Genomic DNA, 550,026 nt, shown 5'->3' with positions numbered 1-550,026 from the left:
GATGAGATACGTAAAGGTATATTTCAGTAATGCGGTAGTAGCACGGTTCCCTTGAAGCTGGCAGAATTCTAAATGGAACGAGTCAACCATTTAACAGTTAGAACTTACATCATCGTAAATTCCTGCCAGACCTTCGCAGGTGCCTTGTAGACATTAACGTTTTACGTGCGTGAAACTTTTGGCAAACCTAAATAGGACCGTTTCTCTCATTTTTCTCCCTTGTTTATCCCCTCTTATTGGAGCTTTTAACAGATCCTTCGCATTAATCATCTCAATGATTGATTTACATCTCTATACCTTTTTCTCAGGAAAATATGCCAATTATTCTCCCATCTGCGGACCTTGTAAACTTTTTTCAGCAAAATCGTTACAACCATTTTTTATACAAACGAAAGCATTTTTAGCGATTTATACCCTTCGCTACTTGTGCACTGTACTAACAATTTATATTACAGAGATTTTCCAGAAATTCAAAGCTGTTGCAAATTTAATAATTCATTTGATTTTTTTTTCAGGTTGTGACGGGAGGAACTTGCTGGTATCGAGTAAATCGATGGATAGTTGTTTTCTTTGGCGATACTAACATTTTTCTTTCGATGGCAGAAAAATATGGAATACTAAATTTTTTCTTGTTTTGTTGTTCACGATCTATAAACGGAATAGCTAATATAAGCATAGCATCGAATCTGGCGTCGCAAATCTCCTGACCGATCTGAAATTCCGCGCGTAGAAAGAATTCCAAATTGGAATACGCTGCTTTTTTCTGAATTATTGGTCGATTTTCACCCACCTGACAATCATTGTATCTATATACCTCTCGAAGTAATTCATTAAAATTCAGTATTCTGACTCAGTTATATATACATATTTCTTAGTCTCTCTTTCGTCAATTATCATAAAATGATGGTTTGATATTTACGGACTCAAGATTGCAGAATACACGAAGAATGGTATTGAAAAAAGCATTCTCTTGGGATTGGACCGAGCAAAACTTGGAGAAAGATCGATTATGCTAAATGAAAGGTTTCCTCAAAACACTCGAGTAAAGAGATTGCGTTGGCTCGAATATTACTATAGTATAAAAATTTATTTCGTGCAATGAATTAATGTCAACCGTATATATAGGAGAATAAAGTTTTTACGGAAATATATGCTTTATTTCATCAGATAGGAAAATGAATTTAACTAAGAGACTCTTATATCAAGAAGAAGAAGAAGAAGAAGAAACGATTATTTAGTAAATTCAAAAGTCTTGCTTCCTTTCTAGCAAACTCGAAAGTAATTTCTTAAGTGCTAAGTTAGCTACGTCATCGCATGCTACAATGAATCATGGTCTTGACTTTTAAAAGCGTATCTTGTTTTTCGCAAATTAATCAAAAACAAAATATAATGTTTTATCGAAAATTATGCAAATCGATTATCGAATGTAGTACATTTTAAGGCGATGCTTTATATTCTTACTGCTTCTCTTATAGAAGTATAAATAATAATTATGAAAAGAACGAAAAGGATGAGAAATAACCAAGTAAATGAAAAAAAACCTTTAACCAAAGTATATAGCTTTTAGCTTGACTCTCCTATACATTCTTGGTATAAAAGTTTGTTCATTTTTTTTTATTTTGTAATTTTAACATGAGATAATTGAAATAAAGAACAAATTTAAGATAGAAGTGTGTTTAATTGTCATTTATTAATAATTACAAGAAAGAAAATGTTGGAATGGTGCCCGAGGGAATGTCTATACTTGTTGGGAGATGGTTATCGACCATCCCCCATCACAAGGTACCATCACATATTATCTCATCGGCTTGGCAGTGGCATATGTGCGTGTGGCCGGATCCTTTTACCAACACAGATTCCACTTCTCATCCTTATCAATTGGGGGTTCCTACTTAATCATTCCATCTACTATTTGCACTGTCCATAATTATGCACACTTACCTGGGAAGTGCCTACATATAGGTACTCACCTAGCAATTTTGGCCTCTTAACTTTGCTATAGCATCTCAGGTTCCATTGATAGTGATCGTAAGGTAAGCTCATAAGCTACATAAGCCAGTTATCTGATTAACAGGGGAATTGAATCAGATTACACGAGACCAAAGTGAAAACAAGATTAATTTCGCAGGATAATTCAATTTTAACGCGAATCTAGGCCACGAAATTTATTTACCAAACTTTGGTCATATTTATTGATGTTTCCACAAGAAGCCTGAAAACTTTTGATAAGCTTTTCCTTTGGAACTATACCGTAAAGTTTCGTGCATGCCCTTGATCCCGAAATAGCGGAAGCATGCCAAAGAAAATATATACATATATATATATATATATATACACACAATAAATAGTTTGGTCGTTGTTAATCAATGGACTGTTGTATAATAATAATAAGCAAAACAATTGTTTTCCAGAAATTGTATTGTACTTTGATAGCATTGAGAATAGCTTTATGCTGAGTAGAAGACCGTAAATCCATTTGTGGCGCCCTATTGAGATCTCAGAAGCTCTTAACTATCAGGGTGGGAAATTTTGCTGTTTGCAATTTAAGGTTCTTTAACCACTCTTTGTCTTCTCTCTCTCTCTCTCTCTCTCTCTCTCACATACACACACACACCTTACACACCCACATAAAGTTTGTCTATTTATAACCATCCTAATCAATCTCTCTTAATTTCCTCGAAATCTCCACATAAATTACCGAAATTAACCGACATCAGTTAAATTCAGAAAGTGATGAATTACAAAACTTTTGCTCCTTCATTATTCGCCTTCTCTCTACAACAGCCCAGGGATTCTTCCAATGTGTAAAAATTTGATTCTTAATGGGATACAATTACCATTAATGAAAACGGATGCCCTTGGAAATTAATGTTTGTTACAAGATGAAGTTTGCCTGTAAACAGCAGGTTTACTGAAAATATTATTTCAACGCTTAACATTCCACAGGAAAGTGAGACCAGCGAGGGAATCCGCAAAAATAAGGTCCACAGGATGAGAACTATGAGGGTGTATAGCATATATTTATATAGTATGTACTATACATATATACGTACGAGTAATCCGCATCAAAGGGAATGAAATATACTATATATACATTTCATACGATTCTAATGGAAGACAAAGGGCAGAAATTCAAACTAGAGAAGCCCTCTCATGGGAGGTCAAGTGGAACGCAATATGTAACGAGATAGAGAGATGATTGGGAATGGAGAAAGGGGGAGGAGGGAGGGGGTAGGAAGAAGCTTCTTACGCTTCTACTTTAAAGCTTGTTGCCCTTGTAATTTGTAAACATACATACGTGTACATAAGTATATACATATATGTGTAGCATACACAGACACACATATTCTATACACTGACCCATCCTTCATGGTAATGTCATGCTATAATATAATTTTGCAACTGTCGCCAAAGTGCCTCCACTCAACTCTACACACAAACAACGCTGCACCCTATCTGCCTTTATCTCGCCTTATATCTTCCCCGATGCTCATTACAAGCATCTGTATACAGAAAATACCCACTGATAGAAAAAGTTTTTGCAATCTGTCTTATAATAAAATTGCTTTCTACCAGCAGACAATTTCACAGTTAATTCCTTGTAAATTAACATTGCTGCTACAATCTTTCTGCGAGCCACGATTAAATGTCCTACGGAAGCTTCGAATAATCGAAAAATACAGCTGTCGATCTTCAGGGTGAATTGTGGGATTTGAACGAATCGGGTGGAAACTTGGCGAAACTGCTGCAGGCTGATTTATATGATTGACAAATAAGCTCTTTTAAACTTACTAGCAAACAAATTTCTACAGTTAAACATTTGTCTTTCCTTCGTAGGCATTATTTGAAAAGATAAATCATTTTCAAAAAGCCTGTAGAGAAGCTTCCAATCCTCCGAATGAAAATAACTCGCTTGCTCCTGTGAATAACGCTCGGACCTTTCTCCACGTTATTGCCAAGCCTAAATTATTCCACCTGCACCTCCCGTGAAAATTATTTCTTCTTTCTCCAATTGTATTTAAGGTTAAATGTCTCAGAGTCCACGAAACTTATTAAAAAATTCCGCTTCCTCCGTTTCAATCTTTTCTTCCGTAAAGTTCCTTGAACATCTTGCATTAAATGAAACATCGAATTGCCTGCAAATAAGCTGAAGTGTTTATGCTCTTCGCTAGCTGATAATATTGGATAAAAGCCTCTCTTTCTTCAATATTCGTACAAAAATTATAGCACACACAAAGTTGTATCGTAATATTCAGTTATATACAGTTTTAATCATAATTTTCCTATATTCCTTTCATCGACTATATTTATATTCTATCTAAGAAAAAAATAATTCACCAAAAATTGATTACAAGTTTTATTTTTTCTTCGATGAGAAAACCAATTTATCTCGCATTATATATCTTGATAGAATTTAATAAATTGAAGGATAATCCATATTGTTACAGTGCATTTCCTGCTTCCTTACAACGCGTACAATGGATCGTATCAAAGTGAAACTCATGATAAATTACCGATGCTTCGTCTGTCCCTGCACAACTATAATACGCTTCGAGCTACAGACGTGAGGTGTGATTAAAACGAATTTGACACGCCTCGTTATTGGACGCAAAACGTGTTTGTACGAATGAAATTTTATCACACGCATCGTGCTTTTAGTCGAACGACCAATTTTTTCCAGCTATATCCACCCGTCAACTTCCGCCTCCCTTAAAGTTTTTCGATCGATTAAATTAGGTAGGGATTAAATTGGAAAGAGCACGAGACAATGAAGATAAGGCGAGGTGAAAGAATTGGGTGGGGGAGGTATTAAAAAGGGCGGAAAGGATTAGCGAGAGGTTAAAAAAAACAGTGGAAAGGGAAGGATGAAGAAACAGGTAAAAAATAGGTAAGTGAGCACGGAGGGTCAACAAGGGGAGTAAGAATGAGCTGCAGTCACGTAGCTGGCGCGACGGGCCGTCTCTTGCTTGCTTGCCTGGGGAGGGAAAGAAAAAGAAGGGGAGGGGGGAGAGAAGTGACGGAAGCCTCGAGAGCTTTATTTTACTAGCCAAGCTGTTCGGGTCGAAAACGCGTGGGAAGGGGGAGGAATAGTGCGTGAATTTTTCTTCTTAAAATTTTCTCCCCCTTTATGCTCGCCCTCATCCCTACAAAAATCAACGATCCAGTAACGCAGTTTAATAAAAACCATCGCGTGTTTCCATCGTGAATTTCGACAAACCAGTACCCTCGTCTAAAAAAAAATTAAGAGAATAACCTGATTTACCGTTTATTTCAATTTTAAGCGTTACACGTTCGATTATTGTTACTGACAAAATTGCCAATTAACATGGTGCGACGCAGAGCTGACACGAAGGGATATGACAGGACGCTCCTTTATTCGCGATAAGCTTCTTATTAGACTTTCAACCTCCACCCAACCCTCCTCATCCCTTTGCTTTCCTTTTTCATCCCAACGCCGATATGTATACGAGTACTTGAGCGTATTTTGCTTTTTCCAGCACTTTTTCGACCTACATCCGCTCTTCGTTAAGCTCAAATATAAATGGAGAGTTTACATGTGAGCAAATTTTGGAAAGCTGCCCAAATGCATAACAATTACGTACGTCGGAATAATATAGACTAATTAAAATGTTTTGTATAATATGCTATATATAGATATTGCATATATAGGGATTTGGATCTTCGCATAATCATTTTCACGCGCCAATAGCTATACGTATTAATTAAGACTGCATATATTTCATTGCAACGATTTAAATGGATTGGTTCGTGATGGATCATTAGATCATTTTGGGAAACAGTTATACTGCATATAGATAGTATACAACTATATATATAAACTACGTAGATAGAGATTTCCCTAGTAGAGGAAGGTCACCGATACGAGGAGACTCGCGGTTTCTGGCATGGTCTGTGTGTTTGCCGATAGCATCGATTGGATAACTTGCCAGTCCTGTACATCATCATCCTACACCCTTCTCCGATTTCTCAGAATTAGAGATAGCGTTCGCCACGTACACATAGAGAAACTTTACCACTGCCAGTCAACTCGCTGCTTCCCTCTATCTACGCTATACTAATATCCAGTTCTAGCATGTCATAAAGGACCCTCGTCTTTTATTTGTCCTCCCCCCTCACCCACCCTTTTTTTCCTCCTTCCTTCACCCTGCTTCTTCTGCCCCAATCGAAATCTCTCTTGATTTCACCCCCTTCCCACCGCCTTTCACCAGAAACCGTGCGACGTTTCGTTTTCCCATTCAGCCCAATTTCTTTGCCTCGGTCGGCTTCCCTCAGCATCCCCCCTCCCTCACCCAAAATTCACCCTCGTTTAACTCGCTCTGCCCGCAAATTATCTTTCAAAGATCTTCGTCGGAGTCTCGCTCGAGTCAATTTGCCAGAAAACGCAGGATTTCTTCGGTCTGCTTATTTTCACTGTTATTCCACTGTAAATCTCATAAATTAAGCAGAATCCAGTGACTAATACACAGAGAGGCATACGGTATAGACGTCTATCGATTATATTTGGTCTTTGTCGGGTATATATATCTAGGAGTTGGAAAAGGCTGGCTCTCGCGTCTCTGTCACCCGGAGGGTAGCTTGTCTCGCTCTGATTCGGGGGGAAATTGTGCAGGTTGTCCGCTCTTTGTCCTTCTTACAGGGTTGATTCCTCCGTCTATCCGTCTATTCGTCATGCCTAAGGAGGAGGGAGGGGGGGGGGGGGTGGGGAGTTCCTCCGGGAGTCCATCCGCGCGCCCCTCGGCCCTCTCCCAACCGAATCTCCCGCCAACCCTCTCTCACACCCACACGGCCAACGGCACACCACCCCCTCCCCCCACCCCTGTCTCTGGTTACACGGCGCTGCCTGGGCGGCTGGTTGTTTCCAGTGAATTCCGTCCCTCGCGAGGATTCAGCCTCCCAGTGGACGCCGAGCTTGCTCGACGTGCTTTTCGCGCGCGCACACTAATACATACGCAGAGGCGCATAGTAGGGAGCGCGCGCGCGCGCGTGCGTACACTGAACCCTCCATGTACGTATTTAGGGGAAAAGTACATAGTACGGTCTCTCCCTCCCTCTCTCTCTCTCTGTCATCGGTTACTTGACTCGACTCCCTCCCCATCCCCACCAGGCCTTGTTGCGGAGTGCTATACGCAGTCCTCCCCCTCCCCCAAGAGCCAAGACAGTGGCACCGCGAGGGGAGAAAGGCCGGAGAGCGCCGTCACCGCTACCGCCACCGCCACCGCGCCACGTGCGACGACGGCGGAGTGCGGACGACTCACGGCTACGGCCCGAGCGAGAGACCTCGCAATTCCTTCCCTCGCAAAGAAGCACAAGCTGGGCGTTGTCTTGAGCAACCGGCACGAGCGTCGACCGAGCAGGTGAGTCTCCACAAATATCCCCAGCCAGCTTTATTAACCTGCCTCTCCTTATCCGAAAACCCACTCTGCACGCTCCACTCCACCACCTCCGCCTCCTCATCCGCTTCTTATTTCAATCCCCCTCCCCCCTCCCCCTCCCTCAGCTCACACAACCTAACCCACTCCTCCTCCAGGCATCCCTACTTATTTCCTTATACTCTTCCACTTTTCTTTCTCTCTCTCTCTCTCTTATTTTTAACTCACCACTCAATCTCTCTCATACCTGACGTATGAAACTTTTAGCACTCCCTGTCGAGACACTCCCGTCTCGAGACGCGAGGCTCTTCGCGAACCTCCTCCAGTTTAATTATACTAGCTGCTCCTCGCCAATCAGTGTTTTATACACGAACATTTTCGACTCTTCTGATTTTTTCACCACGCGCTTACGTCATTTGCTCCAACACTCGCGTCTCTTAACGAATCTGCTTCGGGCTTGGCTTTATTCCTTTATTCTTCTTGGCCTCGACAAATCATTCATAATACTTTATATACCGATGCTCGTTCTTGCGTTAAAACTTTATCGAGCTTTAACGCGTTTAAAACGATTCTCGGAGGAAAGTTTTGTTCGTTGTCGCGGAGATTACGTTGGTCTCTTGAATTTCTTTCCGTCCGGAGGATGAGCTTTGTGTTTTCATTGGAATTATTCTAGGTAAAAGTGACGTTCGAATTCTGCGAATGATTTTTTTTTATGGAAATTCTCTCAGTGGTGTAGGATAAATTCAAGCAGTATAGTTTTTATCTTTGATGGTTTTTGTCGATTTTCGTCGCTATTGCAACTTTGGGCTTGGAAATTGTGGAGATTATTCAGTATATTTCAATGTGTTAATTTTACTCGAATAGAAATTTTTCTCGAGCTAATGTCCCTTTAAACAAGGTAGATCCTTGCCGTTGTCGAATTTGCGTAAAAATATTTTCTTCAAGATTTATAGTGATTCCTTTCAAGACTCAAAAAAATAATTCAGTATCTGCCTCTCTTATAGCCTCTATTTTTCTCTCCTGGAGTACGACTAAATTCGCGTGTTCGTGTCTTACGAATTAGACTCGAGTAAAATTTATTCTATTCTATTCTAATTTATTAGGCTGATAAACCTCCGTCGTCCAATAACGCGTACTTAAATACTTCACCATCGTATTAATCTCTTTATGTTATAGATATTATATCGTAGTTGTTGGAAGAAAGTTATTGAACGATTAACACGGTAAACTTAATTACATTTGGAGTGAGTAATCGTGTCGCTTAAAATTATTAATAGAGTTTGACCGTTAAAATTTTCGCAAGATTTCACTGCGCATAAATTAATAGACAGAATTTCTAAAGGTATTTTAATAAAACATGTCTCTTTATAGCACAATGAAGTTACTATTTACGGTGTACTGGAATTTACACGGATTATAATACCCAAATGTAATTAGAAATTACAGTATATACACCACGACACGTAAGTTGCTTAAGTCATAAAGATATTAATCCTGAGACCTTGCTGGGCAAATAGGGACAACGTAGTGTTTCCTTGAGGTCGAAAAGCATATTTGTCAAGGGGGTTAGGAGTTTGGGTGCATTTACTTAATGGAGTCTGTGCAAGAGGGGAGCAAAACTCGATCAATTATCGAGTAATGATTTACAAAAACAAATGGAATGAATGTGGGTTATTTTGTTGCAAAGGAAAATTATATTGCAATTGAGGAGAGGATTGTAAAGAGAGGGAGTAAAATTATCGTGGTGCGTGATGGCGAGCATCTATATAACCTGCATTGGCTAGGTCTGTATATGGCACGAACAATAGTTACATGCAGAAATTATACATAGTTAATTTGTACTATTGTAGAAGCGGAAAATGTTTCTGGGGATTGTCACGTGCACACGTGTCATTACGCGTGCCCGGCGAATCAAAACCTCCTCTATTGACACCGCAGACAATATTCTATTTCTGCTGTACTCGTGTAAATCTCTCTATGAACCGTCATGTAATATGCTGCACCACGGCATACATATATATACATATTATACATATACCATACACAGAGCAAACTATCATCCTGTCGTACGTTTAACGTCACAGATTTCCCAGCAGATAATTTCTCCTGTCGTATTAATTAATCCCCATTTATAAATATTTATTCGAGTATTATCGCTCTATTTGCCAGAATACTATGGAAATCCGAAACTTTATTTGGACCAGTGGAATAAAAGAGTTCCCTCGGGAACATTTAACACTGCGTATATATATATATATGTATGTTTACTTAATGATATTTTAACATTCCCATCCACGTAGCACAAAATGTTCCAGAAAATGTCCTAAAACAGTGTGGAACTGTGTTCGGTATACTGCCATATTTTAGGAACGTTATTGACACTATGGGTGTTACTTGTGACATTTACAGGCTTTCTTGTCAAATACTACGGGACTATAATCATGATTTCTTTGTAAATGCAAGTTACATAGAGATTAAACGCATTAAAAAAAACTTGCATTTCAATTCGTAAAATTGTTCATAGAGGTTGCGACGACCTTCGATCGTATATAGTTGGCCGGCCTGATTTTTAATGTATGCAAAATGCATGCATACATGCATATACGCATATGCAGATGACGAAATTCAAGCTGGCTCGTTGCATTTCGGAGGCACAGAGAGCGACGAGAGCTCGGATATTCGTAAAAAAGCTTACAAGACTGTCGCTATTCCCCCCTCCCCCTCTTTCTCCCTCTCTTCGTGCACATCGACAAAGGAGATTCACAAACGCCCCTAAATATTTTTCAAACGAACGCCGAACGTCCCGTGAATATTCCATGCACGAATATCACTTATCGTCCTATACTTTCACATTCGAAATTGTTTTCTTTTTTCTATTCAATACCGTAAACTTTCACGGATCCCGCCACGATAATTATTGATCGTTACTACTTGGCTCGGTTGGTGTGCCTCGATCGTTTTCCTCAACGCTGATAAGTAATTTTCGATGACCGAAAGTGATAGGGATAAGTAGATGGATAGATATAGATAAATAGTTGGATAGATAGTTAGGCGGACAGAGAGAGAGAGAGAGAGAGATGGAGAGATATTTGGGGGGGATAGGTTAAGATAAGAAACTAATGGGACGAGAGAAATTCGTGTAAAAAACGAGAGGGCAAATCGGATCCGGAACGACGCGATCGTTTGGTATTGATGCAATGTAAATGTGCAGACATATGGATGCAGATGTAAATGCAAATGTAAATGCAGCAGTGCTGCGAGTGAATGTAGCGGTCGTTGGGGCGACACTGGCGAAGCCAAATTAGGGCTGATATTAAACATGAATTATTGCCCTTTCGCGTATATGTGTATTGTGCATTCTGTACCGCGCTCTGCGAGCTTAGTCCGTCCAGCTCGTCCCATTAACCTTGCCAAATAGCGAATATAAGCTGAAAAAGAAATAAACCCCCCCGGCACAAATCTATTTATCTTTCAAGAAGCAGATTAAAGCTATCGGTATTCCTTGGGGACACGAAGGCTACGATGAGTCGCGTGGGTCGGATCCGTTTCCGCTCTGCCAATTCGGTACACGCACCTCTCACCATAATTGATTCCTTATTTTTCATTCCCTTATCCATCGCAGAGCCACCTAACCGCCAATTTTACAAGACTCTTATATCGTTACTTCCTATATACTATAATCTGTAATTCGAATCTAAAACGTTATTCGTTGATGATATATATATATATATATATATATATATATATATAGCTATAGTGAAACAATAACGTTTATGCTTTCACGTAGTAAACAATATTTTACGTCATTAGAAAGTACGTAATTAATATTGCAGTGTCAGGGATAATTCTCTTTTTTGTTCGTATTGTTATACATCCAACGAGATTATGTGATAAACTTTGGCAATTTACGTTGAGCGAATGAATATTTTCCAGGTGAAAAAGTGGGACTGCACCAATGGAAGAAGCGTGCGTTACGCTGGAGCAAAATGAAAATGAAAATTAGTGGAAATCAACATGATGGCCATGGCCATGGCAGGTCGTCGAAGAAGCAGCTTCGCACGATTACATTTTCATCACAGGACATCCACTCTGTCATCCCATGTAGATCCCAGCCTTGTGAGTAATCTTTCGGTAGCTCTGCATAAAGCCCTCGCGCAACGATCAGCGCAAAAAATATAATATTGAAAAGCGCGACAATTTATAACTCTAGACAGTTTTTACACTATCGGCCAATACGTACATATAACTTGAAAATTCGTAGGGTTTTATTGTAGCTCTTATATCAGTAGCGAGTGGAAGATGGATCCTTCGGAAATTTACGCGACATAAAATTTTTCGACGAGGCAATATGCCAAAGATCGTCGGGATTTTACGCGACTGTGAAATTTTACTGTGAAAAGAAATAAAGCCGTTAAAGAGGCTGGCAGAGTTGCAAAATAAAAGCGTGTGAAACGATCGATATGCTTGCAACAGAGACGGTAGCCCTCGCTTTCAAGGGATAAAATCCCCGAGGCAAACGCTACCCTATTCCTCTCTCTCTCTCTCTCTCTCTCTCTCTCTCTCTCTCTCTCTCTTATTTTCTTCGTTCTTCTCCAACTCTGCATCCGTTTAGAGATCAATCGATACAAAAATCCATGCCACAATCATTTTTATGTAAAAACTCAAATCTTTCAATTAGCCCCTGATTACTAGAAGAAAATATTCTTTTATGATTTTATTAAAAGTATTATACAATATAACAGTTAATGAAAAAGTTGTTCTTACGTAGGATTAAAAATTGTTTGCCTGGAATAATCCAGTGGGCAATACTGAAAGGTCCATATGAATTGTCTGCGAACTTTTTCTCACGCTGTGCCAATAGTAGGGAATAATATAGGAAATTATTATTTGAGAGTGAATAATCATACTGGTCAAGGGTGGATTAAAATGAGCAAAGTTCAATCTCCAAAGAATCGATATGCGTCGAACAGTTTGGTGGATGACCACACGTTCGAGGGATCCTATAAACGTGGCTCCACGTACCGGATTGGATCCCTGCAGGACGTGTCCTATACGTATACTGATAACTATTCCTCGACTAACAAAGAATCCATACAGAGTAAGAAGATATTTTCTTCGCGTATCCTATAGACATTATTTTTATAATACGTATTACGTATTTAACACACAAAAAAAACATCGGTCCCTTTTCGAAGATACGTCAGATATACGAAGTCTGTAAACATCTTTGTTCCTTGAAAAGAAGGGCTCGTCGATTTTGAGCTTTATCTACATTGAAGGAGAAAAATGGAGGATAATGATGCCGAGGTGTCGACTTAATCGTAAATCATGAATTATGAGGGATTCGCGTTGGAAGAATATTCAAGTTAATATTGGATCAGGTTTGACGGTGGATGAGCGCATTTTGGTGGTAAACCCTAAACGCAATTCCACAGTTCAGATTTGGGGCTTACAGAAGAGAGTGTATCTTTCGGACGATCGTTTATCCTGCTGGATTAAATTGCTTTGGAAATCGAGCACGCGCTTGCCGAAAGATCGAACAGGCATTTTCTTCCACGACTGCCAATCCGGAAATTGATTCCGGCTTCGAGGGATCGCTAGAGGGCTCGTTTGCGACTATTTGCTTCACGTCTCTCTCTCTCTCTCTCTCTCTCTCTCTCTCTCTCTCTCTTTTTCGTCTTTTCTTCTATCCCCTACTTTTCCCACCAATGAAAGGTCGTACCGACTGTAAACTCACAGTTTGTAGACCGGACACGACTAGTCAGATCAAAACTGACAATACTCTACATGGCCAATGCGTCTTTACGTCGATGTATCAATTGACCTCCTTCAGCTTTTGATATCTGCATGTTTTTAAGTCGTTTTGATAAATTATTATTGATAATTAGCTGTCGATTGTTTTATTTATCTATAAATCCAGAGGCGCGAGCAAATGTTTTTCTTAAAGAACAAAATATAACGATTGTTCGAGTGATTTGAGTTGTTGATTGAACAGTTAATTATATTCTCAAACTTCAAATAGTAAATTCAAAAGGAGAGATTGTTTTTTTGTTTTGGAGGATTTGGTGGTAAATATGAGAAGATAATTTAATTTACACTGATAATTTAATTGGCTGTCTACCAGTGTAGTTTCAGTAGTATTAGATATTTGTAGTTTTAAATACTTTAAATATGTGTAATACATCAATATAGTAGCCTACCACTTAATTATTTCATCACAGCGTTGTCTAGTTAATACGAAAAAAAAAAAAAAAAAGAATTTACGCTTTTTCAAATCACGGGTATAATTTTGAATAAAGCGTAACGGAGCTCTAGCATTTTGAAGCAAGTAAAAAATGTTTATCATTGTAACTTCAGAAAGAAAATTTATTGAAATAGAAATAGTCATAATAAATATATTAATCAAAGTTTAAAATGCGTTTATCTTATTATTTAAAAGTTTTTAAGTGAGTTTCTTAAGTTGGACCAGCTGGTAGTTCCCTAAATTGGACCATGTCATATCACGTCCAGCAGCAAGAAGTTCAAAGTCTGGATCGCCTGGTTGTCGAAACACATAAATGGCTTAGAAAGTTGCAATCATTACGCGTTCTCTAGACAATAACAAAAAAAACGTTTGAACAAATAAGGAGAAGAAAAATAATAGAATGTTATCGAGTTTACTTGGCTTTATTTAATATAGGAATAAACAAAACAAAAAGAGACGATGATCCAGCACTCAAATATGGCACATGGTCTCGCAAAAAAACTTAACCTCTAAAAGAAATAAATATTATTATATCAATTTTACTTCTTATAATTGATGGTTCATTTTAGGATGTTATCGATCCAAGTTAAGAGTCTGGTCCCTTTAAACGAACCAAAGTCTACATTTTTTTTAACAAAAGGTTTTTACCTTCCATTTGTTACTATCGATTAATGAATTGATTTATTTTTTAGCTTTAAATAAATTGTTATATAACTCCTACCTCATTATTATTTATAAGCTATTCCTATTTCTTATAAATTCCATAAATTGCTCAGGTGCCCTAACTTTGGCTTACCTTCTCCTAAAAGTGAGATAAGTATCGTTGACTGAAAGAATGGAAAAGGGGATAAAATAAATTTAAGCCGATATCTGTAAAGTTGATCCGCCGATGAACTTGAAGAAAAAGCTTCAACGACGCGTTTATGTTTGCGGAAGGGGCGTATAAAAACTCAAGGTTTCCCTTGGAAAACTTGGCAATGATTGATATTAAGACCCGTCACGTATATATTCCAGAATCGCGTCATAAATTCTTTCTCGTTATCAAAGTGGCCCAACGACGAGCTAAGAGATGCCTCCCAAGCTCGGTACACCAATTTTCTCGAGAAAAACCTTTCTCGATATTTCTCTTTGACTGGGAACCACGTGGTTTATTTTCTACTTTCGATTTTACCCCTCCCAATCGTACATACTTTACAATTTTCAAGACGTAGAAAGATTTTTTTTCACAGACACCTGTATAACCGAATTTAGGTCATCGAGGGGATGACAGATTTATTAATTCAGAGAAAATCTCTGAGATACTCGTGGGTCCCTTTCAATGCGAGAGATATCATCTCTTTTGAAAGTCAGCTCTTCATCAGATATGGCAATCTTCTCGATTAAATCTCGATGAAATGACACACGAGCGCGATGCGCATTATTATACATATATACTTTACTCTTGATACGAGCAACCCAGCTTACCGTCTGAGGTACATCTCAATTTTTTAAGTATTGCACGCTCCAATCTCTGCGTCACACAGCATCTCATCTTAAAAATTTCTCAAATTGAATTTTCACACTGATGCAATTTTTGTCTCGCAATTAGATTTCAGTTTCGTCGTATATATATAGTGTGTATACAGGGTAGGTATTTATAGGAGCAACGTAGAGTAAATTAATATAAGGTTTGATAATGAAAGATAAAGGGGGACATTTTGAAGACGTGTACGATATACATATATGGGAGGATGAGACATTTGTCCTGCTTAGCTGCCATAGCTGCGAGATTTCACTCGATATTCCACAGTGTCCTTTTGTACCTGAAAGCTGACATTAGCGTCAAATGATCTTTATGCGGTTGCTTATCTGTGCTCGTTAAGCATCGCTATCACTATCAGCCGCCAGAAAAGATCCCAGCTTAACATCGAGCGACTGCCTTGACTAATAGTCCATCAACACCCTACATGTCTCTGCCTCTTCACAAACACACGCCCACACATACCCACCCATTATAGTTTATATGCTTTTATTTCGTACGAAGCGCGAAAGCGAAACCAAGCCCGATGATGGATTAAAGCTTTCATGACGATATTACTTTTTGCAATAATAAGTATAAGCATTGACACTGACAAAACCAATCGCGTTTGTTCCATCAACTCACCATGCGTTGTATTCGTTTAACGATATAACATTTGCGATAATTGCGAAATTTCAATGAATTTTGCTCTTTGAAGAGATCACCTACGTGTCCTTGAGAAAGTTTAAATTTTCTAAAATTTTTGGTAGACTCGAAGAAAGCCTTTCGTTAATCAGGCGAGAATTTTTTTAAACTTTCATGACGTTATTAATTTGTGCAGTAATATGCAAAATTCATTTTGTCAGGTGTGTGTCATATTATATGAGTTTAACGTTATATCTGCGAAAAAAAACTAACAAATTTATACCTTGAAGAAATTACCTACGTGTGCTTGACAAGGATTAAATTTTGTTAAAATTTCGGTAGTCTCGAATAAAGTGTTTCCTCATCCGGACGAGAAATTTATTAAAATCTTGAATTCTTTGAAAGGTTAAGAAAGGGGGATTTCAAGAGGATTAAAGAGGGGGCTGGAATTTTGTACAAAGCGCGAAAGTCAAACAAAGTGCGATGATGGATTAAAGTTTTTATATAACGTTATTACTTTAAGTGAGCATTGACACTGATGAAACCAATCACCTATACGTTCTATCAGCTCACTCTCGCGTTGTATTCGTTTAACGATATAATATTCGCGAAACAAAATTTCAACCACTTCATTCCTCGAAGAACTTATCCACGTGTTCTTGACGAAAATCGAATTTCACCAAAATTTCGGTAAAGTCGAATACACCTTTTCGTCATCCACTGGAGAAATTTCTGAAAGCTTTCACGACATTATTACTTTCTTTAATAATAAATAAGCATTGATACATCTTGTATATTCCATCAGTTGACTCTTACGTTCTATCTACTTTACGATATAATATTCCGCGAAACAAAATTCCAACCAGTTGACTCCTTGAAGAAATTAACTAGGCGTCCTTGAGAAAGAACGAATTTTGTCAAAATTTCCATAGACTCGAATAAAACCTTTCGTTAGCCAGACGAGAAATTTGTTAAAACCATGAATTCTGCGGAAGGCAAAGAAAGGGGAAATTCGAGGGGATTAAAGAGGGTTGGTGGAAAAAAGTGTAGTGGCACGACTCTTGTCATTTCGTCCTTAATGCTGTTCTTATCCTCCAGGGTGAACCTACCCGGTTTACACTTGGTTTATCCACTTCACGCTAAATTTCTCCCTCGGTCTGGGATATCGCGACAAAAGCAATGGTCGAGCTTCATTCATGCTTCATGGGTCAACGTTCCGAACAATCAGTACACCTATCCCCTACATAAATAAGTATTTACCTATACCCTAGCTGTTACTTGCTAATCGAACTGTAGCAATTAATTCCTCTAAATTGTGAAATTTCCAGCAGAGTGGAATCGACCAGAAATTCAAGTATAATTCTCTATATTAGATTCGATGGTTGGTCGAGAGGTGAAATCTCTCATTTAAACTCGAGCGTGTCCAATAGTTTTCGGAATTTCCTCAAGTACACACTACTCTCCAGCGATTTTTCTCTGTCGAAGAGGCGGAATTCTCCAGAGTCCTTTTGCGGGACAAGTAAATTTGCACACGGGACCCTGTAAAAGAGCTCATCCGTTCCACTTTGTCCTACTCCTATTTCACTCTGAGAAATCCGTTCCATTGGCGGACAACCTGCACTCTAACCCCTCTAGTACTTACATACTATATATACTACAATATGTAACAAAAACTCTACATAAAACTAATTTTAATTTTCCAATAGAACAAATTTTTCAAAAATACACTCGTGTAGTTGCAACGATAACATTATTCAAAATATTCAAGCGTATTTCGCGTTTATCCTAATTTTCCAGAATTAATATTTCGCCTTAAAAATTTGACAAATGTATTGGAAATGGATCGAAGCGTGAAACCCTTTCGAAATTCAATGGTGCACATCTCGAACACATTTTCGTTCCTCGAGGTGAATTTGCTAACAGGTTGACTGTAGATCATATTTTTTTAATTTTTCCAGATGTCGAATTTTGTTTACTCTTCGTATATTTTGTAGTTTTCCAATTTTTATATCAAAAGTGCACTACATAAATAGTACTTTATAAAATTTTCTAAAAATATCTGCCAACGAACTGACAAATCAAGCGTGTTAAATATTTTGATGTATCATTATCGATTAAACTCTTACATCACGACGTGTGATACTAGAATATAGTATGTTACATTAAAGGATCGAGATGTGCCTCAATATCTCTCACATACAAGTAAATTTTATAACACACTAACATACTACACAGCTCTAGCTAAGAGAATATCTTAATACCACTAATAAACTACACTACACAAATATATTAAATCTTTTCAAGTATACCTGTGAAAGAATTGGCAAATCAAACGTAATCAATATTTCGATATATCATTATCGATTAAACTCTTACATCACGAGGTGTGTATAGTGGGATAATATTTAACATTAAAGGAGAGATCGGGGGATCTCTCAATATCTCTCACATACAGACACATTAAATACACTAACGTACCACTCAGATATAGCTTTAGGTATATATATCTTATAATATCACTAATACATCTAGCGCAATTCACTGAATCACCGAGAGTACTACCCTATATATCTATAACTCCTTTTCGCTTTCTCTTTATCAGCTTCTGCCTTCGGTATAACCAATGCTCTTCTCCACCACGAGCATAGTATCTCTTGGGTCCACCTCTCGTTATCCTTTAGAACGGATGACCCCGCGCCTAAAGTAGAGAATTGCATTTCGCGGATGCGGATTAACGAAGACTACGCTGGGTCGTTACGACTCGCATTCAAATATTCATAGACAAAGATACACTTTATTACGCTCTTCCAGATTCGCCGAGCACTAAAAATCTCCGCATCGTATAAAACTTTAAGCGAGTCACATTCGCCTCTTATTCGCACCGTGCCAACTATATATACGCGTAACTGCGGCAGCTAAAACTTGCCAAACCGACATTTGCAATGTTTACACTATTTTGCGACTGTATATATAATACAGTGTATATATAACAGTATATATATATATCGATTTGTGTCGTAAGGGTGAAAGGGTTGTAAAGTATAAAAGTTGGTAAAAGGGTGGAAAAAAGGTACGAAATGATTGCGCAATTGACGCATATGGCAAAAGAGAGTAAGGGGGTGTAAGAAAAGGGATGAGGTTAGGTGTGGGGTAGAGTCTGGGGAAGGAGGGGTGAGAGGGGATGAGAGATATTTCCCACGGCGGAAAATCGGCGGCAGAGCTAGGCATGCGCGGTTAATGGTGGTGGTGAGAGTTGGAAAGTTAAGAGGGGTGGTTGTATAGGTGGTAGGTGGTCCGTGGTAGTAGCGTAGCGCGCGGTGGGCCAGCCGGTGGACCAAAGAGTCGCGAGTCCAATCAAACAAATCCGGTCAGGATAGAATTATCGGGAGAAGCAAGGGATTTTTTTTTAATTGGTCGCGTGGACCTTCGCCATGTCAAATGTCTTTCGACACGTGCGCGCGCATCCTATTACTCCCGCGGAGAACATGTAGTATTGTATATATACATATATATCGCTTGGAGAAACAAAGTAACGAAAGAGAGTAGGAAAAGAAGCTGGCAGTATGACGAAATTCGGATCAGCGATGATCGTTGAGCGCAGACGCGTCGATATTTCGTCCCCGCGAACACAACTTCCGGTTCCACCTCTCATCCCTCTTCTTCGGCGACGACAACTTCACCAAATATCCGCCTGCTCCACCGATTCCGCCGATACTCCAGCGACTCCTACGACCCATCGATGTCGCCATCGACCCTTGTTTCACTGATACTCTTCATCCGCCTCATAATAATGTAATCCGCCATTTATCAACATTCTTTTCCATCATTGCTATCCATCGGACGCCGATAAATAAACCTAATTAGCTAAACGATATATACATTCCAGTAATAACGATCGAGCTTCCATTTTTACCTTTTTCTGCCAATAGTGTGTGATCCGTCCTCATCCCCCCCCCCTCCCCTCCTCTCCAACATATACACGCGTTTTTCACCCACGTAACATACCGTGAAAATCTCTCCCCTTCTCCATTTCTTAGCTATTCCTCGATCGGCTACAACCTGCACCCTCGCGACAAATCACTCGTGGCGAAAGCCACGTTTCACTCTTCATTACGCACGATTCTTCAATTTTTTACTTACACGCTAATCTCATGCAAGAGTCTCAGTAATTGTAAATATCTTTCGTTTTCTCTTTCATATTTTATGTAGTATAATCTGTATAGTATGTGTGTGTATGTATGATAATTGTCCAATGTGTCACTTGCAATTGTACATTTTGCCCGAGCGATGCAAAGCGATTCAGTCATTTTCATTTTCACTTTACGAAATTCCATGATTGATTCGGTCGTTGATTAATTTGTCTAATTGAGACCTGGCACGCTGATAAGTCTAGAGTCTCTCCCTTTGATATCTGCACAGTATTATAGCAGGGTTAACTTTGGTAATTAGTATATAGTATAGGTGCATAGTATTTTTCAGCAAAACACTATTTCAAGGAGCTAGAGTTTCTCACAGGAGTGTGCTATTAATTAGTGATCGATGTGTGTGTACGTGCGTGTATGTGTGTGTGCAATGTGCGTTTGCCGTGCTTCACCAAACTTTCACGCGGGAGTTTCGGTGAAACAATAATATTGCGTGACGTTCGCTTAACATGACTCTCCTATTTAACAAAGCATTAATATACATTATCTATCTCACTCGATTGAAACTAGACTATAATATACCAGTGCTCGTATATTATTCATTTTCGGTACAACTGACAAATTATTCATAGCCCATTGTTCAAAATCGTAATTACCGTGTTTCTACTATGTTTGTTTACTCGTTGCCTTCTAATTGTAACATTTGATACAAACATCTTATTAAAATTTCTATTCTAACGTTAATGTTATTAATTTTTCGATGTAGCTGTCATAAATTGTATTTATATAATCCATCGTTCATTGTCGTATCTGGCATGTTTGCACTTTGTTTGTTTATTCGATACATTAAAATTACAACACTTAATATAAACGTCTTATTACATAAACTCTCTATTTTAACCAATATATTATTCAGTTTTTGTTTTATCGCTGTCAAATTTTTTCTATATAGTACATCGTTCATAGTCGTACATGGCGTGTTTTTGTACCGTTCGTTTTGCTGGATGTATTCAAATTATAACATTTAGTTAATACAAACGTCTTATTAAACTTTCTATTCTAACATAAATATTATTCATTTTTTGCTAATGTTTTCAAATTTTATTTATATAGTCCATCATTCGTAGTCGTATTTCGTATGTTTTCCTTTCGTTCCTTTATTCAATGTATTCTGCTACATTAAGAATAGAAGTTGTATATATAAGTTAAAAATATGATACTTTGGATAATCAAACGTTTACAAAGATTTTCGTGCTATAAAATTAACACATATTTAATTATATGCAACATAAACATAAGCAATAAAGAATCTTTTTACGTGAAAATCTAACAAGTAATAATAATGCTAAAATATTTTGTACAATTTAAAAATAAATTATTACACAAGAAAGACATTCAAAACTTTTATTTGTAAAATGACAGTATTAAAATTACAACATTTAATTAATACAAACATCTTATTAAAATTTCTATTCTACAATGTAAATATTCGCGTTTCGCTGTAGCTGTCTAATTTTATTTCTATTATAGTCCATCTTTCATAGTCGTATTTAACGTATTTTCGCTTCGTTCGTTTACTCGGTGCATTAAAATTACAACATTTAATACAAATGCCTTGTTAAACATAATAATATTTACGTTCGCGTTAAAGAGCTATTTTTATTCTTCAATCAAAATCTTAGCTATATGTATAAGGTTTGTTTTCAATTGCTGCACTGTTCTCACCAGCGTAATAAATTGAAACGCAAGAAACGATTCACTCTTGCCTTTTATTTCTACCTACTGAAGTACTCCAACAACAGTTCAGCGATAAAAAGCAAATCCTAAATTGAATTTTCGTCAATAACTAAAATTTTATGAACCGAGGACTCTCGTGTATATGCTTGCGTTGGTTGTTGAGAGAGAAAAGAGCACGTAATTATTGAATGAAAATCATTGAACCGTGTGTAAGGAAAAGAGCGTTAGAACTATGTATAGAAGCAGAAATATTTTCAAATGAACATGTTTTGCCGGATACAATTGCGTGACATTGAAATATTATAGGAAAAAGTTTACTTCGTGCGGTTTCGCAGCTTTCAAAATGTATATTTTATGTAGTGGCTATATATACATATACCGGGTTCTCGGAACGAAATGAAACAAAGAAAAAGCCTTTAGCAGACCGTCGCAAAACAATCGTTACGTGAAACCGTAAACTACTTGGAAAGCGTAAAGTACTTCGTATGTTTCAGTAAACGGACGGGCAGTTCAAAGAAAATCTTTATATAACAAAACCAGGGGAAAAAGTTTTGCAACTTTTATGCACATCCTGCCATTTACTAATAAAATTAGTGACCTTGAAAAATGGTTATTTTACATAATCGATTTAATCGTGCGTTATAAACATAATATGCTATATGGTGAAGGAAAGGATTAATTTAGGCTGCAGTTAGATAATTATCGGTGTTCGTAATATTCAAGAATATCGGACATGTTGACGATAAGAGTTTTAATGCTACAAGACGATTGGCAGAACAATTGTTCGAACAAAAGTTAGATAATGACGGATTCGCCGACACCATCGACCAGCAAATGCCACGACGAGAAAATTGAGAAAACTGAGAAAGCAGTTCTACTGGTAAAATTTTTTTAATTTCTCTTACATATAGTAATCTATAGTCAGTACATAGAAAAATAGCTAAACTGACAATAAATTAAATGTTAAAGTAATCGATTGTTCTTCATTTGTTTATAATTCTAAAAGATTAAAGAAAAGATTTTAATTTACGTTTGGAACTTAACTATACATACTGTCTACGTCCCAGTTATTGAATATGTCCTAGTTTCTAAACAGTATGCACACTATTTAGAAATTTTTTCTTTGATAAAAATTGTAAATGTATAATAAAATTGAGTTGATTATATTATTATTATCATTATACAAGGATTAAAAATTTAAATGTTACCGGAAAAACGAATTAAAAATGGTGGTTGTCAATTTTGGCGCTCGAGCGTATTTAGGGACCTCTCTGTATGTTGATTGACTAGTCGACTGGTGACCTTTCTCGTAAGATTTATACAGCAGAGCTGCAAAATGTAAATAAATAATTCCGTAAATGCTATTCTAATTTGATCAAGTAACGTACGGTAGTGTAGCGTTGCAAGTGTAAAAAAAAAGAGCCGCGCGTGCATTACTTATACTCTTACACAAAGATTTTACCAAACTATTCCTAATTTTAATTTCGACGTAAATATCTTGAGATCCATTCATTTAATTAAAATTCTCACGTAACTTTTATGATATAATGTCCATATAATGGAAGCATAATAAACACTACATTTCAATTATTCACTCAGTCGTAAGAGGAATTGCATTTTCTTATTAAATCCTATTACAATATCCATAAATATAGGGACACAATCTGTTCAGTTTTCGGATCATGGGACCTTTTATAATTCAGAAACTGGGACCTCGGAAAATTAGTAAACGTATATAATGTTATATCGAATAAATTATTAACATTTTCAAAATGGTATAAAGCAAAATTGTAAAGAATCTTTAATATATAATTAAAGCAGCAAGAATAATGAAAAAAATGTTGTTTTTTGCTTGTTACTTCATACATCACTCTCTTTCGTTTATTAACTGGGACGTTCATGGTTCTCGTTTGGGTTGTCTGCAAATATATACAATGACTGAAAATCTAAAGGACTCTATTCATATAACCGTAATAATGATAATAATGTGAATATGACACAAAAAAGAATTTGCATTAATTTTAATTCACAATTCTGATATTCTGAAATTGATCACTCCTACTCTCAGACAGAAGATTATCATTTTAAAAGAGCAACATTAATAATGAAGTAACGAACGTAAGGGGGGATCTTCGTCTGAAAGAAATGTCACTGTAAATTTTCGGCCCAGTCCAATATAGGTCACGTGGACAAGCAGCAGGAACCTTCTCAACTTTTCCTCGTTCATTCTTAAAACTCTTATCTGACAATATCGTGGAGCAATGGGAGTTTCCCAAATCTATCCTAAGCCAGAAAAAAAACTCTTATCATCTGACACACTTCATGCCAAACTCATCCCCTTTTAAGTAGACGTTAAAACGTTACTTTCACCTATCGCAAATGCAGCAGTAAGTTAAACGCTGCTTGTCGAATGTCCTTTGATAAAAATTCTGACAAGAATTATCATTTTATCTGGCGAGTTGTCCCTTTTTCTCTTTTATGTTTTAATTATTCCCTTTCAAATTTGAGAACCTTGTTAATCTTTCAAGTAGAGCATCCTTTCTTAGGCATATTTGAAATGCCAAATGATTTCTTACCTAACAGTTTTGCTAAGTTGAAGTGAGAGAAAAGTTGATCCGACGGTAGTTAAGATTCGTGTAACGAAGAGTAAAAATAAAAGATTTTGGTGATTTCTCTGTTGCAGCAAATTCAGGACATTAATTGTCAGGTGGCTCAGTTTCGAGATTTGCTGATAAATATTGGACAGCCCCGAGATTGTCCTGAGCTTCGGGAACGGATTCGGAAGCTGAGACGCAATTGCGTGGATGCCTGTAAACACGCGTCCCAATCGGTTCTGCCACATGTTCAGAGGTACAATCTCATTTATCCTTGTTCAGAATATATCTCTATCTAATATATCATCTTATGCAAACCAAACTATTTTAAGACAATTTTTAAGATCTATTTCATTTTCAATAATGAAAAATAAGGAGAAACATGTTATATCCTCTTGCCACAAAAAATGTTGTAAAGTTTGATAATGATTAGTGTTGAAACTTGTATAGTTTAATTAATTGGTGGCTATTAAAAGGAAAATAAAAATGATTAATTGCACAAGGCACGTAGGAAGCAACAGCTTGAGAGAAAACGTAACGTTTCAGTGGGTAATGCTACTAATTACAAGTTGAAAGATTGGGTAATTCTAGGATAAGTGAGATGAAAGGTACACGATGGCTGTGTGGAATACAGGTACTGCCAGTAAATTTAACGTTTACAACAAAGATAAGGCCAGTTGAGTATAAAATTGAGTATATAGCATGATTATCTGGTTTACGTCGATCATTGAGATCGAACGTTAAGTAAAATCGTTGCCAGGAGCTATTTCGCTTTGCTTCCGGTTAATAAGATTGCAATTAACGTGGTAAATAGATTGCCAGGATGGAAGACAACTAACTTGAACCTGTAAAACACGCTTGTACCTGCTTCTCGTTTACGTTTCTACTTCATTTAAATAACCAAAAATTCTCTCTTATATAAAATTATAACGAAAAACCTCCTCGGATTTATTACTGTGAATTATTTTTTATATTTTTTTATTCCATATGACTTCACATATCTGAGAACAGATATAAAGGTTTCCTTTTGAATTTGCGGTGTTACTTAACAATCGGGAAAGAGAAATGGAAAAGGGGAGGGGGAGGGGGGCTTTGGGGTTCAAAGCAGTATAAGGAAAATATCGATTGGACGAATCGTGTTTCAAAAGGGAATGCGACCACTTCGCTCAACGCTAGAATGATGAATCTCTCAGGTTAAAAAGACCGGATTCACTCGCATTGAAAAACTCCTCAAGACTCGACTTTGAAACATTAACTTCCGTCGCTTTGCTCGTCCTAATGAAAGTCTACATGTTTCATAGCTTCTCTCTTCAGTAAGCACGTGGCACCCTTTTTCCTTTCTTTCTGCTCAGTAAAAATCTCTATCTCTTCAAATTTCACTTTTCCTGCGTAGGCTGTTTCACCCAACTTTCTTCTGGATCATATATTCTAATTAACAAATCGTATCAATAATACACAGTAGAATCTGTATCGAGATAAAATCAGTAATTAAAACACATATCTTTGCAAAAAGTTATTACTATAGAAAGTTTTTATTTCAGGGAAAAAGGATTATTAATGGATTGAGATTATCTGCTCTGCATCGATCGTACTATAGCTACAACTAATATTTCATGCTATTTGTTCTGTAATTTTGCTGCTATAATAAAAGTACGTTCTAATTTTATAAAAAACAAGGGGGGAAGAAGAGATACACACCAAATTAGAGTCTTGATTGTCTGTTGTGTTGTTATTCCTACGGACAGGGAATAGGTAAATGACTAATTAATGTTTCACTGGAAAATCTGACAACAACATTGGAACAGGGTCGAAGCTTAAAATTCTTTTGGTATTCAGTACAGCTGACCATCTGGAGTAAAATGCTTGGTTAAACCGTTTACATGATTTGACGAGCTGACTAGGTCGTACAATTTTATTTAGATTAAATCGGATTGACTGTGTAGTTTATTGCAGAATATTGCCCGTATGCTATTGATCACTCCAACTATTTAAGCACAAAATTCATATTACACTAGCTATTATTTACAATATTTAGCTGACTCGTAATATATAGTGTTGCGATAACTATCCGATTCGAGTTGCGTCAAATCAATTCTGTCTATTGGTATAAATCACGATGCGTAATACAAAGCTTCATGGTCCACTGACTGTTGAATAATCCACTATTTTTTAACCGGCTGTCAAATGCCTGATACGATGCTAATGCTTTTACGTATTCGGATAAAAAAGAAAAAGTTTGATCTCGCTTGAGTGAGCTTAAGCTCCTTTGATCGTCTGCAGCTCTCACGGGGCTGCACTAATTAATAATGAAATCAAGTAGTCAAATATTTTCTGGAAGCACTCGTTAATGAGCGAAAATACTGATAACCTAATTTCCTTTGTCCCACTCGGTGTAATAATATGAAACTAGATTTCTGCTGACTTTCAGCAGGTTTCGTTGTACATTCAGCGGTGATTTGTTTAATTGCACGAAACAATTAGATTATCACGTAATTGCTTGGAAAATCGATACTCGGGGCATGGGATTGTTCCTGTTACGACACACTGCCTAGTTACATATGCACGTTTACTTAAATATATCATCCATTCAGACGTCTACTCATCTAGTCGCATTATTACGATAATTTTGTCCCTGCTTTCAAAACAGTCGACAATAAAATTGCAGGGTTTAATATCAGCATAAAACATCGTTAGAATTATTCCATTATTAGAATATGTATTATTTGTAAAATCCATATTTTATACAAGTATATATTGTTGAAACCATATCACGTAAATGCAGTTCTCTATTAATATTAAGCGTATGAACATAGCTTAGCGTAACAGTATAATTTGTTTGATTCGCGATTACATTCCATATATAAATAGTATTTTCAGAAAGCTATTATCATTTTCCATCCGTATACAATTTTACATAATTGACGCGATACTAGCATGCTCCATTGACATGAAAAGCCCCCCTACGAAACGACGACAGAAATAATTCTGGCTCTGATAACCCTAGCTGATCGTTGGAAGGACGAAAATCCACAGATTTTTATCTAATCTATGAAATGCGAATGCTACAATCCGCAGTTCTATATTTCAAGTTAAACCTTGATCAATTTCAGTGCCATTGTTTTCACAATTCAACACGCTTCGCGAATAAATATACGCCTGCTCCCCAGGTTTCGATAAAACGATTTACAGAATTCAGCAATTTAACGATGTAGAATTGAAAAAAAAAACGAGGAGCACTTTCTTCTCTGTGGAAAAAACCTCTATAAATCCAATAAAAAAATAGTTTTGTAAAATCACATTTTACTCAGTAACCTTGATACGTTTAGATTGCAATTTTTTGATAAGCGTCGAGTATCTCATTCCGGTGAGAGTCTAATATGGCAAAAAATTGCATGATATATTATATGGATGATAAACAAATTGCTCGGTAGAAAGGCTATTATAATGGCGCAGCTATAATATTTTGACCAACGATTGCTCTCCTCACCGAGATTTTAACGTTTGCTCGTTGGCTTTGGAAAATAATGAGCAAATACCATCAACTATCCCAACTAATTAATTAAATGAAAAAAGCAATGAAAGCGTTTCTTCCGCTGTTATATATACACGCGACGTAAAAAATTTAAAGTTTTCATACTAAAAATACGTATACGAGTTAGAAGAAAAATATTGCACTGTGAAACTTTATGCTTTTTCGCAGTATAATAAGGTACGTGTAGGAAGATCATTACTGATTCCGGAGTGCTGGTAACAGTAACACACTTGACCTACGGTAAAGTAAACCCTCCTCCACGAGGGTGCGTGCCGTACCGAGCAAACGACTATAAATTTTTCTTAGCACACATACACAGAAGGTCGTGCCTCTTTAATTTGTATCTGCTACTCAACTAACGTTAATCCTCTCCATACTTTACGAAGGGAAAACAAAAATATTAAAATTCTACCACGCAATAATTAAATAAATCTCCTCGGAGTTTACACGTCGATTGCTCGCGATATCGGTCGTTTAAATATTGAAGTAGGTCGAAAGGGGTGAGAAAGGATGAGATGGGAGTTGTTGGAAAAAAGGATGAATTGGAGAAATGGAATCAATAAAAGTTTAGGGAAAGTGCGAAAAGCCAGGCACGTGACATATTTCCCGTGAGTGTGATCTCCGGAGAGCTCACATTGGGTTTTGTAGTTTGCCAGAGGGATGGTATTCAAGGCAAAGCGTGATGGTCAGGTGAGCGGGGATAAGTAGGATGGGTAAAACGTGGGGGTAGTGACAAGGATGAGGGGGGGGGGGGGGAGAGAGAGAGAGTGAAAAAAAAATATCCTCGCTCCCGGCGGATTGAAGAGCTTATAGCCATGAGATCTTGGGACCTTGCCCTATATATACATATATATAGGAGACAGGGAGCGAAGAGCGGGGACAGGAACGGGCCTAACGTTCCTCGTTAATTCACAGCTCAGAGTTTGCATTCAGCTTCCCTTCCCACGAGGAGAAGTGGCATTCTTGGCCGCGAGCCGTCGAGCACGAGTGCCTTCTCCGGCTCTGTATAGAATATGAAAAGTCACGGTCTGTCGGCGTTTACCAAACTCACCGGTGAAACAAAGATGAGGTAAAAACCAAAGGACCAAGCAAAAAAGAAGAAGAGGCCTCAGACTGCTCCCTTTTATATTTGCATCTCTTTCATTCCACGTGCTACCTACTTCTAATTACTCATTAAACCCATTACAAACTTTTTTTATTTTCTCTCCGATGCTCCCTTTTTATCATAGCCTTCGATCGACTCTGCGTATTTCAGCAAATTCATCATTCCTCCTAATCACCAATTATCACTGTACCCTCGCCTCACGTTGTATATACTTACACTCTTGCGAATAAGCTTTGCGAAAAAGTTGAAAATCGTCGCTTATTTTTTTCAAAGTGACTTTCGAGACAAAGAAACGCCACTTTGCGCAGCGAAGTATAACGATATTTTCTTAACTTAAAAGCTGCTCCTCGATAAGTCGTGTTTACCATTGAAAAAAGGACGGAAGAGTAAACTTTAGTCTTTTACAGTTAGAACGCTTGTTTCGGACGAAGCGAATATTTATTTAACCCGTTTCGACCCAAAACTGCTGCACAAATTTTATCTTCTTTTTGCATTATTGAAAGTGATAGAAAATATAGATGGATCTTTTTGTCACATATGTTCTTGTGGTTTTAGAGTATATCCTCTTTCAGAATTGAGGTCGTTATTTTTTATCTATATTAAAGTGTTTTTTCGATATGACTGTTTAAATCTTAAAAAAGGTGATAGTTTCTATATTATTTTTTAAGCGGCTGTAATTTTAGTTTGGAAAATTTGCACTGTACTTAAACGTAGGAATGGGTGACAAAAAATGTTTACTTTAATGTCCACAAGGTCAATCAGAAAAATTCAATATGGCGTACCGAATATGGCGACAATCTTGTAAGAAAATAGTAATTTTTTATATTTTCTATTATGTCAAGATAGATATTTACAAATATTTTTCCAAAATCAATATTCCTGTATTATTCGAAAGTTTTACTTTCAGTTTTAAAAGGCGTGGAGCTAAATAAAACTTATTTTTGTTTATAATTTTAACTGTATGTTTACCGTATTTGTATATTTGAAATCACGTTCCACCATGTTGGATCCATCACTTTCAATTTTGAAATTTTTACTTCAAATTAGTAATCAGCATATCCAAGAACATGTAAAATTTAAATAGGAATCATTTTCTTTGATAAATATATGTATACAAGAACCGCAAAAGAACAGTTAAAATTTAAAAAAATAAATTCGATTTAGTTCCAAGCGTTCAAATTGAAAGCAAAACTTTCCAATAACAAGAATACCGATTTCTCAATAATATTTGCAAATATATACCTCAAAATAATTGAAAATATCGGAGAAAAGCGTTAAAATAGATAAAAAATAACAACAGATTCTGAAAGAGCACACTCAAAACCGTAAGAATACATAGATTAAAAGATCTGTCTATATGATATCATATCCAGTAATGCAAAAATAAAATAAAAGTTATGCCGTTTTAGGCCGAAACGGGTTAATTTGATCATTTATCTATCTTTAAAATAAAATTAATGAAACTTATAGACTGTGAGTCCTTGAGATTTTTTTCTTTGATCGCTGCAAGCGGAGGAACACAACAAAAGCACAATACGCATTTAACACTGGAAAACATTCACTAATATTTAAATTATTGCACTCATTATTAAGAAGATAAAAGCTTTTATGTTCACCACAGACTGCACTTCAATTATTGCAACGTATTTCAGAAGATTATTTTTGGTATGGATGCGTAGATTGAGGAAACCGCGAATTCCGGTGAAACGATGAAGAAGTAGCGACGAGATTGTCCTCGCGCGCGAAAAGAGTGGAGATCCGGGCCACTTTTCACTCGCGGGAGCGGATTTCAAAAAACCGTCGCAACGTCCGCAGTTCGAAAAACATAAATAAAAATGGCGGAGGCAAGTGCAGGGAGGGGAGAGAACGTGCTCGTGCAAATGCGAAAACGGAACACGATGTAATAATTGAGAAACTCGTAAACATTGTCAGTTTGCAGTTCATATGTTGTGTTTTGGTTGTGTTCCTGTGCTACAGCGGCCAAAGGAAAAAATCTCAAGGACTTTCGTACCCTGCAAAGTTCATTGATTCTATTTTAAATGTAAATAAACCATATATATCAATGAAAAGAAGTTTCTTCTTTATCGCATTCGTTAAAATTGAAGTTTCGCGAAATGTTGCAAAATTATTGTGCAACAATGGGAGTGAAAATAAAGTAATTGATTGTTCCAGTGCGATGGATGTTGGTATACCGGTGGATAGTCCCAATTTGGTGCTACTGTTTTTCGTGACGCAGCTCTTTCTACGGGAGCTTTACAAGAGCAAGAATCTTGTGAGGATAATACCAATGGACATGTCCGGATATTACGGTAAGAGTTAAATATAATATGAAATGTTGTCTCTCCTCGTTTTTTATTCCCTGTATTGTTGCGATTTTTGGAAGTGTGTCCCTATAATAATACTGGTCCACCGAGTACTGAGACGTCAAATACGAAGCGTTATAACGCTAGCTGTAACGATATCTGGGGAGTTTATCGAATGGCGAGGTGGTAAAACACAGTGTATTTTGTAGAGATACGAGGTTACTTTGATCCACCGCCACATCAAAGTGTCCCGGCCTCACAATGCTCGATTCGTACTACTGTCTAACACATTCGGTAGCTTCGGATTAAACATTACGTTCCTAAATAAATTGTGGACAATGACAGTAGTCCTTGAATCATGTGCCCCTGTCTATATTTATACCCACCTATCTCTAGCACCCTCGTAAATTGCGTAATTTGCCATAAAAGCTACTCCGCCGATTATGGTAATCGTAAACGTGGTAAACTCGCAGGGACAAAGAGACATCGTTTATTTTATACCTCAGCGAGGCCCAGCGTCTGAAAATTGAACAATAAAAGTTTATTAGCAACTAAATAATAACGACTGTAAAATTTACGGCAAAGTTCGACCAAACTTCCTAATGAAGTCTTTGGTATTATTTTCTCTTATTTGTATCGGTATATACAAGTAAATATATATATACTACATACATAATATTATGCATAGAGTGTACAATATTGAATAAAGTTCTACGAATATAAATCAGTTGGACCGAGTCACAGAGTATTAGTGTGTATATATATATATATATATATTGATACGTATTATTCTGTAGTATTATGTGTAGAATATTCGGAGCAGTCGCGTCTCGTTGAATGCAACGTATTCCATGCACGGGACAAAAGTTTCAAATGAAAAAGAAAATTAGAAGACGTCACGCGGTATTATAATACGAACGAATGGCGTTGTTCGGTGTGACGAGAGTTTATTTTACGATCCCATTTCAGAGAGCAAGGCGGGTCCATCAAATATCGGCACAGTGATCTCACAGATCCTCCTGTGCAAACAGATCACCCCAGACTTCAACGAGGAGGAGTTGTGCAGCATCAGGAAGGACTCCGAGGAGATCAGCGCATTGATCGCCGAGTTGCAGGAATTTATGCCTCAATCCGAAGCTGAGACAGGTTCGTCAAACACCACTGACACATAGTACACTACTGTTTTATGACTCACAAAATTCCCTGATTCTCGCACACTTGATCGTTTAGTATACCCTCGATAGAGTAACCGTATTTGTACATATACACACATAAAACTACTACTGTACGTATATCGGGGCTAACATTTAATTCACCGCGATTCGAAAACAGTAAACGTAAATTAAGTATAAAATTCTATAAGGAGCTAGTACACAGAATTGTGACGTTGTTCTTAATTAAAAGTGTATCCTATAGCGATTTCTATCATCATTATTAAAGAAACGTCCATAAATTGAAGAATTTTTAATTGGTAGTAATTTTTAATTAACATCTCGATGTAACATTATTCTATAAAGCGAAAAGAATTACTGTACTCTAGCAAAAATTAATAGCACACTCGCTATCCATGTGAAGTTTCGTTGAGAGAGAAAAACGTTCTTTGGATCCATGGAGTGAATCAAGGAATAATCCTGAAAGTTCGTTCTATTACGATCCTTCCGAATTTCTGGATCTGGACGGAGAAAAGGGATCAGGTGGACCAAGTGGAATAACGGGAGACTTGGTCGAACTAAGGCAGGGGGGATAAGAAAATGTCATACGTAGTCCATGAAATTTCAAGGATCGCTTCTCGCGTGTCTTTTAATCCGTGGAGAGTTTTCACGATGCACAAGGTTCGTATTTGCATGCTCCGGTTATCAGTGACAATATAGGGAGATGTGAGATCAGTGGCGTATAGCGTTGGAGGGGGTAAGGAATTGAGATGATAAAACGGGACCATAGAGAGGGAGGGGGGGGGGGGGGAAGGAGTAAGGAGCTAATATCGTCCTTCCCCGCAGGAGTCTCGGGAAGTGGTAAAGTGCGGAGCAGAGTGGATCTCGGGGCCGTTACGCGTCGACTGTATAATGCGATGTACGATACCCACGCACTTTTCTGTATACACGCATGTGTTAACGCATATATGTGTGTGTCGTTAGGTGGTTTCGCGTAAACCTATATCTGTGCACGTAGGGGAAAGGTCGTGAGGGTGGGTCGCGAATGGGGTGGCCGGCAACCCGTTTGACATTGAGCACCCCTTGGGTCAGGGTCGACCCATTGTCAGAATCGTTTTTGCGCTTTGCACGCGAAAACGAGAAATTCCAAGTGAGCTCCAGCGAGAAGAGCAGCAAAACGATGGCTGGGATTGGAATGAGAAGCAATGGGCGCGCATTGGGAACGTCCAACAGAAATTTATTCCCTCCTGACGCAATTTCAGCTTTGATTTCTAACGAACAAGCCAAATCCTCACCTATGGGATTATTTTGCTAAATATCGCATGAAGGTGTAAATGTCGTGAGATGTTTCCTATTTATAATAGCTCCTCGGAGAGCGTAAATTTTTATTTATTCGATTTTTAATCAACCTTAAACGTTAATATTGCAAAATATTAAAGAAAATTGCACGTTTATCCAACTCAGTTCAATTTTTTCTGATAATTATTTCACACTCGATGTTACTAATAATCGTGGCATACAAGATGAAGAAGAAGAACGATGTTGGTACTGCAGTACAACTTTATTTACAACTGTAGAGTGAGAGTTATATTTAGACACTGGACTCTATTCATTTTGCTGATGAAAGGGATAATAAAGTTTATTTGTACGGTGTATTAATTATTATCATTGTTTTTGGTACAGAGCTTTTACGATTTGTATAGGAGAATAATGGAAACAATTGTATACCGGTTGGTCCACTTGACACATTGATTGTCTGCTTACAATTTTATCAGGCTGAAAAAGAATCGTTCAATTTTTAAATTTCCTTTTATGTCGCGATATTGCTTGCTGATTCGCAAAGCAATTTTTTCTTTGTTGCTGAGAGCGAGGGGGACCTCATTGTAACTGTAAAATAGTATTAAAAAATATAGAATATAAAAAATATTACATGCACTTGAGTATAAAAAATGGAGGATGAAGCGAGCGCAGGAGGAGTGGAATATCATCAACAGGACCATGCACACCATAAAAAAATGATTTTTCTTTTTAACGAGATTGTAAAACAAAAACTGGCGTTCTCAGTTTGTTCTAAAAATTTTAACACTTTACGTGCCAATTTGATGATTAATACTGTTTTTTCCCTAAAAGAGTATTTAATAATATTATTTAATTGTTCAATTTGCAGAGAAATGTGTAGCTCTGCAAGAAGCTGGCAGCAGGCTGAACAAAAGCAACGGTGGACGCAAAATATATCGATGGAATACCAACAGATCAAGGCCCTTTTCCTATTTCCGCGGAGGATTTAAGTTTTTTTGTTGCACAGCACGAGCTAATTATGTTTAGGATAAAAAATCCTTTTATTTACTTGTTAAAAATCTCGATGAATATAACGTTCATTAATGCAAATATGTACTTAATTAATATCTGTAAATATGAGCATACACGATGCATAGTACTGTAGGGCTCTATTGTATACATGCCATTGTAAGTAGTGCGGTTAGAGTATAAGTTAAACGATACAAGAGGTAGGCCTTAATACGATAAATTAGCCTTTAGAGCGTAGCTTGCTAAAAAGTGCGAAATTTCTTTCTCGTCTTTCAAACTTTTGTTCATATTCACTGATTTATCAAACGTACGACTGCATAGAAAAAATTTCAAGGGATGACAAGATATAATCAGATTGACATAATGTATCTACTTTATCAAGAATAGATGTTTGATTTTTGAGACTATAGACAAACAGATGATGGCGGGAGGAGGGAGTATGTGATGAGAGGGGGAGAGAAATATGCTTACAAGCGAGTGGACCAACCTTAATCAAATTTTGCGATATGAACAAACATAATTTCATATCGTCGGTTCATATCTCATATATTATAGTATATAGATATACACATATAAAATATATTTGACAATTCATATTGCAATTCGCAGGCGATAAAATGCGACTTATAGATATAAAACTTCACTAATTTCATTCTTTATTCGTTTACTATAGTATTTATTATAATCTTATGTATATTATAGTAGAAAGATACTAATAATATTTCTTACATCTGTCTGAAGACTACGCATGAAGTGAACGATCGTTTCATTGTGACTTTGATAGTGATACTAGTTAATAATATATATATATATATATATATATATATGTACTACTCAACGCATATAATATAGTATAAAGAATATTTATTTATTTATAAGGAAATAAATAGAAATATATAGTTTCCGTCAAGCGTAGCTATTCGATGAAAATAAACCATGGAACATCTATTATACATGAAAGTTATTATTCAACTTTAATAATGAAGAAAATCCTTTAAAATGCGTAAAAACGATTGGGATAAAACCAAATAAATGAACAAAAGTCTTTCGAGTCTTTTGTATATACAATGCACACGTTACTAATCAAGTTTTCGAAAGAAAATCAGATTGGATCTGAATGTGATTCTATATACCAAACACAATTTTCTTACCTGTACGTATATATCTTGCATTTCGCCACAAAGAGACTAATGAAACCTATACACATTATACAAACATTATAATGAAAAAAATAGATATATATATATATAAAAGTATGCAATAAGTCGTACTGCTGATGATTAGGATTGAATGCGGCAATAAGTTGCTTCTAATATATATCTATATGACACGGTAGAATTCCGTTTCTTAGATCATAAATCTTTTTGATAAAGTCGACCAACAAGTATTAATTATTAATTGTTATTTTTGTTATCTGATACATATATATGTATATTATACGGGCATATGTACCTGTTTGAAAATCGTTAAGATTGCGACGATCGTTTTGTTATTTCGAATAAAACTACAAAACATTTATGTAAATCTTACCAACAATATTATATATTTATATTATACAATATCCGCGACTCTATTTTTAGATCTGTGACAGTTAAACGGATAAGGTAAAACAATTTTTTGAGTTCTATACAAAAAGGTACGTGACATTGTATAAGCAGCACCACATTCAAATCTGCATATCCTTATTAGACACTCGAAATGAACGTAAAGTGATAAATTAGCGATGACCGACAATTATATAGATCTTATATATATATATATATTTTTAAAATCAAAATACATATACATATATATTACGGGTCAACCAATTTATAATAAGTCTATAAATTTCTAAATGTTCATTGGTATAGGAAAGATTGAACATTGAATGAAAATGAAGAATTTATCCAAATGCGCTATGTCGACTGTACCATTAACACATATACTTATATAGATTGATTATTATAAGCCGGGAATCAGTTAATTAAATCTATATTTCCTTTGAGAAATGGAGTGTAAAACAAATTAAATTAATTTAGAATAACATATACATAAGGTATTTGCCAGTTGGATTTAAATAATTAGATAAATAACTTTTAAAAAAATGTGCACCAAACTGTATTATAATACAAATAAAGAAATATAGTAACTTATCGTTATAAATAATTCTTTAATCTCGTTAAATCCTTCCTTTATTAACAAGTAATATAAATTATAGTTTGAATTTAGCGCTTGTCCTGCAGATGTATGTCATTTCCGTTCATACAGAAATCAATGGAGACGACAGGTCTGCTTTGCAGGGTTTGCAGGACTCTGCTCCATCCGGTTCTAACGGTTCCGTGCGTTCCTTGCATTCTGTTCCGTTCATTTCATTTGATTTAAATGGGTTAAAACCTAACCTGAAAATTTTGAATTTATTATGGCGCGTGAAAGCATTATCAATGAATTAAAAGAGATGCAAAGCCCAATAGAAAATAAAAACATAGATTTAGATAACTGTAGGAAGTTGGTAAAGTCTTACATTGATTTGGTGAGTCTAAAAACAATAAAATTAAACAATATTTTTTGTTCTAATAAATAAATGTACTTTTTTGTAGCATTTATACAGTGCAGCCTTGTTTTGGGCAGATAAAGTACTATCATTGAGTAATGAAGAACCAAAAGATGTTTGTTCTTTAGCACATTGTATGTTTTTAATGAAACAGTATCACAGAGCTGCGCATCTTATTAGAAGTCGTGGATTGGAGAAAGTACAACAAACATTGCATTATAAGTTTTACCTGTTTACAAAGGAGAATCATGACTTATTAAGAATGATTATTCTTACAGACAGATGTCATGTGCCATTACTTAACTGTAAGGAGTCTTCTGGAAGCAAAGGAATATAATGAAGCTCTTCAAGTAATCAATGATTCTGAAATATGTACAAGTATGAATCAATCTGGAATTAGTTTTAGTAATCGAATGGAAATGCTAGACAATACTTCAAGAAATGTAAGCCTTTTTAACAGATCTATTCAGTATAATTTTTTAATAAATACAATAAGACAACTGATCAATTTTTTGCTTAGATACAAAGTTCTGTATATTATGTGAAAGGAAGAGTATACGAGGCTATGGATAATAGGGCAGTTGCCACTGATTGTTATAAACAAGCTTTGCATTGTGATGTTTATTCATACCAAGCTTTCGAAGCTCTTATTCAGAACCAAATGCTCTCAGCTGCAGAAGGTATAAATTTATATAAAATAACTGTAACTAATTAGAAAATGATAATTAAATTTATTTAGAAAAAGAGCTTCTGGAATCACTTCCATTCAGTGAACAGTGTACAGATGCTGAAGCAGATTTGCTACGAATGTTATATGAAAGCAAATTAAAGAAATATCAAGATCCGAATAAAAAGCATGTCTGTGTTTCTGCTGCAGTTTATTGTACAAATGTTAATGAGAGATTATCAGAAAATTTAGATATTAAAGTTTCTGAAGCTGAATGGCTATATTATAACTGTGATTATCAAAAATGTTTTTCCCTTACTGAAAGGTATTTCCAATTTATCAGTTATAAATTAATAAGAATGACAGTTTGTAAATTATGATTAAAAATTTCTTGAAATAGAATTTTGAAAAAGGATCCATATCACAGTTCATGTCTTCCAGTTCATATCGCATGCTTAGTAGAGTTGAAAAAGACTAATGGTATGTATAAGGTTAGTGTGTAAATACATATGCTGTGCTAAACATTTATTAATAGGCCTTTAATATTTTAGCATTATTTTATTTGGCACATAAATTAGTTGATCTCTATCCAGATCTAGCTTTGGCATGGTTTGCTGTTGGTTGCTACTACTACAGTATAGGTCAGTATTAATGTTGTTTCTTCTTAATAATATTTATAAGTTTTAAATGTGAAATATTTTTCTGTTAAAGGTAAAAGTGATCCTGCAAGAAGATATTTGGCAAAAGCTACTGCACTGGACAGACTATTTGGTCCAGCTTGGCTGGCTTATGGACATTCATTTGCTGCTGAAAATGAACATGATCAAGCTATGGCTGCATATTTTAAAGCATCACAATTAATGAAAGGATGTCATCTTCCTCTCTTATATATTGGACTTGAGTGTGGCTTAACAAACAATTTGAAGTTAGCTGATAAATTCTTTCAACAAGCACAGGAAATAGCACCAAACGATCCATTTGTGATACACGAAATGGGAGTTATATCGTTTTTAAATTTAGAGTAAGCTTGTCTTTTTGTCGCTATTAATGAATAGAAAGAATTGTTTATGCAGCTACCAACTTATTTCATTTAGTTATAAAAGCGCTGAACGACAGTTCAAGGAAGCTACGAAGAAAATTCAGGGAGGCTTAAAAGACGTAATTTTACCTAGTAAATGGGAATCATTGCTGAATAATTTGGGACATACTTGCAGAAAAATGAAAAAATATGAAGAGGCTTTGGAATACCATCAACAAGTAACGCTTAAACACAATTAAAACGATATCGGCAAAGACGAATAACTCATTTGAACAATCATTTCAGGCCTTGGTGTTAAATCCACTAAATCCCTCTACTTATACCGCCATGGGTTTTATTCATGCGTTAATGGGACATACACAGGAGGCAGTTGATGCCTTTCACAGGTCGCTTGGTCTTAGAAGGGATGATACTTTCACCACAACAATGCTAGGCTATGTTATGGAAAGGCTTATTGATGAATCTCCGCCCTATCCTGGTATAAAATAATTAGTAGGGCAACTAATATTAAAGTAATTAAATAATGGTATAACAAAGCGATTCTTTTAGATGCCCCTGCAGAAATACCAAAGTGTAAACTTGTTGGTAATAGGATATTCGGCGATAATTCCCAACCATCAGTTAATCCTAGCGACTCATCAAATGCACAAACTGCGCATCCAAATATGGATAAATTAAGAGTCAATTTATTCTCTAGCTGGGGTGAAGATTCCGGTAAAGCAGAGGTTAATGCACCTGGCAAAATGGAGAGTCCGCGTGATGCTGTTAATTACTCAACTAATGATGAAGTAGAAATGTTGGATTCATCTACTGCGTACATAGAATATAAATAAAAGTATTATTACGAAAACATATTTTGTATATTAAATAAATTGATTTTAATGTAAAAATTTGTGCATGTGTTTGCGCTAATTAATTTAATTCAATACTATTCTTTTACAAATTGGCTCTTAGAAAATGAAAATCTTGTTGAAAGTAATATTATAAAATATGATTTAAAAATTATGATATTGTATGAATAAATTCTGAGAATTTAAATTATATTTGTCCAAAAATCTCTGTGAAAGATAAATTTCATAGGTAGAAGTATGATTGTGCGGTGATTATATTGCAGTTCTAGGGTTACATGCGAGTAGGTGGGTGGGTAGCTGGTGGGAATGGGATAACTCCGACTCTACGCGACGGCTGTATGTACGTACAAAATTGTACGAATGTATATGTGAATTCCATGGGGTTCCATTTACAATCCGTGTCGTATCATTCGTCTAGTATATCTGTTGGTAATCGCGACGGAATGGGGGCGGTAAACCGAGGACCGGCAACATTTATAACGTGTTTACTTACTACCGATGGACACGGAATCGGAATAAGCAATAAGGATGTATAATATATATATATATATATATATATATATATATATTGTGTGAAGCGTGGCGTGGATTGGCGTAGATCGTCGTTGCTGTGCGTAGTGTGTATGGGTAGTTGGCGGCAGCGAGCAACCAATACAATTACAAGCTACGGTACGGTACGGTACTCGGTAGTAGACGGTAGGATTGGGACGAGAGACGGAGATCTTCAACTCAACTCAACTTCAATTCAGTTCGCGGCTAGTTCGCGCCGTTAGCAAGTGGTTGAATCAGTAGAGAACAACGTGTATTAAGTATTCATAATCGTGTGTCGTTGTTATAATTGTAAAGTTTCCGGTAAACCCGAATTGTTTTGAAATTACTGGACAACCGAATTTTGCAAATAATTATTATAAATTCAATGTAAATTTCAAATTGTGTTAGTCGAAATCGTTGTAATAATTATAACATTTATTTAATTCATCGATATTGTTTTCTAAATTGATTATTTCGTTACGTACGTTAATTTATTACACCACGCACTGTTTTTTTTTTAATTCTATCGTACATCAGTCAAAAGCTGCGATAAACGAGAAAGGGTCGAAAACACATTACGAAGCAGTTGGCAAAAAAAGAAGATAAAAATGGCTACTCTAATGCAACAGGTAAAGTGTTCTTTTTTTCTTGTTATTCTTTTGGTTACATGAGAGATTAATTAATCGCGTACAAATTAATAAATTACCTACATATAAAACAGTGGGATATGTAATGATAAATAATCACAAACAGTTCCTTCGTCATTCATATTTTCAACAATATTTCAGTATTTCTATGTTTTTCTAAGTGCGTAATAAAGCACAAAGAGAATCTGAAGCACCCAACATAAACAAAACAAAAATTTCGGTTTGGCTCTTTCACGTCCACGTGTAAAAATCATACATCGTAGACTATAATCTATATAATTGTTAGATTGGCTTTATTAGTGAAGTAAAATTAAGATAAAATAAAAGCAGAATTCTCGTGAAATGCAGAAAATGTGAAAAATACCTGGATCAAATTTAGAAATGAACAAGATAGGAAAGTTTGGATAATATTTTTTGTTAAAAGACGTTACGTGGCGTTTCATCGATTCACAATGGCTCGATTGAGGGGCAAAATTTTGGCTTGAAACTAATAAATACATTATAAGAAAGGTTTTAGCGGTAGTTCTAAGCGGGTAATAACAATTCTATACACGAGTCTGCTCATACAAGTTCACAATATAGTAGAATATTTCTTCCGTTTCGTCGTTTGAACTAATTGTAATTGAAAATAGGAAAATTCTGAGAATCCCGAAATTGCTGTAAATTCATTGGTAAGTCTCGTTATGCCTCGCTGGCGTGGAATTTTTTTTTTTGCTTCTCCGAACGCAAGTTTGGAACAATGTCCTTCAGGCCCTGTTTTCGTTATACCACGAGTCACTCAAGCTCGTTGTATATAGTCCACTTGTATCTTTCATAGGGATGAGATCGCAAGATTCTTGGGTACGTGTTAAAGTATTGTTTTATTCGATAATATTTTAATAACTCCTGCTAAATAACAGGGATAACACTTTCATCCTAATCGTACGAGCATATTAAACGATTCAAACGCGGATTTTGACTAGCGTATTCCAAATGGAAGTCGCGTTATAACAAAAACCTCCAGTTTCTTCGTGAATGAGACAAATACATACACATACCCGTGACTTGTGCATGTTTTCCAGCAATAATATACGATTGTTTATTTTTAATTGTATTAAAGTCCTAGTGAAAATATTAGCATGTTGACTTTTCTTTTTAATTTTAACGTTTTCTATCTGTATCTCTGTCTCTGCTTAAGCTTCTACAGACACACACACACACATATGTATATAGAATCGTAGGTAATATCAATATGTTAATAATAAATACTTGAAATATATATTTGGTGTTACAGTTACATTTGTACAATGATGCCGAAGGAGCGAATGGAACGGATGGATTAGCACGAAGCGATTCAAATAGTCAAGATTTGCAAGCACACACGCAACAAGAACTGGATCTGTTACAGGCACAGGGCCGCGCGAACCAACAGGTGCAATTGTGTCAACGTGAAAGAGAAAAATTGCAGACCAGGGAACGCGATCAACGTGATCAAGAATGTTTGCAGCAGCTGCAACAAATTAACAACCTTCTATTGCTAGGTTTACAACCACCATCTAATTTCCATCAAAACCGTTCCTCCCATGACGAATCTTGCAGCAGCCAATCTGCGACAGAAAACATTACCGATGAAGGTAATAAATCCAAGAAAACCAATATTTCATTTTATAAAACGCCAATCTATATATAATAATTTTACTTTTACATTTCTCGCTATTCCAATAATAATATTTTTCATTATCTATATAATTCATACCGATTCTAACAGTATTTTTAAAATCTTTTCATCTCGAATGAACGTTAATTAATCCTTACTGTTTATAATATTAAATTTAGAACTCTTTAATTAGTATTCGTATTGCATTTCTTTTTCATACTGATTTTTCTCATAAAAAAAAGACTGTCTGAGTTTCTTGAAAACTGGCCGAAAGTGGTAAAGCGTAATAGTTTTATTGATTTTGGTGTATAACGCAATCTTCTATTTTGTTTGATCCGTGATTATTCGAGATTGTTTATCGTTCGTCAGTTGAAGCTTAAAACGAATCGGTGAAGCTTTGTACCGTTAGGAAATGTGAATTTTTTCTCATGGCAGCCGACATGTCTATATCAGATCTATTTGGGTTGAGCATGCCTCGAGGATCCCTACTGAGCAGCAACCAATCGACAGAAAATTCACCTGGTTATCGCCATTATCAATGCCACGGACAAAGTCGTAATAATAGCCAGGGCTCTACCCATCAACATCATCAGGTTAGACGCGAGACTATTATTTTCCTTAATATTTATTATTCTTCCGTATGTTGATCTTCCTCTCTCTCTCTCTCTCTCTTTCTCTTCTTCCTCCCTCTTTCTCTTCTTCCTCCCTCTTTTGATTCCTCCTGATTACTCTATTTTATACAACGATTCATAATAATACAAACTACTCGATGCGAACGATGAAAGTAATACAACCGGCTCTTAGGTGATAAAAAAATTCCTACCGTTGATCATAAAGAAAGTTTGTATAAACCGTAATTGTATGTATTATTACTTTTTTTTGGCTCTATTTTGATAATAATTTAGCCTATCAATTGGCTTACAATAATTATAGACTGAATATACCAGCGAAAGAAATGATATCATTCGATAATACTACATTTTTAACGTTATGCTTCTTCAGAGGAGCTTATTTCTCCTCGTAAATCATAGCGCTAGCACTTTTCATGATGTAATACGAGCCAGAATAAGCAATAACGCGTAAAAATGTGTATAGCTTTAGTAGCAATTTTGGCAGTGTGTAAATAATATTACGCATAGTAACGATAAAAATGTCAAATGTGAAATAGGCAGCATTTTATTCTTGAGACATATGACTGCTGTTGCCAATGTAATAACCGGAAGAATGATCAGTCCTATGGGATCGGTTCCAAGTACGCATTATAGTTAATTTTTTCGTTAAATAATAGTAATGCGGAAGCTCACTGTAATAATGTGCAGGAATCAACGATAAACTAATTTCTTCGTTAATTATTCGTTTTAGAGTCACTGGAAATCTCGAGGATACTACTGAAAATATTCGTATGTTATCATTTCAAATATATATTTATATAAGTTACTTACATTTATAATAATTCAGTTTTTTTTTGTTTTTGTTTATTTCTTTGTGCCAATTCATTATACTTGTCTGCGACTCTTAGATTTTTGTATCTAATCGATTCATAAAAGAAACTTTCTATATGGTTAGTATTAAAAACTAATTGTTGTACACAATCTCTATCTAAATAAGGGATTGCTTTTTTTCGAACATTATCTGTATCAAATAACGTAAGAAAGAACTTAAACTATATATAGTAATAATCACTCTTATCTTACTTAGAAAGCGTTGGTACATCGATAGTTTTACGAGTCCATTTTATCGTCCGCTGATAGTACGTATGGTTATTGTCTTCTCAATATAATTTAACAAATGGAAGTCATTTTACAGTTGCGAGAAAGCATGGAGAAGGCGATAAATAAATTCTATACACAATGAGACGACCTCGATTCTAACAGAGCCAAGATTTCACAGGCTTGAGCCAAACGGCTTTATTGTAGAAATACGTCGTTTATCCTTCAAGAGGCTCCGTACAACAATTCATAGTATTTGGTTTTGAAAGGAGAAAGAGAGGTCCACTATATACGCTGGCCGATCCCATTCCTTACGTAGTATTAGCGATACAGATTGGGGATATTCCAGTCGTCGTAGCGAGAATTTAACTAAATGCTGTCAGGAATTTAACTTGTCTTTGTTATTGATTCATCCAAGATTAGCTTTAAAGTGATGGTATACGGAGCATTGATTCACACATACCTAGACTTTATGGTGATTTAATTTTAAGCTACTCTGTAGAAAGGGTGAAGAACATTGCAATTTTTAGAAATGAAAAATTTAGATGTAAATGAATATTTGAAAATTGAATATTTTAGGTGCAATATTTTGCCTTGGCATTAATCAGTCGTATTTTACAGAAATCTTGTGACGATAGCCACGGATATTACTCATCAACAAGTACAATGGATACACCAAGTTCTCCTACTTCGGGAATTACGCCGCCATGCCCGAGTACACCTGGTAGTCTGTATTCGAATCCCTATTCATACTCATCTACGGCTAGTGGTAGCCCAAGATTACACAGCACACCGTCTCAGTCAAATCGGTCAGGTCTACAAGATATAGGCTCCTCTCCTTCGCCGGCTCATCCCCCTTACCATGGAAGACCTATACGGGGTTCTCCATCATCGTACAGGTAATAGAAAATGTCTGGTGCTCTTATGTTTCAGATTTGCTATTATGCTTATATTCACAATCAAATAATTCAATTATCTTCAATGAAATAATCTTCGAACGTTATTTAAAGTTATATTATTTGAACATAATGATGTTGATTATAATTGGATCATCAGTGAATGCAGTAACTCTACTTGGAATTCTTGGGATTATCTTCACACACCTGGATGCACTGGATCGCGCTCCAACTCACCAGCAGATTCAGGAGTGGGTGTTAGTAGTATGGATGGTTCTTTATCTGATATAATGGTGAGTAATATATAGGCTCATTTGAAGCAAATTAAATGGTTTTCTCATTGTTTCAGAGCTGCTTATCATTAAGTCCATCTATGCATTGCCATCCACAATCATTGGGTTCTTTGATGTCACCTGATATTGAACTGTGTTCAAGCAACAAAGCGCTCCAACGAATGGCAGCCAAAAAATATTTATCACAGCCTCATCAGAATACAATTATGCATCACCATCATTCGCACAATTACAATAGGGGCCATCATTACAACCATACGCAGCCTGGCTTTATCAACATGAATTTTCTTAATAATAATAAAACGTGTTGCTCTGGAGCCAGTTCACACGTGATTCCGCCTGTCAGCTCGCCTACGATAAATTATAATAATGAGCCAAAAACTTCATTAGATAGGGCAGCGAGATTTCATCGTAAAACAGCAGGTTCGTAACACTGTTAAATTTGGTTGAAGTTATATTGTTCATTGACTTAAACGTTCTTTTAAACAGCTTTGTGTGATGCTACCTGTACATGGGAAGGTACTTTACCTCCACGAACACAGAAGCCAGATTCATATTCTTCAAAAGTTTTTCTTGGTGGCGTGCCATGGGACATCACAGAACAAAACCTTGTATCGTGCTTTAAGCACATAGGACCTATTCGTGTTGAATGGCCACGACAAGATCAATCCGAACAAAAACGAAAAGGATATGTGTATATAATTTTTGATTCTGAAAAACAGGTATTTCTCATTATTGAAATAAATATATGTATACAGTAACATGTTATATATTTTCTTACAATTAATTTGTCAATTAGGTTCGAGCACTCTTAGCTTGCTGTACTCGTAATTTCAATAATGGAGGAACTTGGCATTATAAAATTTCATCCCAACGTATAAAAGGAAAAACTGTTAGTTTCGTTACCGTTAAAACAAGTGATTATTTTGGTATGTCTTTAAACTAGAATTACGTTATTTTTCTTTTAGGCGGAAGTAATTCCTTGGGGTCTAAGTGACAGCAATTATATTAAATCTTCGTCACAAAAACTGAATCCCGATAAAACAGTATTTGTCGGCGGATTACATGGAATGTTGACTGCTGCTGGCTTAGCTACCATTATGGACGATCTTTACGATAACGTAATTTATGCAGGTAAATAGCAGATGATCAATATCCCTTTGTCTAATGTATTAAAATCGGTAAATACAAAATTTAATCATGTTATAGGTATTGATACCGACAAGTTCAAGTATCCGATAGGATCTGGACGCGTAACATTCAGCTCAACGCGTTCGTACAAACGAGCCATAGCGGCTGCCGTTATTGAAGTAAAGGCCCCTAAATTCACAAAGAAGGTAAGCTTGTTCTAAGATTATAAATAATTACTATAACTTAATTTTTGCCTCCTTATAATATTGAATTGTTTTTTTTTTTCATTACAGTTCCAAATAGATCCTTATATGGAAGACGCTATGTGTTCTTCATGTTCAGTACAGAGGGGTCCATACTTTTGCCGCGAAGAGGTATACTAATAATCACTGTTCTTCAATGGTTTATGAATATTTTCCTAGTATATTATGATAGTTTTAATGTAGAGAATTAAAACGATCTAATCTTTAAATGAATGATACAAAACACATTTTTATTTTCAATAACATGCTATAGCTTGGAAAAGAGTATGCCTCAAAGTTTCAATTACTGTTTTACTATTTTAATTTAATTAATTATTATTTTTTTGAAAATTAAAAATCATTCATTTGATTATTTAATAGTGATTAATACATAAGTATATATATATATAAAAGAATGTTATTTTCTTTATAGGTTTGCTTACGATACTTTTGTCGTAGCTGTTGGCATTGGCAGCATTCTATGGGAGCATTACGTTTTCACGAACCGATGTCAAGGGATTCAAATTCAGGTTCTGTAGTAGGGTTTTTGCCCTATAATAACTATAACGTTAATTATCGTGGGTTAAATGATATTCCGATTTAAAATGCAATTTAAAATGCCTTTGAGCAGTTTTGTTCAGTTTGTATTTTGACTGCTTTTAATATTGATCTTGTGCAATGATATAGCAGACTTAGTTTTTATTGCAAAGTTTCTATGAGCTGGTAGAACTAAAACTAAACTAAAACGAGCATCGTACTTATCATCTAATTAATAAGTGTTGCTCTTTCTTTGTTATATATAAAACCATATTTGCACAAGTATCCTCAATTTAAAGGCGTACCGAGTAATAACAATCGTGTTTATAAAAAGTTCCTACATAGAATGCAGTAATAGTTGCGTTCAAATAACCATTACTTTTATTTAGTATGTTTATTTGCAGATTAGTTCTCTCATTGTTTTATTATGAGAAAAAGAATTATGTCGATGTATCAAATTTCACAACGTTTATGCTCTAGAGGCATATACTTTTTCGTTGATTTGATGTTGGTTGAATTGTGGCTTTGATAGCGACATTCAATTTTTACACGGTCAGAGGGATTGTATCACCTGTTATCTTAATATTTAATGGTTAATTATCAATTAATTAATGGATAAGGTCAAAAGATATCTAGCGTAACGGGCGCTCAAATTTGAAGCGTTTTAATAAGCTTAAACAACACGTTAACAATTCTCCATTGTTATTTATTCGTGTATAATTTAAATAACTGCGTCTAACGGGTGATTTTGATCTCCAAAGTGTAGCGTTAAAAAAGGCCGTTCTCCCAACTTCTCAATTAATGTCGACAACATTTCCAACGACATATTTTTACAATGGAATATACAGTAAACGAGCTATTAGTAAATGCTCACTGTATTAGTAATTTATATTAATGGCCATGATATTAGACTTTGATAAGTCTTTGCTTTTGGCGCTGTTTAATTGTTGACGAAATGGAGAACTATACGGTCTACGATTCTGGGGCGAATTGTGATAAATTGATTCTATTTTTATTATATTTTTTTTTTGTTAATAGATGATGTTACGTCTTTTCTTTTTTCAAAACATTTCGCACCATTTCTCGCTCAGGTTTCTCATTTTTTTATATTATTTTGTTACATTGATTAAAATTCATATTTTTGCACTTATTTGCCTACTTTCTTGATCTTACTGTTTTTCCAATTATAAATGTTATTTTCCTCCTTATTCCAGTATTTAATGTTTTAGTCTATACGCATGCATATAAGATACAATTAAAACCCAGAACTTCATAAATGTAATTTGGAGTTTATTGAAAGGTTTTTAAAATGATTGTATGGTATGAAAAGTTATTTTAATCCCTTAATGAAAATTTTATTGCAGATTATTCAGTTTATTCTTAAGTTCTTTTTAATCGAATTATATTTTTATCTTACTTTTTTGTTTTAAATCATAATTAACATTAATCTATCTCTTTAATATTTATGTTTAACATTACTCATTGTTTTAAGCGACTTTTAAAGTAAAATTATATATAGTTTAATTTGATCAATGAATTTAGAATTGAGCATACCAACTATATGTCGTAATAAAAGGTTGTATGCGGCTTATACTAAATTTAACAAAATAATTAAGAATCCGGACAATAATAGTTCATGATTGATTGATTCAATGAATTGACTATTAATGAGTATATAATTTATAAATTGACAGATAATCGAAATTTGCAATAAGTTATTCTGAATATTTTTTTGTTTAAGCTTTCTATAAAATTTGGTAAAAGCCGCTTTATCTGTTGACGACACCGTTTACATGTTATAAACTAAAACTAATTTTTTTTATGTTATATGAGTGACAAGAAAAAATTATAGATAATTATATACTTTTTTAAACACTTTAAAATTACCGATAAAATGAAGAAAAAAGATATTGTCAGTATAATTGCTTCTATAGCATTGAAATATTCAACAAATTTTAAAACCCTATTTTATCTTCAATCTCTTATTTAAAAATGTTTTAATTGTTCTTGTCATTTTATGATAAGTCCTAAGTTTTACTCAAATAAAATGTTAACCAGTATTTTTAAATTATAATTAGATAAGAACAACCTAATTTTTTAGTTACTAAAAAGACTGCTAGAGCACTTAAACTTAGGGATGATTACTTTCCATTCATTCTCTTAAAGTGGCTCTTAAATTTGCTAAATTTTAGGATCTAAAGTTAAACCATAGCCAATATACCTCCTGCTTTATACCTCCTATGTACTTTATATATATTACCACTTGCAATGTAGACAATTGTTTTAAATAAAAATACATTTGGTTCTTGAGCTAATAAAAAAGCTAAAAATGTTATTATTTATTGTAAAAAATATATCCATTTGTACATACATAAGGTATACTTCCCATTTACAAAAAATTATTAATCTTGTATTAATTTTATACAATATTTCATAAAAGCTATTATTTGTTAGTTTGAGCTCTTCCCTTTTTTATACTTACTTAAAGACTGATAAAGACATATTAAAGAAGACATTGTTCCAAGTGCACCAACATGCCATAATTTTAAACAACCACTCCATAATGTACCAGGGGGTAAGTAGTGAATCGCATAAGTTATATCCATCAACAAACGTAAACAAGTCAATAATTCATTATTCTGCTCATCAGCTATTGTTCTTATTGCTTTTCTGTACAAAATTAAAAACTAAAATTAGCTAAATGCCAATATTTTCTTTTTAGGATAAATACCTTTTGTCGCAATCTGTCTTATTGATTTCTTTTTTAAATTGTTGTAGTTTTTGATATTTTCTGATTGATCTGAAGAAAAATTTACATACATTAATTGAAGCTTCACCTAATATTAATTAAAGGAAAAATGATTTTGGACGTTACTTTATCAAAGCAAAATGTAAGGATAGTATCCACAGCGAAGTTGACGTGGTATCCCAAACATCTGAATTTAAAGCTATAATTTTATGTTCCATGGCCCAAGCAATATGCTCAATAGGATTAAAGAGTATATCGACACCATTTTGCAGCACATCAATTATTCTAATTAACTGGTCAGGTTCCTATCAGATTATACATATGAAATTTAGATGACTCTAAAATGACATGGTTATTCTTATAAATATACTTCTTCAGTAGTTCTTTAAACTGATAAGAAAAAGTGATGATAAAATTTGGAATAAATGATTAATATCAGGAAATTAAATTATGTACCTGTTTACCCCATCCATATGACATAACACCACATAATGTGGGAATGTCATCTAGTAATCTTAATATTACTCTACTTCCACTTAGCTGACTACCCAAAGTTTTCAATTTATTTTCAGTATCCTTTGTTGTTGCTGCAATAGTAGCTAATTTAGCTGCGTATGAAAATAATCTTAAAAACTTGTCTCTCCCTGAATACGTCTCCAAATATTCAGAAACCAATACTAAACTCATTTTGTTCAATGATAATATTAATGTATATAATAATGCATAATGCTTTTATAAGCTTCCAATCTCAGGCATAAACTCTGACCTTTCAACAATCATTTACATATTTACATAGGCTTATATGAATTAAAGATATTTTCCTGTAAACCATATCAAGTATATTTATAAATATTTTAAAACACAATAATAAAGTGGCTAAATTGCATTTGACAATACACTTACTTCAAAATTTCTGTTTTCACAATAAATAAACCAAATAAAATCGTGTAATCGTGTGTAATCGTATTTAAAAAGTTTGACATATGTCAGCTTCAATTCTTAAAATGCAAAACGAAATTCATAGGTGATAAAATTACATAATATTTACTTTCTCTATAAACTACAAGGTAAAACATAAAATTTCTGTAAAATTTATCTTATTTATATTGCATTATGTCAATCTTTAGCGACATTTCGCTATAACAAATAACGCTGAATTACTCTCGACGCTGGCATTTGGCAATAATAATTTTAACTTATACAAACATGTGAAGCATCGCCCCATTAATTAAGGCTTTTCAAATATTGTATTATTGTAATTGTCCAATTTCGTCTAATGATTCAACCAATCAGCGTCGTGTTCACTTTATCATGTTTGTCTGTTTACCCTATGGAAGGAAAGGGAGGAAGTTATTAAGTTAGCGACATCTGGCGGCTGTTTGCAGTTTGGTGGTCTGTCGACTGACTCGACTGTCAGGTCTACGGGAACGGCCGAACGGGACTACTTGGTTCGTTCGTGCCTCGTGGACTATTTCGGAATTTGGACTGATCGGAGTAGAATTGTGTGCGTTATTTAAATCTTGATTCTTAAGGCTTTTTAAAATGTATACTTTATTGCAGTTGTGTCTGATTGTATAACATTTGAATTTCTTCTTGTCAAGCCAAGAAGAATGTAGTTGCAATAATTAAATTATGGTGTAAAGTGTAAATATAAATAAATCAGCCGTTTTGATTTCTCAAAAATAATAGCCGGATAAATAAGTAATAATACTATTTTATTGTTATAGGTTATACCTGGGTGCGGAAACTTATTGTTTTAATGCAACATAATTTAATTTGTATAGAAATTAGTACATACGGATTGCTATAAATGCGTTATTTTAAAGCAATTAAGCTATGTACCGACATAACTCAAACACAAACACTTTATGAACCGCATATGACAAATTTATAATATTGTTTTCTTTTGAAAATTAGTGAACTAGTGTTATAATCATTAATTAATATATTATTCATAATTTTCTTATTATAAAAAATATACATGTTTAGTGCCTTTAATTCAAACGCGCGCAAAATGACCAGGTTTACTCTTCAGTCAATGTTTTCAAACTGTATAGTACAACATAGAAAAGGAAAGGTACATATAATATGATGGTATAGGTTAGGAAACCTCTTGGTATGCACCGTATGCACTAACCTTTTCATACCAATATTTTCCTTTTACGGCTTTACAATAACCATGCCATTACTAAAATTTAAGGGTTTTAAATAACAAACCAAATCATGTACCGTAGTATTGGTCTCATAACTTGATGCAATTATAATAGTATAAAACAATTTATTTGTTGTGTAGAACGCAGGAATAAAGAAGTAAGAAGAGGGGAGAATACTATGCATACAATTCTGTTACGAGCTGACTGCTCCTGTTACTAGCATTCCAGTGTACACGGTCGTTTTGACGACGGATGAACCGATGAAGTGAGGCTAGCGAGATTGAACGTAGTAAAGTGAATATAGATTGGATCTAAAATCTGGATAAGGCTTGAGTGTAGTGGGGTGAGGTAAAGTGCGGCATGACAAAGTGGCAATGTTTTTGGACATTTAGATGCTCGGTTTTCTTCGGTCTTCTGTTCTCTACAGCTATAGCAGTTTAGTGAAGCAGTTCGGTTGATTGGTAGGCACGAGATCGACAAGTAGACAGGCAGGGCAGGCAGACAGGCAACCATCCACGGGAAACGCAGTTTATACTATATCGTAAGTTGGAGCCTGTTGGATAGAGTTGGAGCTGCTCCTCGTATTGGTTCGTTGTTTGCCGTCTGTTCTGTGTATACTGTCCGTACTGTCCAACTCAGTCCAACTTAGACTGAGAACTTGGAAGGAGGAGAAGAAGAGTACCTAGTAGACTTAGTACTGTATACTCACTGCAAGCGATAGGTATACCAGACGTGTACTATATCCAGAGCTATAACCCACAGGTATACGCCCGTAGCTGTAGTTTCGTTTTCGAACGACGACGTGATCAGTGGTTTGCCGACGTGATGACGTCAGACTCAGCCGAGCCGAAGCACAAGAGTCGTGTGAGCGCGTTTAAAGCCGAGTAGGGCGTGAAAGTGTGTGTTGTGTCGCTCGTTTCCCTTAAAGTTCTTTTAGCCCATCTTAGTTGAAAATATGTGCAAATAGCAGCGGCTTTCTCCGTGAACACGCGGGACAATTATGTTCGGTGTTGCTTTAACGTGATTCATAGTGAAAAGCCTACCATGTTTCGCTGCATTCCAATTTTTAAAGGGTGTAACAGGCAGGTGGAATACGTTGACAAGCGTCATTCCTCTCTGTCCAGCGTCCCCGATGATATTCTTAGATATTCCAGAAGTCTGGAGGAGCTTTTGCTCGATGCTAATCACATACGAGATTTGCCCAAGGTAACTCGCATATACCGTCACATGCAAGCTTTCCCACTTTCTTCTCTTAATCCTACATTCTTTATACTTTATCCCATTCTTTATTCTTCGTCTTTTTTCTTTAACTTCTGCCCTTTTATTGTCTCCATGACCTTTCTCGTGTCTCTGCATTCAATGAAAAAACTCTAAAATCTATGTCAATAGAAATTCTTACCCCTAACTGATCGATCTTAATTCTTTTGTAGAATTTCTTTCGTCTTCAAAGGCTGCGAAAGCTTGGATTGAGCGATAATGAAATTCACCGCTTGCCGCCGGATATCCAGAACTTTGAAAACCTCGTGGAACTGGATGTTTCGAGGAACGGTAAGGCTACAATTTTGAACATGTGTTTGTAGATCATCTTATCCCGTCCGACGTCAATGTACGTGGAAAGAATGCAAAAACAACTTGATATAGTGGCTCGTGGATGAAACAGCCACGGTTCGGATAAACTTCTCTTACTCTACTTACCTCCCAGCTAAGCCCTTCCCTTTATTTATTTTTTTTTATTCACTCATATTTCTGCATTATTTATTGGTTTCTATTAGTTCTAAGCTGAAAGTTTTACTAGTACATGTAAATAATTATTTCACTGAGCCATCAAGCTGTATATAAGTATTGGCCATGTTGTGGTTTGTAAATATGTCGCAAAAAGCGTGGTTTTTTTATCCGAGATATATATCACACCATTCAAAGTAATCAACGTCATTTTCTTGATGGCGTTACAAGTAAATATAATAAGCCACGTGGTTCATCTGTGTGGTTAAGAGATGTCAATGCAAACCCCAATTACATTAATTAACACGATTGTCAAATAATTGTGTGTATGAGGTGAAACGTCACTGTTACAACAAATATTTATTGCAATAAAGCGAGTGTTGTTCTCATAATAAGTTTATTATAAGAATGAGAATAAGAATGTTATTTATAATTACTCAAACTGCTTGTTTAGGTTCGTGCTAGGCAAGTTACCGCTAACTGTATATTTTCTTTCTCTTGGTTACGTAGCTCCTACACAACCGGTACTATACACTTATAACGGCTACCATTTTTATGTTCAATGCCCGTACATCTTTAATCAATTCAGAACTACAGTTTTTTTCATAATTAGCGATAACTTTCGATTTTATTTTTTATCGTGTTCTCATTGATTGTACGATATTATTTTATATTTTCATAAATATTTTTTAAATGGTTTATATCAGCCAGTGTCGTTGGATTAAAAGTGAGAAGAAAACAATTTTGTATACGTTAGTGTTTATATACTTCCAATAAATGATGCAAGCTCTTAGCATCTTGAAGACAAGTAAGAGCCTTTTCCTTGCTGCCGTCGCAAACTTAAAGCGGTTCTTTCCCAAGAGGGAAGCCTTTCCTTTACTGCTCTTCATGAGATTTACTTACCATACCTCTTTTCAATGTTTTTCTGTTTACGCCCGTTCAGTGCATGGGACGCACAGGGACGCACCTTCCCATCACGTAAACGTTACAATACAATAAACAGATTTCGATTGTACAAGTACAAAAATGGAACGTTTCGTTTAATTTCCCATACTTCATTTATTTTACCAGTTGTCATTAACATTTTAAATAAGTTTTTTAAAGACATTTTCTACCGTCTTAAAATATTAAATTATCGTTAGAAACTTTATGAATTCTTTTTTTAAAGGAATTAAATTTCTTAATAAATTTTTTAATCAATTGTTTATTAACAAGTTTTTGCGTAATACTTTTAACGTAAGAAGATGCTATATATTTATGTTATCTAATAATATTTTTATTATTTGAACATCAACCAATATTATTCACTTTAGAAGAAGAATCAGAGAGTTTAATTTGGTAAAATCAGGTTTGCTAATACTGTCCTGTTATTAGCACAATAATAATAAAACTAAAGGATTTATATATTTTGGCGCAAATGGTCAATTGTACTTTTTCTTGAAATTTAAGAGTTTGTACAAAACGCTCTATGTAAATTTTTGCTCATCTCTCTCGTATAATTTAAAATTTGGTGAAGCCACCTCAAATGGCGCCTTGAAAGAAGCCTTACATATGTTAAATAATGCTTTTTGAAGGCGCGTTTAGGAATACCCGTGCGACGTTTAGTTTTAACCGCAGGTGTAGTTCAACAGCGCGCTTGCATATAGCATTAAACACCTGTTTACTAGACTATGCCTTTGGTGCTGGTATTATACGGTAATCTTTTCATCTCAAGGTATTATCCAGTTTAAGCAATTTAATATTTCATAATAAAAACCTCTGAACTTTTGATGATTTAACAAATTAAAAATATTATTTTTATTTTTAGATTAATCCTTGAAAGCGAAAAGCACTGCTCTTAAACTAATGAGTGTTGTTATAGGATATCTTCCACTCGTTTACATACGTATTTAACATAAATATATGTAGGTTTAATAGCATAATTTTTTCAATATGAAAAAAAACTAGGGATTTATTTTTATCCTTTGTTAAAATCGAATAAAAATTCTAGCGGTTCTTTTGCAAATAACAGTATACATTTTTGGATCTTTAATAAGAATTCAATATTGACTATTTTTAATCGAGTAATTTTCTTTTACATTCTTGGAAAATGTTTAATTTCTTCAGGGTTTGATCCAAGTAGCATAAAATGTTGATAATATAATTTAGATTGTTTTAAATCAGTTTAGTCGTCATTCTAAAGTAGTGGCACAAGGATAATTACTAATGTATTATATTGGAGAGATTTAAACGGGTGGACAGATTGAAATTATTTCTCTAGCTACTGAATACGGAGGGAACTACGTATATCAGGAGTAATTCGTTGTAATTAGTGCTTCCTGATGGGCCTCCTCGTTATCAACAACGCGCAGTGCATTCTTTAGCATTTGTGACACATGTCTACCATATAATTAAGCCTCACAATTGCTGCATAGTTAAGTATAACAAAGATGCAATACTCGTATTAAGTTTATTTTGTGTATACATCGTTATTATCTTTCACTTAATTTGATAATTATAAACTTTAATTCGATCAAATGCTTTTGCATAATGCGTACGATAGAGAAGGGATAACACCGTTAAATTTTGTATGTTTAAAACATTCTACGTATAATCATTGAATTTATACATCACCTCAATTCGGTACAAAAAAATAAAAAAGTGCGATATTTTACCTAAAATATACAAACGAATTATCATAAAAGCTACGAGTTACCTATTGTCATATGAAAAGTTTATCATGTATTTGCCATATCTATATACACTATTCTGTCGCTTGATTTCTCTCGGTGAAAAACATGTGAAATTAAAGAAACATTGAGCAAACCGAATAAGAAATATTTGAAAATAGAGAAATTCCGTGAGAAAATTTGCAAATTTGTTTTTTTATATGTGAAATATTATATTTCCCCCAATAAACAATGTTTTACTTCCTTTATTACATTGATCTCGCTGTTCAACTGTAGGAGTGTCTTCTGCACGTGCACACCACACTGAAATTCAATTGGTTATTCCTCGTAGTTGCCATGCCTCTGCGGATATATACTATAACAGAAGTTTTACCTATTGTTTTACCTATTTTAAATGATCCTGTAATGAGGTTTCAATGCGTGAAACGAATTAACGAGCAAGGCGCGTCGACCTAGTTTACCCTATCTCATAAAGTTGCTCATGTTGCACAACTCGATGCTAAACTGATCAGAAAAAAGCCTTCACCGAGTATCACTCCTATTCACAGAATTTCCCTGTTTTTATGATTTTTACGCTTTATTTGCACAAGCACGCTGTTTATATCTCGTAGAACAAACTTGATCAAAACTTCATATGTATAGTTTCCCATCTAACTTATTTTTGTAAAGCTTTTGCTTGCTGAAACTATACTCGTTGGTGTTGCTGAAGTATGCGTTTGATATCTGACTATTTCTCGTTACGGAAATTCTCTAACAGAAAGACGTCAGCGTGTTCACGCACGAGCGTCAAGTTTAAACAATAATAAGCAATATATATTCGCTGTAGCGTCACTGTGTTCAATTAGGGTGGAAACAAGAACTTGGTCAGTAGAATTCAGCTCATGTTATTCTTCATTAATTTATTCCCAAAAGCGTTGGATCCAAAACTCTCTTGGTATATATGTATACATTTAATTATATAAATCGATTCATGATAAACTGTACAAATTAAATTGAATTCCGTTTATATTACTCGAAATGTAAACTCGACGAGCAGTGCATTAAATATTCAATAAAAATATTAGGTTCTAAATAAATAAATAGCAATTTCTATCACGTGTTATAATGGGAAAATTTGAGGTATTAAATCTATACGATTAAATACTTGCAAATTGGAATGATTTTACGTTGATAAATTGACGAGTGGTGGATGGAATATTTGCACTACTATTCTAGAAATCGAAAGGCGAGCCTTATTGGCGCGTTCCATGTAAAAGGTTTCGCTTAAGTCGAGGCTGCGTCTTATCGGCTGCAGTTGCGTTAAAACGATATAAACTATACCAACCCTGTTGACTACAACTTCAGAATGCGCTTAGATAAAGCTGCATTGCTCCTAAGACTCTCAGCCGTGCGATTCGTTAGTTTGCCCGACTGTACAAATTTCCCAGTCTCTCCAACTGGGAAATGAATCAACTGGGAAATTAATCAACTGGAAAGGGACAATCGTCGTGCAATAAAAGTTGGATTAACGGGAAAACAGAATCCCTGGGGGAAGGACGAAAAAAGAAATGGCGAGGTGAATAAAAATCATCCGGGAAGCGATTACAGAGATTATCTATAATAAGAAGCGTTAAAAAGCTTTGCGGGGATCTGGACAAAGTGGTTTTCGTCGACGAGTGAAAATTCAGTAAAAATGTTAATGCAAGAGATTTCTCGCGGCATAGTATATTAGCAGATAAGGAGAGTATGTTTTAATATTTATCGATGACATAACTGCATAGACGCCAACGAGCCACGCGCTGTACCGATTTTTCGTTCGGTGCTTCGCGCGAGTCGAACTACTCCGGGCTGGAGATAAAGCGAGCTACGCACGGTTTTTATTCGCTTATCAATGAGGAATTTTCGTGTATTGCTCATGCTTGCGCTACGCGACTACGTACAACATAGATAAAGTCGTCGAAGCGTCATCTTTTCATTTAGAGATAAACCCTTCATTATCGCGCATTCATACCGTAATACGAGAGCTTCCTATTCTTGGATCTTGATTATTATCAAACGTCATACGACCTTTCATAGCTTTATTGTACGAGTGGATGGGCCACTTTGTGCAGGATCATACTCACCGAGAGAGGGAGAGGGAGAGAGAGTACACTATGGTTTTATCCGGCGCAAATATCACTGTCCTGCCTTGTCCTATCTGCCAGCCAACTGTATATATATATATATATACCGTATTACATGAACGGTCTCTGGCTGCTCCTCCATTGCTATACGTGTATGAGTACACCTATTATACAATATATACATATATATACCGTACGATAAACTTGCAACCAACACCAATTTACACCTATGCGCTAATAAGGCTCGTTTCACTGTGCGCGAGCTTCCTGGCGCCTGTAATTTGGTAGGGCCATGTGTGTACGTTCCCTGCATGTTGCACGTGTGACCTATCGAGAACAGTAGCCTCTATATCACGGAAAGTTCGATAAATTTTCGGTGTATCGTAGATAAACTACCACACACGCGATCAAAGCTTGTCTTGTTGCTGCAAGATTTCATCAACTTCATTTGTTACTTTTTTTTTTATTTGTTTGTTTACTTTTTTTGTGTATTTATGTAAATATTTGTTAGTAGGCATGAGAAGCGAGTGTGATTGGTGTTTACGCGCCAATACTTTTGCAGTATCAGCCGATCAGTGACGCGCGTGCCGTATGATAAGCAGAGTTGGACGGAGGAGCTAAAATATTGTATGTAAATTGGCGTATGTACGTGCGAACGTTGAGACCTGAAAAGCCTAGGATCTTTCTCCCCCGATTGTATTTGTAGCGCAGCTTAGAGCGATCCCTGATTGGACGGGACAGGAGGATCAGGAGGTACAGTAGCGTCGTTGTGAAATCGTTTGAAACGTGCAAAACAAAATGAACGGAGAAGCTACCGGAAGTGCGAATGGCGAACGACGTAGAGCGCGCGCGCCTTCTGGCTTCTAATAAAATCAAACAATGGGAACCGATGTGATCATATTTCTAAAATAGCGCCATCCGGATCACAATAATTTACAGAAACTAAATTAGATCACGACAAACTTTACACGACTCGCTTTTCTTCTCATTAACGGCTATTGCAAAAATATACTCGCGACCTTCGTCGAATCCCCGATATATTTCTGGCTAATCAATTTATTTATCTTTACGAGGGATATTCGAGGAAGTAAATTCAGCTCGGATTATTGTGTTCCATGTCCGTATAGTAGGAATACGCGCGCAAGATTAATGCTTGAACTTTCACCCTAATTAAATTGGCAATTCTGGAGATATATTGGATCTACGTAAAATAAATCAGTCTTGCGTAATATTTTCTACCATGTTTCTTACTTTTGCCTTCCCCCTCCCATTTCCGCACGTTTTGCATGTAAACATTCGAGAGTATCTTGTTATCCTGGCATCAGCGGCGGTTTCCCCGCTTCAGCGTTATAGTTTCATGTTCGATTGCCAAGCTGCTGATCGTAATGACGCTTTGTATAAGAAAAACCAATGAACGGGGAAGCCGTTTTGGTCTTTTTCTTTCTTTATCCCCCCCTCCCCCTCCCCCTCTCCGCCACATCACACACGCTCTCCTCTATCCATCTATCTTTGGGCACCAACTTCAGCTATTTCGTGACGATCGATAAAGTTTTTTTTTAGCTCTCCACTCGTTGTTCTCCACAGCGTCGGATATTTCTTTGATCGAAAACACAACCATGCTAAATTATTTGCACAATCGTGAAACATTGCCGCTGAAAATCGTATCTGTTGCTTCCGCGTATTTTATTTAGAGCTCTTCCCGTTTGCGGGAAGGCGAGGAGCAGGTAATGCGAGATTGAAATAATTACTGTTATCGCGGTTAAAATAGCGTATGTTATCCGATATATCGTTAACTCCTTGCATATCACATTGCAATCCTTGCACGGGATAGGATTAGATTATCTTTGATTAGGACATAGTTTGCTTTGATTTACTTAATTATGTCTAGGGATTCTCGGCGCGATGGCTTCGAGTCAAAGCATCCGTGTATTACGCACGTTCGCCGACTATGAGTGCCTCTTGTATTTATATCAGAGAGATTACTTGGTCTGGAGAGAACGTTGAATGATTAAGATTTATAGTGCGTAAATGTTTATTAATGAATTAATGGAATTACTGTTAAGATCCATTTTATTTTACAAAGGTATACGCTGTACTTACGTAACGTACACCACTTCACCATTGAAATAATGCTCATTGGCACGTTCACTTGATCTTGACTCATTATTTAATCGTGAAAATCGCGTAGGAAGCCAATTGCCTGCGTTCTGTCTAACGTGCGAAAAATAGATATAGTGTATCGGAGAAACATTGAATTTTTCACCAAAGACTATTCTTTCAATTTTTTTTTCTCTCTTTAAACTTGTATTGTTAATTTATTATTGAGAAAAATATTTATTTATGTAAAAAATTGTACAAATTTGAAATCTACTTGATCTCGACGCGTGTTTAGTATTTGTGCCAGGGCAAAGTAAGTTCGTCAGGAGTGATTAATGAGTAATTAATGTGTATGAAGTAATTAAGCAGGAGAAACGAGTGCATTTTTTATTTTCAATTTATAAGAAGCTTCTCCTTTAAAGTTATCATAGAAGGAAATAAACGTCCGCCGCGTTCCAGTCTTGTGAGTTTCACACATTCCGATGTTTTTAACAAGTTCACCAATGGTTCATGGGTACAAGAGGTGACACATCGCGAGAGAGGATGAATAATAAAGGTATATAATGTTTAGCGAAATTTATCCTTTAAGAATGAATCATTTTCGTCGATGTGCGCCTCGTATCGAGGTTCGATATAGTTGTATTAGAGCGTGTTTGATGTATAGGGGATTCGGAGACTTAAAAAATAATTCTTTGCAAATTTTAATTTATCTCGAGTTTATAATTTCTAAATATATTGTTGTATATGTAGCGTTATACAAATTCACTAATTAAAGTGTCTCCAAAAATAGATATTAGTAGTAATTAATACGAAATTAATAGCAATTAGTGTGATGTCGTCAGAGATAACCTTTATACAGGGTGTACAATTTTAATGTATCCAGATAAATTATATTACAAAGATAATGAATACATAAAAAAATCAGAGAATAAATTCTTAGCTTAAAGGGAAATATAATTTCGTACTTGTATCTATTATGATTAGTCCTGTTATTTATCTCGCCTTTTGGTTTAAATGTAACAAATAATTAAAAGCTATATTAATGGTTTTTATTGCAATAATTTCCAACTCCTTTTTATATAATGGACCAAAAATTCTTCTTATTGCAAATTTAGTTTGGCTTTAATTGTGAAGCATTCTTCCATAATAATGCTAAATATAGCCAGAGATAAAGTAGTTTGTAAAGTCAATCGTTTACAAACAATGTAACTGAAATGTCAGCTTTTTTATTTTCACGATAACCCAAATCCTTGTTTGAACCGTGCTTACGTTTGCTATCCTAACTAGGACACCAATTTGATATACATCGTATACGTCGAGCAATTTGACTCTTCGTTGATATTTCGAGTAAATTTGATTAATGTAATTAAATCTACGCAAGGAGCTACATTTCGCTGTGACGTCAAATTGTATAATTATTTTGTAGAATCAGCTGGTTGCCCAGCGTATTTTTCGACTTTTTCCCTCAAAATATTACACCAATAAATCCTCCACCCATCAAATTACTGTCCATTGAGAAAAAATTGACGAAAATTCGAGCAGCGTGATGTGTATATATATGTATATATACCGTTATCACGCTGCTCTTCTAAATTGACATCCATAATCATAACAACTCCTCAGTCATCTCGATTATTTTTCCAATAAAAACTGGAGGTCTTTTGTTAAAGCTAATTAGCGTGTGACCTTTATCAGCTGTTCGCATCTAATAATGTTAAACGTTAATCAAGCAGCGACCTTCGGTAACAATATATCTTGCACCTCAAACTGTAAACATAATTACATAGTACTGATTCCGTCGTTAAAAATTAAGCACAAAGAACACAATATAACCACAAGTCGTTGATCTCAATATTAGGTACAATCGCTCATATCTAACACATTAGAGGCAGTAAAAAAAATTGTTCAGCCAATTCCTGTCCACCGCAAGAAATTTGCGTCACGCAAAGCTGAAATGGGTAAGTGGAATAATTTGCGAATTATGTGGCAGCAAAATATCAATTATTTATACCAGTGAAATAATAATTTAGACACATTTTATTTGGACTAAATTATTTCTTCACGATTCTCCGTAAACAATTAGATCTCGTTGTTAGGATTTAGCGAGGAAATTAGAGAACTGATCGTTGCCCTTGGAATGGAATTGACGTGCGGATGAGGCTGGTGTCAATGGGCCGAAGAATTTGAATAATTCAGCAGAATGTTACGTCGGAAGTGAAAGTAAGCAGATAATAAAGTATGTACGTCACGCGTATACGCGCGCGAGTAAAAATTCCAGCATGAGAAAGAGCGTGGAGTGTGCCTTAATGCGAAATTGCGCGCGATAAATGAAAAATTGTTTTGTAGAGTCTTGTTAGGGGGCATCCTTTTATTTTGCCAAATAGCTCATTTTTCGCAACTTCCTCGCGAGGCAAATAGCTATTACGAGCCATAAGATATGGGTTCCGTTTTGTTGCCTTGATATAGTAAGATTCACTCTGTGTGTATATATATACTTCTTCTGCCACGCCTGGCTGATTTGCTTCGTCCGAGACCATTTTTCCTTGCGTGATAGTAAGTTACTACAAAACCGCCAGCCTTTCGAGCAACCAGCAAGCCAGCCATCCAGAGCTATATCCAACGAACCCGGCTATACTCTAGTAGCCTCGCCAGTCTACTACTAGTCTTATTCAACTTCAACGCGACGAAGGCTTCTCGAGTTAAAAGGCTTTGCAGATTTGCTTTAATTGCTAGACATATATATGTTTCTTACCTATATACCTATACATATCTTTGTTACCTTTTCCTATTTATCGTATTACAAAGATATTCGTTCGCGTTACCCTCGCCTTTTTTATTTACGATGACACTTATTACCTGCTGGTGAATATTATTTTCGTAAAACGATCGTATATACAAGCTGTTCGCTCTAAATTTCCTAATACCAGCATACTTTTATATGGATACTCATACGCGCAAGGGATCCAGTCCAGTGTTTACACAATTCGATTTCTTAGAACTCTAAACAAAGAGAAAGGTGAGGTCGGATCGAGCTACTTTCAAAGCTTCGAATTCCATTAAAAATTGTTGCACGAGGGTGATAGTGTTAATCAAATAATCACCTTTTAATTACAAGGATTTTTTCATTCGAATGAACATCAATACTTGTTTCTGAAAATTAGAGGTGTTCCATTGAAAGAATTGGAATCTCGCTTATTGCAGATTCCACGCGTAATCATTCACAGGATATCCGAGTTAGGCATCGTGATCGTTTTGTAATATAACGACCTCAGAAATAATGTATATATCTCCGTCACACGTTTGATAACAACAACTATTATGTAGGTGTATACGTGTTGGATGACCTGTTTTTTTGAATTAACGCCTGTCTATGCGTAAGGATTTGTCGATTTTTAATCATTACCAATGCAAATGATAGTTTACGTAAAATCGCAAATTCATCTCTTCTCTCTATAAAAATACATACATACTCTCTTACACAAAACAAATATTTGTTGCGGCGCTGCACTTTTTATAATTAAAAATGTAAGGTTTTCTGATAATAAATGTTTGAAGTGCATTTTTGTTATTGGAAAAATGAAAAATCAATATTAAATTTAAATAATGTAAATAATTGGGGATTTAATTGGATTGAGCTTTTAAGTTACAAATACATTTGTTAGAATAACAAAAAGATTTAACTTATTATACGCTTGACCATATAATACGATTTGCATGGGTCCTTGTACGATAAGCACGGTGCAATAATTCTTTAGTAATGGGCGTTGAACAATCTGTAAAACTATCAATCCGTGGTTTATACGGAGACACCACTTACCTTCTCTATCTTACTATGTCACGGTCTTTTCCACGTGTAGCAGTGTATTCGATTGTCATGGTCACCAACTGGAAGTAGGTATGACGTTGCTACAAACATTTTTTTCTCATATTCTCTCTGCTGTTAAATCTATAATAAAGTTATTCTGAGACTTTTCTCTTGATTAAGAGGACTTTTTTAATTACCCTTAACACAAATACAGATAGAACTGCATTTCTCTAATAATTCAACAGATCGAAGAATAAATAATCTGATAAAAACTTTATTGTTAAATAGCTAATAAAAATAATTATCAACTTTTTAAATTTTAATTTAGAGTATATAATTATATCATTAGAGCTTATATTAATAATATAAAGCAAGCTAATGTTCATACATTTTTATTATATAGCAATCGCTTTAAAGCCTCTAAAAAAAACGCATAGTTTTATTTAGACACATACATAATGTGCCAGCACAAAAAATTCACCAAAATACGCTAACATTTGCCAACCAAAGAGACAGCAATTAGTTAAATAAACATTTTCAAGATTGTAAGTTTTGGTTCGACATTCAAAGAGATTTCAATGTCTGTGGAATATACAAGTAAAATATACAAAACCAACCGTATACCTTTACATAAATTTCAGTATAGTTGAAGCAAGGAATTACAGCGTTTGGGTAAAATTTTAAATCGATAGAAAATTGAGGAAAGAGAGCACAAATGATAAGTTAAAATGTGTTGTTTGCTCTATCAAAATTTATATATTAAATGTCTTTTTCGCAACGAATAAATTATTGCTGTTGCTTCACGCGATCAAGCAGCGTTCTGACGTCATCGATGAAATTTGAAGTTGACAGGTGCTCGCAGGTGGATTTTGGTGGGTTTATTTATATGGGAGGATGGTTCGTGGCTGCACAAACGGTGGAGTGTTTATGCGTTTGCTGCGAGGTATTCTCCACGTGTGACGATTGTCAGTAGTCAGTGAGGGATGTCGTCCCGAATAATGCCTTGTTCATAACGTCTATCGGCATCGCTCGGACTCGGACGCATACTCGACGTTCTTAATCGACATTCCATCGCAACAGAAACGCCACTTGCCACTACTGTCACCACCACCACCGCATAACCATCACCCTCAGCCCCAACTCCCTTACGTTACCTAGATTTACCTATTTATGCATGCGCTTATCTAATTTGGATTATTTATTTATATATTATATAACAACCTTCCTATTTTCTGTACCAATAGAATTACCTCCCCTCTACTAAAATATTCCTCCAGCTGTTTGTATTATATGTATATTCTACCTATACTTATATGTATGTATGTACATACTTATACCTGCGCATATCCTTCTGTCAATCTAAACTTTCCTCTTATTCATATTACTTATATACTGTATATCCACGCACACTGGCACCCACGCGAAATAACTCGCAACTATCAATTGGTTTATTAACAGAAACCATTATCAATACATCAATAAAATCTTGTCTATATATACGTAATATGTACATAACCGTTAGGAACGTTGGTTGATTGCTCGCAATTATCAAATGAAGCAGATCACTCCCTCGATAATAACAGAGAATATTATGGTGTGTATATATACATATATACTATAGTAATTTAATCCTTTGCACGATTTATTTTGTTATTATTGAGCTTACGTAATGAGAGGAAACAACTGATACAGTAAATTACAATATTTCCCTCTTTGGGTTTTTCATTTATTTAGAATAAGCGATAAATAATATTACTACACGCATAGCTGATTAGATTAATACAATTTAATGCTTAGTAAAGATGTTTTAATAATAAACGTTTTTTTATATTTTCTTATTTTTTAATTCGTATTTATTGAAACCAGAGGAAAAAGTATAGCGAAGGCACGCAGTATCAACAGGTTTATTCGAAGGTTTGCGGAAGAAATTTACATTTGCCTGCTAAAAAATAGCTAAGGCTATACATGAGTAAACAGTTAATTCTTATTATAACGTGGTTTTATTTTCATTTTACTCCTCGGATAACGGATTTATCTGCTCTATCTTTAACGCGATGGTTGTGCGCCGCGATCAATGAATTTTCTCAATTCGGGTGCAATTGCATATTCGGGATAATTAAAGCTGCTTTATCCGCGATGGAGCAGATTTAACCGACGAAGCACTTTCTTCGAATGTGCTCAAAATACACTTTCGGTTGCTGGAGCAAAGCTTCCAATCAAGACTTCGGACATTAATTGCGAGATGCACGCTACAACACAGTCACTTTCCCTGCAATTTCAACCTTTATAATGCCACTTAATAGAATTGCATTATTCGCCAGTTTAATTATCATTGGACTTGGGCCTTGGATTTTAACGGTGATTGCCTGCAAGCAACTATTTTCGTGTTTACCTAAACCAACTCGTTCACCTCATCACGTAGCTAAAGTGTGCTTGCTGTACCATCATCAATTATATGTTTCGCGTTGTCTTCCTATAGGCTATTAAGATCATTACACTCGTTACCCTAATTACTATTGGAATATTAACATTTATCGATTAAAATTCGATATAACGAGTCAGTGCTCGTTCGATATTTCTGACGATACACACTGGGATATATAAAAGCAAATACATTAAACTAATAATTAACAATCTCCAGAATCATAATGAACTTTTGATTTCGAAGCAGTTACGAGTGCACTTGATTTCATTGGAACGAATGAGCAAGGCAATCAAATCGAGTCTCACATATTAAAGCAAGTCGTTGCACGTTCTTCTAACTGAAAACGTCCGGGAAGCCAGTGCGTGTACGCGCTTCGCGTAACCCAATTGTGCGCGGAGCCTTATTGAATTTCCAGCGGGTAGTGGTTGGTATGCGAATATCTGCGCGAATATTACGTACGCTGCTGCCCGCTGGAAATCGTTTGAACTGCATGCAAACCGAAGCTTTCAAGCCTCGCCAATATTCAATTTCTAGCCATCGTTTCTTTCTTCTCCTGAAAATTTCATTAAGCCCTCAATAATAATTATGATAAAACGATGCGAGCTTTTCCAGATGAAATTAACGTTGCATTGATTTCTCCCTATAGAATGCAGTGATATTTTTCTATGTGTATTGGCAGTCACTGGCATGGAAAACGAAATTGTGGGGAAAGGAGGCAGAGGAGTGAAATGGAGATACGTTCTTCTGCTTTGTATTCCGTCAAAACGCCGGCAAAGCGTCGCCCTAGTTTCCAGAAGGGCCTGGAGAAGGGCTCGTTACTTTGATCGTTCTCCTCCTTTGTATTTTCTAAGGATGTCTCTGTGTGTAGACTTGAGGGATTACCCGACGGAAAGTAGACTGAATTAGCAAGCTTCCACCGTATCGAGTGTTTATGTGAAAGCTTTATGAGACAACAATAATTATTTTTCATTGAATAACTTGTATGTTAATTATTTTTTTTTTTTTTAGATTTTTTCTAAATATTCTCATATTTTCCTTTTTCGTCAAGTTCATTCACGTATCTGTTTATGTACTGGGTAAATTACTAGTATTTTTTCTTTGAACATACTATTTTTTGTTATCAGACAGAATAGGGAAAGAGAATTGTTATGCATGGTAATTGAACGATTTGGAATTTTTATTTTCCAGACAAAACAATTTCAAAGTAAATACTTAGTTACTGTGATTGTTTGCAGAAATGTAGTTTTTGAAGAAAATGAAAAACTCGTAAAAAGAGAGAAGTTTATTGATAATTTTGGGCAACTTTTTGCAAACAACTTTTCTTGTTAGAAATATATCGTATGTGCTTTAAGAAAATTGTATGCTGTGAATCAAGTTGCACTCGAGTATAGTCTCACTGTTTCCTGTGGTCGACCTCGCTAATGACTTCTATTGCTTACAAGGCCAAGTTAGAGAAACAATCAAACGGTAACTGCATGTACACACTATACTTGCATAAAAACAGATTTACCAGCGAATTATTTCAATTTCCTACTAGGTATCCAGTCCTACTCAAAAACGTTAAACTAAATTTCTTCCATTTACTGCACATATGCAACTTTAATTTATTGCTTATTAAATTCAAAAAGATTGTATCACATAGAATCTAGTATATAATAATCCAGCAAGTCTTCAAGCGCTGTCATACATACTATAACTCTTTTTAATAATCGATTCTATATATAATGCTGATATATGTAAATACGATCGAAATGATTTTATTTATTATATTATGTTAAACTATTTAATTAATTAGTAAATGTACACAAGTTTCAGTTATTTCAGCTCTTATTACACGAAATCATATAAAAAGCTCAACTCAAATAATAAACTTATAAATATAGAAAAGCAGTTTATGCAGATAGAATAACAGATTTTTAATTTTCTACTCGATTTCCTATAAAAGAGAATAAAGCTACGCGTTAGAGTACCTTTGTTATTCTCCACTCTATCCACTCTGTTTCATAAAGAACTATACCTATATATATATATATACACGTGCATGCAGGCGATCGAAACGATTTTATTTACCATGCGTTAAATTATTTATTTGTATTAGTACATTTACACAAGTTTCAGTTATATCAGCTCTTATCACACGAAATCGTAAAAAGTGCGATTCAAATAATAAACTCGTATAGATAGAAAGGCAGTTTATGCAGATAGAACAATAAATTTATTTTATTTTCTAGAAAATAATAAACTTACACGTTGTATAGAAATAGTTCTGTATAGGGATTCTTCGTCTTCACCTGCCCGGTGAGAAATTTTATTGAAAAGTGTAGGGTGTGTGGCCTGCAAAAATCGAAATGTGTCGTTGGACAGGCTGCGGACAAGTACACACTCACGTAAAACTCGTTGCAAACCACGAGATAACCGCGGCAACAGGTTTTGCTTCGGGAAACCTGCCTTTTGATTAACGCGTCCACTGGGAGAATGTGCGATGATAACCTTGTATATACTATTGTCTCTTTAAAAGTTGATGCATTTTCGTGTATGTATAAACCTGGCGTTGGCATCTGTATTCCCGCATGGACCTGAATCCTGCGCGAAGCTGCAATAAATTTGCACCTTGAATTTCGTGATATTTTATATATTCTATTGCTCACAAAATCGCAAATAATATTTCGTGTTTATTAAAATACTCTCGTAGCTTCCTGTATTTATTTAAATCGCTTAGAAAGCATTAATTGCATGGACAAAGTTGAATCGAAGGAGAATTATACAAGACTGTCGAATATGAAATTAGTGAAATTTTTACTTTAGCAAAATTTAGTTTGATTATTTTCGAGAGACTGATATAATATACTGGAGGTCTAAACATAGAGAAATCTCACTGACGGTTCAAATAAGCCATTGGACTGGAGATAACTGTATATATAAACTGCGACAGCTACAGGTTTGAGTTTGACAAACTTTGATTAACTCGTCCAGCGGAATAGCCATTTGTACACATCCAAAAGCGAAACTAAAGATTGACAGAATTCAAAATGACGAATAGAAGAGGTAAATGATTTTTGTTTTGTTATTTTACGTCGTAGTAAAAAAGAGAATTGTGAATTTAAAGGGTATTTTTTATCCTTTGTATTTTACTCTTTATTGGAGATTTAGTACAGGGGACAACGAATGTAATGAAAGGAATCTGTGATAAATTGAAAGAAAAAAAGTAAATTTGCTGGCTGGAATGATAAATGCATCTAAGAAGTTGAATCGAGAGAAGCGCGCTTTTCTCCGGGATAACTTATACTAAGTTAATTGAATCGCGCAAAAGAAATTTAAACTAGCTGTCAAGATTCACTAAACTAATCTTCCACCGCCCTAATAATTTATAATTCAGGAACGTCGAGGCTTTGGATCTCGTAGCTGCTGCTCGAGACTTCTCTTCCATTTTCTTATTCGTAAATCCAGCTTTGCTGTGAGGTCTTGCAAAGCATAATCCCGTAGGCGACTGGGACATCCTTGCTAGCCTTATTTCAGTTATTTCTTCTAGATAAAGAAATACTATTCCAGAAATATGCATGCCTCCTTTCTTTCACCACTCTGTGTTTCTTCTCTTTTAACAACTAATTTCTCTTTATTAACTACAAATTAGATAATTAATATTGTACCTTTCTATTTAATGAGAATTGAGTACATATTTCAATGTATAGCAATAGTAATTACGAGTAAACAAACTAGAAACAGTACAATGTCGATTCATTAATTTATGCAAATAGTGGAATAAATATATCGTAAATTCTAAAAAAAAATTCTCAAGTTAATTTATTTATTATTTAAGGGAAACGAAATTTAAAGTGTATATATAGAAAAAGGTCTAAAACTTAAGCGCATAAAGAGTAAAAATAAGCAGGATCACAACTGGTAGGATAATGAAGAGCATTCCACTAGTATTACATAACTCAGCGACGAAAATATTTTTAACGCGAGGAAAACGAGAAGGAGAAAAGGAAAAGGGAGAAAGTATAAATGAGTGAGAGAAAGAGACGCGAAGAGGACGAAAGAGAGGGAATGTTGAAGGCGAGGTAGTGGACACGAGAGTGAGCAAATAAAGGAGGGGGCGGAGTTGTAGTAGGATTATGATAGGGACAAGGGCGATCAGGATAAAATCAGTCATCAGTGCTTGCTATATTTAGAGAAGGTTCACCAAGGTTCACTCTTTACTGGTTGAACTCATCTGTGTGGTCTTCCTGGCGGAATCACGCTCACTTGTAATTGCCCCGCATTCATGCACTGATATGTACATAGCTATAGCTGTTGTTTTTCTATGTATTTCTCACGTATACATGTGTGGATTCACCATCCGTCACGCGACACCTGTATAATTTAAATGACAGACATTGTAACAACAAAATTGTAAATATGAAATAATATAAGTTAATATAAAAAGTATTATGCAAAATTATTATACTTCCCATTTTATTTGAATGTTTGATAAAACTAGGTGTGCGACCATATCTGAGAGAGTTGTGATTTATGTTTGTGTCATTAGGCAATTTGTTGTGCTCTTTTCGCTTTAGTTGCTGTATCGATTCTTTTGGCATGGTCGGATATAGTAACGAAACAATGCAACACTGTCTGTTACTCTTCTTTAAAATATAAGCCAAGAGTAAACCAATCGAGAAACACGTACCATTTTCATTTTCCGAACACTTATATACCTACAAATTTCACATATCGATACTGCCGTGTTAAGAATAGATGTCGCGAGTGACATTTATGATATTTCGAAATAATTAAATGTTTACAAATTTAAATTCATGTCCATGCATGATTTAAGAAAAGTTTAAGCTGATATAAATTACTGAAAAAGGTCGAATATAATATAAAAATGTCAAATAGTACGTATAGTTAGAGTGAAGATGTATAAAATATAGGTGCCAAAAACTGAAAATATAAAAACTACAACCACAATTTCTATTCTTAACAAAACAGAATAGCTCTCTTAAATACGGTTTGAGAACCTTTATATATTTGACACAATTATAAAATAATTACTTTTATTAGTTAAAATTATTTATTTCTAGATTTTTCCCTCGGTCTTATTAAGATGATATAAAATAGGTCTCTCTGAAAGTAATTTGGACGATCAAACGTTTACATTTTATTTTTAAAAAATCCTTCTTCTGGTTAAATCTTTTCAATTTTTTAAAGAAATTTGTATTACAGCTGATATTTTTACTTATTGTCTTCGACAAAGTATATAACTACGAGCTTTGAAAAGAATTTCTCTATTTACTCCATCTACTTCTTGCTCTTGATTTTAAAGTTTTAGTGTATGCAACAATGGGAACACTTAACTTTTCGTTCTATTTTAATCTCAGACTATAGCATACTTGGCTCTATTTGTTTAACCACCTTGTACACGCATTTTAGCAATGTATGCAGTGGAGAAGCAAATCGACGTAAATATTTTTGTGTCACATTTAATATATCTAAAATAAAAATACCTTTTTTAAATCATCCTAGCCATTTTCTTATTCGCTTAAAGTTTCACGTGTTTATATTTTTCTAGTAAACGTAAGATTCGAGTAAATATAAACAAAAAGATAAATTCTAAAAATAAGTTTCGTTGGTAGGGTGTAAAAATAAAGGTGCCTAAAATTTTTCCATGAGTTTCCACGCACTGACATTATTCAACAAATTTATTTATTCCTTCCCAACTCTTTGGTCTTTTCGCTGATTTTTACTTTTCTTGAAGGATGTACGTGATTGAGGAAATTTGTTTACATAAAATTTTTCCAGATAATGCTCATTTTATATTGCGTAGTCTACGTATATTTTCCTTGCTGTTCTTCAAGCTCGATATACGTTTTAAAGCAACCTCTTGTAAATTGATTTTTCTCTTACCAATGCGTGATTTATTTGTTATTAGAGAAATTATTAAACGCTGTTAGAATTACGACGCTAATAGTATTCTGCGTTGGCATAAACGTAGCACAACAACATTTTTCTTTCAAGTGGAATTCTGCATTGTTCAAATGAATAGTTATGCAACTTTACTTAATTGCCCGAGCGGTATGTCTGTATTCGATTATCCGTTGGAGAAAATAATAATATACGAAACAAGATATCGATAGCAATTTAATACTCCCAGGATGGAATTTAACTCAGAATTATTCGGGACGATTATAGCCTGGTTACCAAGAAAAATCAAGGCGAAACAAAGTTTGATGTGAAATGAGGGATGACAGCGAGTAGATGATGAGTGAAAATTGAGTGTACGCGTTACGTAAGATGAAAGAAATAGAATTGCTCGACGATCAGGAAAACTAAAGCATGTTTATTACCAAAGTCTCGATGAAAATTGAAAGACTAGTATCTTCTTATAGGATTTACTGGAAATAATTTAATCTCATTGTCTGAAAATTGGTCTAAAATTATTTAAAGATTTTTCGTTATTGTTCTTTTGAATTTCTTGAGAATATTTTATTTTATTAAACAGCTGAAAGATATTCCTGTTAAGGACCTTAATCTTCATGGCTTAATAATGTTAAGAGAAACAGACTGAAATATAATTCTATTTTAATTAATGGCCTTTTTTGTATTTCCTTGTTTCAGATATACCAGACATTCCTGAGAATATTAAGAACTTGAATGCGCTACAGGTGGCGGATTTTAGTAGTAACCCCATCCAAAGGTAAATACAATTATTTACTGGAATGCTACTGAGAGCTATGTAATTATAAACTAAATATTATCACTTTTCATTTCATTTTAGACTTCCGGCAGGATTTGTACAGTTAAGAAATTTGACAGTGCTCGGTCTGAACGATATGTCACTTACGAGTTTACCAGCTGATTTTGGAAAGTAAATAAGTTTATTTTTTCTATCATATAAATACTAGATAGGCTAATTTTAAAAGCATCGAACATTCAAATCGTATGTTTTAATTGCAGTTTGGAAGCTTTGCAATCTTTGGAACTTAGAGAAAATTTGCTCAAATCTTTGCCAGAATCACTTTCTCAGCTATCCAAGCTAGAACGCTTAGATCTCGGTGATAATGAAATCGAAGATCTGGTAAGTATCTTGCTTGAAATTTTTATTAAACATTGAAATAAAATGGTATATTACATGCCTTGTCTCTTTTCAGCCACCACACATAGGAAAATTGCCAGCGCTACAAGAGTTATGGCTTGATCATAATCAATTGCAGCATTTGCCACCTGAAATTGGAGAATTGACAACTTTAGTATGCTTAGATGTTTCGGAAAATCGTTTAGAAGATTTGCCAGAAAAGATTAGTGGTTTGGAATCATTAACAGACTTGCATTTATCACAAAATGTTATCGAAAAATTACCTGACGGATTAGGACAATTAAAAAAATTAACTATTTTAAAAGTTGACCAAAATAGACTATCTTCTCTTAATTCGAATATAGGCAGGTAAGAAGAATTCGTATCAGAGAATCGTTTAATCAATGTAATTGCAGTATAAAAATAATAATGATGGTAATACGAATGTGTGCTTTCTTTTCAGTTGCGAGAATTTGCAAGAATTGATTCTCACTGAAAACTTTCTTTTGGAGCTGCCAGTATCCATAGGAAAATTACATAATTTAAACAATTTGAATGTAGATAGGAATAGTTTGCAATCATTACCTACAGAAATCGGTAATTTTTTAAAACTTATTTCATACTGTAATTATTAAACTTGAGTAATAATCGCGTACGTCTCTCTTTGCAGGTAATTTAAAAAAATTAGGCGTGCTTTCCCTGAGAGATAACAAATTGCAATATTTGCCATCGGAAGTCGGTCAATGTACTGCGCTTCATGTTTTGGACGTATCGGGGAATAGACTACAATACTTGCCATATTCCTTAATCAATCTTAATTTGAAGGCTGTTTGGCTTAGTGAAAATCAAGCTCAACCTATGTTAACGTTCCAAAAAGATATCGATGAAGAAACTGGACAGGAAGTTCTTATTTGTTTTCTTTTACCACAATTAGAATATCATGATCAAGGTTCGCACCCTTGTTTCTTTCTACTTTAGATCCTGCGATCTTGCTTACTTCATTATGATATTAATCTTTTTTTAGATGCAAGTCGGTTAGGTATGCTGGCGGGTATAACCAATGCTATTCAAGCAAATGAAATGCGAGAAATTGGAAGCAGCGATGACGAAGGTTGGCAGGAAAGAGAGGCGTCTCGTACACATTCAGTTAAGTTTACTGATGAAGCGCCTGAAACGGACAAGGAAGTAAGTAAAATTACACTAATTTCTTCTGATTGTAACAAATAATAGACAGACTTTGCAAAGGACTAGAAATAAAGGCTAATGTGAAAATACTTTTTAAGACACCATTCGTGAGGCAAAATACACCGCATCCGAAAGAATTAAAGGCGAAGGCTCATAAGCTATTTAGCAAAAGCAAGAATGACAGCCGTTCTGGTTCCACGGAAGATCATGTAAGAAAGAACATATTGTACATTTTTGTCCATTTATTTAGTTTTATTAGTGCTAATAAAACATATTTACAGGATGTTTCTCAAACATTTGGTTTGGATAAAACTGACGACGATCTTACCAAATCTACAGAGCTGGAGCAGCCTGCTTCTGAGTTAAATGAGCAAATTGAACAGACGGATAAAGAAAAGACTGACTTACTTGAATCCACTACAGACGGTGGACACGAAAAATTAAATAGCATTAGTGATTCTCCAGCACCATGTATCGCGGAGTCTAATACAGTAAGTATATTTTACAAAAATTCTTTTTTTTTTGCTATATTATGGTATGATAGCTTATCAATTAGTTTCCATTACGTACAATTGAGCTTTAACGTCTATCTTCTAGGAAGTTGAAGGTGACAGCTCAGTAATAGAATCAAAAAATAGAGATAATGAAGAATCCGAGAACGAAGACATGCAGAGGCACGTCGAGTTTTCTATTAACGAAGATGGTGTAGAAGGCGATGGGGAAACGGGTAGACCAAATAGGCTTCATCGTAGGGATACACCACATCACTTAAAAAATAAACGCATTCATTCAGCGGTCGACAAAGATAAAGTGGCTTCTATAATAGCTCAGGTAGCTTATCATTTATTAATGAAAATAAATCGATTAGCTGTTACGCCGTTAGTTTATTAAATTATTTCATTAATTTTTCAATAATTAGGCATTAATGAAAAAGCCAGATGAACCTCCTACGCCAACTGAAGTAGAATCTGCCGAAGATTATGATTCGCACAGTCAAGGTAAATGCTCTATATTGTGTTTAATTAATGAACAACGGAAAAAATTCTATAATAAGAGTAAATGTACTTGTAAAGGTGTGATCATAGAATGTGGAAACGTGATAAGATAGCCTTATTCGAGAAACTATCTTATCTCAGATTCAACATTATAAGTCTAAATGGCGAGCCATTTTGATACAACATAAAGCGACAGAACGGCTTGCTCTTAGTGTGGTCAAATGATTTTTAGCGAGTTTAATATAGTTCTAATTTTATAAAATGCCGAAAAAATATAGGTGTTTCGTTCGGAAAAAGTTAATAAGGGGTAAAATTATAGTGTATATATTGAATTGTGTGAAAAGAGAAAAATATTTGTTCACACTAATTGACTTCTGTCATTTGGCATGTAGGTGCAACGTCTGATGTTGAGCCTGCATTGGAAGTTAGAGAAGAGCAATACGAAATCCATATTGAACGAACAACTGGTGGACTAGGGCTATCAATAGCTGGTGGCATTGGTTCAACCCCATTTAAAGGAGACGACGAGGGAATTTTTATCTCAAGGGTAACGGAAGGTAATATTATTGATTTTGTTTCTCTCTATTTTTTAAAACGATATATGGTTTTAAACCTGTAATATCGTATTATAGGTGGCCCAGCAGACTTGGCTGGTTTGCGTGTAGGAGATAAAGTACTTTCTGTAAATGGAGTTTCCGTTGTAAATGTTGATCATTACGATGCCGTTGAAGTACTAAAAGCATGTGGACGTGTTCTTATACTGGTTATTTTGAGGGAAGTTACGAGGATAGTACCGCCGTATGAACAGGTATTGTATTATTTGAACAAAGTAATATTTTTACTATTGACATGTGTGAATACATAGTTTTGACTGTTTTATGATTAAAAGAATAATGAGTATACTTTGATTTTTTTATTATAATTGTATGTATTAAATGAATTTTACAGGTAGGAATTCGAAAAGACTCAGTGTGTTCGAGTTTAAGTACTAGCAGAGCTCCTAGTGCAACGTCTTACGTATCCTCGACGGCTTTATCGCATAATTTAGAAAATGGAGACACATCTGAATTAGTTAAGGTATCTATCCTAAAAATAAACACGAGTAAACGTAAATGCGTCAAGTATTTTTCATTGATTATATTTTTTTAGACAAAGAGAGTACCAGAACCTATATCGAAAACAGCAGATGAACGTTTAGTTTCGGTACTTGTTCATACAACGTTAATAAGGGACCAAAATGGGCTTGGATTTAGTATTGCCGGAGGAAAAGGATCTCCTTCTTTCAAAGACAGTAGTGATGTAATATGAAATTTTATTTATTTGGATTTTTTTTGCAATCAATTTTTTTCTTCCACTCTTAACGTTTGTTCCAATATCGTAGGCTATATATATTTCAAGAATAACAGACGGTGGAGTAGCACAAAAAGATGGCAAATTATTAGTCGGTGATAAAGTTATATCTGTAAGTTATATTTCTGCACCATAAAAGTTAACATATAATTTAAGATTTTATCCGAAAAAATTCTTATTCTCTGTCTAGATAAATGGAGTTGAAATGTCTGGCGCAAAGCACGAGCAAGCGGTAGCGCTATTGACAAGCTTGGAAAGGTTCGTTCGATTAGTAGTCGAGCGTGAAATACCTATTTCACAAGCAAATCCAGCTACCGTTGTGACTCCGTCGGACAAGTCACCACGGGTGATAGGTGCACCTAAACCTTACACAGGATTATACAATGCAAATAGTTATATGGCTAATCGACCAGGGTATACTGGTTACCGTCGCTCGATGGAAGCTGACAAAACACTTTCGCCAAGCCCAACGTCCAAGCTTCCTCCATCTTATAAGTCAGACATTATTAACGAAGTACCAAAAATGAATGGTGTCACCGAGTCCGGAAAGAACGTTTTTGCGACCACACCAAGTCCAACGGACGCTCCTCCTCATCCACAGCCCGCTCCGAGGCAAAGCATCTCCCAGACATTCACTTCGCCTACAACAAATACTACTCCTTCACCTGCGTCTTCTGCAGAGCCCAGACCAACGTCCCCGCAGGAAGACATACAGGTACCGAAGCCTATCACCAACGAGGAATTTCAGGCCATGATTCCCGCTCATTTCCTTCGACCTCCGACCTCCTCGCCCTCACCAGACTCCCATCAGGGTCCTGTTGTGACGGTGACTATCAAGCAACCCGATAATCTGCCAGGAGACGTTAACTTTCCTCCAGCTCCTACTACACTCGGTAAAGTCACTGAGACCATCACAAAGAGCACACTCACCGAAACCGTGGTTACTCGAGTGACGGACAACCAACTCGTGCAACCGCTCATTATTGAGGTATGTGTCTGCTAGCTGCATGAGACATCAAATTTTCAACAAAGCACAGTCTATTAGCAGAATGCTATTTCAGATCTAATGAATACAACTTTCGTTTTTTCTCAAATTAATTTCATTTCATATTCTTTGCAAGAAACACTCTTCCTGTTTAATAAGTCGCTTTTTAGTTTTTGCACAAATTCAGTTATCATCGGTAAATTTTACAAATAGAACATCAAGCTCTTTTTAGATTTAAATTTGAAACACTACTCCGCGTACGACTCTCCTCAGACTCTTTCATGCTTCCTTCTCTCTATATATTCCTTTACCCATACTTGCTTACCTTGAAAATTTCTCTTTTACTTTAAACTGAATTATTGTAATTCTTCTAGCATTATCTGTAGTACGTCACAGCCTATGTTCATTAATATGTTACAATCTATTTCCATGCATCGATGATAATCACTTGATCATATAACGAAAAGGTTTACATTCAAATCATTATTATGGTTATAAGCATGTCATGTTATTATATCTCGTCCAAGAAATTAGTTTCTATGTTTAACATTAATTATATTAAAGCTGTTTGAGTTTGATGGTAATATGGAAAGTTATAATATTGCTTTTGCATCGTATAAATCTTATATGAAAATAGACTTAAAATGTGGAGAATTTTCGTTACATTATGTATATATAATATGCATGGAATTAATTTAATTTTCATAATGTCGAGAGATTGCATGTATAACTTTTCCCAATGTATGTTGAGTACAGTTTTAAATTAGAAACTTGTTGTCGACTATTTGGTTAATGGGTTATTAAAACCTCGGTAAAAAAGTGCTTATCTTCTGGCATGGAAATAGGTAAGTACAATTTAATTAGTTTATACACCATAATACGTTTCAAAGTTTAAAAAGGAGTGCGTAGACTTAAATTTGGGTATTTAAGTATTTTAGTAAATTACAAAATATATTTTCTGTTTAATATATTTCTTATACAGTTGTACATAAAAAAGTTTTAAGCACATATTTGGCAAGCACAGAATTTGTATATTAACAGGGATACTATAGCTCTCTTAAAATAATCACCTTCTCCAAATTGGCCTTGTAGCATTTAAAAGCTTAGTTTCACGTGTTAATCGAAATTCAGGCTAATTCAGCTCTTTCGTATTGGTTTTCTTGTTTCTTTTCTGAAGAAGTATATGGCCATGAATGTCGATTACATCGAGAAATGTTTTATTACAATTGTCAAGTAAAATTGAAATTTTATTTAAATATTTTAGGATGTCGTACTTGTAAAAGAAGGCTCTCTGGGATTTAGTATTATTGGTGGAACCGATCATTCCTGTACTCCGTTTGGTGCAAGAGAACCTGGAATATTTATATCCCACGTAAGTTTCTACATGAAGACATATAGCTCCGGAAGAGATAATTTTTTGTTCAAAGCTAATAATGCTAATAATTTTGTGTTAGGTTGTACCGGGTGGTATAGCAGCAAAATCAGGTAAATTAAGAATGGGCGATAGAATATTAAAGGTGAATGGCGTTGACGTAACAAAAGCAACGCATCAGGAAGCAGTGATGGAACTTTTGAAACCTGGAGATTCAATTGTGCTTACTGTTCAGCATGATCCACTGCCAGAAAGCTACCAGGTAAATATTTTGTAGATACAAGTCTTCTATTATATCGCTTACAAGATTGCATACAGCATAATATGCTTTTCTTCTACTAGTCGCTTTAATCTATCACGCACAAAGTCTTCAATTCTTTTAATTGCACTTATATAAATAAATAAATTTATTTGGAGAAAAATACTAATATCTGTAGTGTGCTCTTTGATTGATTTGATATAAAGTATAATCTTTTAGAAACTACATTATTTTACATTTAAATAAAAGATTTTGGGGCTTAATGCAAAAAGGGATAAGTAGATGCAGCTATTGACTATCATGACCTAATGAAAATCACAACTAATGTATGATTTTGGATGTAATATCCTGCATAAATATTAAACATCTAGATACTACGTAGATAATAAAATATTTGTGAGACTTCTTTCTATCTATAAATATTTTAGCTTTTCAACAGTACTGAAGTAGACAGAGATTCATTAGAAAGATTTAAATACAAAGGGCTATTTCTGCTAAATTGCACCTAGCGATTTACCTGGAACAGTTTCCTTGCCTAATGCAATATTTTATAATTTATCCCTCAAGCTGGTCGAAATAGAGTACATTCCTGTGACAGTAAGTACTCCAAGCATTTGACCCGTCAATTTCATTTTCGAATTTATGCTTTACTCCAAAATTAACTTTGCATGTAACTCAGCATTAAACTACATGCAATTGCTTTAGCCTAAGCTAATACTATATAAACTGTTAGTTTTCACTGGTGCGCTTTTCATGCTTCCTTTTACATAATGTTGGATTATCACCAAATAGCTATACATATGTATAAAATTCTTTAACCATTATTATACATTTGATTGATTAAAATTGATGCTCTATTTTATAAAGATTGATTAAAAACCTATGGTAATTTATTTTATTGATTGATACCTATAATTAGTCTCTCTATTTTAGGAATTAATGATAGTGAAGGAACCTGGAGAAAAGCTCGGTATGCATATTAAGGGTGGACTTAGAGGACAAAAGGGCAATCCTCTTGATCATACGGACGAGGGCGTGTTTATATCAAAAATTAATTCTGGTGGAGCTGCAAAGAGAGATGGCAGATTAAAAGTAAAATAAATCTCTAGTTATATATATTTTTCTTTATTTTTAATGATTCCTTGTTCCAAAGGAACATTGTGTAAGCATGATAAGTACGGAAAAAACGTTTAAAATAAAATGTATTTTTGTTATTTATAAAGGTTGGAATGAGATTGTTAGAAGTAAATGGTACGTCTTTACTGGGTGCCACGCATCAGGAAGCTGTAAATATACTACGGTGCTCAGGCAATACAATTACATTGGTAGTCTGTAAAGGCTATGATAGATCTGATGTTGAGCCAACGTTACTAGCATCGGAAAGTGGGAGAGATTCTAAAGAGTCGAGAGCATCTCAGGAGTACAAGGAAGTACAAGCAGAGGGTATAAAATCCTTATCCCAAAGTGTTTCTAGCTTAGACCGTGATGACGAAGAGGCAGCGACACTTAGACAGGAGCAAGAAATGACGGCTGAGCTCGTCGCATGGGAACAAGAAGAAAGGGAAAAAGCCTTGGTAGAACAAAGAGAAAAATCCACTCCTGAAAAGGTAACAATATATTTATAGACTTTACTAATAGTAAAATGATTCAACAATTTTCGTTCAATATGAAAATAAACATTATATCATTTGTTAAATGTAGGTTTTAGATGTTGTAAGGGCAGCTGAATCATTGGTAAATAAAGCAGGTAGTCCTGTTGATGTTCCAATGCCACCAAAGTCTCCAGGAGGAACAAAAGATCTCAAAACCACAACTATAGTGATGAGCAAACACACTTTAGCACCCCAAAATCCTGCGGTAAGTGTTTTATTAAATACTAAATCAATTATTAAAAACAAATAATATTACTAATATCAGATGATGCATTTAAAATGCATGAAAGGCATGCTGAAGTCTAATGGAGTTAGTTATTAGTTTTGAAACTAATATCTTTTTGTTTTAAACCAAAACCTATTATTTATTCTAATCTTTTTTCTTATTTCCTTAATGGCACAAACATCCAACATAAATAGTGTGATAATCATTCAATTACCTTTACATTTGTTTTCCTTGTTTGACAACTTCATCAATAAATTGAAACGCATGAAAAAACCAAACATTTATCATTGGGGTACATATGCTAAATTCAGCACGACAAAAGTACATTACTATCCTGGATAAATTTTTTGCAAAATCACATTCATTTGCTACTTCCCTTCTGCTCTACATTCTGAATCATGTATTATACGCCATACACGTCGTAAATTGTAGGTACATTTACAAATCATTTCCAATGTATAAAATACTGTTGTGATTAAGACATTTCAATTTCAATTTTCTTACATTTTCTATTGTATATTATTACAAAAAAGAAGTATTTTCGTATAGTCGCGTCATCTTAAAGAAAAACTACCTTCATAGCGCATGAATTATAAATTTTGTCGATGTTCGTAGTGGCGCATGCTGTCACAAGCGACAAAAAAGAGACATATTTAACGTGTTTACAGACAGTGGAAGGTGATAATACTACTTTGGCTGCCCTCTAACAGGAATGAGTCGTTCAACCCTCTACCCATATTTCCTTGTGTCTACGTCCATACCTCTGAATTTGTGGGATTGAGTGCCATAGTAAAATAAATTAATTAAGAATTTCATGACATTAATTTATGCATAACAAACTGACTTTTTGCGTTTTCATGGTTGTAATTGTTATGCAGCTTAACAATGGTTATCGCATTTGTTAACGAATACTGCCAGTACGATATTAAGTATGCTAAAATTAGGAACATTTTTGGGCAAATTCACATTAATTTTTTACATTCTGCTTATAAGAGTATAAGATCAAATTTTAAAATCACGTATGAAGCGAGATATTGATCTGCAATTAAGGATTCTCGTGTATATAACATAATCGTATCTCATTCATTCGTAATTATCGTTTGAAAAGACAAAATATTTCTGTGATAGGTAGACAGAAGATAAAATTTGAGAAATTTTCATGTATTTATTGAATATTTTCTAGAAAACATTTATATATTAACTCCCGGATTAGTTTGCAACTAGTTCAAACCTTATTAGATTGTAAATGTATTAAGGGGATGGTTGCTGTACCAAAAATACTTGAGCTTATTGAGTGTGATTGTTTCTGGGTACTCTGAATTATTCTCCATTTGTAAGCTTTATCAACTTGGTGATACACGAATTGGGAGCATTAAGCAATCTATTAGCAATGATAGTAATTAATCAAGAACGTTTCTATTGAATAATAAAAATAACGACAAATATCTGTTTTTAAATAATATATTGAATCTATAAACTCAGATAGTTATTTTGTGCTTCATTATGAATATAATACCATGTACAATAAAAAAGTAATCTGCGTAAAATCATTACGATGATATTTACAAATGGTTAAGATATGTAATATCTTAATCAAAAGCTTCAGATTATTATTCACAAAAACTAGGATGTATACAAAAAAAATACATCCACAGAGCTTTTATCACCATTTGTCAAGTATTTTTAAGCAATACGTGTATCACGAATAGAGACTATGTGCCCAGCAATATCAGCTATTTATCAAATATTCACTAAATTTTGATTACTAAGAAAACTAACATAAAATCAAGTATTCTTTCTAAATGAAGAATACTAGAACTTTATCACGTTTACTGTTACAGTAATTCATATCAATAACATATAATTCAGTGTACTGTAAACTATAAATTTTCTATAAATGTTATATGTTGACATAAATCTAATGGACCAGATGTTTATATATTATTACAAAATAATAAAAGTATAATATTTATTTAATTAAAAGATAAAAAAGTGTTGACATTAAAGTTCCAGTTAAAAATACAAGAGATTTGAAAAATATTTATAGTTTAATGTAACGTATTAATGCTCGGGATATTTTGATATCGGTATAACGTTATTTTAATAGCGAGGAATTGCTGTCTTTCATTCATAGTAAATTAATGAGTTAGATTTTTAATTGCAAAGTGTCCCACGATGCATTAATATGCTTCATATAAAAATGGTTAAAAGATATATAAATGAAGATACACAAACAAAATAATATAAAAGATTTACAAGGATAAGTGGAAGTTGTATCAATCACTGCAATAATAGTACAACACTATATGAATCATTTAAAAGAGCAGAAAATGGAAGTAATCCGATGAATACTTAAAAACAACTGATTCCTTTTTAATTCTGATATAGATTTTGTATGACATGTAGTATGGTAAATAAACCTGTTTTGGAATTAAACTTATAAATCTTTGACATACCAATGATTTATTGATAAAGATTTCTTTTCTTTTATATAAATTATGTTAGATGTAATAATTTCAAGTTTATTTTAAGAAATGGTTTTCTTATGAAATTTTTATTTTCGTTGAAATGTTATACAGAGATTGAACCCTTTAAACTAATAAAAATGTTAATTTTTCATACAGTCGATAAACAAAATCAGAACCGGAGGATCAGCGGATTATTCTTCGCAACCATCTCTGGTGTGTGATCGACGAAAACCTACGAACCTCGATCGTTCGGCTTCTGCCCAAACTCTACCCTCTTCCAAGAAAAAGCACTCTGATGTGCCTAAACGTAGCATTACTTTTGCCGACCTTCCACCGGCTTCCGAAGAGAAGCCTGTGATAGCCACACTGCCATCTAATGCTAAATTAAAATCTTTAACAAAAAATTCACCTCCGTCCATGCATGACAAGCAAACTTCGGGGCCTTCTATAGTAAACTGTAGAACTTACCAAACACCCACCTATCCTTCTCAAACGCGTTTCCAACTTCCACCTACACCTTTGACTTCTCCTGATTACAAGGGAATTCCTGGTACTTCAGCTTCCTCTAACAAACGACAGATAGCACGTTCTGTCGATGGAAAAATTGAGGTGGGTTTCATTGGCATGTTTTTCTACTTCTACTATTAATACCACTACTACTATTACTACTGTTAATTTTTTATTTTTATTATTATTATTCTATTCTGGCTAGCATTTATAAATTTGTACAACAAATTTATAAAAACAATTGGAACATTTATTGTAATAATTATAGTGGTAATATAATACGACAGATATTTTTATTTAATTATTTATGCACATATTAAATCTTTAGCTTTCACCAACTCAGTCACCAACACCACCACCAACAGCGAAGATGTCAGTCAGTGATAAGAAAAAACTTTTTGAAAGCGCTATGGAGGAACATCTCAAGCCATCCCCTAAGCCAGGTAAAAGAAAACTATACAAAAGTAAATGTGAATCATTTCAAATCATATGTGTACCTAATAAATTATTCTCTTTTGTAGAAAAAGTATTTAGTTTTTTAAGTCAAGATGAAGTTGAGAAGATGAAACAAGAAGAAGGTATACATAGGTTCTTTAAAAGCAAACCTTTATTTCATTGTTAAAATTATAATAAGCAATAATCAATTAATAATCTGCTTTTCAGAGAAAAAAATTGCAACTTTAACTAGAGACGAACTTAAGTCGTGGGCTCAGCTCGATGAAAATGAAGGATACGAAGATTTGGATGAATCACTGGAAGATCAGGATAATCGACGTCCTAAGTAAGCTAAGCTCTGTAAACAATTCTCATTAACGCCCATATGAATGACTTTTTTACACAAATATATATAGCGTACTTGTTTTCTATAACATACTATTACCATAAACTTACCTATTTTAAAGCGCCTAGCAATTGTCGAAACATTAAAAACCGCTTTTGATTGCAATAATTATAAAAAGTAACGAATATTGTTGGCTGGATTTTTCCTGCCATCTTCATTCTTCATGTAAAATTCAATTGTTTTATACAGTAATAATTTTTTATACAAAGTAATGATATTTGAGATAGAAGTTAAAAGTATTTTTTTCTGTGTAAATTTATGTGAAAGAATAACGTGTAATTTTGAAGTGCTGTTGTGGCAGAGTAGCAAAACCGTAATATTATATAAGTATAGAGCGTATTAGTTTCATTTGATGTTGCAAGTATTAAGTTCGGCAGCTACGCTCATTATTTAATTTTATTAATTCTGTTGATTCATAAATTTTATACAACTTAGTTGAGTACATTGTAAAATTAATAGTTTATTTATTTATATATTTTTTATCTTGACAAAAATTTTTTATAATTATTATTTTAAAGTAACAGTATAATTTGACTTTATATAGAAATCGATCATTCTTATGAGAGCTATCTATTTATATAAAATTTAATTCTACAGCGGTTAATTATTTCTTAATTGCACAATGCATGCTTATAGCAGCGAGAATTTGTTAATTTTCTACTAGATGGTACACACGCTTGCAGGCTACAGCATTGCACCAGTTATGCTTTGCAAATAGGTATTTGGCGATGCTTTATTGAATACAGTATGCCTCGACGGCGCGTATATACATGTCATTATCTACTTTTATACGCGTACTTGCCGTCGAGACACTACCGTGTCTCTTGATATGATAGAATGCACATTTATCTTACCTGATAAAATATTTCAGGTCTCAAGTATAGTTCTCTACAGTCTTTAATTTTCCAAATGACAAAAAATGAGCATTCAATTATTCTGCATTAGCTTCGAAAAATTAAAACAAATTTATTCTCGATTATTCGTTGGAAATTCCTTTTAATTCTATTATCATCAATGATCTATCTAAAATATGTTTTTTCTGTTCTCCACGAAAGCTCCTTCTACGGAGAAATTTTGTAATCGTCCGTTGCTTTTGTAATTATCTTTTATATAAATAAACGTGGAAATTATAATGCAGAAATGTGATTGGTTATTATGCATGCTCGTTACCTTGCAGTAGCCGACTGAGTTCGCGAAGTGCGATTCCCATTCTTCAAAATGTCCCCAGCTCTGTAAGGACAGCAAAAGCCGAGCGTCGTTTGAAGGAAAGAATGATACAAGAGGTACCGTATACCGAATTACGTTTTTTTTTCTTCAGAGCACTCGCATAAAATTATGAACGAAATATTCAATTTCTAGGGCTTGATATCCGACGAGGATGAGGAAAGTCACTTGACCCCGGCGGAGCAGCGTGCGCTAAGAGCAGAAAAACGAGCCGCTTGGCGGCAAGCGCGACTCAAGTCTCTCGAGCAGGTCAGTATCTCTTTCTTCACGATAACAAAAATAATACCATTAAAAAGTTTCTCTAAAAATGCATAATATTCTATTTTTTTTTAATCAAAGGACGCCCTTCAAGCTCAAATAGTTATTAAAAAGATGAGCGAAATGATGGACACCACGAGCAAGTCTGAGTTACCTGTGGACGCTCCGGATGCGGAAATCAATTCGGAGAAACTATCCGATAAGGATAAGGAAAAAGAGAAGGACAAGGAAAAGGTAATCGAGGTAAGCGACAAATGAAAAGGCATTGCTACTTCAGTGACTAAAGGTTCTAACGTTAATTATTGTTAATAATTGATTAACCTGGAATTGAAATGTTAAAGAAGAATCTTTGTTAACCCGATTGATTACTAATTTATTTCTTTTTGGTTAACGTCGTTAGAGCGAAAAGGAGGAAAGGTGTATTGGTATGTGCGTGTGTGTGTCATGTCATTATAATCTCGGTTCCCATTTGTCTGTCTGACTATCATAGTTCACCGCGTTACGGCCGTCTAGCGCAGATTTTCCCAAACTTGCTGTGCGCAGCAAGGTGGGTCCCCCTAAAGCCATACGCGAATCCGAGAAAGTAGTGGATGAGAAGGTCACGCGCCGTACCGAGGAATATCTGGATGAGGTGACGGGTGAACGTCGTGTACGTACGGTCGAATACGTCGAGAAGCTCATTGAACGCCAGGTATCTGTTCAACCTAAGCAACAAGAAACTTAATTTTAACGAACGATACACTCAATGATGAAAGCACCACTCGTTTCAAGCACACATTTATCATATACGAATATCAATATAAGCTGCACAAGTCACAAAATTTTTCCGATCAATCAAGTTTTCACCATTATCTCTCCTACAACACTCAAATTCTCTGAATACTTTTCCTATCTTCTCACGTGTATATATCAGCAATATTCGTGTCTAACGATATACACGATTTCTTTATCTACTGATGACAATTGTGAAAACTGAGATGGAGTTTATGACACGTTTACATTCAATTAAACATGCGCGTGTTTCGTCTGCATGATTTGTTAAAGCTTCGATTTGCCTATACACTCGATATGATATCGAATATTTGCTACTTAATCGAAATAAATAAACATTGTGTTTGTTTAAAGCCTGCTGTTCTCATTCTGGGAATGCAACCTGCACCACCTTGAGCAAATCGTTTCATTTACTTCCGGTTACTAACATATTCTTCGTAAGCTTCTTCATCGGTGGTAATACTTTTCTTCTTTTGGTGCTTTTGTGACTTAACTGCACGTTGCTCTTTTTTTTTTAACCAATGTTAACTTTGCTTTTAACACTGCCTGCATATATTAAAACTATCAATAATTTTGTAATAATATCTAATAGTGTTAATACGCTTATGTTTCTGTGCTTTTTTTTATGCTTTATCTGTTTGTAGTTTGGTTTTGGATTTCGGATCATGCATAGATAAGTTTAAGTTATAAGATAATAGAAGCATTTATTGTTTATTTTATTAATAATGAAATATAGAACTAATGTTGTGAGTACCGTTGTTGTAGATATTTTACACAATATAATGATTATGTTATTAATATTCAATATTTGTAGCTAAATTCAACAACTACTCGTTTCTCTAGGTTGAGACTTTGCGAGAAAAGATCATTTCCTTAGAGCTGAGTAATGCCGAAGATGAAATTGAGAGCATTACTGAAACTGGAGTGAGCGATGGCGAAAGTGGTAGCGATGTTACAGGACAAAGTTCTACATTGAGCACTCCACAGCAGGAAAAACCTGATCCACTGACACCAACGAGTGCAAACGAAGGTGCTGATCTTAAGATAAGTGCAAGTACTATCGTTACTTCTACAAAGAAGAAGAAACGAAAACGTTCAAAGAAAGGTCGTCATTGACAAACAGAGTGTGCAACGAAATATCGGTGCACGATATTTATATACAGAAATTAAAAGGGACGAGGCGTTAATTATTCATTATCAACTTATCACTTTTGCAGCATTGTATTATAATAATAGAAATTTAGATATATTTTTCCAGCAGATCTTATGTATGTAAATCATAAGGCGAAGATATGCTTATTTTACTTTATAAATATTATATCGGTGCGGAGTAGATTGAAAAGATATTGTGAAATGACAATTAAACAAGGTATAATTAAATTATTAATTGACAAATATTTGGTGCGTTTATAATCTTATATAATACTCGCATCAAAAGCTTTATCTATGATACCGCGGTTAGGAAATTTTGTTTAAAGTTAATATATCTATGATTTAAAAATTTATCTAATTTTCTCATTATCGAAGGAAATAGGAATTTCGCTATTTCAAATTTTTACTCATCAATAGATTTTTTGAAAAATATTTTATTTGTTTTTATATGATAGTAATCGTATTATTCTAACATATATTGCGTTTTTAAAATATTAAACTGTTTCATGAGCGTGCTTAAGTAAAGCAAATTTAACAAACACCAGTACATCATATATTTTTCGTTTTGCCATTTAAGAAGTCTTATTTTCTTCCATCGTGATTATGATGCTCATAATCATATTTATTGTACAAAATGTGCAGGGTTACATAATAATTTGCAATATTAGGAAGCTCGTGTAACTTTATGTTGCTCTATCAATCTTATAAATATTTTACTTACGGTTTTTCGTAATAATTTTTATCTAAACTAAATGATCTTGCAATTTCGAATAATGGGACATTCCTTTTATACAAGATTAACAACATCACAGAGTAAAATAATTCTTATATTTTGTAAATAGATATATATTTAGTTCAGTACCCCATCCACTTTTTCTAAATATAGTATAGAAACTTTGAAATCGATCAAATTTCAATAATTGAAATTTTTACCGAAAGAATTGAATTGACAAAAATGATTATTATTATTTTATTTATTACAATATTCATTTATCAATTTATGAATGTCAAATATAAAATTTACTGATAAATTTATGATATTTATTAATAAAAGCTTAATAAATAAGTAAAATAGAAAAATTACAATTTATAAAAATAATATTCCTCACTATTGGCTTAAGCAGCATAAGAAATGTGATTGCAGAAATAAGATTTCGATAGAAATGAAGCTGCGATCTGCAAAATATATTATTTATTCGATCTTAATTATAATAAATAGATTAATATATTTTATTTTGTAATAACATTTTGACTGTCGAAAAATGTTAAACAGTGTTCTAGACGTATTAGAGACGTTTGAAAAAGCTAATGACGATGATGACACTCCGTCTGAATTATTCAAAAATACAAAAATAGGCTAGATATGTTTAATGTAGTGCTTAATTCAACGCAAAAGTTTTGTTTTAAAAGAAAAGTGTAAATCAATGAGAAAGAAGAATTTGTACGATTTTTTTTGGATTTTGTTCAATTATCATATGCCCTGCGTATGATATTAAATACTGATCGTTAGGCGGAAAATAATTATTCGTGAAATTTTTTTACATTGTTAAAAACATGTAAAATTTTTAATGCGAAATTTTATTATTACATCTGATTAAACACATTTATGCTTGCACATTATTTTATATTTATATTTTATTATTCAAACTAATGTAGTCTTAAAGTTTATATCCCTACATAAGTATTTTAATAATGAAATTGCCTTAAACATAAGATTTATTTTATATTAATGATATACAATATTTTCATATGTATAACAGCCTATAAAGATATGTCCTGCGCAGAGTGTATTATTGATGAATTATAATAATGATTTAATATTCTTATAATAGTAATACGTCTATAAACAAAAAAATGCATTAAAAAGGGACCAATATGTTATATTATCACATTGAGAACCGGTGTAATATTAAATTTGACCGTTTGAGCATATCTTACTTATAGTCATTATTTATTTATTTTTTATCAACCTTATTCCAGCATTCATTTTCAATCTTTAAATTTCTAAACTACTCTCTCTCTCTCTCTCTCACCCTCACATAACAAATTAGAATATTGAACTATACCTGTTTTCGAGCTACGCATATGCACGCATACAGCAATTAATTTTTTGTTAAAACAAAATGCAACAAGTTAAGCTCTATACGCTCTAAGCGTAGCTCGGAAGGTATCCCATAGCAAGTTGTTATATATTTTTTTTTACTAACATCTGTAATGTGTATACATTGGATTTCATTGATTTTTTAATAGAAATACATGCTAAATACGTATTTATAGTCATATTAATATAAAAAATTAATTCAATCCTCATACCTATCCAAAAAAGTAACTAATATACTACATAAATAATAATACACACGTTATTAGATAATAAAGCTTAAGAAGAAAATTGTACTTTTTGTTTCTTTTAGTTTAAATAATTGAAATAGTAAAACGTTTTTCTATAGATCTTACAACTATATATTTGTTTTATTTTTATTGCGCGTAAGAACAGCGTTATCATTCGCCATGCTTTGAGAATTTCTTATTTCGTGGCGTGTTTGAAGTTTTTTAAAAATGTTAGATTGTTTCTTAATTTGTTGCTACACTAGAGATTAGCTTCATTCGCAAGTTTCTTCTGAAGCTGCTTAACTATGTAACCGACGCAATTTTAATAATCTCGTGCTTCATAAAAGAGAATCTTTTCCTGAAAAAAGAAAGAAAATTATGAATAAATACTTAAATTGCATAAATTATAATCATAATAATAAGCTCAGTTATCTTTTGAGGATGCTAGTTTTTCCGTTAAAAAATTAGTTTTATTTGACATCCTTCACATCCTTTGCACCTTCGAACTTCTTATCTCTATATGTTTCTCTCTTAAATAACACCACAATCTAATATATTTTAAAGTCGAAACATTAGCTAAGTATGCAAAAGGAGGAATTTTGCTGCCCTTACATAACAAAATCGGACTAATTTTATTATAGCTTCGCTATGAATAATGCAATTAATCTGTTTCACGGCTTAATATTAAATTGTCAAAAATTCCTAACTGAAAATAAATGTATGGCGTTTTTTTAAACGTTTTTTCATTTCTGGAAAAGCAATGTATCAGTTGACACGAAAAAAAAGAATCAAAATCTTCATTATCATTTACAATGTGTTACCTTAACTTTTTTAACCAAAGTTGTTTTTGTTTAATTTAAAGAATACTGTTTTTCCAAATTTCGATATTTTTTTTACGATCTATCATTGAAGGTGAAGCTTCGTATTCAGAAAAGTTATAAGTTTTTCCTAAAACATGCTATACATTTTGTTTTCAGTTCGAACAATTTGCATGCATTTCGAACTATTGATTGTACCAGAATGAAAAATTCCTCAGCGATAGGATTACTCCCGAAGCAATAGAAGTTCCAATGCAGGTACGTCCTGGAATGAGTCACACGCGAGCATGAATTTCTCCTTTTACACATTCTTGGCCGTACGGCTACCACTCTAGGATATTAGAGATCGACGCATCAATCAGGAAATAATTTCAGAGCAAAGCAATAAAATATATGCGATTAAAATTTAAATAAAAGCTTTCGCGACCACATTTATAATTATCATAAAACTCAGCAAGCGTGAAGAAATGTATGACCCCGTTTTATTATTGTAAATTAACGTTTGGATTATTGATTTCTGCAAATCATTTTTTTCTACTGTGACAATCAACAAATGCAGACGAAAAAGTAAATGATCATATATCTTACAAACCTGTATCCTTTAATTCACATATCCCTCATTTAACACGATTGTTTACTTCTTTGGTGCGAGTATTCCTTCCAGCTGAGCTTTGAGTTGTATATTCGTCTTTTTAAGGAACTGTATTTCTTCCGTATGTTTCTTTTCTTCCGCTTCTCTTAATTCAGCAGCGCGTCTTTCAGATAAATCGAATTTCTGTCTTAATTCGCTGACGGTCTTTTCTAATTCTGCTTTTTCAGACTTTAAATCATCAACAGCAGCTATTAGATCTTCTTTACCTTGTTCTGCCTAAAAATAAAGATATTGTACAAATGTAATTACCAATAAATAATATAAACAGTTTTTAATTTGTTTATATAATTTTGAAATATCTTCTATCAATTAGTATAATAAAATTAGCAGTACATACTTGCAACGCCTTTCGTATTCCAAATGCAATACTACTCTGATAAAGAGTCTGATAAGCTGCCAAGGTCATTCTGAGTTCATCCCTGACTCGCAGTAGAAGTAACCCTCTTTCAGCACAATTCACTGTTACCTGTCTTATTATCTCATCTGTGAAGGTCGATACAACTAAATATATTTTTATCTAGAAGTAAAGTAGTATGCTATGCAGTAGTATGCGAAATTACAGTGCAAAGGGAAATTGTTTATACGAAAATAATTCTGTGTATCAATACGAGTATAATGCTAATAGCAATGTTCAAAATATTCTGTGTGCATTAAAATTTTACTTATCCAATAGCTTTGCGCATTATGGATCAGAAAATATCACTTTACACGATAATGGCTTAATATATATTTTTGTATTAATTTATACAAATCATCAAAAATGTCTTTGTAACGTAAGATAAAAATATAATTTTCTTACCAAAGCATTGCGTGTAAAGTTGACGACGAACAGGGCAAATTCCAGTTTCTCTAGCTTGACGTTGCTGTAACTTCATATTTAATTGTTCTTGTAAATTGATAACGTCCAATCTTGTTGCTGGAATACTCGAAACCTATTTAATCGTAATAATTATTTTAAAACATTGTTAATTTAAAAATTTCTATCTATCGTATCCTAGATTGCGTGAAAGTTTTAACTTGTTGTTTCCAGATTTGACCATCCTCCGAGGTCCATTCTTTAGGGGGTAAAATATTGTTTAAAATTTCCAGTGTCTCTTTTCTAGTATCAGCAGGTGATGTCCCACTATAAATTTTGCATCCAGCTGCAGCTGCCTTAACTGCTATCGTGTCTTTCGGTCCCTGGAGAAAATAATGTAATGTAATTATGATTTGGTTGAAGTATTACCTTACAGATAAAAGAAGCATAGTTGGTGTCAACCTTTTCGGGATGAGTGGTAATTAAAACTGGAATGTCATATTTGACTAGTGTATCTAAAGTAGGGATGATTCTTTCTGGTGCTGACATTTCCATTTTGATTATCAAATATTCTCCTTCGGTTTTTTTGTATTTTTTCTGTAGCTGGATTCAAGATGCACAACTGTTTGCCCACTACCTAATAAACTAACTGTATGTAGTAATTTTAATAGAAACTTGTTCAATTTGTAAATTTGCGTCGCTCTGTACTTTCAATATCTATGTAGTATTGGATCTTATGATTTTGAAATTGAATTCGCGTGCGTAATTCCAAAGAGTTGATTATAGCTAAGGTAGTTACCCGTACGTTATAATAAGGTATTTAATGTTATTTGAAACATTAAATATACTTTATACTTTGTGAATATAAAGTAAGTATATATGATTTATGTGGATTGTATACTGGATAATAAAGTTAATCTCGTTGTTCTAAGATTTATATTTACGCGATGCTAGAAATACTTTTTGTAACTAACTTTACAATTTTTTATTTATGGAAGTTTTTAAAATTTTTATTATCAGTTTTGTCGTTTAGTTGAGTGCTTTGTTACTGTCTAAATATAAATGTTGGAGGGACAGAAAACTTTCGATTTTTGTTTCTACACAAGGGTTTTGCGAATGTCGCTTGTTTATAAATAAATTTAATATAATTATCAGTAAAAAGATAAGAGCGAAAGAAATGATTTTCTTCACTCCAGTTTAGTATGATTGCTTATTTTATTATTTGAAAAACCAACGTTCCATATTACAAAAGATTTTGGCTTCCTACCTTTATCCTAAGTAGCTAGGATAGAAAAGGAGAGGATAAGATACTGCAGGAACTTTGGTTTGTATTTTCTTGATCCAAAAATTTTTTGATATCTTTATAACGACCCCGTGTTCTATTTATCTCTACTTTGAGATTCAAATATCATACAGCTAATAATTTACACATTTGATCGTTCAAATTAGAAAACCTATCAAAGCGATTTTTTCCACAGAGTCCATTCTCCCTCAGCCCAGAATGTTTTGTTACTATGGAAACAATTTTATAGTTCATCGACTTCCCGCTAATCTGTATTTTTGTCTAAAAACTAGTTTTCTTAAACTAATGGGCGCACTTTACTTTTCTATCATTATGAAAGGAAAAAATACAAATTTCCGAGTAATAATAAAAGTTTCTTAGCTACACACATAAGCGTAAGTGATTAATTTTTGACGAATCGAATATAAAGTACAAGCTCTATGCATTATACGCTTAGCTCGGAATACACCCTGTAACTAGTTAAAACATATTTTATTCTTATTAACATCATTCATATATATACTTTAGACTTCATTGATTTTACATTAGGAATATATAAGAAATATGCAGTATCAACTAAAATCATTGAACTGCAACTTACATGAAAAAATACATATATGTATATAATCATATAAATGTAAAAAATTCATTAACTTATTGTTAAACTTTTCCAAAAAATATACTGTATAAATAATAGACATGCTATTAAATCACAAAGCTTAAATATTGTTCATTCTTTTGTTACGTTTAGTTCATAAGAAATGTTAGACGACTTAAACACTATCAGATCTTAAAACTGCATAGTTTTTGTTCATTTTTATTGAGTAAGATCGATTTTAAAGCTCTTCATGTTTTTTAGAAATTCTTGCTTCAAGATCTCTGTGTAGTTTTTGAACAGTTCGAGTATGTTTCTTGATTTTCTGTAACATTGGGGAGTTATCTTCGTCCACGGGTGTCTTTTTACGAGCTTCCTCTAAAGCTGCTTCTGTATGTAAGTGACGTAATTTTAATAATCTTGTTTCATAATGGAGGAGCTCTTCCTACAAAAATATTAGAAATAGAAATATTAATGAATATTTAGATTGCATAAAATAATAATAATAATGACATTAAACTAACTTTTAAGGATGCAAGCTCTTCCTTTGAAAAATTAGCTTCATGTGCTATTCTCCATAGGCCTTGTACTTTTGGTTCAATAAATTCTTTATGATTTGGTCCTTTTGCTGTTAATCGATCAAGATAATCATAACCACTTCTTATCTCTAAATGTTTTTCTCTGAAATAATATTGCAATTCACTATAATTTAAAGTCTATGAAATCAATTACTAAATATGTTCTACCTTAGTAAATTTGCTTTTTCTAAATAATCTACTTTTTTCTCTTTCTGTTTAGAACCCTTCGTCCTTTCTGGTATTTCATTTGTCTCTTCAGCTTGGTCTATTTCATTCCAGCTTGTTGGTTTATCAGATACACTATCTACAAATAATACATAGTTTAAAATGTTTATAATTTAATACATAGAATGTTTAAATAGTATATTCTAGAATGCCATTAACTTTCATGGGTTTCTGTATCTCCAGCATCAACATCTTTTAATAAACTCATATATTCATCAACTTTATCCTGGTGATGTTGAAACTCCTCTTTCAGTGCTTCCAGCTCTTCATCTAAAAATTATGGTATTTAAATAACAATGGTAGATTTAATATAAATTATAAAAATTCATGTTTACGAGTAAATCCTGCCATTTCAGCTTTAGTCCATAATTTGTTAAGCTTGGTATCTTTAAACATGTCTTTAATAATATAATTACTGCCATCATTCAATGCTTTATGCTTTTTAAGCAACTCTGGATCTTCCGTTTCTTCAAAATGTTCAAGTAGGCCATAAGTACTCATGATTCCTACAAATATTAAATGCAAATGTTTATTTACAAATTCTATGTAAAAACTAAATTCATTATATAAAAACATTACCAATAAGCTTTTTCCTTAATTTTGCCTCTTCTGTTCCATCCTTATCTTTTCCATCTGATCTAAAATGTTTGTAAGCAATTTCTTCTTTATCATGAATCTTTAAATCACTCAAAAGTGATTGTAGCTTAGGCTCAGTCAGACGCTGTAAACAATTGTCGCTTTAATAAAATTATATTATTGAATATATATATATATTTTCAATATAAAATATATGTATACTTACATTTTTTGCTTTAACCCATAAAAGGTTCAGCTTAGCCATACGAAATGGTTTATCTAATTCTCGTACAGATGTAGGAAAATCAGGAAATGCATCTTTCTTTTTGTTAGCTTCAGCAGAATACTTATTTAATGCAACTGCATCATTAATAAATAAAGTACATAAAAGACTTATAAAAGCAATGTATGAATAAGTCATCATCTTTTAAATTTTATTGAAAAATCACTTATGCAAGAAATAGTGTTGAATACGAACATTCACTTTTTCATTTATAGTCTAACTTAATTACTAACTGTTCATGTTAAATTTAATGAATTATAGAAACTCCAATTGACACGTGACACTTTTGACATAAGCAACAAAAGGACAAGAAGTGATGCCATTGGTCATTGGTAAAGGGAAGAGGTTATGTCAGAGGATATGTACAGGATATGCGCGTGCAGAAGACAGACATGGACACACACGTGTGCACCCTGAAAATCAACAAGAACGCACAAGGTGACATGAGAATTGTGTCTGTGTAACTGCATGTGCACGTGAGTTAACTAATTCAGCAATACTCTCATACCTCTCATATGTATGCATGTACATATGCAAAAGTGTCAATGGTGTTGAATTCAGAAATGACAAAAGAAAACACATTGATAAAATTTTATAATAAAACTAGTATTTATTGTTTCTTATATACTACAAATTTAATTCTGTTAATTATAACACATTTATAAAATTAATTTTATTTTTCCAGCACATATTGCTGTCTTCTTTTAATAAATATATTTTCTTTTCTAGACGGCCATTTTTGAAACCGCTTAAAAAGCCACGTGACCAGGAGCAATAATAAACTTGTGCACCACACCAATTACAATAAATGAAATATTTATTGTTTATTAATACATATATATCTACATTGAATACAGTCATCCATCAATTCATTACTTATACCACTCTTACATAGTTTAAATAAAACGAATAAAACCAAGAGCAAGTAATATTGATTGGTTCATTGAAAATTAGTATATTTAGAGAGCAACCAATAACAAACACGTTCTGAGTGTCTAGAATCTAGGGATAAACTTGCATGACGCAGAATGAGATAGTGAAATTTGTAGTTTTTTTCCGTTATACTGACCAATGGGATGAATACAGAACTGTGATTGGGCAGTACCCGTTGTTTACGTTAAACTTTTACTCATTCAAAAAGTTAATGCGAATATTGCGTGCGGCTGCCGGCCAATCGTCGATAACAGTACCGCATTCTGTAGTTTTTATAGACGTTACGCGTGGGTGATTTTTTATTATATTGTCTAACAATGGTACGATATGTTGCTCTTAAAGGATTGTACGATCTTGAGAAAACAATTGGATGTGGAGGGTTCGCAAAAGTTAAATTGGCTACTCATATTGCAACCGGTGAAAAAGTAGCTATTAAAATTATGGATAAAGCTGCTCTTGGTGTATGTAAATAAAGTAGATTTAAGACAGTCGCTGTGATTGATTTTATATTCTAAATTAATGATTTATTTATCTATTTGTAGGATGATTTACCCAGAGTTAAACTAGAAGTTGAAGCTTTAAAAACAATATTACATCAGCATATATGCAGGCTTTATCAAGTTATAGAGACGGATAGCCATTATTTTATGGTAATAGAATACTGTTCAGGGGGAGAATTATTTGATCATATAGGTATAATATATTTGATTGAATGTGGAAATACATTTTATATGCTAATAACATTAATATTGAAATTATTTACTTTTTAGTTGAAAAACAAAGGCTGACAGAAGTAGAATCACGTAAATTTTTTAGACAAATTGTTTCAGCAGTAGCATATTTACATAATTTAGGCTATGCACATAGAGATTTGAAACCTGTAAGTTAGAAATATTTTCTTTTCTATTTATAAATGTTAGGACTGAAAGACAGTTATTTACATATGTGAATTTTAATTTAAACAGGAAAATGTTTTACTAGATAGAGATGAAAATTTAAAATTAATTGATTTTGGTTTGTGTGCAAAACCAAAAGGTGGTATGCGAGCTCATTTATATACATCTTGCGGCTCTCCTACGTATGCTGCACCAGAATTGATATTAGGACAAAAATATTTAGGATCTGAGATAGATATTTGGAGCATGGGTGTACTTCTTTATGCTTTACTTTGTGGTTTTTTACCCTTTGATGACAATAGTATAGAGAATTTGTATAAAAAAATTCTTGTAAGCATATATTGTTATAATTCACCTTATTTTCTTTTATAAAACAGTAATATTATGTCTATTTGTTTTTAGAATGGTAAATATGCAGAGCCTAGCTGGCTATCAAGTAGCAGCAAAAGATTAATACGCTCTATGTTACAAATCGATCCAAAAAAAAGGATAACTATTCAAGAATTGTGTAATCATCCATGGATTACTGTTGGATTTTTGAATCCTGTTTCATTTGTGCATAAAACCAATGTAAGAAGCTTTCATTCCCTTGAAAGTACATAAAGCTAGTAAATTTTAAATCTTTACATTTTAATGTTTCAAAAAGACTTGAATACTTTAAAATCATGTCACTTCCTATTATTTTCATTTCTATGGAGTAAACTTTGAAATTTTGGAAAATCCACAATTTGGTTATACAAGGTGGTATAGCCTTATACACCTTTCATTAGACATACTTATGCAAAAAGGAACCAATCAAAAATTTTATAAGTATGAGGTAATTGTATCAAAAAATTTTCATTGTAGATTGGTTGATTTTTGCATAATTATGCCCAATTGACATATTAGATAGAGAGTAGTTGTTCTATTTAAGAAAATTTGTTATTTTTTTTTAAGTATTTAGCACTTGTACATTGCATATTTTCTCATTATTGAATTAATTTGAGTCATCGCTACGATATAGACGCGTATTTGCTCATTTATTCACTCACTGTGTGAATGGTGCATATTCACTAATCAAAATTTCGATTTATTGCTTTACTTATAATTTGAATAATTTTTATTATTTTAGTTTGAAAAAGATAATGATGTGTTAGGCACAATGTCTGCAATTTGTGGAGAGCGTGTAGAGGACATTTGGAAGAGATTATCAAAAAGCGATAGGACTGATTATAGAACAGCGACTTATTTGTTATTACTTGACAGAAAATTACATGGTCTTTCATTGAAAATTCCGAACTCGGTAAAATCTCAATTTAAACAGGCTAGGGTAGGTATAGTTATTTTGTAATATCAATAGAGCTTTTTTTTGTAATAATGGGATAATAGTGTATAGTATATTGTTCTGATTACATTTCTGTAGGCTGAGCCTCAAAATGTACAACAAGGAGAGGGCCAAATTAATAATTTCATAACTAAGCTTGATCATTCACCAAGGGTTAGAGCTGCAAGAACTCCAGATAATTCTGACCTTACATATAATGTATTACCAAAAACTCCAGATACTGGTAAACAAAAAATATCATATATGTATGTACTTAAATATACTCACAGAGACGAGTTGTTACTTATTTTAATTATTGTTTAGAGGAGAAAATCGTGGATAAGTTTACGCAGCCACATATTCCAGCACGTAAAAGATTAAGAAGCAAAGATCCAGATGATGTATCTTCTCCAGGTAATATTGGTTTTTAATCACATTTACGAGATATTTTGTTTTCTCATAATGTAATAACAAGTAGATTCAAAATACAATTTCAAAAGTTTGTTTCTAATTTAGTTTTGCTGAATAATTAATTAGAAACTTGAATGAAACTTTACAAGTTCGGTATGTTAGTAGCTTTGTATGATGCTGGAAATTGTTCTAAAAAAATTTGGCTTCCAGTCAAATATAATCAAAATTCGTTTATATAATGTGACATTTTTACTCATAGTTCCATAATCCTTTTAATTAAATACTTGTTTGCAGTGCCCGCGAAAAAAGATAAAAATGCGGTGAAACCCAGTACGCCAATATCAGATTCTAAGTAAGTATTTATTTTATTCTCTAAAAGTGAAGCATTAGGGATTTAAAAAAATAAATAGAAATTGAAATTACTTTCTAGGAATACGCAAACATCTACTCCTGGTAGCGCGCGTAAAGTTATAATGGGTTTAGAGCGTGGATTGAATCGCGTAAGATGTGTTCTTACGCCAAAGAGGAGGATGAAGAATGAAAATACAGATCCTACACAACCGAATATACTTTCCGGAAAGGGTCTTTGTAACGTATCGTCGACGTCCAGTGACGATCCTAAATATGTTCTATCACAATTACGACGAGCATTACGGCGTAAAGGAATTATGTGCCATCAAAAAGGGTATAATTTATTAAAATTGATTTATATAATTAAAAGATTCAATTTCAACTATGTAAGGCTGTAAATATAGCAAAAATATATTTTACAGGTTTATTCTTCAAGGTGAAACCGATGACACCGAAACAGAACACTGTGAGTCTTCTAGACCATTTGCAGCTGGAAATAGCTGTTCGTTTGAGCTAGAAGTTTGTTTATTGGAGGGTGTCTCAGATTCAAAGCCATTAGTGGGCATTCGAAGAAAAAGATTAAAAGGTGACGCTTGGGCTTATAAGCGAGTTTGTGAAGAGGTGTTAGCGTTAGCTGCGGAGGACATAACATCAAATCAAGAATGTCCTTTGGAATCAGAATATCCTATATGATATCTCAGCGCGAATCTCTAAAAACTGTTGACTTTTTCTTTGTACATATTTTGATCTCATTTTCCAAGCTCAATGTTTAAAAGACGTCGTGTATAAAAGCAAATTTAATTGCATTGTACGCGCATTGTGTGTTATTTAATATCATTCTATTTTAACTCATCACTTTATTCTCTTTAATTACTTTTCAAATTAGGGTATAGGGGATTGATACAGTTAGGGTCTTTATTAAAATGTCCTGTAGTCTAAGCTTTTAATTTAAGTGGAATAGTAAGTGTAGATCACGAACGTGCTTACATAGATCTTGTTTGTATAATATAAGTTTAACATGGCGTATAGTCAATAGATTTTTGTGTATATCCTCCGAAATGAGGTGAATATCGTAAAGATTTGTGTAATAGCAATTTAATATTTAATCTTTTTATAATTAACAATTTTACTAAATTGATATACATATTTATTATATACATATATAGAATTTCCGCCATTTAAAACGGCCCAGAGCATATACAGATGCGAGAGACACGTATCTCTTCATAATTACAATACATTATATAAGTTTTTAAATTGCAACTTTTGGAAACTTTCTTCTATTTGCATTTAGAGAGGTCTTGTGCAAAATTTTAATATATTTAATTAATAGTTACGAAGATAGACATTAATGTTTTCTTACATTCATGTTTTGAGGCTTTTTGAATGGCCTACACTTTATACATTTTATCGTTTAATTTGTATCAATGTTTGTACAGAAAAATATTAACTATTTGAAATAAAACATTTGATTATACAAATACGATCTTCATCTAATATCTCAATGATTTTTTTATGCTAATACCAAAGTACCTTTATTAAACTCTTAGTATTATGTTAGGTTTCCACTCCGTAACTTGTTATCAATGAATTGGTCAAAAAGCTTATGCTACATATAGAGGGGTGAAAAGGGAATATAAAAAATATGAACGAATCCTAAGAACCGATGCGTAATATGGAAGGGCGTAGTTAGCACAGGGCACAAAGGCTTTCCCGAACCTGGAAACAATACTGGAAGCCATCGAAGATTCTACGCGGAATATGTAAAGTCCGATTCCGATTTTACGCCACAGATATAAAGCATCGCGGCTTGTTTGAACCGCGTCGTATATCGACGAAGGGGCAACCTATAGACTGGCAAAGTTATAAAATCACCAGCACCACAAATCGATCAGCATAAAATTGAAGCCGTATTCGCTGTAGTTTATGGCAAGAAAATCGACCTTTCATCTTGGCCCGCGCAAAAAGAGCGCACCGCCCTTCTTCGCATACCAGCTAGCTGCGCATGCGAATCGTCAAATTAGAATACTATTTCGCTTTGCCCACCTTCAACATTTTTCACAAAAAAAAAAAAAAAAAACAGAACAATCGAGTTTCACTATTCAAGCGAATTATAAAAAAAAATAGTCTTCTTCTAACTAGCTTTTATGTTATCCCTGCAGTTTTCCATGGACGAAGATAAGACAGTGTGTAATAATCAATTAAAATAAATGATTCGATAAAAATGCAAGATAAGTATAGTAGCGCGATATAAACGCGAAACAAAATAAATGTACATAATAAATCCATAAACTGAATAAAAAATCATTGTTGGATAACTGCGTTTATCCACGAAAGGTATATAAATACATATATAAGAATATACGTTTATAACGAGATCTAGGTGAATGAGTAGTGGCTTACGGAATGGAGGTGCCGATTATAACCATTAATTGGTATTCGATTGATCCAACAGATTATGCTTCGAGATGAATTAAAGATCAGGAAAGAAAAGATTGAGTAGTGCAGAGAGTAGCTTGTACTACTATTACGTATACGTATACCAAGGGAAAAAAATGCGTCTAGGTGTGCAGGATGAAGGGGGTAAACCGAGATCCAATATAAATTACAATTAACCGAAGTACGCTTAACTGCTGCGTGCAAACGCACGTGCGTGTTTTGCGAAGACGAGCTTGAATTTATCGGAGTCTTTGTCGAAGGTAGGGGGGAGCATCGGATAGAGGTTTCGCATAAGATAAAAGCAAATCATTGCTACACCAGCTATATTATTGCTCATAATTTTCGAGTCCTTTTTTGCAGGGAAAATTCTTCATTAAGGGAACAAGAAGAATTGCTAATTTTCAAGAATTTTTTCCATAAAAATGTTATCACAGTACAGAAAACAAGGAACTCGTGCCAATTAATTATCATCCGTTCGTTATAGCTAACGAAGGATTGGGCCAGACCGAAGATTAAACTGCGATTATAATCATCAACGATTATAATAATTGTATGTTCCTTTCAAGTGTAATCTGATAGAAAACGGTACCAAGAAATTCAATGAATTTCGAGACTCGCGTCCGCGTAAGAGTTTAATAGAGAAAAAGAAGTGTATTTCCGTGCAATTGGTGAACCAACGAAAATGTGTTAATTTCAAGCGAAAGGTGAAAGTGCAAATTAAGTGTCTGTTCAAGGACGGTATGATCGAGGTTCCGACGATTCGGATGAATCCACGATAAATCGAGTGTTTTTTGCTTTTGAGAAATGTGGTGCAAAACGTTGAGAGTGTATATATGGATTGAGCAAGGTGAGGAGAGATCGGGAGAAGTGAAAGAGAGCGGTAGTGGGAGGGATGGGAGGAGAGGTAACCAGACACACACACACGCAAGGAGTGGAGAGGCAAAGCAAGGTAAGGTAAGGTAAGGTAAGGTATGGTATGGTAAGGGTGGCACGCGCGGTTCGCTTCTATCGCTTCCGGGCATCAGCGTGCTCGCGAGCCGCGGCTAATTGCTCTTTAATGCAAGCGAGCGCGTTACTTTTCTAGACAGTCGCCTACCAAACACACTATCCTCTCTTTCTTCTCTCTTCTTTTCCCTTCTCTTTTCCCATTGCCGCCGTTCCTTTCGCGCTCCTCCCAAGACTATCCGGATAACGATGAAAACGTACTGCGTGTTGGATGCGAGAATAATTCCTATAGGATGAGTTAGGTATTGCCTCCCGGCACACATCCTTCACCGTGTATCTTCCCTTCTATTCTTCTTTCCCTCTCGCGCAACCATCAAATCTTTATATATTACACAGTACAGCTGGATTTCATATTATTTTCAAATTGTCACAATTTCCTTATACGAAATCTCGAGTTTTTCCACTTTACTATCAAACTTGCATTATTAAATGAAAAACGACATATAAAATTCTTGTTTTCTGTGTAAATTTATATACAGTAAAATTTATAAAAACATGTACAAGTATGTGTAATATTATTGGTAATATATGAGTAACGATTGTTTGGATAAAATAATGTTTATAGCTTGGTTGGAAAATGAGGCAGTGACTTTGATGGCATTAGTGGTTTATTTTTGTCAAAATTGCCGGGCTATGCGAGGGATAAGAAAAATGAGGACAGGGGGGAGGGCAGAAAGCTCTGAAAAGTTGCCGAGCCATGACCAGTAGCATATCCACTGTCCAGTTTCCACTGTTCAGAGTGGAGACCGAGAGCAGAACAGAAAGAAGCTCATACATATGTAGACTGCATGGGCAAAGAGACCTCCTCGCCCGTTCACTCGACTTCTGTCCTGCCCAGGCAAATCCGTACCGGCAACGACGCTGCGCTTCCACAACGCGGATGACCCTCCGGAAAAATGAATATGCAGTCGCCCGTTCTACTCTCCTCTATTATTTTATCAAATTTACAACCACCGCTATTGCCACTCACTACCCAAATACAACTTAATTTACGTTAAATATTTCCGTTGAAATTCAAAGCTATCCTCTTCTGTATATATATATATATATATACATATACTATAAATGATATTTATCTGTGACGAAAGAACAATTTTCGGCCCATTCGTCAGTTCTCCCTCGTCAACGCTTCCGGGAAGAACGAATATTCAAAGTATACGTGTGTTTGTGTGTAAAACTATCTAATTATTAGTGCGTGTATGAGATGTAACGACAGAGTGCGTAAGGTACATAGGTATTCTCCCTTATTTCAGGATTTTTTATTGCCTCCGATGTCTGCGTGCTTATGGAGTGCTCAAGTTCGATGGTACGCGTATATAAAATTGTGGCCCCTTATCGTTGGAGAGGAAACGAAACATTAAATCGGCTCTGACGGGGGCGGGCTGTTTCGGTGGGTGCGTCTGAGATTTCCTGTGTGGACTCAGCAAGCTAGGAAGGATGGTTTCCTACCTAGCGTGTAGGGTGCGTCCACTCTTTGCTTATATCATTCCACCACATTTATCAGCAAATCCTTTCGCCCTCCAAGTATCTCAATTTTATCGACGCATCCAAGTATTTGCACAGATGAGAAAATTTCCAAGCACCGTAAAATCATTTTCGAATTCTATATCGATATACCTGCCAAGTTTTGCTTTTTGGCGGAATATCGCTGAATAACTCGATAGAGATTCCAGGCTTTGTCATAGAAGCGAGTAGGAATAGCATCGCATTACTGCGAATTTGTATATAATGGTGCTATGTATACATGTGTAATGCAACCGAATGGATGTAATGGCGATATCATAAGATACGAACCAATAGCTGCAATTGTATGGAAATATGTATCTATGAATGAAGACACTTTCATTTATGAAACCAGATACTTATGCACCGGACACGGGCGTTGTAACATCCTGCTATTATGCGTCCTTATTCCTTTTCTTTAGTTTTTATTATAGTACACGAATCCTGCCCCTCCCCCACCACCCTTCTACTCGCAGAGGCTACCTCGTCTATCCATCTCTATTAACAATATTCATTCACCCTTTTAATATAATAACGTCGAATGCTCTCCACGACAAATTATTTCACGAAATCAATTTTATGCTTGATCGATTTCTATCTTTCGATGACTCTGTTAAATGATCTACTTGGAGGTTAGTTTTGGCGGGAAAATTAAATAATGCTGAGAATGAATAAGAAACGAGGAAGATTGTTGGTTCTTCGACGATTAGGCAGGATGAAACGAAGCCAGCCGGTACTTCAAGCGTGCTTATGCGTGTTTCGAGTAGCCGTGCGCCAAGATTTATCACGGTCGAGTAAAATTCTGTAAATAGGGATTTTTTTCAGGGGGTGTATTAGGAGGTCGGAGGGACGGTCGATTCCTATTTGCTGTTGGCAAGGAAAGGAAGAGGAGTAGAGCAACCCTTTCCAAGGTGAGGAGGAGGAAGAAGGAGGCGATCGGAAAGATGGTAAGGAGGGGAACGGAAGAGGGGGAGGAACTAGGCTGAATTCGCTGACTGTGACGCTTTCCGGTCAGGTGCCGCCCTGGCGAACGATTCTCCTTCCAGCTTTGACTCGTTCTCTTCTTCTCCCACCCCCCCCCCCCTCCCTCCCCCCTAATAAGCCACACTCGTACCAGTCGAGAAAAACTACGAAGAAAAAGCGGAAACGCGTCCGAAAGGAGATCGCCGCGAAGATTCCGGATCGTGCGTGTTTCGAATTAACGAAAGCCGAGTGGATCAAACGCGCAGATTGGCTTGCCAGGTAATTTATATAACAAACCATAATGGAATGTAATACTTTTACGTTATATAAATGGTTAATGCTACTTTCGACAAGTCCATTCGCATAATGATGATTTTTCCTCTCAGATTTTTCTACAACTTCGAGAAACGATCGCTTAACATTTTATATCAATTATATACTATTATCAAAAGGTGTAGCAGGAAGGGGGGAGGGAATGAAGAGACGTCGAGTGGTTATGGTTATCCAGCGAGAAAACAAACGCAAGTGAATCGATGGATCGATTGGAATCGAATTTTATACGCAGGGTGAAAGGAATGTGGATCTTCGGGGTGTTACAGGGTTTCCGATAGACGTTGTATGTAGTAGCTGTACGAGCTCTCTCTTTCTCTCCACTGATCAGTAAGCGGATCTAACAATGAGACAATAGACGAAGTAGGTGCTTCTTTCTGTTTACTATCATTATTACCAACGCAATTATGACACAACCACAACGGTACATCCGGGCACAATGGGTGTCCGTAGTTTCCCTAACGATTATCGTGCCAAAAATCTCTTCGTGGCCACCAAGCTCTTCGTCCACTTCCTGCGGACGGATGGACAATGACTATTTGCTGCAATCGAGTTGGGGTTGCGGGAGAAATTCAAACGAGGAATAAAAATTCTCGCTCAGAAAGAAGGTTGTATGCAAGGTAGGAAGCGTAGGAATAGGGGGACGAAGAATATAAAATGATATTCTCGGTAACTTAATTTTAATTGAGAAACATGAAGAGAAAAAATATCACGGCTGTGTACGGGTATTTGATTAATCGAGAGACCGTTATGTCCAGCGGAGGATCGTTAGTAATAATCCAGCGGTTTCTGCGAGATTATCCTATCGAAAAATCTCGTCCCCCCTCCCTCAGCCGCGGTAGTCGGAAGAGGCAGAGTCGCGGACTTCCTGCGGACTGTGTGGACAATGAGCAACAACGTCTTCTATCCTCTCGAGATATCTGTCCGAGCAATCTGGTTCGCGGAAGCCGCACGCGTGCACGAGCACGCTAACCACACGCAGTCGACCACTCGACGCGCTCGCTCGTGCCGTCGCACTCTCACCCCCACCCCCTCCCTCCGGAGGATCTCACATAGCGCGTTCTTTTTTCTCTATTTTTTTTTCTTTTTTCTTCAAATCATGATTGAAGTTTCGGTACGAAACGGGAGGGGTCCAAGAGGATGGGAGCGTGTAATGACGGAGAAACGCGAGGGGGCAGGTGGGTGGAAGGAAGATAGGAGGGCTTTCTGGAAGGAGGATATGATGGCTCGTGGCGTTCTGCTCGGCGAGCTGTTATGCTCCTCGAGCACCAGCGGACCATAAGCGAGGCTACTTTGCCAGCTTTGCCTCCGTACGCCCAGCGTAACAGCCGCCACGTTTCTTGTTATATTAACGCATCGGCGCCGACTAAATAAAGCAGCGCGTGCTCGTTTCGACCTTTTTTCCTTCTCTCTCTCCCCCCCACACACACACTTTCCACTCAAGCATCTTCGGTAATCGCTTCTATACTCCTATATACCACCACCGTCCTCCTCCACCCTTTCTCGTTCTCCAAGAAAAAATCCACTCGAAAGACTATATTCGCTCGCGAGGAAGGAATCCTATAAGGAAGGATGAGAAAAAGTCCAGTAAGAAAACAGTGAAATCGAGTGTGTTGGTTTTGATATCCGGAGGAGTGAGACGCCAATGGATCTAGGCACGAGCCACGAGTTTGCGTCGAATATGCCTCGGAGTCTCTGACCCGCAGTTCCTCCCGGGGTACAGTCTGATGAAGGCGGAGGCGGTGGTAACGGCGTTCACCATACCTAAGAACCGCGGCCTGTGTATGTGTGTGTGTGTAGTAAGCTCTTCCTCCGTCGTGCTTCGGACCGGTCAGCAACAAGCGAATTATAAAAAACTTACGAGGTTGGCAGGTGGGGGTGGTTCAGCGTCTTTGCTGGTTCCACCGCAGCCGCACAACCGCGCCACTTGAGAAAATTGCTACGTTTCATTCTTTTTACGCGTAAAATCACATATTCTTGGATTTATTTATTTCTTTCTATATTTGTAAATGTTAAATCTGTCGGAGCGCAGACTTTCACTCGAGTTTTGATTGCAACTTTGGTATAGTTTGTTGATCGAACGATGAATTATACTGATTTGCTGGAATAAAAGAAACGTGTTATTTTTTCTGCTTGTTTTGCAGAACTCACCTAGCCCTATTCCCTCCCCTCTACCTATTCGAATGTTTTCTTCTCGTTCACGGACGATCTTCCTCCCCCACGGCGAACGTGTAACACAACACGACTCGTCACACTCTGCTTGCCGGCGCACACGATAATTGCCCTCATTATAGTTATTTAAAAAGCGCGCCGTGGCTACCTCGTCGATCGAGGCGATATAAAACAGCGCGCGAGCGCGAATTAACGAAGGCGAAGGAAAAAAATAATGATAGCTAGCGAGTCTTTTTCCTCCTCTCCCCATTCACCATTCTCCACCCCCTACTTATTACATCTTTTAGCGTCTTTATACTATCGTGCATTCGATATATAATGCACTTCCTGAGAAAATTAAAAACAGTCTTATTTTACCATTGCTCGCTCCTATTAAATTAATCAAAAGCCTTTCAATCTTTTATTCCGAGTTAGGATTATAAATATTTATCGCCGTCTTACTCTGTCGTTCGATTTAAAGAAATCGCCAAGTGGCAGCTTATGGGATCGATTCAAATTACCAATGGATAATAAATAATAATTAATGCAGTAGGCCAGCTGAGATCGTACCGGTGTCTCTGTATAACTCCATAAATTTACTTATCTCTCGCACATGTGTACGTGTGTATCTATGTTATACTACGTAACTCGTGAAAGTAGTAAGATTAATCACAATCGTATACTCTCTCAACAACTTATGCTGTACTATTATTTTGTAAATTACCACTGGGTTTCACGTTTTTTTTTTACGACATTCCAAAAGTCATTCGTTAAAGATACTAGGCTTCTCATTTTTATCAGAAGAATTTAATAATCTCTTACCTTATCGGCACGGTGAGCGAGGATATTTTGGCAACGAACAGGCCTAATTGAAATTAATTAAACAAGAAATATGAAAACTAATTCCTTAGATTTCTGTTATGTATTATAAATATATTTTACAGCTTCTATAAAAAGATAATTAGTAGCCAAGAGATAAAAAAATACTTTTTATAGGAGAAGTACAGTACAGCCTCGTAAAGTGGTAGAGTCTGAATACTGCAGTTATTAAAATTTTATTCTCATTTATTTCCTAATTAATACCATGCTTTATTGCTTTTATAAAAGTTGTGCATTTCCTGCCTATATGTAAATTACTTTTGAAAGTTGAATGGGTCAAACAGCCAGAGTAAATACTTGCTAATAAAATCTATCAAATTAAGCTTCATTCACCAGAGACTATTCTCTGATGGAGAGAATTGCAATCTAGGGTTCGACGCATGAGTTTGGTGGCTATTGGAATTCTGGCGTTGGAATGAAAGAAGAGAAAAGCTGTGTGTGGACACATAAATAAATAAATAGTAGAGGGTGTGGTTGGGTGGTCGTACATATGGCTTCGTGACTTGTCTTCGTGCACTCCTGCAGGTTGGAGAATTTAACTTACGTCCGATGCACCTGCACCACCCTCGACTGAACTATTAAGACTAAATACGACTCGTCGATCTTCCCTTGGATCTCGAGCAACCCTTCTAACCTATCTGTTTCATATTCCTCAATAACTCTTAAATAATACTATATACTACGTCTTACAAATGGTAAAAATTTGAGGAAAGAAAAAAATTCACAACAGTCGAGAGCTACTCTTCTCCATCAATGCTAGAGTGGATAAACACAGATTAGATATAGAGTTACAGGAAAAAAAATTTATTTAGGATAACGTTCAGGTGCAGAAATAGAGGGGGGGGGGGTGAGAGAGGGAATTGTGGATATTGCAGAGATGAATCGGGAAGAGAGCGAGGTGTGGCATTGCGAAGTGCACGAGTAAAGAGACGCGTGCAGCACGTGCAACGTGTAGCGCTATCCACGACTTAACGCGGGGCGAACGCTTTGGTCTGACCGGTCTGTTCTTTGGCGGCTGAGCTTGTCCGAACAATGCCGTATTGTTTCGTCGTTGTACCTATCTAGTCGGTACGGTAGCAGACCTCGAGCCAACTTTATTATCCTCTTGCGCAACAAAACAAAATGCACCCGTGTGTTATATTATCCCCCTTGGATCGTGGCCCATTCGATCTCCCATACAAAATCCAGGAAGCCATGCTCTTGCCCGATTGTATTTTCAATTAACCATAAAAATCCATGATTCCTAACCCTCTGCCAATAATCAGCCACCTAAAACAAGCAAACGTGTTGATATTTAGCAAAAGCCCCGCGCTTTATCTACGAAATCAATTTCCCATGGAATTTGAAATTTCTTGATAAATCTTGCATTCGTACAGTACATGTATATATATATATATATATATATATACTATAGCTACAGTAGCCAGATGGCCTGGCTGCTATATTTCCATGAAAATTGAATTTGGCGATTTGGACGACAATGCCATTCCGGTATTTTAAATGCAAATCCACAAAAGGAAAAACCGTAAGGGCATTATAATTTATATTACTACATGTGGCAGCGGCACTTCCGGCGAGAGAGCATAGGCGCAGTTCCGGTCAGCTCGGGTTGGAGATCCTACATCGCCAGATTATGAGCCCATGCCGCTTTTACAATGGATCGTCTGCCTGACTCGTGCGTCAGCTAGAATAATTCTCTTGCCACATTCGTCTTTCGAAAAAAAAAAGCGGCGAGATGGACAAAGAGGAGGGGATGGGACAGGGAAAAGAACAGTTAGCAAAGACCAAGCGGTATCTCGATAAAATGTTCCATTTTCAAGTAATCGCGCCTTCGTTATTCTTAATGATTTTCACGCTTGAAATCTGCCCTCTCTCTTTTGTCCCCGAACTCCTAAAATAAACTCATCCCGTACTTTTCGTCAAATTTCGATGCGTTCGAGCGTGTCGCGAAATTTCAAACGAAAGCATATCTTTGAACGATTGTGATCGGACCGCGGGGAGATGTATTTGTCCACTTGTGTTCCTTCCTATATAGCCCATTCGTCCGAGTAATTAATTGAGCCTGGAGGATCTCAATGGTGACTCTATGTTTTTATATACATGTCGTTGCTTGAACGATCACGAATCGTCGATTTTATATATCCACGGTGGGTTGGGACATTGTGAAAAAAGAATAAGAAGAAGCTTTGCCTCGCCTTGCCCCGCCTTACCTTGCCATCCGTCGTCCATTGGCCATTTATAAGTGATCCTAATGAGTGTCATCAGAGAAAGATACGGGAGAAAGTGGGGCAGAATGACGTAGCCAGTAAGAAAGTACATTGTTCTTTTTAAAGTTAGTCTGCTCTTTCAAACTGTCCTACCGAAGATATATTGTTTCAATCTTATCGTTTGCTGTATCTCATTCCATTACTGACCATTTTTTCTTAATCCTATACATATATATATATATATATAGTATAATACATGCAGAGGGTAGAAAGAAGAGCATGAAACTCAGTTTGCAATTTTTTAATAATCTTTTCAGCACGAGATGGATGAAAAAGTCAGTCTCGTCAGAGTTTTTTAAGAAATTAAGAAATGAAAATCAGTATTACTGCAAATATATATCGATTTTCCTCTCTATGGGGGACTTTATATCATATGTATATATATGTTAGATGCACGTAAGGGCACGAAGGATTTTCATGAAGGGTAAAGAAAATATTTTCAAGGTTTAAGCGTTGCAACGACAGGTGGAGGAAGGTGGTTTTCTTGATTTTCTCGTAACGTGGTGTTTCATTAGTTTCGCCATTGAAAGTGGGGCCCGCGAGTGTTTGTCGGTGGCTCAACAGGTCGCGTCCGTTTCCCCTTCGAAAAATGTGCAGTGGAGAAAATAGCGATGCTGGTCGACGGTAAAAGTGCGTGAATGCAGGGAGGGAGAGCAACCAGGCATGCTTCCTCTCTTCAGCGATTTTTAGCCCCATCCTGCCCTTCTTCTGCTCACCAGTGCTACCCTCTGCGATATGCAGTGAATCGCGCCATTACCTCGATGCGCCATCGATTAAATCCTTCATGCTTTTCGCAGTGCGTCCTCGTGATACGTCGACAGCTCGTTTTCCTCCTCCCCTGTGCGGAAAGGATAATAATTTTAGGGGTCGCGATGCTTCGATGAGTCCCATTTTAAGCTAAATTACCAACGTTTCAAGCTTTGCTATAATTATAACGAAGCTCGAATGAAAAACTGTGAATCACGTTAAAGTCTTTGATCGCTTAGGTTATTTCTTTAAGCCGATGTTGATCAGGAGGTTGTAGCGATTTTTAGGGATTTAAAGCGATAAACACGTGACTTGGCAAGAGAAGCTTGTATACGATAATGTAGGATGAATGGAAATACGGGTACTTGAGTATGTTTTGAAATTATATTTCATTGATGCAAGAAAGCCAGGTAGACATGCGCGGGAGTCGGCCTTCCGGCTCGCGCTGCATTCGCGTAATAACGGGGGGCTAATGTGTATTATCCTGGACATCCTGTGTCCAGCCGTATCGTCTCCAGTGTACGACTTAGGACATTTCACTCTCTTGCGCCTAGATTCAACCCTTGCGAGAGGTTGCGCCACGAAGTAATTTCATTTAATCGGTCTGCATCCTAATTCAGAAGAGTACTCGTTGTACCCTCCCCTTCCCCTTGTCTATTTCAAATCACGTTAATCATGACATTTATGTCAAATACTGTACATGCTCAAACTGAAGATTTCTTAAAAAATCTGTAATCGTTTGCATTAGAAGGTTTTTTTTCTGATAAATTGCAGTTTTCCTTGCTTCAAATTACAATTTTTATGACAAAGCTACTTAGATTGTGAAATCGTGAGTATTTAGCCTTCTCATCATGTACCTTTTCTATATCGATCACTACCACAACGATCTTATCTTCGTTCATGCAGCGAAAAGAAGCCTGAAATACTGGAAAGAGCCTACATAGACGAGGACAAGATTTTCTGCTAATAAGCTTGAAGTAGTATGTGTTGAAGAATTCAAATACCCACGAGCTTCCATCACTGACACTAATAATTATTGCTGCTGTTTTGGATCTCGTACAAGAAAGACGATATAGGTAGGAGTCTCTTCAAAGGGATTTGGAGTTGGACCTTGAAGAGTGACAGGTTTAAAAGGGCTTAAAATTCAGCGTGGACACAATCAGAGTTGTCGATCTAGTCGATATGCTTTTGCATTCAGATCATCCGAGGTTATTGTGCCCCTTTGTCGCGTATTCATGCCTGCGCAGAAGAATAACGAAAGACTCTTCGATATATGCACGCTACGATCTTGATTCCTCGAGCACTCTTCCTCTGGTTGCTTCACTCTTCTTCCTCCTGCTCATTCTTCATCTATAACGATTCTATTCCACGATTCGCTCGTAATTCCACTCATCATCAATCGAGTTGAATTTTATCGAAAAAATAACATTATACCTTCGTGCACTTTTACGTAGTGCAGTTTATCTAAATCATCGATCAATAAAACATTTTATTGCTTGATATATACATATATATATACATATACATATTGGCGAGTATTATCTTATTTACTTAAGTTATATATAGAGACATCGTATAAGCATATCGAGTAACGTTTTATTGAGAGCGATATGAAGTGTTTACGAGAGAGGATGAGAGGGGAAGTTTAATTAGTTCCAGAGGGAAAGCATTAGTCACTGTTGGAGGAAAGAAAATGTCCTAAGAAGATGGCGGTGCCAGTCGGAAGATCTTGATATCCTGAAGAATCGTCGACCTAGCAGGACAAGAAATCGACAGATTCGATACGGACTTCGGGGGTTACGCATCGATTGATTCCGCGCATCTAATATCGGTGCTCTTTCGTCATTATGCATGAAACGAAAAACTCTAAATGAGAGGAGTAATAGAATCATATTCGTTTTATTTAAATATTTCTAATTTAGAGAACAGAATTCTAATGAATATTAATTGGAAATTCAAGCATGTTTGTTAAAGAGGCAATATTTTGTACACAGTTACACAAATGCAAGTTTATTTTATTTATCGGGTCACTCCACTGCAGCACGCTGCTTGGTTTTCTCATCCATCTATCGATTTGTTGCCTGATTTCTCTTCGTAGCATTGAGTCACGGTGGTTTTTGTGAAGCTCGCGAGGAGTCGAAAGCAGGTGCCAGTTTCCCAGACACAGAAATCTTTTATACTCCGTTACGCGGTACAATGACACTTGTAGAAAACTATAAAATAATAAAATAACGATTATACGATCTATATTTCGGCGCCCCCATTGTACCCTACATCAATTACAAACTCCAAAGAACTTACCTTTCTTGAAATTAAATATTTCCATTTATCTGTTAAACGCATTGACTTATAATTCCAATCTTGCATCGGAAGGTTATGTTTTTAACGAATCTAAAAAACCGATTACACAGTCACTTTTAACCTTCGGAACTTTGTAGTTTCTGCAATTGCAACGATATAGAATGCATCAATGATATACGATTTTTATCATTAAAAATTAAGAAAAAACAATGCTTATCCTTCCGAGATTTTCGATCGTTTAGTCGAAGGATATTACATTTAAAGGTGACAGTTGTCTCAGATAAACTAGAAAAATCAATTGATTTAATGACTCGAAGTTTTCAGCTTATATCTACTTTGTAGGTTTCACTGCCCTTTCAACAACTTCATTCCTCACGAAGACTAACGCGTCACACGCTCTTCATCATTTTCTGCAGGATATAACATGCGTTGGATTGCAGTCGTTGGTAAGAATATTTCCTAGATGGTTTTCTTGGATCCTCGTTATGGATAAAAATTGTAAAGCACGTGAAGTGAGAGGAAGGGTTTCATGTGACGTTGCTGAGCACGCGGGCGAGTATATTATCGCGTAAACGGGGAAGAGAGGTAGGCCGGTGTGGGAACGCATGTCCATTCTGAAAACGGACACACTTATTGCAACCGGGGACGCTTCTGCATTGTAGATGCTTCGTAGACAAAGAAGGATTATTTTTCGCCAAGGTAAAGGAAGCTGGCATTGTTCAGCTAGGTACAACAATACTTGCTCTCCTCCTCTACCTTCTTCTTCTTCTTCTTCTTCAGCCTCTTACTTGTGTTAGACTGGTTTCGTTAGTCTTCTAGAAGAGTTGTACCATTCTCCAAGTCATACATATATACTGAGGAACGTTTACTTGGTCACTTACCAAATAAATAGTAAGCTAAAACATCAGCGGTAAATTGATTCTTCCATTCAGTGCCAATTGGAATGGATGTGTATATAATTACAGAGAAGGAAGAAAATATAGATACGTTAATGATACAGCAAAATCAAAGGTTTGTGCAACGTTTAATTGCAGGTATCGTCATTAATACATAATGTTGAGGGGACGAGAAAAGAAATAGTTGGAACGGTTGATGGATGAAAATTGTTGTGGCAGCAGGTACATACTACGACTTGTACATCCGAGTACAGGCAGTACTCGTAATAACACCAAGTTTCTACTGTAGATAAAACCAGGAGACGCATTTGAAAAGCTCTTATTTTATCTTTTCGATCCATTTGCAAGGTAATTCAGCAACCGATTATTCTGACTGAACGTGCGGTGGTTAAAGCGGGTTAGTTATCGTACTGGTAAACACTGCGTGTGTTATTCCGAATGGAAATGCCTTTCTGGAGGTATAATTTCTCCTGGAATATTTGCATTTTTATCCAATATATTCGATAACGATAATCGAATGAGCAAATCAAAAAGGAAAGTTTTCAAAGAAGCTCGTAAATTCGGGTTTCACGACATTGGTACTTGAGTCGCGCGAAACAAAATGCTATTCCATTATTGCCTTTTAGAATATATGTATACATATATATAGCACTACATTTAAACGTGTGTGCATTGACCGACCTGATTCTACGATTTGTCACGCCTCTTATTCCACGCGTAGCTTTCACTGCTTCATACATCAGGGGGCGGACACTGCAGTTGTTACGAGTGTAAGTCGGCGTAACTTAAAGAGCAGACAAAAATTAAATAAAAATAAAAATAGTTGATTGAACAGTCGACCGCGGCGAGGAAAGAAAAATTTAAACTACTGATTAAACTATTTTAAACTAAGGTAGTTTATAATTACGTTTTGATTATCTAATTAATCTAGCCAAACTAATGTGCGTACACTTATTTCATTGATTCTTTAATAATACCTTTGTATATACATATATATGTATACTGTGTGCGATGGCTTGCTTTAAAGCTAATCGTTAGGATTGAAAAATTGTATTGATATTATTACACGTGTATCACTGGTAAGAGAAGATTGGAATTGATTTGAGTAACCGGTGTATATATATCTGGAAAAATAAATCGATCGTAGATTTTATCAGTTTGGAGAGTGATCATATAAAGAATCTTTTTTCTAACGGCTGTAACTTATTATTATTATATATATATATATATAAATAGTTGCATACACGCAACCTGTTGAAGCACGACATGAAAATCGGTATCTCGAGGATTGAATTTATAATCCTACCGAGTTTGAGCTACATCGCGGGTGAAAGGTGGTGCCGCGCTCGTGGGGGCCTTAAATTAATCGCAACTCGAGGCATATCTGTTTTGCACGTCGCGATAATGACACTAACATTGACTGCATGCATAATAGCAAAGACCCGAACCATTAAACATTCTTTTCTTTTACCACGACTGTAATTATAATCCGGATTGTACCAAAATCAATCCAACCACATATTTATGTTTTTGCAAAAATTTAATACAATCTGACATTTATTGTTAATACTCTCAAAAAAACGTGTAAGTTTTTTTGGAAAAAAAATTTTAAAAGGTTCCAATCGGTGTTATTTCAATTGTTGCAAAACAGAGTATAGTAGATGGATCAATGGGCTATAAATAAATTATATACCGATGTTTATACGTCAGCTGTTAAACTATCATAAGGGTAATAATTTGTGTTAGTGAAGCTACAAAAATTGTTTGTTGGATACTTTGTGCAAGTAGCGAGCATTCCTTTAACGTTTTCAGCTATGAAGAATGGAAAAATTTGAGTCTAAGAAGTGGGAAAGAATTGGCATCTGAAAAAGACGGTAGTGGATAGTTAATGGTGTCCCGAAGTATGTTAGCAAAGGCCAAACGAGGTAGTAAAGAAACATTACACTGGCAAGTGGGAACGTATAGCTGGCATTAAATTGTCGTGGGTGATAATTCAGCTTATCGGAGCTGTGTGCAGCTTGCTAGCACTGTTTGTATTCGTTCATTCATTACTTTCTTAGTAATTTGACACTCGAAGCATTTCAAGAATTCCTCAACGAATCGAGCGATATTCTGCATAGCTCTGGATGAAAAATGAATATAAAAATATTTAGAAGAAAACAATTCACGAACGAGCTAGGTCAATTTTCAACAAAGGTCTATTTATTCTTGAAAATACGCGTGCTCTCCTATTTCTCTTACGCATGTAAAGCCATTGCACGAATACCATATATTGCAAAAAAGAAATACAGCGTTAGCGTCCACAGGTATACTTGTTAAAAGTGACTTTGGCCATTGAAATTCCAAGGATACTTAAGAATCTGGCTGGCTCGATAATTTAGCACAGATCGTAAAGCTGACTGTGAGTAGAAGGAGTTGTTATCTGTGTCAACCAAAGCTCCTCGAGCATTGATAGTTAGCAGCAGATAGTTCAGCTCTGATTCAGCGTTGCTGTATATACTCTCGGTAAATCCTGCAGAATGCTCTAGTGGGGAGCCAGCCGTACTTTCTCTTAATTTATAATATAATACCGACTGATAAGTCTCTCTCTCTCTCTCTCTCTCTTACTCACTCGCTCTTTCGACAATACCTTGCAATGCTGCGACAAACTGGTCCAGTCTGAAAGCAAGAGTCAATAATACCCTACACCATTCTCACACCTGACCATGACATTGCAAAACGATCAGTGCCTGACTTGACACAGGATTTTCGCCATTTCTGTGCACACTCGCACGTGCACAAAACGGCAGACCATTCTCACGTTCGGTATTGTTCGAAACGTAAACACGATAGACTTATTGGATGAAAATACGAGAGGTGTAAAATCGCCAAGGGACGAAGTGTATCGAGCAGCAATCAGTGGAGAAAAAAAGCAGGAGGAGAGTCGAGTTGAGGTGAAATAAGAGAAGGAGAAGGGCACGTGGGTAGAGGGATTTTTACAGCAGATTTCCGGTCACGAATTTGCACGTGACTCCCATCCTCCGGACTCCTCTTGGCAGCTACCTGTCCCAATTTAATCTAACCCCTTTGCTCTCCATTATTGGCAAGAAACCGCAGAGGAGCGGGCCTCCCTCGCGTGTAAATAATACGAGCGGCCCACATAATCCCTTGCACCTTACAACAACCCCTCTCCCCTACTGCTGGCCCAATCGAATCACGATGGGTACTCTCGTAACGATTTCGCAGCTGAAATCATCGATCTTTGATCGTGACTCGATCAGTAGCAGATTTTGCCACATCTTTTTATTTCTCTCACTCGTCTCGTCTCTCTTTCCTCGCGCAATCCCTCCCACTTTGCTGCTGTCTATATCGTTATAGTCGAGCAATTTTTAATATTTTCCTTGCTATTCCCACGAGGTGATTATATACCAACATATGTAGATACGCAGAATGCTATATAGAACTCCAGTGGAAAAGTCATCATCATTGCCGATACGGCTGATGAGAGTCGTTAATCACGCTGTCCCGCGCATAATTGAATATTTGTCCTCTTCTTGTCGCAACTCTCTTAATTAAGCGCGTGCCAGCTCGCATCCTGCGAAACGCGCGTTTCTTGCAGCTATTCATGCGTTTAGCAGCGATCGGCGGTATCGCAAGAAAAGAAGCCGACTTGCTCAATTAATTATCAAGCGCCGGGACACGCGTTGTACAATTAGTTTTATCGGCCATGTTAAGCGTGGATAACGATCCTGCTCTATTCGGATATTCTTCACTATATATATATATATCGTTTTTTCAACTCGGCGTGAAAAAATTAATTCGGAAAAAATTGCAAGCGAGAGTGTAACTCGTTCATTGATCGATGGGATCCAGTTTTATGAATGAAGTATTGCGTGTGCTATAAATATGTATTATATAGTGCGTATATAGAGGACGTAGTGTGGAGTGGTCGCGGATCGTTCTCTTGGCTGTTATGCCTCTTATTAGCATAGTAATAACCCGCGGCGACATCGGTGAGTCCTCCATCCGCGTCATACTCCACCGTTATATTCATCCTACCTTGCCAACGGCAAAATCTTTTCGCATCTTCCGTGTAAATTGCCACGATAGATATTGCGCAATCATCTTTAACGGATCGCTGTCGTTACCATTGGAATACTCGTGCAATTATATACCCTACACGAATTTAAATATTTATCTAATGCATTATAATAGATTCCTCGAGCCTTTTGACAAAATAACTAACATGTATACGTGATTTGTGAGTGTGTGGGTAATTATGACATTGATATAATTATTTAAATGAACGATATATATGTGGAAGTTAAAAATATTTTACAAACACTGAGATATACATTAATAAATAAATTGATTACGTCGAATATACGAATCTGATTATTCATGAAGAAAAAGGTTCGGTGGCCTTTTAAGGAAGCTCGAGTTTGGGCTAAACATCTACCAAACTTGATGAAATTTCTGCTGGAAATAATGGTCGCGCGCGTTGGACCGAAAACCGTTCACGTTGATGATTCTGAAAATCACATAATCATTGGTATTAGTATAAACGCAAGGAAAACACTGTACTTATTTACTTAAAAATCTATTTTGTCGAAAATTGTTAAGAGCGCGTAGTTTTGCTTGGAAAAGTTCTGAATATTATTGAGTGGTTTTCTTGGAGGAGCGAGGATCGGATGTAAAAATGGGCGAGTTATGCGCGAGGGTAGTAAGAGCGAGGCATCGATCGTTTCGCGAGGTTCGAGAGTGGATGATGCTTTCTTGGATACCTATATACATATATATATATATAAGAGGAGTGAAATTGGCCAGTTGTGTTCCGTGTCGTAGTATAGGGAGGAGAAGCGATCGTTAGCAAAATCGTTTGGAGGGTGAGAGGTGATCGAGGGCAATCAATGGCTCATAGTGGAGTTGGAGATGATCATCCTGGGATTCTGCAGAACAGGGTGGAATGATCTGAAAGCGCCGACACGAGGCGAAGGAAGAGGAGGATTTACCTGGAAATCGAGAGCGACTAGTGTTTCTCCACGGTCCAGCGATCGCAACCCCCTTCGGGGGTCCTTCGCGATCACAGCCGGAGCGGCAAACCAGCAAATCGACGAAGAGAGTTCAAAATGCCAGGCTAGACTCGATCCAGGTGCTTCCACCTGCTACCGCTGCTGCTTCTTGTCTTTTGCCACTTGCCGCTGATTTTCAGCTGCCTCCTTTGACCCCCCCTCGATGAGAATCCCTTCCACCGATCTACCAACCGATCCACGAAGATCTCATTTCATATTGCCACCTGCCCTAAATCCTCAAATCCCTTCGGATAAATATTATTTACTGTAAAGTATACGTCGAGTCGATAAACATCATTATATAGTAGTTTCTTTTGCAAGGAGTAATAATACAACTGTCTTGTTTTCTTGGATTATCAAATGTAAAGAAAAAATAAAATAAACGTTATTTTGTTGGTTGAATATCAAAATTATTTTTAAGTTTTAGTTCAATATGGCTACTGATATTTTTTTCATCCTTTTTGGACCTTAAGTGTAAAGTTTTTTTGTAAATAAAAGTCTTCCATTAAGTTCTTTTTCAGAAAAAAATACACAATTTGAAATAAACAATTATTCGTAAACAAGGATTCAAAAAGGAGTTTAGTGAATGGGCTTATAAATAATACATAGAGAGGTTACTATTTATGATAAGCTTGATTCAAAGTTGATTAAGATTTAAAGACTCTTGTAGGGCTGAAGGTTTTCTTTAAATGATGTTTAAGACGATTGCACAATCCTCTATGCTGTAGATAAAGCGATAGCTTAAACAATTATAATAATCGACCAAGTTCTCTTCGTACTTTTATCGCGATGGATCAATAAACTTTTTGTACACTTTTTATTACAGTTGGGGCGAATTATTCGACATTAAGATGTCTACCGAAGCGAATATTATAGCTAGCTAAACTGGTAATGGCACTTTTAACACCGATGTTTTTCTGTATATCGTACGATCATCCTCGCAGCGATATATCGTGGGAGAGTCGTTTGATTCGGATCACCACGAAAGAAATTGCTCAAGGGCAAATCATCCCGCAAGACTCGGCTTTAAATACTTTGCGTAAACCTGCTGAATTTCACGCTCGCTCAATCACCAACATTCGATAAACCTATAAAAACATAGAAAAAATACTATAAGCCATGCCATGGCGCCGGTCCCTCGTCAATCTTTACTGTATTAAGTCTGAAAAGCGGAAATAGCTTGACTTTAATAAATACTGGAAGAGATTTAGGGATGAAAATTATAAGTTTTTAATGCAGTACTATATTTAAAGACGTTAAAAGTAACAAGCAAAAATGTCTGAAATAAATTTGTAACTTCTAAAATGTGAACAAGAATTAGCATAATTTTTTCGAGAAATAGTCTTCCGTAAGATATAAGTAAATAAATTTTAACTCATACTATAAAATGTTCTCTACTGTTTCTAAAAATTTTACAGATATATTGTTGATTCATTTATCGACTGTGTATATATACGTACGTTAGTAAATAAATTATTAGGTTATATCCTTTCGTTAACAATCATTTAGTTTTACTTATAAATTTATTGTGATTGAAATAAAGAAGTGTACCAATATCTAAAGAATGGTAGTAGAATAGATATAGAGGTGTGCGTCTATTTTTTTATAACAACGGAGCAATGGGTTTGTTCGTGATCACGATAGACAAAGTCATGCTGCTACCGGTGGAAGCGTGCTCGAACACATCCGGTGCTTTACCGGCGTCAGGAAACGATGACTCACGCTTTTTTTTTCGAGAAGAAAGTTCAAGAACCCAGCCTGACATGATAGGTGAATCGACTTTTCTAAATTATCGATTACGAACTCATTAAGTGTTATTTCCTTCAAAGATATTCTTTGAAAAAAAAAATTCAACTCGAATCAATAATTAAGCGAAGATTCTTCACACCATCGAATTATAAAATCTTCGATGGTTCATCAAATCACGTGTCTTATCATGAATAAATGTAGTTTTATAATACAAAAATTTATACTATAGAGAATATTATTTGTAATATAAAATTAAATATAAAGAACTGTATTGCCATTCCATATACGTTGCAACTAAAAATTGACAAATTTATCAATTAATTACTAAAAATTACCTCGCATTTTGTGAATAAACTTTTCTAACCTATTTCAGGGGGAAAAATCTTATATATAGTAATAGTTACAGAATGAGCTGTTACGAGGGCAGATTTAAGGGGAAAAAGATATTGGCGATCGGTCTGATTTATTTATAAGCATGTTCGAGGGCGATACATAGTCCACATTGTTCTTCCTTGTAGAACGAAAGTAGGATGATGCTCTGCAATGTTTCTCCATTTATATGTAACGAAGACTATATAGTATACCTGGCTAGGCGATTTTCACTTTACGTTCACGAGTGTGAAATTCTTTTTACAGGTCGCGCTGGCAAGTACGACGTTTCTATCGCGTGCGGATTATAACTATTTCTCCTACGATAGGATCTTCTCGTTATAAATGCACTTATACTCCTATTAAATATTTCTGCGTGGTGTGCAGACACTGCCATAGCCACACTAAAATTAATATCATCTCTCAGAGTTTTACTACTTATATTTCCAAAATGCAATACGAATAGTTTCATCCTGAAATCTGATGTTCAAAAATTTACGTGATGCTCCATTCGAATGTCAGGTTTCGAAAGAACGATGAAGACTTGCATGAGAATCGAGAGTGTCTATAATTAATTCTGATAAGTTTAGTTACAGTCTATAGTATAATAAAGTGGAACGGACTAATTGCAAAAGCTATTTCGAAATTAACGAGTCATTGACTTTTTGCGCAATAATTCAAGATTTCCGTGAAATCGTGCGTTTGCGTGGATTTCGGGGGGTCCAGGCTTGCTGGTGGGGGCGTCAGCCATTCTATTCGAACGGAGGAACCAGCGCAGAGCAGAGGCCACGGCAGCAGCAAGCGACACAGGGACGCCAACGCGACGGAAGCTATACGAGACGAAACGAAAGGAGACGAGGCGAGAGAGGCAACGAGAGAAACCAAAGAGGAAAAAGAGGAATAGGGGGGGCGGCTTTGTGAAAAAGAGGCGGGCGAAACGTTACACGCGTGCGACTGCGACATTCCAATCGATCTTTCGATCGATAATCGCGCTCCTGCTCCGAAAATTCCGGACGGAGTTTTGGAAAATTGTCGAAGGACGATATATCCTGGTGTGTCGATCCGACGATAATTATTGAATGCGAGGGGGGACTGTCAGGAGGGGGGGGAGACAGGGGATGGAAAAAGAAGAGCAGAGAAGAGGACCGTGGGTGAGTTGAAAGGTATATGAAAGGACGAAAGAGAGGTACGTTAGGAGTGCTGGAGGCCAACCAATCGGAGCCAGGTGGGCGCTCTTGGTAGGAGGAGACAGTTCCGCGCCGACAGTCGACGTAATCACCCGCGTAAGCCACCACACCACCACCTTTTTCCTCTCCTCTCCTCTCCTCTCCTCTCCTCACTTGTCAAGAGTCCCTCTCCTTCGCCTCATACAAATACACTATTATACACATCGATCTATAGATAGCTTCCCTTATTAACTTCATTACGATTCAATCGTGACCATTTGCCCTGGTCCTTCTCTTGCTTGCATTCCTCAATCGACCGATCGGAGCCTGAAAAATTTCAGGCGCAACTGAATTTCAGGAAAAATCTGTTTATTATATATATACTACTTTGTTTCGTTTGATAATGAGGAGATAGAAAGTTTTATTATTTTTTGTGTGATATATCCATTTAATTCGACTATTCAATAAAGCTTGAAAAATGTATAATTGAACTCTGCTATGGAATGCAAATACTCTTATTGATATCGTAATATTTATTTGGTGTAAGGAATGGATGCTTTAGGTTCCATGTGTTTCTGATATGGGAAAAGCATGGAAGAAAAATTACTCCAATTAATATTCCTTGTAAATAAATTTTTATCCAAATTTGCAAGATTATAAAATAGATTTTTTTTGCAGAATTAAGAGAGCATTGATTTAAACTAACTCACGTTTCATTACAGTTCACCAATTTTGATTAAAACGAAGAAAATCTACGTCTTTTATATAAATAATGAATTAACATAATCTATAACGAAGTTATAATAATAAGAAATCCTTTTGTTTGTAAAATAATAAAAATTGAAGATAATATAATAAAGTAGCAATTGCAATTTTGAGTAACTTATTGAAATACAATATATCAGGAGAAGCACTAAATTCGTTCGCAGAACACAGACTTGTAATATCTTTATTTTCGTAACTATCTAAAAGATATCAATTTTCTGGATACATTTTTTTTTATGTAAATGAAATGAAATTTCCAAGAGATTTTATGCTATAAATAGATACCTCTTATGGTCATGGACGTAAACGTCATTTTTATGTCCATGGCCTAGGGCGAATTAATAAGTGCCTCGCCCTGTATGGTATACAGAGACCTTATTCTGCATCGCGTCATCTTTCGATGTTCTATAGTATTACGCAGCATCTTTTTACCCCACCCATCGTTAATGAGAAAATAACACGAAATTACACAGGCTACCTGGCCTGACGGTTGGGCCTCCGGAATCCCAGAGTTCGATCCGGTAGTAAAGGCAGGCGTGACGAGTGAATCGAACCGAATGCCACCGAGCACGCTCAATTCAGAAGGATTCAGCCAGGCGAGCAAAACTTGCACATTGTCGCGTGCCAAACTTTGCCTCCCGAACTCTCCTTCCATATATTTTTTCTCAGACGTACAACTTTTCTGCTTTTTTTCATTTAATAATTTTCCACTCAATATGCAAAGCCTTTCGATCACAATAAAAATTGCAAAATTTATCCATGCAGATTAATAAAACTTTGAAGCTGCCGTAAAATAATTTCTCCTTGTCTTCACCAACTTTTCTCTATTTCAGTCTTCGTAACTTTATCTTGCCCCGTCAATCATTTTCCAATTCAAACGCAAGGGCTTTTAAACACGAAGAAAAAATAGGACATTTTCAGTTGATGGAGAAGTAGCATTGACCGTTGGTTAAAAGAGAGAGAGAGAGAGAGAGAGAAAAAGACGTTGCATGGTGAGAGAAAAGACATTACCTACCCTACGTCCGGTATCAGTTTTGAGCAGAGAGGTGTTGCACCTGCTGCTGCTGCTGCTGCTGCTGTTTGCTCGCCAAAGCCCCGCTACCGTCGCTGACCTACGATTACATCGCCGTTCAAGCATACACCAATACCCTTCCCTCCTCTACTATATCAAAAATGCACCCCATTTTCGATAAGACTCTATCAAGCACCACTCGCAATTTTGATCAGAAGCTCCATAATTACGATTAATTATAGTTGAAACCTAATTTGCTTAACGGTAAAAACACACGATAGTTGATCAAAATTTCAATAGCGATTGTTCCATGCTTGTTTTGAGCCAGAAAACTAGGAAAATTACTTTGGACAGCTAAATATGCATGTAATAAGGTTGCTTTCACTGCTCTCTTCTCGGTTCTCTTATCTCGCATCCGTTTGGGACTCGTGGTGGTTCGAGGGCCAAATTGGAGGTACTCGAGTAGGTTGATTGACGAAATGGTTAAAAAACATTGGAAAGGGCATATAGCCAAGACAATTGAGATAAAGAGGTTGAAAGTTGGAGAAGAGGGGAGTGGCAAGGAAGGGCTGGTCTCGTTAAATGCGTCAGGTGCCAAGAACGGTTGACGCGTTCTCCGGCCGTTATAGGAATCGCCGGAACCCCACCGATAATAATGTATGCCATTAATAAGGAAGTTTTGCCGGGTCGGCAAGGTCTGCGTGCGTGTTGTCTCGAAGGAGGAATACTGCACCCTTCTTTTGGGCCATGTGCGCAAGAATGTGCTGCAGTGGCAAACGCGCGACTACTAACCGGCTGAAGGGCGTTTAACGGTCGCCCACTGCATTTCGATCCGACGAATACCAGCTGATCTCTTTCCCCAATATACCTCTACCATGTGTTTCCCGCGCTTTTTTACCCAGATACTAGGCTCCTATATATACACTTACACTTAACTTTTCTTACCTCTCTACTCACGAACCGACCCTTTCAATTTCCCTTCTTCCTCCCCTTATCGCGATGCTCATCTTTTAGACCTTTAAAGTTCGCTCGTGCTATATATTAATTTATATATATATATATATATATACTGTGAGAAATTGAATCATCATCTACATTCTATAATATAAGATATGAATTTAGCCTAGAAAATACAGAGCGAATTTAGTTGATATGTTAAGGAATCAATATCTTACAGTGTATATTGTTGTTTTAATTTATTAAATTTTGTTTATTAACATTAGTTAAAGATTGAAACAAGACTAGTGTTATCAGTGGAGTCGAGGAAGAATATTAATCAAGAAGAAGGAATGATTAGAACGTATATATATAGGAGCAATGTTCGACGAGAGACGTAATATTGCAGGGTAGTCGATGAACGAGTGACGAGGGGCTCGTTGCACCTTACGCCATCAATGGGGGAGAACAGGTGCCACAGCTGTTTCAGCAAGTGCAACGAATGGCGAACATTAGAAAAAGGGTGCATAGCTATTTGACTGAAGTAGGCTGAAAGAACGCGTTGCACACCTTTTTTTCCCCTGCGACCGTTGAACCAAGCAGACGTTGCATATCAAGCACCTATGGGTGTATGTAAATTATCATCGAAAGAGAGTAAACGTTTAATCCCTCTCGACACAACAACTCCACTCTATTTACACTGCTTGAAATTGGTCGGCTTAACGCTCTTACGCGGACGGATTGTTGGGGTGGATTTGAACTATATTCGGTGGTAATTTACGAAAAGTTCAATTTAGCGTTAAGGGAAGTTGTTTTGTTTCTAGCCTGTTCAAGCAGCGTGCTTCCGTTTGGTTCCTTCCGTCCATAACGGGTGTCGGTGCGAACCGGTCAGATCTCTGTCGGAATTCTTTCGATATTGTTCGTGATTATACGCTTCCATTCTGTTCGGTTCTTGTTTGACAACGTTGACAAGGTATACAACGAAATTTATGGGAGAGAGGAGACAAATTTATATATATATATATACATATATAACAGTGGGCAATCAGTTTTGGTCGGACTCTCGGTAGGAAGGAGGTTAGCAAGGAGGTGATAGCGCTTGGGAGGCACCCCCCTATCCCCTCACGCGCGAGTAGACAGGTAGGCACGAGTGCATAGGGACGGAGATATATACGTATAGATGCAAAGAGAGAAGGAGATAGGAATAAGAAGTGAGATACATAGGTAATGAGAGAGAGAGAGAGGGACATAGTAATGAGACTGAAGAGGGGGATAGCTCTGCTCTCCTTCTTGCTTATTCGCGGGGAGATCGGTGTTGGGGGAGGAGGAGGAGGAGGAGGAGGTGGTGGTGGTGGTGGTAGCGATGGAAGGAGTAGGAAGGAATAGAGAGAAGGGCGAGGGAGAGAGAGAGAGGGAGAGGTGGAGAGAGAGGAGGAGAGAGGTAAGCTGGTAGGAAGGTGAACGCCAGTGGAGGGAGGTGGCTGTAGCGGAGGTGAAGCGCGACCGGCCCTCTCTAAGTCAGGGGCCCAAGCTAGTCCAGTCCGGGACAGCACGCCTCCTGCTGCACGCTCCACGAGGTTCCACCAGCTCCAGAGAGTACGCTTCCGCGAACAGCCGGGACGCCCATGCTCGATCGAACTCGTGGCCCATCACCGTGTCTTTCTCCCGAAAGACCCCACGTTTCTACCATCCACCCCAGCCCTCAACCCCGTAACCCCATAGTCCAACCTTAACCACTCAAGGACAGCCAAATTCAAGGATTTCATCTGGATTTTATCCTCGCAATCTCGACCGATGAATCTGTAGTGCGCGCCAAACTCGACGACCATTCTCGTTCCGCGAGAAACGTGCAAGAATCTCAAGTTAAACCGCCATTTTGGTACCAGTTGGAGTGACAGCGATGAGAATATCAAGCAAACGACGGAAAGCTTGTCAAAGTTGACTTTAAAGACTATCCGATTGGTCGAAGGTAGGATTGTTTGCTTGTCCTGGACTATATTCTTTCAGTGGGTCAATCGTGCTTCTTGTGCGGGTAATGATAAGGGTAACTTTGTGCGCGGTGAGCTAACGGTGAAGTGTGATCCGTCGTGGGTGTTGTGTGCGTCGGGAGACTTGAACGCGCGATAGGGGAGCAACGCAGGGATATAAGTGGACGACGGGATCACCGAAACTCAGGTTGGTACAGGAAATACTGCACAGTTTGTTGTACCCACCGTATTTACGGATACAGTCTGTCGTTCGTTTACGGTTTACGCGTATGCGCTAGTTATACACGTTTACTTAATATATATATATATATATATGACGTAAAAGTAGAGTTATGTCAAAAGTTGCAGAATTGGCATGGCATGCGCCAGGCTGTATTACTCGGGGATAGTTTGAATGGGGCAACGATAGTTGCGTGCTTGCACGCATTTGTACACGCACGCATACACCGAGAGATAGACACGCGGCTACCTCGGCACTCTGTGTTTACATTCGCCAATTACAGATATAGCCACTCGTACGCAATAATGATAGATCCGCCGGCGTAGCTAATGACCGACAGGTCGATCCGCGCAAAAAAACACCAACAATCATATTTCAACGACGCGACCTCATCGATCCAAAGCTTCCCTTGCTCAATCCTAACGCAAGACGCGCACCCTCCGCTATACCGCCAAACTTCTTCTTTTTCAAACTCGATCCTTATGCGACGGCTCTCGTCGTTGCTCGAATATCGTTGCTCCGGAGAGACCTTTGCGAATTTCAACAGATTTCTTTCCCTCGAAAAAACACGTTATCGAACTCGGAGAATTCTGAAATTTTTTCAAACACCCAGTCACGTGCTTTTTACTGCGTATATATATATATATAAGGGCATTTTAAACTAGTGTCTGTTCACTCCTGAATAAAATTCATAATTTAATTTATCTGTGCAAGGGAATCTCTTATCTAAGCTCGTTATCTATAATTGTAGCTCGGGAGATTTTCCTACGAAAAATTGAACCGTTTCCCCAGGAGCTATTATTCCAAGGAGGAAGAAGCGAAATTCGTTTCTAATCGCGGAGCATCTGCCCGTTATTTCCACCCCATTTGAACCCTTGTCTTACAGCATTGGCACACGCGTTCCCCCGAAGACAACTGGCAATATATGTGTAGTCTCTTAAGAGGGGCAGTTGTCGCGTCAGGTGGTAGTCGTTAAAAAGTAAGCAAACGTCTCGTTTGCTAATAAGTATACTCACCTATATACATATACGAGTTTTGAGGATCACTTGACAGTTGGCTCGCTATTAAAAATGTCCAGAAAGCAAAGGGAATTAATTCCATGGATGAATTGGTCAATCCCGAGCATTTGTCATTGGTGCAATTTGGATTTTTTGCGTATCGGTAAATAGCGCGCGTCAGCATGCCAATGCAAAACTACCGGGGAGCTCCCTCGTCCAATGAGGAACGAGCCGGCGCGCAGGCAGCTCTCCGATGCATTATCTCAGCTGGACATCAACGTCATTTTCCACTGTCGTTTCGCGTCCAATTCACGATTCTTTTCATTACGAGTCGACGAACTTGACTTCCTTCTCAACTGAATTATTATCGATCAATCGGCACTGCCATCTGTTTTCTACTTTTATTGCAAGCTATAAAAGCACAGAGGCAGCACGGTAGACGATAATTGAAGCGTTTAACGAAATCTTGCTGGATTTATTAGCGTCAGGGGCTATCTGGGGTGTCTAGCGCCTGCGTGTGTGTATTGGTGTGTCATCATCAGGCGTGGAAGATTTTATCGCGCCTTCACGCATGAGCGAAATGTCCACGTCGAAACATCCGTTTCTATTGGATTTCCACCTCCCCCCTCCTACTATAACCCGAGACGTTCTTCGACTTCTTTTCGACAAAGTCTATAACTCAGCATCCTCTGCCACTTTGCAATTCCGATGCTTTAATTTCATCATCGCACGCTCGATTTACAATATGACATACAATTAATAAAAAGCGCCAATCAAGCAGGTAGCAATTTTCACACGACTGATTATCGGTTGCATTGGAGAATTATCTCATGCGGATTAATTTCTGACGTATTCACGCGTGGCTTTTTTCTTCCAACGGCGATCCACGGCGCACACTGAGAAGACACGAGATCCAACAGCTGATACGCAACTCTGGTAAATACGGGTCAACGTTTATCGATCCGTTCATTGATCGTTCGAGTCGTGTAATGTTCGTAACGTTCACGCGCGATGGGATTTTGTCGATTGTTTCTGCGTGCTGTAACTGCATGTGCGGTTATTTTCTTCCCTCCTATTCGAATAAATGATTCGATTAAGGATAATGATGAGTAAAGATAAGAGTAGCGATTGGGGAGGAGGGGGGACGAGATAAAATCAATAATGAGTCGGTAGATCAAAGATTGAGAAGGTTGTCGCGTTGGTTGGGTATACTGGCATGTGGAGAACGGGGGGAGGTGGAAGAAGAAGAAGAAGAAGAAGAAGAGGAGGAGGAGGAAGGAAGAACAGAAGGAGAAGGAGGAAAGAATGTAGTCTAGGAGGTGGTCGATCTCATCCTGGCCAGGCGCACCATGTCAAGGATTCGAGATTCTTCTTATTCGGTTTATTAGCCGGCGAGCAAGTTGTCCAATGGTTAATTGCGTGAGCGCACGGCTACAACCGCGCACACCTTTAACCGTCCCTCTCCCCCTTGGTGCTTGTACAGTTAACCAGAACGTTGTTACTCTTCTCTCTTCGTCTTCTTCTTCTTCTTCTCTTTTACACGCCTGCCTGCAATGCTCGTCCGGGACGGCTGTACAACTATTCTGCGCCTCCCGTACTCGATATTCACTATTTGCAGTCATTCTCCAACATTGAACCCTTTTTTCTCCCCTTTCTTCATCTACGCAACGCACGACCAAACATTGCCAAAGAGACCAAGAAAATTAGTAGAACCACGCGAATGATTAATATGTTCCATTTGGAATAATTTGGATAAATTAAAATGTACTTAATATCACAGCTTTTGCAACGCAATTACACTGAACATCTGTATGATGTACGTGTGTTTTGCACGTGTGCTTTTGCTCTCTACTACTATATAGTACGAGAATCACTGATTTATTTATAGCTGCTGCTTCCTGCGATTCAACCAATATGAACGTAACGTCCACCTTGAGAACAGTTTGTTCAAAGTTAGATAAGACTACCGATGTATCGAGTAGCAGAGGTAATTTATATTTGATGAATTGCTCGAATTATCGATTCGGTGAAAATCGATCCAATTTTTTCAATTCTCATTCTTAATTGTTAAGGAAATTGCTAATTACTTCAAGCAGTATATATCTATGCATACACTTATTGAGTAACACGATAAAATTCTGTTTCACTTTTTCATAAGGTATAACCGAGTGAAATTCGCGAATGCAGAAAGATAAGAACACTGATTTTCTCGAGGAGTTTGCTGATAAGTAATTAATATCGTTAATCCTGTAAAAAGGCGCAGAGGGAATATTCAGCTCACGAGTTAATGCTACAATTAGCTCTGGGATTATTATTGCTCGGCCTATGGGTTACTTTACTTTCGCAGTGTATAATCTTAAAGAGTCTACGTATTGGTGTATAAACGTACCTAGCTTTCTCATGAATGCACTTGCATATAGCCACACCTGGCATGGCCCAACAGCGTCCTCGTAATCCTCACACATGCTTCGCTCTCGAATCTTTCCTTTTCCTCTCGCATATATATATATATAATAATTCAGCCATTATGACTCGATAATCGATTGAAAATCGATGAATGTTCGAGCGACTGGAATTTCGCGTGGAGAATGATCCCGGCTCAAAGTGGCAAGATTGATATGGGTATTTTTTTGAAACATGATCGAATCGTCTCTCGCATATCCCAGAGATCTCCTTCGATACCAACGCGCAACAATGAGCATTTGACTTTCGTGAGTTGGCCAGTCACTTGTGTACACGTGTGTGTGTGTGTGTGTATGTGTGTTTCCACACCTCGCTCTGACCGCGTCCCACCTATTACATTCTTGCAGCACTCGCGTATCTACAAGGTATACACGCGTGCGATTGGAGCATTCGCGCAAAGTTTTCCTTCAGAACGCAGGACGCTTCCGTATATACCACTAGGACGTACGGCGTGTACGATTTACCGCAACTCCGATCGATTTTATGGGGACAGTTTGATGCATCGTCTCACGCTTTACGGATCGAGAGTTACGATGACCCACGGCTCACGAGATAACCACTGCTATTATCCTTCCGTTTCCTTCCTTCTACTTCAACTCCGATCCCTTTTCGACGCAATCCTTGGAAAATCTGTGATAATATTCACAATCTACCTTGTCACACAATTGCAAATTTTCAAGATTCTAAAAACTCTGTTAACAGGATTAAAAAATATAACATGGTTCTCATCCAAATTTTACCAGAATCAAATCAAAAGCATATAAATTTAAACCGGAGAGTGGTTTTCGACGAGAAAATTTAGTTAAAAATCAGACTTTTTTACTCGGTTGCACATCCAGTAAAGAATCTCGCAATATTCCATAAATTTCTGGTTCTTGTTGAATGGTTTGACTGGCAAACAACGTCCCTTCGTTTCGTTGGTACATAATCACGTCATCAATATCAAAGTACGTTTTTGTGGCGATTAAATGTGAATCGGTTCATTAGAGTGTCGATGGACTCCGTCATCGTTATATATCAATAACTTAATCGAAACGTAGCTCATTTATGAGAGTACCAGTTTTCTTCTCGCATTTCCACCAAGCGAGCCATCGTTTCTAAATGGTTAATCAATGTCTCGGCGGTACACTATAAGCGAAACGGCATTGAAAGTTTCCGCGGATGATTTTCAGACTGGAGAATCTGCAATGAGTTTTTTTCTCGGTGCTTCTACTGCCTCCTACCGCGCGAGTAACGTGATTGATGCAGTACGTAGTCATGATCAATTTTATTGGGACATCTTGATACATTGATCGCGAGCCATCTCGATAAATCTACTGCTACGTAAACTCTCGAGCAAATGCTATCTATTAAATATCATTTTTCAGTCATTTCACTCTTTTACGATTTTTCTTTTTGGTTCGTTGAAAAAAATTCATATACATATACATATATAGCAGTAGACTTTTCACACACTGTCGTTGGTAATAGGTCACGCATGAGGCAGATAATGAATCTTTATAGCCTGGACTCCGATCCAGAGAGAAGTTGTTCGGCACTTTTTCTCTCGCTCCCCTTTTTAACGCAGAACTCGTTTTACCCTGAAAACAGTGGCCACCTGCGCACTATGCAAATGCGACCAGCAGCTAATTTCTAATTCGCTACCGAACGCCATTCTCCCACTCTTTACGAGGCTAATTTTTAAACGGTCAACGATCGTTTTAAAATCACACAAGTCCCCTATATATATATATATATATATATATAGTATAACGAACGGTTCGAGCCTTTGAAAAATACAGGCGTATCGTGCTACCTACTAATCAATTATATTGTACACCTGTTGAGTTAAGACAGTTCAAGTGGGATGACGGTACTAATTAACTTAAAAGATGTCATGACTTCATTATTGTTGCGTGGGAGTTTTGTAGTATTTCTCTTTCGTATGTATGTGGTATTCCTATACGTTTATACATTTAAATGCACGTGTATTACTGTATATATATATATATATATATAGGTACACACGTATAGTAACGAGTTAATGAGAGCCTGGAGAAAACAAATGAGGCGCTCATCCATCGAGAGTGTCGATCGAAGAACGTGTACGCATCGATGGAATAATGCGAGCGTTGGCTTTTCTCTGTTTTCGTAGGCAAAATGCAAAGCTGCTGCTAGTTGGAACCTGTTTTCGCACACACACACACACACACACACGTGCATCGTGTGGTAAGGGGTCATCTGTATCAATTTAAAGAGCTGGTATGAACGAACGTTTTCTTACCGATCTAGAGGAAGAAGACGAAGAGGGAGAGAGAGAGAGAGAGTGAGTAGTTAAATCCAATCAGAGACGATTGCGTCCGACAAGTGCGATAATCATTGCAGCACGACTTATTGAATTATCGCAGGGACAAAACTTGCAATCGCAAATAGGATTTTAATCTAACGAACTTTGTCGTTTAGTATTATTTTCTCCCTCTCTCCCTTTTCTCCTCTTTTTATTCAAGCGTGTTTCTCTCTCGCTTATTCATAATAAAATTTAGAAAAGGTAGGGGGGGGGGGGGGGGTAAAAACTTGCCCAGTCTCTTCGATGCGCTTGCAATTATTCTTGCAAACTCGAGCGTGGAACTAATATTTCCTTGCTATTGTTTCAACATTCGTTTCATTCGTCTCGATCCGGTCGTCGTTAATTAATCCTTTTTGCTGGAATTAATCGACACGCTCGCGCCTAAGCAAAGTTTACTCAAAGAGAAGGATTCCATCAGCTTTCGCGAAAGCAACAAATCGTTATTAATCGAGCTTTAAGGTGAATACAAATTAGCCGCTTGCGAAGAAACGATACGAAGCCCCGTTGTTACATTGCTACAGAAGCGATTGGGTCAAGTTTAACAGCAGCCGGGAGGCTGTTTCGCGAAAGCAGCGATAAGTCGGAGGAGATCGCTCCTCTGCTCGTTACTTTCCAGAACTGTATCATTTCTGTGGCAAAAAGCACTCGGTTGAATCTCGTGGCTCAAAACGTTTCCGAGAAAGAACGTTGTTAGATTCTTCATACACTATCAAATGTTTACTATATATATATATATATATATAGTATATAAAGCACATGTTTCTCAAGAGCTTTCCACCGATAAGAGTCCATCCATAAGTGTATTGGTTACCTCGATTAGAAAATACGCAGACTCGTGCTATATATATCGATTGCGAGAGCCGCAGAGCTGTCAGTTTGGACAGTGGGAACACTGGACGTGGAAGGAAAAAGGAAAATAAAAAAAGAAGTTGGATACGCGTTGTCAAGAAAGTGTTACGACGCACGTCGCGACGACCTTGGGCGTCGGAACGTTTCGCAAATTGCCGGAAATTTCCGTGGGAAACTATTCTCTCGGTCGTTCATGGCGAGTATTGTGAGTTTTGCTCGCGCGAACCACCAATGAGCGCAGCGTGTAGTCTCTGCACAGTGGTGGTTAAACTATAATAAGAACTCGATCCGAGCATGTGTGTGGGTAAATACATGGGCTGCCACTTAGCAGCATTGTCAGTCTGGAGTCTCACGCGTTCGAATGGCTGCTGATATAACGCGATAGATCGATAAACTTGAGAGATTAGTGCATGGCTGTTGAGCGTAAGCTTGTGTGTCGTGGGTGGGGAGGGCGTCGGGACGTTGGGGCGTCGTTCTTCTGGTCGCTCGGTGGACGGACGGGAACGGTCAGCACCCCCGTAAAAGACCGGAAACATTCCGTGTCGGTACGTGCGTCAGCGTCACCGGTCCCGTAGGAGGAAGGAAACGGGCACACACACTATACGAATTAGTGTCGAGTAATGGCGGGACACGATCGAAGCAACAAGTGCACGAGTGCCGCACCACAGCCCTGGTATCAGGTGCAGCGCACGCACACGAAGCTCATATATACCCGCAGCCTGTATATATAGCGCAACCCGTAGTACCTGTTGCTTTACCTATACCCAGCCGTTACCGATCCCCAGCCACGTGACCGTGCGAAACGTCTTCCTCTATCGATACGTCATGCTCCTTCCTCCATAGCTCAAAAGCAATCTTTCCTTCGGCATTGGCAACCGTAACATTTCCAACGGAGCTTGCCAGTGTGACTCTCGCCGATACAAAAGACACGAGAGAGGAGAAAAACTTGCAAGGATATCTCCAGATTGCCGAGCAACCGCGGACTATGATCGCAGGTGCATACCGCAAGCTAGAACTACATACGAGCAGAGTGTACGAGCCCGAACTTGGACAAACGAACGTCGATCGGGTATCGCGTGGCATGCAAGGAGGCGGGTCAAGATTTATCTAGCAAATAACCTCCTGTGTGTTGCTGCTCGCCCAAGTACCAAGACTGTATATATATATATATATATATAGGCAACTAAGTATTTTTCCCTCGCTTAATTTTATCTTTTACCTCGCTCATCGACCAACGCTCTACGAAAATACTCCTGGGGATTATATGTTTCGAGTATAAACCAATATCAAACGGATCTCTGTTGTTTCTATTTACCCAATTGACTCTCGACTCTCAACCTCAGTTTGGACAACACAGTAGGCTCGAGATCCGAGAATTCGATCGAGCGAGCAGATTACTCCTGTCTTGACCCATTTCAGGAAAACACTTTCTCAGAAGTTGTACTGTAAACACTGCTGCTCCATTGTTGCTCCAGTATATTACTCAACCTTCGTAAATCTCCGGAGCTTTTGTCCCACGTTGCAAGATACTCTTAGGAAGATTCACAGCTGATTACGCGTACGTTAATATCTTTCTCGTTTCTGCGAGGCCTCTTCAGCGTTCGGTAATAGATTTCAGGAGGGTTTGATAAGAAGTAAACAATTGTCAGTTACCGATGAATCGTCGGAGTTTGGATGGATGTGGAAAGAAAGGAAGGAAGCTTCGAAAAAATTCTCACGGTGCGTTATGGTAAGCTAATTGGAAGTGCACGCTGCAATATTATGGTGGGTTAAGGGGACACGCCCTTCGCAGAAGGCGCAAAATCACCAAGGGACCCGAACGGGAGGATGACTCGCCAATTGCACCATCTCCAGTGACTCCTCGGGATTCGATCTGATCCTCGCGTCCACGTGTAATGGCTACTCTGCGAGAGAAAGAAAAGTCGACGCGCGACGGGACATCAAAAGCTTGTCGTCCTCTTACTCTCTTTTTTTTATCTCTTTTTTATACTCATACACGCTTATCATCAGCTTTATTCGATCCTGCTTAGTAAATATAGATTATTTCAAATTATTCATCAGTGCGATGTCTTAAAGTAGTAGCAGATTCGACAGCAAAAAAATGTCATCTTCTTCCTTGCGTTATTTTTACTCATTCTGCACAGAAGCTTATACTCATTATCCTTGGTAATTAGCTGCATACATATAATATATTTAAAACTGTTAATTAGCATGTATATGTGTATAATATATAATAATTGCGAATCTAGATATCCTTCTTACTGTTTACAGTCTTTATTAAGTGCACAAGGACGTTATCCTCAAACTTATTCGATCCTTCCTGGTAAATAAATATATGCTATTCGAAAGTAATATTCATTACCATGCACATCTTCTGAAATATAAAACAACAAAATATCCTATTTATAATTGTGTGTTTACTCTTTTCTATCCGTTTTCATATACACTCACGCAAGAACGCTTATCCTGAACTTTATTCAACCCTCTCGGGTAAATATATTCTCAAGTAAATTATTCGTCAGCGTTCATTGTCTAATTCCAGATAATTGCTTTGAGAAAGAGGGTAAGAAAGGATTCTCTGGCGATTTAACGAGGTGCCGCAGGACGCAGTTAGAAACGCAATTCTTGTTGAACAATCGTTATTTGCGAGTCTCCGGATATCGGACGCTCGGATCGAGATCGCGATCAAGATCTGCAGGATCGTACGCGTTTCGCGTTATTTTCCTTTCTATCCGAACCTACAAGGACCGATGCGAATCATATACACCTCGACAGACTTCTCTTACTGCTCGAGTATTTTCACTGAAAAAAACTTCTCCCTTCGATCGCAAATCGATCGTTCAGTCGAATTTAAATGATTTCTGCTTTTCGCGGAGGATACAAAGCTCCTCGTTCGGTACATAAAACAACCGACGGGTTGTAATTACGAGAGCGAAGTATCTATATAGGTATGGTTGAGCTAGGATAATAAATTAGAGGAAGATTGGCAGGTAGGCAGTGGTGTAAGGAGGCGATAATCGTTGTCGAACGCGTTAAACGACTTACGCGTTCGTGGAGGCTTTGCGCTCTTTTGACAGGAAAGTGGCTGACTCCTTCGGGATCGGGACTCCTCGCGGTGCGGTGGTTCGGTTTGGAAGAGCGCGGCGGGAGGCGAACGTCAATTAGAGTGGACGGAAGATTGGGGGGGGGGGGGGTGGATGATTCAGGGATATTACTGGTAAGGGGAGAGGGGGGGGGGGGGAGGCCTTTGTGCACCATCGCAGGGATTCGCAGCCTCGCGCAGGCAGGGCAAGAGCTGAAATAGCCCTACGTCCGTCTCTCTATATATCAGCTCGTTCGGCCTCGGCGTTATAAACGTCACGGGTCGCTTTATGCTCTCCTCCAACCTCCTATAGTTTCGTCCACCGTAAAACTTCTTCACCCCCTCCTATTTCCACACTCCAAGCTTCCGTTCTTTCACCCTTTTCGCCCTTTTTACACTACTCGTGCAAAATATAAAAATTGTTTCAATTTTTTCGCAACGTATTGGTTTATTCTTGCGGTGTTTCTCGTTGTTAACATGTATATACGGTACGTACACGGGATTTTCAGCGTGCGTACAGAGCGTGAGACACGAAAACGCCGAAGCGGCCCAATTTTCTTTCAATTATGACTCGACAGGGCGGATACGAGGCGAGTGGAAAAAAAAGAAAGGAGGAAAAAGGGATTTGACGTCCGTTGGATAGTACATCCGGTGGAGGGAGACCGTGGTGCAATCTGCCGGGTTGCTTGACTCTGCAGGGAGGAGCTAACGCGTGACTTCTTCGCAAAGAGGTGTCAACGCGGAGCTTCTCTGACCCTTTTTTCCAATCCTGTAAATTATTTGCACCGTCCCCGTATCATTATCGCAATTTCGTCTCCTTTGGATTATATCGATAGAGATGTAACAACATTGTGGATCGAGAATAGAAGAAATGTAATGTTCAACCGGTGGTACAATGCATGACTCAATGCCAACGATTAATAAAATAAGTGGCTATTGTTAATTGTTCGAATGATTTAAAGACACGTGTATAATGAGAATTTACGCCGAGTCTCGACTGTTTTTAGCTTATAGTCAAAAGGAGTAAGGTATATGGGATTGAAAGTTGCCTTTTCGAGTCTCGTTAGCGTCGGGAGCGCTCGTGTCGAGCCGATAAAAACCTTGTCGACTTCCTGTGGCACCCGCCTTCGCTCAAGGTCGCCTCATTACGCGTCGGGTAGCGTCGACTTCGCGTAACTTATGCCAGGATATCTTTCGACTAATCAACCTGCCAAGGCCGCTGTTCTCAGAGGGGAGATTTTCTTCGTTGAGTAATCGAACCATCAAAAATTGTCGACAAGACTCTATTTATCTATATTATTGCAATTGTAGCTGAGCTAAAGAAGAGTCGCAGCGACGATGAATTTGTCAGGAAACTCTGTTAGGCTAAAGGTGTGTGTAACTATACTGTGTTCACTCAAACGGACAAAACGATCTTCCTTTCCGAGTGTTTTGTGCACGTGCACCTTATTCCAAATGGATTCGTGCATATACAAAGAACGACTAAAATTTTCGACGAGTGTTAATTTATTTACGTTTAATCACTAAGATCGTGACTGAGTGAGAGAAAAAAAAAACTCGTTACAACAATGAATTATCCTGCATTTATTTACGTAGTTACAACGCTGCATGGACTTCACCTTCGAGTATTTTACGCACGTGCGTCATCCTAAACAAATCCTCACGCGTATCCAAAGAACCACTAAAAAATATCGACAAGGATCAATTTATTTATACATTCGTATCATTATTGAGATTATAGCCGAGGCAGAGAGAAAAAGACTCGCTGCAACAATGAATTGGTGGAGAAACTCCGTTTAACCAATAGCGTGTGCGTTACACATATGTACATGTGCATATACCGCGTTCACTCACACGGATGAAAGGCTCGATCTTCCTCTCCGAGTGTTTTACGCACGTGCATCGTCTAAACGGATCCATGCGCATCCAAACCGCTACAATTTCTCCGCTACACTCGCATATATTCACGTGCCGATCTTTTTCTTCCCCCTCCCCTGCATCTCTACCTCCTCAACAAACAATGCACTGGCTAAAAAATAAAAATAGAGGACGCTGGTGCGTCCCGAAGGGCAGGAAAAAAATGAGGCTCGAAGAAGAGCGGCTATTTTACTTATATCAACTTAGGATGAGCTGTCAGGATCTGTAATGGTGGTTGCTGCTGGGATCACGATAAAAGCAACAACACGCGACGAATGATTCGAACGCTGCACTTTGCTGCAGGCCTCGAGCCGAGAGAGGCCCGAGCGAGGAACGAACGAACCGACGACGATCGCTCTTCAATTCCTTCGTTATTATCTTTACGACTAAAAATTGTCTTTCTCTTTCCACGATCGGGCCCCGATTCGAGAAAAAGGACTATAGCTCTTTTAAGCTGGTAAACTTCTCGCGTATCGATTTTGGTTTTTACACCGCGCTGGAATGGCAAAAGGAAAATCAGCAATTTTCTGCGGAACAAAATTGAAGTTTTATCGACCTAAATTTATTTACTCTGTGCGAGATGTAATATAAAGGAGTGCAGGTGCAGAGCAGAGAGGAAGTACGTGTCTGAAGGTAGAAAAAGGAAGAGAGTAAAAAGAAGGGGAGCGCGCGGTGGAGATGGGAGTGTTGGATAGGGGCAGAGGGAGGGGGAGGGGGGTAGATATTGGCAGATCAGCTATGCCCGACGGAAACGAATCGATTGTCGGTCGCTGCGCCGCGAAGTAACTGGATTCACCGATGATGACCGACTTCTCGTTCGACAATAACTCCGAGCTGTGTTTCCTCTCTAGCTCGAGGAAGCGCACCAATTTCTATTATTTCCCAATTTGTCGCGATACCGTTCAATCCGACGATGGATGCCCGCAATGCGGCCGCGTGATTTTCCACGGATCTACATTTTTTTCAATCGCTTTAATCTACTTTCCAGCTAAACCGACACGATCCGATGAAACTTCGTCATCATTCACACCTTTTTTTTCTCCTCGTTTCGAGTTAACCGGGCCGAAGAAACAATCGCGGTTCATCGCGGCACGGAGATGCGTTTAGACGTTTGACAATTTTTCAAAACTCGCCCGAAGACTCGTGTATATATATATATATATATATATACAGAGACTGTAAATAGTTGATGGATGATATCGGTGAGAGTCGCGCGATCGTCAGGTGAGAAGCAAAAGGCCGCATTGGAACTGTTGCACGCGGAATAAAAGCGAGCGACTTGTCGAATCGGTCCGTTACGTCCTGGGAAACGTTCCGGCCAATTATATGCTCCAGGCAAATTCGCCGCGCCATGGCAAAAGTGTCATTGCGGAGCTGCGATAATTGTTTAGCGACGGACGGTGCAATCGCGACTACGTTCTATTATTGCCGAAGTGAATCACCGGCCAAACCACGTCCCGCGCTCCTGATCAAAAGAGATGGCGACCGCATGTTTTATAAACGCAGTCCTCCTCGAAATGTGGCAAAACACATTTTATCGATATTAGCATACGAGAGCGACACTAATAACGTTATTGAGACGTTACAGGATTTTGCTGCGAGAGATTTGTGCTGAAAACAGGGAGTACGGTGGGGGGAAAAAAGCTGAGAAGACTTTGATGGACTTTCCCATGAAGCGTATTGACTGTTGGGGATTGCGGGGTAGGACGCACCAGTGCACCGTGCAGGACTAATCAATTGTTTACGCCGGTCTCCTTCTATCGACGGCTATTCTTTTTTCTGACGTTTCCACTCTCGATTTCCCACTGATGAGACACAGACGCCTCTTATAGCAACGTTGACTCTCGTACATGAGTTGCAAAAATCTCTATATGGTCGAGGTGGTCCAACTTTTATGAAAATACACTGGAGCATCTTCTCCATATATATAGACTTTCCTGTACTAAAACTGGGTTGTAATAATAAACTGAGGAAAGTGATTCTTATACAATTTTTAATTATGGAAATTTTTATGAAAATTAAAAGTGTGTCTATAAAGCTTAATAATGAAAACTAGAAATTTAGAGATGTATATCATGTATATATGAAAATTGTGTTGAAAGCGTGGATATGAAAAAAAAAACGTCAAAGGCTATAATACATATTTCGATTAATTTCAATTTTTCGTTTTTCTCAATTAAAAAATTATATAAAGTATCTAAAATTGAGTATAGAACACGAATGCTATTTTGGTGGTTTATACGATAAAACTGTGTTGAAAGTACGCATCGTAGTGTGCGGGGAAAATTGTTGTAGGCTATACAAGCGCTCTCGCGGATCGTGAAAGTGCAAGGTGAGGGGAACTAAGCCGATGCAGATCCTCCCGCAGGCAGACAGCAGAGCGGGTGAGGCAGGCTTATCGCGCTGGTTGATCGATAAAAATGCAAGGTGGCACGCGGCCTGGACCTGGACCTTCACTGGCCGTACAAGCGGCCCCGTGACAGCACACGGTGGGCGGACTAGCAACTAGAAACCAACTCGACTGGACTCCATTCGACTCTGGAGATACCATAGACTCTAATCTACTCTCCGAACTCTCCGCTCGGCTCTACAATAGCCCAGGCTATACACATGTATCTATATATATATATATATATATATATGCCATACTCGCGCGAGAACGCCCACCACATACCACTTTATAAGCGCCACGTGTAATTCCTCAACGATACAATTTCTAATATGCATTCACGTGCATTTCGATAACCTTCGGCTCCAAAAGCTGCAACCCGATCAACAACGATGCAGGCCACTTTTGCACGAAAAAGAAAATTGAAAAATTGCGTTCTTCCTAAACACGTAAAGCTACTTATATCGAAAATAGGGATTGTGGAATGGATCCGGTATCTTTATCGCTAGCATTTCCCGATGTCCTTCCGTGTGCCTGTTTATCTCGCGTTTAATTACTTTCGATTCCGTCGAGTGTATATTTTGCAACGGTTATTTCGACTGCAGCGTTCCATTTAACGAAAGGTGTTTTGCTTTAATCGCGCAGCGAACAAACGTGTAAAATAATAGATGCTGTTGTTGGGTCGATAGGGGGCAAAGATAGGCTCGCGTAAAGTGTTTCGTCCGTTTTGTCCGTACATCGAGTATATATATATATATATATATTGTATTGGTGAACGTGGCGTCGCATCTGCGTTGGTGTGGTAGCAGCGTTGCTTTTATTCTCATACGTATATATATATAGAGGCACGGAAATATTCGAATCGCAAGGCGATCGCCTTTGTAATTATCGAATGACGGTCGATTAAGTGGCCGCTTGATCGATTATCGTCCATCGGCCCACGGTTCGGCCTGAACACCTTTTTCCAACCAGTCATTAGCATTTCTAATGGGCTGAAATTACGCGACCGGATCATAGCGCTCTATTCGTCGTTTGCCTTCTCGTTAGTTTCTACGCGCTCGCCGTTAACGAACGCAACGCTCTCTCGACACATTTATCACTCCTCTATGATAATCAAGTGAGTCGAGTGCCGGAGCACTCCTATAGCTTTAAAATTTATTATAATAATCTTGATACGCGCCACGTTGCATTATTCGGTGTTAAATTTGAGTGACGAATCGGTGAAAGGTATATATAGATATATGTAGGTTGGATTAAACGGTAATGTAGTAGCAGATGGCCAAAAAAGATGATATAGGCAAGATTGTTGGTGCTCGTTATACCTGATGGCCAGAGGGTCCTCGCGAGAGAGATCTCAGGGAGTGAGAGAGAGAGATACGAAGGATGAAGAGAAAGAAGAAGAGGAATAGGAAGAGGAAGAAGGAGGCAGTGGTCCGGGGCAGTAGACGGCAGGCACGTGCCGTGCCGTGGCTACAGGTGGCTCTTTAAGACTCACTTATTCGCTTCCTACTCTTCCCTCTGCCATCTCTCTCGCTCCTCACCTTTGTCGGCTATATCGTCGACAAAAACCGGAATTTAAAGCTCGCGAGACACCGGTCGGTGCGAGCGATACTCTCCTCGTCCTCTAATTGTTCGCCAGTGCAGGTAATCCCGCCTACCTAAATTCTATTACTCGCGTGCGTATCGACTGTCAGAGCTTTATTTACAATGTAATGATTAATTATCGAATTCCTCCGATACGATGCGCGTTTAGCAAGACTCGTATAATTTTATAAATATATAACTGCCGTTTGCGATTAGATTTTTCAAGGAAGAAATCCAATTAAGTCCAGCGTAGCATCGTCGAGGTTTGATCGGTTGGCAATTAAAAGTGATTTTTATTTAAAGCTTGGGGCAAAAAGCGTGGGGCAGCAAGGTGACGGTAGGAGGAACCGTGTGTCAAGCAGCGCGCTACGATAGCTGATTACAAGTGATTCCTGAATCTGGCTTATCTTGCCATACGCGATATTCTCTTTCTCCTTTTGCTATCGTTTGCAGCGGTTGCGCATCCTGACAGGGAGAACCGGAATAAAAAGCATTCCTCCTTCGACCACCTCATCAACCGGTCCAACAGTTCTCATCGCTCTTGAATATTTCTGCAAATGAGAGGACCTAACGTCCACTCCCATTGCTCTGGTAATTTTACCTTTATTTTACGATGACAAGACGTGGCACCGTTGCGCACGATACTCTGCTTACGTTTATCGCTTTATCTTCTATATATATATATGTATGTTGTCGTAAAGATTTAATTGTAAACCATCTGGCGATTCTCGAGCATTATTACTTCATAGATCGAGGCGACTTGTAATTTAGCCCATTAATCCAGAGAATTCATTCAATTTTACAATTTCCATCATGACTGTATTTTGAAGAAATCGTATATACCTCCCCCCTCCTCGATTCACCCGAAAGAAGGTTAAATCAACGTTCCGGATTAACAGAGTTGTCCTTTTCCTATACATATATCCTACTTTTGTATAAAAACGATAAAACGAAGCACGTTGGACTTTCTTCCGTTGACAATATACGATATTGACAATATTCCGAAAGGACAATGAAATTGCTCGCAAGAATGGCACGTGCTGCACACAGGTGGTTCTTTGAAAGTTCACCGTTATAACAAGTAGTACGTGTGGCAGTGCACAATCTTTCCCTTTTACTCACTTGGATTATGGCCGGTGTGCGCCAGGTAAGTTTATATAATCTCGCGCAAACTCAACTGGATTGGAATGAGTTGACCCGGGCGTGTGCAGGATAAACCACCATCGATTCTGTCAAACCTCGCGCAAACGCTGTACAATATATAGCAATGTCTCTTACGTGCATGGTCTCATACGTGGGTTGTGCACGGTGCATTCGCGCTATGCTCCACTAGGCGCGCCGATTTTTCATCATTAACAAGACAAACGTGCTGTCTACCCACCTTAGAGACCATTTTCCTTCTTTCGATTTGGCGAATTATTCTCATCATCGGTCGATCTCGTCCACGTGTTTCTCTTCATCAATCTTGTACTTATTTGACGCGTAATTATCAATATTTAATGCTTTTAAGAGAGCAAATAGTAGAGAGTGGGGGGGGGGGGGGAGAGGGGTAGAACGAGGCTGGGTGGACTGCAGCTATCAGGCGAGTTGTACATACCGCTGATTAATGTAGATCTATGCGTTTATGATTTGCTCGTATGCTGCTGGCGACGGTGTGTACTCACGCCAAACCAAGTACGGGTAATGGGGTTAATGAGAGCTCGAGATAAGTTTTTGTTGCTCGAAAGCTCGATGGAAGTGGCCGATGGTAATCGACTCGTCGTTAGATACGCGTACACTCTGCGCCTCCGTGAATATTCATGCTGAAACTGCAAAGGTTCATCGTGGTGGTGGTAGCGCGGCATGGCAGCGCGATCACGCTGATGCTGTTTATGCCACTTGCGGTTCGTAAAGCTGCACCGGAATAAACCGCACGCTAAACTTCGACTTAATCCTGATTGCCAAGAATTTCCCTGATCGATATAGAAAAACCCGGCCGTTCCTCCAACTTTTCCACATTCGCACGGCCAACGACTGTATTAATATTATGAATATTTCAAGAGGGGCGATATTCCTTCAAGGCATCTCTCTATATATATAGTTAAGCACGGTGGTACAGTATATATATATATATATATATTAGAAACAAATGCCTCATTGGAGATTCTTCGATAAACGTGAGAAAGAATGCGAGAATCGCGAAAATTTACCGATTCCATTTTCCATCTGGATCTTCAGTCTTGCGTATAACGATTGGCCATCGGATTAATAAACATGATCGAGCTGGCGCCCGCGGGAATCCTGCGAGAGAATTCTTTGGGATTCCTGTAGGGATTCCTGGCAGGAGTGTTCGTTTATGGACCGAGGAGTTGCATAATGTATCAGTGATTTCGCGTGAGACTCTGCACCTACACTTCGGCTCACTTTTATCCCATCACCGATGCTACATAACGCTCACGAATACATATATAGACAGAGCGGGCTTGCAATTTTCCGCGTGTCGAGAGATTCGTGTGTTCCTAAAATGTGGTCTCAGTCCTGTAACCACGCACCGAATGATAAAATGGAAAACATAAAATTCTTGACGGGGAATTGAAGCTCTTGGGAATATGAGAAAAGCAAAGAGCGGTGTAAGTTGGAAAACTTTGAGGGATTTGTGTTTTCAAAGTTCATCAAAGCGTATACACTATAGATATAGAGGCAGAATCGTTGCTCGCTTCAGCAACTTCTCGATGCATATTGTCACGCGTTGTTAAGCTGCAAAAGCACCGCACCATATTGCGACTAGTCCAAGTATCGAGTCGAGAAGGATAAGACTGGGAAGGAGAGAGTCTTCTCGTTTTTACAACTCTGCGTCTTATTAGTTGAGACGCTTGTAAATCTTCCCATCTTCCAGAATTCAAACTAAATTTCTAAGACCAGAACGAACCACTTCTCCGCGTGCAGTACCCTCGTATTTACTCTAGGTTATATGGACGGTTCTCGTAATAGTCTCTGCTCTAATACCAGAGAGATATATATACACGCATGTGCGTTGGACCACACGCATAGTTACCAGTTATGCAAATCGAGCGAGTTTTGTCCGTCGAAAAACGATGATCGGTTTATTATAAGCAGAAAAACTGCATGCGCGACGAATTGAGTTAAAATTTGAAGAAAGTATGTAGAAGAGGTATATAGAAGCAATGGTCTCGAGTGAGTTTCAAGGAAGATGTATATAGGGTTACGTGCGAGGATGGATAGGGCAGAAGGGAGCAGGAGTATTTTCTCGCGACTGGCCGGTTAACGAAGTTGGCGTTGAGGGTTCATAAAGAATGGTTTAGCAATGCGTTGGCCCTGAATGGGTATAAAGGGGTATGTACGCATGGACGGACTGGCTCAAGTCCCACGGTAAGACGGCCGTCTATGACGAGTCTTTACGCGTACTTTGCTCGACACTGCGGCCACTTTGCTTGACTCGAGAAGTGCTCCTTCTAAACCACCCCCTCTTTTTTCTTTCTCTCCTGGTCAGCCCTTCTCTCCCGCGACCATCGCTCCCCTCGCGTACCACTTGTGCGAAGATTCCACGAGCTACCAGCATTCCAGCATCCATTAGGATCGACTCCGTCGGCCCGTGTCGGCCCAAACAATAGTCCTCCTTTGCTTCCCCTTAACTTATATACTTTACTCTATATATACACCACTCTCCCTCCTCTTTTAGCAAAATAGCGCCAAATTGGACCTCGCCTCGTCTTCCAACTCCCTCGACGTAACTCGTATATATCCCACGATCCAACCATACCCATAACTCCTCGTCCTATACAAGGCTACTATTTGTTTTTAACTATTACCTCGACTCTTCATTTTTATCACCTTAAACGCTCTTGTTTCCTTCTGCAAACCTTCTCTCGCGTTTCTACGATGCACTATCCACAATATCTCTCACGTTTATAAGATTAGCAAGGATATAGTTTTCCAAGAGATTTTTTACATCGCTTCAAGCTCCAACAGAGGGCAAACGTGTTGTGTTTTCTCACTCTCATACAAATGCTTCGGATGGATGTTAAGTGGACAAAGAGTACCGACCTTCGTGCAAGGATATCTTCTCTCTATGGACGTGTATGTGTGTGTGTGTGTGTATATGTACATCCAATGTACGTTTACCTCGAGTAGCATTGCAGAATCGTGTATATCCCACTATTTATACAACGAGTTTTTATCGTTGCAAAAGAAATTAGTATGAAATTTTCAATTTTTCTGCCTTTCAAGAGGGATCGCTCTGATTTATAGACAATGGATGGAACATTTCTGTCAGTTTGCGCGCGATTTGCTTCCTTGTTTGCTCCTCTTTTACTTGCTCGTAAAGCGGCCCTACGCGTATCCGGTAAAACTAGGGGAGTGAAAGTAAGTGTTACTTGGTGGTCACTTTGAGGCGCTTTTGGAGCAGTAAAGGCGCGTAGCAGCACTTTAACCGGTAAAATCCACTAGCTGGCGAAATAGCAACTGGAGGAATCCTCGCAAATAGTCCTGCGAATTCTACTCGTTCAGATCCGTTGGAAATATGTGGATTTTTATCTTAATAGCGGACTCCTTATTTTAGCAGTCGCTCACCGTATCGCAAGGGCTCGCTTTAAACAAGTTTATATATATATATATAGGTAGGTAGGTAGGTAGGTAAGTTGGTTGGTATAGTTGAGTGACTCTGTTACTCCCACTCCCACGCATTCGCGATGTAAATTGACGGAACTCGGAAGCCCTCTCAAATTTCACGGATGATCGAACGACGCCCAATGATCATTCACGATCATTCCACCTCGCTCTCACGTACTTATTCTCCCACAGAATACGATTTCTACCTCGTTCGCTGTACTTCCGCTGTATATCCTCGATATTTTTCACTCTCTGCACCCCTTTTACCGATTATCACATTGAAGCATTCCTGAACAAAAAATTCTCCCCTAAACCAAAGCTGATTTCTTCGAATATATTCCCAATATCTTCTGGAGTATAAACCTTGATCTAAATTCACGAGTACGTGTGCTCTGTCGATGATAAGAGAAAAGTTTAAAGTTTCATAGTAGTAGCACAAAAAAAAAAGGCGTATTTTTGAGCAAGGAGTTTAATTAGAGAATAATAATCGAGGAAGAGGAGAGAGTTAAGAAAAAAAAGTGCTCGTGTCGCAAAGAGAACGGATGGGAAGCTACGTAGAAATGTTTCTCATCGAATTGTAGTGTGAATAGTACGGCGTGGTCGGATAAAATAAAATTACGGTTCATTCATTGGTTCATTCATCCGGTGGATGGTGAGTGTGTCCTCGCTGTTAAGTGGGTGGGTAGAAATGTTGGTGGCGGCGGTGGTAGTGGCGACCTTCCTTCGCGTAATAAGCAAAAAAGATCGGCCACCGGGCCATTACGTGGAAAGGAACGAAGAAATTATCCAGGCCGAGCGTAAAAAGCGTGGCAAAGGCAATTCTAGCTCGGTGGACCACCGAGACTCATTTTTGTACGTCCGCCTTGCCAAGTTTCCAGCCTGTGAGGGCACCGGTGACGTCATCGGTGAGGCGGTGATCACCGAAACTGTAATAGTATTAGTATAACTTGCTTTTCAGAGAGAGAGAGAGAGAGAGAGAGAGAGAGAGAGAGAGAGAGAGAGAGAGAGAGGTTGCTACATAGTTTCGGTTACGAATCAGAGTATAAAGATTTTTTAACCCATTGCACATATAAGAATGTTGAATGATCGAAATGTTTGCATTGCAGAAAGCGAGGACGAGGGTTCGCAGGGGAGCCTCGTCGAGATCGGCGAGGTGTTGTACGAGGCGGAGAAGGGTGGTGGGAGGAGAGGCCTGGAAAGAGGGTGGCGTGCTATGATCAGCATGGAGCTTCCGGCCCACACGGCGCAGCATGGTGCTCTTCATCTGGGCGTTGGGGTCGGAGTAAATCCAGGTGATCCAACCGGATCCGCCTTGGCCGCCATTCATTCCCATCCTCAGGACCCTCTGGCCCTCCACCATCATAATCACGGATCATCGACACCCGGAGGTATGCTCGAGGACTCCAAGAAAAAACGTATGTTTTCTCTTACGAATCCAGACATTTCGATAAAACAGTCAAACACTTAATTTATCAATGATTCCACGCCTCTATAAAATTAATGTCTTTTTCATTTTGCTCGAGGAAACCAATTTTCAATCGTAATATGATCGAATAAAATATTGCTCCTCTTGGAATCACTGATAAATGACTTAGGTTTTAAATAATATTCTTAATTGAGTTTCTGGTCCCCTATATATATATATATATATATATATGCAAGTAATCGATGCATGGATATTAGCCAGACACACGATAAATTTGTTACGAGTATACACTAAATATTTTCCCGTAGAGCTTCTTGCGGGAAATTTGTCGAATTCTCGAAGTTGACTTTCGGCGTCCGTCCAATCACTGTTCTGTCTCGATGCAATCGATCTTCTTCTTGCTCGAACCGCGCGAGTACCGGCAAACGGGCAAGAAGAAAAGCACCAAGCCAACACTCGTATACTGGTTCTTCGTGGATTCTCGACACTCCTGAAGTTGTCCGGATTCCACCTTTTTTACTCGGCCGATCGGCAGCATCTCATCGGCTATTATACTATATTTTATCTCGAGTCTTCACCTTCTCCCTGGCTATCTATTCCTGGGCGAACGAAACACGTTCACTCCCGGCAGGACGTAATTTTTAGCGTCTCTTCCAAATTTTCGCAAGAATATCCATTAATTTACAAATAACTTTGCTCATTCATCCTTCCCCCTGATCATTTCGCTCGATTAAAGGCTGTATTTCCATACGTCAATGGCTCTTTAAACCACTGGAATTTATTTATATCTTCTTCTCGATATCTACAGTTATCGTGTAAAACGTCGTATTCTGCGTCGAGCAAAAACGATCGCAGTACTTACCAGCTAGTTTCCCAACATCGGTCTATTAAGCTTTCGAGTCATCCAGGATGTATAATTTTCTCTCGATCCACCCTGTTAATGCTTCGAGTCATAAGATACTTTCGATTAGACATTCTCGCCGATTCTCCCTTAAAAATTACTCAATTTTCTCGCGCAGCTAACGTTCGGTTTCACTCGGCTTATATCGATTCATAAACGGAAAATTTATGCCATTCTCGCAGAGATATATAGCGCAGAATGATCTTCCCCGTAAGAATTAGAATTCTTCATTTTAATAGTATAGAAATGTAAATTGCCATTTAATCAATTAGTCTAGAGGTAAGCGTGTGCAAAATTGTAGTCAAGTATTTAGATAAATCAAAATTTTTACCTGCATTATTACGGATAACATCGCGATTTATAGTTCGGCTTCCTTTATTGGGAGCTTCGTTAGCAACTTCTTCGAGGCTATACATATTTCTAAGCTGTTATCTTCAGCATGGGGCACGCACGCAATTTCTAGTATTACAAACTGATAATATTGCCTTGCGCATTACCGTTATTGATTCCATTCAAATGAAACTACTCTTCCAGCTGAAAAGCAACAATGAAACATTATATAATAACACGACTGGTTCATTGAATTTTTCTTTATCGATAATTCCAAAATGTTCCCTTCGCACGAAGCTGCAGCGTGATAATTAATCGGGACTAGAAATTCGTGAAATTTATCAGAGGTATAGGCAAGATTTTGGAGTAGCAAATTATTGCAACTCCTGCGGGGCAAAGCAAGTTATTAAATTATTCAAACGCGAACATACCAAATACCACTAATGACTGCCGGAACGAGACTTGCCGCTCGCATGAAAGCCAGCCTTGTTTCAAACGGAACAATTGAGTTAAGTCAAGTTACTTTCCACTACTATAGTCGCACTGTAACGTATACATGTATATATATATATGCAATATACTAGAATATACGTGCGTGTACAGGATAAATGTATATTCGCACGTCAAGTATAAGAAACGCGAGTATAAATTTTTACAAGTGGAATTTTAAAAGTTCGATTTATTTTATCGATGCGTGTGCAATAAGATGAATTCGCAAATACAATGACCAATACTAATCTAATTTTTGGATGCAACAAATAATATTGGGAAAGTTGATAGTTGGAAGAGTTGGACCACCGTGAGAGATGGCTGTTTGGAGAAAGATTAAAGGGGTGCCGCCCCGAGTGACACGGCAGGAGTCGGTTAAGCAGGATGGGAAAGAGAAGGGATCGAGAGATAAGAGCTGTTCGTTAAATCTAATGATATCATGTATTTGACAAGCAAAATGGGCCCAGTGCAGGCCAATCCTTCGACCACACGCGCCTATACCCACCTCTTGCCGATTTCTCTCCCTGCCAGGCTTCTGTCCCGCAAAAGAAACCTCCTCCGTTTATTAATGACCGATCCCTACAATATAGCTCTAGGAAGGCTCCTCTCGTAACAATGCCAGACTTGTTTCAACAGAGCCAACAGAGTTTATTATCTTTCTGTACCATCTGTGCGCGAAATAATAAGCTAATTGAATATATATATATATATATATATATATATATGTAGTAAATAAAAGAAAAGTTTTTCTGTCAAAAAGTTTCAATTGTTTATCCAGTTGAAGCACGCATTTATTTTATAATGATAATAATTACTGACCAAATCTATAGATCCTTTATTTGCAATTTTCTGGAATTCTCTTTGCTATATATATATACCTTCACTTTTAAATCGTTATTGAAAACACATAGCGAAGCTGGAATAAACGTAGCATTTCTTTTTATTCATTTAGATTTTAGTCGGGAAATGCTTAATTACTTTCTCAAACATCACTATCGCTTATGAATTTAACAGCCGTCGTGTGGGCATTAAGCTCTGATTATCCTTAATGGCGCATGTCCACCAGCTCCACGCTGGTCGTTTAAGTGCTCGTGCATTACGTAATGTATGTATATAGAGTTGAATTATACGACTTGTGCCTACTTGCAATTAAAGAATCGTGTCAATCGCAGCAGTGGAATCCTTTCCGATAAACAAGTTGCGAAAATTAGGAAAATCAGCATACGTTAGCTGGTTCATTTATGGATTTATTTTTGAAGAAAACGTCGAGTCCGACTGAAACGAATGTTTATCGATTTACATCCATATATATGATCAAAGTGAAATAAGAGAGCAAAGTCAATGGGAGGTATTTATATTTCATTTGAATAAGAATAGGTATATAGAAATAATTTTATTTTACATTTATTTAATGATATGGCGCGTAACCTGCGGGCGCGTAGGAACCACTTATACCACGTTAGCCAAGGAGGCTGAAAATTCTTCTCATTCGATTCATCTCGAGCGAGCAGGAGATGGTAGAATTGCTCGTGGGTATCCCACAGCCTGGTAGTGGTACCATCTGACTCTGATTGGCAGCATGCTATATTTCGCTTGGCATGTATGCATCTATCTTACATACATATATACTTATACAACTATTCGCACACACACACACACGCTCGCGCACACAGCCTGCACATATAGCTCATTTTTGGGCTTGAAAGATTTTACTTCAGCCCATATCCACGTCGAGCATCCGGCATCGTTCTCACATCCAGATAGCCTGATATTTTTTGCATCACTCGTATCTATTTACACATACCTCCATGTCACTTATTCGTTATTTGCAAGTATGGCAGATTAGTTTACGAAAGCTGCAGTATTATAAACGCGATGCGCGTTCCCTCATCACCTTCTTGTCTCTCGTCTAATCTAATTTTTATCTTTTCTGTTTTTGCACAGATGACGGTGGCCACGGGATGAACCAAGATGGTAAGTTTATAAGATTTCTTTTCTCATCGGTGCCTCTCCCGCTGATCAAGTTTCAATAAATGCGGATATATTTATTAGCTTGTCATTTTGAATAAGCTCTCGTTGTCGAGCGTTCACCGTTATACTGGCTTCCGTTTGTGCAACGATAATTAAATGCAAACCAAGCGCCGCTCTTATCTGATATATCTCCGGTTAATAACTAATTCCTGAGAGATCGTTAATTATCTTTGTACGCGTTATTATCGATTCTCCTTCCGTCTTAGAAAATGACACTTTAAGGAGCCACACATCTTTACTCTTCTTTTATCACTACCAATAATCATTATATTAAACGTATTCAAGATACGTTATAAGTATACTATTATAAATAATGAAGAGAAACGCGCGAGGGATATAAGAATTGTACAAGGAGCGAATAAATTTAAGTGGATCGCTTTTTAATTGGACAGTTGACCGGCTGGTTTATCGTTGTTGCGACGGTATATATATCTAGGAGCCGAGCGTGTGTGCGCGTGTGTTTTTTTGCCAAGTGTTCGGAGAGAGAAGGGGGCGGGGGGGGGGGGGGGGGACCGAGGTATGACAGATAGGAGCAGGTAAAAGGGACTGAAGGGAAGGTGGCGCAGGTAATTTCCTGAGTTTAAAGGGTAAACGACTGTTATAGGTGTGAGCCGTAGCACCGTTGCGAGGGCGCCCGTGTCTCGTTCTTTCGAGCTCGCTCAATATTCAACATGTATTTACATTCGCAAATTGTTTACGTCAACCACGATGAAATCTGTCAGGGTTTCGTTCTCTGAAAACCGGCTGGACGGATGCCTCGTGTCTTGTACAGCTCTGCCCATTATCCCTTATAGTTTGCTAATTGCACAGCAATATCATATATTTGCAAACGTCAATCAATCTCTCAAGAACGATTAAATAAGCTCCGAGTGCTCGAAATTAATTTTTTATAACGACGCGTCTATAATCGCGCATGTTTTCTCCAGTTTGCTGCTTAATCAGAGCCGAGGATTATCGACGATGCGCGAATCGCGTGGTTCTCGCTGGTGGATTGCTTTGATCCGGTCGCCTCCTCTTCCTGGAGACAGAAATCTTTGGATTTTCATCACGAATCTCACGCTCGTGACTGGCGATCACCCGCGGTTTCGCCTCGCTCGAGATGTTATTATCAATCGAGCACGCTCTGCTCGAATTAATTATTTTTCCTTTATCCTCGTATCTCTTCATTATTATACTTTCTCGTGTTTTTTACCGTTGTGTAAACACAAATCACATTTGGCTATTCGTAAAGTATCGAGTTTAACGTTTATTAAGCTGTCGCAGTCGTATGTACGATCGACTCGAACTCGTATGCTGATTTAGTGCTATTTATGTGAGAATTAACTGCTCTCATTAAAATTTCTGTGTCTTACCAATCCGTGCCAGATTTCGCGAAAGTCGGCACAGCCTGGTGGAAAAGTTTGTTAAAGGTAAAAATACGACTTAACTCGATGGTGTCATTATTTAACGATTTTTATTTACTAATTAATTGCTTGATACAATAATATATATGTATATATATCACTCTATGAATTGCATAACTGAATATTGTAAAAAAAAATCGTCTTAAAAGAATTATAGAAATTAGGATGTACGTTTAATTCTTCGTTGAAGTGGATTTAAAAATCAGATGTTTTGGGAAAAGTGTACTCGGTGTTTCGTCACGTGTAACCCAACTTTTATTACTCGGCGCGACACTTTACCGAGTTTAAAGAAATTAGAATACAACTAAGGGTAAAACAATATTTAGTACTTTTTATGAGTTAATTATGCACAGTGCAAAAACACGAATTTCATTTCTGAAAGTTGTCAGTGCACCTGTTGATTCCTTATTGCGAAAAATTCTTACATTTTTTTTCATTGCTAAAATCAAAGAATCTTTAAATAGCAATAGTATACGATAATCAACCAACATCTCAGTAAATTGCAACAAATCGATTAATATAACTAAATGATTTTTACAAGAAGCGACGATTTGGTATCTAAAAAGAAATCTTTATTCCTCTCACTCTCAGGAATATCAGTCCAATATATATATATATATATATATATATATAGTGTACAACTAAACCCTGCACAACATCTTTGAGCATGACGCAATTGACGAAGCGAGTTAATTCGCTTTGTTATTGGCCGCGAATGGTTTGGTAATATCCGGATAGCTGAGATAAATGTTATTCCAGTTGTTAGGATGGATGAGTCGTAGAATAGAGGGCAGGGTCGAATAAGCCGACACGGTCCTTGTTATCTCCGTGGCTCGGTAGTCGACCGATCGAGGATCGCGATGTGATGCTCGGCGTGTTTAACCCTCCCCGTGACCGACGGATGCCTCGCTCGCAACTCGCCTGCAACTCGTCCGAAACCCATCTCTTTCCGCGCGCAATTAACCTTCCGTGTTTCACTCACGTTACGATCTAACTTTACGCAAAAACTCGGAATCCCCTCGCAAATAATGCAATCTTAATCCTGGCTTATTGTTTCAAGTATCGTAATAAACGCCACGATTGTACGCTTCAGCTAAAGACTGAACTATCCATGAGGCTACCGCGCATTATTTCTCTAGAAAAATTCGTATCGCGCGTAGGAAGTCGAGTGTGTGGATTGGTACTATAAGCGCGTTGCTAATAACGGAGACGCCTCGCTCGCGAGATACTTTTTCACCGGTGTGTATACATATATTTAATAGGGCGTACTCTCGTACCTTGCTTTACGACAATATATATATATATATATATATATATAGTACGAACGAAAAGTCATTGATCTCCATTTCTTTCTCCCCCCAAACGAATTCCACGCGATTCTCCAGTTTTATGAGGGTTTTGAGATAAAGAAAAAAAGCTGCTAGGTGGTTCGAGACTAAGATTCGTGCAACTATTTGGTTTCCGAGAGCTAGCAGGCATCGATCGGCTAATCGAGGCAGGTAGAGTGCATGCCGATTGCTCGATTCCGATGTTCGCATGCATCGAGATTACGGAAGAGCTGCCGATTTTACTACAAATTCCGCGCGCCGCTGCCTTTTCTCTCCGCAAACACCAAGATGGAATCGGTAAAACCTGTGAAACACACATGTGTATACGTGTGTGTGTGTGTGTTACACATAAGTAGCATCTACGTGCACCATGCCATACAACACACGCATATGTATATGTATATAAACGTACACTAGTACTTAGTATATCTATATATGTATAATACATAGAAGGGCGTGGCTGGATCGCTTTTCAAACGGTATCGTGACTCTCGCCTATTTTATTAACTTTTCGCACAGAGTCCATGCACGAAAAGAAATGTGATCGTGATACGTGAATCCGAGGTTAATTCTGAATATCGCGACGATAAAATTACCGTAATTTTAATGGTAGATGAAGAGGAGTTTAACGCTCGGTTACAGGCAGCTTATTTACACGGGCTTTTGCAAACAGCATTGGCAAAATTGCAGTTGGCTGCTGGAGTTTGCCCGTCGAGGTAGGCTCGCTTTCCGAGATCAAGGCCCATTTGATTGGGGCCCAGCCTCCGCAGCCTCCGCAGCTCTACTCCATAGCCATAGCTCTGCGATCGCGCGTGAATAAACACGACTCATCTTAACTCACCAGTCCGCAAATGCAACAGGATACTTTCTCCATCCCGTGCAAATTCATGCTTCACGTGTGAATAACTGTCGCTCGTGCTGGCTCTCCTTGGTATCGGCCTTTTCACGGTATTTCAGATGAAAATAATAGCTGGGAATGTGCGAAAGAGATCGACGATTAATTAAATTATTGCGTTATGTGGCATGAAGCGTATCGCGTTTCTGATGTTGAGAGGTTTTACCGATAGCGTGTTACACAAGTTGAGGATTTTTATTTTTCGACATGAGACACTTTGGTAATATTTATGACGAAGAGTTATCGAGACTTAAGTGTAACTGGTTTCAAGATAAGTAGAAAGATAAGTTTAGGGTAGATTGGGGCCTAGTTGGGACATACTGTTCTTTTGGTGAATGTGCATATATATGACTTTTTGTGTCCTTGAAAATTACTTAGTCCTAATGCACGTCATCTCGATGAGAAGTAACAAGCATTTCTAATATTTTCACAAATTGTAAGATAAAAGAGTAGCTTGGGAGTTGCGTTTCATTTAATAAATGAGTTTTTTTAAGACTAAACATTTTTGTCTTTCTTATAGTTACCCTAGAATGCCTTTTTTCGTGGTGAATATTGACCCATAATAGTCCCACTCTTATTTGCTATTATTTATTTATTTAATGAATGAATATTTTAACGTTTAATAAATACACTAATGCAGCTAAAATACTAACCTTCTTTTTTGTCATTGAATATGCATGTACCAATGATAAGTAAATGAATATAAATCTTTTTGAAAAAAGAATATAACAACGAACCCAGCTGATTTCCCCTAAGCACTATACTATTGATTGATGACAGCGAGTTAACGCCTCGCAGGCGAAGAAATAAATTTGCCAATGAACATATGAAAATAATTATAAGAATGGTTAGAAATACTGTGATTATTAAAAACTTTGTATAGTTTCTTCTAATAATATCATGGATCATTGTTGCATGCTCTTCTTTATTTATGCATCTCATGCGAAGGAAAAGTCACTCTCGTATATAGCATCATATTTTTAGCTGGCTACGGGAGAAACTCTATTATAATTATACTAACACTGTTGCATTCGTTGAGCTCTACTTATGGATCTGAGCAAGCAGGATAAGAAAGCCAAGGTTTTATATGCATCGATAGCTGATTGGAGTTTAATAGTATAGAGACTTTTTTACACACATGCATACGCACAAGTGTTTGTTGATAATCTTCGAGTTTAAGAATAATCAAGTTTAATATCACAGTTTCGCTACTGCGCTATTGTCAATGATGCGTTTATTATCGATGCATTATCATCGTCATCCAAAGCGAACAAGATTTTCATCGTTTTTAGGGAGAAAAAATTTTCTTCGCATTCCTTCCCACAGATTTGACGCAGATGCTTGTGCTAGCTTGTCGTAGAAGCCCAACCTCATCGAAGCTTTTTGCTTCTCACATCTCGTACGGTGTTTAGAAATTCAGTTTATACTCTTGCATACCGTTACTAAAGAATTTTTGCAATGTTAAAAAAAATTTTGTCCAGCGTGATATTTTTCTAGTTTTAAACATTCTTTGCCAATTTGATAAATTTACGAATAGCATAACTATGCACAGTAATCAATCGACTTACCTTTCGTTTTTTCAATTAAAGTCCAAAGTAATAATTTCCATCAAGTGGAATGCGAACGTTCTTATGAATTGGAAAATGAATGATATCTAAAAGCACATGGGATGAATATATCGTATTGACATTTATAGTCTTATCGTACAGCCTTATTTACTCGGAGAGAGCTTAATCTTCTCCACCGTAATGAAAGTCTAATTAACATGAATGGCGTCCACGAATCTTAATGGAAACTTTAAAGAATGTTCGTTAATATTTCATTAGAGGCTTGACATAAATTCATAGATAGTCATCAAATGCGATTCATGAAGAAATATCAGATGATAATGATTGATCAGAGAACTTAAGGAATAATGAATAAGGGAGAGAGAGAGAGTTGTAAATCTACTATATGCGATCATAAACAAATCATTTAACGTAGGTCGGTTGGTATTCCGGCTGGAGTATCTCAAGGTGAAAGGGTGATGCTTAAAGAGATGTATGGTCGATTATTGGATAATAATACAGATCTCGGGCGACTCGGGAGAAAGTTAACAACAAGTCTATAAGGTGGTCGCGGATATCGAGCAGCCACAACACCGTCGTATTATCCTTTAAGGATCTCACGATCTCGCACCGCACAATTTTATTCCAATTTGCTGAGAATTCGAGTAATTCTAGCCTAGACCAGACCACTTTTTCAATGGGCTCGTTCCGTCGGACGAAGCAGAAGAAGACACATCTTTTTATTTGTCGTAAACAAGCATATAGTTATGGAAGGGGATTGCTGCAAGGACGATTCAGTAGTCCGGGGATCGAAGCAGCTCTGACGTTTTAGGATGTGGGATTAGATTGCGAGTATATATAGTGTGTAGGTATATCGAGAGAGGGATGGATAGTCCGGGGAGAGGGGGGGGGGGGAGTCGTAGAGTATTCCGTAGGGCGGCAGAGCATGACGCCATTAACGTAACGAGGCCACACGTTGCACCCTCGCGAGCACTGGACTATGTCAGCCCCGAGTGCCTAGACTAGACGCCAGAGCAGGATTCCTAGGCCTAGACCTTAACGTCACACTGATATTGCGCAATTACTCCTCGAGCTGCATGATGGTTCTCCTTTGAAACATCGCACTCCACTGAACAATAATGCGACACGAGTTTACATTAACTATCGTTGCTCCTTTTTTTCTAATCGAATAAAAATTATCCTTCCACGAAGCTACTATATGTTCTTTTGCAAAATAATTCGTATATTTTTTGTGGAACCTGTACTGATAAGCGCGACCCTGGACTGATATACTGTTACAGATACAGAGTTGTACAAATTTTCAAGGTACTGTTTACCTAACGTTACGTTGAATTCTCATTTATATACAAGTAGTATTCAATAAACGCTCGAACCAAGCCCTCCACGTGCTCAGCAGCCTCCGGCCCAGTTTTACGCTCCAACTGATTACGAACTGGTTCTTGACCATCCAACCGTTCGATTAATAGTTGCAGAGGTATTCAGCCACGTTTCTTCCTCCATTCAGGCTGTTTCGTCCGTTCTCAGATTGTCTCGCTCGATCGCCAACGACGGACGCGTAGCACAGAAGTCGCCAGAAAACTTCCAGAGTTACTCTTATTATCTCTTTCTCGCTTTGTTTCCTTCTATTTTCCTATACCAATCACCCCCCCCCCCCCCCTCCCTTCTTTAATTCTTTCACTCCTTCCCTCCCGCTCCTCGATTTACCAAGCTTCGGATATACTTTTCAGAAAGTGAGAAACCTTCGGAGACAGCCTTCGACTCTGTAAAAAAATAAAACCACTGGAGTCGCAGTAACTTTCTTGCGGTAATAGTGAAAGTGACAAAAAAATTGCTGCAGCAGTTTTCTTCGTTGGAAATGTGACGAATCCAAGGATCGCTGTGACTCGATCGGAGAAACGGCGCAGGAATCCCTAAGGTTTCCGTCAGTGAGATTGAATAGTTGTATATCGTTAAACGGATATGGTAAATGCAACTGGTTTTTCTAATATGAAATATTTGTCAGGATTTGTTTAATGCAAGATCGACTTTGCACGAGTAAATCGCAGAACGTGCTACATAGAGACTTAGATGCTTTCAGCATTGTAAAGAAAAATGTATGGCATTCCTCGCTCGACACCGGTACACGCTAAAGTTATTTACGATGTGGAAATTACGCGTTAAAGTGGAATGCAAAGTTCTGAATTTTCTCCGAGTGGTTGAAAGCGAATTTCGCTCGGTTTGGATTAGCATCGATAATATCGGGACAGTCGTGTGCTGAATTATCAAATATGCTTCGTTTCGTTAGATACAGCGCGTGGTATAAGGTACAGCAGGCTGCGTTATTTATAGCATCCAGCAGAGACTAGCTCATAAAGACTCCCTGTTATTCGTGCGTTATTCCGTTTTCTCTTGTGCGATCGTACAATCGATCGATCTCCTATGGAGATTATAAGCATCGCGCGCGGCATCGAAAGGAATGTGCGTGAGTGTTGCGAAAATGTGTCAAGAAATTGTGCATCACAGGCGGCAACGGCTCTGCGCAATGGCGGCCTTCCATGCCACCGGAAATGGAAACTATTCGCTGCTTTTAACATCGATTCATAAAACGCACGCAGGACAGCCTGATTTTCATTCTATATACCCAATCCGGTTCCTGGTCTATCAACCACAACGTAGGAGTAGCTCGATTCGACGTGGATGATTGGAAAACTCTTGTTTTTCCAAAAAACCAGCCACGATGAGCCATTGAAGATTACAATTGTAAACAGAAGTCGTTAAGCGTTGCAGTAAGAAGCACGACAGGAAATATCTGTAATTGTCGTTTTTAGAATTCAAATTTTTTGTCATTAGGTTTATGGATTATAATTAACGTATAAGAATATTTATATTCCAACTGTTGCGGTATTTGAATGAATCAACGCAGTGCTATGCCACACGTATCGAGTAATAAAAAGTGGAAAGTGTATCGGAGGGGGGGGGGGGGGGGAGGAGAAGAGGAGGAATCGAGGGTGAAAGAAGAATAATCGAATGGATGGAGAAAGAGACGGACGAATGGACGAACAGGCAGGAGCAAACATAAATTAAGATGGGGGACTGATTATGAAGCGAGGGCAGGCTATCATTAGTCGAGGCATCGTGACCGGTCGAGACTGGTACAGTATATATATACACAACCGTATATACGTGGTTGTTGCTGCTGAGCGTTCAACTGTTCAAATCACGATGCTCTAATGCTACTCGACTCGCGATCCGCTTACCTCGTGCCCTCCTAATACCTGCTGACCGAAGACCTACCCAAATTAATAACCCTCCACTTGCCAACTCACCCGTTATCTTCGTAAAATCGCTTATCGTCTTCACCAGTTGCACAAGCCTCTGACTATTCGACTGTTCGACTCTGCTGAATAATTGCACGAACGAACAAAGAATCAGGCCCGAGACGAGGACTCTTAATCATATAGATATGAGTTTAATCGGGGAAATTCTAATATTTTAGCCGGAAGCGTGTTCTATCTGGCGTAATAAATTCCAATTTCAATAGGTTTCTTCGCCGAGCCGACAATGAATTTGAACCCGCGGCGCAAAATATTGAACCGACACACGCGGGATTAGCAGGGATTCGAACGTACATTATTCAAACTAACTAGACTGTCACTTGAGGCTTCGGGGCTTGAATTACGACGCGTCTGCCGCATTTTCCTCACTGACAACATTTTCAATTGTATTTCGTGCGAGAGCCAGAGATGAATGGTCGCGAATTCGTTCATTTCTCAAGCAATCCCAAACACTTGGATAACTAACGCGAGCCTTGAGCGTTTCTCAATAAATTCTCAATGAACGTTTCAACGAATCGATGCCAATTTGAGCGATAAACAAAATGCTCATTGTTCCTTCATTTTTATAGAGAGACATAATATACACAAGTGCTCGTATATATGCACAAGAGAGTTATTTGGTCGAATTTTTTTTAAGCGATAATACCGTCAAGGCATGCTAGTTTCTGATCTGTTAAGAAGGACTTTCACATTGCGTTCGATATATTCAATCGAAGCATGAGATGAAAATGTAAACTATTTTCTTTTCAAATTAGGGATCCACGCGTGCAAGCTTCACATAATAATTTAAATAATTACGAAATTATATACTATAATTTAATTTATAATTTACCAAAATTGCTGTTAATTACAAGGGGCAAGCTTCTAATCGTCTATAAACTATTTTCTATGCGAAATATATGATATTTTAAAAAGTTTTCTCGAAAGATGCAAAAATCAAAGTGACTGATCACAAAGGTTTGCTTCCACTCGACGATCAGAAGAAATAGTAACATCGTACTGCTTCATAGAAAATGTTCATTTTTACTGAAATTTTTTAATTAACGATTAAAAAAATGTTCAATTGAAAATTACAAATTGTACTTTTTATATTCTTTTATATTCACAAATTTTAATATACAATATTTTATGTTAGTTTTGTGGTCACGGTAAATATAAAATGAAGATTTATCGTAAAACGGATGAAGAATTTGGGACTGATCGAAAACTAGTTTCCTGTCGATATACAAGTATTTGGCGAATTGTAAAACGTATATATAAAGTCGATAGGTTAATTCAGTTTGATTATTGATCAAATAAATCGTCGTAATGATGTAGGGAGAGGTAATGAAATAAGAAACTAGTAAAATATCGAGTCTGCGTTGCATAGAGAAACGCGATGACCTTTAATCAAACCAGCAGGAATTGGCACTTGACTATGCGTAGCAAAAACATAGCTGTGAGTAAGCTAAAGTCGATGTATCGATATATTAAGCCAGCACGGACAGTCCAGATCACAAAACGAAAGTAAGCTGGTTGGACATTTGTGTGCGCATTGCAACTGGTACAGCGGTAGCCGTTATTGACCTTTCACCTTAAGCTGGAACCAATAGGCAAAACTAAGCTACAGCGCTTTCCTTTATTTTTCCCTCCCTCACAGACAATTAGCGATCTTATCTCAATTTTCTCTCGCTCTCTGCTGCACGCTATACATATATACACTTATCCTTATCCATTGCGCTATATTCCCTGAAAACACTGTTCAATTCCATTCACGTATAATTCAGAGAGATATATACAGAGAGATCGCAATATTTTTCTACAATAATTCACAAAGAGGCATAATCCTCCAACACTTATATTACATCTGCTTTAATTCTGTTTCTAATCAAGAAAGGATGCTCGTGTGTGTGTGTGTATTTGATGAAGCAATATAAACCACGTGTCTATCTTGAAATAAAGGAAAAAAGGGAAAGAAGGAAGAAAACAGGAAGAAGAGATAAAAAAAAGTCACTGTATAATATATATATATATATATATATATATATACACATATCTAGAGAGTCGTGGAGCAAGCTCGTGTAACTGTAATTGAGGATGGAACATGTATAGGATATTGATAAAGCTTCGCTACTTGGTGGTGCTGGACACGCGTACTCGGAGCGATTCCCCATAAATCTTGACTTGACGCGGACCAATCTGCCATAGCGATTAGTGGCATGCTGGCTGTACGTCATTTCTGACGAGTCCCGATGCTAGAAGCTCGAGAGAGTGCCAGGAAGGCTTCTCTCGTTAGCGGCCCACCTGCGCATTGGCCGTACACCACAATCTGGATTTATTAAATATCTGATAGGTTTCACTTGACTAATCGCTCGTAATACCGCACTTACACCACCACAGATTTTAACTTACTCGGAAAACTCCGGATATCTCATTTTCTCGTCTCACTGTCTTCCATTGCATATAAATTGGAAAATTTATTTTGCCAATGAAGGGGGTAAAGCGGTATCGATAAATCATGTCTATTAAAGCAATAAGAATCGCACGAACAATTTTCTTAACAGTAAAAACTGTACGACTGGCTGGAACTGTTAGAAACACGTTAGGTATATCATCGAGAATCGTAACTTGATATTTTTGTGTCCCCGGCATTTGGCACGTGGGCTACAATATATTGCATCTCTCTTATGGGAGTAGAATATAATATTTAATCTAACATATAAACTGATAAATCTGTTTATTTTCTTCGAGCTAATAGACATCGCTGATTACCATTTTTTGCATTCCTGAAATACACGTATACCTTTGGTAATAACGATAATTATCAATTAGACACTGTTACTGACACGTCGTGAGAAAAACAGTGTGATATAAAATAGAGAAAGGTGAATAAAATTCTCTGACGAAATTCGTTTGATCAGCATCAGCTTTGATCGGGAATGGTGCAGGATAATCGGTTCTGATTCCAAGTCGCTTGCTCCAGCAAACAACGGTCGATAGATATATCGGTCGAGGCTGTGCAGAGAGTACAAAAATTTGCGCGAAGCGTCATGAATTATCATAATCCAAAAGAGGTTCGCTTCGCGGTTCTCTCTCGCTAATGCGGATGATTTGCCCAGACTCGACTAACGTACACACATATACGTATAGCATGTATATACCCGCGAGGGCCAACTCTCTTTGGTCCCAGTTTCTCGCTGCTGTAACCGCAACCACCACCAACGCAGCCGCAAGCTTCTTACGGTAAAACCCACTCGATGGATTATCTACGCCCTCTGCGCCGGATTCTCCCCCCCCCCCCTTCCACCTCTCTCTAATCTAATACATGCTTTTAGCACGTAACCAGGGACTATACCTTCCAACTAGCCCCTTATCCATCTTAAATCAAACGCTCGTTCCGTTTCGTGCCAATAATACCCCCCCCCCCCCCTCCTCCTTAACCCACCTAACAATATTTATAAAAGAATATTCTCGACAGGCCCTCGTGTTATTCGAATCACTGTCGTTCCACACGAATCTCGTCGCAAGAAAGGGAGCGAAAGATTTGGCTATAGAAAAATATATCGCGCAATTACCGGTACTTATTAGCAATAAATGGTTAATTACGTGGTGGTTTGGTAGAAACAATGGGCAAAGGTATGGATGGATCGAATTTGCATAACCACCTCGAATCGCTAAAGTCCGTACACGTGATAAGTTGCGACGATAAAGACGAGCGCGTTTAATCCTTGGCTTCCGCACTCGCGGGACACCATATATAATATATACACACGCTTATATAGTATATAATATATATCACCGTTTCTAGGAGCTCGCGGCTGTTTCTGATTGCGAGCACTATTATGTTGGCCGCGCGCGCACTCCCTACCTCTCTTATGATATATGCTTCTCGAGGATATATTTCCAGCTAGTTAGGGACACGCCTTATAATGCGATCTAATTAAAAATTTCCAGTGCCGTAACGCGGCCCGTTATGAATCTATAATTAACGTACTTTACATAGTACCACGAAGAATACGTTTTTCACGAAATTCCTCTCCGCTCGACACGCTATCCTTTTATCGAGACTGTCAGTGCCGTTGATAAGACAGCATAATTTGCAACTGTTGATAAGTACATTGAAAATCTCGAGCTTGTGGATTTTCCTTTTGGCAGTAAACGCCTGCAATTTCGACAAGTTTGAGTATGCGGTACGATTTTATCTATGTGGAAGGTGCACGCACGCACCTGACGCAAGTGAGGAATGAAAGTACGCGGGGGCCGATGCAACGCGCTGCAGTGTGGCACGAGGGCGAGCACGCGTGTGCAGCGCGCAGGTGACAATCTCGTTCGTGTCAGCGTGACAAACAGCACAGCCGGACGTTATGGACGTTTCTCGTACCTCGCATCAGCAACTTGTTCTCACCCAAGGACTATCGGATATACTCGACACACACACGTATTACACACTTGTGTATGCATTCCTTTGGTTCGAGGGAAACCTCGCAACTTTTCACACGTCCCGAGATATTTTTATAATCAGTAATATACCGTGTAGATAAAATTATGAAGAAAAGTTTCTATATATATATATATATATATAGGAAGAATAAATTGGGCGTGGTGCGGAAGAATAACTGCTCGATAGTTGCAATAATCGAGGCTGGAGGGAAGGTTTGGTACATACCGTGTGTATATAGCGAGTATTATATATATATACACAGTAGTTGGGTCGAGGAGGATCGCGTAGACGCACGCATACCTGCACGATCGAAGCTGATTCGTTGCAGGCTTCGCAAACCGCTAGCGTCGTCCCTTTTCATATTCGCGTTAACCTCAGCGGCGCCGTTCGGTTTAATTGATCCGGAATACCGCTGTGGAAGGCTCCGCACGATTCTCTTCCCATTCCCATCCGGATGCGGCGCCCGCGTCGGTCGTCCTTTGACTCGAACGCGGAATTTCAAGCCGGCCAGCTCATTCTCACAGTTACTGTCATCCAGACACCGCTGCCGTTGTCGATTTATCGCCGAGCCGATCGAACTCGCCGCTCGGAAAACTCCTCGCTCTCCCATATCGGATTATGTTCAGTTGGATCCTTCGGCAAAGCAAACAGCCTATAGCGCGCGCGTATCAACTACGGACCACTCAACGCTCTCCAGGAAATAATTATCCCACTTTTTACATTTCGCCATTGGGACTTTAAAAGTACTCAACGCGAAGGGTCTTTTATATCTGTGGGAAAATTACTAATTGTGATTTTTTCCCTCCATCCCTAAACGTAGAAAATGCAACGAGCAGCGTTCGAACGTCTACCGTGTGTAGATCTTGAGTTACGTTTTAATAATACGTATCGTTAAACTAATATATAGTTAATTGCGTTGCGATAAATTATCAATTTAGCTGTTGCTTGTTATTATGCCGGTGTATTAGTATTTGTATGTACGTATATGTATATAGGAAGATGTATTTTACTTTAGTATTATTATATCGATCTCGTCGAGATGGGAGCTCCTCTTCTCCGTTGAAAACGAGCGGAAGCCGTTAAAAGACCCGCCGATTGGTGATCGATCGAATCAGCAAGGCCGTTAGTCAATCTTGAAATTTACTGCCAATCCTTTACCGATATGATTAACGAGCATTGGCTTAACCCACAACTCTCCTCACTCGTAACTCTCAAAACTTTTAATCAATTCCAAATTTAATTCATCAGTCGTCGTTTATCGACTTATCGTTTAAAGTATTATGGTATATATTACACTAATTAATTTTATGTACAATATATTTGATTTTGCATAATAATGTAGCGATAATGTTTAATGTATCTCGAGCGTTTATGAGATAGGGATTTTGCTTGGAAAATGTGAAAAGGAGGGGGAAGAGTGGAAAAATTGCACAACATGCAATATGAAATAGGAACGTTGAGATTGATAAGGCATGGCGGGCTGAAAAGCTGATAAAGTTGAATTTACTTACGTTAGCGCGGTATAAGCATGCGTAGGAACCGAGTCGCTCTCGTAGAATGTTATACGACCGGTCTATAATAAATCCAGTAAATCTTAAAACGATAGCTCTTTTATCGACCAGCAAACAGGTTACTAATGCGCCAGTCGCGCTCCAATCACGAGTTTGCGTGACTCTCGAGCTAATGCAGCCTTCAGCCTAATTCTTCCAATTCCTCTGAGCCTTTTGTCTGTACATTCTGCGAAAAGGTGGAAATTTTCGTCCCAGTGCACTGGGCCATGTATCGTTCTAAATGTAAATATCGAGGCACGATGAAATATTTTTTACAGTATATAGTATCGCAGTATTTTATGGTATAAAGAGAAAAACATTTGTTTGATGAATGAGATTGGTGTATTTTGAGGATGATTATGTTAGTGGATCGGCAAAATACGTTGTGACCGGCACAGTACACAGTTCGTACCTATGCTATAAGCTAATTTATTCCAGGAAGGGAAGGACAGGCGTTGTCTCGGCTGGGCTCGGCTGGGATCGACTCGGCTCGGCTTGCTCAGACTTGTCCGGCCTCCGTAGTTCGGCCCGGCGCCGTAGGTGCACTTCCTGTTTATCATAAACCCACCTCGCCATTAATTGTCACGATAAATCGTGCCGATCGCGCGGTATAGCCGCGGTCAACGAATTAATAATTAGATGCTGATTATGCAGTCGCGAGTATCTGTAACGGATTATCGTATATATATATATATGCTTATAGATACCGATGAACCATACTTGGTAAATAAAACTTTTCCCAATCGCGTCTTCATTCAGCAACGACGTGACCTTGTCATCCTGAAATATTCCAGACTGGAATGCTATAAGATAAGAATCAAAAAATTTCTTTAATTTCTGTGATCTCTGGAACAGAGTGCGTGCATGACGTCACATTATAATACCATAAGTAAGTCCGGGTAGAAAGCATAGCAAAGTGACGAAAAGCCGATATTTCTCAACGAATACCTTGGTTCCGGGTAGCGCCTTTAATCTTCTTCGCCTGGCATTGTCATGGAAAAGAATATAACGTCGACTGGATCATAACTGGAAATTTGTCATAAATTATAATTAATTACTCGTGGTACAGAGGAGAGAGAGAGAGAGAGAGAGAGCGAGAGAGTGGGAATCTTTGGCGAATGTAAGCATAAAGTAAAGTAAATTGAAGGTATGCGCTGGCGCCCATTACGAAACACGAACGCACATCCTGTGTGCGCAGTGTATATTCGTGCCAACTGGACACGAGCTAACCGTTCAGGGTTTAGAAACACTTGACCGGACGTGGATAATGGTTGGTGCGGCCACAGCTGAGTCCACCGAACCCATCCGTACTAGTATACGCGGGTGTACAATAAGCAGGATTGCGGTTTCAGGATGATAGCCTGTCACACGCCGCCTTGATAATCATTTTCGATGCAAAAACTCTCCTTTTCACCCCCCCCCCCCCCCCCCCATACATTCAACGACCATCCTACGCGGGGAAACGGACGACGACGACGACGACGATGTCTAAATCAATCCGATCGTTTTCCGACACAAGCGTAAAAGTTGCACCGATCTTCGTTCTTACCGTGCGCTCATCAGGAATATGTGGGACGCGGGAGATCTCCCGTATATAAGGCGCGCGCGAGACCGTTGACGACTCTGGCGTTGGAGTTTACGACATCTCGGCTGTATAACGATAAAGGTTCGACATACGACTATATATATATATATACGGTACACGCGTGCAGTTATAGTTGGACAATTTAGAAAACTCACTGTGAATGAACGAGCGTTACGTAGCTCGTCACGGTTGCGTTGGGCACGTGTCCCGAAACAATCGCGCGCCAGTTAACCGGCTTGAATCGGTCAATTATCATTCTGCTTGAAATAATGATATCGCCGAGTGGCGGGGAGCCCGGATCGAGGCAGGATTTTACGCGCGAAAGCGGGAATCTTTGCGGGAGAGCAACTTTTTGCACTTTTGGACCATCGAACGTAAGATCGACGTGGTGGAATGGAGCGGGCCGAACGGCAACGATCATGGGTAACTTTATTGGTTAACGATGGCGAGATCAGGGCGCATGCGCATTTCGCCATGCTTCGTTGAGCCCACGCGAACACTTTACATTCACGACTCCTTAACAGCCACCGACAACCTTCCACTGATTCATACAAACGTTATTTGTAAATACGCCACGTTATTGGTTATTAGCGATCGTTTTACGACCACTACCTGTATGCGCGTCGTCCACTTTATACCTTTAAAAACGTGTAATTTGGAATTAACGGTCGAGAGTCCTCGGCGCTACTTTGCCTCGCGTCTCTTCGTTCCTCTCGCGAGCAGCAGGAATCAATAATACCGTTTAAGAATCGTTAGGCTTCGTGTTGGATAATATAGTGATAAATGTCGGTTTTCAAGCATGCAGCCATTGATGAAGCGATCGCTGTCAAATCATGCATGTCGTTTGCAATCGATGATAGAGCATCGAAGGTTTTCGCTTGGGAGATTTCGCCGCGAAGAAATTTACACGGAGTTCCTGTCCTTGCACAATAACGAAAGTGAGCGGCTTTTGCGTGTATCGTGAGACACACTTAGACAGGATTCCGACAGGAAGAATGCTACGCGATTTGATATCGAAGGATCAGCCGGTTAAAAGTGAGAATTCCGCCGTATCGTTCGTCCTCCGTACCGTTAACGCTCTACTCTCTTCGTCTCCATTCTGCTCGTTCCTCTATCCTGACCGAACTCGTCTGGTCTGTGCCGGATTCTTCAGGTTTCGCTCAATAGAGATCGCGTTCGCGTGCTCTTAACGAGCAATACCCCCCCCCCCCCTCTCCTCTTGCCATCCCCCTTCGCTAGGCTGTCCAGCCAACCTTACTTCAAACACTGCTATCTCTTTACATCACTGCACCTCCTTTATATTCACCTGCTTAAAATTCCTTTCCATCGATCTGTATTACTATATATATATATATATATATATATATATATAAGCTGCACACGTCTATTCGACTCGTCAATCGATACACTTAACGAACCTCTTCGTTAATTCGATTCGCTTATCCCGTCCCCCAGCTCTATTAATTAGAGTCTTTGATAATTTGTCTCCCGTGCTTCGAAGCGAGGCAATAAATTGAAGATGCGAGAGGAATCGAGTGATCCGATCGAGGAATCCTTCAATTTGTTACTGCTCTCCCGTTCGGGGGAATTTTGCGATTACTTCCCAGTGTACAATTATATCCAGAATTTTCCAGGGCGCTGTGGGGCAGCAGGAGTCATATCCGGAGTTGGGTCGAACCGAGTTGAGGGAGGATCCTTAATAGCTTCACATACCTTAACAGAGAAAAGACTGCGGTCGTAAAAGGTAACAGGAATACTGACGTCCATACCGGACGTAAAAAAAGCAGAGGAAATAAAAACCCGACGTAATTATGTTTACGAGCCGCGGCTGCGACAATAACTGTGGGTGAGGAGGTGGGGGTGGGGCAGGGGGGAGAAGGGTCGAGAAGAGAGAGGTCGGTAAAGACGAAGGATGCCACTGGAGAGTCAGGCCGGGAGGGGCAACTATAAAAATTAGAACGGCGAGCCTCACCGTGCCTCGAAAATCCATTGTAATAATGTGAGTTGTGACCACGTTGCGCAGAACGGCTATCTTTATTTGCCATGATGCGACCTTCCAACGAATCTCTCCACATTCGTGGAAATGGTGAGGGGAAGAGTCCTCGTTATACTGCGTTTTTAAGCAAATCTCTCGTACGCGTATATGCATCGAACAATTATATTGTCATCGCGATGATACTCGAAGAGTTATAATTTCAAGAATAGTGTCAAAAGAAAATACTTTGATCGATCGTTATTTCGTTATCCACTGAAAATCTTACTGCATTATTTGTCTCGACCCTGGTGCGCCAGCCTTCGAATCTAGGGCAGTCTGTGAGATCTAATAGATCCAGCCAATAGACTTCCGGTTTGCCTTCGGTACGACTTTGCACCAAAGGAGTGGACAGAAATAATTGTCGCGAAAGGGTCATAATTCTCCGTAGCTAATATACTATTTCCGTTCTTCAAAACTCATTAACCGGAAATTGAGCGAGCGGAGTAAAATAGTTGATTGAAAGCGCGCCAAAGAAGATTCGGAAATAATATTCCAATTCCTGCTTTTTTAAGAAAGTTTAAGACTTTCATCGATCGCGATATGCTTAAAACTGCCATGCCGCTCGATGATGTTTACGCGTGACTGTATCACACTTTTCTCCATTTGAAAAAAGTGGTATTTTGATCAGTGACGAGTGACTTGCAGAAAATCCTGTCGCTCGGTGTAAGAAGAGACCGATCATCGTGGCTGTTCGGACAGTTCAGGCTTTTTCTTAATTTCCAGTGAAACCTTCGCTAAACTTTCAGCGACAATTTTACTTACTTGCCAATCAGTCAGCTGAAACGTAAGCAGATTATTATTTATTTTGCGGGTAACCAAGAAAAGAACTGAAAAAAGAATATGATATATTGTAATACGTTTTTCGTACAAGACTAGTACGTCCTTATTATATTGACATCAATCTAATTTTTAAGGATCGTGGTGCAAAAATGAAATCTGTTCATGATTACCTGCCTTCTTCGAAGCTAACCAATCATTACTCACCCGCTGCGAAAAAAAGGTTTATATTCCCATAAAACATTAGACTGGCAAATGAGTCAGAAAATGAATTGCTACCGGCGTCAGATTTCTTGTAAAAAAGAAAAAGACAATGAAGGAGGTGGAGGAGTGGGGTACTGCAATAATTCTTGTTTTTTTCTACTTTCCAGCTAGGGGAAAAAAGTTTCGTTTTATGAAAAGTTAAAGTTCGATAAAGTATCGAAAATAATTGGTGTTTTGCGAAGGGTAAAATCGATAAGATAAGAGCAGGTCTGCTTCGTAGAGCGTCGGCTGATTATATTATCCAATCGAAGACCAGTTCTCGTAACAGGAGCAATATTCTCGATAGCGGGCGGACATCATTTTCGAACGGGAGATCTATACGTCGATTGATCCGCTCGCCGTAACGGGGGCCGATCTTTCAGGTTGCCCGTAGAACGCACAGGTGATCATTGCCGAGCTAACAAACACACTGTAAACACGCAAATACACACGTGCGCGTGCACTCACAGCGATACAGCTTCGATCGTGCCTCTCCTCCTATACTTTGGATCTTCGAAAGCCAAAAAGAGCAAAACATCTTCGACTACCTATATAAGCGCGCAGCTTCGTCCTCTTCTCTTCGATAGAACGATAGATCCAACTTTATTATCGATTTATCGCAAAACTCACATCGAACACTTGGAGTTTCACGACGTCGAGGCTCAAAGTCCTCCATCTCTTGGAATGGAAACAATTGATCCGGCGTTTCGTCATCGGGACTTTTCCGAAGCTGATACATACCGAGAAAGTGTATATAGTTTCATTGTTGCTTCGATAAGACTATCGCTCGGCTGAAAGTAAAGCAATCCTTGGCTTTTAATAGTATAACATTTATTTATCTCATTCCTCCTCGCTGAGAATCTTTGGAAGCCTAGCCTGGCTAGCAAGTGGCCATTTGGCAACCACTTGTAGCTATGTAATCAGCAGCGCGGAGTATAATGCACGCTGTACGTAATAATAACGGTGATAAACCACTGTTCTAACGGCCGCTGTGAATAAGCCCCGGTCCCGTGCGGGGAATATCAATGATATTTTATTGACCGACGCGGTTTACCCTCGGCAGAATATGACCAGCTAAATGCGTGCTTTACCATTGGCTGCCGAGCCTTGGCGTTTTAACGGGGTAACAGGTGGTAAGAGGGTAAGAGGAGAGAGGGGGAGAGAGAGAGAGAGAGAGAGAGAGAGTATAGAGGAAAAGCTCAGACACAGAGGCCTCTCGGTGTATACCTAGTCCTACTTCATGGGCTTCAAATTGGCCTTTGACGTGCACTACCTTACCTCCCCACGGATGATAAACGACGCAGCACCATTCTTTTAACTTCCAACCATATCCTCTACTCCGCAACCTGCATAGTTCCCTATTCTGGAATTTCACTCTTTACCCCCCCCCCCCCCTCGCCTCTTCTCTCCCTCGCTCTCCGTCTCTCTTTTTTAACTTTTGCTAATATTGATGAGCGTAATAAGAATTATTATACTCATCTCTTACCTCCCGAGTATACAGAATGACGCTATGTTTACCTCTTTACTACCAACGTTTATTTTACGCAAATCACCAACCTTTTTTTATACCCGTTAATTTTCCAGAAGCATTTTACAGCTCTGCGAAATAATATCGTGTCGTTTCGATTAGCGATATTTATCATTCGTATCGAAAATATAGCTATGTGTATATCCCTCCTGCGTTTATTTTCTTGTTACAAGAAAAATTATATATTTATCCCTCGACGCAACTCTCGAGGAGGTATATAAGCGAACGTTACTGGATTTCCAGAAAGTATTCGCAACAGTCTGTCTGTGTGCACCTATTCCTAGTTCATGGTCTTGAAATTGGCCTTCAGGCTTCACAGTACCTAACCCTGACTGCGGGTACTTAGGAAGATCGTAGCTGGATGAATCATGCCCCATGATGCTTTTACTGTCTGCTCAAACCACGATACTTTCCTTACTCGTTCTCCTCTACGCGTTCACCTCGTTCAATAATACTAAAAGGGTTGAATCGTTTCTCATTACCTCCTTAAAGGCTTCAACAGTCCTCCGTGCCAATGTACACCGCTCGAAAATACATTTTACACCCTGTCTCCTTACGTACGACGATACCACCAAAATTTTCCCACCTAATTCGACCCAAATCTCATCAACTTTCGCTGATTTTCCATGAACCTCGATTCTACATAGCTGTAAGCAAAACAGGACAGGCGTTTTTTCAACCAAGGTCATTGTTCTCTTCTCTCAGACTAACGATCTTGCAAATGGTTCAGCATTGTGGCAACAAAACGACCACCTGCAGTATCCCGCCATGTCTCGAGGAGCTTTGGCATAAACAATTAAGATCTCAGGCTGGACTTTACGAGGATCGATCCTGCGGGGAAAGACCTGGGGAGAGTGCGGATTACGAGGGAAAAAGGTGAAAGTAGCGGAAGAAACGAACGATGGGAAAGAGGGAAACGCGAAAGAACGGGTGAGGAATGGTGGCCCGCGGGATTGGCAAACGGACTGGTCGCAACAATAAGGTTCTCTGCGGTCACAGCCGCCGGTTATTGGTTATTGCATCGCTGGATATCCTTCGAGAACGCCTCATGGGAACTTTGCTCTCCGGTCCAACGAAATCGCTTCCTTCTTTATTAGACCCCCTCCCCCAATTTCCTCGCGGTCTTGCCAATTTATTTTTCGATGCGAGCCGAGCACAGTAGCGCGAGCGTAACCTTCCCGATGATTTTCCATTCATCCGAGCACGGTGAGAAACGAGCGAAGAGGGCCGCTGCCGGTTTCGGATCGGCCAACCAACCGAGCAACAAATTAGCAGGTCGACCGTCTCATCTTCCATTTTCACTTCTTCCATTGTTCTCCCTCGCCTGGGAAAACTCGCCTCGCCCAGAGAGGTCCTCCGATAGATTGATTTATTCTCCCAATGGTGGTTACAGTTACTCGCGCTATAATTACACATTCCGCTCTTGCTAATAGATTAACTTCATACTTCGCTTGACTGCAGCGAAGTGTAACGAAGCGACACAACTCGGGAAATTTACGTGTTTGCGATTTACCTGCTGGCGACGCGGCGCAACACGCCACGCACTCGATCCACGGTACCAATGATGTTGGATGCTATCTTCGAACTTGCCTGAAACTCTTTTAACGAGCCTTTCACGCCACTCCCCCCCCCCCCCCCCCCGCCTTTTTCCGCTCTTAATTACATCAACGGTATACGTTACAAGATTACAAAAGCATTACAATATGATAATTTAAGACGTAAATAAAGTTAAGTAAATTGGATCGGTTTGAGGAAAATTTTTCGATAAACCATTGTTGCGTAATGATCGCGGAGGATGATCTGTTTTGGTTCGTGGGATAGAATTATGTTACGGAGGGGGGCACTGATGGTTGGGAAAAGGATCGATCAAGAAGGAGGGACGAAGGAAGGATCTCGTTTAGATCGGTATCGGACACTCGCAGCTCGGAGACGTCTAAATCGCAAGGCGGAAGGGACCAACGACCGGGCGACTCGGGCCGAGGCTGACTAGCTGTTCCGACTGTTCCGTATCCTTAAAGGACGCGGGGGGTCGAGGGGAGGAAGGGCTTGGCTTTTACCAACACACTCGAGCAGTTCCCGAAGGGAAGGGGCAGTCCCGGTCGCTCGCGTGACTACGTCCGAACACATAGGAACACGTCGGGCCCTGTCCGTGTTTATCAGCCATCACCCTTGGCAACCGCCACGGAATCCTCGATGAACTATACGCGCCAGCCTCTCTCTCTCTCTCTCTCTCTCTTCTATCCTACCACGTGGACTCTTCCATTTTCTTCAATGTCTCTCCATTCGCATTATAAACGTCCGTCGAAGATTAATCTCGAGCACCGTTGGATATTTATACTTACGCACATTCGCATTTGCGATACTATTAATTAACACGTCCATCTTTGTAAAGGATACAGCTAAATATATATATATATATATATATATAATATGCGATATAGGCGAAACACAGTAAAATATCCATGAATATATATTAATAAAATAAACGATCGGTGAACTTATCGTCGATGGAAGTATATACATTAAATTTACGAATAATGCTGCTGGCAGTGATCCAAATTAAACCGGATCATCCAGCAGAGAATTATTGGACTGTTATGGCGCATTAATATTGCAACCGGTGTTCTGGATTCAGCATTCGATTCTGTTTTACAAGGGGCTTGATTACCACCGGTCGAGGAAGCATCTCAGTGTTCGAGTCGCGTTATACGAGCGGGGTATATAGGATAGAATATTGCGTGGCTAGGATGAAACGCGGAAGTGCGGGTAAAACAAAGTTTAAGATCCTACGCAAGGCGAGGCAAGGACTGTCAAGGTGTGGATCGTGGCTGGCGATCCACGGTGCACACAGCTAGTCCTCCCGGTCCCGAGTCGAGCAGGACAACGCCGCAACCAGCAGCCGTGGTAGTGTGCGCTCAGTCAGTGTTGTGGCTGAGGCCCGAGCCAGGCAGCCAGCCCTGGCAGCCTCGCCCCGGACCTCTTCCCCCGCTCCACCTCTCCACCTCTCCTCCTCACTTAGACTTTAACTGGTTTTAATGCGCACGCGCGAAACATCCAGTGCGATCTCGTGTTTAACAACGCGCTCACTGTGATACGATTATGCTTTGAAATTCCTTGAGAATAGATCTGCATTCGTAGTATCTGTATTCGCGGAATCTCCCCATTGGATCGCCTGCATTTAACGAAAACCTCACGATTTATCCCTTTCTAACCTCCTGCTCATGCATACAATCTTTCCAACCATCCCGTTCGATATTAGATGCATTAAATGCACTGGCACAGGTCTAGCGTTGGATCCAAATCTTTCAACGGAATGACTTGGATAGATGGTTCGTGTCATTGGAGGTATTGCTTGAGAGAACAGTGTATATTGGTTTATTGCTGTTGGGAATATCCAGAAATACACGTACATTATTATTAACATCGTGTAATTTGTTGGGATTATTTTAACGTGCATAAGTAAATTCCGTATCGAAATTATGTAAAGTAAATTATGTAATCGATCCAGAATCGTGTATTACCAGTAAAACCAGTAAAGGTAGTGCAGTTGCTGCTTTTACGGGCTTTTAGAAGATCTTTTTTATTAGCTTCTTATATACCAATTTAAAATAAAAGGGAAAAAATGTAATTATCGTTTTGTAGCTTTTTTCGAGTTTTTAATTTCTTCCAACGTTGATCTTGTGGACGAGACGAAGATTTAGCGAATAATCGAGGAAATTGGTCAATATGTAAATTGTTAAAAACGAAGATTTGTGTGGAAGAATAGATTATAAATAAGCGTGACACAGAAATGTCGATATTCTTTCCACGAAGAGTATTAGCAAATAGGAAATTAGAGAAGGATTAATGAAAATGAATTTTTCTCGCGAGTTTCCCGAAGAAGAATATCCGAACGAACGATCTCTGCATATGTATTTCAAGGATTTCTTCGAAACTTATTACTTCCTGCCTATTCCACAAATGGATTACTCAAAAAAGTACAGCGAGTTATTTTCCAAAGATAAAACAGAGTCGGAATGAGCGGAAATCAGTGCGATCGAATTATAAATAAACAAGATATACACGATAAAAGAAGATTTACCAGATTTTAATTCGCGTATAGTTTGAATTAAGTGTGAATGATAAATAATCGAAGAAGCAAGAAAGTGGTAGATGAACGGGAATGACATGTCGATAAGAAGAGGAAAAAGCGATGGTATATATACAAAGTGCAAAGAAAAGGAAAAAGAGGAAGCGTAGCAAATTAGCACGTTTTGTTGCACACTCGCGTCTCCGAATGCCTGAGTGAGTGACGATGTGTCGAGGTAGAGTCTGATGCGAGGTAAAGAGAAGTATCGAATACTCTAAATGCGAAAATACATAAGCTTGAGAGACGAGGAGCGAGAAATCGGAGACGCAGGGATAGAGGGAGAACGAGAGAGTCATAGATATATATATATATGCTGCAATATATACTATGTGCATCAGCCGTTGTCCCCTCAGTATCTGGATTAATTGGCCTGTACAGTTGGGGGATCCTCCAATCGCTCAGGGCCACTCCCGCTTGATTTATTACACCCGCTATGTTGGATCGTGTCACGAATGTCTCCTCTGCAATTGCTACATCACCAGCAATGAAGACTTTTACGCCGAACTCGCGATTAATTATCTGGCGAATCTTGTTTCAAATCAGTTTTTTATATATACCGGAATAAACGTTGTTTAAATCGTTCTATGTGATTGAAGATTATTCGCAATGAGATTAGGGCTCGCACAGGACAGGATGACAAATTGATATGCGATTTTTCGATGTTCAACACCCACCAGCTTTATTGTAACGCTTCTTTACAACACATATACAAATATATATATATATATATATGCCTATAGCGACCACGAGTTGCGTTCATTTATAACATGGTGCGGTACACGTGGAAACCTCGTTGTTGGGTAACCCAGCACACACACACGCGTGTCCCTACATATAGGTGTACGTCTACACGACAGGGGCAGAGTGTTTTTGCACCTATTCGAGACTCTTTAGGTGTTACCGAAGCCGTCGTCATTCTCTTTTGCAGCTCGTTGGAACGTCCGAACGTCTCAATCTCGAAAGACGAAACGATTGGTTCGCGCCATTCCATTAGCATATAAGCATAATCTCTTATTAGCAAACTAGCTCTGAATATAAGACTAGCTGCTCGCATCGATGAGTACAGCAACCTCTGTCATTGATAAACGAGTCATTAAGGCCTCTGCCATCGATCGATATAAAAAAGTGCTTTAATCTTGGACGAAGAATCGATATAATGAGAATTCCTTGATTATTTTTTTAGAATTATTAACAAGCGTAGCCTGATTGATATTGTAGCTGTGCTATAAAGAACTGACGTACGGATAAGGAGAATGGTGGGAGGGAGGGGGGGGGGGGGGGTGAGTAGCGGCAGCCTTGAGCCTATTAAAATCATCGCATTTCACCGTTTGGAAATGAGAGCTGGTGCACGGTGCATGGTGGCATAAGCCACGTCGTCTGTGGCGAACATTTCTATCGTCCAGTTCGCGCTGCCGGCCACTGGAAGACGGTCACGACATGGAAAACCGATTTATCCGCGTGATATTAGCATAAACTGTTTATCCAAGGAGTCCCACGAACCGATGGATTCGCGCTCCACTGATCTTACCGCTCAATCGACACTTCAGTTTCGCGCACGCCTTCCACGCTCTGTCTTTGCTCTTGTCCTCCCGTGTCTCAACCCCCCCCCTCCCCTCACCCCTCACCCTACACAGTTGAGTCAGCGCTCTCTTATGTCACAACATTGTATAATCACTCGGTTACACGTCAATTACATTTTTCCAAAACGAGACTAATCGCGCAATTCCTGAGAGATTGTACGATTTATCAACAACGTTACGTGCGACAGAGAACCAAGCTGTTAACTCGTGTCTTACAATACATTTATGACACTTTGCTAATACGGCTTCATTTGAATGCGATAATGTACATGGTATAAGTGGGTACATATATTTTACATTGTTTTAATCTTAACTGTTGTATGTATAATAATTAAAGAATACTTCTGGATGACATTTTCAAGAAACGAGAGAGAGAAAGTGTCAGTATTTGCAGACTTTGTTAATGTCTCCCATGTTTTATCCGTACGAATGGGAGAATTTCAGCAGAAGATTCATCTATGACACCAGTTTAATTGCTGCTTAAATTCAAGATAGTAGCAAATGTAACGTGATACATATAGTGATCGAGGGGAATTAAAAATAAGAGAGAGGAATATGGAGAAATATTTGTAAAACGGTGCATATTAATGAGCGTTACTTCGGAAGGACAAAGTGTTCTAAGCGGATCGAAGAAGGAAGTCCGAGATACTAGGAAGCGAGCCTGCGGGTTCTCAGCGTCCCTGTCCCCTGGGGCAAGGACGCCCACAGTATCCTATAGCATTCTGCAACATCTGTTCCCGGTCGCTGCTCCTACTTCTGTATGCTTTATTTGCCCCTTTTCTTCTTCTTTCTTTCTCCCTCTGTCCACATAGTGCATATCGGCTCTCCTGCTTCTCGCTCTCCGAAGGAAAGTAAAGATTCATGCATTCCTCTATTCATGGGGCATTACCAGTGTAATAGGAGCACCGCGTAGAAGCTCAGGCCCCTGCACATCCCTTTCGCAAAAATTTAATTCGTTCAAGAATTTCCAGTATGCTCGAATCACTCAACCCTTGTATATATTTTTATCGCGCGATAAGGACGAGCTTTGCTTTACGCGCAATGAAGATTAGCTTTATGGTGTGGAATTTGAATAAAAATCTCTAGCTTATCGGAAAAATAGTGCTGCAGTTCGAAATGAGAGACGAGCCTGTTTTACTAAACGGCAGTGGCTGCCGATGTCTCCCTCATCTGATAACATAATTTATACATCTTGTTATAATGCAGCTAACACGGCTCAGTCTAAAGTGGAATAAAAAGTAACTCGCGATAACAGTCATTTGTAGCGGCTAACGGAAACCTACTGGCATTCGACCGCTCGAGATTCACGGTATTCCGCTATGAGTTAATGTTCCCTCCTCCCCCCCCCCCCCCCTAGCTCCCCCGTGTATATATATATATATATATCTGCTCCACGGACGCTTTTAGCGATTTGCTTCTAAAAGTTTTGTTTTATCGATCCAGTGGATAAAGTATTGTGGCATGTTACACGCGATTTCAAGCAATTAACGTCATGCTGACCCCCGCTCGACCCGTTGAAATCGGAGCTGCGCGCTGGACATACCAAGAAATTACGAGCGACGCTCTCCACTACATAAAGCAAACCGCGCCGGCTGCTCTTTAATCGCCACCGAGGAATAAAGAATCCGCTTTTCTCGCCGAGTGTGATCGCTTAAAAATGTCTAATAGGGTCAACGCCCCGGAGAGAGCTTTCGATACGAGCTTGCGATGCTTTTTTTTTATTTTGATCTCAGCTGTTTGCTCAACGCTCTGCGACAGCTTCAATTACGGATATTATGAACAGAAGGAAGGGGGAACGAATGAAACTCGACGAATAAATTCAGCGTGCACGAGCGATCGTGGAACCTATAGGGTATATATATATATAGGGATGGCTGTGTGCTGCTCCGACCTTCCTCTCCTTTTTTACGTCTTGCCGCAGGTGCGCATCTCTGACAGAACTGCCCGAGCTGACCATGGGTTAACCTAGGTCAGTGCTGCCCCACGAGCTGCAATTTGACATTTTTCTTGACTCAGGACCAGTTTCTCCGTTCCAGAAATTCGATTCCTCGTTTCTTTATAATTTCACCTTCGATTCCGATTTGTCTCTTGCAAAAGTTGATGAATAATTTATTGTTCAGACTGATTGAAAAATCAACGTGCTATAGTTTTATAAAATTTGAAAGATATATAGTTGTATGTTTTTGTATCGAAGCGATCCAATTACATAACGGATTCGTGAAACGCGCATACCTTGTAAAAAGCGAGGAAAAACTTGCATATGACCTTAGGGATGTGTGAGATCGTTGTGGAACGATCGGAAGGAACAATGTCGATATCCGCTTGTATCGCAAACTCGCACGTACGTTCGTGCGCGCAAACGTATCTATACATATACATAGATAATAATGCAGTGGGTGCGATTACCGGAAGGAGCGAGACCAATGAGAGACTTGGGAGGTTTGATAGCTAGACAGATATCGCTAGAAAATTCAGCCTTCGGCTACAACGGCAGAAATATTAACGACCACGAAGCGTCCATCTTTCTGCCGATACACGCGCATATTACTCTGTACTTCTAACAATCTATTATAGTCTATGCGTAGATATGTATAGTATATACTTTGCTGTGTGTGTTATACATCGTGTATCATATTCATATATAGTCATCTTTGATCAAATAAAAATGCCGAGACGAATTTTCAGGAGTTAAACATTTTATTCTAGAGAAGAAAAATTATTATACAGGCGACGAGATTTCAAAATCTCCAAATTTTATATATCAGAAGCGATTTGTATCTTTGTAACTATAAGAGATATTCAATTTTTGCAAAGGTTCTTTTCGAATTCTTTGGATATTTTCTTTCGAAGATGTTTAATGTAAAATTTTGATATGTTTTATAGTCAAGGAGATACACAGCTGGATCTTGTATAGTATACTGTGTAAATTCTATGTGTCAGTGGTGGAGAGATGGTAAGGAACATAATAAGAGTCAAAAAAAATTTATAAAATTATTCAAGTATTATTTATGTGTTTGTAAGAATTGTAAAACAATATAATAAATAAGCTCGAACTGAAAACTGAAAATAATCCTTTTTTTTTTACTGAAAGACTTGTCCTAGTACTGCTGTACCTATATAAGTAGATCGGTTACTGCAGCTCGGATCAAGTGTGCTCCCGTTTCTTGACCAACAATCGCTGTTCAATACCAATAGTGACATCTCATCACTGATGACCTTCATCCTTCAAACTTTAGTAATGTTCCGTCGTCTGTCCAAAATTTCCCCTTCCACTTGTTCAATATCAGCGAACAGCACTGAACCAAAACTTCCTTATAACGGTTGAAAATTGATGCACGATGCTGGAGTAAATTTCTAACTTTAAAATATAGTGGTTTAATTGCATCAGTATACACGTTGGATGTAGGAAGAAGATAAACGCGGCTATGAACGGTGCGTAGACGCGACTGGTGTGATTGGGGATACCTGGGGTAAGTTTGAATGTTAATGTAGGAGAACGCCATTAGTGTGTGGCTTGGAATATAAGGCAGGCTGAATTCGCGTTGGGAAATACGCGTGCACAGATTCCCCTAACGAGCTATTCGTGGTACGTATAAACGGTGCTCTCGCTTCGACAGGGTACCTACCTATCGCTCGACCCATATTCCATTTCCCATTTATGGATCAATCGCTACACGACTGCCCATTACAGAATACACCGCATGCCAATTAATCCCATTACGCATCAATTGTTTCCCATCTCGTAATAACGTCATATCCTCCTTTTTCCACCGAATTTCACCTGAAAAACATCTCCATCAGTCATCTTAGATATATATGTATACAAATCGTCCGAATTCTACCGATTCCAACAAAGTATTTATAGAATCCTCCTCCAACGCGTGCTTGGCGTAAAAACCGTTAGACCGTTCGGCTTATCGCAGACCGATAATAAATCTTCGTTTCTTACGAACACGAGACAAACGACCGAGCGAAAGAAAGTCATTTCGTTTGACTCGCCTCTATTTTCTCGATTTGAAAAGCACTGGTCGAGCAATAATTCGTATACCGAGCGTTCGTTCCTGTCCTTTTTGGCAAGGCGACTACTCGTCGAGGAAGATATCGTAGTGCAGGCAGGCAGGGCGATCGCTTTTCAGGAAATAATTATCCTCGCGTGATTTTTACACGTCCGCCTACGCTCGGTCTTCCTCCACTTATCACTGGAGAAACTCCCTGGTTTAATAAGCAGGCGACGCGCTTGCAAAAATGACAGTCTCGAGCGTTTGGCCAACTAACTGTGGCAAGTTGGAGTTACCGCATGGATTTCTGTAAAAGTGGCGTTGCGCAAAGTAGACCGTGTTGATCTGAAAAATGCATCTTACCATTTCGTCCCGTTACTCTCCTGCCCCCTTCTGATACAAATCACAATCGTCTCACTTGTTTTACTTTTAGAAACGTCCAGAGTTTTTCAGCAGGGATTTTATACCTTTAATTTGAGATCGCTTGGAGAGCAGTTGCTCGTAATATAGTTGCATAATGTAGTTTTCATTTGTCGAATAGCGCTTGTTGGTATAGATATTAGATAATAAGAAGGGTTCGAGATAAGTCGAGCAAGGATCTCGTTGAAGGGACGAGGAAGAGCGAGTAACCGGGTGATCTTTTAAGGAAGCCACGCTCCAGGAAGCCAGCTAGCCACGATCGTGCCGAGATAAGAAGACCAGCGGAGGAACAGGGAGAGGAAGAAGAGAAGGAAGAAGAAGAAGAAGAACAAGAAGCTGAGGCGGTCGGCTCTCTCGAAGGTCTCAAGACCTTAAGGACAACTGTTCTGAGAAGTGCGCGAGAAATCGTAATCGCTCGGCCGCCGGCCGTTCTTTCAAAGTGTTTCTCAACTTGCAAAAATTAACCTTCCTTTAGCGATAATCGCCAACGAAAAGCCCCGGTGTAATTGATAAAACGTACCGTATAAGCATGATGAAAAAAAGACTTTCGTCAAATAATCTACCACATCTTATCCTGTCTCTTTCCTCCTCTCTTATACCTGATAATACTCTTGCACGACTTGTATATTTTTCAATATAATTTTTTTGTAAAATAAAAATAGAAAAATAAGAGAAGAAAATGGAAAGATCGGAGAGGGGGTAGGAAGCGTAGGAAGGAACGGCAGAGGTTGAGAATCACTGGGAAAGACGAATCACTGTCGGCAGAAAAGTAGCAGCCCGCGGGCTTGGCAATTTCCGTAAATACACAGTGAAAACCTCAGCAGCGCGCTTCCTTCTCGCTGGTCGTCTTTTCTGCCAGAAGAAGCTCTAATGGTCCCTGCACCTCTGGCCATGCGACCCTGCCGCGTCCGGTCTTGGCGAACCGAAATCCTTCATTGGGCGAGGTTCTTCTGTCCTCCACCGCGCGTCAGCCCTCGCTATCCAATCAAATTCGCACTGCATCTTGCTGCAATGACTATATATATATATATATATATAATTATAAAAAAATAGTGCATCAATGTACACGAAGAAGGAATTAAGGAGCGAAGACTGGAGGATGTCAAATAGCCAGCTGGTTTCCGATAACTGGCCGATCGACGCCCTCGTTAATGGCCAACGTGGTCTCGCCAACTAGCATAAGCGAATAACGTTGCGCAATGCTATTATTCCACAGGGCGGCGCGAACGCAAACGCGAACGCGCTGCAGCGATCCTTGGAATGCCATGCTCTCGCTAAACTCGTTTTCCCTCTATCGATATGTATAACTACCTCCACACGTATATACGTATATACATGTATATATGGTACACGCCACGCAAAATACTGCTAGACACATACTACGCTCAGCAAGAATGTCCAAATTCCTGCAAATTTCGTGCTTGGCTGTTTTTGGCTCGATAATTCGTGCGGTGCGCGCGCGATCGCACGTGAAGATGGGATTAAAGAAGTGGAAAGTAAGAGGAGGGGGGAGGGGAGTTGGCGAGTCGACTGAAATGACATACTTTGTACTTTTAGTTCTATGAAGCTCCCCGTTATTAATTTGCGGTTTGTGCGCAAAGTTGGTCACGAATAGCGCGCGCACAGCTTCCGTCTCTCGTTGGGCGGGCTTGGAGAGTGCTGCGACTCCCCGGACTCTTGAACGCCGAGCAGCGCTTTGACTGATTCGACTCGAATGCGAGCTGCCGGACTGTCGACGCTTGCCGCCACCGCCACCGCCACCGCAACAACCGACAACGATAATTTATATACCAACACGACGACGATGCGAAACGTGCGCTCCATCGACTTGTTCCACCCCCCCCCCCCACCCTCCCCCAGCTCCTCCTCCTCCTCCTCCTCATTCTCATCCTCCTTTTCCCCATCATCAACCATTTCATCCCACTTTCCTTCCCTCACCCCTCGACAAATCGTATCCGAGTGAAACTTTCCAGATCCTGGAATCAACACCCCACCTATCACCTCCTGTGAATCGTCAAAGGATAATCAGGAAAAAAACAGGCAATTTCATACCGATGCCTGCGATGGTCCTTTCAGTTTCCTCGAAAAACGATATTGGATCGAACGAAACCTTTATTGAGAAACCTTTAAATTTTAGTAAATAGCACCCTGGACAGTTATTAAGCGTTAAATTTCTTCAGAAATTTGTCAATTATTTGTTTTTAATGAGAAATAACAAAATAATAGAATTATGTTGGATGTGTACTTATCGGTGTGATTTCTTTTGTTTCAGGTAAGCATAGTTGTCACTCGTGGGGATTATTAAAAGGCTAAGGAACTCCGAGTAAGGTATGGCAAAGAAGATAGTAAAATTGAAACGCATCACGCATTTGAATTATGCTTGTGTAATGTACGCGAACCGAGAGAATAAGGCAGTGTATACTACCTTATCGCATTCATTCCTATTTTTCAAACGGCGTTAATCCTTGAGCAACTGAAGTATGCGACTGCAAATATGTATAATTCCGTTTTTTACCTATATATATATATATATATTTCTCTTTTTTATCCTCTCGATTAATACACACGAGACTCAAATAAGACGGTGGCGCGTTTGAGGTGAGCTGACTTCACACGATTAGCATTGTGATTAGCATAAAAGTTTATGGGACCACGGACTGACCGAGATATAAATTATATGTGCGCACGTGGAGAAAGGGATACGGTGAAAAGAATTCCAACGCCTTCAAGGCTCGGAAATAGCATCGAAGTTATCCTGGATCGTATCAAAAAACAAGATCAAGGTACTTCGCTGCGCATCTTGCAAATTTACAATGCCTCGTCTTTCATTCCGGGTATCTCTATATCCAATAATTGTAAAAACTGCGACATAACGGCTTCTATTATTGTTAATTTTTACTGGATTATTTATTACAAGAAAGCTAGTGCAATTGTTTATTGGCGAGAAGCTTCGTATCGGATCTCGTGGAAGAAAGTGAAATACAAACACAATTGGAAAGGTATAAACTGCGATATAATAGCTTTTACTATTAATAAAATGTATTAAATTATTTAATACAAGAAATTTAGTGTTATTGTTTATTGGCACGAAGTTTTGTGTCGAATCTCGTGGAAGAAAGTGAAATACAAACACGATTGAAAAAATAAACTGCACGATAATAGTTTTTATTATTAACAAAGCGTATTAAATTATTTAATAGAAGAAAACTAACGCTGTTGTTTATTGGCGCGAAGTTTTGTGTCGAATCTTAAAAGAAGCGAAAGATAAGCGCGATCGTAAAGATAGGACGAAGCAAGCAGACAGGAAGAGAAGGGTTGATGAGGAATCAACGTGCATAATGAGGTCCGACAGTGGGTACATACAGTATACACATATAGTTTCGCGAGGAGATCGTGTAAGAAGTGTATAGCTGAGCCGATGAGCGTAGAGGCAAGAGCCGCAAGAACAACGACGAAGAGGACGACGACTATGACGATGACGACGTGGGATCGTCCTTGTGTTTACTCCCGCGGCCTCCATTGTTCAAAGTCCAACGCGATTGGTCGGTATGGCCTGGGCCGACTATATAGTTCCCTCGAACTTCCATCCACACCGAAAGTGGTTTACTTTACTCGTGGCCAATCCACCGCGACCCACAAACAAAGCGAATCATTGCTAAACAACGCTCTTCAACTTCGCTAATTAGTAGGACTCCGACGCATTCCGACACTCGAAATAATCAACCGCAGATTTTCAAAGATTACATCGCTGTTTCCTCACACCGCCTTTAAAATGCAATTCTACCGATACGACTTTCCGTCCTCTTCCCGCAAACTTTTCTCAATAGCCCATCGATAGCTCTTTATCAGCTCTAAAATTTCTTTTCAGTCTTACCGTAGATCGTAAATCGAGCTGTGCTCGAAGGAGGGAAAGAGTGGGGAAGAGGTTGGTGAAGGAAGAAGGAGAAACACTTTTCGTAATTCGGAGAATAAAGATTACCGGACGGTCGAAGGTAAAATCCTCGCTCGTTGGCCCCTTTCCCTTTCTTATAGTCCCTTATAGCTATATATACTATATATATATATACTATATATATATATAGTTGTTTCTTATAAGAGCGCGAGTTCCGTTTCTCACGGGGCGCGTGGTTTCCTCTCGCACGTGCGTCTCGAACGAAAACCCGGCCACGAGTAATCATAATCATCGTATAATAAGTGCGTGTACACATGCACACTTATACGAATACGTGTGCACCTATATATATTGCGGCTATTATCGCGCGACATCATCGCTTTCGCAAGTAGTTCCCAAGAAAAGCCGCAATTCACTTTTGCAACGTTCTTTCGTCGCTGACATTTGTGGAAATCGCTTGTATTTCTTCCCCCCTCCCCCCCCCCCCTTTAAACATAATTTTCCTAATTAACGAATCGAGTGTTTGATCAACGTTGATTGCGACCGATGGTTTGGAAAACGGTAAAAGTGACCCTGGGCTAAAAAAAGTGGTAGAAAATTAGAACATTATTAGAAAATTCCAAAGGAAAATTGAAGAATCGAAATACATACTTGGTTAACGTATTTTCTTCATTTTCACTGCAGCGAGAAAGGGTTGTTATTGAGAAAGGAAGAGAGAAGGGGGAGGAGAGGGTAGGGCTAATGAGGAAGAAAGAATAAAAAAAAAAGTATTAAGAAGAAGAAGAAGTAGCCAGTGGCTGATGGAGAGTTGCTTCTGGAACAAAAGGGACATTAAGGTTGGCTGCAGTGGGGCGTCGATTTCCTCTCTGCCAAGTCGCTCCACCTTCTTGTTCGTCTTTTTTTTCTCGCTTCCCGGTGCGGCGTGGGCCCTCCTCGAACCTCCCTGATGGGAACCGCGAGATAGCTCACGCGCACCGACATTGATTTTCGAGAAGACCAAATTGCAGGAAGCGGGAGGTCAAATCAGGCCGGGGGAATTTCTCAAACAACTTCTCTTCAAAGGATGTACCCTACAGCTGAATTTCGTGTAAACCGTACGGTGTGCTTTGTCCGTTCCTTCACCCCCCCCCCCCCCCTCCTGCTTTTGTTCCGTTGCAACTCCATTATATTTTTCATTTAACCGTGCAACGTAAAATAATGAGCCAGCGAGTTTCAGCGACTATTTGAACAGTGAGCGATTGAGATTGATATAAAAGCTAATGTGGTGCATACGGAGCGACTCGTGGTGGAGTAAGAAGAGAGGGGGGAGGCAGATAGACGAAGAGCCTGATAGTGGGAGAGGTCAGACAAGATTGCGAGCGTTCTGCACAGCGAAAGTGTACATAACGCCTTAACCATGATACGGATTGTTAAGCGTATACCATTGCTACCGCAAACTATTTAATTACATCACTTGGAAGTACTCTACAAAATTCTTCCTCCTCTTAAACCACTGCACTTCAACTTCGACGTGCATACTTATATATATGTATATATATATACCCTTGTAATACATCAAATGCGTGAATTGTTTTACCCTGTATCAATGGCGAAGAACTAAAATCTTTTGGTCTCGCGAACTATCCTTAATAGATCAATCAATTGATTAGCGTACAATTAAAATTCCGTGCAACGATTGTTTCGAGCGGAGCTCGATCCGGGTAGAGTTTCATGAATTTGGCTATCGACGTTATCGCGGAAAAGCGGATAATGGTGCACACGTGTGTGTTTAACGGCTGGCTTTGGCCAATCGAAGAGATTCTTGGATGGAAATGGCAATTAAACGATTGTTCCATACAAATAAGCTATCCTCATTGGCTTGATCTTGCACTCGGCGAGAAAGAGCGTGCGCACGATCTATATGTAGGTATACATACACGTGAAAGGTTTTCCTTTTCTGGGCCGCGAGAGAGGGGTGTGAAAGGGGACTCTATAGGACTTGCTTGGTTATGTTGGGCATACGCATGCTATCTCTCTCGCACTCCGTGCAGTTGTGTCTTTCAGCGTGCCCCGCTTGGGAACTCCGTGCTAAGCTCGTCCTTGACCAGCTCTATCGTGTGACCGATCTCTGCGCATCACAATGCCTCCCCCTCATCCCCCCACCCCCCTCCTCATACACTCTAGCCAACTTCCACTCCATCCCATAACCAAACTTTTACGAACACTTTGCTTCTCGAAAAAGGTAATTCCAGAGACGCTACTGAAATATACCTTCGCACAGAATGCTGAAATCACTGGGAGAAACTGTTAAGAATAAAACATTGTTGAACGATCAAAACGTGCACGATATAGCAAGACCCTCTTCTGTTAAACAGTAATCGAGTGCCGCCAAAATTGAAATTCCAACGAGTTGGCATTCCTTATACATATGTATATACACAGTGTTTACGTGGTTGAGAGCCACTGTTCATAGTTAAAATAGTGGGAGCAAGCTGGTAGTAAGCAGCGCATCGAAGGCATTTGGAACGGAGCAGAGGGAGCGAGCTGAGACAATGGAGCATTAAAGCTACGGCGTGGCTCTCTCGACAGGAAATTACAGGGATCACGCGGAGATTGACAGAAAAACGGCCCTGGCCAGCTCGTAGATAGCGAGCTCGCGTTTACCACCATATATCCCCCCTCCCGTTTCGCTTTCCTCTCGCCTCGTCGCTTTTCGACCGCTCGATCGTGAAAAATAGCATTGTTGCGCAATGCGATCGGTATAACGATTTTTTATTGCTTCTAATGTAGTGCGTTAATGGTTCAAGGTCGTCGAAGGATATCAGCCATCAAAGACGCGACGATAGGCTCGATCCTTCCAGCACGGTAATTCGCCAAATGTTTCGGTCGTTGGGACGGTCGCGGCGCGGCGCGTCGATCGTCAGGCACCTCATTTCCAATTCAGCGTGCATCCCCGATCCCATCATCCGAGCGAGATTCTCGCAAACTCTTGGCGCGAGCCAGGATGCCCCGCGCCGATGACGTACGACGTCGTGCCCATCTATTATCCAACCGCTATAAATTCACCGTGGTGCGCCAGCTTAATCTTCCCTTGCAGTGTCTCGGCCATGGTGGCCTCGGCTAATCGCCAATAAAAACGAAAACAAGCGCAGTACCGGTCTCACTGACCGATCCAGAGGCTTTGCTCTCTTTTGCCTCGTCTGCCTGTGTTTTCTCTATATATACGATACGCTGTGAGAGCTTCGAGCCAATCAAACGGAGAACGCATCTGGCATCGAGCGAACGACGAAAAGAAGCGATGGATTTATTCGAGAAGAAAATTGCATCGGTGTAAAAAATGTATACAGCGAGTGTACCAGAGCACGCTCGTATGATGCAAGGCGAAATATTGGTAAAATTAAGTTTAAATGCAACCTTTGAGATTTATGTGTAGGAAAGGTCGGTGAGAATAGGAGGAAGGATAGGGTGAAAAGGGAAGAGGAGAGGAAAGCAAGAGGATGGTCTTGGTGTGCAAAAGGGATGAGGTCGCCGCGAGGCGTTACGGAGACCACACGGAGAGTCGTAATCTCTCGTGGGGGGCCTCTCCTTCCTTCCTTCCTTCCTTCCTTCCTTTCTTTCTTTCTTACTTTCCCTTCCTTTCCCACTTTTCCTTTCTTTCCCCCCCTAAATCATCATCCTTCTCGTTCCTTACCAATCTCATTTCGATATAAACTCCTCGCAGTTATTGTGATAAAATAAGTATACTTAAGGAAAAACATGTTTTGTACTTTAGCCATCAGCACGAAGCACTATCGTTCATCCTAATTTTCCCTGAAATTTTTCCAGTAGTAAATGTAACAATCTGGTGATACCAGTTCTGAGGATTTACACGAGGAATAAGAAGAAGCTGTAGGCTTCGATCAGGTTTAATCGACCTTGAGGATAAGGATATGTAGATGCTTCTATCCATTATAGTAGTTGCATCAAAGTTTCTGTAACACGATCGCTTCCTATTTAGCTAATAACAGTGTCAATCAGAGAAATAAATGAGCTCGCACCAATACCGAGTATAGAATGTAATAAAAAGGCCGTTGATCTTTAGTAAATTGGCGTTGAATGTTCATATATAATATCGTTGAACCACACCCAACACGGCAGTCATTTATAAATTAATCCTCTGTTCCTAAGCGTTCAAGATTCTCCTTCATATGCAATGAATAGTATAATAAATCCAAACGTTAAAATTGATTGGTAGAGAAACTATCAGGATTCCTCGAGTCTACTCAAAAGACCTGAAATTTCCGGTTATTGCGAAAATAAAAGACTCTTCCGTGTTATTTTATAAAACGGGAGAGCCATTTTTGCAGGATTACGTTAAAGATCTATTATAGCATAAATCGCAAAATTATCGCTTCTTTCATACTTTACAGATCGCGTTAAAACTCTGTGATATAAACGGAGATCGAAAACTCATAAAATTTCTGTAAAGATGAATTTGAATCGTATATAACCTATAATGGGAGACACTTTGTTAAAACATGTAAACTTAATTTCTGCAAGTGCGTTAGCAGTTGCACCGTGAAACTGCTAAATTTAATCCAACAACTGAAATAGAAAAAGTTTATGTTTTACTCGCTTTTTTCCAAGTACAGTTGTTAACGGTCATGTTAAGAAAGCATGTAGAAAAGACGTTTATCCTGTCAACGAGATAAAGAGAGAATCCCTTGAAGTAGTGATAATATCTTTACCTTGTAATGATCATGAAGAGCAGTTTATATCAGAGCACTGATGGTAAAATCTATCTGTCAGATAAGGCTAGGACGTCAGTGGTTAGGATATTTGGAGCAGAGGATGGTGCTGTACTCGTTTCTCCAACGCAAAGCAAAAACTTCCATTACTTATCCCGATTGGAGCCACGCCTTGCGGAAGCATTTTATTAGCTACTATTTCAAAAACAATCTCACTGACATTTGACATTTGACAATACTGCACGAGGTCGATGAGAAATTACCACAGAAATAAAACACTTCAAAACTATACCATAAAGCGTTTCTTTAATCTCGTTCCAGTGAAACAAAATATATGCACACTGAAAGCTCATTATCCTGCACGTGATACAATCTCACTCGTCGCTAAAAACAACTATGAATCTCACCTAAATATAAAGGTAACAAAAAAAAGTGTAAAAACTGAATATAATTAAAAAACCTATCTTACTCTTGAAATTCCTTGACATTTCGCTAATAATTTAATATAAAAACTTAATAAAGTTACAATAAATTGTAAATTATTAGAAACGTATGCGCATTATTAATTTGTATCACTATAGTTTATCGAATATATCGAGCAAGACATAAAAATTTGGTTCGGTACATAAATAAAGTTAATAATCAAGTTTATTGTCCGAATGGACGCAATTTTTATCGATACTACATCCTTTCTTCGTTGAGCGTGTAGAAGTAGTAGGAATCGCGTAAATATTACGCGTGCGAATACCGGGTGAATTTAATTCGACACTAGAAATAATAAAGCGTTCAGCTTAGCGCGCCGTTATTTGCAAGAGTTACTAGTGCAGCTTTTGCAGTTAAAGAAATTGGAAAATTGACATTTAATATCTATCGCGCGCAGTATTCAGCGCCGAGCACCACGCCCAATAGATACTGTACGTACCTTCAAACGCGATTCCACTGCCTTTTCAGCGCCTTACAATGTCGCATAACTATCTAGGAAGCGTTCGTAGATGTTTTGCCGTTAGATCACCAGATAAAAGAGACAAGCTATCTTTGCGACCGAGCTCTATACCGAGAAATATAATATAATATAGCAACAGGTCGTTTAATATTCACACAGAGGAGAGCGAGTACAACTTTACCTTTTATACGCGTGTTTCAAAGAGGATCATTGCTCGAAATTTATCGCCTTATAAATACTATATTGTATTCAATGATTGCTTCGCGCTTATAATTGAACTAACCGTTTCGTTTCAATCAGGTCAGGCGAAGGAGTAGGTATTAAATCAGTGCGAAACACGAAGATTGGTCGAGCTGTTTAACTTTGATTGAAAAGACGTGTGTTTAAAAGAGAGTATTATTATGTTGGAAGGAAGAGAGAGAGGGAGAGAGAGAGAGAGAGATCGGAGAGGTAAAAATAGGAAGAGAAGAAACGAAAATTGAATGGTGAGTGTGTATATATAGAGTGTGCACCACGCCCAGCGGAAAGTCAGTGGAAAAAGGCAGGCAGTGTCTCCGGACATTTTACAACGTCTCGCCACCGTCGAGGAAACATTGATCTTCCAAGCTCAGCAAGACATTCTGCCGTTAGATTACTGGACGGCAGCTTTTCTTTTTTCATTTTTCTTTTCCTCCAACTCTCTCTCTCTCTCTCTCTCTCTCTCTCTCTTTCGAGAGATCTACCAATGAGTAAATCTAGCTATCTCCGTGGGGCTACTTAAGAGAGAACGTTTTACCTGGTACGCGCGAGCCTGCATACCGGTGGCCGTATCAATTAGATTAGAGGATTTATTCGCGATTATCCTGGCACAAAGTTCTCCATTGGTATGCCCGCTCGCGGTCGCCGGTACACGATCAGTTTTACCGAGCAAAGCCACGTCGTCCTAGGGTGTTCCCTGGTCTGCTTTAATATCCTTTTCCCTTCCACTGCTTCCTGGAATGTCTTCACCTATAGGACTGATTAATTCCCCAAGAAAATCTGCGACCACTCGCGCGCATTTGCCAATTCGTTACTCTACTCCGATGTAATAAACAATAAAATCAACAAACGTCGCGAGCGAACAAAACGAGTTCGACTCAGATGCATTTGCATGTGGTAAGTGTACGTATTAGTTAGGGAAAAGCTTGGAACAGTTGCGGCACAGGTTATCAGATCCTCTACATACCGTCTTAATGCATGCGCCTCCTTGTGTATACTTTTATGGGTTTCTTTTTGTGCGCGCGCGCGCGCATGTGTGTGTGTGTGTGTGTGTGTGTGTGCGCGCGGGTTTGTGTGGACGGTATGCAATCATGCCACTATAGCGTCCTGACCGCGAGGAGACGAGACCAGAGACCAGTAGACGCTATACTCGGCTACTGCTGCACTGATGGTTATTTATATGTGGGACAAGCCACGCTTCTCTGGTGATGCTTGCCGTCCAGAATAACGACAACGGATTTCCGTAACTCTTCCTTTTTCCCCGTGAGTCACCCTGAAAATGCAAGCGTGTAACTCGAGACACTCCTCGATCCAGTGTTAATCGATCATTTTTCCACGATCGTTCTGCACCGAGCCATGTTGAAATTTAAGTAAATGCCAAAAGTATAAGTTTTTATCATAGATATTATATATTATATCATTCGATTTATTTTGCACCACGCTTTCTTGTAAAATGCAAACAACTTTCCAGGTAAACGTCTATTTAATTCATATAGTACGCGTATGCACTCCGCTTACGTGTACTGTTTCTACATCTTTGAGTAGAAAGCAATTATGTAAGATTTTTATTAATGTAACGCTATACAGCTTCGTATAACTTTTCTAAAGATTGTATATAAAAGTTTGCATAGGTGCTACTTTAAGTATAAATTTGCGATTTTTATTTTTCATTAGGGTAGTTATTTCTATTCTGTTCCAAACAATGCAACAGCTTTCTTCATTTTTTTTATTTCTTATTATTATTACATTGTTGTGTATAAAGGAATGAAAATGTATCAACAGTTATCAAATTTCTATTTGTTGTAATAGAGGACAAGTGTTATTAAAACTAATAAATTTGTATGATAATTTAAATTTTGATTTTTTCGCTTAAGTGATTATACACTTGATACAGTTGTTTTTTATTGCACAGGCATAAAGTGTTTCGAGAGATTTACAACTATATAATAGAAAAGTTTTACGTTTCGTTTCGTGAGTTATATTGCTTGGGAGCTTCTTCCTCCCTTCGAATTCCCTTCAGATTCTGATTCAAAGAGAAATGTAGTAACGGTTAGCATCGCTTCTTGGTAAGCCAACGGAAAACAACGAAATCGACAGTCAAAAGAAACGAGAAAGAAAGAAGATACGGGGGAAGATAGATTTGCTCGTATAAGGAACTGATATTATACTTGAAATGATTAATAACAGCAAAAATAACATTAAAGACATCACGTTGGTCGAAAAATAAGCATTCCAGAGCGTGGAAACGATTTAAGCGATTCTTAATAGTACAATTAATATTTATACACAGATCAATCGGCCGGGAAGTGATTTGTTATTTTATCCAGTTATCGTTCAATTGCTTCCTGGATATATAAATAAATTTTTGCGCGTCCTTCAGGCTTATTGCAGTAATCCTCGAGAACAGAATCGAATGAATCCTAATCACAACTGTTAAAATAACGTCATATATGTATAGATAACCATACAGCAGTATCATTCTCCATCAAAATTTTTCACTAAAACCCAATAATTCCATATAAACTTACCCAAGACAAAATCTAAGTTATATCGAGTAAGAGTAAATCGATTCAACACTGATTTGTCTCGTCCTTTCGAATTCACGTTAAGTATAGAAATCTAAAAATAACATCAATGTCTATCCAGCCTATAAATTATCAGCTTATGAGAAATTGAGGAGCATCGAGAGCTGACGAGGCAAATTTACAAATAGAAGGCGAGGAGGGGGGGGGGGGGGAATTACTTTTCACACAAGTGGCATGTGTCGCAAATAGGAAGAGAGGGGGGGGGGGGGCAGACCGGGAATGCAGGAAGATTCGAAAGATGGAAGAGAAAGGAAAAGGAGAAGTGAATATCTTCGGCTTTGCCGTTGACTGTTCTGCTCTCTGATCTGTGAGGCGCGGTAGTCTGGCAGAAGCCTTGGGAGCGTGTTCGGGCTGCTTACATCCCAGATAAAAGGACACGACTGAAATAAGATCACGGCGAGACCATAAAATGACACGATACATTAGAGGCGGCTCGTGCACGCCGAGTAATGGCAGAACACGGCATTCCAGAATTTTTATACATTTTATCACGATCGATCGATCGGAAGGAAACATTTCTTTCAACAGAATCTTTATGATTGTTTGCTTACCTAATAAAGCTACGCAGAAATAAGAGATTTCATATATCAATAAACGTTACCACGTTCCTAATCCGAGAATAGACTCCTCGAGGCTTATTATTACGAGTTAAATCGCGTCGAGTTTCCTTTTACGAATGGAATTGTCAAGAGGTAATAAAGATGAGGCGATAAGGAGGGGTGTGAAAATTGTTGGATAGAGAGATAGAGATGAAAAGATGAGATTTATAGGGGGTATTGTGGACGCGTGGATGATGCGTGCTAGCGCGTGCTGCGAGTTGCGAGTGTATTGCGACGCCAGGTCAGGCCAAACGAGACGAGAACGAGACGAGACGAGACCGGCAAGAGTGGCAAAAGCCAAGAGCGCCAGACCAGATCGCGCGCGGGGTGTATGTACATACCACCCATACAAGACGAACCAGAGAATCAGACCAAGCCAGAAAACAAAACAGACGGTTGCGCGACTTTGCTCGCTAAGCGCCCATTCGCATAGTCCGCATAGGCGCATGGACGCTCGGACGCACTGGAGCGTGAGATGCGTTGCTACACACACACACTCAGACACGCGTGCGTACGCCACTGCAGGCAGGAAATCATTTCCGTTGCATCTCCCGCCGGAACAATGCTATGGTGAGCGGTGAGTCATCGCGATGCTGCGAAATCCACTCGGAAATAAATGCATGGCTCATCTAGATTAGTGCGTGTGCCGATTGCCGATTACCACTTCATTGTACAGAAAATCAAACCGGGATGTTTACCTATAGCGGAACACCTATACGAGAGAATAAAAATCAGACTAATTTATAGTATCCAGTGGATAATGATAATAATACCAAGGCGTTGCGTTAATTACACGATAAGCCTCGAGAGGGAAATATAATACCGAAGAATGATATAATAGTATGGTGAATTGACCAATTACAAGTAGAATTTTTAGTGGCGAAACGGAAGCTGAATGTAGTTGGATGGGATTGTGTGAGTTAAGATCGACAGAGGTGTGCGCGGGAAATTGATTCCTGCGTGATGCGGCTAACTTCGCTTTGTAGTACTTTCTCATTGAAAATTTATAGAGCTATAGCGCCAAAGTTGTGGTCAAAATGGAAAGTGCAGATAAAAAGACGGTTTTTTTTTTAGAAGAAGGCTCATGTAATTTTTTAATATTTTCAATAATTTCTTAACTGTAAAAAAATATATTTAATATAAGCCAAGAGTCTACATTTAGCAGCTTGGAAAATATTCGCAATATTAAAAAGATTTGTAAGAATTATTTGTAGGTTTGTGAAGATAAGGATAAAAAGAGTCTAATAACTTTTTTGCATACTGTTATATAATATTTTTCAAGTTACACGAAAATTCGTCTAGTTGTTAAATCGTTAGGTCGACAATCTAGAAAAATGATTATATAACTCGTTAAATATCAACAATATTAAAAAAAGAGTAGGATAATTCTTTGAAGATAAGGTAATAGGTTATAAATAAGTTTAATGATTATATGTCTGATTATTGATATTTATACAGTTCCATAAAAATAAATGCGGCTTAAACGTAAAGTTATGCAATTCGATAAATATCGATAATACCCAAAAAATTCATTACGGTTTTTCATTCCCTACTTCCTTACGTATAAAAAAATATTCTACCCATTTTTTTTTCAATGTTGTTCAGATTTAGCGAGTTACATAACAATTTTAGCATACTATCGACCTAACGAATTTATACCCCGACGTAATTTTATGTAACTTGAAAAATATTAGCAGTATGAAAAAACCTATATATATTTGTTGCATTATTATTATAATATCCATAACAAACGTTTTAATACAATTAATATTTAACAAATTTCATAACATCTTATGCAGATTCTTGGCCACGAAACATATTTTTATACGATTGTATTTATACGAGGCGAGATACATGATGCAGAGTAGTGGGAGGAAAAGGATAAAAAATGGGATCGAGCTATTATCCAAGTGGCCTAGGACACGAGTGATGAAAGAATGAAGAAGGATCGATGTAAAAAGATCGATTGCATCGGTAGGATTGCGGAGACGTAATTACGGTGGCGCGAGATCCGTCCAACTCACTTAAGGTCGCTGCTCGGTCCACGAGTAAAGACGAGAGTTTAAAACGAAGTAAAGGCTTCCTGTGGTCGAAGCGCGTTGTTGCGGTTAAAAGCATAACGCGTCAGGTCCTCCAAGACGCACAGCTGGCCATTTCTAAACTACCCGATCGCTCCCTCTCTCTCTCTCTCTCTCTCTCTCTCGGATCCGAGGTACCTGCTTGGTATCTTGGTAGCACGTATTTATAATATACGCACTCTCGGGTAGAGGCCGGTCAATTATTGGCCAACATGACCGCAGTCCGAGTTTTGGCCTCGATCGCAAAGATTGTAAGAAAAGAAATCAATCTAAGAACTGATTGGGGAAGGGGGCATTCTGAGCTATTGGTTTTATGTATGCGCGCGTTCTCTCGCTATCAAGCGAAAATCAATGAGTTTTTCAGAGACACTTTCATAAAGACAAAGACTATAATGATTTTCCTAGCCTTGCTTTGCAAACACTGAGGAAAGTTACGTTTTTCGCTGTGTTTGCTCGCTGCAACCTTGGCCAGCTTAAATCCACTGAAAACAATCAGATGTCGGTATAATGATCGCATAGAATTTTAAGAAAATTATTATCTTCTTAATATTTTTATCACATGCAACATACTAGGCGTTTCTAAGAAATTAAATCTTTGTACTGTATATAGTCTTAGATTTAGAAGAATTTTTAGCGTATATCAGAATATATAATTTATGACAAATAAACTGAGATATTTTGAACGTAATTAAATAGAATAAAGTAAATACTTAAATTGTTTTACTGACATTAGTTGAAAATTAATTCACTGATATTTCTGACAATAATTTCCAAAAACCCCAACAGTTACGTATATATACAGTGCGCGTGTTTTATTAGAAAATATACACAAATTTCATCGCTTATTCTTAAATTTATTCTTAGAATTTACATGTAAAAGTATATAAAATCATTTCGTGATCTGTAATGAAAACCTATCGAATAATAAATAAAGCAACTAATTGTTAATCAACGACAAAACGAGACGCAACAAGACTGAAATTTAAGTTTGGTAGAAAGAGAGAGACTATCCGCTACTGCCATCTACAGTTTTGCATCGAGAACCAACGAGAGAGACTGATACCTTTAGCCGTTAGTAGAAGTTCTCGGTGGATAAAAATGGACACGTTGAAAAATAGAAACAGGGACCTAATTTAAAATGGAGAATTTGTGATAGGGAAAATAAATTGTTATCGCGATAAGAACAAAGAAAAAAATTGTAAATAAAAAAAACTATAAGAAGAATCTATTATAACAGGTATATTCATTATGTGATTCGTAGTCTTGAAATAAGTAAATCGAAAGAGTAGTCGAAGAGCGACTCGCGTTAAAAAGGAAAACAGGACGAATGAAAGGATAGATCGAGCCGTCTGGAAGTGGTCATTGAAATAATTAATAATGCCAATTAAAACAAGCTGAAGCCATTGACAGATTGACGAGGCAGCAGTTTTCGCCGATGAATTATAACGCTCCCCGCTGCCGAGCGCCGTACGTCGACTTATTAATTTCCTCTTGGAATCGTCTTGCATCTTATTGCTCTATAGACTTTACTCCGCGTGCCTCGCGGCATTTCAAGTTCATCGATTGCTACGTCGATCGAATTAGCAATTTAACGCTGAATAGATTTGGTTTGAGCAAATATAGCGACTAACGCTGGAATGATAAGTCAATAAAAAAAAGAAAAAAAATGACGTTTCAAGCGGAGTAGGAGTCATTTGTGTTGACGACGGGGTACACGTGGGCGGAGTGGCCTGGCCCGTAACGTACTCTGCTGGTACGGAAGGCCAAAGGGACGAAGCGAAGCTGAAGAACTAAGAAACAGGTTGCGCGCACAGTCGTGCGGTGTGTATATGTGTACGTGTGCAAAGTATCGTTTTTCCTGGTTTCATGCTGGGTCTTCGAGGGAGATCCCCACCCTCCCTATCACGGACGTATGTTTGCGAACACTCTTACGATGAGATACACGGGCAACGCACCGCTCTCTTCTCCTGGATTATTAATTATTAGAATCAACCAGCTGGAAATTCATCAACGAACCAATAAGTCAAGCGGCAATTGTATATAAATATGCCTACACGAAAGATATATTTTTCAATTCTTCCGCTTTTTGCACCTTGGAAAAACAGTGAAGGACGAAGAGGGGTGGGGGGAGGTAAAAATTTTAAACTATATTATTTCCATCGAATTTACAAGTATAGAAATCGCATAGCATTATTTGGCAACAATTTATGAAATATACGCGTAAATACTGCAGCCTACGGGTTAGCTACCGGTTTCGATAACCTTAGCTTGATCCAGTGTGAAATTCACTGGATTACAAGCGTGAATGGTAAGACGAATGGCGATGGTATCGCTGCCCTTGCAGTCTATCTCGTCTCAGAAGCAAATGCACAGTTAATTGCTGTTCCACCAATTCTCACCGTTTCCACGCGTAAATTTCAAATTAAAACGATTGATTTTAACGGATCCATCGAAGACGATAAATATTTGAAGAAAGCTTCTTTTTTATACCTACGTCACAAGCAATATTGCAATGTCTCCATTATGCTGATACAAGAACCGTTTAAATCGCGCATGCGCGTGGCGATTAAGAAATCTGGAGATTGGCGAATCTGCGGTGAGAGGGTGAGCACTGCGAAAAGCGAAATCGCGAATGGTAGCTGTATCAGAGGGGGGTTTTGGGGGTGGGTGAAGGACTAATAGCGTTTCGAGCGTCTAATTTCAGGCGGAGAGTATGACGAATAGGCGATTCCGTTATTCAGTCGAGGCTGTGCTTGGCTCTCGGTTCGGTTTGCTGGGGGTGGCTGTCGACTCGGGGCTTTCGGGGCTCGAGAGGGATGGGGGAATCGGGGTGGGGTGGCAGATTGATCCGACACGGAGAGCGAGCACAATCACCCCCATTAGACATTATGTGCCTCCCGGTCGCACGCACACCGACGCACTCGACACTCACACGTCTCATCCAAAAATCGCCTCCTCCTCTCTACGTGTATATATATATAGAGTGCGACGCACACGCGTACACGTCAACCAAAATGCATCCACTCTGGTGGTGCGACTTGAGCTATGATACTTGCACTGATCTACCGTACTGGCCCGCCACGCTACGGCGAGCTCGGGCTTGCGGGCTCTGCGATCTCGAACGATTCCTCTGCTCGCTCGGTGAAACAGGAAATCTGCAGCAAATTTGACCGCGAAAAAATCTGCTTTGTGTGAAGAATGCAGATAAATGTGGAGGGATGTTGATAGATTGATGTTGAAGTGTAGATAAATAAGAAAATATTGAAAGGGAAGGAGGGAGAGAGAGGGTTGAGTCTTGCAAAGTTTAAAGGAAGATTTGAAACTGGATCGAGAGGGAAAAAATGGAATGACAGGGGAGTACGAGGAGGGGGAGAGAGAAACGCGATGGGATGCGGTGGCGGTTGGCGACACGGGGCGCTGCTCACCATTTCCCGCGAGCACCAACAGAAAGTGAGAGGGACGGAGAGAGAGAGAGAGAGAGAGAGAGAGGGAGAGCCACCCACGTAGCCCGCCGCTCGTTTGTCATCCGACAAATAGCCTTTCTGCCGGGCTGAGGCGACGCGTGCTCGCGCGTATCTGTCTCATCCAGCCAGGATTATTATTACCCTAACGCTTTTATCCTTCTTCTTCTTCTTCTTCTTCAGCTTCAGCTTCCTCCATTTCCTCTTTACCGCCAACTACCCACCAATCTTTCGGCGATCTCTTCCACTCGTCACACGAGACCCTTTTTTCTTAAACTTACTATTTAAATCCTCCATTTTCCACCTATTCAACCTTCATCGACACTCGCTCGCATAAATTCTCGCGGATAATAATAGGACTCGCGTTTCTCTCCTCGAGTATATCTCGGATGAGTCTTGAATACAGTTTTGAATGGTAAAACGTATATGAATTAATAGTAAAGCGATCTCATGCTGTATGCTCCGGAGATTCTAACAAGTGTCATGTGGGAAAAGGTTTCGATAAAACTTTTTCTTCGAGCAAATTCGAATTGGAGAAGTGGTTGCTCGAAAGGAAGGGTTGCTTTTAGCTGGAGTTGTTTGAAAAGAGGAAGAAGAAGAAGAAGAAGAATTTAAGGTAGAAGAGAAAGAGGATTGTGTAGTTTTGGAAAAATGCGATCAAGTCAAGGAGGGTGTCCTACGGTGAGGGTGGAGGGGCAGGAGGGGTGTGGAGCCAGGCGTTTGCGAGTTATGTGCTAGCGTGTGAGGGAGGTGCGGGGTTGGAAAGGGGAAAGATGAGGAGGACGAAGAGAATAAGAGTAGAAGCGAGAGGGTGGGGGTGCATAGGGGTATATGGGTAACAGGAGAAAAGACGAGGTGAGATGAATAAATAAGAGGGTTTTGAAAGGCGTTCGCGGTGGCAGCAGGGAAGGTTATTACGCGGCGTCACGCGATGATGTATCCGCGTTGGTTCAGATTGTCTCCGCGAGATGGGACCACCGAGCGTGAAATATGCAACCAACCCCCGGGTTAAACCCCCGGAGGCACTCCACCCACCCTTATTCACGACCGCATCACCACCTTGAGAAGCCTGGATCTTCCATGAGGGATCAAAAGCTGCTATCCAGTACCCAACCACCAGCTTTATTCACACTTTGCTGCTTGCCAGTGCTAACCAACATTTATCCCAATTAAGCCTCCAATGATTTATTATTCCATTCCGTTTAGCCTTGAACGAGGCATCGAGACGTTTGCCCCTTCGCTCATTGGCCCAATTGCCAGAGTTTCATATTCAAACCTACACACACACACACACACACACACACACATATATATATATATATACCATCTATTATTAGTTACGGTATTATTCGCATTACTCCCCTCTCGAAAAGGGATAATATTTTTGTATACGGAAGGGTATAGTCGCCATCGGTGAGTGGCCAGCGCACGAGTGACTACTGCATTAAGGGCGATTTTCACGATGCAGCAATAATTTCCATGTATGAGCAGAGACGGTCGCATAGATCACTCCAGCGGGGAAACGGCACACGCGACAGCACGTGCCACAGAATCTACCACTTCTCTCTTCCACTTCCTCCTCTCGCTCCCCGGCTATAGTCCGCATGTACCACGAGTATATCTAAGCCAGCGCGTTATGCACTCGGGGCAAAACCAGACGTACAGAAGCTTGCCACCCACCACAAACGCCAAACCACTCAAATGCGTCCCTCGTAATAGGCTCCTCTCTCTCTCTCTATTTCTCTCACTCTTCCCTACACTCGATCTAATTCATCACCCCCCTCCCCCCTTCACTCTTTTTCACTCTTTCTCCCTTTAGTAACCCTTCGACGAGCCACTATCGAAATACTAGGCTATTCATAACCGATCAAGAGCGAATTCTTGAAATGGGAGGAATACTACGTTGCTTGAAAGTCACCAAGAGTCTTTCTATTGACCCTACAAAACTCTTTCCCGAACAATCGTTTGTATGTTTATATCTGATGTATTTGACTTTGCCGATCTACCGTGTTACGACAGTCGTAAACATCTAATCACCGATCTTTGTTTACAATTTATTCAGTGTCCTGCGTGGCCTTCGACGGTTAACTTTGTCGAGGGCACCATCGTGCCTCACTGATAAACTTGAGACATTTTTATATTCCACGAAATACGGTGAATCTTGTCGTTGAGCGATATGGCCGTGTTTGTGGACGCGATCGAATTTTGTCATATAATTCATCGTGATTTAAAGTGTGGAAAACCACAAGTACAGACGAATGGTAAGCTTCTGCGATTCAGTAGGTGCGATATTTTAACCGTGTGTAAAGTAGTTCAGTAATATTGGTGAGAATTTGTAGTGCTGCAGAATATGCACAGTATCAACGCTATTTATCATAAATTAGTCGTTTTAACGAATTTTTTCAACATTTATATAAAGATACACACTCTTGCTTTGTACTGTCACTGTTTTGGTATGCACGGTCCCAATACTATACATCACACAATAAAATTGGAAAAGCTCGAAAAGTTGGCGAGACACGGTGCTATTAGGATTGTTCGCGTTGGTGCATTGGCAAAAATAGAAAGTTTGGTCGCCTATCGTCGAGTCGTTAAGAATAAGTGGTTTTCGCCATTTTTGAAGAAATCAATTTTCAGTAGAGTCATTTTCAGTACTGAATCCATAAGGAAATAATAGATTTAACGAACGGTTTGAATATTAAATTTAGCAAAAGCATCGATTTTACTTCTTCGTAGCTATATACACGAATCTATCGATGGAATCCGCATAACGTGTAGGCGATAGTACAGTGGAATTTGGTCGAAATAACAAAGCAAAGTGGGAAACTGGCGAGCAATAGATGGGGGGGGGATAGATCCTCATATAGGAAATTACGCGGTATGCGTATGACAGTTGTGGTGGACGAAAGAATTATGCAGTATCCGGCGTCATCAAAGGGAGATAATTGAATTGTTTGGTATCGCGCTTAATGCTTCTCGTAAATTTAGCAGCGGAGCGTGTTCGATATCATCCTACGCACAGTCCAATAATCGCGTCTAAACAAGGGGATGACGGACAGAGCATAATCATATTACGATGCTTTGGCCTTTCCCTCCCACGGGATAGCTGGAAGCCTGTGTGTTTGACATTTAGCATTTCCCGCGGGAAGCCGCGAACCTCGAAACTTTGCCTATATCGCAGCCCTGCCGAGATATACGCTAGATATACGTATATACGTGTTTATGTAACGTGTATACGTGTATATATATACGTATTGTACAGCGTAGCTCTAGTACAGTCTCTATATCGTGTTTTCCATTCCCGTAACATTATCAGATACTCTCTCCGGCTCGTTCTTTCAAAAGAATCGATCTCTGTCGCGAGTAAACTTCAAAGTGATATTTTACCTCGCACCTGTCTCGTGATATTGCTCGCAATTCGATCCTTCTTTCTCAATGCTGGTACCTTAGTAAACAAATCTATATTATTGCTTTATTAAATACAGCATGTGAAGAATTTGGTGTGAAAAAAATAAATTCTCGTACCTTTTAGGATTGTATATAGAAAGATTCGAGGTGAAACAGTCATAGAAGGAAACTCGAGCGAAATTCTTGCGAGGCTCGAGTGCTAATTAAAGCTGTACTTCCTACTCCATTTAAAGTTCCTTTGTGGAGCGTATAGGAGGAATGCAGTGATAAGGGGGGCTGCTACTCAAGATCTATCGCGAGGCGTTGCAATTTATTTTTGTATCAAGTGGATGTGTCTAACTAGTTTGTCCTAGCAAAAGTAAGGGTTCCTCTTCCCAAGATTAACGATACTTTACTGCTGTTTTAAAGAGGTCTTCCCTCCACCCCACCCGTTCCACGACCAACCCCCAACGATCCCACTTCCCTAAAACGGTAGATACTTTCCCTAGCTTTTTTTCCTCCTCCATGCTTAACTTTTCCTTCGATCAGCTTCTCTCTCTCTCTCTCTTTATTTTACCCTCACCAATTTTTTTAACTAAACAGAATATTTAAAAATATAAACACGTGCATATATTACTCCGGAAGTATAATTGTCCTGGAATTATTGATTTTCTATAAATTTTCCTAATTTCTATCATTTTTTTCTTCATTTTTCGTACAATCGTACACGGACAAGTTCAAAGTTTTATTCATCTGTGCTCGGCGTCCCTGGCGACACGGTTCTTTCGTTATTCTCGTTGAGTTGAAAAGAGAGAGAGAGGGAGAGGAGGGAGAAAGAGTATCAGAGTCGTCGGAACTTGAAAGCAGAGCATTTTATGATGACTACAAAAGTGGTCGCGCTCGGCCACTGGCAGTGGGCGGAGGTTCGGAGCTGAAAGTGGGAAGGCTGCCGCTACTGAAGAAGAGAAAGAGAGTTTCAAGATCGCGGTGAGGGTGAAGTTGAGGTTGAGGTTGAGAGCGAGGGTGAGGGTGAGTGTGCGGGTGTGGGGTAAGTTGGCTCGAGACGAGAAGATCGTGAAGGAAGGAGAGAGGGATGGAAGGGGCTGTGAAAGAAGGGGATGGAGAGCAAGTAACAGTGCCCCTCTGGAGGGGGGAGTAGCAGGGACTTGAATTGATTGCTTTCATTACGCAAAAAAGTCTCCTATTCCCCCTATAACCTCCCCCTCTCTCCCTCTCTCTCACATTTCCTCTTTACCCTATGCCAGCAAATTTCCCCTCTCACCTTGACCGGCGTATTTTTAACTTGTGCCATGCCACGGTGGCGAATAACTAAGTGCGCTATTTACATCAAATCTCTTGAGTTATCGTCGTCCCCTCTTCTCAACCCCTTTCCCCTCCTGCAGCTCATTCTACCCAAGCCAATAAATCCAGCGGAGAACAGAAAGGTTTTTCAGAATTTTCCGTTTATCGCGTCTCGCGGCAATTATCTTATTACATTATCGTTTCCGGTTGTGGCTTTTGCGGAAGAATCCGATTGGAGTGGGAAGGTCGAGAGGATCCTGCGTGTCGCGTGAATCGCGCTCGTGTTCCATTTATAGTCGACGTCTCAATCTGGCAATGGACTGTTCGATCTTGGACCGTATGACAAACGAGAGTAATGCGTTTGCGTTTGGCTACAGGGTCGGCTGTCGCTGCTTGGATTAGGATAGGTGAGGGTGGGTACTGATTAGGGTCGTTCGCTGGAAAAGCCGACAGCGTGAACTGGCGCACGCGTGATCGATGCACTCGGAGTGCCGAGCTCATCTGCATCTGGTGATTCCAGTACCCTTGGCAGTCTTGATCCCCCTAGAACACCTCTCTCCCACACATCCCGGTGCAATCATGCTCAGACATATTACCCGTCAACACTGCCGCACCAGCTCGTCCATTCGTAGCCGCAAATCATATGCCAAACTCTGATCCGACCATCGTTTCTCTCTGGAGATATATATTCGCACCCCTGCAGCACGATGCAATTTGCCTGCGGAATAATTCCTGGCAAATTTAACGCATGGAAATAAGAAATCTGTTTCTAGTATATATATATATATATATATATATATATAGAGAGAGAGAGAGAGAGAGAGAGAGAGAGAGAGATAAGACTAAAAAATACTATGGAACGACAGGTTGTTGTTTCTCGCGCAATTGAGAGGTGCTGGATGTCACGGGTAAACTAGACCGGTTGCGCAACGAAATCTCCTCCTTGTAGTTTGACGTTCGCGTATCCAGTGTCGGGAGGAGCGCAAGCTCGGGAAGTCACTCGAACAGGAAAGGTAGAAAGACAGACCGAAAGAAAGAAAGAAAGAAAGAAGTCATGAAAGAACGTGCTCGAATGTAAACCGGACCCTTGTGAGATTCGCGTCCCGACGGCGGTCCCACCAACGCCTGACCGCACCTTCCGGGCGATCCGGACCCATTTGGAAAGGCAGCGGTATAATACTATATACGAGAGCGCAGGGCCGAGGAGAAGGACGCGATCAGGCCAACAAGAGCGACAGGGAGGGAGAGTACTCAACTATGTTGCCACGACTTTCCTCACCCCACCCTTTTTTTTTCCCAATACCTCGGTTTCATGCACCACTCACCATCCTCCAGATGAAGCTACATCACGCTCCATCTACCTCTGCAACTATTCTTCCTTATTTTTTTATTTCTCCCTTTGTAAATATACGTTTGGAAAATATATTCTTGAGGAAAATTTTGGGAAAAAAATAAATTATGCAAATTAGCAGGAAGGACGATATTAATTAAAAGAATTGATTGGAGAGCGGAGAACGTTAGAGGGACGTATGAGCGATCGCAGTAGAATACCCCACCTTTCGAGTACCAACCGTTCCCCACTCGAGGCACCGGCTCGAAGAAGGACAGCGCGTCACCTGTACTCTCGACATACCCACCTACCACACGTCCATTCCTAACCCTTCCTTCCTTCCTTCCATCTCTCACAACCACCACCCCTCGCCATCTCTCCATGGAGCCTGGACTCGCACCGCTCACCGCTTTTGTCGCAACGTAATCAGTCTCGCAATTAGACGCGCCAGGGCTTGATACGCGTTCACGCTCCTGTCGAGCCCGACCGAAATACCAATTATCGGACGATTCAACGAATCTCTCGTAAAATCGACCATTCGACCTTCGGCGCTTATCCGGACAAAGGCCGATTCGCGCGTTATTTCATCCCTCGTGTGTTATCTTACCAACGAGGACCCCACCATGATGAAGACTACTCTAGAAAAACTCCTCGATCAATATTGATCCAGTGATTGGAATCCGTATTTGGAAAAGTAGAGAGTGAGAAAAGGGTGTGAGATACGCGACTATCCCTTGGAATTTCTCAGGAGCCAAGCATTATGGGAAGAAGGTGGAAAAAAGGAGCAAGGTGAATTGGCATGAAGAAGCAGCTCTTAAGGACGACACCCTCATGAATAAGCAGTGCTCACGGGGATGTGCGCCGCGTGATTTCGCGTGGGACTGTTGGCGGTAGACCAACCGACGAACGTTTATTTCGCAACCTTTGCTCCAAGAGCAAATGCGCCCCCGCACCAGCACTACCACCAACATCAGCAACGCCATTACCACTACCACCACCACCACTAGATCCAATCCCCGTTGCTCCGAGCACGCTATATTCGTGTACCGTATAGCGATTCTCTGCTCAGCTCAGCCTAATAACGACGTTATCCCGCGCGACGCTGCACGCGTTACCCTGGCAACCCTGTGAGCCCCACCTTGAAGACACACGTGACATTTGTTGGACCAATCGAGTCCCTGCCTCGCTCAACTTTTTGGCCCCAGGGGTTGCGAGGGGGGCGTGGCCCTCGTTCAAGTGGGGTCGCAAGCTCGAGCAGCTACCGGCTCGAGGGGTGAAAAGCTGGCCGGAGTCACGTGCCCGATGCCAGAAGACTCTTCGCGAATCGTGCTTCCGTATCTTAGCCGTCGACAATCTCGCGCGCGCCATATCGTTGCTCATCCTCTTCTTCTTCCTCTACTCTTTCTTTCTTTCTCTCTCTCTCTCTCTCTCTCTCTCTCTTTCTCTCTCTTTCTCTCTCTTTCTCTCTCTTTCTCTCTCTCTCTTTCTTGGTCTATCTCTACTCTGATTATTTTCAATCTCTAAAATTCGACCAAACCTCTTCATTATCCCCCGCAACCTCCCATACATTAGCCAGTTTTCTCTTGGACCACTCTCTCGACTGTGTCACCCACCCCTGTGTCTTCGCTCGACTGCTTCGCGTTAACAATGTGACGTTCCTCGTCCGTTCTGTTTTCTCCCCCGAAACTGCACACTTGGCTTCTGGAAATTGAGCCGAGAGTTTTGTTCGTGACGATGATGATTGGATTACGTTAGTGCGTTTACAAGTGGCCGTGACGAGCGATTACAACTTGTACAAGCGATTGGGAATGTGCGAAGATCTGTGATAGGATTTACGTGGAAAAACAAAGAGAGGAGACTGTTAAAGTGCAATCTGTTATTTGAATATCTTGATTGACGTAAAGGAGCGGAGGACACAGTTGTTGTTATTGACTCATATACATATATACAAATATGGTATAGCTGTAACAGGATTGCGAAGAAGATAGAATCGACGCGTTACGTGAGATCGAGTGATGAGAGTATTCGGTTGTTGATAATCGTGCGAGAAAGTGGTTGATTGGTTGAGGCGAGGGAGGGGGATTTTATTTTGCCGGAGCGCAAAGTGAGTGGACGCAGAGGGCAGGGAAGATGTGTAGTCGGGCAGCCGGGTGCTTGACGGAGCAACCCGTCGCCCGGCACAAAGAGCTCCCTTATGACACTTATTGTCGAGTATCTCCATAGACTCGTAAAGTCCTACACGGCAAAAGTCCTCGTCTCTTCATCACAAGTCAATAGAACGCTGTTTGACCTTCCATCGTCCCTCCGCGGGCGGCTTTCTCAACCACGTCCCACCTGGATTCCCACAGCCGACGGCCGTCGGGACGCTAGGCGCCGCGATGGACCTCAGTACCGCTTACAGATACAATCAGAATATGATGGAATATTACACCTGTAAGCCATCCTCTTCATTCTCAAATTTTATTCGTTTTTTTATGTTCCTTCGATCCATCTGCTACATTCTTGCTTCTCGATAGATTCTTTTTCTTTTTTTTCCAACCACCCTCTTTCGTTCTTTCTGCGATAAAAAGGATATGTGTCAGGATGTAACCTCTCTTCGAGATGCGAGAGAAAATCAACCGTCGATAATCGACAAAGTGCTCTCGAGAATCCATGTAAACGAGACTGCATAAAATGTTATATAGGAGAGTCACGCGCTACTTCTGATCTTTCGAGCAACGTGACAATGCTCGATGTTAGGATCTCGCCTATTGGAAAAACGGAGTTTCTGTGGCCTTCGATGATCGTTCTACATAACGGTGTGGTATTGACAAAAACGAACGCCGCAGTCGCTATTCGCTGCGTAGGAGTCACTCGCGAACCTAGATCCCTCCTTCTGGGTTCTGGAAAGAACGAGATTCTTGATGATTTTTTGGTTTTTTCTTACACGGATCTTGGATTCCTTTCTAAGATTTTCCGCTTTGCTAAAAATTTGAAATAAGGTCAATTGTATCAAAACGTTTGTCAAAAGTCTGTAGTGGCGGGAAAATGAGAGAAAAGAGAAAATAAAGTTTTAAAAATAATGTTTGGTTTTACAGATTTGTGTTTTACAGGACGTTGCGTATAACAATAAAGATAGGATCCGTTGTACGATTGAAATACGCGTGGGTAGAGTATGCAAGGAGGGATGTTAGTAATGTAATACAGGAAGAAAGCAGTGTGCGATGTTGAGAGAAATATCGAGTGACTGCACGGAAATCTATATATGAAAGTTGTCGGGACAGCGATACGTGTGCGGCCATCAGGGCCACGGAGCGAGCAAGCCGTGTGTATCACTGGTTCGTTTTCATTGGTCGTTGAGAAAAATTGGATCGGACAATATCGTCAAATTCCCTTGGCCATCGCGTCCGTTCACGAAGAACTCGGTCCGATCCCTCGAATAAAAAAAAATACGAGGGGAGTCCTTGCGTTTGCTTAATGCTAAAAGCAATCCCAGTGAAAAGAATACAAAACTCTTTCCGAGGAGATTGATTGGAGCCGCGAATAATTGAAACGGGAGACACAGAGCTTTGCGACAGTGAGCTTTATTACATTCTTCACAAACCTGCAGGAACAATAAAATATCGCTTTAGCTTTTAGTTGGGGTATATCAATAATACGTACGTTGGAGAAAAAATTCAATCGTCGAGAGTATGTATGATAAAAGTGACGTGCAGTTGCTCTCGAGGAATAAAGAGATATGGGAAATCTACTGTCTTACTAACGGGAAGGTAGAGAAGAGGGGGGGGGGGGGGAGTGGGAGATATAAAAAAAGTGATCAAAATAAAGGTAAAAAAGAAGAGAAAAGGGTGATAAAGGCAAAGAGATAGAGAGAAAGGGTAGAGACGGGAGGGGTAGAGGAGATTGGGGGTTGGTCCAAGAAGAACAGCAAGACCTGGGGAGGGGGAGGAAAGTAGAAGAGTGGTGGGAAGGGGAGAGGAGAGGAGAGGAAGAGAGTTAGTAGAGAGCGAACTGGACCCTCGTATAGTTGTGGTCAGCAGGCGTGACGGCGTGCGCGTAGGGTAGTCATGGTGCTTTTGCTTCGCCAATGCCACCATGATTCCAACGCGATATATCCCCCTGACTACCGGCTACAGGCTACAGACTGCCATGGAGCAACGGGGATGCAACCATAAACGCGAGAGCGAATTGATTTGCGACCGGAAGCGTCTATCGTTTCTAGTAATGATCATCGAGCCATCCTCATTGTTCTTCCTCGACAAACAGCTATCGAAAAACGAACCTTCATCCTCTCGCATTCGAATATTGTCTCTGCTCAATTTTTCATTTCGGCGAAAAACGTCTGTTTTAGTTTGCAAATATCGCTGCTCGATGAGAAATTAATTTGCATCCCGTGCAAAATTCCCATATAAATATTGTTTAACCACATTTTTGGGAGAACCGCGAGAATAAGAAGAATCCTGAAGGATGCAATAATCCATGCTTGGAAATTCCTACAGAATTTCTCTATTCGCGATTAGTCATTTTACCGATGGAGTTATTACGGTCTCTCGCGAAATGTACTACGCCTAGACGGTGCATCGTGGTTGTGGTTGAAGTTAACCAATCGCACACACCGCCAGAATTGTACAGCGCTGCAACAGAGCCAGAGTAAGTTTGGAAAGTCGAAGTATCTGTTCGGCATCAAGAAGTTGTTGTAGGGTTCAATCGCAGAGAAATAAATATAGGGCTCAGGGGTGGCGGAGCTCGGAATCGGGGGCGTAATTAGATCGAGTCAGAAGTGCACTGGTACTCGACTTATCTCATTGTTGGGGCTGGAGACAAAGTTGGACAAGGATGATCATCGAATGATCGGTGCACTGGCACGAACTAAAGGACATATGTCGCGGTCCAGAACCCTCCATTAGCCTATTGGGCCACACTCATCGCGTTAGTACACTTTAATGCGCGAGAATAGCAGATCCCCTACATACACACACACACATATATATACACAGCATAGAATATAAATAAGCAATAAATTAATGGAGACGTGGTGCGTGCGTCCATAACGCATAATTGACTCTGCATATATTATCGATCGTTGATTAAGAGCATTAACCGGAGCGAGGAGAGGAGAGAGATGACCAGTGAGTAAGGAAGCATCGATTTGTTTGTTACAGGCCACGGTGGAGTTAACCAGCTTGGCGGTGTCTTCGTGAACGGGCGTCCACTGCCGGATGTAGTCAGGCAGAGGATCGTCGAGCTGGCGCACAGCGGCGTCCGACCGTGCGACATTTCCAGGCAACTCAGGGTATCTCACGGCTGTGTATCCAAGATACTGTCGAGGTTGGTATATCTCTAACCGAGTCAAAACATCCCTCCTACCTTTTCGCATCCCGTTACAACCGCACTTGTCCTCTTTGCCTCTCTCTCTCTTCTTCCTCTTCTTCCTCTTCTTCCTCTTCTTCCTCTTCCTCTTCCTCCTCCTCTTCTTCATATACGAACAATCTCGTGTTGTCGCGCAGATTTCTCACGAATCTATCCAATTGTCAAGCTTCTCCTCATCTCCCAATAAATCGCGCGGAGAATGGACGCATGAAACTCGAGCAAAACGCGCGGGAAACACGATACGCCGGACAACGAATGATTTATGATGCGGTGACGAACGTTTCGTGGTAATTGTTATACGTATAAAATATATCGATGGCCGGTTCGAGAGGCTCCTGGGAGAAGAGTGTATGTGCGCGTGCTGCGGCCTGCGCGCGATTGGATTAAAGACGTTTTCATTGGGAATAACGAAATGAGAGGAAAAACGAAACCGGAAGGAAGGCAGACAGGCGGGCAGAGTTTTCGTAAAGCGAATGGACGTCGTTGTTGGGGTCCTACGATATGCGGTTTCCATGTTTTTTCCACCCTCTACCACCCTCCGACGTATAACGGGTAGCCTCGTGGCGTTTTGATGGCCCGAAATGTCGTTCGTTCTCTCCCCCTCATATATATATATATATATATATATATATATATATGTATATGTATAGAGAATCGTCGCATAGAGGAACGCTTTCACGATTCGCGCATAATAGGCTCGCTTGATCGCACGATTATTTACCACTAGATTCGGTCTCTTTGTTCTGCTGGCTCGAAATTCGCTCGGTCAAAATCACAAATGCTCTCGCGATCCTGTATTCGCAGCCTCCAATTCATTATTGACGTTTAACAATTATTAAAGAGAAAGCGTTTCATCTTGCAATTTTTACGGTTGATTCTTAAAGACAGATCGATATTAAGAAAGTGAATCAGGTTCTGTTGTTCAAGCTTTGTTTAAAGTAACGAAAGTCATCTGCGAGTGATAGCAAAACAAACAAATGTTGCAACAATACAAAACGTAATTTTTCTTGTGAATTTATACTTACAATGTTCTTCCTGTTGAAACAAAGATTGAAACATTTGATTTTAATAAATTAATTGACAGATTTTTTTACGTACAATTACAGTAAATTTAATTTTCTTATGTATATATGAGTTGATTCAAACGGAAGCTGAGAATGGAAAATGGACGAATGTATGAAGGAGAAGTACAGTGATAAAAGGATTTTGGCATAAACAGTTGCGAATGAAAATTATGGAAATGTTAACGAGAATTGGAGAATAGTTTCCGCGTGCATTGAGTTTTACGAGGCTAAAAGCTGTCAGCGCTAGAACAGATTCTTAAGAGGTTGTATAGCTGCTGGCCGTTAACCGTTGAGCTATTTGGGCAAATCGTTATGCTAAATACGCGTGCTGTCCTGCCTGGCTGTCTGCACTTTCGTGGAACGTGTCTTCTTGTAAAAATCTTGCCGGTATACTATCGAAAGCTCGTCGCTGCATCATTACAGTAATATATATATATATATGTAGGTACGAGGAAAGCTCTTCGTGCACGGCCACCTCGGCCAGCTACAAAGTAACACTCGAGATTTAACCGTCTGCGTACTAGGAACCCACTCCATTCGCTCTCTCGTTATTATATTATTATTGCTGGCTTTGTTGATAGAAATCTCCTTACGTAAATATCCCCCGTCGTAAACGATACGTTGCCATACACACACTCGTGTTATTCCGCTCTGCTTGTAAAACACACCATTGGGCCGAATAAAAGAATTGAGATTGATGAGCGAGATCGCATTGTAGAAAAAGTATGAGGCGCGGAGTTTATTAAATGAGAGTTTAGAATAGAAATTGTAAAAAGGCAGAATCCATAAAATGGTGGTGGTAGTGTTGAAAGCTACGAGCAGAAGCCACGCACGACCCTCCTTCCAAGTCACCCTCTTTGACCGAAAAACCTTTTCTGGCTACCGCGGCGAAGGCACAAAGTGCTTTTTAAGGTCTGTTCCCAGGAACCAAAAGAAGATCTTTTAGCTTTGTCGTTTTCTATTCGTAGCTCTCTCTCTCTCTCTCTCTCTCTCTCTCTCCCACACTCGCTATTTCAAAAGTACTTTGACTTAAAGTCATTAATCTACGGTACTGGTAAAACCTTTCTTCTTTTCAATTGCCCTGTCAATGAGTTTTCTCCAAACCATACATTATTATACCATAGTATAATAGTACTTGTAACCATCAAGCACGAATTAAAAATTCCTCGTTCTCGTTATATTTTGATAAAGTCAGAGCAGCCAGTATCCTGCAACAAAGAAAATGGTAAATAGCATAGTAGTAAATTCAGCAGGCTTTTTGGCCCAACTCGAAACTCTTGCAAAACTTTTCTCATGCCTTGCTTACAAACAACGCTGCTGTAACGATCTTCTGCATAGTTTATATCCCAGCATCCGACGATAAATTTCAGCTACTATATATATATATAAGATAGCGAGCAGTTTCGAGCACGTTGTATTAAATTAGAAAAAAAAAGACTAGGAAAATTTATGAAAAATATACTCGTCAATGTGATTGCAAAGCAGGCAGCAAGAGGAACTTGACACACAATGCCACGAACCCTGTCGTAACGTCGGGATCAATTTGAAAATTCGTAGAAAAATAATGGGCATTTCACGGTGTGTGTATATATATACAGAGGGGGCGAAGCGTAATCGTGACTAAATGTCAACGGGGTGAGTATTGCCATGTGCGCAACGGGAATGGCTTTTTGCGCCAAATACAATCGTCATAATTCCGAAGGGGCCACGCGGACCCAATTTCCAACTTCATCATTCATCATTCTACTTTCTTCCATGATACTTTCTACAGTCCTCCTATAAAAACATCGCAGGGACCATGCGTGAAGCAATTGAACGATGAAAAACTAATTATAATATTGAAAATAATCTCAACTATATATATATACATTATTCCTGTCCTGAAAATGAATAGAAGAAGGTGGGAAGAAACTTGAGTACATATAGAATATAAGCGCAGCATCGAAAATCGCGCTCTAGCGTGACGAATCGATTTTGGTCGACGGTGTCCCTAATTTTGCAGGGTCGAGATTTTGACGTCGTTGTTTTCCAGTCGCCGATGCATCAAATATTTCGCAAACAATGATCGTAAGATCGCGCACGGAGCGCTACTGTGCAATAAATACATATATATATATAAATACACTAGCTAGAGATTAAGAGCTTTTTTTTCAGAGAGAAGAGGAATTGAAATACGAATAGAATGAGAGAGAGAGAGAGAGAGAGAGCAGCAGGTAGTTAAAGCGTGCGCAATAAAAGAGAGATGAGTGAGAAATAGCGGGTATGAAGCGGCGGTGGCGGCTGCTGCGGATCCACATTCATCAAGGCGTCCCACAGGCGGACCATTATCGCGGTCTTTCCGCAGTAATTGAATCGAAGCACGAGCGAAGATATTATTTAACTAATTAGGCACAAAGGGCGCGTTCACGGAGCGTGGCACGCCGAGGCAATCGCGATCGGGCATCGCGCGGGTGCGTCAGCCATCTAAATGTATTGCCCTCGCGTTTCCACGAGGTTACCACCCATCCGGTTCAAGGGCCGCTTCTCTTTCCGTCATATATACTCCTGCTCCGCTCGTTTGTTTTAAAACAGCCGCTAGCTAGTCGCCGCCGAAACGGAGAAAAGAGAATAAATTGTTCGTTCGTCCGGCAAATACGATTTGTTACCGCAACCGAGCGTGGACCGTACGTTTAAAAATCCCTCCTTCCCCCCTCCCATACCCGAAAATATATCATGCGTCCGTTTGAGCGTGGGATTGATACGAGCCCGTTGTGCGATTTCTGCTCGCAGGTATTACGAAACTGGAAGCTTCAAAGCTGGCGTGATAGGAGGATCGAAGCCGAAAGTGGCAACGCCACCGGTGGTCGATGCAATCGCTAATTATAAGAGGGACAATCCGACGATGTTCGCCTGGGAGATCAGGGACAGGCTGCTTGCCGAAGGCATCTGCTCGCAGGACAACGTGCCATCCGTGTCCTCCATCAACCGGTAAGTCTCAACATTTTTTTCTGCCTCCTCCTAAACGCAAAACCTATAACATATATATGTACGAGAGAAGTTGAATAGAGCGGGGCGAAAGGCGATTAGGGCCAAAAGAGAGATTTCGGCATATGTTGGTAGCAATCACCGATGGGAGCGATTAGTTATCACGTCGACAAACGGAATTTTCGTCAGGGGTAGCTCAGCCCCACGAGTGCATCAAGATAAGTGTGTAGAATCGCTATATATTTCTTCACTCACCCCCTCCCCGCTCAAACCCCTTGCCACCAGGATCCTATTGACCTTTCGCAGGTTCCTTCGGGAATGGTCCGATTAATTCAAGTGTTTTTACGTTGGCGGACCAAGGGCTTTCGGGGGCGGAACGTTTGTACCTACAGGGGCTCTAGAGCCCTTTGGAAAACAGGGAGAATTCCCTTGGGGCAACATTACAGCGTATCAGCACCGCACAAACTTAACGATTTTCCTCCCCCCTCTCCTATACCGATACACAAGCCTTCGAACATCGCTTCACTGGCAAGAAACAATTTTGCCAAAGTATCGATATAGATTTCTTTCACCATTTATTATCATCCTTCCCTCTCGATATTTCATCGGTAACACCTTGCTCTGTTTATTATTTGTGCGTACATACAATGTTCGTGTTTCTTACTTTTTTGTCGTGGATGCTAGAGGGAAATGGAAAATTACGTAACGTATATAGGAGCATATATATACGAGGTGTTTACAAGTGTTCGAAAGGGATGACTAGGTAGGAGTGAGATGAAACGGGACACTGGGGTACCATTGATAGACACACATATGTCCCGAGATTTAATCAGCCACTACTTAAGACCTTATCTACCTCCGCCCTGTCCCCAAACACTCTTGTCCCCAACACACTCAAACACTATCTCCCTCTGCTTTCCCACTATAGCTCTCGATAATGAAATTGAACGTAATGCGAATCGAATTCTCTCTTTCTCTCTCCAAGTTTAACTCTCTCTCTCTCTCTCTCTCTCTCATACACACACAAATGTACGCACGTGCGTGTGTAAAATCCACTAATCCAATTTTCGACAATCCACCCACTAATGGCAATGCACGCAAATGAGTTAACACGCAAGGGGCCTTGAAAATTCAGCAGGCTTTTATTCTGTAAGGACGCATCTTTGATCGCTGCTTCCATCGTTTTCCTCCGAAACCTCCCCCGAATACCTTCTCCCTGTTATGCAAAAAAAAAGTGTAGTAGCTGAACGAGACAAAAGGTGAACAAATGAAATGAAATATAAGATTTTACTTTGCAAATTTCCATTCTGTAGCTATCGCTATCTTGTAGAAATCGAGACTGTAGTTCGCGAAGGTCACGCTTGAAGAGAAACGCGCAAGCAAATTTTTACAACCGTTTTATCTGCCTATAGGAGGAATATTCCATGTAGCCATCGATGTACTTTGCAACAATTTTTATTATTTTTTAATGAATAAGAGAGGGAAAGAGTTATATTCTTAATAGAAAAAATGTAAATAATACACACAATAGAATTTCCTGTGTATTGCGACGAGACTTTTGCGCGAACGTTTCCACGTGTCTGTGTGTATGTATATGTGGGTGTCTGAGAGAGGAAAAGCAAGTCAGTTGGACGATAGCCGCGAGAGCGTGAAAGCCCTTGGCGTAAGGTAGAATCGTGGATGGAGGTTTGCTCGGGTGAGGTTGGCGAGATGTGTCTAGGATTGGCAAGGGATGGAGAGGAAGGAGAAGTATAGCGTTTGGGAGGGTGGGAGGGGTTGAAGGGGAAGGGTGCGGTGTGGCTCGCTGGTGGCTTGTTGCTCGAGTGACTCTCCCACCTCCGAAGCATCGAGTCTCCGCACGTTCTCTCAATCTGGCTCTCTCTCTCTCTCTCTCTCTCTCTCTGCAACTGCTTCATATTCACCATAGCTCTCTCCTCGTAGCTTCCTCCTTCTCCGAAGCTCCTCTTCCTCCTACCTCTGCCACCTCCCACCACCTCCCGATACCAGGAGGCATAGCAAGGCCCAGATGGCGCGTATTGATCTGAATCCGAAGAGCAGATCGCCTGGAAAAACTTACCCCGCGAATACTTACCTAGTAACCCCTCCTTATCTATATGTACATACACACACCTGCATGTCTCTTTCCCCTTTCCAATCACGAGCAACCTCCGATTCTTTTTCACAGTATATATATGTATATAGCGTCACTTCGGGTATAAATAAATGTATTTCTAACTTAAAAGACCAATTTATATGTATATACGTACGTGTCTACTCTCTTTTTTGATTCTTTTTTGCATTAATCGACGCGTCTCGCCCCACCAAAACACATTACTCTCAACCGCGTTAATTTCATTTCAGAGAGAAATCTGCGAAACGGTAGGCCAAGGAGGCTGCTGCGAGATTTTTGCGAGTTTTTCCGTAGACTTTTTTTTACAAGAAGGAAATAATGATACGGATAATATAATGTATCGCGCGCCCGCGCGCTTGAGTACTTTGCAACGAAGGCATGGCAGGGAAGAGAAACGAGCGAGGAGAGAAAAAAGGGAAATGAGATGATGGTGGAGAGAGAGAGAGAGAGAGGGGGGGGTTGATTCTTAAAAAGCGAGCGACGAGAAGGAGGTAATGGAGTGGCTTTGGCGAAAAATAACAGTTATATATATCCCGGCTATGAGACGGAATCGTGCTGAACGGAAAAACAGCAGAAAAACGGGACGAAGATTGGACGTTAACAGTTCGGGGCTTCTTACCCGATCCGATACCAGAGAAAGAGACACGAAACTTTCATCTTTTTCCCCATGGCTCAATAGAATTTTGTCTCCGCCAAATCACCGTGCATTTTGCTTCGCTTTACATCGAGCAATTTTCTTCCACGTTGCGTAAGTATTGACCGATTCCTGGCTACTTTCTAACCTTGCAAAAAGTCCGGTATCGATGACGACGAATGGACCCAGCGTCTTCGCCTTCGATCACCGTGGATTCATATCGATATAAATCGCTGCAGATTTTTTATACCACAAATATACACACTATACATACACATATATATATATATATATATATAAAGAAGCTATGGTATATAGTATATATATAGAGTTTCGCGGTGTTTCTCAATGCACCGTGGAAATAATGTGGAAATTGTTTCTCCCACTCCCCCCTCTCTATTGGTAAGAGAAGTCTCGGTGGTTCAGATCGATAAGGAGCGAGGTTTACGCCGAGTTCGCAGGCTCCGTCTTTCCGTTTTAGCTGGCGCGTGCCTTTCTGCGGCCTCCGAGTCGATATTATAAGGGGCCGAGAGGGGAGGAAGTGCCCTTGACTTCCTGTTGTTCCCGCTGAAGAACCGCAGCACGAAACAACCAAAGACGAATGCCTTTTGTCTTAGCCCTACGGGCCAATAGCCCCAGAAACCCATCGCGAGATTCCTCCAGCCGATACAAATCATGTCCCAGTCCTCCTCCTCCTGCTGCTGCTGCTCCCTCGTCCTGCACGAACATCCACCATCCACCTTCCAAAAGGTCTTTCGAGCGAAACGCGCTCGCGCACTATACACACCACGCACGGGGATCCTCTCGAGTCTCATCGACAGTTTTCCACACAGTCGGTGGAGATTTCGAAGGAGCAAATGCGACATTTGTCAAATTGATTAGATCGCTTGATTTAATTGAACGATTATCGGTGCCAAGTGAGACTGTTGAATATATAGTGCGGAATGATGGATCTTGGTCCTCCCTCAAGTTTAATTCGACGTAATGACCTGACCGTTGGAGAACAGTTGGTAGGAAATCTGTCGCGACGAATCTCGCAGGAATCGTATCAATCTGTCATCGGGAGCCGGTGTATAGCAGTGCTTTCTGCCAGTTTACGCCGTGTAGTATCGCGCGTCTCGATCTCCCGGGCGTTCGTGGACCGAATATCCAACGGGACGGGAGAACGGGAATCGTGCTCTCCATTACTTCCATATCATTTCGCACCCCAGATCTGGCAGGATCTGCCATCCTGCGGCCATATGGCCATCCAGCACACTTCGCCACTCTATATAGCTGCTACTTTCATGCCACTTTTCCCTTTCCGCCGTATCTTCTTTCCCCGTTCTACATATACACGTATAATGCACTATATAGACAGACAGATAGATGGATAGAAATATCTCCCTCTTCATCTTTCGCTTATTAAATTACACGAGGCCATAAATAACGCCTGCCTACCGTAGAGTCCGGCTCGGCATATTTGCCATTCCACTGCTCGCGCGCGCAAGTGCCTCGACGGAGAGAGGCTTCTCCTCCTGTTGCTCGCTCCTCGTCCATCCGATCCAAGTGACGTCATATCTGCATCCCAAAATATTCAAATCGTCCACATAGAATTTTTATGGCGGTTCGAGGAGCTGTATTTTGGGCTCTGCTGTGTCATACACGAATTAATGGAGTTGCAGTTTCTGTATCGCGATAGATATCGACGAGCGAGAATCCCTCGTAGCGGTAGTTGGTCGAAGCAACCATATTTGCAGGTAGCGAGAGGGAGTGGGGGAGGGGGGGGGGGGGGAGCGAGAATAAGCACGATGATGGCTGATGGCGGGTCGAAGGGTGAACGAGGCTGTGCGAAAGGGGAAGCGAGGAGGCCAGCACCGAGGGTCTTGTACCTTATTCGACGGTAGCCTTGGGGATGGGCGGAGGATCCGGGGATGATGCTCCATGTCGAGCGTCGCGGCGTCGGCGTCGGCGTCGGAGTCGGCGTTGGGGATTCGGCTTCAGCTTCGGCTTCGGTCTCGGTAGAAGCGAGCGATGGCGGTGCTGCTGGGTGGCACGAGCGGCGGCGCGTATCCATAACCGTCCTTTGTCTAGATAACGCAATTATTACCGCATTTCATCATACCCTCTACCCGAAATTAGCCTCAAATGAAGTTACAATTACGGATCTCTCCGATCCCCCTCTGCTTCAGAATCCGCCCAACTAACTATCATCGACTCGGCGTCAAAGACGCCCCCCGCTTGACTCGCCAAATCTCGGGGGACTTTTTTAACTTTATTCTTTCTTCAAATATATATATATATATATGTTTTAATCGTATCGACCTTTTTGCGAAAGAAGTGTTTCCGGGTGTATCTCGAACCAATCGATTTTTAGCAGATTTGCTCAGAGTTGTAATTGCGGATTAGATTTTATAGTTTTTATATGGGTAAGAATGGCGACAGGGATTTTGTTGGAACGCGAGAGAGAGAGAGAGAGAGGGGGGGAGATACAGGGAGAGGGAAACACGAAATGCGCGAGATCCAGGTTGCCGTGGAAACGTCAGAGGACAGACGGAACCGCAATGAAACCGGATGGTCGCCTACTCGGCCAAGCCATAATGCTTCGTCCCCTTTGTTCCTAGCCGCGAGACCTCCAATAGCCAACTTGAACTTTCAAGCGAACTGTCCTGTCGGACATCGCCCTACTACTCGTCAGAATACCTCTCATTTTTTTCCACCAAATCTTTCGTCAAACATTTCCTGTTAAAACAGTATTTACTATCCTGATGGTAGATTCGTGAATTGGATAATGGCTATGACGAAGCCAATGTAAGAAACGTAATCAAATATTACGGTGCAACTTGTGACTAGAACAACATGCAACGTAATGAAGCGTGGCGCAAAATGGCGACGTCAGCTTCCATCATCGATTTCACGACACGCGAGATACGACAACGCTGCTGCGATTTTCCTATATACTACCTCGACTATAAAAAACCCAAAGTATAGAAGCTTTGTAAATTGTTGAGCATCGAAACAAAAAGTTACATTTTACTAGTTTAACAATTGCCGTGTGGCTCTGCTGCACATTGACAATTTTATTAGAAAGATTTTTACAAATGTAAAAATCCAAACTCGACGCGTTATCAATGCGGAGTAAATTAAATATATGAATACAACGATAATTCTGTGCAAGTATGTATATATATATATTGACGATAAAAAATGATAGAATTAATTTAGGAAGATATTGATTAGGAGAACGAAAGGGATGATGTTCGAGGTAAGTCAGGGTCCCAAGTGAGATATAGGATATTGGAATGAGAGTGAGAGAGAGAGGTAAAACGAAGGTATAATGGTGTTTTTCTGGTGCATGATCCCCTTGACTTCCCATGGCGGATCGGCAGGGGGTGAGTGGCAGTAAGCGATATATTATAAATCGCGCGTTACATTGTGTTTAGTCGGAGGATCCGTGACTGTTGACTCGTCGGTAGTATTGTTGGCTGCGCACCTTTTGTGCAGGATACGTTCATCGCCAACAAACACAAGAAGCCGTGACGTTCGTACATACACATACACACATTTATAACGAGAGATACGAGAGGACCTTATACAGTTAATATAGCTGTTCGTGTGTACGGATCCTGGCCGACTGTGACAGCTGCTGTGTTTGACAATGCGTCCTGCATCCTGAGATATAATAATATACTTGTCCGGTCGCTCGGGCACTTCATCAAAATGACTGGGATGCGGCTAGGACGCGTATTGGGGTACTAGGGGTAGCGTTGCCTCGCGCCATCACCCCCCCCCCCTTCTTCTTCTTCTATCTACCCCAGCACTCCGAACGAAACCTCCACGAACCGTCCCATGCATGTATGTATACGAGGAGACCACCGGATACCAATGTGGCAATTTTCCAAATTCTCCAGAGTCAAGAGTCCCGTCATTGTGGCCCCATGCAAACTCCAGCAACGTGGATTATACCCGTCTTTTTATTTCGCAAATAAAAATGCAAATCGTCTCCGAGCAAATTCTCCCCGCGATATTCCAAGTAGAAATTTTCATTATTTAGACAATTTAGCACGAGAAGGACACTAAATCTGTAAGGTGTTTTTAACGGCCTCCTGGGTATTCGGTGTAATTATTGGTATTATATATGGAAAATGGCGAATTTCGAGCGAACGAAGGGCAGCGATATATGTTTATATAAATATCATGGGAGATTTCTGGAGAGCAAGAGGGAGAAGGAAAGCGGGGGAGAGAGCGAGCAAAAGCTACATTAGAGGGTTGGCACGGTAGGCAAGAGATGGTGGAATATCAGGATACACCTTTTCCAGGCATTGTGCGCTCTTGAAGGCCGTACAATGGCCGCCAAGCGACTCCCGTATTGTGTCTACAGTGCGCCGGAACCGCGACACTCTCTCCCTTCCTCTCTCTCTCTCTCTCTCTCTCCCTCTCCCTCTCTGTCTCTCTGGATTAACGAGAAAGGAGTTCCGCTGCAAAGTTATACGCGACCGCACCAGCTCGTAGCATCTGCCTCTGGACCGTCCTAAATTGTGCCAAGTCCCCGAAATCCCTGAAGATCCTGTCGGAGAGAGAACCGCTATAATAGCACATAATAACTTTAAAGCTCTGTCCTAATGCACCGCACATGTCTAGGTGCTTGATTCTCCTGTCGCCAGGCTTGTTTTCACCTTTCGTTTGCTCTATATGCCAAATAATGTACGTTAATTATGAAGAAACTATATATAATGGCAAAGACTGTAATGTTAATTGCGAAACGCTTAAAAGGGACGGGAGAAGAGAATAGTTTAAATCTTTGTAGTTATCGTTGCTGGGAGCTAGTCTGTGTGGGTCGAGGGATGTTAAAGCGAGGGGGGAGGAGGTGGAGATAGAATCGGGAGGGAGTCAGCCCCAGCGGCGGCAGCGGCGAAATGCGATAAAGTTAGCGTGGAGGTAATTTGAGTATAAAGTTTTATTCGCAATAATTTAGACGCGCCGCGCTGGGTTGGGTAGAGTGAGAGGGAGAGACAGAGAGAGAGAGAGAGTGAGAGGATGGAGGGGGGGGGGTGCGCCCCCGGGAAGCGCAGGAGCGCAGGTCATATATTTGATGGGATACTTGGCATAAAGTCGCGCATAAAAGTAATGCCAACATTAAAGTTTGTGGTTCCACGAGCAGGGTTCAGCCGAGGCAAGTATACCAAACCGCCCCCCCCCCCTCCCTTCCATCTCCTCGCGTTGGTTAGATCTGGCTTCTTTCCGCGGGAAGATGGAACGATGGAAATGTCGAACGATGGCAAAGTATGGAATAATGCTACCCGGTAGTCACAAATTCACCAATCTCATTGCCAACCCATAACAACTTTGCGTCCAATGTGTGTGTGTGTGTGAGTGTGTGTATCCTTCCCTTCGTAACAAAATAATTGAAGAATGTCTTATCGTAGACAATCTTAATGTATAGGTATATAATATTGCAATATGCTCAATGGAAGCAATTTCGAAAAACTTGAAAAATCATTAGACGGTTTTATCAAATTTATAAATTATTTAGAAAACTAATTGTAAATTTGAAAAATATGCGATTTGAAGGATTTTGTGGGAATGAATTTACGCTGAAGGATATATATTTTGAGAAAGAAGTATAGGTTATTTTGGGTGCATCGCTTTAAAGGTAACCCCTTTGAGTTGAAAGTTTCTTGTTATTGCGAAGCAAAGTGTCCTAAAAGCTTGCAATTTAAGGATAAGAGGCGGGTAGGTTGCGCCTACTTCTCTTGAGTAGGTAGCTGAGCAGTTTGGTTGAGGAGTGGCCGTTAGGGAGCGATCCGATGGTGCCAGGGGAGGCATAGTTTCTTCCCACGTGGCGCCTCCGACACGCTCTACCCTCATAATTCAACTGCGAAGCAGGCACCACCTTCTCCTCTCCTCGTGCAAGTTTCTAGAAGGGAAAATCTTCCAACCAGCCAGCCAACCAACCAACCAGCCAAGCAACCAACCAACCACCCACCCTCCTCCCCTATGCTTTCTCTCGCTTTAGCACAGATTGGCAATGCTTCGCCCGTGAGAGCCAAGTCCTCCTCAAATTGTGCTGCTTTCTCCACCACACAACACACATACACACATGCAACTCTCCACCAAAATATCGACTCGATCGAGCTTGCAAAGCACCCCGCTCCCTCCCCTACCCACAAATTCTCAAATCTCATTGGAAAAAACCTCAACCGCATCGATTACCGTTCGTTACTCGCTGTATTAAAATTCGCTGCGCATATGCACCAAAGGCGAATCGTCGCATATAAATAAGATTATTGTTTACTGTCCACCCATAACTTTAAAGAACGACGCGAGAAGATAATAAAATTGCAAATTTAAGCTCATTTATCCGTTTTTATGTGCTTGTTTATATCCCTTGTCGGGACGCAAGGCGAAATATATATACTGTGCAACCGAGAGTACACGGGAATATTAGTGCGACGCGTTTCGTCGGAACATTTCTCTATTATCCAATTGTATCACGAGCCTTCGTGCTATTTCACGCCATTCTTGAGCCGATGATATCTGCACGAAAACAGCTATACCCTTATTTCTCGTTGACTTTATCGCGTGCATTAATTTTTCCTTCCTGTACAAATACCTGCAAGATTATAATAATTGTTGCTCGCAGTTGTAAACCACCGGATATTAAAGTTCAGCGACAATTATTACATCTTCGAATATAAAAAATGGCAGCGATTATCGTAAAGCTGGCTCGGCCTCCCCCTCGGTTTAATTAGAGACGATGGGGTCATATGGGTGATGGAATTGTGTGGAACGAGGTGTGACGCGTGATAAGCCGAACGATTGAGGATGGTCGTTGGGACCCTAGAGGTAAGCTTGATAAGGATCGTTGCTAATTGTTGCGAATTGGCGAAGGTGGCAAACGAGCAAGGGGAGGTTCGGCAACAGGTGTCATCTGATTGATCGCTGTTGCTCGCACCCCCGCGATTACCCAGCCCACAAAACACAAGCCGTGTAGAAGGAATGGGCTTAATGCCGATTCATTACGGAACCGTACCATGCCCATTCCGTTGACCCGTGATCGTCCGAAACCGGTTCAAAGTCGAAATAACTGTACGCTTACGTATAGGAAGGAACAGGATTCGATGCCTCACCCAACTCTAATCCTTGAATAGCTCTTCCTTATCTTGCCTCGTGCTATCATGATTCTCCAACGTGTCTCTAACTTACTCCCTCCTCCCCCTCCTACCTCCTCTTCCACAACCCGAAGATCCGATCGCGAAGTCCGATTGGAGTTTGCAAGTGACGATTCACCTAACAAATAATAATATATAAGCTACAAGGATTCATCAAATTCTTCTCGATCGCTTCTCTTTCCAACCCGCTGTCGATTGTGCAATAAGAATTGAAATTGGAAAGCTTTGATTTATTAAAAGGGAATGGAAATGTTGGATAAGGGAGGGGAGGCGTGGGGGGGGGGGGGGGGGGGGGTAGAGTAAGTTATCGGTCGTTGGCGCCTCAGCACGTTAGACGGAGGCTCCTTCCGCAATGTGGACCGGTTGCCACGAGGTTGCCACAGAGATTAACAGCAACGCTGCGAACACAGCCAAGATAATTGATACCGACGTCGTGTGGTCGAGCATTGAAAGCACACACGCACGATATATCACGGATAATAAGCCGTCTCTCGGTGCATTTCTCGCAGTCCTCCGTATATATACCCACACGAAGGTCAAGAACGGGACAGAAGTAGAAAAGTGGAGGCGAAAAAAGGAATGGAAACGATAATACGAGCCACGCTGTACACCGTATTTATATAGGTAGTCTGCAAACTCAGCATCATCTGGCTCGCGTATTCTCCTCTATATATATATATATATATATATATATACAGTATACGATACGCTATATAAGAATTAATAGGCACGCGTATAAATTTATAGATACAGGAAGATCCATTATAGATTAGAATAGGTCTAGGTGATAGTAGCGCAGAGTCACGGAGCAATTCGAGGCAAGAGCGAGGACATTGTAGATATTAGCGAGAGCGATCGTGTATGGGTGAATGAAGGAGGCGCGCTGGATCCGTGAACATCGTGCCGCGCGGCGGTAGGTAAGATGCACGTCGGAGCCAATAATGCTGCGGGAAGTGACCCGAGTAATCGTAATTAATCACTCGGCTGACCTCCTGACTCCCGCGTCTATTTATCATTTGGCCAGATTGAAAGTACGTATATACATATATATATATAGCGTATTATATCGACAGGCTCGCGCGCGGTGATAAAGCCAAGACTGTGCGCAGCAACGATAATGGGGAAAAAAGTTGCGCGGTGCGCGCCCAATGACGTTGGCGGCCAAGTAAAAATTTACGATGATAAAAAAGAGTTGAGTGGATAATTGTTTTTGTAGGATCGTGAGGAATAAAGCGGCGGAGAAGGCAAAGCACGCGCATCATCAGCAGCAGCAGCAGCAGGCTCAGCAGCAACAGCAGCAGCAAGGTCAGCCACAAGGTCAAGCAGGATCGGGAGGCTCGGTCTCGGTGATAGCCCATGCACCTGCCACGGCGGCGGGTCACCCGGCAGCAGCGGCACCCAACGCCTACAGTATCAGCGGCATACTCGGCATTCCTGCCCATCATCAGGATCCCAATGGCAATAGCATCAAGAGAAAACGATCGGACGATGGTACGTTATTGTATTATATTATTATTATTCAATCTTTTTTCTCCATTTATGTGTGTTGTTATCTAATCTTGTAACAGTCGTGTGTACTGTATGCATCGTGTCATGGAACTCATTCGTATATATATATATATATACACACAGAGATACGGATCTTCTTTTTGAGTGCAGAGCCCCGTATTCTCTCCTCCATAGTATATAACTCTTCTCTGCTCTTGGTTTTATTCTCACCAACTTATTACGTTTTCTCAAGCTCGTCAAGACGACTGTTGGTAAAAAGGAGCTTTTCAGAATGGTTTTTTGCTCGCTCGCCAGCGCCGCAGCTCATTTGCGAGCAATAAACTCGCTCGCTCGCTCCGGGAGCGGAGGTCGTCGCGGCTGGACCAAGATTAGCCACACACGCACCAAGGTTATCAGTCAAACGTCGCGCAGCACGTGTCGCGATTCATTCTGCTGTCGTTGCGTGAATAACGCTTCCCGAAATATTCTTGACACGTGCCGTGGCCACGTGACCCCCAACAACGCTCCCAACGGAACACGGAGCTCCAACCCCACCCTCTCGCGTCTTCCTTCCTACTCTTTTATTATTATTATAATGTACGATGCATTACAGTGCAGTGTAGTATTTTACCCTATAGGGATATATCTCTTTCATATTTATCCATCCCTTTACTTTCTTTCAAACTGCTGGAAACGTTGCTTAATTTTTTGATAGTTTTCATGAGAATTCTGTCGATGGAAAAAGGGATTGACGGTTGCTTTAATATCGGTGTGTACGATTTTTGATACGAATGATTCTATGTATAAACGGATTAAAATTTTGATCATATTACGTGATTTTAAGGTAGTAATCTGGTTGTTTGGGTCGAAAAAATTTTTTTTTCATATTTCGATAGTATACTAACATGAGAATATGGTGTATAAATTTTAACCCGATATTCAAAATATTAACAAAGATATAACATATATTAGAGAGCGCCGCATAATTGAACGCTGTAAGGTGCATGACAGCTGCTAACGGTTATTCCTCACTATTATGACTCATTACCTTTATATTTCCTTGAAGTTTCGTTTACCTTTTGATATACGAAAGGATATAACCAGATATACCCGCGTTTGACACGTATGAAGAGACCTAAAGCTTGTTGCACGCACCGGGGATCGACGATTAGTGTGAGGATGAAAGTTCTGTTAGCCAAACTTTAAACGCGTTTTTCTCGAAACCACGTTTTCTCGGTCGGCCCGAGGCATAACAGATTTTCTGTTGAACCGATCGTGCTGAAATTTTTACAGGTTGTTCTACACATCTGTAATTCTGGCAGGTACTAGAATCAATGTTTTTCATTCATTACTTTTCAATTTACAGCCCAATTTACACTAAAAAATTGTATATTTTTCTTTCGAAGTCCGCCATTTTATTATTTTTCAACCAAATTAATTTTTTCTAGCACCTGCCAGAATGACAATCCTACTGAACAATAATCCGTTGCATTTTTTTGTTTCCGATTACCCAAACTGGAGATACCTCACGGGCCAGCAGCACATGTTTTTTAGTTTTCACCTACTTTGACCCCATATAATTTAAATAAAATATCGTAAAAATTAAAAAAAAAAAAAATTTTTATAATTCAATATAGTATTAACGACATATAAGATTTTCAAATTTTTTGCATTTCATTTAGGTAGTCAAAAAAATTCCCGAAAAATACCATGCAAAACCGGTCGATTTACCAGACTACTACCTTAAAATTAGTCGCGGTGAAAGCACTGGAAATTTAGCATTTTCTCCAAAGAACAATCATAGCTTCATCGATATATTTCACATGATTTTGCTCGTTAAACTTCCTTTTTCCAAGAACTGTGGAAAATAACTGTCGGTACATTTTTCATGCGGTTTAAAAAGTAGTCGTGATAAGGACACTCAGAAGTTTGCCGGGCTCGTTATAGAGTAGAATATAGAGTATATAGTACGTATATATAGTAGCATAGCACAATCCCTGTTGCAATATGGCATTCCCGAATTCCTCTCCTTGCAAGATCTATGAGAAATTGTTGTCGATAATTTTCACGAGGGGCGTAGCGTTGTGTTGGTGGAGCGGTGATACGCGAGTGGCGATATATGGGTAATTCGATATAATCGTATTAAGAGTGCGGCGACATGCGGTTTGAAAAGTGGTCGCGTCCGCGGCGAGAGCACTCAGTGTTTTGTAGCCGTCGCGTTGGGGGAACGGAGAGAGAGAGAGAGAGTAGGAGGGAACTCTGTACGTATTAGATTATGAACTTCACAGACCACAGCCGCTTCTACCTCAACGACACATTAGTATCCACCCCTTTCCCACCCTCCTTTGAATTCCACTCTACTCAACTCCACTCCACCCCATTCCTCCCTACCTTCTTGCTTCATACACCTCCAGGGGGATCATCGATCTAGTACCAACCTTCCTCTTTCCATCCTCTCTTCCAACCTTTCATTCTCCCTTCCTACCCCCTCCCCCCCCCCCCTCCTCCTCCTCCTCGTCTCATTCCTTCCTTCCTTCCTTCCTTCCTTCCTTCCTTCAATCCCCACGAGTCCTCAAATTCACTCTTTGAATTTCAACCTTGCACCACCGTTCCCCATCTTTCAAAATATATACGTGATTTTTCCAATAATTTCATTTCCTCTCGTAAACTATAATACACGTTTGAGAAGGATAAACGAATGATGATTTAAAGTAGCGAGGAGAAAAAACTGAAAAATCTTGGCTGTTCGAACGGTTATTTATGCTCTGGACGATTGAGGTGGAATGTTGGGTCTCCCTGGAACTTATTACGAATTTACGAACAAGCTCTCGAGGGAAGCATTGCAATCTATCGAGGCTGTTTGTTGTCGCGTTACATCTGCGCGCTTTTGCCCTTCATACAATTCCAAAGGCCGAAATCCCGGTCTGCCCCATCCTCCTCCTCTCTCTCTCTCTCTCTCTCTCTCTATTTCTGTTTCTGTTTTCCCCTGCATCCCCCTCCGAAGGGGACATGGGACCAGATTCACCCCAAAGTCCATTATTACCCATGTATTGTATTGCTTAACATTGACTCAATTGCTTTCGAATAACGCCTGTCTTTCTCTCTCGTGCACACACACGAATACATTTAAACCCCCCCCCCCTCTCACTCTCTCTCTCCTAAGTTGAGCTTGGTTGATCGGATCGTAAAATTCAAGCAAGTCCTGGTTTGGCGGGTCGCGGTGGCTGATGGTAGTCGAGTTTCAAACGGGATTTTATAGCGGTTCAGGATGAAACCCTACCAAAAGCCGCCCGCTCGAATAGTCGGGAGTCAGGACAGTGGACCGGCCAGTCGGACAATCACAACTTGACAGGAAGGTTTAACGAGCCCTATGCTAGCACACCCCCATCTACCCTCGGATGGTCATTTAATTATTCGAGATACCCGAACGTTGGACCATATACTCTCTCCACTTGGCTCGCTCTGTCCCAGTAAAACCCTCTACCCACCCCACCCACTCACCCATAGCTTTCGCGCCACATACCAGCTCGCTTACTATATTAAACCGACAGGATGGCCGCGAGATAATAAAGACGTATAATGGAATCGAAATTGTTTCTCTATCTATCAATGCCATACACACAGTCTCTACGTGCCCTGACCGCCCACCCACCGCGAGTCCGTCCATTCAATTTAATTGGAGAAACACATTTAATACGTGTCTTGATGCTAATAATACACCCCCCCCCCCTCCTATTCCTTATTCTCCCACTCCGAGTCTTCTATCTCTCAACCATACGCCTCGTGTTAATTGTGTATTATTGTTTCGATAGACTGCAGCTCTCTGTTCTATATTATAAATTTTGAATAACACGTATAAGGGCACACACATTTAAACGTGCATTTAAGAAAGCGAGGGAAAAATAATTTTTGAAATAATCGAAGCGTCGTGAAGCAATTTAAAGAGGATACAAAGGTAAATGGAGAGTCGTGTGATGGCCAATCGAAATTGCTTCTATCGATACGTGTATATAGAGGGAATGCAGATATAATATAGCGTGTATAGGTGTATTGGAAACTCGGTAGTTGGCTGGATGGTCCATCCAGCCAGGCAAATTCAATTTAGCTCCCAAGTCTCGTTTAATTTGTGCCTTGCTTTTTGCCATTTCTACCTCGTGGCTCGCACATCGGAAAAAAATCAGCGTTCGCTGTACGCGTGTATTTATGAAACGTGTGCAATAATCCGCCTGTGCCGCATGACTGGCCATTGTTAAATTTTAAACTCGACGAATGATATGCGCTTCCCAGTCGTGGGAAAATTGTTGAAAAAAAAAAGAAAAGAAAATGGCATAAATAGAAATTCATGTATTACTTTTTATTCCAGATGACAATCGTGATTTGAGCGATCATCCCGAGGACGACTTGAAGAGGCAAAGGAGCAATTACAACGGAGACCAACTTTACTCGAACGTAAGCTCGAATTATCATTTAAACTCGAAAGGACGAAAAACGAATTTTTACGCTTGTTATATTTACCAGCATATTACAGTAATATAAATTCTGCAAGAAAAAGAATCTATATATATATATATATATATAGCTTAGTTGAAGAGAGAAGTACGGTTATACAGGGTGGGTTGGGATGAAAGTGGGCGAGCAGTTGGATATGGGTGATGTTGGAGGTGGTTTCTGGAGTGTGGAGGAGGGGGTGGGGGAGGGCAATTGGATAGTTGGATGTTGCTCGGCAGCTTAAGAGGCTGGAAAGCTTGCGGAGGTTGAGCTTACGCTCGAGCGAATTCCGGTTCATCGTTGCACCTTGTGTGTTGCAGCTGTGGTCGAGTAAATGGAGCATCAAGGACGAGCACAAGCTCCTGAGCGAGCTGGGTGGTGGAGGCGGAGGAGCGGCAGGCGGTGGAGGTGGCGGCGGTGGTGGTGGCGGTGGTGCAGGGAACGGTGGCGGCGGTGGTAATGGAGGAGGTGGCGGGGGAGGCGCTGGAGCCAACTACTACGAGCACGGAGGATTCCCCGGGAACGCGATTGCCACCTCCGCGGAGCTTTACGACTCCCTGGGCACCATCAGCACAATGACGCAGGCGCAAACTCCGCATCTCTACACTCCGCCCATAGGGGGCACCATAGGTAAGCGCCGACGACTCTTTATACCGTTCTACTCTAATACTGCCTTACATCCTTCTTTCTCTCTCTCTCTCTCTCTCTTTAACAGACGGACGCCCGCGCGCACACACACACGTACACACTCGTACCATACATCCCAAGCTCAGTGTCAACCCTCCTACAGTAACGAAAAGCGTCCTCGGGTGGGGTAAATATACCTCCTCGAGCAACATTGCCCTGAAAATCAACCTCCTCCTTCCCCCTAATTCTTCCTTCTCCTCGCTCATATGGATAGAGTATATCGGTGTTTGCTGCCGCCATTCATCCTCCTACCACACCCACACGCACACACGACACGAACACGCACGTAAGCTCTCTGTCTCTCCCTGTTCTCGATTTCAGAAAATTCATACCAACTCGAAGCAAAAGCCTCTCGCTTCCTCTCCAGGGAAAATCCTGGGTAATGCTCCCTTTCACCCCCTCCCTCCTACATCCTTCACGCTTATTATTGCGGCTTACGCGGCTTGCTTTGCATACCCATATCGGCTAAATACATGGTTTTAATAATGCATGAGCTGTCCTTTCTCAGTCAGCAACAACTGAACCCAAAAAGAGGTGGCGGAGGCTCCACTAGTGGTGCTCGGTATTATACTTTTTAGCTCAGGGGAATTCACCTTTTTACCTCTCCCTACTCATATATACATATACCTTTTCACTCTCACGGCTCATTTTCGACAAATTAATTTTTATATAAATACGACATTTATATCCACCTGAAACTCGTGCAAAATCTCGTTTCGTCACACTCTTCCCCCTCCTCCTCTACATCTCTATACATATCTCTCTCTCTCTCTCTCTCTCTCTCTCTCTCTCTTTCTGTCTGTCTCTGAATTTTATACTTTACATCCCACAAGACGGTCGATCAGTAGTGGAACGTTCGCGCTCGTGAGTAAAAGCCTGCTAATGCAAGTAGCGGATAAAAAGCCGGAGTGGGATCTGAAAAGAGAGAAGCTCGAGCGGATCGGATCAAGTGGACCAAGCCGAATTCTTTCTAGTTAAAGTCGTTCGGAAGGAAGCTAAGCGAAGCGTGTAACGATGTCTTCATCTCATGAAATTCAATCGCGCATCTTAGCTAGGATCGACGAAATTTTGAAGGACGACGTTAACCGTGTAAGACGATTGCACGGCTTATTACTGCTCGTCGCGCCATTAATCCCATAACTCGTGAAAAATTGTATCTCGCTGCAGGGAAAGAGTCTGCCGAAACTTGCCCCTGTATCGGGACTTTGAACTTGGCCAACGAAACGTTTTAGGCATAAATCGTCTGATAAATAATTAGACGAAGAATTTATACGTTCCGCTGCGCGATCTCCGACTGGCTTGCTATATGAAATAGAGCATTATTGAGAAATAACGAAGAACAATTGGGCATTCATTAATAGCAGGTGGTACCTTGACGCCGCTCGCGCCACTGACGATGCAAGAGCTAAAATTGAGCCAAACATTGGACGGGGCTAACATGTCTCCTTACCACACCACCGGTGAGTTCGCCACCTCTGAAATATATATCTTAACGTTGCAAACCTCTCAACGTTCCTCCATCCGAAAGCTCAAAAGCATGTGAGAGATTTTCCTCCTCGCTGGATCAGCCACTGGTCCGAATATTATAACTTCTTTTGCACGATTTTTCATGCAAACTTCCTCGATCGACTGTGAAAGAATTTGTAATAGGAGGGAGAAAGCTTGACACTTCCAGTGGGAAATATATATATATATATAATTGAACTCTCGAGTCTAGAGAGAATTTTCGGTACTAACGATAATTTCCCTATGGATCGTTGGCTTTTCTATTTTCGAGCATAAGAATTTCTAGCTTTAAACGTAAGCGGCTGACCGTTAGCTATATAGTGCTAGATGATACGAATGTTGTGTTGTGTTGTGCATGGCGTAGCGGAGGGCAGTACCGTCGCAGTCTCGTATGTAGGAGTGGGGGCCGGCGGGGGTGAGCAAAGTCCTCCGATATCGTTGCAGAACGATACGAACGCCACCCCCGCGGCCCCCAACACCCCAGGAGGGGATCCCGGGCTGACGGTGTTGCAGCCGCCGGTCTCCCAGCCCCAGGTAGCCTCTGCAATACCGCCATACTCGACCATGCTTCCGAGTTTCGGACACTACGCCACAGGTGAGTTTAACCGAAAACCCTTTACCCTTAACTTCTAATTCACCCCCCATCAAGTTCCTTCCACACCCGTATTAATACACCCGAACTTGTACCGAATATTTTCTCTCTTTATACTCCCGTTTACCTCGTTTTTTCTGCCATGCTCGTCTCAATAAGTATATATATAAACTTATTTATACCTGTCGACTCCATTTAAGAGATGCATGAGAAGCTCGTTTTAAGAATAATAAAGTAAAGTGAATAGTCATCTGCGACGGTAGTTGCACTGTTTTTAATATATTCAAGATGCTTTTAGATTTGTATTAGAGTATAATAATCTAAATTTGTTTTGCGTTAGCTATGCTCATACTGAATGATATCGAGGAAGAGATCTTTCTTTCTTTATTTATACTATTTTGCATCAGTTTTCTGCTCTGTTCTTCGGTATACGATGCTTGTCTTAATATCGTAAAAAGTAATTTTTTGATCGATCCTTCTTCTAGGCGGTGGCGATTACGCGTATAGTGCGGCCTATTCTCAATACTCGAGTGCGCCTTACAGTGGATATGGCTATGGAGCAGCGACAAGCGGGTTGCTCAGTAAGTAAACAGTGAGTATGAGTACCGAATAGATCAGGGTCTACTGAAAAGGAAAAAAAGAACATGAAATTTGATCGATTGTATCGACGTAAATGATACTTCTCTTTCTCTCTCGGTTTCCTCTCATCCAATGACTCATTCTTTGACATTGGTCGATGATGCTTAGTCAGTCGGCTGTTTTTAGACATTAGCGTAAAAAACAAATTGTCTTCGTTAATTTTACATCGAGCGATAGGCGAAAGAGATTAAACCAATGCTAAGAGTTTATATAATAATTATGAAAAATCTATATGCAGTTTCATTCTTGGGACACAATTTATATATATATATATATATAGGTATGCGTTCTTTTGAAGGAGAGAGAGAGAGAGAGAGGCCGCGACAGCTAACTGGTTCATCAATCATAAAGTGATGAAGCAGTTTTATACCGAATGTGCAATTAATACGTGCCAACCTGAAAACCCTAGGTAGATATACTATAAAATTATGTCTAGCCTTTAGGTAAAATGTTATTAGTGATTAAAAATTCTTTCATTCGTCGTAGTTTTTAATGGATTTCCTATAATGTACAACTGGACAGTGTTATTTATCGTCTAGCACCAAAACGATATTGCGAATTAAAATAAGTCAAAGCCTAATTACCTTTTTCAATTAACAATTGCATATTGTAAATATTTGCTCCTTCGAATTCCACAGTCTATCTACAGTTTTCGATTCGACATGGAATAATTGCGCATCGAGTAAAAACAGAAAAAAAAACAAAAACTCCAAGATTACACCTAATACTGAAAATTATCGTTTGTGCACAGGTTAATACTATATATAATCGTAATCCCTGTAATAGCAAATACGCCGATGAGTGAAATATGTCTCGTTTTCACAAGCAAAAGTAACGAATCAGCGTTAGTTGCCTGTAAATAGGCCATTCTAAAATCCTGATAAACACTGGCTCGCTAAAAAAAAGTGTTTTTATCGGCGTTAAGTAGGAACGCGTCGAAATATAAATTGTACGCAAGATTTATACACCCGGCTGGATCAGAGTAAAACGGGTTGCATTTCTGCACTCATTTCCAATAATTACAGTCGAACGTGTAATCTGTTAGAGCGGAGATAAAATCAAGCTGGTCCCATAATATTCCGAGGCATTTATTATCACGCGGAATCGAGTCTGGTCTGGTTTTGCAGCTATCCTTCGCAAGATCATAGCTACCTCGCGGATAGTTCGGTGCTAACGCGTTTTCCCCCTCGGAATCTCAAGAATAATAAAGAATTTTTTTCTTACCGGACACCTGATACTAGACTAGCGACGTTTATTTTTACACGACGCTTTATGCAAATGGATATCCGTGCTACCCGCGTCTACACATCTCATTTGTATATTGCAACCGCTAAGTAGCATACTACATACATACACATGCATGTGTATAGCATAGGAGTAAACACAGTCGCGGCCACACTGGGATTTTTACTCGAAACAATTGAATTTTGCCAGACATTTTTTTTCTCGCTCATATATATATAGATTCATTCATAATGCAGGGATTTTTGTTCGACCACGCGAAAGCACACTGCAGAGCTAGGAAGGTTTGATAAGACACGGATGAGACTGATGGTATACCGTTTGCTTGTATTAGATTCGACGTACTACTATTGCAATGGGGACACGCTGGCGTCTTCCCACAACGGCTCTCAGCAGGGTGGTGTCGGATGCAATATTAACGGTGGTGGCGGAGGTCCCGAGAGCAGCGCGGACGTTGCGAGCCGTTCGCCACTGGCTGCTACCAGAGCGAGCAGCGGCGCTAGTGCGGCATCTCCGACCGGAAGTGCCTGCACCAAGCCCGACCACAACTCCACACCGACGGACCTCTACCTAGCCTGAGGACTGCCACCTCGGCACCGGCTCACGCTTCGTTCATCGTCCATCAGCGAGTGGACGCCATATCAGGAGAAACCGTTTTGAAATTCTAGTGCGGGAACACGACGAGACTCTTAAATTCCACTTACGTCTTCGCAACGTCCTCCTCCGACCGCTCCAACGGCGAAGCGTGGACGAACGCGCTCCGGACCACTCTCAACTTTCATCCGGTATATTTAGGGACTGTCGAAGAGCGATGGATGTTCGACGTGTTCGAGCGCGTGTTCCGGCTCCCCATTCCCAACTTTCGCTCTCTTGTCATCTACGCCTCATCCATCCCCCCTCCTCCAGTCTTTCCTAACCTCTCCATCGTTTCTCTCGAGTAAACGTCGCGCTCGCGTTTTATCCAATCCAAAGAGGCTGCAATTTATTTATTTCCGCGTATAGCCGTTGCGTCGTGAGACACGATAATACTCGATCTTGTAGAAGACGTATACTTTGTTTACCTTCATCCACCACAGCGCAAATACACGCAGACAAGCATACGACGACACACGCATAAAAAGCTACGAAACGCGCGCACACGATTGGCCAAATTGAACGGCCGTGCAATGGAGCTATAATAATAAGAGTCCGGCCGCATCCAAGTTATTTAGATTACGCTCAAACAGTTGTGTACCGACTAAACAGTAACTCCTCTGTATAATTGTCCACGAAGCGTGGAATCCTTCCTATAGGTAGGTTAATTTAAAGAGAGCGTCCTCCTCGGTTAGTTTAATGAATTGTTATATAGAGTACGAAGCGCGGTATCGAAAGAGAGCACACGCCTAGGCAAATTCATCGTACGCATCTTGTCAAGGTTTTCTGAGTATTGCTACTACTAACTATAGTAAAAGTGTGTGGGATAAGCGCTGTACGCATATAGGAATACGTTCGCCGCAGATGTTTGAAAAATGTCTGTGCGTGATGCATGCGTCTTACGACTTACGACTATAACGACTTCCGTTCGGATCTCCTTTCATCCTGTGTGTATTATACATATACTATAGAAACGCGCAAGGTGTCCTGAAATTATAATGACTTTATTAATCTCGAAGAGGCAAGAGCTTAGCTTCTCGGTGGTTTAATAATTATATAGGGGTTAAGCGATGATAATCTTATCAAGATGAGGGACAGACACCTGAATTACTTTATTATAAGTATACATCGATTGTACACGGGTGTACATACATTGTGTATTGTGAATTGTGAATTGTACGCGCGCGTCAGCCGCACACGCGGATCGATCGACGCGTTGATCCCTCTGGCACGCGCGGGAATGTAAATATATATAGAAATGAACATAAACAACATGCAGTAGCATGGAACAAAGTCAAGCTGCCCTTCGGCACTACTATCCTTTCCTCTGTAGGCACGATCGTCCCCACTGTCACACGTAAATGCATAATAGACTTAATCGATAAGTTTACTGAGACCTTTGAATCACGAATCGACATAACGATCATTACTGTTAAGGATATTATATATATTTTTTGTAGAAAACCAAAGACCACACAGACGGATTATCGAATGAGTATGTAGCTGTTATGGCAGAGACAGAATTTAACGGCACTTATTATCAAGCGAATTTTCACCTTTAAACGTACCTTTCCTTCATTCTCCAGCGTCCCGCGCTGGATCGACACATTTTTTCTATGCGAGTTCACGCAGATATTGATCGTCCGTCAAATTAGACCAATGTTTACGAAATTTTCTGTCCCTTTCTATTCGTGTATAAGGACCGATAATTCCTTTCGCTAATTCAAATAGATCATTTGTATTGTACGCGTGTCGGCGATGCACATACCAGATAAATTGCTTTAAAGGAACAATGAAAATAAATTAGGTACTGTGCCGTTTAAAAGGTTACATTTTCCAATTCGTCTCTGATATGCTTCTTTTTTCTTACAATTTTATCGTCCTCTTCTCGTTATTGTTTTAATTAGATAAACTCTCGACTCTTTAATCAACGATCAATTTTAACAAAAGTTTCAACTTTTTTCATCTCACTGACTGATTTATAAACTTCTTGTTGACTAAGTTTTTCTCACCGAATCATTGTTTTTAATCAAAGAAACTCACAATCTCATTACTCCTCTTTGTGCTTCTTCATATACGTTCAATCACCCTTTTTCTCTATTCTCTGAACAATCGACACTTCTGAACTCCCTTCTCGATGAAAACGTCAAATTACATTTTGCGAAGGATAGATTTGCGAATTCTGTCAAAAAAAAAAACAATAGAAGCGCGACAATTAAAAGTTACAAAGAAAATTTTTTACATGGGTTTGAAAGTTAATGCTGCAAAGCTCTTTTGTTGTTAAATTTTGTCACTGAAAAAGAAAATAATTCATCTCATGAGTCTATCAATGGAATTTCCGAAAATCCCTAGTATCGTAGGAAATGTAATTGACGAGAATACTGGGGATGTTCGTAATGCTCATCGATAGAACGATTGATAGACTTGTGAAGAAACAATGAGCTCTCCTATATATATAAAATCATTTAATTTCTCCTTCTCTTTTTTATCGAAACTAATACATCTGGCGTTCATTACAAACACTTTGCAATTGTAACATTAACTAATTGCGTACTCTACATTGTTATTCTATTACCATTATTATAACGACGATGATTATTGATTATTATTCTATATACTATTACCGCTATTTCCATTATTATCACTATTATTATTTTTATTACTATCATTATTATTATATATAATATTATATTATTATTATTATTATATTATATAATATTATATTATTATTATATTACTATCTTGATCATTATTATATTATTATTTAATGCCTTTATTATTTATTAATCGTAACGACGACCTATGTGTAATAAGTTTTGCCAAAGAATCCGTTGAGAGAGCAATTTCACAGTAACTTTTAGCATCCGTAGGATGAAAGCGGTTTCGAGAGATAAATAATGATTTACTACAGCGATTGATTAAACATTAGCATTGAAAGTGATACATTTTAAGCGCAGCATTCGAGGGGTGAGAACGAGAGAGAAAGGGGCGCGAGAGAGTGTGCGTGAGAGAGAGAGAGAGAGAGAGAGAGTAAAAAATACGTTACTGCATGAATGGTGAATTTGTCAGTCTGAGATTTCGGCCAGAATGCTGCGCAGGCGTAAACATTAACGGAAAATTATTCTCATGATTTTTACATTACATTACATTTTCATTTCGTGTGATATACTTGTAACGCGCGCCGCTCTTGCCGAGTCTCGCTGTTAATACTTTGCAAACAAAACTCTGTACATCCTTTTTAAATAAATATGAGGTTTATATGAACGATTCTAGATTTTTACTGAAATACGAAACCCTCAAAGATCTAAAGCGATGTATGGTGCATGGATACTTTTTAATAAATTTTAATTTCGAAAAATATTATTATTGTATAATTAATAACCCATTCTAAACTTAAAAAATTTATATTCCGATTGAAATTACGTTCGAAAGCGAAACAAGATTTGCTTCTGTTTATAGGAAAAGAAATCCACTGTTTGAGAAAATACGAAATCTGCACAAGTAAATGTGACGATGAGTTTCATTAAATTTGTCGTTTACCCGATCACATTTTTCTTACATTTTTGGTATTATTTATATTTAATAAGAAAATTTTTATTTAAAAATATGTAAATATTTTATTTAACTTGATATTCCTAAAATTTAGATTGTGCTGTTCACATACTTCTGCTTAAAGGTCTTAAAAATCCATTATGGTTATTAAAAAAAAAAATTATGTTTCTGAACAACAGATAGTGTTTAGTGAACTTAAAATAATGATAAAGCTAACTGGAATATTTGCTAAATATCGGTAAACTGTAAATGTAGCAATGTGGATATTATTATAAAATTCATGCAAAGTCAATTCATAAATTTATTAAACCTATCCCTTCACCATTTTCTAAAGGATTACTAATTATAAAGAATGATTGGTGGAATATTTAATAAAGAATACTTTTGCCTTCTAAAGAATAGTAAACACTCGAATATTAGCCATATCTATAAAAGTATTAATAATTTAATAAGTTTGTTAATAAGAATTTATTGTTTTTTTTTTCTTTTTTGAATAGAAACACAACATTACAAAGCTATACATAAATTACTAAGTATGTATTTCTTTCTTTATACGCCTGATTACCCATAGAGTAGCGATGATTTCTATGGTAATGCTTGTCTCCTCGTAAATCTGGTTATAACATCGCACGTTAGATTGAAGTTATCGCTTTTCGGTCACTTTCGCATTAGACGTTTTATCCTTAGGTCATTTTTCATACCCATCGTATTTAAATCCCTGGTAAAGTACCTTCACCTCTCCTTTTCATATTATACCAAAAGAGTATACTTACCGACATGCAATATTATACCGTGTGTCGATAATATTGATTTTGACTGTTTGAACTCCAATGCTAAATAAAAATTAAGTTCGTCTGTTTTTATTAATATTTTATTTCTTTTCAACAATTTGTAGAAAATGTATATTTACTTTATTATAATAAGCATTATATAATATTACGAAACATATTATATTATGGAATTTCATGGTAATGTAGAAAAATATCTTGGAATGATAATAGTCTTATAATCAATAATACTATGAAGAAATGAGATGTCCTTTACCCAAGTACACTACTGGAATCCTAAAGACTGGGAAGCTATGTTTTATTAACAATGTCAAATTTATCTTTTTTTTTTTTAATATAACCATTTTAGGAGTGCTTATTTGTTGTAGACATAGCTTTCTGCTCCACCTCTTCCAAAACCTGAACAAAAATTTTAACAAAATTTATACGTTGTACTTCAAAATCAAGTAGCGATTAAATAAATAGAAAACTATGCTATTAATTAATAATTTGTGTAAATTGAACAGCCATGTGCTCAAATTATAATTTCTATATAATCAAAAATCACTTTTATTGTGAAAAAATAGTGATTTTTATTGTAGCAACGTAATCGAATAAAATTTCTATTCATCTTTATATGGAAATTAATCATTTATCGAAAGCTTTAAATATTTTATTTAAAACAATTTGTATAGTTATTTGATGATTCTTTATATTTTACTTAGTCGATATTACAGTATTCCATACGATTTACCAGATGTGGGTCCTTAACTAAATCTGTACATGTAATTCGAAGGAACCACAGTTCGTGTTTCAGAAAATTATTACAATTAATATTATAAAGCTAACATATTCATCATTATACATTTAAAATTAAATTTTAAATAAAATTTAAATTATTTTAGCACAAATACCTTTAGGGCCAAATAGTTTGGAGTAACAAGGGTTACAGAAAGGTTTGCTTTCGTGTTCTGCATGGCTACCAGGCGTCAAAGTTTTGTTACATTGTTCACAACGAAGACACGCCCCGTGCCAATCTTTCCCTAGAGAAGTTTTTCTCTCCGCTGAAAATAGCAACAAACTTTAATATAAATTTAAAATTTCATTGAACAAAATCAATGTTACAATTAAAGATCGATCGGCCTTAATCCTTATCAAACAAGCCTTACAAAAGAATGTTTCCCAGGAGGAAGCCATTACACGAAATGTCGATGTGGTTAACATCGAGAGAGTATTAACAGTAAGTATAATTTCTACCTGCGAGTTATTTAAAAGATTTATTAAACGCGTGTGATCGAAACAACCATGATATTCAGCATATCTCATTAATCAAAAAGACTTAAACTACTTGTTTCAGTATAGATGAGAAAGAAAGAACAGAATCTTTTAATTCACACCTATGAGGAAACTTCATCAAACCAATGACAGTCAGCTATTAAAAAAAATGTATTTTTTGCTTATCTGACAGGCTGAGTATGAAACTGTCACGGCCCCTAGCGACTAGCACGCTTTAGGACTCACGAAGGCGATGCACTAAAAGCAGTCTTCCATTAGCAATTTCGTAATTATAAAATTCAATGGAACGTACCCCGGGGAGTCGATCAGCAACTTTCATTCATTACGTAGGTGTGAACGTAAAATACCCTCTGGGCCCAGAAACATTCTTCGTTCATACGAGTTTGAGCTTTTCAAAGAAAAATCATGGAAAGCTTTCAAAATTATTCTCATCTCACTTACGAGCGAATCTACTAGCGTACATATTTCTCTAAAATGTTTTATATTTCGCTTCTCTCCACTCTCGCATTACATCTCCTACATGGATATTTATTTTCAATGCGCATGAAAGCGGAGGACGGAAAACACTGGTAGAAATATCTCTAACCATTTTCTTTCTTTATCGACGCTTCCGACTCGCTCAACAATGGTCGTTATAAACAGATTGGCCGACCTGTCAATATAGTATAATTGAAATGCCCAGCGCTCTCTTGAAACCTATTGGCTGCGAAAAATAACACACACAAAAGCTTAGAAGCGTGGTAGATTTGTATGCAGACCTTGCACGCGTAAGGCGATTATGAGAAAGCTCGTCATTCTTCGTAAGCTGATTTGAAGCTCCGGTAGAAGGAAACTCTGCAAAACAAATAAATCTTTTCCTCTTTCTTCGTAATTCAAGGCCACGCACAATTTCTAATAAACATTATATATATATATATATATATATATATATACATGTACGATATTCGCTGCACAATATTCGTTGCGCTTTTATAATGAAAGGGCTGAAAGGCACGACGAGAGAGGGATAAGGTGTGTTAAGGGACTGGAAGAAGAACGAAGGATTGTGAAAATGGAAGAGTCCAAGTGGGGAGTTATAAATAAAAAGAAGGATATTCATAAAAGGGCCATTAGTTAATTAATTCCTAATTATGCAGCGGCGAAGAAGCGAGTGTACGGTCGTCGGGGTACGGCATGGCAGTGGCGTTGTTCAATGGTTGAGGCGAAAAGGCGAATAGGTAGCGCGCGTACGTTGTGCACGGATCGTTGCATGTACTCTGGTAACGAACAATCGTCGACTACCGCTGCTCGTATTCTTCTCTTCCCGCGTTCCCTTTTTTTGTTTTTCTATTTTCTCGGCAAACCATCCTCCACCCTCGCTGCTCGCACAGCCACATACACGCGTTGCGCGCACCTTTCAGATTTGAAATTCTTGTGGTGGTGGTTGGTAGCACGAAACCCCGCGGGTCCTACCCGCCCGCAGATTTTAGCCTTGCCTGCGCCTGGCTTGTGCCGCTTGAAAATCCCACTGCTTGTGTTTGTATCTGTGTGCGAGGCAAACCCTTTCTCCATTGCCTTACGCATTCATACTTTCAACACCAGTGCTTTTGTAGCACTGGGCTACTGGGATTGGGATGGATGGAGGCGAGAGAGGAAGATGGAGAGTGAGAAGAATCCCAGCAACAACGAGCAAGTCCATTCTTTTGTAAACCTGTTTCATCTCTCTTCTTCTTATTACCATCCCATCCACCCGATACACCTCCGCTATATGTATATCCTTGGCCCTTACTCTCGCGCGACCGAATACTTTATTATTCCTCCTCTCGTGTTGTTGTTGTTTTAAAAAAAATCCACTTGTTTCCATTTTCTTTATCGGTCGAAGCATATTTTGCTATAAAACTGAATATATACGGCGGAATCTATTAACCGCTTGGAAAAAATACGTTCGATATGTACGCGTTCTGAAAGAATTCCGAGAACTTGGCTCAACGGGCTCTTGAAAATATAATAAATGTTTTCTTCCTTCTCTGCTCCCTCGATAATAAGACCCGATAACGCGTGGCACACAATGCTGCCAGTTATTCAACATCTTCGAAATATATATATATAATTGCAATGAAATTCATCTAACTCGTGTAAGTATAAATTGAGCTTTTATTTCTTATTGGCAGCATTTTTAATCGTAGCCCGTATAGTTATAACTATAAAGTTTTATCGGTTGGAATGTTTCCGTAGCTGATTACATCTACCCAATGCCACAATATGCTATTTAATGTTTGCATTGGTAAAATAAGTTTAGTAATTTTATGGTCACTGATTTCGCAAAAATATTTAGAAAACATTTTCCTCATCGTGGAAATTTAGTTTTAACAGCAGTTGGATCATTCTTCCTTCAGTTGAAATCTTTCTTCGTAGCATTTGCCATTAGTATTTTAAAGTCTATATAATGAAAGAAGGGACGAAAAAACGACTTCTCGCAACTTGAAAACCTCTCTCTCTCTCTCTCTCTCTCTCTCTCTCTCTCTCAATGCTAATAGATCTTTAGCGTCCGACTAAAAGGGTGCTCAAAACAGGAAGCTAGCAATTAAAAGCATTCGTTGGACGCGAGAAGCATATGCGCTAGAGGCCAGAGTACTATCAATCGTACATTTATTCATACGGCTTTATCTGTCGTTTCGCGTAAAGTTAAGGTAAGATGTTACAAACGTAAAGTGCAAAATCGGTTGCTCCATTGATAAGCTTATCTTAATACCTTTCCGGCTCGTAAAGTAGCTGTAAAAGTCGTAAAAAAGACTTTTAAGGTCAATTCCTGTTGTGTTCTCTAAATTCTGACCTATATCTTCGCTCTACGCTATCTTTGCAATTTCTCGTGCCATCTGTTCTTCAACCGCTTTAATGCTATATATATATATATATAAATATATATATACATGAGCAATGATAGGACAATTCACAATAATAACCATGATTCGCTCGATCCTCCCCTAAACAAGCCTTTGTTTATACAAATAATCGTTAAATTGTGCAGTATAGCATTGTAAGCACAACAATCCGCAAATTGTAGACATCGGCTGCTCGTCACTTTGAAAGGCAATATTTCTGTTTTCGCAAACACTCGACGAGAGTCGTGGAATCGTATCATAATACTCGCTGGAACCGTGCTGACATATAACTCTCGTGAAGGTAGATCGCGAGGACGAGTGCGGGGGTGACATCATTTCTGACGTCATACTCGGTTTGTCTATTTTGTTAAATGATGTGATATAATCGTTTTGACCGTCTCGATTCAGTGGAATATGTTGATAAGCGAGTATTCGTTTATTTCCTTCTAAATCGAGGTTATAATTTAGGAGAGAAAAACTTGAAATTTTCATTGATCGATGAGAAATATAAAACTGTTGGATTTTTGAAGAAGACGTTACATTTCCGATAACGTGTTTCTTACATTATTCCAAGAATTATTGTAGCACGACTCACTTAAGAATTCAATGAGATAAGTGGAGGCTTACCAAAATATACGGGCTTATCACACTTGGGGCAGTTGGGCATTTTGGATCGACAAGTAACTTCCAACGGATCACCACACTCAACGGAAGATGTTCTCTGCAGCGTGGTCAAGCGCAAACTGGCCCTGAGCTGAGTGAGTTCAGCTCTCGGTTCTCACTTCTTAGTCAGCGTCCAACAAGGTAACGCAATACTCTTCAGTTGATTTTACTGTGTGTTCGTGCAACACAATCAAAACGCGCGCTTTCTTTATTAATAGTACGTGCTCTCTACCAAAATATACCCAAATTTCATGCAGCGTTCTAGTGTACACCTGTGTAAGAATTACACCTTATCTATAGTAATATTTTGGAATTTATTACGATGATTGATTACACCTGACGAGTACAAAAACTGCGTGCATAATTCGCCGGGATCATTATGCAAGTTCTCATTTGCCGGCTGCGTATATGCAAATTGCGCTGGATGGCTACGCTTTGGAATGCGCGTTCGTTCCTTCCTACAAAAGCATACGTACACTTTATAGTTATATCTCCTGGGCTCATATCCAATTTTAAATAATTATTGTACTTTAACATTTTTTTTTGCAATATCAGAAATAATATCAGTTGGCACTGTGTCAACTGTATAGAGTAATAAAATCTTTCTATCTTTTAGATATTTGGCTTACAAACACCAATGGACTTTAGCGGTTTTGTCCCCGAGCTGTTTGCACTTGACGAGTCGCGCATTGCACAACAATGCTCGGTACGAAAGTCCACGGCTGTAACACTCCAGCATTCTAAGATTCGCCACTTGGTATGAGAAAATGAAAACTCGATGGAATCATGAATATTTTGTAAAAAAGAATTTATTCGATGGATGGAAATTAATAGACATGCGATAAATATTGTCGAAATAAGGGGTTCTTATAATATTTTAAACGATTCACTTTTTCGTTGTGGAAGTGTTCGCATCTAGGAACGATAAGTAAGAATAGTGTTTTACCGACCGAGAAACTTTTAAAATCTCTGTTTTAACCATAATGTTCGAGATGGCGCTACTGAACTGTATATGTTTTGCACAGCGGGCTTCACCAGAATTGCAATGAGAATTAAAAGTCTTGTTGGATTAAATTGGTTTTACTGGAAAATTATGAAATTTTATAAAAATAAACGAAATGGAAAATTTCTGTGATCACAATAGTGACCAAGAAAAGCGTCTATTTTGTATCCTAATATTTAATTAAAGGTTTTCTCAGAGTAGTCTAATCAAAATTAAGAATACGTTTAGATAGGGTTTTAACTAAAGAAATTCAAATCTTGTTAAAATATTTTTAATATATCATATCGTTTGCAAGTAAGTCGTGATCGTTCCTGTAACAAGTTCAATGAATTACTCGAGTCAGAACAAGCAACACAGAAAGCGAGTTTTTAATTTTCTTAATGAACAATCGGGTTTTTGTCGATCGCTTCAACTCAAGAAGAAACGATTTTAATGTCAAAGCTAAATGAATAAAACGAACCAATTTTAAATTTGATTATAATTTTAACTCAAGACATTTGTTTGGTCGATCACTTACCGTGCCCTTATGGCAAAATATAAAATTGAAATGCACAGTACAGGAAGTATTGATTCGTGTATGATTCGATTAACTTCACTCTGTACACTACATATAAAGCAGATAAGTTACACTATAGCTGAACCACACACGAATCAATTTCTCGCAGTGTACATTATTCGTCTTATAAGTATACTGAGCTAAGCATAAACTTAAATCTGGGCTTTGCACAGGAACTGAGAACAGAGCTGGGTAAATCAGTAAGATAGAAAATGATCTTACCCAAGGCTGAGTTTAGAGCCAATTTAAACTTATTTTTTTTAAGTACACGGAGTTTATACACGAATGCTTTTATCTGTATTATTTGTATACAAATTTTATTATTTTTTGTTTGTACATAATATTACATTGGATATAGACATGAAAGATTAATGATGCAAAGAACTATAGAGTAACTGTGCTACTACTCTGATAAAAAGACGACGAAATCCAATAGTTTACATGTTCATGTAACCATGGTAATACTAATAAACTATTTAAATAGTTCCTAGTAGGTACTACTATAGTAGCTAAGACCTAAAACTGTCGTCCTACAAATATCTGGAATGATTTTTCCTGAAAGTAACAAGATTAACACATTAGTTAGATCGTTACTCATTATACTTATTTATTCAAATGATTGATTATAACGATTAATGTAGTGTTTAATGTTTATTTATTTGTAAATATAAGAAAATACTTAACTAGTAGCTATCTCTGATTCTTTATAATCTTCATGTTTATTAATATAGTCTTTGATCAGATTTTGCACGTTTACAAATACTCACTTTAATTATATCTATAATATTTCATCGAGAAATGCCATTAAATTCAAACTTTGTATAAAGTTAAAGGGACACTTATATTGATAAAAGGATAATAAAGAGAGAGGTAAAGAGAAGAAAGTGAAAGGTAGGCGGAAAGGAGCAAGAAAGAAAGAAACCGAGGAAAGAAAACTGGTTAGCTGATGAATCGACAAAGAGGCATGTAGGCAAAACAGAGAGTAGAAGAGTCGAGGCTCTAGAGTCATCCGATCGCATTGACTCAGTCTTATTGATGGCTGCAAACACACACTATAATGCTTCAGACACAACACAATACACTGTACATTGCAATTGCAATTGCAGTGCAGTCAGATTGGGGGAACTTGCGAAGCAAGCTGTAGAATCTAGAAAGATCGTTGAAGAAGGAATAGAGAAGAAAGTTGTGGAACTCGGAGGAGCGGGCGAGAAGAGAAAGAGAAGTATGGAATGGAGTGCAGGCGGAGAAGAGAACCGGGAATGGGAATGAAAAACGACTCGACGGTTCGACTAGGTTCGAGCAAGCTCGGCTCGGCTCGGCGCGGGTCGGCTCGGTTCGCATTAGTTCGCACTTTCTGATAGAAGTTCGGGAAGTTCGCGGAGATTCGTGGCAAGTCGGGCTTCACCGGCGACAGCCTGCCATGACTGGGCAGCACTGGCAGCAGCCGTGAGGCTGCGGGAGAAGGGGGGCAAAGCACCCCGTCGAGGGGGGAGGTCGCGAGGTAGAATCCGGCCCCGTGATTGGTCGACGCGTGGGAGAGCCGCCCGCCCGAGCTCGAGATCACTGGCAGTCGAGACCGAGCATCCAGGCAGAATAGATCGAGCCAACGGATTCGGGGCGAGCGAGAGACGGAGTCACGCACCTCGGACCTTGTCACAGGCACGATGGCCGCCCGGCGCGTGCACTGTCAACCACAACAATACAAACAAAAGCTTGATCGTCCTCGTCGTCGTGGTGCTCGTGCTCATCGTGCTCTTACTGTTTTTTCGCGCATTCCTACACTACGTCAGATACACCTGCTGCTCACGGAACTGCACAATCGCCCGCTCGAACAAACCTTTTTGACCTCCGAACGGCCACAATCGTGCTTTACTACCTCTGTCAATTCTTTCCGTTCGTTCTCATCGGCTTCTTCCTCCTCCACCTCCTCCGTCACCTCCGATTCCAGCCTAGCCTCTTCTCGATTTATCTCCAACTGCTTCTACGTTCGCTCAAGCACCGCCAGCGACTCCTCGTCCTCCGCCTTCTCCTACACCACCTCCGCCGCCTCAACCACGTCCATTCGCTTATCTCGCTCATCTTCTCGTGGACACGGCAAACAGTCCAGCGAACCTATCGTTCGCTATCGTCGCTAAAAACGCTGTCTCTGCCTGCTGCCTGCCTGCCCGCCTGCCTGTCTATCAATCGGCTGGCCAGACAAGGGGGGACACCTCGCTAATTAATCACTAACCTGCACCATTATTCTAGTTATCTCGCCCCTTCTATCACCATTCATCTATCCTTATTTACCATCGATCCCAACCCCCTGCCTCCCCCCTCTCCCACTCATCACTTTAATTTAACACCTCGCGTGTGACTAGGATCCCTCTTCGTTCCTCGTATTATACCTTGGTGTGATGAGGATAGCGAGTCGTCACTGTTCGGCCTGCGTGGCTTTCACGATCACGATGTCGGGCTAGTGAATCGTCGTGCGGTGTTGCTGTGCCTGTCATATTTCCTCCCGTCTGCTGTTTCTCGGTGCAGCGACGGAAATCTATTTGCGCGTATCTCGGTTCGCGAGTGAGAAAAAGGTTAGATAAAACCTTGCTACTCGCAGTGACGGTGACGGTGACGGTGACAGTGACGGTGAAACCTTTGTGTGATTATGCTATAGTATATATATATATATATATACATATATCGATGTTGTGTGCAAAGTGAGACAAAGGGTGGGAGAAAGAGAGGAAAGATTGTGCGTGATTTGTTGCCGACGGCCGGTGTGTTTTTAACTTGTGCTTTCTGTGCTACGAGATAAGAGGACGAGACTCGGTTTCCCGCCGCCGCGCCGGACAACGAACCAGCACCGATTCCAGTGACAGGGAAGAATAAACGAAACTTGGCTGTATTGTTAATTCGAGTGATAGATAAAGCGTGGAGTGATCGTCGCGAGTCGACGATACGTACAAGGAGCACGCATCAGGTTTTTCTTTCTGGTGGAAAAAACGACGCGAGAAAGACGGTGGCCGCCGCTTCGCGTCCAGCAATAATGCCGCACGTGAGTAGCAGCGGCGGCGGTGACGATCTCGGCAGCGAGGACGAGGTCAAGGTCTTCAAAGATGAAGGTGAGGATGAGAAGAGATCCTCCGAAAACCTCACCGAGGAGAAGAGTTCCCTCATCGATCTCACGGAATCCGAGGTGCGTCTTTTTCACCCATGCTACGCTCTCTATTTTATTACGTACACACATATGCATTACAATGACCGCTCTTGTGGGCATTTCACCAAACGCCACTCGTCTTTGTCAAACATATCCTTGAACTTTCCTATATCTGTCTTGCAGGAAAAGGGCTCGCTCGCCGGTGGGAGCTACGGGACGTCGGGAAAAGCGTCGGCCAGATCCGACCTCAGTCCCGTATTTGGTAAGTCTTCTTTTAATATCACAACCTTCCTATTTTTAACGTCTCGCAACTCTTCGACTCTTTAGCACATGGCTCACTCGCGTGCAAACTTTTAACGCACTGGTCGAGATAGTTTTATACCGTACGTGCGCCGCGCTATTCCAAGTTTTCACCATATTCAGTTGAGATTTTTACCATTCCGCGTTGGTTAGTCATAGCTGAGATAAGTTGTGGTGGATAGAATATCTTCTCGAGTAGACGTAAAAAAACTTCTCCATCGCGAATGGGCGCAAGTATATAAAAGAGGCAAACAAGGTTTTTTTAGATATACCAAAATGTATCCGTTACACATTAGCTCGTTTTATAGTTTGTTTCTGTGGTTTGCGTTGGATGGGGCAAATTTATTGAGAGAAAAATTACAAACGTTTACGTTCGGACAGACTCGAAACAAATTGTAAGTCATTGCCACGTACGAATACAGATTACAGAAGAATGTCACATCCCTCTGCTTCTTTCTTTGACGAGGTTTGTCGTTGACAAATCGATGTCGTGTCGTTGTACCCGCTGTCACGCTGCTGCCAAAACATTTTAACGAACTCTTAACGTGCGCCGGTGTGTGTTTTCAGGTGATTCTACTTGTTTGATCGCTGCCAAAGTCGTTGTGCATCCAGAATCAAAACAATTCAAAACTACCCACTATTATTATGGTCTTTGAAGGACAAAGTGTCAGTGTTTGTTCATTCATTTCTTAGAGAGAGAGAGAGAGAGAGGGTACCCTCTGTTTAATATCGTTCAGTTTTAACAACTTTCAAACCGTGCACCATAACATCAATACGGTACAACTATTATTATTATTTTTTAACTATAATTTAAGTTGATAGCCATCGGTAACCTTATTCGCAGTGTTTATCTCAAAGAATTGGGTGCAAAGCGTTACGTTCTGATCCATCGTAATCGCTTAAGTGGCTAATTAGGGTATTTCGGAGAAGAAAGGAGGTTGAGCTGGGATTAATCTTGCATCAATTACTGCCTTAAACTCTTTTTCCCATTTTCACAGTGTACCGTCGGAAGATTAATAATGATTCGTGATTCCGTGGGACGTACCATTATTCCAAGTCCCTCGCATTTTTATTGTTTTACTCTTAGAGCTTCTTACCATGTGTTAGGAAAAATTAATTTGGATCTTTAACGAGGTGCGGGACACTTTACGCTAGATCCACGTCAAAAAAAGACTTGTCAACGAAGTCATTGACAGATAGCGAGCTTTCTCGAAACGTACTGATGGTGTCCTTCGCTGGCACTGTTACTAATGAAAAACACCTTCACGGCAGGCTACTGTGAAATATCAAGCCAGCTCATTGTTTCTCGAGATTTCAGTGGTAAGAGAGTATAGTGACAAGTTATCTCCCATTTTTAGAATTAAATATTTTTGGCACTGGTACCTCGGATCGTTGTGTGTTTACATTGAAACGTTTCCGGCTTGTATAGAGATCTATCTGGACAAACACTCGAAAAAAAAAAAAAAAAAAAACAGTTAAAATCGTTTCTCGAACCAACCTACTATTTATCTATAAACCAATTTTTAAAAATACCAAAATATTCGCAAAATCCAGAAGCTACCAGCGAACGTATCCAAAAACAACCACTACTGATCGAAAAAGAAACTGTATTGCATTTTACGCGTTTACAAGTTAACAAAATTCTTTTCCAAGCAAATTACACTAAAAATTCATTTTGTACAATTGCACAAAAACAACTTGACTTCCTTCAAAGATACCGAGTGATACAAAAATGTAGACAGAGAACTGATATGGCAAGAATCTTTCACACTGCATTCATTCACGTGTATTTTTTCAATTACATCGGGTACTAATACGTCACGGGTTAGCGTTGATTTGTCATTATGAGCTTCGCGAGCATTCGCAGCTCGTGTCCGTGAGTGCACTCGGGTGCAATATCTCGGTGTTCGACGGGAACGATGTGTCTCGTTGTGCGAAGTAATTGACGAGTTCGCGTGTAGGTGGCTGAGCGGGCGCCTAGATCGCCTCGGGCGCTCCACAGGCTTATATCCTGACAAGAGGGACGAAAAACGAGATGAAACGAGCAGTCTGGCTATGGTTAGCTAGCTCGGGGAACGATCGCGGAAAGAGAAAGAGCAGTTTGTGTATAGGTGGTGGAGAGGGGGGGGGGGGGTTCTACAGCGTGGAGAGGAGTGTCGTGAGGTTGGTCACACCGGGTACAAGCGGGATAAAGTGGGAAGGGGGGGGGGGGTGGGGTGCTGCAGTAAGAGGGGGGAGAGAGAGAAGGACGAACGCGAGACTGGCCCACGCCAATGCTCCCTGTACCAATGCTGCTGAAGAAACACGCGTGAACCAGCGCGGACTCTCGTCCGCCAGTAGCGTAACTCCAAAAACATCCAATTCTCTTCGGAACACACGTACGTGTGCGCACACTAATACCCGCACCTCTCTTATCGATTCCAGCTAAAGAAAAACAGTGTACACGTTCAGGAAATTCTCTTACACAATATACAAGAATATTTCAATTGCGACTCTTCGTTCTATCGCAGGTTTCATGGATAAATATATAGTTTTGGATCATAAGAGAATTCCTTTAAGCTACGCGTCTGTCTCGTTATCGTGCAGTGGGCTTGTAGAATTTTGCAGAGAAGGGAAAAGACACGTTTTTGCGAAGCGTTACGCCAATGAGGAACTGCAGAGAGGAAGGAAGAGGGATGGGGAATTTTTAAAGGAATGAGCGAGGGAGTGTGAAGTAGAGACGGAGAAGAGGCTAGTGCTGCATCATCCTGAACTTGCCCGAATACCTTCCCCCCTTACCTCGCGGTGTGTATCCACTCGGCAATGCACATGGTACTCAAACAACTTCTCTCTCCGTCTCTCTACCCCTTTTCTCTCGCTCGCACTCTCACTCTCACTATCACTCTCACTCTTACCCTCTTTCTTCGTCCTTGTTCACGCCTGTCTCGAGCCCCCCCCCTCCTCCTGCTTCTCCTTTTTTGCCTACCTCTTTCCTTCCAGCATCTCTCTCTCTCGCTCTCTCCGTCTACCCCCCCCCCCTCCCCACCATCAACCTCTTCTCCACGTCTTCCTTCCTTCCTCGCGTACACCACCTAACTCCATCCTCCTCGCTCCTTCGACCTCCTTTCTTTTTCTTCCCTTTTCTCTTCTTACTTCGCCTTCTCTCGCTGCTAACCCACCCATTTCTTACGCTCAAGCTTCCCATGTACCGGGTGTCTTCATAAAGGAACGGCTAATTTCCCTCCTCCCAATGAATTTGCATACTAAATAACCCACTTCTTATTAACATATGTATATTACCTCGGTTTCTTGTAACTCGTACGTTATAAGCGCCAAAATGCTTCTCGGAAAAATACATATTAATGAGGTGTTACGAGAATGCCTGAAAAATCTCGTTATTTTTGGATAATTTCGGTGATTGTGGTAAGTCGAGAGTGTGGATTGATCGAGTCATGGAAGCTTCCAGGTTGGAATGGGGGGGGGGGGGTTGTTTCTATATATGGTACATAGATGGGTTATCCGTGAAACACCCGGTAGAGGAGAAAACAGACGCACTGGCTGGCTAGAGTGAGTATTATATAGCTAGCCTGACTGCTGGTCGACTCTGGCTGGCAGGCTGCTTGTTCGTGAGACTGTCCGTATGCCTGCCTGGCCTGCCTGCCTACCTACTACCTACCTACCTATCTACCTACCTACCAACCTACCTACCTACCTGCTCGCTAACGAGCCTACCTGCCGGACTTGTTACATTGGACGAAGAGACTGGCCAAGTATAGGAGTCCCCGTGGTCCTCGTCGTCGTCGTCGTCGTCGTCGTCGTCTTCTTCTTCTTCTTCTTCTTCTCAGCCATCCCGTCCCTATTTCCATTTCCATTCTCATTCCCCTTGTGCCGTTCGGCAACTACACCCCGCGGTGGTGCTTGCACCTTTCTTTATAAATGCTTAAACAAATTTCTCTCCAAAACGTCTTTCCCAGAAAGGCGAGAGAGCATTCACGGAAGATAGATGCTCCTCACCTATTTTTCTCTCGCTCCAAGAATTTGTTTGATTTCGGGGGCTTGCCTCTATTTAGCATTCGTCCTCAAAAAGAAAGAAATTATTCTCACCCTGACCGATCTTTCTCGCTTCTCGACCACTAAGTATAGTACATACGTACAGTCCTGCTGCTCTCGTAATCTTTATTTACACTCTCTTAAATAAATCAATCGACCTCTACTCGTTTCACGATAGTCTCTCTCTCTCTCTCTCTCTCTCTCTCTCTTTTCACGTACAGTCCCTTTCAATTAATAAGTGTACGAGTACTTCGGTACCATTATTCAAGTTGAATTTAATAACGTATGTGCACAAGTATATAGTTATAACGGTTAAAATCCAACGAGCCATTTTATTTAAGCCGTTAGCGGAAACATTGATTTTTTCAGTTGGCTGATTAGGTCATTGACTGTGACATATATATATATATATATATATATAGTTATTGATACAGAGTCGGTCTGTGATTAAGCGCAAAATTTGCGAAGGCAAACAGGTCGCGCTGCGTTACGCCGGTGAATTTTTGACAGATGGCTATGGATCCGGTCCCTGACCTGAGACACGTGCAAAGCACGTGGGTCTTTTAATTCACTTTGTCACGCAATGTCATGCAAGAACTTTCGGTCCGTCTTAGGCGACATAACGTGCCAATGAGACGTTCTCTTTAAAATATAATTCGACCAACACCTACCTTCTTCCTTTCTTCTCCTCTTCTCGAACGATAAACATCAAATCTACACCTGTAATGTAGAGAAAATTATTGTGTTTTCCTTCGATCGCATTTTTGCGTGATTTGCATTCGCACGTGGAATGCACGATGCTGCAAAGACAAAGAGGCAAATATATAATTCAAGGGGCGTATGGCTTGCGTACGAGCTTACCAGTTGCTTTCAGCAACGATATTAGGTACGAAGTCGCTTTGAGATAATCGTGTCATCCAAATAACGTTGATAACGAGATAAGCCTGAGCTCTTTCACGCATAGTGCATATAAGTACGTGGTGTCTGTGTCTCTCTGTGATTCTTGAGAAACCTGCAAATGTGTTTTATCTCTGTGGAAGCTTATCGATTGTTGCGTCTTTGCCTTTGTATAATCTAGAATTTTGACCTTTTATCCCTAACCGTTATCGCGTACGAATTCGCACTACGATCCAAACTTCCTTGTTTTGCTTTTTTTTGCATTCTCTGTTATTTATGTAGCGTATATGTAGTGGCGGGTATAGCTGAGGTACGACAAAGCGCAGAAATTATGTCATTATCAGGCGTATCAATTAAGCACGCTACGCACTCTTTTATTTCTCGTGCTATAAATTACTCGTGTGCCTTTTGCATCTTACTCCTCTTAACACGGATAACCTGTCGAATTTTGTGTATATAAATGCCGATTGTTCTCACCCAATTCATAAATGGTCCTAATCATTGGATATCTCGGCTGATTAGCATATTTTTTAATTCCGACTCCTCGAATATGTATAATGGTGCTAACCAATGCAGTTTTGTTTTAAAACACAACGCGCCCGAGGGAAAGGGTCGAGCGCGTATGTTAATAAGCTGTGTTCACCAAAAATACCGGTTCTTCCTAGTCACCATTCAGCCTCTTCTTTCACCGAGGGCCTGTCCAATCGATTTTCGTTAAACGGAATCGCTGGAGCATGTGACTCTACTCGAGTCAATTAACGCCTAACTCGGACCTTTATCATCGGCATTCTAAGAAGGATAAAAATGGAATGTGCTCGAGGCTTTTGTAAACTAAACAAACAAACCACGAGCAGCGTGTAACGCTCGAAAACCGGTTGAATAAAGGAAGAAAAGCTTGAAAATTGAATGTGTCGATATTGCGGATCGCGCCTGCGAGGACGAAAAACTTGGAGACTTTTTGAAATTTATCGAGCGAGCAGAGAGTGTGGAGAAGGAGGAGGAGGAGGAGGGGGGGGGAAGAGAAGATTGAAAGAATCTTTTTATTCTTTATTCAAGAGTAGGGGCCATCGAGCGGTCGAAACAGGATTCTGCGAAAAAGCAATAGGCTATCCGCAAATTGGTAGAGAGGAGGAAGGGGCTCGCGGGGGGGGGGGGGGGGGTAAAAATAAAGAAACAGGGTAGATGGATAAAATAAATTGTGGGAGACAAGAACGAGCGAAGAAAGAAGAAGATTCGTTCATGGCAAAATGGTGAAACTGGCTAAAGGGAATGAGGAACAGGAGCGAATAAGACAGAGGGGGTTTGTATATAAACAGAAGGGGGGGGGGGGTTAATGAGAGCCGAAGCGAGCATCGGCGCGAGTGAGAGGAGAGTTTGCGTGTGCATGTGGATTATGTACGAAATGGAAGGATAAGAGAACGGAAGGACGCGCGAGATGAGAAAGAGAATAGCGCTGGTGGAAGAGCGACGAGAAATCTGCAGGAGGGGGGGGGGGGGGGAGCGAGCGAGAAGGGCGCGCAAGGGGAGAGAGAGGGCTTCTCGTCGCAAGCAACACACAACGCAACGTCTCTCCGCGTCCGTTGAGCGAAGGTTAGCAATCTGCGTAGTGTTTTACGACAACTATAAATATGGCCGTAAAGCTCTTTGTTTAGAGCTGCTAGTCCGGCTTTCGAAACTCAGCTTGCTTGCCCTTCCACGATACCACCGTCGTCCTCCGTCCTCCGTTGCTTCCAGTCGTTTAGACTCCGAGACGATCATCGGCATATATGTGCGTGCCCGGATATCGATTCGACTCTTTTTCCTTGCACAACAATCTTGCCCCCCCCCCCCTCCTCCCTGCTCCTCGTCACTTTGTTATTGTTGTCGCGTAGCAGCTACCTCTCTTCTCCATTCTTACAATCATAACCTCTCGTTTGTTTTTATAATCCCTGGATCGCGCAGAATTTCCACGTAAATCTCCGAGCGAAGCTCGGAAAATAAACAATGGAAATAAGAATGAAAAGCTGGCGCGGTAAGAGGAGTTGTTGGAAAAAGTGGTAAATATGTAGGTAATAGGCTCGAGGCAGCGGGTCTCGTTATGTTGCGAACTTGTAACAGGTACTCGAAAAATCTGGAATCGGTTAACGAGCCAAGATTACCATCGAGCAGTTAATTAAAAAAGTACCGCGTCTCCGTGGGCATCTGCTAACCACATGCTAAAAATGACAGAGGCCGGATAGCACCCTGTCACGCTAATGTCAGGTTAAGCGGTGAGAATGATTTACAAGCGGCGAACCTCGTTCGGAGAGCCTACCAGCTTCTGGAAAACGCCAGATCCTTTCCGTGTCGCGCCGTTTCGCGAAAAATTCACTTTACATATATATATATATATATATATATACGCACAGTCTATTATTTATAACGTTTGGTTTTTTTCACTTGCGACCAAGATTATCGGAAAAAGTCTTCTTCTTCCGCTTGGAGCGGAAATTGGAAATTTCCTGCACAAAGGGGGTAATGGTTGTATCAACGCGAGGTTTCGCTGGATCTCTGTTCGCATATATATATATCGTTCCTGTTCCTCCTGGCGTATAGATGGGCGAGAGTGGTTTTGTACATGTAGCAAGCAGCAGCGTTGGAGGTAAGAGGAGAGAGGAGAAGAGAAAAAGTACTTATAGACGGCTATAGCAGGTAGGATTTGATCAATCGGCTGTACGGCATCGAGCGGTGAGTTAACTAAGACTAAATAAGGAAGCCGGGGCTGGTCCCCGTAAATAATTGTATCTCGTAAAGCAACTATAGGTATCCCAGGATTTATATGGGCGTAGCCAACGGGGCCGACACTTGCTACCTCGGTACACGACGACGCGTATTTACTAGCAATGCATCTTCCTCTCTCTCTCTCTCTCTCTCTCTCTCTCTACCATTATACTCGATCCCCTTTAGTTTGTATCCTCCGAACAGACATATAAGTGGGCTAAGTGCACACACGTGCCGTAGGCTGGTCGACCGCTCGAAGGACTCGTTCTTTACTCTTCTTCGCTTCGAGTCCTCCTATACCGTTTCCAGGAGTCTCGCGATATGCACAGAACTACGATCGATCCTCCGACACTCGCATAATTATCCCATCGTTGGAAAGCTCCAACATTTCTCTCATGCATTTTTCTATTTTCATCATTTCTCGACGCTGGATAAATATGGAAAATTTATGAAAGATTATTAAGCTAGCCTGTGCAAAGAAAATCAGGAACGCGTGGTCTTTACAAGTTTTATATTTATTCCACACGCGCAACCGGTCGTGCGTCATATAATTTTCCGGAGTTTTTCTTCAGCCACGAGTGAAGATTTGTATATAGATTTCCAGTGGTATCGGAAAGTGGTTTAATAAAACTAACAGCCATGATTCAATATTGAAACTGACGCAAACTTTACGACTGACTCTTCATCCTGGAATCTCAGTTTATAGTCACGCATAATCTGTGCCCGTAAGTGTCGTGATGACATAACTCGCGAGTACGCTGACCGTTCGTTCTCTTCATTCTGCTTTCCATATATTTTCGCCAGTACCTTCCGCATTTTATACTTTTAACTTTGGTTATTCTTCCGCGGATCTTTCTTGTGGCATTATTTCGACACCAGAGGCCTGTAGTGGTAAACTCATCGCGGTAATTTACGGAACGCGATTGTACGAATATATTCTATATAATATAATTTAATTACGAAATGGTACTCGCGAAGAATTTTAATCGAATAATTGTCGAGGAATTTCTTAAAATATTTGCAGCTTGGTAGAAAAACGGATTGGGCAGAAAATCGCTGGTAAATAGAATCCGATTAATTATACGTGACAGTAATGGTCTCTTATTATTTATTGTAAATTTCATGTCCGGTTTTATTAGATCCGTGCGAAAATTGCGGCGTTTTTCCACCGGAAAAAACTGTAAATAAATTGTCCCTCGTCTTAAAATTGATTTAATTAAGGTTTTCTCGAGTAATAAACTGTTTAATTGTTTCTTTGCGCAATAATGCCTCCTGATATAATCTCCGCACGAGAGAATGTACTGGCGGTATTTTACGAGTCATATTTTACGTACTCTTAATTTAGGGTAGCCTTGCTATTTTCTTAATCGCACGCAGTTTCCACTAATAAGTTTGCAAAAGCTATTTCACAAATTTTCCATCGTGTTACACGCCAATTCGTCGAGCTGTTATAAGAGATTCCAGCAACTTTTTATTACAACAATACTTGCACGAATCACACCTGAAATTCGTCTCTGAAAATGTACCATAAAGCCGTTCGTAGGCACTGCGCGACGTATTTGTTTAAGACGAGCGAAGGTGCGTTGTGCGCAATCGGTATGAGCGGACGAAGACGCTGTTCCCTAATTTGGAACTTTATCGCCCTGTTATCCTTGCGTCTCCCGAAGCTGACAACCGAGCTCGTGTCACTGTTTACCAGCTTCTCTATAAGCGAACAGGCTGATCCAATTTTCTATCGACTGTTAGAGCTTGCAAAACTCTTTGATACGCAATAAATACCTGCTTTAAATTAAAGAGTGCATGAAAATGAGGGAAAAAAGTGGAGAACGCTTGGAAAAGGATGGAAATTAAGATAAGGAGATACCGATCGAAGGGAGGAAAATTCTTAAAGGATGCACAGGTTAGGTTGGAAAAAGGATTGTGCAAAGGGGGAATGATCGAGAATGAAGCAGAAGCGAGAGTGAGAGTGAAGTTGGCTCGGAATGGGTGGCTCTGCTCTCTGGGCCTTGGTGTGGATCCTCCCTGGACCTCTTTTCCATTTCCTCCGCTTTTGCCTCCCTCCACTCCTCTCCCATCCCTCCTCCTCGCTTCTTTCGTCGAGGGCCCGAGGCCAAGAACGCGGGCTTGTATACCCTGCAGGTCTCTCTCTCTCTCTCTCTCTCTCTCTCTTGCGGTGACTACACGTATACTATATATAGATATATATATACAAGCACACACCGGGACAACTCCTGACTTTGCGCTGTTGCCGAGTTATAGCTCTTTGGGTTTCGTGCGCGCGTTGATGCTCGTTCTCGTTTTTCAGCCGGGCCCGGCTCCTTGCCCTTCCACCGCTTCACCACTACCACCACCACCACCCCGTTACTCCTCCCGCTCATCCTCTCTCGCTCACTCTACACCTCTCTGATATGCACTCTTGTTTCAACGGGAGAGGGCCTCCTTCGAAATAAATCACCGATCAACGCCTTCCGAGGCCTCCCTGCTGCAGGGCTCTGGGCGCCCTTTTTCTTCTCTTGCTTTTATTTCTCCCTATTAGCGCAGTCCGAGTTTTTTCTGCCACCAAACTTGGTGCACTGCGTGCTAAGCTTTTTATCCTCTCGGACATTCTTTCATTATGATTAGTTTAAAAAATATCCACGCAATATCGTTTCAACTTTTTGAGCCTCGACCTCTGCACCTCTTCTCCCGCCTATCTCGTCCCGATCCTCTGAAAATGTATTTTTTTCAATTGTCAGGAAACTTTGAGCGTATATATATATATATATATAGAGCCACGAGACCATAAATTACCAAACCAGTCGGGGATTAATTTAAAATATAATTTGTAACTCGAAAGGGTGTAATTTTTCTCAATTAAAACGTACTAATATTGTGCGGTAATAACGAAGTGCAGAAATTACTTAATGACCAAAGAGTGAATGATGATTTTTGGGAGAGGCAGTTTTTGATAAAAATCTGCGAATCTAGGAAGGTCGATCGTGGCGAGAGATGAACGTTGCACAGCTGTTCTTTCAAGGCAGGTGTATTTGTGCTCGTTAGTTCATAATGGGGATTACCACCTCGCAGTTTGCCTCGATCACCCGTATCCCTTCTCGCATCCTCTCGCCATTCCATCACAAAGATTTACCTGTCCGACTCGCTCGTGCAATTTCCACTGATTATTTCTGCCTCAAAATAATGTTTTAAATAATGTAAAATCTCCAATACGATTATTCTGCAATTGCATCGATCCTGCAATTATTCTACATCGAGCTGTATTTCTGGTAAACAAGTTACATATATATATATATATATATATATCGATCATACGTCATCCTGGTTAGGAAGGGAAGAAAATTCTGTAGTACCAAAGGTGGAGCAATAGGAAGGAGGATTTTTCTACGCACGGATGCGACTTGCAAAATAACTAACGAATGCGTGGCGAATGTTGGGTGGTTGTTGGGATAAACTCCTTTCCGGACGGAAGGTCGTTGTACCGAAATATCGTCCACACGTGCACGCCCCAAGAAATTCCTCGGCTCGTTTATTTCTCTCTGGAAAAGATCACGCTTCTGCGTTGCGCCGGCGCACAAACTAAACAGCAAGAAGATCAGGGCCTTTTTGGTTTGCTAAATCATAACGCGCCTCTCGAGGCATAAAGTCAGTCCCTCGGGTCCTTTTATCGATACACCAATCCCCACTCCTAGACTGCCAAAAATAGAAACCGTCGTGCCGATTTTTTCCTCCTGCTATATAGCACCACTCCCGCCTATAACGTTTCTCCGTCTCTTTTTTCGCCAGACCTATATATATATATATGCATTGCTTTGCACGTTTTACACGATTACAATACTCCAATTGGTGTGCGCGACAGGACTAGAAATAATTGTACTTCTCGTTGGATAATCAATTTTATCCTGCAATAATCACACGACTAATGAGTATCGAGCCTATACTTTCGCAAACAATTTAACGTTTAATCGAACGCCGGATAATTACGTAAAAATTGCACGCAGAGACACGCGAAATGACAACGTTTGAACGAACAGGCGAATAATCGTTAATAAATGACGTCTGCATATATATATATATATATATATAGCAGCTCGATAAATTTTCTAAGAGTTGGTAGAAAAAAAGCAGTGCTGTTGGATCTCTCTCATTGGAACGTAATGGAATAAGATAACTTTGTTGCGCCTCTGATCATCGCAGACGCACGAGTGGCGCGAAAGTTTAAAATTTTCTGGTTGAAATCGTTAGTAAATAAAACTTTCTCAGCGAGTGCAATAAAAAGCAACTTTTTCGCCATTATCGGACTGATCCGTATATATATATATATATATAGTGTACAGAGACTAATTTTTGTTTTCCCTCCGACAATAGAAATTTCCAGCTATCTTGCCTTTATCTCGACCCATTAGCATGATAAAACCCTTGGCGTTGCTGCGACGGATAAACAGAAGAAGAGGGCCGTACGCTGCACTCTTTCCCTAAGCGTTCTGCCTCCTTGCTTATTCCATTTCCATCTCGCTCGCGGGACCAAAAATACTTTGCTCGAATGCCCGTGAAATCATCAAAACTGGAATCGTAAACGCGCAACGCGTGTCGCCTTTAGATGGCCGCAAAAGCGTTCACGTTTGCCGTAAACGTGATATTTTTACCTGCTGCGTGCGCGCGCGCGCGCACGCTCGCGACATGGAATATTGCTGGAAGGATTTCGCAATACCGTAAACATCGGTGAGCCGTAAAATTTTTCTAAATGGTTCAACCGTGTGTTGCTGTGAAACACAGTATCCTCTGCTGCAGCATACAATATATATATATATATATATATATAGTTTGCATCCTTCTCTGAATCAGGACACGAGGAGGAATAACGCGGATGTGATTTTTAACAGGTAGGTGTTGTGTTTGAACGAGGGGAGAATTTGGTAGTGCAAGTGTGTTGTGGCATGAGGCAGCGCAGCGCTGCGCAGCGCAGCAGCAGCCTTGGGGCAAAGGCACGGCATTCATTGTCCGATGCCGTCTCTTGTTACGGGACGAGGACGCGGCAGTATCGAAGGGAGGGGCAGAGGGAAGAAAGAGGCAGGCGGTCAAACAGGCGTCCATCTCTCTTCTTTTCCTGCCTTCTCCACCTACCTCGCTCTCTTTCCTCTCTTCCATCTCCGATTTCTCGCAGTTGTGCCGCGAAACGTGTCCAACGAGACTCCTACGATTATTATATGGATATCCCGCTTCCACTTTGCCCTGTATGTACCGTCGAACCAGAGGAATTGACTAATTTATGCGATGTACTCGTGAAAATGTTCAAGGGAAAAAAGGAGATGAAATCTATCGAGTCAAACTGCGTACGTACGTACAGGGATTGCGTGGAGGTTGGTTTGTTTATATTTTGGTATCTCGCGCGAGGAGGAACGTGCAACGCCTTCTCTCTCCGCTCCGCGTGTGTATGCGTGCGCGTGTTTTCAACAGAACCGCGTATAGCATATATCCCATCATCTCGAGAGACTGCGAGGAATCCGGACTGAATCGGCATCCAAAGTGTCCAGAGTTCGCTTTTGATTGCTTTGATTCCTGCACGAGCGTTTGCTCCCTCGCTCCGGCGTTGTTGGTCCGTTCCTTCTAACTTCTGTGCCCACAAGTACGCCGTTTCCCCTCTGGTCCCCCGCGCGAACCCTCCTTCCCAGTCACTTTCTACCCCCCCCCCTCCGTCTCTCCCCCTCCTCCTCCACCAACCGTGAGTGTTGCTCGGCTCCGTGTACGTGACAGCGGGCCTGGCCTCGGGGCCTGGCAGGAATCTCCGGGGCGCCCATTACGAGGGTGCGCCTACTTGGTGACCTTTACAAGCGAAATCTGTTTCGTCTGCCTCGACCAAACCGGACTATATTTTGCTGCTCAAGAAAATCTGAATAGTTGCTTTTCTTTCGCCTCTTCTCGTTTTTTTTTTTAAGGTTAATCGTATACATATGTATATATGCATTGTCAATATTTTATTAAAGCTCGTTAAAATAGAATTTTATTTGAATTTAATACTATAATCTCGTATTATTAGATTTCACTGCTTTCATTAAAAGCTGCTTTTAAGCTTTTATCGAGAAAAAAGGGAATTAATCCTATTTGCGTTGTATAGTATATTATATTATAATACCCAATGAACCTGCTTTTATTTGGTGCCCTTCACGTGGACACGAATTTGGATCTAGTTTGAAAAATTCATGTTCTCTCACCTGCTACACTTGTATATGTACATATATATGTGTAAGGAGAATTTATAAGATTGAGCACACATGCACCGTTTTCAATATATACAAAAGTATAATCGTGCGTCTCACAAGTCGTGTATAGCTATACGCAGAAACCAAGGTTTCACAGAATTACGAGAAGTATAGGTATATCCCCTGAAGAGGGAGAGGGGGAGGGGGGAGTACCGAGGAATTTACTTTTCACGCCATTCTTTTTGTGCCAAGAGTTTCTCGCTTTGGTCACGGTGTGGTCCTAGTTTGGAGCCAGAGATGTTTTCGGTGTTTCTATGGTTATTCCGACACCATAAAGTCGACGAAAGCTCGCTTATGCGGTGGCTTAAGGATTTTTACAGTCGAACAACTGCGACAAAACCTAAACACTGCGCAGTATTATAATACATATATTAAATTCCAGGCTCCGCCGGTGCAAACCCAGCGACAATATTCTCTTTTTCCACGCTGCATAAATGCTCAAATTGATTAAAACAGAAAAGCTATTTAAAATTGTCCTTAATGACATTTTAAATCATTAAAATTTAAATGTCCCTGATATTTGTGTTAAATTCCATATATAATTCTATTCACCAACTCGTGCTCTGGAAAGCGAGCGAATAATGACTTATTAAACAATGTGAATACACGCGAAATCGATAAATTTAAAAATTGTAAAACATATTTTAACATAGCGAATAAATGAGATCCAACGCAATAAAGTTCAAAGTAAATAATTTCAAAATGAGGCTACAATAATAGGATAGGTCCAACTAAAAGCAGTGCAAGGGAGAGTGAGATGTAACGTGACTTTTTAAAACATTCAAATGCAGCTGTGTGATGGAATAAAAGTAATTCAGCAATGGCTTTTTCATTATCACGAGGAAGTAATTTAATTCCTGTTTCTCTTATTCGAATAATTCACGCGAGGAGGAGCAGAGAAATATTGGCTAAATGGGGCTAAAATTATTTTTAAACAAATTTAATATACTTGTAAACGTGCAATATTCGCAGTTCCGAGGGATATTCGATTTTGTAAGAATATATCTCGAAATCCCTGAGACGATTCCAAAGAGTGTGGTCAAAGGTTGTGGCGCGACTGGGGAGGGGGAGGGGGGAGGATACGAAACAGGAAAGTTGGTGCAGGGAGAAGAGAGCAGTCTTGGTAAAACACCGTAATGGAAGTACCAACATTTCTGGCGTGTTACCGGTGACCCTCGACGCGGGAGGTCCGTGTAAGAGAAATTAGAAGAACGACGGGATGTCCAAAAGACACCAAGAAATTTAGCGTGTCCGGTATACTTTGTGCAACAAGTGCTGTGCCTTGACCCTGCTCGCCAACTCAAAGCTTTTCTCAGAAGGACCTTGCGGTTTGTTATTGTATATGGAAAAAGTTATCCAGCAATATCTTAGATACAATTGAGTTCTCATCAGAGAGTCGTCGAACGAAAAACAGCTTCTCCACATTTTCGTACAATATTTAAAACGATGGAAAGTATTACAAAAATATATATATATATATATAAACATTTTTTATCGAAACTTATAAATTTACTGCGATTTTCACCGAACCCAACTAATATCGACATAAACAAATATTTAGCGGTTAAGGAAGAAAGCGTAGAAAATTGCTAGAAGGCTCCATTGAAATATATATATATATATTTAAATTACTTTTTACCCCCTGCACCGAGGGGCCAAAAGATACAGAGGTCGAGACGCAAGTAGAGATTTCTATTGACACGAAGCAACACGTTGTAGTAGTAGTAGCTTGAGTGAGGCCTCCGCCGGGCTCGTCAGGAATCTCCTATAGAGGTCCTTAGTCCCCCTTCCATGAATCTTCCCCTCATTCGACAGAGGGCTCTGCGTTAATCCTTGACCTTTTCCTTCTCCTTCCTTTCTTCGCGTTTTTTTTCTCTCTCCAGAAGGTAAATCCGCTAAAACTGTACGTGAAACAGCCAACGGTGTTGATGGATGCCACCAGGGCTAATCGTTCAGCTGAGATTTCCGTTTTTCTTACATTTATGTATTATATACGAGTACAGAAAGAGACAGTAGAATTCTAGTTACACGTGGCGAGTGGAGCGAAAGAGAAGAAAAATGATGAAGAGTGAAGAGGAAGAATGAAAGTGTCGTTTGACAGAATTTGGGAGGTTTGGACCTTCTAGAGTTGCGTCCATCGGCCGACAGGTTGGTGGTTGGTTGGTTGGTTGGTAGGTAGGAAGGAAGGAAGCACAAGGAAAGAAGATAGGTAGGTGGGTAGATAGGTAGGTAGGTAGGTAGGTAGGCTGGTTGGCTGGATGGATGGTGGGTAGGTATATATACCGTTGATGGACCAGAGCTAATCTAAAAATCGCCGGAACTTCACAATTATAGTAATTTACCAGCCGACAACAAGCTGTACACACAAGCTTGCTCGTAATGGCATTAACGGCACGCTCTTCTGCTGCTGCCGTGTACCCCCCCCCCCCCCCCCCCCCCCAAGGAGTCTCTTTGTGAGCCAAAACACAAATTTCGAATCGCTCTGTCGTCTTCGATGCTATTCCACCTCTTTGATGTCATCTCGTTCCAACTTGAAAATCTAACGCTGCTTTGCCTCTGGAAGAAGCGTAAGACTATCCTTCTATACCTGATTCTTTTGTTTCTTGCTGAAACAATACTTTTTATTTGCCTCGATTTCACTCTTCGACATAATTCTCCATGGTATTTCATATACGCGAATGACTCTGTTTTCAAAGTATTTTCTTGTTTTGATTATTTTGGGAATTAATCATCTTGCAGTTACTAAAACGCTATTCATGAAAATTTTGTTTAACAGTTCAGCTACCGCGATTACTCATTTCCGAGCTCATTTCTAATCATATAATTTTAAATCCTTAAGTGTATCGAAAGAAACGTTCATGATTTCTTTCACTCTTGCCAGCTATTTAACAATAAAGGAGTAAAATTGTGTGGACAGAATTATTTTATTTCGCAGAGCTCAAAGCTTCGTGTATACAATGTTATTCTCGTTGTGTATTCGTTGAATTCTTTTTTCGGAATCGAGGAACAACATTGGATAAGGGGCCTCAACGTAAACTCTTCATAGAAAACTAGATTTACCACGCCACTAAAGAAAATATCGATGTATCGGATTTCCAGATGTTTACCGTTCGTCCACAGTTTTCGTGCTAAAGCAAAAAGTACGCACCCCAATTATACGCTTGTAAACACACTCATCTCGAGGTTTCATTGTGAGAGACTCCTCGCTTGTGTCTATGTAGGAGTGCTGTACGAGGTATTATTCCAGGTTTAGCTAGAAACTCAAAACATTTTGGGAAAGAAATGGGGAGCAGCGCAAAGAATAACAATAACTTGTACCTTCCGTGACCACCTACGTAGCTTTAAAATATATTATTTTAAAATGATTTAAAAACCCTTTTGCAAATGGCGTGAATATTTTATTATTGAGAGAAAATGACTATACTCCTCCGCAGAGAGGAAAGATCGAAATAGTTTGGGAATAAAACGAAGGATGGTGTTGTGCAGGTGGTGGAAAGTCAGAGGAGGAGGGGAGGAGAGGAGATTGAGTCTCTCGCGAACGACCAGACGAAAGCTGGCAATAAACTTTGGTCCGAGGAGTGTGATGCACATGTGCCGTTCGGGATATGTGCATCAGTGATCGCGTTACAACGGATACTTTTAAATTGCTCGACGCGTTGACTATTTGGACTTTCCGAATCACAGGATTCTTTTAAGCAGAATCTTGAAGGGAAAACATTAAAAATAGCAACAGAGCCTCGTTCAGTCCAGAGATGAGCAGCTCGTAGGAAACATTTATCTTTCGGGATAACCGTGCGATTATCGCAGTTTACTGACATTACGTTTATTTATGAAGACGTTTAACTGACAATCTAATAATTTTCAGCGACGAGAATCGCGTTGATGCGCATAGCTCGCTTATACGTTCTTTCGAGTCTTAATAACTAAGCGTCATCGCTCCTACTTGGCAAAGGTCAATGGTCCCTCTCGTTACGCGACGATCGAGATCGAGGAACTTGGACTGGAAGAATTAACTCTTTCATGGCCGCGCAGCAGCCACGTCTCCTACATTGCATAATCACTCGTGTAATTTTTTACCCCTCTAAATGTTCATTTTACGCGTTTATATCCTATATATCTTAACGTCCAATGCTCATTTCCGGTAAAAAGTTTTCAACCTAAGAATTGCTCGTACGATTTTCCAAAATTTCTACGGATTGATCGAAGGGTTGAATTTTGTTTAATGTATTTTTTGTACGTAGCTCGATGATTTAATTTTCTAACTTGAATTTGAATTTTTGATTTACAGGAAAGGTGGATCCCACGCCACATACTTCATCATTCAACATGGGCTACCTCGTATCGCCATATCCATATCCGAATGGGGCTGGTGGACCTATTCCTGTATCCATGGTGAGTCTTAGAATTTTAATTCTCGATACCAAAGAGCTAAAATTTTAGAATATTGTCAATTATTTTATTTAAAATTGCTAGCAGCGTGATTTTCAATTTGACATATCTGGGGAGTCATGAAGACATTTTTCTTCTATATTACACATTGCTTCGAATCGTACCAAACCTGCACTTTATCGCATTACGCGTACATCAGCCAAGTTTTCAACGTCTGTTGAATGTTACAACGCGAAGTAAATTCCAAATAAGAATAAAAACATCAGAATCGTATATTTTTGCAGTGTCGATCATAATTACAGTGGTTTGGAAGTAAAAGGATGGAACGAAATTAAAGCATTGACATTTGTCGATTCAACGGGGAAAATTCGTGAAAACAAAGGTAGAAACACATGTGGAAAAAATTTGAATTTCAGGGAGAAAAAAAATGAAGAGAGAGAGAGAGAGAGAGAGAGCTCTCGCGCGGTGGGATGAATGAAATTTGCCGATTCATGCCGTGACTATGCGGAATTGTTGCACCGGATCGATTCGCGCGGCTGTATTTGAACAGGCTGTTAATTTGACTGCGGTGAAGCATGGCGTCGCTAAATAGTGGGCAAAATTTGACCGATTCCGCGTTAAAGAGAGCGTCGAGCTCCTCCGTCTCCTCCCCCCCCCCCCTCCGTCTTCGCAGGTTGCAGAACGGTGACCAAAAAAATCTCTGCGAATCATCGTGTTTATTCGGCTGGAATAACGCACGGTTCATTTTTTACGTAATTAATCAGCGACTCTATCGTCCATCGGAGTTTAAAGACTAGTCGAGGTAATTAATAATGACAGTGTACACCAAATTGTGCCTGTGTTATCCTTCCATCTTTTCATACGCATATTTATCTCCCGGGCATTTGATGGAATCCTGTCTAGACGAAACCTATCAATCTGACACGATTCTATGAATAATTAATGAAGTAATTAATATTCCGATCAGAGTCATTCGTCTTGTCGATGCTTCTCCGTTGATTAGCTTTCATCGACAGAGGTGCTGGTCAAACAAACGTCTGGAGGATGGCCAATGAAAATACGAGAAATTGGATGAATTTTTGGATTTGATTTTTTTAATTTAGAACGGGGGGGGGGGGATGGAGTGTTGTAGGGTTTGGGAATTTTTGCGAATGCTTCTGACCTTATTCCTTTTCGGTGAAATGATAAAAAACGATAATATGGTCAAGTACGAGGAGCCGAAGAGCTGATGCAGCAACGTGGTATATATATATATATATATATATATATATATATAGCCTTCTCTTCCTCTCCCACCCCCTCGTCGTTTGGTGAGGATCCACCTTATTGGACACTCAGTCTATCCTTCTTATCTCTCTCTCTCCCTCACTTTCCTTCAGACCCCCGCTGGCTTTCTCCTTCCCTCCTTATTCACACACACACACACACACACACACACACAGGTCCCTCGTTTATTGGTCGATTTCTTGCTTCTCTTTCGTTTTTCACTCGCCTTCCTCGGTGGATGCCCTACCGGGCTAGCGCAGCACCATGGATCGCCGGCGTCTCTTGGATTTACCTACCTCGGGCACTCATCCCGTACCATGTCATTATGTCGTTATTTCCGACAACGAGCGTGTCTTGGCGACCCTTCCTGCACGCTTATATGCCTCCTACAGAAACGGGCGCGAAGAAATCTGACTTTTAACCATATTCCCCCCCCGTCGATTCTCCTCCACATCCTCCCCTATATACTCGCGCACTCCGCACTTTCATTCATTTTTCTCCTCTTAACATTAGAAGGGGGGGGGGGGGGGTTCTCCACCCGAGTCAACATCAACGTTCGCCACACTCACACACGTTTGGACCACGACTGCAGAAATTTGTTTACAACTCTGAAAATTGTTCCCCTAGGAATTTCTTACTCACACATCCGTGCAATAATGTTAAATGACTTTTGCTCCGCGTTGGATTATCCTTTTTGATGGTAGGAAGCAAATAATGGTTTTTATTGGTATAGGCAGCGATTAGCAAGGCTTTTAACGATGCTGCGGATGCTCACACGCGTGCGCGCGCGCGCGTTGGTACGATTGGCGATGTATGTACGTCTTGTACGTCTGCCGGGCTTTCCGTGAAATGGCTGGACAGACGTTATCGCAAACACGTGCGGCATTTGTCCGGGGAGTGTCGAGAGAGAATGGAGCTTCGATCACACGGGTCGACTAGGCAGGGACAGCTCTTATACGCCGCGTTTAAAAGTTCGATCATGTTGTCCAGTGGTACGACTGCTAATCCCCCTGGCCATATAAGAGCGCGATTTTTTTTTCTGATTAAAAGCGCACCAAACCTACCTCTATTTCGATTTGCTAAACGACACGCGTTCCCTTAGCTCCTACCCAATGTCATTAGTGGAATACAAATCCAGCGTCGACCAACGCCTTTCAACACAAATGCCAAAGGGTTACTGAGAAACCTGGAATTTCGCGTTAAAACGCACAACCCATTACTTTTACCGAGAATTCCATTTATATACCACTCTTATCTTTGCATTTCTTACACATACTTGGGATGTTTCGCATATAGCTAAATTACTACATATCTTTCTTCCATTATGTACGCGTTTACATTTTTACACTTGCCATAGAGCACTTTGGCTAAAAATCCTCGATTATTCTCCATATTCGCTCCTCTCCAACGAGTTTCGTCGTTCGCTCGGCTCTTCTCCTCTCGCTTCGGATGCGCGCCAATCGCACGATTATGATAAATATATATATATATATATATTCATTTGTAAAAGCGAAAATACTTTATTTGAAAATTAGCGCATCACCCAGTTGTATATATATATATGTATAATTTGATAGCTGGATATTCCTGGCGAAGAAAGTCAGACGCGTTACATTGTCTCTCTAATCAAATAGGGATAATCGATATAAAGTTTCTTGTTTCTTCGGAAGTCGTATAGTAGTAACGCTGATCGGGTCTCGGTGGTGAATTGCAAAACGATACGTCGCTTTTGGTTACAAAGTAAAGCTACGCGAACGAAACTCGTGCAAAGCTGCAGGGGAGGAAATTGTTTGTTTGTCCAAAATGCGTATATATGTATACCTATATACTCTCGACTACCTATACGTTCATTTGGGAATAAGGGGATTATATATATATATATATATATATATTTTATGCTAGGAAGAGGGGGGGGGGGAGTAAAGTAAGGGAGGGACATTGAAAAGTGTTCGGAGTGCAAGGAGGGGGGGGGGGGAGTGGACCATGTGAATCGCGGCGGAGGAGCAGTACAAGATTGAGTTTCTGAAGATTGGGGGGGGGGGGGGGAGGGGGAGGGTGTAAGGGCAGGAGAAGCATCGCGAGAGGGGACAAGGGGAAAAGAAAAGAAAAAAGCATTCGCATACGCTGGCGTCGCTCCACCAATTAAAAAGAACTCGATTCAAGCCGGGGGTTCTTGAAAATAACGGGCGTATCGGAGCGTAGTTTCGCGGGAAAAGGGCGATGAAGAGCGTTGGGAGAAACGGGAGAAGAGAAAAAGGGGAAGTGTGAGGGAGAGAGAGAGAGAGAGTAGGAGAACAAGGGGGTGGGAGACGTGTATGTGCCGTGGTGTAGAGAAACACGAGCGATCTCATGAAAGGGGTAGAGGGCAGGGGATTCACGTGAAATCCAAAACCCTTATATTAAAACACAGCCCAGGCAGGCAGTCAGCCAGCCAGTCGACCAACCAATCGACCGACCGACCAACCAACCAACCAATGGCTTGCTTAATTCAAAACAATATAATAGCCGCAACAACATACGCGTCGTGTTCTTTTATCAAGTTCTTAACCTGTCGTCTTCCTTAACTCTTAAACTACCTGCTTTTCTCCGAATAATCTTTTCTACCAACCCTCCTCGCCCTTTTTCTATCCACGTTTTATTCCCTCCACCATCAATGACATTTTTCTACTTGTACAATCGTCCTTATCCCGTATCATTTATCAAATTCTTTACTACTAATCCTTACCTATTCCTCTCTCCGTTTATTATATTCTACGTGAGACTGCTTATATTGTAAAACGATAAGAATACAAAAGTCTGGGGATAATACAGCCCTTTTCCCCGAAGCCGGGCCTTCGTAATCTATCGCGGTAGAATGTTTGTGGATTTAGGATTTTTGGTGGGAATATTTAAGTCAAGAGCAGTGCTTACGGGATAAAGAGCGATATGTGTGATTATTATATGTTTTTCGGATTTCAAACGCTCGATAGGAATGGTTACTTTTGTACAGATATAGAACGCGTGGTATATATAACACTAGCTTTTGGTTTTATTGTAAACAATTCTACCGCAAATAACCGCGCATTATATATGTTTACTTCTCGCTGTTAACCTACGCAAAGTCTCACCTCCGCACACACCCTTACTGTGCTTCGGTATATAATAATTGTTCTTTGTAATCGATCGCTTCACTGCATGTGTGGTTTACGGTACTAAACAATCCATTTTAAATTTTATACACAGAGTACTGCATCTTTGAACTTTATATTGAAAATTAATTATTGACATTTCTTATAATTGGGCTTAAAAGTACAACATTTTGAAACATACTTGAATATTGAAATTGTTATGCATATGAGTATCTTGCCTATTAAATTTTTTTTTTATTTATATCGAGCAGCAAATCTATAATCATCTTTGATAAAAATTAATTTTTTATATCTTCTATATCTAATATATACAAGCACCGGCTATAATGTTTGTGCCCCACGAAATTCTAGAGTTTTGTTTGCTTAAGAGTGAGAAGAAGAGGAAATTCAATATGAGATTCCAGTGTCAAAATTCATTAACGTTCTAATAGGAGTGGGGGGGGGGGGGGTGATACAGGTGGCGGGAAGAGTTGGTGCGATTCCATCCCGACACATCTAATTCTAGTGAAAAAAAAGGTTGTAGCGACGCTTCGTGGTCTGGCCTAACCGCAACTCTATTGGATCCCGCATTAGCGATGGTGACGAAGCGCTAAATTCCGTTCGAGCAACAACTTTTCCCTTCACGGACCTCAGCATCACCAGCATCGATCGATTTCAATTTCGATTAGGGTTGTGACGATACTCCCTCAATTATTATACACTTGTTTTCGACACAAGAAATCCTTCGTTCTTCGTATTAACATTATTATTAATATTAAAAAATATTTTAAAAAGCGCACGACAGGAGAGATCGAGATATAGACAGGAAGGGTCTGGCAGAGCACTCGTACACGAGTACCTGTTACACTCGAAGATAAAGATTTGGCCGGACGTGGAGGCGCCATTCTAAGTGTTCTCACATTTTTGCTGCCCTATTACAAGCCTCCGAGGATTGTCCTTTTCAGAGGATAATGCTAGCTGGACCGTTAATTCCAAGATGGCCGCGCGATACGTCTTCCATTATCCCTTTTTCCAAGGACGCTTAATTGTACTGTTCCTCTTTGCTCTATGGGAAGGAAAAGATTTGCCATGTTTTACGGACAATACCAACTCATAAATATATAGTATTATTTGAATAGGTTTTGAAGAACAAGTCAAACTGTTATTAAATATTTACATTTTTAATGTCTCCTGTATCTTTTACGTTCAAATCGAGTAATATTTTGTTTCGAGAGAAATTTTATTATACTTAAATAATTTATTTCATTAATCGTTACATTTTATCATTTGGTTCGAACGAATTATATTTATTTTACATAAATTTTATATTACAGATTTTATTGGAAGCAATTTGTTGGAATTTTTACTGTGGCAGGATAAATCCTCCGAGTCTCTCTCTCCGTCTCTGTTTCTCACTTTAGTTACTTATTCGTCTCGGCTACATCTGCCAGACCAAGATTAGACTGCTGATAAAATTTATTTCCTCATTCTCTTGTCTACCCATGGCCCGATGGCCATTTCTTTCAAAAAATCACCATTTATTTGACATAATCGACCATATGGTAGAATTTTAAAAATCCGGAGACGCTATATATAAACACAAGTCTTTTCTACCAACAACTCAATCAAGTATACACGACTTTTATTATTGAAAAATTAAATAACAACAATATACAAGTTTACACTTGAAGTATCATTGTTTTTCTTCGTTAATTATTATGATTTAATTTTACACAGAATATTTTGCAAGTATCATTTCTATTTACTAATCTTTAATGATATAATAAACGAAAAAAGAAGGAAAGGAAATATTTTTCCTACCATCTCTCTTTTCTTTACCCAGAATTAGGGAAAATTCATGTGTGGTCCCGTCGAAGGCTTGGCTACGTCAGTTTTGCTTAACACCTGAGTCGGTTGAAAAAGAGAGTGAGTCTGTGTGGAAGGAGAGCTGAGCGAGAGTAGCGATGGAGGAGGGATGCAGGAAGCCAAAGGGACTAAGCTATCTCGAAAAGGGAATAGACGGCTGGCCGGAATGACGTGGCGGTTTTCAGAGGACAAATGAGCCAGAATAAATACAGGGGTGGGCCGTGAAGATTGAAGAATGCCCAAAACTAACCACCTTGAAAAAGAAATAACTATGCTTCGGCTGCTGTTGCTGTTAGGGCGAAGCCTCTAAGAAACTTCTGCGAAAGGGACACACACTTTGACTATATATTCCTCCTTCTCCTCTAGCTGCAAACAACAACGCCCTTCTTATGCGAACAGGTCGCCGAGCTTTTCGAGCTAACACATTTTTTCCAGAATCGCTCAAAAACTCACTGACCGTGAAATACCTTGTCTTGTTTGCCTTACATAGCACTTCCGTCGCGTTAGATACAGTTGAGCAAATATCAACAAATTACCCGGAAGAGTCCCAAAATTCGTTTAGTTTCAAGAACGCGCGCGTTTTAACCTCTCTCTCTCTCTCTCTCTCTCTCTCTCTCTCTCTCTCTCTCATAGTCCCCTAATGCAAACCGACTACTGGTCAGATTTATCTTCAAATATATACCTTACATCAATTACCATTATTTTCTACTTGACAAAGCGACACAATCCTTTATGATTGATCCAAAGAATTAAAGACAATAAAAACAGTTTACATTGTAAAAACATATTAGTAGACGAATTGTGATGGATCAGTGTAGCAACTTTAAAGGGGTCATAAAGGTTGGGGGTGAAAATTAAAGAAGGTCCAGAACGAATCGCAGAGTGAAAACTATAGTCGACACTCTTTTACGGGCTTCCGTCAAAATTCGAGTGCAAAGGTGCTGTGCGGAGCAAATGGAGGATAATATGGCGTCTAGGTATATATTCTCGCTTCGAAAATGGAGCGTCGAGAGTTGAAGAGACAGAGAGAGAGAGAGAGAGAGAGAGAGAGAGGGAGAGAGAGAGGGAGAGAGGGGGGGGGGGGTACGCTCGGAAGAATCGCTGGCCGCGTCGTCGAACCGCGGTTAACGCCTAGATAGAGATTCAAGATCAGACTCGAGACAGGATCGAGGCGGTGCTCGGAAGAGGGAAGGAGGCTGCGAAGCTGGTTTGCACGGATGATATGGCTGTTCCCGAGGGACAAACGAGCCAAAATAAATACCGTGGAGGATCATAAATATCGCGTCAAGTCCTGAGCCAACAACCTTGAGTGCCGAGAGGAGGGGGGCAGACAAAGGACGTAACATGGTTGTTTAGGGAATAATTAATTTATTGACTCGATCCCCGATCTCGCATTTCCTGCCTAGGGATTAATATTATGGAACTCGTTCCGCCAACCCGTCTCATACACCCCCCCCCCCCGTGCCCTCCTCCATCACTAGTTTTTATTTTGTTGCTTTTTTCCCCTCTTTTCTCGCCCTTCATTTACATTTAATTGGCAAATCAATCTAGTCACGGAATATTTATAAGGTCCACCGTATAATACGTTTTTAATTCCTACCTTTGCCTTTTACGCTACTATATTATATATATGTATATGTATATATTGTTTTCTTTTTCAAGTCTACCGATCTCGACCGTTATTCTTTTTCTTCGTGAAATCGTGTTATACACCTGTCGGTTTTCCCCGATCGTGAATTAGTACGGTGCGAATCGTCGATCAAAAATTAGTAGCGGGCGCGCGCGTCTCTCAATTTATTATTGACAAACGAACTATTACGAGTCCCAATTTAGGTCTACTCGTTCCGCCTGTTCTCGAGGTCGACTGGTTCCGTACGATATATATATATATATTGCCCCGTCGCTGCTACTTCCCTTCGGCTCCCCCTTCCTCTCTCGCACTCTTTGCGACTTTGCTGCGAACCCAGCGCTGCTCTGCTACGTCCGATTTATGTTCGAGCCGAGACGACGCCTTAGAATATCAACCCAGTGTCACGTGACCATCCAGAAGTCCAACAAATTCAAATCAATTGTAAAACCGTTTTATTTCAATAATTTTTATCAACCAATCGGTTCTACATTCCCTTATCTATAAAATCGACGCTTATTCACAGAAATTCCAAAATATTCTTCTATATATAGGTATACACCAACAAGTCACTAGAAAAGAGGTAAGTGCGTGGAAAAATGTGGTAAAAGCTGCGAAGGAGAACAAATAAGCTACCGTTGGAACAACCTCGATAACACACACACACACATATATATATAACAAGGAGGGAAGCTGCGAATCGAAGGAATTCGGTTTACGTGGAAAAATGCTGCAGTTGTTATATATAAGCAGCTTTGCACGAGGCGCGAGGCTGAGACGCGTCTTGTCTGTTTTACTCCTGGTACGGATGATTGTTGGCGGCGCGTGGGCAGCCAGACGATTATCGCTACTGGAGAAGGGCACGCAGCGTCTCGCCAATCTTCGAATCTAGGACATGATCCGTACTACTCGTAATTTACATTCCTAAACTCTGGCGTCTATATACGTCACTCGCTTATCGTTCTCTTTTTTACTCACACGGAGAGACGAATTTATACTTATTCACCGATCGGCGGATATATATATATATATATATAGAAAAAAACGTTAGCCATTCTTGCACAATTATCTGTTCGAAGCTTATACTAGCTGGCATATGGTAGAGCACCGATAACGCGTAGTATTTGCGAGGTTTACGGCAGAGCGATACATATATCACTGTTGGAAGCCTGTCCCTCAGTCGCTACTGTCGATGGAGAATACGTGGGATAGGTTCTCCTGCCTGCGACTCTCAGCACTGGTGGCTTTTAATTAGATTTATTCGAATACTTGCTTCGGTTAGACATGCCTCTCTCTATGAATACATCTAATAGTATCGTCCGCGGATCGATCGCTACTGTCTTATTGCGGCACGCTTTTATCATCAAATGGGTCACGTTTCTTAAGTACGAGCGAGCGCGCGAGACTCGCAGTCACGCGAGATGACAGCCACTCAGTCAGTCATTTGGACATGAGATAATCCTTGATTCGCTCGAGACTCCCATTAATTACCTCGCTTTTATCTCGCACTTGCTTTATTTTCAATTACGTATGCGACGATCGCTCGGACTAATTGAAAGAAACCTTGCGATTTCCTCCTATCGCAATTAGACACATTTTTCGCACACTTATCTAATTGAAAAAGTCGCACGACTCGTGCTGATTCCGCGGTACCTTGCATCCGACCGCGTTTTGGTATCGGGTCTTGTAACTGTTTCGAGAACGAGATATGACGTACGTATATATATATATATATATATATATATATATGCATTATGGATGGTAATGGTACTTTCGAAGATTTAATTTTTTAATTTGCGATTTTTCGCGAATGTGTTGGAAGAATTAAAAAAAAAATAATTCTCGACGCGAATATAGATATTGGAGGGTTTTTTACTTGAAAATAATTTGGAAAGATTGTTTAGACGAGGATGGTGAGCTTTCAAGGGATAAGAATGAAATAAAGAAATTTAAAAGCTGGATGATCATTTTACTTGACGGATCCTCTCAGCCCTTTAATCGAAGTACAAAACCGATTTTACCCCGCCCTTTTCCACTTCTCTTACCACTTACCATTTACCGCGGCTATTTTAAGCTCCGCGGCACAGGAAGTTTATAGCTCGTACGGTTTCAGGCTTAAAGAGGCGGGACTGTCCCTCCTCTCCCTGTCAAATGCTCCAGCGAGACGATCCTCAAATAGAAAACATATCCGTTATCCGTCATCGTTTCTTAATTATACGTCGTCCTGATTTCTTCTGATTAGCTTCGGTTCGAATGACAAAACAGTCTACGAGGGCCTGCAAATTAACCAAATATCTTTTTTCCTCTTTAAATTTATTTTTTCTTTATTATCAAATATGGAACTTACACTGGATCCTTTTCTTCTCTATTTTTTATTTAGATGTAGACAAGAGGATTTAAACCTGTCGGGAAAAAATCTGAAAAGCGGCAAAATAATGGATGTTGTAGTTTATTATTTTTACTCGCATTTTATAGTTGACATTAAAATAAATGAAAGTTAATTAAATTTTTCTTCGCCCTTGGTAAGATCCGTGATTCCCGGTAGTCAACAATGTTGTCGTTTTATGAGATTTCGTCATGGCTCGTCAGAATCTCGTGGAAGAGGTCCGTAGACAGAGAGGAATCTTGGAGAGATCGCGTTCGGTTTCCAGAAATCGTAAAGTCCGGTTTTTACAGGGGGATGAAGAACTGCCTTTGAACCGATTGCAGTTTCCTCGGTAAAGACGGAACGAGGTGAGATCTTAAGACGAACGCTTTGTAATATTTTCAACTTCAATTTTAAACCGACACTTTTTCACCGCGAAAATACAACTTCTGGATGAAAAAAGTTGATGATCTCGAAAATTGAAGCAGGACAAGACAAACAGACTTCTTCTTTTACACGCGGAAGTAAAATAGGACCATGCAAAAAGCGTTTTTTTCATCTTCTAATATTTTCTCGTTCCATCGTGTAATTTCTTGCAGCCTGTTGACCACATTGATAATACTAATGAAAATCATTAAAATAAAGAATGTGTGTCTTCAAGGTGTTTGCATCGCTACAGTAGATATGTTTATGTGCGTGAGTGTCGAGTCGCAGAGTTTTTCTACGAAAGCGTTGAAAGGAAAATTATATAATAGCATTAAATTGTACTCTTATCATAAATCAAAAAAATCTCCAGACTCTGCATGTTTCTCGTTCAACGTTCCATTATCGCCGCAGTGTGTGTCCACTGTCGTCGTTGAACATAATATATTTGTGGCTAAAATAAAAGGTGCACCGTAATAAGTGGAAACTCTGTTGAACTTGGTGATATTCGTTGACTCTAGCAAATTGCAGATGACCCCAGGGATTTGCACGAAATTACTCGAGCATCCAGCGATGCTAGACGAGTCAATTTTGTAATTAAAATATTCTGTCCATTAACTCAAAACAGTTATAAAGAGCGATAAAACTGGCAAGCTCCTCATTCCCCCTTTTTACTGCTAATAATCGTCAAAGTATAAGAGCATGAAGAATTTCAAATTGTTCGCTTCAAATTTGAATGACGTTGCTCCTTCTCTTCTTGCGCAAAGTTTTTCGATTTATCCGTGTCTGCATCTCGCTTTGTGAATTTCTCGCAGTTTTCAAAACTCTTGTTGTTGGAATCGCGAGGAGCCGAAGAGAGATGCGACATAAATTAGCAATTTGGTAGGTTCGTGGCAGTCGTTGGGCGAATGGGATCGTTGGGCGTCGACGGGACCACGTCTACTCGCGTGATGGGCAGAAGAAGACTGGTGAAAAATACTGCGTAACCGTCAACTGTATATTACAAGACTGTTATGATGGGAAAGGTACGCTTGTACCTTCATTGACTGTTATTTGTACATATTAAAACGTGTGTGTTGTACTCTCAAATCGATAGCCTTTGTATACTTTAATGAATTGCTTTATCATTATTTATCCGCTTCTTAAACGAATTTATTCTCCAATTGATAAAAAGTCATCGAATGATGGAAATGATACGTATATCGTACGTCGTTGTGCGAGGATATTATGTTACCTTTGGAATGTGTGTATATATATAGCTGGAGAAATCTGGCGATTAAACCGTGCGCTGTGTGCAGATTGCTTAGAAATATAAATTGCGTGGGTTGGTAAAATGTGGATTGGAGTAAAAGGCGCGTAAAAAGAAAAGTAGTGAGAAAGTGTATCATCCCGATGTAGTAAACGATGAGAGGGGCGTGCCAGTTACGGTAATAACTGGTAGGGCGCGCTATTATGAGCGACTGGTGAAAAAACGTGACGTCACGCTAGGCCACTCCTTTGCTTTGTGAAAAAAGGAGGAATGGAAAAACTCAATTGTATCGTCCTTCTTATTGTTTACCACAATTGGCCACTGACCTTGCTCGTTCATCGTTCTATGCCATTCTTCCCACTTGCTCCTTTCTTTTGTACTATTTACTTACCGATGTTTTCCGCCACTTGGTTATGCTTCTTGCGTTTTACCCTGTTTTATCCGCAATATCTTCTTTGCCCGACAGCCAACTCTGAATATCTTTTCTCAATCAGCGGACGAAACGCTCAAAAATCTATAGTACAAATGGCGTGCCGAGCGAAGAACCAGCTACGAATCGTTAAAATAATAATGGCAATTGGATAATATTGTTTAAATATTGTTCAATGCTCAAATAATAGTGCAAAGAAACGCGCATTCTTTGAAACTTTTAATTTTAAATAAAAGGTGAAAGGATATGGAGAGGAGAGAGCGCTTTGCATTTTAATTTATGTCGAGCTTGTAGTAAAGTGGAGGGCTATAAACCTTTCTAATAGTAGGCTTTGCTAGAATTGCTTGGTCGTTTTTTTGAGCCACGTGTGCCATTTATGGAAGAACGTAGCGAGAGGATATAAGGTACATGCATGAAAGACTTAATAAGGTTCAAATCGATATTGATATGAATTTCTTTCTCTGCCTCTCATTTATTCTGCATTATTTCTCATACTTTCGTCGAAAATATAATTGGCAAGCTAGACCTTGATACAAATGTTCAGAGTTAGAATATACATATATATATATATGGGTGCTGGAAACAATCAGTCGACTTTTCTTTATAGATGACGTCGCAAACGAATAATAGTCATGTATGGAGCAAAAAGCTGACAATTAACTCGACTTTAATTAATAACCATCGTCCTCGCCAGGTCCAAGGGAACCGACGACCAAACGCACATTTCGAGGGGTTGTCTCGTGGTTGCGTGTCTCAAAACCTGCACTTTGTCTTCTGCCTACCAAGTACTCCAGTCACGTGAACATCTAATAAAATCTTATAACGCTACACCGATCTTTCTGAAAAGTTTCACCCAAATGTAATAGCTCCTGTTTTCATCACTCTCAAAATACAATTTTTTTCTCTTTTCAGCATCACAAATTCCCTAGTATCTTTATATGTATGTGGTTAAAATCAAATACACTCGTGGTACTCAATACTTACATTACGATCAAGGTGCTAAAATGTAGAGACTAAAAAGTTTCGAATGTGCGAGATTTATCGGTATTTATAGCAACAGGAATCGAGCAATATTAGTGTTGGTTAAAGGGAAGTGGGCCAATGTCCAGGCTGGCTCGCAAACCGAATACCAGAGATACGTACGTATTAAGCTAATGCGAGCTGGTAAAAATTCATGCGTAGCTCACGTTTAGCTCGTTGTAGTAACTCACATAGGCAGAAATATGGGCGATATAGCTAACCATTAGCTCGGAGAGCACCGGGCTTGAACGTAGCAGAGAAGGAACCATTGGAGAAACACCGGAAGAGAGAGAGAGAGAGAGAGAGAGATAAAGGGAAAAGAAAAATTAAAGAGTCAGAAGCTTTTTAAACGCAGATAATAGCAAGTGAGTGGCCATTAAGGGCGAATCGCGAGTAACCAAGGCTCGCAAAACTTTGCACCTGCCTCATCTTCAACATAGTTTTGTTTGCTATGATATATTATCCTTTAGAAATGATATTTTCGGAATCTCAACCGTACCTCTCGAAAATATCATGGAAAATTGTTGTCTTTTATTTTGCTCTTCTCATATCGAGCTCATTCCATCTCTCTCCCTCCAACGTATATACACACATTGTATTCTATAGTTATCGTTGAAAACTCTTTTTCACCTCGTGCGGTTTCATTCATCGCAGGCAACGATATTATTGCGGTGTCCCTTACAGCTTATACGCCAGTTAAAACTTTGTTAATTACTGTGGTTATACCAATGCAGGTAACTCTTACACAATTAATGTTACTACGTTGCATCAGCTAGCTTAGATTTATGCCAGTCTTAAACATTAATTACACGCTTTATTTGAACAGAGAAAAAGCTATTTTTATTAAGCCGCGAAGAAAAGTTAGGTTTAATAATAGCGATCGAATGAGTCTTACGTAACCAAAGTGCGATATATATATATATATAGGCTCAAAGGAGTTAATTGGATTTTCCATAGTTCTCTCAGCCCTTACCAGAATACTCGCCACTGTTCTTTTTCCATAGCGTTTAGAATTTTTGCTTGAAATCCGTGTCGTTGACATAGGCGAGTCGGCCGACTTGTCAGAAGACAACGCTATCATTGTTATCAGTGGTGAGCGCGACGTCGAACATCACCCACTGCCTGAAATCGCATCTCGGCAAGACCGTTAAGCCGACTGTAAGTCACAAGCTGCAACAGTCCCTTCTTTGTCAATTATCCGACCATTTTTACCAATTCCAGTCTAATCCAAATTTTTCGACCACCCTTGTATATGTATATATATAGAGGGGAGGGAGGGGGGGATCTTCCTGTATCCCATTTTACAAGATTCGACATTCTTCGCTCGGTCGATCGATCCCTCGTTTAACGATACGTGACAAAGTTTATCTTTCGTCACGGATCAATTTGCACTGTGTGCAAAATAATCGTGCAACGTTCATTCAAATCTTTGAAACAAATTAATCGTGTATATTACAATATATATATATATATATACACTCGACAGTTATTCGCAGCAGCGCTGGCGATGCGAACTGATGGAGTAAACTAATTTCCACGAAATTCTGTTCGTTCTAGTTTGTTAGATTATTATTTTGGGTTAAAGTGAGTTGAGTCGATGTTATACCGCCATGTGTCTGTTTACTCGTAATAAGAAGTGCGTGTGTTGTATACTCGCTGCATAAATATATATATATATATATAGTTATGTTGAGTTTCACGACGTAGCTTTATCATTATCAGATGTGACTAATGCACCGTTTAACGCAACCTCGCGTTAGTTATTATTATAGCCCTTGGCAACCAAGCCCTTTTCCTCTCGTTCGACGCCCCCCCCCCCTCTTTTCTGGCTTCTTCCTCTCCCTCCCCTCGTTCCCCCGCACGTCCTCTATTCGTTTCGCAACCTCGCGTGAAACGCCATCCGCCCGAGTATACACACGACCTCCGGGCCCAAAACGCGTATCCCAATCTCGGGGCCCGATCTTATTCATTGAAACAAGCCTACCGGCTAGCCAACCGTGCAACCAAACGGACCACAACCCGGTCCTCGAATTTTCCATATAGTTTCTATACTACTCCCCCTCTCGTACACCAACGCCACTCGACAAAACAATATTCTCTACACTAGTGAAAAATAAAAATGATAATATATAGTCAGTATTAAAAATTCGACATAAAAAAGATGATTTCTCCTGACTGACAAATGATACACACATCTACTCTGATCCAACATTCGGAGTATAGTTTCTTGCGACAGCCTATAATTCAAGTTTCGCGTAATTTTCGAACCGATACTTGCGCAATATCTTATAAATCCGTTGCTTTATTGCCGAGATCCGTGCGACGTTCATGATTCAGTTGTTACGTGTTATTAAAATGGCACGTTATCGTGCAGGTGTGTTATGTTTTTGGTCCATCTCTACATAAGAGAGGAGAGAGCTCGCGTCGTTTACCTTCTCCTACCTTTGGTAGTAGTACGGGACGTATACTTTTATTTAGCGTCTCTTACTCCATCCGTCTCACTGCTACTTAAGTTAAACCGACTGACTGATTGGCAGCGCCACGTTATCGAGGACTGTCGCTACTGTTTACGCATATCTTTGGCTTTATCGTCGAGCGAGTCGTAATACACTTATTCTCCCCACCCTCCTCCACCACCTCTCCACTCAACCAAAGCTCGGCAACGTTGCTACCAGCAAATTTCTGGACACGGAGTGCGTGGTATGTGTGTAGAGCAGTAGCACGAATCTCCTGACGCTACCGTGACCGCTAACACGAGTTAATCTTAATAACAGACGTGGACTCGCCCTTCGCCTGCGTCGTTCATTACAGTGTTCGCGTTACCTAATTTTTTTCGCTTATTCCCTCACCCTCCCCTCCCCCGTCTTCCTCTTTTCCTTGAAAAGGGTAAAATTTATAATAATAGGGTAATCGAGAGGGATCACGCAACTGTATCACCACGATCAGTCTAAATTATCATCCTTCGTTCCGTGTAAAATTCAAATGAGCTATATATAGTGGAATATTGAATACCGTAATAAAACAATGCACAAGTCAATAATTGATATAGATATTTTCAAGAAGATTTAGTCACAGTTTTTATCGTGGTGGAATAAAAATTGTCCGCGTAAAGTATCGAGTGTCGAGGGGACGAACGGAACAAGTAATAATGAGGCAAATGGCGGTGGATATATATATATATGTATATGTATAGGGACCGTGCACATCAACACAATGACGGTGAGATGAGAATGTGTATTGGTGTATATGCATACTATCAGCACAAATTATCGGTCAATTTTTGCAGTTTTTGAGTGTAACTTATTTATACGTATATATATAGTTACACATTGACACTTCTCTATCATTGTGTTGATGTGCACGGTCCCTATATAGTTGGGTCCGATTGCTAGGTATAGTTGGACGCGGTGGACGCGCGCGCGCGCGCGCTAACGTTGCTCGCTTGGCTCGCTTGACTGACTGACTGAGCTGTCTTGCTGGGCGTCCATACGTCCATCCGTCCATCCAACTGCTGCTGCTGGGTCTGGTTGGAGCATGGCTAGTGGCTGGTAGCGAGATAATCGCTTACACGCTGCAAGCCTTAAGTCACTGTCGTCGCACGCGCAAACGAGAGAGACGCTCAGGGCAATTGCCCCGTTCATAACTCTCGCGCAATTCCGCACCTTAGACCCGACCACACCCTCCGATTATTATTGACAATTGCTCCAAATCACCTCCATTTTTTTTACCCGTTATTCCCTCGATCGTGCTTAATGGCCTTCCATCTTAGAAAACCTTTTTTCCTCCTACCCCCCCCCCTCCCCTCCTCGCCCATTGCCCGCACTTTTAATCAGAAACCTTTCGATCAATTTGCTATAATTACTATTTTCAGATTCCACCGAGATTCGCGAACAGAGATTTTTTGTTTACCTGATCGTATATATATATATATATGTTACTGTATAATGGGAAAAAGTTTATGAAACGGTATTTCGAGTTGTTTGATCCGGCTGACCTATTATACCGAATAAAAGAGCAAAAGAGACATTTAAATTGGATCCTAGACTCCTATGGATTTTATTCCACCGGCGTATATCTCGTGGAGCGAGCAGAAATGAACGCGGCAAGTTTGACAATCGTTCACGGATTCTTTATCAGTGAAAGAGCACGCGATGGACGCGCGGATGAGTCACGGGTTTAATCGGTATTTCTGTATAGTTTCGAGGAGTAGTGTAATAACAAGAATCGCTGAAAGTGTCATGGAGGAAATTTATGAAACAGGTGGTGGAAAATGATTTTGACCGGGAAATTCCAAGTGCATAATAAAGTCTGTCGAGGGTGTTCGTTCAAGTTCGGCGTTGGCTGCTCGAATTCCTGGCGAAGCGCGCGAACGAGGTGGAAATAAATTGTGAAAGGCGCTAGAAGAGTTTAGCAGGAGGGAGGGGGAGGGTACCTTTCAAAGAAGAGGGGTGGGGGAGGAGGGAGAAACGAAGCTCGCATTTTTGCCGCTTTCGCTCCTTTAATGGCGTCGCTCGCTGCTCTTCGCAATTTGTTCGTATCGCTCTGCTTCCTCTCTTTTTCTCTCACCATCGCTCTTTCTTTCTCCGCTACTTTTTTCCTCATCAGATTCTCACTCTTCTTTATCCCCTTATTCATGTCCATACACTCATGAATCATGAATCCCCGGAGAATACACGCTTCCCGTTCTACGACTCTTATTTCGAGCATTATAATTCCACAGAAATTCCTCGCTCCTTATTGTATCATTTCATCGACAAGGGATGTGTTGTACACTTTCTTCGCCTAGTGACTTTTATCATTGTTATTCCTCGCGATTAATAATGGCGAGTCGTCCGAAGCTGCGTGCGTTCGTCGCTCCAAAAGGTCCCTCGCTCTTCTCTCTCTCTCTCTCTCTCTCTCTCTCTCTCTCTCTCTCTCTCTTTGTACATATACACAGCGGAGCTATAAAGAGGGGGGAGAAGGAACGAGCGATGCAGCAACATCGATATAGGTGCTTCTTCCACGAAAGGTGGTGCTCCCGACGGGGAAGTTTTAATGTGCGAGAGAGCGACAGGAAACGGGTTGACTAGGCGTACAACAGGCTGCTGTACTGCACACTGCCACAGTCCGATCGTTCCCGTTTATGGACGCGACCGGCAAATTGTCTAAGGAGGCAAAGAGCCTCCGCACGCTCGCGTTCTCCCCCCCCCCCCCCCCCCTCCCATCCATCTACGTCGCACTCGCTCGCACTCCCTTGCGAAGGAAGCGTGCGCGCGCGCGATGCGGTGCACCGGACTTTCCAGCCGAGCCCAGTTTTTATCAGCTTTAACCTGCATATAAATGCAAACCGACTCCCCCCCCCTTCCTCTCCTAACATAAGACTCATTCGTCGTTCGTAATCTCGCGGTAACTTGCGAAATAAATTAATCGATTCCTTTTACGGTCCGTCGATGTATAAGCTTTTCTTTGCATCGGTGAATGTGATCCACGACGCATATCGTATCTCGTTCGATTCGTTCGAAAGAGCAAAGCATCCCACAGTAAATAATACACGTGTAATCCTGCTTCGTAAATTTTAATTTCCGATCGCGAGAATCCTTTGAGATTATTTATCTAGGTAATTATTATTAACGAAGAGGAATGTTTGCCTCGAGAGTGGCAATACACAACGCGCGTTCAACGTTCGCTACGGACTCTGTTATGGTCTTGGCGTTAGAAAAGGAGTTAATTGATTAATTGGCTAGCGTCGGTGGTTGCGCGCGAGTCTCGAAACCGAAGCATCGACGTAGAGCTGCGAGGACGTGTGGCACGAAAAGTACGCGCAGGCCAGGAGCGTGTACACACACATGTATATAGATAAATCGTAGATTCAACGAACGAAAGTACCATGGGTGCTTGGGAACGAGATAGAAACGTTCGTCGTCGTCGTCGTCGTCGTCGCTAACGCTACCATCACGATTCTGGTGGTTGCGTTGCTGATGATGCTGGTGGGTGCGGAAGGGCGAGGAGGATGGAGAGAGAGAGAGAGCAGACTGAGCGAGGTGGTGAGACGAAGAGTGGGAGGAAGGGGGGGGGATTGTGAGACAGAGCGCGGGCGCGCGTTTCGGAGAGAGTGAGAGAGAGAGAGAGGGATGGGAGGAACCTTTCGGAGGTTCCTGCGCGGCGTTGCCATGCCTCGTGCACGCACCAAATATTTGACGCTAACCATCGGTGAAACACGTCGTTCCACGGGGTTACTAGCCGGCTCGAAAACATCGTCGCCTCCTCCTCCTCCTCCTCCTCCTCCTCTTATTTACATTCCCCTATTCAGCAACTACTTGCCATCCTCTTTAGTATCGTTGTCCCTATCTCTATATCTCTCTTACGTTCCTCGCCGTGGCACGAGCGACTATAAAGCTCGTTTTTTTTTTTTATATTCCATTCCTCTCCCTGTATAATAACGCGTTTCGTATATATATATATGTACGTGCACATGCACTCGCACGCAAATGTCACCGCGCGAAACGCTCCTCTCACCGGCCGATTCTTCAATTTTCCTGCAACGATCCTCCGCGGATACCGCGCGACAAAAACCGTCCGAAGCGTGGCTGTCCGCAGCGTAAACACGCGAGTGACTGACGAGGGAATATTTAGCAGTGCAGAAAGGCGCGCGCGGCCAGCAGCCTCGATCCTCCTTCCGAGTCGCAGCGTAGGAAGTCGGGGAGAATCCTCCGTGCGGATTTTCGGCAGCCGTGCGTGCATGAGCCTCGTCCGAGCGGTAATTTACGATCATTCGACGAATTTCTTCGTCAATAATAATTTGGCCTCGCGAGAATCAGACTCGCACCGGTTGCAGCTGCGGGGCCCGCGTGAATCGCACCTTCTCCATTTCGACACCTTTCGTGATTTCGTATCCTCGCTCAGCATTTACGAGCCTTTATAAATTATCCTCCAGTTGATTTCTAAAGAAGAAAGAATTCCAACCAAGCCGGTTAAAAATAATGGCCTTAAAATGGATTTTCGTACACTCATTTTTTTTGTCGCGCGTTCTTCTTCTTTTTTAATCTTTTATACGAGTATGTATATGTATATAGTTGCAGTGGAAAATAGACATTTGTTTATGGACGGATCGTGGAGATATTGGTAATGTCAGTGATTGAGCGCTTTGTTGGAAAATGAAATGAAGATCTGAGGGTAGGGGGGGAAGGGGTGGAGAGCGAGCGTGTGTTGGTATTTGCTGCAAGTTGTATTATAACGCAGCGTCATTCAGGGTTCCGCTGTTGCTACTGCACGGTGAGTCCCGCCACATCAATACCTTCGCTGTACGATTGCACGCGCGTAATTAACTGTGGAATTAGTTGAACCTGACACTCCGCTCCAATGAAAACGTTAAGCCCTCGATGGAGAGATCGAACGATTGATCGATCCAGCCATCATTCCTGCACAGTCCTCCGCTATTCCCCACTATCCTTCCACATTTTCCCAATTACAAAGCAAGCTTAAAAGATCGTTGAAACAGGATTTTTGCGGCTTTTATAATTAAAACCTCTGCGTATTTTCTCCTACCGTTTTTTCCCCTTTCTTTTTCCTCTTTTTTTTTGCTTTTTTTTCACCTCCTTCCTCCGCTTTGTGCACGTCTGCTCCTCTCACGATTTTTCTACCATGGCAACTGGAGAAGCGCATAATTTTAATGCAAATCTTGCCGTTCGACGTACACGCGATACTTTTACATAGTTTTCCCGTTTTATTAATTTGCTGCTATATATATATATATATATATATATATATGATATATATGCTTTTAATGTATCAGTCTTGGTATAAACTATACCCAAAGAGGATAGCAATCCTTTCGGTATCTCTCTCGCGGTTGTTATCGCGATATTTTATCTCCTATCTGTCACATAGAGGTGTGTTATATTTTGTTAATAAAAGAGATAGATTGCGCGAGAGACGAAGAATCGGTTAGAAGATACAACGAGGCTTTCGAGCAATCGGTGTGGTGTCAGTGATTCGTAATGGAAGCTATTTGAACGCAGAGTTAACTCGAAATCGCCTGTTAGATCAGATCTAGACGGATAAGAATTTATCGCTGGATTAGTACGCGACACGGGCACTAAACGCAAAGTCATCGCTTGCTTCTGCTTATATATATATATATATATATATATATATAACCACGAGCAAAGTCTGTCCTCAACGCGTATTCTTGTTGAGGAGAGCTTCTCCACGATTGGCTTATACGCATCTCTTCCACTACTGGAACATATAGTCCCTTCGTGGTATATTCTTCTCTACCTCGACAACCTCCAATTTTAACTTGGAATTTCAGCAAACTCCGCCAATTAGCCACGTCGAAAGAATTCGCCAAGTTTTTCACGCTCGACTCCTTTTTTAAATTCGCCTTTTGCCAGATTCGTCCGAAGCTGCAGTTGCCTGCATTACCGGCAGTGCAAGCTCACTCGAGCACAATCTCTCGTGCGACATCTCTTGGCGTGTCGCGAGTGTGACTACGAGTCATTAACGAATCCCAGCAACTGACTAACACTCGACTCAATGGCTGTCTCTACTTTCCAATTATGCTTTTTCTCCACTGCTTTCTTGCGGATTGTCATTCGTAAACAATGGCTGTAATACGCGGACATCCGTTTAGCGACGTTCTGCTGTGTTGTAGTTGTTATACACTTTAATTAATGAAGAGGAAGGATGTTTAAATCGAATTTCATATTTGTTATGATATATATTTGATGGAGGAGTCGTTTATGCATTTTGAGAAAAGGGGCGCGAGGAATGAGTTTGTTAAAGGAAAATATAGAAAATGGCTCTGGCGATGTGGGAGAAGGAGAGATTTTCTTGGAAAATAATGGCGGGATGAAAGAAGAAGGGTGCTCGATGGATAAGAGTCATCCTGCGAGTGGAGATGCTCATCCCTTTTCGTCAAAGTGTCCTTTTGTTGAAAGGATTTCGAATGGTTCGTCACTCGACGACACACAGTTATGGACAGCACTTGGAATATGCGATACTTGGAATGAAGGAGCCGGCAAAAAGGCGACTGGTGGCCGCCCGCTCGCATACGGACCATCACGCGTTTCGTTAATGCGTCTTCCACAACCACCCTCGATTCTTCCTTTCTACCCCTAACCCTCCCCCTCCCCTCCTCCCTTACCTCTTCTCCCTAACAACCACGTCTGCTCTCGTCGAGATCCTCCTCCAGCTATACAGTCATAAAAGCTTGCATCACTTTATCCTCTCGTCAGCTGGACGATTTGATGCGTGCATATTTTTTTCCGGCAGAGTGTGACTGAATTACGCAATACCATTAAAAGACATAATTGCCGTGCAACTTGTGCGAAAACGCAACTAAAGCTTTCCGTACGATTCTTCCTCTTCTTCATGCATCGTCAACCAAAGTTGCTCTGCTTTGGTATTTTACAAATTATATATATATATATATCTTTTTTTCTTCTCTCAAATAGATAAATTATATACATCGATGTATTTGTATATAATATAATATTTACTCTTTTTAAATAATATTTGAATATTTATAATTATTCGTGCGATGATATAATTTTAAGGCGAGTAGAGGAGTCGAGCATTGTTCGAGATGATTCGCGTGGTTCTTGGAGAAACCTTTAATTTCACCAGGGTCGCTCGTTAACGAGATTCGCATGGATAGAAAATCACATAAATTATCCTTCTTGTTCGATCGCTCGGTTAAGCGCGATCGGCAATTGCAGAAATCTTTCGGATATAGCTCAAACTTCGGGAATAATCTATTTATACTCGATAATGCACAATGTTCCACCTGAAATGAAACATTAATTATCCTATTGCAATGGGAATAATAATTTGCATGAACATGCATATTGCAACGAGTATGGTACAAGCGCGAGCAACGAGCTATTCAACCTATCGGCTTTGCCCTGAATTAACTGCTCATTTATGATTTGACATAACTCTAATGATTTTTGGAAAATCGAGTATTGTCGTTATAGGAATGATAATTCGCGTCGGGCTGGCAGTGATTCGTGCGCTATTAATTCGGAGAGCACTCTCGTTGCTCCAAGAGTGAAAAGGATCGTGTAGTTCGACTGTAGACCACCTGCCAGAAGATCCGCGCGCTTATACTTGCATGCGCGCCGTTTAACGGCATTCCAATTGGCACCTGCGAGCCTTCGTAATTGATCTTTTATACGGCTTGTTAAATAGTCTGCTCCTTTCTCTCTCTCTCTCTCTCTCTCTCTCTCTCTCTCTCTCCCTCTTTCTCTCGCTTATTCCCCATCGCAGCTTTTGCACCTTTAATTGATTAGTTTGAATGAATAATTCTGCTGCTGCCCCTACTCCGCGAATTCTTCCATCATCCACACAATCTTGTCTCTCGTTAATTTACACCCACTTAAATATATCGCTGCTAATTACTAAATCCCGCTTTAAACTTTACACGACTCTCCGCTGCAGCCGTGATAAAACTAAAACGCTTGACAGCGAAACTCTTTAAAATTACCGGTACACGTGTACCGAGAGTTTATTGCAAAGAGACCGCGAATGAACGAGCGTGACGTCACGCTTTTCAACAATGACATCCCAAAGCAAACGAACGAACAAACTCGCGAGAGACAATTAACTAATTTTGCGTGCATTACGAGAACCGACTCGTTTTCTCGCAAGCTCGATATAATCCAACGGTGCTTTGTCTCACGAATGCGAAAACAAAAGCGCGCAATTAAAAAGAGGATCGAGTATATACGCGTATCGCACTGATTATATAGTTGATTTATAATTCAGTGGTGCTCATCGGCCACGGATATTGATTGTGGAGACACGATTTGTCGACGAAGAGACGTTTGGATTTGTATGATTATCCGCGGGCTGTTGCGTAAGATGTATCGATAACGTGGAGCAGCTTAGAGTGGAAGTGAGGGAGGGAGGGAGTGGCGGGGGGGGGGGGGGGGTGAAAGCGTTTAAGAAGATAGAAGAGAGGAGAGGATAAAAATAAATAGGTGTCTCCTCTGATGCGACCATACGTTCTCCAAGGCTATTATTTGGTGTATGGCGATGAGAGTTTGGGGGATTCGCGTTATAAGCGAGAAATAAGCGAGGAAGGGTCCCGTTAGCGAAGGGTCAAAAATCCTCCGCCTCCTTTCCAACTTACCCTCGTTCCTCCTTTCTGCGTTCGCTCTTGCCCTCCTCCACCTCCTTCGTCTCTTCGTCTTCTTCCTCTACAAAGTACTGTTCGCGCCAGAACGAGCACAGTGCTCATTCCCATCTCTCTCTCTCTCTCTCTCTCGATGGCGAAGGCTAAAGGCCCCAAGGCAGGTATAATATAACCTCTGCGCACCATCATCCTCCTCCTCCTCCACCCTCCCTCCCTTCCCTATCTCCTATCCTCTATCATCTTCCACCTCATCCCTTTCTCGTTTCTCTCTCCTCCTTTTTTTTCTCATATTTTTTTCCTCTCCTTTTTTGTCGATTTTCTTCTTTCTCCTTCACTCATTCTTTTCGTCCATCGCACTCCTTCCACCATTTTTCTCCCGAGATATACCCTCATCCTCCTTCGGTCCACTGGTTTTCATTATTTCTCTCTTGGTTTCTCTTCCTGCGTCCCCCCCCCCCCCCTCCTACTCCTTGCCCCATCGGGGCTAGCCAAGAGGTTATTTATTACAGGTTTGGCGTTTATATTGGATTTACACAACTTAAATACCAAGTCCAACGCGCGCAGCATCGACATAAATATTGTATTTCCTGCGGGTCCTCTCCCGAAGGACCATGCGAGAGGGGGTCCAAGTTTCACGATGTCTTTTCCCCGAATCCGTTGATCGTAATCTCATCTCCTGGCTACTTGCTTGCGCGCTCTCCTCCGGCCACAAGATTTCATATATATTTCGACCCTGGAGTTCGTGCAAAAATCGACGAGAATAGGAGAGAGAGAGAGAGAGAGAGAGAGAGAGAGAGAGAGATGCGTGTGTGTTTTGTGAATTGGGTGGAGAAGGGGAGGAGGGGGGGGGGGGCGTTTGGGTGGGCAGAGCAGGGATCCCCGTCGCTAATCCTTGCGACATCGCGCGATCCACTGCAACACGTTGATTGGAGGAAATTTATATGCCGATCATAGACTCTGATAAGCACAATGGAACGTCCTCGATACTCTTACTTTGCCCAAGCGATTTTTCTCAATATTTATGCCTTGTAAAATATGCGCTATTGCCTTAGAAAAAGAATCCGGTTTCCAATCCTAATAAATCTTTATTCAAGGTCTCTTCTCGAGCTTCCACTACAATGTTCTCTTCAACGAAACGCGAGAAAATTATTTCTCTACCTGTCCTCGGTAGAATCTTCCCCGAAACTTCTTTACAACGTTGCGTGATCCGAAAATGACCGTACCTTTTATAGTGTGCTTGTACAAGAACTTCGATTTTGACCAACCTTATTTTCAGGCTAACAAAACAACCCGAAATAACTCCTCCAAATAACAGTTTTTTTTTTATTTTTATTAAAGCCAGTTTTAAATTACATTTTTTTACTACCACACGCAAAGGCTTATCAATTAATTTACACGATCCATTGAAATTTTATCGAGGTGAATTTTTCCTACAGTTTGCTATCGAGGTGTGTATTCGAGTGTTCCCGAAGAAAAATTGCAATTCTTTAAATTGACGGGTTGCGCGGCGCGTAAATCTAGTGTTAATATCGGCCCGCGTTGCTGCACAGCAATCAGTCCTTAGGTAATTCTCGCTGGAAACTCACGACTAAACGAACGGGACACTCATTCATCATTCAGCCAGGCGAGAAAGCATTCGTTCGACTTTCCTGTATATACATGCGTGCTCTCCAGTGTCCAGCTGTCACCCGTAAAGATAATCATATACGAATTCGCCATGAGTCGCTGGATTAGCGCGAGCAATTTTTTATCACTCTAGTACAGTGCAATGAATCAGCATGCACGCCTAGAATTTCCCCCGTGAAAACTTCTTTATCAGCGTTATATGCACGCGAGCCTTTTAGGAGCAGAAATACAGAAAAGAGAATGGAGCGTAATAAATAACTGAATAAATAAGCCAAATGATCTGTCTTTACTCGGAGCAGCGTTAATTTATCTTGAATATTTCTGACGAGAAAACCCAACAACGTGCGTGCGAATAAATTGAGAGATTTGCTCGAAGAAATCTGAGACTCAGTGATCAATCTTACTCCTGAAGAACGATGCACGACACTGGGGGGCGTGGGTGCCATGGCATTTAAATGCTGTTTAACCGTTAACTTGGCTCAAATGTGCGTTTCATATTTATGATATCGCTAAATACTCGTAAAGTTTAAACGTGTAACCGAGATGTAACCAGAATGATCGACAAGATTCACCAGCGAAATTGGAAGGAATTTCCTTTAAAGTATTGTCAATTGGAAGAGATTTTCGCGCGAGTCTCTGTTTCCAAGGCGTTAATAATAAAGTTGCTTGTAGGGACTATTAGAACTCGTTGCCCTATTAGCACCTGTAAACGCTTTAAACAAACTTAATTGGATAATGTAATAATATATATATAGCGAGAGTTCTCTGGAAGCTTTCACATGGACCGTTGGGAGTCAATCTCGAGTGATCAATCTTATTGTTCGTCATAGTAATGCGTGGGTTGATGGAGATTTAATTGAAGTTAATGGCGGCAGGAAGGTATGGCAGAGGGGGAGGGGGGGGGGGGAGAGGCAAGGCGTACATTGCACTTGCACAAAATGACACCGGTCAGAGCGGCGAAACTTTATCCGGCGTCACGTGACACAACGAATTAACCAAAATAGCAGGACTAATGCGGTATAACCGGTATGGCCATAATCGCTCAAAACCTCCGGAGTAAACATACCGAGGCGCCATAAAAACTCCAAGTTCGCAACAAAGTTGAACTCTCTTGTAATGGAATATTCGAGCAGTTTATCGATCAAGCATATTTATTAACGTAAACTTCCATTCAATTGTTTTTAAATATATATATAGTTATAGTTGAAAATTATCATTTTACTGGTCAAAATGCATAACGTTACTTTCAATATGTTATTATATAAAATAGGAAATAATAATTAAAATAAATACTGTGGATTGCCGTCTACAGAATTCGATTAAAAAAATAATTTTTTGTAATTCTAAAATGATGGCAGAAATATAGTAACTCGTCTTGAAGATTATTGTGGCAAATGACACGAAGAAATACCGTTTGGAAAGGTGAATGGGGAAGCTGCAGCAGGTTGAAAAGATTCGAGTTTGAAATTGGTTTTGATCGGTAAAACAGAGCACGGCTTGTACTGGATTTAATTGGATGGGAGGGCGCGTGCGCTCACTCGCTTCTTGCTGGTAACAGTTAGCTTTAACTTTGTGTGTACCGTGCACGTATGTGCGTAGTACGTGCGCTTCGTGGTGAATGGTGAGATAGAACGCGCGACGAATGTAAATAGAGATTATCTGCTATAGGGTGGCTCGCGTTTACACTTTCCGCAATACAGCCCTGCTTCCTCCTCTACTCCCAATTTCCGTCTCTTTCCTCTCACGTTCATCCTTCGCATTAGAGCGACCAACTATACGCTATAAAAGCGAGGTGGCAACATTGTAATCGAGAAATACCAGCTCGCACATGCAAAGGAGACAAGGAAGATAACAGCGGTTAGATAGAGGACTGTGTGTGTGTATATATATATATATATATATATATATATATATATAGTAGCGAGATAGAGAGAGCACTACAGAAAATATATGAACACTTGATAATAAAAATAATAGTGTATATATATATATATATATAGGTATATTAAAAAGAAAAGGGAAATTTAATTTCAATCGAAGGAAAAGCTTGAACAAAAGGGAGTGGCTGAATGGGACAAACAAGTGCGAAGAAAAGGAAAGGAACGAGGAGAAAATTACAGTTACATATGTGTTTGGAGGGTTTATTAGAGTCGATGCTGTTTTTCGCTACAGACGTCTGCTGCCTGTAGAAACTTGACCTAACAACTTTTTCTTCATCACCCATCTTTTTCTATATCTTTCAATACACTCTTCTCTCGAGTATACAATGTCCGCTCGATGTTCCACGAATCGTGTTTACTCGATTGGGTTTCTTAGATTTTGCTTGGTTTTCGGACAAGCTCATATTAGTTAAGGAATTAATTTATTTAAGGGATTCGGTGGAGAAAAGTGTCACTAGAGCTGTCTCAATATCCAATTGGATTTTTAGAGCTCGGCGCGATATCGAGTTACACGAGCAGGCGCGTACAGCTCGTAGTAGAGTTGGAAGATCCAATATAAAATAAGAGAAGGAGTGGAGAGTACGTTTGGTCCATATTAATAGAAGGTTGGAGATAGGGAGCCCAAGGACCGTAGAGACTCGAGTACGGCCCTGCATCCTCCCGTTGCCCTTCCCTGACCGATCCCTCTGTCCCTTTCTATGCCAAACCTCTACTCTCCACTGCACTCCCCCCCCCCTCCCCACCACACCACGTATTACACCACTCCGCACCTCACCTCGCTCCGTTCCCTAACTCACCGCCTTCGCCAACCTTTCCTCCTTCTCGCTCATCCTTCCCCCCCCCCTCTCTCTCTCTCTCTCTCTCTCTCTCTCTCGGAGGCCTGTGCTCCTCTCCACCTTCTTTAACCTCGTCCCTGCACGAACAGAGAACCCTGCTCTCTCGCTTCGTTTAGCGAAACGAAGCTAGAAAAAAAAGTAAAAAACTATTCATTCAGAAAATCATACATTTAATTACGATCCGATCGATCCTGATAAAAATCTTCATTGTTCGAATGAATTAGTAAGGTGCACCAATGAAAGTTCTAATAAAGCATAATCGAGTTTTCGAATTAATTGATTAATTGGCCGGATGAAAAATATGATCGGGAGGTAAGATTTGTGATGGATGGTAGCGTGAGAAGAGGAGAGGAGCAGGAGCTCGTATATGTATGGGAGTCAAGTGCGAAGGACAAGAAGCGTCCTATGGCGGAGTAAATTAAATACGAGAGAGTGAGAGATAGGAGGGGAGGGGGAGATCGAATTGTAATGGGAGGGGGAAGGAGGGAGGTATACACGCTCGTGTAGAAGCTCCAACTCTATAAATGGAGAGAATGAGAATGCGCCAGTAGAGTATAGAAGCGTTCGACTAGAGAGAGAGGAAAGGAAGTCGCTTGTGCCGTGTACTATAAGCATAACGAGCTACGTTGCGAGGTGAGAGACAAGACGAGGCGGGGTGGGGCGGGGCGGGCGAGGTGAAACGATGCAATGCGAAAGAGAGCCAGCTTGTATGCAACGCACGGCGCTATGGCGCGAGCCTGCGACGAAGAAGGAGAGAGAAAGCGTTAGTTTGCACTCGGCGAAAAACTCTGTGGGATGGAAAAAGAGTGACGCGTGTGGAGAAAGTGAGACAAACTAACGAGTTAAGGTCTTGTCTCGTGTATAAGAGAGTATAAAAGAGAAAAGAAGGATCGCAAGAAAAAGACAGCAAGGAGGGTGGAGAGAGTGGGAGGAGTGTGTGCAGGGTCCTCTCCGGATGAGCAGGGGTTCTCAATGCGAGTCTCGCTGAATCTTCCCTCTCTCTCTCTCTCTCTCTGTGCTGGGTCGCCCTGTCGCGTTACGTTCCCGCGCGCACAGTCTTTCTCAGCCGGCAGAGTCGCGAGTGGTGGAGAGGGGGGAGAGGAGCAGGGGAGACGTATCAGCTCGACTCTGCAGGGAGGCAGGCAGCAGGCTCGGGGCTCGTTCGCTCGCTCTGTCAGGCGACTAGCGGAGCAGCGGGCGGAGAGGAGGACAACGACGAGCAGCTATAGGCGGCAGACCACGAGACTGTGTGTCACGTGCGAGCGTACTCGTTAACTCGTCCTAACGACCAGAATTCCACGTGGCTCTTCCGAGGTTTTTCTCTGTAATTGGCACGGTTGGCCCGCTACAAAAATTCAACCTTTTCGATATTATTAGGCAATAGGCACGTTTGCTTCTCTCTCGAACGTGCAGGTCGACGTGGACGTCAACGTCGACGCTGATGCCGACGCCGACGCCGACGCGTCGACTTTCTGCCGCGCCGAATCCAGAAGGCGGAACTTTCCTTATACCCCGCAAACTACAATGGCCGTTTACCCTCTTCTCAGTCAAATACCTTCGCTCTCTCTCTCTCTCTCTCTCCTTTTATTCCTCCCTTCGGAGGACCGATCCTCGAACCATTTTCACGCGTTTAACGAGCTTTCCACTAAATTTTGCGTCCACACTTATATATCATCTACCCCCTCGCATCTCCCCTGATCGGTGTATTTATTATTTATCATCGGAACGAGCAGAGAAGGCAGGATAAGGAAAAGAAGCTTCCCTCCTCTCAATGGTAGTTTTTGGCTCGAAGCAATTTGACTTGCAGATGTAAATTACTCGAAAGTAGCAAAGGCCATCTTAATTGCGTACTCGGCACTATACACGTGACTGACATACCGGGTGTGTTTCTGCAGTATATCAAAGACACATGACATAAATCTTGTAGCTAGCGTTGCAACGCGAGTTGCACTTATCCATAGAAATGCACGCATTCTGTAAGAGTCGCGCGAGCGCGTGTCTCTGGTAGTCTCCGTCAACGGGAGAGTGGTGAAATCATTGCGAACATTTGTCAATTGTTAATCCGTCTTCCACCTCACGGTCCCCCCCCCCCTCTCCTATCTGTCCAGCGAGAAACGTATATATACTGGAATGGGAGAAAAAGGCCAAAATAATAATATCTTAGGAAATCGTTCATTCAAATGATTTGCGTGCGCATAAGAGCGGCAGTAGAATTCCATGCATCTTTCAGAGCCGGCATCATTCCACGCAATGTATCTTATTGACTGTAATAATAGGTAATCGCACCTTTATATGTATATGCAAGCCCGCATAAATTTTACAATGTAGCATGCTCTCTCGTGTTCCCCTCCAAACGTATATGAATATACTACATGTAGCTAACTGTGAGGATTGTTCCTTCCGAATCGGCCAATCTGCCGCCTCTTTTTGTACGTTGGATCGCTCCACGGTATAATATCTTATCGAACGGCGCTCCGAGAGATCCACCCCCCCCCCCCCTCAAACCTTCCCCCTTATAGTTGTTGCTGCCGTGCTTACCTCTTGTCTCGCGTTTTCCGTGTGTGCTTTCATCGGGGGTCTATCTGCAAGACCTCTGCATAGCTTGTAAATAACAGAAACATGCTCATCGCCTATCTCTCGCATCAAAGAAGCCGACGTGGAACTCCGCGACGCTTTTATACGCTTAATTTACGAAAGATATATCCACCACCGACGCAAGACCGCGACCTGCCTACCTAGATTCTGCCACCCCGTGCAAACGTCTCGAGTCTCGACGTGGATCGTGCGTAGTGTGTAGCACACGCCTCGTGCGATAAGCCATTCCGTATTATCGATTAACACGCATGCTCGAAAATTCTTCTACCCCCCCCCCCCCCCTAATTCGCTCGTTCGAGTAATATATTAATATTATCGTTATAATCCGGTGTAATTAAAATTGTATTAATATATTCTCGGATAAATTCCGCGAATGCTTTGAAAATCTAACGATCTCGGTTGGATCTGTCAAGAGGGAGACTGAATGGTGTTGGAGCCTCGCGCTTGCGCCTACGTCACTTGCATGCAATTACCTCCTCGACTTGCGTTTCTCTACACGAGTCTGCCAGTTAATTGTCGCTAACCATTATGACGCTCTACTGGACTTTTGGCATCGTTAGAACGTTTTGTCGGCTGGCTGACTCATGTTTCCTAGCGTGCAAATGCAATATACTATATATATATATATATATATATATGTATATGTGCACGCCAGCCCTATATAAAATTGTTATTATTTTTTACAATAATACTATATTCGAGCAAGATTTTTAATTTTTATTTTACAATAATCAATGTTTTATTTTTTTCTTTATAAACATTTTAATTTTTTATCAAGGGGATTCAAGGAAAAACACTGGAAAGTGAATTTATTTGAATTCACTTCACAATTGTTTTTCTCGTATTTGTTAAAGATTACATGCTAAAGTAGCAGCACATTAAATGACAAATTAGTGCCACTGTAATTAGTCGGAGGATACAGATTTAGCGAGGATTTAGGGAGGGGACGAGGTGCGGCAAAGATCTAGTTTAAAGATTATAAAGGGAGAAGAGGTCCCACAGAAGCTATACACAACTATAAGGAGGATAGATTAAAAGTATGACCGTAGGTTCAAGTGCATCAATGGTTCGAGTGGAGGGTTTTGCCAGAGCGAGAAGTGTCGATAAACACTTATACGGATACGTAGATTCGTCAGAGCATAGTAATAGAGCCTTTGGTTGGTAGTCGAGTTGACGCTTGATGCTTGTCGCCTGTCGGTTCTTGGAAAGGGGAGCCAGCATTAGCCTAATCTGACGATCCTCGACTGTGAGAAGTATCGTGTTCGCTATCCCCCCTCCTCAAATCAATCAGCTTCCATTTCGTTCCTTCCTTTATACCTTCGTGTGTGGTCTCGATCAACTGTATACACTTTCTTCGCCGAACTTTGTACAGCACGACATACCTCAAATTACACGCAATCGATCAATTCCTGTAATCAGTGTATTATTGTTTCAATTCGCTTTAACATTATTTTTCCTTCAAACTTTTACCACAATTATTCGAGTAGCAGGATTATAATGGAATCTCGAGTTTCTCCGCAGAAATTGATTAGAAAGAAGCAGGGTTCGTTGGATGAGAGTTTTAGGTATAAGGGTGTTTTCCGAAGCTCAATTCAGTTTACCCTAATCTGACCAAATCTCTGCACCCCCCCCCCCCCCCACGCGATAGCTTTCTCTTTCGAGCAACTATCCAAGAGTATCGTGTTCGACTCAATGATCAGCTAAGCGATGCACTTTGCTCATGCACAATGGCATAGCTATCCGTATACACGGATGAGCAGCAACAAACGCCGATTCAACAAGTTATTCCAGTAATAATCAACAGCGATCAGCATGTAACCGATACGCGACCTTCTTCTCGAATATGCAGCGGTAATATCAACAAAAGAAGCGAGCGATCGGCTTAAATCAATTATATCCAGAGGAAAAAAGCACTTGTCCGATAAACAATAATTCATCATCATCGCGGTGTCGCGCGAGTCATGAGCCATTAATCCAATTAGTGAATATTTCATTGAAATGAAAGAGTTAAACGAGGGGTCGGCGAGTGATTAGTAGGATCGTGCTAGATCAAGTGGAGTGGAGTGTGGTTTTACCCCATTTGTCTATCCGATCACGTATCTGTTGTATTCCCATACAGGAGTATCATATCCACCCATCTATATCCACTCGATGAAAAAGAAGAGGCGAAGGATGAACGTGGAAAGAGTGAGAAGGAAGGAGTCTCTTCTATAGTGTGTGTGTGTGTGTTTGAGAGAGAGAGAGAGAGAGAGATGATTTGTATACAAGTGGCGTGGAATAGAATAGCATACATATATATATATATAGTAGTGCATGTGGAATATAATAGGGCGTTTGCAACAGCAGCGAACAGAAGGACGAGGATTAGGGGCGGGAAAGCCGCAAGCAGAAATAATAACTCGTCTAATACTACCGGCGGAGGCAATAGTGGCGACGGCGGCGGCGAGACGGGGCTATGTGCGATGGGGTGAGTAGGGAGTTGGCGTATTAAATAAATATAACGCCCGCGTAATATGGCTGTTAGTAGAGGCCGTCAGGCGCGGTCGACCCCGTTTGCACCCCATCAATTGCATGCGGTTGCCAATCACCCCTGTCCGTTATCCTTGCCGCAACGTAAACCACTATCCGGCTCGCACCAAGCACCGATTCTCCCAGAATCTCAGTTCCCATCGCCTCCTTGTACTCTTTTCATCCTTTTGTCCTATATATATGATAATACAATAATCGCATTCGTCCACGTGATTTTATGTTTTCTTTGTCTTGGCATACGCGGTTCTTGCTTTTTTTAATACTACGTTTTATTCCGTTACAATAGCAATGGTTCTATGTGTTATATATATATATATATAAGAGCCTTTAATTTTTTATTGGAAATTTTTTTATGTTTATTCATCTTGTCCACTTGCACAGTGTACACACACATATATATATATATAGAAAGAGAGAGAGACTGACGAAAAGAACAAGCTGGTGGTCCGGTAGAGCAGTAATCGAATACAAGTGTCAGTCATTGAAACATTTTCTCACCCCATCATTGACTTTGAGTAGTGGTACAAAGTAATGGCGGGGCATAGGTTGGTCAGATAGTTTATAGCATAGTTGGGGCGGAAACCGGCTGAACGGCGGCGAGGTACCCGTGACGCATGATTATCCACGGTGGGCAATTCGTGAATGGATAGATAGTCCTAATATATATGTGTGGATACAGTATGTGTAGATTATGTGCGTTGTGGTTGTGTAGTATATTACGGTGCAGTGCGCGCAGGTCCCCCTCTTCGCCAATATGAATATAATATCGCACCCCGCCACTTACCAAATGATTTATCAATTGAGCACCGGCAACCCCGGGGTACTGGTGTTGAAATATTATAACATCATTCCCTATGGCTCACCCTAATATTATCCCCCCGCACCAGCCGTCATTAACATAACAATGTCGACCTAATTGCGACCTAATCGGCGCCAAGGGGCAAACCCGGATCCTTTACCTCGCTGAATCAACTAATTTTTCTCATTTTCTTCATTTCTCCATCCTTCCTTCCGCTCTTAACCCTTTTTTATCCCTTTCCATTTTTTTCCATCCTCTACATCCGTTTGGTGTCATTCTTTTATTCGTTTATATATATATATATATATATATATATATAGCTATTATTGAATTGCGTAACAGTGTATTATTTTTTTTTTACTTTGGAAAATAGAGAGTAGAATAATATTATTGATTGTGAGAAATTTAGAAGGTGTGGAGAATCCTGATGAATGGGACTGTTTTATTGAAAAATAAACAAATTTGGTCGGGGCTCATTTTGCTCGGTTATGAATGTATTCTGAGGATAATCCACTTTTGTAACAACAGGATCTATTATAAATTTGAACTTTTGTCATTGTCGTGTTATTTGTTTAGGAAAATTTATTTAGGTTATTTAGCAAGAGATTTTTGAAATGAGACGGTTATAGCAGGAACAATAGCAATGCGTAAGCGCTTAAATATTCAAATTTCAGTAAAAGCGTTATTGCAGTATTCTGGTAACTTTCCGAGTAAAATGGCCGTGCACAATTAAAATGTTGTCAATAATTGATGTTGCGAGCCGCCAGCCGCGCCTCACTGCTGTGAGTCGTTACGGTAATTATTGTCCCGTAATCAAAAAGCAATGCGCTTTTCCTCGTTATTTTTGCTCTCCCTCCCCCCTCCAACTAGCTTTAAACTCCTGCACAAACACGCGAGTAATCGGTGTGGCTGGGTATTATGACGATTTAACCGAGTGTACAACTAACTTTAACGGGAGAGATATTCCTATATATATAGTATATATGTATAAATGGATAAGTACAGACGTACAATTATCGACTGTTGTCAATATTGCTTCATAAAGGCAGGCGCGCGTGTCATTATTATTTGTCCTTTATCAAGATATACTTTATAATCTTTTTATTAATAATATGTCAAAATTATATCACTTTATTTGAAAGGCACACACATATATCCAAGTAAAATTTTTAATTTTACTTTTTTAATTCAACAAACTGTCGATGGTACATTGGTACACATATACATTTACATTTGTGCGGATATTACGATCAGTCCAAATCGTTGCTTAATTTATCTCCTCATCGGTAAAATTATAGCAACGGATGAAAAATGATCATTTATGGAAAAACTGTTACCTCGTCAAAAGTAATTAAGATTTAAATCGAAAAACTTCTTTTGCATACACGACGGTAATTTATCTCGGTCCCTAAATTTAAATTTCATTCGTTGCAGTGAAGCAAATGTACTTCCAAAAGGGAATAAAAATACTTTCACAAAGTACAGCTTTCCACTAATTCTGGCGAGAAGTACCAGCTGTAATACACCACTTACTCATTAATCTTTTCAAAACTTACGGAATAATATTAGATACCAAGTTTTTGGAAGCTGAATTCATTATATATTAAACAAGTTTTATTTAGTACAGTTGTTTTATTAACCGATCTCGGTTCCAAACGGCATAAATTTTATCTTCCTTTTTTTTGTTTTGTAGTATTATTCAGAATCTGTCGTTATTTTTTATCTATCTAAACGTACTTTTTCAATATGACCTTTTAAATCTTAAAAACACATCCGACAAAAATATCAGTCTGTTTTCTAGAATTTCCAACAATGCAAAAAGAAAATAGATTTGTGCCGTTTTGGGACGGAAGAGGTGATTTGATAGTATATTCAGCTGTCAAACAAAATGAATGAAACTTATAGGCTGTGAGAGTCCTTGAAACTTGACTTTGACCGCTCTGCAAGCACATGCAGAAACACAATACACGCCTCCGTACACTAACAATATTTACGTTTTTTTTATCTATTATTGCACGAATCCTTACGAATATAAAAGCTTTAATATTCACCACACACTGTACTTCAATATTATGTCGAATCCTTGCAGAAACAAATACTTTTGATACCACTACACACTTGTCTTGAAAATCTTTTCTTTTAAAAGGGATTATTCAATTATGAAAGAGGAGGGGCGGTGATCCCGGCGAAGTTGTCGCGAAGCAGCGGCGAGACCGCGCGCGCCCGGGCCCCGAGCTCACGAGCTGCTTCGCGACAACTTCGCCGGGATCACCGCCCCTCCTCTTTCATAATTGAATAATCCCTTTTAAAACAATATAAAAATTAAAAGACTGGTAAACAATGTCTTTACGCAGCTCGTGTGCCGTGTTTGTGTCGTGTTCCTGTGCTTGCAGCAGCCAAAGGCAAAAGTCTCAAGGACTCTCAAAGCCTGTAACTTTCATTGATTGTATTTCAAAGCTGAATAAACCATCAAATTAACTTTGCAACATTTTTTTTTCGGACTGCGATAAGAATCCACCATTTAATTTTTCCCACTTTTTATCTGCCTCTCAAATTCGATATTTTTTTCAAGCATTATTAATTGTAAAAAGTGAGATGAGTATAAGACTGGAGCGAAAAATGTATTTCTCTTCTCGCTACAAATTGTCGATGTTATTCGGAGTGAACGAAAGAATTTGTCGTAGGTACAAAAGATTTCCCCTCGAGGTTCATTGGTATTCAGTAGGATCTCCCTTTTGGGCTTGGCGCTGAAATAACATTTATATCGAAAGTCCCCTCTCGTTGTCGGTTTTTCATTGCGCGTGTATCATCGTAGGCAGTCAGTATTATCCCAGTGGCAGAGCTCCGCAGAATCCAGTAGCGATACAAGACCGAGGACCGCATCCCAGCTCTATCTCGGTGACGATGGGACGATTCCCCAAGCGAAGCGGCGTTCATGTTAAGCTAAGCGAAGGCTCGCTCTTTGATCTCTTCAGCTTCCTATATATAAACACGAGCGGCGCTTGCGAAAAAGAGAGAATGAGCGTGATGAGGGTGGGTAAGGGGGTGCTGAGGTAGGCAGTGGTAAGGGAGGGGGGGGGGGGGGTGGTAGCCAATGTGAAAATTTAGAAGAAAAACTACGAAGCGATACAGAAGCGAAAAAGAGAGGAGCAAATTGGTGGAAAGACTTGTAAATCGTGGATCGACAAAAGAGAGAGAGAGAGAGAGGGGGGGGGGGTAGAATGATGAAAATACACATATATTGTAGTATATGTGGAGAGAAAAGTCGAAGATGGTCAAGAATTGTACTACAAGGGAGTAAAAGCATTGGGTATAGAGGTGGAAATGGAAGCAGAAATAAAAAAAATGTGCATGAAGGGAGAAAGAGAGGAGAAGAGAGACGAGAGGATTGGAGGTAGGAATGGGAAATGGTCTTTATTCCGTTGTATCTCCTCTGCTCTCTATGAAGACTTTGTACATTTGAATGTGTTTCTCCATCATCCATTATCCGCATATACTACCAGCTCGGCTGGATACGTGAAATTCAAGCGAAGTACTCCGCAGCCAAAAGTAATTTGTCATATATTCAACGATTTGTAAAGTTTAAACTTGTAAAATCTTACTTTACTTACGCGTTAGTATTACGTCAAAGTACTAATGGTTCTTGCAAAGTGTTCGCAGAATCAATTATCTATATTATGTAAACGGTTTGTCTTTAACCCTAAATCCGATTGGCATGGTGTTTTTAGTATTAGGACATCAAAGTTTCAATTAATTGCAAATATTAATTTTAGTGATTCGTGATACAACTTAGGTATCTAAATGATTGCAATACACAACGCTGCGCAATTAATATGCTTTATTGTGTTTTGATTGTGTACCATTCTAGTGGTTTCAGTTGCTCTAAATTCCTTGTCAGCCACTTCATTTCTATCGGTCGCATTGTGTTTGCAATAGTGAGACCGAAATTAATACCCATCCACGATATTTCACTTTTTATTCCGCTTAAACCGAATCTGATGAAAGAGATATTTCAGTTTTATTATGAATTTAGAGCCTTTATTCGCTTAATACTTTGCTCCTTGTTTTCTCATTTTTTAAGCCTTTTATATGTATCACTATACATATACAATGACGTAGTACGTTCGCGAGAAAATGTCTTAAAAAAAAAATTGGAAAAAGTTTCTCACGGGGCTATACTTGAAATCGTCGACCGTCGGTGTTAATTAATGCTGCGCGCGCGATCCGTTTAATAACTCGTCGGAGCACTAAAATACCCGTAATTAGTGAACGAATTAATAATTAATCGAATTATGATCCAATTGAGGTACTTGGCTAGCTCTGTAAGCCTACAAAAATTTATTAGGAAATTCGGCAATTTTTCACTACTGTAATTCAGGTAATGCGCGTACACGAATTAGTGCAGCGGTGCGAGCGAGAGTACAGAATATTCGTTAATTTATGCAGTCACGTCGAAATATAGCCACACATACCATAACACAGCTACACGTACATCATGCGTAAGTATATGGGAACGATCGATACACTTACACATATTACATATGCATTCGTATACAGCTATGTATACATACATACTACGGAAAACTCGCATTAGTTTAATTTATTAGATCGAGATTCGTTTGACGTAGGGTCGATTGGAGCGAAAGTTATTGCAAAAAAGAAAGGTACAAAATTCAAGTAAGAAATAAAGTCCTAACGCGATATTTCAACAGAATATTATTTCGTCGAGAATTGAAATAATGATCCAACTCCAAGTGTTGAGCGTTTATATATTAATAGCGACGCGGGCTCGAGTTAAATCCTTTTAGGATCGAAAGAAATGATATCCCAAGCAAAGGAAGAAGTTGATTCGTGCCACCCACGCATCTCCTTGGCGAATCGTTAATTCGTTTACGAGCCCTCATATAGTATACGGTTGGATCGCAACGACGTGCTAATTACACGATGTTCCGTGTAACGAGATGCGGGTCTCCCAGCCTCTCGAATATTGGCTGCTGCTGCTGCTGCGCTAGTCGTTGAGACGAGAATAAGAGGAAGAGGTCAGTCGGAGGCCCTGTAGCTGAGTAAAACAGAGTGGAGTGGAATAGAGAAGTGAAATGGGGGAGGAGGGCTGCTGCTGAGAAAGGGCAGGGAACGAAATACACGAATTCCTGGTATCCCTACGTCTTACCATCCTCGTCTCTCTAATTCTCTATTCCATTCTCCCCTCCCTCCTCCTATTCTTTCCTCCTCTAAACGATACCCTTCGCCGCTTATACCTATTCCGTCAGTGTGTTTTTCTCATCTCTGTTATCGTACCAAATTCACATTTCCAAATCATAGTCCGCAAAACCTATATCTTCAGAAATGACCTGGACTCCTCCTCTCCTCTATAATTTTCTCTCTATATCCTTCCCTTGAAATTATCTCCATTCATAAAAAACTCTTCGGGGAGGCATTAGAGGATCTTTAAAACCCACTGCCTACTGCCAGTGGCCCGACACAACAGATTTCATTTAATTCCAGCCTTTATTTCTATACGTCGGAAGAACTTTCAACGTACTACTTAATCATATCACTCTCCTGCCTATATAGCTTTCGTTGCATCTTTTTTCTCACCCCTGATGCTGCTCCATTTTTAAACGAGCATAAACGACACAATCGTTAGTCCCTCCTTTCGTCGGGAGCACTTTTTCAACCTGCATGATTATTGCAGCGTTGGATCATATACGATGTAGTCTTTATTTTCTACGCGTTATTGTCATTATACTCATCGAAACGATTATTTATTTTAGTTTGATTACAGCGATGCATCTACCGCTTGAAATTTGCCTCGTTCTTCGGGTTATTGCAGTCTCGTGCTCGCGGAGATGCGGAGAGGGAGAAGCACGTATCCCCAGAGCAAATAGAATTCTCGACAATTTCGAAGCAAGCGCTCGTTCTCGACTCGTCTTATTATTCCGCTGCGCTCACCGCACTTTTCTAATGGCACAGTTAATTACAACGTTTAATTATTCGTTAAGCTCCGTGGTTAACCGCTGGCAAGATGATATCAGCGTAATAAAACAATTGTAACGCGGATGCATCAAGCATTCAGACTCACTTGCCAATTTCACGATAGTCGTCTTATTATCTGACAATGGTTCTGTGAATTATACAGCTCTTGCATATATATATATATATACATATCCCCTCCCTGTTTCTATCTTATACACAAATAACGTTATCATCGCGCTTCAACGGGGGAGCATTGCACATCCTTCCCTACGATAATTGTTTCATTACCAAAGAAAACCTTTTTCTCTAACGAACATTCTTCATAACGTGCCTCTCGTTCCTGCGCAACCAGCAAAGCGGATTAGTTTATTTTAGTAAACAGACTGGAGCAATTACTTATCATGATAAACTCGAGTAGGAGAGTAGCTTTGCTTTTTGCATAATAAGCAATTAAGCGAAATATCACGAAAAGAGACTGATGCAACATTCTTTTCTTCCCCTTTTCTTTCTCTCCTGCTTCTCTTTTCGAATAATCCTATAATACGGTTGATGAAGTAAAGTCCGGTAGTACCTCCCCCCCCCCCACCCCCCACCCCCTACTCTTCCGGTATTCCTCGAGAAGCACAGCGAACAACCTGCTGCTTCTGTTGTTGGAGGTCACGCATTACCCCCTATTTATTAATATCATAATGTGAGCATAACTGGTGTACGCGAGTCAGCGAGCCAATAAACAGGGCACAGATGGACGGATGGACGGACGGACAATGCGGCACTCGAACGGGGAAGGAGCGTGTAGATGTATGGCTTTTCTCCACGCGTCGTGGCGAGGGGATGAAAGGTATTTGAGCGCTGGGACGAGACGAACTCGTGGCGAAGCGAGGCGAGGGCCGAGAGCCTCGGAGCAACCCCCCCTTGTAGATTTTGCATGGGGCTACACACGGTACTCTACTACACCACGCTACGCCATCCAATGCCACGCCGTACCGCTTCGCGGAAAGGGACACGACGTATACGTATGTATACACACACGACTCGGGGAAGGAGCAAGTGGCGCGTGATGAGTAGGGTGTATTACACGCACATTATACGAGATCCTACTACCCTCCTCTCCCCCTCTAGCGGGCAAAACTTCTGCCAGCCCTCTCCTCGTTCTCTACGCAATACCCCCTTCCCACTGCCTGACTGAGCCTATCGAGCTATGCCGTATAGTCTACTATATATACCATAACGTGTCCCCCTCCCCCCTCCTTTCCTCTTTATGCTATATCGATAAAGCGCCAAGGGGGTTCCAACTATATCGGCTAATCGTTTCAACATGTTTCACTTCTCTATTACAACCAGGCCAAACAGAGCTCGCTCTTCCTACACCATCCAAAGATTTCTCTTGAAAAGAGTAGTAATCTTCTTAATGGAATTATACGTAGGGGACAGATATATCTTTCGATGAATCTTCGGAAAATAAATGTCCGGTGCTTTTTTTATAATAATAATCCAGGGGTTTTTTCTTTCTCGAATTATAGCGAATGTTGATGAAGATTGTGAATAAATGTTGAAGTTTTCGACTAGAGAGTTTCATATTATATTTGTATGTAAGGTTGTGGCAGGAGTCTGTCGATCCTATACCACGTTTTAATTATGGTTTTCCAACGCTCGATTCGAATCTGACGGTATGGTTAGCGTGCACCGATAGAGTCTAGAATCTTCCGGTTCTTGCGATGAAAATCCAATTGTCAGAGCACCGCAAGCTGCGATATAACTTGTACGTTTTTCATCATCTTCCTAACGCTGCACATATATTCACGCACGCACGCACGCTTTGATTTTCATGGGCGTGCGCGATTGACTTCTCGCTCTCCGCACAAAAGTCGATACGTACTACCACGTGCTATTATTTTCATTAGTCTTTGTGGCAGATTTAATTTGCTATGACTTGATAAATATTTACCACATCCGTGCGAAACCCTGCGAAGCCAGCGATAAAATATACTTATTTGCGATGCAGCTGATTCGAAAAATTAAACTCTTCCCTCGAGTGCTTACCAGAGAGAAAGAATAGCCACATTGTGCTACGTCAATTATAAGTTTTACCTGTCGGTAGGAACGGGATGTCTCGTCTGATTTCAAACTTTTAACCATTTCATTATAGTCCATACTTTTAACAGTGATTAATTAATTATGCATCTTTCAAAGGTAATTAAATTCTTTCAAATAATTTTGTTTCTTAAACTTAATGTTTCTTGGTTCGCTAAGTTTACATAGTTGAACTACTGTAGTATCTTATGCTATGTGTACTATACTATACTATTCATCAACGAACCATCTTCAACCTGTCATTGAAAATTTTACTCTCCATCAGGAAACTATATAAACAATAATATATTTGAAAATAATAGAAAATCTATTTTTCTTCGAGGAAGACTTCAATGCAACAAATTGTTATTGTTTCGTGTATTACGAGCTGCTACTTTCGTTTCGGCTATCAGTTTTGTTTTTTGACAGCCCTTTGGTATCAGCCGCAACGTATAAGGCTGGTTACATTGGTGCACTTGACTGTAGCACGCACTCCATACACGTAGGGGTTGAGGGTTGCATACGTTGCGGTATGGATTAGTTAGGCGGACACAATAATTTCACCAGCAGCCATGGGCGATATTCACCCCCTGCCTCCCCCATGGAAATATACGTGTATGCTCACACAAAACCGAGTGCTTCTCCCTCCTCGCTCGCACCCAGCATATCTACCCTTCCCACGCTCCTCTTTCGCCCTTTTACTCCACAGTCTAGCCGCAGTGCTCCGGGGGTTTCTCCAGCAACCCCTCACTCCCCCCTCCCCCCGTTCTTTCTTCGACTTCACCACCTACATCTCGATTTTATCAGAACCCATGACCTTCCTCCGCCATTTTTTTTCCACAAATTTCGCCTTAATCCTCCGCAATGCAAGCGAGTTATTCAACTTTATTATTTCAATGTACAATTTAAAATTAACGACATGATGTATTTTTATACTTACAAATAATATGAATTTTTAATTTACTCTGTTACATTGATGCAATTCTTGGTTAAATATTACTGTAAATACTATTTAAATAGAAGGGAAAATTTTCTTAAAACTGTAATCACGGAACGTGATACTTACAAATTTTTCTTCCACAATTAGGACAGTGTCCGATTGATCGTTTCCTCGCTCATTCCAAAAATAATTTCTTCTATAAAAGCTCATCTTCCCTTGTGCATTCTCAGTGGAGCTTCTGCCAAATGGCCGGTGTTCTTTCAAAACCCATGTGTGTATGTATGTTTAAACTCTTACCAAAAATAAATCTCCGTCTCTACCGAGAACTCCAAGCGGCAGCTGGGTACATTTGGTTAAGCACGAGTTTAACTTTTCAGTCTACGTAACAAGAGTACGCTATACATATTATAATATACGCGTATACATATACTATATACCCACATTAAAGAGAAAATCGAACCACGTTTGAAATTTGTCGCGAACGCGATTGCTGCATGATAAATCCGAGTGAATTTCTGCAAAAGGATTTAAATTGTGTTTGTACACGAGTTTGGTAATAAGCAATAAAAGGGGCGGTGAGAGAGATTAGACTGGCCGTAAGGTTCTGATGCAGTCGTAGGATTCCCAAGAGGGGAACGAGGTTAGGAGTTGACGAGAAAGATGAAAGAAGTAGGAGAGAACCCCTGCCCATCCTTATTAAGATTCCAGCTGTGGAATTCTACCTGCGCCGAGCTCGCTACTGGTCTTAAGTAAATAAAACACGACCGAGCCACGTCGCCTCCGCGACTCGGCTCGGCTCAGCTTCGCTTCCCCCCCCCCTCCCCCTCCCCCACCTCATTCCATCCTGCTTCAACCTTCGGCTCTTTCGCCAACTCTCCCGCCTGCCTCCTGCAGGATGTAACCCTCTCCCCTCCTCCTCGGCCCCTGTTGCTCGTGCCCATTGCCCGCCGACTCGTCCATGTCTCGTTTTCTCATCCATTATTTCGCTGCTTTGCCTACGCCAGCTTCCCTCGCTCTTTTCTTTTCTTCTCTTTTCTCCTCCCCCCCCCCCTCTCTCTCTCTCTCTCTCTCTCTCTTATACTTCAAGGACATCCTACGCTGGAATCTAGTGATCCGCTTTAAGCGTTCTCTGACACTGCAGGATTTTTCGTATCACTCGCGATCCTGCCTGGATATCACGCTGACTTGTATTATTTTTCTTCTTTATTTCATCGTTAAAAAATATCTTACTCTTTTTCCCCAGTTTGCTCTTTAAGCGCGTTTAAAGTTACAGTCCAATGTTGGTTGTAAAATAGAAACGAGAAGGTATACGAGCGGAGATTTATCGTGGATTAAGAATAATAATACGAGTAGGATCGAAGAATAGAAAATTAATTATGGGGAAATATAAGGTGACGGCGTCGGACATGCGCGTAGATGGAACAATAGCGAATGTAAAGAGTGCATGTAGTGGCAGTAGCAGCTAAAAGTGACAGTGTAGTGGTATCATACAGCAACATTGGCAGTGGCAGCAGTCAGCGAGATAGCCGTAGAAGTATACAGTGAGAGAGAGAGAGAGAGAGAGAGAGTCTCTTGGAACAATTTTAATAATCCCTCCGGCGATGTTTGTGCTACCGACTGTTATTCAGCTTCCTCCTCTCGCATTGCAGAGAAAAACGGAGAGAAGCGAGCGTTCGCGTCGCGAGAATCGTAATCGTCGGCGCCTAGTCGACTATTCTCACAATGCCGAGCGTCACGACGCCGACGAAGTGCCACTAACTGCTCGCAGCCAGCTATGTTCCCCCCTTTATCCCCCCCCCCTCCTACTGTACGAGTGGCAGGATGCCATTCGCTAAGATGCTGCCGGCTAAATCATCAGCTCGTGGACCAACGACACCCCATCCTACTCTCCTACACCTTTTTCCCTCTCACTTCCGCCCATGCCCGACAACAGCAATCACACACTCTCTCTCTCTCTCTCTCTCTCTCTCACCATCTCCACATTTCGCCGTTATTTCTAATCTTCTCTCGCTCCCGAGTCCATTGAAAATTTTAAATCTCGAGAGTTTTCAAATTTACCTGTGCTAGAGAGAAAGAGAGAGAGAGAGAGATGTATAATTTCTTATTCCCACGTAACCTTAAATTATTTTCACTAAATTTGACGAAAAAACACCTCATAATGAATCGTTTTGGTTTTGTTTATAAAATTAGACAAAAGGAATAGCAGAGATTAATGTTTACATCTTTTCACAATGCTCGAAATTTATCAACGATTTTTAGTCTCGTGAATTTTTATTCAATGGGCTCTTCTTTCTCGAGGATCAATGTAAAAAGCATTCTGCCAAGTTTTATCCCGAGCCCAGTCACTCACGCGCTCGTAAGTCAGTGTTGGAAAGCAAAGTTTGCGCGTGTGCATGAAGGGAGACGAGAGGATAAAGAGAGGACTTCCGGGCATAATCCGTCGAGGCGCTAGAACAAATCAAGCTGCTTCATTGTTCTCTCAGCCATTTTTGCAGCATCGTGGCCTGAACCTGCCGCCACTGTTCACGGCACTCCTCGATCTCTCACATTGCTTTCTTCTTCCGCAAAGACAATTTTCCGGGGAAAACCGAGCGCGTATTAAAATGCACGAATTTATCGAATTACTCGCTAATTCCTCTCTAAGTAGAGAGAATTCAATGAAAATTAAATTAAAAGTAAAATATACGAGTGATTCGATTATATTAGTACACGATGTAAATTACATATAGGTTTTACATAATACCAGCTATAGCAGTGTGGTTGTTATATTCGCATTATCAAGCCCTTCATTATTTTTAATCAAGTTAAGCCACGGTCTCGCATATATAGGAATGCAACGTACAGTATCAGCGATGATAAATTGTATCATTTCTTGCGGTAGAAACGAGTGATAAAGGTAAAGAGGGTAGAATGGGTCCCTTCCGGCTTTATGAATGATGCTCGAGATTTTAGCACGGAGAGTTGGTCTCGGCGTCTCGACGATCGACTCATCAAGATCTCCTCGCGAGTACCAATCGAAAAAACACTCGTACACCCTGTGATCAGCCCGGATAATTATTCTGCCTGGCTCGCAATCCAACCACTTTGTCACTTTGGATCAACTAATTGCACTTGTGACTGCAGTCCGTTGGAAGATTCTTTCTGGCGGAACCGTATTAGGTGATCCGTATATACGCGCGCAGTACTCACTCATATTCAGCGGTCCAATCAAACAACCCCCACCCTACTACTCCATTTATACCTTCTGCCCCCAACATCTCATGGACTCTTAATAAAAAAAAAACAAGAAGAGAAAGACTCGTGCTTAAATTGACAAAAGTATATAATAATATCGTTCGAGTAGCATGTATATATAAAGCATTGTGGAAAAATTAATAAATATTGTAGAAACGGTTGCAGCAGAAATATCCATTTTAGGGATTCGATACCAACGGGCACATTTATGATTTAAGGAGAATTGCATAAATTTCGGGTATTTTTCTCGAGTTTATTGGATTTTGTAGTATCGAATTTCTTCGACTAGGATGAATAAAGTGGTCGTGAAATCGACTGGAGTACGCGGAGAAAAATATGCGTAGGGTTTGCCTCGGCTACGAGGAGGCGGGAGGAAGCGAGATTGTTGGCATCGAGGGGGATGTGGGGCAGAAAAGAGGTATAGGTAGAGGGCAAGGTATGCATTGTTGTGAGCCAGGGCCAGAGGCGAGCAAAGGGAATCTTTAAGATCAGGAGTTCTAAGAAACTACGACGTTTCATTCCCCTCACGCCCCCCCCCCTCTCCCTCACAAGCTTTCTCTCTTTTTTCTATTTACATTAAACTTTTGCCAAAGTTGTGTATGCTCGTAGTAGTATATATTATTGCAGGAGTCTCATTGGTTCATAATATTTCTTTCCATACTCTGCCACTGCTTCCTATTGAATAAAGTCTGTTTAGAAATCATTTCTTCAATATGTTCGCAATGTTCGAATGAACCGTAAATATAAGAGCACAAGTTTATTCTTCCCGCGGCTAACCTGTACTCGTCCTTTGACTCGGAAGCTTTCAATTTCTCGAGAGAAGAGACCTAGTTAATTCTGTATAATAACTATGATTCTTCGAAAACTTTCAGCTTTTTTTTATTACTCGCGACTTGTTCCTTATCGAATGCGCAATTTCGTATATTATACACTCGCGTCTTTTCCTATTGATAAATATTTGAAAGAAATTGAGAAGCTAGTAAATAGCTATAATCTTCAATCAAGCGGCAGCTGGATCGCTGAAACGTGCAATTATGAATGAAGAACGAATCGTAACAAGAGGCAAGGAGGGCTCTTTAGATAGGTCTACTTTCTTCTCCCTGCCAAGTTTCTCCATTTTATATACACACATACGCCACATATATATATATATATATATATATATATATGAAATTCGAGATTATTTAAATTTATGGAATTCTTACAACTCGTTATTATAATGTTTCTTTCTTTTTCTGTTTCAGGTGAGTTGTCAATCCTTCGTCGAATCGTGAGTCTAATTATCCTTAAATTTTCACTGTATATTTACAATTTTCCAATGCAAAATTTGGTTTTTGCAAACTATTGCAAAATTAATAGAACTGCATCAGTTACAAATGCATTTGGAGATTAATTAATTATCGTTCGCTCAAGATTGCCGGAGGGACCAAATCAAATATGCGAATTTTCAAGTGTTTATCGTAGTCGAGGCAGAAATTTGAACAAACGATCAGCGACGGGGTGACGTGTTTGGAAATCAGTATGTCAGAAACGTGCCTGACGAAGAAAACTATACTCGTATGTTGGTTGTCAGCGGGGTCCCCTTGCACCGTGGCCACTTGAAAACGAGAACTGCTGCGAATCAATGCGACAATGCTATTGGGGTTGGTTGGCCTGGCCTCGCAAAAGGGGTTTACTTTTTTTTTGCCATTCACCACTAAAATTGTCAAATAATCACACGTGTACGAAACCAAACGTCGAAACGAACTCTGCTCCGTCTGCTATTTCAACAAAAACACTTAGCAATAATATTGACGAACGGTCAAAGCAACTGGATCATTTCGAGCGAATAATTTGAATGCTTAAGATTGGAAAGTATCAAAGACACCAAATTTACTGTTTCAATTATAAATTACTATGCAACAATGAAAGCCGAGGAAGTAGAAATGATCAGAGAAGAGATTTGTGTGGGAATTTTAAGTTAACCGGAAGCGAAGATTGCGTCGCCTGGTTTGGGTGAGGTAGCTACATATGTATATATATAAGAGAAGTGGAGAACACAAAAGGGGTAGGCTTGGAGGGAGCAATGCGAGGGAAAGCACAGCAAAGCAAAGCGAGGAAAGGAAAGGTATGGCGTGACGCGCCAAGCCAAGCCAGCTTGAGCTAAGTCAAGGAAACAAGTAAACCAGTCGGTAGGTAGGTCGTCCATCAGTCCGTCAGTCAACAGAGCATTGGCAATGGCAATGGCAACGGCTACAGTGCGGCAACAGTGGTGACGGCAGTTGAGCTACTCCGTCACTCGTTCACTCGCTTACTCGCTCTCTGCACGGTGTGTTAATTAGTTAAGGTTGTTGGTCGGGACTAAATTACACCTCCAGAGCTACTCAAAGGAAGCAATTACGGGTGGCGCAACCCGGAGGGGGACTCTGAACTCGCGAGGAGAGCAGTCATCCAGCCAACCAGCCAGCTACCTACCTATGCGACTGACTAGCTGCCAGAACCATTCCCTCTCTACATTATATATCTTTCTCTTTCTCCCCCCCCCCCCTTCTCACTCTTTCTCGTTCACCCACCAACCCCCCTCCCATATTAACGCACCACCTAACTCCTTCCTGTCGATTCTTGACAACCATGCAACCTTCTACGCGTCAGAAGCGTCTCTTTTCGCTCGCATTAGTTCTCGTTAACCGAAAATCAAAACTCTTCTGTCACTTTGTACGAATAATGTAACGAATTTTTTTTTTTTTTTTAATTTATTTAGAAGATGCAACCGAGCGGTTAATGGATTAACGCGTGTAACTGTACTGATTATAATTAATCGATGGAGGATGATTTTTATGATTCTTGGAGAACTCTGTGGTTATCTTAGTATAAGCTGTAATATATGGATCTTGAAAATGATCATTTATTTCCGGACATTGATTTTTTTTAACTGTGTGAACAGGTGTTTTCTCGTATTTTAGTGTATATTGGTGGATAATACAGACCTGGTTGCAGTAGACATAATCGTAAATACTCAATTTATGAATTTTTTTAATTGAGAATGTTTATTATCTTAGGTTAATTATATAAATGCTGCGAAATTGAACCCTTCGGTGGGGTAAAGATGAGTATTTATATATAAATAATTGATGACTATTTCTGCGAACGACGCTCGAGGAATAATTTCTCGCAAAGCGTACCTGCATGTGGATCGTGTGACTCCAGCTTAAGACCTTGTATCTCTTTTTCTCTAGCACTCTACTACTTTCCAATCCTGAACTGATAAAAATTCCGTAATCAGGATTTATGTTCTCGATACACCATGGATTTTCTATTCCATTCGTTACAACGCTTTGGAAATTTAAGTATCCTCGCGAAAATAAATATTAGTTTGCTTTGTGCAAATAGCTGAATGACCGGATTTTTCATTTATGAGACACACGCTTGTACAATACTCGATTGCTCGCTCGCGTACGTGTGTGTTGTCACACGAGAGCAAATCGTGATTTGTAAAATGGGTTAACGTATGCCTATAGACCATATGCATTGTGTTTTAATGCAGAGTGTCTGCTAATGTCTCGAATAGGTGTGTCCATGTTCCATTTACAAGGATGGAATGATGAGAAGACACAGATTAAGTTACGGGCTATGGAACTCGAATCATCGATATAAACTAATCACCCATACCACGAACTTGGCTCGGTGCATCATTGTACTATCGCTGTTACTGCGCGAGAGAACAGCATAAGCCACTGCAAAGGACGATTCCACTAATCAAAAATTTCCTTCCACGTTATAAATTAATTCGCTATTATAAAACTCGCCACTTATGGCACATATAACTATTTAAAATGATCATTATCACTCCCAACTTGAACCAAAACCCCCAACAAAATAATATTCACGAAGAACCAGCAATTTTAGCCGAACATACACGAGAATCTTCCTGATTTGTTCTAGCAGCGCAGAAACACGTAATTTTGCCGAGTGGAATAAACGGAGTCAAGTTAAGTAAACAATTTAAAAATGTTAAATCTTGGCGAGCGTTTAAAAGATGAAAACGGTGTAATTATAAACGAGGGTATAAAGTTCCGGTACATTTTCCAGCGCGCAATCGTCTTATATTTTTCATAAAGTTTTTCCACGATACGCGTTGGCAAGAGTCACAAGCGTCCCTTAACGGTGTTAATTCACGTTAATGACGCCGTAGACGAAATTCACGGTTGCATAAAGGAGCTGCGACGCGATATGGCGGGAATGTCGCGTCGCGCGAATAAAATTGCCAAGTCCTCTTCGCGCGCGCCCACCTAGCGCTGCTTCAGCTACAGTCGCAACCAGAGCCACACGGCTCACGGCTACAGTCACAGTTTTTCAAACCAACAGTTTCAGCGCCCGACGAAAGAGCTCGGCGAGATCCTTTGAAAGCGAAAAAATCCCTCGTTAATTTCTCACTGCGGAGCCGAAAACGAAAAACATTCTTCCAGCAAAGTTTTCCTTCGAAACAAAGCGAAAATATTGTTGAGCGCGACGATCCTTTATGGTTTGTTTTAATAACAATCCTCGATTCTCTTCGTGTATGCAACGTTTTATTATTTTCTCCCGATCTGATGAGTTTTTGCACAAAATTAATCAGAATCGAGTTCGAGTTATCGAGGCACGTAGCAATTGCTCGAGTTTGCCTGGAGATAATGGTACGAGGATAAAGCGAGATACATGATTCTTGAGAAAGAAGCGACGAATAATAAATCCGAGGTGTAAGCAGATTTTCAACAGCAGCAGCGACGCGCCTTGTCGAATGCTGGCGTCACACGATCCGCGCGACGTGACGTCATGTGCGTCACACCCAATGCACTGGAGAACGCTGTCCTGTCGTATCCTGCGTGACCTTGAGTCGGCGCCTAGCTGGACGAGTGCCAACATTGCCAGCAGCGAATGCCCTGCCTCGGTTTCTCCTGGAACATTCTCGCTCGCATGACCCCCCTCCCCCCCCCCCCCTCCCTCATTCCTCCTCACAGTCAACTTCTTCCCTTCCTACATATATATATATATATATACCTCTGCGAACGGGCGTCAAGTCATCGATGACCAAACGGCGAATTCGGCTCTTTGCCGAATTCTTTTCTAGTTACGCACCACAGGTGAACCGTTGTACGTATTTAATCTTAAAAGATCGGTTTCTAATCTCGTTGATCGATTGCTTGCAAATTTTTCATTCGATGCTTGAATAATAATTAAAAAACGATCGAGTCTGTGGAGTTTTTAGTTTTTATTTTGCTCGATTTTTTTTTCTTATTATATAAAGGTGTAGAGAAGGAAGGATTTAGAGGCAAGTGTGAAGAAACAGGTTGATAAATGTGAGAATAGGCTGACTGAGGCAAATAGCGTATTTACAAAGTGGCCTTGAGGGAGCGCGAGCCTTACCTGCTGTTTCCGACGAGTCGACAGATGTTAGGAACCGGTGCGTAATACGATCGCGTTAAGAGAGTTCGTTTTAGATTGATACGTACTGTAGAAAGGGAATTGCGAGGAGAGAGATATTGACAGGGAGGGGGGATGGCAAATGAAGCAAGGGTGTAAGCAATAGGATTGGTGCTTGTTGCAGGTCATTCGGAAATTAAACCGTTAATGAAGTAGAACTAAACGAACTTCATTATTATTGTCCTCGACCCTTAGCCATACTCGTACGAAGATTATATATAGTTGCAAAAAGGAGCCATTTCCATTTTTGCCTAAAAATATTTTTATTTCGATTCTTGTACAGCACATCGATTTTTACACTGTATAAAATCATATTAGTTTAGATTATATAAATATAACTGGTTTTTATGTGACAAAAACCAAGGTGTAATGTATATACCAAGTATTAGTGTTAGTAATACAGCAAAAATAATCTTACCTTTAAAATATTTTTTGTTATTTAATTACTTTTGAAACTATAAACCTAATAATAATTATATATCCAACAAGAAATTGATCTACTTGACTTAATTCAGTGATCATCGAATCATCCAAATAATTTACATTGTAAATTTGACATACACACATTTTGACATTTTTCTTTTCCCCTATACCTATTTCATTTAATAATGAAGATAACTCAATTATCATATCTCTTGCCAAGAAAATAGTTTTCAGAATTTGATTTTACGAAGGTATACGTTCAAAATCAGAATTAATAATAAGAATTTGTATAGTAATTAATTATTTTGAATATATATGTATGGATTCTGAATGCTCCAACACACACACACACACACCTATGGATCCATAATCCGGGCACACATCAGTCCCTTGTTCACCGCATTAACAGGCATGACTTGAAAAAAAATATGGATCCTAAGACCGTCTCTCCCATCCATCCGTCCGTATTGGTCGGTTGACTGCTTTGGTTGGCTCGTCCCTTCGCTCGCCACTATGGTTTTGCTCGTCTATATCTGTCTCTCGGTGGAATGACCGACGAGATCGTATTATTAATGCGTCTTCTTGTCTCGTTCCGTTGATAGTTTAAGCCACGTATGGACCGAGGGCATCCGATGTGGATGTAGCCAAATTACAAAATCCTAATTTGGCAGAAGCACAAATTATCGCCTCGCGTGTCTAATTTCTTTCTTCCTTTCTCTTTCGCTCACTTCAAACTTGTTCGAGTCTCTCTGTTTTTTAATATATATAATATACATCTTGTTATTATACAGTATGCTTTATACAGTGTATATATATATATATATATATGTATATACATAATCGTCACTCGCGTGTTACAGTGTTACGATTCCAAAGCACAAAGGTGTGTTAATAGTTTTATTTTTAGTCGAATACAATGTGCAGACACAAAGTATAAGTCTGCTTCTTTGGTAAAATCGTTTTGCGCTCGTTTTGCTTCGATTCCGAACTTTAGCTTTTTTACGTTTGTCCGCGAATCGCTTGTAAAATAACCGCAGAGATTTAACGATTCGCGGTTAGAAAAATTGTTTTCGCTCTTCTGGAGAAAAGGATCACGCGAGGTAACGCGGAGCGGCATTCTACCTTTGACTCGACTCGAATCGTTTGTCTGAATAGAAATGACATCAGCCTGCAAACTTGCTTTCTTTAAACGGTACTCACTCTGCATTGTTGCGTAATAACAGAGTGCTCGTGGAAGCTTAAGGTGCAATGCCTGTGCTATAGTAGGAAAAAATCGCCTTACTTCGAATCCCAACAATGCGCCCTTTTGTTTCAATCAATGAAAATATTTTCACCTTCGAACGAACAGCTATTTCATTCAGCGGACTTACCTTTTCATTATTTCACTCATTTTCAGTTTGCCTGAAATTTTTCCTCCACTCTCAAAGCCAAGAACTCTTCTGAATGATGTATTTCCCTCGAAGTAAAAATACCACTATAAACGCGACACTTTGGAAGGAATTCTCTACATTTATAATGCAACCAAGTCTTTTCGCCAAGAGCAATCGTCCTTTCGCGGCTGAGGGAGCGAGGCAAATCTCGATCGATCAGAAGGAATTAAATATTCCGATCGAAACAACAAGCTTCGACTCTCGTGTGTTGAAAACTTAAGCTTCTTTTGCCCCTTGCCTTTAAAAATCGAGTGGCTTTTTTATTAGCTCGTCTCCAATCCCTTCCAGTCTTGCATTATCCAAAACAAAACATAAAAGTGGAATCAGCTGATTTACAATTTATTATTAATCAAATAATGAACCAACAGAATTATCCAGTATAAAATATATGGTCTCCTTACGATATGTTCCAAAGAACTTCAACACTCTCTTACGTCGATGTTCCCCTTAAAAATTAGAGAACAGCATCTCGGGGTATTAGGAAATGTGTTAGAGCAAAGAAAACTCCAAGGCCAACGATTGGTTTTATCGTGGTTGGTTTAGGTGACGTAGTGCTTAAAAGGGAGGTCAGTGAGAGGGGGGGGGGGGGGGAGTCTGAGGGTGTCTGTCCTACCGAGGCTTTGGCTGCTTTTATTTCAAGTTTCTCCGCATGGCATGAGCCGGTAAAACGTGCTGGCAGAGCACATCAGCCTATGTGGTGTGTAATCCAGAGTGGGCCATTAATGTTGCATCGTAGCAGGGGACGACTTTCTGCCACGAACTGCGCGAGAACTAAACAGGCATTATCCCCGGGCTATGTGGCTCAATCTCGGACCCTAACCCACACCAACACCCCCTTACTCTTTCTTTTCTACTTTCTTTCAATCCGAAGAAGCCATGCAACATTCGTTATTTACTCGCCTTCCCGCGCATCCTATATCTTCGCCCTACTCCATTTTCACCGTGCTTTATCACACTACATTTTTTAGAATCTCTAAATTCTCTGGAAAATTGTTAAATCTCGTGAATTACACAGCTTTTATATATATATATATATATATATATATATAGATTCGTATATACAGCTTACGGTTGACTAAATAAATTCCAGAGGAGTTCCCTACCGTTGTTTGTCACTTGAACAAAATTTGACAGTGCTTAAAAAGCATAGAGGTATAAGAATTATCTTGGCGCCCGAAGCAACGTTCTTTGCGTTCATTAGCGACTACGCACGAACGTGATGTAATCGTAAGCTTATACGCTTACGCTTTTTCCCAGTAATTAATTCGTTCGTCGACTCAAAGATTCAGCGATGTCGCATGGTCCGGCACGTTCATTACGGAACCCCTGAAACTCAATATGCTCGCATTGCTCACCGTTGTTTTTCGCTTTTCCTGCGAAATTTTCTCATTGGCCTTTCTTCAGAATACCTGCAATCAATATCAGACCGAGTATCAGGTTTTTGCCACAGCAACATTTGAGCGGGTAAAATTTCTCGTCTCTATTCTTCCCTCGAACCGAAAGCGAATTGCAACTGTCAATTAACAATTTGATTATTATATTCGAGAAATCGCTGTAGGTGGCTCTACTCGTATGGAATAATCGTGCTATTTTCCAATTAAAAAGTAATTATAGCTTTTCCACGGATGAACATCTTCATTTACCTTAATACGATTGCATGTTACAAATTATAAGGGCGTGTCACACTTTAGCGGCAGTTGAAAAAGCAGAGAGGGGTTAGAGAGAGAAAGTGCGACAAATAGAAATGTCATATATATATATAGTTTTTCCAGACGTTCCCTGACTGACGTTACTCCCTCACTTACGCACACCCTACACCCCTTCTATACCTTAGACCAAGGGAACTCCCAGCCAACTGTACCCTCCAGCAAACGGAATACTCGATCGCGATTAAACATACATACTCGTGAAAAAAAGATTCTACTGCAATTTACCGCATAATAATTGTGTTATTCTTCTGTCTACAAGAAAAAAAATGCCTGCGATATATATAGCCAATATTTACACAAAAAAAATCAAAAGAAAATAATTTATGACGATATTAAATCGAGTATTCTCTCTTGTTTCATTAAAATGATTCGTATGAATAATACATGGTATAGCGAGTTTTAATTGTTTTCCATTTTTTTTTCTTCTATTTTTTCATTAGAGACTTTTGTTTTATCCGTCGATATCCATACGAGTTTGCGTACATTCTCAAACGACCTCCTGTCTTTTCTAGATTTTCTCTATTTTACACCCCCCCCCCCCCCCCCGGCCCTTATTACAATTCCTCGCATTTCCCTCTACGCGATCCACACTCGAGAATTTTTCCCTCCTATTATATATATCTCTCTTCGTATATCAATTCACTGGCAACCTGTCATTGTACTCGTTCGTTTTCATTTTTGCGCTTTCGTTCGCGATCAGCAAGTTCCATCGATCTCCGAGCGTTCAGCAAGTAGTTGCTGTTTTTTCCGTGTCACGCATCTAGGTATATACGAGTTTATTTATCGAAATATACGATACGGTTCGTTCCAACGCGAAGATTTGTTATGTTATAGTTTATCGTTAGGGTAGATTGATCGAGGCGTATTACCTACTTCGCGTTTAAGCGTGATATATACGTGTGTCCGATGCTTGAAAGTTTCCACGAGACGCGCAAAAGAACAAATTGACTTTTGCGTAAAGGTAAATGCACGAGTGTGCGAGAAGTTAGCGTGTGCGTTAGTCGGCTGGGGCTGGGAGAGCGTTCGAGAGTGAGTAGGAAGACAGTCGTCTACAGAAACACGCCGAAGGACAAACGGAATTTTTGATGGCTAATTCGTTATTCACGGGTCTACCGAGCCCATTGTGAGCGAGTGTCGCTGACAGCCCTTGCCTGCTTGCCAGCAAATTGCCATCCTATACCGATCAATGCCACCTAAATGAAACAATACGCATAGAGGAATATAGTGTAATTTATAGTGCCTCTCTCTCTATATATATATATATATATATGTATGAACAATTGCATGGCCTATTTGGATATTTACATTTTCCTTCGAGTTTACGTCAAGCTCTTGTTATCGTATATAACAAAGTTATATTTGCATAAATTGTTCTCCACGAGTGTCTGGACACATTCTTAAAATGATAAATAATCTAAACCTACGTCCCCAAAATTTTGCATTTTTTTTATCTTATTAAAATATTCTGCTTGATGATGTAGAGGGGGAGAAAAGTATAATTGAAGGATTGCAATTACATTAATATTGATGATACCGGGGTTCCTAGCTTTGTTTTCAATATTGGATATCGAAGATTTATAAGTTGTTATTTATGAATTCTATGGAGACTGTGAAATGGAAATGAGATTATTGCAATTAAGCGAATTAAGTGGAAGAAGAGAGATTGAAATCGAAGAGTCGAGGGAGTGAGAGGAAAGTATATAAAAAACCGAGGAAATTTTATATTCAGTCCGAAAGGGCACTTGATGTCATGACCCAGATAGGATTCTAAAGAGCTGAATTTCGTAAAAGATTTGTGAGGGCAGATATTAAATCAAGTGCGTCTATCGTTCATCGCTTTTAATTAAATTAGTACGTACTCTCGCCGAACGATAATAATCTCAGGAAAATTCGTATATCAGCAATACGTTTTAAACATTTCCCATAATTCAACTTGAGATCGAAATCTCGCACAGTGGAGTTTCCGTACCGTTAACAAACGCAAGGAAAAAGCTTTTCAAAGATAAATTAAATGCTCCGTCTCTATTTATCAAAATAATACGACTGACTTTTGAAAAAAAAATGTTTATATAATAGCGGGTGATCGGGCAAATGCTCGCGTATACGCAGTTAAACGCACGTAGAAACGTATCACGTACAAAGGACAAACGCGCGTATGGTGCGTGAACGGCGGGACGTTAAGGAATGACAGAGGGCACGGCCGTACATGGAATACTAATAATGATCAACTATTATGGGAAAACGTTAACGCACTATCTAAACGAGCTCCATCCGGATCTATAGGATCCTATTAATTCCGATAAACTATCCCAGCCAGACAGGTTTACTTCATATTTATATAAGGTTTACAGCAATTCAAATAATTATTTGTAGTAAAGTTGCTATCCTTATGAGTGTACAGGTGGGCGCAAAGTTTGAAGTTAAAAATACTGAAAATAATAATCGAAACATTTACTCATAATTGGGAATATCAATGAGAAAAATAAATTTCGCATCGTTTACAGCAAATTTGCATCATAATATCAACAAACGCAATGTCCACAAAATCTTGCAAACGTTCCATAAATTTTGTGTAGCAAAATTTAGATAAATATGAAGTAAATTTTACTACATTTCTTGTAGTAAAATGTAGACAAATTTGAAGTAAATTTTACTATATTTTGTGTATTAAAGTGTAGATAAATTTGATATAAACTTGCTACATTTCGTGTAGCAAAATGTTCGTACAATTTACTGCAACCTAACTCTACATGTGTTATAGGTAAATTGCTATGAAATTTACAACTTAATTTTACGACAAATTTACTTAAAATTTATTTAAATACTATAAAATAATATTACAAAAATAAAGTATGTTAAAATATTATAAAATATTAATTATTTTTTTAATCGCTTAAAGTATGGGCAGAATCGTTTTCATCAGGAAACAGTTCCTTTTCCTCGTCTGCACGCTTCCGTTTTTGCCCTTTTTTATTAGTACCTCTTGCATTCCTCGCTATTTGTTTATATGATCTCAATGCTTCTTGGAAATTTGACTTGAATACATCCCTATTAAATTTATCAAGTGTTTTAATCTTTTTGGCAGCATCTGTGGAAATAATAATAAAGGATTTTTTGCTACGATTGCGCATCATATTGATAAAAATTGAATAATTTTTCCTACAAAATACTACTATTGAAATAATAAATATATATGTATTACAAAAAGAAAATACTTACCGATTGCTTATATTCCTAGGGTTCCCTAATAAAACTGCTCACTAGTACGAATAGAACTTATCACTTTTCACTTCATCGACCGATGAACACCAAAGCGAGACTAAACAAGTTGAAGAAATTGTAACTCATCAGAGTAATAATTTTTCTGAGTTATTACGCATGACAGTTGCAGTTTTTTAAATTAAGTTTTTGTAAAATTTTCATCTACTTTTGAAAATATAGAAAACTTACAAAATTGAAGTAATATTTAGTAGAATTTTATAATATAACTTTTGGTATTGAAATTTACATCATGATCTATAATCACGTTTAAAGCAAATATTTGTTTCATAATATCATGTTTTATTTACATGTATTTTATACAACAATATTGACTCAAGATGAAGAAAAATAAACTTGTTATAAAGAGATTACATTTTTACATATTAGATTTACAACATATTTTAGATATGCCTTGTATTAATATTGTCTCTACTTTAAGAGTAATACTTATTTGATGCAATAAGTGGTAAATAGGTTGATTCAACAAAATCATGCAAATATCGTAATTATGTTTTTCATCAGATTTGCTACACATTAAGCACCAACATTCTGTGTCAAATTGATGATTGTCGAAGCAGCAAAATTTATGCAAAATTTAGCAAAGTAATTTACAATCATGTATATTAAATACATTTTGCTCATAAAGAAACAGCAACTTTACTCAAATATGAGTTCAATTTATTTGTTTCAAATAAGTTTTCATTAATTTGCTGTAATGTTTGAATAAAATAAATTCATCATGTCATGTCCGTTATATGCGAACTGCTGGGGATGTAAGATTTAGCAAATTATTTTACAATAAACGTCTTAAATACATTTCGCACATAACGAAACAGCAACTTTACTAAAATATGAGTTCATTTTATTTATTTCAAATAAGTTTTCATCAATTTGCTGTATAGTTTGAATAAAATAAGTCTATCACGTCATGATCATCATGTACGTCTTGCTGGGTATAGCATCGCTTCTGGATTTTAATTCATTGGAATTTGTTATATTTAAAAGTGTAACACACGCGTCTTCATAATTTGTCTATTTCTTTTTTTCTCAAAACTTTTCTTCTACAATTTTTGGCTAAGCACAAAAATTCGTAATTTGTCTTGAATCAAGAGATATGAACTATACTTAAGCACTTTTGAATGTGTGTATATATGTATACGTGAAAAAGGAATCATTGTTCGAGAATATATCTGTGTGTGTAACACGAGTGCCCAGTGTTAGTTTCGAAGTGAATAAGAACTGGTGACTCGGGGGGAGCCTCATTATTTTCTAATGCACTTGTTAATTGACCAATCGCCGCGGCCTCCCACGCGATGTCTCTTCCTAGTGTTAACCAGGGCCGGAACAATTTAATGATCTCTGCCTGGGATTATTATTCCGCCCCGTTCTCTTCTCAGTAGTTTTCTTTTCATTCCCTCTCTCGTTTTCTCTTATTCTTTTATCTGGTTCCTCGATGTTTTTTTCTCCCCCCCCCCCCCCCTCCCCCTTCGAGGAAAGAGAGGCAGTCGCGTACTCTACTATATATACACACAGAGACGTACTAGGCTTACGCATACAAACACACACGGCACGTACATCCTATTTGTGTGTGTGTGTGTGTACGTAAACAGATACTCGCAAAGATAGGTAAACGCCGCGCGTGTGTTTGTATTTTTCGCTGGCTCCCTACATTATTTTCCTCTCTTTCCTCGTGCGTGTTCACACATATACGCGCAAAGTGATTCGCGCGTGTGCGTTGCAATTGCTGGTTCACCGATAGAGGCGCATGCCTCGCTGGGAGATCTCACGGCCGAACTGCGAAGGTAGAAAAAGGAAAGGGAAGAAAAATAGAGCTGGGGAGAGATGAGAAGGATGCCCTCTTACCCGCGCATCATTTCATCCGAATGCCGAGAGAGTAGAGCCCGCTTTTTTCCCCGGTTAAATCACGGTGATTCTCGAAAAACGAGAATTTTCAATCCATCGACAGCCATTCTGCCTCTGCATCTCTACATTTAAGTCTACCTCTGATTCTGGCTACTACTTCCTTTCCTATAAAAGAAACGCATAAACGGGACTCGGTCAAGCGTAAATCACCCCATCGAAAATACTTGCCTCCCTTCTCATCCCGCGATATACCTTTTATATAGTTTATGAATTTAACATTGAAAACAAATTACAAAATGCTAACTCACGTTTTTTTCGCATTCATTCATCATCCTGCTGTAGTAAAGAGTTATCTAAAATTTCTTCTTTCTTCGCTGCTTGCACGATACTTATCTGAAAATAAACAAACATTCTATTACATGTTTATTTAATTTGACAAGAGTTCCACTTGTTTCACTGCTAGTTTTTCTTTTGTATCACGTCTCGTTTCGTTTACGTGGAATAATTTCACTTGCTTTATCTACGTTTGCAAGAATTCCGGCTCGAAGTACTCGCAGTGTGCTTTACGATACACGTGTAAGAGCTTTTAATGTATATAGATAAAAATGGTCAGTAAAGTTAGATGTATCAACATTGCAGAGATAATAATTTTTTCTGGGTTATTTCGTGTTACATTTATTGCAAAAGTAAACTCGTCGACAGATTTTTTGTTAATGATGTTTGCTTTCGTAGCTTATTAAACTCTTATAAATTGGGATTATTTGGTAATTCAATGTAAAAAAAAAACATTTTTTAAGAAACAAGTACCTATATATATAGTTATATATGGAATTAGTAATTTTTAGTAAGTTTTATTTTACGGCATCGGAACACATGGAAATATTTTCTCGTTTCTGAGAAAGACGTCGATCAAATGGCAGTTTTGCGCGGATGGACTTAAGTTGGCAGACAACGGATGGAATAATGACTCTCGTCCCCTAAATGACGCGAGATGCATATTTAATGCTTACCTACCGTCTCTTTATTTCTGCTCATGCATGCTACCCGCTACTAATACTACTACTCTATACTATTACTTTGCCTGTGGCAGCGCGTGGCGTTAGTCAATCTTTCTTAAAGGCTCGTACAACGACAAGGACTTTCATATTTTTTACAATTATTTTTACACGTCGATCGAGGCATGTAACTTATTTTGAACATACGAGTTGCGTCGATTGATTTTTTACAAAACTAAATTTCTACGGAATTTGTTTTTTTTATATTTTTTGCACGCTATCATTTTAAAGTCTACTGTCTTTAAAAGCATTGTAAATATTAGTGATAATACTAAGCTTTTCTCAATCATTATATGCAACTGCGAAAGTTTTTTTTTTTTTTTTTCATAGCATTGAATTGTTCAACTGGGTATCAAGTAGCCTTAAGTGATTTATCGCTCCCTTAGCCGTCTTGTTTTTATTGAATAGCGAGTCGATCATGATTCGATTTCGTTTGGCCGAATAACTAATCGATTTACGTGAAAGTATTAGAGGGCGTTTCTCGATCAACGTCTTTTAACTTTCTTTCCTCAACTTCCGTAACGTATAACCGCACAATTACATTTCCTTTTTATTTGCTGAAATAATTGAGAGTTCGGTATAAGAATTCGCTTCCAAGGTATACAACCATTGCAGGGAATTATATAAATTTTTCTTCTCTTATTTCGATTTGTTTCAACAGTTACTTGGAAACTCGTTCGGTACAGAGTTTGAAGAAAAAACTCTATCAAGTTTAAGGTGCTGATTTTTGTGCGAGCACTTTTTGTTTTTCAAGATAACCGACATAATGATATGTTAAAGCTAATGTTCTTCATCCGTGACGATTTTAAACTTCCCGAGTGAAATGGTTCATCCTCTTTCAACATTAAAGTTCAGAGAACTTTTACCTCAAAGTAGTAATAAGAACCACTTGACTTTTCAAGGTCTTCATAAAATACTAACTTGTGCGATATCTGTCCTCTTATACAGAGAGTGAAAATCTTTTTTCTGGTGTTTATTTAAATTTTGGACAAAGTTACGATTAATTGCTGTTTATCCCCGTTATACTTTTAAAAATAAAACTTGTTAATGTTTAAAAATGAATAGAGTATTCTAAATATACTGTGCGTAAGAAGAAATGGATTTTTGTAAAAGAAAATTAATTAAAGAGACTCCATTCAATGATTTATGTACAGAGCAGTTGCATAATGACGATGATTTAAACCATTAATTCCAGGATCAATATTCGAGAAACACAGAAAACTCTCACAACTCTAAAGGGGATTTTAGTGTTCTCTTTATTGAGGAAAAAGGAGTTGGTCCGCGATTTGTTTTTTGCAAGATCAGTGAAATCGCTTGTTGGATTCATGACAGAATACGACCCCTGCCGAGCGTTCCATCGAGGATAAGCTGGTTTTATTAATCCGCTGCACAAAGGGGTTTCGCCTTTTCGTAAATTCTGGCAATATCAGCTACCTCGATGGCGCAAAGATTCCGCCAGCTCGAGCCCTTCCACACTCGATACTTCTTACTGGCTCATGATTAAACCACAGGATAAAAAGACCTAAATAGTTTTTCTTCCTAGCTTCCAATCGAATCTTAACAAGAGTAGTTGAATCGCATATAATATATTTATATCCTTAAGATATGTGCCTGAGGTTCACTGCAATAACTTTATATTTTTATTAAATTAATTTTTGAGAATTTTCATAAAATCAATTTAAAATATTTCTTCTCAAAGTTATAATAACAATAGTCTATCATTTTGAAGAAATGTCATCTATAAGGTCATTATTATTTTAATGCTTGCTTTATACGGCGAGAGTAGCAATATTTAAAAAATCCTCCCTTTCATGACGTTGCGAGCAATAATTTTGATTTTTAATCTTTGGACACTAATGTCGAAAGGCGAATGATTGGAGGAGTGATAGAGGGTTGACAACCCTTTGCTTTATCATTTCTTTACCCGTCGCTCGTGATGACATGTCATTTAAGGCCTCCTTGTAAATAGTTAATGTCTGATGAAATAGGTATCATTAATATGCTATATCTGCCCCACACCTATGCAATTTCCTACACCATTCCCCATTCTACACATTCAATCATAAAGACCCTACAATATGAAAGACGATAATATAAAAAAAAAAAACAATTCTTTCAACATTTGAAATATAAAAAACCTACCAATCTATTATTTTTCTCCTCCCTTTTCAAATCATTATGTCTTCTTATTTGTTTCTTAAATATATAAATCCCACCATATGTATATATATATATATATATATATATATATATATAGCTAAAACAAATATTAGGCAACACTAAACTCTCATCAATATTCAATTTAGCTTCATTGAAGACTTTATGGTAAAAGAACAGTAGTGGAATAAGGTGTGCTTTAAAGTTCCCAAGTGCAAAGTCCTTTGCATAAATGGTGCGAGCAGGGAAGCGTGAAAGAAACGTACAAGATAAGGCGCGATAAGCAGAGAGGGGATAAGATTTATTTTTAGTTTGCATCGAAGGACGTAGAAAGAAGAGTAGCCGAATTATTGTTGGGTGACAAAGCTGGCCTTTGGGGTCGATAGAGATCGCGGGCAAATATTTGGACGTACGCATGAGGAGTCTCGAGGGAAGAAATCTGGGAGACATTGTGTCCGGCGTGGCTTAGTGGACCGCGATAACGGAATTACCCTGACCCAAGTATTGTCAGCGCGCATTGTCAATTTATAAACCAACGCGTGTCCACTCTTCCTTCCTTCCTCCTTCCTATATACCTTCTGCCTACCTAGCTTTCACGCACCGATGTCTACCTGCCCTTTCCGCACTCGCACTACACTCCTCGACCCTCTTTCCCCTCGTCATTGCGCGACTCGACCAGTCGGACACTCGCGAGAAACATGAAAATTTCAAAAAGTAGCGATGAGAGGAAAACGTGTTCGACTAGACGAAGAATCACGATGGATGAATTCGCGCCCAGATTTTGACTTTCATGCGACGAGGAATCGAATGAGGGGGGGAGGGGGAGGGGGAAGGATTATTTGGTTGGGAGTGGGAGGATACGAGACGTCGACTCTGACGTCGAGAGTTGGAGGAGATCGAGGCAGAGCAGGAGTGACGCGTGAGTTCGCGTGTGACTCGATGTTTGCTTTAACGTCTCGCTGAGCCGAATCGGAGGCTTTTTCGGTTTCTTCCAAGCTAACCGTTAAACCGTATAGTAGTAGTATGTACGCGCCTCGCCGTCGACGTTGCCGTCACTGTTGCTGTTCCGCATCTGGCCCCGCCGACTCTGACACGACGCCTAATGTTTACCTCTGGCACACAACTTGTGTGTTTCCGCCCGCGTATTGCCGTATAAGCTTCAATGTCGACGATTCTCTTGCTCTCCCTTAAACTTTCCTCTCTGCGTAAACTGCTGCTACTCTTTTTCTTTCGGATATCTATATATATATATATATATAGCTGCAGACGCATTTTCCTTAAGAGGAATAGCTAGGATCCATTACTTCCTCGATAATTGAAGCAATTGCAATATAAACATTGAACATTATTATTTTTACGATTTCACCCTTTGCTCATCCAATGAATAAAGGGATGGTATTTCAAAGCTCATCCCTATTGATATAGGTAAAAGAGGCGAGAGTTATAGTTGGATAGATAGACGGTTTGGTATATGGAGGGATACAGAGTGAGGGGGGGGGGGAGGAGTTAAAGCGACGACGCAAGCGGTACTGGTGACGTTGTTGGTCGACGTCAACGGATCGGATCGCGGGGAATGAATTTATTTTTACGGACTACAGAGGAGGGATCGACCAGCGGGACTCGTCTTTGATGTTCGAACGACGCATAGGCATTACCGTATAAATATTTAGACCTCCGGTCGTTGCTCACGATACTATATGAGAGAGCGACGAGCCGCGATCCAACGCACGCTCTCTGATATTACGCCTTTGTCGAACGCCTTATCCTCCCGTCACTCCAAACCCAACTCCGCACAACCCTGTATTATAATATTTAATCTTAGATGCGACTAAAATTCTATATATATATACGTAAAATGCGTATTACTCGACAGAAGGGGAATCAAGGTTTTTTCGTCCCTTTAAAACGGCAATGCTGAAATGGTTTAAGGAGGTCTTTATCGACAGTATTTTGTTGATAAGAATAAAAGCTTGGAGGGGGGAGGGGTGTAGGAAGGGAAGTGGAAGAGGTAGAATTGAAAACGGTGGCTGACTGTCTGAATTGTGGTGGGTTGGCGGGGAGTATATAGGAGAAGAGGAGAATGGTGGTAAGAGGAATAAGAGAGGGGAGGGGGGGGGGGGGGGGGGAGAAGGGCGGAGATGGATGTATTCAGGGTGGAACGAGGAGTTTGACGGTGATGACGACGCAGCCAGGCAGCCAACCAGCCAGGAAAGAAGACGCAGATAGGAGTATAACGGCCCAGGCACAGGAATGAGAAAAGGCGTGATGGTGTGGGTAGGGTATAGGGGATTGGAGCTATGGGGTGGAGGAGGGTGACTGGCTCGAGGTGAAGGAGCCGAGACCAGGGAGGGTAATTACGAAATATAAAGGGTGGGCTGGCCCGCGCGCCACCGAAGAGTGAGCGAGAGAAAGAGAGAGAGAGCCAGCCAGCCAGACTGATGAATATTTCACCGTGCTGCATTAGCCAGCGAGAGAAGCGCTTGTCTGTGTCTCTTTCACTTTCCATACACCGGGTATCCATTCTCACCCACCCCCGCGCTTATATACTTTCCCTTGATTTTTGTCGAGAAACCGACGCTTCAGAGATTTTTCCCTATGCACGTATCTCGCCACGGATATAACAGTATAATTGTGACCAGCGATATTTCATACAAACATAAATAAATAGCAAAGGAATATAATTTCAGAATTATTCGCGAGGCTATCCAAACGTTGGCATTTCAAGGGGTAGAAACGGAAGAGAGGAGTGTGTACAAATATATATATATATATATATACTATACATACGTGCGGGTTAGGAGAGTTTGCCAGTCGATAGAGCGTACGCACACTTTGAGTGGAAGAATTAAACTGCCTTGGGAGGAAATTTGAATATATTAGGATCGACGGGGTAAAATGCCAATGAGTTGTGTTGCCGAAGGACAAGAAACTAGAGTGAAAAGGAAAGGTTAAAGAGGTTGGTACATTTTTTTTTCTCACAGTACCGCAATTCTCCTGTCCTCCGCCAGCAAGCACCAATGTATGCGCATTTTGCGTGTGCTTTGGTACTTTCAAACCTCCTCTCTGTCCTCCTCTCTTCCCCCCACCGCCCTTATCCTGACGGACCACTTCACGTCGGCGACCCTCGCGGTATACGCATTCAAATTTATTGGCGCGTGTTCGAATATTCATAAAAGAGGGACTGACTCCCTCTCGCTCCTCCTCGCCTCCCCCCCCCCTCCTCACCCTTTCAGTTTTGTCCTCCTACGAATTATTATACGAATTTCCAAGTGGCGCAGCATCGAGTGCCAGATTGTTCACGCGGAGCAAACTTCTCCGTGAATTCGCTGCACCAAAAATTCATCGCTTTTCTCACTTTTACAACATTTTCCATCTCGAGCTTTTTCGCCTCCAGTGAAATTCATTTAGCGGAGCATTTTTCTTCGAAAGTCAAACTACTGTTTCGCGTGTATCTTCTATGTGTGCGGGAAGAACCGCGCAGACTGTGGGAGCTATACGGTTTGCGCGTCAAAATGTTCCATTCGGTAAAGCCAACTTTAAACGAAACATAGAAAGCAACGCACGAATCCATGACATTCAATTTCATTCGCCGCGTGCGCGCGCGAGTTTAATTCTGCGTTTCAGAATTAACCGCAAAAATCACGTGATATTCATGAGTATTTACCGTGACCAATTTTTTCCATCGCTCCTCTGCAACTGTTGTATGACAATAATTTTCTCTTTAAATGGTATGTTCGACACTGTTTATTATTTATATAGTCTTAAAATGGAATTAAATTCTCAGGTATATACTTAGAGTCTTCGAAGATTGATTGTAACGAACCGGAGAGACGGTCGCTTTTGAAAATAATACACTGATTCGATTATAATCGACGAAAAACCTCATTTTGCGATTCATTCTTGCACAAAATTTTTTTCTTAGCATTTTCTTCCCGATACTTTACTTGAGCAATTGGTGTCGTCATTTCTGTATTTTGGTTTACGGATTTCAGGCATATATATACATATGTCGTAATATCACTTTTAGAAGGATCAAGATAATTCAGCCAATTTTTTAAATAAGAATCCTAAATTTTGTTTCGAACAAAAGGAAGAAAGATTGTCAGCAAGTCTGATGGAAATCGTCAACTTTTTCTCCTATCGATATTGAATCACCGCAATTTTCACCCTTTGAGGAAAATTGTGTCAATTAATCCAGTCACTATTCTCAAAAAAAATCTATTTCATTACAGCCATTTCGATAAATGTAAAACGAAGGGAGTACTGGAAAATTGAGGCGGTCGGAATTCGTTAAAATCTTGCACGCAAAACGTTGTAAAAAAGATTCCAATTACCTACTCCCTCTTTTCTTCCGCACTAAAAAATAATTTTACACAAAAACTCTTTACTCGAAGATCAGCTTATAAGACTAAAAAATATATCAACTAAAACCCTATAGGTACCCATTGTAAAACTCAAGCAAGAAGCTTATACCTCGATAATAATTATCAATAAGATTGAAAACGAACCATTACTACTTTGTCAAAAAAGAAAAAAATCCGGTGAAAAAAATCCTTGAAATTTAATTATTCGTATTTCAACCCTATTCCTATGTAATAGCAAACGTGGTTCTTTTGCTTCAAAGGAATACTATAAAAATTTCATTAGAGTGGCGTGGATGCCAGTTTGACCGTTAAGGATTAAATAATAAGTCTAGAAGAGTATATATATATATATATATATATATATATGTAGTGAAAGGTTTACACGTTAACGTGAAAATAAAAAGGATGTAGGATGAGCCTGGGGGGTGAGGTTAAGCCCAGCAAGCGTTATAAGTGAGCGTGTTGAACGGTGAGTCAGCTAGCGCGCGCCCGTATTTTGTCAGTAGAATTCAAAGGCGGGTAGGGTATTGTTTTTGGCAAAGATCAATGTGATCGGTTGGCTGATCTTCCGCATGGAAAGTCTGGCGAACTCACTCTCTCTCTCTCTCTCTCTCTCTCTCTGCGCTACATTACTTGCTCCGCTAAACCTACAGTGTTCTCTCTACCGTCACACACCGTGTCCTCCTCCTTCACCATCCACAGTGTCTCGTCTAGCCAAGTCCAATACACTCCAGAGTCCACCTTAATCTCTCGTGCAGACTTTTTTATACATAAAACTCCGAATCACGCGTGCACCATGGTTCCTATACCGTTCCCAGAGAGATGTGGATATCGCGGTAAAAACGCGATAGATTCCCAATGGTGATGCCGAGGAAATAAGATACAGGGAGAAAAGTGGAGAAAGGTCGCGGAAGAAGCGTGGAAATGCGAGTGTTCCAGGCTAGCCAAAAGCGTGCAGCGCGCAGAGAGTGTGTAGCGTTAATATAGCGAACAGCGAGCCGAGCTCTTTGCCACTCCACCGAGCAGAAATTGATAGGATAAATTCCGGGTCTGAATTGGCTCCGTCGAGCTGGAAACCCACCCTCCCACTCCTTCCCCCCACTCGCCGACTTCCTCCTCCGTTTTCCGCCATCCTCCTCTCATTTTCCTCCAGACCTCTCTCGCTCACTGCCCAATGTCGACATTCGTGTGCTCCTGCTCCGACCAAAATTTCAACTCCATTTTAAGTAGTATATTTATACTGCTTATATATATATATATATAGATAGATAGATTTAACTATATATACTTTCTTCTTCTTCTTTTTCCTTCTGCTTCGTCGATTCATAATTTCCATCCAATCGCAGGATAAAGATTATGGAATGCAGCTGTACAGAGAATTATCGTGACTTTGCCTTGGATTTTCGTCTGGCAAAGGAAAAAATGCTGGTATTGCTCACCCTTAACCAGCAACCCCCTTTTAGAGGCTTGTGAAGCTTCACTGACTTAGAACAATTAGAGAAGGAACAATAAGCGCGCCTACTGTGATTTAGTTGGTAAACCATAGTGCCTGGTAAGCAGCACGTGTTCCGCACTGTACTTCGGTTTGTCACGACTCTCTCCAATCAATCCTACAGTAAAACAGCTTACATCGCAGTATAGAGCCTCTAGAAAATCGTCGTAGGACCCTCGATAATAAAAACGTTCTTTCAGAATTCGTGAACATTGAAACGATGCTTTCGCGAAAATCGATATCGCCTCTCATTTTACACTTTAGCTGCGCGTATGTTCCGAGTCGTGCTTAAAGCGCTTAAATTTTACCGTAACGAATGTAACGTAAGCTGTGCTACATACGTTCTATGCGATTAAGTGCGATAGAAAGAAAAAAACGAAGAGAACAGTTCTTATTTTCAAATATGCATCGTAGCTGTATTGGAAATGAATGATCGTAATGCGATAGGGTGAAACAATCATCGATGGGAAAAAATAATGCAATTTTACGTAAATTTCAAGTCTAAAATATAGAAAAAAAAACGTATAATTTTGCTTCTGGAATAATTATATATGTATATAGCTTAAAATAAATTCACTTAGACTTTTAATAAGGAAGCAGGGGAATTTGGATAGTGTAAAATGCAGCGAGTATCCTGAATTTCAGTGCATTATAATGGCATAATGGAGTGCATTATTCGGAGAAAGGAGTTTTCTGCGTGAAACTTTTCGAATAAGCCATGAAAGTTGGTGAAAAAGCTGGATGGGCTTGTTATAAGGAGGTGGAGAGTAAGGCGCGGATGTAGTCGGTGGGTCGAGCGAGAAGTTGGGGCCAGAGCAGGCTGGACAATACGAACAACTGTTGGATCCATTATGCGCACTTAATTAGGCTATGGCGTGTCGTGCAAGGGGCTTGACAAGGAAGGGATGAATGATACCGTTGCTATAGGGCGAGGGATGCACGTCGATACCCGGACAAGATAGCCAACTCTCAGCCGCGCACACTCGTAACAATATCAGTTAGATATATATATATATATATATATATATAGCAAGGATTATAGTCCTGCAGAATTCCGGTGTAATGTATGCCGTAACATTAACGTTTCGATCTACGATCGATCGCTATCAGCAATTTCAAATTTGCACATTTTCAAGAAAATATTGACTCTCTATTACTGTCAAATAATTCCTCTTGTTTACTTCTATCAGTTCCAAATTCGCCGTTCCGCTTTAAACTTCCACTAACGTGAGCTTCGGATCTCTCGTCATTGCTAATATTGATTTAGCAATAATTGGTACTGCGCGAGTATGATATTGCTGCTCTCTGTAATGACAGCTTGGCCAAGAGATAATTTTCATAGTTAAAACATACAGGCACTGTTGTGCAAGTAAACAAGAAACTGTCCAATTACAATATGTCACACGAGTATATATATATATATATATATATATATATACATATATTGTTTGTGATAAAAGTGAAAGAAATATACCGTGCGATAGAAACGAAATGTTTCGTTTAATTAAATTTTAAATGCTAAACATTTACAAATAGTAGGTGGGGTGGGGGAGGTGGACGAATGGGAAAATTCGCTAGAGCGTACTGATTCCAATGATTGGAGCTTAAGCCGAATCGTAGAAAATACTTTAGAGCGCAATTACATGATCGAAGCTAGGCCACATTGACAGTTAAGCAGGCATCGAGAGAGAAGGGTGGAGGGGGAGGGGGTCGACTGCATAAGGTGAACCAAGGCATATCAATGGGCATACGGGGGTTTCATCAGCAATGGGGCCACTGAGCATCCCCGGGGGGTAGACGAGATTATAATCTGTCCCATTATTGTGCCATCGACGTCCCGAAGGGGATTTTTCCATTGAACAATGCAGTTACACTTTTGTGCATTTAACATCCGCGCATCATCCCACAGGCGACCCCCCCCCCCCTACTATTACCCCTTGGAAACAGACCAGAAGGATATGGGTGACACTCTCTCTCTCTCTCTCTCTCTCTCTCTCGTCATACGTAACTGGCCTCTGGTCTCTCTCTCTCTCTTTCTACCCCCCCCCCCCCTCCCCTCACCCTAAGAAATATTCTGGACGAGGGATGTTGAATCAAAAAAAGGGGTCCGTAATCCTACCTGCACACGATGTTCTCAGCTTTGTTTGTCCACCCCGCTCTTGGTATGTGCGTACGACAAGGGCCAACCCCTCCACCCCTCTCCCCCCTACTTCGATTGACAAAATGTGCTTAAATACTGTCCCCGCTTCAGGAAGGATAATGTACGGAGAATGGTTGCTCGTGAAAGCGACGCGCGTGATTTCAACTCCTCTCTTACTCGACCGGCTCTCATTCTCAGTCGATGAGCTTTGCTCCTTTCGAGTCTTTAAACGAAAATCACAGTCATTGATCCCTACGACAATCGACCAGTCAAATATCCATTAGGAATTTATACGAGAGTTTTTGGAAGCTCCGAGGAAAAATTTGGAGAATTTATCGATTAAACTGAATTGGAAAAGAAGGGGAAGGGTGAAGAGAGAAAATAATTGAGAAATTTGTGAGGATTGTTTAATCGAAAGAGCACGAATAGAAATGCGCGTGCCTATGTGACGCTTGGATTCAAGCGCGGGACAAGATGGGAACTGTAAATAGGATTTCGCTATAGATACAGATAGCAATGCAAACACGGACAAATAGCCAGGCCGATATTATGTAAGCCGAAGCACCCGGAGCAACGGCTGTAAACATCGAATTGTTCATTCCCCTTCTCCTTCATCATGCTCCGTGTGTTCCTACGTATCTCTTCCACCGATCGAATTATGTCATCTACTCGACATTTTTGTCATCATTCAATTGTCCTTTTGCTTCTCTTCTCAAACTATTCATAATCACGTTAGTGTACAAGTTTTACTTGTTGCAATGTAAAGTTATTAATTACGATAATTGACTAATAAACTTTTTTTTGTCTTACAGGTAAGTTGGCTGTTCCTCTAACCAGCTGCTGGTATTCGTAAGTAGATACGTAAATATTTGTTAGGGAAACATGGCAAGATGTGGAAGAAACGTGTTATTCACAAATTTTATTTACTTTCATTTTTTTTTTGTTAATATTAATACACTATTGAAAATTGTTGATTTTTAAAATTGTGCTTCTTGTTTCATTTAAATAAGTAAACGAGCCGTTGATACACGGTTTTTTTTATCAGAATTCATACAATTTACAAATTGTTTACTATATAATTTTCTAAAGTGATTCCTTGCCATTTTCTCCTACATATACAGAGCGAAGCTATAAAGTAAAGCGACCCTTCAATACACTTGCTCCACCGAAATCACTCCGAGTGTATTCTTACCAATAGAAGAAAGTGGAGTATTCCGCTTTGATTTGATTGGGTGGAACTTGCCGAATTCCCGCGTATCCCACGTGATAGCTCCGCGTATGCATTAGTGCGCAATTGCGAGCACGCTGGCGTCCATTGATAGGGCGGAGCGGCCACACAGTAGGGATAACGCGTAGGGGATTTATCTGGACTCATCAAAAATCATCTAGAAACGGGATCATTATTATTATTATCGTTATCCATCCTACCTTCAAAAGGATTGCCTTGGTCCTGGTGGTCCCTCTTTGTTCGTTCGAAATACTTCAGAAAAATGCAAAATTATTGTATAAAACTGGTGACCAAGCGAGAAAACTTGGAATATATAACATAGTGGCAGTAATTAATTAAACGATGAGAATCGCAGAAAGCAAACAGTATGGAAGAGGTTTGTCGAGAACGTAGGATGCAGAGGGAATAAGTTGGCAGGTGTTGGTATCGCTATCGAAATAGCTGCTCTAATGAGCGGTGTCTGGCGTTGCGTAGCACTGTAATTTCTTGAGTTGAGACGCGCGGTACGTGGGATCGGGGTAATTGTGTGCGCGTGTGCGTGCGCGGGAGCCACGCTGAGTGCAAACTGCAAGGTCGTCTCTGCCCCCAACGTGATTGAGCCTCCTCTTCCTCGAGGCCCTCGCCCTACATACTCTCTGCAGTACCCTCGCGAAACAAGAGGAAAACCAGACCTGACTCGAGTCTATCTCAATATACCTTCGTCTATTCATATGTGTATATGTATCTACTGTACTATATTTCTTACCCTTACATCGCGTTAGAGAATTTCAAGTTGGAGGAAACTAATTCTATGAGAAATCAGAGTGATAAACGAGAAAAGTTTAATAAAACGAAATTTGCCAGATCAAACAGATTAATATTGAAGTCGATGTATGAAAATATCTAATACATATGTATAATAAAGTGTCTTTTGTGTATCGGAATTTAAATTCGAAGTTTTTATTATTCTAATTTCGTAGACTCGACTTTACCGAGCTGGTGGTACAGTAATGATCAATGTCTGGCGCCTGAATAGCGCAGTAATTTCACTCTTGTTACGTTACCGACGTTATTCACTTGCTCACAAATGCACTTTGTGCATGTGTGCGTGTACGTGTGTGCCTGAACGTGCTCGCAGCCAGCTTGCTCATCAATGATTTATTTCACCCACTTGCATTAAGATTCTACACTTCGTACGCGCAGAATTCATTCCTTATGTATCATAAGCTGCACGTGTTTTTTATGCTCGTTCATTGATCCGATTAATTGGAGAGAGAGAGAGAGCAGCGTGTTTCACGGGGATTTTCAATGAGATTTACAAGATTAGGGTATTGTCGTGAAATTTGTATATGTATAAGAGGAGAAGAAATATGGTACGAGTATAACGCGTTGCTTTCCTTGTAAGGGTAACTCGAAAAACAGCGTACAAGAGGATGTTTGGTGGTACGTAGGAATATCGTTCTCCGGCGGTACATGTAAAAAATCGTGTAAGTCGCGGCAGAGTAAAGGTTTTGCTTCCTTCGTAAAGCCTGCGAGGCAAGAAGCTCGCGCTTAAGTTGCGTGAGAACAAGCTAAGAGACGGTACGAGGAAAGAAATTACGACTCCCTGGGGGTTGTCGATTTGCATTACAGAAAAAACTAACCTCGTTCTTCGCAAATCGTTTTATCCCCCCTCATCCCGCGTATTTTTTATTCTTTTCGCGATTTCATACAATTCGACTGAAAATCATTTGTACAATTTGAAACGAGGCATTGCATTTAATATAAGAATTGTGCAACGATAGGGGGGGGGGGAGTATAAAGAGATATCTTGTTACAATTTTCTTATCCTTTACATGTATAGTCATTAATCTGTTTCCGATGCTCTTGCAGTTGAATTGTACAAAGAAGGAAAAATTCTTGTAAATTTTATTTGTTAAAAATACTACAACTTATAGTACTCCTGCACTTAGAGCACTTTAATTAATAATTATATTATCCGTCTGAATAAAATATCTATAGGAATGAAGTTCGTCCTCGAGTAACCCTGTGTTTTACACGGTATAAATTTGACAAGAAATTCCTTTCTTCAGCCTGGTGTCCCTCTTCTCTTTCCAGACACATGCTTATTTCCTAACTTCACAAACAAGTTACGAAAAGTTGGCGTCGTTTGAAAATACGAATCGGTTGATGCCTCGCAGAGCCTAACATTGCCACGATGAACCCCCTCGTTTCTCTTCTTCTTCTTCTTCTTATTCCGCTTCTTCCACTCGTTCCCGTCTTTCTCTGCACAGCCTCCGTTTTTATATTGACCCTTCACGCTCGGTGGACTCGTGGGTGGCCTTCTACGTGTTCGCGGCACGCCGAGCCGTAATTACAGGTTCTTTATTTACCGCCTGTTACACACTTCGTTAGCACATCACTTATAAAGTACTACCACTTAATAAGTTAGACATATTGGATATCCTATCATCCTTCTCCTCATCGCTATCCAATTCAATTACCTCGCACATTCATTTCTCAAGCCTTTCACCAAATCCTCCAATGCTCGCTCAAACTCGCGTGGATGAACAATGAATCTTCCACGAAGAACTACAAAACTAACGTTCGTACCTAACAAGCTCCTCAGGGTGTGCGGTATACATATATTTTTCTATAATTTTATCAAACGAATGATTAAAGAAGGTTCGCATGGAGGGTTGGAAAGAAAGTGTGGAAGTGGAAGAGATGGAAGAGAGAGAGATGAGTGGGAAAAGGGTATTTATGAATGAATCGCGTGCCATGCCAAGAAGAAACGACGGCCTATTAGTGGCGGGCTCCGGCAACAGTAGCCAAGTCGTGTTCGAACACGAGAGTGTTTCTCAATTACTTCACGAAGCCGCGGTACGTCGTGATTATTACCGAGCAAACCTTGACGCGCTGGCCACATCCCCACTTTACCTTCTTTCCCCCTCTCCGCCCTCCTCTCTACCGAAGGACGAAGGTCTCGGCCGAGGCGTTACCGTCACGACCTGCTTAACGATAATCGCCGAGCTGCCCGATCAAGATCTCACGCTTCGTCCGTTTACCACTCTCTGCTCTCTCTTTCTATTTTTCTTATCTTATTCCATTCCCCTTTCCTTTCCCTCTCACCTTCAAATTCCTCGTTGTTTGTTTACACACACACACAGCGAGCATAATCACTCTTATCGATGTATATACCAAGAGAATCGAAAAAAGCAAAAAAATTAAAATTTCCTCGCTGCAAGAATAAGGTTGCAGCTCTTTTAATTATTGTATAAATTTTATTACTCAAGAAAAGATATCGAGGCTTGGCACAATATTAAAAAAGTTGGTCAAGCAGAATTTACACGAAACGTCGGCGGTCTTAAGGAGTTTACGAGAGCTTGGCTGCTGCATATAACGAGAGCACGTCGTCTAGCTCCTCTATCTCTCTCTCTCTCTCTCTCTCTCTCTCTCTCGTGTAGTTTTGCACAGAGAAGAAACCTCTTGGAGGTCCCAAAGCCTCATAGTTCTGCGGCTACGAGGCATGATTTCATCTGCTCGCATCTTCTTCTTCCGAGATTTTCCCGAAATGTACCACTCGTTGCGCGAGCCGCACCTCTTATAGTTTTCTATCTCTACTCTTATTTTTACACGCGCGTCCATTCCTGCCCTAATGACGCCTTATACTCGTGCAACACGGAAAATCCTCGATCCTGAATCTCCTTTGCTTTGATCCGAGTGTTGACCTACCGGTGCCAGCAGCCAGCAGGCAGGTGTACGGATGACGTAACGTGATATTTATTAGGTTCCTATGAAATTTCAGAGAAAATCAAACAAGATGAGGCAAAATGACACGAAGTGCTGGGAAATTGGTAAGAATTTTGGTAAATTGTTCTTAGGGTGGAGACGAATTGCAGCCGAAAGAGGCTGAAACAGTAAAATTAGGATAAAGCGATGAATGAGCGGTACGTGTCGTTGAATTGTTATTCTCTAAGCATCGAGGCAAAACTTTCTTGTAGGGATAATTGCGATTGTAATTAAAATTCTCAGAGGGGAAAAGGAGCTGCGGTATCCGCTTGGTGAAATGAGCAAAAGAGGAAGATGGAGTCGGGTCGGAAGAAAAGGGGAGGGATGGAAGTGGGGAATGGAAAACGAGCAAGGTGGAGTGCCATAATTGGAACGGTCGCGTGCGCCTGCCTCAGGACAATGGGCTCGTCCGAGTGCAAATTATTAACGTGTTCTCTCTCTCTCTCTCTCTCTCTCACTGCCTTTCACCTCCCCCCCCCCCCTCACCCCCTCCCCACTCTGTATAGTCTGCTACGTTATTCTCTCGTTACGAAGTTGCCTTTTTAAAAATCTCGACATTCGCGTCTCCTTCGCCTCGCCATAGTGCAAAATCTCCGCCTCGTCTACAGACGCGTGTCTATATCTTAATAGTACTATAGGAATAGATGCTTCAGGATAATTGTAGTGTGCTACAATTTCGCCCCACAATTTTCCAGACTTCCTTAGGTGATCGTGAAAAATGTGTAATTTATTTTGACAGAGCAAATTCGCAGAGTGGGAGCAGTGTTTTCGCGAAAAAAAGGAACTGGAAATATATATATATATGTTCTGCTCCTTCATCCACTTTACAAGACTTCCTATTCTATCCAATCTCATTTCTCTATCAGTTTCCCATACCCGATTTGATCCGACGAGTCGTTCTCTAATCGATTTCAGTCCCCTCTTCAGAATTCTACACCGTTATTGTTGTTTACTTGCGCGATATCTCGGTAGCTGCTTTATTATGCCATTGCGTATATCGAGCAATACAATATTATTACACAACTGTCCTTTAATCAAGCAAATTTGCTCTTTTCATCACTCTACTGCATTTTCGAGAAGAAGAGAAGGATAATAGAGAATTGATCGCGAAATTTGAAGTAGTATGTCTGAATTTTTGTAAATGTGGAATTATAATGGATGGGGGACGCAATAATGGAGGAAATATATTAACGAGGTCTTGTATTCAGGAAGGAGGACGAATGGGAAAGAATGAAGGATATTGGTCGAAAAGCCTAATCCCGCTGATCCTGATATCCTGGGTCTAGCAAAGTTTGCCAATAAAACGATGTATTCTGCTATCCTGTAGCAGATATGGGAAGACATGGGGTCGTGCAGCATACTGCCTCGCTACGTCGTATAATAAAAGAGAGCTTTGTCAGTTTCTCGCACAAGGAAAGAATGAGTGGGAAAGATATATGGGCGACGGGAGGACAGACTGGAACACGACGAGAAATGGCGAACCGTGAATTCCAATAATACTAATAAGAAGACCGAAAAGTCAGTCCCTTCCTCTTTCTGCTTTTGAGTTTCTCATCATTTTTTATCTCCTCGTACAAAATTATTACACTTATTACAAATTTTTTAAATAGCACCAGAACGAAGCAAAGAACTTTTTCGAGAGATTAAGATTCGAAATATTAGAAAAATTGATAATTGAAGTAGTTGGAACAATTGATAGAATATGTTATAAGAAACTGTTTTTTTTTTTGTTTTTAAGTAATTAAACCTTTTTTTATTGCATTCCTATATAGAAGATCTGGAAAGCTTTTGAAAATAGTCAACGAGTTTATCAACTATCGACTCGTCACTGGATATTTCGATTTGATATGGGTTTCGGATGAAGTAGCGTGCGTGACCTCTATGCAAACACACGCGCAGTCACTTGTTAGCTAACAATTTCAAATCCAAATACCTATACAGTGAATGACTGAATGAAATAATACAATGTAGTATAGGGTTTATTGGAAAGCTCTCGAGATAATTTGCAAGGATACGCGCAACAAAAAATTGATGCTTCCATCGAAAGCATTAAAATTTATTTGTATAACCTTTAAATGACCTTTCAAGGTTAAATCAACAGTATCATCAGTTGTTCTCTTCAAGGCACATGCAATTGTTATTGAAAATGATTCTCTATGTTGCTTTTCGTAAAAAATACTCAAGACTATTTTTTAATTAGGCTACCCTGATGTACAATTGGTTTTCCAACGAATGGCGAATCGGTATTCGACGGTAGCATTTGGAGAGACTCTAAGTAAGTGGATTTTGCGAAACTCGTTGGCTAAACGACCCAGAGTTCTCCGTAGGTGGCTCTTATAACGAGGCACTCGGTGAGATTTCGCACGTTTCATGCGTTTGCACGCGACTCGATTGCACGAGAGACGAATAGCTAGTTAACGAGAGCAGTGCCAAGAATCCTCACAATTGGATCGAACGTTCTGAATGAACGTATAGAGTGACAAGGGCATGCAAGCACCAGTGCCAGCATCGCTCTCTCTCCTCCTCTTTCAACAAAACAATTTGCAATTTGAAGCTCGCATATAAGATTCCAGTAAATAGCAACGAACACGTGATATAATAATATTTTATGCAAAATGGCCATTGGCAGATAAGTTGGTTTGAACGTTTCAGCAGTTGTTGGCGTTGCTTGGTGGAAAATAGCCGAGATGGAAGTTATCGGTACGTCCAAACAATGCTGGTTGGTCCGTTTGGTCGGTATGATGTGGCAAATTCCCTGGAAGCTGGAGTCCTGACTCAAACTAGTGCCAAAGTTATCAACTATTTCAATGAGTTTACAGGAGTTACCGTTCGGTGGTTAGTTGATTACCCTGGCCTCTCCAATTTGGGAATTTACATTAAACACGAGTACCTGGCTATCGCGTGAAAACTACCACGGGATTTCCTAAACTCTGCCGCTCGCCCGTCGACTTGAAACGCATCTTGGAGAATTCGTCGGAAGCTTTGTCGAATTGTTCGATCTATCACCTTTTCCATCCAAAAGGACGATCGATCGGTCGCTTCATATTTGCAGCGATCGAAGCAAGCAAGCATCATTTTTAGTAAAATCGCTGTAATCTGAAAAGCGTCGGTACGGACAATTTTAAAGCGAGAGTGGATTACGAGACGAATGAATAGGCTGTCAAGGGGGAAAAAAATGGGGGAAGGAGAGAGAGAGAGAGAGAGAGAGAGAGAAGGCAGGAAAGAAAAACAGTGAGAAATGGAGCCCTCAGCGATTTCCAATTCTTTTGCTGCAGAAGGTTGTTCCTTTCAACGGTGTCGTCCACCCTACTTGGAGTTATGAACAAGGATCCGGAGGATTCCCTCATCCTCCTTCTCTCTTTCTCCTCTCTTCTTTATCGTCGACTCCCTACCACCCCCCCCCCCCTTCTGGCTTAGCCTTTCGCGTCGAGAGTTGTGTCGAGCCGACTCCAGTTGCAACCTCGTTATCGTAGAGCCCCGACGCGCGCGCGACTATATCCCTTATTCGCTCTTTCATAATGCCATTCCAGGTGAAATATGAATGTGCTCCCGAGCAAAGTTTCCCAGCATCCGGCGTGCTAATAATGTGAGCAGACTTCCCAATTTCGCCTCTCTCCTTTCGCTTTTCTCCATCTTCAACCCCCCTCCCCCCCTGCTTCCTGCAGAAATCTATCCAGATTCACAAGGCTACTCTAAACATTCTCCACAAAAGCCTTCAGCTACTTCTCTTCTCCCTGCCCCTCTCTCTCATGATAATCTCCTATTAAATTATTTCTGCTTGATTAAAGGAACAATAATTTTCTCAAATCGACGCGCTTATTCCAAGCTTTCCTTTTTATCACACCGATCATGAATAATATAAATTGTAAAAATTTCTTGCAAAAGCCAACTTAACCATTTTCCCGTGAGAGAAATAAATGTAATGCGTCGCGGTTCAGTCGTTAACTTTTGTATATTTGCCAAGGATGGAAATGTCAACTCGACTTTGCGCGAATCTCCTCTTATAACGTGGCTCGGTGTAGCGTGCATCAATAATAGTCCCGCTCCTGCGGTGGTATTTTCCGTCCCCATGCACGGAGCAAGCCCCGATTCAGCCCATTAAAAACTTGCAATTAGCATTTAAAATATAGAGCCATGGTAGAGACAAAGTGAGATGTCTAATGAAAGAAGCTTTTTGGATTGGCTAAATGCCTTCAGAAACGGCCAGGAGCGCCACGGTTCAAATGGAACTCGGCCCTGATTGGCCAGCGTCAAGCAAGTACTGCCTCCTACCCTCTTCCCCCCTTTCCTTTCTACTTTTCTTCCCCATCCCGAGCAAACAGACCGCGCCACTCCTAATCTTTGCCATCGGCATCGTTCGCCATAAAGTGAAACGGAAGGTTCCGCAGAATATTTCCTACTCGCGGATTTCCATTCGCTCGCCTTTATTCCCTTCTCAGCCACGTCCAACTTTGCCCTTTTCGTAGATTACAACCGCGCCACCTTTATCACCGCCAAAAATCATATCCCACTCGCAAATGGATATTTACACCGGTAAGATGCTCGCGAGAATAAGTTGCGAGTTGCGCGGGACGACGCTGATATGGCGCGCGAGAGGCGAAACCACAAAATGGAATTATACTCCTGCTCGATCGTTTATAACGCTGGGATAAATGGATTAAATCGTCGACACCATGCTCGCAGTTTATTTGTCGCCAAACGCAAATTCCTTCACTCACCATGATTCTGCGAAAATATATCGTGGTTACAGATATAGTCCACGCGTATCGGATGGATCAAAGGAAAATCGATCATGTTCGCTATGGTGTATATAAATAAATATATATATATATATATATATACATCACTGTGTTAAATTTGATTAAATATCCTTTTTACCGCGTAATTAAAAGCACAGGCGATACATGTTATTATTTATTATAAGAAGTATAGTTCTGTATAATGAATGATCGTCTCCAAAGGAATTGCAGGAGTGTCCGTTGTTGATCTTGGCTTTTATGAAAGATGTGGGTAGAAGGAAAATTTGGACGGTAGTTTGCTAATGAAAGCGTCGAGGGGGGATGCTGCGAGTAAGTATAGACGGAGAGAAACGGGTGTACGTGAGCAAGAGCGTGAAGGGTACCGAGAGAACGGTTAGCTAGGGGCGTGGGTCCGAGCGAAACAAGGCAGGAGGATCGCTGGTACACGCGAGCGCTGCTGCTGATACGCGTCTCTCCGAGTTAAAACACACGCGAGTGTATGCGTAACGGGTGGCCGTGTACTTGTATCGGGTACCGAGGGTGCAAAAGTAGCCTGGGCATTGTTTGAAACGCGAACACTTTGCGAAGCGCCATCGGGAAAGGGATGCCGGGGATGAAAAGGAGAACTGCTGGCTGGCGCAGAGGGCGAGGTACCAGAGGGCGGTTCCTACATGTGCATGCCTATCTCATATCAGTTGTTGCAGGGAGAATCATGCTGATTTCAGACTCGGTAATATGCCGGTACACACTGCTCGATCAACATTTTTATGTACGTGTTTTCCTTTCGCACATTGCGTTATATATGTAGGTTTATGCAACACGGTTTAACATTTTTAAATTGTATTAAAAATGTGAGAATAATCATCAGATTGTATTTAGTATTTAGTCTTTGAAACTTTTGCAATTGGACATTATTATTTCCACTGATACTTCGTAAAAATTCTATTGTGTTTCTGAAATATAGTACGAGAGAGAGAAGTCTTATATTTTGAAGGAAGTAGCTCAAAACAAATCGGCTTTTTTACGAAGGCTTCGCGGTAAAGCAGAACGGCAGCTTCAACGGTTATGCTTGATTCTTGATATTTGCAGGGCTTTCGTCTGAAGGAAAAAAAGAACGAATTTCCTGGGGATCGAGCCCTCCGTCGCGGTATATACGCAAATCCCAGATTAGAAATGGTGGGTGAGAGCACGGGATGATCTTGTTGAAGAGTTTCCTTTTAAGAGGAATCAAGCAACACGATTCACTTTGTTTATTTTTCTTATAATTTCTTTCGATCAGTGATTGTTTTTTTTTTCCGAAAATTATTATTTTCTATCAAGACTAAGTCCCATGAATTATTTATGCAAAACGAAGCTTTGGTTAATGGCACGGTTTTCTAAAATTTTACTAATTTTGATTTTCAGTAACATACAGTCTATTCATGCTATACATATACATCGTTATGCGTTTTGTGTTAATTTTCTGTATTATTATTATTATTACTGCATTTATAACACTATCGAAGAAATCTTGGTTCACAGTTGTATAGCTATCAGGAACTATGAAGGTATGCATCATTGCTATAGGAGAAGGCTCACGGCTACCTAGCTAATTACTCGATTCTACCCCGTGAATAACTGAGCGGGTTCATTGGCGAGGGCTAGACAGGGTTTTGCTGCTGTTGCTGTTGCTGCTATTGCCATTCCTGTTTCCTCACCCGCTACATGTACGGTCGCTCTTTCCCTTCTCCCTATTCCACGTTACTGCTGCTGACACCAAAGACTTCTCAACTTCCAGCCTGACTCGTGCCAGCCATAATACAACTCTCGCGGGCTGCATGGATATTTCAATATTAACTGTTACCATGCTGGACTTTGCTTTCTACGTACGAGCATAATGCTCCTCTAAATTTCATGAAAATTTCGATATGAACCGTCCTTGATAGAATACTAAAGAATTTATATAGACACTAGCCTTTTATAACTTTATAGTATATCTATTATAAACCATTATCACCAAATTGATTAATTTTTTATCAACACACTCGGTATTTATTTTTTTAGCAAAATTATTATACGAATAAATTTTGCTAATCCGATTTAGCTCGGCTGCAAAGCTTCTCGAATACTGTCAGACGTGTTAACCAGCGGCAACATGGCACAAGTGGATAGAAATTAGCTGAAATTGCAAATGTATAATGGGTTTGATGAATGAACGTCAGTGCGTGTAACGAGACAAAGAGCGCGCTCCTTTCGACCTATCAAAACCATCGGGCCAGCGCGGTGATCGCCTAAACTTTGGAACAACAAAAAGGGGCTCCATTTGCGTCTGATTGATGGAATTCTTCGCTCTCCAGCCACATCAGACAAACGTGTCATATTTCGTGACCTGCGATATTTATAACATTGGATTCAGTCAGAGGTGCAGGATATATATATAGGATGCTGTCCTGGACTGTTCTCCGGACGAGAAAATCATACACACGAATGGCGCGAGAACTATGTAGGAGGAGGAAAGAGAGAAAGGAGACATATAGAGAAATAAAAGTGCATTTTGAAGGGAGACAGAGGATGGCAAGGGGATCGATCCGATTTTCCAATTTCAGTCCTCGACTCTATTTGAATTCCAGTGAAAGCTGACTGAACGCGCGCGCGCGCGCGCTATAGCGCATCTGATTTCTAACCGTATGTACCTATTCACATTTCTATTCACTCACAGAGATGTGTGTATATATACCTATATACATGCATCTCTCTTTATCACGCGCGCGCAGGCGCTCTATATGTTAAACGCTACGATATGTTACTAGCCGAGAACAGCAAATATTGTCACCTAATTATCCAAACAGATGTTTCCTCCCTTTCAGCATCAGTGAGCCCGCTTCATCTGGATCAATCGCTCTTCCCGCTGTTTCACCATAATAAATTCATCGTACTAACGAGTGATAAAAGTTTTACGAAAATCAATGCATGCTACCAAGTCTTTAAATAAATTAATGTATGTAACCACGCGTTTTGCTAAACGATCGGTTGTTAATCGATTTGTGTTTTATACATATATATAGTACACTGCGTTATTTCAGCGTATACTATATATATACGAAGGATGAGTCGCTAATTTCAGTAGGAAATGAATTTTGCTTGGAAGGTTGAGTATAATTTGGCTAAATAAAAATCGGAAGGAAGGATCTTCGCTGGTGTTCTATATAAAATATATATATATATATAGGTATACGGTATGGCAGAGGGACGTTTGGACGATGCTGGAAGAACAAGGGAGGAGCGGGGCAGGGGTGGATGGGGGGGGGGTGCTCAGGGATTAGCGAAAGAGGGCGGTAGAGAGGGAGGGAGGGGGGAGGAAGAGGAAAGAGTAGAAGGGAGAGGATGGAAGATCGATTGGATTTTCCAATCTCGACAGGAACCTACCTACCACCTACACACCTCCCCCGCTGCTAACCCATCCACCCAGCAGCTACCCATTTACCGAGCAACCCACGTAGCCAGTACAACCCACGGTCCTCTTTCCCTCTGCTGCTTTTGCCCCTGCCCTATGCTCTCCTCCTCCCCCTTCACCTCTCCCCTCGCCCTCGCCCTTGCCTCTGCCTCACCCCCCCCCCCCCGTGACGAGAGAGCACGCGGCTGTATTTGAATTCCAGCGCGTAGTAGTCGGTGAAGGCAAACGAAGCGCATAGAGGATTCGCCGGCGTATCCTGGCCAGGCCAAGCCGGAATATCACGTTGGGTCCCTGCAGGATCCGTGGCTACCGGGAGCCGAAGCATCGCCAAAGGATTCCTATCTACGCCGCACATCTATGAATTTCTCGCTAACGCTTACATGGATCTATCCTATATATAGCTATCCCATTTATATACCTGTATATATATGTATACGTGCACGTGTATGCGTTTCCATATACACTGCTATTTCTTCGCGAATAATCGCTCACAATTTTCTCTCTGTATAGCGTCTTAATGATTACACGCGTATTTGTGAGGTTTATATACATATATATATATATATATATATATATAATAGATTCCATTTGACGTTTCTCGCGTTCAATAAATATATCTATACGATTATTAATATTAGGGCGATCCAATAAATTGGGAATATAGTAACACATATGCTAGTAACACCAAAGAGAACGATTAATTGTTTCTCTGAAATTATACTTGTGGAAAGTGCATCATGAGAATTGTTTGGTAGACGGAGTTTGGTCGCTGAGCGTATATAGCATCGAATGTATGCCGAGTGCTCGTCCGATTCGGCCGAATGAATGAGGAAAAACGTAGTTTGACCAAAACGAGTAGACGAGCGCGAGGGACGTAGGGGGTATCATAGAAGGGAAGGTTCTTTTTCCTATTTTTTATCAATAGAAAGCGTCTATCGAATGGTCGAGGAGCTGGTAGCGGCTCCCTGTCGGCGTCCCGGCAGTTGCGGCCGGTGCTGCGATTGAATGCTAGGAATTTCATCATGAGTCGAGTCGTGGAGATGGAGGGTAGGTGGAGGAGGGGGTGGAGGACGTTGGTAGGAGATGAAATGAGATGAGATGAAGCTGGATGGGGTGAGGTGAGGTGAAAGAGAGAGAGAGAGGGAGGGGAGGGGAGGGAAGGGGATGAGGCAAACCACCCCCGGTGACCCCACCGCCGCTGGCGCTGCCACCGCCGACGCTGCCGACGCCGCCGACGCCGACGCCCAGGAACTAACCGGGGCCAGAGCCCCTTGCTTAGCAGCGGCCGTTCCAATCATGATTCCACGCTCCACCGTTTGAAGTCTCGATTGAAAAGGGGCGGAGGTTTGACTAAAGAACGAGTGCTCGGGCTATCTCCGTAAGCTATATGTGTCTGGCTTGCCTGTCTGACTATGCGAGGGTTGCAGCATCACCAACACGTACATGTTTGCTCGCAAGAACGAAGCACTTACGAGTCGACCTACCAAAATCACCGCTTTCGAACTAGCCTTGCTTATAGATGGAAATCCCTTTTTCGTCTATAGCCTCGCACCTGCCATCTCCACCCCCCCCCCCCACCCCCTCCCCCACTTTAATAAACAATTCAACAAAAAATATATATATACGTTGAAAAAGACACGAACCGAAACGTTAAATTTATACTTTTAACGAGACTCCGAATGAAAATGCTATATTTGTAGAGGCTTTTGCTATTAAAGGTTTTTGCGTAAAAGAAAAGTTTTTGTTTGGAAAAAAGTGTACGATGCAGGGATGGAAAAAAAAAACTAATCCGGCTTGACCGTAGCAGAGAGTCGTGTTGGGTTGCGTCAGGTCGCGTCGAGTCGCGTCGCGCAGCGTCGGTTGATAAACGAGAAACGCCTGATTAGTGAAGTGGGCCGGTTCACTCCAGTTGCTGCAGGGTCCCTTGAAAAGGAGTGTGCACGCTCGCGCGTGGGGGCTTCTGGGATATTGCGCGCATATCGGGAGAAGCCATGGTATATCATTGTGCGGGATCTCATCAAGCACAAAGAGCAGCGATACCATCGGCTCTCCTGTCGATACTCCCCATATATACTACCAGTTTCGTCCCACCTTATCCCTCTCTCTCTCTCTCTCTCTCTCTCTCTCTCTCTCTTCACTACCTATATGCTCGTTCATTCATTCTCTTCAGCTTCCCGTCACAGCAAACCACTTCTCCTCGACGCACTCTCTCACTACTTTCTCTCTCGCTCTCTCCAACTCCCTCCCTCTCACCCAAGCAGTCCCCATGAAATTACATATTATTATGACGGGTTTATTAAACGCGTAATAACGGAGCACCGGACGTTATACCAGGTGGCCTGGAAATGACGATCTTGATGAATCTGTTACGGCGCGATTGCGATCTAACAAACGCGATTGATCAGCCAACCCCCTCCCCCACCATCTTTTACTCATTCTCCCCTCCTTTCCCATCATTAATATTCCTTTGTCAAGCGCATTTTCAAAACTCTGCACTTGTTACAAAATTTTCGCCGTTTTTCATCAACATTTTCCAAACGTTAATCGTCCCATGCTAATTCGTCTCAATGTGTACTCTATTTTTACCCTTGACCAAACTGCATTGTTTGCCCAGTGTCTCGCCATGGAGCTACTATTCCATTTTAATTACCTGAATTATGCATGAGTGCTACATTTTTGTTCAAGTTACTGTATCAGCTGTATTATTTGATGTACTGCGAACAAACATTTTTAAATTTCATCGTAGATATTCTCCAAATTAATTCTAGGATTATTACGTTAATACTATTAAATTTCACCAGGGACTAATTTCAACGTGCTTTCTGCATCATAGTTTGAATAATGGATGAAATTTTTCACGGTTACTCCTATAGGATCTATTTGTCAATGGTAATCTGCTTTGTGCAGTTACAGATTCTACATTCATTTTTAGATTTATCTTCGGTGCATTGTATAATAATAGAAAATTAGAGAGAGGCTCTATTAGATACTTGTTAACTATATATATATATATATATATATATATATATATATATATCCGATAGTAGAAGGATATATTTTCCAAACTACTGCAACATAGTGATGCAATGTTCATTCGCTAACTAGTTTTGGAAGGAGAACGATAGAAAATCATGAATTTTCATCATGTCGCATTGCACGGTTCTCCATTGGATTTTCGGTAAGAAGAAGAAGAAGAAGTAGAAGAAGAAATAAGTTATTGGAGCGAAGGTAGAGGAGAGAACAGGTGGTGGTGGTACAAGCGAAGTAGCGACGCGCACAAAGTGTCGAGCTAGTTTGCGCTATAATCTACTAGCCCGTCGTTTGCAATTAACTTCTCTTGATGATGTCACGTTTCGTTCGCGCCTCATTTCCAGCCATGCCGTAAAACAATCTACCGACCCTCTTCTCGGCGATCCTTTTAACGCTCGCTTCTAAATTTCGTAATCAAGTTTTTCCTTACCGAGGAAATTTACGAATCTCTCCCTCACCCCTTATCTCTCCCTTTAGCACCTTTCACCGCGCACATTCTTTTTCCTTCTTCTTCTTCTTCTTCTCCTTCTCCTTCTCCCTCGTTCGCACAATTTCCTCCATTTGCTGGCCTCATTCTTCCCTAAGAATCTCGTTGTTTCCATCGTATCGCTCTCCTTCCTTCGATCCATCGTCCTTCTCCAACTCAGGTCCCAGCTAGTCCTCCCTAGGACTCCCTTTCCATCTCACTTTCGTTTCTCTCTCGTGACAACCATCGTCCTTACTCGTACTTTGATGTCAAGCCTTTAACGTTACCAACCGGTCGTTTAATTTACTGTACGACGTGTTTAAAAGGGCCTTGGTTTTTAACACCTTTGGCACAACTACCCTTGCCCTCCATTTCTAAATTTCTTCAATTTATCCCCACAACAGTTTTCCTCTTTATGTAATACCTTTGCTCGATATAGGCAGTTTCAATCTCGCTAGAATATTTTCACTGACTATTAATTCCTTCTCTATTTTAAGTATTCGTGAAGGAAATTTAGTTTTAATTTTATATATTAATTCTATATACATATAAACTAACACTGTTATGCCATATATATATATATATATATATATATATAACGATAATTAATCATTGCTCGCTTCCTTTAGAAAACTTTTCCCGAATACTTTGTAACACAAAAGCATAAAAATCATGGGAAAGATTGATCGTACGTATAGTGGGTTAAACATATCGCTCGTCTTTCCGACCTTGGCATGATATCCGCGAGTGAGCTTCACGATATATCGACGTCGCTCGGGGAAAGTTCAACAAAGTTTTAACCAGTACGCGAGTTTGGTGGCTCAGTATGCGAGCAGCGAAGTATGCCAAAGTCGAGGCCAGGATATGTAAGCTGCTGGTTTATCAGCTGAGCAACAAAGCTTCGTCTACAATAGCAGTAAGAGTTGATAGATGTTTAAGTGTAGAATCTGGAGGGTGCTTCTTGATCTTAAAAAGGGGTGTAATGAAGCAAATAATATACAGAGATACAACCAGCAAAAATAAAGAGAAAGAAAGGGGGGGAGGGAGCGTGGAAAAGAGGAAGCGAACGTGTAGTAAAAAGAGGATCATAGAAAGGAGATATATATATATATATATATAAAGTGAGAGAGAGGGAGAATATGAGAATTCGAAGGGGTGAGAGAGAGAGAGAGAGAGTAAGCAAGTGGAGCGAAAATCAGATTTGCTCGTTGTCGCCTCAACCCACGAGCATTTGCCACCCACTCCGCTCTGCTGACTCCATTCCCCCTCCTCCCCCAACCCTCCAGAGCCACCGTCACCGTCACCGTCACCACCACCGCTCACCCCTCGTCCCTCTGACGTTCGTCTCTGCGGTCCCTCCTGCACCCCGCTCCCCGCTCTCCGCCAACTTGCCTGCCACCCTGAGCGCTCACCGTCCCTCGAAAGCTCGAACGAGCACCGCCCTTTGATCCTGCCGACAGCCACCCACCCTACCACCCTAATACTCCCTTTCTCCCCATCCCCCACCCCTCCCCATCTCCACCCTACACGCCCACCCATCCGTCAACCTAACTCCATCCCTCATGGCCTCCAGCTTCCCAAACTAACACATATACGCTTCTCTCTTTCCATTCCGTTCTCCTACATCCCCTCTTATTTCTTCCGCTTCGCCTTCTCTACTTCTTCTACTTCTACTTCTTCACCTCCCTCCTTTTCCTCCTATATAGTCGTTCGCCTATCGATAATGCACTACCTTCTTTTCCTTATCACTACCTTGGCTCCATTTTACTCCACCCCTTTTATATAATCTGACCAAATTTCGAAAAACGATCAGACGAGTCGTCCAATGAAACTCGATGTTGAATAAACCACGCACCAATGCATTTGCTCTCACTGTGCCAGTAGTAACTATCAGGGATTGGTCGGACATGCTATTAGCTGGATCACGTTTCTTACTTGTACTTTGAAATTGTAGTCGATTTCACATTTTCCTGTTTGATAAATGATATTGCTGGAATATGCTAATTCATTTGTTATGAAAAAAAGGATTTTTTATTAGAATAATTCAAGTGTGATTGATTTATATGGGTGCATAATTTTTCTTTCTATTCAGGTTTCGTACAACAGAGAAATAACAAAAATAAAAGCGAGAAGAAAAAAGAGAATAATTGGAATATTTAAATGGCTATTGGCAGATTACCAATATCGACTTATTGCTTAGTTAAACGAATTACCGTGAAAACTCAATATATTTGAGCATGCAATGAACGGGGTGAGATTGATGTGTGCGTATTGGGTAGGGGTGGCACGAGTACAGTAAATGTGAAAAAAAAACGAATCGCAATGAAATGTCACTTTGGTTTATCATCTGTCACACGTGCTCGCGATAACTCTTGTTAAATCGCTAAAAAAAAAAAAAAAAAAAAAAAAAACTTAAAATCTAACTAGACTTGATCGAATTCCGAGCGTAAAAATTGTCATAAAATTCTAACTTTTACAGCGAAGGTATAAAAAGAGTGCAAAACAATGAAGATTCTACGATAAATTTAAGACGAGTCATTTAATTACCGAGAAGTTCTTTTTTGTAATAATAAACCAGGAATAAAAAGCAATAATTTTTTAAGGTAAGTTTTTTTTTTCGTGCTTACAATATATCGTTGTTATTGTTAATTTTTGCAATAAATGGTAAAACGGCGATAGTCTGACATACAATATTGAGCTGCCGGATACTTTGTCGAATATTCGCTTGGAAGAAGGGTCGTGTTAAAACGAAACGTCGTTTGCACGGCTAGCGTTTCGCAGATCAAACGTAGCTCGCAGCAGCAGCGCAGCCGCGCAATATTTTTCTCCGTTAAACCGTTCTCTCCTTCCTTCTCTTTTCAGTTTTACCATTTTGCGGTCGTTCCAATAATACCACTATATTATTTTTACTCTCTCCTTAATTTAATTCCGTTTGATTTATTTATTCACTTTCCTTTCCCAATCGCCAATTTTTTCACGAGCCTGCCAATTTAATATCCCGAACTCTTTTCTAAGAGCTTTTGCCTTATTATCGTGTGTACATCGTGTATAGTTTTTTTTTATTGATTTTAATCTGAAACAAAATTAAAGAGGAAGCTGTAAGCCCCAGATCAGTACGGTTCCGTCGACCGGATATTAAGATGGATGGAGAATTTTTTTTTTCAATGGACATGGGGAGAGAGGCTTGTATATTCGTTGAGTGGGTCGGATTATTCAGAAATATGACATTGCATGGTTTTTTGCGGTGGCTGGTTCGATTTCATAGATTAAACAAACGTGAAGTGACTGATTAAACAAGGCGCCACATTGATCATCTCTCTCAATGACCTGTCATACCTCCGGCGCCTCGTTTGTTTCTAAAACAATGTCACCCCCCCCCCCCTTCCCCCTATTATAGTTATGCTTTCACCAACTCTTTCAGTTGTGCCAACAATTATTTTTAACTATATTTCTTCGTTCTTTTTTTAATATTGAAAAAGAAAGTTAATCTTGAACTCTTCAATTATTTTACATTTCCTTGAATTTCACTTTTCCCCATTCTTTGTCTAGAAAACTTAGTTTTTTTTTTAAACAACCACTGTGTGTAGTTAAAAATTCAAGTTTACTATTGTTTTCAATTGATGATATCGAAAGACACTGGATCTAAAAGGACAGACAGCAAGAAAGTTTTTAAATATATATGCATAGCTTTAGCTTTGTCATACATAGAGATTAGAATAATTTTTGTTTTACTTTTCTTTTATGTATCATGTATTATATAGTAAACTATGCGTTACCTCCAAAATACTTGGCAAGATTTTTAGCAACTCTCGTTGGCACAGTAAGAGTGTCATTAACATTTTTTGATTGCATCTGAATTATGAATTATTCTTTGGGTTATGTAAATTGTTTACAAGTATTAATGGAAGCCACGTTGGTTGGACGATGGCAGTTTTAAAAAGTGAAAGGGCTTTTCAATCAAGCAACACTCCGAGGGTTACCGAGAAAAGAGGCTCTTATGATTTTCAACATACTCTCTACATATAAGTTTAAAAAAAAGCATTGTATATACAGATATTTATAGAAAAGAATATCGTCTAACTTGACTTTTAAGCCGTTGCTGTTTTCTTAACTTTTAACTTTGCTCACTTTGCAACTTATCGATTAGATATTCCAAACAAGGAGAGAATATAAGTTATCGGGGAGAGGACTGAAATCGTTTCGAAACGGGGTGAAAGTGCAGCAGAGAGCTGACTCCCCGAAAGTTTCTGTTTGATACCGTTTGAAAACTACTTCCGTTACAGTTGGGTGAACATTCCATGATATCTCGGCGATCAATTTGCCTAAATCCCTTGGCTTTTTCACAGTACGCAGCCACCAATGCGGTTAACAATAAAACGTCAAAAGTGTAACGCACCAAGCTGCAGTGACGTGGATCGCAATGCTTGTGACAAATCAGAAAGAACGTAGTAAAACAGTAATTAATAGTTTCGTTAGAAATTAGTAGGTCGGATGTTCTCATCGAAGGAAATGTTAAAGTTTGTATATATATATATATATATAAGCATGGGGCATTGCGCTTGCCTTTGCTTTTCCATGGAATATATAATTATGTAATACGAAGTCGAGAGAAAGATTTAGGGGGAAAAGGTCCTTGGGGTAAGGGAAGGGCGGACAGTAGATTCTCCCCTTTTTCGGGCGCAAGCGCAATACATCCCATTATACATATATACTGGGCATTTCAAGCTCCCAATTAAACAATGGCGTTACTCTCGAATTTCCTTGCAAATTCTTCCTGTATCCACTGATTCTCGCTTTTAATTCCAATCTGGTCCTTAAAGCCCTCTTTTGCTCCAATCACAAAGATTAATTATCGTTCAATAGACTGTTCAACGATGTAGCCAGAGCTACTTTGGCATTGAATTTTAAATATCGTTCGACTCAATTGTAATTACTCTTCGGTTGTATTTATACGAATGCAAATGCGAATGTTGTTCGAGAGAGAGAGAGAGAGAGGAGCGCGAAGGTGAGATGCAAGTCACAGGAGTGAGAGGGGAGGGTGGAAATTTGGTGGAAATGTTTCGAGCGAACGAAAGCAGGATAAGAACTGTATGGATGGTGCACGAGTTTGATAAGGAAGAAAGGGGGAGACGAGGTGCACACGAGAGTATATATATATATATGTGTGTGTGTGCATGTTCATGTATAGCAGAGGAAAAGCAAGCGTAGAGGGGAACGGCGGCGCGACGGTATACGAGGACGTTGAAAATGTTGGCGTCGGTGGCGGACGCAGGCGCCGGTAGTCATGGCGACGATTCCTTCGGATTGGCCGCAGCTTCCACTTGAATCCCCGCCGCCAAGCCCCTCGACGGCCACCGGCTCTGACGTACCGGCTCTCCGCCACCATCGATAACCCCTCCGGATGGATCGCGGCCGGATCCTAACCGGCCGCCCCTTCGCTCGTGTTGCCCGTGTACTTGCCCCACCCCCACAATCCCGCACCATCCCTCCCTCCATACTCCCACACCCTCCATCCACCCTACTCGCCTGCCTGCCTGCCTGCTTCAGCCTCGATCCGAAACCCCCACCCCTAATTCGCGAGCTAACACTCTGGAGTCGGCGCAGATCCGATTCTCCAACGCCAATTTTCTTATCTACGCTCCTGTAATCCTTTTTCCCCCCTTTTCCTTCCGTTATTCCCCCACCACTACGACTCTACTCCCTGCGACTCTTCCTCTTTCTTTTCTTTAATTCTCTCTCTCTCTCTCTCTCTCTTTCACTCTTTTTAATTAATCCCAAGTAAATAAGATTTACCAATTTGTACATTGGACACCGTCCAGCAATTTCTCGCGACGTATGTAAATACGCAGCGAGTGATAAACCGATTGTTCAAGGTTTGAGGTTTCGCTATTTAAATTCAAGAATAATTTAATCGCTTTTGATCGGAAATATTGCTATTTTTTCATCGCTACTCGATAACGTTGTATTTATAATCTACTTGCATTTATGTACATAGAGCTGGAATGAGCAAGAAAATTCGTGAATTTGTTACGATTCTCTCAGCATCCTAGTCCTTATCACTCTCCGCCTCTTGCTTCTTAGAGCGCTCATCGATTATTATCGCTTCGTTAGTGTAAAGCGATCCTTTGGTGAATACAGAGATTGATTACATCAGCTCGCCATTATCAATACGATCATTTGAGGAGGTTTCGGAATATGAAGGCGCTTGGTCCTCGCTTGAACAATGACGAGAAATCTTCATTGAGATGATGGAGTTACGAAAGAGAGAAGAAATTCAAGGAAGAGGGGGAAACTTCTTGCCCCAAGTAGCTCGTGCAAATTCGGATTAATTAACCAGGAAGTGCATAGTGCACCAAGGAGTAAACGATACCTTTATGACGAAACTTCAGATTTCTATATATATATACTCGCTCCTTGCTCCATACCAACTATACAAAGTGGCTGAGAATGAAAATCCACGTTTATCGTCAACACCAGTGCTTTTAAAAATCACTTTCCCAATGCAACTCCTAACACGAGTTTTTTGATACCGAATATATTTATTCTGCTAATGACATATTCATCATGAGTAAATTGCTAAAGTACAGCACATATGCAAAGTAGCTGTTGAGAGATAAACGACGAGTAGTCGGTGCTTGTACAATTATCTTATACAGAGGACGCGTAGGACTCAAAGATCTCCTCGATTATACCAATCCTGCGTAATTATAGCTAGATAAGCTGAAACAGGGAAAGCGAGAAATGGATATTAGAATTTGCTCTTCATTTAGCAAGATTACATATATATATACATTGATTGTGTATATATCGTAGTTTCGACCAAAGAGGGGGAAAAATGCTTTCAAAGTCATCTTTAACTCTCTTAATTCTTCAGGGTCTACAGTTTTATTAAAGTTTAATTGGTAGGTTAGAGTTATTAGAGTTTTATCACCAATAAATAAAGAAAGAGAGAGAGAGAGAGAGATGGAAGTTTCATTTGGATCGAGAGTATTTCTGGCAAAAGTTGGCGCGAAGAATGAAGGAAAGGTGCGTGGATTGAAGGTTACAAAGGACGAAGAATTGATGTGTTGGTATTATATGGAAGAAGAGCACGTGTGCGCATGCGCATTGGTTCCTTCCAGGCAGTGGGGTGTCGTGGGCGGTTGGTAAATGGGCAATGGGCAGTGGGCAACAAGGAGATGCGAGATGGACAACGGGTAGAGCGAATAACAAATATGCGCGTTCGCGTTTCTCTATGTGGTTGTTTCTGCATGCTCGCCTGTATACCTACACATACTCGTATGCAGCAGTGGTCGAGTTGCGAGCACAGTCGTATTCTCTAAAGCACGTCGACTGGATAATTCCGGTTGGCTCGCTTAATCATGCACGGTGGCGTCGTTTATTATGTCAACCTATTAAATTCGATACCGACAGCGAGTAATTTATACTCACCGTTTAATCCTCCCCTAATGACGGGCACAAAGAAAATTATAATTAATTATAATTATCGCGCGCACGAGCACTTGTTAATATCCCAGTAGAGCGGAACTTGCACCATCATTAAAACGACCGTTGCACCTAACACCTAAGCACCTTCCTTCCAGTTTCTGCAACTCTAAACCTTGCCCCTTGGAAAATCAAATTATTTCTCCATCTGATAAGCCAAAATCAATGTTTTTGTTCCAATGGATACAATTGTACCCATACAAGTATAAATGTATATATCACATAATACTAAAACACTATCCTTTTATTCAACAATCAGAGCTCAGGTATTTTTATTGAAATTAATGTAGCTTAAATTACAAGAGTTGCATATACTTACAAGTGTATACTATTAAAGTACGTCTAGTAACGTTTAAAAATAAGTATCGGATGTTGAAACTCATGAGATTTTTTAGTATCCACCCAGCACATTTTTATCTCGTCGCTTTAGTTTTAACGCAGACGAATATATATAGTAACAAAAATCTGATTATTGGTATAATATATGAATAATATACATATAGTAGCAGAGAGAAACTCGATAGAAGGGAAGAGAGTGGAGGATGCGAAGATGGCACATATCTTCACTTTGGATTCTTCTGTGGGGTCCTTCTTGCAACTGTCCAATGATTCGTCCATCTCTCTCTCTCTCTCTCTCTCTCTCTCTCTCTCTCTCTCTCTCTCTCTCTCTCTCTCTCTCTCTCTCTCTCTCTCTCTCTCTCTCTCTCTCTTCTACCTCTTTATCTCCTTTGGTAAGCTCGGTGCCCCTCCAGGCCGAGAGAGACCCTTCCTCTCCCTGAGGAGAATAGAGCAATGCACGGGAGTGGGAAGGAGACGAGAGAAGAGAGAGAGAGAGAGAGAGAGAGTAGACAGAGCGCCTACGCCTCTCTGGTTGCCCCGGCAACTCAGCTTGGGGTTGGCCACCGTCGCCTCCATTCACCGCATCATCTGCCCCTCTTCTCCACCCTCTTTTCTCCTCAGCCCATATTTCTTTCCCTTCCCTTCCCTTCCTCTTATTCCACTTTATCCATCCTCTCTTTTCTCCTTCTAATTCAAGCATATTCGCGCGTGTATTTGCTAGCCATTACCGTCGTCCAGAGCTATGTACGTAGCGCAATTATCTCGCACACAGACAAAACTGTAACATCCCCTTGCTTGGCTTACTAGAGAGAGAGAGAGAGAGAGAGACTCCTTCCTTATATACATGTATATATACACATACTCTGCTATATTTCTTTATTTCATCCTCCAATTCTGCTTCCACTTATATTCATCCTCCTCCCTTATATATACACTTATATACGATAACTGTATATAATCCTTTCTCTCACAGGAGTGGCAGAAAATTATATACCACGTCCACCGTCCTCCTCTTCCTCCCTCCCATGGAGAAACACCTTAAAGTTAATTCCTTCAGGAAGGGAAAAGGAGGAGACGGCGGCTCCTCCAGAAGCCAACAGGATTAGCGGTTCCCGAATAATTCATGTATCCTCTTTGCTGGGTTTCAGCGAGTGCTCCCAGCTGTTTCTCCAGACAAGGCCAATTTACGTTTTATCTTCTCACCCTGATCGAACGAGAGTCGAGCCAGACTACCGTCGAACAATGCAGGGAAAGCTTTCTGGCAACGCTCATCGACAGAGACACCCTTTCATATTGATCTGTATATTTTACTTTTTTTTTTATCTCCCTATTAGTTAAATTCTCAATGGACAGATCTTTGCCGAAATAGAGGAAGAGCAAGGTGGCGCCTTCCACAGGTTCATCGATATTTTTATCTCGCAGTTTGATCATTAAAGTTGTTGTATTGTTAAGCGAGGAAAAGGATTTCGCTACGTTTACTTTGCTCGTAGCGTTTGAAGGAGAGATAACGCAGTTTCCACTCGCGTGGATTTTCGAAGAAATAAAAAGATAGGGAAGAAAAAGGGCGATGAATCGTTCAAGACGCGTAGGAGTACAAGGACAATTCGATCTTCCGCGTGAAGTATCTGGCTGAAGGGAATTTTAGCGGAGGTAAAGGAGTGAGCGTCGGAAAGAAAAGAAACATTGAGGGAAGAATGGTAAAATTTCGTTTAGCGAAGAGGGCCAAATTCGTGATGAGCCACTGTGTGCGAGTTAAAGGAGCTAGCACGGTTTATTTTGATTGCTGCTAGTCGTTGCTGTTGCTGCGCTACTTATCTATTTCTATCTTAGTCGTTTCTAAATATCAAGTGTAACTCGATTATGCACGGCGCTTACGTTAAGCTATAATCGATAATACCTACGCCCGACGAACACCCTGTATTATATATACACACAGCTCGCACGTCTATCTCTCTCTTACACCCAAACACACACACACTATTATCCCCTCCCTCTATCAATATATCCTGAAACAATAGATGCAACAGAACTAAATCTACAATGGATCCTGATTAAAGCAAACGTCTGACTGGCAAAACCGTGTATGATAAACAATATAGAGTTATTCTTGAGAAATATTTAAATACATCTCGTAAATACGACGAGAGAGAACCTCGTTTATTTGCAATAATGACTGTGGCATAACAAATACAGAATAAACTCTTTTAAAGTAAAATCATGACAGATTCGCGAGTACAGTGTTGAGAACTGTACAGTGAAGGTAAAAAAAATATTGAACAAGCCTATCCCAACGATATATGGAAATGCACGATTGCAATGATTTACTGTTCGAAATCGGCGGTACGTACACTTTCCATAAGAGATAAGCCAATTAAAAGTGAGCGCAACGCGATATGCGTTACAATTTAGCGCTGCTACAGAGATAGCGGGAGGAGGATAAAATGCGAGCTTAAAAGAGAAACGCCGTTGATATACAAACATTTCCCATTTATTTAGCACTCCGAACGCGCTCTTGACTCAAGGCTCGAGTCATTGATCAAGAAACGGGTAGGACTAGTTTCCTTGTCGAGAGCGTGATATAATGGAAAGGTACGGCAAATTGACGCACGCACATTCCTTATCTGCTAAAAGTGTTTGACCCGGGTCACTAGAATTACTTTGAATAGGGTGCGGTGATCTTTCGTCACGCTTCACATCCTCTTTAAGATTTTCCCCTCGAGCTTACCCGCCAGCTTTCAAACATATTCGCCGTGAAATCATTTAGATAAAATATTGCACAACAAGCGAGTCGCTCCTCTCCAGTCATCCTACGGGACTCGCGTTTTAAACTCTCACTCCCTCTATATATATATATATATATATATATATATATATATATATATAGGTATATATAACTCTTGGGAACGGTATAGCACTATTCATTCCAATTTCCCAATAAGTTTCAAGAGATTTCCATCGGTAATTATGAAAAGTCACGAAAATTGTCGTTGTGTAGGTGGAGACGAAGCAACGGGAGGACGAAATCGTTGGGAAAATTCAAAGCAACGAGCTAGAGGAAAATAAGAGACTCGTCGTGTCGTGTCGTGTCGTGTCGTGTTGCGTCGTGTCCCGTCGTGCTGCACCGCGCCGTTATCACGACGCAGGCCGATCGATTGTTGCATCGGTGAAGCGCGCGATAGCGTCTATCACGCGCACCACACACAGCTACGTGACAATTATTATCGCAAACCAGAGCGCGGCTTTTGATGTGGAGGCGTTTATAAATTTGTTGACACGTCGATAATCGTGCATCGCGTAAGCCCCGAGCAAAATCCGATTTGTAAATATTATAAGCCTACCAGGAAACTCTCCCCCCCCCCCCCTCCCCCTTTCTTGACATAATTTTCTCCACCCAAGAATAAACCATTCTCCCCCCTCTCGTTTCTACGTAGCCCAGAAGAAAAAACTCTTCCGCATCCTTCGCAAAATCCCTCTGTAATCGCAGAAAGAATTTTAAACGCGCCATCGGTCAATCGCAGCAGAAACGAAACGGTCGTAAAGTTAGGCCGGAGGCTGGAAAAATTGCTCCAAGCCCGTAATGACGTTTAACGAGTAAATAGGTGATAAGCGTAGTATTTGCTTATTTTTCGCGTGTAGCTTTGTGCAGTACAGTCGAGGTACACAGTATGTACGGTAGAGGACTGCGGGAGAGGCCGAAGCGGGTTGAAGCGAGAGAGTTTGGCGATGCGCGTGGACTAAGCTAGGTACAGGGAAGTGGTGGTGGACTGTACGTCTGGTTTACCCCTCTCCTCCTATCAGAGCGAAACAGCGTTATCTCCTCTCCCGCTCGACTATCTCTCTTGGATGGTTTGATAGCTTCCGTCTCCCTCTACCCCCCCCCCCCCTCTTCCTACATCGCTCACCCTCTCTCCGTCTCTATCACACGCCCGCCCCGATAGCGTTTCAACCAACGAGCCAAGCCGGGCCCGCTTTGGCTTTGTGCGCGCCGGGCGGCGGCGGCACATCAAAGCCTTCTAGTTCCCGCTCCGGCCTTTGACGGCTGCGTCGCAGCCGCTCGTTCAGGTTCAGTCATCGCTCGCTACGCGAACCTGCCACGCCGTCGATGAGCTCGCGCCCGAAACCCCCAGCGTATCAACAGCCATCCCAGGGTATCGGCATTGAAAAACCAGAAAAAACACCCACGCAGACCCTCGCGAGAGTCGCGAACGGCGAATGCCACCACGGGCCGTAAAGTGCGCGCGGTCGACCAAGGTGTCGTCTTCGTCGTCGTCTTCTTCGTCTTCTTCTTCGCCATCGTCGTCGTCGTGCAGGAAACGTCATTCGAAACCTCTGACAGCCGTCCAGTCGTCCCACGAAAGTACGCGACGTAGCAGCGACAAAGCGTCCTTGTCGAGAGCCGACAAAAACAGCGATTGCAGCAATATCAGCAAAGCTGGCGAGGGTCGATCGTGGTCAACGCGCATGCGTCCGACCCTGGGAAGCTGCGAGACCCGTGAAAATGCCATCTCGCCCCGTTGCATCGTCAGCTCGAAGAAGCGGAATGCCTCGAGTGCACCTGCTCATGGAACTGTATCCGAGAGTCATGCTACCGATAGTAAGAATGGTACCACGCGGGCTGGCCTTGACGAGGAGCTGGAGGAGGACCGCGATGATGGTCCTCTAGGAACTTTGGCACGTGACACTTCTTCGGCGCAAAACAGTATGGCCACCGATCGAATGGAGAGGACGGGGGATGACAAGGAGGCAAGGTCGAAGGATGGTATGAAGAATCAAACTACTCTGCACAGAGACAGAATTAGGAGGAGGAAGCAGGAGCGACAGTTGTTGAATAGAAGAAGGGTGAGAAAATCCGCAGCGACTGTGATTCTGGAAAAGTCTGATGGAAACGTAAGTCGTGGTGGTGCAGCATCTTCGAGCACATGCTCTTCATCCACATCGTCGATTGGCTCTTCAGCTTCCTCCTCTCCCTCCTCTTCCTCAGCCTCCGTTTCCTCGGCTACTGCGGACGTTGGAAAGCTGGCGACGGAGGGGAGTTGCGGGGACGAGGGAGCTACCGGCGTTGAAAATGGCGTCGTCGACGAGAACGACTCGCGACACGTGCCGCCACCTAGTCTGGAAAGCTTGAGGATCTCGCTGGAGAGTTACGATAGAAGTAGGATTTACCTGGCGCACGTGTGCTTTTTTGATTGGCGAGATTTGCCGTCCCGAAGAGGAAGCCTCTTGGGCGATGCATCGGAGCGGATATGGATGGTGGGGGCTGCTGATCACGAGGGACATCATCGGACACGCTTACTGGTCGCTGGACGTCACTGGAGACCACGTTGCTTGAGGAAGGTCAATATGTTGAGCCAGCCAGTGGTCTACGCTGGTGGTGGCAGAGGTTCCTTAACGACCGATCTCTTCCTTTGGTGGTTCCACCGTGAGTTCGCCATTACCGCCATGGCGATGCATCCGGATGGTGCCGTGCTAGTAGCTGAAATGGCCGAGTACCTACCTCCCGAATCCGACTGCGTAGCGGCTGATGGCTTAGTTCGATTGCTGATCGTGCCTAAAGATTGCCTGGAGACCAAAATTGTTCCTCGAGAACTGCGACTGAGACTCGCCATCAGCATCCTGTCCAGATTCTCTTGCTACAGTCTCTGCAATCTGAGGAAGAACGCTGAATGCCTTTCGAAGAATTCGGCCAATTCCGAAGAGACCGACGAACTCTTGACTCGCTTCCTGCGAAGGTTCGATCTGAAGGAGGCTTTCGTAGATCTTCACCGATCCTGGCTGAGCATCCGCTCGGAGACCTTTTCTCGCAGCTGGATCTTGCCACAGCTGGACAGGGAAGATCGACAGGTTAAATGTGACAAAATCCCAATTTTATCGACGCGAGCCCATACGACCAAAGACCTCGAAGACGATCGAATTTTGCTGATGGAACTGCAAACCTTGGCCAGGGAGGTTGGGTTAGTCGCTACTGATCAAGATTTCAAAAGTTGGATCGTCGACGAAGAGAGCGAACTGGCTCGTTGCGTTAGGAGGGACGAGCAGGAGGAAGAGGCTTTTAAGCCGAAGGTGGAGCCTGAACAAAAGTGGAAGGAATCCGATGAACGTGATACCGATAGAGAAGAAGCGGTTGAAGAAGAGAAGGAATGTGGAAGCAAGATCGAGAATAGGAAGGATAGGGTTGAGGACGGGACGGATGAGAAGGATGAACGGAAAATTAGTGAGACGTATGAGGATGCACCGAGTGCAGCTGAGGCAGTTGATCTGCTATCCAGAGTTTTGACCTGGATGGAAAGAGAACCACTCGATCCGGGAGTCCTTCTTACCGTCAGATCCATGCGCGATACTGCCTCACTTATGGTAAGCACCTGGCTGATAAGAGACAACCGCTCGAGTCATTGATCTGCCCGGAAAAAAGGGGAGTCGAAAGGAAAAGAAAAGGGGTAGTAGTAGTATTGGGTGGTGAAAGTAGGTAATAGTAAAGAGGTAGAGAGAGGGGGGGGGGAATGGGAGTGGAAGCTTACGGCCTCTAAGCAGATTGAACTAATTTCATCGACTGTCACTTGAAAGGTAAAGAAAGTGGGCTCGGAGGATGGTTGCTTTAAGAGCCACTTGAATTTGGCAATACACCAAGCAGACGAAAAAGTCGAACGCGCCCCCTCTGACTTTCAAGGAGATGTGCTATATATACATACTATAACTTCTTGCACAAATTAATGCTTCAACTTGATAGCTCCTCTTACAAACCATTCAGCCGAATATCTTATTTCTCTCCAACTTTTCAGACTAAGTAAATTCTTCACCGATTCTCGAGTATGGCAATATCTCAGCCCTTGCGTATACAGTTTGCCCTTCGATTCACAACCGTTTCTTTCGGACATTCGCAACTCTTAACAATTTACGTATCGTTATCTTAAGGAGAAATATTTTGCGACACTCGTTCATTTTTAAATGTGTGAAATTTCTGTAATAGCTCTTCTAACGTATGAATGTTTTTGTTTTTTTTTTCAGGCGAGCAAAATGGGTCTTGCTGGAACGCATCCAAGTGGACTTCCCTTCTTTTGTCCGAATGGGGATCATCTAGCGCAGCCACCACCAGCCCATATGGGCATTCCACCCTATGGGACGCTGGATGCGGGCAAAGCGGCCGCTGCGGCCGGTGAGTACTGGTCACCGGATGCTTCCAACCATGACCACCCATCCACACATCCCGCACATTGGAAACGACTCCTCGTAGCAGCAGCCTCCACAGGTCAGCTTTGCAAATACGAGTCGAAAGGAAAATTCTTAACTTTTTCATCAGCTGATCTACCGTCCAAATTTTTCGTCACACCTACTATTTGCAAACGCTCCATGAACAATGGAAGTTTTGCCAACTCTTCAACGCTGGAACGCAATTTACTGCGATCTGCAAAATCTACTATTTTCAACTGTATCACACTCAACATCTTCTCACAACTCCCTCTAATGATTTGAAACACGAATGTAGTTTAGGTGGAGGTTGCTGTTGATCCCAAAATTGCATCACAACATTTCTTACTCTTTCAACGTATAAACTTTCTCACACCTCTCATTGTGTCGATGAACGAAGATGCAGTTGACACGTTATCATCGGTAATCAGGAATACGAAAACAAGGACCAATTAACACTTTTACCGCTCCTCTCGTTTATTAGCATTCGAGTGAGCGACGTTTATTTTTATACGGTGATTCTGACTGATTAATGCAGATAACTTTTTCATTAGCACATCAAAACTGCGTGGAAGCAAGGTGGGCTGGAGCGAAGGGAATATTTCTTTGTGAAGAAAAACACATATACACAGCGAGAAACGTAAACTAACACACCGGGAAATATTGATATTTCAGTAGAGTCCTAATTGAAGGGACATTTCTTACTCTCGGTGAGTGAAGAGACAGCGAGGCTGGGTCTGAAAGGCGATTCGTAAAGAGCTAAAGGGGGTCCCCGAGCCAGATAAAGGGACAAGGAGAAGGAGGAGAGAGGGAGAGTAAGAGAGATAGGGAGAAAGGGTGGAAAAGAGGAAACGCTGAAGAGAGGGTCTCGCGAATTGGCGCCAAGTAGGCGAATAAGAGGAGAAGTCACCATTAGGCTAATCAGTGAGGCATGCAGCAGCCTCTCTCTTGTAGCGGGTCAAGGAGGTTTCAACCCACCTCTCTATTTCTTTCCCCAGCTCTTCTCATGCTCCCACCTCCCCCCTCTCTCCTACTCTCTCTTTTTTTCTCTCTCCTTCACCTCCTCTTACGAAAATCCACCCTCAACATCTTCTCGTATTAACTACGGCTATTGCGCGCTACCAATTGAAAGTCGGTACTCTCGAGTAGTGCTCGTAACGATTTTAAGTAATGGTAAATATTATGTTCATATTTTTTCTATATTTAATTTGCCGAAGAGGGAGGTTGGGAGAAAGATGGAAAGGGATAGAGAGGCAGGGGACATTAGAGGGAAGGAAATTTTTCGCAAGGTTTCAGTTTGTCTTGCGGTCCACGGGCAAGAGCCAGTGCGGGATATACCGGGGCATCCCTTCTTCATGGGGAATATGTAGATGGGGTTGATAGCGTTTATGCACGACTACAGGTTCATTCGGTGACTCAGGTTCTTTGTCTTGCAAACGAGGGAACATTGCGTTTCCTCTTATCCTCCCTTATATACCACCCTCAATAGAAAGCGGCCTTCGCCCTCGGCTTCATCCCTTCACCTTACCCTCTCTCCGTCCACCATCTTTACCTATTCCTCTCACCCCTCACCCCACCCCTCCACGCATTCGTCGTACTCTCTCCTCTCCTGCTTCGCTGTCTGCTTCCCAGACATCCACCCGAATAATGTCATATCTAATTTCCGCTTCTCTTTTTCCTCATATTTATTCATCCATTTTTTCCCATACCTTTTGCATCTCCAACTGTGTAATTCTTCGCTTTACACCACGTGTCGTTATTTCCCAGTCGGCGTGTAATTTCTCGAGGAAAAAAAACTTGACAAGAGGAATTTCGGGAGGGAAGAAGGGGCGAAGCACTCCCAATTTAAAGAATTTTCGGTTGTTACAAGATGGGGGAGAGGAGGGAAACGAGGTAAGGGGTGGCGGGGGGGGGGGGGAGAGGGGGCGGTGGTACACCGAACTCCGAGAACTGGAGTTGTTGGAGAATAAAAGAGTAATTTTCCGGGTGATGAGACGCCGATAACGGGGTTGCAGACTGCCGATTCGACTGGAAGGTGATTAAGCACACATGACGAAGCCCGCGTACTCACCAGGATATTGCGGACCACCCCTTTCGATTCTCTGCCCCTTCTTACCCCCTCGATCTCAATCTCAATTCCAATCACTTCTCCTGGAGCAGCTTGCCAACGAGGATCGTCATTTCCATCGCACGGCTCCCTTCAGACAGAGAACGATACATCCTTCCCGCGCCGCGTATCCTGTCTGCCACGGTAAAACCTTGGCTGGCCACCCCTACGATTACACTAACCTGCCTGTTAAGCAAGTCAACCAATCGTGACGTCTCTCCTTCAATTTTCTACAAAATACCAAATAGCTTATTTCAACTTTCCACCATTTGCCATTAGCTTGGCTCTGAAAAACAGTTAGGCCAGGCCGTTTAAACTCTCCCCGCAATTAGAGCTTTATTTTTTCGACCTCCCGATCATCAGCTGTCATTCCCGTGAAATAGATCCATCTTGTTAGCCAAATTTAAGATAATAGGTAGTTTACGGCTATCGCGAGCGTTTTAATCATCGTTACGGAGAGTGGCTCTATCAATCGAAACCACGCATTGACCGCTGTTGCATGCCGAAACGCTCGGTGTATAAGTGCGTATACACAGCCTCGTGACAAGAAGGGTCGAGCTTTCCAACGCTCACAGCAGCAGCGACGCGCCTCCAGGCTACCCGGAGTTTCGACAGTGAAGGGACCTCTGCCCGATCGCTTTACAATTACATATTTTCCTGCCGAAATAACATCAAAGAAATATCGTCGTCCAAATGATAGTTTTAATTTTCTTCGTCTCTTCTTTCCTCTTCCCTTAATTCCTACACCGTGGGCGAGCGTTATCAGCGAAAAGAGATGTGCAATGCGAGAGAAGCGGTCAAAGAAAAGTGGCTAATGGACTCTTTGGATAAAGATGAGGAGGAAAAATGTAAAGGGGACGTTTAAGAGTAATTGAAGAAAGCTTGGTGCAGCTATGAAGGGATTAAAATGAAAGTGATGCGAAGTATAAAGAAGTTTATGAGGAAAGAGGAGAGAACGAGGGAGAAGAAGGGGAAAGAGTAGAGCCAGGTCAGGGAGATCGTTTATTGGACTCGTGAAAGAGTCTCGTCGGGCACACCGATACTCCTTTTGGTGTTTCTCGTCTCTCTTAACCCTCGTGAAGCCAATTACACTTGGCTCGCCAAAGGCACTCCACTTACCTATCTGCCTATCTATCTTCTCTACACTCGCTCTCCCCTCTTATTCCATCAGCAACAATCGTTGCGGTAGTACACCGACCAAACTGTTCTATAACACCCGTGTATTACAAAAATCAACCATGGAGCCAAAATTGCTATTTCATGCGTCTCCATTGAAAAACAAATTTTTCCTTTTCATTCCTGATTAACGATGATAATTACGTATTAGAAATTTTAATGGGAAAAAGCACTATGGTATCAGTGGTACCACCTCGGTGGTAAAAACGATTACGTCACTCGAGGACTCCGTTTCACATTATTAACCATAAATCTGTAAGTAAAATCTATTCTCGTTTCAGGTCTTACAAGAGCACCAATGTATCCCTTTTCGTCGGGTCAATATTCGTATCCTATGCTTAGTCCAGAAATGACGCAAGTCGCTGCTTCGTGGTAAGTAAATTTTTCAATAAGAATAAAATTGCCGATTATATTCTCCGACTATCGTCGTCCTGTGTAATCTAAGACCAAAGATATACAGGGACTTTGAGAGGTTAATGAATAATAGACGCGCGAGGTAAGGACTATTAGGCGACGTGCTATATCTTCGATTACGAATTTACGCTGGAATTTTTCGGTAAATCTCGGAAACTAAGTAATGGGACTTTGGTCAACCGGTGGTCATCCTCTCAGTTCCGGTCTATTAGACCAAATACACGACTTCAGCACCCTCCTCTTATGAGGTCTCAGGGCCTAAGTTTCCCTCCTTGTTATTTGCTTTCTGTTCTCCTATCCTAAATTGAGATTTTCCACGGATCATTAGTTCCCTTCTCCTCAATTAGGAAGAACCACCCTATCGTTTTTCGCTTCAACTCGCCTGATACGATAACCATCGTCGATGCTCGTCGTTTTCCAATTTCTCGGAAAAGGAGAATCTCGAAACTTTAGCAATTTGTCTCTCTGTGTATATATAGAATTTATAAAATTTTATTAAATATTCACTATTATATACGTTCTCGAGAGATATTATTAAACGTTATTGATTTTAGGCACACACCAAGCATGTATCCAATTTCCCCAGCAAACGCAGGCTTTCGAAGTCCGTATCCTACAAGTTTGCCCATCACGAGCTCCAGTCTGCCCAGGTAAGTCTGTGCGGTGCTTTGCATATTTGTATATTAACTATGATTTAATTATTGTTACATTGAGATCGAAGCTATCCTATTAGAAACTCGCGAAAGTGCTTTACGCCCTAGGATCAGTAATGAGACTCGTACGAATTTTTCAGTGATCTTTATCGGTTTTCACCTACTGGTCTCATGCCACCGCACCCAGGACTTAGTCCACACGCGCACGCTTTAGCTTCACATGCATTGGTGTCTTCAGCGCCGAAAGCGGATCATTCTACATTGGATCATAATCATAGGTATTTATCTATCGATCCTCCATTATTTTTACAATCCTATACCCTAATACCATGCACTCATAGTGTACATCTATCCTCTCCTACTAGTCCCACTGAGAAGGTTAACAATGGCTCCACAATCCTATCAATATACTTGAGAAAAACGAAGACTGTACCTACAAATGGATAGCATTGAGAAATGAGACTAATAATAAGAAATCAAACCGCGAAGTGGCAGCACTATCTGTACACACATCGAAACACTGCTAACATTAAATTAACAGAATAATAGAAAAATATTAAGAAAAAGAATATCAATGAACAGGATAGAAGTTATCCGAAAACAAGAATTAAGATGGATTTTCAAGGAGAAAAGAAATCTTGATTGAAAATACAGAGAGACGGACCCAGTAAGGGTAAAGAAGGGTTTGCCAGTCGATATGAAAAATGGAGGGGAAAGAGTGAACGATCGATAAGGGATAAGTTTGAGGGGACGTGCGTGTGCTACATACATATATACGTATATAGATGGAAGGTTTAAGGCTACCGTGGATAAGGAAGGGTGGCTTTGCGTTTAGTTTGCGAGATTGTCGTAGGGGGGTAGCACGTTTGGCGAAAGACAGGAATGAATCGCGGTGCGATCGAATTGCAGGCAAGTTGTATGGTCGTGGCACTCGTAGCGGCTCGGGGTAGCATCGAGCCCCCCTAGGATTCTACGGTTCTTCTTCCCCCACTCTTTCCTCTCTACCTCGGCAACTTACCCTCCCTCTGTGACAATGCATCTCCCTTTAGCCTTGGCCTCGTACGTTATTTTCTCTCTCCGTGTCCATCCCGTTTGAGTCGCGCGCAGCGTCTGCGCTCTTCTGATATCCGCGACGCCACTGACGCGCGTTATGTATTGATCATTACCTTCTTAAACAGATTTGTAATTTGCATTAGTACTCGGCCGATCGCCGCCTGGCCGTAAACTCGCGTTGCAAATCCTCGGCATGATTGTTTATACAAATTCTCGTCGCACGTGTCGCCTCTGCTCTCTTTCTTTTTCATCCCCCATCTCACCCCCTGCCCCCCCTCTCTCCCTCTCTATCAATCTATATCCGTCACTGCATGAAAAATGCTAGTGGGAGTCCTCGTTCTTTGTCTTAACGCGCGAAGCCAGCAGTTCTCGACTTTCCCTCTCGATGGACCGCAACTCGCACTCGCACGTACCAACTCGATCCTGGGGAGCCACGTGATAGCTCGTCTAGTCGTTCGAGAGAGCACGAGTAGCCATGGGAGAATAATAAATGAGGAATAGTGGCGTGAGACGTGTGAATTTAAGGGGATGTTGGAATGGCGCGGCGTGCATAGAAGGGTGAAGGTTGGAATTTTGTTAAATCGAGGGGGAGGGAAAAGGGAGGGGGTTGGGGTAGTGAAGAAAAAGTCGTTGCAAAAGGTGTGAGATGTTATCCGATAGCAGGTTAGGACGCGAGTGTTGTTGATTGTGGTACTCGTGTGCGGATCGACAGCAGCGCCACGCCAAACGTGTTAAAAGCAGAAAAAGAAAGGATAAGCGGGAGAGAATGCAATCTTCAACCCCTTCTACAGCGTCGCTGCGCGAATTATACATTGGCGAGATGGTAGGGTGCTCGTTGCTGCTCGAGCCATGAATCGCGATGATGGCTCACCTCACCCCAACCCCACCCCCGTCCAAGTCCCTCGTTCCGCGATAATCAATCGTCGTAACACTGGTCGTCGGTGATTCTGGCCAAGAATCATCAGGACGCCCGCGTTATCCTGTAAAATTACTCGCGAATAGACGGAAGAGATTTTAGGGGGAGAGAAAGAAAGGGGGAGAGAAAGAGAGAGAGAGAGAGAGAGAGAGAGAGAGAGGGGGGGGGGAGGGGGGAGAGAGAGAGAGTTACTCGGAATCCTGGAACATTAGAATTTTCTATAGGGAGGCATATTGGACGAGAGACACCAGTCGCGATGGAGGGGGAGTGTAAGAGTGTCTGCGTGTATGCGTGTGTGTGAGAGAGAGAGAGAGAGAGAAGGTGAAACGGGGAGAGAGTGCATCAAACGGAGTAGATCAAATAGAACGGATAGATGGGCTGAAATATGTAGTCCATGAGAAAGCGAGAGAAACTGTCCGTGATGAATCCTTCACGTAGGATAATTCTTCGTTGGATAACGCAGGTGGAACAACTGTAGGATTATTCGAACATTTTTGCAGTGATACGTGCGTCTCGTCGCGTCGAGTGATTATGAAGAATTAATTTAGCAGGAAACAGGAATTGGGAAGCTCGCGGCGACAAAAGGACAAAGGTTCGCAATGGCGAGTGCTTGCCGGTTATACGTTTCACTTGGAGAATACTTGGAGGCATCCGAAGCTGCAGCAATTATTATGCTTCTCCGTTCAGTAAAACAGATCAATCTTTGCGCCTACACTACAGTGTCCACGCCAATTATTCCACTTATCTACGTTGCGTGTGTATCTCTCCTGCAAATCCAATCAGTGTAAATCACTTGACATATGTGCGTGTATGCGTTTGCGCTTGCAAATAAAAATCATTATGAAAGAGTCCAGTGCGACGATTGTATAGATATAGAAACAAGGGGGAATACGATGTTTACAATAAGACTGATGGATGATAAGGTGACGAATTAATAGCAAGAGCTGTGCATGTATGTGTGGATGTGTGCACTTGTCAGAGTACTGACTGACTGGAATAATAGATTGTAAAAGAAAAGCGTGCTCGTATAACGTATAGATGCCGGACATAAAACTTGTAAAACCCCATGAGACTTTATACCGCAGTGGTATAAAGTAGGTACAAGATTACCAGCGATTGTAAGAATGTAAGAAAGTAGCATAACTGATGGCTGTTGTATGGCAAAAGGGGTCACTCGAGGTTTTATATACGCATGTATTTGTATAAATTGAATATCATTAAATATATACACACACACACATACGCAACATCCAAGCAGCTATGATAAAATTGATGGAAAGTACAGATACGTGAATCGAGTTTTGGCCTATTGGGAAGGAAGAAAGTGAAAAAAGGAAAGAAGAGACGAGACATTGGATCTTTTGATGGATCGAGTTAAATCGGTTCTGTGGGCGTAGGGTCCCACGAGCACGAGGAGTCTGCATATGGCAATGGAGCCCGAGTGTCTGGAGCCATTGAACTTAGTGATTAAAAAGGACGACGCTAGTAATGAAACTTCCACCACCTTTACAGAGGACAACATCAATAATAAAATTGACGAGGAGAAAGAGGAGTCGAAGATACAGGACAACATGGCAATACTACAGGATGCCATGAAGTCTGATTCAAATTTACCAGCAGCTGATCACAAAATTCTAACAGCTCTATATATGAGCAGTCTTATGCAAATGTCAAATTCGAGCGTGCCTAGGGGAGTAACCCCACCACCTTACGCAGCTCAGCACAATTTCATGCAGCTCCTAGCCATGGTTGAAGCGAGGCATCGTATTTGGCAGCAAATGAACTGGTCGATGCCACAAAGTTTTGCTAGAAATCCTTTGGGCCTTCCACAGCCCTATTTCGACAATCCTGTTTCAAGTTTGACCGATCAACTTTGTAGCTCCCCAAATTCCACATCTGCATATTCTCTAGCCACTGCGAAACCCGAACCTCTAAGTCACGAAGCCAAGCAACCCTATTTTAAACGGTACAATCTTTCACTAAATTTCTATCACAATTTTTCAGCGGAATCTCTTCTCTTCGCACCTCCCTCCTACCCCCTTCTTCCCGTCACTCCCTTCTCACTCTCAGTCTGCATAATTATAATACATTCGTATATTTTCAGGTCTACGATAGAACAGAAAAATTCTGCATCGTTGCCTACGGATAATTCAAAGAATCAGGACACGGGACAGCAGAATAATCAAGGTAACACGCTCTTACCGAGATACAATTACGATATCTAGCACAAAGGTGTTATTGTATTATTAAACAATCGTATTTCCAACAGATAAGAAAAAACCCCATATAAAAAAGCCTTTGAATGCATTTATGCTTTATATGAAGGAAATGAGAGCAAAAGTAGTAGCTGAATGCACTTTAAAAGAAAGCGCTGCCATTAACCAAATTTTGGGAAGAAGAGTGAGTATACCATGTTATATACGAAATATTTATATCATAATACATTATTTCTTACATCAGGATTTTCAAATTATTATCTTGCCGTGTACATAATTAAAATTTTACTAATCTTTACAATAATAAGAGAAAATTTCATAAATACCATTTTTACTCATACAACTGGCATTGATACATATACTATACACATAGATATATATGAATATATGTGTGTGTGTGTGTGTATTTTAAATACTATAATCCTGATGGAAAACAGTGAAAATAATTACTATTCTCTGAATTACGTTATTATAGTTTTTAAAGTTACAAAAGCAAAAAGATCTTCGCTACTGAGCTACGATTAATCATGGTAAAATTTTGATATAACTGGAAGAGATACTTGAAAGAAAATTTGATTGCAAATAGTTTTAAGTGTGCAACATGGTCGAATTGTACATGATCATTGTATAACGCTTTGCGATAGATTTCACGAGTCACGGGGATTTTTTATTATTGTATACCTACTAGTATCTCAGTACAAATAAAGCATTGTAGGTGGGATCTAAGGAATCCGAGTTGACCGGTGATCCGGGAAGCTGGATTCGTGGGCGCCCCCGTTGTTGTACGTGCAACAGTAATATATGGTAGGAGCATAGTGTGATGTTAGTAAGAATGGCGATAGCGATAAGGATATATATATATATATATATATAAGGAGGATCATATTGTGAGGATGATTATGTTATATATGGCAAAAGATGGGATTTAAAAATTAGTGCACGTTGAACGATGGTAGGGGGATGTTTAGTGGCTAAATCTGAAATTTGGGGGTATGACACGCAGTGGCACTCGCTAAGTCGGGAGGAGCAGGCGCGGTATTATGAGGCGGCCAGGACGGAGCGCCAGCTTCATCAGCAACGATATCCCGGCTGGAGTGCCAGGGATAACTACGGATATGGCAGCAAGAAGAAGAAGAGGAAGAAAGAGCGCTCCGCAGATCCCACCGGAGGTACCACTTTCCAGTGCTAGAACAGCAGGCCCTTAATAATTCATTATAATAATTAATAACTTTCTACTATAGTTCATTGATTGATTGATTGATTGATGACTGATGATTGATTGATTGATTGATTGATTGAAACGATCACAAGGTCTTTGTACGTCAAAGTCTTCTGTTTTTATTCGTTTTTTTTTCTTTTGTTTGTTTCTCATTTTGTTCTTCTGGCATTCACTCTTCTGACGTGCGGACTACTATATATATATTTATATATTCATGTATCAGCGTATCTTAACAGATATATACATTTATATATTGATATATCTCTCTCTTTTTATAAACATATACATATAAGAATGCACATATGTATATATAACTCTACGATTTAATTGGATTGTCTATAAGGATTGCGGAATGTAGCGCAGCAAAGTTGATAAAAGCAAAACGAATTCTCGGGGCATGCATTGTCAATCCTATTTATCTGGCCAACTCCCTGAAGCGGTATTCGTTCTTGAAAAAAAAATCTTAAAACTGCTATTATTTATAAAGTCAAAACTGTTAAAATGAAACGGAGAGACCTAAGCTATGCAGGATGTCTGATGGAGAATTGATGAATGGTGAATTATACCCAGTCGATGAAGCGTGAAAATACTTTCATTAAATTTGCGTTCGAGCACTGTGCCCGAACTTAAAGTAATGTAAATTATAGAATTTTCCCCTACTCTATGTGCGTGTACATACGACGACTGACGATCGAGTTTCCGTAAATCCTAAACTCTTGCCCGTTGTTGAATGAAGATAAAGAAACCTGTGCAAATGATGATTATTTTTATCGAAAAAATTTGAGGAATTTGGCGAGACTCGAAGGAGAATTCTATCAGACATCCTATATACGCTACAGGTATGAAAGTAGTATGCTTTGTTCAGTTGTTTATGTTGTTGATTTTGATTTTCTTGCAATAATAAGTGATATGGTAAGGTATAAAGGACGAGAGACATTACTATAATGTAAAATAGCGGTGCAACCGAGGGTCGCGGGACAACGTAGGCTGTTCTTCTAGCACTTTAAACGGAAAGTAGGGACCCCAATGTTACTGAAATGCTATAAGGGAACAACTAATTTTCTAGTTAAAGAGAGTAATCAAATCTTCATTATAGGAAAATTAGGGTGTGGCGGAAATAGTAAGAAAACTAAGTAGCGTATATAGTATATTTTTGCTCTTGATTGCATTATTATTTAGCCACGGTCTCTGCACAATTACAAAAGTGTTTGGTTCTCTCTCTCGGTAGTGGCACGCGCTAGGGCGAGAGGAACAGGCCAAGTATTATGAGTTGGCGCGACGGGAGAGACAGTTGCACATGCAGCTGTACCCTGACTGGTCTTCCCGCGCAAATACCAACCGAACTAAGAAGAGGAAGCGCAAACAAGACACAAACAGTGATCCTGGAGGTACCCCACAAGTCACACTCCACACATTCTTACAAATACCCAATTACTATTACCACCCACAATTATACCACCACATCTCCACCACCATCTCTTCACCCTGTTTCATTATTACATATTATACTTATACTCTTTATTGCTACACTACATTATGTTGCATGTTTTCCCCGTCTTGGGGCTTTGGGTCGATATATTATATATCATATATAAATATATATGTTCAATTTTATATATGATTATTTTTATCATTATTATATTATATTAATATATTACTATATTACATACGTTTACACACATGTTCACATATTTATTATATGTATTTTATTATTATTATCATCACTATTTATTATTATTATTATTATTCTCTAATACACAATAGTACGCGAGCGTGCACGCGATATGTGCGTAATCAGCGCACATGAACGCACGTTCACAACACATGTTAATTATTAATTACGTATACAACTTTGGGGACGCTGGCCATCTTGCATTTTTACAGGGACCTACTCCGCAATCAGACAATCCTAAGCGTTTAATTTTTTTCACAATCACTTTGCCTTTCTTTCTCTATTTTTTGTTCTCTTGTTTTTTTATCTTTCCTTGTTTCTCATCTCAAAACACTCTCTTTTCTTCAATTTCCGTATTTCTATCATGTTATTTTCCACGATGAGTTATATTCAAAATATATATTTATATATCATATAAACATATATTTGCTCTTTCCCTTTGATCGTTTCAACAATGCCTGAAACTTTTAAATCATTCTTTTTTATTTTTTCATGCTAATATCACCTTTGATCAATCACTCAAAATCTTTTTACTCCCCGCATAAAAATTTTCACTCGTATATTACTTGCGCGTGCTTTATTCATATTAATAATACATTTATATAGGACTAACTGATTTTAGCTCTTATTTTATTTAAAACTATGTTATATATATATATATATATATATATATATATATATATATATAAATATATGCGCTTACACTGCATGCTCAATTAAAGTCCTTTTGTCGTTTCTCAGGTCCTTTATAGAAGTCAATAATAGAGTTAAAAATATATGTAACGATGCGCGCGCTGAAATAATCAACGGTTCTCATCAACCAATTAAGAAATTCACCTTCTACAAAGGCCCTGGTCTATAATGCATGCGCTATTGTTAAATACAGCGGACATCTGTAACAACCGATTCGTTCGTTTCGTGCTCCTATATAATTATCAGAAATACCATAGCAAAATTGTTCAAGTCTCTGCATGCATTATTATTATTATTATTACCACTATTGGCACATGCATTTATGCACATGTTTCATTGCATCGATATGTCTTCTTGAATTTCTCACCTTAATTCTCTTCTGCTGATGTCATGTTTTCTCTATCACTCAAAACCCCCTTACATCGCTTAACACGAACAAAATTATTGCATTAAAAAAATCTAATTGACGTTATTTGCATCCTAACACTTCTAATCTCTCATACTGATAATATTCATTCGACTAATATTAGATTCTTCATTTTTAGGTAATAATATGAAGAAATGCCGTGCAAGGTACGGTTTAGATCAACAAAGTCAATGGTGCAAACCTTGCAGGTATGTGTGCATTAAAAAGAAGCTTGTTCCTACTTTATATCCTTTTCTTGTGAACAGATTAAAAATCACTATCGAATTTTGCACATAATTGCGTATCGTGTAAATACAATATCATTCGGGATTGTTACTCAAGTTATAATTTTAGCAATACCACAACGAGCACGTAGTTCCACGATGTTTTTTTTATGTGTTAGTCTTATTCCAAATTAATAAAAAAATCTGTTCATTTTTGTCAGGATACTTTTGATAATACGACGAGAATGTAGTTTGAAATTTAAACATTGAAGCTGTATTTGACGATTAAAGGTATCCTAAAAAGTATGCGCAGATTCAGGAGAGAAGACGTAGGTAGAACGTAAAAGAAAGGAATCCCTTGATACAAGAGTTTATATATTCAGTCGATTCAAAACTTGAGAGATTTAATACGCATAGTCTTCTCGTTAGTTCGTCTGACTTTAATGATTTTTATATATACGTTATCGCGCGACATCCACATGTTGTTATCGTGGAACTTGATGGTATAACGCAAATACTGTGATATATCGGTATTACTATGAATGTGGAACCACGTTTATTCGTGCTTATTGGTTTGTTTCTTGGTAATTTTTATAATCCCTTGCATATATAAAGATTATAATGATAAAGTGTCAATGAATTTTTGCAAAAATATGCAAATCGTCAGAAAATGTGTCTTCCAAGGAGCGTAAAGGGTTTCTCTCTAGTACGCTATAAGAAGATTTAACTATTCGTACATATACTATATAGTTACATTATATACTTGCTTGTAAATATCTCTTCTAGAATTACATGATGTGGTAGTAGTACTGTTGAGCGCCAATTATATTGCTGCTGTCGTATCGTCTACTGCATATGCAAAATGCCCTAACTCCTTACTGGGTTTTTAAATGTCACGGACCCCATTAAAGAGGCAAACATCAATAAGTCCCATCAAAGCATCTCAATTTGATCAGTCCACGAGGCACGAACGTCTCTTAGCAAATCTATTTGATAAAGTCCAATCTGCCTGATAATCGCTCTTGGTAAGAATAACGACAGATGCTGTCCAAATTAATTTATATACGTATACATATAGGTATACGTGTACCGGGAGACATATTTTCTGATTGCAATCAATTTCTCTGTAATAAAAGCGCTCCATTCTTATTCGCCATTATGTGCATTAACGTTCTATCGAAACTGCTTCAATGCGACATCAGCGATATCGAGCAAAATTCTTATCCACCAACCTCACTTACATTATTATAAATATTCAAAGCATTCGACATGAGAATAACAGAATCTTGCTTCAAGCTTGAAATCGCTGATTGTGTATATCGCGCGTAAAAGAGGGGAAGAAATTAAAAAAGGAGCGATTCAAGAGAAAATTGTCGAAGAGAGGAGTGTAACGCTGTAGCGTGCTGTAAATCAGGGGGGGGGGGGGGTGTGTGGATAATTAATTAAAAAGAGAAAAAAAAAGAGTTGGGATTAAGAATGCGTTATCGGTGAATATATGCCGATGTCGATGCAAGCGCCCCTTTAATGGCTGGTGGTTGGTTTTGGCAGCCCAGTGGAGCATGGAGCGGGGATGGGCATCCACGCGAGCATAATCCATCACGGTGTGGGAAGTAGCGGGGGTGCCGGGGTCGGGGCTGGAGGCGGTGGAGGAACAGTCGGTGCAGCCGCTGCTCCTCCGAACGCCAATACTGCCTCCAATGCCTCTTCGCCTCAGCAAGAACCTACTTATGTTAATCTCTAGTCAAGCCTATCGCCTCCCTTCTACTGCAACACTTCTTCTTAAACAGTGGTCAGTCCCGACTTGAACCAATTCAGGGGGTTCGTTCTTGCCTAGTTTCGCTAATACCATCGAGCCAGGCTCCTCCACCCGCGAACACGCGTCTGTCCTACTCTAACCTGACTAGCCAACCTGTGCGCACCTCTCGTCCCTTCTCTCCCTTCATGGTACCACTGTCACAATCCCACGATTCCTCGTCACGAGGAGGAACCTCGAGCTAAGAATGGTCCATTGGCGAACTGCAGGACGACACCCCAATGCTCGCATTGTTTCTCATTGTTGTGGCTCTTTACAGCTTATTATTATTATTATTGTTGTTGTTATTATTATTGTTTATCCTGGTTTTTTTTCTTCAATATTACTCAGTGTTGCCCTTAGCATGGCTGGTCTGTAATTACGTACAATCATAAGTATTTCATATCTATGTTAAGTGCATAACAAACTTTCGGTTCAGAACATTTGACATAGAATTGTATAATTCTAATTTTCGCATGGCAGCTCCTACGATTTCGATATGTTTTATCATACCGATTATGTGTTTCTATTAGTACTTAATCGTTTTCCTGTTTTGATCCTTTATTTTGTTCTTTTTTTTTTATAATACCATAGTGTGTTGTATAATCGAGTGTGCGTATATACATAACACCTGTTGGCATTCTCGTGGCAACCGCGTGAATCTTCTAGCCAGGTTGAGTGCGAAGAATCGAGATAAAACAGATTTCGAGCTTGAATAACATTGCTAAACGCGTATTGGTCCAGTTTAATGTTAAACCTGCTGTTGAAGGTCATTACACACGAGTTATTAAAGTCATAATGCCAAGTTGGGTTTGAAACAAAGTTTAGAGGTTTTAAATTACTTAATTGTGGAAATAACTTTTTAATGCCTGTGATGGAATAACGATTAAAAAATAGGAGAGTCTTTACTCGTGTCCCGTCAGTAATTTCTTGATACATTTGCTCCAGTATAGTGTTAATTTACTGTATAATTGCTTGGCTGATCGGTGCTTTCCTAACGATATACACCTTAAGGTAAAACAGAGCATTCTGTAATATTCTCATAACGATCAACAGTATTCTTTGGCACAAGTTAGAATTAGATTGTGGTTTTTTTCGGACAGCCAGTGATTGAACTATTAGTGATTCAGCTGAGAGATAAATAATGAGAGCCAATGGCAGAGCCGTAACCTGTCCCAACACTGCAAGGCAGTTTAAGAAAATACAAAAAATAAAAACAATCAAAAATTAGTCGGGCTCACTCATACAACATTTGCAGTAGTAAAGCCTTTTTTCCTTTTTTTTACTGGCTGACGGAGCAAAGATACATTACACTACTAGATGACATGATAAAGCGTTCCACTGTACTCCAGTTCCAAGTTCCACGTAGCATCAGATATTTTCTTAACATTTTCGGCAATATTTGCCAAGAAATAAAACACAAACCAGATTAAAATTGCTTCTTTTCAATACGTACTACATTGCGAATAGAAACGAGAATTGCTCAGGGAAGGGGTCACACAGTATCTCTGGCTTGCGTAATAAATATCGTTTTTTATCGACACGTGCGTTTCGCTTAATTTTACAATAGAGCTTTTATTTCTTACCTACTCGTCTCTTAAACATTATAACGCTTCTTATGTTTTTATAACTCTTTTTCAAGCATGGCATTTGCAGCGAGTGAAGCGAGTCAAATAGTGAAAGCTTCGTCACGCACATAATAATTTCAATCAAATTATTCAATACGATTTGTACCAGCCTATTTAAACCCCCACTCCTTTCTTTCCTTTTTTAATTTCTCCCTCGCAACGAGTCGCTATACATATGTATACATATAGATAATTGCAAGAAATTTTCGTGTGCTCGACGAGATTTATTCTGAGTGATGGCATGTTTTTTAGTTAATATTTAACGAATATATTAGTGAACTCTATGTAACGATGACGCACAGCACTCTTATCATCCAATGTACCGTGTTTTCCTCGAGATGGATCGAATCTCGACAGTTTCCTGTCGCGTTCTTTTAGCGAAACAGGAAAAAAAATAGAAAAACGTAGCCTTGGATGATGGGAGTCAAGTGGGTGTGAAAGAAGAAAAGTGTGTTCGAGAGAGAGAGAGAGAGAGAGAGAGAAGTGGAAGATCGAGGGCAAGTAAACTAACGAGGATTGATTTGTTTTGCAGGCGTAAGAAGAAATGTATCAGATACATGGGGGAGGGAGGAGAGGGCGACGGAGAGGCCGACGGAGAGGGCGACGACGATCATTCGGAGGATAATTTGGGTAGCGTGGGTGAGGCAGGCACTCCCGAGGAAGACGAGTCGCTGAGCAGTCCAGGAGGTCTTTCCGCTTTGTCTAGTCTGGCGAGTCCGTCGCTGGTGCTACCGTCGCCCTCGAGCCTGGCAAGCCCGTGTCCGTGCCCGTTGACACCACCGGTGGTGGCTCCACCCCCGCCACCGCCACTGCCGCCAGCAACGTCATCGCAACTACCACCTCATTCCAATGCAAACGGTCAATCGGTGCAACAACCGCCACCACCACATAGGAATCCGGTTGGCACGAATCCCCACGACATCAACAACCCGCTCAGCGTCAATCAACTCACCGGTCAATGTATAAAAAGTGAAGTGACATCGGCAGCACCTTCGGGCCCATCCAATTCGGCGATTAGCGTCACGTAGCACCGGGTGGCCCCATGTGACCAGACTGTTGCAATGCACGCTGTCATTTACGGGGTCCATCTACCTATGCGCACGAACCAGAGACTGAACAACGACAACAACAACAGCCACCGCTGCTGCAAACTCGATCCCTTTCTGGAGCCTTCCTCCTCCGCACTGTCCCGATGATGATGCTGTCAGCATACACGGCAACCAATCGTCTCAACTGCGGCTCTCACGATCGATTATGAAAAAACGACACACCGTGGAGATGCCCAATCTTCGCTTCGTGCTCGTTCTTCCAGTATTATGTTCAGTCTCGCCATAGTTCGTCGATCGAACGCGTAACGAACAAAGTAAAAATGATGCAGAAATACTCAGGACCAAGTGTCAGGCTGTAATCACCCATTGGAGTGTGCGTGCGCTTTTTTTTGTTTGTGTGCGTGTGTGTTGAGAGCGAGAGCGAGAGCGAGAGTGAGAGAGAGAGAGAGAGAGAGAGAGAGAGAGAGAGAGAGAGAGAGAGGTGGCTCAAATCACAATGTACGATTGCACATGAGTAAACAAGTGTGCATGACGCGTGGGTGATGACTGGAGGACGTTGATGAGAAGGTGCGCGTGAAATGCACAGCTCCCAAGTCCTTATTACGTTGTGATGCCAATGACTGAGAGGTCATGTTCCTGTGCCAGGTACTATATTCTAGAAATAATTATATCGCAGATGTAGCCAACAAGAAGAGAAACGAAGAGCGGTACGAAAAGGCATTTATTGTCATTCATTTATTCGACTTGTAACGATGTCAAAATACCTATCTTCTGTATGTAATTTGTTATTTTTTTAAAAGTCTATAATACACAGTGCGATTGATTAGGGCATAAGAAATTTTTAGAACTTATTTCTATAGGTCTCCCACACATTCTCTTCCCTTCCCTTCCTCCTTGTCCCCTCCCCACCATATCTTCTTCGATCCTCTTTTATCCCACAGTCCAGTCCAATCCATACCGTCATTGTTTCATTATCCTCGGCGACCATTCTCTTTTTACATTAAAGGCTCTACTGTGTGCCGATCGCACGATTAGCATAAGCCAGATCCATAGCTGCAAATAGTTTGCACCTATGCATCGCGTGCTATTGTTAGTGGATAGTATTGAGACTCGATTAGGTAAATCTCAAGTATTTATCTAAATTCAAGAGTATTTGTAAGCGTCTCAACGTGCCACATTAATATTTTTTCTGTTTTCGTTTAAAGATAAAAGTGTTTCGTTTCCGGGCTTTCGTACGATCGAAGACAATAACTTATAAGAAAACTTCTTCTCGAAAGCACGATCAAGAGCTTCCATGTAAACAAAATGAAAGGAAAACGCTGTCCGTTGATTCGCTTATAAAAATGTCGTTGTATTAAATTTGCGTCATTAGCGTTGTTAAATTTTGCGATCGTCCATACGATAAAAAGATTTCTTTATTTTTACTATATGCGTCAATACATACATTCACTTATCATTGAAAACATTCACTTTTGTTCTGCGTCTTACTTATGCCTGCGCAAGTGTTACTTACAGCGTGAGTTTTTCTAAATGCGAAAGAACAACCATTTTGTCGTTAAAAAGCGTACTAGCGTCAATGACGTATTCTAAAGTTTTATTGATTAAATCAGCAATTGAACATTTTCGGCAATTTTAAATTTTATAAGATAAGACCTTATTCGCGTTATGTTTACATTTTACGTATCCATGAATCGTTTACGTAACAAATTTCGTTACAAGACGCGTTTTTTAAACGTTGCTATTTTTTATACCATCAGCGTATATTAATTTCTCCTTTTTTCAAATAAATATGTTATATATTTTTTCTTTTCTATATTATACGTTATTGACAGTGTAACGTGCAGATAAACTAGAAAACGTATTTCTCCGACAATAGATTCTTCAAAACCGTCAAAGATTCAATCGTTTTCACTCTTTTTTTTTTTAATGGTATTTAATTTAGTGGCAATTTTAAATAGACACGCATTCATGGGCTAAACGCTTTGTAATTCTTAATGCATATAGAATTGTGAATAAAAATGATCAATGTTTCTTTTCGCTTAGTTTTGCTGTTAGCAATTTTATGTTTTTTGTCTGAAGGTATTAAATGGGTGCTAGATTACGTTACCGGATAGCCCACGATGTGCATCGAATGAAAGATTGTCCATTTAATTATTTTATTTTTATTTTCGTATGATAAAATTGCAATGTTAATTTTAAAGCAACTGTTTTTTTTGAAAGTTTAAGACAATGCAGCTTCTTTATATGTGTAAAAAGTAGATATGTTTTAAGGTGCATTTTTGTTGCGACGAATGGGAAAGTGCAATGAAGAATTTGCCAAGAAAGGAGTCGCGTAATTGCGCCACGCGAGAAAAGTGGTGGTCGCGATGACTGTGTAAAACATTAGAAAGAGTATTTCCTTTTTCCTCTTTACTCGACTGAATTTCATAATGCCTATCGTAGCGAGAGAGCAGAACTGCTGTAAAACGCATTTCCGAAATGTAATAAACTAAACGTGCCATAATGACATCATGCCAATATTAATAATAATATTTTTTACCGTGTCATTTTCTTTACCTTCGTTTTTCTCAGCTCTAATCATCCCAAGAGTTTCAATCTCGGGGAACACCGAAAAGTATATATCTACCGTACGAATGCGTGTACAATAAGAACAACAAGCGATTCCGTGAAAAGCTATAAAAGTCGGAGATTAACATTGTCAAGAAATGTACCGAAAAACGACTTATCGACACACGTGTGCGATTTATCATTACGATGTGTGCCTGTACGTGCGTGTACGCTTGGGGTGAATGTATGCAACTGAATTGCCAATATCTGCTGTGTAAACCGAGTAGTGCGTGCAAGAAGATAAACTAATTATGCAATTTTATCCTTAATTTTGTTCCCCCAACTTTCCCCACTTCGTTAAATGTATATTATTATTTTGTTCAATTTAAAACTATAAGCTTAGCGTTATATGTACACCCTGTCAATAATCGACAAAATTGGATCATTGCAAAGAGACTGATCGTATAAAATTATACTAGTTTTATATAAGCGTACTTATATATATATATATATATATATATATATTGTATATCAAAAAAATTGTTTCGAGAGAATGCTAGAATAATCTTCTTGCCCACATTTCTCGGTAAATCGTGTCACACTTTGCAAGAAATGAGACGATGTCATCTTAGTAAGATAGTGAAAATTTTCTTGAGCCAAGAGTCAGAAATTAATGATCGACGAAGATACAAAAGAAGTTGCTAAAAAGTGACAAAACCGAAACCGCACAAGAGAATACGAGACGACGTCGATATTAGCCGTAATCCTGACTTATATAGGCGCGCAATTGAAATAACTCAGGGGGTAAGAATGTCGGAACGCCAAGTGCAAAGATAATGCGCTTATGTGCATCTCTCGATGATGAGAGACGCGTAGTACGAAGCGACAAAGCTAAACGGTAGACAAGCAAAGGGAGTTGCTTCCTCGACACGGCCTACAATCGCTGTGGAAATGCATTTGAAGGTCGGGAGTAATCAAACCAAGTCGCAATCATCTCCCGTACAAGAAGACGGACTCGATAGATAGGATGTTTCTAGTAGCGGGGACGGCTCGCCGATTGGGCTCGTCTCACTTCAAAGAGTGCTTGTACCATATTGTAAAGTATCACCGACAGTTCGGCTGCGTTGTACAGTGTTTTTTAAGTATCTAGGTTATAGAATGTAATTGAAGAAGGAACATTGTATTTACACACCGATAAGTGATCTGTATCAAATTCATTCTCGTATAGCCTGTACTCTCCTACTCATGTAGATGCTAAAAGTGATTTGTGTCATAAAGAAAAACAAAAAAAACCCTATAAATAAAATTAGCAATTTGAGAACGTTGTTTGCCGTGCAATTAGCTTATCCCGCTCAAACTTTCCCCTTCCGTAACGATATATCCTCTTGATAGAATAGTTTAGTAGAAACACTATAAATTTTGTTCCGTTCGGTTTTACGTTTTTTTTTTATTTTTAACATTTATATAGATACAATGTACAAAGGTCTATTGCTTGTTACTGCTCGCACTTAGTGGCGCATCCACTTTTTGCATCAGAGAAGAAACACAAACTTAGCACGTTAACAGCGTTTAACGTATAAACATTGGGCTTTTTTAAATTACAATTTCTTACAAACATCGAAGCCATTTTCATGATTGTTTCGCATTTCATTACGCAAGCTGCACCTTCGAAACTCGGCATACCCTGGTCATTCCTCGAGCATGGATCGAACAAGTAGAATTTACCATAGTGTTGCATCACTGCCACCGCTATATTGGTTGTATGCAGTATTCCCGCGCAATTGGTTCTAAAGAACAAAGCCAGTGCCTCTGATAGATCGAAAGTGTGCAGGACACCGGCCGTAGTGTGATTGTGTATGTGGATGCAAGCACGAAAATCACCGACGATAAAAACGGTGAGAAGTTCGCTTGGCGAGAGATTTCTGGCACCAGGTCGAACCGAGCGAATTGTATCACCGTGTAGAAGGTCACCGTATTTCAAAATGGCGTCGGTTAGTTCCGGTGTCCACGTAGAAGGTACGTGCAGCAGTGCAACGACTATAGCTACAGCTGCGATGGCCGTGCTTTGGTACCCTCTGGTAACAACGCTGAACGTCCTGTGAGACATGTGTAGAGTCCCCCGGAGTACACTCAGCTCCTCGTCGACGGTCGTGTAGTCAGTTACCGTTTCTACCGCCAAGGTAGTTGTCTTCTTCAGCGAGGCTATCGGTATTGGCGGAGCAGTACAATCAAAGTACGAACGAAAACCAGCTGGACAGGGTAACGGTTCTATCATGGCGGTCTTTATGATGACCTTGCAGATTTCGAAAGGACCGTATTTCTCTTGCTCGTCGATGTTAGCGAATATCACGTCGTACAGCGGCTCGATGCAGGCGAACCACATGGTGCAAGAGGTACCGTAAAAGTCTGGTAATCCCTGATCACTTCGGGCACGTGGATCGTACATGAAATAGACACCTAGATCCTTCCAGATAGCTGCCATGCCTGCCGAGTAACTCGCGTTAGATAAATTGATGAAGGTTAGTATCGGGGAATGACGAAGAAAAGGTACCTCTATCCGTTACGAGTATTCCAGCACGATTTGTTTCGAAGAATTTTCTTAAACCAGCCTCCAATAAAATAGGAGGCGCTGGTGGTGCCCTGACTCTGCTGGTCCCTCTGCCCTTTTTGCCTTTGGTCGCTTTGGCCTTCCTCTTGCCACCCCTCCCCTTTTTAGCCTTCTTATCGTCCGTTTCCCGTGTTGGAATTGCCACTTGACCAGTGACCGTACTGGATTCTATGTCCGCCGTTAAAATATTTACACCGACATAGAAGATTCTAATTATATCCCAAGGTTTCAGTCGAACCTTCGTGGGCTTGGCTTTTTTGGTCTCTCTGTGCACCCCGCAACCAATCGACATAATCTCATCCATGGTTCTCTTCGTCCAAGTTATCGGATTCTTTATCACTGCCATTCCCAGTGCCACGACGCAGTTGGCTGCCGTTTGCTTGTTTCGCAAATCTTCTGGAAATATCTCATCCCCTTGGTGATAGCTACCGCGTAAAATAGCTCGTGCCTCGCCATTGGTCTTTCTGTAGGCGTTCAACGTAGGTAGATTGGAAGGACGTACCTAAAAATTTTGAGATATTTATTACGTATAGGTCGTTGTTGATCGAGTGCAAAATCGATGAATATTTATGTCAAATTTTACATACAGCTGGACTCGGATCGAATCTCCAAGGTGGATATGTATTCTGATCTGCTACATCCACCGCGGTAAACTCGTAGTCACCTTCCCTTCCTAGATGACGAAGAAGGTAGTCCACCAGTAGATTCGTATTGATAAAACGCAATACTTTGGGCGCAGCTGGTGAGGATATCCAATCCGGAATTAAGCAGTAAAATGCGGTTTTTACTTTCCACATGGCAATGTTTCGATCAATCTCCGCCGTAAGGACTCCTGTTTTGAATCTTTTGAAAAATTTATCAACACCACTTTGAAGATCTTGAATCTTAGGTGGCCTTCCGCTCAGATCTCCAGCCTCTACACAATCCTTCATCGTCAAATCGATTCGACGATTCGATAAAAAGAATTCTGTAATAATTTCGTTCACACGTGGAACAGATTTTCCACCGAGTCTCTCTATGCAAATTGTGTGCAGTCTGTCACCCGTTACGATTACTTCGTCCAAGATGTCCGACGTCCAATAAGGAGGATCGTATACCTGAAATAGTTACAGTTGAAAAAACCTTGTATCCATTGTTGATTATGAAACATAACGTTTGTTCCATAAAAATTAAATATAGATAAATGTGTCACATTAACCTTTGAGAAAACTATAGCCATTACAGCAATAGCAGCTGTTTGATTATTGCGATGCTCCTCTTCGAATCTTTCATCATCCATTGCTGTGTTACCGGATATGCTCCAAACGCCATCTTCCAGTTTAGGGAAATGGTGCCAGAGTTCTTCTTCCGAAGCCGTTTTCTTAAGACGCTCTTCCTGTGGTACGCGTGTTTCGTAAGCATTTTCCAGCGTTGCGTTATCAATGACAAAGTCATCTTCCGTTGCTGATAATTTAATCATGTCTGCCAAGGAAGCTATATCGGTGAACCACATGACCGTAGCTGTGCCATCTTTTTCCGCTCTCGGTTCACCGCGACCGTCTCTTCCCTTTAAAAGTACGATTAATCACTTTATTAAACTTTTGTATATATTATTATAATATACTGAGTAATTCATTATGATGCGAAGAAGTTGACCTTAGGATCCATCATAAAGTATACATTGCCTTCCTTCCAGATTGCTATGATATTGGCACCTTGTCTAAAGACACCCATCGAGTTGGCTTCGAAGAAACCTTCCAAACTTGTAGCTAAATCACTCGTTTTTCCGCTAACCATCTCTTCATCCAGGCTCACCAACATTTTATTCACACCGACCGTAATTTCTTCTCCTATTTCGCTTGGCAAAAGATACTGCCTCGATTCTTCACCTTCTTCACCCTCTGGCTCAGGCAAATTTTCCAGATTGGCCTCGGTGATCTGATTTAATCAATAATCATTAACGTCCACGTAAGATAGATGCATAGTTATACCATATATGATTGGATCATAATTTTCTGCTGTACCTTATCGCCAAGTTTGAGAATGTCATCCAGAACCTCGCGGTACCACAAATGAGGATTGTAAAGTTTCGTCATTGCCAGGGCAACGAGAGAGTTTGCTGATTGCTGTTTATTCCTTGTTTGTCGCTTAAATATTGCTTCGTTACCCTGCTGGAAGGAACCGGTTAAAATTGAACCAGCATCACTCAATGTAACATAATTATTATTTTCTGGTTTGATGGGGATCTTTTTGTCTTCTTCCAATTCCTCCTCGGTCATAGGCTGACCAAAATTAATATTACGGATTTCATGAATGGCATAATCATTTTTGCCATAAATGTCAGCTTCTTCGGAAGATCCAAAATCAGCTTCAGCATTAGCTAGAATCATTTTAGCTAATTCACTCAAGTTAGGAGCTCTAATTATACAAGCACGTCCCTCGTCATCTACTTCTTCCGCAGCTTCTTCATTTTCTTCCCCAGCTTTTTCATTATGGGTGGGTATCATATCCTTTGCTTCTGGATTTAGCCCATATTTGTTTCTCGGATTGCTATCAAAGTAATAATAATATATATCAACAGCTTGTTCCTTTTTATCATCCTTGTCCTTTCCAGCTTTTTTTGATTCTTCCTCTACTTTCCACACGGCGGCTTTTAAATTTTTCATGTCAAGCAACGCAAATTGATGATCTTGAAAAAATTCGGCTAAACCGGTTTCTAAATAACGAAAAGTTATTATTAATGAAAATCAATTGCAAATATTAGCTATACCTGCGTAAAAGCTTAAATTTTTATAAATATGTAATAGATGTAAATTATTCTAATCAATCGCGTCGCATCTCTGATTGTTTAGTAGGTAGCAAACAAATGTAGAAAGTATATAAAATAGATATAAACCTAGATTAGGCATATCCTTGTTATCAGCTGATGAGCTCAGGTCCCCAACTATCACAGACTCATCTATTTCAAATTTAACTTTACGATTGTTCAGATAAAAGTGTTTCTTTAAGTCTGGAACTAAGAATGGCTTTTCCGTATCAACTTCTTCGCCCTCTTTGACAGGATTGCACCAGTTATAATAGGCATCCCCTCCGCGTACTATTTCATCGACTTTATCAGTAATCAATTTGGGAGGTGGCGTTTCTTTGGCCACAGCTAGAGCTACTACAGGCATGGCCAATCCCTGAACGCCCCTGCTTTCCTCTTCTAAATTTTCATCATCGTTTGCAATACTACCCCGAAGTACCCAGCTCTTACCAGGTAAACCTGGCTTGAACTCATGCCACGGCCTTGTCCCGGTAATATCATCGTAAATGGTAATATGTCTGCAAAATTATTTCAAATTATACGTAAAAGGAAACATAAAAAGTAATACTGATTGAATATTGCAAAATTAGAAAAAAATATTTTTTACTTTTTCTTAGAAAAAGTGATGAAGCATACCTAATTGTGAATCTCTCATTTCTTTTCGAGGGATCAATGTTCTTAAAAAAAAGTAAAGCGAGAGAATCAGTGTCAGGGAATCTGATCACACAGCTTTTGCCTTGAATCTTTTTTTCCTCTTGGCCCCCTTTGCCTCCTTTCTTGCCGCCCTTTTCTTCGGCAACCCTACTACCCAAACCATCGCTTTGTCTTGGGTCAAAAGAATAATAGCAATCGTCCTGACTCCATATGGCCACGGCCATCCCAGGACTTTCAATGATCCCTTCGGAGTTTAACAAAAAGAACTCTTCTAGAGCCTCTTTCAAATTAAGCACAGATGGAACCTTTGATATTATTGTTCCAGTGACTGTGATCAAATCGACTTCTATAATCATGTTACGGTTCTCAATTTCAACACTCCTGTCGTTTAAATCAGAAGCAGTCATATTCTTAATGGTAGGTCGCTCGGCTCGCACCTCTGCATAAAGAGCATCCCCCAGTACAAGTATCTGGTCCAAAATAGGTCTCATCCAGGTTTTCACAGGATGCACTTTTTTCATAGCGAATGCCATCACACAATTTGCCACGTTCTGTGCTCCTTTACCCTTGTAAACTTCACTGGTTTCATGCGTCATACCTGGACAAATGGATTTATGAATATTTCATCAAATATGTAACGCACTGATTATAAAAATATTGTACCATGCAAAATAGCCATTCTTCCTGGTAATTCACGAAAAGTAGACGGCACATTAACGTGCATGCCGTGATAATGATAACCGGTATCGAATTTATCTTGCTGGACAAGAGGGTCCGTTGCAAATGCTTTATCAATGCTATAGTTGGAAATGGTTATTAGCAAGGGCTCTTTTTTTATTTTGGCCTCGGTGATTATCTTGACACCCCGGTCTTTGGGTACAGGCTTCGTACAATCCATTTTATTCTCGTCGATGTCCACGGGATTTATAGCCTTTATAACGCTTTGGTCGACCACTAGTTGGGCCTCGCTTGGAACACGATTTACGTAACCACCTCCGACAGGATTCACTCTCAGAACGGTGATTTTGTCAATGCAGTATCGTGAGTCATAACTGGACAGGGCAGAATGAATTGAAAAGTGATAATGAGAGCTTAGGAAGAGAATGTTATTCTAATTATACCTTTTATCAATTGCCGCAAGGAAATGGTCCCTCATGTCGTTCATGCACTTGAAACTCATCAAACAAGCGGTACCGGTATCAGCAGTGATCTCTGTTTTCGAATTTTGTGACGATGCACTGTTAACACGCTTTTTCGTGCATAGCCTGCCATACTCGTCACAGGGACCAGCCTCAAAATACATAAAGCCTCTGTCCAAATGTCGCCACATTGCTACCGATCGCCCTTGAGCAGTAACTACTCCTGCATCGTGAGCTTGGAAAAATCTACGTAGCCCATCCGCAAAGTCTGGGCATCCCACCGTTTCGCTGAAGAGATTACCGGAAATACCAGTATTTTCAGCGCAAATCATAATCTTATAGTTGCCCATATAAAACTCGGGGAAGACCAGATCAGTTTTCATATATTCATTGTCCTTCACGTGATTTCTTGAAACACTGATACGAAATAGTTTATCGCCATATTCTAAGATCTAAAAATAAAGTGTATTATATACCGGCCTTCGTTATCGTTGAAGTATCATAGTCGTTACTTGGTCTATAAACTCTCTGCACCATTCTTTGGGCTCGAATAATCTACCATAAACAATAGCAACCACCGAGCAAGGCGCAGCTTGACGGCCACGACTTCGGTATTTAAATCTTTTATCGTTCATCGAGCGGGTGCCGCTTAAAACAGCGGAAGTAGGAGTTACCAAACGAAATTTATACCAACGCTTTCCAATTTCTTTGCGTTTCGCCTTTCTGATTCTAGGCATTTCGTTATTCGCTTCTCCTGCACCTCCAGGATCAGCCATGTTAGTCTCAATCTTCGGTATTTTTGCTGCCATTTTTACTATTTTTTTTCTTCGAATTTTTTAAAATTAATAAGCTAACAGAAATATTTAGTTTTTCACGGTTGTTTAAAAAGATAGGCATTAGAGTAGCAGAAATTTACTTTTATTGATATTAAAGTGACAGGAATTTATGATGACAAGAATTTGTAATGACAGAAATTTATTTTTCCTGAAAGTGCTAACTTCAGTTAGTTAATATTAATTGGTATGTCGGTAACGTCGGTAATTTACAGCTAACGGAGTTTAGATTGAAAAATGAAATCAGGAACGCTACATTAAAAATAAACGATACAAATTGTGTGAATTTTTTTCACTCGGTGTTGCTGCAACACCATTTTTAACTCATTGTATTTCCGAAACTGTATTGGCAATATTAGACTTTAAATAAAATTGTTTAATTGGAGTTTTGTCCTCTATAACATATTAAAGTGGTAATATTTCAAATTCTGGGCGCTTTCACGCAAAAACATAACGAATATGAACATAAATATTAAGCAAAACGGATAAAACTCTCGTTTTTTCATTTATTGTATTTATGTAATGATGCATTATGCTTTTCAGACAAATAACTAGAAGACTTATGTTGTGTACATCATACAGTAACGGAAGTGTAACAGCGCACAATGTTCAGACGGATATAGAATAGGATATAATATGCATACAAACACATCTCGCAATGTGGCATAACAACATAATGATAACGGTAACAAAAGAAACTTTGATTAACACAAGAGAATTTACGCTTCGAGACAACTTCTTTTACTAATTTATTTACAATGTATATATTTCTTTATATGTTTTCACTTGTGATCTAGCTTAGATTATATTAACAAGTTACAAAAAAATATAGTTATATGTATATATACACACATTTACGCATCCAAGCAGGCACACTTACAAACATATACATATACAATGCATAATAATTACGCTCCCATAGATGCGTTGAGGCACCAAAGAAATTCAACAAATTGTTTGCAGCCTTTTCTACCCTCGCTCGTAAGCAGAAATGAGATTCCTCTGATTTTGTGGAAATGCTTCTTAATTCGCGCAGAATGCATCAATTGCAGTTAATACCAGCATATGTGCGCACAATGTTTATAGAATCTCTTTAGTAAAACAGACATTTGCGCACATAGCACTTGTCTTGTAGATGCGAGTATAACATATATTTCGCAAAACTAACCAGGTTGAACCATGTATTAAACATCAAATTATAACTTATTCTTTTATGCTGCAAACAAAACGCATTGCTTTATGCAATAAACAATAATATCATTTATAAATATATCTCTGAATTTGTACACCAAATATCGACTATCCTGTGTACCCAGTACACCTATGCCACTCTAAATATGTGTGCGAATTAATTCAAACAAAGCACATTTTTGTACATATGCACATATTGAAGCTTAGAGAGTTACCACCAACCACATTAATTTTATTAAAAATATTTTACTGTATACACATTCGTAAACGTTAAGGATAAATATCAATGGCCGTAGAAACATCATTTGAGTCACATTATTTTATACTACTATTGTACATAAAACGTTAGAACTTATCACCAGCTAAAAATGCTTAGAAATTTCAAATAGCTCTAGTCATATTTTTAATAAGATTAAATTCTACCCAAAACGGTGTTACTAAAATTGGCCAAACCTACAACTTCATTTTATACACATATTTGGAATTAAATGGTAGTATGGCTTAATAACCCCATCAAATGCTACTATATTGGTCACGACCACCGTAATGTATCTTTATTTAATGTAGTTTATTTACGTAAAGAAAAGGCTTCTATTTTTCATTCGTACATGGATGTATACAATTATAAGAGTAAAAAAATTACATTTTTTAAAAATGTCTATATAAAGATCTTCATTAATATCGTAGTAATATAACCAATTAAAATCCACGTCAATTAATGATGACAAGATTTGTAAATGATAAGTTTATGTTAGGTCAGCAAGAAAGCATTTAAAATTTCAGCATATAATTTAGCAGTAATGCAGTCTAGCTTTTTTATGAACGATATTTAACATGTTTCACAATGTCAATTAAAGTTCTTATCATCACAGATGGAATAGACTTAATTACGCTTTATTTCCGTATATTAGATTTTCTATCTAAGAACACTGAGAAGCGGGTTTTCTTACAGATTTATCATAATTCAATTCGTTCGTTCACATTTTACAGAAAATGGAAAAAGAACGACTTTTGCGACGGTATTTCAAATTTTGTTGCACATAATAATTGTTGTTCATGCTTCGTCATAAAAAGCATGGAAAAGTACGAGTAATGTCAATTTTAATTGAAAACATCTTGCGTCAAATAACTCCCTTCCGCTTTTTTGTTTTTTTGAAATTCGCAGCTATGTACAAAGTGTTGCATAGCTCTTATCCAGTGATATTATATATTATTTAAAAGCCCTTGAAATGACCTTTAAAACGCCGCTAAGTATGATTAGATTGCATATTACGTTCAGCTGTTATAAACGTGTAAACATGGAGTTCACTAACGCCGAAATTCGCGCTATTTTGAAGTTTTTCTTCGTACAAGGCAAATCTGCTAGAGAAACGTTTCGTGAGACTAATGGTGTTTTGGGGGATGGAGCTGTATCGCTTCGAACCGCGGAGGAATGGTTTCGACGATTCAGAGCCGGTGAAAACGACACCATGGATAAGCCAGCGGGCGGAAGACCTGTGACGACAAACACAGATAAAATCAAAGAAATCATTGAGTTAAACAGGCATGTGGCATCTTGTGACATCGCACAGGAGATGGGAGTGAGTCATCAAACAATCTTAAACCATCTGCGGAAGGCTGGATACAAAAAAAAGCTTGATGTTTGGGTGCCACATGATTTGACTCAAAAAAACTTTCTGGACCGAATCAACGCCTGCGATATGCTGCTGAAACGGAACGAACTCGACCCATTTTTGAAGCGAATGGTGGCTGGTGATAAAAAGTGGATTACCTACGACAACATTAAGCGAAATGGTCGTGGTCAAAAGCCGGCGAATCGTCTCAAACTGTGACCAAGCCGGGATTGACGGCCAGAAAGGTTTTACTGTGTGTTTGGTGGGATTGGAAGGGAATCATCTACTATGAGTTGCTCCCATATGGTCAAACGCTTAATTCAACCATCTATTGCGAACAATTGGACCGCTTGAAGCAGGCGATCGACCAGAAGCGTCCTGAATTGGCCAAGAGGAAAGGTGTAGTGTTCCACCAAGATAACGCCAAACCACATTCTTCGTTGATGACGCGTCAAAAGCTACGAGAGCTCGGATGGAAGGTTTTATTGCATCCACCATATAGCCCAGACATGGCGCCCAGCGATTACCACCTGTTCCTGTCGATGGCGAACGCCCTTGGTGGTGTAAAGTTAATTTCAAAAGAAGCTTGTGAAAAGTGGCTGTCCGAGTTTTTCGCAAATAAGGAGGGAGGCTTCTACGAGAGGGGTATTATGAAGTTGCCGTCTAGATGGCAACAGATTATCGAACAAAACGGCGCATATTTGAAATAAATCCGATCCCAGTATTTTTATAAAGCATTGAATAAATAACAAAAAAAGCGGAAGGGAGTTATTTGACAATCTTATATATTAATATCGTTTGAGAGATCGCCGAAAATGCATTGATTGTTTTGAAAAAAATTAGAAAAGAATGGGGGCCCAGTAAGAAGTTTAAGAAATTAGGCCTTATCCAGTCACTTTCTAGAATAAGGTGTAACTGTATTCTAACAGCATACATTGATTGATTCATTGTTTTCGTAATTTTCATACAAGGAAATGAAAATGAGCTCCTACTTAATTTTTTGTACGTAATTTAAATGTTAATTGATAGCTATTGCTGAACTGTTCAAATATATTTTAAAGCAATATAATACATCAGACTTTATAACAAGATTTCAATAAATCGAATTCTTTATGCACGTTTTATGAGATAGCTATGAAGTATAAAAAAGTATAGTTCTCAAAATTGCTACTAGTATTTTAAATATACATCTCATAAAAGTGCATAAAAGTAAAGTAGCACTTCAAAGATATTTTTAAGGTAATCAACGGGTGAATTAGAAATACTACTTATCGAACATCAATATCGTATAAATTTGTCGCAAATGTTATTATTTTTATTTTTATTATTTGCTAATTAAAATAATTATTTTCATTAGAACCGATATTCTAGCATTCAAACAGTGAGATTCATTCATTTTCATTAATTGTGTAATACATATAGAAAAATATTAATATTGACCATAACGTATTAATAGAATTATTCAATGGAAAGGCTTTAAAAAGTTAAATGTGAAGTCAGAAATGTTTAAATTTTGTAGCAAATTTAATAAAAGTTTGACGACTATTAAAGAAATTAACATAACAAAATCATTAAATACTTAGATTATCGATTGCTATTATGTACAGTCTCGATGGGAAGTCGAATGATTAAGACTAGCAATTATAAGACGGGCAGCTTTTACTTTTAATAAGAAATAATTATTCATGGATGCGCCAAATAATCAGCTTCTCATTGGTGAATGAAATTTTAGCAAGTAGCAAAGTGTTGTCTCATATTTCTGACTACAATTTGCGCTAATGTAAGTTAAGAAAAAACTTTCATTGTTTTCAAAAAGTATTTCCGACTGACCTACACGCACAATTTCGCCTAACACTATATTGTATTTTCTTTCTCCGTGTATAAGTCATATCAAAAAATCAAGCAAACAGCTACTCGAGAATTATCGACGCAACTGTACGACCACGAACATTACGGCATTATGTAAAACGATTCCGTAGCGTCGGCGGTTGTGGAGGAGACGTACAGGAAATTCAATTTTTACATTACAGCTAAACAACCTTTTTTACACTTACGCAGAAAGTCAGAAAGAGTATATTCGATTGCTTCACTCGCACATTTCTTTTCGGAAATGAAATATCACTATACAATGAACTAAACTGTATGTACACACATCCCTATGTAAGTGTGTATATAGCAAAGTAATTCCACTGCTTTACAGCCTCTGTAATGAGTCCACTGCAGATATTAACTGTTTCGATTAGGATGTTTGGCAAGAAAACGTCGAGGCCATGGTAACGGCCAGTCGTATTGTCGTGGTACAGTACCGCCTACGTTCTTCTCAAAATACTTAAATATGGGGAACCACCAAAGACGAGCCAAAAAGTTGTTTGGTCCGTATTGCTAACAAAAAAATGAAATTGTAATTTTCATTATAAATGTAAATATTAGCTTTTCGATCGAACTGATTCACTAGGAATCAATTTACTTAAAATATCTCTTACCTTTAGATATGAATTATTGGCTAATGTATGATAAATGTACCATAAACGCGTCGTCACATAGTAAGCTATGAGAACGTCCACTGTATAGTGGCCATGGGCCACTAAAACCATAACTACTCCAACAAGTACTATAAGACCTGCCAGCCAATGGATCGGTTGACATCTTCTTGGAGAATCTGAAAATGGATACAAGCGCAATTATAATAATGTATTATAAATCATTCATTGCTCGCGCAACACGAATGGTACGAACAATTTATATAAACAACAAAAATGAAACGTCACGTACACTCTTTAATGATCAGGTAGCTAAGTACAAGTACAACAGTATGCCCGCTGTAGATATAGTCCCCGCAGTAAGTATGCTTGCCATTGATGGACAAGCCAAAGCCAGAGATCAACTGGAGGACCCTCTTTGTTATAAGGAGCGGGTGTGTATTATTTGCTTTAGGACTGCAAAAATACGTTTTACTAGCCACTGGTAGCACAGTGACAAACATTGTCACGCTTCTCATCATGTATAGTAAACCCATGAGAAGGAATATTCGCCTCACAACGATAAATCTGTGTGCATAAAAACGACAATTATGCATTTCTCTTAAATTCGATATTTTTTAATGTTATATGAAGTGGGCGAAGGAAGGAAGTAGATATATTATCTAATCGCATAGGCAACACATAAAGTTGCTGTGAAACCCTATGGCAATAATAATATGAAATATTAAAGAAACAGAGTCACGACTCTAGTTTTCTCAAAATTACCTATGTTTATGAAAAATAATGAAGACCATGGCTAAATTGGACAGAATCATAATTAACACTTCGGACACATTTAACGCCCAATCTTGCGCCGCAACGTTATCCAGCACGACGTCTGGTAATGGACCATATGTATTGCGATCTGGTACACGTTCGTGCACCATCGCAAGAGAGGCTGTTGTGAAGATAAAGTTGACTGTCATGAATAAGAACCCTGTAAAAATATAAATGGTTTATATTAAAAGAATAATTATCAATATACGTTTAGATGAGAAAAATAATAACAAATTTTTCAATGATAATTATATTACATTGTAATGCATAAAATATTCTGTTTTAGGCTATCAGTGTATCTTAAAACCAAACATTTCATATGTTACAACTTGATAATATTAATTGTTACAGACGAACTTTGAGAAGGATTAACGGCTTATACTTAGAAACGTCTGCTAAGAACGGATCTTAAAAATATATGCGTTGACAAACATATCAAGATTTAAGTAACGCTACAAAACCACAGACGAAAATTAAAATAGAAACTTTTAAAGTTAACAACTACTATACCTTTGCTTCTATTAAAAGCTTTATGAGAATCTTAAAAAACCATAAATTATAAATATAATTTAAGCCGCTTAAAATAAATTCAAATTCATGAGTAGAAATTTTTACTAATACTTGATCATTTATTTGTAAAGAACTGAAATGTCGAACAAATTTTAATGGTAACAAAGTTACAGCATCTGACACTACTAAAATAAAATATCTCGTAAAATACAAAATGGAAGAAAAGTGACCAATAGATTTAAATGTTTAATATGATAGGAAATCAAGCTGTCGATGTAGCAATTTGTAGGTCGTGAAAATCTCACCTATAAAAGTTTTCCATTTCTCTTTAGGAAATCTGGGCTCATCGCGCAGAGGCGCAGGAATGTCGAGCTTAACAATGCCACTTCCAGATCCATCGGGGATTCCCGTGTGCCGGCCCAGACCATCCAGTTTATCGTCTTCGTCATCCTCGTAATAATCGGAGCCTGATGCAACCCCAGACCATTTGTCTTTACCCTTGGGCGGTGCACCCGGTAGCAGAGGCTGTCTCTGGTAAACGTCGCTAGACTGGGCCATACCGCTACTGCTTCCATCCACTGCTGCTTCAACGTCTCTTTCGTGGCCTTCCCCGCTGGTCAATGGTCTATCAAAGCTTCCGTAATCACTATGCACACTCGTCACCTTGGGGTCCAATACCATTCTAAAAACAGAATTTACGATCTCTTTTGAATAGTTCTACATCTTCCTATTACTTTCCTCTTCCCATCTTGTCTCACTATAACCCATATTTCTCCGTTTTACCCGATAACGCTCACAAGTTAATTTAGATATGTGTGAAACAATTACTTTATCATTTCTTGAATTGATAAACGCGTTCTTCAGTATTAACAATTGATTTATCATACCGTATATCATCTGCAAATTTACATATCGATGCATGAGATTCCGAATTTTTATTTTTTATTTTATTGTTATTGTAGACGTAATAAAGTGAATTTTGGAAATAGATACTGATGTAACGAATAAATAGTGACTCTAATTATTAATAGAATACAATCTTTAATGCAAACTTTGTATTTTACTCTTTTCTCATAATAAGGATAAAATCAGTTACTATCCTAGGTATTTCTAATGTAAAACATTTTTCTAATCGATTTCATGCGAAAAAATATCTATAAAATAGTGAATTGGAAAGTCGTGCTTCTACAAGACAACTGAAATACAGAATATCGTGCGATAGGCAATCTACTATATGTGAGGAAACTATATTGTAATTGTTTTTTCTATTTTCATTTTTCGATTGCAGTATTAACATTGACAGCTACTAGTTTAAATAAAAATGTAAAGTAATTAAGAGTGTTAACGAACTGTACAAAAAATATATTAATCGAATTTAACCATTTAATATTTCCATATTGGAAAATACTAGCTAAACATTATAATTAACAACAAACATGTTAATCAATAAGGATCAAATAGCAGAATATTTATTTAAAAGTAAGCAGAAAATAAATTATTTTCATTCAACCATTTTACTCCAAGTTAGGAAAAGCAAGCAGTGACAATTACAGGTAATTGCGAATAGCCCTAATTACACATCAATTATGCCATTAACTAAATATACCCTAATAGGAATCACTAGACCCGATTGCAACGGTCTACCCTATACACCTTTGGAGCAACTCGAACTCGTACATTCCTCGAATGGGGCAGTTGATTTGCGTTAGACAAATTACCATGGTATGATTTATTTATGATTTTCTGATTCACGTTTTAAAATTTGACTTTTTCTAGTTTCTCGTGTAGAAGTTTCTAGTAATCATATAAACCTGCTTGTTCTGGACTATTCATGACTCATAATACCTTATACTATAATCTATACATAATATTACTTAACTATGCGCTGCTTACCAAGGTTACTATATTTCACATTGATTCTACTTAAGAAACATTGTCTTCATTGTAACCATTTATGCAACTACGCGATCGCTATTGCAGCTTAATACAATTACGAAAGTTTGTTATATCTTCGAAAGCATGGGTGGCAATTAAATAAGCTGCTCATTTAACTTTGTACTCCTGATTAATTTTTAGATAAATTTTAAATCAACAAATTATAAGCCGACGATTATATCAGTACAACTGCTTAATTGTACCAAATCAACTATTTTTGCGGTACAATTAAAATTTTATAATAATTCTATTGTTTAAATAAAATTATAAAGGATCGACATGAATAATGTATAGAAAAAAAAACAATGTAGATAATACACCACTTTGGAAAATGAAACATTGGAAACACCTTTTTGTAAAAAGAAGGCTTGTGTTTACACTACCGAGAATGACTCTCCCGTGTAGATTAGTCATTGTTTTACCATTAACTCAAAGTCATTAAAATCCACTGGGATTTTCAAAGAGAAAAGTGTAAAAAGGAAAAATACAATCGAAAGGTGCACGGCAAACTGTTCCACGGAATAACTACGCGTTACATTGTTGCATAAAGCAATAACTATTTCTTTACAAAGTATCCTAAAGTGTCAAAGCTGAACTATAGGGACATAAAAAATGGACAGAAGAACGAAATAATTAAGAGCAATGTTTCCAAGTAAAATTGTACGTGAATATTTTATTAGCGAAGAATACAGCACCAGACGGTTTCTGTCAGTTAAACGCAACAATAACAAAATATCGATTGTAAATCTCAAGAGCATACCATGATAAAAAGTATTATCATTATCACTACCACAAACTTCGAGTTTGTTCGATACAAGCCTAAAAGCCATATGGTTAACGTCATTTATAAAATAGTTTAACTTATAGCCGGCTGTTAGATATACATCCAAACACTGAAGCGGTATATTCGTATATATGTACAGAGCAGCATGAAACTTTAATGTACGAAGCGATATTGTATCGTCCGTCAATAATGTCCATTTAAAAATTTGTCAATTATTTACGTATACGTAAAACTAGAAAGCGGTTACTTCGCATTCCATGATTTCCTTCAAAATTCACCCACAATCATAAATCGATGCGCGGATGTATAATTACTAAAATAATTGGCAAAAAATGGGTGTGATCTTTTTACTTGGCAGGACGTAATTCATCTTCCGTCATGGTTAGTTAAATATTGTATAATCGTGAATATATATATATTTTAAACAACGTCTGGCTATTGACTAGAAGCGATGAACACAGTGCCTTCGGCAAAACTCGCTGCTTGCGATAACGAAAAAAATGCCGTCATTATATTGAGTGTTTTATATCTGTTTTCTTGTCCATCCGGCGATACAACTGCAACTGAGAACTCTGTTGCTGTTCTAGAATGGGCGGTGGCAACTGTAGAAATACTTCGATTCGTAGTTCTCAATAATTGCAACACACACATAACATTATCGCTCATTGTATTTGTATTACTGCCTGTTATCACTCTGAGCTCACAATAACTCAAGCTTCCACGAATACTGATTTAAAAAAAAAGTTCTGAACATTATTTTGAGGTGGCATAAACAAAAGAACCGAAGCATACGGTGCACGAGTGTTTAGTAAAGTCTATTCTATCCAAAGTCTTAAGAATGTTAGAGACTACCTTGCTGGCGTCCACTCAAATAATAGCAGTGATAAGAAAAATATAAGACATCGGTGTAAGCCAGAAAGAAGATACGACATCAAAGTTTATAGACATAATAAGACGGTGTTATACGAAACAAAAAGGATGGACGATAATTTTTTATCTATGGATTAAAGTTCTCACTAGTAATTAGATGACATGCGACTAAAAGATCATTATTTATAGTTTTGATATAGGTAAGCCTGTAATTTCTTGCCAATTATCGAGCTATCACGTGACCATTGCAACGTCATCGATGTTTTTTTCAATCTTTGGATCACCGAGAGCTTTGAGGTTAATTTCATGAATGAATTTAATGGAGGATCTATACCACGGTGATATTATTCTATTGCATTTGAAAAGGGGGTATCTTTTGCACAAAGAAGATTCTCCGGCCCAAAACTGAGATAGGCCAACCTCAAATTGGTATTTAGCATCCAGATGGCTAGTAAATCGAAAGTGAACCAGAACTTTCTAATTTGGGACGACCTATAATAGTTCTTTAGATACATCTGCATAGTAAAATATTCTTAGCAAATTCACCGACTGCAACGTCATGATAAGCTCTCATAGGAATCATGAAAATCGACGGAAGCAATAGTTGTGTTTTTTCTTTCATTTTATTCTTTCCGAAGAAGCGCAAAATCGATAAATCGCATCATGGTGATGCTGGTGAACCAAGTGAATCACTTCTGCAAAATGATTCACGTTATTATACTTGTGTACTGACTGGACTTTGCTTCATCAGATTTCATCGGCAAAATCAAATTAAGTGGCACCGCTTATAGAAAAAATTGTAATAAAAACGAAAGTTTCAATTTCATTCTTAATTATATCATTACGTATTTTTTTTTTTTTTTTTGAAAATCATTAAATTGATTAATCAATTGATTTATAGATACTCGATGGCATGCGTGCGTTCTTTAAATTCCTGAAAGGCGTTAAGCGTTTACTTATTTAATTTATATTGCCGATACCCTATAGTAAATTCTTCGCTCGAATGAGTGTATTTGTGTTTGTATATACTTGCAACTACGTGTAATACTCTGTATCTGGTATAAGGCTTAGATATATTATCGGAGTTTAACGCGAAACAATACAGCTAGTGACAGTTTACATTGAATTGAGCATGGAATAAGACCTCGATCAATGAAAACATTGCAAAGTTATGAGAGAAAATGTTGCTTGTGTACGATTCTCTGGGGAGTCGTGATATAAACAAAACTTTTTACAAGTCTGAGCGGGCATTAATTACGAAGTTACATAAAAACGAAACGTATTCGATTCGACGTTTAGAAACGATTTTGAAAACGTTAAAAATTACTCGTTAAATTCCAAGACAACCGTGAAATATTTCTTTACAAAGATTGTTAGTTATGTTAGTGCTGATAACAAAATATCTTTTCGCAACAGGGATCTTATAGAATGTTTCCGTGAAGTAAACCAGAGGACTGTGAGAATAAAGAAGTGTATTTATGTAACATATACAGTGTTTTTGTACGAAGAACGAAGAACGCACCACATTCATAATTATTTAGATTCCAATACATATATTTAAATACAAATTTTAAATTAAATTTTAGACAAATCCTTTAAAATTTGATTTTACTTCTGTGTATATATAATACAGGGAAAACAATGAAATATATCCCTTAAGAAATTAATTTTTTACGAGTATCATTATTGAAGAAAAATTAAATTCAATTATAAGATGAAAGCTGTATTTGTTAATTAGCAACCACCGTGAAGCTGTTCGTATTTAGCAAACGATGAAAGCGCGATATAAAAATTGTCTACGCGCGGAATAAATGTCTGGGAGGATATTTTGAATGAAAATTTGGATAAAATAATAGAGGAAAGAATGCAAAGAAAACGGAAGTAATACTTACACGTCGAGGACGAGCGTGTCTTGCGGGGAAATCATTTTCGCGCGCGGTGTCGCAGACACGAAAAATAAAAACTGCGATTGACAACATGCGAGATAAGTTTGGCGTACGTTAGCGAAGAGTAGGGAGAAGAACGTCCAGTTAAATCTGATGCGCAAGCTGGCGGTGAGCAGCGTAAATTCGTATAGCGAGCATTTAGCGACACCGTCACACGCTTCGTTCAGTCGATCCTACTTCAGTTTCAGATTTGAGACTAGCAAAGAGAGCCGCGGACGCGGAGGAGCGAGGAGCACGCTATAAACGTGAGTGAATCGGATCGGAATTGTCAAGATCAAGTGAAAGGCCAATTGGTCCGATGCAAGGTCTCGTGAACGCGCGAGAAATCAGACGCCAAAAATATAACTACGCGCGGGCGTTTGGCCATGCGGTGGAAATTATCGTTGGCGTGAGAGGGGAGAGGGGGAGCCACAGAAGCACATTGCACTGAGTTTTGAGTTAGCTAGCCACTCACTGCTAGGTGGCTTGCTAATCGCTTCGATACTGCCCCGTCGCCCGCCAGTCCGCGCCTCTGTCGATATATATACTTTGCTCTCTTCTACAACACGTAGTCACGTAGATTACGGGTATACTCGCAGTTTGTGTGTGCAGTCGAGTGTGTGTACCACACCTCCTCGGCTCAGCGTCAGGGCATCTTACCGGTCCGTGCATCTGCCTGCCTCTGCTTGTTCTAACACGCTTTGCGCTTCTTCTCCTCTTGCCTACCTACATCACCAGCCAACCATATTTCTTTTACGTCTTACTTAATTCGGCCTCATTACCGACCAACGATAGTTTACTCTACGTGTGTATATATAAAACGTCTCTTACATGTATATATGTTTCTTCCCATTAAGCAATTCGACTCGTTGAAACGTCCGCATTAAACTTATTAATCAATTAAAGCCAGTGTCCACAAATCACTAGGTTTTTGTACGACCTTTATTTTCCTCTCGTGTCGAATTAAGAGTTCAGTTGGGAAATTTTTAATAGACAAATTTTATTTGCAGCTTTGAAGGTCGGCTTACTTGGAATAATGCTGCTTTCATCAAAAGCTTTCTCTTACAACGCACGGTTTCTTTCAACTCTTTCATAGGGCCGAGTCGAGCTACAACCCCTACTGCTGATGAACCTTGCCTAATTGTAGGGACGAGAGGTGCTTGGGTACACGTGTACTCGAACGGTACGCGTGTACTGAATACCGAACAGGCAGAATCGCGTGTCTGTGGTATATGCAGGGTGTACTTTTTCTGCTCATTCCTTTTGTTTCTTTGTGATGGATTCCACTATGTGAAATTATATTCCAACGATATTTTTTAAATTGACACAAAGAATGGTTCGATAATGAATAATTATGACGAAATACCGTTGGAAACGTTTGTCGAAAGAGAAAAAAACCTGTGCTGCTTATTCGCTCTTTGGAGTTTTGCATTTCTTTTTATATATAAGTTTCTCATCAGATTAGTAATTTTAAAAAGTATATTTGTGTAGATTTAAAAATACACTCCGTATGTTAGATTAATGGTTTAGATTATTTAGAAAATGGTTAAAATATTGTGGTTTCTCAGAAAATGGGACTAAGTTGTTTTTTTTATCGACCGAGGTAGAGCATTCAAAGATGATATTCTATGAAAAAAAATAAAAACGATTTGTGTAAACTTTGTAACATGCTATCGATCGGTGTCATTTTTCAAAGAAGAAAATGAATAAAGTTTTTGTACATTTTATAAAAACTCACACAGCAAGTCACAGTAAGAAATTCATGCAGTAAACACCAGTTAACATTATACAAAAAAAAGACCGCTCTACTCCATTTGTTTGCAAAATGTTAATAATATTAGGTTGTAAGAAAATATAGGTACAAGTGAATAATAGGTAAACCAGGTCGCTGGCTGAAGAAAACCTTCCGTTAACCTAGAGCGGTGCAAAAAGACTAGGTAAGCATTTTATCGTCTCCTGTTCGAAGACTATTTTAATTGATTAAAATCCAGTGGTAATTTGTTAATATTTGATCTTTATCTTATCAGATATTTGAGTGGAGTAATATGTTTAAACCACTCGTTTTCAAAATATCAAGCGTAATAAGCGAGTTGAAGTTGAAAATAAAACAAGTAATGCTCACAGTGTCAATGCAAAACACGAGAAAAGGCGGTAAAGCAAATAACTATACATCAATATCAATTGCAATATGCTCGCGATTAGCGTACAAGGCCTATCGTTCTTTACACGAGGAATGCGGTATATACATTTCAAGAATATCGTTCAATTAACACAAAGCCACTAGCTGCCACTCAACTACTTGGCAAGCTGGTTCTCCAGTGGGGTGATTCCACGTCAAAACAAACACATTTCGAAGTGTTTTTTGCCTCCTTAGAAGTTTTGAGATACATAAAGTTTAAAAGTGGCGCTACACTGATTATGCGTAAATCATTGAGCATATTGATAATAATAATGTATAATTTCATTGCAAAGTACGAGCTTATACTGTTAACTATATTATTTTTATTTTAAAAAGATTAAAAGTTAGGTATAAAATTACAAACAGAGCAAATAGAACGGTTAATAAAAGGGTTGCTTGTTTCAAGATCTTGAAAAATTTATGTAGCATTAGGAAAGATTGCAAAATCTAATAGACAGATAAAAATGTCAATTACCGAGTGGAACAACCGACCTCGATACTTATGTTACTAATCTCCTCTGAACAAGCATAAAAAGCAAGCTAACGCATTAAATTAGGCTACCTTTACCCATAAAGCTGCTTGATTATTTACTTTATACATATTACATTTAACTGTTTAGTTTCAGTGATGTAAATGGAAACGCCAGTAGTTCCAACAACGTGCACCAGAAGGCGTAACACTATAGCTAATTATAAATCTAAAAATAAGTTTAGATATTGAAAATACTATTAATACAGTATTTCGATCTACTTGAACTCATATCTATCTATATAACCTTTTCGTGACATGTTTCTTATTTTCTTTCTTTAAGCTTTGACTGGAGAAGTGTCAAGAGTTTTTAATCATTTAAATGTTTAAAGTGCAATAATGACAAAGCAGAAAATAAAGAAATAGGTAACACGTCGATACCTGTGAATTAGGGTCCCCCATACCTTGTTAACGCGCTGGGCAATTCAACCTTGACAGGTAGCCTTAATTTATGCATTTTATTTATACGTACACGCACTAAATTGTCATTATATAAAAATCACTATTAGTGTTAAAGCGTGCGAGAGACCTAAAGACGTTCCGACAGAAACATAACCAATAAATGATTCATGTTCGTGCGATCATGTCTCACACGAGCGCAGCAAACCATGTACATAGTAATAAAGCACTATTAAAGTCAAAGAGCACAAGAACTAACCAACTGTATTCTTACGGAGTAGAAATCAAACAGTTTTACTTGGACACTCGAGGATAAACGGTTATCCCGTAGGTCGCGATCCTTGATAGTTAGCTTGGGAATAGATCTATGACGCAAACTCATATCTTATTAGGGACGTGATTACGACGATTCTGTCAACTCTACAACCGGCTGCTGGACATTTTCCATATCTCAATGTGCACTCTTTCCTCGGAAACTGTCTTGTCGTAATGTATGTACGGTTTCACTTTCTCAATGATACAATTGAAGCTTGAACTGAAAAAGATGGCGTCAGCCCACCAAATATAAATGAAAAATAAAGATATGGAGTATCGAACACCAGCGACTAGTCCCAAAGCCAGCCATCGAGCTTTTAGCTCTCACTCCTTTCTCGGTCTACGTTTACGTTTACGTTTCGTGCAAGTGTACTAACTACACTGACTATTCAAAATGACTACGTATACATAAACGTAGTGTACGTAATACATAGTCATGGAAGCCGTTGACTCAGTCAGCGACGCGCAAAGAATTCTCAGTTGCTGTTCTAGCAGTTTTCAGTATTGACTTACAGATGGAAGCACTCGTCACTCTTAAACAGAGACCTTACATATCGGTATATTCATTTTTTTTGGCGGTTTATTCAATATCATCAACAGCCAAAGAGTGTCGTAGAAATTATTTAGTATTCTTTAAACCATAACCTTGTGATTTAATTTCTAGCAAATCGTGTTAAAATCATTAAGATATTGAAATATTTCACGTTTGATTAATCATTAAAGAGTTAACGGATTGTAAGTGTATTAATTCATTTGTAGGATTGAATTGAAGTAAAAGTGGAACATTTTGTCAGTAGTAGCGAGCAATACTAGATATTTATTACAGAGGAATGTATATCCGTGCTTAAAAAAATTAAATGATATTTGACGTTAACAAAACTTTACAATAAATTTAAAAATAGCACGTTATATTAGGATGAAAGGTGTAAAAGAGTATTAAAGCGAAACTCATAAAATTGCCTTTATTCTTTTCGATAAGCATCACTTTATAAAAACATGCACGCATGTAGAAAACTGCAGGATTTTTATGTTTATTCAAAGTTCGGTTTCGTGGTTTGAGCAAATAAAAATAATAAACTATATATTTTTAACAGGTAAAGTGCAAAGCAATCGATAAAATGATAATCATCGTGACGAAAATAGGTAGAGTAAAAACAGTTATAACAAACCAAGTTACCCTTTACTGAAAATTAGAAATAAAGCAGACGTATTAATAATGTATATATCAATAAGTGAATAAAGGTGAGAAGTCAAATTTGTCAGAAATAGTGACCATTGATTGTAGCTGGATGTAAGCTTTGAAGCAAATATAGTCTAAGCTATACATACACATAATTTAGGAAAAGTTGAAGGTTGTAGTTATTATACCTAAGCAACGCTTTCCTCCAGCAGTGATCCGTCTCGATGACAAGTAGTTGTAATTTCATCATATATACAGAAGTTAACCAAGGCACATAAGATTTTGGAAAACGTGAAGGAGAGAGCAGTGGGGAGGAAATAATCCGCGTGGTCGGCCCTACTCGATCAAGAAACCGGTAATCGATTAATTGGTAAACGCTATATATAATAACACAATCACAATGCACTGGTTACAGGAGAAACACACTACTGTATCTTTGGCAAGGGTGGCTAGAAATTTCAGATCCTCTTGACAATTAGTGTTAATGAAGAGCAGGCAGGGCGGTCAGGCAGTAATAACAGAAAACGAATCCCTGCAGATTCAGCTTAATTAACCGGTGACGACACATTGGCGGTGGATCATCACCGTGGAAGGATGCTTATCGCTGGGGGTATTTTCCACGTTGACATTTCGCACTGATCACTTTACTGCGCTTTGGATTTTCAGGCAGCGGCAATATGCCAAGCAGAGATGAGATGAAGAGTGTGGTAGTGACGGGAGGGGGATGAGGAGGAAGCTCACGTTGTCGCATAAAGCTTTCTTCGAGTTACCAGAATCGCCACCAGATGCTCCACGGTAGAAGGACTAAACGCGCATGCGCATTGCCATAGATCGCACGCGCTATCGTGATTTCTATCCCTCCGTTCATCAGAACGACCCGCCCGACCCTCTTTGACGTATCAAATACTCCTCTGCCACCAGATTCCATCCCCATTGACGTCACTAAGAATTCATTCACGAATCTTCAACGCCCCCGCGTGAATTGGCCGGACCAACCCCTCTAACTTACTCGCCGCTTCCTTTGTGTCTTTGCTCCCGCCTCGACAACACAGATTTTTTTCGACTCCTTGATCGAAGCTAGCCGCATATTTATCAAACTTCGGAGAATAGAGGAGTAATTATTTTATTATTTTGATATTTAATTCTAAACGAATTCGAGCAACTGTAACGCGTAACAACGGACTCTGTGAAAAAACGAGCAAATTATTGCTCGGACCAGAATGTTAGTTGTGCGCGTATTGATTCAAACATTCGTATTCTGATCATTAAAAATGTACAATATAATCGCAATAACGTGGGTATCCGCAATACTTCTTAAAACTTTCTACTGACTAAAGTATTATTGCGCACACTCATAACTTGCGCACAAAAATTAAGTCACAATAAAGCACGAACAGTGCAAAATGCTTGAAACTGGGTCATTTTTTATCGCTCAGCGTAGGAGAGTTTACCAAACGCTAAAACGCAATGATATGGATAAAAGGTACGTCGATATAAGTATTTATATACCTTGTTCAGGATCCCTTTTTGAGAAAGAACATTGTTATGCTAACTGATTTTTGTATATGTATATATTTTTTATTGAATGCATAAATATTATTGTGCAGTCTGCATATATGCGTAACAATTTATCATTTTGATTTTTTGGTTAATTTGTGACGTAGAAAAGCGTAGCGTCTTAAGACTGTTATATAGAAGAATGATGTATAGTTCCATGGAAATCTTCATTATCGTTCGTGTTAACTGAGAAGAGCAATTAAAGCTAGTTTGTATGTCATAGTAGTTAATAACGCAAGTGCCTGGCCATTTACTTTCAACATTCAAGTATTGCGGCAAGTACACTTGTACTCGACAATGCGCTAACTAAGCAGCTGCCAAGAGTATTTCTTGTAGCAGACAAAGTAATAGCTACCCAATATATACGTTTACAATATTATTGTGGCAATGCCTCTGGTGGGTATCACTTTCAAAATTATCATCATGCTTTAACTTTGTGCATAATGTAATGTAAATTTTTCAGTTACAGCTTCGATGTGTTTTAAGTTTCGTTTTTCTGAAAATACATTAAACATTGATGAGATTCTATAATATTTTCTTTATCTGTTTCATAATAATCGCCGGAAACAAGATGTGCCTTCTCATTACGAGTACAACTGCACCAAGAGTTGGCATATCATCCGTACAATTACGCATAGGGCAAAAATCAAGAGCTTCAGACGGATGGATGGTTTTTGTTCATTAAAAACATCAAGTTTAAATAACAAATAAATTAATAGATTTTTTCCTTTATAACTCTGTGTATAATGAGTACCAGGTACGTATAGACGTGTGTATGTTTATGTTAATTTAAATAATTATGATTAATTAATAAATATTATAATTTATATTAATATCATTGTATTTGTGTTTCTATAAGTGTTAAATAATTTAACTATTGAAAAGATTCCTTTTCCAATCTTTTATTTATAACAATTAAGAACTAAAAATGGAACTGATGTAAATATATTTTCTGTATCGGCTGTTTAAAATAATCCATGTCAAAGAGGATTCGTACAGTATGCATTTGTAAGGCTATTTATTATTAATTTGGACCAGAACTGTCAGTTTCAAAGATGTCCGGTCTTTTGAATCATGCGCAGGAGCAAGAAGAAAGATAATTGAACTATTCGTATTATTGTTAAATATTAAGGGGAAGTCCTTTAAGGACCTAATAAGAAAGACATTCTCTAAATGTCTTTAAATCTCTTTATAAATTGATATTTCAAACAATACTAGTCCTTGCTTCATGAAAATCTACTAATAATAATGAATTATGAATATTATCAGCGTATGTTCTGATAAGTACAAACATTTGAAAATCAAACGAGCTACATTTCGTCAAAGATGTGGGTTTATTGTATCTAATGCAGAAGTTGTTTGTACTCCTACTGTAAATACAAAGATTATCCAGGAGCGCATTCTACTTGATGTCAGAAAGAACGATCAAAAAAATGAACTTCGATCTTGAACACAATCGCGTAAACAAATTAAAGAACCACATAATAAATTACATGCGGAGCCTAGCAACTAACATCCCTCGATATATTAAATAAAAGTCATTTGAATTTTTGCCTGGCAATTATATCGTTTTTAACTCTTATGCAACAAGTAATGACAATGACACATGGCAGTGATTGAAAATAGTATTCGAAGATTTTTGCCCCAAACTAGCAATTGTACTACTATTTTACTTATCATTGTACAAATTATCCAAGGAGTACAAACGGACGTTGTGATTAGTAGCATCACAAGATAAAAAGCAAATGGCTTCTTCCTCATCAATATTTAACTTTAGAAGAAATCAAAGATTGAATCGAAACTGTAGTTTGTTTTACTATTTTCTCTTACCTAATCTCTTCAAACAAACATAATATTTGTGCAATGAATTCCAAACTTTATAAATCATATATTATATAAAGATAAACACGAGACTAATCAGAAAAAGCACCTATTTCAGTTTTTACAATAAATACGGATATATTTACCCAGGCTGAGGATAATGATTAAGTCAAATCGTAATTAGACAGTAATCTATTCCAAATACAACGAGAAAATCTTATCGTAAAGAAACATTACTGAATTCGCACGACTATTTTTTCACATATAAACCATCATTTTTTGACAATATCAATTTTATAAAGCAAGAAATTACTATTCGTATTGTTTCCTTCCTTTCTGTCTGTAATTAATTACGAACAAAGACAAAGGTACACCAGATGTATATTCCATCATTCTTTTCTACTGCAAATGCAAAGGTCTTTCGATGCCAGCTATTGAAACACGTGAAACTTGGTACATTCATTGCGATTAGTGAGTCTATATTGAGCAACCCAGCACGCTAGTGTAGTTTGAAACTCCAAACGGAAGTGCGTTTTTGGTTCGAACAATGTGAGATACGCACAATTTATCCTTGCATGTTCCTGTTACGTTTTATTGTATCAATCCTCATTTCCGACATACTTTATAGACCTATGACCAAAATAACTCAAAGATCGATCGAATAATCAAATATAAATAGAATACTACCAATGATTCAATTAACATCATTGCCTGGCTCCTTCATCCGCGGTGTCCACGTGTACGGTACACTTTCGCGCGGACATTGATAATAATAAATAAACAAAACTAATTAAGCTCGAATATTTAAATAAACTTAAAAATTCTAACACTACAATAAATACAAGAATACAATAAAGGATTTTTCTTAAATTTCGCAACAAAGTGCCCGTTAAAAAAGAAGCCTAGCTTGAGATCGAGCCAGGAAAGAGTGGATTTTTAAATCATTGAAAAGAATATTTGGGAGTATGAGTCACAGCGAGTTGATGAGTTTGCCGCTGAGAGAGAAATAGATTGATGCAAAATTTAGAGGTGATGAGGGGGTGGAGAGGGCGAGAGCGAGTGCGCAGATAGAAAGACAGGGATGGTAAGAGGTAAGTATATAGGCAGGTAGCACAAGCAGGTAGCCAGTAATCAAGCAAGTAAGTAAAGAAATATGAAGGAAAGAAGGTACACGGTGCACGCATGGCATGGCCTCGGTTGAGGCTCACGGTTGATGGCTAGTATGGCGGTCGGTGCAGGCGCACTAAGGCCAGTGCAACATCGGTGCAACTGTACGTATAGTACTACACGGCTGGTCCGTCTACTGGTGCTAGAGTATCGACCCGCGGGCCCCGTGGCATGTGCTTGTGCCAGGTCTCTCCTTTCTCTCCTTTCCTCTTTCCTGAAACCCTCGTCCCTCGCCAACCAACCTATCCCCTCCCCCCACACTGTACTCTAATCGCAACCCCACACCCGCCCCCCCCCTCTCATCATTCTGTCTCTCTCTCTCTCTCTCTCTCTCCACTCAATTCTTTCCTTTTTGTCGCATCAATTTTATTCGGCCAGCCTTTCCCCGAACTTCTAATCTTATCCTACTCTTTTCATTTTCTTCTATTCTCCACTCTCGCTTGAACACACTTCTTCGAAAGATACGCGACTGACGAGTATAAATATAAACACGAGGATTGCTTGGCTGTCCAACGAATATCGCCTTTAACAGCAAGAAAAGCTAGTTCTTTGTCTTGCTCCCACACCTTTCACTCTTTCTATCTCTCTCCTATGCATTTCCACGTTATTAAAACATTTCTAACGCATAGTCAAGAAGTCGGAAAGATGAAAATCGCTGGATCGTTCCAAGGAATCTCATCCTTAATGGATGAATCATCTGGGATGTTCATGCGCACAAGGTTCTCAGGGCTGTATCGCCACAATCGGGAACCTTGTTTACTTTAAACAAAAAATTCTGCTTACACTTTCCTACAGCAGATAATGAACGTGTCAATTTCCTTTCGAATCCAGCAGGATTCTCAGAATCGGTTTCGAAAGATCGCTCGAGAACTTGGCGCTACAAGGTGTTCCCCTGTTTTAGCTCCACGAGAACAACAAATATCCCGATGGACCAATGCGGATTGGAACCATCTCTCCACACGATTTTTATTTGAGAAAAATCCCTTGTCCGTCATGGAGCGGGGATTTAAATTGACATTCGCATCGAGGAAAAACTTCTCGGACAAAGCGATTGGATATCATTGTTTAAGAGGAGGAGAAAGAAAAAAAAGTATTAATTGGTGTACGCGTTCGTCATAGCGCACGTTGCGCGGCGATACAAAGCAGTGAAGCAATGACCGTGCCTCCCCCCCCCCTCCTCCCCCTCCCACTGCTTCTAGGATCGCCGTCGTCTTTGTCTCGACGAAGCGTTCGCTAGGCCCGACTCCGTTCCTCTTTGTGTCGAATGGGGGAGGGTCCCAGCAGTCGGTTAGCCCGTACCTGTTCTCGTTCAGAGGGAACGGCTGAGTTCACTTCGCGTTGGCAAGCCCGCAAAGACCGAACGAGCTGCCACGGACAGCTGATTCTACTGCTGCTGAGTGCTGCTACTGCTGCTGCTGTTCCTGCGTTTACTACCATCACCAGTACTACTGCTGGGATGCTATTGTAGCTCTTGTCACTACTGCTCTTCAAATCCCAGATACTCGACCCTTGGCGTATTTCTATCTTCTTCCCTCTTTTCTCACACCCTCTCTCCCTCTCTCTCTCTCTCTCCGTTTCCGTCAGTTTTTCACACTTTACCCCAGAGTCCAGTAAAATTTGGTGCGCGAGTGTGTTTCGTGTTCGTCGGCCCAGCAGGAGATCACGGTGTGTTTGGTGTCGAGTACATATACGAGTGATCGATCGGCTGCTAATAAGCGGCGAAGCTACGTTCTTTTTACCGAAGAGATTCGACAGCGCGAGCTTTTTGGAAAAGGAGCTATTATCGAAGGCGCGCAGGTCCTGATACAGAATGAACTGTCATTAGCAGCGGCTCTGGCTCAGTGGTGAGTTTTTGGATGATATTGTCAGTGCACGCGAAGAACTGTGGCTATTGTTCGAGTGTCGGTCGGGTGAGGCGAGTGCCGAGTGGAGTGAAGCTCGTAGGAAAATTCGGATTCAACGGGGTCGACGATGCGCGGCTGCATCATCGTCAGGGAATAAATTTCAATAGCAACGGGGCAATCGAGCTCTTTTACGGTGTATGCTTAGTGTGCTGTCACTTTTCCTTGCCTTGCTTTCTCAGACATTTTTATGGGCGTAGGAGATCATCGATTGCTTTCGAGTGTAAACAGTCTGCGGGGTGTCTCCGTTGTACGATTTATCCTGTCGATGGTCCAATTCTTGCAATTATTGACAATTGCTTAGCAACGTGATTTGGTCAAGACCCTCTTTGTCATCATCGATACTTTCCTTTTTGCTAAATAAATTTATTCGTGCTTGGTTGCTAGCATTTCTTCGAAGCTAACACACTTCTTCTCGTGATTTTAAAGCGAACTGGTTAATCTTATATCTTGCAGTGTAATGAATAATGCTTTAAAGTTTTATTGAGTTAAAACGTGTACATCGAGGTGGGTCACGAGGAAATCGATTCTCGTTTGTACGTGTCTTCCTATTCTCTTAAAATTCTGATGTAGCATTATTCATCAGGCGTATATCGTACTGTAATAATTTTATAGATTTTTTTAATGTTCCTAGCATTAAATTTTATACACTTTCGTGTTATACATCGTATATTTATTTCACGTTGATCTTTCATAATCGTTTTAATCTTTCAACGATCATGCATTATGTAAATAAAAGGAAAAAGGAGGTGGATGATTAATCTCTAAATTTATCTGTACTATTTGTGCAATCTGATCAGTGCAGGACTTTTTTCAGCTTTCTTATAATAATAATTGTATATTGCTGCAAACGAATTGGAGCCGCTCCATAAAATTCGTTCGTGATAGAAGCGTTTAATGATTCCAATTTTTTCAAGTAGAGGCGTGCGCGTATCAAGAATCTGTCTAACACTAAATTATTATGACGGAACGAATCGATAATGATTACTAAAGGGTTACACCAATTAAATGATAATTAAGTCATTTTAACAAGACGATTATTTATTTAATTCTCATTTCTTGCAACCGTTGTTATCGCGTTACATTGATCAAACTGCAGCTAATAGGGATGAGTAAGAATTGGCAAAATAAAAAGTAGTTAAATTGGCTAGAATTCTAACAACAGCGTTCAAGCATAAGGACTGTAAAGTGCATGTGCACTGCAAGGGTAGTCATTTAAACGTGTTGGATGAAAACGTGTTTGCATGCCGTCCAGAGACATCAGTTGAGAAAGTAATGTGTAAATATCGCCAGCAAAATTTTATTGTGAATTTTTTTTTCAACATTTTCAAGTAGCTGTAATACTTTTCTCAAAACTCATTGTTCGAAAAGCGTTGTCATAAGCTTTAATACAACCAATGAAAGATATTTTCACAATGTTAATTGTCTCTGTATGCATCACGTTTTAGATGACTCAACTCAACCATCGTCATATGGTATAAGCATAAACTTCTTCAATCGCTTTAATTTCATTGCGTGGCTGAACAAATCATAACATTCTGACTATTGAATCGTTCACGTTAGACATGGTCATTCATGAGGTCGATGTAACTTTTTATTAGTTTATGTAAGGATACGTTTGAGTAGCCATACATAAACCAATTATTTTTTAATTAAACTTACAAAAAATAATTATTACTTGAAACAAACAGATGAATAAACAAATTATATTATAACTGTACGCTATTAAGACCAGTAAGTATAACATAAATATTGTTTATAAGGCTTTTTTAACGAAATTCACAGGAGTGTTACTGCCAAGCCACGTGCTATGCATCGTGCATAGTCATTGGTACAGTTTCATTCGTTGAATAAATTCTGCTGTAAAACTGAAAGTTTATGGGTTTAAATTTATTACAGAGAGCATGGAAAATTTGGAGCCATTTCGGTTAATTCGTCTTTGAATTTTATACACGTTACTACTGCAATAGAGTCTTAACACAATCTCTCATAACTTGGTTTCTCCTCAATTGCAACGATTTTCTCCTCAAGCCTGAGGTCATGCAATTATGTTGCTAACGTATGTACGTACGCTGGTTAATAGGTATTATACGGATCATTTTCCTGTGAAACTCTTCTCGTCTCGGTACAAATGAAACAAATGAAAAGCAAGAAAAAAATTGTGAACGGTAGTTCTTAGTTCTTATTACTCACCATAGATGACCAATTGGAATTTTCTGTCCTGTTGAGAAATGCACGTGAAGAACATCCTCGATACTCTCTAAGAATATACGAGTAAAATAATCACTTTTATTATTGTTTATTATCTTTCCAGCGATATGCGTAATGGTAATCAAAATTGAGTCAATATACTTCGTAACGAAAAGCTCAAGTGCTATATACTATGTAAAACAGAAGATCGATTACGAACAGTTTTTGTGTGTTCTATTCTCCAAATGCATTCTTGTAGATTGCACTATGTTCTGTCAAAATATATATAGTTACTTTAACTACGAGTTCCAAAGGCCTGGTTAACGTTCGATAAAGAAACATACGAGCTTTAGAAGAAACTATCTATAGACAATTCTTCTTTAGCTTTTTCCAATCATGTAAGGCATAGGAAAATGTTAGTCATAAGAAAATATTTTATGTTATCCTAATACAGAGATGAATTGATCAGCAGATTTATTGTTTTCAGTATTAGCGGATGATGGCAGACTTGAAGAGTCTATCCTTAACTGGTAGTGGAGGATCGAGGTATAGTGGCGATGAGCAAGTCCAGTTTATACCAGGTGGCAGCCACCAGGTGACAATTAGATCACCACCACCATCCTTGCACTTGGAGAATCTCAATAATGCTATTATAAAGTATGTAATCCATTCTTACATTTGCATCTCATTAAAATAGTATCATTGTTATCCCATTGTTAGACCTTTATAAGAAATAATTTAATCATAAATATGATCTAAATTGATAACGAATGTTTTGACGCAGACCTTTAAAGATATTAATATGTAACTATAAAGCCAGAACTCATTCCTTGAAAAAACGAAATTTGTCTAAATAAATAATTTTATGAACTATAATGATCGTATTGTAGAACGTCGATTCAATTTATTCGATCATAACTTTCTAGAATCACAGTTACCAAGAGTTCCCGAGCATTGAATTTTTTGAGTGAAACTTTTGATTGTAGATTGGTTGCGAAGTTTAGATTCATCGTGGATCCAGTAAGCATATACATATATTTGAATATTTAGAAATGTTCATAAGGATTCAACAAGAGATTAAGTGAGCCATCGTCGGAATATCGTAGTGATTCACAAAATACGATACGCCACAATGACAAACGTAAATTACTTAAGAGTATAATTACGATACCTCTTCTTTATGGTTGTAGCCAATATCTAATCACTGATATATTCTTTGTTTTGCATCAAAAGATGAGACACCGAGGGTCTTATCGACTATCCTTCACCGGTTAATACTTTGTACAGTTTGACTTATCATTTAAATATATTAGTCTTGAAAACTTTGAGATTGATTTGTCACGCTTCTTTTTGGTTTATATACAACAGTCCAAGTTTTCAAAGTTCAAGAAAGAAAAGATGAGAATAACTTGGTCAAGGGTGGTTTTATCTTTTTGTCAATTCGCAAGAAGCAATGGCTAGGCAAACTAGAACTGTAAATTTCGTAAAACTGAAGTTAGAATTTCCACTTTCTCCTCGTATTAGTAGCTGCTAATTTATTGATTATTTGTATTATAATTAGTCTCGATCCCCGGATCGTTACGTGGACAGTATACATAAGTATTATGAAATACAGATTCGCAGGATTGCATAAATCACGACATCGCAAACATTACCGAACACGCTAAATTACCTATTTTTACAAAAATTGATACGAATAAACAAATAATCATTGCTTGAACATCCATAGAAAGTATAACTATATGTAGAATAAATATCCAGTTAATTTAAAGCAGACCAAAGGGTACATCAGATAATGTTCAAGATTCAGAAAATATAATTGTTATAAAAATATTATGCTTAGTCCTCGACTAAAAAGTTATTAAATATTACAGTTTCTTCATCCTGGATTTTTTTATTCATTACAGGATTATCTCAACGATATTTGAACAATAGAAAAAAAAAATATCTGATAATGAGTTTAATAGTCAATCTAAGAAAAACTTTGATTTCATTATTAATTAGTATTACTTTCAATCCTTCTCAACTGAAATGTAATATTGATTTATAATTATACACTGGATATAACTCGCGTTTCCGGTTTGGAACAGCTTTCCTCTGATTTATTAATTTTATACACTATGTATACTTTCAATAATCTTTTTCTTTCTCGCTTACAATTATAATATCCAATTATACAAACTTTATTAGAAATAAATATACATTGGATATTGAGGAATTACTCGTGTTTTTTTCTATTTATTCAATTTCTGAATTCCCTATGTGGAGGTTACTGATTTTTATTACATTATAGATGATTCAGAGGTATATTATAGTCAATAGGTTGTTGAGAGTTGCTAAATCGTTTGGTATTATTTGCAGTGGCTCGCAGAACAATCTGCACTGTAGCTGTAATGGAGCGACGTCCAACGGGGCTACGGTTGGTACTGCATGCTCCGGAGGAGGTGTCTTGGCGAGAAAGGTTCCAAACCACAGCGGCGCCAGTCCTGGTCAAGCGAACAAAAGGCCAGCTGTTACTCTGACGCATCTTCCAAAAAGACCCCCTGTAGACGTGGAGTTCAGGAACCTAGCGTACAGCGTCTCCGAAGGTAGAAAAAGAGGTCAGTGTAGTCAAGGAATATAATAATAAATAACAAACAATAGGGTAAGTTTAATGTTTACTGACTAATAATACCCAATGGATCGTAAAAGTAAAATAGGAAAAGTCTTTTTTTTTAATATACATTTTTAATAAATGGAAAATAGTAATCAATATAAATTATTCCAAATTTCCATTTGAATAATGTTGACCCACGAGGGAAGCTTAACTATAGTTTAAAAGTGCTGAACAACTATTTGTTTGCCCTCATGCCCTCCTCCTATGATTATATTAATTCTTGAACAGCAATCCTCTTTTGCACCATGAAGTTCCTCTGAAATAAAAGTGGATGTGTTTTAAAAAATACATTTTATATTTTTTATTATTTTTCATTTCTTAAAAGTGTTTTTGTTTTAAAGAGTCACCCAGTATTATATAGTATAATAGGAAACACCAGCACAATCAGCTTTATAACAACTCTCATGCTTACGTAGTACACTGTTCCTTGAACCTTGCACAAATTTGCTCTTAATGATTAGTCCAACGGTAGCTTGATGTATTCATAAATTATTAGAATACACATAAACTGCGCTGATAATGCATCTTCTTATCAATGCCCTTTAGAAACGCAATAAAAGTAATCAGCGACCAAACCGGTTTTTGTTTTTAACGATATACACACGCTTGACGTATGTGTTCCATCAATATTTATATGCTAATTGTTAAATAAAGCAAGAAAATATCAGGAAAACGTGGCATTTATAGCTTCTACCTTTCGACGTCAATATTATTCTAGGAAAATTAAACTTTCGTAGTTTTCTCGTAATTTAAAAGGCAATCGAGTCTAATATACGTCAGGAAAATAGTAGGGACTATTGATAACGCCGATAGTACACGTTAGTTAGAAGTTGGGATCATAATTTAACGAAATAGTCAAACACTAGATTAGCATACTGATTTAGAATCTTATTGCTTAAAGCATTTGTTTCATTTGAGCGATTGCACGTAACCGTTGCGTTAAACTAATAATAAATTAGGAACCATAAATTACTGTTTACTCCAAAATTTTCTGCAAATCCATCAGAAGTACAGTTTGTCTTTATTGAAAAGCATATAGCATCTTGGAATACATTTCATTTGAGAGAAAGTGGAAGAGGAAGAAAAAGCTTAGAAATATATAGAGAATTTTCGTGTATAGTATACATGTATATATATATATATATATATATATGAACGATCCAGGTGAATGAAGTGGATCGATGGATGGGTTCGTGAATAGTAGAGATAAAGGTGCGGTACTCTGTTAGCCAAGTTTACATGCAATTGTGAGTGCAATCGCACTTGCTGTACCGGCCACAAGATCTGGCAAAGAGGTCACCAAAAGAGAACTTCAACACGACCAGTAGAGAACTCACAGCTCAACGGAATTTCATTTTACCATTTTCCATGCTGTAATTTTGGTACGCTCACTCTCTGCCAACTATTCACCGCATGCCAGCTTTTTCTCACTGCACCATAACGCTCTGCCATTTCCTAGTAAAAAAAAAACACCACTTTGCCTCCCGACCTACTTTCCATCAATTTTCCTCGATAACTTTCATGCCTAACAACACGTTACTTGAAATTAATTTTTATGTCTCCTTAATTTGACGAATTTTTATTAATTACCATTTTCTCTTTCTTGTAGGATACAAAACGATTCTAAAATGCGTGAACGGAAAATTCAGATCCGGGGAATTGACTGCCATTATGGGACCCTCTGGAGCTGGGAAAAGCACGCTAATGAATGTTTTAGCCGGATACAAGTAAGCTTTGGTTAAAAAGCAGACTCGAACACAAATACGCGTTAATTCTATTTTTAAATCGTATATCGTTATAATGATACTATTCTATTATTTTTAGAACATCACACTTAAGTGGATCAGTGTTAATAAACGGAAAAGACAGAAATTTACGAGGGTTTCGTAAAATGTCTTGTTATATCATGCAAGATGATCGCCTTTTACCTCACTTAACCGTATATGAGGCAATGACTGTCTCGGCTAACTTAAAATTAGGAAAAGATATTAGTGCTACTGCCAAGAAAGTTGTGGTAAGAGTCATATTTAACAGGGGTCATTGATATCTCGAATTCGTTGCCAAATAAGAGTACCATTGTGGTACTTGGTAATTGTATCTTTGAGTATCGTTGCTAAAAATTGATTTTTGCAAGTACAGGTTGAAGAAATAATCGAGACTCTTGGCCTAAGTGACGCGAGTAATACGCAGACACACAGCCTTAGCGGTGGTCAAAGAAAGAGGCTTTCCATTGCATTGGAGTTGGTGAATAATCCCCCAGTAATGTTTTTCGACGAGCCTACTTCCGGCCTGGATAGCTCATCGTGCTTCCAATGTTTGAATCTCCTGAAATCGTTGAGTAGAGGAGGCCGTACAATCATTTGCACGATACATCAGCCCAGCGCCAGACTATTCGAAATGTTCGACCATTTGTACCTGTTGGCAGAAGGTCAATGTATATATCAAGGAAACGTCGGTGGGCTCGTGCCATTTTTATCATCGATGGGTTTGGAATGCCCCAGTTATCACAATCCTGCGGACTATGGTAAGTCATTCGTTCTTTCATTGATTTATTAACAAATAAAATGGCTTTTAATCGATATTCCTATAATTAACGAATATCTCCGTGAATTTTGCTTAGTGATGGAAGTGGCGAGTGGCGAGCACGGGGAATGCGTTCATAAATTGGTGATGGCTGTAAACAATGGCAAATGTAATAATTATCAGCATCATCAAGCTGCAATTACGGCGTCCCAGGCGGTTTCGAACGATATAGCTAAAGAGTCCCCTCAGGAGCAACCAAAGCCCGATTCAACCGCGTTAATACCGAATGGTGTTGCAAAAGCTCCTGGCAATGGAATAGCAATTACGATACCAGTTTCGTGCACCACTTCGCTATTGGACAGTGCGGAAAGCGTAGAACAAAAAGTGGGCTTCCCCACTAACGGCTGGATCCAATTTTGGATACTCTTGAAGAGGACATTCTTATCGCAGCTACGAGATATGGTATTTCATTTTTGACTGATTTTTATAATTTTATGGAACTTAACGGTGTTATTTTACATACAATGGAATTTTCAGACGTTGACAAGGTTAAGATTAGTATCTCATATAGTTGTGGGATTACTCATTGGTGTAGCTTGTTATGACATTGGAGACGAAGCATCAGAGGTCAGGAGTAATGCAGGATGTGTATTCTTTACTGTTATGTTTCTAATGTTCACTGCCTTGATGCCCACCATTCTTACTTGTGAGTTTCTCATAATCGTCCTTTTTGTTTTGTTGTTTTTATTTTTGCCGTAAAAACTCTCAATTAAATATATAAAATTCAATTTCAGTTCCATTGGAAATGGCTGTCTTCGTTAGAGAGCATTTAAATTATTGGTATTCGGTAAAAGCCTTTTATCTAGCTAGGACCTTGGCAGATTTGCCATTTCAAGTAAGAATAATTGTATTTTGCAAAAATGTTTTAGTCTTGTACCATAATATCATAAGAAGGACCTAATCGTTCGTCGTTCTTTACAGATTGTATATTCAATAGCGTATGTAGTAATCGTATACTTCATGACGTCTCAACCATTGGAAACAGAAAGATTTTTAATGTATCTAAACATTTGCGTATTAACGTCGTTAGTCTCACAATCCATTGGTTTGTTAATAGGAGCAGCAATGAGCGTGGAGGTAAGAGTTTCAGTAAGCCAGTGTATATAACGTATATTAATTAAATATATATATATATAGTAATAATGTTATCCTGCAATTTCAGAGTGGAGTGTTTATCGGTCCTGTGATGTCGGTACCACTTATATTATTCTCCGGTTTCTTCATCACATTTAAAGCTATTCCAAAATATCTAAGATTTCTTTCGTATGTGAGTTATATCAGATACGGATTTGAGGGAGCAATGATATCCGTGTACGGATATAATCGTGCGAAACTCAAATGCTCCGATCCATACTGCCACTACAAAACCCCGACTAAGTTCCTGGAGGAGATGTCGATGGAGAACGCCGTTTATTGGGTGGACGTTGTCTCACTATCCGTTTTCTTAATCGTCATAAGGGTGTGCGCGTATTTCGTGTTGAAACTGAAGCTTCGATCTCTTCGCTAATTGGCACCATCTCATTAGACAATAATCGGCGAACTTTGTCTAACAATGGAATTGTACGGCAGCCTCGTCACGACCATCCACAATCATCCCCTCTTGGGGATCAAAACTCGAATTACGAATATCGATCAATATATATACCCAAAGAAGCCTCATCATTGTTGCTCGTTTCATAAACGACACAAAACATACGAGAGAAACAGCTTAATCGCCAATTGCTAAAAAAAATCATTTAGGGATTTTTATAATTACTAAGTTTAGCGTAAGAGAAATTATATACTATACCAAATAGAATATGTATAGTATAATGTTGAATCATTGAAAAAAATTTTAAATCGGTGTAACATAGATTATATTTACGTTCGAATTATTGAGAATGTTTCTGAAGAGGGTTACCCACCAAAGGTCTTAGGCCCGGTTCAACTGTCCAAGTCTCGTTTCCATCCATGTAATAACCGACGAGGCTTGAAGTTTATGAGAATTGTGCACGATAAGAAAGTTGTTACGAGTCTTTCTGTCGTTTTTAAGTTTCTATCGTTCATTCCGTATTTAATATTACGTCAAAGATTTTTTGGTTGTGTAAAGGAGAAAATTTTGAGCGCACTTTATATGAAAAGTACATGCAGTGCACCATTTTTTACTACTATGAGTCTTTCACTAGATTTCGTTATGTTTATATAAATATAATTAGCAATCAGTTCTTTGGTCAGACTGGTATATCGGGCTTGCACCATACTCTCTAATTCGTACACGGCGTAGTTTTCTCATACGGTTACAAATAATCTTTTCTCGTATCGCAATTTCATCAAAGAAAATTACTGAACAATTAAAAACTAAAAAGTTTCATTGTATAAAAGCTCACACTTGACCAATCACTAGCTGCCTGAGCGTTTGCTTTTAAGTGCAAGTGCTAGTAAATTACGATTACATTTAGTAATATTATAAAATGGGTACGTATGCGTGAAACTAAATTCTAGTAAATGCCATTTTACAAGAGTAGTGGAATTCCTTTTGCGGCCTATAATGGTAGATTGAAATTCGCTTAATGACTGATAAAAGAGAAAAGCGTATTTCTGTTGAGATATATTCGAAACATTAAACGGCAAAAAGGTTTATTGCTGCAATAATCTCAGTAGCAGGTGTCAGATTTTATCCTATTAAATAATTAAATGTTTTTTCTTAACAAAAGAATAAAATGTTGTATTTAATCTGTGAATTCTTTCATGTATTTGCCTTATTGCGAGAAACCGTAAATTAGATCTTACTGCTTCGTAATGGTTTTTACACATGTAATAGGTAAAATACGTAGGTGCTCCCTCTTATGTTTAGTGCTGCATCTATGATTTAACACTAATCGTAATTGAACTATAGGAAATAATTGAATGGATGGCGAAAGAGAATATTTCATAATAGCCTTTTGTATATTTAATGATATAGTATATTATATCTATGTATACATATACGTATATATATATAATATATTATAAAACGGTGTTATCGTTCATCAATAATTTCAACTAATCTTACATTTTACATATATTTTTACATTTATATTAGTATGGTATACTGTCTACTCTTTATTTAATCGTGTCAAAGGTTTTATAAATATATTATTAATCGAAAGAATATAGAAGATTAACGAACTGGCATTCTAGTATTCTAAATTCTATTCTGCAAACATTTGCAATTTTTTAACTGTTTCGACAAATTATATGGTAAAAAAACTCACATTCACTGTAGCAAATAAATCTCAATTTCTGGATTTTTTTTATTAAATATATTTATGGTTTATGTATTAATAGTTGTATTGAATTTGTAGAGTATATTAAATAATAATTATTTTTGAACATTTCTTACTTCGTTAGAATATTATTTGAGATAAAGTAAGAAAAACGATGCTCCTGGCATGAGTTTCTATGAAAAAATTCGCGGCCCGATTGGTCGGAACAATGGTATTATTATAACTCAAGAAAGCGTTATGTGATTACTGATTATGATATTTTGAATGACTGTGATTCAATGTTAACAAGACTAATTTGTGATTTATAAGAATGAATATGAGCGTTAATATGACTTGTGACAAATATAAATAAAATTTTACATCTCTTTAAACAATATGACAATGCTGTTCCATGAACAATCTTCTTTCTTAGTAATCCTGATTAAGCCGAATAATCTTAAACAATGCGGCTAAAAAGCGAGCAGAAAAACGAGACGCAATTTTTTCGACGCGATCTTGTGCGAATTGTGTTCAGGGGTTCGACGGAGATACGAAGAGACTATAATTAATTGTGGATTTTTTTATTGCGTTGGAAACTCACGCAAACGGAGCTCTCGATGTGCAGCTGGAAAATCCAATCGACATATTATACACATACAAACATTCATACATAGCGTATACATGTAAACAAACGTATACCATACAGACATTTTAGGACAATTAAAATCGTTATCATCGCTCTTATATATAGAATATAATACATCGATGTAACATGTGTAACAGCAGATTGCATAATGCATACCAAATACACCGTTTTTTCAAGTACTGTAATTTTATATAAAATCGAGAAGGATGTTGCGCGCGCGAGTATGCGCGCGTGTGTGCGTGTGTGTGTGTGCGCGTGTTATTCTTGTTCGAGAGTAAAAGAAAGAAGGGGGAGAATGTGGATTCTCATAAAATTCAAAAATCATTATTACATCACATCTTTGATTATAGGTGCAAAACGTTACGTTTGTACAACAAGCATAAAGAAATAAACGGTTGCCATAATTGCGGACTTGCTCTACAAGTATTTCACATTCCTTTCCTCCCAAATATTCCTTGACACAAATCGTATAAATTACTATTTAATTTCTTTTTCATGTACGTATCAATCTTCCGCTGTTTAATCAATCTTGCCAATCTGTTTTAACGATCGAAAACACGCTCTGCTTTATCGATCAGTAGCACGAAGAACGCGAATGCTAACAGGCACATACGAGCCATACACACGAGTCACGACGATGATGACAATTCTGAGACTGGCCTTGCTGATTCGATCAGCTTGATGAAACTCAATTACTCCAGCTGCTTTCGTTCGACTGACACCCGAGTGCTGTGACTGTGTTGTCTCTTGTCTGATTCCATTCTCATCGAGTGTTCAATTATTCCCCTTTGGCTCGCTTCATCGTCTCATCCACTAACCAGCTTCACAGACAGTATTATCGAAACACCAGCCACAGTATCAAACATCAGCTCGCATCAGCTGGTGGCGGCCATGTTTGTTTTCAATGTGGAGCGGGCCATCAGGGTCGCTACTCGCTGCCGCTCGTAACGCAAAAGGAATATAAAAAGTATGACGGACGGAAAGCGTTACACCGACTGGTGGGGAGACTCGTGAGAAAAAAAACGAGGAGTATCAAAGTTTACGAACTTGACGACCTTATCGATGACCAATCCCGTGGATCTATCTTGTGACGGAGATGAATGTTGGATCTCGGCAAGAGTCGATTAGACAGCAAGAGTGATTAGAGAATCAGCACGTTAGTAGTTGCCGATCGATCAGTGCGTAAACTCTGCTCAACAATCATTCGTGCAGAAGCATCGTAGAAACGAAAAAGGTGCATTATCTCCCTTCCCCCTTTTTTCCATATATCCACCCTATTCTAACGTATAACCGCGGTTATAAAAATATACGTTTTACGAATGATCTTTGTGAGTTAAATAAATCAATTAATCCGGTTACGACGAAACAAACGTCTTTCGAGAGAGTTTCACGTAAGTAGATTTTTCTTTAATAAGTTAGGCGTGTCTTAAGTCGTAGATGTAATATATTTGCGTTATTCTCGATCGTTCTACTTTTCTAACTTTCCCTCTTACTTACTCCTTTCTGCACAATTCTTTTTTTTTATGTTTTTCTATCTCCGAAAAGTCATGATCTCCTGCATAGATTGGGGAGTATCATTCGTCTATTTTGCTACTATCATTAACCTTGTAGAAACGCGTTGGTACTATGCAACTTGTTCCTTATTTTTTTCTCGCTTTGACACTTGACATCTCGAAGCGTCGCTGATTACAGAAACGAGAGTATCTGTAACGCAGGCGCAGTAACTTCGCGCCCAATTCAAGACTCTCGTTCGTGTTGATTTCTGATTATTTTAATTTAATCATTCAATGCAGACGGACAGTCAAGGTTTTTTATGTCAACATTGCATTTTATTCATTAAGCTTTGATAAAGTTTATGGCATTTTTTAGGCGCGTTGAGATTATATTAAATATTGTTAAATTTTTCATTTATTCGTGAGTTGCTCTTGAACAACGATTCGATTGAGATCTTAATTTTTCTATTTCATTTTCAATGTGAGAGCTTTTCTTAATAACGATTAACCTCGATTATGATACGAGTGTGTACAAGTGAACTATAAACTTTTGTCTTTTTCAGGCTTATCGTTGTGCACGCGCGGAATAAGTGAAAACGATTGAGCTTGCGGAAAAACGAAAAAGTTTGTAAGCAATGGTTGAAAAGGGCAAATCTAATGGCCTCTTTGGGCAGATTAGCAACGGGGTTAATAGGTATGTGTTAATTTAGTACTTATTAGGGGAGAGTGAAGTGTATAATGATCCCTTGAATCGAAACGAGTCAAAAGAATAATGAAGAAATTTATAATAGCTGAATATTAGAGAGCAAATGTTTTAATAGACAATTAGTAATGTTTGCAATCTCTACAAATATATTATTGCTGTTATAGTTTCATGTTTACCACTGCCAAATGTGAAGAAACTAAGTTTCAATTATTATAATATATAAATATTTTGAAAATTTTCAAGCTTAGCTTTGATCTGTTCCTGGTCTCTTTGTGGTTAAACCAAAATTGACTTAATGACATAGCATTGATTTTAAGATGACCAATTATAGTTGAGTATTTTATATTCAGCTCTTTTTTTTATAATTCCTTTACTATTACATTTTTGAGCTAGATTTTTGCAAATCTTACATTTACTACAGAACTATTATAATGAGATTTTTCATAAAGTAATCACTATACCTCACTTTCTCCTACTATTAACACCACTCAAAATTAACTATAAGATAATGGAGGAGTCTCAAAATTAAACTTTATCCTCCGTAAGACATTGAGTCTGCATGAATATTAAATTATAAAAAATATGCAATGAACTCGGTGACCCTCAAGCTTCATCTGTGGCGTTTTTATAATCTTAACGTATGATTCAGCTTTTAGCAAGAACAACAGTATAGTATATTAATTCGTCTTATTAGAAAGGGTTCTATTAGACATAACCTTAATAATTGAATATCGAATTATTTGTGTAGGTCAATTGACGATAGTTAACCACAAAATATTATTTCAAAAATCTTACTGTACTAATATGTTGCTTATTGAGCACTGATTTGATGAATCTGCTGCTTACGTAGGTTTATTATATTTTCCGTTTATAAATGTCTCTTAAGATGACAACCAAGAAAATCATTTAGCTTGCTTTGAGATCGATTAGCATGAAGTACGTTCTGGGATTAAAGTTCATTCATTTCTAAGTGGCATCTCGAACAGTAGTATATCCGGTGTTTGATATGTACTGAGATAAACTACTTATACTTTAATCGAAAATCTCGGTAAAAGTTTTCTTCAAGGTTAAAAGATTTATTAAATAATACATATAAGAGAAAGTTGCTTATACGATAATTTAACTTTTATGCCTACAACAATATATACGATTGTTTAATTTTTGTCATTAAAACTTTCGATGTTCTTTAAATGTGAACAATAAATAAATTAATTTATTTTTGATCATAAAAACGAGAATGCATTAAAGATAAGAAACAGAATAAGAACTACTTATTTATCGGTAGCTTTAATCTAAAAGTTTTGTCTTTATACGAATCTCATACTGTACGCTTGACCTTCACAAATTACGTCATTTTTGTTGTCAAGGGAAAAATTTACTAGCAACACGCTAATGTCGTAAGAGCATAGTAGCAGCTTCTACTTTTTCACCAAAAATAAGAACCTCTTGTGGATTCTTCAAGGGAATGGAAATAAATAAAAAAAAAAAAAAAATTTATTTTACATGAGTATTGTTTATTCGCTTGAATATCATATGAGGTGTGGCTTTTTTAAAAGTATTTTTTGACCGAACATCTTTCGCAGAATATTCTTTAAAAAAACTGCTTAACCTTTTAATAACCATAATATTATATTTTATTAGTTTAATTTATTATAGGTTAAATTAGAATATTTGCATGACGACGCTGTCGAGTGAAATATTCACTAGAGAGTGCCAAGAAGCAGACAAGTTCTGGGAAGAAATTAATAGAAAATTACGTTCTGAAATGTAATTCCTCATAATAGTCTTATACATAAATCGTATGAGCATGGTTTTAGAATAAATGAAGTAGTCGAGAAACGCTAGGGAATTTATTCAGTTGCACGTGGATTTTTTTAAGATAGTTATACGTCTTCGGGATAATAAACGTTAAGAACAATTTCAATCGTGAGTGCAGATTTTTTGTTTTTGTCGGAAACTATGAACCGGTTCAAACGAAACGCGAGGTCATTGTTGATTAAATTACTGTGATTTCATTAACGATGAATAATTTTTTGCATAGTGGTTTGCGAGCAGTAGTCGATTTCATTATCCATTTATTCATGAAATAAGAAATTTAAGGAAGGCGCTGAACAATTTTACAAAAATATCAATATTAGTAATAATAATGATAATAATCATGAACGAAGAAATTGCTGATAATTTTTTCTTGACAATCATAGTGTTCACAAACAGTCATTCAAACTGTTTACAAGTCTAGGAAAGTAGATGAAACGTTTGCATAATTAATGAAGAATGTTTATATTATTGAAAATTATTGAATGATTACCAATTGATACCTTGTACATAACTTTTGTATACGGGGCGAATAAAATAATGCACTTTCCTTATCACTATTGCTGAAAATTGAACTTTGTTCTTCTTAGCGTGCAATTGACCTTTATTCCTACAGTTTTATGCTACTCTTTTTTATCCAGAATGTTATGATCATTTACTTTGGAAGATTCTGAATTTCAAGTCACATTAATATTATGAATCACGTAAAATTGCATAAATTGCTTTGACTAATTATTTCAGCAAATTCTTTTTTTCCTTTTTGGACAAATCTCATTCTTGTTCATAGAGTATATTTACTCGCTCTTTCACTTCTTATATACGTATAATATGCTCACAGGTGGGCTTGCACAAGGAGTATCATATGTAGGAGATTTTTTCATTTAGAAAGTGGGGCAATTACGTCATTGATGAGCAAACATGCAGCGGCTTTACGTGTATTCGCAATACCGAAAAGTGCCAGTTTTTTTATACGAAACTCTTTTATTTCACCCTTTTCCTCTTGCAGAAATACAACTGAAACGATTCCATCACAGGAAATTAATTAAATATACCGGCTATGTATAACACAATCAAGTAATTTATTTTTTTATTGTGCAGAATATTATTTGAACACACGTGTAAATTAGAAACAAGTCCATAGTATTAGAAAAACAAAAATTGTTCTAGAAATAGCATCAAGATATATGCTTTGCAAATAAATTTGTGTTAATATTATCGATTACAATAAATGGTTGACTCGATTAATTACAAACATTTGTCAATATTATTAAATGTATTGCGCAACTTACCGATAAAGATTTTTGTTAGAACTGCAAACCTTACGTTAGTTGAGTAACAAGGAAATCTCTCTAGAGGAATCTAATAGTAGGTACACGATACGCTTTTTGATTGTTCGTTGCACCAATCTTGCTATGACTTGCTCATCGCAAATTTTTAATGCACGCATACATTTCATAAGAATAAACCTTTGATTATCTGCACGCACTATTATTCGTGACTGTGGACCGTAACACTTGTTGGATTTTAATCTAACAACAAATTCACACACTTAAAATCACTCGCTCTTGGTCAAACATTTTCGAAATTCATTGACGATTGTAAATCTGAATCTACGATGAGGAATAAATTAGCGATTTACGCGTGCAAGTAATTACAAAGCTGCTCGATAAATCGCTCAATCATTTATTTCAATTTGCAACTAATTCTTCATAATGTATTTCATCTTAATACGTTATTCCTTCTTGATTAGTCAGATTTGAGAAAAAAAACGTGAGCTCGCACACGTGTCGAACCAATTGAGAACCGCAAAAAGAGTAAGATATTCTCTGTAGATAGAATGCGCTCTGTTCATTCAGAAAATTGCCTCCGAGTCCTTTTTTTAACCTACGTGACTTCAAGCACGAATCGCGCTAAATATAAATTAAAATATACGGAGTTTGAATCTGAAATTTGTTTAACCAACTCTTGTCATTTCTCTCACATTGTTGAAAGATCAATAAAAGTCTTATATAATTAGCAAATTATTGACTTTTAACCAAATTTGCGGAGTACCATATAGTATATGAAGTTAGTGTGACAATTCTTATATTTTAGTCGTTTATATTGGTATCAATAGCTCTAATGCAAAGGTTACTCGTTTGTTGTCTAAAAAACATTTCTTTATCAGAATTTAATAAAATTGCTTTGAATTGCGATGGTTTGCATACAATTATTCTCGGATTTGCCTTCGAAAAAAACAACTAATAATTATTATATTCATATAAAATCAGAGTATGTATAATGCCACGCTTCTATGGTAAGTTTAAAAATTACTTATTAGTCTCTTGAGTCTCTTGTACAATTCACTATATACTTACCTTGAATAGTTTTCTTATATTTTAACGTTAGCTATGTTAACTTTGTTAATGCAATACCAGGTTTTGAAGTAGACACACATTACATTAAAACTTAGAGATATATGGAATTCTTGAGGAAATATTTTTTATTAGGAATATTCATTAGAAATAATAAATGTGAAGTATTGTGATTTGCTTAAGATTAATTTTTTTTATCCTATGATTTTAATTTTTATAACGCGATAGTTAATCAATTTTATGCCCTGCTCACGTTTACCTTGTGTATTATTATTTCTTAAAACTTTTAAATAAAACGTTTTTTGCTCATGTCAACGTATATTATTTTAAATAAATATAAGGCTACGCTGTGCTGTCATACTTTAGATCAGACTGACGTTTAAGGATAGGTCAATGTCACAAGCACGTACAGTCAATGACATAAATAATGCGAGCATGTGAAAATTATAAAAATAGGAATATTGCTTCCGTTTTTACCCTTTTTTCAAGTCTCACAATTGTATTTTCTATCATATTCATCTAATAATAAGCACTAATTTAAAGTAAATATAAATGATTTAGTTAGAGTATTTTTGATTAACATTATTCTTGTGTGTATATATGTGATGTCTATTTCAATTCTAATCGCTACGATGTTCAAATACTATAATATAAACTTCTTTATTTCTTAGGCCTATTGTATACCAAAAATGATTGATTTTAAATTTCTGGACTATTTGACACTATCAAATAACATCTATTTTGCACAAATTATAGCAAAAATAAAAATAAGTCCATAAGTTGGCAGTGTTGAAAAAGTAATGCTTTAGAAATATATTTTTGTGATTTGGTATACAGCAAGTAAACTCTATACCATTCGTTAGCTTGAGAAATAGAAAAAAAAACTTTAATATATCTAATATTTAAAATCTTTGTGAATTTCACACGTTAGTCTTTATTTATCGTGAAAACTCAATGATGTACATAGTAGAAGCTAAACGAAACTGTTCGAATGCTACGGAGTAAGTAAATTCTGGCAGTAAATGTCCGTGACGAGCAGACGTCATCAGAATGTTGAAAAGATCCTCGGATGGCACCGTGACGGCAATGATCGTTCTAAGGCGGCTCCATTTGCATTATCAATGATATCTCATGACGTACGCATCGATTGAAGCTAAAGAAACCGTCAAATAACCCTGAAATGTTCTTTCATGCGCTTCTTTCCTTCTCCCTCCTACTATTCCTCCTCTTTTTCCTTTTCAGCTTCTTCATCAATACTAATTGTAACAACTATTCCTCTTCAGGATACTCGACTGCGGCGTTCTCTGTTTTAACATGTGCCACACGTTCGTCGGTTAATACAACCGAAATCTTTAGAATAGCTTTTTCTACTGTGACAGATTATACTGAGAGAATTAAAAAGAAACCGGTACGTTAAAGCACTGTATTAACATTGGAATTAATGTCTCCATTAAAGGGCAAGTCATGAGTATAGTCATTGCTTACCAAACCTATTAACTTGACCTAAATTTTTTATTATCTTTTATTAAATTTGATTTTATATATAGATTTAAGTATAAAGAAGATAGTATTAAAAATGTGTTTACTCAGAAGCAAACATATATTTCATAGTATTAGTATCTAAAGATTTCCACTTTGGGTTTTTTTTAAATATTAGTTATAATTTATCTATTTTTACTTCTTAGGGTGTTTTAAGAATAAGTACAGTCATACTAATGGTACTCGATCAACGTCACGTCCCATATATTTTTATACTATTACAAGTATCGATGGGGGAAAAATCGTTAAAACATCAGACACATAGAATCGCAGCTCATACAATATTCATGGTTGATTTTACAGAGAATGGATGGATTTTGCCTTCCTCTCTACAATCAACATCTAATTCCTATAGTAGAAAAAAGTACATGTATATAACAAAATAAATTTTGCTCTTCTAGAGAAATTATATTCATGTTATTCGTATCTGCATTGAATCACAAAGGATCGGGGTCAAGGTTGCTGATTATTCGAACAATAATTCGTTACAGTCTCTTTTATAGCATATATATTCTCTTCAATTTTTCCATCTTCTCTCTCGATCGTTTCATCTTGTGTAGCTGTTATTTATTATACTTTGTTTTATCTAAAGGTCCATGTAGATTTTCTACTTTAACATGATACATTGACGAATATCCATGTTGTTGTTTGTTTACTGGGCATGTGGGACATGCATGTGCCTAACAATATCACACGTGGCCAGAGCGAGGTGGGGATGATGCTCCACGCTGTCGTCGGTTAATGTGTTACAAATTTATGAAACCGTTACATTCTCGCGCCATCTGCGCTATCGTGGCGACATCACTGGAAGTTAAACTCGATTGAGCATGTTATCGGTTTTAGCCTCGCTGCGTAATAATGCAAACTTCACATACCGACACAGTAAAATTAATCGTTTTTCTTTGCGTATCAGATTTTGTAGAATTTCGTATTGCAACCAATAATTAGGTAAATTTGTTTGATTAAATATAATATATATTTGCCAAACATTGTTAATTATGACAGATTAATTTAGTAGAGGAGATTACTTTGATTTCAATTTTATAAAAACCAAAATTTATATACTGGCTTTCTTTTAATTTTTTTTTTTATTATAGTAAAAAGGGACTTTAAACTATTAAGTTATCAAAGCTCCTAAGCTTTGCTGCTTGATGTAAAATCAGCATAATCCGATAAATCTGTATTGGTCGATTGTGTAATAATGCATCTGCTGGAATGGCCCTCTTGGTTGCGTAACGTCTTCAATTATTGTAACAATTAATGTCATGACCGTGAATGCATGTGGAAAATAAGACCCCGCGATTCTACACTTTTTTACGTATTATCAAAAAATGTGTAATTGCGGGGGATTCGCGTGCTGTGTTATCGCAATTAGTTGTCAGGCAATAACGGAATTTGGAATTTAGACGACGCTGCGCCCTTTGATCGAACGGTAAAAAGTTTATAATGATTTCCCGGCTGACCTGTGTTTTGTTAAACTTTTTTTTTCCATTATTGCAAGTCTCTTAACTAAAATTTCTGTATCACAATCTTCTTCTCGAAGACAAAACAATTGACTATAGACTAAACTTAGTTATATTTGAATTATTCAAGTGTATGTATGGTATATATATATTCATTTTGAAAACATCTAGATCATTTTACATTTTGTTTAAATAAAAATTTTGTTAAAAGTAAAAAAAGCTAAACATTTTTCATTGTACAAATACATTTTAATTGACGATATTTTTGTTAATAAAAGTACGGAAAAGGTGTAATAACTTTGTAATTTAAACTTGGATAATGATTAAAATCGGAACTCGCGCGCGATACCACAAAAAGTACAGCAACATTATCAAATTCTTGTTTTTAGATAAAAATATTCAATTATATTGAATAATTAAACAAGCTTTAATCCTATTTATTGTGAATCAATGTATACTCTTTGACAAGAAAAAGTAGGTATTTTTAAAATACTCTACTATAGATAGGGATCGTGATAACAGCCACAAAGCCATTTCGTATATATTATCAGAATTAAACTGACGTCTCTAATCTTTAATTGATTAAAATCTTGTAGAGATTACAAAGCAGCTCTCAAAGAGTCTTAATCTGTTGAAGCAAACAAATTCCATCATCATTATTAGATATTTATGACGACTAACGCGTGTAAGCTTTTTTTTATAAATATGTAATATCATAATACCAAACGTGTTAGATTCAATCAAATGATTACTTTTTTTCTAATAAAAAATGAAGTTTAATTAAATTTTTTATAAGAGGAAATAAAAACTGACCCAAGAAGTTGTTAATCTAATAACGACCAGTGCTCGTGCGTCCGAGGATAGGTAATAAGATCATTAATTGAAACATAAAATAGAGACGTAAAGACCTAAGTTACGAAATCTACACTGGTAGATTTTAATCTAAATATACATATTGTCTCAGAGCTACAAGATGGATAAATTGTATACACTGTTATTATTGTTGTACTAACTGTGGATGCTGTAAATTTTCACACATCACTTGCCATCACCGCATGTATATAGCATAACCACCGTTACTCATTTTAACACCTTAATAAATTATAAACTACTTTCTGCAACTTAAAATTTCCAACGAATTATAATATTTCTTATGCTCTAAGAAGCCACCATGTAAAAATAAAACAATCAATAGCAGGGGCTTAGCATATATTGGGATTCGCATCACATAAAAATAAAGATGATTGAAATTCATGTTAGATGAATTAATGTTTCAAATAAACTGTTTGCGTTGACAAAGTTCTCAAGGTTTATACGGTTGGTATATTATTGAATAAAATTTAAAAGCGTCAGTCTTCCGCTCGAAGCTTCTGGTTTTGGTAAACATGTGGAGAGAATGAGAAGGATTCTGGAAAAAGGTTGAGTATTTGCACGAAGGTCGTAGAACTTGCTACTGAGGCTGGTGAACATATCGAAGGACACCTGGAGGATTGAAAAAAATACAAAAATGTGATAGAACAGTTCAGTCGACTTTGACCTTCTGGATGACGTTGCACTCGACACCCGTGGCCGGGTAGCGCAGTCCTCTTCTCCTCAGGCCTCAGGTGCCTATTCCATCCCCTCCTGCGAGTTCCCCCACCACTTTTATACGAGTGTACCTCCCACCCCTTCTTCGCATTGACTCCATCTCTCTCTCTCTCTCTCTCTCTCTCTCTCTCTTTCCTTCCTTTAACCGGAAAGAAGAGCAAGAATAGGAGGGAGGGAGAACACGGCAGTGACGACGGTCAATGCTGATGGCTGCTGTTGCGGTCTGAGCGTTCGTTTCGAAGCTAAGCCAGTCATTCCCGAGACTTTGCGCTACTTGCACACGCTGTTCTCTCATATCGCGGACACGCTCTTTAGTCGATTTTGACTAGAGAGAGAGAGAGAGAGAGAGAGAGAGAGAGATAGCGAGAGAAATAATGAGAGTACAAATTGAACGTTAAAAGAAGAGGAAGAAAAAAAAGACAAAGAGGCTTGTCCTTGCTTTATCGTTATCGTGCGTTTTGGGAGATTATAAGGGAATAAAATCTTGACGCAGCTTATGTCAAGTCGCGAGTGTTTGGTGACACGTGCTCCGAAAAGGACTTGACGAATTTTCTAGTGGCGGTCTTTCCGTGAAACCGTAATTTACCAAGTTTTCTTATAGGATTTAAGCTTCCTCGAATTAATAATCTATATATATAATATTCTTTATTCTTCCGAGAGAGAATTTTCATAGTTTTCGTTATTACTCGTCTTTCCTGTATGCGCGCTTCTTCAATTGCTGCAACGCGATTCAGACACGAGAGCTAGCTTGCAAACTGGTTTCCCAGTAAAATTTGCTTTAAAATAATTCGTGACTATCTCGACGCTTTTATCGTTGAGTATTTAAATTCCCTAAGGTTTTCTTTAATTATGTACGTAATATGATTGAAGGCATTCGATTGAGATATTTAGAAGAGAAAAAATGTGCAAGAATGTTTATTTCTCATTGAAATAGGAGTAAATCGATGACAGAGTTATTTTGACAAAGAAGTATATTTTTGCTTTCAATGTGAGTTATCCTATAACAACTCAACACGATACAATTTTTCGAGTATAATTTCAGCGAACGTATTCTTTATTCTTAAAGAGGTAAAAGCTTGTTCATAGGAGTCTGTATTGTTTTCATACCATGGATAGGAATCGTGCGAGATATAGTTTTTACTATTGTATATGTAACCATATAAACGAACATAATCGGTCAACATCGAGTTATTGATGATATTCGTAGATTTCTTTCAAAGCCTCATATATTACTCCAAACCGGTGCTCGTGCGATTTTTCTTTACTGAGAAATTTAATTAACAGACTTTTAAAAGTAAAACTTCATAATAAGAAAGACGTGACTCGAAGCTCCACAAAATTGGTAACCCTTATCGTAACACGGAATAGCAAGCAGTCACGTTTAATTATTCGTGGAACCATGTAAATAATTATTAGCACGTCATTCAAAATCTGAATCGTGATGCAGAAATAATACAATTCCCTTCTTCTACTTGTATGTTTATTCGTATAATATAAAACAGCTCATTGTTACTAGCCAATCCTGCTTGAAAATTCTCTATCATTTGCTCAATGAACGATTAGTATATTTATTTAATCCATTTTAACCCGCCAATAGGCGCGTGCTTTTTTTTTACGTAGATAGGCGCGTGGGGTGCCACGGACACCCCATTTGTTTTTCGTTATTAGACGTAAAATATTTACAAATACAGATTTATTTTTCAATAAATATCATCTATGCGAAGTTCCCTTTGGTATACAATAGCAATTGCATTTCTTTACATTATTTGTATTAATTAAACGCTAATATTTTTAAGTGACTGCACAAATTTTTCGCTACGTTACCAATAGATTTCTATTTTTGGGGTGTTCTGAACACCCCGCGCGCCCATTGCCGGGTTAAGTAGCCAATAATTTGTATAAAAGATTCAAAACTGTTGAGTGGAATGGGAGAAGAGGGGGAAGGAAGAATTCTAGATTATCCAAGCAACTATTTGAAGTTGAAACAAATTTTACAGGCGGTGAAAACAAAATTTTCAACTAAGGTGAAAATACTAATTAAAGAAAGAAGTGGTTAAGCCAGCGAAATAAACTCGGATTACGCGTACGTTAAGATATAAAAGCTCCGGAATTCCTGAGAATAAGCGCGAGTTAAGATGAAGCTTGAGGGTAACTGTTCGAGGGAAGATGATACCAATGGGATTTTATTACAACCCAGGAAGGGCTCCGCTGTACGATTGCAAATCGTACCAGCACAACACAAGACTATCACTCACTTACCTAAGAGGCCGCCGGTTGACTTGGCATTCACCGATTTAACTTATAAAGTTAGAGAAGGACGCAAGAGCAGTAAGTATCTTTTTAATTCTTACATATGTATATGTGTATCTATTTAATTCATAAGTATTTTAAAAACATGTAAATAATACAGCACGTGTGAAATAAATTAAATAAATGGAGTATACTAATGGAGAAGCGCAGCAAATAGTATCATTGATGTTTAAGAATTACATAAAGCTGCAGGAAACAAAATTTATGAGCTTACGTGCCGCATGAGATAATCGTTCATCTCGTCTTAATTAGAGATTGCTGCATGTTGAAATTGTTGAAATTGTGACTCTCTTACACCTTGCGACTAAATTTTATTTTTTGTATATCTGTATACCGTATGTAAGCACATGATATTATACGACAACGATAGCATTGCTCAACGATTAACGAACCAAGGAAACTGGTTATGCTGCTGATCTTAGAAATGAGAAATTTTAACGATGAAACCACGTTGGTTGCTGAAATGTTTTTGGCTCTGCATAATAATTGAGTGCATTTAATGTCGACCGCACTTGAACTTTACACAATTTGACTGACGTATTGCTGCAAATGTGAAATCGTGAGATCTCTGTAAGAATTGATAATCTCTCTCTCTCTCTCTCTCTCTCACACACACACACGTCCAAGAGCAAAAAAGATATTTCTTTTTCTTACTCAATATATTCTACTAAAATTTCGTTTACATAAAATTTTCAACGTTTGGTTTTATTTCAATAAATAACACTTCTACTTAAGCTCATTGTTCTAACAATTATCTTAAATCGTTTAATCTGAAAAAAAATGAAGAATGCAAATTCCAAACGTTTTTTAAGTGCCAATTTCACAAAAACTACGAATGTTCTTAAATAAATTCACGTGTCAAGGTCAATAGTCCTGAAAGCGTTATTAGTAGTGAATTCATTTAAAAATATTCTGGAGCACTCCTAAATATATGGCGTTACCATATATATTTAGCAACACAGTTTTATTACTTTCCTGAAAAAGTAGCAAAAGACTTTTTAGAACGTTTGGAGATTCTACTCGTGAAACGTCCTATGGTAGAGTTATTTCATTCAGCTATACGTTAGATCCATCCTAGAACGAAGCTAGTTTCTGTATTATTATTGTTAAAATACCATTGCGAATAGTTATACCGAAAAGATTTCATGTCCTTTTTGTCTCGAATAATTTAAATTGAGAGGTAAGACCAATTCTGCATATTCTTTTATGCGGCTTTCTTGAAGAGATACAAGATGAGTTCTTTAATAACGAAACGTGGGTGATTCACGTGCTTAAACCAAACTACATAGTGATTATATTCACACGATCCGGGTACAAAAGTCCATTTAGAAAAAATATAACAATAATATAATACTATTGAAATCATCTAACTTTTATAGCACTAAAAGACAGTTCGTAAAAGTGTATTAGTAATGCAAATGTAGTTTCAATATCAATTTAATTCAATGATGTTGCAACGATGAACGAATAACTTCTTTTTAATTGGCCAAGCAAATTGCAATTTATAATACATAATATAACGATAAATAACAGGTCGACATGCTACAATTATTAACAAACGTGAGATAGTTCGTATAAATGTATAGTCTGTGCTTTCCTTCGTCTTGGTACGTTCAATACCACAAGCTATAACTCCAATGCAGTATACCGAAGTTAAGCCCAAATCGAGCAAAATAACATTTCCGCTTTTAGTAATGACAATTTTATCTCTATGACTAACAAGTCTCATTTATACTACGCCGGTTATGCGGTCGATCGAAAGATCGACCTTCTTACGCTTCAATTTTATTACTTAGTCCAGAAAAAACTATAATAGCACTCAAACATCGTAAATTATATTGCAATAAATTTAGAAAAACAACGATCGATGAAATTTAAAAATAAAGTAACTATATAAATTTAATTAACAAGTCAGGCTATATTGAATTTCATACTCTTTAACAATATTAGATTTTCTTGCTTATATTGCTGCTTGCAATAATTTTCTATCGTTTTATTTACATTGCTTATTTAGTTACTTAGCCTGCTAATAAATTTACCACTCTCGTCATCAAAGTACAAACGGCTATTCGAATGCGCCGCATCAAACGTATAAGATCGGTGACCTCAATTTTGCAAGAGCATCGATTATGGCTCACTATACACTAGTAACAACCTGCCAGCTCTTGGAATATTATGCTTTTACGGAATCTCATTTTTCTTTCTTCCAATAAATCTTCAATTTTTATACTTATTATCCAACCACTCTCAAATATTATTACTGAAATTATTATCCCAGATTGAAGAGTTTAGTCGGTTGTTTTTTTGTTAATCAGTTTTTGCAATTGTTACTTTGGTTTCAATAATAAATCAGTATTAATTCATTTCATCTGGATGTATTTAAAACAATTCGCACAAGTTTCTTTTGTTCCTTATTTACATACAAGCAGTAACCGTTGTTAAAAGTCTTTGTTTGGTATTATCAGTAGCATATTTTTTTGAGTTGTGACGAATAATCCACTCATATGTACAGCTGTCTGATAATATATGCATGTGTAACATATTGGCTTTGGGCATTGAAACTCAGGCAACCAAACCCATTACAATAATAGTCATCGTATATGTACCTCTCAAACCAATACATCTACATACACGTACATTACTCGATTTCTGATAGTTAAATCGATCTTGGAAACGATGCTCGTATATTCATTTATTTTTGCACGAGTGAATGCTGTGGCCATTATTAATTGCCAGTAACCTTTGCACATTGAGTAACGTAGAGATAATAGATAACGCTGAAGGGTCATTCTGATATAGAATCTATTATTTAGATACGTCTAATAAAAAAGTAGAACCGCACTTCCAACTTCTACCTTTATCATTGATAGATTTATTAAACGGTAAAAATAACAATAAATTCTCGACATGTGAATTATTTCTTTGTGATAAAGAGATTTTCTTAAAGATATTATAGAGATTAAGTCGTTCAATGTTCAACGTTCAGGTATGTGGCTGCGGTAAATATTAAATCCAATCATTTTTCTCATACAAATTCATCGGCGAGAATTGATTGAAGCTTACATGAATTTAATACCGAAATAACGAATAATATATTTTTTATTTAGTGTAAATCTTTCTAGCTATAACAATTGCGATTCTTTGTTTACAAACTTTTAATTATTGTTAAATTAAAAATATTTCGATGACTTGAGTCAATTCCACTCTGAAAAAATTGACGATCAATTTTGAAAAAACAGAGGCTAACTTTTCAAGCAATATTCTTTGCAGTTAGATTTTTCTATTTTCAGAGGTAAAATCGATGCGTGCATCGGAGAAGGAAGGGTAGCATTGTTTGAAACTTCTAATGCGAATAACGTATCTCCACTTAACTCGTGCAAAATTACATCAATATGCCTTTCTGTCACGGTTTTCCCCGTACTAATTTTCACTGTCAATCATACCTTATCTCGTAGAAATATAATAATGATTGAATCGAAAGTGCTGTAGTACGAAGAATTTCAATTTTGCCATGTGTGTCGTATATTATTATACCGGCAATGAAATAATAAACATTTCTTAATGATACTTTATAATTTTAATAAGAAATACTGTGATTACTTAAAACTTTATAAAAACTGAGAAATACAAAATTCTTAAAGAAAAAGCATAGTCGCTGTAGGATACTATGTCACAATTATCAAAATCATAGAAAACACATCATTATTTAGTTAGCATTTACGAAATGTGCAATGCGAAATCGAGAAATCTCTGTAAACCAACTGAAATAGTCGATTGCTAAACGAGACTGAAAATGGAGTTATGTATACGGTGAAGAATCTCATCTATTCATAGGTTCTTCAATACTGTCTTTACTACTTCGTTAGTATCTGTAAATCGTAAAAATGTATTTAGCATTTTGATTTTATATTGATAAGGTATTTGAACTCATAGTCTATAATTTACATAATCGATGTGCTTATGAGTATCCGCATATCGCACCTTTATTGTCAAATTCTGGAAGAATTAAAAATCTTTCTTTCACTTTCGTTTTTATAGATTTTATTCAAAGATAGAATATCGAATGGGTGTTTTATTTAAATTTCTGTTCTTATTATTAATATTCTTTAAAATATATCAATGGAATAGCAAACTCTTTCTTTTTTAGCTAATAGGATCTCTACATTTAATATTTTCATATATAAAATTGCATTTGTCATTTTACATTCCGATTGACTTTAAACGATTTTGCCTTTTAATCTTAAGTCTTGAACTTATTTGAACAGACGTTTCTATTTTAAAAAAAGAATCTATATCTCGGCATTATTACTTTGTCGGGATATTCGGGTAGCAAATAAATCACAATATGAATAGGATTTTACAATATTAAAAATACCAGAGTCATTCACCCCATCAATGTCAACGGATACGAAAATATACAAGGCATTTTAAAGATTAGATTAAATAGAAAACCTTTAAATGCGATTAATTGAAAGTTCATTAATTTTACGTGGATTTCAAACAAAGAAAAAAATCAAACAGATTTAGAAAGAGAATTAAAAATATAAAGCTGAAAATGATTCGTCAATTATTCCAGCTGTATAGCTTCAACTTCTGGTATAGTTGCGCAATCATATGATCGTACAAGATTGGATATTCCAAGCGGTAGCGTGAATTAAATGAACGTGTGCCATCAGAACTCACTTTATAGCTTTCCAAAGGAAACATTTCATTATTTAACTTCTGTATTACCAAAGATATTTGATTTTTTCATAATAAAAACTTATTTTAAATAAATAAATATTTCATTCAATATATATTAAATTGTTTTAGAGCTGGACAGAGGTGCAAATATTTTTTGGATGGACAGAAAACATTTAGACCAGTTGTAATATATAACGATTATATCTAAGAAACTAAATATATATATACTCTGAATACTAATAATTAATACTATAAATATTCAATTGTTTGGATGAAAAATCGAACTGCAAATTTTATTGATTACAATGAAAACTTTGTTCGATGACTATAATTAAAGTTAAAATATTTTTAATTCAATATAAAAAAGAAAATATAAAAAGTACAACATAGCTTTGTTAATATGACTACTTGAAAAAATAAAATTTCAAGTAGACTTTAAATAGCTGTTACAAACCATCGAAATATTTGCATATACATCAATTGTTAGTAACAAATTGAACATTGAATAAACAAAGCTCTCTCGTGTAAGTAGATTTACAAATGCAATAGAGAGATCTATTAGTTTCTGAATGATTGGAGCGCAGCCTTATGATAATCCAACGAATGTCTACTTCAATCTATGTTACACAACTCACCGACCATTATCGAATTTTTGCTATTAAGAATTGACTACTTTATCCATTATTGTTTTATTATTATAAGATCATCAACACCATTTCTGCAACATGAAAATTATCACTTGGAGAAATTACCGTAGTTATCTTTTGTTCAAAATTACAGTCCCTAAATTCCAATCTGCGAATAATAACTAATAAACAATCGATTTCAAAGAAAGAAACAGATTAAAACATTAAAAATCTTCACGAACCATTTAATTTTTTATTTAATGCCTTCTATAAATATTAGCCTTTCAGTAAACAAATATTAAAAATTCGTCGATTAATTTTTTGTCGGTTGGAACGTTTTCTCCTGTATCCGCAATGATACCAAAAATAAAAGAAATGTATAACAAAAAATAATTGACTTAGGATCCATCAAAGATTCTTATAAAGGTATGACAAAACGAAATTTTAGCCATTCTAAATTAAGCTTTGACTATATAGTCTTCTGGGAATTGCGAACTTTTGGCTGCACCAGAATAAAATGTAAAAGCTATAAAAAGTTGAAGTACAAAAGGATGATAGCAACACAAATAGCTCTTTTTGTAAACTTATTTTCAAGGTCTCCTAGAGAATTAATTATGCAGAATTCTTTTCTGTTGGCTTTTCTTTAAGACAGAAGACAAGCAGACGAGACTAAAATAAAGAAGAATTCATCTCTCTCTCTCTCTTTCTCTCTCAATTATTTTATTAAGAATACAAAGAAAACTACACAAACTCGTAAAATTATACGCAATATATTTCTAGCGTACACGTTTATCTACATATGTCAGAGAGAGTGAGAGAGTAGGAGTGGGGGGGGGGGGGGGGGGGGATGAAAGAGAGTTTGCTACATTTGGACTTTGGACGATTTTCTCTCTGGCCTGTATTCTTTGTTCGAAATTGTAGATAAATGGTATACAAAGCTGCATCATGAAAACGCGATAAGCATTGAATGTTTTCACCCACTGAGAGCAGATATTATCCATTACTCACGAACAATTAACGCGTGAATGTCGGCTGCCCAAGTGCATAATGATATCATTGCGTCATGCTCGTGACGCCCAGCCTATACGATGCATCCTTTCACGGAATAAAAATTTTTAATTAAAAACCTTACAAAAGGCAGGAAAAGTAAAATAATATTCAATGGTTCAATAGCTCAAAAATTTGTTATTTGTTAATTATTGTTTAATAATTATTACTATCTTATTTTTTTATAGATGTAAAGACAATCCTAAAATGTGTCAGTGGCCGACTCAGGTCTGGAGAGCTGACGGCAATTATGGGCCCTTCTGGTGCTGGAAAATCAACTTTGTTGAACATTCTTACTGGATACAAGTGAGTTATCTTATAATGATTCAAATACTTTGCGCACTATGCAATCAACTACTTGAAAAAGTTGAAATGAAAGATGTTTTTACCTTGGTGCAGATTAGCTCTTTGTATAATAATGCCAGTCATTCTTTTTTGAATAACGAATGAGTGTAGGCATATTGTGTGACAATAGAATACCTTATTTAGATGTAGTCAATCCTAACTGAAACACAAACCAATAATATTACTAAGAGAATAAATACTAGCTTATACCAAGACAGTGTTTGTAAGATTTATTCGTGTAATTAAATAAGCAAAACGATAATAAAATAAAGCTTCCTCGGCTAATGGAATACGAAATTTCACCATTTATTTAACTGTATGCTAAATAAGTAGTTGATTATGAATACAAAGATGTTGCGCAATCCGCCATACTTCCGTTTGGAAATAATTTCAGCGAACTGTATAATTGATCTTGATTAATTTGAAGCTCAAAATTGGTAATGATAAATGAATTATTCTGATTTTATTAAAATACCAAGTAAAAAGCTTGCTCTCTTTCGTCAGCTGCTCATGGCTACCTGTGTTGTAATACGGTCAAAAACTCTGTACGACTCGTAACTAGGGAAAATTCTAAAAGTGTGTCATAGAATTTATAAAAAGAGAGAAAATAAGACAAGCAATAAATACACACAGTTGTTAGAAATATACTATTAATATAAGATTAGGTAAATCACGTTGATACGTGTAATGAATAGTCGAGGCACGAAGGGTAGTTAAGAAGGACGAGATAGGCCATTGCGTATTCTGGATAATTATGATTTTCCCAAGATTTGCATAAATGTGCGTACATTTGTGTGAAAGGGGTCAACCGTCGAGTTGTTGTCAAGGCTCGACGCTGTTCTAGCATACCTCCTTTTGTACGCACATACCGTGTTAAGATACTGCCAAAAAAATAACAACGCTTGAAAACAATGTTCAATATTAATCACATTGTTAAATCGAAATATCTTAATCAATGCCATATTTCTCAATAACAAATTATTGATAGATGTTATTATCTCTAAGCTATTAATATAAATTCTCTCTTACAACAACCATAAAATATAAAATAAATTGAAAATTCTATTTCTAATAAAGTTGTCTATTTCTACAAGGTTATAATACGCATAGTATAAATTAGTATATTTGGATATAAATCTTGTAAACTGGAGTTGATAATTTATTCAGTCTAGCTTTTGACAGAAAATTACACGATTTCCTTCCTTATATTGTAAAGCTTTTACATATGGACAGGTCAGGAAACAGTAGATGGGCATTATACTATATTATACATTTATCGACAAACAGATAAAAATCATTTTACCTTCGCTTCATTTCAATCGTATTTCCTAAACCGGTTTTATTAAGATTTACACATCCGGATTTAAAATTTGTCAATGATAAAATGAGAAACTCAATACACAAGTTTTCAGAGAAAACTTCCTTGATGCAGTAAGAACAGACATAATGACCAATTACGCATAAATAAAATATTATCTTAGACACTTTTCACACTGTTAAGAGTAATTCGATTTGAACAGTTGTCACGAAGCTATAAATTATTAATGCACAATTGTCAGTCCAGTAGTAACATTACTATGATTTAAAGGGAAAACAATTTGTTTAGGATTGAGGTAAAATCAAGTTATTATTAATTTCAGAGGGGCTGGCGTGGAAGGTAGTATAACCATGAATGGTCATGAAAGGAACCTTAGTGCTTTTCGAAAATTATCTTGCTACATAATGCAAGATAATCAATTACATGCAAATCTGACTGTTGCCGAAGCAATGAGGGTTGCTGCAAATCTTAAATTGGGTAAACATATTACCAAAGCTGAGAAGGAAGAAGTGGTAAGTTTTATTTCTATATTTTATTAAAGAAAAGATTTTACTCAGTTTAAAATATATAATTACATTATCTGTATTAATTACTCTAACATTAGATTTATTTATGAGAAGGAACCAAATTGTTTTAACATCGAGATATTACTCTAGTTTGAGATATTTTATTTTTGGCCTTTTATATTGTTATTGTAGAAATTATTTATACTCCATATCCAAGATTATCGATAGATCTAATGCTTGAGTGGTTTATGGGTACTCAAAGAATAGCTTGGACTAATCATTGAAGAGGGTTATCAGAACTTGATTTATCTTATATAAAGATAAGCGATGATTAAAAACTGCATAAATGTTTACTATGAAATTAAATAGTTAATAATAATTTTTAAATTTACGATTGATCATTTGATAAGTTCTGAGTTCTATTATTTAAACTATTTTTATATTCTTTAAATACTACGTTGAAATAAGCCATTTATATATTTGAAGAATGATAGATACACATTAAAAGAAAATTAAACAAGCTCAATGAAAAAGTCAGATTTCGACTGCACTAATTCATATTATTATTATAATTTTTTATAATAACGCAAGATTTGTAAAGGAGTAAACAAAAGATACATTTAATTATCGTAAACATGAATCTCTACAAAAATTATTTCTTTTTTCGCAAGGAATAGAATAACGTTCTGAGTATTATTTCAAATGAACTCGATTGATATATTAATAAATCGTATAAAATTAACTCTAAATATCCTTGCAGATTCAAGAAATTCTAGAGACATTGGGCTTAGCTGAGCATCGCCGTACTATGACGTCGAATCTCAGTGGAGGTCAGAAGAAAAGGCTTTCCATCGCCCTTGAACTTGTTAATAATCCGCCAGTAATGTTCTTCGATGAACCCACTAGGTGAGATAACGTCAGTAATGGATTACGAAGAGAAATGCGCAATAGTTTCGCTACAAGTGATAGTCATCGGAGTCCTTCGGAAATATATATTTGTATTATCTAGCTTTTACTTTGTAGTAGTGCATACTGAGAGTTGCTGTTTTTTCTTCTTTCTTTCCTAGATGTTGTTTTGTTTTCAATATGTTTACAATATAGCGCACATATATGCGATTTCGTTGATTTCTCGTATAGAGAAGAAACGTGTTATAAAGATAATAGGCCTAGGGGAGCAATCGATGATTCAACTTGCGCACAATTCAAATATTGAATTGGTAAACCGATCAAGTCTCGTCGAGTGTATTTAAGTACTTGCTGTTCGTCTCACTTTAAAACCACTGATGTAAACTGAGCTAAACTACCATTTCACGGTACCGCTATACGAACTCCAAGCACGCCTCTCTTTTTCCTCTTTGTCGAGCAAGCTCAAGACAAACAATGACAATTTCCAATCGACAAACAAAGAACATTACCTTCCGTCCCCTTTTTTTCCCCCTTACTTTTGAGTGAAACTTTACAACATACTCTAATGTTCAATGATGCTTCTGAAAAAAAGAATAGATGTGTATGTAAATTTTTCTAAGATAGTTGCAATGAAAGGGTAAATTGCAGAGATTTTGCTTTGTGATTTATAGAAAATTCTTCAACACTTCCTGACGTTGCTTACTTTTATAATTTACGACTTAATTCAACACCAACTGTTAGTATTTTATGACAACACACAATTATCATTGAACAGAAAAATTCATCCTCCTATTATTTATTACAGAGTTTGTTCATTGTTGTCCCCTTCTACTGATTTTCTTTCTGCTATTTTGCACTGTTCTCTGCATCTGTATTTTATGGTTATGCAGAAATCATTAATATATGTATAAATATGCGTATATCTTAGTTATGATTTATCAGCAAAATACATCGAAGTAGAAGTTTTCGTTTAGACAAGATGGAAGAACGCGCATAATACCTGGAGAAAGTTCATGATTAATGTCCGGTTTTTAAAACGGTTTTTTCCCTTTCACTTTCACCGGCATGAAGCCACTCAATTTCGATTGTGGATCTGAAAAGAGTTCAGTCAAAAAAAAAGGTTAATTTAATGAACCAAGATACGCCTGAAAAGGCAAAATTTAAAAAATCCCAACTCACTCGTTCAGTAACTCTAATTTTCTCGTATTTCTCTTTTTCCTCCTCCGGAAAGGCGATTGCCCGATCAACGACCGGTTGACTCAAGGTTAAAGCAACTCAGAAAGAGGTTTATACCTATGAAAAGGAAGAAAACCTTCAAGTTTTTGCGCTCGTATAAGAAAATTGTTTACCTCTGGTTTTATACAACATATTTAAATGTAAAATATTCTTGTACATGTGTTTTTAATTATTACAGTTACTGTTGTTATTATCGCTCAAGAATTTGTTATTTTTTACACAATAATCGTGAGAATTGTCAAGAAAATATCAGTGCAAAGAGCATAGAAAATATTTTAATTAATAACTGCAAGAATATGATTGCATACACATACATATACACAAAATGATTGTATTTATTTTACTCTCTCTTTCCAATATCAAATCTAGAAATAAATTATTTTATTTACAGTGGTTTGGACTCTTCATCGTGTTTTCAATGTATTTCACTATTGAAGACGCTGGCACGAGGAGGCAGAACAATCATTTGCACTATTCATCAACCTAGTGCTAGACTTTTCGAGATGTTTGATGCCCTTTACACATTAGCAGAAGGTCAATGCGTTTACCAAGGATCAACGTCTCAGCTGGTACCTTTCCTTCGAACTATTGGATTAAATTGCCCTAGTTACCACAATCCTGCGTCATTCAGTAAGTTATTTTTACTGACATTTCATTTGTAGTATTTTTAATATTCAGAATTAAACAAGTTACATTGGAAGAAAGAAATAAACATACAGCACAAAATACATCAATTAAATAATTACAGTTATCGAGGTGTCGTGTGGAGAATACGGCGACAATATAAAAAATTTAGTAAACGCAATAAAGAACGGGCAGTATGACATTCGGGAAGGACATCCCTTTCCCGAGTTGAAGTCTGATTTAAACAACGCGGATATGGGAAACTTTCCAAAGGACATCGAGGGTACAGAAAACCAAGGTACCAAGGATAAAAATGACGCCAGTAATTTGGAGGACAAGTTTGCAGAGAGCAAGAAATCCGAGGTCAAAAATGGAAACATTCTCCCAGGCTATGCCACCAACGATATTGTCAAACAAGGTCTGTGTTTTTTTCAGTATTGCATAAAAAATAAATACCACGTTGCGTCAGTAAATATAAAATATCAATATAAAGAATAAATTGGAGACGTTTAAATAAAACTAATCGAACTTTTACCTGCAGCAGCCGAGATTGCGATACCTATCGATTTGGAGAAGAAGGACAATGCTAGCACCGCTTTACTCGACGATTCAATTGCGGTTACGCCAGAAAGATATCCTACCTCGGAATTTCTACAATTCTGGATTATTTTGAAAAGAACGTTGTTATTCAGTCGGAGAGATTGGGTATGTCATGATACTTAAAGCAAAATTCGTCATAAGCTGCAATGAAATAAAGTTAAATATATATTATTTGAACTTTTTGCAGACTCTTATGTATCTTCGATTATTTGCGCACATACTGGTTGGATTCCTAATTGGTGCTCTTTATTACGATATTGGAAATGATGGTGCTAAAGTACTTAGTAATCTTGGTTTTCTCTTCTTCAACATGCTTTTCCTCATGTATACGTCCATGACAATCACAATTTTATCATGTATGTACTAAATCTGCATTGCAGCTATTTGTTAAAAATTGTCTAGTAACTCGTATTCTAATTATATTACTGTTCATAGTTCCTTTGGAATTACCAGTGCTTCTCAAAGAAAATTTCAACAGATGGTATTCTCTCAAAGCATACTATTTGGCCATAACTGTATCTGACATTCCATTTCAAGTAAGACATACTACAGATACTTTACGTTTGAAACGAGTCCTGTACATGCAGATTGAGATAATTCCTTTCTATTTCACAGGCAATCTTTTGCATAATCTACGTCAGCATCGTATACTTCTTGACCAGTCAACCACCAGAAGTGTTTAGATTTAGCATGTTCTTAGGGGCATGTCTATTAATCTCTTTCGTCGCACAATCAGTTGGATTGGTAGTTGGTGCAGCGATGAACGTTCAAAATGGCGTATTTTTAGCGCCTGTAATGTCAGTGCCTTTCCTACTCTTCTCAGGATTCTTTGTCAGCTTTGATGCCATTCCCGTGTACCTCAGGTGGATCACGTATCTCAGCTACATTAGATACGGTTTTGAGGGAACGGCCTTAGCTACTTATGCTTTTGCACGAGAAAAACTGAAATGTTTCCAGGTAAGCGTAACTCTATATGATAATACCAATTTACGGGAGCCAAACAAATAAAATATACAATTTTTTTAAAATTAAAGAAAATAACATTTTCTTTAATCTCATTATTATTTTTCAGGTTTACTGCCACTTCAAAAATCCTATAACAACTCTGGAGGAGCTTGACATGATGGATGCAGACTTCACGCTTGATATTTTAGCTCTTTTATTAATATTCCTCGTTTTAAGAATTGCTGCATACCTATTCCTCCGTTGGAAACTCAAGTCTGCCCGATAAACTTTTTAACGAACAAATTAAGATTAAAATTCCCCATGAAATGAGATAGACATTAACCGTTTATATTTTTCTCGCAATATGTGTATTTCAATACGATGATACTAGTATGTTTAGAACAAGAAAGGAATTGAAAATATAATTATAATTCCATGATGAGAAAATTGCTTATAAGGTATAAGATGATGTAATTTATTTATATCTAATTTAGAAGCACACGATAAAATGGTAATATTGTGTGACGTATTCATCATTCAGGGTAATTCTGTTCTTTTCTCTTGTTTACGTATACACTATAAGCTTATACGTATCTTGAAACGAGTCAATAGCGTGAAGGCGTTTGAGCAACTTTGAACTTATTTTTGATAGCATCGAAACATAGTGAAGGTTACCAAATTGAAAATAGATCAATAAAAATGTTAAAGTCTTGACTTGATGAAGAATCTTATAGAAACTTGAGGAAAATTACAAATACGATCGTTAAATTTACTGCAGCTTAAGACACGCTTACGTGTTATATAATATTGCTAAGAGAAAATGTTGTAAAAAGAATAAGAAAACCTTAATCGACGATGTTTCACGGGTGACCACTTGTCTTTTATCGATAAATGGCTGTGAGCGTGATAAATACAAGATGGAACAATGGATTACTGTGATGGGGCGCACGTTCTTCTTAATTTTAATTTTGGACGCGAGACAAATAGGCTCGGATTGCAAAATGCAATCAAAATCTTAATAATAAATGCACGAATTTATCTTGCCAAGTTATTTGCATGCCTAGTGTTTCGCGTCTGATTCTGTAAAGTCAATGAATTTGACGCGCGAGCGGTCTTAAGATAAATTATCCTATTAAGATAGTAAGTATATAATACGAATTGTGAATAGTTAAAATTCATGATAGCCTGTCTTACATTACACATTAGGCTTTTTAAAATTTCAACTATTCTATTCGTTCTATTCTTTGTCTTAATTTTCTAAGGTTTATACGTGCGACTGTATCAGATTAAATAAGTGTTACTAATAGTAAAATTGACAATATTGTATAATATGCTCAGAATGAGTTAATCGATTAGATGGATAGTCGTAGGAAAAATAGAACGTCGAGGTACGAAATTTGCCTAATGAAAAAAAGGCATTAAACGAAAGTGATATCAGTTGACATATTTAGTTCAAGCTTTACCAAAGTTCAAAGCTACTGCAATTCGCGCTAATTCGGCAAATTTTGATAAGTATGTTAAAAATCAAAATAACTCGAATTTAACAACAATCAACATTTTGCGCTAAGACAACGACAACTATAGTAGTTATAATGTTATTAATAAAAACATTTGTCTAGTGGCTATAACCTATGCGTTATGCGAGTGTTGGGGTGCCCGTCGGAATAAAATATTCCGAATATTTTTGTAATATATTATGTATCCAGACGCGTGTACCACTTGTATACTGGATTCGCATAATCTCTCCGTTGTATTTTATAATACAAGTTTATTACGAATAAACAATTCTTTTCGTAAAATTCCTTCTCATTATTGGCCGATGAATACAACATTACAGTGTATTTAAGGAATGAAGGAATCAAAAAACAAAATATTTTACTGATCAAATTGTTTGTTTTTAAATAAAAATTATTTATTTATTTTTCAATTGCAATCAGTAAATTTAATATTCTGAAAATTACTATTTTCTCACGTCTTAATAAATTCTATTATTTTACTTCTATTATTATTTATAACTATAAAAGAATTTTAGTTTCTTCGTAGTTGATTTAATGGCGTGCTTCAAAGAAATTTCAGAAATTTAATATTGGTTTTCTTTTTTATAAATCTATTTTTTAACCTATATTTTCTTAATTAATTTGTAATATGAGAGACTTTAAACTCATACCGCCAGAATGGTAAACAGTTCACCACGAGAAAAGCTGCTTATTAACAAAAACACATACCTAAAAGTTTATTTTATTTTTTATAAATACGTAAAATGTAAGTTTTTCCGTTTTATCTTTGATACCAGTAAAACATTTTAAAGACTCGTTTAATCGTAATTATGATTACATAGCTATAAGACTTTAATAATCTGGTATCAAAAGAATCGTGAAGAAGATATTTGTGTGGAAACTACTAAATCAGAAGTCTATCTCGGCAGAATCCCACGTACATGTTATTAGGATAATTACATGTATTGTCCTTCCCAGTCTCTCTAGCTTATATTAAAAGAATATTTTACCAAGTCACGTTTTCCTTAAATCTTATCAAATTATCAATGTAATGATAAGTATCGATTAATGATACAGAGTGTAACGTTTATCGCGTCACGATATCCCGTCGACGAAAATCTACCGCGAATTTCATAAATTTCGATTTGAATGTGTATATTGCTCCATACACTTCCAGAAGCCAACGAGTAAAAATGCTCGTGCGATGGTGTAGGGACACCTTGTATATTGGAAGAACACAAGTAGAAACATCTTGCATAAGGCGATTAAATTAAACGGACACGAGGAAAAAACAAGTGATTCATATACGAGTAATTCGACTTAATTGCATCCTAAAGCCAATTAGAAATAAGATATCCACTTCGACAATTTACTTATTTGGAAAATGGCAAAATATACATCATTCTTTGATACTTATAATTAAAATTCAATATAGTTGGCGCTATTGTGAACATTTAAGTTACGCTTAACATAGCTTGAATAATGCATTTTATGATTATGAGAAATGGCATGTTGATACATTGCTTCGTAACTTTAAATAATAATACAGAGGTTCGTCTTCTTGCGCGGCAAGAGAACTTCTATAAAATTATAAATTTTTTAAAACCTAAATCATTCTTTAATTGTACATTCGCAACTTCATTTTATCATCTTGAGACTTTTATTTGCCCGGCCGATAATGAATGTAGGACATACGCGCATTCACTCGTAATTTATACATATCATTATTTTTCCATATCTGATGACTCCGTTTTTATTTAATTCATTGTTAGCAGTGCCATGCTTCGATATAAAATATACTTGTTAACGGAGAGACTGGCTTATTTCGTGAGAAAGGTGCAATTGGACAAAGTCCATATTCATTGTCTTATAAATTATGACACATAAATGAAGACACGAACATTAGTGTACTATACAGACTTTCCGTGTAAATAAATTGAAGGAGAGAAAGAAAATCATATTTTTACTAAAATAATACAGTATGTGTACCGAATGCACAGTGCACAAGTGGGTCTAGAAAAATAAGATTGTGACCTGTGACCAGTCGCAACCTGTCAATGACTTGAATATTTTGTACCTATTGCTGCGAATGAGAGAGTTGGAATTAGAATTTCAGCAAACTTTGATTTTCGACTTAACAACCATCCATCTATCATGTATACGCAGCATTATATACAGTTGTAAGGACAATTAACACTTTTCAAGAAATATACATACATTTTAATAAATCCTGTACAACAATGACGTACATTCATTCTGACTTAGACTGATGTAGCCACTTTTAGGAATTCATATAAAACACTTCTTTTAACACTGCCATAATTACGTTTATATTTTATCAATATAATGAATCACGTTTGATTTTATTGAGGTAATTAATGTTTGTCTTTGCAATAATTTATTTTGCTTAAAATTGAGAGAAAAGGCATAATTCTTTTTTTGTGCTTTGAGTTTCTCCATACCATATAGATATGCATATCTAGTTAAATGAATTATTTTCTGCAAATAACTATATACATATTTAGGATAGGTCAAATGTAATATTAAATAAGGTACAAATATTAAAAATGGCTTATTACATTTAAATCGTTTTTTCTCTATTTTTTATATAGATGTGCCTTTCAGGTAGGTTTAAATTCAATTCTTGCTAACACCTCTTTGCGGCACTATTTTTTTTTTATAATGAAACCCCTTATTTTTTATAAAATGTTCTTGTACCATATCTCAAAAACGTTAGAAAATCACGTTTTTGCATTTTTATTCCATCCAGTCATTTACGAAATATCTCGAGTTAAAAGAATAAGCAAATAAGCGATCAAACGTGCTACACGTAGCTGTCACGCGCACTACTTCACTCCAAAACATAACTACGTGCAATTTCAAATTGAAATATCTCGTATACGACTGCATGAAACGAAAAAAATGAAAATATGGCTTTATGAAGCTCTTGAGATAAGCTACAAGAATATGCAATGAAAAAGGGCGTTTATTAAAAAGAAAAGTAATATTACCTCCCACTTTCTAAGGAGTTGTTACTAAAAAATTAAAATAAACTTCTGTAATAAGGCCTGTCAAGCTGAAAAAAATTAGACAAATGCGATGGAAATTCATCGAGTCATTTTAGAGATTTTTATAACTGTATAAAAATTTATCGTACCACCCTGTATACTATACTATATATGTGAATAAGCTGGGTTTGATCAGGCGCGTTATGAGGTTACGGAGCATGCGCGCGAAAATGCGGAACTGTTATTAAGGTATGGGTATAATTAAGGGATGTAGAAGATACAGTTCCTGCTTTGTGCACGTTTATTTTAGGCAAGCGCGGAAGAAGAAGAAACGTTCACGGTGTAGTCAGGCAAAGTGGCCAGAAGCATTGACAGGCTACAGACAGTGTGCCGCCATTGTGCGCATTGAACCACGCTCGATTAGCTGCTTTTTTACCTAGCATAAATACATTAGCAGATCGACCTATCCAACAACAAAGACTGTCAGTAAAATGATATTCACATTCGTTTAGAATATCTTTCATTTTCTGTTCAATCGAGATTCGTCATTATTCAAAGAATTCCAGTCACTACAATGAAAATTAATTTGCAAATACGTAAGGGGAATTCCGAAGACGTTGATTTTCGACCCCCTTAACCTTACCTCTAACAATCATTTATTAACTCTATTATGTTACAACAATTAAAACTATTCATCCGCTTATTAAAATCAATCGTTGAAATCAATATATATGTATGTTCATAACTAAATTTTATACACATTTCCTCTACTATTCGCACAAGCTTACTGTATTTTCACCGAAACGTGCACTCTGATAATTGTATTATTTATTTGACTCTTTAATAATTGTCTTTCTCTCACATAATCATTCATTTAAATAATAATGTATTATATTATTAAGAAAGCATTATGGGTTTAATTAATAACTCTTTTGACCTTATGATATCGTTTAAATATTAAATTCAAGTGTAATTTTTAAGTATGTTTATTTTTTTTTTTTCGTTTAAAACCTAGAAAAACAAGTTTTACTGTTTCCTTTGTCATTCTATAATGATTCGCTGGTTAAAATAAATTGTATTAAAGTCTCCTGCATTAATCATACAGTATATCAGCATTTATAAAAGAACATCAATTTTTCATAAAAAGTATACTGAACTTAATTAATTGCACACATTTACAAATTCAAATGGTATTGAAAATTGATAAGTTTTTTTTAAGATAAGTCTGACCTACATATGCAGATAAAACTTTTTGAACTTGAACAATGAATTATTATAAGCTTTGACTAATTCATTTGACATTAATATGACACAAGGTTTCCTGATAAAGAATGAAAATACAAACGTAGCAGACAAAAGATGACATCAATTAGTGTATCAATATAAATAGAGACATAAATCGGGGCGACCAATATTTATTAATTAAAGAGACAAGTAAAAGCGCTGAATTGATCGAATAATGTAGATTAGATTATAGATAAATTACTCGAACTTCGTACAGGATCATGCATTATAAAGTCATGTGACTCTAAAAAAGATGATTTAGAAAAAATGACAGTAATTAACAAATTCTCTGGAGCCATCAGTATAACATTTTAATACACATTTGAAAAAGTGGCAGATTTTCAGTTTTTGGAGCTCTAATAAGAACTGCCGTATCACGCATGGGTACACGCTACTTCCGATTAATGAATACGAATAAAAAAACTCATATTTACGTAATTATCATAATTATGCTTATAGCTTTGTTAATTGCAATTTACATTCACCTATGATTTATTTACGTTTAATACTTTGTATAGTTGCAAATAAGGTAATTCAAGCGTGACAGTCCAGCAGCACATGGTAGTATGAAGTATATTTTCAGACTATGTATATGCATTTGTGTATGCGGGTGTGTCTAATTCACAAAAAATTTGCCAGTTTACAAAATATTAACAGTGGGTGTAGGGAGCTCGTATGTTTATTACTAATTGCTTCGATCGACTCTTCCCCTGTAACCCCTTACATTTACGACTCGTGTTACCGATACACCCTGTAGATAAATCTGTATGTGTATATGCGCGCACGCGCGTATGTATTTTCACGGAGAGCCTGCGCGTTGCAATACAATCACAAAAGAGCGAGATGGCACGAAGAGGCAAGCGCACGCGCAACAAATATACAATACTATTTTAAAGTCAGTCTACCGCCACTGTTCGCTGCGTGTCGAGGTCTCTGTTATATTTCCTTTGTGCCATCCTATTAGTTCAGTATAAAAATATAACGACTTTAACAATCTTAAATGTCACGTGAACGTTAATAGAATTAGTTTACTCGTCTACCGAGGAATTATCTCAGTGCCCTGTTTAAACTTGTTACAAATGCATACACACGTTCCTATATTATTTCTTTTATTATAAGTGACAATTTTACAATTCAAACTTTTTTCCAACGCTGACAATTTCGAATCGCAAAATTCACATCTTCCACATGTTTCTACTGTAGATTTCATGGCGCACGTGTCACGTATGTACTATATGCTCCATTTAATTTTTGTATTGTCTCAGTCTCACTTGACTAACACGTGGGCTGAAAAGTCACAAGCCACGCGATTATAGTATTGGGTCATCGCGTCAATGAGATAGTTTGACGAACTTTAGACACAACTTTCTTGATTACAAAAATATTTGTGCTTCCCTTTTTAACCTTTCAGTATATAGTTGTAAGTTTCCTAGTAATGCATGTAAGAATATTGAAATGCATTACTTCTTAATGAAGAAGCTTTAAAGAGTGTGCAAAAGGGTAATTTAAATCTATGCATATTCAAAATAAACATTTTAATTCTAACCCTTTACTGCCTATCATGCTAAATATAAAAGCTCGTTTCTTATTATAATGTATATATGCTTTAAAATTAACCAGTTGATTATCGATTCACTGAATTTTTAAACAAACCAATAGTGACGAAATTTCAAAAAGAAAACCTTTTGTCGCATTATTATTATTGTTTCCATTATCTGTATACGCTATATTTGAAGAAAATACGCGAGCCTTGAATAAATGTATAAATTGGAATATTTTGTTAGAAACAATGAACCAGCTAAAAAGGAGCAGAGAGAGACAGAGTGAATAGAATTACGTTCCAGCAGAACCCCAAACATCATTGAAAGCATTGTTGCTATTTTTGGATTAAAATGCTACTTTAAAATAGTCCACTTTCAAAAAACTGCGTATAACGTCGAATACATTTGATTTGTTTAAAATTTTATTTTTTTTAATTAGTTCACACAGTTATTGTTTGAGATCGTATTTATATGATACCTATACAATATGTATTACATTTCTAACAGAAATGACTCATGCATCCTTCTTTATCTTTCGCTCACGAAATGAAACTTTTTCGAAAATAAAATATTAAAAATAAAACAAAGAAATTGGTCGTGGATAAAACGTGCTGTTTTGCTTGTACTGTACGTGTGAAGTAAAGTTTTCAAAACTGGAAAGTTGAAATAATAAGCAACATCGTTTATTCGCGAAAAATAAGATCATTCTGAAAATTACTTCTGTACGACACTCTTTCACTCCTAAACTTTTGCTATAGATGTTTACATGACATTACAATTCAAATTTTAAACTATTTCTGAAATCATAACATTATTCCTTAAAAGATACTTTTTTATTGTAATATTCATGCTTTGGACGCTTGATGAAATATACTTATAAATTCGACAAGTATTTTTAACTCATATCGTTGCTGGACTTTGGTAAGCATAAGGGAATTTATCAAAATTATTACGTTTTTTCCTCAATTTTGAGCGATTTCTCGGCTTTTTTTTTTGTAAATCAGAGAGTTTTTAAGCATGTGCTGGCTCGAGTTAAACGAACAATATAAAGTTGAGCATGTAAATTTTTACAATCAATTCTCATTTGCCCGCGAAACTATTCAAGGCAACTAGCAGCGTAAGATTTTAATATTTTATCATAATTACTTCCAAACACAAAATATTAATTCACCCTGCAACGCGTATAATATTGAATATAATTAGTTTTATGTTAAAACACTTTCGCGAATATTTTTCACCAAAAGCTTCCTTAACATAGAATATAAGTTAGCGTTGCATGACGCGTCATTCCAGACTAAGTGGTTAACACAGTAAGAAGAGGGTTCTTTTGCTTAAAACATTGTAGTTCTTTGGAGTCTAAGCAATTAAATGAGCCAAGCCTCGTGTACATACCGGGTGAGCGCTCGATTATTGATCACATTGAAACATTCAGATTTAATATAAAGTCTATATGATCAAAAAATTATAAGTATATAAAAAATTCTACAATTTTCGATTTGTTATTTATTAAAGATTGGTAAAGTAATCTGATAACTCTATAGAAAATCCGATGGCTGAACAGAAGCTACAAATCACAGAAATTTTAATTTTTAAATATTTTGTAATTACGGGTTACAAAAATTTAAAAATGATAGAGAATTTTCTTTATAATTAACCAAATCTGAATGTATTCATTAGCAATAATAATATTTCTTTAAAGTCGAGTATAGAAAAGAGCAATTTTTTTTTTTAGAACACTTTGCGCGCGTTTACAGAAATTATTCAGTCAATTCAAAGCTTAAAGAAAAACAGTGTTTATTAAACGATTAAGTGTATATATAAAAAGAGTGAAGACATATTATATTTGATTGCATATCACCGCGGCGTTGCACTCGTCGCTGCTTTTTTGTCTAAATCATATACCTTTATCTTAATTAATCGTAGTTGATTGAGGTGGCAATAATTTTACAAAAACAAGTTCTTAGTTTCGTTTGTCGTTGATTTATTATCTGATTTTATATAATTGATTATTAGACATATGGCCATTTCAAATTGTTATTTCTAATGCGACTTATTAGTTGATACACTTGGACGGTAGACAATAGCTAACCAATGATTTCAATCAGAATTACTGACTAAGCCTCGTTTATTACTGACCTATTACTTCAGCAGAAGCATTCGAAAGCTAGAGACTGTTGACAGAATAAGAAGATCGTATTCCAAATGATAAAAAGTTAACCTATTCCACTGTAAATATTTTCCCATTTGATATCTCAATAATATGTTGAGTAAAATAAGTTGCACATAAATGTGAAAAATAAAAATTCTTTCGTTAATCAACAAATTAATTGGAATTTTTATAGTCTTACGCGTAAGAATTCGATAGTTCCTCGATACCAGTATCTTGCTGGTAAATATAAATTAATATTGTTTAACAGCTATCTTATCGGTCAACATTTGTCTCGTATGTTTTTTTTTCTCAGATTTCCACTTTGACGTCCCTTTTCATCATTTTCATTTCTCTTTACAGAATCCACTTTGCACACGGAAGGCGCGAGTGTACAATGCCAACGAATGGTAGAAAATAGAACCCTTTAAAAAGGAATCTGAAAATTACTCGTCATGGCGGTAGAGCAAACTAAGCGAAGTGACTGGGCTAAATATCAGAATGGTACTATGGAGAGTAAAGACGCCACGAAGTCAGCTTTATCGCATCTTCACAGAATACCACCTGTCGACATCGAATTCAACGATCTAACTTTTAAAGTGCCAAATGGTACAAAAGGTAAACCATTTGTGATTAAACTTTACAGGCTAAGGACACATCAATTTTATCAAAATACATCGATCAACGTATTAATATTAAAGTAGATAAATAAACTGTTAAAGAAAATAATAAGACTTAATGCGTTGTTTGATTTTTGTGTCAAGAACGAGTATTTTTGTGTTAAGAATTAATTGTGGAATTAAGACAAAGAACAAGTAAAAGAAATAACAGCCACAGGTTGATAAGAGAGATTTGGAAATATCTTGTAATGTTTTGTCTTGTTGAGCACGTTTTTTTGGAAAGGGTTACGCCGACATTTATCTGCATCCAAACAAGGATAAATATTCGTTGATAATCAAATTTACAGTAATTTAAAAAAAACTCAATTGTTCTGGTAAATGCTTCTTTTTCACTCGGGTAGCAATCTTGAAAATTAATTTATTCTTAAGCAAGCTCTCCCATAAATTGGTATCAGGCTGACCTTGGTGACCAGCGGATTCGTGATTAATGCGATTGCGTGTTTCCTGCATAGAATGATTTTTTTAATCATTACATGAAGATCCGTTAGTTTGCACTTGAAGTATTAAAGAATTTTACAAGCCTTTAATAATTTCTCTTAGATGTTTAGCTTGAGAATTATGAGAGATCCGAAAAGAAGTATATAAAAGAATAAATCACAATTTAGAGAAGAAAACAACCAATTTGTTTTTTTCCACCGTTAATTATAAGTAAATATAACAATTTAATTTACCATGAAGTGAAAAATTCAACATTTGTTTCTTATAATAGCAATTGATTACTATTATACGCTTTTTTATCATCTTTAGTACAAAGCTTTGAGCTTCAGTGATATGGTAAATTCATTGTACTTCTTTACAATGAAGAACTCTGCAGTGAAAAATACATATTAGTCGTGTCAAAAATATTGAATATTCCATAAAGCGTTAATCATTTATGAGCCTATAGTGTTCTAAAAATATGTATACTATAAGAAACACATTATTGTTTTCAGTGTATGTAAGAGAGATTAGCAAAAAATAGCCTTGCAGAAAAAATGATATTTTTTTGGCTCGTATCAGGTGACGTAGATTGGTCGAAAGAGTGCGTTATAGTGACATGATGGCATTGACCTGCCGATAAGATCAAATAAAGAAAGACAACGGAATATTGGATCCCCTTTCTTTCTATCGCTTGAAATAACACGAAAAAATGAATAACACATTGACTTCTGATAAAAATTACACGTAGAATTGAATAAGCTCTAACGAAGGGGACTGTTGCGTGAAGACGATAATCAGTAACTCCCTCGTCTGTGCATATAAATCTTTCACGCTACAGATTGCTTATTATTACATGCTTCTCTTTTTGGGTCAGTAGCAAATAATCAGTTTGCTGGTTTTCCTTATAATTGATATTGCAAATTACATTCAACGCATAACTCGGTATTTTTTAATACACTCCAGGTGGATTATATCCTTTACAGCTGAATTTTGTCAGTGCACATTGCTTTTCATGCATTAACTATTGAATCCAACTCAACAGTTAAAATACTGGTCTATTTTGATAACTCAATATGGCTTAAATAATTTTTCGATATCAAATCATAAACTGTAAAAACCTATACATAAACCAAAAGCATTAATATTTATCTTTCTTAATTAAAAAGCTTCCACTTTAAATTATTCCTATCGAAAGTATAGCTCGCCTTTGTTTTCACATATTCGTATTGTATAATTTTAATGTATGGATTTTTTATAGAATAAAAACTCTTAATTTTCGTAGTTTTAATAAAGGTTGTAGTCACAAGGGTAGTGAATGAAATGATGAAAAGTCGTTCCCTTAAAGGGTGACCTATATTCGGTTTATTATATTGAAATAAAAATTAATTATTAGTATGAAGTGACGTATTTTACCATGTCTGATACTTTTTAAGGACAATGAATGTCTATTGCATTGAGAATATATCGTCGAATGACGAAATGTTTGTGCTTGACCTGGTAAATAGATCAGTGAAATTGTTCGATTCACGTTTGACTTAAATTACCATTATGCGAGAGTACATATACATTAGTCACGGGCCTTGATAATGAAAGAAAATCACGGCGTTACCTTCCCCTCGTGAAGTTTTCACTATTCTATATTTTTGTTAATAGAGTCTATTACATATAGCAAACTTTCACTATCGAAAAAATTCTTTATTTTCTTCCCTCGTCTCCTTTTTCGTTTATTCGTATGCCTTGCAGAAATAAAAGGAAGACGATTAAACGAGGAAAAGGAAAGGCTTCTTCCACTCTAAAAACATCCAGGTTTAACGTGTCAGCTGAAGGAAAGAAAGTTCGTGATGAACATAATAAATAGCTTGTCTCTATTTCTTTTAATTCAACTCTTGTATAGGTACTGATGGTTAGAGCCAACGATTACATACTACAGTTTTGCGTTGGTTGGTGTGGCTGGATGTTCAAAGGAAACTGAACGGTGCTCTGATGCATCGAAATCGACCAATTGGCCGTTGCAAGACCTCTTTCTGGGGAAGCAAGAAAAAAAATACAATTACCACTCGAAGAACAAAGGAACGAAGTAAATACGCTTTTCTCGTAAATATTGTTGAGATCGTGTACTATTGGAATTACAAAGAAAGCCCCGTTTCGCTTTCTACGTTCTTAGAACCTCAAACCTTTCTAAATAACTGACGAATACGGCTATTAAAGCAGCTCAAGTGACAGCAGCGAAAACTCTAGGAATTAAGATAATAATTCATAAATTGATATGCAATAACGTGTAAAAAATCTAATAATAATACAGTTTTGGTCAAACGTGCATTTATGTATTCATATTTACAGACTCTGCGTCTCTCACTCGAACCAGAGAACAGCCTTTTTACAGTAAGAGCTCTAAAACCCTTACAGAGAAAAGTATAGTTGAAGAAATAGGAAGGGGATTCTCTCTGTGGAATTCTCTCCCAGGAACCTGCACCGAGTCTTTCCACTCATAAGTTTCGAACAATGAGCTATTTTACGACTTACCGCGAAACGTTCAAGTTTCAAGCAAATTATAGATAAAAGCCGCTTGTTTCTACTATTTTTATATCTGTTAAATAGGCTCTGCGTTTAGGAAATATAATGTTAACACTAAATAATGCTAATTGTACCTGACATTCATTTATACCGATACATCATTAAATATCTAACGTTCATTTTGGGATATTACATTATACACGGTGGAAGAATAGTCACGTAACATTTAGAGAAATAACCAGTAATTATGATATTATTTGTGAAAAAAATGAGCGTACGATTAATAAGAGCCACTGATGAGTGGATGCATCAGGATAGGTTGACAGATAGACCAATTTTAAGGAGTAAAAAATGAAACCTTGTATAAATTGCGTTCAAAAGTGCAACAGGAAGTCTGTAATTAATTGCAAACTTTTGTGAAACGTTAAAAACGCATCAGAGTAGAACTCTCGAAGCTCTTATGTTGGAAGTAAGACACACACGCACCCACGTACACATTTCTATATACTATACGCAACGTGGTATGAATTTCAGAACCGGCCGTCTGTCGTTTTCTATACGTAACTTTTGTTCCAAGTTTCTAAGTCGTTTCCCTTGTCTAAAAATGTCCCTAAAGCTATATATTTTATTTTTGACATTACACAGATAGATCATGACGTAGTTTTCACGATGGTCAAAACAACATTTCGTCTTTTCTTTCTTAATCTGTATTCTTGCTTGATTCGCGCAATTTATAGGATCTTGCAGAATTACAAACAGGTGAATAAAATGTATGACACGAATGCAAGTAAATTATACCTGAGGTATCGAAGCAACAATAATAATACATGTTTTTTGGTTTTTCAAATTATAACGTTTGTTTGTTTACTTTCTTCCCATTTAACAATTATACCATTAAGTTGATTGGCTCTGCTACCAGTATGTCAAATATTTGTCATTTTCAATTTTTTTTAAACCTTATAATTATATACCTCTAAAACATAAATTGTTTCACTGTAAAGTGATGAGTTATTTTGTAGTATGATTCATAGCTGGTGCTGTATAGATTAACGTGTTTAGTCATACGATCATCTCCATCAAAGCTTCGATTCAAGATGCACTTTAAAGGTTTTCTTTTTAATTTTAAACAGTGCTAATTTATGCGTTTGACTAATTTACGAGTTGGCGTGTTCAATTTATGTAAACCTCAATGTTCTTGAACGAAAAGCATCTACCGATATTTTTATTGGTTTACGCATTACGCATCACGAGATTAAAGCTAATAACTTTTGCCTTCGTAGAGTGTGAGAAAAATTGTTTCAAAATAATAACATTACAGAATAAATTAGTCCTTAAATATAGTTAGGTTCAGTGCACACACGTGTGGTTTTGTGCTATAATGGCAATTGTATGCGACAGTGCTGCGTCGTCGGACGTCATCAAACTGGTTTTTGATGTAAAAAACCAATTACCTCTTCCTATTTAATATTTATGTAACTGTTCTATTGGATTGAAAAAAAAATTTGGCTGATCGTTTTGTGTGCTAATAAAATTTGCCCGATATCTGCTGATTTATAGCAAACTGATTTTAATAGAGTATTAGTCAGCTATGGGCGTCACAGATTCTTAACAATTCTGTAATGATTATAGATATCGGAAGATTACAAGAATCAGTGAGCACATGTACTACAACCATAAATTATTCATCTGATGACGGCAAAAATAAAAGGTTTTTTCTTTATTACTGCAATGCTGTAGGGAGAATAGAAATACGTATATATACTCGTCTTATTTTAACTTCTGCGTCAACTAGGCATGCAAGAAAGCGATTTGAAGTTGGGATTTTAAAATGCCTCGAATGCGCTAGTCCAGATGCACCGTTGGATGAAGATGGTAATTTGGCTGAAGCGACTCGACTCTGAACGAATAATCTTTCTAACGACCAGAATAAAAAGTTTTATTGATTAAATGAAAGTCAAATGATTTAGCCTTGGCTTACCTAAGGAATATGATTTGCTCTTCTCAAAGTGCTCAAGGCATTCGTGAGATTTTAAACCACGATATATGCTGTATATAGTTAGTAAAAATAAATCAGTAATAATGGCAATTAATGATACGATAATATTGAAATAGGGTAGGGATGTACTGTTATAAATAAATAAATTATAGTTAGTAAAGTGTAGTAAATAGTCAAATCCTATGCCCACCTATATTCAAAGTTTCTAATTAAAAAAAAAAATTAAATTAAACATATATAATTATATGATGTACACTTTTATTTCACAGGTTCTAAACTGCTGTTAAGAGGTGTCAGCGGACAATTTAAATCCGGTGAGTTAAGTGCCATTTTGGGTCCTTCCGGTGCTGGAAAATCCACATTGCTCAATGTTTTAGCTGGATACAAGTGAGTATAATAGAATCGCGATTTAAGAGTTTACGATTCACAGTGAATATATACGCATGCCCCAACAGGACAGATAACACAGCCTTGACCAGAATTACGACACAGTACGAATGTCAAAACGCAACGACCTCCCAAAGGTTTTAATATCACATTGCGAAGAGAAAAGTGAAACAATAGTAACGCATAAAAATTAAAACGTGCTAGTTTCAATATACTATATAGATAAAACTTAGGCGACTTGTATCGTACCTTCATTTTCCTCTTAAAAACTTCAGCAGCTATTTTTGTTGTAGTCGTTTGAATTCAAATGTTATAAAAAGACCAGTTTTAAATATTAAATGGAATTTATATATCTCCTTTTTTTGTCATTCTTGTACTGGAATTTTTCATCCTGTGATCTTTTATGTCTCTTCTACACTAATATATACCTACATTCTTGCAAAAAGTCAAAATCATGTATATATTTTTAACTTGTTTTACCCAAGAAGCATATTTTTTCTTAGATGCAACGGTGCCGCTGGTCTGATAAACATCAATGGTCAGCCACGAGATTTGCAAATTTTCAAAAAAATGTCCCGTTACATTATGCAGGAAGATCTTATACAGCCAAAGCTTACTGTATTTGAATTGATGTGCTTTGCTGTGGATTTAAAATTGGGCAGAAAATTAAGTGCTGTCGATAAGCATACCGCTGTAAGTTTTTATGCTAATTGCAGTAAAATGATAAAAAATTAAATTTACTTTACAATGAGTTCCAATTACATGACAATACTTGATTCATGGAAATGTACAGCTACCAGTACATTTCTATTAGCTCCTCTAATGATCGTATTATAGGATGACGGGGTACTCGGTATTTAAATTCTTAGAAAATACGTAAGAAATTTCGTAGTTTGTTCAATCGATAATTGCTTAATGGTTTATACCTTACATATATTGTATCAATTGCGTGGGATTAAGATGATGTTTCATAGACGTGCATCATTAAACATAACAAGCGGCTTAAAACGTTTACTTGATTTCCGGTACAGGAGACTGTTTGTTCAGTATGATTAATGATGCAAAGCTATTATGATTTGACACAATGCAAATTGCCAAAGACTTCTTTTACGCGATACATGTATATAGTTTAAATCTAGTGCAATATTTCCATTTTATTTCTTAAAATTCATCAATTTTACAATTAAAAATGTTAACAATTTTGAATAACTCTGTAAAAATTTGAAATAATTTTTTTATTACTGTTTAATACTTATAACATGGTTAAACGTAAATACACTTATTACCAAATATAAAAAAATGTGTTTATATAAATTATTGATTGATCAGAATAATCATTTCATTAAGCTTCATTAAAGAAACTGATTTTAGATAGCAGAGGTACTTGATACCCTAAGAATGAACAATGTAAGAGATACGATAACGGAGCATTTATCAGGTGGCGAGCGAAAGAGATTGTCGATTGCTCTGGAACTTGTGAATAATCCTAATGTGATTTTTCTCGACGAGCCAACAACGTGAGTAAACCATAATTGTCAATTGCTTCGCGCAATCATTCCCTCTTCCAAGAAACACATCCTTCTTCCTTAACTTGTCTTCGAAGTATCCGCATTCCGACCCTTTTTCCGGTTTATTTAAGCCACTGCGCTTAGCCGTAAGATTGGCCATAGCGTTCTCAACATAAGTTATCGTCGTACGATGCTTCTTAACTTTACATATTCAACGCTGCATTGTCGAGCTATTTTATGCTGCATCATAATTCACCAATACCGTTTCTACCACTATTCACGCGCACACACGTATGCGGGTATCCCGCAGTTGACACGACAATTTTATGGGACATGGCATATATATATATATATATATGACTTTTAGCGGAAGATGATGTTTGCAATTTGTTCATCCTAGGCACAAATTTCATCTACAAATATCTTTTCTTACGCACACCTACGCAAGTGTCCGTGTCCTTAATTACCTTCCAACCTGTACTTATATATTTTAAAAATTTATTATTTTTAAGCGAAAAATTAAATGTGTTTTGTGAAACTTACTGTTTAGGGGATTAGATGAGTTGGCTTCCTCGCAATGTGTCGACCTTTTGAAAAACGTAGCGCAAATGGGAAGAACCGTAATTTGTTCGATTCACACACCAAGCGCCAGTCTTTTTGCCAGATTTGATCACGTTTACGTTGTAGCTGCTGGTCAATGTACTTACAGGGGCTCCGGACTAAACGTCGTACCATTTCTAAGACATATTGGTATAGAATGTCCAATGCATTATAATCCAGCTGATTTCGGTAAGTCCTGCTTTCTTACATGTTCGAGGATGATTCAGCACGAATCATTTATAAAGCCTTGTACTGCTTAACGAAAATCTACTTCAATTATTAATATTAATTTCATCGTAAATCTCAATTGTTTTAATATATATATATATATATATAAACGAACGATTTTAGTGATAGAAGTCTCTGCTGGAGAGTACGGGCACGAATTTGTGGAAAAGATGCAAAACGCGGTTGATATTAAGTGTCCAATCTTACCAATCACACGTTCAAACTATGAAGAATTTGAACTTGAAGAGGAAATAGTTAAGGTTTCGTGGACGGATCAATTTTTAATATTATTTAAAAGAATGATGTTACAACTATATAGGAATAGGGTAAATAAACTTATTAATTAGAGAGGGAGCAAAAAATATGCTAAATAAAATGTTGCTCTTGTTTCAGAATTACATGTATCTTAAAATATCATTGCACATTTTTCTTGGATTCATTATCGGTTTATTGTTCCTTGGTATCGGAAATGACGGTTCGAAAACCCTATTTAACTTTGGCTTCTGTTTTGCCTGTCTAATTGTCTTTCTTTATGTGCCTATGCTGCCTATTTTATTACACTGTAAGTAAAACTAAAACTTGTTGAATATAATCGGAGACAAAATTGGAATACTTGGAATAGTATCGTATGAACAATATTAATAATATTTGCAGTTCCTTCAGAAGTATCGTTGATCAAACGGGAGCATTTTAATAGATGGTACGATCTAAGCCCTTATTACTGTGCATTATCGATTTCTACAGTTCCTGCTCAGGTTGGTACGCCACAGATAACAAATTGTCACCATTTCTTCGTTCACTGACCTCTCTACTTTTATTTTTCTCCCCATTTTCTTCTAGTTATTGCTAGCTACAATATATCTTTCAATGGTCTATCTCATCACTAGCCAACCCCTCGAGCTCTACAGATGTTTGATGTTCTTCAGCGTCTGTTTTATATGCAGCTTCATTGCTGAGAGTATGGCATATTCCATTGCTAGTACCCTGAATATAGTAGTAAGTATAAAGTTGCTCTCGGATGACTCAGCTATGATTCTTGTTGAAACGTTTGATTGTTTAAAACAAATTGATCAATAATTTGCTAAATTTTAGAATGGCATATTTGTTGGACCGGCATTAACCGTACCATTGATGCTTTTCGCCGTTCAAGGATTGGGTGACGATAATCCGTTGCCAATATATCGAACAATAATAATGTATATCAGTTACATAAGGTATGGCCTGGAAGGCCTAATTATAGCCACTTATGGCTACGACCGGGAGAAATTGTACTGCCCGGATGAAGAAATCTATTGTCATTATAGGCTACCACGCGAGCTACTAAAAACAATGCGTAAGTTCTTTACAAATTAATTATGTAACGTTCATCGCGCGGAGTAGTAGACACTATCGTTCGAATTGCAATCTCCTCTTTAAAACATTTAAAAATACAAATGAGGTTTATTTATCGTTTATTGTTTATTAGTATTGGTTTAATTGTTTAAAATAATAAGAAACAAAAAAAGGCTTATACTAAATATTTGATCAATATTTTAGGTATGGAAAACGTTAACTATTGGCTAGATATCTTCGCCTTATCAGTTATATTGATAATCTTCAAGTTACTCACTTATTACCTGCTCAGACAAAGATTGCAGCCGAACAAAACGTTCCAAGCACTCCACGTGATTGGAAAGCTCGTCAAGGGCCACTTTAATATGGATTAAACGACCAATACATGTATGTTCTGCATACAGCTTCTCTCAATCACTCTCTACTAGAATATTGTCATGGAAATGTATGCTATACATCTCCTGCAGATACTTTATTCATAAAAGAAGTTTATGTCTATGAAGGGCCTTTATTAGAATTATGTATAGTATACATTGATACTATAAAATATATCTACTGAAATAACGTAAAGTTTTCAACAATTCAGGGATATGCGAAATAAATAATAAAGCAAGTGTCCAAAGTATTACCTACAGTCAATAATATATATATATATATATATATATGTGTGTATTGTTTAAATGTGCAATACCAATGTTGAATTCATGTATAGAAAATTTTATTGTGACAACTTAAGGATTGCTATCCTTTCAAGGTAGAATATTCCAACAAGATTAAAGTTATATTACGCTATAATTACATGTGCATAGATACAGGAACCTTGCTGAACTTTTATACTATACTGGAAAATTGCAAATATTTTAACTAGTGTATTATACTGAAAGTGGTAATAGATATGAAGTAACGTTTTGCTAGTTATTCTTAACACTCAAATATATCCTTGAAATAACAGTAAAAACAAAGGATATTTAAATGTGATTAAAATGATGAAAAGAAATTGTAATTGCGGTATAGGTATTTATTTAAAGTTTGTTATTGACAAAACAAAAAGCGTTAATCAAGGCTCCCTGGATGGTCACCAGTCGTTTTTAAACAGAGAGTATCTTTGGCTAATTGCCAACAGTGCGTCAAAGAGATTTGATTGACGTGTATAATATATGTATTGGATGCTCTGAGACACGTCAAGTGTCTCCTTATATACATATGTACATGTACATTTATTCTCTATGTAGAGTATTTGCCTTAAAGTTAAGACATTAAAAACAATAAAAAAACGTACAGGTCTAAAAAGGTAAAAAGCCAGAACCAAAGAATTTGTAAAAAGCTCCGACAGTAAGCTAGTAAATAATAAATGTATTTAAAACCTATTTTACTCACTATGTACATTATTATGTCATAGGCTAGATGGGCCATTTTGAAATAAAAAATAAAGACTTACAGACTGTTGTATTTATATAATTAAAAAAAAGAATAAAACTTGTATTAATATACATATTTTAAATACTGTATTAAATCATTTAAAACTGTTTAACATTACATCAATGATCGACTCAGAGACACAATAGTGATTCTCTCTGAAAGAAAATGGCAAATGGTGTATCATATACCTCGCGTTAAAATCCTTGGTCACCTTCGGTGAGCATCCGATGAAAACGTGACAGAGATGGCATAAAGAAATAAAGTTAAGACGAGCAATTTCTTTTTTCCCCTTTTATTTATTTAACGTAAAGTTAGACGCTACAACTTTGGTACAAAAACATAAAGTAGTGGCGTAGAGGGAACGGTATTTGCGAGCGGATCCTCGAGTCCCTACGGACTGAGAAAAAGACGTGAACGTTTCGCTACGGATATAACGGGCTATATTTCTGTTTACAACGAAAGTCCTAATATATCGCGAAAGCAAACGCAACCAGCGAACAACGGAAGCATGTTCGGTTTGCGTAAGGAGCACAATAAAATTCTACATTGGATGTCGTTATAACATCGGATGGAAAATGGAGAGAAACAATTTCCATTGAAAGAAAAAAAAAGGAAATAACGATAAGCGCATGATTATATTATTTATATATAATATGTATATAAAATGTCGAAGGACAAGCTCGAAGAACCGCGTTCGCTGTTGCACAAAAACGAATCGGCGTTTGTCCGAATAAAAAAATCGAGCCTGCGATCTGTACGCGGACGACCGTGCACAGTTCCTCACAGCAACTTGAAATGTAAAGCCTTAAAACTCCGTAAAAGCTAAAGCCATCGCTGGTCTTGTTACGCGCACACAAGTTGTCGTATAATAATGATAATAATATTAATTAATAATAATAATAATAGTAAAAATGACAAAAACGAGGGATCTCCTCTTCCTCCTCCTTTCCAAAGAGTTTGAAGCTATTCGGTATTTAATGCGTAAAATCGACTTTCGAACGTCACCTTTCGGCTTCTCGTTATTAGTTTAAATATCAACGTGGCCGCGGGCGCCTAGGCGCGCACGCGACTCTTACATCGCTATTAATACGAAGACATAATTCTATTTCATCGAATTCTTATATCGTTTTAATTGTTTCTTTCAACTGTAGCCACCTGCCACGGTATTTCTCGAATGCGTTTTAAGTTTGGAAAGCGTGAAAAGCGGTTTGCTTCGATATAATGAATAAGTTGTGGTATACATTGGTAAGAATGAATTGGATATGGCTAGATTATAATCTGGGGGGGGGGGGGGGGGGGTAGAGCGCGATCGTTAACACATACACGAGACACGAGACTTTGCGCAGCCTTTAAAATCACATTGATGAGTAGAGTGACGTGGTATCGTCCTGGGCTGGCGGCCAATCGAGGAGGAGGAGGAAGCTTCCGGGATCTCCGGCCATACCGATCGTTTCTCGCTCTCTTCGATCATCGCTTTTCCATCATTGCATCATCGTGGCCTATATCTTAACGTCAGCCAGCCCAGGACGATTATATTCGGCACTTTAATGCGACACCTAGGAATACCTACTTACAGCGTATGTATATGTACGTTAATGTATATCATCATACTCATTTATTTATTTATATATTTATATATTTATATATTTACGTTATATATATATATATATATCTAGAAATAGTGTCGTGATAAAAACGAGCTATGAGATTGGCGTCGTTACAGCATCCAAACGCGTCGGGTTTCCCGCGTCTTCCATTTCGAAAGCTACACAACTCGATTCGTCGTTGCCCGCGAACGAGCGTTCGATATATGTCGTCCCAAGTGGATCCAATCGTTGCATACATCGTCGAGTATATAATTTGATTGTTGCCCGGCGCGAACCGACGCGTTTTAGCGCGATAACCAACGCATTCTCGCGACCATCCGTCCGGCTTAATACCTATCTACGTTTATTTATTCACTGTTTATTATTCAAATCGCTCTTATACGGCTAATAATCATCTTCGCAATTATATCTGGAGAGCTCGACGTACGTGCGTCATTATCGATCAAAATTAGCGCAGGAGTATTAATGTGTAGAGCAGACTAAATACGTATACGTATAATGTATATAGAGGACGATTAAATCGACAACAAATGTTTGTGTTTGTGTTCGTGTTTCTGTGTGCGTGTCAGTGTTTTCCTGTAAGCGCAGCACTCTGGCATGCTTCCGAGGAACTCGAGGGTTCTTGAAACGACGTGTCCGAATTGTGTCTGGAAATGACGGGGTTTCGGAGGCGCGCATCGATGACGATCGACCCTCCGCGACCTTGGGAGCCAAATTTGCCCGAGGGTCGCGCGACCCCGCTTTGCTCTCCCTCTCCTATAGTGTAATTTTACATGCCTGCGTTTACCATTAATTGTCTATTACAGTACGTGTATTTCTTTGGGTGTATACGTGTGAAAATTTTATGCCAGCGGAAAGCGGCAGTGTGTGGCACAACCATGACTTAAGAAGCGAGTAACTAATTAATATTATATCTCGTGTATCATATTAATATCATAGTTCCCCGTGACTCGCGCTGCCCACGTAACCTAGGGGAGAGTGGTGCCCGTTACCAGGGTCCGGTTTATTCGCGATGGTGAAAAATGTGTCTTCTCTTCCGAAGGACGCTGCTGGCTGGGACGGGCCCCTTTGGTTTCTGTCGTGCGGAAGTCTCGGCGAGCGTTGCCGGAAGTTCGCATATTCGCTGCTGCGCTGCGATAGGCTGATTCGTGCGAGAGAGGCTGAGGCGTCGTCCACCTTGCTGTCTTTTTTTGTTCTCCTTTTTTTTGTGACTTTTCTCGGTTTAACGTCGCCCCCTTCGGGGTCGGGCAGTATTGGAAGGCAGTCGTTGGCTGGCCTTGAGGAAAATGACTCAAGTAGAAAACAATGGCGACGACAATCAAGATGAACGCGAAACAGGCCAATGATAAAGGGAGAAAGAGAGTTACAATATATATATATATATATATATATAAATGTGGTCAAGGTCGAAGGGGGCGACTCTTGAGGGAGGTGGAGGTCGCCTGAGCCAATGTATATTTAACCTCAGCAGCGATCTCTCGTGTCTTTGCTTACACGTTATTATAATCGAATCTATCTAAGCGCGACAATGTGAATTAAATGGTAAATCGTTGCAAATTGGACCGACGACAGCACCGAGGGGAAGATTTGCTTTCTTTCCGCTTCTCTCGATGTGTCGAGAGCCGCCGGCGACGAGAGACGCGGAAGATTCACGGAAGATGATTTACAGGTTACACTGCCACAGTATCGTAGGGTGTGAGGTGTCCCCCGTGACCGCCGTGGGGGGAGCCGGCTTGCCGGCCGGTGGCTGCTTCGTTTCTGTAACACCAAAATCCACGAGTTTCAATAATGTCAAAATTCTGCCTTCCTCTATCGGTACGCGGTCTTTTCCTTCCAATTTTTCCGAGCGTCTCGTGTCACAAGCCAATTCATACAAAAATACACAAACAGTGGAAGGAAAAGTATTCGCATACGATTGTGAAAGATGATGTGAGCTATGACAATGTTAGTGAGCACAGAAGAATGATTGATTAGTCGAGGCGTCGATAGCTGTGATAAAAGTTGGATGAATTAGTTGATTTTAGTTGCGATGAAGAAATTAAGGGATGATGATAATGTTGGTTGGTTGGTAATGATGGCAGCTACGGTGTAGACACATTGGCCTGTTAATATGCCTCTACCGCTATCTAGCCTTAAATTGTATAGTTCCTCGTGAACCGTTATTAATGGAGCAATTCATACATGCACAAATTCGGTAAAGCTCTCTAATGACGTTTGGTCATTACTTTTTATATTGTCCTGTTTTAATAATTAAGCTACTCAAGCAATACAAAAATATTTCTTTTCTTCCCCTGATTACAATGAAATAAGATGCATTCGAACTTTAATAAATGAAAATAGATAAAAAAAAATAATTGCATTTTCTACTGTTACTTTGCTGACTAAATGCTAATTTTATCGTGGGAAGCTTTAAAACTAATTATTGTTACTACCTTTTTATCCATCTCTTTTTACCTATGAGATATCTACGAAATCTTCGAAATATAGAAATTTACAATTAAATGTTTATCCTATACGTTTGCTCCTTATATAAAAGAAGATGGTAAGAAAAGCAGCAGTGTGTGTGTGTGTGTGTGTGTAAGTGTAAAAATAAGCTATTAAACACAAGTTTGTAATTGGTTTAGAAATGACGAATAAATTGTCTCGTGTTTAATATCTTATCCCTTGTTCCTCTCGATGTGCATAAGCACCAAAGTTTCCCGTGGTATCGCGTGAAACGTTGGAATGCATCTTGATGTAACAACGATCGACGAGCAAACTTACGGCTTCCTGCGTCAATAGTCATGTAACAAGAAAGGTTAGTGATAAATTACAAGTGTTAGCATACAAGAATTAGTCACGAGCATTTTTAACTCCATTTGCTTTCTTCGGCGCAATAAAAGTGATAAATATATAGTTGCAGATTAGCGGTGGATCAACGTTACAACGAGGTGGAAGAAATTTGCAGCAGAGCTTTGCACTTGTGTCTCGAAGTGGGTGAACAGGAGCGTGAGTCAGCGGCCTTTTGGAGAACTATGAAAGAATGCAAGGTTTGTCTAGATGGGGGCGGGAAGAAACTCGAGGGTGGATGGGTTGAAGAAAATCGAGAGAGAAATCATATCGTTCAGGCACACAGTTTGAGGAGGGATGGCGACGCTCCTTTGGCTGGGCGTCGTCCATCGAGCTCACTCACTGTCTACTGACCTCTCAATGAGTTTACGCATCTCCTCGGTGGTCATGCCGTCCTTGCCACGAGCATTCACTGAAATTATAAAACACACGGCACGATTGACACAACGGTAAACTACTACGACAACACGTAACATGCAATTCGTGATTGATTGGTGGTAGTAACACATAAAAGTTAGATAGGCAGAAACAAATTTTGGGGTGAGCCACTCTCTCCTTTCGGACCATAAGGACTCGCCCCACATGCGCTGTACGCGTAGTAAGTCTAATTAGTCACTGTGCATATTAACGAGCAGTGCGAGACAAGGCGACGTCGGCCTTGAATAAAAAATAACCATTTGGAAGCAAGAAAATGTTGCGAGACTCAAAATTAACTTTTTCTTGAGATTCCATATAGTTATATACATATGTGGCATTTCCATTGTTTTCTGTCTCGTCCGGTCTGTAAGGAGTCTTTCTACTGACCGCCGTAATTGCGGTTGACAAGTTGGTCGCGATCGCATTCCGCCTCGCTAATTTCGTTGCTCTCCTTGCTGTCGTTGAAGCTCGAGTTGTTTTGATCGTGGTTCCTTGGTGGTGGGGGAGGGGGTTCCGGTGAGTTGGAAATTGGCAGATTTCGCGCTGAGCCTACGCTGCGACGGCCAACCGAGCCACGTGAGCCGTAATGATCGTAAGGTGCACCGTATTGTCCGTACTGCGACCCGTACTGATCCTCCTCTGGAGCACAATTTGCAGGGTCGTCGTACTCCGGTGAGAAAACGTTGTGCGTTCCGCTACCGCCTCCTTGCGAGGGTACCCGTGAGTAGCGACCATTCTGACGTGGCTAAAAGAGTGCGCAAATTTAAAAATGATTCATTCTCCACGATTCGTTGCTTAAATCCTGATCGATATTGAAACGTACCATTGACTGAGATCCGGAACGACTGTGAGCGGAAGCGTTTGTTGGGTGACCAACCGGGGGTCCCATGGTTCCCGAATGTCCGTTTCCGGGGTGAGGGAAGGTCTGGAACTGCATGGCCTTACTAGGATCCATCTCCTCTCGGAATCCAAGCAAGTGGAACGTGGCGTACGGACAAATCTCATCCTCCATACCTGAAAAGCATCGATAAAACCGGGTAGACTCTGTTGACTAAATCCACTACAAGCATCTTCCTTATAGTTTTCACTGTTCATCGACAAACTGTACAATTATCGTGAATCATTTACCGATTGGAATCTTCTTAATTATATGTTTAAAGCCATTTAAAAGCTTGACAATCATCGAGGATCACATCATGCTTGACGTGATGGAGGAAACCAGACATAATAAAATGCTTATATCGAAGAAGAGACGAAAGGAAAAAAAGGAAAGCTATGAAAATTTGCGTGTAGTCTGTTGGCGATGAAGGAGAGGCGGTCATGCGAAAATTTCGTGCAACATAGAAGTCCTGGTGGAAGAGTTTGGTCTCCGTTGAAACTTACGAAGACGAGTAGGGCCGGTGAGGGTACCGGACTCGCAACGGAAGACGAGACCTCGTGACGTAGCCACGAGGCGAAGAGCAACTTGGCTGCTTCTTAAAGCTATCAGTTTGTAAATACCAACCTCTGTGCGAGAGAGCCTCTGCACTGCCCATGCGAGGTGGCGGTGGACACCTCCTGGTGGGTGCACAATGATTCAACTCCTCGTACATGTGTCTCCTCGGGTCCCAGGTAGAGTGACTCCTTATCGACCCTGTTCCACCTATTCGAACAAATGCTACAAACACGGTACGTATCGCTATCGCCTACCAAGATAACCAACCCAGGGTCACCTTTGGTACCAACCATCTCTCGCTTCTCTTCGTCATTCTTATAACCATTCGTCTGTTTGCCCCCCCCCCCCCCCTATCTCGACTCCTTATTTGAATCCTTGGTAAGCGCAGCGTTACATTGTATAAGCGGGAAAGTTTACAGTAGCCTAACTCGCAAGGACACTGTCGTCTTTGGAGAGTGTATACAAATATTTCCAAGCAAGCCAGACGAGTGTGACCAACGATAATATTTAAATGTAAAAGACTTGACAAGTGTGAATGCTTGTAATAATGATGAATGTATGTATATGCAGGTTTTGAATCGTATTCTTCTGTGCGCAGGTGCGTTCATCAGCGACAAAATGGGATAAGTATATAAGGAGTATATTGAAAGGCTGGTAAGAAGCCTCGTGTGTGTGTGATGTTCGTGTATCACGTGAAAAGGGCGATAATACTATGTCGTGCCGATGCGAAAACACACATCTAAACAATAAATGAAATGTCATCTAGAAGTGAAATGGTTGGCAAGTTATGGCTTACTTATGACTGTACCTCGCTTGATACGATCGCAGGTATTGTAGTTAGATCCAGGGACCGGTGGAAGTTTACGGTTCGGTGGTGCAATGTATCCAAGTTCGTCCCGTAAATCCGGCCTTCGTTTATCCAACGTCGCTCCACCAACTCCGGTTTGCTGGTATACAACATCGTCTTAAAGATAAGAGAGAAAATTGTATGAAATAATAAAATTGTATTACCTCCGTCGACTTATTTGATTAGGCATTATTTATGCACATGTATATAATATAGTTTTTTTATAAGAAGATAAAAAAAAATGGTATACATTGTCCCTCGTAATATTTCTCGTCGGCCGATGAGATACCTCTCAGCCTGGTTTGTTCCGGGCCTCGAGTTCTTCTGGAGAGCGCCACGCAAATCACGACAATGCCTACTATGATCACGACGATCGTGGCCCCTACCGGTACCACGACGTTCACGTCCAGCCAGCTCGGCAACCAAGGGAAATAGCGTCTCACGTCGGCATTTTCACTGTCACCTCCGGTTTTCACCGGTGGAGCGATAGTGCCTGTAGAAAATAAGAGATTTTACCTTTATCGCTATTATGGCCCTTCCCCTTGAGCACGCAGATTACGATGACGGCAACAATAATGACGAGCACAGCCGCGACCACCGGTACGACCAGATTTAAGTTAGCCATGAACATTTTCATCGGATCCTCATCATTGCCACCACCATTCACATCCGGCAATTCGCGCGCCGGTGCTATGGTGCCTGGAACAAAAAATTCGGCGACCGTTTACTATCCAGTCACCATTAGCACCGGAGTGCGCGCCAGCTTTTGTTCTCCTCCAACGATATACTCACCACCGGTGACCGTCAGAGTTGCGAATTCGTATTCGGCAACTGCGAATCCTGCGTTGTTATGAGCTGTCACTCGTAAATGATACCAACTGGCAGGATCCAAATCGAGCACTACAAAGTTACCACCTGGCTTTACGTTGTTCGACACCTGATTCCATTCTTGCTGGTGCCTGTTATGAGAAAGAATCATTGTGGTTTATTCGAGTTGACGAGAATACAATTTTCTGATTTCAATCGTCTTACTTTTTCTTGTGCTCTACGACAAAGTACAACATTGGACAACCACCGTCAGACCATGCACTGAGATGAAGAGTTATACTGTTCGTGGATACTTCGATGAATCGAGCAGCTTCCGGAATTATAGGCTTGGAGCCTTTTGTGCGTGTATTTAGTATGTCGGAAGGATCTCCAATACCAATTCTATAAATAAGAGTTAGTTAAATTCATTTGACAGATATTTCTCTTTGTTAGCAAGTCCTTTCATTACCAATTACTAACCCATTATAAGCAGTTACATAGATTTGATATCTAGATCCACACCACAGATTCTCCAAAGTATATTTCTGAGCAGTCGAGCTAATTTGTACGGTTTCCCAGTCACCGAATTCAGGCTTAAAATGAATTGTGTATCCATGAATGGGTGCATTATCGGTTGCATGTGGTCGAAGTTTCATAGTCAGAGAATTGGTCGTAGTGGCAGTTAGTGTTACTTGCGGAGAATGCGGAGGAGCTGCAATACATTTGTAACATTAAGTAAACTATAAGTCAAAATTATCAAGAAGGACAAATTTCTTTACCATGGACAATCAACTGATGAGTAACAGTATCGTGCCCGAAAGAGTTTTCAACGTAGCAAGCATATTCTCCAGCATCCGCACGGTCAACTTCTTTGATGAAGAGAGATCCTTCTGGTAATTGTCTTAATCTATCGCTTGGTTGAAGTGTAGCACCTCGGACCTTCCACGTAACTTCCGGTGCAGGAACACCCACAGCCAAACAAGGCAGCTTTACGTCTTCTTTATAAGTGGCAGTGAATTTATCATCGAACGATGCGATCTTTGCCGGAACTATTACACCATTCGAAATAAAATATAAATAACATTTATAATAATTACGAACTTAAATTATTAGGCAAGAATTGCGTAAGTGGTTTAAGCACCTCGAACGCTGGGAGACAGAGTTACAATCTTCGAAGCTTCGCCCTCGCCAATATTGGTGCTGGCAGTAACCCAGAAGTCATATCTACGCTGTTTGTCCAATCCTGAAGCTTCGTGCGTCAATTGATTAGGCAGTACTTTCTGACTGGTAGGCTCTTCAGTATTGTCTGCTTTTGTATAAATTGTGTACTGCGAAATCACACCATTTGGCTGACTTGGTGGGCGCCACGAAACCAGAATGGCTTCGGCTGACATAACGAGAGCTTTGATAGCGATCGGAGCTTCGGGAGCTGCGGAAAATTATGGATGTATTCAATATTCCAATGATCAAACGTTTATCGATCAATCAATTGTTTAAGTTTCTAACCATCTTGTTCAGTTTGGCAGTGAATTGGTGCTGACTTGACTCCGTCTCCTCCAGAAGTAAATGCTAATACCTGCATACTATAGTTTGTATATTTCTTAAGTCCATGAAGAATAGTTTCACTGGAGGATGTAATTTTGGTATCCTTCGTATTCTCGTCGTACCAGGTATCGGATGGTCCATATATCACCTAGTTGAATACAAAAATATTTTTACATTTTCTCGTTGAATTATAAAAACAGTACATGTACATATCTAATCTTACTAACTTTGTATCCAGTTATAACACCGTTAGCCGCACTAAGCGGTGGCGACATCCACGAGACTCTGATAGTTTGAGATGTCAAAGTGGTGCAAGTGGTATCGTGAGGTGGCTGTTCAGGCACTCCTTCAGCAGTGTGTTGTCTTCGTTCTTCACTCATAGGTCCAGAACCAACTTTGTTAAAGGCTTGAACGACTACGCTATATTGAGTATAAGTCTTTAGGTTCATGATCTGTAAATGATGCTCCTTGCCATCCTCTTTGGAAAATTCGACAGTCTCAAACATATAAGGCTTCTCGGAAGACGACAGTCTGTATCCAACATAATAGCCTAAGATCTCCCCATTCCAGTCATCTTTCGGCGGTGGTTTCCAGGTAACCTGTTGGAATTTATGCGTTATCAGAATCCAAACATTCCCTGCTGATAAGAAAGAGACTCAATGGAGGATTTCACACCTTAAGCGTGTGCTGGTCCAAAGCGTCGACTTTAACGTTCATCGGTGGTCCGCTAGGTGCTTCCTCGGCTGTAATGATAGTAACGGTATCCGATGGGTCTGATGTACCAATTTCATTCTCAGCAACGATTCTAAGATGGTAAGTGGTGGCAGGTCTCAGATTGAATACTCCAGCAACATTTTGCTGCGATCCAGGCACCAGCACTCTATCGATGTCAGTTTCCCAGGAACCTTTGCTGATTTTGTACTCAATGACGTAACGTTTTATCGGACTGTTTCCATCGTATGGAGCTGCCCACGATAGCTGAACTGAGCGACCTGATTTGTCCAAAACTTTCAGGCCATATGGAACTTCGGGAACCTCTGCGAGGAGAAAGCATTTTTATTAGAAGAAAATTGCCAATTTACTTTTTCCGTTAATACAGGATGCAACATGAATTACTTATTTTCTTGATACAATGGATAGAAGACTCGATTCGAAGAATAAAATTATAGTTACATATATACAATCTTTTAATATTGCCAATACTAAACATTTGTATAACTGTTTTCTTCTCAAAATCAGATCTTTCATCCATTGTTCCAATGAAATAAAGTCTCTCATATTTAACCTTTTCTAATTAGACTAACCTTGAACTATCATGTTGATACTGGTATCATCACTCCCAAAGGCGTTGGTAGCAACACAAGTGAACAATGCAGAATCGCTTCTCTCGGTTCGTTTGATACTCAAGTCAGATAAGACACCGTTGGCCATAATTTCTTCCCTGATGGTGTATCGAGAATCGCTCTTCGGGTCCAATCTCTTGTTATTCATGTTCCACAGAATACCAATGGGCTTTTCGCCTTGAGCCTCGCATTGTAGGACAGCAGGTTCTCCACGGCGAGCAGTTTGATTTTTCAATTTGATTTCAAAGTGAGGAGGGGCTAAAGAAAATATTTGTTAAATATTGAGTTTCCAATTCACATTATTTTTACTATATTTTCGATCAATAATTTTATATTTACCTTGAACTGAAATCTGAATAACAGCGGATAATCCAGATCCAATACCATTGACGGCTTCACAGAGGTAATATCCTTCATTGGTTTTCTGAATGTTATTTATCGAAAGTGTACCATCCTCCACGCTTATGTCTGGATTGCTGAGTTTCAAATCAGTGTAGTCGCCGGGTGTATCGCCTGGAAGTGAAATATTTACTCAGTCGATGATTTTTTTTTTATGAAATTGTTTAATTGAAGCGCTGGTATAGAAAGCTCGTTTTACCTGTAGCCCTCTTCCATGTGACTTGAGGCTTAGGGAATCCATCGGCTTTGCACTCAACCCTAGCATCAGAACCTTGCGCAAATGCTTTGTCGGTTGGTTCCAGAATCCAGCGAGGCGGCACTATTGCAAAATGAAAACGATTAGTCTAAAGTCCTTCTCGCTCCATTCGCGATATCCAGTAATACCGGAAGTCAGCCTAGCTTGCGTACTTCATCACTCGATTGCTTATAACAAATTTAACACAACAATTCCTTCTATTTACCATTTCATTAAACTTTTCAACTGGAAAATATAATTATTAGAAAAAAATCTCGTTCGTTCTTTATACTTATCAAAACCTAAAAAAATTGATGAAGAACGCAAGTTTTGGTACGTTGCATGCAATTTGTACCATGACTCTCTTCCGCAACTGGTTTTAGTAGATTTGAACACAGGTCATGCGGGAGTTTCGAGTGTTAGCGTGAAAGATCTACAGCAGTCAATAGAGTAAGAGAGTGAAAGATAGATTAAAAGAAAGAGAGGGGGTGTGAGGGAGCTAGATCAGGAATGAAGGTAAAGTGAGACAGAAAGATTAAAAGAGATGGGTGAAAAAGGGTGATAAGAGATGAAAGAAGAAGAAGGATGAGAGGAACGAGGTAGGTATATATAAAGAGAAAGATATAGAGAGAGGAGGCTGAAACACTTTGAACAGTGTGCAGCCTGCATGCTTGACTACTACTAGCTAAACTGCAGACTACTCGAGCACCAAGTATGAAAGGTGTCTCGTGTCTAAGCAAGAAAGAATACATGCGTGCTATATCTACTTTGCTACATATGCATCTACAAAATGAACGAGGCGAGACGTGTGGTTGGGTCTTGGGTTTAGGACGGTGAACTTTTTTTTCAAAAGCAGGATAATGGGTTGGTTGTGGTACTATGGAAGAGAGAGTGGAGGGCGAGGGGGGGAGTGGTTGGTCGATGGTCCGGGAGTTGGACACGCTATGACGCGATAGGGGTACGGTAGTGAGAACGACACCGAGACTAAATCGCGATCAGACCCGACAAAACCTACACGAAAAACCCTTCGTTATCTCATTGTTGTTATCTCGCATTCCAAGTACATCGACCTTTGGAAAAAACTGGCGAAAAAAGTGCCGGTCGATTCTCCATCAGAGAGGAAGAGAAAATCGAAAGTAGTCGACGAGAGAGGGGGTGTGGCTGGATTGTCGAAGAGTTCTTGCAATTGTGGGATGAGAGACTGGTAGAGGTGAATATCCATGAAACGTGGAGTTGCTGGATTTAAATTGCGAGGGGGCTTGATAGCGGCGAAACGAAAGATAGGCGACTTTTACACGCAGACAAATAGCGGAAGAAGGAGAATTTTTAGCAAGAGACAGTACAAGAGAGAGAGAGAAAGAGAGACAGAGAGAGAAAGATAGTAAGAAAGAGAAAGAAGAGGAAGACGCTGGCAAAGATCGTCCGCATCGACGAAAGCAGCCGAGAGCACCTGTGCTCGCGCGAAGCGAGCATACCACAAAAGAAAATGGAAAATCAACGAAAGCTGCCGGCCAATGAAAATAGAAGAGAGCTTTTTTAAAACGTAGAGAGAGATGCATCAATACAGAAGAAGCTTGCGTTTTGGTGATGATAAGAAACCGACGCGGCTGCCACTGCGGATATAATCAGCTTAAGACCAGTCATTATTATTTTTTACATATTATTATATATATATATATAGTATACTGTATATAAATATGTACACCATGGCAAATCGTGAGAAATACGTATATACAGTATAATGCGAGATTGCATGTGGATTTGTTCGTTCCCTAACCGTGGACTCTGAGGATGGCCTCGTGCACGGTTTTCCCGGATGGATTATTAGCGACACACGCGTAAATCCCAGCGTGTTCCGGTGCAACCGGCTCGATCAGCAGTATACTGGTGCGTGGTCCTATTTTGCCAACGCTGAATCCCAAGAATTGCGACAACTCCTTGCCATCGTGGGTCCAGGATATCTCGATCGGTGTGTCACCGATTGGCACCATGCAAGCTAACTGGGCTGCCTGGCCGGCATAGATCGGTCCCTCCCCAAAACTGAACGGCGTGATCCGTGGAGTTACTGCAATTCAACCTCACCTTCATTCTTCCCCCTCTCAAAACCCCCTCTTCTTCGTTCTTTATCGCAACCTTCCCCTTTTCTTCCCTTTTTCGCAAGCTTTCCGCGATGCATCTCCTGATTGATCTTCCTACCAGTTGAACGTGGGATAGAGAGGAATTGGAAAGAGAGAGAGAGAGAGAGAGACAGAGAGCAAATAATGGTTTCGTTTAGAGGAACTGAGACGAGATGGAGACTTCTCGTGCCAAACATTTTTAACACGTTGTTTCCCTCCCACTGCGACCTAACTATATATATTGACGATGCAGAAAAGTAATAATAATAATAAATGAATAAACGTATGTGTTGGTGTTTGTTTGCGTGATGTATTGAGATGTACAATGGTGAGACAGATAATTAAAGATAGATAGAGATAGAGAAAGAGAGAGAGAGAGAGAGAGAGAGAGCAAACAATTGGAAAATACCCTACGATGCAGCCTTAGCGACGTTTAATATCAAATATCGACTACTGGTCGCACTACTTTCCTCTCGACAGACTATTTGGACGCAAAATGGCACCAAATACATATTGGCAATGGTTCGATCACTATAAAATCTTACTGGACAACAATCGTGGACAATTACAGCGAGTCACTTACGAATATTGTACTATACACATGGGTCGAGAGAGAGAGAGAGAGAGAGAAAGAGAGAAAGAGATAGAGAGAAAGATTACAAAGGAAGGAACATGCCGGTAAGTTGTTGCTGTCTGTAATTTGCGAGATAAGCTGCAGAGTGTGAGGAGATGATGTTGGAGAGAAATGAAGAAGATACCGTTGACTTTGAGATGAGCACTGTGCCTAGCCCGACCAGCAGGATTATCGGCTACGCAAGCATATTCGCCAGCGTGCTCGCCACGTACGGTTGGAATCGTCAGAGCCGACACTCTATCCCCCAAAGAGGTGATACCCACTCCGTCGCCTACCTCTAAGTGCCGTCCTTTGAACAACCAATTCAGCGTAATCGGCGTGTCCCCCTTCACGACCGCGCAATGGACGATTATCAGATCGCCGGAGTTGCTCTCGTCGAAAGAGAAAGGCTGCAGGTAAGGGGCCACTGCAGACAAACGCACAAAACCTTCCGATAAACATGAAAGCTCCACTGCAATTTTTCATCCGCCAATAATTTCCCACTTTTCCACCGATTCGCCGAGAAACGAGGTTTCCAGGATCGATAAGCTGCAATGGACCAGGAGTGGATACGGAAGAAACTAATAAGTTTAACAGATACAGAGAAAGAGAAAGAGAGATAGATACAGTAGATATATATATAGAGACAGAGAGAGAGAGAGAGAAAGAAATAAAGACAATATAGCGAAGAGAAGCGTTAGGTCGTATTAAGCACCGTTCACGATCAAATTAGCCGACAGCTCGTGTCTTCCTGCTGGATTTTCCGCGATACAAGTGTAAGTCCCTGCGTGGGGTTCCTTGAGCGATCCTATGCTCAGAATGGCACCACGTCCGCCGAGATCCAGAATCGTGATGCCCGAATGCGGTGATATGGGCTGACCATTCAACATCCACCAGAGTTTCAAGGGCTCGTCTCCCTCGACCACCGAACAGGGTACGGTAACTACTTGGTCGGAGTTTAGGGGCTTCTCCCCGAATGTGAATGGCAATAATTTTGGAATTACTGAAAGAGAGAGAGAGAGAGAGAAAGAGAGGATAGAAAGATAGAAAGAGGAAGGAAATATATTGAGTGAGAGAAAAACGAGCAGAGTCTTCAAAGCTAACAAATTGGGTCGTTGAGTGCGTTGGCCTTTGCAGGAATCCGCTCCCCTCTTATTGGATTCCGGGATATCCTCTTCCTCCTCAGTATTCTTTTTCATTTCAACTCCTTCTCACCGCCACCGTGGACGGCTGTCGATCGTTCAATTCAGCGAGGATAAATAAGAAAGCGAGAGGAAAACGGAAAAAGAAGGAACACTTCGACCAACCAACAACGCAACGATGCACTCCTCGAGTTTAAAGAAACAGAAAGAAGCAGAGACGGGTAATGATGTTTGCGGGGGTTGCAAGGAGTCACGGAGAAACAAACGGTGGTGGTTGGAATGAAGATTGTGAAAATGGTTGGGAATATCGCGTGGAAGCGTCTCGTTTCCGAACAAAGCATTGCGGTAACGATTATGTCGGGGTTTCAGAGAGAGTCCTGAGTGTACCATTGACATCCAACTTGGCCGAGTGGGAGGTTGATCCAGCCGTGTTGGAAGCGATGCAGGTGTACTCGCCGGCGTGCCTAGCAGCTACCGATTCTATCGTTAATTGCTTCACCCGTTTTCCCGAACTCGAGACCATTACGTCCATCTGATCGTTTCTGATTGGCTGGCCGTTGAAGCTCCACGAGATTTCCAGGGGGTAATCCCCCTTTATCACTACGCATTGCACCGATGCCAAATCACCAGCATTCATTGGTTCCTCCCCGAAAGAAATCTGACCGATTTGCGGAGCGACTAAACACACGAAAATACCAAAGATCGATAATGAGAGTCTATATAACGATACTGATACTACTGGAGAAATCACTGCACTCTTTATTGTCCAGATTCGCTGAAGGGGAGTCCTCGTGAAGATTACAAAGATCCATGATAAAAGTGACATTGCTGGACTCGAGTAAATCACTGGGGTGGAAAGGAAAAAAAAAGTACGAGTGGTCCACTGGAATAATTAGGCGGGTTTCAGATACGCAAAACGACTGAAACTACGAAAATCCCAACGTTCGATATTGAGAGCCTACACCGATACTGATATTGGAATAAATTAACGATATCCCCAGTCGAGAATCACTGAAGTGGATACCCAATGAAGATGGCGAAGATTTACGATAGAGTTTAAGTGATATTGCTGGAGTGGAATTAATCAAGGGGATGGGAGGGAAAATAACGAGTGTGATCTACTGGAATAATCGGATGGATTTTAGTACCGTTGACAGTGAGCGTTGCGGATCTGCTGACGGCACCCACCAAGTTGCTAGCAACGCAAGTGTATTCCCCGGCATGGTGAGCGGTCACCGAGTCTATGGTGAGAACGGAGGTCTTTTTGCCAGTCTTAGAAATGCTCACTTCAGGATGGGTGAGTCTAGTTATCTCTCGCCCGTTATGACTCCAATTGATCTCGATCGGAGCATCCCCTTTCAGGACGCTACACATTGCAGACACCTGCTCACCCCAATTGGCTGGTTCTTCGCCAATGGAGAACGGCGCAATCTGAGGCGCCACTGCAATTCAATTCCAACGAAACGTCAAAACGAATGAAATAAGGATTTGTTTATCCAAGGAAAGATTAATTATAATAAATGATAACCGAAAACTCCAATCCGAGACCTTCGACGATTATAATTTGGTGAACGTTTCAATTGGGACAAGAGTGGAGGGGATAAGGGAATTGTTTAATTGGCTGTTTTGTATAATGCGACGTAAAAAAATAGATGGCCATTTTTTCAGTAAATTAGATGTACCATTGACAGCAAGTGCGGCCGAGTAACTGGTGGCCCCAGCTGCATTCGAAGCTATGCAAGTATATTCCCCGACATGTCTAGCGCTCACCGCCTCGATAGTCATCAGGCTCACTCGTTTCCCGGTGCTAGAAATGCTAATGTCCCCGTGATTATCCCTGGTGATCGGCTCGCCGTTCAGTGCCCACGAAATTTCAATGGGAAAGTCTCCCTTCACTATAGTGCAGACGGCGGAAACCGCTTCTCCCCAATTGGCCGGTTCGTCGCCAATTATGAATGGCGCTATCTGAGGCGCGACTGAAAATCATTTTTGCATCGATAACCCTCGGAATATCTACGAATCGTGTCAAGACCGTTTCGGTTCTTTTGACAGCGAAGCGGAGTAAACTTTCTGTAATTGCAGAATAACGTTGATTCGTGGTTCTTCGGTTGGATCGACTCCTTCGAGGTTAGTCAAGGTCATTTAAAATATACACACAAATACGAAGAGGAACGACAGCATTTTAGAATAAACGAGTATAATGAAACATCTAAGGAGAACAGAATATATTCTCCATTTCCTTCAAGGTCATTCAAGGTCATGAAAATGTATCAACAATTACGAAGAAGAGCGAAAGAATTTTACAGCGAACGAGTCTGATCGAAACCGTTCTAATATCCCTATGAGTTTTGTAAGGACAGGATATAGGTTCGCCAATTGGTTCAAGGTGACAGACAGCATTGCAAACATGCACGTCGTACCATTGACGGCTAAAGTCGCACTGTGGCTGACACCTCCAGCCCTGTTGGAGGCTGTGCAAGTGTAATCCCCCGCGTGTCTAGCCGCAACTGCATCGATCGCCAAAACGCTCAGGCGTTTCCCGCTCGTAATACTCAGCTGATCCGCCCGATCAAGGACGATCGGCTCCCCGTTGAAGGCCCAGGATATCTCCATCGGGAAGTCGCCCTTCGAGATCGAGCAGGTCACGGACAAGGCCTCGCCGGAATTCACTGGCTCGTCGCCGAAACTGAACGGAAATATCTGCGGAGCAACTTTTCACACGCCAAATTTATGCAAACACTATTCCACGCTAAATCTATGTAATCTAGATGGAAAGAATATAAGAAATTAGCCAGTCTCTTCAATCCGGAAAAGCTCCTGGGCCACTGTATAGATGGATAGCAGAGATAAAGAGAAAAAGCGTGTAGGAAATTAAAGCACGAGGTTCGAACGATGATGATGATGATGCTGTGAGAGAAATGGTTGCTGTTGTGAGGGAGGAGGATTTTCAGGACGTGTGTGGTGCATGGCTGAAAAAACGAGCAGGCATATTGAAGATACGGTTGAGGTGTACCATTTACGGCTAGAACGGTTGAATGAGAAACCGCGCCAGCCTTGTTTTTCGCTAGGCAAGTGTAGTTTCCCGCGTGTCTCGCAGCCACCGACTCGATGCTCAGCACGCTCATGTGTTTATTGATCTTCGTTATCGAGAAATCCTCCGAGCTGGAATCGATAGCCCTCCCATTGAACTTCCAAATAATTTGTACTGGAAAATCGCCCTTTACAATGGAACAGGTGGCAGAAACCATATCGCCCCAATTGGCTGGACCGTCGCTGATTGAAAACGGCCCGATCTGTGGTACCACTAGAAAACAGTACTTCTATCTAACCACCTTCGCGATGAATCGAGGACCGACATAAGAGTTTATGGAACAGTTCCTGTAATATCGTTGTTCCAGTCGAAGCCATAAATTTTAGCTAATGTCTCTGGAAAATTGGGATCCAATGGAAGGAAGGATGAAGGGGGGAATGGAGTTTTGCTCGTCGAGGATTGGCATGCGCGAGTATAAGATGACGAAGTAGAAAAAGCTAGAAATTATATCCAGGAACTGGGCTTTGTAGGTATACCATTAACGCTTAAAGATGCGGAATAACTGGTGCCACCAGCAACATTACTGGCCATACAGGTGTACTCCCCAGCGTGTCTTGCAGCAACAGGATCGATCGTGAGAACACTAACGCGTTTACTGGTACTAACAATCGATATATCGGAATATTCGCTAGATATCGGCTGCCCGTTGAAGGCCCACTCGACCTCGATTGGATAATCTCCCTTCAGCACGGTGCAAGTTGCTGAAATCGTGTCTCCCCAATTTGCTGGTTTTTCTCCCATCACGAATGGTACTATCTCTGGAGGAACTATTAAAAAATACTAAAAACGTTATTCATCTTTGGCATACAACATTGTTCGTTGAGACTTTGAAAGATTTCTTCGAGAGATAGAGACATTTTTAAAATTCCTGCAGATGATGTTAATGAAGAGGAAGAAGAATAGAAAGATAGAAACGAGAATGGTTCTTCTCCCATCAAGAATGGTACCATTTCTGGAGAAACTACCGAGAAATCCTAAACAACCTTAATCATCCACCATACGATACATTTAATGAAACTGAAGAAATATCTTCAAACCAACAAACAAGAGATATTGAAATCTTCTACAGACGATGTTCATGAGGAAACAGAGGAATAGAAAGATAGAGACGAGAGTGGATAGTTTAGGGATCGGATGATAGGAGAGTTTCTTGTTAGTCCGTCATGCACGGTAGAATTAGATACAGTGGCAAGTGACAAGTGTACCGTTAACGGCTAAGGAGGAGGAATAGCTGGTTCCACCAGCAGCGTTGCTCGCCGTGCAGGTGTATTCGCCCGCGTGGTTAGCTGTCACGGCGTCGATTGTCAGTAAACTGACACGCTTACTGGTCTGAATCGTTATGTCAGAAAAATCGTGAGAGATTGGCTCGCCATTGAGGGCCCACTCTATGTCTATCGGTTGGTCCCCTTTCAAAACTGTGCAAGTGGCTGTAACTGTATCGCCCCAATTCGTCGGTTCCTCACCAAGAATGAACGGTGCTATCTGTGGAGCGACTAAACGAGAAAATGGTCCCTTTCAGTTCAAAAGCTATATCGATTATTGATAAAGAGCAAATTACTATAAATCTGTTTAAAAAAAGAGTTCTTCGGAGAACAGTCGAGCCTCTGGTGTGACTATATGAGAGGATGGAAAGCGTGTTGAGAGGATGAAAAGGATGCAGGTGAGAAAGGAGGGTTTCGTCATGCCTGAGATGTTAGTACCATTGATGGCTAAGGTGGAGGAAAAGCTGGTTCCACCGGCAGCATTGCTCGCTGTGCAAGTGTATTCGCCAGCGTGGTGAGCAGCAACCGCATCGATGGTCAGTAAGCTGACACGTTTCTTGTTTTCAATCGTAATATCGGAGTAAGCGTGGGAAATCGGTTCTCCATTCAGAGCCCAATCTATCTCGATCGGTTGGTCCCCTTTCAGCACTGTACAAGTAGCAGTGACTGTATCACCCCAATTCGCTGGTTCCTCGCCGAGTACGAAAGGTGCTATCTGGGGAGCAACTGAATTCACCAAAACAATTTTAATCCTGTACGAAATTTTTCTAAAACGATCTGTGGTACTCGCGAAATCCTATCTGCGTGAAATTTTATCAAATGGAATGATAAAAATCAGGATGAAGATGCTAGGGTTAGAAAGGAGGTATATAGATATGAGATGTTCTGCATGGAAAATAGGTGTTGGGAATTAGAATGGTATGAAGGATTTTTAAAATCAAGGTAGAGCATATATTCTTCAGCAATTATATTGTACCATTGACGGTTAGTGTAGAAGAATAGCTGGTTCCTCCAGCAGCGTTACTCGCTGTACACGTGTATTCACCAGCATGGTGGGCGGTAACAGCTTCGATGGTCAGGAGGCTGACTCGTTTGCTAGTTTTCTGTACGACAATGCCCGAAAAATCGGGAGAAATCGGTTCTCCTTTAAAAGCCCATCCTATTTCTACCGGCTGATCTCCTTTCAATACAGTGCAAGTTGCAGTAACAGTATCACCCCAATTAGCTGGTTCATCGCCGAGTACGAAAGGTGCTATCTGGGGAGCAACTAAATTCACCAAAACTCATGTTAATCGTGCACCGAAAAGTCTATAAAATTCTGACGCGAATATCATCTCGTATGAGTCGTTATCAGTCTGGGGTTTCGTTATAAGGAACCAGGGATATGACTTGGTAAATAATTAGATGAAACTTTTAGGAGCGGATTTTATACAAGGATCTTTTCTTCAGCAATATATCCTGAAATAGCTATGGTTCCTCGCTAAGAACAAAAGATACTATTTGGGAGATAATTGAATTACAAAAACTCTTGTCAATCCTACAGCGAAATTCTACAAAAATTCTTAAACGCGACTCATCTCGGATAAATCGTTATCACTGTGGTTTCGTTTGAGAATAAAACCAATGATGAAATAAGGAACGGGGAAAGACTTATTGGAAAAAGATTGGATGAAACTTTTAGGGGCAGATTTTGTTCAAGCATCTTTTCTTCAGCAATTATTGTACCGTTTACAGCTAGAATGGCAGAGTAACTGGTTCCTCCAGCAGCGTTACTCGCCGTACAAGTATATTCGCCAGCATGGTGGGCTGTAACAGCTTCGATGGTCAGGAGGCTAACTCGTTTGCTAGTCTTCTGCACGGTAATACCAGAAAAATCCGGAGAAATCGGTTCTCCCTTGAACGCCCAGCCTATTTCTACCGGCTGGTCCCCTTTTAATATCGTGCAAACCGCAGTGATCGTATCTCCCCAATTGACTGGTTCCTCTCCAAGGTCAAACGGAGCTATCTGTGGAGCAACTAAATCAACGGCTAAACGTCAGCAAGCGAATAATCCAAGGCCTAAGTCAAAAATCCAATGTAACTCAGATATTCCCACTCTTCAACATTGTCCACCAATTAATTACCAAAACCTTGCAACAATTGATTACCAACTATCCACGACAGAAACAATAGATTAAATTTTATAAATTTTTAATTGCAACGTCCAGAGAAAATGGACCCTGATAGCACACTATATTCAGGGGACGTCTTCGACATGTCTACTTGATGTATAGATACCCTCGGAGCGTTTTTAGGATATCCCAAGGACATTTTACTGGGGGAGGATCATTAACGCAGGAGGAAGGAAAAATAAAAAAAACGCGAGAGAAATAACAAAGCAATAATCGAGCAAATCTTCTGTCGAGGTGATTTGTACCATTGACAGCGAGAGTAGAGGTGAAACTGGTAGCACCAGCTGCATTACTCGCAGTACAAGTGTATTCGCCAGCGTGGTGGGCAGTGACCGCCTCGATGATCAGCAAACTAACACGTTTATTGGTCTTCTGAATCGTAATATCGGAAAATTCGTGATTGATCGGTACTCCATTGAGGGCCCAGTCTATATCTATCGGTTGGTCCCCTTTGAGAATCGTGCAAGTGGCGGTGATCGTGTCCCCTGACTTGACGGGTTCCTCGCTAAGTTCGAACGGTGCTATCTGTGGTCCAACTAAATCAACGCGAAACTCTGTTAATTGATAGGATAGAGCGCGCCGGAACTACCGGAACTCCCGGAACTCCACCGGTCCAACGAAACTGGGGCTGATATAGAGTTAAAGAAGGAATTTTAATAATGATGCAGAAGAATTATCAATCGTGTAATATAGTACATATTAGGAAGAATAAAATAGAATAATAATGGTTGATGAAGAGGACAAGGGATGGGAGAAGCAAGAGGTAGATCTCTGTGCATGGTTCTGCGTCGTACCATTAACAGCTAACGTAGCCGATCTGCTGGTGGCACCGGCATTGTTGGTGGCCGAACACGTGTACACGCCTGCATGGCTGGCTGCAACTGATTCTATGCTGAGGATGCTATTCTTTTTCGTAGTGGCAAGAACGTTTATATCTGTTCGATCCCGGCTAATCAATTGATCGTTCAACGCCCACGTAATTTCGATCGGCAAATCTCCCTTGACTATTGCGCACACCACCGACATAGATTCACCCGAATTAACCGGTTCTTCGGCTATGCTGAACGGCGCAATTTCCGGTGCAACTGTAACGCATTTGTGAAACGTCCCTGTTTGCTCAATTTTGGTATGGAGGGTGGAGAGTTTGAAAATGTGAAGTAAAGAGAGAGAAATAGACAATTAGAGAGAAAGAAGGAAAGGAAAAGAAAGAGTGAGATATATATAGAAATGTAGATATTGACAAACAGTACAACTCCTTTGGTCATGTATATATATACATATCATATATGTAGATATGATTGTAAGCTGCAACCGTACCCCTGTCGCGACCGGCCAACCACCTTATTGGCACGATGTTCTTATCGATAACTATATAGCGTACCGTTCACTGATAACACGGATGAATGCGTTGCGGTTCCGGCCGAGTTGCTCGCCGTGCAAAAATACTCGCCCGCGTGTCTGGCCGCCACCGAATCTATCGTCAAGGTGCTCGCTCTTTTGCTACTTCTGCGCACGAGAACGTCTCGACGCTCGTATTGGTCGTCAGCAACGCTCTCCAATATTGGCCGACCGTTCAGCGTCCACACAATGTCGATCGGCAAGTCTCCCTTTATCACTGCGCACTGAACGGTCGCCATTTCCCCGGCATTGGCTGCTTCATCCCCGAAACTGAACGGCGCCAACTGCGGCGCCACTGCAACATCCCAGCCGTAACGGCATCATCGAAAATCCAACTCCGAGGACTCGCGATTTTTTCGGAAGGAATCGGTTGGGTGGAAATGCGAACATTCTCAACAGTTTCACGACCAAGAGTCACTAGCCAAAGCTGGGATCGAAAACTATACAGAAGGCTCAAGCGATATACAAGAAAACAGAAAGGAATAAGCGTCGATTCTCATAGACGCTGGATCCTGGTGCCATCCGCTGTCCTTCACTTAAATATACAACACATTTCTATTTATAATTATATATATATATATATATATTACAATTTTCTTCATGATGTCCGAAAATTGTACAATTTAACAGCGGCTGGCACTTGTACAGAGACCTTCATCCAAATACACTACGAAGTTTACTGCGAAGTATACAAGAAATTACAGAGGATACTGAAGATACGTAATGAGATCCAAGTAAGAATATTAATTATTTAATATAAGAATGAAAGGTAAATGGGGATCGCGGGTACCGTTGACCGACAGAACAGCAGTGTGGCTGTCCGATCCAGCGGCATTGGTAGCCGTGCACTTGTATCTTCCAGCATGTCTGGCCGCAACGCTGTCGATGCTCAGGAAGCTGACCCTTTTATTGAACACGACATTAATGTCCGGTTGCGTTGGGTCTATCGCTACGTCGTTGAACGTCCACGTCAAGTTCAGCGGGAAATCCCCCTTCACTATGGTGCAAGATACCGATAGCATCTCTCCGGAGTTGAGAGGATCGTCGCCGAATGAGAACTGAAGGATCTGTGGTGCGACTGCGTCAGTACATTCCCACGTCAGAGACAATTCTCAACCATTGGATCACCAAGCATCCTGGTATCAACCACCCAACTCTCTCCTCGCCTCGATTTCACGACGAAATTCGTTACAAAACGTTGCTTGGTATAGGATATGGTCATCGCAAAATGATAAACAAGAAAATATCAAGGTTCTCGTTATGTATATATACATATATACTTAACGATGTAGGGATACAATGGTGCGAAGCGAGGAAGTTTAATTTCCGCCTACACACGCACACACACACACGCATACACAGACAAAGTAGAGACATAAGTACGACGCGAAGGGTTCGAAAGTTGACGATGGTCGGTGAGATGAGCGAGGGTAGATTGGTGGATGATGGACAAGAGGTTCGCCTCGAACGATGATTTCGCGAATAGTCGCGCATGAACTTTCTCTTCGGGTATACCATGTGCAGTATACATCAGTAATACCGTTGACGGCGAGTTGAGCCGAGTGGCTGACGGTTCCAGCTCTGTTGGAAGCGGAACAGCTGTACTCCCCGGCGTGTCTCGCCGCGACGGATTCGATGGTCAGTACGCTGTTCTTTCTATTGGTACTTGCAACAACCACGTCAGATCCGGTCTCTATCGGCGTCCCGTTGAAAGCCCAACTCAACTCTAGTGGCTGATCACCCTTCGTCACCGAACACGTCACGGATACCAACTCCCCCCAGCTAGCTGGTTCATCGCCGAAGGTGAACGGCAGAATTTGAGGAGCCACTGTAAACAACTGTGAAGAACAGTCCTCCCCGAGAATTCTTAACGAGACGTTGATGCAGCATTCGAGTTCTCTTTTACAATGCAGGATCTATATTTATAGCGTTGGATCATTCAAGTTGGACTTTGGCGGTGGATGTGTAACGATGATGATGCGAAGCAGCGATAATGGGGCTTTTTAGGAGGCAATTGAGGGGGAACGATCGTAATTGGAGTTGGATCTGAGTGATTGTCGTTGGATTAGAATTGCGAGGTGGTGGGGGCCGTACCATTAACCGTCAAGGTCGTTGATCGACTGACAGAACCAGCGAGATTAGACGCGGAACAGGCGTACTCCCCGGCATGCCCAGCCGAGACACCGTCGATGCTCAGCGTGCTCAGATGCTTGGTGATCCTCGTGACCTTGATACCTTCTTTGTCTTTCATGGCGTCGATAGGGACGCCGTTGAACGCCCACGAAATGTCCATCGGCATGTCGCCCTTCGATATCGAGCAGGACACCGATACGGAGTCGCCCCAGTTTGCCACTTCAGCATTGAAGGCGATTGGCAAAAGCTGCGGACTCACTAAAGTCACGTTCACCGATCAGTTACCCCGCCATTGCCGATTCAACGTCCAATGCCGCGTACTTGCATCCTCGACCAATTATCTTTCTCCCCACTTTGTCACTTGGCTTCTCGCTCTCGGGGACCATAAGGGATTCGCACTTGGGGATCTTGATGGGAGTTTCGGGCTTGAATATACTACTGTGCACGTTGCGGGGTTAGTGCAAAAATTAATATAAGGTAGAACGAATTAGTGGAGTAATGAGAGAAATTTATAAAAAAAAATGGGAGGAGGGTGAAAAATTATAAGTTGAAGAGATGAACAAGTGTCGAACCATTGACAGTGAGTTCAGTCGTATGGGAGGCTGTCCCAGCTGAATTTTCGGCACTGCAAGTATATTCCCCAGCGTGTTTCGCGGTGATGATGGAAATCATTAGATTGCTAACGCGATCCGCGACCTTCTGCGTGATCACGCCAGAGGAACCGCCCATTTTCTCCCCAGGATAGCTCCAACGTATGTTCAAGGGCAGATCACCGGTAGGCACGATACATTGCAGATTTGCAAACTCTCCGGCGTTCATTGGCAACTTCGTGAACGCAAATTGTTGTACCGCAGGCGGCACTGAGAATGACCATCGTTTGTATTTGTGTGTGATCTTTTATTCTTTTGTTTTTTTTTTTATTTTATCTCTTCGCGACAAATCATTTTCCTTTCAAAATTCTAAGATGTATTGACAAACTTCGGAATGCTAGATCAACCACGAGGCTGAATCTTTTGATAAAAAAAAGCTTACAAAAATACACGTCCTTGAAACTTTTCGTCAGCCACCGCCATACCAACATCCAACGATCCAACGAAAGCGTTTGTCCCTAAAATTTCCTTCCACTGTGAATTGATCACAACTGCGATAGAACTATCTTTCTATTCATCTTGCACCTTCGTCTGTATTAAATCATATACTATACGGAAGCCCTCGAAGGAGATGCGCAAGATTACGTGGAAAATTATATACTGAAAATAATCATCTGTAAAAAATTATAATTTATCTGCAAGAATATATCGATTATCTGCATCCTCGAATTGGCTGGTTGCTGTAGGATAATCTTAACATCTTAAACTATTTTATATAAATATATACCGTTGTGTTGAAGATAGCAAAATTTGAGTCGTTCCTAATCTTTAGATTATTTTCAAAGGACCCCGCAAAATTTTTAATAGATCATTGTAAAATCAATCGTTCGTCGCAGTCGGATGCAAAAACGAATAAGCATCCAGTATCCGAATTGTTAATGATGACATCCGAAACGCTGAATGCGCGCGCGTCAGTCATCCAACAGCGATGAGAGCGTCTCTTTGTAGAACAGACTTATAGAAACGGGATCTCAATTGTTTTTGTTCCAAACTTTGAAAAACTGTTGCTTCCGTATCATCCTGATCAAGTCCTAATGACTACATCTAGAGTTAAAACAGAATTTGAGCTCCAGGAGCACTCAAAGTTCGATATACTATTATTTCAAAGTGCAGGGTCCTTTATCACAGTGAATACAAGCTTCACTTTTGTACAAGAATAAAAAAGATCTCATGATTAAAAGGAACCTAGTTTATAGCAATTTAGTAAAAATCGAGAGTGAAACTTACCCATGACTTGAACTTCCAGAGTTCCTCTTGCACTATAACCCTGAGCGTTGCGTGCAACACAAGTGTAAGTGGCTTGATCGCTCTGGCGTTCGACGTTCTCGATGATAAGCGTGCCGTTGGGGAAGACTTTTTGTTTTCTATTGATTGGAAGAACCCTGGTGTCACGTTCCCACACGATATTCTCGATAGGATAGCCGGCCACTGGACATGTCACGCGAAGAGTCTCTCCAGCTACGATGGCTTTCTTATCCATGTGACGAATGAACGGCAGACCGTACACGTTCAACCTGGCCGAATGTTCAGCCGAACCCACCTAGAGAGTCAATTTGCTCGTTAAAACACAATTCATTCTATGATAATTCCTGAAAAAAACTAATGTACAAAATTAAAAATCTATAATCGAGCTTTAACGAAGCCTGATCGAAACCTTGGAAGCAGCGATACACTTGTACAGTCCTCCGTCATTGGTGTGGGTGCTGGATATATTGAGGTGTGACACAACGTCACCGTTCACAGTCACGTATTGGCCAATCTGCAGTCTTTCCGTATTCGATAATCGTTTCCCATCGATTTCCCAGCTAATCTCGGGAGTGGGATTTCCACTGGCGATACACTTCAGGAACATGCTTGGTCCAGGCTGCAGAGTCTCATCGGTAAAAGCTTGTCGGATCTGAGGAGGTTCGACTGTGGACATGGAATAAACGATGGATTAAAATGAGAAGTTTGAATAGAATATTAAACGAAGATTTATACAATGGAGACCAACATCTTCCTCCAAGTTTGAGTTCAGCCGTGGCCTGTGCGCTTTCCTGGTCGTTTCTGACGAAGCACTGGTACATGCCCTTGTCCTCCTTCTTCACGCTCTCGATCCTCAGCACCGGATCCTCCAGACCCAAGGGCTTGCCGTCCTTCAACCAAGAGATGGTTTTGATCGGATTTCCACGGACGTTGCAGGTGAAAATGGCGGGTCTCCCGAAGTCCACGGTTTGCGTCGTTGGTTCGATTTCTGCTCCAAGGGGCGCCGTTACCGTCAGCACCGTCTCGACGCTCTCCCCACCCACCGAGTTGTTCACGATGCACAAGTACTTCCCGGAATCCTCGACTTTGGCTTCTCGAATGATCAGCGTTCCGCTAACTTGACGAACGCGATCGTTCAGCTGAACTGGTTGGCGCCGAGACGAACCCTCGATGAACTTGTACCATCTGCAAAAGAAACAAAAAACAACCGTCGTTTGTGAAATCCGTGCCGGGTCAAAAGCAGCTTGACCCGCTTTTATGTCTATTCTCTCAAGGTATTCTTCACACCCCCCCCCCCCCCCCCCCTCCCCCCACAGTCCAAATAAATTGCTACCGTACAGTCGAGCAAAAGTACCAATTAAGATTCAAATAACTTGATTTTGTTTAAATATTTTGTTAAAAAAAATGGAATAATTTTTTCTTAATTCGCTCCACTGTACGTTGCCACTTATTTTTTACGCAGGGCATTGGGCGTCTCTGGGCACAACTGTCCTACGTTTTTATACAGATCTTCTCTACCACGTGGCGTGCTTTCTCAAAAAAGAAGCTGAGCGGGCAACAGAATCGCGAATCGCTGATAAATATCATCAAGCACTTAAAGATGAAAAAGCGAAGCAAGGCGAGGACGTGTGTGGGATGAGAGTCTGGCAAGTGACGACTGTGTGGCGTAAACAAAACCTCCGATAACCAATGAAAAACAAGCGAGTCGCAGGATTGGATCTCGCGTGCTTTGGCTCGACGTTCCCAACGATGGAGAGATAAGAATAAAACGGAACCACGAAGCACTCGATCGAGTTCAAATTCAGGGACGTCGATCGTTTTCTTTGGAAAAACCGCGACAGGTAAATGGAAGCTTCCAGGAATGTTGGGTGGATCAACCGTTTGGCTAGAGATCGATGGAGGAAATTACGATTAATATTTATTCGAAAAAGAATAAGAAAGTGCAGCTGGTAATTGGTGGCTGGTGCGGTAGCTCGAAAATAATGTAACGTATGTATATGTAACTAGATGCGAAGGCACTTTTTTTCGAGAATAATAGGATTTTTATATATAATAGTAAGAATGAGAGAGAGAGAGAGAGAGAGAGAGAGAGAGAGAGAGAGAGAGAGAGAGAGAGAGAGAGAGAGAGAGAGAGAGAGAGAGAGAGAGGTAAGAGGGGGAGAGAAGGAAAAAAGGTAAGGTAATGTTTGAGAATGTAATAAATCACCTTTTTCGTAGCAAATGAATAGAGGAAGCTGCGATTAATATTCATTGGAAAAATAATAAAAAAAGTGCAGCTGGTATTTCGTGATTGGTGCGGTAGCCCAAAAATAAAGTAACGCTTCTATGCAGTTAGACGCGAAAGCACTCTATTCAAGAATAATAGGATATTTGTAAGAGTAAGAAATAGAGTGAGAAAAAGGGATAGAGATATGGAGGAAAAGAAATGTAGGTTTGATGGGATGAAGGGAAGCACGAAGGTGGCGAGGACTTACCAGCCGAATCGTGGGAGTATTGGAGTTGTGCAGGTGCAGGACAACATTGATCCCACATGATCGGGTGACGCCATGGTCCACCCGGATCAGCACCAAGACTACCCGAAGGAGAATGGGGCTCTCATCCCTTTTTCAAGGTCGCGCTTCGTTCGTCTATCTCGAAGTTGCGCCGAGGGTTCCGGTCGGCACTGAAAACCAACACGTCCCATTGGCCCCGTGTCTTTTTTCATAATAACGAAATATACAGTAGAAAAAATCCTCCGTCAATGGTTTTATCATTAATTATCAACAACATCACCAACCTCGTTAATCTCGAGCTTCAACAAAATATTTTCATCCACGATCTAACCTATGTCTGAGAAAAACACAACTCCCTAGAGTCTTTGTCTCTCCTATTTAGCCGATTTTCCCTCTTCCCACATACTTTGAAAATTCTTACGTCAACTATATATACTGCTCTGTGGATTTCACAGTTTCTGACGTGAGTAGCATAGCATATAATAAACGTATATATATATATATATATGTTTATGAAATCGATTGGCTTGGGGCACCGACACCCGGCACGGGGTAGAGGGTAAGGATGAAGGCTCCGAGAAGCGATAGGTTCTACCGTGCTCTGCTCTATATACGCGGAGCGAGATATGATTGGAAAAAAAAGAGAAAAAAATATTTGGTGAGAGAAGAAAGTTATCGGAGGTGCGATGTACCTAGTGATCGGGGCAGGAAAGCCTTGTGCCGCACACGTCAACGCCAGAGACTCGCCCTCTACCCCGCGGTACTTATTTAATCCATCTCCTGTTGCCTTTGGTCCGGTACGACCTGACGGCTCTGAAAGGACATTGCGATCATCTTATTGAAACATTAAATTATTCCAGTTAATTCTTCCATTCATTCACCCAGCTCCTTTTCTTCCACACTCTTTTAGCTTGCATGCCTATATCTATACCATAACTTTCTTATAGTAAGAAAACAAAATAGTGTACGTACCACTTTTGGAAATCCTCCTGTGGAAAAGCTTCGTCCGTCTTTTTCACACCACACTCGTATATAACGCAACAAAGGTCACTTACCTTTGCAAAACAGGTGGTAGGTTTGTCCTTGGATCAATGAATTATCGACAACGACGACGAATTTCAACATTTATCTGTACCTTGTCAAGGGCACCGGGTGTCCTTGAAGGGAATGACTCAAAGCTACATCCTGACCTATCGCAGCAACGACCAATTCCCAACCCTCGAATTTCTTTCCGGAAGCTCGCGGTGCGATTTTACTGGTCCCCTCTGAAAAAGTTCAGTTTTGAACTTTCAGGGAATTATTGTACCTTGTGAACGGGACGGGATATCCCTGAGCGTCGCAATCCAGAGCCACCACCTCCCCTCCCGGAACATCTACTAATTTACCACCCTCGTAACGCTCGCCTGCAACTCGAGGCGCCACTTTTCCCGTTGGCTCTGTAAGCAAATCCAAGCTAATCCTGAAAATCGCGACCTAACGCTTGCTTCAATTTCGGAGCTGGGAAATTGTGAACAGGAAACAGTACGATCGACGAAAAAATTGTTCAAACAGTAAATATTTATCTTTACAATAATAAACTGAATTTATTGATATAACGAATAATCAATTATTATAATGAGATTATTCAGGATTCGTTATACCAATAAATTTGGTCGATTATTTAAATGAAAAATATTTACCATCTGAAATACTTATTCCGAGTGCAACTGGACAGTAATTAAGATTAATCGAAATGTGGCTCTGTGAGAAAAACCCAAGCTATAACCCTGAGAATCGCGACGTAACGCGTACCTGAATGCGGGAGCAGGGAAGCCTTGAACAGGGCACGGTAACCCGACAGTGAGATTCATCAAAATGTCCCTCTTCAGGCCACTCACGTCCTTGTCCCGCGCGTTGGGACGTACGCTCCCTCGGGGCTCTGGAATTCGGACAAAATCAACGTGCAAGAAGAACGATTCATCGTCGTTGTCGAAAATCGAGGGATGAATGAAGCAACGCGTGGAGATATCTGATTGGTTATATGCGCTCGATCAGTAACATTTCTGCTAACCTGTACAAAGGCGCCGGACTCGCCTGGGCTTCGCACAGTAACGCAAATTCCTCGCCCCTGCTCTTCAGCATCTCGTCGAATTTTGATCTAGGCGGCAATCTTGGCGGACTACTTCCTACCGGTTCTAAAAGAAATTGAAAAACAAGCTTCACCAACCGATAGATCATCTCCACGCTTTGTCATTTTTAATTCCTTCCCTAATTCCTCCTCTATTAAACCATGGAACATTAAATTCCAAAAATAAACTTATGACCTATATAACCTTCCTTACGACTAATTCGATACACCTTGTGAAAATTCCAAAATAATCTGATGGAACAGTCTATAACGTTCAACCAAACCTATTTGTTCCTCTCGTCAATTCCCTTGCAAACAAAATTTGATCATCTTTCTTTATACACATACTCGTTGAGGAACCAAGTGGCCATATATAGGTAAGCAAGGCCATACCTGAATAGAGGAAGAGGATAAGCCTGAGCTTGGCACAACAGAGCGATGCTTTGCTCGCCCGAAATAGTCAAGACTGTAATTTTTGCAGTCGGTGGAACTTTCGGTCCTGCTGGATTCACCGGTTCTACACCAATCAACGTAAAACTAATTATACATGAATTTAGGAAAATAAAGATTAAATTTCTATAGCTATATATATATATATATATATATGATACAAATATGATTGGAAATTAAAGTAAGTAGGAAGAGTGTGCCAATGTCGAGTCTAAAATACCTGTAGGATGGTAGAGGGTGTCCTTGAGCTGGGCAGAGCATCGTTACAATTCCATCAACAAAGTTGGAAAGAACGTCGTACTTGGCGGTGGAGGCAACTCTGGGCTTCGCCCCGTTAACGGGTTCTAAGCGACGAAAAATGGAACTTAACCGAAGACACGAGAGTTACCTTATCGACTAACCTGAATGCAGGTGCAGGAAATGCCTGAGCATCGCAGAGCAAGCTTAGCCGAGAGTCGCCGGGGACCTCGAAGGAATCCGATTTGGCAGACTTTGGAAACTTCGGAGACACGCGACCAGCTGGTTCTGGCATGGAAATTTCACGTTTTCCTCGAGTAAACTATATATATACAGGTTCAATAGATTGCACAAAATGTGTCCTGGAGGGAACGCACCACCGCTGGATAATTGACGTTAGCGAGGAGAAATTAATTCTTGAAGGAATTAAACGCCACGTCGTGACGCTTTAACGCGATAGTTGAAAATAATTGGGTTACCTGTGCGAAGGAACTGGCGACGCTTGAGCGGAACAAGTGAGCGCGACAGCCGAATTAGCACTTCTCACGTAAGTCACGCTCTTTGCGTCACTTTGAAACGTTGGCGCCTTCGATCCTACGGGCTCTGGGGACAATCGCGAAATCGTCAACCATACGATTCCATTGAAAATACCTGAATGACGGAACTGGGAACCCCTGGGCAGGACAGAAGAACGTCGATGTACTTCCGGCAGCGCGCAAGAAAGAATTCATTCGATTGTCGCTCGAAAATTTCGGACCCTTCAATCCCACTGGCTCTGTCGATTGTTAAACTTGTATAAATTCCTCAAAAATTCATCCAACAAACTAAAGCATCATTTTTATATTGAGATTGAGATGAACCTGAACGCTGGAAGTTTGTGGGAGTTATAACCGGAAATGTTTTTTTTTTAACCTGAAGAATGGGACAGAAAATCACTGAGAGAGGTATCGCAGGCTAGAGGAACTTCCGGAGGCCCGCAAGAGGAAGTTAACGCGGTCATTGGTAGAAAATTTTGGTTCGTTTGTACCTAGTGACTCTGTTAGGTTTTAATACTCATTTTTTCCATCTCGCGTGATCAGATGTTCGGTAGAGATTCTATACATCACAGGAGTGTTGCACTTTGCAGGCTGATATCGGATTTGTTTGCGAGTTTATTTTTACCTGAAAGATGGGACCGGAAATCCCTGAGCAGGACACAGCAGGGTAGAGGAGCTTCCGGAGGCCCGCAAGAAGGAGTTAACGCGATCATCGGTGGAAAATTTTGGTCCTTTTGTGCCCAGTGGCTCTGTTACATTTTAAATACTCATTTTTGCATCTCGCATGATCACAAATGCAGTAGAGATTTGGTACGTTGAAAAATTGTTGCACTCTAAACGCTGGTATTGGATGTTTTTGCGAGTAAAATTTTACCTGAAGGATGGGACCGGAAATCCCTGTGCGGGGCACAACAAAGTGGATGAACTTCCGGCAGCCCGAATAAAGTAACTCATTCTATCATCGCTCGAAAACTTTGGTCCCTTAGATCCCAATGGCTCTGTCGATTATAGTATCCCAATTCTATTAATAAAACTTAAAATGCTGCCGTATGCTACCTGAACGCTGGTACCGGATGACCTTGAGCTTGGCATTGAATTACCAGATCGACGGAAGTTCGAGCTACCATCCATCGTTTGACGTCCCCCGTGACGGAAGGCGCTTTACTGCCAACGGGCTCTTCGCGTCATTCGGAAAAAATCGGATTAGCGAGTGACCAAAAAACAATTTTTTAAATTACCTGAACATTGGAATAGGGTGCGCCTGACCTTGGCAGAGAATCACGATATCATATCCAGTCGGTCTTTCCATCCAACTGCCTTTTTCACCCACTATCGAGGGTGCCTTGCTACCAACTGGTTCTTAACGATAAAAGAAAACGATTGCAACTTCGCGCCTCGAGCTTTTTACCTGAACATTGGAATAGGGTGCACTTGACCTTGGCAAAAGAGAACGATACGAGTCGCAGTTTGCCTGTCGATATTAAAATCCCGCTCGCCTACTATCGAGTATACCTTGCTACCAATTGATTCTTAACGAAAAACCATATAAAAAAAAATTGTAGCTTCGCGACTCGAGTTTATTACCTGAACATTGGAATAGGATGTGCTTGACCTTGACAAAGGAGAACGATATGAGTCCCAGTTCGCCTGTCCATTAAACTGCCTCGTTCGCCCAATATAGACGGTGCCTTACTCCCAACGGGTTCTTTACGAAAGAGAAAGATACAGAGAGAAAGGGAAAGAATAAGAGGATAACATTACAGAAACTTCCTGGAGCTTTACCTGAACATTGGAATAGGGTGCGCCTGACCTTGGCAAAGGAGCACGATATGAGTGCCAGTTCGTCTTTTCATAAGACTTCCCTGCTCGCCCGTGATCGATGGTGCTTTGCTACCAACAGGTTCTTCACCCGAGGGAAAATGTGTAATGGAATTAATGGGAGCTTTCGTGTTACCTGAACATTGGAATAGGGTGTGCCTGTCCTTGACAAAGAAGCACTATATCAGTACCGGTACGTCGCTTTATACGACTGCCCTCCTCACCCAGTACGGACGGTGCTTTGCTTCCCACGGGCTCTGTCGGATCGAGCGGAATTCGTCAATATAATAAATTTGTTACCTAATGCTAGGAACAGGGTGACCTTCGATGGGATAACAGCTTTACCCAACCAGAGGTCAATGACCTATGAATCACTTTATTGTCAAAATATCCTTCGTGAACTCTGTAATAAGTTTATTACTCAATACTACGGAAAGTAGTTAACCCTCGATAGGATAAGTAACAGCTATAATACCCAACCCAAGGTCAATGACCTTTCAACCAACTTATCCTCGCAATATATCCTGTGCGAAGTTTGACGAATGCTTCCAACAAGGAATACCACCGTAGTATGTATCGAATATAACTAGTTTGCGTTACCTAAATGCGGGTACAGGATGTCCTTGAGCAGGACACGACAAGACGATACTCCTATTTTCATTCTTCTTCAGCCAACCGCCCCTCAGCTCGCTTACGAGAACTGGCGCTTTGCTCCCGACTGGCTCTAATGAATTTTTAACGAACGCCGGTTCAAGGATCTATACGTCTAAATTCAATCGAAGCTCGCAGACTCCTGTTTGAACTATAATCAAATGACTATTTACCTAAATGACGGTACGGGATCTCCCTGAACTGGACAGAACAGTACGACGTTGGAGGTCGCAACGTTTTGCAGCCAGATCCCCTTAACGTTTCCGGTGAGCGCTGGTGCTTTGCTTCCTACCGGTTCTAACAATCATCAAAGTGTTTAATTAACACTTGTAATTTAACGACAAAATTATTATTTATATACATATGTCCGAACAGGAGTCCTCGTGCGCGCGCGCTTTTCTATATATATATAACACTGTATTTTGATTACCTAAAATTAGGTACAGGGAAACCCTGAGCCGGGCACGACAAAACAACACTGCTGTTCTTTGCCTTCTCCATCCACACGCCCTTCAAGTCGCCCATAAGGGCGGGAGCTTTACTTCCAACAGGTTCTGACCATAAACATACATATATAGCTATTAACAACGAACCTTGCACGCTTTTATTGGAACAGGGCACGCCATTGGGCGAGACAATCGAGAGAATCAATTTCGGGATTAAAAATCGATCGAGCAAGAATAACAGTGACAAAGTGTTTACCTAAAAGATGGCACGGGGTGACCTTGAGCAGGACAAGCCAAAACGACACTTGACATCGATTTACCTTCCATCCAACCACCTTTTAGAATACCCGTGAGCGTTGGTGCCTTGCTTCCCACCGGTTCTGGCGATTGACAAATGGTTCACACAGAGATTGACTTTCGATCAAAATTTCGACCTTTTGCATGTATATATTTTTTTTCACGCTACGATAGAGGTACCTGAAGGACGGTACTGGGAACCCCTGGGCAGGACAGAACAAGGTCAAATCTTCGCCGATGACCCTGTCGTACCACGATTTTTTGGCATCGCTCGAAAATTTTGGCTTCCTCGTGGCCACTGGCTCTGTCAAGGTCAAGAGTAGCAACATTTTTCAACGCGACACATGCACGTCTTCGACATTCTCCTCGCGTTTACCTAAAGGACGGCACTGGGAACCCCTGTGCAGGACAGAACAGAGTCAAGTCTTGACCTTTGACCCTGTCGTACCAAGCCAGCTTCGCGTCGCTTGAAAATTTTGGCTTCTTCGTGGCAACGGGCTCTATTAGAGGACAAACGGTGGACCTTTTGCAGTCCTATACGCGAGTCGAGCTTTACACTTGGAAATAAAATAGTGGAAAATCAAAACATAAGGACAATTATGTACCTCGTTACAGGAACAGGATGGCCCTGAGCGTTACACGTCATGCTTATTGCTCCGCCCACATTGCGTCGGAAGTTGAAGGTTTTTATCTCGCCAAGAAATGCGGGCGCTTTGCTGCCCATCGGCTCTGATTATCCATCGAAAAACAATGCGGTAAGCGATTAACCAGCGAGAAATTTCAGCTTAAGTGGAAAATTCGAGCCTAGCTGGACAGGGCTCCCCGGTTTATTTATTTTTAGCGTGCTTTCGTACCTAGACATGGGAGCCGGATGACCTTGGGCATTGCAAAGGAGGTTAATATCCATATTGGCCCGACGTGACGGCAAAGCCAATTTCGCATCACCGGAAAATGACGGCGCTTTCGTTCCAACGGGTTCTAAACAACGTTAGCATCTCATCAAGTTTCAATTTTATCTCGTTGGGAGGGACTGGGTTCCCCTGAGGAATTAACAAAGCGAAGCAACTCTGATGATAGCATTTATCGTAAATTAATTCTATCTTTGCACATGTATTTACATATAGCCTATATATGTATAACCTTTTCCTATTCAAGGATCGATATTCATGAAACATGCTGAAATGAAACGGTAAATCTTTGTATACCTAGCGATAGGAGCTGAATGACCTTGGGTATTGCACAAGGTAGGCCAATATCAACATTAGCCCTTCGTTCCAAAAGGGACAATTTTCCTTTCCCAATGACATTGAGAATTTTGGTACCAACGGGCTCTAATCAACGATAATAGCAAACTATATTTTTTCTGACAACGAAAGTTTACAGGGTTTTACTGAGAATCAACAAAGCGAAGCAAACTTAATAACCTATCTAGTAATTAATCTTTATATATTAGTACACATATACATCCTTTTCTCCTCTCGTTTTAAATTCACAACAATAAGGCTAAAATTAAAAAGAGTGCATTTTCATTTACCTAGCGATAGGAGCCGGATGACCTTGGGCATTGCAAGGTAGACTAACATCAACACTGGCCCTTCGCTCCAAAAGGGACAATTTTCCATCACCAGCGACACTGGGAATTTTGGTACCGACGGGCTCTAATCAACGATAATAGCAAACTATGATTTTGTCTGAAAACGAAAGGGCACAGGGTTCCCCTGAACAAACACACAATCGGATTAATACCTAGTGGTGGGAACGGGACTCCCTTGGGCTGCGCAAAAAACTGTTATCGGTTGACCCACGCTTCTTCGAATAGTGCGACTCAGGTCATCCGAAGTGAATCTTGGTGATCTCGCAGCCACGGGCTCTGAAAAGTTTGGTCCGAATGACGGAAGAGCTTAATCCTCTGGTTTACCTGGACACCGGAACAGGGAATCCTTGAGCGTTGCACGCGAGCACCACGTCCGTATCCTGCCGTCTCGAAAACGCACTCAAAGAATTATCGTTGGAGAAAATCGGCGATTTGAAGCCGACCGGTTCTAAACGACAAAACAGGCCCGAAATAGATTCTCCATAATAATATTTATTATCCAATAAGAACGTCGCGATTACTCAAGGACACGAGGGAACTCGAAGAGTTCTCGCGAGTATCCGCCTAGCTCACCTCGAAATTGGAACAGGGTAACCTTGAAGCGGGCACATCAGGCTCGTCGATGCATCGCTTTTCATTTCAACGAACTCTACTTTGCGATTCGTCGGCAATTTCGGCTTGGTGCTCGAGGTAGGCTCTGAGAGTGAATCGAAGGAGCGGTAGAAAATCGAGGTGAATGGCTGTTACTAACCGTGTAATGGGAACAGGGAACCCTTGAGCGGGGCAAGTCATCGAAAGTGCACTGGAGCTTGGCGTTGGCCTCACCACTTTAATATCAGCGTTTACGAACTTTGGTTTTGCACTCGATACAGGCTCTGACCCGAAAAGAACAACAAACCATTTAACAGCTTCTATATATATGTATGGGTCTGCTGGAAATTGCTCTTTTACAGACAAAATATAAACACGTGGTGTATTACACATGTAAACGTGGTTGTACCTTGTCCAAAATTACTGTAAAATTGCAATTTCTTTCAACCCTGCTTCTATGTATAGAATATAAAACCCGAACGACTTAATGCCGTTTTTCGTTTCAGAATTTAATAAAAGTCAAAGTTCATATCGTATATTTTTAAAGACAGTGCCAGTGGATTTCCTTTTAGAAAAGAAACAATTTTGTTCATCAACAGTTTCAACGTTGCGTTGCTTCAATTATCACGGTTATTCGAATAAATTCACTGTGTGTCAAATTGATTCTTAGGGATATCAGGTGACTTCACTCCGTACTATATCTGCCAATTTCCTATAAACTATACAGTACAATTGAAATCCCCAGAAATCAATTTGGCACACTGTACTCACTATGCTTCTTACGGTTTTCTATTCTGTTGCAAAGCTGAGACCCAGCACCGAGCTGCGATTGCAAAAATAACGAGGGCTGATGAGTGGATAACGTATCGATCGACGAGCCCCCCGGAAACGAAGGGAAACACGATGACGTGGCTAGCAACGTAGCAGAGCCTCGTCACCCGAAGGTGACGTATTCCGTAAATGACCTACAGCACCGAGTCTCGCTAGAAACAAGAGATTCCTAACCGGGTCCAAAGAATCCAAATAATAAAAAATTGGGAACCTCGACACTGGCGAACAAAACACTACTCCATCTCGAACCTTCTATTCTGTTCATGGACGAATTACCTGAATGCTGGCACGGGATATCCTTGCACAGGACATATCAAGGTTACTACAGTATCTCGCATGGCGCTAGGGTTGGTAGACTTCACGTCGAGTGCAGTTAGTTTTGGTTTCGAGCTGGATACTGGTTCTGCGTCGATGGGGTTGGTAGAGGGAAAGAAAAAGAAATGCTGATTACAAAAAACACAAAGGGTGAACTTACTTGAAGAATGGAACAGGGTACGCCTGAGCGGGACACAGCAAGGTTATTCCCTCTGATTCTCTGATTTCGAAGGTTCGACTCTTGTCGATCGTGGAGAATTTTGGTTTGGCAAAGCCAACAGGCTCTGCAAGGGGAGAGGAAATCGTTTTCAGCCAGAAAAACTCTTCTTATCGAAATAGATATATCGATCTAAACGCGACTGATACTGGGACAAGGGGAGGAGTTTTATCGAATCGATCGAGTTCTCCAATGGACCTGATTCGCGTAAAGGTGTAACCACTGGGAAAACTTGGTCTGGGCACAGCAATTTTGTTCCTTTTATACTTCTCTGCGATTTCGAAGGTTCGACTCTTGTCGATCGTGGAGAAATCGTTTTCAGCCAGAAAAACTCTCTTCCTATATCGAAATATACACGTATCGATCTAAAGCGACTGATAACGGGGCAAGAAGAGGAATCTTATCGAACCAATCGAGTTCTGCAATGGACTTTTGACGTACCTAAAGGTGGCCACTGGGAAAGCTTGAGCTGGGCACAGCAGCGTGAAGCTCGTGCCTTTCGTGGCTCGCAATCCAATATCGTTCACAGAAGGAAACTGTGGTTTTGTGCTGGAGGCGGGCTCTACGAAAATATCAAGCGGAAAGAACTGTAATAATAATAATAACAACCATAAACAGCCTTTATCGTTGGTCCCAAAATGCTGGCACAGAAAACCTTCCACCATTATTATAATAAATAATTACCACAAAGTTTGTTCCCCTGATCTTGAGTAATAAAAAAAAGAAAAGAATAGCGTGCAGAGAGATCGTTAAATATATAAACATTGCAAATACCTATAAAGAGGAACGGGAAATCCTTGAGCAGGACAGAGCAAAGTAACGTTAGTCTCGGAAGAGGCTGCGAATCGTAGAAGATCGCTCACTCCTGATAATTGTGGTCGAGTGCTCGAGGCTGGTTCTACCGAGGGAAGTTGAAACGTTAGGAAGGAAATAAGAAGAAAAACTAATTTACCTGTAAGATGGAACGGGAAACCCTTGAGCAGGACATAGCAAGGTCATCGTACCACCGAATACAACTTTAAAAGTTTGCGAATCGGCCAGCGATGGAAATTTTGGTCTCGCGCTGCCCACTGGCTCTACGAATGTTTCAAAGCTCTCTTCGTACACAAATTCTTTATTCCCATTCAACCACGTTATATTACAATTTAAAGGAAAATTTTAGCGATAAATTCTGCAGGCATGGAAAAAGTTTGGAAAATTGTTGATAAGACCAGGAGGAAAACTTACGACTATGCATGGCTCTGGGACAATAATGAAAATGGTACCTGAAAGCTGGAACTGGAAATGCCTGTGCTGGACACGGCAAAGTCGTTGAATGATTGAGACTGACTGTGTATGTCGTGTAAGTACGCGAGTTCTCGGTCCTAGGAAACTTTGGCTTCGTGCTGGCAACGGGTTCTATCCAACAGACGCGATCATCGATAGTTCAAAGTACTTTTTCAATTGTGAATAAAAGGAGAAACTGGGACAGGGCGGTGGAGTCCATTGCTGACGAGTGACGACAATATTCTTCGAGAAAGTACGAATATAAATTCTAACCAATGTGGAAACGATAAAAAGTGACAAAATAATGTACGTGTATATATATATATATATATATATATATATATATATATATATATATATATATATATATAAGTATAAAAACTCTCAGTGAATCTTCGGAAAGACTACAAGGTTTGATCGAAGCCGAAAGTTGTCTAAAATTGAATGACCTTGCCCCCACCTATTCGATGGAACTGGAAAGCCTTGCGCAGGACACAGCAGGATCAAAGCTCCTCCCTGATTGGCCGTGAAACCTCGTGAATTATCCATTGTTGGAAATTTCGGACGCACGCTTCCGACAGGCTCTACAAACGGGTCGCAGATGGAAGAGTGAACTTCTTCGTTAATTAATAAACTATGAGGAACCGTTTGAATCCCGAGTCAGGGAACCCCAGATTAAACCTTCGATAATTCATCGTAACATCTAGCTGCAATTATACTCGTAGTTTAGAAGCGCTAATTATCTTGGTAAATTAATACTAGAAAATTTACCTATAGGATGGTACAGGATATCCTTGAGCAGGACATAGCAAAGGTAGATTTTCACCGGCCCTTGTAGATAATCCAAACAAGTTCATAGCACTCGAAAGCTTCGGCTTTGAACTGGCCATGGGTTCTACGAGAATTATTACGAGCGATCGACCAAACATTCTTAACTTACTTGTGAAATGGTACAGGAAACCCCTGAGCTGCACACGAAAGCGTTACCGAACCACCTTTCATGGTCCTGAAACCCCTGGTATCATCGATCGTAGGAAATTTCGGTCTTACGCTTCCCATGGGTTCTAAATTTTTCAAATAATTCTTCTAGCTTGACTCTCCCACAAGAAAGAATAACCAGGGTCTCCCTGCGAAAGCGCGTCCGCACTGATTGCAAAAAAAGCAACTTTCACTATTCACTTGGAATATTAATCATAATTTCGTCGAGCAGGAAATTACTTCTTTTTCGAAGTTTTAAAACTTCATTAAAGGAGGGTTTTCAGTAGGAAAATTAAAATTGAAGCACCTTGCATTGTAAGCTAATTGATAAAAGAGTACGAAGAAAATTGTTTAAATTGAGTGGACTTGAACTACTTTGCAGATTTGTATATATAGTTCCTGAATAGGACAATAGTAACTATAGCTTAGGACCGGAAATCCTCTTGCACTGGCCACGTGAGCAGCTGCGTCCAATTGGTAGCAATTGTTATTCCGTTAACATATTATTTATACTTGAAAACTTGGGTCTCGCGTTTCTTACCGGTTATATAATCGAATTTGCAAAAATCAGGTAAGAAGAAAAAAAATGAAATCACGCCTTTCACCAAATTCACAAATTATTCTCCTTTCAGCTTCCACATGATGGACTGATTTTCGTACCTATAACTCGGAACCGGAAATCCTTGCGCTGGGCACGTGAGCGGTAGCGTCGCATTGGTAGCAGTCGTTAATCCGTTAATATTATCCATGCTTGGGAACTTGGGTCTCACACTTCCAACCGGCTCTAAGATCGAATTTGCAAAAGTGCGATAAAGAGAAAAAGAAACGAAAGCACGCCTTTTACCAAATTCACAAATAAGTCTCGATTCAGCTCCCATGTGAAGGACTGATTATCGTACCTATAGCTTGGGACGGGAAATCCTTGCGCTGGGCACAGAAGTGGCAAAGTTCCATTAAAACTGGTGGTCAAACCGTTCAAGTTGTCCAGTGTTGGGAACTTTGGTCGTACACTGCCCACTGGTTCTGTGCACCAGAAAATCTATAAAAATCCCGAAGGTTCCACTGACGTAAAAATCAGCCAATCGAGTCTTTTGCTATGACAACCTCATTGAAGTTTTAGATGAAAATGCACAATTTTTCTCGAATATGTATCTCTTAACAATTGGATGATTTTCTTTTGCAAAATAACTGGCACAGATCCTTTGGTGATTTTTTCTTTGCAACGTGCTAAACAATAATTTAAAGTTTAGCAACTCGAATCAAGGATTTGTTGTTTCGAGGAACTAAGCTTGGCTGAACTGATGTTCCGAATGAAGCTGACTTTCGCTGGATACTCGGAACTTACCACGCGTGACAGAGCCCGGAGATCGCGAAAAAGGCAAAGCAAGCTTTGTAACAGCTCGTTGCAACGTTCTAATCGATCATTTCTCATGACTTTCGTGATCCGATCGTGCCAAGAGTCAAGTTTTTTCTTTATTTTAAATTAATTTCTGATTTTCTTTCTTTCGGGCGGTGGCGCGTGCCCGCAGGGGTACCCTGTCCCAGCATTCAGGTTTTCCAGCGAGCCTTATCGTTATCTCAAAATCCCATTCTCCGTTCTACAATTTATCACTGTCGATCCAAATTTTTCCAGGAAAATGAAAGTAATTACTTTAAAAATTGTAAATTGTTTAAAACTGAATAATAAATTTAACTCGACTCTTTTATTATGAAATTGGGTATTTTTGGATACCTAGTGACAAAAAGTAAAATTTTTTACAAAGATTGGTACGGATAAACATGTGAAAGAGTGGTTTGTACTAAATTAATTTAATTTGTAGTTATTCCAGAAAAAATCTTCCAACCTTAAAATATTTGTAACGACAAAGCTCGCTGTGGTTTAATTTAAAAAAAAAACATCAAAAGTTCTGGCGGAAAACTGATACTCCATTGAAGGGTGGGTCAAATAAAAGTATCGAGAGGAAAAATTGGACGGCTGGTAAAAAAAGTGCCGTTTAATTTCTTGGCAAAATCACACCCGATACAAGGAGAATCAATTGTCCACTGGACACTTGCGCTTCGAGCCCAGACTCGTTTACGATTTATCGATTCTAATGTAACACAACACCTGACACGTGCTTCTATATACTCTAAATACGGGAAAAGTTGAACTTTTAAACACTGAAACATCTCCTTAAGCTTCGACACGGTTCTACAAATAATAAAACTGAAACATTATATTTTCGTTTATTAATCAAATTTATTTATTTAAAAATATCTTTAAAATAAAAATATATTGTCTGGACTCGAAAGAAACACGATTCTGATATCGAAACGAATGATCTTTCATTATCGGTTTAAATTATCCCAATTAATTTGTCACAAGAAAAATTTGTACGAAAATTAAAACGCGAGTGATCAGAATCGTGATTAGTATTTCCAATTGATAAACGGTTTTGTCAACTTACCAGTAATGACCAGGCGTCCCTTGGTAGCCGACAGTCTTGTTTCTCCGGTCAATCTGTGTTTTGTGCGACACTGGTAAGTCTTGTATCCATCTTCAGGTCCAACATCCCTTATATGGAGCTCCCCGGATGGTAAGACCAAATATTTCCCATCTAGCCCCCACAAATATTAAGATTAAACAAAATTCAATATATTCTTGCTTTCTGGAATAATCACAGATTCCCCAACAATAATTTTATCTCTGATATCCAAGAGTCATAATAGATCAATGAAATACTGCTCGAATAGGTAAACTGCGATTATTCCAAAAAACGTGTTTTTCGAATATTTCTTCAAAGGTGGCATGCGTTGGATTTTTCCAAGTTCGTTGAACGTTGAAAAGCAACGACTGCGGTATTTATCTCGTAACTCCATCGTTCAACGTATATATCGCTTGAAAATTCGAGCACGTTCGTCAAGCAACGGGAAAGGGTACAAAAGAGCTTTCAACATTGACATCCGAACGAAAGAAGGAAGATCTTTCCAAAAGCAAATATCTTTGATATATATAAAAAAACTTATTGCCTCTCCTCGTTGCTTTCTCATCCCTCATAAATATAGAGCAAACTGCAAAGTGAACACTTTATATGACCAAAGAACGAGTGATCAATGATTTCGTTAAATTTAATCATGTATGAAGAAAATATTAAATATATTTTACTTCGTGTCCTAAGTTGTACTCTGTTATATTTTTTCATTCCCAGGAGAAATTATTGAATTTAAACTTAAAATTAGTGTCTGACTGCTAAAAATGCAGCTGAAAATCAATCATTTGTCCTAGGAAAGATAAGACATGACAGTACAACGTCAGATGGCACACAGTAAAACTGACTTGAACATTTTCTTCGTGTATGGTAATAGTAACTCTGACCGACGAATCATCAAGCTCATAAAAAATTGATCTTTCGAGCAGATAGACTCTATTGTAACAAATTAAATTCGTCGAGCCATAATTTTACTGAGAATTCCATTGAACACAAATTTAGTAATAATTCCTGTTATTATATTAGTAGACAATGGAACGAAGAGTCTGGGATGACGAACGTATAATCATGCAAAAGCAAACAAAGCCTCACAATACGATAAAAAAACCAGAACACTCTTATGCTTGGAGTAAAAACATTCTTAGGCAGTGATCGAGGTTTCAATCAGATGTGAGATTATTCTGGTCAGTTTAATCGTATTCGAGTCACAACACCAAAAGGCATGGGAAAGTGGTTGTGTAAGTGGAATAATGAGGAAAACCTGTTGACGGAAAGGGGGTAGGGGGAGGGGGGAGTCTGGGACAGCGCGAGCAGCGGCAGTCAACGTCGTACGAATTTTTCAAAAAAGCGAATCACACAATTTTTTTTTCAATAAATTATCTCGAATTTTCCTCAAAATTCATCCCATCATACTCTTCCAATTTCTGAGTAATTTTCATTTACTCCATCGCAACGATTATACGCTATAAATTTGATCTTGTCTACGATCGAACGAGAATCTTCAATTACCTATAATTACTATAATTTGTTCATCCGAATAATCTGGAGACGAAAAACGAGAGTCACGTGATTCCTTCAACAGGTAACATTTCTCTCTCTCCCTCTCTCTCTCTCTCTCTCTCTCTCTCTCTCTCTCTCTCTCTCTCTCTCTCTCTTTAGCCATGTGATTTCAGAGAGTTCAATCAACTTTGGCGCGCACATTTATTCCCCAGCGTCACGAACGCGCGTACGCTTCAAATAATTAGACTCGTAACAGGATATCGCTACTTGTCAGCGCGGGATAATCCTTGAACCACTTTTGCGTTTGCTTGCATGAATGTCTTCATTTATTACTAGCGTAAATTTACGAGAGTGCGGAGAAGCAATAATTTAAAAAATATCGGTTGAGCGTGGCAAAAAGTACAAAAAAAAAGTAGAGCGATATATATACACATGTACTTGTTCCCTGTTGCACGCGAGACCAGCGAAGTCGTGGCGTAAATATCTTAATGCGATGCAAGCTTTTAATTGAAAGTTTTAATCGAAGCGGGAAGAAGCAGCGGGTAAACCGAAACAGATGCTAATTTGAATTGCATCAGCGTCGCGATGAACGAAGAGCGCCTATTATAAACTGTACTGCACAGATTGACAAGTTCAATAGCCTCGATGAATTATCAATGTATAAATTTCCTCTATCACTATATATATATACACACATATATATGACCGTTTCAACAAATCGTAACTTTGACGAAGTTCGAAACTTTCGATAAACACGATCAATTGTTTTTTTTAAGTAACTTATATTCGAAGACGTTAAAGATGGAACGATATCGACGGTGAAGACATTTATATATAGCTATGTACACACGCGACGGAATTTATGGAATTTTCGTGCTTTTTTTTAATCGAAGCTCTATCGAAGACTTTAAAAATGGAACGAGAGCGACGATCGAGAGACTTTTAACTATATAGTTATAAACGCGATGGGATTTTCGTGCGTTTTGTAATCGAATCTTTATTGCGAAATAATAGCCAGAGGGTTGAAATTGATGATTCGGATTTGATGAACGGATCGAGTGGGGAGCACGACGTGTGCGTACCGTAATCGGCGCTAGGATAAATATCGGTGTTCTCATCCTCGATCCAAGAATCGACCTCGACGAATTCTGCCACGAAGCTCGGTATGTGACACTTGATAATTGCTGCGTTCCCCCGGAGAACGTGCTCGTCCATCACGTTTACTGCATACCGCTGCCCGACAACTGCAACCAGACACCGATTTCCGCCTTTACCAAATATTGCAGGATGCATTCAAGCTTCATTCGCTTCTCGAGTCGTTGGCTTCTCCTTCGTCGATTCCTCCACTTTTATAATCAAATTTTCCCTTTTTTCTCCATTCTTATCATTCATTTTTCTTACCCCCACCCCCCTTCATAAATAAAATATTTTAAGGTTTACATAAAGTATTTTGTTTTATTCGTAAAATCGTCATTGATCCACTCTGGACAAACCAACTTCTCGAAGATTCATATTCGATACACTCTGCAAGGTGTTTTATTCATTGATATACTGATTTTTTTTTGTGTCTTGTGTTTTTAAGGAATCGGGACGAGTGCGAGTTTCTCGCGAAAGATTTTTCTCCTATTTCTGCACAAGTGTACCGTAGGACTGATCTTCGGTGACGTAACTTCCGGCGTCCGAGTCCACCCAGCCAACGACGTCCACGTGGTCAGCGACGAACGAGGGTACCTGACACTTGAATATTGCCGCGTTCCCGCGAATAGCGAACTGATCGTGTACCTGAACTTCGTAGTATTGAGACACCACTGTAATAATTAAATCACAAATATTCTTCATCATATATACATATATAAATATATGTTTCTCAAACTCAGCACATTCCTAAAAGTCATTAGCAACGAAAGTATTGAATGAAGAGTTTGTTTAACAATTTTTTAGTAACAAGTTAAATACCCCCATCGTTTATCAGCAAATTACAGATGAGTTTTTCCGATCTAACGCGTGTGCTAATATTTGACCGACTTTCGGGTAGGTCCGCCACATATTTGCAGAGAGAATTCGATTGCAAGCCGAATCGAGTGTGTTTGGGAAAGTGGATCAAGCTCTCCCTCGGATTCATCAGTTTAGCTGTGAGAGTTTCAGGTTCGTTTAACCGGTCAAATCCTTCCGCGGTCTAAACTCGACTTTAACGAAGCTCGAATTTGCTGGATTAAAAAATTCCATGCTAATACAGGATCCGGCGGATGAAACGACCCAGCCCATGTATATGAAATTCTCTTTATCTTTGCAACTAAAACAAACATGAATATTCTCTACAGGATCTTTCCAAGAACAAATGAAAATGCAATTTGAAAAGATTAAAAAAAAAATTCGTATTTCTCATGGTTGTACCATAAACAGAATTTTATATCCTTCGTTGAGTCGTTTTATCTCGAGGACCCTGTATATATAGATTGTCCCTGATATCTTCCATCACAAATTTCATCATTCTCAGCTTAAATATAAATTTTAATTTCTCAAAAAAAGAAAAAGAAGAATTATTCTCGATTTCCGCTGCCTCGCGCTGCAGTCCCTCGTGGAAGGGAGAAGCAAATTTAAGACCGAGTACCCTTTTCTTCCTGATCGTTCGCGGTAAACGTGGTTCCATCCTCGACGGCAAGCCACTCGACAACGTCTACGAAATCCGCTACGAAGCTCGGTACGAGGCACTTCAAGGTCGCAGTATTGCCACGCAATACAAACTCGTCGATGACCCTCGTCTCGTAAAATTGTTGAACCACTGCAGCGCGCGGTTCCCAGAAAATTTGATAAAATCCGATGGGAAAATGAGAGAATTAATTAATGAAAGCGATAATTATATTTAACTAAAATAACTCAAAGGAAAAACTCCCTTCCGGATTTTCTTCAACGCTAACATGAGGAATAAACGTGAAGAGGGATTTGGTGTAAATTGAGAATTTGGGAAGATTGTTGGAAGATATATATATATAATATTACAGCTGGAAATGGGTGCAGTCTCTTATTATTATACCGTAGTCCTGACTTCCGGGTGTATAAATCGTCCCTTCGTTGGACACCCACTGGTCCACGTAGACGAATTCTGACACGAAACTCGGAATTTTGCATTTCATGATCGCGCTGTTCGCTCGAATCACGTACTCGTTTTCAGCCTCCGTCAAGTAGAACTGTGAAACCACTGCCCGCGCAAATCATGCGTTAGACGACACAATTTTAACCAGATCAAAGTTAGTCACGATTTGCACAGAGTTATATAACGCAAGAAAAACTGGAAAAAAATCCTCCTCTAATTTTTTTTTATTATCGGAGTTTTCATTTGTTTCGAGTTTTTTTGCTTGCTCAAACAAATGCAGAGAGAGAGAGAGAGAGAGAGAGAGGGAGAGTGAAAGAGAGGATACAACAGTGGAGGAGAGTGATTAAACGGAAATTTGACTAATGTACCCTGCCTCCCGGCAGCAGGATCTTCCGGGATATAAACTTCGCCGTCCTCTCGGATCCAGGCTTCCACGGTAACGAACTCGGCAATGTAACTTGGTATGCTGCACTTGAGAATCGCGCTATTTCCACGGATAACGTACTCCGTGAGTATTTCCGGTTGGTAAGGCTGCGCGACGACTGGGGATCAAATTTTCATACACTTGGAATTAATTCATCCAATCTCCTAACTGTTCGTCCAAAAACTGGATGATTGTACATTCACCTCGACATTCACTGTCAAATATCTTATTGAAATTCTTTTCCATTCTTCAGCTTGACATCATATGTATTTTATTTTTTTAATATAAATTTATATATAATCTAAATTAAAGTATTCAAGTCCAGGAAAATCGTCAATTTCTGTCTTACGGTTTTCTTCTTCACACGTTTCGTCAACACCCTGAAGTCTCATGATATATATACCATATCGCTCAATTAGAATTATTTTGAACGCTAATGATTATGATTCATTAATGTAGAAAGTTGAAATATGAAATTTAGAAATTAATATAAATGTTTTTGAAAATAACTTTTAAATGTTGGTATTAAGGCCTTGTCTCTATTTACTTAAATTTTCATGTATTATAAATTTTTTGAAAAACTGGTAGGATTTGTAAAAAGTTATTTATTGCATAGGAGCCATAGGACGTATTGTGAAATTGATGTAATCATTTAACCACGCAGCGACCACAAAGAGGTTAACGGGAAATGTGAGGAGGGTTTTTATTTTTAAAGAACGGTCGAAGCACAACTGCCGCCGCAACGCGAGACACTCGGTTTGATTCGTTTGTTTTGGTTTACGAATATTTCATGGATCTCGCTACCGTAATCGTGGGACGGTCTGAAGGTCGAGCCGTCACTGCCAACCCAAGACTCGACTGACACGAATTCCGCCACGAAACTCGGTATGGTGCACTTGAGGATTGCCGCGTTTCCGCGTATCACGTACTCCGACACCACTTCTGCCTCGTAATACTGCGTCACAACTGCTCATAAAATTCTCTCCTTAAATTTCTCCAAAAATTAAACAAACGCCCCTCTTGCATCTGTGATTTTAAAGATGATTAGATATCTTTTTGATAAGTTTTAGAAAGCTTCTTCGCGACGCTTGGTGCGTTGAAGGATCGACGCGTTTCTTTTCATTACGCACTCCGACACCACTTCCGCCTCGTAATATTACGTCACGGCTGCTCGCAAAATTTTCTCGTTAAATCTCTCAAAAATTATATAAATGCCACTGTTTTATCTATGTGAATTTAACACTGATTAGAAAACTCTTTCATATACTAAGAAAAATTCCTCCACGAAACTTGGTGCGCCGAAGGATTGCCGCATTTTTTTCATTACGTACTTCAACACCACTTCCGCCTCGTAATACCACGTCACAAGAGCTCGCAAAATTTTCTCGTTAAATCTCTCAAGAAATAAACAAACGCCTCTATTTCATCTGCGATTTTAAAAGTTATTAGATAATTGTGTTACAAGTCGCATAGAGAATTACGCCACGAAAATTAGTGCACTTAAGGATTATCGTTACGTTTCTTTTCTTCAAGTACTTCGGCACCACTACCGCCTCGTAATACTACGTCACAACTCCACGCAAAATTCCCTCGTAAAATCTCTGAAAAATTAGACAAACGCCCCCGTTCCAACCCTAAATTTAACACTGATCAGCAAACTGTTCCATAAACTGTGGAAAACATGAATTCGCGTTTGAGAAAATTCGTGGACGTTGACCTCTAAACGCACGATAAAGATCTCGCCGATATATTTTACCGGAACTGTCGTCAGGATTGAACGAGTTTCCCTGATCGTCCTGCCAGCCAACTACCTGCACGAATTCAGCCACAAAACTTGGTATGCTGCACTTGAGAATCGCGGCATTCCCACGTATCACATATTCATTGTTCACTTCCGACTGGTAGTACTGGTGCACCACTGAAAATCGAGCAATTCGACCTTTAACTCGGGAAAACTTTTAAAAGGAGTCCTCGTAAAACGCGAAGAATAATTTTCGACGACGTTGACAACAGCCAGTACCCGTGCCGACCCTGAAAACCATCCAGCAGATCGTTTCGTGCGGTGAAAATTATAGAAATCACTGAAAAGAACATCACTGGTCCTTGTGGGTATAAAAAAACTATTATTAATCTACGAAAAATCATTCTATCTGGGTCAATTTCATTATTGGTTCTTTCCGAGTGATATAATTACTAGAATTTTGGTCGATGAGCAGCGTAGAGTAGTTTAAGAAAAAGTAGGTCGACTCTTCGTGATAATTGCAATGAAAAGGCGCAGTCTCAAAGTGTTTTCGCCTTTGTAGACTGTATACATGCATCGGTTTATTAAATCTCCCTTATTCTGTTGCAAACTGTTATTATCCTGCAGGCGCTTTATTTGGTTTCCATTCGCGAGCTTATCGCTCCATTAAGTTATAACAATTTTCTAGAAATGTTGAAGAGACGCAGTTGACACGAAAGCAAATTTGACAATTATGCGCTCTAATTATTTGGAAGGAGGATAAAAAAAGACGAGGAGATCTCCAGGTGATTATAGCGAAGCGAGCAGCTCCCGCGGGCTACCTCGCCTTAATTCCCACCTTCTATCCCGGTTACCGAGTCTTCGCCAATTTCCTTCGGAATCCTTGGCAAATCGCAATATGTAAAACTACTTACGCTGCGCGGCCTCCGCCAATTCGAGCGAATTACAGTCGAGAAAATTGCAAATTGCTCACACACGTCACTTGTACACGAATTGAACTAGACCCACAAGTCAATGCTCTCCATTGCGCAACAAGATCAATTATTATATTATATATACATATATACTCTCCTAATAATCGCGTGCTCCCATTATCAACGCTCCGCATCGTTATTCCAAACAAATCCCAGCTCGTTTCTGCCTCGCCAGAGATTTTCTCCTTCTCGTTATTTACCAGGGAAATTGTTCAATGATTCGATATAATTTTCAGTTTCGAAACGATCCGTTGGTACGTTTCGTCTCGTCAGACCGATCTCAGAGATTTTTCTACCGTAATCGTCGCCTGGCACGAATTCCTCGCCCTGGTCCGTGTGCCAGGACAGAACCTTGACGAAGTCTGCCACGAAGGATGGCACGACGCACTTCAAGATTGCGCTATTTCCACGGATTGCATATTCCTTGTTGACATCGGTATCGTAGTACTGAGCCACCACTGCAGATTTTCACAAATTTATATGTACCGATTACATCCCAGAGCTATATATATATTATATAGCTATATCTTTGTATCCTTCTTGATCTCGACGTCCAATTCCAATTAAACGTATACGTAAGGTTAAATTTGTGTTCGAGTTAGGATCGATAGAGGTATAATGAGCTAATTATAGTGGAGCTATCGAAGAGCTCCACTATCACAAGGCAATTAATAAGAACGGCTGTGCGAATTTTTAGGTTCATTGGGGTCAGAAGAAATGCAGGAGATAAGCGGTCACAAAGTGGTTCAGCCGGCAACTGAAAAAGCATCTCGCCAGCTGAGTATGTACATGTATATATGTATATATACAGAGCTATAAAAGGTGACGTAAAATATAATTGCTCGCGCAGGCGTTATTAGATGTTTGTAGTGTTGCTTAATAAACGAATTAAAATATATATATATATATATATATATATATACGGTATGATGTATCATTATCAACCGTTGAAATTTTTACCACTATAATGTAAGAGAAAATTGACTAAAATTTGACTTAAATTTGTTTGTCAATTGGAATATGGTTGCCTAGTCGAGACCAGATTTTATAGGATACAGTTAGACTCAGGAGGACTGAAAGACGGCGGTATGGCGTTTGAAATGTACATCGAAGACGATGAAACGGATAAGGCGATAATTGACGCTGCGATTCGGTATATGACAACGCTTCGACGACTCACAATCAGTTACAAGCGCCTTTCCGATCGATCGCATATATATCCAACGGAAGCCAGACACGTTTCACAATTCAAATACGAAGATCTCTGCGCCCTTGAGCGCGACTGGAATAAAAATTCTTAGTAAACCATCGACGCTCGATCACTAGCCACCTTCTCGATCAATATAATTTCCTTTGTATTATACACGAATATCTTTCGTTCTTAAATTTCCAAATAAAAAGAATATTCGCAAAAAGAAAGCATCAATTTTCTTATTTAATTATAAACAAGTACCCAAAACACTCGAGGTAATTGCCAATTACAACTTCAACTCTCTTTGAAAATTAACTCCAGCCGATGTTCGCGATTCTCTATTGAAACTCGAAGCGAGAGAAAATTTTCACTGCTGCTTTGAAACTTGCAAACTTGATCGGTATCGATTTACATGGTAAATTGGGTCCAAAAGGTGGCTATACAGAGATATTTCCTTCAACGTGGAACTTTGTTGACAGTATCAAGGCTTCTGGCATTTTGCCGGTAATGAATTATGCGAAAGATTGAATAAGTTGGATCGAGCATCGATTTTTCTTCGTCCATCTGGGTTTTCTGAGTAAGAGAAGAAGAGGGGGGAGGGGGGATCTCACCAGCTCTCACGTTGACATCTCTGCTATGAACGGATCCAGCCGGTGAACGTGCCAAGCAACTATAAACCTGAGCATGAACCTCTTGACGGTAATCTTCGGCACGGAACGGAGGGAAGACCAAATTTCCGTTCGGTAAAACCTGCGGGTCAAAAGAGTATGATTGAGTCTCATGCAATTATATATAGATGGAATTTGAAAACTGACGTTGGCTTGGAGAAAGAGCGTTTTCAGAAACTAACGTAAACAAATATATTTGTTTGTATTTATATAGGTGCATTGTACCTGTCTCAATCCAGGAACATCCCCTACGGCAGTGCCATCGGAACGAATCCAAATAATATCCGGTTGTGGATTTCCTCTTGCTTGACATTCAACCACAGCTCCGGTTCCATTGGAAAAATCCACTCGGTTCGACGGCTCCTTCACGAAAACTGGACCCATAGACTCGTCCTCTGCGCACGCCACTGGAAATATTTACATATTTATTAATTTATAATTGATAATATATTTTTAATTTATTAAGTTACTCTTAGAAATAAATAGTAGGAAAATTAAACTAAAAATTGCTATATTGTGTGATATACGATCCTTCCACTTAAAATTATTCTCTCCTAGTTTTTAAGAAATAAAGTATCTTTGGCTAAACGATTCGAAATCACTGTGTGCTCGTTCGAAAATATTGTTCCTCCTTAATAAACGATCGAGGCACGTTGAAATTACACTTTATAATGAAACGCGTTAATGATTCACGGGGGGGGGGGGGGGGGTAGGGGGGTTAACTTCTCTGTTTCTTTTTCTTTTCAAGAAATGCTTAGTTGGATGATAAAACGCAGCGTGCATCTTGATGCAATTTGTGCAGTAATTGAAATTATAGGGGAGGACACGGATAAGCGATAAATTTATGTTAATCGGCGTTCCATGCGATGTAGAAGAGAAATTTCGTTGGTGGACATCTCGGTAGAGCTTATCATCCGGTTCCACCAGGATACGTGACACCCACGTTCAATTGGCGCGTCGCCAATTGCAGCTAAACAACAGGTTGCCCGGACTGCAATTGAATAATATGCTATCAACGTCATCCAAAGCGACCATAAGGGAGACACCAATGCGTGATTCCTTTTCCGTTTCGAACCTTCTTGCATCTCCCGATCGAGAATAAACTCCAACTCCAAAGAAATCAAACGAAAAAATCAGTCATTCCTGCTGACCCTAATTGCATACGAGTTCTACACTATACAATGATCGATTCGAGGATCGATTCTTCCAAACTATGCAATTTTTCGGATAAAATGCAAAATTTAATTAATAACTTTATTTTATTCTCTAATAACGCATATCGACTATAAATCGATCCGAATATGCATTGTATTTAATATTCTTATGAAAATATGCAGGTTTATAGTCGTAAAGAGAAAAAAACTCGATGCAAAGAAAAATCAGTAACAAAGGATGAAGAACCTCGGCGAGACGAGGAAATTTCGCAAGAAGCTATTCTCAATTTCAATGGAACTCGGTGATATCCGCTTTAATACGATAATCAAGCAATCTGGTTTTACGTGATTGCATGATTTAGGTGGACAGCTGGACGATGGAGGAGGAAAATCTTGAGAGATAAGATCCGATCCGAGTGACGTGGAGAAACCGGTTAGCGGAGGCTGAGCCATACGGGACTGGGGCAGGTGCTGAGCATTTTTCTCATTTATCGCCTCCTGCGCCCACCTTTTGTCCATTTCCTATCTCGATATGCCTTTCCCCATTCTCCGGTAAACTTTGGATCAAATTAATACAGTTTCCAAACGAGTAATAAAGACAATGAAGAAACCTAACGTTGATATACTTCTCTCGCGATTCTTCTAACCCCTCCCCCCCCCCCCCCTCAATTTAAAACTTCAAGCTAAATAAACGCTTTTATTCATCGCGATATATCCACATCCCCAATTTAATACAAACTCTTCATTTTTAATTCTCATTTCTTCATTTTAATTCACACAGTCACCAAACGGAATTATATCAATATAGGTCACTCCGCATGAAAATGAAAATGTCCTCCGTTGCTCCTCGCAGCAACCAAAACAACTTTTGCCTCGCATTCGATAAAAATCTACGTTAGCTTTATGCGTTTACCGAATGAATTCTTATATCCCTCCATTATTTAAAACTTTAAACTAAACAAAAGCCTCTTCATCCACGCAAAAATTCAACGCGATATATCCACATCACCCATTTAATATAAACGCTTTATTTTTAATCCTCTATTCTTTTCTCTTCTTATACGGACACCAGAAGAATTATCTATATAGGTTATTCCACACATAAAACTGAAATTTTCCTCGCAGCAACGAAAACAACCGCTGCCTCTCTCGTTCGATAAACACCTACGATCGCTTTATGCATATACCGAACGAAAGGAGGATGGCTTATTTTCGTCGGATGGCAACCGCTCGCTCGGTCAATAAATTTTTAACGATCGAGAATAACGTTGCTTTATTATTTCATTATATTTCACCCGAGAAAACTCTGCGCGACGAAAATGCCTTTTCCCCACATTTCAAGCGGAAGCTTCCACGACTTCTCCGTACACGACAATAATCCGTTTATTTATATAATCCGTGCTAAAGACGCGCGTGTTCCTGTGAATCATAAAAAATTCACGCGGAAAGCCGTTCGTATCGAGCTTTCCGCGTGTCGCTGGAAAATTTATCCAAGTTTCTCGTTGCACGAGGGAAAATAGAGGCGATCGTCGCGTGCGTCCAAGGGAGCTTTTCAATTGGTTCGAGTCTCGAGGAGGAATCGTAGCGATTCAATCACACTCTTATACCATGTACCTATCTATATATATATATATATATATATATATATATATATATATTGCTGAAGAGACTCGCACGCGGAAGAAATCACCCTGAGAGTGGTGAATAGAGAAGAAGAGGGGGGTAGAAAAAAAAGCCTGCTCGCCTCGCGGGTCGATGCGGTGGCTTCTTATTTTTTTACACCGTCAACGATATGAAAGCCGGGGATTCTTCGCGGTCGACAACCGCCCTGTAATCTATATATAGACAAGCTTTGAAACGTCCGGACACGCTGCATCGAATATATTCTCCCAACAAACGTGTCCTCCTCGCGCGCATTCACTGGCACGCGCACACCAATGCGCGCACGACCACGACGATGCGTCGCCGAGTACCGATCGACTACCCCGCAACCACGGAAAGAAGGAACACGTGGCGCCGGAGTGAAAAAGAGCGCGCAGAGTGCATTATAATCACGACGCGCGTCTTTTCCAACAAACCGACGACGCGACGCCTCGAAAATGACGCGCTCGCGCGCGCGCGCCGAGAGAATAGCTCGTCTTTTCTTTCTCTTCCCCCCCCCCCCCCTCTCTCTTTTCATTGTATATCACATTCAACCATCGATCCTCGCATCGGCGCCAAAATAATGTTTCGTATAAGAGTCTGCACATATGTAGGTGAATTGTTTTCTTTGGATAATAACAATGTAATGGTCGATGATTTTAATGGAGAATCTATACATGTCGATGCAATCAGAATCAACCGAGTCTAATTATTACAGAAGAGCTCTATGTCGAATACCAAGGATTCTTTGAACTCTTATCGATGAATTAATTCGTTTCATCAAGGTTGAATGCATCAATTATGTTGGAATTGAACTGATTTGATCGTACAAGTGTTTCAGGCGATATTATCTTACGGCATGAATTACAAGAGGGCTGCGGAGAGGAGAAAAGCCTTCTCTCGGAGAGGAAATCAGTGAAAAGTAAACCTCTCGCGGTGCTTCCGCCTTAGATATGCCGTACGTACACTATATTCTCCATTAGAGAGGCTATTTCTGTCTGACCAACACGCGTCTGTCCCTAATCCCGTTATCCCTTCTATCTCTCGCTGGCTTTCATTTATTTTTCGAACAACAATCTTTTGTTTTCATCCAAGCTTCCTATGATTCTGTATACACTGTTTTATTCAGACATTTCACGCGATTATATCATTTACAAATTTAAACGATAAATAAAATAAAAGATTGTATTAAAAGACAATCGACGAAACGAGCACTGAATAAAAAATATATTCTAATTCGAACGAGCATTTCACGCGAAGATATATATATATATATATATATTTTACAAACATGTACAATGATTTGAATAAATTAGCGAATATCATGTGTTAAATATCTACGAAATAAATATATGAATAAACAATACATTTGTATTTGAGAAAGGAGCATTTCACACGAAGATGTATGAATGAGACTGGCGTGTTCCAGGATGCATTTGTCATTAATACCAGCTTTTGGAAATTGGTTGGAGAAACGTTCCGCGAGGTTTGTCAGCGTACATATATATACTGGACGAGTGAATCGATTGGAAAGTTGGGATGTAGAAAAGTGAATTTCTCGCAAAATCCACCTGGCTGAAGCGTGCGCGCATTCTGGTTGGCGGCCTTCATTCTCAGAACAGCAGCAGCTGTTCTCCTTCCCCCCTCTCCTTTTCCCTTGCACGCGGCCCCTTCCCCACCCCGCAAACCTTCCGTGCGCCTCTCAGATTCCACCGGCAGCTGCGCTCCGTACGGACGGACCGTACGGCGTACGCGCCTACCTACGCTTCCCGATCCTTTCACAAACCCGCCTATAGCCTCACCGTCTCTCCGAAGAATGCACTAGCAAAAACCTCCGTCCAGATAATCCAACTGTAACGATCCCCCCCACATACTCCCCCACTGAAATCCCTCCTACACATTGTATCCGAGAACTCAAATGAAAAAAATCACTCGACTGCGTTGCTCTCGCGAAACAAAAGTAGAAACGATACTTTGTACGAAAAGAAGGAAACTAGAGCCAAGTGAACGACTCTCCGAAGAATGTACCAGCAAAAACGTCCAGATAATCCAACTGTGGCGTTTCTTCGGTTCCTCCTTCCTACTCCCCCGCTGAAATCCCTCCTACATATCATATCTGATAACCAAAATGAACAAATCACCGAACTGCGTTTCTCTCGCGAAATAAAAATAAGAATGATATTTTGTACGTAACGAGGAAGAAGTAGCGCCAAGTGAATGACTCTTCGAAGAATGTATCAGCAAAAACGTTCAGATAATCCAACTGTGGCGATCTTCGGTTCCCCCTTCCTACTCCCCCGCTAAAATCTCTCCTACGCGTTATATCCGATAACCAAAAAGAAACATCACTGAACTACGTTTCAATCGCGAAACAAACATATTCAAAGGATATTTTGCGTGAAACGAAGAAAAAATAATACAAAGTCAACGACTCGTCCCTTGGGTACTTGCGGAAATCGCGAAGAAATTGCGAACGGAAGCCGCAAATCGAACCTCGCTCTTGTATTGATATTCGCATTTCCGAGCGATACGCGAAAAGGTAGAGCGGAAGGTAAATAAAGAAACGGATGTTCTTTGTCATAGAAACGCAGGAATTATTTATGCAAGCCACCCAATTATCGAATACTCTCTCGAGATGCCGAAATTCTTAACGGTTTCCCATCGGCGTTCTTGTTTCATTTGCTTTTATGGAAATCGTGCAGGGAGAGGTAGGTGTCGTGTGGAATAAATATATAGAAATAATAATAGCAACAGTAATCGTGTAATAAAGGGCTACTATTCGCCATGGAACTGAATATGACAGAGCGTCTCTTAAAAATAATATTTATCACTATATATATATATATAATTCCCTTTATCTCCCATGGCGATATTCGATAGGTCCACCAAAGGAATCTTATTGTACGAAAGTTGATAATGAACGGATAAGGTTTTTATATTGAAAAACTTGAACGAGTCCCGAGTATAAGCGAGGAGTGTGTGTGTGTGTGTGTGTGTGTGTGTGTGTAAGCGATCGGAATGATATAATAATAAGAATAATTTTGCAGACGGTATAATAGATGGAATAAGAAGGTTGACTCACCGTTCGTCAATGCCAGAACAGCCAGAAGCGGCAGCAGCATCGTAAGCGAATAAAAGGATGACTTGCACCCCCCTCCAGGAGGCTCCCGCCACATTTTGACTTCCTCGCTGGCACTGATTTTCACCTGATCAAACAACACAATTTCACCAAAAACCTTTTCCTCCATGCACCAACGATCGCAGCATCCCAGCTGGACTTGCCATTTTCACACAGGGAAACGTGTATGAATCAACGCAAAAACCCTTCCTTTTAATGAGGCAGCTGCCAATTAAGGTTTTTCCCCCACGCTCGCTCTATGTGCTCCACAGCCGCGCTGTCATTGCATTTCCTCTCCGACACAAGCCGCGCTATAGCTTTTTACGAAAAACTTTCTTCCTCAACGACCATATGCGCTCTTCTATTTTTCTATCCTACGTTTTTCGCGGAATCTACCTCCATTCTGTTTACTTGCCGGTAAAATTTCATTCCGGTAGGTTTAATGCAAATGGAATTTCCTTAGCTGTGTGTATGAAATTTGATACAAATATTGGAGAGCGAAGTTTACATTCTTTCATATACTTTATCGGCTCCGGTACACAGCTTTTGTGTTATTACGAGCGATAAAGGCGCTTTTGGCTGTATAAAGGAATTTTGGAACTCGGCCAGAATATAAGAAAATCCAGAAATCAGTGGGATCGTGGAGGCGAGGTTTGGATTTATGCGTAAAAAGAGAGGCGATGGAGGGGAGAGGGGTACCTGCCAAAGTTCCACGACCGAGTAACGATGGAAACGATAAAAGCTGTCATGGCAGAGAGCAGCTAGTCGTGAGAAGCCTGGCTTCGCGTGCTTGGTCTGCCTTCGAAATCTATACGACTGATATTCGGGGAATTGAAACGATTGTTCGTAATTGGATCGAGTCTCGAAGGAAGCTTTTTTGGTGTATCGAGCAAACGGCGAGGCGAGCACGTGCTGAACAGCGGTTAGCGAGGTTTAGGTAGAGGGCAAGTGTGGCGCGAGAAAGAAAACAAACCTTTGAAGAGAAGAAGAAGGAGAAATAGATCAAACGGAACGAAACGTGAAGTATATGGAAAAGATGAACGTCGGTTTTGGTATTTCTCCAAAGTCGAAAATCCGTGCACGTGCTGATTTGGACTTTTGGAGGGTTAGTGAAGGTTGTAATAGAGAAGGGGGGGGGGGGAGAAGTGGAGGAGGATATAGGGAAAGAGAAAGGGAGATGAGAGAGGATAGAGAGCGAATTTGTGATCGAAGAGAGAAAGTATATATATATAGTTTAGGTAGCGAAGGGTAGGACAGAGACCGAGCTGCTCCCTCTCGGCGGGTTTATTGATCGCAGGGTGCGGAACCCCTCGTGTACCGTACGCCATGCTTGCTCCTACTATATTCCACTCTCTCCGATTTGAAACCGGCCGATTGTCAGTTATAAACCTTCCAAGAACCCCCCCCCCCCCCCCCAAACGACCCCAAAAATTATTTCACAGAGCCCCCTCCCCCCTTTCTTGCGAAAAAACTCCCGCGACACATGTTCCCCGAAGCCACACTCCAAGACCCATAACTTCTATTAATATCGGTGTCAAGACGCCAAACTGTCCCAGAGATACAACTCGTGCTTCAGAAATTTACTTATCATCGAACAAGCTATTCAAAGGTTCATCCCTTTGGGAACGTTGCATCGTGTAGCATAACGAGTATTTTTAGGAAACGTATACCGTCGTTTAGCGAAGCAGAAAATTTGCGATATTCCATTTTCGGAAAGTTTTGGGCTAAGAGCATAGCAGGACGAAATGCATTCGCAAAGGGTGACCACCCCCGTGACCCAAGATCGCTGACCCGGCTGAGCTCGCACAAGAACAGCTGCGCTCCCCGTTTAGACTCTTCGCGAGAGACACTTTTTACTCGCTAGGGCACAAAACACTCCGCATCACCGGATGTCCCAACTGAAAATTAAATCTCATCGGGGGCCCTCCGAATATTTTGCCCGAACGAGATGCGACAACGCAGTGACACCATAACATTTGATTCGTTAAACTGTGCTCTCGGACACATCAAATCAGAATAGACGGATAATAAAGAAAAAGCAAACTGGTCGTATTGTAATTTTTTCATCACTCCTGTGTGAAAAAACTGGCAAATTTGCTGGATGTTTCGATCATTTCTAACAAATACTTGAAAGCCCAAGAAAAAAACCAATCCTCAGCATCCTTTAGGATTCGATTTTCTTGGCTCAAGCATGATTCACTCATCAATCGCACTTCACGTGCACATTCACGCAATTTTTCCAATAAAACACAGAAATTTGCTGAACGATGATATATCCAATAGGTGATTCACTGAACGAACCTTCGTGAGATACCGGCGAGTTTTATGATGGTTAGGTTGAAAATGGTACTTATAACACTGAGACTGATGCACGCTGACCAGACGTATCGCGGAGGACAAAAGGAAACGCTCTCAAGCCGCCGACGAACGACCGTAGAGTGGTGGAGTGGTTCAGACGGTTCAGTGGTAGAGCTAAAGTCGGACGACGGCAGAGAGTTCAGTGTATTTGTGTGTATAGCTGTAGCTATAGCGTCGTGAGCATGGGGGCTGCTGCGCTACTCTCGTTCCTCAGGGTGGGGGGTCCCATTCTATCCCCCTCTCACCCACAACCACTCGTGATCCGACAACCACCCCCCACCTTGCCCCCTGGAGAGAAATTTAAAAAAGAGGGGGAGCCGGCACTTCGCGCCGGAAATGGCCAATACTCTAAACAATTTTCATGCCTCTTCTCGCCAATTTAATTGCCACACAACCCCTCTAACCCAAATAGAACATAATTCGCAGCTTTCTTTCAAACCTACAATCCTAACCCTTTTCTACGTTTCAATGTGAAAACGCTCAAGTTTCAACCAATTTTATCATTAGCCAATACAATGAAATTATTCACTTTAAGTTCAAATCCGTTCCGATTGCTATTCGATATATATCGATATTTCGTAGATGTTATTTTGTGCGTGTATTACAAACTATATTACTTTTCAGGCTATTTTGTAATTCTCATCGATAAATTTTGATGGTTAACGACAAATGTTTTTATATAACGATAAATGTATATCTTGTGCATTGTTTTCAATCTTTTACGACACCAATAAATGTCAGTTAAAGCTGCAAAATACGGAGTTAGATGTAACCAACATATGGAGCGCTTTTATAATAAAAACGCGGGTAGTTTGCTTAATTTAAAG

General features: G+C 39.4%; 20 protein-coding genes across 45 annotated transcripts; 11 read left to right on the top strand and 9 right to left on the bottom strand.

Moving 5' to 3' along the window:
• The first annotated feature begins 6,929 nt into the window (after positions 1 to 6,929).
• dcma (decima) lies at positions 6,930 to 36,760 on the top strand. 4 transcript variants are annotated; one of them, XM_066738074.1, is made up of 6 exons: positions 6,930 to 7,376; positions 11,325 to 11,507; positions 24,341 to 24,507; positions 31,061 to 31,197; positions 32,161 to 32,337; positions 34,510 to 36,760. In XM_066738074.1, exons 2-6 carry the CDS (start codon positions 11,406 to 11,408, stop codon positions 34,665 to 34,667), a joined length of 741 nt encoding a protein of 246 aa, XP_066594171.1. In that variant the 5' UTR covers positions 6,930 to 7,376; positions 11,325 to 11,405; the 3' UTR covers positions 34,668 to 36,760. The 4 variants fall into 4 exon arrangements, with proteins under 4 accessions (XP_066594171.1, XP_066594172.1, XP_066594173.1 ...); XM_066738075.1 differs by lacking the exons at positions 6,930 to 7,376; positions 11,325 to 11,507 and adding exons at positions 19,121 to 19,570; positions 22,152 to 22,537; XM_066738076.1 differs by lacking the exons at positions 6,930 to 7,376; positions 11,325 to 11,507 and adding exons at positions 19,121 to 19,949; positions 22,152 to 22,537.
• A 261-nt stretch (positions 36,761 to 37,021) lies between these two features.
• On the top strand, positions 37,022 to 39,837 carry Cdc16 (cell division cycle protein 16). The gene is made up of 11 exons (XM_066738073.1): positions 37,022 to 37,158; positions 37,226 to 37,378; positions 37,458 to 37,622; positions 37,700 to 37,859; positions 37,919 to 38,171; positions 38,247 to 38,326; positions 38,398 to 38,487; positions 38,558 to 38,867; positions 38,941 to 39,103; positions 39,171 to 39,363; positions 39,435 to 39,837. Exons 1-11 carry the CDS (start codon positions 37,048 to 37,050, stop codon positions 39,716 to 39,718), a joined length of 1,962 nt encoding a protein of 653 aa, XP_066594170.1. The 5' UTR covers positions 37,022 to 37,047; the 3' UTR covers positions 39,719 to 39,837.
• A 578-nt stretch (positions 39,838 to 40,415) lies between these two features.
• On the top strand, positions 40,416 to 48,508 carry LOC136780080 (cytoplasmic polyadenylation element-binding protein 1-A-like). 4 transcript variants are annotated; one of them, XM_066738168.1, is made up of 12 exons: positions 40,416 to 40,896; positions 42,188 to 42,527; positions 42,986 to 43,143; positions 44,881 to 45,158; positions 45,316 to 45,412; positions 45,505 to 45,871; positions 45,938 to 46,170; positions 46,248 to 46,340; positions 46,417 to 46,582; positions 46,658 to 46,785; positions 46,873 to 46,953; positions 47,255 to 48,508. In XM_066738168.1, exons 1-12 carry the CDS (start codon positions 40,876 to 40,878, stop codon positions 47,423 to 47,425), a joined length of 2,133 nt encoding a protein of 710 aa, XP_066594265.1. In that variant the 5' UTR covers positions 40,416 to 40,875; the 3' UTR covers positions 47,426 to 48,508. The 4 variants fall into 4 exon arrangements, with proteins under 4 accessions (XP_066594265.1, XP_066594262.1, XP_066594264.1 ...); XM_066738165.1 differs by having other exon boundaries at positions 40,418 to 40,896; positions 45,316 to 45,448; XM_066738167.1 differs by having other exon boundaries at positions 40,420 to 40,896; positions 43,004 to 43,143; positions 45,316 to 45,448.
• Positions 48,509 to 49,252: 744 nt separating this feature from the next.
• Pex11c (Peroxin 11c) lies at positions 49,253 to 51,316 on the bottom strand. The gene is made up of 5 exons (XM_066737966.1): positions 51,011 to 51,316; positions 50,564 to 50,928; positions 50,234 to 50,412; positions 50,090 to 50,158; positions 49,253 to 50,028 (listed from the first exon to the last, which is right to left on the bottom strand). The coding sequence occupies exons 2-5, from the start codon at positions 50,792 to 50,794 to the stop codon at positions 49,809 to 49,811; spliced, it is 699 nt and encodes a 232-aa protein (XP_066594063.1). The 5' UTR covers positions 50,795 to 50,928; positions 51,011 to 51,316; the 3' UTR covers positions 49,253 to 49,808.
• A 340-nt stretch (positions 51,317 to 51,656) lies between these two features.
• scrib (scribble) lies at positions 51,657 to 91,319 on the top strand. The gene is made up of 34 exons (XM_066738365.1): positions 51,657 to 53,466; positions 53,691 to 53,808; positions 73,678 to 73,756; positions 73,838 to 73,927; positions 74,017 to 74,137; positions 74,211 to 74,503; positions 74,598 to 74,731; positions 74,805 to 75,083; positions 75,159 to 75,319; positions 75,418 to 75,528; positions 75,601 to 75,810; positions 75,917 to 76,150; positions 76,239 to 76,317; positions 76,707 to 76,871; positions 76,947 to 77,122; positions 77,263 to 77,391; positions 77,464 to 77,613; positions 77,696 to 77,776; positions 77,855 to 78,652; positions 79,914 to 80,021; positions 80,104 to 80,283; positions 80,848 to 80,877; positions 81,214 to 81,372; positions 81,504 to 81,887; positions 81,982 to 82,137; positions 84,783 to 85,235; positions 85,462 to 85,576; positions 85,655 to 85,711; positions 85,797 to 85,914; positions 87,152 to 87,257; positions 87,334 to 87,447; positions 87,538 to 87,699; positions 87,947 to 88,147; positions 89,071 to 91,319. Exons 1-34 carry the CDS (start codon positions 53,305 to 53,307, stop codon positions 89,341 to 89,343), a joined length of 6,186 nt encoding a protein of 2,061 aa, XP_066594462.1. The 5' UTR covers positions 51,657 to 53,304; the 3' UTR covers positions 89,344 to 91,319.
• A 637-nt stretch (positions 91,320 to 91,956) lies between these two features.
• On the bottom strand, positions 91,957 to 95,469 carry Dnali1 (Putative inner dynein arm light chain, axonemal Dnali1). Its single transcript, XM_066738369.1, has 6 exons — positions 94,403 to 95,469; positions 94,195 to 94,356; positions 93,977 to 94,109; positions 93,515 to 93,660; positions 93,118 to 93,393; positions 91,957 to 92,065 (listed from the first exon to the last, which is right to left on the bottom strand). The coding sequence occupies exons 1-5, from the start codon at positions 94,526 to 94,528 to the stop codon at positions 93,160 to 93,162; spliced, it is 801 nt and encodes a 266-aa protein (XP_066594466.1). The 5' UTR covers positions 94,529 to 95,469; the 3' UTR covers positions 91,957 to 92,065; positions 93,118 to 93,159.
• Positions 95,470 to 95,605: 136 nt separating this feature from the next.
• LOC136780184 (alpha-2-macroglobulin receptor-associated protein) lies at positions 95,606 to 97,827 on the bottom strand. The gene is made up of 7 exons (XM_066738368.1): positions 97,456 to 97,827; positions 97,233 to 97,374; positions 96,989 to 97,159; positions 96,813 to 96,923; positions 96,597 to 96,732; positions 96,375 to 96,531; positions 95,606 to 96,295 (listed from the first exon to the last, which is right to left on the bottom strand). Exons 1-7 carry the CDS (start codon positions 97,651 to 97,653, stop codon positions 96,092 to 96,094), a joined length of 1,119 nt encoding a protein of 372 aa, XP_066594465.1. The 5' UTR covers positions 97,654 to 97,827; the 3' UTR covers positions 95,606 to 96,091.
• A 37-nt stretch (positions 97,828 to 97,864) lies between these two features.
• On the top strand, positions 97,865 to 102,870 carry LOC136780183 (maternal embryonic leucine zipper kinase-like). Of its 2 annotated transcripts, XM_066738367.1 has the most exons (13): positions 97,865 to 97,988; positions 98,242 to 98,906; positions 98,988 to 99,138; positions 99,216 to 99,325; positions 99,411 to 99,483; positions 99,565 to 99,671; positions 99,744 to 99,911; positions 100,453 to 100,650; positions 100,744 to 100,888; positions 100,969 to 101,058; positions 101,350 to 101,407; positions 101,486 to 101,740; positions 101,829 to 102,870. In XM_066738367.1, the coding sequence occupies exons 2-13, from the start codon at positions 98,763 to 98,765 to the stop codon at positions 102,097 to 102,099; spliced, it is 1,770 nt and encodes a 589-aa protein (XP_066594464.1). In that variant the 5' UTR covers positions 97,865 to 97,988; positions 98,242 to 98,762; the 3' UTR covers positions 102,100 to 102,870. The 2 variants fall into 2 exon arrangements, with proteins under 2 accessions (XP_066594464.1, XP_066594463.1); XM_066738366.1 differs by having other exon boundaries at positions 99,411 to 99,671; positions 101,829 to 102,869.
• A 48,702-nt stretch (positions 102,871 to 151,572) lies between these two features.
• sv (shaven) lies at positions 151,573 to 244,639 on the top strand. Its single transcript, XM_066737688.1, has 11 exons — positions 151,573 to 151,774; positions 155,450 to 155,479; positions 215,971 to 216,136; positions 220,012 to 220,209; positions 231,339 to 231,613; positions 235,974 to 236,059; positions 236,419 to 236,728; positions 238,147 to 238,245; positions 238,656 to 238,886; positions 239,369 to 239,464; positions 241,099 to 244,639. Exons 1-11 carry the CDS (start codon positions 151,573 to 151,575, stop codon positions 241,341 to 241,343), a joined length of 1,938 nt encoding a protein of 645 aa, XP_066593785.1. The 3' UTR covers positions 241,344 to 244,639.
• Positions 244,640 to 245,802: 1,163 nt separating this feature from the next.
• LOC136780256 (cysteine-rich protein 1-like) lies at positions 245,803 to 250,657 on the bottom strand. Its single transcript, XM_066738510.1, has 3 exons — positions 250,501 to 250,657; positions 246,631 to 246,780; positions 245,803 to 246,136 (listed from the first exon to the last, which is right to left on the bottom strand). The coding sequence occupies exons 1-3, from the start codon at positions 250,538 to 250,540 to the stop codon at positions 246,093 to 246,095; spliced, it is 234 nt and encodes a 77-aa protein (XP_066594607.1). The 5' UTR covers positions 250,541 to 250,657; the 3' UTR covers positions 245,803 to 246,092.
• A 4,463-nt stretch (positions 250,658 to 255,120) lies between these two features.
• Positions 255,121 to 398,929, top strand: pan (pangolin). Of its 8 annotated transcripts, none has more exons than XM_066738507.1 (13): positions 255,121 to 255,270; positions 255,415 to 255,493; positions 273,739 to 273,842; positions 377,659 to 377,899; positions 381,403 to 381,493; positions 382,090 to 382,185; positions 382,329 to 382,466; positions 386,262 to 386,344; positions 386,427 to 386,557; positions 388,821 to 388,980; positions 390,503 to 390,572; positions 392,136 to 392,376; positions 394,540 to 394,679. In XM_066738507.1, exons 1-12 carry the CDS (start codon positions 255,121 to 255,123, stop codon positions 392,326 to 392,328), a joined length of 1,536 nt encoding a protein of 511 aa, XP_066594604.1. In that variant the 3' UTR covers positions 392,329 to 392,376; positions 394,540 to 394,679. The 8 variants fall into 8 exon arrangements, with proteins under 8 accessions (XP_066594604.1, XP_066594602.1, XP_066594601.1 ...); XM_066738505.1 differs by lacking the exon at positions 388,821 to 388,980 and adding an exon at positions 387,377 to 387,542; XM_066738504.1 differs by lacking the exons at positions 388,821 to 388,980; positions 392,136 to 392,376 and adding an exon at positions 387,377 to 387,542 and having other exon boundaries at positions 377,659 to 377,806; positions 394,540 to 398,929.
• A 169-nt stretch (positions 398,930 to 399,098) lies between these two features.
• LOC136780014 (uncharacterized) lies at positions 399,099 to 405,565 on the bottom strand. The gene is made up of 12 exons (XM_066738037.1): positions 405,302 to 405,565; positions 404,920 to 405,241; positions 404,772 to 404,862; positions 404,314 to 404,702; positions 403,633 to 404,248; positions 403,087 to 403,514; positions 402,215 to 402,906; positions 401,847 to 402,128; positions 401,410 to 401,757; positions 400,799 to 401,308; positions 400,155 to 400,713; positions 399,099 to 400,087 (listed from the first exon to the last, which is right to left on the bottom strand). The coding sequence occupies exons 1-12, from the start codon at positions 405,563 to 405,565 to the stop codon at positions 399,099 to 399,101; spliced, it is 5,490 nt and encodes a 1,829-aa protein (XP_066594134.1).
• A 135-nt stretch (positions 405,566 to 405,700) lies between these two features.
• Positions 405,701 to 408,653, top strand: LOC136779902 (histone-lysine N-methyltransferase SETMAR-like). Its single transcript, XM_066737836.1, has one exon. It carries the CDS (start codon positions 408,043 to 408,045, stop codon positions 408,643 to 408,645), a length of 603 nt encoding a protein of 200 aa, XP_066593933.1. The 5' UTR covers positions 405,701 to 408,042; the 3' UTR covers positions 408,646 to 408,653.
• A 1,996-nt stretch (positions 408,654 to 410,649) lies between these two features.
• LOC136779900 (phosphatidylcholine:ceramide cholinephosphotransferase 2-like) lies at positions 410,650 to 422,670 on the bottom strand. 8 transcript variants are annotated; one of them, XM_066737829.1, is made up of 6 exons: positions 422,537 to 422,670; positions 412,538 to 412,914; positions 411,672 to 411,882; positions 411,199 to 411,473; positions 410,910 to 411,085; positions 410,650 to 410,808 (listed from the first exon to the last, which is right to left on the bottom strand). In XM_066737829.1, the coding sequence occupies exons 1-6, from the start codon at positions 422,596 to 422,598 to the stop codon at positions 410,653 to 410,655; spliced, it is 1,257 nt and encodes a 418-aa protein (XP_066593926.1). In that variant the 5' UTR covers positions 422,599 to 422,670; the 3' UTR covers positions 410,650 to 410,652. The 8 variants fall into 8 exon arrangements, with proteins under 8 accessions (XP_066593926.1, XP_066593925.1, XP_066593930.1 ...); XM_066737828.1 differs by having other exon boundaries at positions 422,498 to 422,604; XM_066737833.1 differs by lacking the exon at positions 422,537 to 422,670 and adding an exon at positions 420,836 to 421,539.
• A 5,480-nt stretch (positions 422,671 to 428,150) lies between these two features.
• On the top strand, positions 428,151 to 440,504 carry Atet (ABC transporter expressed in trachea). Its single transcript, XM_066738226.1, has 11 exons — positions 428,151 to 428,737; positions 431,472 to 431,641; positions 433,346 to 433,584; positions 435,250 to 435,367; positions 435,465 to 435,654; positions 435,780 to 436,164; positions 436,261 to 436,625; positions 436,701 to 436,869; positions 436,958 to 437,058; positions 437,145 to 437,300; positions 437,386 to 440,504. The coding sequence occupies exons 2-11, from the start codon at positions 431,481 to 431,483 to the stop codon at positions 437,728 to 437,730; spliced, it is 2,229 nt and encodes a 742-aa protein (XP_066594323.1). The 5' UTR covers positions 428,151 to 428,737; positions 431,472 to 431,480; the 3' UTR covers positions 437,731 to 440,504.
• A 140-nt stretch (positions 440,505 to 440,644) lies between these two features.
• Positions 440,645 to 469,647, top strand: LOC136780115 (ATP-binding cassette subfamily G member 4). Of its 4 annotated transcripts, none has more exons than XM_066738229.1 (13): positions 440,645 to 441,327; positions 442,150 to 442,280; positions 453,248 to 453,378; positions 459,905 to 460,022; positions 461,702 to 461,891; positions 462,646 to 462,791; positions 464,419 to 464,657; positions 464,776 to 465,069; positions 465,193 to 465,356; positions 465,439 to 465,607; positions 465,687 to 465,787; positions 465,867 to 466,208; positions 466,324 to 469,647. In XM_066738229.1, exons 2-13 carry the CDS (start codon positions 442,222 to 442,224, stop codon positions 466,480 to 466,482), a joined length of 2,112 nt encoding a protein of 703 aa, XP_066594326.1. In that variant the 5' UTR covers positions 440,645 to 441,327; positions 442,150 to 442,221; the 3' UTR covers positions 466,483 to 469,647. The 4 variants fall into 4 exon arrangements, with proteins under 4 accessions (XP_066594326.1, XP_066594325.1, XP_066594327.1 ...); XM_066738228.1 differs by having other exon boundaries at positions 440,645 to 441,484; XM_066738230.1 differs by lacking the exons at positions 440,645 to 441,327; positions 442,150 to 442,280 and adding an exon at positions 451,300 to 451,627 and having other exon boundaries at positions 453,048 to 453,378; positions 465,196 to 465,356.
• Positions 469,648 to 470,974: 1,327 nt separating this feature from the next.
• LOC136780048 (ATP-binding cassette sub-family G member 1-like) lies at positions 470,975 to 486,445 on the top strand. 2 transcript variants are annotated; one of them, XM_066738085.1, is made up of 12 exons: positions 470,975 to 471,182; positions 476,035 to 476,289; positions 481,551 to 481,668; positions 482,172 to 482,361; positions 483,040 to 483,185; positions 483,727 to 483,965; positions 484,128 to 484,330; positions 484,398 to 484,566; positions 484,659 to 484,759; positions 484,845 to 485,000; positions 485,097 to 485,337; positions 485,541 to 486,445. In XM_066738085.1, exons 2-12 carry the CDS (start codon positions 476,127 to 476,129, stop codon positions 485,708 to 485,710), a joined length of 1,896 nt encoding a protein of 631 aa, XP_066594182.1. In that variant the 5' UTR covers positions 470,975 to 471,182; positions 476,035 to 476,126; the 3' UTR covers positions 485,711 to 486,445. The 2 variants fall into 2 exon arrangements, with proteins under 2 accessions (XP_066594182.1, XP_066594181.1); XM_066738084.1 differs by lacking the exon at positions 470,975 to 471,182 and adding an exon at positions 472,832 to 473,208.
• Positions 486,446 to 486,931: 486 nt separating this feature from the next.
• Dscam1 (Down syndrome cell adhesion molecule 1) lies at positions 486,932 to 549,261 on the bottom strand. Its single transcript, XM_066738358.1, is given in 28 exon segments — positions 486,932 to 490,120; positions 491,546 to 491,603; positions 491,996 to 492,622; positions 493,113 to 493,250; positions 493,852 to 494,007; positions 494,141 to 494,383; positions 494,683 to 494,849; positions 494,923 to 495,099; positions 495,178 to 495,409; positions 495,477 to 495,746; positions 495,839 to 496,126; positions 496,204 to 496,390; positions 496,470 to 496,841; positions 496,918 to 497,279; positions 497,547 to 497,843; positions 497,925 to 498,098; positions 498,184 to 498,303; positions 503,240 to 503,533; positions 514,024 to 514,336; positions 514,451 to 514,707; positions 514,790 to 515,226; positions 528,830 to 528,953; positions 531,315 to 531,464; positions 535,447 to 535,617; positions 540,872 to 541,010; positions 541,154 to 541,335; positions 546,806 to 546,929; positions 549,143 to 549,261. Coding segments are annotated over 27 exon segments (6,117 nt in total). The 5' UTR covers positions 546,900 to 546,929; positions 549,143 to 549,261; the 3' UTR covers positions 486,932 to 490,032.
• Positions 510,757 to 512,312, bottom strand: LOC136780111 (cell adhesion molecule Dscam1-like). Its single transcript, XM_066738222.1, has 2 exons — positions 512,108 to 512,312; positions 510,757 to 511,091 (listed from the first exon to the last, which is right to left on the bottom strand). The coding sequence occupies exons 1-2, from the start codon at positions 512,310 to 512,312 to the stop codon at positions 510,757 to 510,759; spliced, it is 540 nt and encodes a 179-aa protein (XP_066594319.1).
• LOC136780177 (uncharacterized) lies at positions 517,270 to 519,774 on the bottom strand. Its single transcript, XM_066738359.1, has 4 exons — positions 519,492 to 519,774; positions 519,311 to 519,434; positions 519,034 to 519,157; positions 517,270 to 517,346 (listed from the first exon to the last, which is right to left on the bottom strand). The coding sequence occupies exons 1-4, from the start codon at positions 519,520 to 519,522 to the stop codon at positions 517,302 to 517,304; spliced, it is 324 nt and encodes a 107-aa protein (XP_066594456.1). The 5' UTR covers positions 519,523 to 519,774; the 3' UTR covers positions 517,270 to 517,301.
• Positions 549,262 to 550,026: the final 765 nt, after the last annotated feature.

This window comes from Prorops nasuta, unplaced genomic scaffold, assembly GCF_024137725.1.
Source record: "Prorops nasuta isolate Cenicafe-Biocafe unplaced genomic scaffold, Cenicafe_Pnas_1.2 PNAS00018, whole genome shotgun sequence".
NCBI classification, from domain to species: Eukaryota; Metazoa; Arthropoda; class Insecta; order Hymenoptera; family Bethylidae; genus Prorops; species Prorops nasuta.
Note: the sequence above shows the minus strand (reverse complement) of the source record. Positions and strands in the feature narration are given on the sequence as shown.

Coding starts and splice junctions, on each gene's coding strand:
- LOC136780080 (XM_066738165.1), top strand. CDS start 40,876: ATGGCTACTCTAATGCAACAG. Junction 40,897..42,187: donor TGGCTACTCTAATGCAACAG/GTAAAGTGTTCT, acceptor TTGGTGTTACAG/TTACATTTGTACAATGATGC. Junction 45,449..45,504: donor GTTCTTTATCTGATATAATG/GTGAGTAATATA, acceptor TCATTGTTTCAG/AGCTGCTTATCATTAAGTCC.
- dcma (XM_066738074.1), top strand. CDS start 11,406: ATGATGGCCATGGCCATGGCAGGTCGTCGAAGAAGCAGCTTCGCACGA. Junction 11,508..24,340: donor CCCATGTAGATCCCAGCCTT/GTGAGTAATCTT, acceptor TCTCTGTTGCAG/CAAATTCAGGACATTAATTG. Junction 31,198..32,160: donor GGACATGTCCGGATATTACG/GTAAGAGTTAAA, acceptor ATCCCATTTCAG/AGAGCAAGGCGGGTCCATCA.
- pan (XM_066738501.1), top strand. CDS start 374,869: ATGCCACCACGGGCCGTAAAGTGCGCGCGGTCGACCAAGGTGTCGTCT. Junction 377,008..377,658: donor GCGATACTGCCTCACTTATG/GTAAGCACCTGG, acceptor TTTTTTTTTCAG/GCGAGCAAAATGGGTCTTGC. Junction 382,467..386,261: donor ACATTGGATCATAATCATAG/GTATTTATCTAT, acceptor GTATATTTTCAG/GTCTACGATAGAACAGAAAA.
- LOC136780048 (XM_066738085.1), top strand. CDS start 476,127: ATGGCGGTAGAGCAAACTAAGCGAAGTGACTGGGCTAAATATCAGAAT. Junction 481,669..482,171: donor AATGTTTTAGCTGGATACAA/GTGAGTATAATA, acceptor ATTTTTTCTTAG/ATGCAACGGTGCCGCTGGTC. Junction 483,966..484,127: donor TTATAATCCAGCTGATTTCG/GTAAGTCCTGCT, acceptor GAACGATTTTAG/TGATAGAAGTCTCTGCTGGA.
- LOC136779900 (XM_066737828.1), bottom strand. CDS start 422,598: ATGATGAAATTACAACTACTTGTCATCGAGACGGATCACTGCTGGAGG. Junction 411,474..411,671: donor ATTATTTTTCATAAACATAG/GTAATTTTGAGA, acceptor TTATGCACACAG/ATTTATCGTTGTGAGGCGAA. Junction 410,809..410,909: donor CCAATAATTCATATCTAAAG/GTAAGAGATATT, acceptor TTTTTTTGTTAG/CAATACGGACCAAACAACTT.
- LOC136780184 (XM_066738368.1), bottom strand. CDS start 97,653: ATGATGACTTATTCATACATTGCTTTTATAAGTCTTTTATGTACTTTA. Junction 96,733..96,812: donor AGATACAGAAACCCATGAAA/GTTAATGGCATT, acceptor TATTATTTGTAG/ATAGTGTATCTGATAAACCA. Junction 96,296..96,374: donor AAGAGCTTGCATCCTTAAAA/GTTAGTTTAATG, acceptor ATATTTTTGTAG/GAAGAGCTCCTCCATTATGA.
- Cdc16 (XM_066738073.1), top strand. CDS start 37,048: ATGGCGCGTGAAAGCATTATCAATGAATTAAAAGAGATGCAAAGCCCA. Junction 37,379..37,457: donor GAAGTCGTGGATTGGAGAAA/GTACAACAAACA, acceptor TTATTCTTACAG/ACAGATGTCATGTGCCATTA. Junction 39,364..39,434: donor TGAATCTCCGCCCTATCCTG/GTATAAAATAAT, acceptor CGATTCTTTTAG/ATGCCCCTGCAGAAATACCA.
- sv (XM_066737688.1), top strand. CDS start 151,573: ATGATCAGCATGGAGCTTCCGGCCCACACGGCGCAGCATGGTGCTCTT. Junction 151,775..155,449: donor CGAGGACTCCAAGAAAAAAC/GTATGTTTTCTC, acceptor GTTTTTGCACAG/ATGACGGTGGCCACGGGATG. Junction 216,137..220,011: donor GTATCCAAGATACTGTCGAG/GTTGGTATATCT, acceptor TTCTGCTCGCAG/GTATTACGAAACTGGAAGCT.
- LOC136780115 (XM_066738227.1), top strand. CDS start 453,186: ATGAAGCTTGAGGGTAACTGTTCGAGGGAAGATGATACCAATGGGATT. Junction 465,788..465,866: donor TATCTGACATTCCATTTCAA/GTAAGACATACT, acceptor TCTATTTCACAG/GCAATCTTTTGCATAATCTA. Junction 466,209..466,323: donor AAAAACTGAAATGTTTCCAG/GTAAGCGTAACT, acceptor ATTATTTTTCAG/GTTTACTGCCACTTCAAAAA.
- LOC136780177 (XM_066738359.1), bottom strand. CDS start 519,522: ATGCTCAGGCATTTCCTGCACCTGCATTCAG. Junction 519,435..519,491: donor TTTCCTGCACCTGCATTCAG/GTTAGTCGATAA, acceptor TTCGTCGCTTAG/AACCCGTTAACGGGGCGAAG. Junction 517,347..519,033: donor TATCCTCTTCCTCTATTCAG/GTATGGCCTTGC, acceptor ATGTCCTTTCAG/AGCCGTCAGGTCGTACCGGA.
- Dnali1 (XM_066738369.1), bottom strand. CDS start 94,528: ATGGAAATGTCAGCACCAGAAAGAATCATCCCTACTTTAGATACACTA. Junction 94,110..94,194: donor GTCAAATCTGGAAACAACAA/GTTAAAACTTTC, acceptor ACGATTAAATAG/GTTTCGAGTATTCCAGCAAC. Junction 93,661..93,976: donor ACTTTACACGCAATGCTTTG/GTAAGAAAATTA, acceptor CGACCTTCACAG/ATGAGATAATAAGACAGGTA.
- LOC136779902 (XM_066737836.1), top strand. CDS start 408,043: ATGACCTTTAAAACGCCGCTAAGTATGATTAGATTGCATATTACGTTC.
- LOC136780111 (XM_066738222.1), bottom strand. CDS start 512,312: ATGCCGATGGACATTTCGTGGGCGTTCAACGGCGTCCCTATCGACGCC. Junction 511,092..512,107: donor AACGACCTTGACGGTTAATG/GTACGGCCCCCA, acceptor GTACTGACGCAG/TCGCACCACAGATCCTTCAG.
- scrib (XM_066738365.1), top strand. CDS start 53,305: ATGTTTCGCTGCATTCCAATTTTTAAAGGGTGTAACAGGCAGGTGGAA. Junction 53,467..53,690: donor ACATACGAGATTTGCCCAAG/GTAACTCGCATA, acceptor ATTCTTTTGTAG/AATTTCTTTCGTCTTCAAAG. Junction 81,888..81,981: donor AAAAATCCACTCCTGAAAAG/GTAACAATATAT, acceptor TGTTAAATGTAG/GTTTTAGATGTTGTAAGGGC.
- Atet (XM_066738226.1), top strand. CDS start 431,481: ATGATGGCAGACTTGAAGAGTCTATCCTTAACTGGTAGTGGAGGATCG. Junction 436,870..436,957: donor GATGCCCACCATTCTTACTT/GTGAGTTTCTCA, acceptor ATTCAATTTCAG/TTCCATTGGAAATGGCTGTC. Junction 437,301..437,385: donor GAGCAGCAATGAGCGTGGAG/GTAAGAGTTTCA, acceptor CTGCAATTTCAG/AGTGGAGTGTTTATCGGTCC.
- LOC136780256 (XM_066738510.1), bottom strand. CDS start 250,540: ATGCCCAACTGCCCCAAGTGTGATAAGCCCGTATATTTTG. Junction 246,781..250,500: donor TGATAAGCCCGTATATTTTG/GTAAGCCTCCAC, acceptor TGCTATTTTCAG/CGGAGAGAAAAACTTCTCTA. Junction 246,137..246,630: donor CAAACTATTTGGCCCTAAAG/GTATTTGTGCTA, acceptor ATTTTTGTTCAG/GTTTTGGAAGAGGTGGAGCA.
- LOC136780014 (XM_066738037.1), bottom strand. CDS start 405,565: ATGGCTGATCCTGGAGGTGCAGGAGAAGCGAATAACGAAATGCCTAGA. Junction 402,907..403,086: donor CAAGGATATGCCTAATCTAG/GTTTATATCTAT, acceptor TTCGTTATTTAG/AAACCGGTTTAGCCGAATTT. Junction 402,129..402,214: donor TTCTCAAACTTGGCGATAAG/GTACAGCAGAAA, acceptor TGATTAAATCAG/ATCACCGAGGCCAATCTGGA.
- Pex11c (XM_066737966.1), bottom strand. CDS start 50,794: ATGAGTTTAGTATTGGTTTCTGAATATTTGGAGACGTATTCAGGGAGA. Junction 50,413..50,563: donor CATATGGATGGGGTAAACAG/GTACATAATTTA, acceptor ATAATCTGATAG/GAACCTGACCAGTTAATTAG. Junction 50,159..50,233: donor TTACATTTTGCTTTGATAAA/GTAACGTCCAAA, acceptor ATTTTTCTTCAG/ATCAATCAGAAAATATCAAA.
- LOC136780183 (XM_066738366.1), top strand. CDS start 98,763: ATGGTACGATATGTTGCTCTTAAAGGATTGTACGATCTTGAGAAAACA. Junction 99,672..99,743: donor ATTTGTATAAAAAAATTCTT/GTAAGCATATAT, acceptor ATTTGTTTTTAG/AATGGTAAATATGCAGAGCC. Junction 101,059..101,349: donor AGATGATGTATCTTCTCCAG/GTAATATTGGTT, acceptor ACTTGTTTGCAG/TGCCCGCGAAAAAAGATAAA.